Source organism: Sarcophilus harrisii, chromosome 2, assembly GCF_902635505.1.
Source record: "Sarcophilus harrisii chromosome 2, mSarHar1.11, whole genome shotgun sequence".
Classification (NCBI taxonomy): Eukaryota; Metazoa; Chordata; class Mammalia; order Dasyuromorphia; family Dasyuridae; genus Sarcophilus; species Sarcophilus harrisii.
Genome location: NC_045427.1, coordinates 104,670,631 through 105,247,346, shown reverse-complemented (window position 1 = coordinate 105,247,346; position 576,716 = coordinate 104,670,631). Strand labels below are relative to the sequence as shown.

The following is a 576,716-nucleotide window of genomic DNA, read 5'->3' as shown; positions in this document are numbered from 1 at the left end:
CTCAGAGGTGCAAATTTTTGAAGAAGTACCTTTGAATCCCAGGAAACAGGAGAAAGAAGAAAAAAGTTAAATGGCTGCTGAGTTCAGGAACTCCCACATACTTCCATCTGCCTTATGCTGTGATTTGTGGACATTGAAGTTTTCTCTAACTCTGCTGTGATCCAAGACCTTGGGATTCCACACAGTCATATCCTGCTGACCCTCAAAAAAGCGTGGTTACCTTTATTGGGAGTAGTGGAGACAGATTCCAAAGGACTCAGTGAATTTGTGGTAAGCAGCAACCTTTTGTGGTCATTACAACAGCACATTTTGTGGCCATCTGAGGGACAATTTATTCTTCTCTTAGAATGGATACCAAGCTGATAACAGCTGAACTCACAAACTTCCAGCCCAGGGTTCAGAATTTAAGGGAGACTGAGAGGTGGTTTGCTTTGGGATTTTAGCATTTCAGAGCACTTGCTATTAATGTGGTTTCTTGATTTTAGCCTGTATTTCTATCTTAAGTAAATTGTTTTTCATTTCTACAATGTAATATTATTATAGCTGTTGGTCATGCAAAAGAAATTCACAGGGAATTGGGGGCTCAGGGCATTAACTAGAATAGATAAGGATCTAAAACAGATCCTTGGAAACCTTTATGTAGCACTGGACTGATACACGTAATAGGCATTTCATTATATTTCAATGCTAACACATGCGTTTTCTGTTTGTTGCCTGGAAATGGTTCCCAATAGTAACAAGGTATTACAGATCAGGTCCTTCCCCTGTCATCAAGGTCAGCAGGTGGTTGATGCTGCAGGGAGTGAGAGCTAGTACAAAGCTAAATTATTTTACCAAAGATAAATTCAGGCAAGCACAAGAATTTTGAGGTGGCTAGAAAAGAGCCTAGAAGCTCTTCATAGGCTAATGAAAACAGAGACATGAAAAGTATATATGCATCAGTAATGGATTTACTCTCTTTTTTCAGTCAATCAATAAACATTTATTAATGGTTCATGATATGCCAGATGGTGTTAAGTATGGGGAATACAAAAAGATGCAAAAGATAGTCCATGCTCTCATGGAGTTTACAATCTAAACCCTCCATAGTATGGCTTCCAAATTCAACATTCAATTGACTTCATTCAGCTGAAACTTCTTTTTTCCAATGATTTCTTAATTAGCACATCTAATTTTAACTGCTAATCTAATTGAGCCTTTTCTCAGTACATCCTTCTCGGCTTCTGTTGCTTCTGCTAATGTTATGGAGCACCTCTTCCCTGGACAATCTCTTCTTTCTGGGTTTATTTATTTATTTTTTGAAACTTTACTCTCCTGTCTGATCATTCCTTCCTAATCTCCTTTGCTGGATCTTCTACCAGGTGGTACCTAATAATTGTGGGTATCCCCCATGGTTCTGTCCTCAGTCTTCTCTCTCTCAGCTCTACTGTTTGATTACTTATCTCATTAGCTCCCATGGATTCAATTATCATTCAAATATAGATGATTCTCATATCTATTTAACCAGACCTAACTTTACTCCTGACCTTGTCTCAAATCACTAACTTACTATTGGACGTCTTCAATTGGATATGTTGCAGACATATAACTCAGCATATTCAAAACTGAATTCATTATCTTTTCTTAAAATGCTTCCTTCTTCTCAACTTCCCTATTATTGTCAGGAACACACTGCTTCCTCCCAATCATCCAGGCTAACAACCTCCATTTTATCCTCAACTACTCACTCATACAATATCCAATCTGTTGCTAATTCTTGTTTTTACCTTCACATCACTAGTATATATTCTTTCCTTTTCACCCATCTACCACACTGTTACAAAATTGTCTATTCATGTCTGGCTATTACAATAGCTTTCTATCTGGTCTCCTTGTACCAAGTTTCCATTCCATTCTCCACTCAGTTGCCGAAGTGATCTCATTGAAGTACAGGTCTGACTATATCATCCTTTCCTTCCTAATTAATAAACTTCCTTTTACTTTGAGAATCAAATATAAAATCCATTATTTGGCTTTTAAAGATTTTCCTAGCAAGGTTCCTTTCAAACTTTCCAGGCTTCTTATACTTTTCTTTCCTTTGAATAATCTGTGATTCAGTGACACTGGAGTAGTTGCTGTTCTTTTCTCAAGACACTATATCATCCAATTCTATGCCTTTTCACAGGTAGTCCTCTGCCTCTAAAATGTTTTTTCCCTTCACCTCTGCCTCCTGGCTTCCTTCAAAACTCAATCTTGTCCTGGACAAAGAAAGGGTTACCGCAAGAGTCTATAGAAAAGGAGGAGAGAGTAGTTAATTATGTCAAGAGGTTTTGAAGTAGAGAAAAAGAAAAAATATATATTTGCCTCAAAAATTCCCAAAATTTATTGTGTAGAGATAAGCATCATTAGGACCTGAAAACTCACTTAAAATATAGTCAAAGAAGGACTTACAGAAGTTATCAACTTCTATAAAACATTTATTCTTCAAGATAGAATCTAGAGTCATCCTATATCATTTGGCAAGGAAACTGAAGAGGTTCTCACTAAACATGGTCCTGGGGTAGTTTGCAATAAGGAGTAAAGACTTTAAGGGATTTTGAAATTACTGTTGGTCAAGTTAAAAAGTTAACTTTCCCAGTCTCTGAATCAGTCTCTCTGAGTAGACACTGAGTTCCAGATTGTAAAAATCCCAGATTATTATAATACATTTTACCCTGAATTGACTGTGTATATATGATCTATATACATAACATCTTAATGTGAGAGACTTATTCCTTTGCATCTTTTGCACATGATTTTCCCTTTAGAATGCACTTAAGGGTACTGGACAAATGATTGGTGACCCTATGTTTATTTTTTCAGCTGGCTGTTCAAGGTCTGATTTAGTTGCAATAGATGAAAATACTAATGCCTTGCCAGGTCTTATTGAACAATTTAGCCTTTCATCATTTAAAATAAGACATTTCCAAAGGAAATATCTCAAATATTAATCTATTTTTTAAAGAAAGAAACAAAAATAGAAAAGTAATCTTTTGTTTCAAAGACAATAGAATTGATATAATATGCTTTTCATTATTTTTGTATTGTAGATGTTTTAAAAATGTTCTTTTTTTATAAACTGTAACCTATATCTACCCATATGTCTTGCATGTATCATATCTATCAAATGACTTCAGTTAGACAAAGGTTAATGACCACAAACCAGTATCATTCCCAGAAATCAGAAGAAGTTGTATCATGTATGTGGGAAGGACTGGATATAGGAAGCAGGTATAAATGTGAAAGAAATGGTAGTCAAAAAATAAGCCTGTCTATCTTCCAAATCTCAGTCATCACACCAGAGGAGGGTAAGCAGTTAAAGAGTATAGACCATATCATATACATTTGAGGTGTGTGTGTGTGTGTGTGTGTGTGTGTGTGTGTGCGTGTGTAAAAGTTGGGGTAAAATCTGGGTAAAATTTGCTCTCCTGTAGAATGTAAGCTCCTTTGAGGGTAAGGACTGTTTTATTGTTGTCTCTGTATCCCTAATGTCTGGGACATAAAGTAGCTTCTTAATAAATGTTTGTTGAATTGAATTTACTTAATAATCCAAGAGACAGAATTAGGTAAGAACAGAGGAAGCATGAGTATGAATAATCAGAACCAGAGTAAAAAGCCAAGACAGAAAAAAGGTACAGAAACTCAGGCAAAAAATGATAGCTTGAGCACCTACACAATTGAAAAATGGCTGAACAAATTATGATTTAGGAATGTATAAGAATATCACTATACTATAAGAATTGACCTATATGAATTAAGAAATATGTCATGTGAAAGTGATTTACTATGGTAAAGTAGAATCTGAATGACATCACGAATTATAAAAAAAACAAATAACAATATAAACAAAACTGGGAAAATAAACAAAATAAAGAGGGGCCACAAAGCAAAAATAATGTTCTAATTATTTGTTGAAATCAATATATATTTTTTGACAAATTATAAATAATGGAGTTTATATGAACCTAGAGTCCTTCTAAGATTCTGGACACACATGGAACCAGGTGTGATCCTGGAGGCCTGACTCTAAAGGGGCTGTAATCTTTCACTGGTTTATTGACTCTTCCCTTAAGTAAAACTCAAAATTGGAAGCTTAGATATGACTTATGTCTCAGTTTCTAAGTGGCCAATGGGATACCTCTTTCCACATAGGCATGTAATATAATCTGGAATAGGAAGCCTTTATTTCTTCCATTAAGAAAGAACTGAATCTCATGAACATAACAGTAACATAAAATACTTAAGAAGTCCATTAGATTTCCTCAGACCACATCCAAGCTAAATATACTTTGGGATTAATCTAAAATACTCCCCATTCTCCTTATCCTTTCACTAATTTAGCAACTCAGGGAATTATCATGAAGGATTTCCATGATCTCTAACCTGGCTGATCCTCTATGAAAAATTATTTTCTTCTTCTTGGAGGCTGATTCTCAACTCAATCTCTTATAAACTCTAAAACTTGGGAACTCTTAAATTCAGGCTTAGTTATGAAAATAACTTCCAAGAATGGGAATATTTATTGTAAGAATTGCCCTTTTCCAGTCTGGGAATTGGAGGTCCAGGAACTCCCTACTCAACCTAGACAAGCAAAAACTGCTCATTATGTGTTTCTACTGTACATAATCATTTTTGTCCTAAACAATCCTCTTCTACTCTTAATACATTTTGTTTGGATGTCCAAGGGAAAGTACAGAAAAATAAACAGAAGGGAGCAAGACAAACAGTTATATATACAGTAATATAAAAGGGGCAGTTCAGCTGACAAGAGTCTGTCTTTCTGAATTTCAGCTAAGTAGTCAAGAAGAAAATGCCCCAAACTGATCTCAATCAATAAGATATTGTTCAAGTCTGCTCCATGGGAGATAACTTGGTTCATAACCTCATAATCTCATCAAATTAATTGAAAGGAATTCATAAAATTGTTTAGGGATTCCTTTAATCCATCCCCTTAATGAGGTTTTACATGTGATTATTTTTCATTTGTGCACTTGAAAAGTTTGCATTTGTTGATTGTTCCTAAGTATAGAAAATAAATAAATCCCAAATTATTACACACTTTGTATTAAGTAGTCTTTTAACAGTAGCTTGATATATGCTAGCATGTGTTCTAAATCCAGTGATTCATGCTTGGAATGGAAATGAAATGAGATGCTCACTGATCAGCTAACATTTAACAAAAATTGATTTGCTTAATAATACCACAGAAAGGATAGTAATCAAGGATACAGTATTGATTCAGTTGAGTTCAATTCCCCTTTCTCCACATTTGCCATGGTGATACATCTGGTCAACAGGGTATATCAAACTTGAAATGTTCCCTACCCCTTGTGTTTTTATGCTTAGGAATCCAGAAAGCTATATCAACAGTTTGAACTTTTGTCTGAGCCAATTTATTTGAACTTTAATTTGGATTGATTAATTCTTACGGATAGTTTCATTGCCATTTAGAGGAAACCAGGCCTAAATATTGCTCCTATCACATCATGCTTAATTTTGTTTCTTATATATATGTATAAATGTCAGAAACATGAATCTATACAATTTGGCCCTAAATTAATAATAGTAATGCTAGTGTTCATCATATTCAGAAAGTTGACACTTCTAGCATTCTATTTATCAGTAGATTATATAGTTTACATTGTTTCTGGTAGTGGTGAAAATCTGTAGTGATCCTTCCATATCTGTTTGTGACTATGTGAATCAGGGTGAAAGTCCATGTAGTACTCAAACTTACAATATAGAATTCAAACTCATAAATGTGTAGGCCATGGATCTAATTATCCATAAACAACTTTAAATTAAAGAAAAATATACATTAAATACATCAAAAGGGATAGAGCCATCAGTATGTAAATGATCATAGTATTTTGTTTTCATTTTACTAATAAATTCATTAGCACAGTAGCTCTGGGAACATTTTTTTTTTTAAACAACCTCATGTGTTGTTGAAGGACTAAGGATTTAAGGGACTTGGTTAAAAAAAATTCAGTAAATCAGTTCAAAATTCTTGGCCCCAATTACTATTAAGAAGCCTTAATCCTTCTAGGACATGGCATTTGCTTATTTACATAACTTTATACCATCATAGAGCAAGAACAATGATAACAAAAAAATGGACAGTTCTATCAATGTAAGTGTTGTTGAGGAAAAAAACCCTTCTTTTTCCTCCTCCGTCCCAGTAGATTAATGGCAAGACATGGACTAGAATCCCATAGGATGAAACTGTATTGTGTACTAGTGAAGAAAGTACCATAGAGACCCATAAAATTAGATTGATTGAAGTCTCAATGAAATTAAAAATCACAGTAGTTTTATAGTTGAGATATTTTTTCTTCCTTTTACCTTTCAATTCACTCAGTAATCACCAAAAAGCTAGCACACCTACATTTTCTAAAATTCTGTTCTTGTCCTTAGTTTCTTTTTTATTTATGTTTTTGTTAGAATTTTTCATGTCTGAAAGGCGAGTGTACTGAGATTCCCAATCCATTTTGCTAGTTATTTTTCCAAGTAGATTGATTAAACTTTTCCTTTAAATATTTAGATGTTATGGCATTGGTGTATTTATATTAAATTGATATTATTTCATTATTTATGATGTCTTTAAGCTGTTTGTCTGAGGCATGTTTATTTTAAATCTTGCCTTACCTGAGATCTGCTACTTCTACTTTTTGAGTTTGCCTAAAGCATAATGAATTCTGCTTCAGCTCCTCATTTTCATATAATCATAGATTTAGAACTGGAAGGAAACAGAGAAGACAATCCTTCATTTTATAGATGAGGTAACTGAGGCAGAATTCTGAAATGATTTGCTCATAGTCACACAGCTAGTAAATATTGTGGGATTTTTAACACTGGTCTTTCTGACTTCAAATTCAGTGTTCTATCCACTACATATTGCCTACAACTCTGTATGAACCCTTATGTTTTATATTCCTTATAAACTACATCTTGTTGCATTTTGTTTTCTAATCAATTTTGCTACTTTCCCAAGTTTTATGGGTAAATTCATCCCAATCATGTTCATTGCTATGATTCTTAATTATGTATATTCCTTCATCTTATCCTATTATTTTTCCCTCTTTGTCTTCTTTCCTTTTTTTGCAAAGAAAGAGATAAAGGAAAAGGAATTTGATCAATATTTTTATTATAAATTTGAATTAGTTTGCTCTATGCCTCTACTCCTCCCTCTCTTTCCTTTCTTTTTATCCAAAGCATTTCTTATATTGTGGTTGGCATTTTCTTCTCTGTACTCATATCTCCAGTCTCAGTTCCTGGATTGGGTCTTTGTACCAAGGTCAGTCTTCACCTGGAACAACCCTCTTGGAACAAATGGATTGACTATAGTTCATCGTGTCCTAACTATATAGTTTGAATACCATTGCTGCTACAATTTTCGATGGTATCATTGATTTTAGTTCCTACCCTCTGACTCAATTCCTGGTTTTTGTTTCAGTCAGTGACCCTGTGGGGGTGTTTGTCTCATCCTGTCTCTGCCTTCTTTCACAGTCTTCAGTCAGTACTTGGTTTTGGTTTTGTCCTCTGAGGTTATCCTGACAGATTTCAGTCCAGTCAGATAATGAAGATATACTAGTTAAGTTCTCTTTACAAGCCCTCCCTTTCCTCTGCAAATGTATGTACACGGTTGCTGAGTCTCTCTTTTACTCTACTTCCTAGTGCTTTAAAGAAAACTTTTATGAAAGGTACCCATTCTAATTTCCACATTCCCCGGAGTTCAGACTATCTATAGGCTTCAGGACCAATTACTGACAGTTGAAATACTTTCTGAACCTCCTGGTATATTCCTGCTCAGAGTGTTTATAAGCTTCAAGCCTGTTGACCTAAGCTCATATTAGCTTCTGCAGTCCTTAGCCTGCCCCTTCTCCTACTGCCTACATGCATCTATCCATTTTCTTAGACAGTCTTAAACTGTTTGGAGGAGCATAATGATGTTTCTTTTTTGTTTTCTTGATTTGTTTGAAGCCATTTTTAAGGTAGATATCTAGACAGATAGGTAGAGATGATAAACAGAGAATTAGAGAGAGATGAGTAATTAGATAGGAAGATGGATACATAGGACATTTAAATGCTTTACTATATGCTAGGCGCCTATGCTAAGCACCGAAACTACAAAAACAAGCAAGCAAGATACTTACACTCAAATGAGGGAATGACAATATCTAAAAGGGGATAGGAAAGAAATTAAGAGATACCTTAAGGTGGGATTCAATAGTATGATGACAGCTTGCTCACAGACAGGCAAAATAAAGTGAGAAATATCACCTAGTATAGCTGGAAGACCTAGGGTTAGGTCTGGGTTTGGGTTAGGAGGGAGATGAAGATCATGATCCATAATGTAGGCAAAATAGTCAAAATGTGACTGGAAAATGATTTTATTAGATCTTTGCTAGGGTATATGACCTTTCACACATCCCTCTTAATTGGAAATTTTCTCATTTTATTCTACGTATCAACTGCTCTGAAGCTGTTATTCTCTTCTCTTATTCCCAGCTACATTGCTCACCCATCAATCTGCCTAATTGAACTAGATTCTTGCTTCCCTGAGAAAATTGAGACCATCCAAAATGAATACCCTCAACATCTTTCCTGCATTCCTTAAGCCTTCTGACTAATGATACCCTTTTATTGTTTCTTTTCTCTAACTATCCAAGAACTGATATTTGTGCGACTCAGTAAAGCTATTCCTGTTCTGTTCTTGATTCTGATCTTCTTGCCCCTTCTCTAGGACCTTTTTTCAAGACATCATCTCTCTTAGGCATCTTTAATCTTCCCCTTAACCAAAATCTTCTCCTTATCTGCAAACACACTGAAGACTTCTCAGTCCTACCACCTAAGCTTCCTTTCATTCATACAAGTCTGGACTCTCTCCAGATGACTCCTCCTCATTATCTGTTTCATTGGCACCCTGAAAACACTTCTCCCCCCACTGAGATGAGAGAAATGTTGGTTTCTGCTTTCCTCTAAAAAGAGGAAAGAAAGAAAAGAGGGAAAAAATAAAAGAGGATAAGATGAAAGAATGTATATAATTAAGAATCATCGCTGTAAACATGATTTATCCATTATACTTGGGAAGATAGCAAATGATTAGAAAGCAAAATCTAAAAAGACTTTAGCAAAGATCCTTTAGCAAAGATCATAGCCATGTTTCTCCTATCACTTGGATCCTTCAGAATTCTCAACTTTTTCCTTTCCCCCTGCATCATCCCCAGTGGATACCTCTTCTCAAACTTCCAGCTTCCTTTCATGTGTTGTTGTCCTCCTGATTTGTCTGCTCATATATGTATCTCCAGTGCTTAGCACAGTGCCTGGAATGTAACCCTTAAGTGTTCCACCTATTATCCTTATCTTTCTAAGCTTGATCTTTCTAATTGATCTATCCAACCTAATATCTTTCTCTTCTTCAGTGCTAAAATTCCTGGGTGGGGGAAAGCATTTTTACCCACTGTCTTACTTACTAATCTCTTCAACCTCTTGCAATTGGGCCTCAACTGCTATCACTCTACTGAAACTACTCTCTCTGACACTGATGATAACCTCAATACCAAGTACAATGGTCTTTCTAAGCTCCTCTTGACCTCTTTGTTCTTTTGGACACTATTAACCACCTCCTACCAACTAGATGCTCTCTCTTCCCTGGGAGAACACATTCTCTGGTTGTCCTCTTATCTTCCAGTACCCTTTTCTGGCTCTTCATTTTCTTCCAAACTCCTTAAAATCATTGTCCCCCATAGGTCTATGCTAGGCTTTCTTCTGTTCTTCCTTGCTTGGCATTCTGGCATTAATTAACAGAGAAGCTTCTGAGAATAGCAATTAATGCAGGATTTTTACAAAGCAAAGCACTATTTGAATATATTCTTGAGAAAAGTCTTTTGAAAGGCTTTGGTTGAACTAAACAGCCACAGGACTCCCTTCCAACTCTGAACTTCTTTGTTTCATTAAATACAATAAACTGTATCTACACATACATGTAGATATTCAAAGGGTTAATTGTAGCATTATCGAGGTGATTTTTCCAAAAACAAGTTCTTTTGCCAAAAATGAACTGAATCAAAGGGTATTTTGAAGTCTAAATCTACTAGCTAATTTCATTGCCTCATGAAGGATTATAAGTATGGAATGTATCAATCAACAATCATTTATTAAACACTCATTACATGCCAGGTACTGTGCTATGCTTTGGAGATACAGAAACAAAACTAAACAGCTCCTGACCTTAAGAAGCTTGCAATCAAATTAAGACAACTCTGAGTACCACTATATACCTCTCAGATTGGCTAAGGTATTAGGAGAAGATATTTATCCTATTGGATATCCCCTGTTGGAGGGGATATGGGAAAATTGGGACACTACTACATTGTTGGTGGAATTGTGAAATGATCCAACCATTCTGAAGAACAATATGGAATTATACCGAAAGGACTATCAAATTGTGCATATCCAGCAGTGTCTCTACTGGGCCTGTATCCCAAAAAGATCATAAAAAAGGGAAAATGACCCACACATGCAAAAATGTTTGTGGCAGCCCTTTTTGTAGTGGCAAGGAACTGGAAACTGAGTGCACACCCTTCAGATGGAGAGAATGGCTGAATAAGTTATGGTATATTAATGTAATGGAATATTATTGTTCTGTAAGAAAGCAGAATGATTTCAGAAAGGCCTGAAGAGACTAACATGAACAGATGCTAAGTGAAGTGAGTAGAACCAAGAGAACATTGTACACAGCAAAAACAAATTTATGCAACAATATTTTCTGATGGATAGGGTTATTTTCAACAACAAGGTGATTCAGGCCAATTTTTGGCCTATCTCCATCCAGAAAAAGGACTGTCAGGATTGAATGTGAATCACAATATAGTATTTTCACCTTTTTTGTTGTTGTTTGCTTCCTTTTTGTTTTCTTTCTCATTTTTTTCCTTTTTAATCTGATTTTTCTTGTGCAGCATGACATTTTTGGAAATATGTATGGAAGAATTACATATGCTTAACATACATTGGATTGTTTGATGTCTAGGGGAAGAGAAGGGAGGGAGAAAAATTTGGAACACAATATTTGGCAAGGGTGCATGTGGAAAACTATCTTTACAGGTATTTTCAAAATAAAAAGCTATTATTTAAAAACAAACAAACAAAAAAAGAAGTTTGCATTCTAAACAAGGACTGTTGCATATACTGTCACCAGGGCTATTGATTTGCAGTTTGTTTAAACTTTTTTTTTTTTTTTTAGAAAAATCTTTGTTACAAAGGAAGACTCACTTCTTGGTAAGGTCTTCCAGATTCTTGGGAAAACCGTATTACAACTTCAATACTTTAGAAATCTATGATTTCCAAAGTTATAACCTTCAAAATCTTAGCAAAATATTTGAGAATTAATGCATGAAGAGCAGGTGAAAAAATAAATTATTATGTGCCAGGCACTATTTTAGGCAGTGGGGATAAAAAGGGAGGGGGGAAATGGAAGATTGGGGAGGAGGTAGTCAAAAGCAAAACACTTCTTAGGAGGGACAGGTGAAAAGAGAGACAGAATAGAATAATGGGGGGATAGGATGAAGGGGAATACATTTAGCAGTCATAACTGTGGGGAAAAAATCTGAAACAGGTTTCTGTGATAAAGACCTCATTTTTCAAATATATAAAGAACTGAATCAAAGTTATAAAAATAGGAGATATTTCTCAATTGATTAATGATCAAGAAATTTGAAGAGTTTTCGGATGAAGTAATCAAAATTATCTACAGCCATATGAGAAGGTACACTAAATAGTTATTGATTTGAGGAATGAAAATTAAAACAATTCTGAGGTACTACTTTGTATCTATTAGAATGGCTAATGGAACAGAAAAGGAGAATGACAAATGTTGGAGGGGATATGAGGGAAATGAGACATTTATGCATTGCTAGTGGAGTTGTGAACTGATTCAACCATTCTCTCTAACAATTTAGAGTTATGACCCAGCAGTGCCACTAATAGGTCTGTATCCAAAAAGAGATTAAAAAGCAAAGGAGAAGAGGACTTGTGTGTAAAGAAATACTTATAGCAGTTCTTTTCTGGTAACAGTGTTGGAAATTGGGGGGATGCCCATTAATTGGAGAATGGCTAAATAAACTGTGCTATATGATTGGTATAGAATATTGTTGTACCATAAAAAATGGACAGTATATTCTCAGAAAAACCTGGAAAGACTTTCATGTGCTGATGCAAAGTGAAATATACTGTGTACAAAGTAACAGCAATATTGTAAGATCATTAGCTGTGAATGACTTAGGTATTCTCAGCAATACAATGATCCAAGCTAACTCTGAAGAATTTATGATGAAAAATACTATCTTTGCCCAGAGAAAGAACTGGCGGTGTCTGAATACAAATTGAAACTTTTTTTTATTTTATTTTTCTTAGTTTTTGTTATTTTTTTCTTGATCTATGTTTTCATTCACACCACTTCTTGGTCATTTACAAAATATGCTACTACTGTAAATATCCTCTCTCTTTTTTTTCAACCCTTGTTTCAATTTATAAGTTGACTTTCAATATTAGAATCTATGTTCTTTGGGGGGTGGGAGGAGAGAGAGAGAAACATGCACAAATGCAGAGGGCACAAGTGTGAGTTGAATGTAAAAGGATAATATCTTAAAAAATAAAATTAGAAGGTGAGAGAGGAACATACTGGGTTAAAAGAAAAAGAAAGGTAGAATGGGGTAAAGTATCTCACATAAAAGAGGCAAGAAAAGCTCATATAGTATAGGATAAGATGGGGAATGTGAGGTAGGAGTGAGTGAACCTTACTCTAATCAGAATTAGCTCAAAGAAGTAATGACATATATGCTCAATTGAGGTTAGAGATCTACCTTAACCATTCAAAAAAGTAGTAGGAATTCTCTCTCAAAAGCTATTAAATAATGACAACTATCCTACTTCTAACACTTTAAAAAAATCAAAGAAATAGGTTCTATGTATACAAAAAATATTTGTAGCAGTTCATTTTGTGGAGACAAAAAAAAAAGGAAATTATAGGGATGTCTATCAATTGAGGAATGCTGAATAAATTATTGCATATAAATGTGAATATAATTTTGCTGTAAGAAATGAGTAAATAAGTGATTTCAAAGAGCCATGGAAAGATTTATGTGAACAGATATAGAATGAAGTAAGCAGAAACATGAGAATTATTTATACTATAATTAATATTATAAAAATGAAAAATTTTGAAGACTGTTGTAAAGACTATACATAATATGTATGTATATGTATATATAGTGAAGAATTTCTTTTGCAAAACTATACGTATTTGTTACAAGGAATTTTCTTTTCTCTTTTGTTCAATGGAGTTGGGAGTGGGAAGAAGAGAATAAATTTCTGTTAATTACAAAAAAATTGGTTAAATAGAGAAGTGCAGGGATTGTACAGAAGTATATATTACATGCACTTTCATATGAGGTCGCAGTATTATTAGTTTTGCTTAATTGTTTTACTTTGGCACAAAATATCTCCCATGGAATAGAGGTAATTCTAAATTTTTGTAACATAAGAACAAAAAAAAAAACTTTCAACAAAAAAAAATTTAAACGAATCTTTTTAGCAATCTTTAAAGGATCTTTTCATTTCCAAAATTCCACAGGTCTATTATTTGGGTTGATGAAGATGAAGGGAGAATATGTAAACTAAAATAATCTTTAGATTTGAAATTAGAATTGAAAAAGCCTTTTCTCAATCATCTCAAATCTCATTTTCCTTAGTTCAATTATGGCCTGAGACACATCAGCCATAAGACCTTGGGCAAGTCATTTAACAGTTTGCCTCATCTGTAAAATGAGCTGGAGAAAGAAATGACAAACTTCAGTATCTTTGCCAAGACAATACCAAATAGGGCCATGAAGAGTTGGACATGATTGAAATGACTCAACAAGGTGATTTTCATTCCAAACTGGAAGACAAAACAAAGTTTTTCACCATCTTGCATATAGCAAGTATCACGTTTTCTACAAGCCTGAAAAAAACAGGGACACTCTTATTGATGGAATAAGACCTACTTTAACTCCCAGTTTAAGAACATCTGGAAGGTCAAGGTTTGAAAAGAACAGCTGGTCACAATCCACAGGAAGATTGAGCTCTCTAAACTCCCTTCCCTGGAGGTACATCTTAAAAGCAAAGGAGTTAGATAGGAGGAAAGGATTTAAGGAGTGTAAGCACACATTAAGTTTAAGAAAAAGGAGTAAATATGGTTTGCAAGAGAAAGCCAAAGGGAAAAAAGTACTTCAAAGGATCTAGAAAAACATTTAGAGATTTGAGATGACACTTAAAATCTATCACTATTTTTTAAATATACCTAATGATACCATCCATAAGCACATTTTAAATTTAAGGTATGAAAAGAGAATAAGGATTTAATACAAATGTTTTAACATATGTGAATTGCACTTAAGAAGCAGAGTACTTGGTATGCTACAATTTACTCATAAGGCTTTTGTTATTCAGTTTCCTCAAAAGTAATGATGTCATTCCCGAGAGCAAAGCTTCAAAAATCGTATCAAAAGCCAATTTTCAGGCATATTTGTCACTAGCCAGATACAAGAAAACACAAGAATTATCCTGTTAAGTGGGATGTCTCCTTACTCATAAGCTTGCACCTTGAATAAATGGAGTTAAGGGTTTGCTGGAGACAGTTCTTATTCCTCATGAGAGTCAATTGTCAAATGTTCAGTGTGAGCATTTATACTTCAAAAATGCTAAAAAATAATTTTTTGATTTATTGTTTTGTGGATTTCTATACTTGAGATAGAAAAAAAATATTACTGATACATATTAAACTTAAAAGTAGTTAGGTCTATCCCCAGGCTGCTGTTAACTATTTACCAGCACCAGCACCCCTGATCATCTCCCTTCTAATCTTGCTAATCACCAACTGAACTTGACCACTCCCTCCTCAGCCCTTTATTCCTATGGTCCCACATACCATCCAGAATGAAGGTACTTGTGTTGTCCATATGTAATAGGGGTAAAGGAGGGCAAAAAAGATGGCAATCTGGAAGAGGCCATTTTAGGAATAGAGGCAACATTCATAATAGGTAGTATAATAGAACTCTGGACTCTTATTTAAGTTAACCTCAAATGCAGCCTACATGACTACATGATTTGACCTTTTTGAGCCTATTTCATTTCTAAAATGGTGTAAGAATGGCAGCATGTAAAAATAGATAGAGATGTGGTTAAGATCCAGCTCTAATATCTAGTGGCCAGACAAACCACTTAAAGATCTCAGTATCCCTAGTCTAAACTTTAAAGTTTCTAAAGCAAGTAGTTAGATGGTGCAGTGAGTAGAACATTAGATTTGGAATCAGGAAGACTTGAGTTCAAATGTGTCTTCAGACTCTTACTGTGTGAGCCTGAGCAAGTCAGTCAATCCTTTTCTTCCTTAGTTAACTCATGTGATTAATAGGGATTATAATAGTATTCTCTTTTATTGTAGAAATCAAGTGAGATTGTATTTGTGAAATGCTTTGTAAGCCTTGAAGTGCTATATGGATGCTAGTTATTATTATTAAACTATAGATTGAAGAACTATTGCACCCCTGCATTCATAGAGGGAGTTTTCTCAGTAGCAGTTCCTAAATTAATGAACTCATAGGTCCTGACCATCTCTCCAAAAAAAAATGAGAATTAGTGATACTTATAGTATCTTCCCTATAGGTACTTAAGATTTCCCATAAGATTCCAAGAGTATCCTGAGAAATCAACTCAAGCCCCAGCAAGTTGTGTTTAGCCTAAAGTTAGGTACTCCTCAGTTCCATTTAGCTAATGAACATGGATTCATTTTTACTAAATGACATTTATTTTAAAGATATAACAAGAACAAAAATACAAAAATTTCCTCTCAACCTTTTGGGAACACAATCTTTCCTCCATCTTCTCATTTTATTGGAATGGGGGTGTGCAACTCAGTTGACACCATGTTCACGTCCAAATGTGACATGATTGCAGGATGAATCTTTGGATCTCAGCTACAACTGGATTGGATACCAAAAAGATTACTCTAAAAAGTCACTTTTTGTTCTTTGAGGAATCAATACTGGCTGCAGAACTCAGATGGAACTCTTAGCTCCCATGATTCCTTCTTCTGATCTCTAAGTTAATATCCTTAACCTACAACAGAAAAAATGGTGCAGAGGACTTTCAAGGAAGAAGGCTCATTTCTCAGGACCATATGTACTGAGAGGATACAAAGGATCCTAAGGTCCCCCAACCCTTTCTAAGAAGCCAAACTCCTAAAATATGCGAAAAGAGACTCGACTAATTAAGACCTTTTGAAGATACCCCTACTTCCAGCTTCACAGTCAATGGAAAAAGCTTTTTCTAATCATTTGGCACAGACAGGAACCAGTTAGGATGTCTGTGCTTGCTCTTCAAGGCATTTCTGTTACTTATCACAATTCTCAACTCACCATCAGGATCCTTCATGTGGAGGATAAAGTCCTTTCTGCCTTTAACTTGCAAATCACTTAACCCCTTAATTAATACAATTAATTAAATTAATAACAAAGAAAGACAGTCAAGAATCTTACACTCTAATGAGGAGAGACAACATACAAATAGATCCAGGGAAGCTTGGGGGCAGATTCTCACATATTATTCTGTTGAATTGAAACCAGATAGAACAGTAGATACAAGGTGGAACACACAGGGAAATCCAATTTCTGCCCTCTATAAAGGAAGGCATTGATAGGAATTTAGCACTCTATCCTCCAGCTATTCAATCGGACAGGAGAGGAGATTGAAGGAGGGTGGGTATCAGTCCAAGTTTGAGCTTGGTGATAAAATTAGAATTGATGACTTTAACCTGGGAAGGCCATTTTATTCCATGGATTAAAACCGAGCAATTGATGCAGAACAGAGTAGTACTATATGACAAGTACCGTGCTAATCACTGGGGATATAAAGAAATACGAAAAAATCGTCCATATTCTCAAAAAAAAATTCACATGGAGACAACATATATGCACTTATGTGCAAACAAAATGGAGGATCAGCTAGAGCTAATCTTAGAGATTATTTCAGAGGTTATGTTAAGATTAAAGGGCATCAGGAAAGCCTTCAAACTTCAAGGAATTCTGAATAATAAAGAGGCAGAGGTGAAGCTCAGAGCACTCCCGGCATGTCTCAGCTAATTTTTAAAAAGTTTTGTGTCAAGAAATGGAGTGTCTTGTGTGAGGAATTATAGTAAAGAGGAATTACAGTAAAATTACAGTAAACAATGCCCCTGGATTTCAGATTTTTGTGGAGGAGAAGCAAGTTTAAGAGGACTGGAAAGGTGAGAGGATGTTAGATTGTAATGGACTTTAAGAGTCAAAGGATTTTATATTTGCTCCTGGCGGTAATAGGGAGCTACTAGATTTTGAGTAGGGATCAGAGTTGACCTTTAGGAAGATGAATCTGATAGCTCAGTGGAGCACAGAATGGAATGGGGAGAAACTTGTCAGGCAAACCAATCAGTAGGTTACTCCAGGAGTCCCAGCATGAGGACTCTATATCAGGGTGGTAGTAGCCTTAAAGGAGAGAAGGGGGCATTTACCAGAGATGCTGCCAAGGTGAAAGCCATAGACTTCAGCAACTGATTCCATATGGGAGTTGAGAGTAAAGAGTCAAGGATGATACTGGATGTGTGATACTGGATGAATGGGAGAGGGTGGTAATACCCCATGACAGTAACAATAGGGAAATTAGAAGAAGAGAAGTTGGGCAGGGAAGATAATAAGATCAGTTTTGGATATGTTGAGTTTAAGATGTCTACAGGACATGATGACTTGCAATAATATAGGAAATTTCTCTTCTGAAGTTCCCTACAACAGTGCTATCCAACTCAGATAGAAAAGAGAGGCTCTAATATAGTGTATATGTATGTGTGTGTGTACATATGTGTGTATAGTTCCCTGCTGTAACATATTGACATAAATATATTATTGCCTATGTTTTATCATATTTTTAAAATTTTGTTTACTATTTCCGGAATATATTTTAATCTGGTTCCAGCCAGCAGGCTACATATTTGACATGTCTGCCCTACACCACTAAAATCATAGGTATAGGTTTTGTTTTTTTCTTTTTAAATGCTCTCTCTCTCTCTCTCTCTCTCTCTCTATATATATATATATATATATATAAATATATATATATATATATGGAGCCGAAATGAAGTAGCTACAGAATTGATTTTACAACTGGGAAGACTCATATTTAAGTCTCATCTTTGACCCATATTGACTGTGTCCAGGTCTCTCACCCCAAGAACTCTATGCAACTTTCTATAAGATGATAAATTCAATGAAGGTCCCTACCTGCAGTGCTAAAGAGAATTTCTTCATCTGGGAGAAATCACATGTCCAGTCCATATCCTTATATAAATATTATCTGTTATTAACTCAGAAGTATTGTTAATATGAGGTAAAAGAGCTTCTTGGAGCCTGGTTATGTGATGGTTGGAGTGAAACCTACTGAGAAAATCTGGAACTATTAGGCATAATTAGCAACCAGCCCCCTGGAGCTCTCTAAGTACTTACTTTCAACTCTTTTAGTTGAAATAATGAGTCCCTATACTCATTAGCAGGGAAGATACCTAAAGTACTATAAAGAATGCCTTGTTAATAGTTGAAATTAGGGCTAAAAGCTAGTTTAGGTTAAATAGTGGTAATCCCTGGCCTTTTGCTGGATATCTCAATGGTATCCTCAGTTGTTGCCCTTGATCAGCAGTTTTAGACCTGGAAAGGAAATGGGTTCTCTAGTCAGAAAGTTCTTCACCTTTTTGTATGTCATGAATCTCTTTAACAATCTGGTGAATTTCTTTCTTAGAATAATATTTTTGGGATAATATGGACCTCTTTTCAGAATAATATTTTAAAATAATTAGAAGAAATGATAAATTTCAATTAGAGGTTAGTGAAAATAAGACGTAACTTTTCCCTGTAAATTCACAAGCCCTTCCTAAAATCTAAAAACTTTGGATTCTAGTCTAACGCCTTAATTTTGCAAAAGAAGCATCTGAATCTCAGAAACAATCATAGGTTCAAAGATCTAGAGTTGGAAGGATCAATACTGCTGATTGAAGGACCTCAATAGTCATCTAATCCCTAGCTTCTTAAACTATGGATCACAACTCTACATGGGATCTCATAACTGAATTTGGGGATCACAGAATTATGATTTACTATCAGTAAATGTTTGATGTATATGCCTATTTTATTATATACCTATATGCTCAGGGTAGTATAAAAATTTCTCAGATAAAAAGGGGTCATGAGGGGAAAAAGTTTAAGAAACTCTGATTCTAGTCCAAGTATCTCATTTTACAGTTGAAGAAACTGAGTATCTGGGAAGTTAAATGACTTATTTATCAACTGGAATGATTGTAAAGCTGTATATTTATATAATTATAAAATATAAACATAATATATGTCTACAACTAACATGTATATGTACAAAATATGTATAACATAAATAAGCATAATGTGCAAGTATATATAAACATATAATTATATATACATATGCATATTAATATATAATCTAAATATATGTATAAAATAAGTATACTATATAAAATATATATATATATATAAATATGTGTGTGTGTGTGTATGTGTGTGTATAATTGTGAAACTGTAACATGTACAGTAGCTATCCCCCAGCAAAACTATCTCAGGAGATGAGCTAAACCAGATTGAAGGCAGTCTATAAGTCTGAAACCTGGTGAACTAGAAGGATATTTACCCCAAGTATATGAAGGCTTCCCTCCAATGGGATGAGGAGATGAGAACAATTTGTTCCAGTGGCCATGAAGCAACTGAAACAAGGACTATAAAGTACTTACTTAGGGCCTGGACAGACAGAAAATGCCAAGGTCATCCGCTGCATCCTGGAACATCACCAGTTATCCTGACTTTTTTCCTGCCATTCAGGTAGAAAGAGTGAGGATGATGACTTTGTGCAACTCTGTCTCACTAAAATCACTCTATGATGGTACTGGTCCTCTTAAAAAACAAAGGAAAACAACTGTAAAGAATTTAGCATAGTGCCTGGACCATATTAAGTGCTATATAAATTTTAGCTATTATTACCCAAAACTAGAGAAAACTGAAATTTAAACCCAGGTTCTCTGATTCCAGAGTGTTCTTTCCACTATAGCATGATGATTTGTTCATGGTTGCACAGGTAAGAAGGAGTAGACCTAGAATTTGAAATCAGTTTCTCTAACTTTAAATCCAATGCTTTCTTTAAAATAATTTTTTAAAAATTTAAAATTTTTATTGATGCCTTTGTTTTTTCTTTTTTCTTTTCTTTTCGGCTGGGGCAATTAGCTGACTTGCCCAGGTAACACAACTAGGAAATGTTAAGTGTCTGAGATCAGATTTGAACTTAGGTCCTCCTGACTTCAAGGCTGATGCTCTATCCACTGCATCACCTAGCTGCCCCAATGCCTTTGTTTTTCTATCACAATCATTTCCTTCTATATCCCTCCCCTTATCCAGGTTTCCCTTGTAACAAAGAGGAAAAAAAGCAAAAGTAACTCACAGAGCAGCCCCATCTGACAGCATATACAGCATTCCACACCATAGTTTCCCACTTCTCTAGCATAAGGACAGATACATTTCTTCATCTCTTCTCCAGAGCCAAGATTAATTATTAAAATTATACAACATTATACTTATGGTGTATCTAATTTATACATATAATATATTTAACATCTACTAGTAAAAAAAATAAAATTATACAACATTCAGTTTCATTTTATTCTTTTCATTTGTTTGTAGACTCTATATATATATTGTTTTCCTAATACTGCTTATTTTACTCTGTATCAACGTTTGGAAAAGTCTTCCATTTTTCTCTCAATTCTTAATATCCATTGTTTCTTACTGTGAAATAATATTCCATTATACCATATACCACCATTTGTTTAACCATTCCACAGATGATTAGCATTTACTTTGTTTCCAGTCCTTTACCACCACAAAAAAAGTATGGCTTTGAACATTTATATATACATGGAATCTTTCTCTCTGTCTTTGACAGAATACATGCCTGGCAGTGGTGTCTCAAGGTCAAAGGAGATGAACAGTTTAGTGATTTTTTTCCCAAATAATTCAATATTATTTTCCAGATTGGTTGGACCAAACACAGTTCTACTAATAGAACATTTAGTATGCTGGTCTTCCTATAGCCTATTGAGATCAATTTCCATCTTTTGTCATCATTGAGAGCCCCCAAAGTCTTGTTCAATTGTATATTTCATCACCCCATTTGGATTTTCTTGACAAAGATACTGGAGTGATTTACCATTTCCTTCTCCAATTTATTTTACAGAGGAAGAAACTGAGGCAAGCCAGGTTAGTGACTTGTCCAGCTAGTAAGTGTCCAAAGCCAGATTTGAACTCAGGAAGATGAGTCTTTCTGACTTCAGGCCCAGCACTGTTCCCCACAATTGCCCCCCCCCCCAAATCTTAGTGTAGGTTAAAATTTAATAGCTTTGATAGCTTAAAACTGTACAAAAACTTTTAGGATACTATAAATATGCTATGTAAACACATGTTGATAGCCCTCATAATACCCAAACCTCACAGTTCATCAACCTCAGGTCTAATGATCTCATTCCTGATATTTCTTTTAACCACTATCATGACCACACAATCCACCATCACCCAGAATTTCACTTCCTTCTGAGGTCTTGAACTCAAAGTCCTTTCTCTGACCACAATCCCCTGATCTTCCCCTCTCCCTATCTCTCCCTTTTTCTTTTTCCCTTCTCTCTCTCCTTCTCTCTCCCTCTCCCTTTCTTTCTTCCTCTCTCTCCCTTTCTTTTCTCTCTCTCTTCCTTCTCCTCCCTCCTTCCCCACCCCTTTCTTCTTCTTTCCCACTTTTCCCTTCTCTCTGTCTCTGTCTGTCTGTCTCTGTCTGTCTGTTTCTCTCTCTCCCTCTCTCTTTTTCTCCTTCTCTCTCTGTCTCAGTCACTCTCTTTATCTCGGTCCCTCTCTCTGTCACTCTGTTTCTCTCTCTCTCTATCTCTGTACCTCTTTCTGTCACTCTGTATCTCTGTTCTGTCTCTGTCCCTCTTTTTGTCTTTCTTTCTGTCTCTGTCTCCCTCCCCCCCTTCTCTCTCTCTCTCTCTCTTTCTCTCTCTCTCTCTCTCTTTCTTTCTCTCTCTCTCTCACTGTTATCTGATCTCCCAGTTCTCCCAGTCCTTCACCTTCTTTGAATTTTCACTGGCCTCCCACTGAGCCTGAATCTCACAATCAGTCAAACCCGCAATTGCTAAAGTAAGATTTTCCCCTTACAGACATTCGAGTCCCCATCACTCAATGAAAGCCACAGCTGTTCTGGAACAGAAAATGACCTGGGCAGTTGCTATGGCAGCAAAGAAATGTCAGCAGTACAAGCGAGCAAGAAAAGCTACACCCACCTCAGAAGGGCAAACAGCAAAGGCTGTCCTGTCTGTGGGCGTTTAATAAATGTAAAACCCTGATGGGGCTGTCCATTATTCTGAATTTTACCTTAGGCAGCAGGTATGGAACCATGATCATTATGAAATCAACCTTAGTTGGTCAGGTTCCTTAAGGGTATGGTCACAGCTATGTTATGGTGTCAGAAAAAGCAGTAATATGGAGAGAGTTTTGGACATAGAGTAGGGAGAATCTGAGTTCAAATACCTCCTCAGACCTTAATAACTAGGTATCATTCTTGACTCTTCATTCTTGTTATCTTCCATGTCCAACCTGTCACTTCCCCTCCAGTTGTCAAGTCCCGTGGATTCTGCTCCTCACAACATCTCTGATAACTATCTCTTTCCCTTCTCTAACATTATTACCTACCTTGACATAGACCCTCAACACCTGGACCAGTAGAACTGCCCTTTTGGTTGGTCTCTCTCTGCCTTAATTCTTTACCCCTTGATAACTCTTCCATTCAGCTGTCAAACTGATTGTCTTAAACACAACTCTAACTCCCTTTGTCCAGTCACATTCTAGGGACTCCTTATCACTTCCAGGATCAAATATAAAATCCTCTGTTTGTCTTTTAAAGTCTTTTATAACCTGGTCTGAGATAGCCAGATGGTTCAGTGGATAAAGTACCAGACCAGGCATCAGACAGACTCATATTCCTGAGTTCAACTCTGGCCTTGGACACTTACTAGCTGTGTGACTCTGAGGATTTCACTTATCCCTATTTGCCTTAGTTTCCTCATCTGTAAGATGAGCTGGAGAAGGAAATGACAAACCACTCCAGTATCTCTGTCAAGAAAACCCCAAATGGGGTCATGAAGAGTCAGCCACAACTGAACAACAATTTAAGCTAGCTTCTTCTTACCTTTCTAGTCTTCATGTATTATTATCCATGTTTGCCAAAACTACACAACAAAAGGATTCATAGTTCCTGTGTCGTGCTCAATACTTAACCACATCTGCAGTTTATATCTGAAGTGTCTTCTATTTGAAATGCCGTTCTCCATCTTTGCCTGTTACAATCTCACTTGTACTTTAAGATGTCACTCAAATGTCACATCTTCAGTGAAGCTTTCTCTGGAACAATATCCTCCTCCTATCATTTCTCCTAGTTCTTTGCTTCCTTTACATCTGTAAAACATACATTTGCATTATAATCATTTTTCTGGGCATCTAACCTGTATGCTGTTTAATGGAATAAACCTGTGGGAAAAGCAGCTGTGGTCATTTGCATTGGAGAAGGACCAGGACTCCCACCCACAGAAGGAAGCCCTCTGAAGACAACTGAGAAACAAGAGAGCCATGCAGTTTTTCCCCAGGGTAAGTGAGGAGACTGGCCTCAGAGCCCCCCTTGCTGTTCCAGAACATTCACCTGCTAGGGGAAAATGAAAAAAATGACTAAATGAAGTAAGAAACCATTTTGGGCTTAGAATACTGCGCTCGCAGGCAGCCGTTGTCTTGGTGACCTGAGGACGTTCCTCCTGTTTTGTTGTTTGTACTGTGCTGTTGTGCAGCTCCCCTGGGAAAGCAGCCAGGGGAGTAAGTTGGGTTTTGTGTGTGTGTGTGTGTGTGTGTGTGTCCCATTCCCCTGGCTATCTCCTGCAATTTGACCATGCTGCTATGCAGCAACAGAATTGAGTCACAGCCATATGACAGGAACAAATCTGGGATGAATCTGTAATTCATATTTAGCAGGTAGGCAGCAGCGTATCTGATTAATTGCTCTGGGATACCTTTCCTTTCCTGAGGGGTATACCTGATTCTATCAGGTCTCAAACCTGACATTTGAAAATAAGAGTCTTATCTATTTATCTATTTCCTTCAGTTACCTAATAAAATCTTTTTTATAGGGTAGACACGCTAAGATTTTGTGTGTGTGTGTGTGTGTGTGTGTGTGTGTGTGTGTGTGTGTGTTTCTCATTTAGGTTTCTAGTGTTCAGGGAGGGATCTGGGAAAAGGAATTAATTTAGGAGAAAACTATCAGTTTCCTCTGCCTCTAAAAAGGTTGGAAGGATGCCTTTTTTCCCCTACAAGTATTGGAATAATAATTATCTGCATTAGAAATTACAACTACTGTGACCCAGCAGTCCTGATCGATCTGCAGTCACCTACCTTCTCTCAATAGTTATCCACAGATCACTCCATAGGGAGAAGCCAAGAGACGTTGGAGAATATGGCATTTAGGCTAAAGGCCAATCCATCATCTGGGATTGAGCCAATATTTTTTACCAGATGGTATTAGAGGAGTGGTCTCAGCACTATCCTCTGCCCAAAGAGTGGAAGTTATAGAAAGAAAATTTCTGTGTTGCATTTTAAAGCCTCAGTTAACTGAGACTGATAGGAAACTAAAGTCATGTATGCATTTTGAAAGAGAAATTTTAGATTCCCAAAGAAATAAAGACCTTAGTTTCTCATAACAACTGAATTAAAAGTGTTTAAATTACACTGAGAAATTTAATTTCATGCCTCCAAATGGCTAGTATTGGAATCACTTTGTTTTGTGGGACCCCCATCATTTTAATTACAAAACAACTGTTCTCCATTGAAGCACATGGTTACTATTATGCAATCAGAGGATAATTGTTTGCTTATTTCTGTTATCAAAATCATAGCCTTATAATGGGATATTAAAACTGTAAATAATAGAGTAATTAATGTTTAAAATGTTAGTTGGTTTAAAATACCAAGTTATATCTGGAATCTTATAGCTAAGAACTAATCTATATGGCACATGAGAGGCAATGTGGGGAATGGATAGATAGCTCACTCTCTGAGCTAGGCAGATCTGGGTTCAAACCCTGTTTCTGACACATGCTAGCTGGATGACTATGGACAATGACGTCATTTACCCTCTTAGTGCTAGGTAATCCTTTAAGCCCATGAGTCACACCCAAAGATGTTGGTTGATAGAAGCAGTTTTCCTCACCCAGGAATTCTGTATACCAGGGAAATCTCAAATGTGGTCTCTATCCAAACATACCCAAATATCTAATCTGGAGTCTTAGAAAGAGAAAAGGGAGAAGGAAAATACAGCAACTGTAGTGCAGAAAGAGCTGATTAGCCCCACAACCTTAGTTGATTTCTTTTCATCAGAGAAACAAAAGGAACCAGCAACAGTAAGTGTGGAGGATGAATGCTTACTGTTCTAGTTGTTCAGTCATGTCTGATTCTTCAAGACCCTGTAAACTATATTGTCCATGGAATTTTTTTTATTTTAATAGTATTTTATTTTATCAAATACAGGTGAAGATACCTTTCAACATTTACCCTTGTAAAAAAAATCTTGTGTTCCGAGTTTTTCTCACAACCTCCCCTACTTCTTTCTCCCCACCTCCCCTACTTCTTTCTCCCCAAGACAGCAAGCAATCCAAAATAGGTTAGACATGTGCAATTCTTCTGTACAGATTTCCATATTCATCATGCTGCTCAAGAAAAATCAGATCAAAAGGGGGAAAATGTGAGGAAGGGGAAAAAAAAAACAAGGGTATAAACAACAAAAGTGAAAATACTATGCTTCGATCCACATTCAGTCTCCATAGCTCTCTCTTTCAAGATGCAGATAGCTCTTTCCATCTCAAGTCTATTGGAATTCTTTGAATCACTTCATTGTTGAAAAAAGCCCCATCCATCACAGTGGATCATCACATAATCTTGCTGCTGCATACAATATACTCCTGGTTCTGCTCACTTCACTCAGCATTAGTTCATGTAAGTCTTTTCAAGTTTTTCCAAAATCAGCCTGTTGATCATTTCTTATAGAATAATAATATTCCCTCACATTCATATACCACGACTTATTCTGCCATTCCCCAGCTGAGGGGCACCCACTCAGTTTCCAGTTTTTTGCTGATACAAACATTTTTGCACATGTGGGTCCTTTCCCCACTTTTATGATCTCTTTGGGATCTGCTGGATCAAAGGGGCATAGTTTCAAATTGTCCATAGGATTTTCTTGGCAAAGATACTCAAGTGGGTTTGTCTTTTCCTTGTCTAGTAAGTGACTTGCCCAGTGTCCACAGCCAGGACGTGTCTGAGACTGTTTTTGAACTCAGGTCTGACTCCAAGCCCAGCCCTCTATCCACTGAACCACTTACTTAGCTGTCTCTTACCTGCTACCTACAGAACACCTAATAACCACCAGTCAAATTAAATTTAAAGAGAGATGGCCTTGTGGAAATGTTGTTTGTGGGGGAAGGGGGAAGGAGAAGAGGGAGAGAGGGAAAATCCTGATTGGTTGAAGTACTTCTGTATCTATATTGCTGCATACCTGCATTTTGTGGAGACTTCTTCACATTCAGAGAAACTTTTAGGGGAGAAACATGGAAAACGTTTAAGGAATATGTGAAAATGAAGGTGAGCTGTTTGTTGGGGGACCATAGACATATGAGGAAGCTGATCTCAAGTCTGTTTCTTTATTTCCAGCGCCTGCAACCCTGCAGTCAACTGAGGGTGGATTTGTCTGGTCATTATGCTCTCTCCTTTTTCTGGCTGTTGCTATCTCACTCTGAAATCAGAGTATATTTACTCAGATATATTCTATTGTCTGTCCTAATGTGTATAACCTCGCCCATTTCTGTTTGAGGCTTACTTTGATAAAGGGTTTTGCTAGATTAACAGATTAGCTTCCTGTAGCCAGTGTTTGGTGTTATTCTCCCCCTTTGAGAAACCAGGGAAAGTGCCTCTTTTATTTTGAATCCCTAAAAGAAAGTGTCGTAAGCCTAGACGATGTTTAACACGTAGTAGTAGATAGCTGTAATTGTAGCTCAATAACCTTCTTGGAGATAAGAGAGAGAATGTGTGATTGCTCAGCCATTGCAGTCCTGGATTCTGCCAGCCTCTCCCTCTTTGAGGCTACTGGCAGCAGGCTTGATTTTCCTCCCCCTCCTCTCCACAAAGGAGGGAAATCACTGGGTCCCCTCGAGACAGGGTGGACCAGATCAGATTTCAATCCAGCCAGTTTATACTCATTTTAGGCAGCCACCAACTACTTGTATACTACTAGGAACTGGGAGTCTCCCTACATGAAATGAATTGAATTGGATAAGGTCTTTGGGCAACAATTACCACTTCCAGACCTTATTCTGAGGAATTCTTTGTCTTGGGGAAACTGTAAATTTAGCACACATTTGCAGGCGATGGAACATGAGGAAAGACATTGAAAAATCTAGTCAAAATTGCCTATTTGTGTTGAGCAAATAGGGTCATAGCTTCAGAGCTGGGAGGGATCTTAGATCCATAAAGTTTAGCCCCCTCTGTTTTACAAGTGAAGAAATTGAGATGCAGAGAGAATAAGTTACTTGGTCAAAGTCATAGGAAATAAATCATAAAGCCAGGATTTGGACCCACTCCTTGGACACCAAATTCAGCCTTTTTCCCCTGCCACACATTCTGACATCCTGCCTCTCAGTCCATTATTAGATATTTCTTAAGCCCCTGTTATGTGTCAGGCCCTGGGCTGAGTGCTCAAGATACAGAATAGTCCCTGTCCTCAAGGATCTTAAGTTCTGGAGGACAAAGAATAGGCATATGGAGAATATGAGGTAGTATGGGGAGGGGAGATCACTAGCACCTGAGGAAATAAGTCATTTACCCAAAGTTGCGCAGAAGTAATCCAAGTGACAGAAGCAGATTTGAACCCAGGTCCTCTGACTCCAGATTCAGTGCTCTTTCCACTATACCACACTGCCTCTGTAGCATGGTACAAAGAGACCCACCTGTACCACCAACTAAGTTGAAATCTTCCAACTAATTTTCTTAACCATTCATCAAACACCACTATGATTGATCCCTTCAACTAAAATGCTGTCTCTGACTATCTGAGGACAATATGGTTTAGTGACAAGACCAGAGGATTTTTATTTTGAAAATTTTAAGGATTTCTCCCCCTAAAATGTAATCATTTTTTAATGTCTTTGGGGCTTCCATTTCTTCATCTGTCAAGGAAATTGCAGTTTAATAGGAGAGACAAGGCCCTAACTACAAATAAGATGAGACAAGATGAATTGGAAATAATAACAGAAGGAAGGGATACACACCTTAAGAGGGATCAGTAAAAGCTTTTTGTAGATGTTGGGATTTTACTGGGCATTGGAAAGTGAGAAGAGAAAGAATTCCAGACATCAGAGAAAAATGCCCTAAATTGCAGTGTCTTGTCTGGGGAACAGCAAAAGAGGAAAGCATCTCTGCATTACAGTAAAAGAGGATGAATGAGGAAAAAGACTGAAAAGGTAGGAGGGACCAGGTTCTGAAAGGCTTTAAATGACAGATGATCTTATGTTTGATCTTGGAGATGACAGGGAAACACTGGAGTTTATTGAATAGGGAGAGATGTGGTCAAACGTGCACTTTAAAGAAGATTAATTCAACAGTTGAATGGAGGATGGTTTAGCGTAGGAAAAGATTTAAGCCAGAGAGACTGACCATCAGGCTTTTTGCAATGGTCCAGACATGAGAGATAAGGGCTTGTACCAGGGTGGCTCAGTGTCAGGAGAAAAGATAGAACACTCAAGAGATGTTTGAAGGCAGAATCAATAGACCTTGGATATAAATTGGATGCAGGAGATGAGAGAGAGTGAAGAGTTGAACAAGAAACCTGCCAATCAGTCAATAAATATTAAGTGCTGACTATATTCCAAGCACTGTGTTAAGCAACAGGCATAAATAGAAAGGTAAGTGAGAGTCCCTAATCTTAAGGAATTCACAGTATAATAGAGATAATGACATGTAACTGTGTACAAACAAGCTAAAGAAAAGAAAAAAACTGGTAATAATTATTTAACCTCTGTTGTCTTAATCCACTGAAGAAGTAAATGATAAATTTTACTTCAGTATCTTTGCCAAAACAAAAACAAAAAAAAAAAAAAACCTCCATGGACAGTGTGATCCATAGGATCATGAATAAATGACAATAAACCTATTAACACAGGGATGGCATTAGAATTAGAAGGTTTGGGACTAGGGTTAGAAACAGTTGTGAGCCTGGGTGATTAAAAAGATAGAGTTGCCATTGACAGTAACAGGAAAGTAGAAGGAGCAAAGGAGACAGATAGAGAGTGATACAGAGAGAGACAGAGAAACAAAGACAGAGACAGAGACAAACAGACAGACAGACACAAAGTACAGAGACACAGAAACAGACAGACACACAGACAGACACAGAGACAGAGACACAGACACAGAGAGAGACAGAGACAGAGAGAAAGACAGAGAGAGAGACAGACAGATAGAGAACACAAACTATGGAGATGTGGATCAAAACATGTATTTTCATCTTTTGTTGTTGTTCTTTGCGGCTTGTTTTTTCTTTCTTATGTGTTTTCCCTTTTGATCTGATTTTTCTTGCATGCAGCATGACAAATATGGAAATATTCACATTGTACAGATTTAATCTATATTGGTTTGCTTGCTATCTTGGAGGAGGGAGGGAGGAAGAGGGGGTAAAATCTGGGACACAAGCCTTTGCAAAGGAGAATGTTGAAAATTATCTTTGCATGTATTTGGAAAAATAAAATATTTTTTAAAGCCATTAGATTTGGTAATTATGAAATTATTAATGTTGGAGAGAGTTTTGATTAAATGATGAGATTAGAAGCTTAGTTGTCGTTAGCCACAAGAGAAGAGATATGGGATAGCTGGCAGGATGATATTGAATGAGAGATGGATCAAGTAAAGATTTTTTGAGGATGAGGGAAGACATGGGCATGTTTATAGACAGTAGGGAAATATCTACTAGAGAGGGAGAGATTGAAGATCAGTGAGATAGTAGATATAATAGAGAAGGTGCAGTCTGCTGGATGGGTGGGATAGAATGAGATAACAATATGGGTAAAGGAGTTTGCAAGGAGGGAAACTTCTTCATGTGAGGCAGGGGCAATGAGGACATAGTGGAAGAAGGCATCTGAGTGATATGAGATATGAGGAGAAGAGGAAAGCAGGGAATTTTGGGTGAATGGCTTCAATTTTTTTTCAGTAAAATATGAGACAAGGCTCTCAGCTAAAAGGAAGAGAAAACATGGGTAGTTTGAAGAGGAATGAAAAGGTTTGGAAAAGGCACTGTGGTGAGTGAGGTGGCGAATCAATCAGGGAAGTATAAAAGGATTGCCCTAGCACAGTGGGAGCTCAGTTTATATTGGACCTCTTCAGCATGATTCCATGATTTTCTCCAGTTTTATCCAGCTGTGCATGAGTGGGAGTAAAGACAGTGAATGTGGGAGTAATCCAGACTGAGGTTTGACAGCTTCAGTGACAGAATCAGAGGATAAGGGATTTGAGAGGACAGTGTGGAATAAAACTGCTTCACCAACAGGTTAAGATGGGGAAGGGAGAACAGTGTAACTGATGGATCATGTCCTGGAAAAAAACCAAAGAGTCTAGGGATTGGTTGTCATGGTGAAGTTGAAGAACAGGATTTGAGGATGTAGGGCAGAGGGAAAGATGGAATAATAACAGATTGTCACCAGGTAAAGAAATATCAGTTTATAAACATGAAGTATATTATAGATATATATATATTCATATATCTATATTATACTTCATGTTTATATGTCCATATCCATATGTATATATATATATATATATATACATATGGATAATGGCAAGATTAAGACTATGACCATTTCTATGTATGGGTAAGGTAGAGTGTAAGAATATGTCATATGATCTGAATAAAGGGAAGAAGTGGAAGATGAGGATGTTTGAAAGATTATCAATATGTTGAAGTCCCCTATTATAAGGACAGGAATTGAAGAAGAGAAAGAGTAAGGTATTCAAGTTATTGAATACAGAAAGGGAGGGTTTTGGAGCTAGATAAGACAATAGTCTGCAGAATTTTGATTGGATGATAGATATGGACTGAACAAATTTCAAAAAAGAGGTTATTGAATGATGGGGGATTAGATTGCATGGGAAGTACAGGAATGGGTGAAAGTATAATCAGTGCTGGAAAGGGTAGTTAGGGATACAATGTCACCAGCGAAGTTTATTATTCTTTGAAGAATGAGTACAGATAGGTACCTACATTCCTAAGGATCTATCCTGGAGTAGATTCCTCTAAGGTTTTTGTCTGTTCATTCAGGATATCAAAAAAGAGAGCTGATAGAATAGGTTTCCTCCCTCTCCCCAGAAGACAGGAAGAAGCCAGATGAAGAGAATGGAGTTTCTTCTCTTAGCTAGAAGATAAGAAACGGGTTCTTAATGGTTTTTTTCCTTTGCCCTGAAGATAGAAAGAATCCAGGTAACGAGATACCAAACACTACCAGCAAGAAGAGAAGAGTCCTCTGAAAAAGATGCAGATGCTATTGAAGAAGGATGTGCCATTAGATATATCAATTCTTGCTCTTATATTTTGGTTTCTCTCCCAAAGAGACTTTAGTGAAGAATAAAATGCTGGATGATATTGAGTAATAGATAAGGACTGAGTGAACTTCAAAGAAAAAGAGGTTATTGAATGATAATGGTAGAGGAGAGATTGAACGTATCAATGGGGAGTAAGAAATAAAACAGTTCCCTCACTACTGCCTTTAGTTTGGATAGTTCTTGAGGTTTAGATCTGAGCCCTGCCTGGTCCAGTCTGGTTCCAGCTCAGAAGCTATGAGTGACCCCTCACCTCTCCCACTCCCAAATCTATTCCATGTTTTCAACCCACCTTCCAGTCTGCGTCAGCTCCACACTGGACTTCATGGTTTCTTTCTTCTAATGTATTCTGTATTGAGCCTTTTTGAAACTCAGGTTTATGGTGGAGGAAATTCTTTGTTTGCCTACACTTCTCCCTTACCAGGACCTGGTCCGTACCTGTAACCCCAGGTCCTGGCCCTGTCCAGGAACTGGGAGTCTTTCCAGGATAAAGAGCAACCCTATAGGGCTGGGACAATATCATTGTCATGAGGACAACCTAGCCCAGCAAATGGAAGATGCTTCTCTTTGCTTTTCTAGTTCTCTATTTCTGTTTAAATGTAAAACAAAATTTCAGGGACCTTTTTAGAGAACTCTATGAATACTAAATGGATGAGTCATCCTTATCTGTGTGCAATCATGCTCACCAGATGAGCCAGTATCTTATCTGTCTATATGTATCATCATTGCTCTGGTCATGGAAGCTGAGGGGGCTAACCTTAATCTAAGTTTATGTCTTATATCTTGGGATGGGCAACATCTCCAGCCATTCTGAGCCCTTTCTTCTTATTCCTTTTTCTGTTCTTTTGCCTTCTTTCTCTTCTCTTCTAATAAAAATGCAGAAAGAAAGGGGGGAGGGGGAAGGAAGAATCGGTTAAGGAACAATGGAAAGATTGCCTTGCTACTTGAAGAGTCAATGTATAATAAATAATATAAATCTGTAGTAGAGCCATAAATGTATGACTTCTACAATACCTCTTAAAAGCAGAGAAATATCATGTTTAAGAGCAGAGAAGATAGATGATAATAGTAATCCAGGTTTGGGGTTTGACAGGGCAAAAGTAGTGACAGGATAATGAGTACTACATTGTTCTAAGATCTGGAAAGAGTACTAAGCCTGAAGTCACTGACCTAAGCAAGGTGCTTAATTCATTTGCCTCAGTTTCCTTATCTATAAAATGAGCCATTCCAATATCTCTGCCAAGAAAACACCAAATGAGGTCACAAAGAGTCAGGCACAACTTAACCAAACAACAACAGAAGGATTTTAGGGACAGCTCATGCTGAAGACCTGCAAGTTTTAATGTTTCTTGGATGGTCTGACTCCCTGCCAGTGCAAAGTCTGATTGCATCCCTGCACCGAGTTTTTCAGGTTCCTGAGCAGCAGTTGATGATGCTGGACAGAGCCATTGGTAGTCAATGCTGGTTCAGAGTCACAGAACAGTACAACTTTCCTCTGGACTTGCTCCGATATAGATAGACCATTGGGGTAGGGCTGATGCAGCCCTCTCTTCAGTCCACATTGGATCTGTGACCTAGAACTGGGCAGTGAGCAACAAAATTGCTGGTACACATCTCTTCAAATGATACCCTCTATAGATCTAGGGCTTTCTTGCTCCAATTTACAGTCTTTCCCTAAATGCTGGTGTGCTCTGAATGTAGGATATTTCATACCAGGTTCTGTCCCCACTGTGCAAAGACCTCACTATCTGTCTCCCTATATTGACCTGGGATGGAAAAATGACTCATTGTATATTTTCTTGGATTTCCCCAAAGAGATTTGAACTGGTGAATTTTCTCGATCTGTTTGGAGAAATTTGGCAGGGAGCCCTTCATTGTAATGTTTCCTACAACTTTACTGTCTTGACTCTGACATGACAGGACAATGGAAAAAAGGATTCAAGAAGAGAGGACAATATATGTGACTCTTGTTGGTGAAAATCTTTTCAGTTGCTCAGAATTAATTTATATCCGAACAAGTCAGCAAAATATTTACCAATTGTAGTTTTTGTTCAGTATCCTACACTTTATAACCCCATGGACCATAGCATGTCAGTCTCTTCTGTCCTTCACTATTTCCCCAAATCTGTCCAAGTCCTTGTTCTTTGCTTCCACAATACTATCTATTCATCTGCCATATCCCTTGCCTTTCGCCCTTAGTCCTTCCCAATATCAGGGTCTTTTCCAACGAGTCCTGCCTTCTCATTATGTGACCAAAGTATTTCAGCTTTAATAGTCAGAGTAAATAAATTGAGTAATTTCTTTAAGTATTAACTGATGTGATCTTGCTTTCCAAGGAACTGACTTTCAATCTTCTCCAGCACTATTCAAAAGCATTATTTCTGTGATGCTCAGCTTTCCTTAAAAATCCAACCTCACAGCCATACATTATCACCAGAAAAACCATATTATGCACACCATAAGTAATGGTGTATTGGAGCCATCCCTTTTCATTTTATAAAAGCCAGTTATTCAGTTTTCCTCAGGCATAAGATCATGCTGCAAATCAAGGCTTGTTGATTATCTAGATTTAAAATAATGGAATAAATTTAAATATTACAGATTAAACTAAAAAGACTGATGCATACATCCCCCCTTCCCACATCAGTTGTTAAACATATACCAGCACTTTCCTACTTCTAAGTTATAAATGGAGGAATGACATGGGGGAGTGCACAGAGGGGGAGGGCTGGACTTGAGTCCGTAGAACTTGGGTTCACATTCTGCTTTTGACATTTGCTGTCTGGGTAACCATGATGAACCTCAAGCAACTCTTTGAGACCATCAATTAGAGATGATTTTGAATTACATGAGTGGAGAAAGTTCCCACAGTGATAAAATCACTGACCTTTGATGAGATCTCAAATTGTAAATACAGAGAATACAGGATTACTGGATTAATGCCAAAGACCTAGAAGACAAACATCAGTGCAAACCTTCACAGATCAATTCAGGAGAATATTCTGCCAAGTCAGATGTTTGACCCACAGCAATCTTAAGATGGGACTTGATGACTGAATAATAGATCTAACTCAGACCAATGTATCCTGTTTTGGTTATTTCTTGCCATAAATCATTTCCCCACTGAGTTATTTGGTAAAGAGATTATTAGAGGTAAAGACTTGGGGGAATCTGATCCACTGACAATGAGTCACCAGCCTTTTGTCTAGAAACACGTGAAAAACAATGATAATGTCTGTTCCCATTTAAAACACTATTCCACGATGGAATGGATCAATTATTTCCTTTAAACTAGCCTTAGAATTCTATCAACAGATAATGAAATTAGATAAATGAAAGAAAACTCAGCCACCATCAATCACACTTTTGTGAAGTGAAACATTTGCCCAGCAGCTAAAGATGACTTTTCATTTTGTTTGTTCTTTTCTAGGAGCTGATTAATGGTTTTCTTTGGTTTCCTTTGCTGACAGCTAGACTCCTTAAATCATAGCACCAACCTGTTAGTATAGCTCAGCACTACACTAAGGTAGTGAAAGACAGCTTTGAGAAAAAGAGGACCAGGGTTCATGACCCAAATCTTCTACTTATTACCCATGTAATCTAAAGTGACACATTTAACATTTCTGGGTCTGTTTCTTCTAGAAATGCTTAACTGCCTTGTAGACCCATGTTAGTCATCACTTCCTGAATGAGCCTTTTTCTCATTCCCTCTATGCCCATCAATTGCCTAGTGCTCTCCCCTCCTTCAACAATTCTTTGTGTATATTTGAGAGCCACCTTGGGTAGTGGACTGAGAGCAGTCCTCTGAATTGCCTCTGACTAAGACTGCCTGTGCAACTCTGGTTGGGCTGGTCAATTAATCTCACTGATCTCCAAACAACCCTCTAAAAACAGTAAACAACAGTGTCCTGCATTGAATGAAATCAAAGAGCCAAACATATTATGAATTTATTTATCTAGGTACATGTTTGCTCCTTCCTCCTTCACCATCCCCACCAGTGAATTCCTTCAGGACAGGAACTGTGTAATTTTTATCTTTGTTTCTAGAACATAATAGGGATAGTGATGAGGGATTGTATCTATGGATTCATGGGTGTAGTGATCTTTTAGGTAAGGACTTTCCTCTACTGATGCAAGAAAGCACCTTCTCTGCAAATAATAGTTTTAGAGACTAGTCTTAGAACACTGAAAAGTCAAGGATTTGTTCAGGATCACAGACTTAATGTGTCCAAGACAAAGTTTGAACTAATTTTTTCCTGGCTTCAAGATCAGCTCTCTATCTACTATGCCACATTACCTCTCTAGACACTTAGCTAGTTCAATGAATCTGTAAAAGAAGGGGGTTGGAATCTCTAAGATTCTAATTGATGATCTTAGTTAAAAATAGTCTTATAGCCAATGTGAATCCAAAGGGAACAGTAGCTTCTGGAGCACAGGGATATCCAGACTAAGGAAACTGGTAGAATGTAAGTTCTTAGAAAGCCAGCAAAGATTGGTTTTCATTTTGCCTTTATATAGCTAGCGCTTTCCATATACTTGTTGTCCTTTCTTTGCATCAGGGAGGGGATGCTATGACATGCAAGTGAATTGGATTCAAGTGAGGGAAGGCTGAGCAAGGTCACCTGCCACACTTTCTCTTCCAGAGCCATCTGGGTCTAGTGACCAGATATAGATCAAGGAGGCTGGAGATGGCCCTGGATCCCATGAGATCCCATGCCTTTTTTAAGTTAAGGTCTTCAACAAGTCTCAATTTGACTGAACCCGCACCCATTCAGTGATTAAGGCCAGGTAACAAAGCTAAGAATTGCCTCTTTTGGCTGTACAGTTGGCAATTCATAAACTAGGCACTTATTAAATACTTGTTGAATTAAATTTTATTGAAACTTAAACTTCCTATCAAGGACAACTCAGAATTTTAGTAGTGCAATCAAAAGTCAACTTTTATAAATTATGAAAATCCACTATAACTGAGGCTATGTCTACACAACACTAAATAAAGGGGAGAGCTGACAGTTAATTTCATGTGATCAGCAGAAACTAAAGGTTTCATAAAACAATTAAGCCAGGAAATTACCAGAATTCCTTTTCATTTGTACCTTTATTCAAACCATATTTAAGTTCTCATTTATCATATAGAAATAATCTAAGTATAATTGTAACCATATAACTCTACTTCCAACCATCTGGTTCAATTCTTAGCTCCTTTTTTGTTTTATTTTTTTTTTCTTCAAATGTCTAAACACACAAAACCAAAAGAGGCGATCCTGATTTGTCATAAAGATTGAGCTCTAGGTCTTAAGTAGAATTTTTTTTCCAGGTAGGACAATATCTGGGTTTTTTTGTCTATAGGATATAACCTGGGGAGACTAAGATTCAGGTAGCAAAAGCGAGCCTATAGTCAGAGGCATCAGTGGAGCAGGCATTAATTATCATTAGTACCAATAAGAGCATTCCTGATTTGCTTAATTCACGCTGTCATCCCTTGTTTCCTGCACCTGTCCCCCCAGAGTTCAAGACACTTGAACTAGTCAATTTAGAGGGGTTTTTTTTTTGTGTGTGTGTGTGTGTGTGTGTGTGTGTGAGAGAGAGAAAGAGACAGATAGACAGACACAGAGACACACAGAGAAAGAGAGAATGAGAGAGAGAGAGAATTATTTATATATCTTGGATTCCACACCTTTATCAGAGAAATTTGTTACAAAGATTTTCCCCCCACTTTACTGCTTTCCTCCTCATCCCTAGGTACATTAATTTCTTTGTGCAGAAACTTTTCATTTTCAAGTAATCAAGTTATATATTTTATCTTTTGCAATTGCTTCTATCCATTTTTCAGTTAAAAATATATCTCCCATCTGTAGCTTTAAGAGGTATATAATTTGTTTCTCTTCTAATTTTTTTAATATAATTTTTGATATCAAGGTCACATACCCATTTTGAATGTATTGTGGAATATAGTATAAAATATTAGCCTAAATCTAGCATTTACCATGATGCTTTCTAGTTTTCCTAGTTTTTATCAAATAGAGAATTCTTTCCTAAGCTATTTATGTTTTCTTGTTCATCAAACACTGGATTATGGGATTCTATTGTTTCTTTTTTTTTTTTCTGAGGCAATTGGGGTTAAGTGACTTGCCCCAGGATCACACAGCTAGGAAGCATTGAGTGTCTGAGATCACATTTGAACTCAGGTCCTCCTGATTTCAGGGCTGGTGCTCAATCTATTGCACCACCTAGCTGCCCCAATTCTATTGTTCCTGATTCTATCTTGTTTAAGTTGTTCTATTGACCTACCTATTTTTAAAAAATGAATTCCAGATTGTTTTTAATGACTGCTGCTTTGTAATATGATGTGAAATCTAGTAGTATTAATCTCCTTTTGGACCTACCTTTTTCATTTCCCTTGACATCCCTTTATTTTTCCAAATGAATTTTCTTCTTTTCAATGAAGTATCCCAATGATAATTTACTTGCTATAGTATAAAAAGTGTAAATTAATTTTGATAGTATTGTCATTTTTGGTATTTTGACATGACCTGGCCCTAAGTACTGAATATTCCTGTATTTAAGTTGTTTTTTGTTTCTTTATAGAGAACTTCATAATTGAATATATAGAGAAGTCTTTTGTGTGCTTTCATAAATTGATCCCCAGATACTTTATAAACTTAGTAGTTATTTTGAATCTACTATCACCTCTTGGATTTTATGTGAAATGCTGTTAATTTTTTGAGAATTTATTTTGTAGATTCCAAATTTGTTGAAGCTATTGTCTCAGTGTCTTTGCCAGTTCCCTAGAATTTTCAAAATGTTATTATATCATTAGAAAATAGAAATGACTTTTATGTCCTCTTTAATATATCTTTCTTTATGCCTTTTATATCTTGCTCTTTTCTTGATGGTATCACTAGCATTTCTAGCACTATAACAAATTATAGTAGGGGAAGTGTAAGCATCTTTTATTCCTGAATTTTTTTGGAATTATTCTAATGTATCTCCCCATATGATGGTCACTTTTGGTTTCAGATAGATACTCTCAATGGTATTTTTTAAAAAGGTCCCCCTGTCCCTATATTTTGTAAGGCTTTTAGCACAAATGAGTATTATACTTTGTCAAAGGTTTTTTTTCCCCTTATCTGTTGAAATAACCATATGATTTGCAATGTTTTTGTTTTTAATATGGTTAATTATATTGAATATTTTCTTAATATTGAGCCACCTTGTATAAATTCAACTTAGTCATCCTTAAATGAATTATTGTAGTCTGTTTGACAGGATTTTATTTTAAAATTTTGAATCAATATTCACTAATGACATTGATCTATAGTTTGCCTTCCATGCTTTAGTTTTCTTTGATTTAGGAATCAAGACTATGTTTGTCCCATAAGAGGAATGTGGTAGGATATTTTCTCAATTTTGGACAGTAATTCGTGGTGTGTTAGTATTTTTTGATAAAATTCTTTGAATCCATTGAGACCAAATTTGCTATTTTTTTTTTTTCTCTCTCTTTGGTAGTTGCTTTACAATTCGCTCCATTCCTTTTCTGAGGTTGAATTATCTAAAATTTTCTATTTTCCTTCTGTTAGCTTAGGTATTTTATGTTTTTGAAGATATTTCTTTTTTTCTTAAGTGTTGTCAGTATTGTCAGCAAATGACTCTATAAAACATGTTTGGTTTATTCTTATTTCTCCTGGTTTTCTTGCGATTTCACCTTGTTCATTGGCTATTTGTTAATTTGATTTTCTGCCTTATTCTTTTTAATCAGATTGACTTTTTATCAATTTTACTAGTCTTCAAAGAATTAGCTGTTAGATTTATTTGTCCCTTATGTAGTTTTTGTGGTTTCTATTTTATCTATTTCTCCTCTAATTTTTGATATTTTCTTTTTTATGCTAATTTTAGGTTGCTTATTTGTTAACTTTTTAAATGCATACTTTAAAATGCTTATCTGCCTTTCCTATTTCTATTTTGTCAATGTATGTTTATAGGGATATAATTTTCTCCCTGAAGACTGTTTTTAGCTGTATCCCCGAAATTTTGGTATATTGTTCTATTATTATTTTCTTTTAAAATAATCGTTATTTTTATAATTTATTCTATGTCAATCATTATTTAATCATTATTCTATGTCAATCATTGTTAAGGATGTGTGTATTCTGTGGTCCCTGAACTGATTATTGTTTTTATTATATTATTATTATCTATAAAGAATGCATTTACTATTTCTCCCTTTTAAAAATATTTTGTTTGTAACATACCTGCTCAATTTTTTTTAAATTGCATGTGATGCTAAGAAATACATATATTATTTAGCAGATGCCAGAAGTCTTTTAGCTCTTGTTTCTCTAGCAATTTGTTCTGTTCTATAGATGCTCTTTTTTTTAAAACATTTTTTTTTTTTTGTTTAGATTTCTACTGGATGCAAACAAAATTGAGAGAGGAGCATTGAGATCACCTACCACTATTGTTTTACTATGTCTCCTTAATTTTCCTTTGTGAGTGTATTGTATTGTCTATCATTCCTTTTTAGCATAATATAGTTTCCTTCTTTGTCTCTATGCTTTTAATGTTTATTTTCCCTTTATCTGAAAATATGATGGTTGCAACTTCTGATTTGGGGAATTCACTTTATACATAATATTTTTTTACCTTCTCATCTATATTTTATTTATGCCTTTGTTTTTTAAATGCCTTTCTTATAAACAAGAGATTATAAGGTTTTGTTTTCTTTCCCAATCCGACATGCTTTTCATTTTATTGGATTGTTAAATCCATTCATGTTTACAATTATGAGAATTAGGTTTATTTTTCCCTCCATTTGTGTTTGATTTTTTTTCAAAATTAAAATTTTCACCCCTCTTCCTCTGAAAATAATGTTGTAGGGTTTTTTTTTTAATCTTATTTTAGCTTAATCTATAGTAATGCAATTCTATTCCCACTGAGGCCCTTCCCCTCGCTCTCATCCTCTACCCTTTCCCATTTGTTAACCTTTCCCCTTGTTCTGGAGTTTTACTTATTAGCTCCTTTTTCTTTCTTAATTTTATCTATTTCTTTAATTCTTTCCCACTTTTTTCTCTCTCAGTTAAGTGGTTAAGTAAAAGATCTTTTCCTATACCATCTTTTGACTTGTTTCATTAGTTTGAAATTTTCATTTTCTGTACCTTTTTTTCTAAAGAGGATTTTATTCTCTCATTCTCTTTATTTTTCTTTTCTTTTTTATTCTAGACTTTTATCTTTTGATTTATGATATATTCATTAAATATACTTATTTAGTCAATAGGCAAGCTATTTTGAGTTCTTTCTTCTAAACAGTTTCTGTGTTATAATCTTTTAGATCTTTTTCTCTGCTCCTACTCCCCTTTTTCCTGTTGTGCCTCCCTCTTATTTCTTCAGATAATAGGATATTGTCCCAAGGTAGGAATTTCCCCATGTCCATGATTATGCTGTTAATTCCTGACCATTGTCCTTCCTTTGGTCATTTTTTTCTCTATTTGCTTTGAAATCTCTTCCTTGGGTTCATCCCATCTGACTTTTTGGTTGTCAGTTGCTCCCCCTCCCCCATATACATACATATATATATATATATATATATATATAGATAGTAATATATATATCGTAATATAGATATATAGCTAGCGATCTCTCTAAACACAAAATCCTTACTAGTTATTATAAGGCCCCCGTCTCCCTTTATAGAATATCTCTTCTTTCCTATACAAGTATTCATTGATGGTACCTCTTTTCATCACTGAAATAGTGTTTACACTTTTCCTTTTTTAATCCCTCTTTTTGTCTTCTCAACTATTTTCTATAGGTTCTCTACTTCCTAAAAGCACAGAAGAATTAGTTTTCCCTTCATTATTAGCCTTTGACTTGATTAGGATACATCACATATTCCTATCTATCTCTTTACTTTCTTTTCCCTTTTTGCACACACTTCCATTCTTTAATTTAGTCCTATGAAAAACATTGATCTATCTGTAGGCTATATTGTGAGGTTTAGCCCATGATATTTCAGGCTTCTTTTTCCACCATCATTTTTATTTAACTTTTTTTTTTTTATTCTTATCTCCTCATATACATTTATAAAGAAATATTCCCTCTGTTGTTATGTTGTGGTGGTGTTAGTGCTTGGTTGTTGTATTTCTTTATCTTGTATTTTTATTGTCTGGAGAATTTTAAAAAACAAATTACTATTACAGGTCTGGTTTCCCTTCTAGGAATGTCTAAAAGACCTCTCTTTTACTGAACATTAACATTAATAATTAGACTCAGATTTGTAGGATAGGTCACCTTGGATTGCATCTTGAGCTCTTTTGTTCTTCCAAATACATTATACCATTTACTCTTGCAGTTTCTGATGGGTGCTATTTGAATTTATTTGAACCTCTTTCTCCTGGTCACTTATAGAATCTGTTATTTCTCAATTGAATTATTAAATTTAACCATTATGTTTCTTAGAATTTGCAATCTCAATTTTTTTTCCCATAATAATCTATGCATTTTTTCAATTGGTACTTGGTTTTCTGTATTTAAAAGTTCTGGATAGTTTTTTTTCCTATTATTTCTCATATTATGGAGTTCAAGTTTTTTGGCTTTTTATGTTTTTTCTGGGAAAATAATAATCTTTAAGTTGTTTCTACCTATGCTTTCTTCAAAAATCAATGTGCTTAATTACATGAAGAACATACTTTATTTTAATATTATTGCATTTGTTTTTCTTCTTTCAGATTGTCCTGTGTATTTGTATTCCCAGTTGGATTCAAATTTTTATATTCTTCCAATTGTTTTTGCCATGTTGGGCATAAATTATGTTTTCAAAAATTCATGTATCTCTTTTAGCCTTTTCAGGAACATCCTATCATGGTTCCATGCTCTCCTGGGAATCCACAGGGACTTCTGATTCATCATTGATTCATTTTCCTTTGTCTTACAATATTTACTCATAGATACCATTTTTTACCTTATTTAGAAGGTATTTCCTTCTGTTATTAATATCTTTTCTATTGGTTTATCTGCTTACGCTCAAAGCCTTTGAGTTTTCTTCCTGCTGACATCCTTTGTAATTTCAGTTTTTTCCTTATTTTCCACTGTTGCTCACTTTCAGACTCCTTCCCTTTTGATGGCAGTTTCCTTGGAGCCTCTTTCTCAATACCACCCTCAGGTTCCTCCCATGCTGGACAATTAACAGTTCACCAGCCTCAATCTTGGCCACCAATGAGTTCTGGAAGGACAGAATTGACCCCAAGTGGATACTAGGCTCTTATCCTCAGACTTAGTGTAGTACTTTATAGCCACTAATGCATGTCTTGTTCTGGTATCTTTTGCTCTCCACTGTCTACTACTGTCACAGACTAGGCAAACTTCTGTTATCATTGGGTTTCCTTCAATGGTGAGGGTGGGGTCTATAGGGTTGAGCTGTGTTGTAAGCCTGTGAGTTGATTTGTGTAGCTCTGCAACTGTTGTCATGATAAGCAAAATACTAAGTGAGAGCATTTGGGGTTAGGGATTATTGTGTTATGTATCATCAGCTTTTTATTTCATTTGGCTTCTTGGTGTCCTAGAACTGGAGACCACTGAAATTGTTTTATCTATTGTGCATGTTTCCTATTTTAGAGAAGATTGAGAGGTATGGGGCTAGGAGAAAATTTCTACTTCTCCATCTTTTTGGTCACATGAAATCATGACATTCTGTCCTGATGCAATCATACTTATCTTAAACTATATATTTTTCTTTAGAAAAAAGGGGGCAGGGGGCAGCTAGGTAGGCACAGTAGACAGAGCACCAGCTCTGAAGTCAGGAGGACCTGAGTTCAAATCTGGCATCAGACACTTAATAGTTACTAATAAGTCACTTATTAGTAACTATTAAGTCACTTAATCCCAATTGCCTCAGGGAAAAAAAAAGAAAGAAAGAAAAAAAGAAAAAAGGGGGCAATTATTTCCAAAATATAGAGAAAATTGACTCATTTATAAGAATACAAGTCATTTTCCAGTTGATAAATGACCAAAGATTGTGAATAGACAATTTTCAGAGGAAACAATTAAAACCATTTCTAGACATATGAAAAAATGCTCTAAATCACTAGTGAACAGAGAAATGCAAATGAAGAAAACTCTGAGGTACTACTACACACCTCTCAGATTGGCTAAGGTTTCAAGAAAAAATAATGTTAAAGGTTGGAGGGAATGTGAAAAAACTGAGACACTAATATATTGTTGGTGGAATTGTGAACTGATCCAACCACTCTGGAGAACAATTTGGAATTATGCTTAAAGGACTATCAAACTGTGCATACCTTTTGATGTAGTGGTGTCTCTATTGAGTCTGTGTCCCAAAGAGATCATAAAAAAGGGAAAAGGACCCACATCTGCAAAAATGTTTGTAGCAGCCCTTTTTTGTAGTGGCAAGGAACTGAGTGGATATCCATCAGTTGGAGAATGGCCGAATAAGTTATGGTATATGAATGTTATGGAATATTACTGTTCTATAAAAAAATGATCAGGATGGTTTCAGAAAGGCCTGGAGAGACTTACATGAACTGATGCTGAGTGAAATGAGCAGGACCAGGAGAACATTGTACATATTGGCTACAAAATTATGTGATGATCAACTCTGATAGACTAGGTTCTTTCCTTATTATTATTATTTTTTTGTTGTTGTTGAGGCAATTGAGAGTAAATGACTTGCCCAGGATCACACAGGTAATAAGCATTAAGTATCTGAGGCTGGATTTGAACTCAGGTCCTCCTGACTTCAGGGCTAGTGCTCTATCTACTTCTACATCCAGCTACCCTTAGATTTGGTTCTTTTCAACAGTGAGATGATTCAAAACAATTCCAATGGACTTGTGATGGAGAGAGCCATTCCATCCAGAAAGAAGACTGAATGTGGGCCACAACATAGTATTTCACCTTTTTTTGTTTGCTTTTTTTTCATTTTTTTCCCCTTTTTGATCTGATTTTTCTTGTATAACATGATAAATATGGAGATATGTATAGAAGAACTGTACATGTTTAACATATATTGGATTGCTTGCTGTCTAGAGAAGGGAATAGAGGGAAGAAAGGGAGAAAAACTTGGAACACAGGGTTTTGCAAAGGTGAATAATGAAAACTATCTTTGCATTTTTTTTTTTTGAAAATTAAAAGCTGTTATTTGAAAAAAAAAGAAATAAAAAAGGGAGCAAGAGGCAAAGAAAGGAAAACATGTAAGGGACAGTAAGGAGGTAAATATAGAATTGTATGAACTAAAAAGTACTTGAACTTCAAACAGAAAGATTGACATGAATTTGAATGAGAGGATGGAAGAGACCAAGAGAGAATGAGAAGTCATTATGCTTAAATCAATTGGAGAATGGCTTGATTTCTTATAGAGTCAATTCTCTATATATTTTGGAAATGAGACCTTTATAAGAACCTTTAACTGTAAAAATGTTTTCCCAGTTTATTGCTTCCCTTTCTTCCACAATTGAGGTTAAGTGACTTGAGAGAAAGAAGGAAGGGAGATGAGCATTATATGAACCTTAATCTCATCAGATTTAAGCTCAAGAAGAGAATATCAGACATATTTAGTTTAATAGAGAAACTTGTCAAACCCTATAGGGAAGTAGAAAAGGGGAATGTAATAGAAGGTAGAACAGAAGTAAAAGGGGACTTAAAGGAGTGGGGCTATAAAAAGGGAGGGCAGATTGAGAAAAGTAGTAGTCAGAAGCAAAACACTGGGGAGGAGGGACAGAGGAAAGGAAAGAAAAAATATAACTTAAAGAAAATAAGATGATGGGAAATACAGAGTTAGTAATTTTAACTATGAATGTGAATGAGATGAACTCTCCCATAAAATGTAAGCAGATATCAGTCTGGATTAAAAGCAAGAATCCTACAATATGTTGTTTACAAGAAACACACTTAAAGCAGAGTGATACATACAAAGTAAAGGTAAAAGACTGGAACAGAATATATTATACTTCCATGGGAAGTAAAAAAAAAAAGCAGGGTAGTAATCCTCAGATCAAGCAAAAACAAAAATACTTAATTAAAAGAGGTAAAGAAAGAAATTACCTTTTGCTAAAGAGTACCATAGATAAGAAAGTAATATCAATACTAAATACATATGCACCAAGTGGTATAGCATCCAAATTACTAGAGAAGTTAAAATAAGAAATAGATAGCAAAATTATACTTGTGGGGGATCTCAACCTTGCTTTATCAGAACTAGATAAGTCAAACCACCAAATAAACAAGAAAGAAGTTAAGGAGGTAAATAGAATTTTAGAAAAGTTAGGTGTAGCAGCAACAACAGATTATATGATGATCAATTCTAATGGACTTGGCTCTTTTCTTTTTTTTTTTATTATAACTTTTTATTGGCAGTACATATAAATGGGTAATTTTTTATAACATTATCCCTTTTACTCACTTCTGTTCCGATTTTTCCCTTCTCTCCCTCCATCCCCTCCCCTAGATGGCAAGCAGTCTTATACATGTTAAATATGTTATAGTATATCCTAGATACAATATATGTGTGCAGAACCGAACAGTTCTCTTGTTGCACAGGGAGAATTGGATTCAGAAGGTAAAATTAACCTGGGAAGAAAAACAAAAATGCAAACAGTTCACACTCATTTCCCAGTGTTCTTTCTTTGGGTGTAGCTGATTCTGTCCATCATTGATCAATTGGAACTGAATTAGATCTTCTCTTTGTTGAAGATATCCACTTCCATCAGAATACATCCTCATACAGTATTGTTGTTGAAGTATATAATGATCTCCTGGTTCTGCTCATTTCACTCAGCATCAGTTCAAGAGAATCTTTCCAAGCCTCTCTGTATTCATCCTGCTAGTCATTTCTTATAGAACAATAATATTCCATAACATTCATATACCACAATTTACCCAACCATTCTCCAATCGATGGGCATCCATTCATTTTTCAATTTCTAGCCACTGGACTTGGCTCTTTTCAACAGTGAGGTGATTCAGATCAATTCTAATAGATTTGTGATGGAGAGAGCCATCTGCATCCAGAAAGAGGAATGCTGAGAATGAATGTGTATCACAATATAGTTTTTTCACCTTCTTTGTTGTCGTTTCCTTGCTTTTTGTTTTTTTCTCATTTTTCCTTTTTTTGATCTGATTTTTCTTATGCAACATGATAAATGTGGAAATATGGATAGAAGAGTTGTACATGTTTAACATATATTATTGTATTATTTGCTGTCTAAGGGAAAGAGAGAAAAATTTAGAATATAAAGTTTTGCAAGAGTAAAAAAAAACTATCTTTGCATGTATTTGAAAGTAAAAGTCTTATTATTTTGAAAATAAAGAAAAGTTAAACATGATAGCTCTTTGGAGAAAATTGAATGGGAACAGAAAGAAATAAACTTTTTCCTTGGCAGTACATGTAACCCACATAAAAATTGATCATTAGGGTACAAAGTGCCTGCTAGGACAATTTTGTCAAGTATAGACATTGGGTAAGCTATGTGTTCTTGGAGCCATAGATGACAAATTACATGAAGATGGACACCAAAGATGGTAGTTTCAGCAGCTCTGAAAAGCTTCTCCTTCCCATTAGAAGTGTACTAAGCATCCTTGTACAACTCACACAAACAAATATATATATATATAGTATAGTGAAACAAATGAACACATTGACTATGTCTGAGAATACGTTCTCTGACCCATTATCCCTTGTTCAAGATGTGGAATTTTTATTTCATCAATAGTCTTGTGAAGGCACTTTTTGCTGCTTTTTTTCAGTTTTGAGTCCTTTCAAAGATTTTTTTTTCCATATTATTGCTGGTATGATGTGAATTTTGTTCTTGTTTCTACCTGCTTCATCTGCACCAATTCATGTAGAACTTCTTTGATATTTGTCTGAATCCTTCATATTCATCATTTCTTATTTCTCAATAACATTTATTTACTTCTACACACTACAATTTGTTCAGACATTCTTATTTGATGGGCATTTATGTTGTTTCTATAGCTTTACTGCAACAAAAAAATTCATTAAATTGTTCTTTTTCTTCATCCCCTTTCTCCATTTTTGAACCACTAGGAGTATTTCTCAATGAAAGGATATGTAGATTATTAACTTCTAGGATATTGTTTCTCCAGAATTTCCAGAATTGTTGAGTGTGCCTATTTTCTTTTTTTTTTTTAATAGCTTTTTATTGACAAAACATACGCATGGGTAATTTTTCAACATTGACCCATGCAAAAACCTTTGTTCCAACTTTTCCCCTCCTTCCCTCCACCCCATCCCCTAAATGTCAGGTAGTCCCATACATGTTAAACATGTTAAAGTATTTGTTAAATATAATATATGTATATAAATTTATACAATTATCTTGTTGCATAAGGAAAAATTGGATTTAGAAAGAAGGTAAAAATAACCTGGGAAGAAAAACAAAAATGCAAGCAAACAATAACAGAAAGAGTGTAAATGCTATGTTGTCGTCCACACTCATTTCCCAGTATTTTTTCACTGGGTAGCTGGTTCTGTTCATCACTGATCGATTGGAACTGATTTGGATCCTCTCATTTTTGAAGATACCCACTTCCATCAGAATTGATCCTCATATAGTATTGTTGTTTTTTTTTAAATTTTTAATAGCTTTTTATTTACAAGTTATATTCATGAGTAATTTTACAGCATTGACAATTGCCAAACCTTTTGTTCCAAATTTTCCCTCCTTCCCCCTACCCCTCCTCCCCTAGATGGCAGGATGACCAATACATGTTAAATATGTTAAAGTATAAATTAAATACAAACAAAATAAGTATACATGTTCAAACCGTTACTTTTATAGTATTGTTGAAGTGTATAATGATCTCCTGGTTCTGCTCATTTCACTCAGCATCAGCTCATGTAAGTCTCTCCAAGCCTCTCTGTATTCATCCTGGGGGTCATTTCTTACAGAACAATAATATTCCATAACATTCATGTACCACTATTTACTCAGCCATTCTCCAATTGATGGGCATCCATTCAATTTCCAGTTTCTAGCCACTGCGAAAAGGGTCGCCACAAACATTTTTGAGTGTGCCTATTTTCCTACAACCTCTCTAATAGTTGCTGTTTCCCTCATATGCCATTTTTGACATTTTGATGGCAGAATATTATTCTATATTCCATTATTTTTGGAATCTCAGAATTCTTTTAGTATATATTTCTCTAATTTTTAGTACTTAAGAGTACTTAAAATATGCTTATTAAAAGTTTGAAATTTTTTCACTTAAAATACTTATTTTCTTTGACTACTTAGCCATTTTGGAATGTCTTATATAGTTTTATAAATTCTTTAAATTTACATATTAGGTCTTTATCAGAAATTTGCTCTAAAGACTTTCTCAAATTGTTTTACTCCTAATACTAATTGCATTTATATTGCTTGTGCAAAATTTTTTTTTATTTTTATGTGATCCAAATTGTTTATCTTTTATGATCATTTCTCAAAATGATCAAAAACTCTCTTTATATACAAAATGGTGGTAGTTCTTGACTTATCTTCTTTAGTTTCTGTAATGTTCTTCTCTAGAATTTAATGTACTCTGAGAGCAGGTTTCTTGAGGGGCTTCTGGAGGCAGCCTTCATTTCAGTTCAGATTAATCACAAGGCAGCCAGGAGTTAAAGTCCCAATCCTTTGTTTTCTTCAAAGTCTTGTCTCTTTTCCTGGGACCCAGTTAGCTTTCTTAGAGGCCTTCTATGTCTTGGTTCTGAGAACTTGAGCTCTGGCTTCTGAATCTTCTGGACTCCAAAGGTTTCTGCTTCAGTCTCCAACCAACACAAAGGTGGAAAATGGAATGAATCTGTCTCCTCCTCGGAGACCTTCTGTTCTAGTGGGCTTGTCCTCTAGTGGACTTGTCCTTTAGTGGGCTTGTCCTTTTTGGCCCTGACAGCTTCTCCTTATATATGCTCTCTTAAAGTGTGAATCTTGTGGAATTATAGTAAATACTAAGTACATGTAAATTAGAGAATCATTATCTCATCAATTCCACTGACTTGACACCTTATAAGAATCCTAACAAGTTTCTTTATGATATGGCTTTTTATACATATGCCATGTACATATTTGAGGTTTCTTGTACCATATTATGCATGAAATTTATTTAAACTGGTTTGTGCCAAACTGCTTTTTTGTTTTCTTAGCAGGTTTTGTCAAATATGTAATCCTTGCTCTAGTAGTTGATATCCTTGGATTTATCAAATACTATATTACTGTATTCCATTATTTCTGTGTTTTGCTTAACTTAATCCATAAGATAAATCTATAACTGTTTTGTTGTATGATTTAACATTTGTTACTATTAACATCTATTCATTCTTACATTTTTCAACATTTCCCTTGATATTCTTGACCTTTGTTTCTTGAGAAATTTTGAGAATTTCAAATTTGAAAATCTTAAGAATTTTATTTTATCTTATTCTATAAAATAATATTTTAGTAGTCTGTTTTATATGACAAATCCCAAAAGTCTATACATTAATTTAGGTAGCATTATCATTTTAATTATATTGGCATAGTTCAAATGTGAAGAATTAATATTTCTTGAATTATTCAAATCTTTATTTCTTTAAAAAGAATTTGGTAATTGCATTAATGTATGTTCTGATATTATCTTAGTAGTTGGACCCCAGAAGATTTATATATTCTGTAGTTACTTAGAATGGATTTCCTTTTTCTATTTCCTCCTGCTTGAATTATAAGTGTTATATAGAAATGAGTTCATTTTGTAGGTTTCTTTTATATTCTGCTACTTTACTAAAGTTATTATTGTTTCAGTTGATTTTTTACTAAATATCTAAGATTCTCAAAATAATCCATCATATCTTCTGCAAATAACAATAAATTTGTTTTTTCTTCGTTTATATGTATTTCCTCATTTCCTTTTTCTCATTTTGTTGTTATTGTTTTTGTTTATTCTTCATAATCAAAGAGGTTCAATGACATCATGATGTTGGGGTCCACGTATAGTGTGTCTGACTGTGGCTGATCAGTCCAATATGAGTTCAGAAGGCTCTATCATAAGTCAGGCATAAATGGTCTGTTTGAACATTTGGGATGGAAAGTCTCTAGATTTATACATCTCATGTTTCTTTTGTGCTGTTTTGTTTTGTGCTGTTGCTGTTCTTTGCACAAAGGGCATTGCACTTTAATGCTGGCATGCCGTGCTAGGTATTCCTATGTCAGTAGCTCCCATATTTCATAATCAATACTAACTTTTTTTCCAGAGGGATCTTGAGAATGTCTTTGTATCACTTCCAAAGAAGATCTGACAATTCAAAAGGAAGTGAATCAATTTTTTAGTAATCTAGTAGATTGTCCTGGTTTCACAAGCATACAGCAACGAAGTCAGCACAATGGCTCTGCAGATCTTCAGTTTGGTAGGCAAGCAAATTCCTCTTCTCTCCCACTCTTTCTTTTGAAGAATCTAAACACTGAGCTAGCTCTTGCAATGAGTGTATCAACCTCATGATCTACGTGGATATCTCTAGAAAGTATGCTGCCAAGGTAAGTGGATTTATCCAAGAATTCAGAATTTCTCCATTTACTATACCAGTGGTGTGGTGCTGGCTGGTGGAGGGCGCTTTTTCTTAGTGTTGGTTGTCAGACCAAAATTATCATAAGCTGCAGAGAATCAATCCATCCTCTGTTGCATCTCATCTTCAGAGACTGCATTAAGCATGCAACAATCTGTGAACACCAACTCTTTCTCCGCTTAGTGTTGGCTTAAACCCTTCCACATTAAATAGTTTACCATCAGAGCAGTAGCTGACCCTAATGCAGTTTTCATCCTTGTTGAAAGTGTCCAAAACATTGCTGAAGACCTCATGCTAAAAACTTGGGAGCAAACACTGTTTTACTCCTCTGATGACTGGGAAAATTTGAGAGCATCTTCCTTTATCCAGAACTTGTGTGAGCATTCTATCATGAAAATGTCCTTATAAACTTCTCTGGCCATCAGTTTTTGCCATGATCTTCCACAGTCCTTCATGACTGACAGCATTAAAGTCCTTGGACAGGTCAATGAACATTGAGTAGGAGACTCCTAGCATTTCTCTTGGAGATGTTGAGCAAACATGTCAACCATTCCTTGGCCCTTTCTGAAGCCACACTGGTTCTCAGGTAGATGGCCAACTTCCAGGTAAAAGATCAGCTGATTAAAGAGGACTCTGACTAAAATCTTGCCAGCAATGACTGAGATATCCTCTCTTTCCCCAGGATTGTCACAAGACAAGCTGTTTTCTTTTCCTTTATAGAGATGGACAAATGGAGGCATCCTTGATCTCAGGAATAATCTCCTCTTGCCATATAATCTGGAAGGTTTCAGTCAGCTTCTGGATGAGCACTGGATCCCCTGTCTTGTAGCTTTCTGCTGGAATGGAATCAGCACCAGCTGTTTTCCACACAAGAGAAGCCTAGTGTCATTCAATACCTCTTCTTCAGTTGGAGGTTCAACTAGAGAGAAAATAACTTCTGCCTAAGGTAAATAGCTAATAGCTTAGCATATGTTGCTCTAGCCTCTTTGCCAATTTGTTTTATTTCTGTCTTCATTAGAGGTATCAGTCCATACTATTTTTTTCTGTTTATCTTTTCCTATTTGAACATTAAGAATTGGCCTAAATTTATTTCAAAGAAGGAATTCAATGAGAGGCATTCTTTCTCTATATTTGAAGTTTTTCTTTGAATTTTTTAAAATAGATTTAATAGAATCCATCTAGATCTAGGTTTTATATCTTTGGAAGTTTATGGCTTAATTTCTTTTTCTGATACTGTTGTTAAATTTCTGCTTCTTATCTGTTCATCTAGACATTTTATATTTTTTGTAAATGTCACATTTGTGTAAAGACTTTTGCTATGGAAACACTTAATCAGATGCTATTCCAGAGTTCACCAGTTGATATGTTGAATTTTGATTTCTGGGATTGTGAAGAAGCAAAATTGAAACAAGAAGCCATTCTTTCTGTTACTTACTCTAAAGAGAAAGCAAGAAGGTCAAGCAGAATACCAGGTTTCCCCCCCTTGCCTCAGTATGCAATAGGCCTCTGACACTTATGAGCAAATGTTACTTTTCCTTCTCAAGAATTAATGGGTTTACATTGGTAAGATTATAGAATGGTTATAGGAAATTTCATTTCTCCTTACTTGCTATTAAAGAGGTACCAGTTTAGTGTTATTGCTCCTTTAATATGATGCACACTTTCCTTTGAGGGAAAAGTTGAGCTCAAGGAAATATGCTGATTGTGTTTTTCTGCAGTTATCATTGCATACCACTAGTTTATCCATTTTATCCAAATGGACTATTATTCTCCCATTGGACTATTATTCTCCCATTGCTCACTTATTTCCTTGCTATTGTTTTATTCCCCACTATATAAATAGAGAGATGACAATGTACTTACATAACATGTAGCTATATGTACATATATTTATATACATATAGCTATATATAGATATAGATGTATAAAGAAAACTTAGTGGCTTCTAAGTCTTATGTGATAAATTTTGACATATGTAGAGATTTTTGGAGAAAGTTTGAATCTAGGCAGAAGAAGTAACGTTCCTGCTTTAACCTTAAGTGCAGGGAAGAAGAAGATAATAACTCCATTCATATTGAGAGAATATCCTTAAGATAGCACAAGTTTCCATAAACAGAAGAATCTATATATAATCAGAGAGATTAATAACATAAATAAAAATAATTTAGTAGAGATAAATCCTTTAGGCAAAAATGGGATACAGCATGTGGGAAAGAGAAATCTGTATTACCAGTGCTTATATGTAGGCTTCTTTCCATTAAATCTAGTATGAGAACTTTTACCATCCTAAAAAATTAATATACTAGGGCATACCTTCCTTAACTACCCTTATAATCTTTACATAAGTATTCAACTATTTAATAATATTATTATTAAAATTCTATTAATTGACTTCATTTACTTTTGAAGAAATAATTGAACAAAATAATTTTAACTAATTTTTTCTTTCTATTTTTATGATTTTGCCATTTAAATTTTTATTTTCTTTTTTTTCTTTTCTTTGGATCAAATTAGCTACTGTTTTTCCAGTTTCAAGAGTTTTAAAAAAAAACTTCCCAATTTTATTTATTTACTAATATGATACTTTTTAAATTTTTGCTTTTATCTCTTTTTTGATCATCAAACTGTCAATTTTTGTGTTTGAGACTTTTTTTTTTGTTTGTTTTTTTAGACTTTTTAATTGAATGGTTAATTCACTCACATCTTATTTCTTCCTTTATTGATAAATAAATTTAGAGGAATAAATTTTTCTGTAAGGACTGCTTTGTCTATAACTCACAAAATTTTGGCATATTGTCTCACAGTTATTGTTTTCTTCTAAATGATCATATATTATCTCTGAGATCTATTCTTTGAACTACTAATTCTTTCCAATTATATTACTTAATCTTTTTTTAATATGAAACTAGCTTTAAATTATTCTTTAATTATAATTTGTATCATATTGAGACTTAGCTTAAAAAGACCAAGATCTCCCACTGCATCCAGAGCTATCTCTAGTTACTTTGATCTATATCTTGCCACTGGAACCAAATAGCTGTGTGATTTTGCTCAATCCACCCTCACTTAGATCCAAATTCTTTGCATGTCATGGCATTACCTCCCTGATGACACAGTCCTTTTTGAGAATGAAGGACAAACAACAACAAAGAATATTATTTACATCTGTGCTTTTCTATATTGGTTTACAAGGTATTTATACCTCAGCACATGGTCAGTTTTTGTAAAGATATTTTACAAAATTGAGATGTATTATAATTCCTATTCAGTAATCAACAGATATCTATCATATCTTCCTTTTCTAAATTCAATTCAAATTCTTAACTTTCTCTTTTTGTTATATTTGTCTAATTCTGAAAAGAATACTTTAAAGTCCCCAATATTTATTGTTTTACTGTCCATTTCTTTCTATAACTCAAGCTTTTTCTTTAAATACTTAATTACTATCATTACAGTATTAAAATTATTTGATTATCAAGGGTGCTATCATTCAAGTGAAGCTAATTTTTCTTCAAAGATATTGAAATTAATCAAGACTTCATTGGTTCAGGGCACTAAGGATTCAGACTGTTGCCAAAACTGATTATCTAAGTACAAAATAAGCATGAGGAATTTTAGACACTTTCTGGTGCTTGACAGAGCATGATGACCAACTCAGGCAAGGAAGCTTTGCTTAGCTATTTAGCTAACTTGGGGTATTTACAATGTATATTTTTGTTGAATATCTTTCTGCTATGACTAAGTAAATATCCTTTTGTTATAGCCAGCAGTATCTCATTTTGGACCAATATGGAACCTAAGCTATGAGGGGACTGGTCCATCCCAGAATGATTGGAAGAGTAGTTTAGAATTAAAACAAAATTATTTCACCAAAATGGAGAAAGGGCAACATAAAGGAAAGTGAGCCCATATGGGCTAGAGATTTAATGAAATTTCTAGAGAAGATGTTGCTTCTTCTGATGATCTCTGCCCTCACTTCATGAGATTAGAGAGTAAACTAGTAAACTAAGGCCATTTAACAAATAGTGACTGACATAAATATGTTCTATATTCTTAAGAACTGTGCTTTGAAGATTGTGATCTTTTAAACCCACCAGTTTCATTTTCTCTGGACTTTTTAACCCAATAATTTAAGTCTTCTCCCAGTTTCTCCTTCAATTCTATTTCTTTAGGACTTAGTTTATTTTCAAAGCCACCATAAATAGAAGTTTTAAAGATTTAAAGTTGTTTTCTTCTCATTAGGTAATGACAGTGAAGAGTAAGATATATTTTCCCCTTACTGAAAGTAGATACTCTTGCGTAGCTAATGGTCATGTTCTGATGCCAACTGCATCAGAAGAGGTCTACTTTGAAGAAGGCTTTCCCCAGTTAGAAGGGAATCATATTTGTTGTTTGCAAATAGAGAAAGAACTATTTTGTTTTAATGGCTTTTTGGAAATGACAATTCCACCAAACAATAATTTTCAGTTTTCTAACATGACTTTGGACATAGCCAGTTGAAGGGTTGCATTAGCTACTTCAACAGTGAAAAATATGAATGAAATAAAATCTTTGAGGATTTTTTTATAATTGTGCTAAAGGTTTGAACCTTGAAAAACTTAATTTTTTGAAAAATTTGGACATTCACCACACAGACCAGATAATTTACACTTAGGGCTTTATCTTTGCATGGACTTTCCTTTTTTCAGTCACTCCTTCAGGGAGTTTTTTTGTTTGTTTTGTTTTGACTTATGTTTCTGTTTTAGTTTTTCTTTTTTCTTTTAGTGCTATCTATCTACATCATGCTTCTTGAATATCAGAGATAGGGTTGACCAGTATAACTTTAAATTTATTTAAGTGGTCAAAAGGTCTTCTAGATTTTAAGGACTTTCCCACTAAGGATCTTCCCATTCCCACTAGGGTATAGTAAGAACAAAGGCCTAATCCCTATGAAAGTTATTCTAGTTTTTCCTTCAAAGATATTAAACTTATCCATGAAACTTGATTAGTTTAGGAAAATAAGCATAGACTTCAACAATTGACATCCATGAAGAACTGCAGGATACTATTATGCTTGTTGGACCATAATGAGCACTTTTCTCATCATTATTGATTTAATAAATAAATAAATAAATTTGAGAATAAGTGTGGCCTAACGGAAAGAAAATGAACTGTTAGACATGGATTGACATGCTGTAACTTTAACTCTGAGTGTTCTAGACAATAATACTGCAATGGATTTGTATTAGTAGATTTCCAATCAATCAGTCTATCAATCAATAAACATCTATTAAGTGCCTACTATGTGCCAGACACTGCTAAATACTGGGGATACAAAAGTGGCAAAAGGCAGTCCCTGCCTTCAAGAAGCTTACAACCTAATGGGGGAGACAGTATGCAAATAAAAATATACAAACTATATATATAAGACAAATGGGAATATTTTTTTAAAGGGAAGACACTGAAATTAAGAGAGGATAGAAAAGGCTTCCTGTAAATGGTGTGACTTTAGTTGGAACTTAAAGAAAGCCAGGAAGGTCAGTCAGTAGTTGGAGCCCAATCGAAGTTTCCCAAACTGATTTAAAAAAAAAAAAAGTTTAGACCACAGTGTGTATGTATGTGTTTATATGTGTTATGTATGTATATACTAAATATACATAATGACAACATGAAATAGGATTATATTGTCATAAACTCAATTTTTAAAAAACATATTTACTTCAATGTTTCATTAGTTCAAAAAAATCATGATTTTATCTATATGTGCCCTTCCTCCTCTGACATAGATCTCAGACTCCTGTGTGCATAGAAAAGAGTCTCTATAAGCTGATGTAGCTGAAAAATAAGTCATCCTGGGACCAACCTGATGAAGAAGTTCTATGAGCCAAGTTTGTCTGGTCTTTCAGCATTAATGCCATAGAGCTTATCCTCAAATTCTTTCTAGCAGAGTAGGGCCCATAGCAGCTAGTGCTTCTGAGAATCCAAGAACTCAGGGTGGAGGCTGCCTACTTTTATAGTTATCTCCGTATTTTTTCTACATATTATTGAAGAATAAAAATAAAATGAAGACAGCAGATCAGTATAGAAGTAGACTTGCCTTTGACAAGGTTCTAAGATGCTTGTTGAAAGTCAACATTTCAGCAACATATCTTTCTCCCTTGCCCTCTTGGAAGTGAGAAATGTAGTTGTTTCTGGTTTAGATTTCACTTTTGAACAAAGAACCTACCACGATAAGGGGTATTTCATGCGTCCTGAATAAAAGTCTCCACTGCTATATAAATAAAACAGGTAATTCAGACCAAAATACATTTTATGCCTTTTTGTCTCTTAAATTTTTTATATTTCTAACAGTTAGAGCCAGAAGGGACCTTAGAAACCATCTAGTCCAATATTCTTTCTCTCTCTCTCTCTCTTTTTTTCCTTCCCAGATGAGGAAACTGGGCCTAGGGATGTTTCATGAGATTTAGAGCTGGAAAGTACTTTTGAGATTAGCTAGTCCAATCTGTGGGTTTCAGATTACTGCAGAGCCAAAGAGTTATTTTAAAAGCTTTACCAATCTTTATGTACAAAGCATTACCATTTTTTTTCTTTGTTTAGTTCCACAAAATATGCAGCATGATAATAAATAACGCCTTGCTCATGCATAGAATCCTGGCCTTTTCCCTTCCCTGGGAAGGTCCAAAGGTAATGTTCCTCTAGGGTATACCAGATTCATTTAAAATAATTGTTTATCACTACATATATTTTAGACTCACCCAGATGAATTAGGCCCAGAATTTAAAAGAGGAAAAGAGTAGGCTGGATAGCCTTTGGGAAATTGTCCAGTGGCTTCAAGCTTTTCTCCTATCTTTAAATTAAGTAATATTTTTATAAAATGTATAATTAAAGTCTGGAGAATAGAAATTCTTAGGAAAGGAATTGTGGCATAGTAGATAGACACTGATAGTAGCTATGGGGAGTACTAAGCATGTTTACTTAGAATGAGCAATTCTATTTTATTTTGAACCTCCATTTTGTGAGTAAAGAGTTGTTATGTAAGTTATTTTTCTATAATAAGATAAGCATTTGTATGTAAGCATTTGGCAATGATATGTAGACAGCCTCCAAATTAGTCATCCCTCAAACTGGTAGACAACTACTAGTGATTTGTCACCCCCCAGAAAACCCCCAGATAAATAACTTATATTTGCAAATGATTTTAACACTTAAATAATTTCTTTTCATCACAAACTTAAAGAATCAATCACCAATCAGAACTTAGATATAATTTGTAAACACCCTTAGCAAGAAGCATAAGAATCCACTGGAAATCCAACAATCAGCCTGCTCTGGGGTCATGACTAGCACAGCCTCTTCTGCATCCTATGTTCACTTAAGCCCCGTGCTGATTGACAAACTTCTCAGAATGCCATTTCAGAGGGAGTCACATGGTCTGCAGCTGGCCAGAAAGGGAAACTTGTCATAAACACAGGGTATAAGCCATACTTACCAAGGACTTTAGGTGGTTCATTCATAAAGGATATGATGTTTGTTTTAATAAATTTGATTACATGCATTGATAAGTATATGTCTTTTTAACATACCTTAAGTTCCAATAATGGTAAATCAGGTTTTTTGCATGTGCTGTTATACTATATGACCTTGAGTACATTACCCTCTGTGTCTCAAATAACTCACTAGGTCTTATCTAGTAAGTTATAGGTGAGTATAGATGGAAACTCATCTATATTAGTGGAAGGCATTCCTAAACCAGAGATTCCCCACACTGAAAGAATCACAGATTATTGTCATATTCAGATATTCTTCTGATGATACTATATGACTATAAATAATGATATTCCATTGTCCCTGAAGAATTAAAGTGGCAAATCAGCCTGTGAGCGAGGTATGGGTAGACATAAACATGACTGCCCCATGAAATGGTAACTTTGACATTCAACTAGTGCCCTAGAATCTTGTCAAGGCAGGTCTGCTGCTCTGTTGACTTGACTTCATTTTATTTTTATTCTTCAGTATTACACAGGGAAAATATATTATATGGGTAAAAGATACTGTGCTAGAAAGACTTTAAGGGTGGGTTCTGTGAACCTAATGTCTAAAATTTGAAACATATTACCAACAAGGGATTGTGCAAGATAAGTGGTATAAATATGTTATCAAAGAAATACTCAGATATTCAGTTGAACCTGTGTTTATGACAATGACCCAAATTGCCATACATCTAGTATTGTCTACCCTATGCAGCTTTTGTTCACACGCTCCCAAAAGCTCATATCAGGTGGCTTTTTTATGTAGGATTTTACTTACTATGTTCTGACACTGGGGATATACTACTGGAATACTCAGGCTGTCCATCACTTATTCCTCCTTCTTGCTGCATGACTTACTTATTTTTTCCATGACCATTTTATTTTCTTTTTACCATCCATTTCCCTGATGACAGTCAGTTTGCCAGTTCTTCTTCTTCATTCACCTACCATGAATAGCTTTCCAGCCATCTTCACGATTTTGTCTCCTTGTTCTAGCCTCTTACTCCAACCTGGCAATTAGCTGCTGTCCCAGATCCCTGGGCTTGTGATGAGTTCAGAGATAGAGCTACCATAGTGTTTTCTAACCATCATCGTCCCATGCTTCTACATAAGTATCCTTTCCACTCCTTACCCACTTAGCCTTCCATTTCTATCTCTGACAGAAATTAAATCTGCCCTGCCATTCCAGAAAAAGGACAACACACTTTTTTTACCATACCCGTGACTTCCCAGACTATATGTATGATCTACCTCCTCTTCAAATTTAAGTTCCCTAAGAGTGGGACTAGTGTGTGGGTGGGTGGATGTGCCTGCATATACCCAGTACTTATCTCAGTACCAACCACATAGTACATAACCACATTGACAAGATTCATTAAAGTAACAACATATCTTTTATTTTTTTTATTATAACTTTTTATTGACAGAACATATGCCAGGGTAATTTTTTACAACATTATCCCTTGCACTCACTTCTGTTCTGACTTTTCCCCTCCCTCTCTTTAGCCCCTCCCCTAGATGGCAAGCAGTCCTATACATGTTAAATATGTCACAGTATATCCTAGATACAATATATGTGTGCAGAACCAAACAGTTTTCTTGTTGCACAGAGAGAATTGGATTCAGAAGGTAAAAATATAACCTGGGAAGAAAAACAAAAATGCAAACAGTTTACATTCATTTCCCAATGTTCCTTCTCTGGGTGTAGCTGCTTCTGTCCATCATTGATCAATTGGAACTAAGTTAGATCTTCTCTTTGTCAAAGAAATCCACTTCTATTAGAATACATCCTCATACTGTATCAACAACATATCTTTTAAAGACTCAGGGAATTCATAGTAGTTTTTTATCATCAAGAATTCTCTTACTGAAGGAACAAGAAGGCTAGTGGTCATCATGCTGCAACGTATTCAATTGAGGCAGTTCAGAGGAGAAAAGTGGGTAAGGGAGATAGGAAGGGGGATGAGGATGTTGGAAACCTATTTCTGGAGAATCCTGACACCATGCATTGTAAATACCTTGAGAGATTTGCAGCCTACCCAGACATTCTAGAAGTGATTCTACACTAACTACATGGCGAATAAGTCTCCTTGATTAGCCACTCAAAGACCAGAACCAGAGTGTTTTAAAAAGCCATTGGTCTACCAGACCTTGTTCCTTTTGTTCTGATTCTTGCTTGTTTTATTATTCTGGTGAGAGAAGAAATAATGCTATCATGTGAGCATCTTGGAGCTCTCCATAGCTGAGGCTTAGGAATATGAGCCAGCTTTCTTTGACTTTGTATTCATTAATTTTAGATGAAGAAGAATTGCAATAATAATCTTATGAACTTTGAGAAGTCAGAAAAGTAATCTGCCCACATTCCTAGTTCTTCTTCTTCATTCACCCACCATGAAAGACTGAATAGCTTTCCAGCTATCTTCATGATATTGTCTCCTTGTTCTAGCCTCTTATTTCAACCTTACTCCACATTCCTAAAGTTGAGTCCATACTTGATTTTGCAACCCAGACATAAAATTGATCCATTAAAAAAAGTTTTACAAATGTTAAACATTTTGGGGGGGAATTGTTTTATTTATTTAAAGTTTTTTATTAGTGTCTTTTGTTTTTATACCACAGACATTTCCTAATATATATGTTCCTTCATCAATAATCCCTTCCCATAATTAAATCAAACCAAACCAAACAAAACTATGCAACACCATGTGTGTCAGTGTATGAAATATACCATACCTTCAGGACGTGATCTCTCCTCAGAGAAGAGAAAAATATATTTCATCATTTGTTCTCCTGGACCAAGATTAGTCATTACAATTAATCAGAACTAGGTTAAAAGGGGATTGTTAAAATGATAGCTTGAAAAATGTTGCCTATGAGCACAGATGAAATTTAGCTATTGCACATCAAAGTACCGTATATTTATTATCAGCTTATTGAAAGGAATAATTTCAGTATACTTTTTTAAATAACAAGATGTCTATATTCAATATTCTACTTCAAATAGCATCCAATGTGGCAATAAACAACTGAAATACAAAATGATAGAAGTAGACTTGCACTCAGTGGGGTGCTAGAGCCTCATATGAGCCCATGGCTAAATTTTCTGTTGTTTCTATTCTTTCCCAGTAAAGGAGATTAGATATGGGTTCAACCTCATAAGCTTCAAAAATTCAGGAGAGTAAGACATAAAAAATTTAGAAGCTGAAGTTTACACCCAGATTTGCCAGGAGCCAGATAGTCCAGTCCAGCTATAGCAAAAATACAGATTTATACATCCATCTGCCATGCTACATTTGGAAGTGAACTCAATGGAGTGAATGTTGTGAAACTTTTTAAAGTTTGAAGCCATTCTCCACACAGATAGAGACAGAATAGAGGAGACTGTATAGCACCTCTCTCCCCATCTCTGCCAAAAGGAGAAGTATATTTCATTATGGAGGGTCAAATGAGATAGTATTTATAAAGGGCTTAGCATAGTGCCTAGCATATAGTATCCTTATATAAAGACTTACTTTTGTTATTATTATTAATGTAGAATGGCAAAAGGGATTGAAACACAGAGGTTTCTCCATGGTCTGGTAAGAACTGCTATAGCAATATTGTTGTAGATAGCCAGAGAAGCCATGGAGGTAAATACTGACATCTGAGAAAAAACACCTTGGTGTCTCCTGATGGAGATCTACCCAGGGCAATACTAGGGAAATGATAGCACAGGCTTCTAGAGGTGGGTGCTCATTATAGGTATTTAATTTTATTTTAAAATAATTTTATGTCATATTACATAGCAATATTTAGTTGATTGCTTCCATTGTTTTTGAAAAAAACCAAAATAACATCACTATTTGAGAGTTGAGTTACAATGTGTCTGACTGTGACTGATTGGACTGGTAAAGCTCAGAATGCTCTTCCATAGGTTAGACACAAATAGTTCCTATGAACATTTGGGGTGGAATCTCTAACTTCATGTATCTCGTGTTTTTTTTGAGTTAATTCAATTCTGCTTTGCTCACAGAACACAGCACCTTCTCAGATGAGGACATGTCATGCTGGGTGGTCTGGTGCCAGTGTGTTCCATGTCATACAATCAATTCTAAAGTTCTTAAGAGAGACTTTGAGGGTGTCCTTGTATTGCTTTTTCTGACTACCATGTGAGTGCTTGCCCTATGTGAGTTCTCCATAAAATAATCTTTCTGGCAAGTGTGCATTTGGCATTCCAACAATGTGGCCAGCCCAATGAAATTGTGTTCTCTGCAGAAGAGTTGGAATGCTTGGCAGTTTAGTTCAAAAAAGGACCTCAGTATCTGATATCTTAACCTGCCTGATGATCTTCAAAATTTTCCTAAGATAATTTAGATGGAAGAGAGTCAGCTTCTGGGTATGATGCTGGTATATGCTCTAGGTTTCACAGACAAACAACATCAGCACAATGGCTCTGTAAACCTTCAGTTTGGTAGGTGGTCTAATACCTTTCCTCTTCTGTACTTTCCTTCGGAGCCCCCCAAACTCTGAGCTAGCTCTGGCAATGTACGTGTCAACCTCATTATCGATGTGGAGTCCTGGAAAGTAGACTGCCAAGGTAAGAGAATTTTTCCACAGCAGTCAAAATTTCACCATTTGCTGTAACTGATGGTTCCACATATGGATGTGTGTGGTGTTGGTTGATGGAGTTTCTGTGTTTTCTTGTTATTAATTGTTAGGCAAAATTAGCACAAACAGCAGAGAAAAAATTCAACAATAATCTATATTTCACTTTCCCCAAAACAAGAATAGCTATATCTCCCCTCATGCTTCTTCACTATTCTAAGGGTTCCTTCTGAATAGTGAAGACTTACGCTAATGCTATTGGTTCAAGCTCCATTCCACTATGTTGTCCCCATAATCAGCTGCCAATTAGTGTCTAGTTTCATTTAACCAGTTAATATCAATGAGATTTTCCTTTTTCTTTTTGTTCAGTCACGTAGTCATATCCAACTCTTTGTGACATGAACCATAGCCTACCAGGTACTGGAATGGTTTGTCATTTCCTTCTCTAGTGGATTGAACAGAGACTTGCTCAGGGTCTCATAGCTAATAAATTTCTGATGCTATATTTGAACATAGGTTTTCTTGATTTCAGGCCCAGCCCAGTAACTTTTACAAAGGCATTTTTATCAAGTAGTTATAGTAAGCTACTGGTGGGTTCTGAGGCTCAGAAGAAGACTCAGTTAACTTCCCCATAATTTCTCCACTGACTAAATTCTCCCTAGGTGTGGTTATTCAAATCACCCTAAGTTGTTTCCTGAAATAGTAACTATAGAAAAGAATCATTCACACTTTACTTTTACTATGTTTAAGAAATAAAAGATTTTGGTCCTCTTTACTGTAAACAAGATCATATAAACTAACAAGATTTATAAGACAAAACCTGATTGGTGCATTAACATGTTTCTTTTTCAAAAAGTTGCTTAGCTTAAAAACTTTACCAAAAACAAAAAATTCAACAAAACAGAAAATCAAACAAATGCATTGTTAAAAATCAGAAAATGACAAAAGTAAACTTATCTTTTCCAAAAACTTGTACCTCATTCTAATTTCACGATTTCACCATTCATTGATTTAGTCTGGTTCCTCTTTTCTCCAACTTATTAGTAATGTCCTAACTAAATTTGGGTCCAGAATTGAATGCAATATTCTAGCTATTGTCTGAATGGGACAAAGTACAGATATAGCGTCACCTTCTTTTTCTGGGTGCTATGCCTTTTTTAAGAAGGTAGCTACATGGCACCATGAATAGAGAGTTGGGTCTGGAGTCAAGAAAACCTGAGTTCAAATTTGGCATTAGATATTTATTGGTTATGTGACCCTGGGCAAGCCATTTAATCTCCATTTGCCTTAATCCAATGTCGAAGGAAATGACAAACTACTCTAATATCTTTGCCAAGAAAACCCCGTGGACAGTATAGTCCCTGGGGTCACAAAGATTGGACAACAGCAATGCACATTTTAAATAAACCCAAGTTCATACTAGCTTTTTTGCCTACTATATCACACTGTTGAGTTTTTTTGATCATGCAGGCCACTAAACCTCCAGATTTTTTTTGGGGGGGGGAGCAAATAACTGTTTAATCAGACATCACTCCCATTTTGTACTTGTGAATTCAATTCTTGACACAAAAGCTCATGTTTTTAAACAGTATCTTTCCCTTAGTGGTACTATATAGCTACAAATCGTGGAACCCTATGATCAAAAAAAAGACCAAAATTGCAAATGAAGCAAAGATATATAGAATATATTAGTAGACTATGGCATATTACCAACAGTAACATACATAAAAAGTTGTGATTTTTGTATAGGATAGTGATACTAAAAATTTTAAGTAGATTAAAAAAAAACTTTATAGATACAGGAAAAAGGATAATGTGTAAAACAATTGAACACATAATTAATCAGGGGATATAGTGTTTCAACTGCAGTGGATTATACCAGCATGCATAATAATGTTGCTAAATCACGCATCAGGATCATCCCTCAAAAGTGAGAATTAACATATTTCTAAACATAGAATCTTATGAACTCGTTAGAAAATAAATACTGTCAGACTGAGAATGGGACATAATACTTATACAGTACCTCAAAGACCTCTCACTCTTATCAATGAGATATTTCTTTCTACCAGTGCACACTGTGCACAATATTTCTGATGAAGTTGACACTAAATGATGAGGTTTGAGTAGCTGTTCTTAGTTCTAAATACAAGATACAAGGCAATATAAAGAATTGCCCTTCCTGGCTATGTGATCCTGAGCAAATCACTTAACCCCAATTGCCACAGGGGAAAAAAAAAAAAAAAGGAATTCCCCATGGCATTCTCTTAGCCAAAGGGTACCTTCATTTACAAGAAGAGGTAACAGACAAAATGAAAAGGTAAAATAAATACCAGGAGTGGTAAATATAAAATAGATTCAGGAGAGCATACTGTTAGCAAAGAATGAGATTCAAACAATTTACAAGGGAAAAGACAAGTTCCCTTGTGAAACTCACAATTAACCTGGAGAAAGAGAATATGCCATGAGGTGGGAGTATGCCATTAACTGGCAAACTAAATCCATAGAAGACTTTATCAGACTAACGTCAAAAGGGGTTAACAAGGAAGGGGATTATGCCATTAATTGGTAGGTAGGTTAACTCTAAAAGGGATTTAGCATCCTAAAAGAATTAGCTACAACAAGGAGAAAGACACCATGAAGCAAGGAAGGAAAGGGGAGGAATAGAAAGACACAAGGCAGAATGCCTTGACCAATTAACGCCAAAAGAGATTCAGTAAAGATGATGTAGGCCATTGGCAGATTTATAGTGGAAATTTAACCTTGAAGGTTTGACATCATAACTTGGCTTTCTGATCGAAAACAGCAAGATAGAGTTTCCCAAGATCTTCACAATGATGGGATTGTGATATTGAGCTGATCCTCATCAGTGCTCTTCCCTGCTTGCCTCAGAGAATAGTATAATCTTATTTTCAGTCTTTCTCTGCTAACATGTCATCCATTTAGCTACCCAAGACGACATTACTTCTATAACTTTTTTAGTCATTTTTCAATTGTGTCCAACTCTTTGTGATCCCTTTTAAGATTTTCTTGGCAAAGATATTTCCTTCCTTCTTCAGGTCATTTTACAAAGGAGGAAACTGAGACAAACAGGGTGAAGTAGCTTGTCCAGAGTTACACAATTAATAAATGTCTAAGACCGGAATTATACTCAGAAAAATGAATCTTCCTGACTCTAAGCTTCGCTCTATCCACTGTGCCACCTAGCTATATCTATCTATAACTTAAGAGATGAAAATTAATATGGCTGAAAAGTTCATCACAGATAATGAGCTATTATAACAACACCAAAAATACTAGCAAATATTTCAGATAATGAATGATTTGGCAAAACAAACAATACAATTTAATGCAATTGAATTTATTGATAAATTTGTCCTGTTTAATAGAAATCATCAAAAGCTATGAAAGAGTTCTGGCAGAGAATTTAAAGCAAATATGAAAACTAAGTAATATAGAAGCAAAATAATGTGTTTCATCTAGGTGCCAATTTAAGAAGGACATTGACAAACTTAATCTTTTTAAAAGATAGGCAATCAGCATTGTGAGAGAACTGGAGACCATTATCTCAGGACTAAAGGAAATGGGAATATTTAGACTGGAGAAGAAGAGATTTAATGAGAGGGGGAAATGATAGCTGTCATGTAGAAGAGGATTAATTTTTGGTTTGCTTACTATCCCAAAGGATAGAACTAGCAATGAATTGAAATATTTAGGGAAACAGATTTAGGCTTTATATAAAGAAAAACTGTCCCATTATTAGAGTTGTATTTAAATGGAAAACATGGCAGCTTGAAAGAAAAAATCCCTTACCTGAGGTTTTAAGGTAGAGGTTGCTTGTCAGCTATTATAAAGGAGATTCTTGTTCAGGTATGCATTTGATTAGATGGCCCAAAAGGCATTCCAATTCAGAGTCTGTGATTCTGTTAAAAACAGTTTGTGGTTTGTTGATATTGGGAATTTTTGTTTGTTTGTTTTTTAGAAAGGCTACTGGGAAGATGGTGAAGTAGGTTAGAAAATTTTGTGCTCTCCAAATTTCCTCCACAAAAACAACAACAACAATAAAAACAGAACATAGCTTCAGAGCAGCAGAAATAAACACAGAGCAAAGCAGTTATCCTCCTAAAATAGTTTGAGAAGACCCCAGTTAAGTAAGATCCAATCTCCAAGAGCTTAAAAGCTTTCGTTTTGCAGATAGCTTTGGGGTTTGATGGCTGAGTAGAAGACTGAAGGACCCACCAATTATGGTTTTGTTGACTGGACATGTCCACAGTTATAGTTTGAGAGGAGGACTTATGACACACCTGATGAGTGTAGTAGCAAAGGATGGGGACCTTGTTGGCTGTGGGCATGTGCAGGAGAGCAGAGTACCTGGTTTAAGTTCCATGGTAAAGAAGAACCATGTCAACATCATAGAGAAGACCCTGGAGAGACCACAGAGTGATGGTAACTGCTTCCAGATGCCTCAGCTTGCAAGAGGTCTGTTTATTAGCACTGAGGAAGAACTCTGCTGCTTTAGCACACTAGATGTTACAGCTACAATGGGGCAGAGCAGAAAGAATCAGATCCCTAGAAGGATCTCTGAAAACAGGTGCACAAAATCTCTGAAGCGTGGCACAGTGCACCTTCCACTCTGGAAACAGAGCCCTACTTTAACAAAGAGTTAAAAGCCAAGAAATAGGCTAGGAAAATGAAAACAGGCTAGGAAAACAGAAAGATTCTGACCATAGAAAGTTGCAGTGGTCACAAAGATCAAAACACACATTCAGAAAAAGATAACAAAGTCAAAGCTTCTACATCTAAAACCTCCAAGAATAATAAGAATTGGGCTCAGGCTATGGAAGAGTTCAAAAGGGATTTTGGAAACAGAGGCGGGGGGTGGGGGAGAGGGGAAAGAGGGAAAGAAGGAGGGAGAGAGAGAAGAGAGAAAAAGGAAGAGGGAACAGAAGAGGGAGGGAGAAGGAAAGAAAAGGAGGGAGAGAGGAAAAATTAGGAAGAGAATTGAGAGTGGTAGAAAAGAAAACACAAAAATCTAACGAGGAGAAAAATGCCTTAAAAAACAAAACTGACCAGTGGCACAGAAGCTCACTGAGGGAAAAAATTCCTTAAAAATTAAAATTGAGCAAATGGAATCTAATGACTTTATAAGAAATCAAGAAATTATAAAACAAAACCAAAAGAATGAAAAAATACAAAACAATTTTAAATACCTCAATGAAAAAACAACTCACCTGCAAAATATATCAAGAAGAGATAATTTTAAAATTATTGGTCTACCTGAACATCATGATTTTAAAAAGAACCTGGACATCATCTTTCAAGAAATTATCAAGGAAAACTAGCCTGATATTCTAGAACCAGAGGATAAAATGAAAATTGAAAGAATCTACTGATTGCCTCCTGAAAGAGATCCCAGAATGAAAACTTCCAGGAATATTATAGCCAAATTCCAGAACTCCCAGGTCAAGGAGAAAATATTGCAAGCATCCAGAAAGAAACAATTCAAGTATAGTGGAGTTACAGTCAGAATAAAATAAGATTTAGCAGCTCCTATATTAAAGGACCAAAGGGGTTGGAATATGATATTCTGGAGAGCAATGGAGCTAGGATTATAGCCAAGAATCACCTACCCAGCAAAACTGAGTATAATCCTTCAAGGGAAAAGATGGAAATTCATTGAAGTAGAAGGTTTTCAAGCATTCATGATAAAAAGACCAGAGCTGAATAGAAAATTTGATTTTCAGATATAGGACTCAGGAGAAGCATAAGGAGATGATCAGAAAAGTAATATCATAAGGGACTTAATAAAGTTTATTTGTTTACGTTCCTATATGGAATGTACATGAGAGGATGATAATTGTAACTCATTGGAACTTTCTCATTATTATGATATTAGATATTAGATAATAGAATATATTATATTCTCTTCTATTATTAGAAGTGTATATATAGACAGAGGCACAGGTGTGAGTTGAATATGAAGGGATAATATCTTTTAAAAAATAAAGTTAAGGGATGGAAAGAAAATGTACTAGGAGAAAGGGAAAGGGAGAAGTGGAATGTAAATTATCTTCTATTAAAAAAAGAAAGAAAAAGATCTTATAAGTGGAAGGGAAGAGGGAGAGGAGAGGAAGAATGAGGGAGAGGAGAGGAAGAATGAGTGAATCCTACTCTCATCAGAACTGATTTAAAGAGGAAACAACATACACACTCACTATGGGTATAGAAATATATATTATTTTGTAGGAAAGTAGGAGGAAAATGGGGCACAAGAAGGGTGGAGGGCGATAGAAGAGAGGACAAAAATGGGGGAAGGAGTGGTCAATAACAAAACACTTTTGGAGAGAGGGGGGAAAGTAGAGAGAATAAATAGGATGAAATACACTTAGTAGTAATAATTGTAAAAAGAATTTTGAAGCAAGTTTCTCTAATAAGATCTCATTTCTGAAACATAAAAAGAATTGAGTCAAATTTATAAAAAATAAGAGCCGGGCCTCAATTGATAAATGATCAAAAGATATGAACTATGTCCAGTAAACTATAAAACCATGCATATCCTTTGACTTAACAATACCATTATTAGGCCTGAATCCCAAAAGATATTTTTTAAATGAAAAAAAGCTATATGTACAAAAATATTTATAGTAGATATCCTCTCAGGGCAGAAAATTGGAAATTAAAGAGATCCCTATCAATTTGGGGCTAGCTGAATAAATTATATTATGTGATTATGATGGAATATTATTATTCAATGGGAAATGATAAGCAGGATGCTCTCAGAAAAAATAGGGAAAGTCCTCTGACCTTATGCAAAGTAAAATGTACTTTGAACAGTGACAGCAATATTCTGGAATGATCAATTGTGAATGACTGCTATTCTCAGCAATTCAACGATCCACAACTACTCTGAAGGATTTATGGTGAAAAATCCTATTCATACCCAGAGAAAGAACTGATTGTGTCTGAATACAGATTAAAGCATTCTCTCTCTCTCCCTCTTCCCTTTCTCCTTTCTCCTCTCTCTCTGTGTCTCTTTTTCCTCTTTATTTTTCTTGAGGGTCTTTTTTAAGGGGGAGAACATGACACAACTCGACTTTTATGGAAATGCTTTGCATAACTTCACATGTGCTTTCTTAGTGGGGCCTAGAGAAGATAAGGGAGAGAATCTAGAACTCAAAGTTTTAAAAACAAATGTAAAAAAAATTGTTTTAAATGTAACTGAAGATGAATAAAATCTTAAATTAAAAATGTTTTTAAATCAAATAAGGAGATTGAGAAAAAAATAGAAGAAAAAAAGAGCAACCCAAGAAAATTATTAAAAGAAAGTCAACCAACTTGAAATAGAAATTTAAGGAAGAAAATAATTCCTTGAAAATTAGAGTTGGGCAAAGGAAAGTGAATGGTGTTCTAAGACACCAAAAAATCACAAAGCAATATTGAAAGAATAAAAAAGTAGACGAGAAAGTGAAATATTTTACTAGGAAGACAATGAATCTGAAGAACACATGGAAGAGGAATAATATGATGGAGGAGGAATAAAATATGACTTTAAAAATCTTTACAGAATAGTTCTAGAACAAGAGAGCAAAGGATAAATAGAAAAAAAAAATCCAGCTGATCACCACCTCAAAGAGAGCCCAGGAAGAAAACTTACATGAACATCATAGTCAAGTTTCAAAGCTCCCAAATTGAGGAGAAAATATTGAAAACAACAAAGAAAAAACTATTTAAATATCATGTAGTTGTGATAAGGTTTACACAAGACCTAGTAGCTACTACATTGCAGGACTATAGGTCTTAGAATATTGCATTCCATAGAATAAAAAAACTAGGGTTATGACCAAGAGTAACTTATCCAGCAAAGTTAAGTATAATCCTAAATGAAAAAAAAAAAAAGGACATTTATTAAATTAAGAGATTTTCAGGTTTTCCTAATAAAACCCCCAGAAATTAAGGGAAATTTATACATATAACATCCAGGAGAAATATAAAGTAAACTAATAACATTATATATCTATGTGTGTGTATGTATATATACATATATAATAATATTGTAACATCATCATAATTATTATAACATAATTATAAGGAATTCAACAAGGTTAAATTATTTACTTCATAAAAGTGAAAATATTAACAGTATTCTTATGATTGTCATTATTTGAGTAGTTTGAAAGAAAGGTTTGAGCTGAGCTGAGTATGATCAGGTGATTCTAAAAGAATAAAACTGTATAGAGAGATAAAAAGAAGATATTATCTCATGCATAAAAGGAAAAATTGATAGAGAAGAAGCTAGTGGAGGGAGGATGAGTAGTTCTGAAACCTTACTCTCATAGGGATGGACAAAAGAAAGAAATATGTAAATGTATGTGTAAAAGTCTTTTAAATTCAGAAAGAAATAAAAAGGAAAGGAGATAGGATGGGGGTAAGAAAAAAGGAGGGAATTTTAGAAGAACATATGGATTAAGGAACAGGAGGGCAAAGTACTGGGTAGAAGTGAAGCAAAGGAGTGAGGATAGAGAGGATAAATAGGATAAGAAGGATAATGAGAAAAAATAAGAAAGAGGAAAATACTTAATAAATAATTGTAGCTTAGAATATGAATGGGATGAAGTTACCAATAAAATAGAAATTGATAGCAGATCCAAAATTTGAATTCAACTATAAATTGCTTCCAGAAAACATTATAAAAATGAGAGATATTCACAAAGATAAAATAAAGGGCAGGAATAGAATTTATTATGTTTTTAAAAAGCAGGAATAATAATAATGATCTCAGATGTTATATTTAAAATAGATTTAAACAAAAATAAAATTAGAGAAACTATACTATATGTCAGCAATATTATTTAATATTGTTTTAAGCCATTTAAAATATCTAGACAGTATAAAATCACTGAATGTATACCTGACAAAACAGACTCAGAAATTATATGAACATAAACACAAAATACTTCTTATACATATAAATTCAGTATTAAATAATTTGAATAATATTTATTGTTCATGGGTAGTTAAACCAATATAATTTTTAAAATGACAATATCACCTAACTAGTCAATGTTATCCCTATTAAATTACTCAAAAATGTTTTACTCAAAAATGTGTTTAAGTTAGAAAAATAGTAACAAACTTATTGAACCAAAGTTCATTTGATCAGGAACTTCAAATATACTGGGAAAAAAGAAGTAAAGGAAATAGATTTAGCAGGCTCAGACCTTAAACGATATTATAAATGGGATCATTGTTAAAATACAAAAAAAGTTTTTGATTATTTTAAATTAAAATCTTCTTGTACAACCTATGTAGCCAAGATTAGAAAAAAGGTAGAACATTGGAATAAAACATAGAGGTTACCAATGTCTTTTTTCTTCTCAGAGTGACTTCATGCTGTCCCTGCCTGAGAATAGCATCTTTGTGGAATATGTCATCTCTCTGCAGCTCAAATGGACTATGCTGTTGAACTCTGGATCTACTGTGCTGAAAGTGGTCTTTTTTAGTGGGCAAACTACTCTGCTGTGGGGGAGTAGTTTTTCACTATACTCAGGAAGAGAGATGAAGGAAAGATGAAGCAACATTGCCTCTGAAAAAGCTAGGTTATTCATAGCTAAATCTCTGCTCAGGTACTAGAAATGTCCCTCTAGAGAAAGAGTGCTGGTGCAGAACAGAATAACCTATTTATTAAAAGGCACCACTAAGTGTGGATAGTTCAGCTAGTCATCTTCTAGTTTCATCAGATTGATAGAGAAATGTCTTTATACCTCCTAAAGGAGCAATTAAGCATAAATATTTCTGTACACTTCCTTTACAAGCCTTGAATGGGCCACTCAGTATGTCATACCCTGTACAAAGAACAAAATGATCCACTAAAAATACAAAAGGATAATTCTTTTTAATGTATATTCAACTACTCCACGCCTGAAAGGAGCAAATCTTAGCATTCCCTTGTGTTGGGACATTACATTTTTCAATCTCTTCAAGTTGAGGTAGAAAGTGGACCAGACCTTGATTGGGAAATTTTTTGATGATGTCCCTTCTGGACTCTTTGCTAAAACTCATACCACTAAAGTAAGATTCGATTGAAATTATTTTCCTTAGAAAATAATATGAATAGCTAGATGGTGCAGTAGATAAAATACCAGCCCTGAAGTCAGGAGGACCTGAGTTCTAATATGATCTCAGACATTTAACACTTCCTAGCTGGGTGACTCTGAGCAAATCACTTAACCCCAATTGCCTCAGGAAAATAATAATAATATGAATATGAATATACATGCATAGTTCAAAAATCTAAAGTTAAATTTCATTTTTGTTGGAGAACAGTTTGAATTTATCTCTTACAAATATTGAAATATGTTGGGTTTGTGAATATTCATGTTTTTCTTGTTGGTCTTTTGGGTAGGAAAAAATACATTTCAGAAAAGGGAAAAATTTATTATTTTAAAATGAAATCAGTGCTGTAGATATCAAATGTAACACTGTCAAGCTGAGTAACTTTGAATGAATGAGATTTCTAAAGACCAAGATCAAGATTTTAAATGCCTTATTAAAACACATTTCTTTACAAGAAGAAAAGACCATAAACAACATCTGAAAATGAATCTCAAGTGTTGGAATCTCTTTCCAAGACACGTGGTTTGATGAGAGTGATCAGACATTTCTAGCATAACAAAATTTGAATTCAATTTTTCATTTTTTAAACTAAAGAACACCACACTTTACTGAAGCAGTATTCAGCTGATTTGGGGAAAATATCTGAAACCATTAAATATAAATACAAAAAGGGCCTGACCTCTACCTTATTTATCTTCAAGTTACCACAGTGGATCTCTCCTCCCTTTCACAGTCAAACTCCTAGTAAACATCTATTTAACACTTACATTTCTTTTCCTCTCATTCACTTCTCATCCTTTACAATCTGACTTCTGACCTACACTGAAACTAAAACCTTACTGAAAGGTTACTTCTAATTGTCAAATTCAAAGGCCTATTTTTAATTTTTATCCTTCTTGATCTTACAAGCTTTTGACACTATTCACTACCCATTCCTCTTAGATAAAAGAAAGGATGGCTCAGTGCATAAAAAACAAGAAAGACATGGAATTAGGTCCTACCTGTTATACATGTGGGCTTTGTGACCCTGAACTGATTCCCTCAATTCTCTAAACCAGAATGGCATGACCCTGGGGCTTCCTAATGCAGCCATAACCGATTTAAAATTTAAGTGGTGGTGGGGGGGGAGGGAATCAACAAAATAAATAAAAGTACAATCAAACATAGATAATATTAACATGTGGTTTTCTAAGTCAATATGCCAGTATTTGAAATCCTATTGAGGAGAAGAAAAAGAATTTTAGTGGTATGCTATCCTGACTTGGCAAGGGAAGATTGCTCATCTAGGAATTTCCTTTATCAGTGAAGCCCTTAGTTCAAACACTCTCCATGATAACCTCTCTTCTCAGGCTCTTCATGCTGCCTTCTTTTGATTTTCTGCCAAACTCTTTGGCCACATCTGGCTGCTCCATCCCAACATCCTGTACTGGGTATCAATGCCATACCTCCCAAATTTGAATATTTCAAAGCTCTGCCCTGGTTCCTTTTCTCTTCTTTTTCTCCATAATAATCTTAATCTTACCAGCTCCCTTGCATTCAATTATCATTTCCCTATAGATGATTCTCAGATCTACATATGTAATCTATAATTCATCTTCTCCTTGGATTCCAATTCCACCATTACAGAAGCAGTTTATTGGACATTCCCAAATGTATGTCCTGTAGGTATCTCAAACCCAATACATTTAAAACAAAACTCATTATCTTTCCTCCAAAAACCTATCCTTTCCCAAATTATCCTATAGGATATTCTGTTGAGGATATCACTATCATTCCAGTCATTCAGATTCATAATCATTCTCAATCTTTTTTCCCTCATCCCCTACATCCAATTCATTGCCAAGTTCTGCTTATTCTACCTCCACAATAATTCTCTAACCTATCCACATATTCCCACACATATAACAACCAATCTTAAAAACTTTGACTACTGAACCATTGCAATAGCTTTCTAATTGGTTTTCTAATATCTGGCCTCCCCCTCAACTCCCTATCTATTCTTCATAGTTATGAAAGAGATTTTTCTAAAACATAGATTTAAACATACATGTCTTTCTCCTGTTCAATTAATTCCAGAGGCTTTCTGTTGCTTCTAGGATAAAATACAAACCCCTTTATTTGGCATTTAAAGCTTTTCACAATCTGGCTCCAGCCTATCTTTCCAGACTGATTGCCCTGCTTTAGTTACAGTACAGTACAGCCAAATTGGTCTACTTTGTATTCCTCACACACTACATCCCATCACTGTCATTGTGCTTTTGCATAGGTTATCTCTTATGCCTGGAATGCACCCCCTCTACCCTTGAGACTTTTAGAAAATGTCCATCTTTCTTCAAAGTACAGGTCAAGAACCACCTCCTTTATGAAACCTTTCCTGAGCTAACCAGCTGCTAGGATTCCCTGCATCCTTTTTCCCCTTATGCTCTTTTCCCTTTCATCTACTAAAAAGACCTCATGTTTATTCTGTGTATATGTATAATATATAAGTATTTGTGTATGTTATTACCTTTCCATAAAATCATAAGTTCACTGAAGACTATGTGTGGTGTTGTTGACTTTTATCCCTACTGCTTACCATAGCACCTAGTAAAAGAAATGGGTTTTGTTTTTGATTGATTCTTCTCCAGGTTGAACTCGGTATTCTCTGGATTTTCTTTACAATGCCATAGAATCCTCTTCACCCTGGAAGCTCATTCCATTATGGAGCCTGTCAGTGGTATGTTGATAAATGTTTAACAACCAGTTCTTGAGGTGAGAGTAAGGGGAATATATCATTGATACATTTATAAATTCAGTCTACATTATTAATATTTTCTTCATCACTCTCTGAAGTGTAAATAATTAATAAAACAATAAATCAAGCCTTGATCTATAATGTTTGTCAATTTCTTAGGTGTAAATGCTCATATTGAAAATTTTAACAATTAGCTCTTGCAAGACAGTAGAAGTTGACTCCATCTTATTCCTGTTATTAATCCTCAGTGGTTCGACCCCCCCTCTGAAACACTGTTGAACAGCTCCTGCTCTGACATAATTTCTCTTCTCTGGGTTTTCATGACATTACTCTTTCTTGGTTCTTCTCTTACCTATCAGACAGCTCCTTCTTCATCTTCTTCACTGAATCACTACCCATGTCGCTCACTCCCCTTGTATGTATAACTCAGGCTTTGTCTTGGTCCTTCTTCTCTTGTTTTCCCTGCAATGTCTCTCTTGTTTACCTCATCCATTCTCATAGATTTAATCATTTTCTCTATTCAGATAACTCCCAGATCTTCAAGGATAGCCCAAGCTATCATTCCAAGTACTAGTCCTCCATTACCAACTTCCTATAAGATCTTTTCAATTGGATGTCCCATATCTATCTCAAATTCAAACGTTCAAAATAGAAGTTATTCTCTTTCATCCAAATCTCCAAATCTAAATATCTCCCTAATTTCTTCTTCTTCTTCTTCTTCTTTCCGAGACAATTGGGGTTAAGTGACTTGCCCAGGGTCACACAATTAGGAAGTATTAAGTGTCTGAGGCCAAATGTGAACTCAGGTCCTCCTGGCTTCAGGGCTGGTGCTCTATCCACTGAGCCACCTAGCTGCCCCACTAATTTCTTTTTTTAAATTTTTTCCTCTAATTTCTTTACCACTGTGGAAGGTACCACCAATCTTGTGGCAATCCAGGTTCACCATTTCAGCATCATTCTCAATTCTTCAATCTCACTCAACTCACATATCCAGTTGACAAATCTTGCTATTTTTACCTCCACAATACATTTTACATATGTTCCCTTCTTTCCTTTCACCAAGCCACTACCTTAGTCCAGGTTCTTATGACCTATCCCCTACAGTTTTGCAATAACACTAATTGATCTCCCTATCTCAAGTCTCTCCCCTTGCTAATCCCTCTACCTTACCCATAGTCACCAAAAGGATTTTCCTGAAGTGCAGGTCTAACAATATGATCCTCCTTGTCAATAAATTCTAATGGTTTCCTATAACCTCAAGGATTAAATATAAACTCTTTTGTTGATATTTAAAGCTCTTTACAACCTTGACCTTTCTAAGGAGTTTTATTATACATTACTACCCTTCTTACACGAATCATTCAGCCAAACTAACCTTGTTGTTCTTCATATCAAATATTCCATTTTGGGTCTTGTCTTTGCACTGGCTATTACTTTCATGCAGGGATGTTCTGGAGCAAGCTCAAATTGGTTTTCAAGTGGATTGTTAAATTTTCAGAGTGAGTACTTAATCCTTGGAAACTGGCAAAAATTACAAATCAGGCTTTGATTCATTGTCTTGTTGATTTCTAGATTTGAGAAAATGATGAAGAAAATGTTAATAATAAAGATAAAATTTAAAAGTATGTCATGGGTATATTTTTTTCTCCCATAGAACTGGTTGTTAAACATTTAGCAATACACCACAGATAGGGGCCAGTACATTAAAATGCAAATTAAACTTAAAAATTTGTTGCATATATGTCTCCCTTCCCAGCCAGTTATTTAAACATTTATCAATCCTGACTTTGTGTGTTGCCCTCCAATCTCACATCTCCAAACTGCTTATTAAGATACCTCAAACTCAGATCCCATAGGATATAGGATCAAGTCTAATCCTGAACTCATTATCTTTTCTTTCAAATCTTCCCACTTTTAGAGCATCCATATTGATTTTTATCTTTGCAACATTTCTTGATTATTCTCCCTTCTCTCTTCTAATACTGCTACCACTTTAATGTAAGTCCTCATGATCTTACAAGTGAACTGATACAATAGCTTGCTGAGTGATATCACTACCATGAGTTGCTCCACTTTCCAGTCCATCTTCTACTCAGCTGTCATATTGATCTTTCTAAAGCACTAGTCTGACTATATCACTTCCCTACTCAATAAACTTCATTGGCTTCCTATGTCCTCCATGATCAAATATACATCTCTGACATTCAAAGCCCTTTATAACCTAATCCCCTCCTATCTTTCCAATCTTTTTACACTTACTCTCCTACATATTTTTAATTTTTAAAAAATTTTATTTTTAATAGTATTTTTTTCCAAATACTTGCAAAGATAAGTTTCAACATTCATTTTTGCAAAATCTCTCCTTCCCCCTCTCCCTCCTGAGAGAGCAAGCAATCCAATATAGGTTAAACATGTGCAGTTCTTCTAAATATATTTCCATATTCATTGTGTTGGACAAGAAAAGTTAAATCAAAAGGGAAAAAACCACAAGAAAGGAAAAAAAAAACAAACAACAAAAAGGTAAAAATGCTATGCTTTGATCCACATTCAGTCTCCATAGTTCTCTCTTTGGATGCAGATGGCACTTTCCATCACAAATCTATTGGAATTGCCTTGAATCATCTTTCTCATTGTTGAGAAGAGCCAAGGTCCATCACAGTTGATCATCACATGATATTGTTGTTATTGTGTACAATGATCTCCTGGTTCTGCTCACTTCATTTAACATCGGTTCATGTAAGTCTCTCCAGGCCTTTCCGAAATCATCCTGCTGGTCATTTCTTATAGAACAATAATATTCTATAACATTCATAGATCACAATTTATTCAGCCATCCTCCAACTGATGGATTTGCACAGTTTTATAGCCCTTTGGACATAAACTGTTCTTCAAAATGGCTGGATCACTTCACAACTCAGCCTATAATGTATTAGTCCTACATATATTTTCAATCCATTACTATTGGCCTCCTTGATGCTCTTCAAACAAGATACTCCATCTCACAACTTCAGTCATTTTCACTGATTGCCTCGAATCATGCCTCGAATGCTCTCTCTTCTTGTCTCTGCTTCCTGACTTCCCTGGCTATCTAAAAATCCTAGCTAAAAGTGTTAGTACTTTCTACCAAAAGGCTTTCTTGATCCCCCTTAATTCTAATGCCTTCTCTTTATTGGTTATTTCCTATTTATCTTGTCTCCAACTCTGTACTTATTTGTTTGTATCTCCCTCATTAGACATTAGTCAAGGAGCTCCTTGACTGTCTTTTGCTTTTCATTGTATCCTCAGTACTTAGCACAGAGCCTAGCACCCAACTGGCACTTAATAAATGCTTATTGACTGACTGACATCCATTCCCCTCTTCCCTCCCCTGTCTAGAGTGCCTACGCTCCTAACAGCTACTTCTCGGGATCCCTAGTTCTTTTTAAGACAAAGATCAAAGAAGCAGAGCCAAGATGGTGGAGAAAAGCAGTAATTCACCCAACCTCTCCCCCAAACTGTTCCAAATATCTTCAAATAATGACTCTAACCAAATTTTAGCACATAAAAACATCCCAAAAAATGAAGTAGAATATTTTCCAGCTGGAGACAACTTAGAAGGTCAGCAGAAAGGGTCTGTGGAACTAGGATAGGAGCCTGATACACAATCCCAGTCTAGGCTCCTCCAACACAGGCTGCCCCAGTGCAGTCCAGCCCCAACCCTGGCTCCCAGCCCTGACCTCAACCCCAACTTCAACAAAGTAGGATCTCTGAATCAATGGCAATACTGGTGGCTTCCAGATCTCTCAAAGAGAACTTGGACAGTCGGCAGAAAAGGTTTATGGTAACAGGGTGAGAGTCCATCAGGCAATCCCAGCACAGCCCATGGCAGCACAGCCCCAGCCCAGGCCCAGGCCTAGGCCCAGCTCCAGTGTCTGCTAAGCAGGATTCTCTTACTTCTTGCACATGGTATGATTTTAGCTGACACTTGAAGGTAGGCAGTGAATCTAGGAGGAAAAGAAATGAGGAGGGAAAGGATTCCAGGAATGGAGTATAACCAATGAAAATGTAAAATGTCAGAAAATGGCAGTATTTTATGCAAGGAACAGCAAGAAAGCCTATGTCCCTGCATCATAAAGGAGTAAAATGTAAAAAGATCAAAAAGGGAAGAGGAGATTGGGCTACAAAGGGTTTTAAATGTCAAGCAGAGGACTTTGTATATAGTGTTAGGGAGTCACTATGGTTCATTGAATAGGTTCCTTGAATGACATGATCGGATCTGTAATTCAGAAAGATCAATATGTCAGCTGAATAGATGAATAGATGGACTGGAGTGGAGATAGACTTGAGATAAGAGGTCTAAACCATAGGCTATAGCAGTAGTCCATGTATGAAGTGACGAGAGCCTGTACCAGATTGGCAGAAATATCAAAGGAAAGAAGAGATTATATGTGAGAAATGTAACAAAGATAGAATTGATAAAACTAGGTAACAGATTGGTTGTGATTTAGATTGGTTATGATAGGCAGGGAATAAAAAGAGTGAGGAGTTGATGATTACACCTAAAATAAGAGACTGGGGTACTGACAGAATGGTGGTACCCTCCGTAGCTTTTTGTGGAGGTTGAGGTTGAGGGACAGAACAACATCAATTCTGCACATAATGAGTTTAAGATATATACAGGATATCCAGTTCAAAGTGCCTAATAGGCAGTTGGAGATGAGAAAATGAAAGTCAACAAGAAGGTAAGGGTTGGATAGATCTCAGAATCATCAAAATTGAGTTCATGTAAACTAATGAGATTTCCTTAAGTGAAATACTACAAAGAGAGAACAGAAAAGGGCCAGGCCAGAGCCCTGGAGGATTCCCACAATTAATGGGATCAATCTAAAGATCCAACAAAAGAAAAATGAGAAGGAACGTTCATAAAAATAGAAGGAGAACCAAGAAAGAGTAGTGTCATCAAATATTAGATATGAAAATGTAGTGATAGTATCAAAAGCTAGAGAGAGGTCAATAAGTTGAAGAATTGAGAAAAGGATGTTAGATTTGCAATTAAGAGAACATTTGTAACTCTGGAGAGAGGAATTTTGGCTAAAAAATTAAGTAGGTAGTCAGATTATAGAAAGTTAAGACGAATGGGGGAAAACAGGAAGTGGAAACTTCAAGTATGGGTTTCTCAAAAAGTTTTTGTGGGGGAAAAGGGGAAGAAAGATACAATATTTGGAGGTAGGGAAGAGCTAAGATGAGTGACTGAATCAGCTGAGGCAGGAGCAGCTTCTGGAGCTCTCGGCCGACAGGCAATAAGATGACAAGGGGGTTGAATAAATTATGAGAGGGAGATTATAGACTTCCCTTTGCTGACACTGGATGCAGGATTCTGTTGTATTGCCCATACTCAGATTCAGTTTACAATACTGGTTCACAGTCCCAGGATGGGAAGGAGCACTAGCACAGCAGAGACTGAGACCACAGAGGAGCAGGGACTCTGGTCCCAATTCTAGGACAGAAAAGAGTGTTTGGGGTCACACACAGACCAAAGCACAGTCCAAGAGAGTAGGAAACCCACCTCTCCTTAAATCATAGCACTTTGGAAGAAATAAAAATTATAGACCTCCAGGACTAGTTCTAAAAACAGTTTCCTTCACCTGAGGAACAGAGTCCAACTTTAACAAAAAATTAAAAGTCATGAAATAGGTTGGAAGAATGAGAAAACACTAACAAAAAGAGCCTTTAAAAGTTAATATAGTAACAGGAAGATTAAAACACACTCAGAAGAAGACAACAAAGTGAAAAATTATATTCAAATCTTCAAAGAAAAATATGAATTCATCTGAGGTCCAAAAAAAATTTCTAGAAAGGCTCAAAAAGTATTTAAAAAGTTAAATAGAAAGGTAGAAGAAATTTTGAGAAAAGAAATGAGAGTGATGCAAGAAAAAAAAGAGTCAACAGCTTGGTAACAAACAAAAAATACTGAAGAAAATAACACCTTAAAATCAGAACAGGCCAAATGGTAAAAGGGGCACAAAAATCCACTGAAAAAGAATTCCTTGAAAAGCTGAATTGGCCCACATGGGGAAAAAAATTCATCAAAAGAAGAAATCTCAGTAGCAGAACTGGCCAAATGGAAAAATGTGACGCAAAAGCTCACTCAAGAAAATAATTCCTTAAAAATAAAATTGGGCAAGTAGAAACCAATAACTTCATGAGACATCAGGAAACAATAAACAAAGATAAAATAATTTTTAAAATAGAAAAAATTAGAAATATCAAAAAAAAAAAAAAACAGCTGACTTAGGAAATAGATTGGAGATAACTTAAGTATTATTTGATTACCTGAAAGCCATGCTTAAAGAAAGAACCTAGCCACTATTTTCCAAGAACACACCAAGGAAAACTTCCTTGATATCTTAGATCCAGAGGGCAAAATAAAAATTGAAAGAATCCATCAATCATCTCCTGAAAGAGATCCCAAAATAAAGGCTCTCTGGAACTTTATAGCTAAATTTCAGAGATCTCGGGTCAGACAGAAAAAACTTTAAGGAGTCAGAAATAAACAATTCAAATATCATGGACCCACAGTCAGGATCACACAAAATTTATCAGTTTCCACATAAAAAAGAAAGGATCTGGAATATGATATTCCAGAAGTCAGCGGAGATAGGATTACAACCAACAATCATCTACCCAGCAAAATTAAATGCTATTCTTTGGTAGGGGGATAGAGAGGGAAAGGATTGGAGGGATAGATATTTAATGAAATTAGGTTCTTTTAAGCATTCCTGATAAAAACCTGAGGTGAATAGAAAATTTGATATTCAAATGTAAGATTCAAGAGAAGCATAAAAAAGTAAACATGAAAGAGCATCATAAGGGACTCAATAAAGTTAAAGTGTTTTCATTACTGTATGGGAAAATGGTACACATAATTCCTAAAAATGTTTTCATTATTAGGGCATTTAAAAGAGTTTATACAGAAAGAGAACATGTGTGTGAGTTTATTATGTTGTAGTAATCTTTATTTAAAATGAAGAAGGAAGAAAGAAGAATACATTAAAAGATAAAGGAGAGGTAGAATGGGAAAAGAGGAACACAAAGAAGAGTTTTTACAATGAAGGGGGAAATGGGAAAGAAGGGTAACAGGCAATGCTTGAAACTCAGTCTCATCAGAATTGGTTCAAAGGAAGAAGAATATATATCCACACAGCTGTATTTAGTAGCTTACCTAATAAGGAAACAGGAGAGGAAAAGAAAGAAGAGGTGAGGGTGAGGTGGAGAATAACAAAGAGGAGGACAGATTAAGGGAGGCAGTGATTAGAAGCAAAATAAACTTTTGAGGAGAGGAAATTTAAAAATATATAGAAAAAAAAATAAGGATAATGGGATGGGAAGAACTACATAATAATCATAATTATGAATGTGAATGGAATGAGTTCACTCATAAAAAGGAAGCAGATAATAGAATAGGTTGGAAATCAGAATCCAAAAATATGTTAAAGAGACACATTTAAAATAGATCAGCTGAACTAAAAATTTTTTTTTAAAAGGCAGGGGTACCATCATGATCTCAGATAAAGAAAAAGCAAAAATAGACCCAATGAAAAGAGATAACTGGGGAAAGTACATTTTTTTTCTAAAAAGGTACCATAGGCTCAATGAAGTAATATTTTAAACATTTACAGCTAATTTATCTGATAAAGACTTCATTCCTCAAATATATACTCATTTTTCAAATAGAACTGAGTCAGATTTATAAAAAATAATAGCCATTTCCCTCAAATAATAAATAGTCAAAGGATATGAAGAGGCAGTTTTTAGATGAAATCAAAGCTATGAAAAAAAATTTTAAATCATTATTCATTAGAGAAAGGCAAATTAAAACAACTCTGAGTTACCCCCTCACATCTATCAGAAATGATAAGAAAGAAAATAGATGTACTAACAAGCTGTTGGTAGATTTGTGAATTGCTCCAAACATCAAAAATAATTTGGAACTAGAACCAAAAAGATATAAAATTGTGCATACTCTTTGACCTACTAATGCTACTACTAGGACTGTATTCCAAAGAGATCAAAGAAAAAAGAAAAAAACTATTACAAAAATATTTATGGCAGCTCTTTTTTTGTGGGTGGCCAAGAAATGTATCAAGGGATGCTGATCAGTGGGAAAATGGCTGAACAAGTTGTGGCGTATGATTGTGACTAAGTACTATTACGCTATGAGAAACAACAATGTGGAGTGGTTTCAGAAAAATATGGCAAGGTGTATGTGAACTGATGCAAAGTGAAATAAGAAGAACCAGGGGATCATTTTGCATAGGAATGGCAAAGTTGTAATGATGATCAGCTGTTAAACTGTTGAATCAGAGACCTGATGAATTCTAAGTGTAAATTATGTACAACATACAGTAAAGTGAACAGAAGTAAAAGACCATACACATTAACATTCATATTTTCCGATGAAGAATTATAAATGATTTAGCTATTCAAAGCAATACAATGATCCAAGACAATACTAAAGGATTAATGATGAAGCATACTATCCACTTCCAGAGAAAGAACTGATATTGTTTGAATACAGATTGAAGCATGCTATTTTTCACTGTCTTTCTTTTTTCCTTTTGAGTCTTTTTGTACAAAATGATTAATATAGAAACATTTTACATGATTATACATGTATAAGCTATATCTGCTTATCATCTCAGGAAGGAGAGAGGGAAGAGAGAAAAGGATAGAATTTGGAACTCAAAACTTTAAATCAAAATGAAAGAAGAAGGGGAGGGAGGGAAGGAAGGAAGGGAGAAAAGGAGGAAGGAAAGGAGGGAAGGAGGAAGAAAGAGCAAGAAAGGAAGGAAGGAAGGAAGGAAGGAAGGAAGGAAGGAAGGAAGGAAGGAAGGAAGGAAGGAAGGAAGGGAAGGAGGAAGGGAGAAAAAGGGGAGGGAAGGGGGGAGGAGGGAGGGAAAGAGAGAAGGAGGGAGGGAAAGAGAGGAGGGAGGGAGGGAAGGAAGACAGCTGTTCTGATCAATTCAATGATCCAAGACAACTCCAAAGGACCCATGATGAAGAACTGATGAACTCTAAGTGCACATTATAATTTTCTCACTTTCTTAATTTTTCTTGCCTTAAAAATTTTTGCAAGCATAGATATATGTTTTTCATGTTTTCACATATATAATTGACATATCATTTGCTTTCTCAGTGGGTGGAAATGGAAATAAGAGGGGAGAGAATTTTTAACTCAAAATTTATATCTATCTATCTATCTATCTATAGATAGATAAATTATAAGTTCCTTGGAAACAGGTACTATCATTTGTCTTTCTTTCTGCAACTCTTGCAACAGTCTGGCACTTAGTAGGTGTTTAACAAATATTTATTAACTGACTAACTGGGGAGCTTAAACCAAGCTAAAGAATTTGACTTTGATTTGGTAGGCAATAAGAAAATACTGACAGTAATGTTTTTTTTTAAATAAATTTTTTTTGATATTTTATTTCTTATATCACCATATCTCATCTATTCTTCCTCTTCCTTCTCCCAGAGAGCCATCTCATATGAGAGTATATTTGAGAGGAAAACAAAAATTATAACGAAAAAAGTCCAAAACCACATGAAATATGTAACACTTTTACATTTTCTTCTTCCACAAAAGGGTAGATTGTGGGGTGTCTTCTCATATCTTTTCATTTGAATCCTAGTTGATTTATAATTTTATTTATAATTGGAAATTTATAATTTTGTCATATTTGCTTTTTATTTTTTGTGTCATTCTTTCCATTTTCATTATTGTAGTTACTGTGCATATCATTTTCTTGGCTCTGATTACTTGACTCTGCCTCAGTTAATAAAGATCTTTCCATTCTTTTGTGTATTCAAAAGAGGTTAATTTCTAAGACATTACCAAAAATAATGTGACTATGATTAGCTGTCTGAAGATACACTTTTATAAGATACTGAAATATAAAAGTCACTGAAATCTAACATTTTATTATTATTTCTTTGGTATTTTTTCAAATAAAAGTTGATGAATTAGTTTACTACATGCAAAGATGATTACTGCCTCCTACTAATGACTTTTTAGTCAGTTGTGATGATCTTACCTACCATAAATGTTATGATTTTCTGTTGGTTAGTTTGCCCTGTACGTCTAGAATTAAGATTTCACTATTTCATCAACTAAAGAGAGATTTTCAAAGGGGAAAACTGGCACATTATAAAGCCCTAAGTTGTTCTGTGTGGAAAACTCAGAATTTTGTTTCTAACATTTATGTCTAAATGACAAGCTTTCCCAAAGCAGAAGTAGCTTGTACAATACTTTGATAACATTGACCACGACTTCTGTATTTACTGTTAGCTTTGAATTAGAAAGTGAACTGAATTCTACACACTTTCCCTTTCACCCCAAAAATGAGAAATAACATCCCAAGAGGCATTTAATTTAAAATTAAAATCCTCTTTCCAACACTTAATATTAAAGTAAACAAGATTTTATTATTTTAATGATTTGATTTTTTTTATTACCCATCTGGATCCAGTGGCAAGATTCCAGAGCTCTTTAATGATTCAAGAATAAATCATTCATTTTTCATCACTGATAATTTTCTCAGGTAGTCTCAATGCCTGGATTGCTCTTTCTCTTCTGCTCGGACTATTAACCTTCCTGGTTTCAAGTCCTAACTAATTCCCACCTTTTACAAAAAATGTTTCTCAACCCCTTATTCCCAGTGCTTTTCTATAAAGGGCTGAAACTCTGAATAGGTGTACTTGAATCAGATAACAGAGCACTTACAGCTAATTACCTATTTGAAATAAAACAATGACTCTATTAGCATATGTTTGGATAAATGGTTCTTCAGTCACTGTTGATGCTGGCTCAATGTTTGGTGTAAAGATAATTGTAGGCAAGGATTAGAGGGTGGGATGACAGAGGCCAGAACTGACTTGAGGGCTGGAAGAGGAGGACAAAGGTGGAGATTCTGGACTCCTGAACCGAGGAGAGATCCTTGGCAAAACTCCTGGCAGTTTGTCTGTCTCTTTCACTACTCCCCTAAAGACCAAAGACTTTTACTTATCCTGACTCTGGCTAATTCTGTGGCCCCCTAGGAGCTAGTTTGGACACTTTCCCTTTTTGAATTATCTCCTATTTATCCTGTATTGGGAGAAGTGAGGCATCTCCAGTAATCCTGATGTATGTCTTGCCACTGGACCTAGATGGTTTTGGAAGAGAAGGTAAGACTGATGACTTTGCACAGCTCTCTCTCACTTAAATACAATTCACTTGTATGTCCTGGCATAATCAAACAGCTTCTTCTTTTCTTCCCTCCTTCTTCTTCCTTCCTTTTTCTTTTTTCCTTCTTTTTTCTTTCCCTTCTAACCTTTGTGAGTAATAATAGGAGCTGACCCCACTAGACCCAACTGGAATTGGTCTGTTGAGAAACACTATTTTTTTCCCTTTCTCCCTTCCTTTTCTTTCCTTCCTTCCTCCCTTCTTTCCTTACTTCCTTCCTTCTTTTTCTTTACTTTTCTTTCTTTCTCTGATTGATTGACCAACAATGTCAGGTCAAGCCCAACTTGATGATTGTTTGGGTCCTAATTGGCTCAGAGTGAATGTAAATAGCAATTGTTTCTGTTTTGGCCAGAAATCATAAGGGTCCTTCTCTCCCAGATTGATTTTTTTTTTTTTTTTTTTTTGTCTAGGTAAAACATTTTTGCCTCATTTCTTACCTAGCCTTAATCCCTGAATGGGCATTGCCTCAGTCAAATTGAGTCCTGGGAAAGACCTTACCTTAAAAAGACCAAGGTCTCCCACTGCATCCAGAGCCATCTCCAGTCATCCTGATCTATATGTTGCCACTAAACACAGACAGCTTTGGAGGGGAAAGTGAAGCAGGTGACTTGGCACAGCCCTACCTCACTTAAATCCAATTCACTTGCATGTCATAGTATCACTTCTCTGTTGTCATGATCCTCTATGAGAACAAAGGACAAACAACAGCATCTTATATTATCCACTCATACTGCGAACTAGATAATCTGTATCATGTTTCACGCAAATCCAAATTTCATTTTCTTTTTGATGACTTTTGTTTTTATATCACATTAATTTCTGAATGTACTGCCTCCTTTCCTCCTCTGAGAAACCACTCTTTATAACAAAGATTTAAAAAGAAAAGGAGTGGAGGAAGAAGAGCTCAACAAAACCAACCAATACATTATTTTTGACAATCATTTTATTAGGTCTTCATTGAGACCAAACTGAATCAATATGATTGATGTGTTCAGTTTCATTTTATTTTTATTTCTATTTACATTATTGTAGTCATTATGTCATTATGTATCTCCTTTCCCTGCTTTTGCTACTTCAGTCTGTATCAGTTCATATAAGTCATCTTATATTTTTCTTAATTCTTCATTTCTAATGACATAGTAATATTCCTTTACATTTATGTACCACAACTTATTTAGCTATTCTCCACTCAGTGGATATCTACTTTGTTTCCAATTCTTTGCTACCACAAAAAGTACTGCTATGAATATTTTGGCATAGATGAGACCTTTCTTTCTGTCTTTGACTTCCTTGGATACATTCCTAGCAGAAGGATTTTTGAGTCAGAATACTTCATTTTAAACTTTATTTCAAATTATACATTTCCAGAAAGGTCATATCAATTCACAACTCCATCAATAGTATATTATCACTAATATGTCTTCATAGGACCTCCAACATTTATTTCCATTTGTTTTTGTCATTTTTGTTATTGTTGAGCCTGAGCTGATTTTTTTTTTTCTGAAAAGAGAACCTATTATGGACATGACATCATTAAAATAAAGACTTGAGTAAGATAACTATAGACTTCTGATTCATTCAATACATATCACTTCTTTGATATAAGACACTATAAATATAAAAAAGCATAATATATGTAATCCTGGGTCAGGATCTGGCTCTTCTTAAGGATAACTATGGAATACAAACACCTTCCTAGAATTTACAGGCAACTGAGATCATGAACTATGTGAAGCTCTCTGGGATTATTCAAGGAGAGTTTAAGAAGCAAAACACTAGAAAAAGGAGGAAAAGAGTCTGGTATGTACCTATATCCTCCATTTTAGGAATACATACAAATATGTCTGGCAAATAGATACCCTGGTTCTTTCATTCAGAAAGACTAAGACAAACAGCTGGTGGTGTGGCTAGTACAGTGTTTGAGAATGATGAGGTGCTGTAGTGCTGAAAAGAACTGATTCAGTGAGACTAGCATTCAGAGACATTCTCCCTCCCCTATGAACCATGAAGGAAGTCTCTGTATTAACTGCTCCCTCTCTGGTGTCTAAGCAGGAAAAAAGCCATTTCCTGCTCTTGCAGTCAGAGGTATTTAGCCATAGCTGCTATATTTCCATTAACTTGTGCTAGCTGCTTTCCCTTTATTCCTTGCACATTCTCTCCATATCTTTTTTTTTTTTTTAACCACTGAATATGACATTTTTAGATTTAAAAAATTATCACATTAATCTTTGCGCTTCATGGGTAGGTCAATAAAAAAACAAGTCTGGATAATGAGGTAGAATCATCTAAGGCCCACTATGAATGCAAGCTTTGGGATGAGAAACATCTGAATATTGGACTGTTCCTGGGAATTTACAAACCTAATAGTATTACAACACAAAGTGGAGGAAGAGTTAGTTCATGATTTTTTGTTCACAAATGATTGTGCACTTAATGCAGCCTCTGAGGTTGAGTTGTAACAGAGTGTGGACTGATTCTCTGTAACTTATGTTATCATGACAACACCAAGAAGACAGAGGTCTTCCACCAGCCAGCACCATACCATCCATATATGGAACCATTGGTCACAGCAAATGGAGAAATTTTTGTTCTCCATTAGTGATTTTTAATGCTGTGGATAAGTTCATTTAGCAGCATATTTTCAGGAATATATCCACAGAGATGATGAGGTTGGCCCATGCATTGCCAGAGCTAGTTCAGTATTTTGGAAAGCTCTAAAGGAAAGTGTGAGAAAAGTGGTTAGGTCTACAGAGCCATTATGCTAACTTCATTGTTTTTTGCCTATGAAGTCTGGATAGTATAACAGTGCCATGCCAGGAAACTGAACTGCTTCCATGTGAATTGTCTTAAGAAGATTCTGAAGATCACCTAGCAAGTTCCTTTCTCAAGCTGAATTTAAATTCTACTGCAGAATGTTACTACTGGGCTTAAATATCAAAGAGATCATAAAGAACGGAAAGGGATCTGTATGTGCACAAATGTTTGTGGCAGTCCTCTTTGTAGTGGCCAGAAACTGGAAACTGAGTAGATGCCCATCAATTGGAGAATGGCTGAATAAATTGTGGTATATGAATGTTATGGAATATTATTGTTCTGTAAGAAATGACCAGCAGGATGATTTCAGAAAGGCCTGGAGAGACTTACAAGAACTGATGCTGAATGAAATGACCAGGACCAGGAGATCATTATATACTTCAACAACAATGCTATATGATGATCAATTCTGATGGGTCTGGCCATCTTCAGCAATGAGATGAACCAAATCAGTTCCAATGGAGCAGTAATGAACTGAACCAGCTACACCCAGGGAAAGAACTCTGGGAGATGACTAAGAACCATTACATAGAATTCCCAATCCCTATATTTTTGTCTACCTACATTTTTTATTTCCTTCTCAGGCTAAATGTACACTATTTCAGAGTCCAATTCTTTTTGTACAGCAAAATAATGGTTTGGACATGTATACTTATTTTGTATTTAATTTATACTTTAACATATTTAACATGTATTGGTCATCCTACCATCTAGGGGAGGAGGTGGGGGGAAGGAGGGGAAAAATTGGAACAAAAGGTTTGGCAATTGTCAATGCTGTAAAATTACCCATGCATATAACTTGTAAATAAAAAGCTATTAATAAAAAAAATAAATTCTACTGCAGAAAATGCAACTCTGAAGGTTGGCCATATTGTTCAAATGCCAGATGTATATTTGCTTAAAAGACTATTTTATGGAGAACTCACACAAGACAAGTGCAGGAGTGGAGCACAGAAGTGATGAAAAGACACTTTCAAGGTCTCTCTGAAAAACTCTGGAATCAATTGTGAGTCATGGGAAACACTGGTACAATACTGCCCAACATGGTGTTCCTGCATCAAAGAAGGTCCTGTGCTCTATGAGGAAAACAAAATTGTACTAGCTCAAAAGAAATGTGAGTTGTGCAAATTTAGAAACATCTCGGCTCCAAATGTTCATAGGGATCATTTGTGCCAACCTGTGGTAGAGCCTGAGCTCTGATTGGTCTGATGAGTCCCAGTTGGCCACACTGTGCCCTCACCTCCTCATAATGTTGTCTTTTTGGACCTCTTCAAAGATGGAGGACAATAACCAGCTAGTGCTTCGATATATTTCTAAGATAGCCCAAGGTGATAACCTGGAGAAACAAAAGAACACAGCCAGACAAATATAAAAAAAAACTCAGAAACTGACAGAGAGACAAAAACAGAGAGGAATATGTAACCTGAAGCTCTTGTTCCCCTAAACTAGTGTTAGTGAACCAGAAGTTCAGAATGTAGGGAGAAAGAATAAAGGCTCACCTTTGGGCTCTGCTTCATGTCTTTTAGCAGTTTTTATTGTAAAATGGGGAAAACAAAATACAAGTTCAGAATATGACAAATTCCATGTGAGTGGTGTAAATGCTAAGTGATATGAAGTTCAGAGTTTCGATCATTTGTATTACTAGGCAGTATCCTTGTTTTGTGTTCCTGAAGAGAGGAAAACTTACATTTATTTTTCTCCTGATATCACAGCCACATTAAGAGAACAATGTCTGCTTCCCATTCACATATTTCCTTGTTCTTGTTGAACATTCTAGTGAGGAGTGCATAATGAAAAGCTTGAATATTCTGTCTTTGTCCTTAGAATAATGCTTAGTATAGCCTGACTTTTAGGTCTTAGCCACAAAGACATGGCTGTAGAAGCAGGGAGGATCAAAGGTGCTTCCTGAAAGCCTGGAGAGCAGGTTTTCCCCACAATTCCCCCCAAACTCCAGTGGTCTTAGACTTTACTTGGGACAGATTACTCAGAGTGCCCTAGATTTTGGACTTGAAGGAACCTGTGAGAAGAAATAGGAAAAGCCACAACAAGAAAGAAGATACCAAAAGTCATAACTAGTGACAGCTAAGAGGAGCCAGTGTGATCAGATCCAGATAACTAGGACAATTAGAGCTGGATGAATTTTGCATTGCTAATTAAATATGAATCAAGAGACAATAACACCTCATTATCTTACTTCTACTCCCTCCATCTCCACACCAAGGAAAACCAAGTTTTTTTGGTGCTAATTAATCCCTCTATTTTCTGTTCCATTATCCAATTTGGCTGTTTAAAAAGGAAAACCTGGGATTTGAGAATATTGTTCTTTTCTGAATGTTGACCTTCATATTATTGAGCCTTTAAAATAAAAAAATTTTAAAACCTATTGGCCAACAAAACTGTAAGCTGTTTGATGTATTTTGCTTGTTGTGCTGATGTAGAGCTAAAATGAGAGAGAAAAGTCAAGTTTGTCTTTTGGATAGGAGAGATTGTTTTTGTTCATCTGGGGATGGATTGAGGGCTTGAACCAAGATTGCTTTTGTTCACCTGGAGATGGATTGAGGGCTTGAACCAAGAGAAGCAAAATAGAAGGACTAGTATTAGGCTTTCATAAGTATAATAGAAAAAAAAAAAAAACAGGAATATAGGCACATATCACTAGACCTGACTTTTCCATCTTCTGGAAAAGGAATCACAAGCTCAAAAAGTTTTCAGAGTAAGAGTAAACAGCTGCTTTCAGTCTGATAGGTTTAGGCAGTTTGTAATTTTGTGAAAATTTCTCTTGGCACTTTAAAAGGGATGAACATTAATGAGGAAAGGTATATATGAGAACTCTACATGTACATTGAAGCCTAGCAGAGAGGACTCCTAATGAGATAAGTGATGGGCAAAAAGAAATACCTAATCAACCCAGCAATAGTACCAGAACTAATCCCATTCAGGAGCTCCCCCAGGTGTTTAGATTATTAAATACAAACTTGAGAATAATGCCCCTTTAAGAATCTCATAATTTCAGATGATAATTTTTTTAGAGCTAACTTTAAGTAATGATAAGCATTCCACGATAAGCATTTCTCTAATTATATAGGATAGACAACCTAAAAATGTACATAATGATTTAAATTCCTATAGGATCTATATATGTATTTTGTGCTTTCTAAGGTCGAAGTGCTTACTTTTAAAATTTAAAATGCAGAAGGCTAAGGTAATCTGATGGTGAAAATTACTTTAAATTTTCTTTCTTGTTATAAACTTAACAAACAATATAACTACCTAAAGATGCCAATATATGAGGAAAAACAAAAAAAAAGGATCGCATGAGACTATAAACTCTGCTTCGTAGTTTGTTTTTTAAGAATAATTCAATGAATAAAGTATAACGAAACTATCCTATTTGTGGTCTCTTTGGAAATTTTTTTGGTTTTATCCTGTGTATTTTGCTAAGGCTTTTTTATGTTCTTTTTTTGTCTCTATCAGTGTCTTTGGTTTCTAATTTTGAATGAAATTTTGAAAACATAGCATATAGTAAAAGCCCAATAGATATTTGTGGAATTAATGAATAATAACAACTCACATATGTAATTTTATACTTTAGAAAGACAACAACTTTGTAAGGTAAAGAGTGCAAGGATTATTCCTGTCTCTACTCCCATTTTACAAATTAGGAAAAAAAACTCTAAAAGACAAAAAAGCCTGATTTAGATCATATATCTAATAATAGCAGAGCCAGGATTTGAACTTAGGTATTCTGATTTTTGACTCAACTGATTTTTCCCTATGCCTTATTGCCTCCATGTAAATTAATTTATTGAATGAATGAAAACGTCCCTGATAGAACTATTTTTTGTTTTCACATAGACAAATTCAGATGAAAATATTAAACTTTTATGATAGTTCCTTTTAAGAATCAAGAGTAAGAAAGAAAAGACTTCCTTTTCAAACATTTTGACAAACATATTTGAATATAAATCCTTGCAGACTACATATTGTCAGACCTATATTACATATATTTGTATATATAGTATATATATATAAATGTCAGACTTATACTACATATATTTGTATATATGTACATATACTAGAAGTATATGATGATACATAAGGTTCACAAATACACATATTATGAAAACTTTCTTTGAGAAGAAAATCAGGAAGCATCCCAATGGCATGTTTAGTACTAAATAACATCAAAATTAATGAATTTTATTCTATGTTTTACAGACAGGAAATGACTGATTACTAGTGTGGCAATCATTTCCAATTTAGTTTTCTATATAGAGCTATATAACCAACTTTTTAAAGCAAAAATTAAAATATGATGTTTAAAATAATAATAAAATAGGAAGAAAAAAGTATATGTGCACTATTGGAACAACTCCAACCTATTTATGGATGGTGAAAAATGGGAAATAGATTTTTTTAAAAGACTTCAATAAAAATTGTTATACTCTACAAAAGCTTAAGTGTATATATCAGTCACTATAACAAAGAGATCAGAAGAACCTTGAAACAGTCTCAACCAGCAAATTCTTAATTTCTAGGAGGAGAGAAATGCAAAGGCAACATCAGATTGAGCACAAATTCATTTTAAAACTCTTATGGTTAGAGTGTACTTGCAAGTCCTGCTATTGAGGAGACTACAGTTGACAGATCTCTTGAATTCAGTAGTTCAGGGTTACAGAGGAATAAATTGATCAGATGTGTGCATTAAATACAGCGTCAATATGTTAAGCCCTGAAAGGAAGGGAGAATCCAGAATACTTACAAATAGACTCAGTTCAAAACCAGGGCAGGTCAAAATTCCTGTGCTCATCACTACCAGGATAGGACTTGTGCTTCCATGCTAGATGATACAGGAATATCCAATTTTAAAAAAGAAAATCTTATGGAGGAGTAGTATGGGAAATGATAAGCAAATAAAATAGTAAATAGCAAGATACACTGGTTTAAAAAAACAAACACAAAACTTTAAAGAAAAATTGTCAATAGAAACAGATGATCTAAATTAGTGGTATCACACTCAAATAGAAAGGAAGCCACTAAACAACAGATAATGATCCCTGCTGGCTACACACAGAATCAGAAAATCTAACATTATCTATGTTCTATTATATTTTTTATTTTGTTAAATATTTTCCAATTTTATTTTAACCTGCTTCCTCAAGAGGGTTGTCAACTGCATTGTTTGACACCTCTATCTAAATCATGCCAAAGGTATTGAAGGGTGAATAAAACCTGAAGGAGAATAACTAAATTTAAAATGAATAAGTTCTATATAGGTTTTTTAATAGCAAACTTTTGTCTATCAGTGACAGTAGAGCTACTACAGTCATTTGTGCTTTAATGTCTCAGTCCCTGATACATGACACAAAAGGAAGTAAAAATGACACTAAACTCAGAGGAGAATCATTGTTACAGACAACACTATTTTGAGGATTTTTTTTAATAAAGCTTTTTATTTTCAAAATACATGAATAATTTTCAACATTCACCTTATAAAACCTTATGTTATAAGTTTTCCTTCCCTTTCCCCCACTCCCACCCTGACAGCAACTGATCCAATATGTTAAACATGTACAATTCTTCTCTACATATTTCTCCAAATATCATGCTGCACAAGAAAAATCAGATTGAAAAGGAAAAAAAATGAGAAAAAAAATGCAAGCAAACAACAACAGAAAGAATGAAAATCCTGTGTTGTGGTCAATGTTCAGTTCGCACTGTCCTCTCTCAGGGTGCAGATGGCTTTCTTCAACACAAGACCATTGGAACTGGCCTGAATCATCTAATTGGGGATGAGAGCCATGTTCATTAGAATTGATCATCATATAATCTTGCTGTCGCGATGTGTAATGTTCTCCTGCTCATTTCACTTATCATCAGTTCATGTAAGTCTCTCCAGGCCTCTCTGTATTTTGAGGATGTTAAGAGATAAAATTTCAAGGTATCTGAAAAATATCAAATGCTTTGAAAAAAAATCTCAACTCTTATGTTTAAAAATAAGGTGAATCAGAGAATACTGATGTCCATATGTTTATTATCCTCTCAATTAATTTGAAATAGAATGATCTACCCCATGTATCAAGATCATTTTGGATGAAGTTATGAGAAAGGGCAAGCTTTCATAAATGACATTTGTCATACAGAGCAACAGTATTTACATCCATTCAATCTAGACTAATTTTTCCTTAATAGGTATTGAAACTGTCCTGAAGACTCAATTGATCTAGGGGACAATGGCTCATATAATTGATGTAGCTTTCAGGTAGAATAATCACAAAAAACACCCTATGAGAACTTAGGAGCTCCCCCCTCAGTATCAATACTTTATTCTGATTAGCACAGCAGTCTGTATAGCACGTTCCCCATTGAATCAATATTGAATCCTTAAATATTCTTTCCATGGTATGGTTAAAAAAGCTTCCTTTTGTAACTTCTAGATGTTCTACAAGTTTATTCTGATCTTGAATCACGGGACCATCAGGATTCCTATCTGAGCTATAGCAATTTTCAGCAACAGACAACATCTTTACAGTTACACAACTGAGTGGAAGATTTACAGAATTCTTCCAGCAGAAGAATCCTGTTATTTTTGTTGTGGTAGTAGTTTTATCCTAAAATGCATTTGATTTGAAAGAGTCTTAAAGGTTCTCTTCCAACAAGATGACTCACATTCATAAATTAAGTTCACTTAATATTCCTTGTAAGTTGTAACAATAAAGGTCACTTTTCTTGACAATCTTATTATTAATATCAAGCAAAGCAGAAAACGGAGACATATACTTATCAAAATTGTTTGCCACTGTCATGATGTACAGTACAAAATCCAAGCGGAGGAGGGACTGCTTATAGGTGTATAACTCTGCAGGTAATCCTATTTATAGATGGCATTGTTATCAAGATCTGAAACCACTGTAGAATCTCTTAAGTGAGATCAATAATCATTCAAAAGAGTTTTACTTAACTATCCATAGTGGATATCCTTATCCTAGTGGATAAGGAAAAAAAAAAAAAAAAACCTCATTAAATTATGATATGCAGTTGAAGGGACAAAACATAACACTGGTCTATCGGAACATATAAGCAAGGACAAAGAAGATGCTTTGTATGAATAATGAGCTAGGTCCAAAATTTAATAGGCAGTGGAGGACAGATTGAATTACATTTTGTAATTTTTTAAAACTCCAAACTACTCCCTGAAACAAAATTCCATAGTTTTAATTACATTTTTATGCTATTGTATATCTATCATAAAATACTATAGTCTTTGAAGAATTAAAGCTGAGGGATACCCAAAAGGCAAGAAGAGCACCATGGGCACAATCCCCAACATATTACCAACCAAGAATTATGCCCCCTAAAATAGCATAAAGAATCAAAATTATTCATAACAGGAAAGAAGGTAAAGTGGTCATGTGGCAAGAGCAATAGTCAATGGAAAATCCATTTTCTCCATTAGTATCTCTATATACAAAATTAAAAGAACTTGCCCTGAATTTTGGGTGAAGTCATTGTCCTAGATTTATATAGGAAGACTTGGGCAAGAATCATAAATTATGAGAAGTAATGGATGAATTACTATCAGTAAAACCCACATTTATAAAATCATTAGTCCTTCAAAATTTTAGAATATTTAGAAGAAATGACATCTATCACTGGTCACAAATTATCTAGAAAAATTGAAAAATAAAAGGAAATTACCTAAAAGTTCTAAGACCATTAATCAAACTGGAAATAAAGGGTATACTATATATTTATAAACTGGGCATTTTGTGAAAGAAAAATCACTCAGCTGTTCATGTTTTTTGGCCCACTGATTCCACTCTTAGGTATAGAGGCCACAGAGGTCAAAAACAGAAAAATTCCATGTTAGACAAAATATTAAAAGCAGCACTTTCCTTTGTCACAAAAACCTGGAAACAAAGCTTATACCCATTTTTTTAGAGGAATAGCTAAATATAATGTGGTATACAAATGAATGTAATGTTATATATAAGAAATTTTATTTATGATATGAGAAATTTTAAATATAAGTAGTTCAACAAAATTTGGAAAGATTTCTAAGAATTGATGGGAAGTGAAATATCTAGAACTAAGTGAATAATGTATATGTATATGTATTATATATAATTATAATAATATAATTAAAAAATCACATTGAAAAGTAGCCAATTAACTATATTGGATAATTTTAGTCCAAGGGTACTGATGATGAAACACTATTTTCTCTATAGATAGTTAGGAACTACAAGTGTACAAAGTTGTAGATACTGTTAAACATGGTGGCTGTGCCAATTAGTTTTGATTAACTTTTCTTTTTTACAAATAAAGGATTAAAAAGGGTTATATAAAAAATTATTGTGATATAATATCAATGAATTTAAAAAATAAATTGGACATATTTGTTCAATTTTTCTCTCAAGTTAATGAGATCTGAGCCTGGACTGTTTTCAAAAATACTTTTGTGATTTCATATCTGCATAATGATTATTAAAAACTGCTTAAATGAACAAAATAGCATGTGATAATACTACTTCTTCCTTGAAAGAATAACCTGGTCGATTATATTCACAACATCTTAGAGAAGATTTTTTAAATATCCAAAAGGTTTTTGTGCCTAGAAATATATTATTATATTATATTATATGCCATTCGTTAGCATTCTCATAGTGTCTTATGGTTTGCAAGGTATTTTATATGTTATCTCAATTTATCCTCACAGAAACCCTGTAAAGTTTGGTTTTTGTTGTTGTTGTTGTTGTTTTTACAGATGAATAAAATGAGGTTAAAAGATTAATTGACTTTGCAAAGGTCTATAGCTAGTTAATATCTGAAGCTGAATTTCTCAGACCTGAAGGAAAAATTATATAAAAATTGGAACCACCATCCTTCTAGTCACCTAGATGTACAAATTTAAAGCAATTGATACTTTTTCCCTTTCTCTAACCTTCACAACTAATCATCTGTCAAGTCTTATTCATTCCACCTCTATAACATCCTTCTTATCTGTTACTAGTGGTCACTTTCTCTTCACCTCCTAACCTTTTATTATCTCTGATCTGGATGATTACAAATTTTTACTTGATCTCCCTAACTCCAATTTCTCATTTCCAATCCATCTTTCACATAGCTGCCAAATTAATCATGAAGTAACAATGGCCAAATCCTTAGTACAGTGCTGGGCACATGGCACTATAAAAATGTTAACTAGTACCATCATCATTATCAACAATGCTGTCTTCCTTGTCATCATTCCCATGCTTACTAAGTTCCCTCTTATCTTTAGGATAACAAACTTTTCTATTTGATATTTAAGGCCCTTCAAAACAAGATTCCAGTCAAGCTTGCCAGCTTTGTTGCATATTGCTTTCCTACTCTGAAGTTTGAGCCAAATCCACCAGCTTGCTATTGTGCCCCAGAAGTACCAAACATGTAGTCAGAACCAGATTAAAATGTAATTGAGAAATATTTAACAAAATAAATAAAAATACAATAGAACATACATAATGTTAATACATGACTTCCTAAGTTAATATCCAGCCAACAGGGATCCCTCCCTAAAGTTTAGTGGTCCTCATTTTTATGAGTTTGACACTACTGCTGTCCCAAGTACCATCTCCCATCTCCACAGCTTTGCACACAAAGCTGAAAATTAAAATCCCACCAACTTTTCAAATTACCTTATTTCATCCTACAGCCACTGGTGGACAAGAGGAAAAATAAATGCCTGGGGTAAATCTGAATAGACCAGTATTTCTCCTTCCACCCCCATCTAAATTGCTGTGCACTTTCTATTATCCTCCTGACTTTATTCAGCAATCCCCATTACAAAGTCCACAGAGCTGTAACATCTTTCTTTGTGTCTGGAATGCATTTCTCTTCACCTCCTTTTAGTTTTTCATATTCCCCTGTTCTTCAACCTTCTTCTTCTTTTCCCTGGGTTTGGACAATATTGGCCTTCACTGAATTGAAGAATCTTAGATTTAGAAGAGAGCTTAGAGATGATTCCTTCATTTAATAGGTGAGGAAGCAGTGACCCAAAGGGGTGAAATAATGTCACCCTGCAGAAAGGATCAGAACTATAATCCAAGTACAGATGTTTGATTCTAAGTACAGCTTTCCACTATTAACAATGAAACTCTTCACAAAGATGCAGTTTCCACCTAGAGCTTGTGTCATACAAATAAATGAAATTATTTGTGATCTTTAGCTTCTATTTAGTATCCACACAAAGACAAACCTGGCATTATTATCATTTTTTTCAGTTTTTGAAGTCTGTGCACCTGTTTTGATTCTGTTTCATGCATGATACAGCATGTGACTTTTGCTATGGCTGTGCCAACCAGTTTCTAATTGCATACCACCAGTCATTTCAACAGCTGCAGGTGTTTTCCAGTTGTTATAGTGACATTATGTTGCTTCACTCTGTGGTTCAATGTAGCCAAATCCTGTGCTCATATGCCCTCTGTCAGTTCATTGTAAAGTATTATTTAGGTATTCTCTAGAGAAAAAGGAAAAGTGTTATTTTCTGGCATAAACACAATATGGTCAGAAAATCCTCTGTAGTAGCATTACTGATGAGGCTGAAAATGATATACCAGACAAACTGTTTTCAGTATTGCCAAAGATTCCTCAGAAGCAAGTTTTAGACTATGCATAAAATACTAAAATATTTTTTAAATGGCCCACGCTTTTTATCTGGACCTAAAAATGAGATTTAAAAATTTCACAGTAAAAAAAAAAGCATTCAAAATAATTTTTCATAGAGAATATTTCTAATAGACCAGCTCCCTATAGGCAAAATAGGAAGTACAATTATTTAAATGGTTAAGGAAAATTTTACTTTGTTCAGAATTTATATCATCATACAATTTGTATATACATTATGTTCTAGCCACTTCTGGTGCAGTTGAATTTTCACTATTTGAAAGGATTTGTTAAACATTTTTAAAACAACATAATAGCTATCTTTAATCTATAACAAATTTTAATAATTTAATAATTATAATTTTGTTATTATTGAAGATTTATAATGTTTGCTATTCAATTAAGTTCTTTATCCTGGCATGGAGATAGCTCTAATGGCTCATTTTTATCTCTAGAACCAAATATAAAGTCCTGTATTGGACATTTAAAACCTTTCACAACCTTTGCCTTTCCTAATTTTCTAGTCTTCTTACATTTTACTCTTTTCTACACATTCTACAATTCTAAACTGGCCTACTACAATACTCTACTTCCTACTGACTTGAACATATCACTTCCCCATTTTGTATGTTGTTTACTTCATCTGTTAAGTGAAGGGATTGGATTAGTGATACTAGAGCCTGAGATTTGATGACTAGTCTTAACTGGTATATCCTTGTTACTGCTCAACTATAGAAACCCCACAATAATGAAAGAATTAGAGGTATGAGATTGGAAATGGATTCCCATGTAGTCAACTCTTATTATTCTCCCTATTGTTGGCATATCGTGGTATAGATGAGTTGAGGACAGAAATGTATATAAAAAGCTTTATAGACCTATGGACTTGTAAAAATTTTACATAAAGCAATATAAGGAAATGAGCTATAGGTATCTGAATTTGTCATAACTTCACTTTGAAAAAATAATTTTACTAAAAACTTAATAAACAGCAACAAAAAATAAAAACATATTCAAAATCATAAAATACAAACTGTTTATAGTTTGCTTAAAAAGAATGTATATGTACATATGCATACATATAAACATGCATATACATATATATGCATCTTAATTAAAAAACACAGAAATATATCAATATTTGATGTGCAACTGAGTAGAAACATGTTATGATGTTTGCCATTGTTAATAAAAATGTTTTATTGATGGCTTTTGTTTCTACATAATACTCACTTTTGGAAATACTCTATTTTCTTCCCTCTTCTCATCAAACACCAAAACAGAATCTTTTTTGATAATAAAGAAAACTGCTTAATCTCAAATACCTTATACAGGATAAAAATACATATATGTCTTAGCATAATATTTTATTTGTATGTGTTCCTCTCAACCTTTTTTGTTTGTATAGTTATAAGATTGGATTACTATTGAGGTTTTGGGTTTTCTGGTTTTTAAGTATAAAGGTAGTATATTAGTGGAATTCTTAGATCAATTTGATAAGCTTATATCTTTGTTCAAAATCTTTGATTTTTTCATACCTTTCCATGAAGAATAGTTTTAAAGACAAAGAACAGGAATTCTCTGTGCATATCTATATTCTATGAGAGAAGTATGGATAATCAAATAGTCTAGACAAAGGCTTTTCTTTCAGGTGATAAGGGAATGGATCAAGAGTTCATTTGGGGGGTCTTTTTGACAGATATCCCTTCTAGAAAAGCTACTCAATATATAAAATAGTAGATATCAGATAAAAGACAGCTATTTATTTCCTCCAGCATCAAAGAAAAGCTTAAAATACAAGAAACTAAAGTGTGCTTTGACAAATATTTATAATTTGAATCAGTAACCTATCACAAATTGTTCACAAGAGCTCATTAAAAGATAAAGAATGCAAATTAGGCACCCAAAAGAACTACTAGACGTCGATAAGCAGATACAGAAATTTATCTTACTTACCACTTTTATAATATTCTCCCAAGAAGTAAAGACTATACAGAGATTTATAGGACTGATGAAAGGTTTTACTTTTATATCACTTGGCACTATCTGAACAGCAACTCAAAAGTTCACATGTTGGCTTGGGTTTTGGAGTTCTAGGGTGATATCACCCTTCCTTCAAGAAGTAGTATAGTTGTAGAATACAACTCCCACTGCAAGTCAATACCCATATCCCAAATGTTTGGAAAGGAAAATGAAAATCCTTTTCTTTCTGGGGAGTCCAAGAGAGAGAGAAAGCTGTTGGGAGTCCTAAAAAAGTGCTTTACATACATTCTCATTTCATAACCAAAATAGGTAGCATTTTTAGAGAATATGTTGATAGAACATTTTTAAAAAATGAACTCTTTTTACAAACTCTAACATCAGTAGCTATCCATTACTATTATTTAAGTCATGGCTTCCCTCTTCTATAATAAAGAAAATTCCCAACTTCTTTCAACTTGGGTGTTTCTATTATCAAAAAACCCTAAACTCTCCCATATTTCCTCTGAGGTTTGATACATCTGCCTATATTTTGACAGCTTAAGCTTTCCTATGATTACTTCAGAGTCCAAGGTAGCATGAAAATCCTTTTATTCTGTTCACAGTACATCTGAGAAAAGACACTAATTCACTTGCTGCTTCTACCTCTATCCAGCTTCCAAGGAGAAACTGCTATCAAATGCCACTTCTATTCTGTGGTTTAGTGTCCAGCTAGCCCTATCACTCTCTCTTGTACTTCCATTCATAGCAAACCAGAAAAAGAGAGAAAATCAGGCCACAGGCTCCCTGAGTTTTCATCAAACCCAATGATGTGCTCTTTCCAATGAAGAGACGGTTTCCTTGGCAACAACACTTCTGTTACTGACTCCTTCCCTCGCCCTATCAGATATAGCCATTGAATGGAATTTCTTTGCCAGTCTATGTGATTTAAGCATTTCTAACCTGCTACATACCTCTTAAACTGTGCTTAGTTCCTAAAAGAATCTTTACTTTCCCTGCCCCCAATCCAATCAGAGTATTTAAAATCATACTCAAAATGCAACACTTTTTTTAAACAAAGTTAAAATGTGATTCTTCATATCATATAAAAAATACTGTCTTTTTGAATAAATACAATTAGGCCTTCTCCAATATTCTAAGACCTGAAAAGCTGAAAATGACTTGTAGCTAACTGTTGGTCCCAGTGTCAATGGACAGTGTGTGCTGCAGCAATTCTTCTCATGTGATTGAGAGATAGTTCCCAGGATAGCATGTTTGTTTTGGGGGAAACTAGTATCAAATTACTGAAAACAGATTGTAGGGAACTGAAGGAAGAGTTTCCAGGTTACCTTTAAAGATATGAGAATTGATCTCTGAGAAACCAAACACTTCACCCTCAAAAATGGCAGAATGATACTCCAAAGTGTATAGGCACAGCCCACTTTGGGATATGTTTCATCTTTGGTTCCCCAAAAGCTATGCAGAAGAGAAGATTTTCCAACTGTGAAGTTATCATTATTTACCTGATCTCAGATTGAAATGTGTGCTGTTGATTTAGTAAAATGTAATTAGCAATTTAGTAATTGTTTAAGTTACTCAATCTGAACTCTAAAGAAGCAAAAATCTTGTAAAATGTCAAGGACTAACAATTAAGCATAACAAGTCTTAGTCTATTATGTGTGGATTTATGTGGACTTCCCTTTAAATATATCTCTAATGAGCCAGTTCTGTGGTATAGCATGCTGAAGTACAAGTTAAAAGGTCTAAATTTTATTTAGTTCTGGATCTGCCACTAACTTTATGACCTTATAAATTCACCTTCCCTTTTTGGGCCTCAAATTTTTTATCTATAAAATAAAGGAATTAAATTATATGTAAGGGCCCTTCTTCCTCTGAGATTTTTTAATAAGACTTGTAACCTGGCAAATAATATTTATGATATTACTCATTATTTAAACAATTTTGGAATGAGATATTCACTAGAAGAATTTTTATCCTGTTGTTAACAAACATAAAAAGAGTTAAACAGGTAGTAAGGTTTTTAGTAAAGATGACAGAAGTTAAAAGAGCCAGATTCTCCTTACAAACTCCTCCAAAGAAAGAAAGTAGTTGAAATGCACAAACAAGAAAAAAATTTCAAATAAACAAAGGAAAAAAATGTCAATTCAATAAAAAAAAAAATACAAGAGAACATATGAGGCACCTAAAATACCAGAATTATGATGATAGGAAAAGAAACCCAAGGTATTCTAAAAGATATCCTTGAACAAATAAATGTGCCTTTAAAAGACCAAGTTTTTATTGTTTTCTTTATTAGTCATGATGCAACAGAAAACACAAATATAATAAAAAAATAAAAATAAAGTTTAAAAAAGTAATCTCCAGTCTGCATTTAGAGTTCATCAGTTGTCTCTCTAGAGGTAAATAGCATTTTTCTTCATAAAAAAACAAGTTTTTCCAAAAAGTTTGAATTAAGTAAAACTGTATTGTTATAGAGAAAATGTGGCTAGAATAAAAAAAATGCTAAAAGAAAAAAATATGAACACTAACGATTTTGGGAAAATAATATCTCTACAAACATGGGGATTACAATATAAAACCAAAAAAAAATTTTATGGAAGAAACCAGTAGCAGACATAGAGCAGAAAATCAAATTGCATACAGCATAGAAAATCATTCCACACAACTGAAGACATGCAATTCAACTAACAGACCTAAAAAGATATTTATACAGCAATCCACAATTGCCTAAAGTTGGTTATTTGTAACTTGCAAACATATTTTTCCATTGTAACAATGTTATACATGTTGGTCAGGTCCTCAGGCTAACCAACAAAAGCCTATTTAATCTGGAGGATATCACTGTATGATGATGCAACACAATCTAAGGATTCTGTGTCACAATGTTTCTATGGAAAAATGCATTTGGAGTTCCAACTTGGGGCACCAGGAGAGTGAGTTTGTTTTTTGAAAACCTAGAAGAAAACTTAAAAACAGATTGGGTAGACCGGAAGAATTATTGATCTTTTTAAAAATCTACTTAGATTAGTATGTAAAGAAAGATGCCTACAAGTACTAGTAAAGTTTTTAAATACACAAAATATTCAATCTAAATTTCAGAGGAAATAAAGTTTCAAGTTATGCTCGGAATTTTATCATGTAATATTGTGCATCAAAGTATGCATATTTGTATATCTCAGACTATGAGCTCTATGAAGTCTAGGAGTGGAGGGCTCAGGAATAAAAGATGGGGATGATAAAGTAGGATGAGGGTTGGAAATACCCTCCTTTCTTCCATTACTAACATTAATTCTGCTATCTTAGAGCTCACCTATTCTCCTCCAGGAAACTAATTCCAGGGCTTAGGACATTTTTGTGAGAGAGAAGGAAAAAGAAATCTTCAGATGGAAATGAAGGACATACTGGAAAGGGAAGGAAAAGTGCCTGTATCTAGGAGGTTGCTTGACTAGGCATGGCTTTTCAGAAAACTGATACAAGCCATTATAGTTAGGAACTTTCAGATTGTGATAGAAGAGATATTCAACAATTTATATAAAATACTTAAACAATCTTGAATAAACTGTAATCAATTATTAGAAAAAATTTATAGCATGTATAATGATTTGCAATAGTGCACTGGGTAAAAAGGGGCATTGGCAATTCTCTGGAAAACTTCATGGAGGATAAGATAAGGTAGCTTTTTCTCCCCCTAAGACAAGTAGTTTCTGAGATAAAATTTGAAGGAACTTTGAAAGAAACAGGTATTACACTTTAGAAAATGAAAATTTAAGATCCTTCTATTTTTTTTTTTTTTTGCCTTAGCAGACCTAGGCTTCTTTTCTTTCTTCCCGCTAAAGTCCTTGGAAGCAAAAGAAAATTTTGTTCCTTCCAAATCTCTCCCCCACTCCTCTAGTATCTTTTTTATGTATTTGAGTGTGTTTTCCTCTGTCATTTTTCACTTCTTTAACTACCTCCTCCTTGTGTTTGTGTGCCTCTTTACTGAAATTCCATTTTAATTCTGGTGTACTCAATAAATATTTATGTACAAATCAGTCTTGAAATGGTTTAAATGCCATACTGCCTGATGGACAAAAGAACCCTTTGAGGTCTTTCTACTAATGCATTTGTGATGCTAATTTGTTCATTTCAGAGTGGAATTCTTCCAGTCTTGAAATAAATTTTTAAGCTGCTCCTGAGAAACAAGAGCTACAAAATAAGTCAGTGAAAAATGTTATTTCATGTACCTGGCACAAACTGGTAAAGTACCACCTCCTTCATATAAATGACCCTATGTCCCATACATTAACTCATGAATCATGAAAAAAAAAATAATTCTAATATTATATTCCACCTTGCTTTTTTATAACTTTGGTATCTTAGTCTTCCAAAATATTATTCAGTCAATATTTTGATTATTTTTTTAAATGTTAATCGACCAATATTTTATAAACCAATTTACTATGTCAGCTTCCACATTTCTTCAAAAATCAAGAAAGAGAACTTCTTTTTAAACGGGTAGAATCTATTTTTAAGTGTGTACCTTAAACCTGGGTCTCTGAGATAGCAAAACAAACAAACAAAAAACCCCAAAATCAAAAAACAAGTAGGAATTGCCAGCTTCAATAAGAATTAGAATTCACATTTTATAGAACTTTGCAGTTTAGTGTTCTCCATACAACTTTATGAGATTGAGAATGTAGATATTTTTATCCCCATTTTACACTACGGGAATTAACCCTTACAAGGGGTGGTATGACTTGTTCAAGTGGGACTCTCAAAATACTTTGTTTTACAGTATTATGACATATTTAATGTAACTTTATACAAAATACCATATTCATGTTTATGCTTTTTCCTCCTCTTAGACTGTAAGCTTCATGAGAACAAGAACCATGTTTTATGTACATTTCTCTCTGTATTTACAAGAGTCCTTTGAAAAGATAGGAATGTAATAATGTGCATTGACTAAATGAAGTAGAGAATTTGGGACTCAAATATAAATAAATGAAATGGCCAAGACAAAATATGAATAGAGGTCTTCCAACTTCAAATCCAGTGTGCATAAAAAAATGGATATCCACTATTCTTGGAATTATTATTCCATTATTTATGATTGTATAATCTGGATTACCTTCCTTCTTTCTACCAAAACCCCAGTCTCTAGCCTTGAAAACATTTTGTCCTTTTTCTCCCCCCTGTATTTGTAATAATTATATATTATCCAAAGAGTTATAAAGACAAGCAACATGCGTGCAAGCAGATATATTTCCCAGCCAAAGTAAGCCCCAAAAAGAACTACTGACACTTCCTTTGTATGGATTGAGATTCCAGTAGCTGACTTCTAGAATGTAATATTATATTCAATATTAGCACATGGTTAGAAAAAAAAAAACCCGGTGGTTAGGATTATAGCACATGTAACATAACACATACTATATCTTCCTGCTTAATGGCATTAAGATTATGACCTTCAATGCTCTGAGTAGGGTTAACCTTTGGGATATTAAAACAGTGTCCCCTTTCAGCTTTAGAACTTCCAGAATATGACAGATGCACAAACCAGACCAATGCATAGTGAAGTTTTCAGGAACTTAGTGCCCTGGAAATCTGGACTCAGTAATCCTGCTGCCCTGTTTACCCATATAGTGTCTACCAAGAGAATCACTGAAAACTATTAAAACACAGCACCACCTCTCCCTCTTCCTATGTGACAACCCACTTGTCTTCAACTAGCTTATTCTCAGGAATTGTGAAACATTTAGGGTAAAATACTGCATTTATGGGTTGGCTGTCCCACTGCTCAAGAGACTGATAGAGCTGAAAAAGACTCATCAGGAGAGTAGTTTTGCCTTGGTGGAGAGAAGATTGGTTTATAGCTGGGAAATGATTAGAATTCTGAACTCTGATACATAATGGCTAATGCTGCTGGATATTGCCATATTTTTACTAATCTAATGTTTTTACAGATTTTCTCTAGCAAGAGGATTGAGCAGGAGTTATGACTGTGACAAGCCATTGCCTGTCTGTAACCCTAGAAGAATCTGATATGTGACAGTCTGATCTACCAATGTCATGAAAAGTTTGCAACCCTGCTCTATCTGTGGAATTGTTCTATTACATGTGACAAACAAGTGGCTACCTATTACATGTTATTTTGTATTAATAGTTATCTGCCCCACTGATACATCTTTGTGGCATTCATTCAACCTAGATATTAGCCCCAATCCCTAAGGTTTTTCCAGACTAATTTGTCTAGACCCTTAACTTAATGCATGACCATAATTTATCAACAAACATATATTAAATGCTTACTTTGTGTCAGCAAGGACTAGGCTAAGTCCTTGGATTTAAAGACAAAAGTGATCTTGAAGCCCTTTCCCATCCTGGTTAAAGCTTTTGTTAAACATCTTGCCAAAAACTCAGAAATTTATGTACATGGAATTCCCTTTATCTAATCAATGGAGAGATACCAACTTTTACAGAAGTTGTTACTTTTAAGGTGGCTAAGTAATGTAATGAATATAGAATTGTACTTAGAGGAAACTTGCTTCAGACATTTACAAGCTCTGCAACCCTGGGAAAATCATTTAACCTCTATCAGTTTCAGATCTTTCATATGTAAATTTATGAGGTTGAGAATATATGTATTATATGTAATATAGCACCTACCTCACAAGATTGTAGTGAGATTCAAACAAGATAATCAAAGTACTTTGCAAATCTTAAAATGCTATATAAATATTAGCTATTATTTTATGTTCAAATGAATGAAATCTTCATGGCCTTAAAAAATGTAGACAAAATTATCCTACAAATGAAAAATATGAAAGGAAGCACTTGCAGAAGTGAGACTTCATTATTTCATTACAATTATGAAATTTTATATATATATTTCTCTATTCTTATTATTAAAATCAAATTAGGAACCTTTACTTTATGCTCATCTGAACTCTATGTGGACATCACAGAACATTGCATTCACTATGGTCACTACAGAACATTGCTTTTCTTAATGAACTTTCCAGCATGAATGATGAGATTTTTTACTACAACTAGAAATATAAAATTAAATTCCTATTATATAGCAAAGATGGATACACACACACACACACACACACACACACACACACACACAGAGTCCCATCAATTCTTCATTGTCTATCAGTATTGTCACTTTTCAATTATAATTTTTGGACATATGGGAACAATTCTCTATATATACAACAAAGAATTAGTAGAAAACTACCAGTACTATTCTTCAAAAAATAATTTTTAAAATTTACTGGTAGAAAATTACCAGAACTACTCTTCAAAAAATAATTTTAAAAATTTATTTCGTTTTTAGCAAAAATGTCACATCAGTACTTCAGAGAGAAAAAATTAGAAATAATTATTTCCATGACAAATATTGTTATAACTAAGTAAGCCTAACACTTGTTACATATTACTTTTATGATATGGAGAACTTCCTGGTAAGGTTAGTTTATTCTTATATGGGATCAGGAAAAATTAATTTTCATAGACTCATAAGTCGGTGATTTGGAAGGAAGTTTAGAGGTTAGCTAGTCCAATCCATATTTAAAGAGAAATGCCTTCTATATCTCTGACAAATGATTATCAGCCTCTAGTTGGATTTATTCTTGAAGGTAATTTCAAAATCTTATACAAATACATTGTTCAATTCTGTGAGGTGCTAGGAATTTAGCTATAATGGAACAACTGCCTTAAAGTTGACTATGCAAAATCCCCTAGGCAGTGTTGTCCCCTAAGTCATTACTATTCTCCTCCTTCCCTCTAAAAGGTGATATCCCACAGGACACCAAAAAAAATGCCTGATTTCTTACCACAGCAGTACAATACTGACTACCATTTTGTAGGAAATATATTCCTATTTCTCAGATTGTATAAATTTAATTCTGGTCTAAGCAAAAATTATGCAAAGTATACTCCTTTCTTCTTCCATATTTCTTCAGGGAGTTAAAGTATCTTGTCCCAAAATACTCTAGCTAAATCTGTTTTAAAGGAAACATGGAAAGAGTCTTCATTCAAGAAGCAGTTACAAAGGAATTTTATCTTAGGCTAAATTTAAAGGGTCTTACTAACAGACATTTTGAAAAGACACACAAAAACATTTCTATAAAATTCCAAAATTTCCAATAATTTTGAAACCTCCTTAGAAACAGAAAAGTCATTTGATATTGTGTGTATACATATATATATATATATACATATATACATATGTGTGTATATATATGTATACACACACATATAGACATATAATCTATTCTCTGTATTACATCTGACTTAACTTTATGGCAGACAAAACATTGAGGGAAATGCTATGTTGTTGTAGAATCGAACATTATGTTGTAAAAATAGCAAGTTATCAATCAATATATAAAGAGAAAGTTGGCATTGGGCCTGATCTACCCCATAAGGAGTCAATAAATTGTTCACACTTAGGAAATGCATTAACTCTTTGGCCACTAGGGTACTTTTAATAAACTACAGTATACAGTACTCTATAATCAAATGAATTATTCAATGATGATTACCCAGTTTGTGTGTATCTAGCTCTCTTTCATCTCTTATCTTAATATCACTTCTAGTTTTTTTGTTTGTTTATTTGTGTGGGGGATATGTGTGGGTGTGTTTACCATATGTTGCTTGTCAGTAAGTTAAGGTAGAAGGAATAGAGTTACAGGAAGTAAAAACAAATCAGATGTTCTTCCTTTTTGTCAATAACTTATAAAAATTTGATAAGGGAAAACATTAAAAGTTAATACCTGACAAAATGTTTTGACTTACTTTGGGATTTATTTATTTCTACCATCCTAACTTTCTTTTTGCTTGTGTAACTAAAGAGTGGATTATAACTCTGGATTTACAAAACAAATAAAGTAGGACTATTAACATTTGAATAGATTCTTTGATTTATGAAGTTTTACCATTGACCTCATTTGAAAAGCAAACAAATCCTAAATGCATTTAAAATGTGACCCAAATTACTAAAATTTTATTTACATATAGGTTTTCTAAAACATAAATATTGTATAAAGTAAAGCATATTTGTATTGCTTACCACAGTCATATGGGTAGATTTTTTTTTTTCTTTTACTTACCTATACTTAGCAGTTGCTCTGGGCTAGTATTCATAAAAGGTGCAAAGCAAAAAAATATATAAATGTATATGTATATGTGTATTGCTGTATCTATGCAAATACAACCCAGATCTTAAGCTTAGAGAATTTGAATAAGACTCTCCTCATTGGTGGAGAGATTGATGACTAATACTACATGCCTACATGAAGTACAAAGTTAGTGTAAAAGCTTGTGAGAAAAGATCTCTTTCCTTTTTGCTTCAAGAGGATCCACTCACAATTTCTTTCAGTCTATAGAAATAGATCCAGAGAGATCCAGAGGCATGCAGAAGAAAGCTGGCTCCTTCAACATGACCCTAATTTCCAGCATGCTACCCTAGAAACTTTGAGGAATTTTCTTTTAACTGAGATCAAAGTTTCTCTTGGTTGAGCTGAGATAGTTCTGGAAGAACTAATTCACTCTGTGTATTGTCTGGTATATTCCAATCTGATTTCTGTTTGCTCAGAATAAATAGGTTTACTTAAATAAATAGGTTTACTTGCTATTCACTAATGTGACAGCCTTTCCTGTAACTAGCTTTTGGTGGAGTGGAGTCAAGCCTTCAAATATAAGGGGTACTCCCCCCTTTAAGGAATAATGACCTAGAAAGCAACTTATGGGTAGCATAAGTTGATAGATCTGGAATTTTTCCTATTCTTTTCCAAAGAAAATTTTAGTTTATGCCTAAATTTAGGCCCATTTTCTCCCTTAAGTACTACTAACCTAGTTAACTTCCCCAACCTTTACTTACACTAACAAGTTAGTTCCCTAAAGAACAGCTAACTATTTCTCCCTTCAGGGTTTTAGAAATAATCTTAAGGGGTTGGGAGATCGTTTTCTAGTAGTATCATTCATAAACCCTCATCTGATATTGCCCTTTTTATTAGTCGGACTTAATTAGCTTTTTAGAAAGAAGTATTTACTAAGCAGATAGAGCAAAGAAGATTTAGACAGAAATAACTCCCCTTTTCTCCCCTGGCGTACACACACACACACACACACACACACACATACATACACATAGTCCCTGGGGAAAGTGGGCTCAAGCTTAGAGAACATAAGGCAAAAGGTTAACTCACAACTGTTGATTTTTGGAAGTCCTTTTCTCCTTTCATAGAGTCCTCAAAACGTTTCCCTTTAGGGCATGTGGGTGGGTGCCCTTGTAGATTCCTATAAGTTGCATTTCTTCAGTGTTCTCTAGCTGGTTCTTGGTTCCTGATCCAGACATTGCCACTGGCCACTGCTGTTTTAGAAATGCTGCTACCAACACAATTGTCCAACTCTTCTGACTTTTCCAAAGTTTTCCTCTGATCAAGGGGAGGGGAAAGAAGGCATAGATTTCTCCCTGCCCAGCCCCCAAGTGATTCCCTATTACCCTAGAATGCCAGATTCTAATCTTACTTGCTGTTTTAGCCAAACCCATCAAAGGTGACAGATTCTCTTTAACTAACCACAAGACATTTCCTATGAACCACCATCTGCTTTCATTTAATGACTCAAGTATTTCACTTCTAAATTACTTTTAAGAACTTATTCCTAACTAGTTTCCACCTTTGATTGATTTTGTCATTCACCTGATAAAGCTCAGGACTTAAGAGTATCGTGTTCCTCACATTATTTGGGATGACAAGCTTTGGGATATTATCTCTATATATAATTACACACATATGCAATACTCATGTAGATGTATATTATGTACATGTGTCTCTTTACACACACATAATATACATATATAATTTTTTTCTTGTTCAGTTTATGTCCAACCCTTTGTAATCCTATGTACCATACTGTCCATGGGGTTTTCTTGGACAAGATATTGGAGTGGTTGTCATTTCCTTCTTCAGTAGATCAGGGCAAACAGAGATTATATGACTTGTCCTGGGTCACACAAGTAGTATTTGAGGCTGGATTTGAACTCAGGTCTTCCTGAATGTAGGTCCAGTGCTCTATCCACTAAGTCACATGGTTTCCTCCTCATATGAGCAATAAAGTATTAGAAAAAATGTTTTTCTTTTTAGGAGGTAAATGAAGTAAAATGAACTAAAGGACCATAGAAATCACTGCTTTTTTTGTAAGAAGGATGCTAAAAGTAATTATTTATGTAGTAAAAGATTTGCAAAGTGCTTTTCCTAATATCTAATTTTTTTTTCTCTAATCAGCTTTGAGAAGTGGATGTTATTTATATTTTTTAAATGACTTGTCCAGGGTCACACTAGTAAACTTATGAGACTGAATTTGAACTCCAAGTCTAGTGATCTCTCCTATTCATTGTACCATCGAGTTTTCTAAATGAAATATTCAACGTTTGAAGAAATCTTCAAGATACTGAAATTATAAATGTAGATCTGGAAGGAACCTCAGAGGTCCACTAGTAAAATCCATTTTACAAATGAAGAAACTGAGGCCCAGAGAATTTCAGTTACTCATCAGATGACCCAGGCAATAAGTTACAGAGTCAAGATTCAAGCCTGTCCTCTGATTCCAAATCCTTTCATTGCCTCCTGACGCTATTTTGCTTATTAGCAGAACAATAAAGAAAATTGGTTGCAACTGGGAGGCCTTTTGGCTACAAATATATGCTCACTCTCAAGTTAGACTGAACAGCTCACCTTGGCGAAGTTCATCAAACTATAATGTTAGAACCAGACATTCTTGTCTAATTGCTCTTTGGGGTTGTGAAATGGACAGTTCTTCGTTGTAGGAAGCTTCCATTCAGAGGTTTGCTTTAAGGTAGTGCTGGGGACTACAGATGGATCCAATGTCTTGTTTGTAATGATTCATCATTATGGTCCCATAGATCTGTTAATTCCTTTTAAGTGACATAACAGAGATAAAGCAAATAAGGGAACAACACAAAAGCAAGAATATTTATGCATAATAATTTGAAACCCTTTCTGCAATTTTTCAAATGTTCAGCCAGCATAGATTAGTGGCTAAAAAGCCATCCTGAAGATGGAACAACACGGATTCAAATCCTTCCTCTGGAACATGACTGGGAGTGTGTCCTCTCAGCTCCCCAGACAATCCTGAATGACTACAAGTTTCAGAGAAGGTACCACTAGGATGTATCCTGTAGGAGGAGTTGTCCGTGTGCCAGGGCAATCACAGACCCATTCTTTTTATAGAGGCACCGTGGTAGCACAACGGCTTTGGGCAGGGAATCAGGAATGTCTGAGTTCTAATACTCCTTAGATGTGGTGGTGTGGTCCTGGGCAAGGGACATAAGTCTCTTTTTGCCTCAGTTTCCCCCACAGTAAAATGATGTCAATAGTACCTACGTCACTCAATTAAGATCAGGAGACCCTCATAAAGCATCTGATACATATTAATCAATTAATAAATGCGTGTTCCTTTCCCCCATTGCTCAGATGTTTTGGATATTGCGTTTGTTATTGTAATATGTCAGACAATGAGATAAAACCCCACATCTAGTATTCGTCCAGTACGGTGAAAATGCGGGCGGAGATGGAAGTCTTTTCCCTTCACCTAATTAAGTAGCCATTTGTCCGGCTAATAGACTTTCTTCAGAAAACCTACACATACACACGTGTGTGATATGCGTATAGACACAATAACTTGATTTATTTTGCTTTTCTCGCTACCTCTTGGTGGCAGAACGGGCTTAATTTAAAGTTCAGTGGGTGGGGGTGCTTTTTCTTTATTTACCAAACTATTTTAAAAGGAACTTGAAGACCAGCCCGGGAGAGACCAACTCTGTGGGATTCCACGTGTGGCTTTCCAGGGAAGGGCGTCACGCGGTAAAGGGAACTTAAGCCGCGGGGGGTGGGTGGGGGTGGGGATGGAGAGAAGCAGGAAGCCTTCAGCATCTGTAACCTCCCGCGACACCCCCGCGGACTAGTCCGCAGGTAGAGAGGACCCCAGGGCCTGGCGCGTGCAACGAGGAGCCCAGCCTCAGCTCGCTCCGATGTACGGTGTCCCCTCCTCCCAAGCACCCCACCCAGCCCTTCGCCAGCGATCGGCCAGGCCACGAGGTGCAGGGAAGGTTCTGTCCCGGGAGCCTCCCGCTAAGTTAAGTCCGCTGCCCAAGTTTCCCCAGAGTTCGGCTCCCGAGGCACGCATTACGTTCGGACGTCCGGACACAAAGGCTCCAGCTCAGGCCAGGAAGGACAGCTCCTACAGCTCCCCCACGGCTGCCGCCCCCTCCCCCCCCTATTTAAAAACTATTAGTTCTCCAGGCTACCAGTCCACAGCCCCCACCCACAGAACAGGCAAAGGGCGGGACCCACAGCCGGGCGGGCTAAGGCGGGCTCAAGACGTTGGGCGGGAGATGGCGGGGCGGGGGCAGGGCGGGGCTGACCTGGGGCCGAGGAAAGAGGGAGCCAACACAACCCGCGCGCTACCAGATCAAACTCGCGGTTCCACCAGCACACTAGCTGTGCCCCACCCTCTCCGTCACCAAAGGCGCCCAACCAATGAATAGAGAGGAAAATCGGGGCCTGAAGGCCTCGAAAGGGGAGGTGGGGGGGAGGAAGGCTACTTTTGACTGACAAGTAGCATTGCCCAATCCCCGTGCGGCTTCTCCTTGTCCTCCCCACTCCACTCCTCTCTCTCCAGTCTACCCCCCCCCACCTCTGACTCCATCTCAACCCATCCTACCTCCCCTCCCCCACTCTGCGGGCAAATCGCTGCTGGAAAGAGGCGGGGGCCTGAGCGGCGGGCTCGTGTGGAGGCTTTAGGTGGGACTGATGGATTCGCCAGCCAATGGCTATGTATCTGAATGCGCGGCGGTGGTCGGCTCTGACCAATGAGCTGGCAAGCTGGGGGAGGAGGCCCAGGTTCCAAACGCTCCGCGGCGCCATGGGCTGAAAACTCAACCGAGATGGAATCTCCCAGTCTGAACCGGTTTCAACCGGTTCCGAGTTTGTGGCACTAGAAGGAGGGGGAGAAGCGGCGCGGCGGCAGCAGCATCAGCAGCAGCAGCAGCAACAGCAACAGCAACAGCCACAGCAATAGCAACAGCCCCGGCAGCGGCGCCTGTTCCAGTCTTTGCTGCTGCCGTCCGTGCAAACACCCGGAGGGGGAGGGGGAAGCCTCCAGTCGCTGAGGAGAAGGAGGAGGAAGAGGAGGGGAGAAAGTTTAGGGGAGCCGGGTTGGGGGGGCCCAGCCGCCGGAGCCGAGAGAGAGAGGGGACCGCGTTGTGGTGGGGGGAAGTCGGACTGCACCTGGCAGCACTGAGCGTCCCCCTGACTGTGTGGACTTCAGCTGCCGCCCCCCCCCCGCTCCCCCCCCGCTCCCCCCCCCCCGTTGCTGCTCCTGCTGCTGCCTGGTCGGAGGTCCCCTTGGGGCTGAATCTCTGGGACCTGACTCCCCCTTCTCCCCTCCCCCGCCCCTCCTTCCTCACCCCAGCAGGATCGTTGATTCATCCGCTTCGTTATCGTTATTTTTTTGGGGGGAGGCGCGTGTGAAGGGGGGGAGGCGTCATTGGAAGAGTAAAACGTTAGAGCTTTTTTTTTTTTTTTTTTTTTTGCCTTTTTCTCCCCTCTCATTTTTTTAATTTCTTTTTTTTTTTTTAAGGTGGGCAAACTGTGAAACCCACCTTCGTCTCCCCTCCTTCCCCTTCCCCACCTTCCCTGATCCCCTCCCAGACCCCCCCCACAAGGAAGGACGAGGCAGTTGGTTCAATCTCTGGGTAAGTCGGAACATGTAATGAGCGATCTTGGGGGGTCGTGGGGGAGGGTGGGAGGAGTGCAATCTTAAGGGCTCGGGAGCTAGAGCTGGAACGAGCGGTGGAAGGAGAGATCCCTGGGTGGGGTAAAGTGGGAGGATCGAAGGGGGGGAGACAGTCCGCGGCGCGACGGAGGGAAAGGCCCCCGAGTGGGGATACGGGCCTCGGCGTGCGGGTTAGTGTGTGGTGTGGTGCCTGCAATTGAATGGATCGGCTTCTGCCACTGGGGTGGTGGGAGGGGAGGGAGGTGGGGTAGACGGCCGCGGGAGGCGAACTGCTGCTGCTGTCGGGCTGTAAGCGTGTGCGGGGAGGGGGGAAACTATGGAAGGAGGAGGGCGGTGGTAGTAAGGGGGGGCTCGAGTGGTAGTTGGAGGGCTTCCCCCGTTGGCTGGGGTGATTTGGGGAACATCTCTGTAAATTATTATGAGTGGAAGTTTCCAGAAATACTGAGTGCAGCAGCAGCAGCAGCATTGAAACGTCCGCCTGCATCACGTGGCCCCCTGGTAGAGAGCTGGGATCGGGAGGAGGGAGGGGCTGCAGTGTCGCTGCTCCCTCTGCAAGCCAACTCCGAGGCTCGCGTGTGCGTGCGTGTGGCTCTGTGTGCTTAAGGGTTTTGAAAGGAAGTAGAGTGTTTTGGTTAAAATCGTAAGGTAGTACCTTTATACTGAGCTCTAAAGTGGAGGCCACTTTAGGCCAGATGGCCCCAGGCACATTGAGACCAAAAAATATGAACTATTTACTAGGGCTGGCATTGTAGTATGGGCGCTGGATCCCCCCCTCCCGGTTTGGGGGGGGTGTGTCCGAGGTGGGGGAGGGAAAGGGTGCAGAAAGAGGCGGTTTTGTGTTTTTGGTGCGGTTTTTTGTTGTTTTTCGTTCTGCCACGGTCCACTTCTGATCGCGTACATGCCTTATTATACGGAATCTAGGGCCGTGAACGTGAGGGCCCGTTTGGTCTAAATACCTTTCCCGAGTAAGGGCGGGGGGGGTGAGTGCCCCTGACTGGATTCTATAGTTAGAAGTGCAGCACAGTCAATTTTGGGTGGGAGGCCAGAGGAAAGGAGGGGAGGGTGTGTTTCTCCTGAATGAAGCTGGCTACTTCCCACACACCTAAGTAGCTGTCTCCTTGTAGCGACTTGTCTTTGACCTATTGTGAACTTATCTTTAAGCAACGGTTATGATTTTCTGGGTTGGATAGGGGATTGTTGTACATAGTTATTGGCTTGTCCTTTTGAAGTGTAAAAAACTATAGTGGATAGCACTAGATCAGATAAAATATTAATCCACTGTGGAGAACTAGAACCTAATTAGCTAGTGTTTGGAGTGGAGAAAGCAGCCAGAAAAGGCATTTTACCTGGCAATTGGATGTGTCTTCAAGATTTTGCTAACGCATATTTTATGGGCAGGAGGACCTTAGAAATACTGGTGGTTAGGAACTTGTTGGGGTTTTTTGTTTGTTTTTGGAGGTATTGAAGTGTGTTTGACATTGACCACAAAGCCCCCTTTCTGTACTTTATGAAGAATAGGTGGGCCATTTTGAACAAAGTACTAAGTGGTAGAATGATTGGGGTGGGGGGCGTTAATTGAATCTTGAAATATTTACTTGAAAGCCAGAAAACTGGGGGTGGGGGGGATAACCTAGCCAATAAAATGTAGCACTTAAAAGTGAAACCTAAGTTTCATAAATAGCAATTTTATAAACTATTTTCATCCATTCAAAAATAATGTAAATAAATGTAAACTTAGGAGAAAAGTTTTTGTTTTTTTTTACTAATGTTCAGTTTTAATTAAAAAGCAATTTTGATTGTGTAGATTTTCTGTACCATATTAAATGACTTTGTTTTCAATTTAAGTGATTTAAGATGGTACTCTTGATCTTTTTTTTAAATTGTGTTTGGGGAAGAAAAGAGTAACTGGCACCATTGGGAGCATGTGTGAGAGATTTCCATTTTTCTTTTTGTCAGTAGTTATTTTTGACCCAAGATTTTGTAGCTATGCTTATGACAGGTGCTGTGTTCTAAAAATACATGTTGTGTAACACCTAGGTTTAAAGAATTGATGTCCTGGTTGTAAACTAGTTAATAGACTAGTATGTTTTGAGAGTAGATAATTGTTTAATCTCTAAAGTCTTTTTAAATATAATGTCTGTTTTTCTGTGTCTTAGGGTAAATTGCATTTTTAAATTTAATGTTGACTTTAGGATTTTCATTTTACTTAACCAAAAGCTTTACTATGCCATACTTTTTTTTTTTTTTAACTTTTAATACAAAAAAAGCAGTGTACCTTCAGTGACTAGTCTAAACAAACCACACCAAATACAAATTAACACTACTCATTCAATCAGGCTTCAATTTTAGAAAGTTACCATGAAATTGACTTCAAATTTTTCAGAGATAAAAATATTATTGTGGTTTGGCTTTACACTTTGATATTGCTGGTATTCTGATGAAAATCCCCAAATTTCTATGGCATTCCTACTTAGTAAAATAGTTTAGATCAGAATAGTTTTTTTTTTTTGTTTTTTTTTTTTATGGTGGAGAATATTAGTTAAATGTTTAGAAGTAACTCCTCCCTCCTCCCCCCAAGAAAGAAAGAAAAAACACAAAAAACCAAACACTAGTACACTATTGACAGTGGGAAAGGTATAGAAGGACTTAAGAGACATAACTTATTTAAAAACAGAATTGTGGGCTGTCAGCCAGTGAGGTGAACTTTTTTAATAAAGTTGTTGAAAAAGTAAGTAGGACTATGCAGTGAATTTCATTGATAGGCAAGAGAACTTTTTTTTTGAGAATTTAAAAATTGACTCCTAAAATGTGTTTTTGTTTTCTTAGATACAAGCAAATGTGGATTTTTTAAAGTTTGTTGTAGGATATTGAAAACTAAGAGCATTTTAGTGGTTATATTTTGTATATGTGTGTAAATATGGTCCCCCTAATAGGACCATGTAGATAAAAGAGTTTGAAAATAACTTTAAGGGATAGGTAAAATGGCTAGGCCAAGGTTACTACACATGTGGCTGAAGCTGTGTTAGAAACCAGATCCTCTGAATTCCCAATCTTTAGCTCTTCTCCACTTTTGCCTCGCTTATCCATAGATCAGTGGTAGAGTTAGAAGGGGATCTTAGAAAGCTAGCTTCCTTTGATTTGTTGTTAACATCCACAGAAGTGATTTTTTTTTTTATTTTAAGAGCAGAATCCAAATCTGAACCTTGTTCATTTTTCTCCCTAGTCTAATACATAACTCCTTTGCAACAAGCTCTTTTTAGGCTTTTATTATATGTCCACCTTTCATTCTCTTCCTCTTCTTTCCTCCCCTTTCTCCGCCCCCCCCCCCCCCCCCCCCCCCCCCCCCCCCCCCCAAAAAAAAAGCACCTTTTCTTAAACATCAATCAAATTAGGTAGGGCTAATAGTTGTTGTAGGGGCTCTACTTTTGGAAAAATGGGAGGGGAGTTATATTTAAGACTTTCTACCATTACTCTAAAATCTGGTGTTTATACTGCTAATCTTGTTGAGAGAGAACTAGACTTAAGTAAATGGACTGTTTATAACTACCTCAGAAATGTATTGTTGGAACCCTAGAAAAGTTACTTAAATCATTTTCCTTCTGCCTCAACTCTCGATAACATCTCATTACCTTTCTGCTATTACTTTTTTCATTTAGATGTCTAAAGTATAATTTAGTGATGGTTTTGGTAAATGCATCATCTAAAATGTGAAATAAAATGGCTGAAATAAAATTAATCTTTAGAAATTGTTTTTGATTAACAATAACTTCATGGTATTATCTTCTGGGTTTTTTTTTCTCTGTTTGCAGTAATCTATGCCAGCAATTATGACAATGTTAGCAGACCATGCAGCTCGTCAGCTGCTGGATTTCAGCCAAAAACTGGATATCAATCTTTTAGACAGTGTGGTGAATTGCTTGTACCATGGAGAAGGAGCCCAGGTATAGTATTGTATAAAAACCAGGAGCTAATGTTGATTGAATTGCATTAAATAACATTTTGTTATTAGGCTCAAATTGGATTAATGTGACAATTTTATATGACCAATCTGTGAAAAGAAGCATTTTTATAAGTTATTTTAGAACCTTGGTGTTGGGTGAACCTACCTCTTAACTAATAACTTAGGCAAATCATAATGATATAATTTGAATTAAGTTAATCTTATAAAGATATATCTTATGAGAACATGTATCTAGAGTTGGAAAAGATTATTGAAGTGTAGAGGTAAAGTGGAATCTGGAATCAGTAACCTAATCAGTACTATCCTTCTGGAAAAGTTGTTGATTGCTTTATGCTTCTGCTTATCATCTTTGCAGCTTAATGGGACCAAAACAGCCATTCCTAGTCACAACTTCCTTATATATCTCTCCACTGACTTGTAGACTTTCTCCAGGATTGTTAATTTTTTGTATTTGCATCTACAGCACCAAGCAGAACAGAGTGCTTAGTCATTCATACATTGAGATGACTTGCCCAAGGTCACTTAAATTGTATTATCTCATTCTCCTAAAATTTAGACATAAAAGGTTGTATTGGGAAATATGTTTTAATATTTTAAGAGGAGACTTTGCTGCACGGGTGGAATTAATGGTGAGAAATAAGAGAACTTATGTGTTTTTATATTTACACACACATATATACATATGTATTTCCTTTTGTAGATTATAGAATTTAGAGTTTTAGTAACAGTGGTCTTGCTTTTGCTTTTTTATAAAGTATCATATCCTAAAATGTGTATCCCTGTCAGTTAATGAAGTTTACTTCTTAGACTACAATAGCTGACATTGAAGATTTATAAAATATTTCAAATATATTCTCATTTGAGATTCCTAACAATCCTGTGGGATGTTAGTCTGGCCTTGGATACTTACTGGTTGTATGGTCTTGGGCAAGTCACTTAAGCTCTGGTTTACTCAGTTTCCTCATCTATAAAATAGGAATGAAAAGTCCCTACCTATCATGGTTTGTGAGGATCAAATGAGATATTAATTGTAGTGTATAGTACTTGTAAAACTCAACGTTTGCTACTTTCTAAATAGTCATTCTTACTTGTATTAAATATACTTTAAAGTGACCTATTGTTTGGTTAGAAATCTGCTCATTAAGCATCTAGGAGAACTAAACAAGATTCTTGATTGATAGACTTTGTTACTTAAAGCTCTTCTGGTTTCTAACATAATAAAAAGGCTTAATTTTTTTCCCCCATATATTCTCGAACTGTAAGGAAGGTTAAGTGATATATCCATTTTTATAGAAAAGGACTTGTAAAGCTCTTTATTTACTATGATATTGGCTCTGACTAACTTAAGAATTTAAGACAGATGGTTTCTCAAAATGATTACAGTCTTAATCAAATGAGGGTCTAACCAAAATGATGTTGCAACATGTTAAGAATTTTTGTCTTAAGAATGGAAGAGAGAAAAAGGTTTTCATAGCTTAATGATCCTTTTTAAAGGGTTTGTTTTGAGTACAAGTCAGAACCCCTTGGAGCTGCGTTTAGCATTTGCTGCTCTTTATATTACTATTTATTACTATTATATTATATATTACTATATATTACTATTACTATTATTATTAGTATGTTTTCAAAAAATTGTATTGATTTAGAATTAGGATAAGGCAAGACGGGATAGAGCACCATCAAACTGGTCCTGGAGTCGGGAGGATCTGTGTTCAAATGAGGCCTGGGACAAGTGACACTTAGTAGCTGTGTGACCCTGAGCAAGTCACTTAATCCCATTGCCTCACACACAAAGTAAGGCCAAAGTCACTGAATAGAAGATTTCTTTATACTTAAACAGAAATTTCATGTTTCCTTTAGGCTATCTAAAATGTGTGAAAACAATTGCTTTGCAATGAAGGAGAGGAGGGAGTGTTTACTGAGTTTATTATTCAGAAGATCCCTTCTGACAACATTGTTTGGTCTTTGTTTTGTTTGAAACTTTTTTCAAACAGAAGTTTGACCTTTTTTCCTTTTGGTCTAGGCTACGATAGCACTTGAAACAATCAAGGCATCAATAAAGCTACATTTATATTTGGGATGATTACCATTGCATCTAATCTTTTAAATTCTAATGAAATTAACACAGATTAAAGTGTAATACTTTTAAGATGCTAAGAATTCAGAATGTTAGTAAATGTAAATTCTAAGTAAGAAGTTTCTCATTAAAATAATATAAAGATTAACCTTACTGTTTTAGTAGAAAATAAATTCCAAGTTTGATTTAAAGGTTTTTAAATTTCAAAATGTATTTCCAAAAAGTTGATATGTGTAGGACTTAATAAAAGTATGGTCTTTTATATTGTTAGGATTACATCCTCATAACATGTCTTTAATGTTTTTTAAAGTTTTCTCATATTACAAATCGGACAAAAATGGTCACCTATAAACTGAGTCTTTTTTTTTTTTTTTAACAAAAATCTAAAACAGATTGGGTTTGTGAGATTTACTAAAGATTTTTTGTTTTATTTTAATTAGTCCATTGCTGATAATGATTCAAAGAATACTATCAATGACTCCACTATCTAATCTCATAAAATTCCTACTTTAGTATGACCTTTAAGGTCATTAAAAAACATATGTTGTATGATATTCTTAGTATCTTAAAAGTCTTATTACATTATAGTATATAGAAAACTAAACATTAATATGAAAACTACAATGTCATAAAATTCAATAAAATCTTAAATGTCTGCATTTTAGTATGAAGAATTGTTAGATGACTAGGAGGAAATATATTTTTCTTAAATATGGCATTGATGCTGTTTTTGGTTTTTAAGAAAGACATTAATTAGAGGCAAAATGTAGATATCTGACAGAAATAAAAACTTTAGATTTTGTTGTAACATTAAAAATATGAGATCACATATAGGTAAGGAATTAATAATGAGAGTAGTAGTAACTTTTTATACAGTCATTTTTGGTAGTATTTGATGTGATAGGTAAACTTTCCTATGGGTGTTAGCCCCAGTGTCTTTCTGCTATGGTGTAACCATATCACAATTCCATTATGTATGTTGAGACATGGTACACCACAGTCTTCAGTGACTCTGCTTAGGAAATGTTGAAAGATATTTTGCCTCCTTTTTTTAGATTCAATCTACATGACTTTCCTGTTCCTGGGAATATTAGTACATTCTAAGCTATGGAGAAAATTTATAGGGTCACTGATATCTTTCCAATATTTTCAAGAAATAATTGATATAATTTATTTTGTATTTAATTTATACTTTAATATATTTATGGTCATCCTGCCATCTAGGGGAGGGAGTGGGGGGGAAGAAGGGGAAATATTGGAACAAAAGGTTTGGCAAATGTCAATGCCGTAAAATTACCCATGCATATAATTTGTAAATAAAAAAGCTATTTAAAAAAAAAAAAGAAAAGAAATATATATAGAATACTATGCTGAAAATAGTATGAGATTCAAAGAAATAATATGGTTTGTAAAAACAGAGTACTGTCTAGTTCCTAACTTCATTGTTACTTGGTAACTTCTGAAGACTTGTTTCTAAGTTTTTGGGGTTTTGATAGCATTATAAATAAAATTTAAATAAAAGAGATAATGTGATGTAGTAGATAATGGGCCAACTTCAAAACCAGGAGAACCTGAAAGTTCTCTAAGAATATAAATTTTAGAGGAAGTGGCAATCTGCACTAATAGAAGGAATTTCCTATCCTGCTAACCTCTGCCACTGAAACCATAAATTCAATTATTGTACCTTTAAATTAAATTAAAATAAAGGTTTATCTTTTTTTTTTAAACATCATGAAAAGGTTAGTTGAAAAAGTGACTTGAAATAACGATTTAGATTAGACATGAATGCATAATCATTGAAACAAATTAGAATAGATACTTGCCTGCCTTCTACCATATTGGAAAACCTTTTTTCCCATCTGAGGAGAAAATAATGAATTCCAAATGAAATAAAAATATAAATGTGAGTTACATATAATATAAAGTTCTTTGTAATTAAAATTGTGGGAATTATGAAAGCCATGAAGAAATGGAACTTTTCCCTTTTTTTGCTGTTTGTACTGCTTAGATCCTATTGGATTGGATTACATTTAATGGTCCACATACATTGAAACCTTGGAGGATAGAATAATTCAGAACCTTTATTTTTCTAACAACTTAAATAGCTACCTGGCTTTAGTAGAAAGAGTTGGTGTTCAAATAGTAGGCTAAACTTGTAGTTCTTTTTAGGTGTATGAACAAGTTTCAGCACCTTATATCTTTTAAATGGAAATAATACTAAAATACACGATTATTTAAAATTTTGAAATACCAAATAATTTAAAAGTCTGGGAAATAATCTTTCAGTGATTACTAAATTTGAAGCTGTAGAATCATAGATTTAGAGATAGAGGGCATTCTCATTTTACAGATGAGAAGACTTAAGACCAGGTTTTTGCTATCCAGAGTCAAATAATAAATTTAATAAATATAGAGCCAGAAATTGAATAGAAGCCCTACTGATTCCAAATCTAATAGTCTTTTTAAAAATATACTAACTTGAGGACCTAAATTTGAAGCCCAGTTCTGGTATTTATAAATGTCACTTTGGGTTATTTAATCCCTAAAGACCTTGGTTTCTCTAAATGTAAAATGAAGGTGTTATATACCAAAATAACAGTAGTTCCTTCCAGCTCTTAACTGAAGCTTATAATAGATTCTAAGGAAATTAAAACATTCAGTTAGGGGATTGGAAGAGCAAGTAGGTATCATTTGAAACAAATATTGAAAAGTGAGTAGATTTTGGTTAATGTATAAAGTATAAGTGAAAAGAAGATAACTAACCATAGTGTGACCTATATATTGGAGTATAAGGTTAAGGTTTCTAAAATTGTTATGTTTCCACAATTTGTGTGTGTGTAACTTCTCTGTTATTTTTTGAAAGTTATGTGGGTTATTTGGTAGGTTAACAGCACTAGAATGTAAACAGTGTTTGATGGTTCTTAAGTATGTGAGTAATTTAAACTTAAAAATCAGTACTTAAAAAATGCATAGAAGTCGGCTGGATGTTCAGACTGCAATTTAATTATTATTAAATAATAGCATTATATATGACTTTTTAAGACTTATAAAATGCTTTACAAATATACCAGAATTTATTCTATTAACCTTGGGGATAGGTACTATTATCACTATTTTACTATTGAGGAAACTTAAGCAAACTGGAGCTAAATGACTTAGCCACAGTCACATAACTAATTTCTGAGCCTGAATTTGAACTTGTCTTCCTGACTTCAGGCCCAGCTTTTTAATCACAACATCATTTATTTCTACAATGCAATACTTTACATACATTCAGAGTTCCTCAAAATATTTGTTGATAAGGTTGGTATACTTTTAAAAATGTTTTTTAAAAGTAAAAACAATTATAAATTTTTTTCCTGTTTTCTATAACTTTAGCAAAGAATGGCTCAGGAAGTCTTGACACACTTAAAGGAACATCCTGATGCATGGACAAGAGTTGATACGATTTTGGAATTTTCACAGAATATGAACACGAAAGTAAGCAAGTTGTGGTTTTAAAATTCATACTTCTCCCTTTCTTCCATATGTAAACTTTGAGGAAGGTATCTTATTTAGTGCACTAGCATTTGTTACTTCAAATCATTTTATCCTATTTAATTACTAAAGTTACTTCAAATTTTAATCTACCCTACAAGATAAAACATTTTCTATACCCTTGGCAAATAGTCCTAACAATTAAATTATGGATGAAGTTTTGTTCTCAGGACTAGTACACAAGGTGTGCTCTTCTCCCTTCCATCCCTCTTTTTAAGAGTTTATGTGTATATAGGTCTGAATTGTATAAATTCTTATTCAGAGACAAACATAATCTAATCAAAGGGATTGTTTTGGGCAAGTAATCAGTTACAGGCTCTCCTACATCAAGTTATATGGTTAGCTTTAAACACTGGCACCATTTACCAATACTTTTAATGAGATAGCACTCAGTTTTTAATCTGCAATTTAAATGTATGATTCAGGTTTTATGTTTTGTTTTGTTTTTCTTTTTAAAAGTTTGAACAGAAGGACTGATCAAAATGTGTTTTTCGCTGTTTTTAAGCTTGATGATTCACACTTTGCTTTAAAATAATTAAAAGTAAAAATTACATGCATGGCATTCTGTTTAATATACACAAAGTTTTCTTTACTCATGTATATCCTTTGTGTTGAAACAGAAATTGGCCATCGTCAGAATTTGTTTCTGAAATCAAATTATGTTAATTAACAGTTTCTAAAATATTAGTTTTTTTATCTTAGAAATTTTAGGGAAAAAATTTCAGTTCATAACTTCCTCAAAGTGCTCACCTTGAGTAACAGTGTTTGCCTGTTTGCTTGCCTGGTAAATTTTGCTTTTTATACTGACAGACATTACTAATGTTTAAGTTGATTTATCAACAGTATTTTTAAAAACTCAAATTTGTCTTGTGAAAAATGAGATGATTAGAGGAACAGAAAGAAAGCAACAGGTAAAGAATTCTTCAATTTACATAAATTACAAATGATTTGGTGCTAAATTTATGCACTCTGACATTTGGCTTTTTATGCAATCATTTTTTTCTTTAAAGCTGTTTAACACTACCTGATATTAATCATAATGTTCCATTATGTTGATTGCTTGTAATAGGAAGAAAAGGGGTGTCTTCCTGTGCAACTGACACAGCTAGGCTTTGACGGCAGGCCTCCACAAGGTCTACCCTTTTGATTCCCTTTAACTGAATTCTGTTCATCAATTGTTTTTGTTTCTTGGGAGGTGGGAGGGGAGAGGGGATTCAATGCATAGAATGAGTAATTAAGGGTACAGTAGAAATTTCTACCATAGGGATCATTTCATGCATTTCTTTTTTCATGTAGTCTTTGCTGTTATCTGTCCCTCATCTTCATAACTCAGCAGTGGATTTCTACTATTAAGATACTAAAGTATGGGATAGTGTAAAGCAGAAATATAGCCACTTAGGAATCATTTTTTTTAATGATTTCATTTTTATAGTAATTTCCTTTAAAAAAAATTTTTTTTTAATTCTGAACCAAATTTCACACTTTTCCCCTCTCTCTAAAGTTAAAGGCTTCTCTGTTTTAATCTTCTGTAATTTAAAATTTTTATTTCTGGAACCTGTTAGAATGGTGGCTTTGCTTTGGACTTCTTGGAAAGAATTTGGATTTTACCCTCAAACTCTGCCTAGTGCAGTCACAAAAAAATTCAGTTCAGATTAGGGCTTCTGTTTTGTGGTAATGATGGGGGATGGGCAATGAAGAGCTAGTAAAAAAGCTGTTGTATGATGAGAACTACAGAGTAGGAACAGTTTGGGAATATAAGACTGTAACAAGAAAAAAAGAAGAGGGGAAATGTACATAAACTTTCCCATTAATAACATTTTTTAATGATAAATGTTTGCTCTAATTCATATTCTTCACAGTGATATAATGATAAACTTGGTCCAGGTTAGCCTTTCATTTTTGTTTAAATACCTTCTCTTTGAAGACATTTGTGTAGAAAAAAGGAAAAAATAAAAAAGTTTTAGATTTAATAGCCCCCAGTTTATATGTAGCTAGTAGTGTGGAGGATAGCTTTAAGATTATTTATAAAACAGCATTAAGTTTTTCTTCTCACTCCACCTCCAGCAAATTTTCATTTTTATATATATATATATATATATATATATATATATATATATATATATATATATATATATATATATATATTTTTTTTTTTTTTTTGCATCATAGTGGTTTATTTGAATTTATCATATTATAATTTCATATTGCACACAAGTTTTTCATGAATTTGTTTAGGAGAATGCATGTCAGCTTACTCTTTCAGAATTTCAGTGATAGAATATTTATATACAGTTTTTTTTCTTGTTTCACCTTTTCCCAAAGGGAGATAAAAGTGATTACAAATAGATACTAGTAAGCTTCCATATTTACTGCTGATTATGAAAACATAAATTGCATTAAATCTTTGATTGCAGAATTACTTTGGCGTCATTTTTAAGTCTTTGCAGAAGTATTCTGCATCTGCAGAATTGTAATGGCCAGTTTTTCCTAGAAATGTATGCAATGTTAAAATGAAAGAAAACAGCAAAAACATCTAATACAGTGTAGCTCGGGACAGTCTACATTGTGCTTTGGATAAAATGAACATTAATATGATCCCTTTGGTTGAAATACTAATTATCCTATTTTACTGTGTAATAACTAACCATTTTAAAGATGAATTCTTATTCGCAGCCAAAATTTGCAGTCTAAACTTCTGTGAATGAATTTATTACCTTTCAGATATTGTTACTTATTTTCCTCCAGAACCAAATGCCACAACATTTTTGTTCCTTTTCTTCTTCTTGCCTGATCATTCTAAATTGGTCCTCCTTATGTTTATGAACAAGACTATTTAGAGTGAGTAGCAGGAAGGGAAAATGGCTTGTCAAGTGGTCTTTCTGCTTTTTAACTCATTTATGTAGTCATGATTTTTATACTTAGGAAGGAATACCTGGAAGGTAAAGAACAATTGATTGCAACATATTTTATATGTTATTTTGACTGTGTATAAAAGTTTATCTTTAAATAAGTAGAAATAGCTACCTTAGGGGTGGGCATTAAAATTAAATAAACCTGTGGGTTGTCTTGCTGCTCCTTAAGTAACACACCAGTGAAAGTTTGTGACCACTTTCTATAGAAAGTGTGTATGAGAATACATCCTATACTTTGCCAAGAGCTTTATAACTCATAGAGAAATGGTAGGAAGCTTGAAATATTATCCAAACTACTAAATTTCATAGAAGTGTGGTTGTGTTAAAGTACTTGGGCATATGAACAGTCATTTATGCTGTGAATTCATATCTGGCTACTACTTTCTTTTCTACAGATAGCCCATTTGACTGCCAAAGAGCCTTTTATTTGGTTCTTCCTCCTGGTGTGAGCATGATCAAACAGCAGGACTTTATATAGTGTAGTAAACAGTAAAACAAGGAAAATGCATGAACAACTCAGTAATTGGGTGAATAGATTATTGTTTAATGTATGTATAATTAAATTTGGTAGTTTAATACCTTTTTGAAACTTTAGATATATACGTGTGAATGTCTTGTCTGAATGTGAATCCTGAAAGTTATTATCAGCCTTAGACCAATGTATTCACATTCTTCTGTTCTCCAATTTTCAGTATTATGGACTACAAATTTTGGAAAATGTGATAAAGACAAGATGGAAAATTCTTCCAAGGAACCAATGTGAAGGTAGGGGGGTGTGCTTTAAATAAGGAAGGTGTCAGCCTTAAGTTTAATGATCAGCTAAGTGTTACAGTGTAGAGTATAGGGCTTGAAATCAGAAAAGGCTGAGTTTGAATGCTACCTCCAATACAAGGTATTTACCCTATCTCAAACTTGGATGTCTAATTTATAAAGTGGGGAAAATAAGGATTACCCTGAGAACCCACCTAGATACATGTACCATTTTAAAGCTCTACGTTAATGCTAGTGGTTCAACATAGCATTTTCACTCTTTGTTGTTTGTTTGCATTTTACTTTCTATCTCTTTTCATTTTTGATTTGATTTTTCTTGTGCGGCAAGATAATTGTATAAATATCTATGCATAGTTTTACCATATTTAATATGTTGGATTACTTGCCATTTAGGGGATGGAGTTGGGGGAAGGGAGGGAGAAATTAAAATACAAGATTTTGCTAGGGTTAAATGTTGAAAAATTTTTGTCCATGCATATGTTTTGAAAATAAAAGGTTTTAATAAAAGAAAAAGAAAACAAATGTAATGGTTTTATATGTTCATTTAGGCACTGCATTGTCAGATGACTAAATTATTAAATCTCACTCTAAATTCGCTTGACTGAAATTTTGTTTACTGATAAATGGAGGTTTTGTGCCCTTGTTTTTTTGTTTTTTTGTTTTTTTGTTTTTTTTTGTAGCAAACTAGTTTTATTTCTTCTCTGGGACTGAGGTAGTCTTTAAGGAGGAAAAATACTAGTCATGAAGCATATTTTTAAAAATCTTTCTTACTATGAATGTTTTTAATAACAGTGGTTCCTTAATAGCTTGCTAATTTCTAGCTATTTTTTGATGTAATTTTAGCAAAGGCCAAAGCAGCAAATACTTTAAGCATTTGCTGTTTAGTAGACACATTTTGTTAAACACAGGCATGAGAAAGACAAGTTCTCCCCTCAAAGATCACATTCTAATGGGGCAATATTACACAAAAAAACCTCTGTTTTATCCCTTTACTACTTGTGGAAAATAATCTAGTATAATTGGTAACCTAAAAAGCTAAAATGTAGGTACTGAATAAGTCAAAGCATTATTTACCACAGTCTTTTATTTGGTATAAGGTCTAGAGAACAGCCAATCAGAATAGAATGGGATAATTTTTTTTCCCTAGTAGACAAAAGTATTTAGCACCTTTTCATTTGTCTTGGATACACAGTTGTATAATTTTTGGCTTGATCTTGTTGGCATTCTTTTTGTGACTTGCTCCCAGCACCAATATTCCTCAGCTGATCCCATTTATTTGGGTATTGCAAATATCTGACATTTATATAGTATTATACAGGGTTTATAAGAAGATAGACAGCATTTAGGGTTATGTAGGCATATCTCATTTTATAGATAAGGAAATAAGTTCAGAGGGGTTAGCCAGTGTCACATGAAACTTTAATGCTCCCTTTGTAAGCCTCTTAAATTTTATATATTAAGATTTATACTCCTTGGGAATGTGATTTGTCTTATTTTTACATGGCCTTTAACTACCTGTAGTCATTTTGGGGGTCTTAATTTTCTCAGCTGTAAAATGAGAGGATTAGACTAATCTCTTAAAGTTCCTTAAACTAAGCTTAATACAGAAAATATATGCCTTCTATCATTTGTATGTATAAGGCAAAATCATTCTCTAGGCTTGCTACTCTCCCATTCCAAATCAACTACCTTCTAGGTACCTAACTCCACTTTGTTGTTTATATATTTTGTAAATTGTCTGAATATTTAAGAGAGTGGATCTATTGCCTTGATTAAGATAATAGGGATGGGAATGTAAAACAAGGTGTTTGTTGCTGTCTTAGGAGATATGAATCTTGTTCCTAACTTAATTAAGATCATAATCTTCTTTCACACTCCCTTCTCCCATCCCCCCAAAAAAGGATATTAGGTGACAATCTTTACTTTGTGACCTTGAAGTCACAAACACAGAAAAGGTTAAGAGAGAGAGAGAAACTTTTGTATAGAGTTTGTCAGCATCTTCTAATTTTCTTGACTGTCAAAACTAGCAGGCTTAATGGATCCCGGAGGATCTGACTAAGCTATACTCACCTAAATGAATCTATAAATTTTTATTTTATTTTAAAACTTTACATATTAAACCTTTTATTCACAAGGTACTTTATAAAAATTGCTTGAAAATAATAAAATGTAAATACTGGGAAATCCCAAGTAAATTAAGTGATGTTTTTATTTTATCTTATTTAGGGGAAAAAAAATTGCTAAGTAAAAGTAATTGTGGATGAAAAAATAAGCTATAAGGCCTGTCTTTTGTCTTAAAAAAGGATTACAGCTAACTGTGCATGTCGGCATTGCAAAATCATAAACTACATATATATATATATATATAAAATATATGGATATTTCTGCCAACCTGTTTGTTCTGTGCAAAATAATACTTTTTGAAGCTGGAGGTTTAAATAAGTAAAAATCGTTTTCCCACTCAAAAAAATTTATAATATCCTGGGGGGGGTAGTCAGTATATTACATATAAAAGTATATAATGATAAGAGGAAATATATAAGTAGCAAATGAATGATTTGGACTTTAAATGGAATCGACATTAATAAAAGGAAGAAAGCAGCTGGAACTGGGTTTGGGAAGGATAGGCTTGAAGTAGGAATGAGGCAGCAAGGTGATAGTGTGCACAGTGCTCTAGACCTTGAATCAGGAAGGCTTGAGTTTAAATTCAGTCTCAGACACTTAATAGTTTTATGACCCTCACCCATGACAGTTTACTTAACTCTGTTTGCCTCAATGGGTCATGAAGAATCTGATAGGACTGAAACAACTGAACAGAAACTGAAAAGGCAGAAATTACAGGCAGAAGATATGCAATTTATATGTTAAAGGAAGAATGTAGTCTAGCTTGGTTGGTAGTGATTGATTTAATGGTGATTAGGTTGCAGAGATAATGGAAAGTGTAGTCTTTGAATGACAAATTGAAGGATTCTGTAGGGATTTAACAGTCATTCTCTTGCCCTCTCTCTCCCAAAATACCAATGTAGATAATGTTATTTCAAAGAAGTTGAGAGGATTAAAAAAAACCATAACTTGATTTTTTTTTTACTGTAGTCTGGTTCCTTCCACAATCTTGCTTCAACCTGCTTTCCAAATGAATAGTCATATGGAATATTCTGCTAGATAAAAGGAGAATAAAAGTTTAAGTAATATAGTCTTTGCCCTGATAGAAATATAGTAGTATTAGGAAAGGAACATGACATAAATTACTTAAGTGCTATGAGTTCAAAAGTTATTTGATTTGCAGGAGAAAATAACTGAAGGAGGGATGTATTTTTTATGGGATGGCAGATTGTTATAATGTTGGTATTGGAATTAGGAAGCTGCGTTCAAATTCTATTTGGGTGATAAAATTCTTATATTCTTATGAGGATATGCAACATAAGAGAGGGGAGAAGTAAATATGTAGAAGTCTAGAATCAGGAGAAAAGTGGAGAGAAGAATGGAAGTTCTGGGTAGAATTCCCCAATCATGGAAGTTAAAGGACCTTGAGTAGAAAAGGCTTCCAAGTTGAGAAGGTCCTTTGAGTTGGGAGCATCAACATGAGAAGTCTGCTAAGTAGTTTTTTTGGTCTTGTCATTGGAGGAATTAAACTTGGCACATTGTTAAAAGGAAAACCTGTTAGATAATAGTCCAGACAGTGGGTCATAAGGATCTATGCTAACTGCCACAAGGCAGGTATAGTAAGTTGATTCATATTGGTTTTATGTTAAAATTGCTGTTAAATTTTTGAGTTTTATTTTTACAATAAAGCCTTTAGGTTCAGGATGTAATTTATTACAATTATTTGGTATTATCAAAAAATGAAAACAATTCAAGTTGGATCCTGTTTGCAGTTTTGAAGGAATTAGTAGATATAAAATGGAGAACATTCTAGACTTGGAGGACAGAGTAGCTTGTTGGAGTAATAGCAAGATAAGTATTACTGAATTGTAGGAATATTCATGATATTCCTATGATTTTTTTTTAATAAAAGCAGTTGGGCAGCTAAGATGAAGATGGATTGGAGTGGGGAAAGACCTGAGGCAAGGAGGCCAACTCAAAAGCTATTTATTGCACACTAGTCTAGGAATGAGGAAATGAGGATCTGCGCCAGATTGGAGGCGATTTGAATGTAAAAAGGGGGAGATAGATGTTGTAAAGGTTGGTGCTATCTGCTTTCTTTAATAAATGAGAATATCATTTTAAGGAAGGGAAGAAATGGGAGTGGATTGCTTTTTCTGATTTCATTTAGCAGGTATTTGTTGAATGGCCCACTTTGTCACGTGGTAAATTTAAAAGATAGAAATAAGAAAAATTGAAAGCAATTTTATGTCCCATTGTGAGAGAGAAAGAGATAGTCAGCAAATCTGTTGACAAGAAGGGAACTAAAACACAGTAGCTGAAGGAATGCAAGGATCTAGTAGGGTTTTGTTTGTTTTTTAAGTAGAGAGGTTTGTACCAATAGATGAGGAAACATTGAAAATAAATGAAAAGGAATGGAATTATTGATGATGCATCTGCTGAAGAAAATGGGGAGGGAATGAAATCTAGGACACAACAGTTGTTGACGACAGTTTAATTATCTCCTCAAATCTGGAAGAAAGGAGAAAAGGGAAAATGACCTCAGTGGTAGCTCACAGTGAATGGCCTCCATTTTCTTTGTAAGAGAAGAGATGAAGTCTTCTGGCAAAAGAAGGTGGTGAAAGAAGGGAATGGTGTTGAGAAAAGAAAATTTGGAATAGGGAATCATTTTGAGAGGAGTAAAGGGATTGTCTTAAAATCTTACCACATGTCTTTGGATATGTTTATTGACTGGGTAGAATTCTCCATTGTACAATTAGATTGTGTGTTAAATGTTGGCTTTAAGTTTTACATATTCTATGTTTGCATTACAAATAATAGTGTCTTAAAATGTAGGCATTTGAGCATGTAAGATTTATTTGTATACTTTAAAGAATATTATGTATGTTGTGTATATGTATGTAATATACAAAATGTACATATATTAAAGATGTAAATACAAGTTTTTAGGAACAGGAATCTGTTTTTATGTATACTGTTTGGCAAAAAGTCTTGTTTATACTATGACCCCTTAATACTGAATCACTTTTAAAAATCAGAGTGCAGTATGATCATAACAGCAATTCATCCAGTTTTCCTTGGAGACCACATTATTGGGGTGGATGAGGCTTAAGGATGGAAATTTATACCATGTAAAGACCAAAGAAAGAAACAATTGCAATATAAAATAGGATTAAGTAGATGATTAAATTTCATTTCTGGAGGAGAGCAACTTCAGAGTGTATAAGGTAATCAATTATTTTCTTCGAAGAGTTTGAAGCTATCCTATATACAATAAACAACTTTGGGATATAAATTATTCAACTAGATTTCTAAAACGTAGACTTGGTATTTGAGTATAGAATACCTCAAATAATAGTTGTGTTAAATCTGAACTGATAAGGATTCCGGGGGGGGGGGGGGGTTAACCTTGGGGTTCATTTAACTCTAAGAATGTACATTATTTGTGTCCATTATCAAGGAAATGTTTATGTAAAGGTCAAGGATATCCTAAGGGTTAAACTTCAGGTCTCTTTAGAAGAGAGAGCTCTGAATATTACCCAAATTGGGTGTGTGTGTGTGTGCACATGTATGCTTTGCATTTGTATAAATTACATAGGAAGAGTAGTATTTGACTTCCCAATGTCCAGTTACTGTTTTAGGGAGAAAAACAAATATTATGGGTTTTTGTTTTGTTTTGTTTTTTTTTACTAGATAATGTGCTCCTGTTCCCCTTTATAAGAAAGAACACAGAACAAATCATATCATTTTTACTGTAGATTGTATATATCCTTTCAATGGAGAGTTTAAGTTCAAATCTGTAAGGTTTTACTAACATCAACTCAGAATGCATCCAATCTCTTGAGCATGGATCATTGTATATTTTTCAAAATCTGGCATTTTTCCCATTTGGTGATAATTCACATATGACAATACATCACCTAAGTACTATAGAAACAACTGGAAAATTATAATTTTAAACTGGAGAACTTGACTTTGAAGACAAAAAAAATGCAAATCAGCAAGAAAGAATTATTGGTGGATTGTAGAGTGTCAAGAAATATATTTTAATAAAAAGTTCAGGGGTTTTTTCTGGTAAGAGAGTGCTAGCAAATTTAAGAATTATCTCATGGCGAGTATAGTGATCTGTATTATTCTTGGCTCAGTTAGACTTCTCTTATGTTGATAGCTTATTTTCCCCATTATAAGAATTGTGGCTGCATTCTTTGGTAGTCAAATCAAGATGACTAATGAAAGCCTAGTGATTTATACTTCTGCAAAGGCCAGGTCTTAAACATGGTTTTGTTGAGCTTAGATGCCTTAAGGAAGACAAGTAAAATACTCTTTATGCTAAGAACATATATATCGGCCCATTCTAAATCTTAATTTGATATTTTCCCCAATTACATGTAAAAAGTTGTTTTATTTTCTGCCTTCCTCCCCACTCGCCCCCCAATTTTGAGTTCTTAATTCTTTTTCCTTTTTTCCTGTCATTGAGGAGGTAAACAATTTTACATAGGTTATTATGTATAGTCTTGCAAAACACATTTTGCAAGTCATTTGGTAAAAGAAAGAAGGGGGGGAAATCAAGAAAAATAAAAAGCATCTTTGATCTGCATTTAGGATCTACTGGTTATTTCTTTGGAAATAGATGGCACCTTTTCATCCTAAATCTTAGAGAATTGTCCTAGCCATGTTTTAATCCATCAATGATGCAGTGGATAGAGTACCAATCCTGAAGTCAGAATTTCAAATTGAAATTTGAATTCAAATCTGATCTCAGCCACTCCTAGACAAGTCACTTAACCCTAATTATTGCTTTGCCAAAACAACAACAAAAACCCAGCAACTATCTTGAATCATTATATTGCTGAAAATAACTAAGCCATTCATAGTGAATCATCATACAATATTGGTGTTACTATATACGATGTTCTCCTGGTTCTGCTGATTTCATTTTATCAGTTCATATAAATCTTTCCATATTTTCCTAAGGGCATCCTGCTCATTTTTTTTTCCCCTGAGGCAATTGGGGGTTAAATGACTTGCCCAGGGTCACACAGCAAGGAAAAGTGTCTGAGGTCACATTTGAACTCAAGTCATCCTGACTTCAGAGCTGGTGCTCTACCCACTACGCCACCTAGCTGCCCCTATACTCATCATTTCGTAAAAGCATAATAGTATTCCATCACAATCATAATTGATCATTCATTTCCCAGTTGATAGATATTTCAATTTCCAATTCTTTGCCACCACTAGAGGAATTGCTATAAATACTTTTGTACATATAGGTCCTTTTCCTTTTTATTTTTTGTCTCTTTGAGAAACAGATCTAGTTATGGTATTGCTTGCTCAAAAGGTGTGCATGGTTTTATAACCCTTTAAGCATAGTTCCAAATTATTCCATGTTGAATCAGTCTCAACTTCACCAATTGTTCATTGAAGTTTTAATTTTCCCACATTCCCTCCATCTATCATTCCTTTTCTGTCATACTAGCCTCCAATAGATATACCTCAGAATTGGTCTTTTTTTTAAATAGTTTTTTATTTTTCTAAATACATGCAAAGACAGTTTTCACCATTCCCCTTTGCACAACCTTGTATTTCAAATTTTTCTCCCTCCCTTTCCCCTACCCTTACTAGTTAGTAATATAATATGCTAAATATGTGCAATTCTTCCATATATTTTCCACATTTATTAGCTTCACAAAAAAAAATCAGATCAAAAGAGGGGGAGGGAGCAACCACACACCCACCAAAAAAAAAAAAAAGATGAATTATGTTGTGATCTACATTCAGTCCCCATAGTCCTTATTATGGCTGCAGATAGCTCTCTCCATCACAAGTTTATTGGAATTGGCTTGAATCACCTCATTGTCAAAAAAGCTGAGCTTGATCCACTTGCCACTGTACAGTGTCTCAGATTTGTTTTAATTTGCATTTCACAACAATATCGATTTAGAGCATTCTATAGATAGCTTTGATTACTTTGTCTGAAAATTGCTTGTTTATATGCTTTGACCTAATTTGTCTATTGAGGAAAAGATCATCTGTAAATTTGACTCCATTTTCTATTTGATAAGTGAAGTGTTTTCCTTTAAGAAATTTTCTTTAGAGAATCAAAAAAAAGTTTTTTTTAATGAAAAAAATACAAAATATGAAATATATCACTGGAAAAACAAATGAAAAAGGGATCCTTTTCCATTTGGCCAGTTCTGCTTTTCAGGGCATTCTTCTTTTTATTGGATTTTTGTGCTTCTTTTACAATTTGGCCTAGTCAGTTTTTTTCAGATGACATTTTCTTCAGTATTTTTTTATATTTCTTTTATCAAGCTGCTGACTTTTCTTGATTTTCATGCATCACTCTCCTAGTTTGTCGTCTTAGCGCTCTTGAATTTGAAAATGCTTTTTGAGCTCTTGTGACTTGAGATCAATTCCCATTTTTCTTTGCAGCTTTGTAATCGTGAATGTTGAATTTTATTTTCTGAGGGTGTTTCGATCTTCCTTTCATCATAGTGGCTTATTTCTTCATCATCATAAAATCAGGCTCTGCTTCCTAAGTGGAATGGATACTGTTCCAAGCTTCAGGGGTTTTGTGCATCTGCAAGTTTTTGGCTCTTCAAGGTGGTTATGATCTAGAGAGAAATCACAGGCACTTTTTTCAACCTTGGAACTGTGACCATGGTCCCAGCTCCCTTGTGGCCACAAGTTCTCCTGTTTGGTGCTCCTTCTCAGAAGCAAACCTAGAACTGCAATCCTGATCCAAGTATAGGCAATGTAACATACTCCATCACCTGGTGCCAATAGAGGGACACTTTTTTGACTCGCTATTTGATCCCCTTACTATCTTGTGGGGTTGAAAGGTCTTGAAACCAGCAGTGCTGTCACTAATTTTAATAGCTCAGAAATGTGCACTGGACTGTCCTCTGATGTAACAGATCTTTTCTTCTGATCTTCTAAAATTGTCTTGGGCTAGAAAATTGTTTCCACATTTTTTTGTGAGTTCAGATGCTCTAGAATTTTTTTTCTATTTTTTTTTATGGGTAAAGTGACTTGCCCAGGATCACACAACTTAGACAGTGTTTAAGTTTCAGAGGCCAGATTTGACCTCAGGTCCTCCTGAGACTGGTGCTCTATCCACTGTGCCATCTAGCTGCCCCTGCTAGATGAGGGCATAGAATTGAAGTTTGGGGAGCAGCTCCATCTAGGCTCTATCTCCAGCAGTCTTAATTTACAGATCAAATAATTTGATAAGCTAAAGCATTAAATAACTCATGAGAATAAACAATAATTTAAATTTAATATTACAATAGTGACATTTGTATGAACTACTCAAACCATATTTCATATAATGGATAATATCTAGTTAATTGACACTATTAATATAGAGAACCTAGTTTTTTAAAGATGATTGTAATAGATTCTTTGCACTTTTTTTCCCCCTTGAAGACTTGAAATACTTGTTTCCTCCCACTAGAATAACGCAAAAATTTACTGGCACTTGTTCACTCTGTTGTACTATTTTGTTTAGTTGAAATCCATTTCTGAATTATGGGTTCTGTTGCTGCCCCACCATGGAAATGTTTCAGTAAAACATTGCTGAATTTATTGTGAAGAAAAGTCTATATGATTGTGGTAGAAAATAGTTATACAACGTACTATGAAAATCAGGTTTATTTACAGATTTCCTAATAGTAGAAAATGCCAGATAAATTTAGAATATGCTAATTTCTAATTGGTATATTCAAGACCAGATGGTTTCACAAAGCAAGTTTTCAATAAGTTAAATTCTATTGTGTATTACTATATGCAGAATGAGTGGGTTTTCTCTCTGGGGGTGAAGATTTGGAATCCATTCACAATCTCTCCCCACTGTATTGTCCATTATTATTGTTTTTTTAAATTGCTCTAGCTTAATTCATGGTTGATACTTATCTTGTTATCATTGTCCTCCTTTGGCTGGTCTTCATCACATTTGGAAATTATGTAAAGATTATAAAAGTGGTACCCTTTGTAAAGAAACTTAATATTATTAAAATTACTGTGTAATTTTGAAAGGCAAGACAACTTAACTCAAATCCTGTTCATTTCTGTGCTCATAGTCCAACTTTGAGTGTCTTCTTTCTAGGTTATGTACTAATTGAGTAACTCTTTCACATTTTTGTAAGAAAAAAAATGAGCATGTTTATGTGAATATGTGACTCAGATGCTTCAAAGTTGACTATCTCACCTAGGAGGGGACAGTTTAACACTAGCCTCTGCCTGGAGTACATATTGGACGTAAAAGCAATATACACTTTTGTTAACATCTTGTTTATGCTTTTATTAGGAATGAGAGCCAAGTTAATTATTTTGAGATATCATTTTGATATTTTGAGTTTGTAGTTTGCCTATCAACAAATAGTTAAGATCTCATGTACTTTATGCCTTTCAATCAGTTGTGGCTAAAGATGTGGTCTTATGTTAGAATGTTTTGAAAGGCTTTCCTTTCATTCCTAGGAATTTTTGTATTTGGATTATTCTCAAAAGACTTGTACCCCTGGGACAAGGAGACATATAAATGGGTAGCAATTGTTATTTTCTTGTTTGCTTTTTTGTGATGATAATGCCATATTCTTATGTATTGTTTTATCTTTGTACTAGCATGTTAGTTTCCTGAATCAGTGTATATATTTGTGTGTTGTAATAATAATTGATGATTTTTTTTTGTTCAGGTCTTCATTCTGAGTCTAGTATTTGGAGAGGCTTCTAATCTATATGATAAGCCTTTGAAATAGTTTGTATTGATGAATAATTTTTCGATTTTTTTACCTAATGTCTTCTCCAATGTAAAAATCGCTGTGTTAAAAGTAAATGTTGTAATTAATTTGGAGGCTCTTAACTTAAATCTTTATAGAATTTTGCTTCCTCATCTTCTGTAAGACTTGTTACCATATGGACTACACTTATTTTTGTGGCAGTTGATCTGGCAAATAAATATGAGCACTACCAGTAGAAAATAACTGAATATATATCCCACAAAATGTTCCAAATTGCTCTTGGGTCCTTTATAAAGAGCAGTATTATTTCACTTGCCTCACCTGGGAGAGGCTATTATAATTCTTGAGTTAGGTGCAATTTCATTTGATTTTTTTTTTTTTTTTTATTACAAAATTATTAAATTCACTTCTGTTTTACTGGTCACTGAACCAGGGATCTTATTTGAAATACTAATAGCTGTTGTTACTTATACTAACAATTATTTTCTTGCATCATCATGACAAAAGTTTCAAAGAACAAAGCACTATCTCTTTTATTAAGTTTGCTGTAGCCAATGAATTCATTGCGTGATGATGAATGTCTACTTATTTAGCTAGGGTTCTTGGAAACATAAACACCATCTGTTGCCAGCATCATCCTCAAAGCTTTTCCATTAAGGTAGAAATTTCTCAAAGCTCATATTTTATTAGAATACTCTTCAAGGATCCCGTCACTTTCATGACTTTATCAAAAATCAGAGGTGAATTTTGTAGGGGATATTGTTAATTATAGGTGGAAAACAATTACGTTTTCATGAAAAAGTTGTGAAATTAGATTGATCTGCATCTTTTAGAAGTGACAATTTAATATAATTTTTTGTTTGCTGCTTGGAAAGAGCACTGAATAATTATCGAGTCAGAAGAAAACCAAGCTTTAATCCTACTTTTTAATTCAGCAGCCTAGTGAGCAGCAAGTCATTTAACCCTTTGGAAAGAGATTATTACATACTATTTCAAAAGATTGGTGAGATTTGTTCTCATTTGACTTCTCTAAATCTCAGACCTGTTAGTTGGTTGTTAACATGTGTAAATATATCCAGAATAATGGTAATATTCAGAAATAATGTATTCATAACTAAATAAATTAAAAGAATTGAACTATCCCTTTTAAATTATAGCTAATATTTTGGGCCATTTCAGTGTATTTATTATTAATTAAATGTAAATATGTGCTATTTTGATCATGCTTTTTTCATATGTATTTAGTAACTTATCAAGATGAAGATTATTAAAATACATCTTTGTTTTTGCAGGAATCAAAAAATATGTTGTTGGACTTATCATAAAGACTTCATCTGACCCAACATGTGTAGAGGTGAGATCAAATCTTCCCTCTGATGTTTTTAACTCTTTTCCCACATTAAACTGTGGGGAATTATGGGGGAATTGTATTAGATCTAGGTTTTTGTTCCTGTTTAATATTAGACCTGTGTATAGTAGTGATATTTTCTTACCCTCTTTTGGCTTTCCCTTTCTCTTTCTTTGGCTCCTTAAAACATGTAATATGCCCTAATAAAGCAATGGTATAAAAAAACTCTGTGAGATTCACTTTGATCAGAATCTATTTAGACCCTTTTTATAAAGTAATCTCACCCTTTTTTCTCCCTCCTATTTCTTTCTGTAGAAAGAAAAGGTGTATATTGGAAAATTGAATATGATTCTTGTTCAGGTAAGTGTTCTACTTGGATGTTAGTATTTAAAATATCAAAATAGTTAACATCTCAAATACGTGTGAAATTAACCAAATCAGTAATTGTATATTAAGGAGGACTGATTCAGAAAAAAGATTTAACTATTTGTAATAGCATTAGTTTATTGTCTGGCTTTTTTTAAGTTCCTTTACTGTAGGTAGGAAAATAAAGTATTCTTTTAGAAAGTCTAGTATTCTTTAGAAAATAATTTGGCGTTTTGGTATCAGTCATTTCTGGAGAAGCTTTAGAATTCAGGACTTTGAACACATAATTTGGGGGTGGCAGGGGAACAGACTTGGGCTTCTTATCCCTAACATCTTCTACTTGTTCAATAAAAGATAATCTCATGTAGAGGCTGTTGTGAAGCCCCTTTTTTAATCAGGGAATATGAAAAGGAAAACATTTTTTTACTTTTTAAGTTTTATATACTCAGGTGGCTGAAGATCAATACCAGCCTAAGGGTTGCTCTTTTTTTTTTTTTAAGGTTTTTTCTTTCCTTTTTTTTTAAGGAAGAAAAGTTGCAAAATAATTTTGCATCTTGTACATTTAGATTTTGAAACAGGAATGGCCCAAACATTGGCCAACTTTCATCAGTGACATTGTTGGAGCAAGTAGGACCAGTGAAAGTCTCTGCCAGAATAATATGGTGATCCTTAAACTATTGAGTGAGGAAGTATTTGATTTCTCCAGTGGGCAGATCACTCAAGTGAAAGCAAAGCATTTGAAAGACAGGTAAGTAGTCTTTTATAATATCATAATTGAATTTTGTCTTTTAAAAAAAAAAATCATACTTTGAAAAACGGCAAATTTTGAACCTTTATCTTTTAAATGACAGGAATTTGAAAATTGTTTGGGTGATGATGCAGTAAAGGAGAATGCATACAAAGTAGTAAATTAAAAAATGTAGTTTGTTATTGTTTTCACATGGCTGGTATTTTTGCAGTGTATTATTTCCTCAATTCTTGTTCCAAATTGGGGGGGAAAGGTGTAGGGAGTGCCAGATAGCTTTTTAGGCATGCTTTCTAACCATACCTATATTCTTAGATATTTAATTAAATATCTAAATCATTGGTAATTCTATCTCTTCCATGAATGGGAAAGGAGAAACTTTTCAAGCCTAAGGGAAATAGAAAAAAGGGTGGGGGAGGGGGGAGGGAATGCCTTCACTAATGGAAACTTATTTCTCCCCAAAATGGATATACTGTTTTCCAAAGAAACATAAAATCATATGGGAGAAAAAGGTGTTGAGATTTTTTCTTCCAAATATTTGGAAACTAGGAAAAACTTCTGGATTAAAGATATTGCCTTGACTGAAGTTTATAGGGTAGAATCATGTAACAATATTCATAATCATCTGAATGATATACATAATAATTTTATAACAGTCATGTACAGTAGAATGCCTTGATCATAGAATGATTCATAAACCTAAGAATTTTAAACTTAGCTTCTTATATTCATATTTTCATATTTAGAAAAGAAATTGCTACTTGTGTTTTCTATATTAATAAGATAAAATCAAAGATTTTATTCTAAATATTTTGATCTTTTTTTTGTAGCATGTGCAATGAATTCTCACAGATATTTCAGCTGTGTCAGTTTGTGATGGTAAGTAGTTTTATTTTCAATTATTTAAAAACGAAAAAAAAAATTTAGTTGACAATTACTATAGATATATTTTTGTTGCAGGAAAATTCCCAAAATGCTCCACTTGTACATGCCACTTTGGAAACATTGCTAAGATTTCTAAACTGGATTCCACTGGGATATATATTCGAAACCAAATTAATCAGCACATTAATATATAAGGTATACTTAATAATATATTTTCCTTTTGCTCATTCATTAACACAGCCACAGGTAAATATCGTTAATGTGATTTACCAGTTAATATGTTTTAATGCTAAGTTAAGAGTAATGTTGCATATGTATAGAGACTGCCATCCTTTATGTGCCTTTCAGTTGCTTCATGGTACTTTGGTTGTTTCATTTTCCATTGTTTTTTTAGCAATGGAGAATGTACAACTACAAATTAATACCCTTAATCCAGAAAAGTTATTGTTAAGGCTGCTTGTTGCTCTGTTTTTGGATGGTAGTAGGGTTCATATTTAATTGTATTGATATCTAATTATAATGATGATAATATAATTAATATTTAAATAGCACCTATTATATGCCAGGCATTGTACTATAGAGCTTCATAGTTATCCCATTTGATCCTCACAACAACTTGGGTGAGTAAGTGTTAAATAAATGTTAGTAAAAGATAGTTTGGATAATGTTACATTTCATTACCTAACACAAGTTTTCAAGTACATATATAGAGAAGTTAAAGAATTCAAGTACTAAAAATATCATTTACTGGGGGAAATAAAATGGGTCAATTCATTTCTCTTATCCACTCCCCTATCATTTCATGTCCCCTTAGTAAAATTCTACTTAAATACTTTTTAATAGATCCATATTAATTTTTCTCTTTTTTTTCCTCCATTAAATATAGTTTCTAAATGTTCCAATGTTTCGAAATGTCTCTTTGAAGTGCCTCACTGAAATTGCTGGTGTGAGTGTAAGCCAATATGAGGAACAATTTGTAACACTATTTACACTGACAATGATGCAACTAAAACAGGTAATTTGTGATTCTTCTTTTAAATGATTTATTTTGGTCAGATTATATTGTTGAAGGTGAATCCGTGAAAATATTAATTAGAATTCTTTAATTGTCATGGGGAAAGCAGGTTGCCGGAAGGTATAAATCCTTCATGAAAAGAGTAGTTAGGAAGGTATGGTTTAAAATTAGTTTTCTCAAAATGCTCATGATTCTCTTTTAAGAGTTCATTAAAGGATGGGTATGCTGTTGGATGATTCTCAATTACATCCAGGCCCTGTTAACCAAGCAAGGGTCTGGAAAATTTTTTTTTTTTAACTTAGTTTCCAAACAGATCTTGTTTGATGTTGAAATTTTACTTGAGGTACTTAATAGTGATTTGCTGTGTGCCTGGGTGATAGGAAAAATTATGAGCAACAGAATGAAGGTTCAGTAAGGGAAGAGAGTTGGAGAAGCCTATAAAGGTAACCAATAATGGAAGGAAACTTCTTTATTATTCTTTATTATTTATTATCTGGTTGTCTCTGAATATGAGCTAAATATTTCTTGGAATAACAAGTTTCTAGAATATTTTATCAGTTAAGAATAGGCAAAAGAAGTGTTTTTGTTTTTATTGCTAAATATGTAACTTTAATTTCAGATGTTACCTTTAAATACTAATATTCGACTTGCTTATTCCAATGGAAAAGATGATGAACAAAATTTCATCCAGAATCTCAGTTTGTTTCTCTGTACATTTCTTAAAGAACATGGTCAACTTATTGAAAAGCGATTAAATCTCAGGGAAACATTGATGGAGGTAGGAATTTTTTTTATTGTTTGAAAACAAACATTTATCTAAAGGTAGCTATAACTATAACATAAACACCAATGGATAAAAGTATAAATTGTCTCATTTATCTTTTATCTTGACAAAAACTTCAAATATATTTTAGAATTTATTTCTGCTCCAAATGAGTTCCATGAAGGAAATAAATGTAAATCCCCATTCTATACATTTCTGATGTTACCTACTAAATATTGTCATTTGGTTTCTTGTGTAATATAATAATGTCAGTATATATTCCAAGGTTTTACTTAAGCACATAAGTGGTGAATGTAACTGAAGTAGATTATTCAGCAGACATATCTCTTTCCTTCTTGGAATTCTATGTGGCCTGAATTTCTTTAATGCTACAGCTGAACGCTGCTTCAGTACTTGGAGTACTCCCCAAACCATTGGGAGTTGAATTTGCAGAAAACTGTTAATATAATTGAGAACTTTGAATTTCCTTAAACAATGAAGAAGGCATTGAATGACTTTCTTTTTAGGGGGAAAAAAAACTGTCCCCTCATAGAAATGTCTATTGGAATAAACAGTTAAGCAATAAAAATTAATACACTGGTTAAGGCTAAAAACTGTGCCTTCTATATAATATGACTGAGGCAAGAGACAAGCTCTACCATCTGTCCAATGAAGTTGTGTTTCTTCATTGCATCCTGAAATCTTTAATGTTTTCCATACATTATTGTTGTGAGCATGTACAGGTTTCTTTTGACTCATCATAATTATATCACTTCATGTGTTTTAACAATAATATGAAGAATTCAATACAAAGCAGATACCGTAGAGGAGGAAAAAGCAGAAAAGATCATTTTAGCCTTTTAATTACAAGGATTGTACTGATATTAATAGAAATAAATAAGTCAAGGAAAAAAACAGGCTTTGTTAGAATGGGAAGATAGAAAACAATTACAGGTATGTATTTGTTGATCAGACACTTAAGATATCACTAGCATAAGTTAGTAAAATACCTTTCTGGGATTTGAAGGAGAGAATTTGAAGTTGAATGACATAATTCATGGTTCTCAAAAAGATGATCATTATAATTGCAGATATAAATTGTGATCTCTAAAGAAAAGAAAATGTAAGGCAGTAAACATTTGAATAGCCTTAAAGGAAATCACCTGCATTTTTGTATTTAAGGGAGAAAAACTAGTAAAATCGGGAGAAAGAATTAAAACAGGAATGGAGAGATGTTTCAGGATGAGATATGAAAGTCAAGTAGAGCTGGGAAGGGAATAAAAAGTGGCCACCTTGGTATATCCTCAAAATGGAGGATTCTGGAGAAACTCAACAAATACAGAAGCGGTTACCACAACATTAGAAAGTAGATGAAGAATGTTAGAAAGCTCTAAGAGAACCAGAAGAGGAAAGGCCTGAGGAAGCAATTACCTAGCATGGTCTACATGAAAGAGATAGAAATGTTGAGCTTTAGAAAGTTGAATATGGTAAATTTGCTGCGATTATTCCTTTTTACAAATTTTCTGAATATTTCTTGTTCAGTGGTTTGGGAAAGTATGGTCTCAGGGAATGTGTTTCTTTTTTCTTCTTTCCTCCCCCCAAAAATTAACTATTAGGCAAAGGAATCAAGAAAAAAGGATTTGAAGCATTAGCCCCAAGTCAGGAGGACCCAAGTTCAAATTTGACCTCAGATACTTAAACACTTGTAGCTGTGTGACCCGGGGCAAATCACGAACTATAGGAGGAAATTTTAGGTGTAGGAAGAACAAGATTTAACTAGTAGTAGTAATAACTTATTAATTATTAGTAAGAAGGACGCCTTGTTACATAAAGAATATGTCTCTTGTAAAGAAGAGAGAAAATATTTATAGAATGTAAAAGGCCACAGAATTTTTTTTAAATTATCTGGTCATTTTAGGACACAGTGAAGCTAAGTAATTAGTCCAAAGTCATTTGGAGCCAATCATCCTGTGATTTAAAAAAACTACAACTTACTCTGTAAGGTGAAATGGTTTTTTGTAAAATAAAAAGATCAGAATTTAGCTTTAAAGAGTACATGGGGGATTTTAGAAAGTATGTACAAGATAGGATATACAAAGATAACTATAACAAAAACCTTTAGATAGATAACAATAACAAAAACCTTTAGATAGTCATCTAACACCTAGCTTCTTTTGTCTAGGCTCTTCACTATATGTTGTTGGTATCTGAAGTAGAAGAAACTGAAATCTTTAAGATTTGTCTTGAGTATTGGAATCATTTGGCTGCTGAACTATACAGAGAAAGTCCGTTTTCCACATCTGCCTCTCCAATGCTTTCTGGAAGTCAACATTTTGATGTTCCTCCCAGGAGACAACTTTATCTCCCTGTATTATCCAAGGTAACTGCAGAGACGTGACTGCATAACTTGTTTTAAAAAACCCATCTTTTTTACTACTGGAAAATTATTGGAGGAACCAAGTTTGTGGTATTTGTAAACTTAACCTGGATTTTATCTTTTTTTTTTTTTTTTTTTTTTTTTTTTTGCTTCCAGCATAGGAAACCTATTGTCACTAACTCACTCCGTATCTAGTTATTGGTTTTCTTGGTAACATGACTTAATTCTCTAGCAAGAAACTCTTGTGTATGTGTCTGTTGTACTTTGGGTAATTTTTAGGGTTTTCCACTGTTTTGGTATTCAGTCATAGAGCATCACTGCAACCTGTTGGTTGATGGATACAGTGGCTAGAGCCCCTTGAGAATGGAAGACCTGAATTTTGAACATTGCCTGAGACATTTAGATAAGTTTGTGATACAGCCATGGGGGCTTGGACAAGTCATTTAACCTTCTGAAGCATGCATTTTATCCTCTGTAAAATGGGATGATGATGATAAGCATAAGGTTGTTGTGGGCTTCAAATGAGATATGCTACGTGCTATTTTAAAACTAGCCATCTTAGCAGTGTCAATTGTCATTAAAAATATTGTACAGTTTCCCAGATCACATTAGCTTGACTCTTCTTCCTACTCAGTTCTGGGCCTAATTAAATGATTATCTCTTGCACCTGTCCCAAATATTACATTTATTCATATTTATAACCATCAAAATGGTTATGCTTTATATTTTTATCTATTTCTTTTTATTACATGGATTTTTAAGCTACTTAATTTGCTCTCAAGTAAATATAGATCTCTTTGAGGAGCTTCTTTCACGTTTTGGTATGGAATACAGAAATCTCTAGAAGGCAGCACCCAACTTAAATGGGTAGATTCCCTTTAGAAAAATGTACGAGATTTTCATGAGGTAAAATGATGTGGATAGAGTACAGTCAACAATGGGTGGGATTGTAAATGTCACAAATCTATTGACATATGAAAGACCTAATGTTTAAATATTTCCCCCCATTGTTATGTTCCAAATAGGTCCGTTTATTGATGGTGAGTCGAATGGCTAAACCTGAAGAAGTACTGGTTGTAGAAAATGATCAGGGAGAAGTTGTGCGAGAATTTATGAAGGATACAGATTCCATTAATTTGTATAAGAATATGAGGGAAACATTGGGTAAGTTGATAGTAATTACTTTCAATTTGAACTAGATGTAAATACTGGGAGATAATAACAAATTAATGTATTTAATAATTAATAGTTCTCAAAACCCAAGCCTGGAAAGTGAGTCTAGATAGGCAATATGCTATTGTAATAAACTCTATAAAAGGTAGTGTTGAAATGTAATTATGATATATGTAACAAGCTTTATAAAGTCAAGCTTCTGAAAAGTCCAGCAGTTTGTTGGTGCCAAGATTCCCGTGTTTTGTGTGTGTAAAAAGTGAAGTGTTAAATTGCCTGCTCTATTGTTGCTACACATAAGTTTCTTTATTCAAGGCAATAAACACTGGTGTTCATTATGTATTTTTGCTGAACACAAAGTTGACAGTGTAAGCTATTAAATTATCATTGAAGTGTCTCCTAAAACACAAGCACAATGCTTGACACTTAATAAATACCATATAAATGCTTGTTCTTTTCTGCTTCTTTTGTTCAGTATACCTTACACATCTGGATTATGCAGATACTGAAAGAATAATGACTGAAAAACTTCACAATCAGGTGAATGGAACAGAATGGTCTTGGAAAAATTTGAACACTTTATGTTGGGCAATAGGCTCAATTAGTGGAGCGATGCATGAAGAAGATGAAAAAAGGTTTCTTGTTACAGTCATAAAGGTATGTAAGTGTAAGTGAATTTCAAGCTCTGTGTCTATGTTATGTATGTGAAGTCTGGTGGGTAGTAAATAGTCACAGAATCTGGAAACCTGGGTTTGAGTCCAGACTAAGGGCCACTTAATTGTGTGTGATTCTGGCCAGATGACTTAGTCTCTGCTACAGTTAATTTTTTAAAAGATATACTAATTAAGAATATTGTGATTTTAAGAAAGCATGCCGTGAAATGATCCAACCATTTTGGAGAGCAAAATAGAACTATGTCCAAAGGGCTATAAAACTGTGCATACCCTTTGAGCCAGTCTGTATCCCAAAGAAATCATTAAAAAGGGTAAGGATCCACATGTGCACAAAGTTTGTAGCAGCTCTTTTTGTGATAGCAAAGATTTGGAAAAGGAGTGGATGTCTGTTAGTTGGGGAATGACTGAAAAAGTTGTGGTACATGAAGGTAATGAAATACTGTTTTATCAAAAATGACGAACAAGCTGATTTAAAAGCCTGGAAAGATTTACATGAACTGATGTTGAGTGAAACAAGCAGAACCACGATTATATTGTACATAATAACAGCAAGAATGATCAACTATGAAAGGCTTGATAATCTTCCCAGTGGTTCAGTGATCCAAAGCATTCCCAATAGATTGTGGAGAGAAAATACCATCTGCATCCCAAAAAAGAAATAGGGAGACTAAATGTAAATCAACACACGTTATTCTACTTCTTTTCTGTTTTTTTATCTCTCCCGTGGTTTTTCCTTTTTTTCTCTCTCAACATAATTCATAAAACAATGTTATTTATGCATGTATAACCAGAAAAAAATAAAACAATTTTTTTAAAAAGTTTTTTAAAAAGCATGCTATAAATATTAAACATCACAAAAGTTATATTTACTATGAATACAAGTAAAGGTCAAAAGTGATGATAGAATTACCATTAGATATAGTTCCTCACATCTTTGGAAATCTAAAGTTCTAGCTTTACTTCAGAGATTGTTAATGGGGGGGAAGGGGGGGAGTCTGTTTACAGATTCTGTATTTCCTAAGTGTAGTTTTCTGCTGACCTAATTTCATTGCTTAAGTGCCACATGGAATTTTGATTTCTATTGTCCAATTACCTAGGGCATTGAAGTTAATGATCTTCAATCGGCAACAAATTCCTAAATGGTCTCATATATCTTAGACAATGTTGGGCTTTTTCTAACATATTCCATTTAAAAAAAAAAAAAAACAATAAATGACAAAAGCACTTTCACCCTCTTCACTTTTGTGCTTCCCTTTCAGTTTGTTGGCTGAACACTGAGAGAGACAGATACATGTGTGCTTTTTTCCCTTTCAGGAGATAGAGATTTTTGCTTACTAATTTTTGTGAGGAATCTCTTTCAAAAACTATGGCAATTCATTCCCAAATGAACAGATACTTGCCATTCTGCTCTATTTGCAAGAAAATAGTTTTCTATCTGATTTACTCAACACATTTTTCTTTTAAATTACAGGACCTTTTAGGATTATGTGAACAAAAAAGAGGCAAAGATAATAAAGCTATTATTGCATCAAATATCATGTACATTGTAGGTCAATATCCAAGGTTTTTGAGAGCTCATTGGAAATTTTTGAAGACTGTGGTCAACAAGTTATTTGAATTCATGCATGGTAAGGTGTTTGGTTTGTTTCTCATTGCAGCTCTGTGTACATATATGCATACGTATACTTGTGAAAATAAAATGTGCCTTTTCTTTGTTTAGAAACCCATGATGGTGTCCAGGATATGGCTTGTGATACTTTCATTAAAATAGCACAAAAATGCCGCAGGCATTTTGTTCAAGTTCAGGTTGGAGAAGTAATGCCATTTATTGATGAGATTTTGAACAACATTAACACTATCATTTGTGATCTTCAGCCTCAACAGGTATGTTTGATACTTGTTAGCAATTTTGTAGAGTATCTTACCGATGGTAAAGGGAGAGAAATGAACTACATTAGTGGTTCAAGTTCAGTTGTGGTTCTTTAGTTGAAATTAATCTCCATAATAAGCATTATTTAGCTTTTCCAATATTGGGATCTTTATAAAGATGAAACTTAAAAGCTAGAACTTGAGCTATGAACTTTCTATAAGTAACATTTTATTGTAGGTTTTTCATCTTTAGAGGTGAGGAAATGTTCTATGACAGGTATGCTGAAAATGTAGCTTCTACTTAAAATTGGTGTGGTTATTCTTTGTGGGGCAAGTTTTTAATAATGGAAGAGGAAGCTCATTAATATGAAGAGCACCAAAATTTTTCAAATTGGTGAGTGTAATTTATTTCCATACTAGGTTCATACATTTTATGAAGCTGTTGGATATATGATTGGTGCACAAACTGACCAAACAGTACAAGAACATTTGATAGAAAAATACATGCTACTTCCTAATCAGGTGTGGGACAGCATAATTCAGCAAGCCACCAAAGTAAGTATTATTTCTTGTTTTCTTGGGAAATCTTAGGAGTCAGTGATGTTTTGGGGAAAGAAGTATCTATATACAAAGCAATCAAATAAGCATAAACTTAAGTTTTTCAAATAGCTGTAGACCATCATATTGTAAGGTTATTGAATTAATCATACTATAACAGCAGTGATGTCAGAAAATGCAATATACTCATAAATTGTCGTTAACAATTTGATTGTTTATGTTCGGTGTTTGTGCACCAATGTGATTGGTATACAAACTGACCAAATAAATACTCATAAATTGTCATTAACACATTTAACTTCATTTGACTTTTGAGAACAGAATTTAGCCTAAATGATTTTTGGACTATACATGAGAATTTTTACTTTAAAAAATTTCATTGTAGGTACAATTAGCACAATAATTCACTTTTAAGTTAGTAAACAGCAAGGTGTTCATCCCTGCTACATATATTGTGAAACTACATATATTGTGAAAAATAGATATTGTCTGGAGAGTTAATAGGCATTTAGCTAAGATTCTATGTATAAGAAAGTCATGTTATAAACAACCAACAAGACAGCTAATTTGAATTTCCCTTTGGTACATTTTTTAAAGCTGTGTGGTTGGTATGTTTAGCAATGTGCAAGAAGTGATTTTTGAATACAAATGAGAAATTAGGCCCCTGTGAAAAGGATGAAAGTGAATGGGTATCCTGAATGGAATCCCTAAATAATATGTAGGCAGCAAGAAAGTACAGTGGACACCCTGGAATCAAGACAACTAATTGCGGTCTCAATGAGTCAGACTTGACTGAACAGCCGAGATTATATGAACAAGCATAAAAAGACATGAACTCAAAGTTTACATAAATGGCAGAAGTATGAACAGTCAATAAACTTCAAAATATTTTTTGATAGAACATAGGAACCAAAGAATAAGTAATATGAAAACTTTTTAAATTGTATTCAAAAGAACGTAATATATAATTGTGTATCATCAGGGCAGGTTTGCCTTGGGCATGTGCCAAATTTTTCTGTCTAGAATAGTTTTCATTTGCTTGATAGTACTTTTCTAAGAATGACTTCTAAGAATGTCAGTTGTTAACTGCTTCTATAATTGGAAAAACTCCATTGTTTGTGCTTGTTTTCCTTTCCTTATTTACACACAATATACTTTCATTTTCATCAGTACATTGAATTGCAAATATTTACTTTTTAAAATAATTAGCCAACTTTCTATAAAAAGTTAGTACTATGAATTTGCTTTTATGTAACATCGCATTGTTGGATTGTTAGTATTTGAATTGTTAATATATTATTGTATTATCTGTGCATAATAGAGTTCTTCACTTATTTTTTTTAAAAAAAGTTTAAATATCTGGTATATATAAAGGTATATTACTGGTAGAAATTTGTTCAAAGAAATAACATCCTATATATTTGTCTTAAGACAAACCAGGTTTTACTCTTAGCACTTTTGGTTTACAGTATGTCATGGTAATTTGTTTCTTACAGAATGTGGATATACTTAAGGATCCTGAAACAGTTAAGCAGCTTGGAAGTATTTTGAAAACAAATGTAAGAGCATGTAAAGCTGTTGGTCACCCCTTTGTAATTCAACTTGGACGAATTTATTTAGATATGCTTAATGTGTACAAGTGCCTCAGTGAAAATATTTCTGCAGCTATCCAGGCCAATGGTAAGTACTTTTTTATTGCAATTAATAGTAAAAAAAATTTATGTGTATATTTCCTTTTTCACTTTGAAGAACTTGGCCCAGATTAGTCCAATTACTTATTGTCTCAAAGAAGACTAGTTTCAGGAAATTAGGACAGTGTAGTAATGTCCATTGTGCATTGACATGGGATAATAAGGGAATTGAGGTTATATTTGGTCAGCCTGGTTTTGTACATAAGGAGTGATCTATCTTAATTTCCCCCCCTACTTTAAGCATGTGCATATATATAATTTTCAAAACTTTTTTTTATCATTTCTAATGTCTAAATCTAAAGCCTAGATTTCTAATATCTAAATCATTTGGAGACATAGGCACTGCAAGTGTGGAGTGGCTGAGGGAAGAGGGAGAGAAGGTCAGAATTGCTAAGAATTTCCCCAGGAAAATTCCCAGGGATCTGGCACTGAGTCAGTAAGAACTTGACATCTGTTCATCTTCATAAGAGAGACTTAAGTAATGATTTCTCTAGATAAACAACAATTTAACATTCATTTATTCTATAGCTTCTAAAATAAATATATGGTGTATTTTGTCTAACACAGTTGTGTACAAAAGGCATTCAAAATTAAAATCCTAAGTAGATTGAACATAAATTTGTAAACTTGTGTTAGGGTTATAGAACACCTTTATCAAACATATGACCTCATAGTTGATTGTCTTCTTTCCTCTTCACCCATATGTGAAAATCTTTCTCTGAAGGTGGGATAGCATCTACTTCATACTTAAGTTACTCAAAATAGCTAAGTTCTGTTACTGTCTACAACATTCTCTTAGTATTATTCATTTCATTCTTCATTTTTTGCACATCTTTCCATGTTTTTCTAAAGTCAATCTAACTCATCGTTTCTTACATAACAGTATTATGTCTCAATTGTATTCCACAATTTGTTGAGGCATTCCTCAATTTTCAGGCCATCACAAAGGTAGCTTCTATGAATATTCTATTAGAACATATAGGTTCTTTTCCTTTTTACCTGATAACCTTGGAATAACCTTGGGAAACAGGTAGTATTATTGGGTCAAAGGTATACACAGTTTTACAAATTGTAGGCATAATTTCAGTACATTAGTGGGCCAAATTTTTTTTTAATTTTACCCCTTCTGTTTTAGATAATGAGTATGAATAATATTTTTCTCATCAGTACTTTAGAGGATTTTGTCATGACTGTGTGGGAGAAGAGAGTTGTAGGTTTTTTAAAATTCATATTCTTTGATCATTTATCAATTGTAGAATTACATGTAGTTTTATGAATTTAATAATGTGTTCTCTATGTGTTTGAGATGCATCTTTTATCTGAGAAACTGGAGTTTTCCTCAGTTTTCTGCTTTATAATTATGTTCATATTGTTCTTGGGTTTGTCTTGGCAGATAAACTTCCAAGTATCTAATATTATCCATGGTTATTTTATAAGAGGCATCTCTTAACATTCTTCTTGTACAGTGTTGTTTATGAGAATTTATTTTATGTATCCTACTACTTAGCTCAAATTGATGTTTAAGTTACTTTTTTTATTTGAAATTCCCTCTTGGATTTTCCAAGTATATCATCATCACTTGCAAAGTTTTCATTACCTTATTTCCCATTCTGATTCCTTCAGTTTTTTTTCTCCTAGCTTAAGTAAAACACTGGTTTCATTGCAGGTTATAAAAACATTTATTAAAAATGTCACAAATTTTTTATTGGTCAGATTTTAGTTGCAGATATATTTGGAAATTTGGCCATGGGTGAATAACTTTTAAAATAAAAACTCAGCATTATTATTGGACTAAGTTTTTTCTAACCCTAAAAATTGTATGTCTACATTCTACTAAGGTGTTGGTTTTGGAGATAAATACTACCTATGATTTTTATCAGAATGTAGTGGTCTAATTTTATAACTTTTTTTTTTTAAGGTGAAATGGTTACAAAACAACCCTTGATTAGAAGTATGCGAACAGTAAAAAGGGAAACTTTAAAATTAATATCTGGTTGGGTGAGCCGGTCTAATGACCCACAGATGGTAAGAGATTTGTTTTTGTTCATTCTTTATTATAATACTAAAAGAATCACAGGACTTCATTTACATTAAAGAACTGAATTTTATATTATTTGGGGTGAATAAAAAAATCCTCCCTTTTGAGCATAGTCAGAAAAATTATCCATATCTCCATTATCCATTGTAGACACCTTTGTCAAAAGGTGAAAACCAAGTATTAAGAATATCCCTCTGGAGTTATGATTGGTCATTGCATTGATGAGAATCTAGTGTAGTCCCACATCCCCAGCAACGGTCATGCATGTTTGGGAGGGACTTCTTTATTAAACATGTGAAGAATTACAGAAGGTAAGATGAACCATAAGATTGGGAATTTCTTGGGCTCAGAGAAAATCAATATAGCTAAAACTTGAAGGGAAAGCATTTTGTAAGAAATATGTTAAAAGAGGAGCGTTTTTCATATAAGATATATGAAATAATGAATTTATTGTTTTACGTTGTAAGAAGCACAGTGTGACAAGAAGATGTAATAAGAGTTTTTCTGGAGCACTAATTATTTCTTAACCATTTTTCTTCAGAGAAAGTCAGGGTTGAAGTAGATGTGAGGCTATTTAGCTTAGCTTAAAAAAAAAAAAAAAAAACTACAAGAAATATCTTAAAACATTTCCAAAGTTATTCTGAGGAAGAGAAATAGTAGAAATTCCAGATGACAAAAGTTTGTTACAGAAAAGCAGATTTCTCAGCAAAAAAATAAAATCTAAAGTTAACAGATGAGGAACCTAAGGCAGACAGGGTTAGTTTTATCCAGAGGTCACCCAGGTAATAAGCATCTGAGAATGAATTTGAACTTGGTTTTTCTGACAGTGCTCTCTGCAGCACCATCTTGTACATGTAATAGGAAACCTTTATCTGGATATTGATTCAGAAAACATTTAATAAATTGATTGGTTTGATTTTTTTTTTTTTTTTTTTTTTTTTTTTTTTTGATTCCAAAGGTAAATTATGTGAGGTCTTAATTAAATTAATGGAGTACTTGAATGAATCATGTATCGTGCTTTTTTGTTTGTTTTTAAATTTTATATGAATCACATGGAACCTCTAAAACATTAAATTACATTTCATTCCTTGACCCTGTAATTCATGATAGAGGTAATTCCTAGTTTCATTTGTACAGAGTGAAAATTTGATTTTCTTATCCCTTAATAGGTAGCAGAAAATTTTGTTCCTCCTTTGTTGGATGCAGTTCTAATTGATTACCAGAGAAATGTTCCAGCTGCTAGAGAACCAGAAGTACTTAGTACAATGGCCATCATTGTCAACAAATTAGGGGGACACATAACAGCTGAAATACCTCAGATATTTGATGCTGTTTTTGAATGCACATTAAATATGATAAACAAGGTATGCTACTTGATCTTGGTAATAACTTGTATAAGCATAATGATCCTGTGAAATATTACTTAATTTTAATTCTTTTTCAAAAGTAACAAGCATAATTTTTTTTAAAAAATCTAATAGTGTCTAGTTCTAGCAGTGGCATAAATTGCTTACATAATTCTGCAGAGAAAATGCAATCTGTAGCATGATTACATTAATCTTTACTCTTTATCTTTCCATTGTTTTACTTTCCAAATCTTCCGCAGTAAAAAGATTTTTATTGCGAAAGCAATTTACCTAACTACTGTTAGGTAAAATAAACATCTGAAAGCATGTAGACCATCTATAGATTAAAATAGGAGGTATACCAATGCATTGTTCTTTGGGAAAGTCGTTTCATGAACTCAATTTCTGTGGATTTTAATATTTATCCTTTATATAATTATCACTCTGAATGCCTCAGATAATTCTTAGTAGCATAATATTTCATTCACTGATAACCACAAATATTGCTTTATATTTTTGTATTATAATTTGCTTAGTCTTATATCTAGACAACTCAGATACCCACTTTTGTTTCCAGTTTTTTTTTGTTGTTGTTGTTGTTCCTTACTAACATGCTTGAAACATAGACCTGGAACTTCCGTGGTCCTCTCTAGTTCTGAATCATAGGGTTGTTTGTTTGCCAAAAATAATTCATCCTGTATATTTTTGCTTCTTTGATTGTCTTGTGATCCTAAAGTCAGATTTAGAGCATAGTTTTAAATTGGTTTCTAATTTGGTCAGGCCATGTATATTTTTATACAACCATGTATATTTTCATGAAAAAATACATAATTACATGATTACTTAATTTAGTCATAAAAGTAAGTCATTGTGATCTATTTGTGTGTTTTGAATATTATTTGTATACAAAAAAAAAAGCCTTGCACAAAGCTTATCTGGCACATACCTATTACAACATCTTTTCAGTCATCCACTGGTACCTTAAGCCTTTTAAAAGTTGTCCCTAAAATTTATGTGAAAATGATAAGTGACAAAAGAAAAGCTTAATTTTTATAGTGCTTTTCCAATTATTCTCACTTGATATTCATGACAACCTTATGAAGTAAGGCAGACAAAAGTAAGTGATTTCCTTGGTCATACAGCTAGTATCTTTGGGCCTCTGACTTTTTTTTTCAGCTTCTGTATAATAGACCAATGAAATATATTTATTTAAGGCTTTTTTTTCCCCTGTCCTCTCTTTGTAGGACTTTGAAGAATATCCTGAACACAGAACAAACTTTTTCTTACTACTTCAGGCTGTAAATTCTCATTGTTTCCCAGCATTCCTGGCCATTCCACCTGCACAATTTAAGTTAGTTTTGGATTCCATTATCTGGGCTTTCAAGCATACTATGAGGAATGTTGCAGATACAGGTAACAAATATGGGAAATCTAGTCTATATCATTCATCTTTCCAAGATTTTTTTAATATTTACTTGAACTGTTTTCTTGAGGAATTTATTACCTTAATATTAATGTATTAAATATACAATTTATATATTTATAAATATATTATGTAAACATAAATTATATATTTAAACATAGATTTTTATATATTAAGTATATAATTCATTGCTTAGATTATAATGCAAGATTAATAGAAATCTGAATCTTTGCAAAATTTTAACTTCCTAGTAATGAATTCTTTGTTGTATTGTTTACAGTTTGAAGAAGCATTATGATTCCTCTCTCAGCCATCTACCATTCTGTAGGCATGGGCACAGAGGAAGAATTGAGTTTGAACTGAACAAAAACATTATTTAAATTTAATTTTTTATTAAATCCCCCTCCCCCCCAAAAAAAAAATCCACGTATGTAGCATAGCACAAAGGGATTTGTGTGTATACCATCTCTTCCCTATTTACAACCCTTTTGATCTCGCATCTTTTAATAGTCCTGGTTTTCTTTGCTTCCTTTTTAATTTTTTTTCACATTTTTTGTTACCTGATAAGATACATACTATACATATTAAACTACTGGTTGTTTCTCCCATTATAGGATTTATAATATAGTAGTTTAGTGAAATATGTTTTATTCACAGGTAAACATTATTTAAAAGATTGTATTTCATTCAGATATTTCTATGTCTTAGCTCTCATTCAAGTTGGAATGATTCAAAAAGTATATTTGAAGAATATCATATTAAATTTGTCACTATTTTGATTTTGGTTGTTTTGCTATGCTTGAAATTTATCCCTTCCGATATGAGCAATTCTATAAATTTAAAGATGATTTTGTTCTTTTATCAGTATTGTATATCTTAAAGATATAAAGACTGATTAAGTTTGTTCTATTTTAGGACTACAAATACTCTTTACACTCTTGCAAAACGTTGCACAAGAAGAAGCTGCTGCTCAGAGTTTCTATCAGACCTATTTCTGTGATATCCTTCAGCACATCTTTTCAGTTGTAACAGACACCTCACATACTGCTGGTAAGAACATCAATAGATCAGCTCCTGAGTTTTGCAATAGATGTCATCTATGGTTTTAACCTATAAAAATATTAATAAGTTTCATATATCCACAGGTTTAACGATGCATGCTTCAATTCTTGCATACATGTTTAATTTAGTAGAAGAAGGGAAAATAAGTACACCGCTAAATCCTGGAAATCCAGTTAACAACCAAATGTTTATTCAGGAGTATGTGGCTAATCTTCTCAAATCTGCTTTCCCTCACCTGCAGGAGTAAGTGTATAGAGTCTTTAAATTTTGTCATTTGAACATAATTTATAGAAATGTTGTTGACTTCATCAGTATTTTTACTTTACAGTGCACAAGTTAAACTGTTTGTAACGGGACTCTTCAGTCTAAATCAGGATATTCCTGCTTTCAAGGAACATCTTAGGGATTTCCTGGTACAGATAAAGGTATGTTACTCAGATTTTCTTCAACTTCATTGCTGTGCAGTGTAGCACGATACAGATAATAAATTGAAAGGATCATTTTAGTTTTAATAGGTGATTTTCAAATTGATATCTACAGAAAGCAAAATTAAGTATGTCAGATTATTTTTAATTGCATCCTGTTTAATTATTAAAGGGTCAGCCCTATTTTGGGAAATTATATGAAGGCAATTGGGGTTCAAATTGTACTAAAATTTGAAAGGTAATTTCAAGGATAGAAATAAGGGATATACCTTTGGACATATTGGGAAGGTTTTTATTTAGTTGCAATTCGGGACAGGGTTTTAAAAAAATTAAAAAGATAACAGTGGAGGCAGCTAGGTAGTACAATGGATAGAACACCAGCCCTGAAGTCAGGAGAACCTGAGTTCAAATGTGGCCCCGGGCCACATTTGCTTCCTAGCTGTGTGACCCTGGGCAAGTCACTTAATCCCAATTGCCTCAGCAAAAAAAAGGGGGAGGGGGGACAACAGTGGCAATATTTTGAGGGAGCTCTGCAAAGAGATGTAAGTATCTTTTTTCTCATTTTTCTTGGTCTCTTTCATTTATCTCCACTTTTGTTTAACCTGCACCAATTTACCTCAACCAAACAAATTTCATTTTAAAAATTAATTAAACATATATGTAATTTCCTGATTTTTATAATAATTTATATCATTATGCATTCCCTGTGTTGTGTAGCAATTGGCCACAAACTGGGCTGTATTCTATATTGGAAGGTTAATGTTTGGTGATGATCAATTAAATTTTGATTAAACAATCTTAAGTACTTTCTCTGGGTTTCATAAATAGTGGCAAATATACTGTATAATAGTTAATTGTTTTTTTGTGTGTACGTAGCTCTTAAATTGAATTCTTGGGAAAATCAGCGGGGGATTGTGAGAGAGGGCATTACTGATGTCAATCTGGTTCATTCTTTACCTTCTATTAGGACTTTTAGTCAAAATTAATGGCCTTTTTAAAAGAAGGCAAGGGAATTTTGATCTGAAATTATCCAAGAATCTGAATCTTAAACATTGCCTATACCATATCAAGTATAAAGAAAACCACACAACAAATAGTGGAGTTGCACAATATGTGGTCATTATATTATTCATTAGCTCCAACAAGCTATCAGGAATCGAGATCACACAAGAAAACCAAATTTGAATTCACTTGAAAATTCACTACTATATTCTATTTCAATTCTATGTCAAACACATGGCCTCCAGTACTCATAAATTTTGCTGATCCAGATTAAAATGTAATGGGGAAATATTTAACAAAACATAAATAATGTTACTTTATGGCTAATAAGCTGCCTTGTACATATGGTTTCATGGCTCCCAATTCTATTTGAAATTGTCACCTCTGCTGTCCTGTACCATTTCACTTTTTTAATACAAGGTACATTTTTGCCCCGTGTTATGTGAGGTTAATTATTGAAGTAACAACAATCTTTAACTAAGCTAACTAAGAACACTTACAAAAGAATGTCTAAGAGTTAAAAGACTCATGTAGTAGGTGGCATTGTAGTAGTTATTAAATGTGGAGCCAGAGAGAAGTTAAGTTTGAATCATGCTACAGACAAAACTTTGTGATCAAATGATTTGTCCAGGAAGACTTTTTTCTTTACCTCAGTTTCTTCATCTGTAAAATGAAGGTAATAATAATACCTCCCTCAGAACTATTATGAGGATCAAATGAGATGATTTATGGAAATAACCATAACATTAGTGTTTGTGCATATTATCTTGGAGTGTCAGAATACAAATTTGAATATTATTTTCACTACTCACTAAGCACTATATAAATGGGACCCTGGAAAGTAAGAGGTTGGATTATTGAGAATTGAACAATCATTGCCTTCCACATCCAAATTTTTACATCTTCTTGTTTTTAATAAAGATCAAGTTCTATGCCAATGTACTTGCTAATATTTTATATATTTTTGCATTGTGATAAAGCTCAAGCTTTTATTTCCTCAGTGTTTCATAACTTAAAACTGTGCCAAGACTTTTGGTACCCTGTATAACTGTTACTGAGTGAAATGAGAGTTAAATATCAATACCTCTATTTCTAGGAGAAAATGTTTTTTACTTAGTTATCTTAATATAGTATGCTTTCAATTCCTCCTCTCTTAAAGTAATTATCTCTGGTGGCTTTTATAAATGTACATTTTGACAACTTGGCCGGCTTTTAAGTTGATTTGCCATGCCAATTTAGCTGAGTTTTAAATAGTTATTATTGTTAAACTACCCTGAGACATTTATTTGAGAAATGGTGTTCAATAATGGTTTTGCTATAGAATAATTTAATGGTGAAGCTTTAAAATTTGGCATTTCTTTATTTTTTAAAAGTTGTAAAGAGAAATTACTGAGTATGTTATGTAAAATAAGCATTTAAATGACCCTTTTTACAGGAATTTGCAGGTGAAGATACATCTGACCTGTTTTTAGAAGAAAGAGAAACAGCCCTTCGACAGGCTCAGGAAGAGAAACATAAACTTCAGATGTCTGTCCCTGGCATCCTTAATCCACATGAAATTCCTGAAGAAATGTGCGATTAAAAATCAAAACAAGTCATGCTGTTTTTTTTTTCTGTACAGCTGCTTTGTTGTGGTAGAAGAAAACAGCATTTGGATATTGTTGACCAAAATGATGCCAATTTGTAAATTAAAATGTCACCTAGTGGCCCTTTTTCTTATGTGTTTTTTGTATAAGAAATTTTCTGTGAAATATCCTTCCAATGTTTAAGCTTTTGTTTTGGTCATCTTTATTTAGATTTGCATGAAGTTGAGAATTAAGGCATTTTAAAAAACAATAATACTTCATGCCCATTTTGTGGCTGGGATGGGGGGAAGAAGCAAATTGAATTTGAAAAAAAAAAATACTTGTAAATTCTATTGCAAAATTATACAATTTTTCCTGTAACAGTACCAATTTTTAATTAGGGAACATTTTCTTTCTAGCCTATATTTCAGTCTAGAAGAAAAGGTAATGAGTAAAACAATTGCGTTGTTAAAGGATTATTATAGTGCTGCATTATCTTGAATGTAGCACCACTTGGACTGAATTGGATGGCTAGACTACATGTATTACAAGTCTGTATGGCAAGTTTGCAGCAAGATCATGTGCATATCATCCCATTGTAAAGCAACTTCAAAGAGTATGGGAACACAGTTAGTTATTTTTACACAGTTCTTTTTGTTTTTGTGTGTGTGTGCTGTCGCTTTGTCGACAACAGCTTTTTGTTTTCCTCAATGAGGAGTGTTGCTCATTTGTGAGCCTTCATTAACTCGAAGTGAAATGGTTAAAAATATTTATCCTGTTAGAATAGGCTGCATCTTTTTAACAACTCATTAAAAAAAAAAAAACTCTGGCTTTTGAGATGACTTATACTAATTTACATTGTTTACCATGCTGTAGTGCTTTAAGAACACTACTTAAAAGCAAAATAAACTTGGTTTACATTTATTTTTCCTTTATTGACTCAAAATTATTGATGTATTATTGAAAGTGGTCATCTTTGTGTTGAGTCAAAACTTAAAAGGTAAAGAGAGTTTGGAAACTGGGACAAAAACATCGCTGTATTGATGGACAGGGAAATGTAGCTTTTAAATTGGTCTGTGTAATTACAAAACACCATTTTATATATATATATATACACACATATATATATATATATAAATCAGATTATCAATTTATTCAAAACACAAAGTTTTGTGGGTGTGTGTCCTTGATAAACCTTTCTCCTTTTTATCTTTCAAATGGAGATGAAGGAATACATTTGTCAACCAAAATGAACTTTGTAGAATTTCAGGAAAACTAGTTGCCTTTTAAAATAAATTCATTCTACTTGGTTTCTTTTAATATTTGGGGATTAATTCCAACTGAATTCTATAATTTCATTAAAGAGAAGTTATGTAGCAGTAGATTTGGATATTTGAGTTTGGGACACAAATGGATAAACAATTAGAAGGGACCAGGATTTAGGGAAAGTTAAGGATAAAGGGAGATCAGAAAAGGGCATGGTTTGGTCCCAAGTTTCTTCTCTGATAAACATTAAAGAGTAAAAAAATAAGATCCTATGTACACAATCTTTGCCTTGTGAACTTGGTGTTGAGTGGTTTTGATCATTCAGAACCACCGTACTATATAAGCTGCCCATCTTTGGATGGCAGCACAAATGGCATTTGTCAGAATTTGTTTTCTAGTGAACCCGTGTTTTAACTTCAACCAAAAAGAAGTTGTTGTAGTGTAATGTTTATATGCTACATCTTAAATATTCTTTAAAGCTTTTTTGTAAGACAAATCACTTCATGATAATGAATGTAATTTTAAAGTTGTATTATAACTATTTAAATAGAAAATTATTTAATGCCTTGTTAAAGCTGTCACAATTTCTAGGTTGTAGCTGTAGTAAATCTCTCTGGAAAGCCTCAAAAATGGAAATAATACATCTAGTCATAGTTCTGTGGCTGTTTATGGTGGTTGGAATACTTCAAGTTATCATGACGCCATAGTCTGGACAATAAGTAAATCAATCATTCTCTTAATATTTCCTATATTGATAGCTAGGCTACTGTAGCCATTTGGTTTTAAAATACAGTAGGCATTTCCCATGCTAGATTAAATATTACCTTGGGACAAAAGCAAAAACTTTTTGGATGACCTTTACATTTGTCCTAATAGTCTCCTACTTCATCTATGAGAGACTTGGATGTTTTATCTTTTCAAGTACCTTTTTTTTACCAAGAAGTTTGATATCCTTTTGGAGACATTGTCACAATGTACTCATATACATTGGATATCCACTTGTTTGCTTTCTATTAAACATATCTTTCTACATTTTAAGGGGAAAGGCGCTAAATCTGTTGGTAAAGGGTACTGAGTGATGATGAAACTCCCTCTACCAATGCAGGGCAGCACTTTGCTGTAAATGAAATCTAATTAGAAGAGAGATTCTTAAAATCACCTTTTTTGTGACACGGATCCTTTTGGCAGTTGGTAAAGCCTTTAAATCCTTTCTCAGAATGTTTTTAAATGCATAAAATTCATAAGATTACAAAGCAAATTATATTGAATTATAGTTGTCAAAATGAAGTTCACCAACCCCTGGATTGGTTAAAGGACTTAACCTAGGTCACAAAGTATTTATTGTCAGAGAGAAGACTTGAATCCAAGTCTTCCTGGCTCTGAAGCCAGCTATTTTTACTATTAATATTGTTTCTCTTCATTTCTAACTGCAACAAGAATCCATTAGTTCATACATTGTTTTTAGCTTTAACTTTTTTCCACTTCTTGCGCTTTCACAGAGTGCTGCTATGAATATTTTGGTACGTGCTTGTGTCCCCTTCCTTGAAATCCCCATCGTGAGACTATATATTAGGTTAAAAAAAGTATGTTTAGTTTGGTCAGTTGGTATGATTCTAAACAAATGCTTAACAGTTGTACCACTTAGTTTCTCCAGTAGTACATCAGTGTGCCTGTCTTTCCATTTAAGATGAGCTTTTGAGCTGTTATGTATCTCATCTAATAGGCTCTGCAATGTTGGGGGGAGGGGGGTTTAAAATCTACATGATGTAATTCGCAAAAAGGAGCATCTGGAGGACCTGACTATCCTTTGCTTTGGGTTTTGTGTTAGATCTTCATGATGGTAAAATATGCCATTGGTGAGGTTTATGTCTCGATTTATCCCTCTTGATGTTATAATGATTAGCCTTTGTCCGTGTTTTCATCTATTGAATCAAATTCAGTAGGCTGTATTGTGCTCCATTGTATGCTAATTTTAATGCCTACAAAACTTGTTTTGCTGGTTTTAAAAAGTGACACCTATACAAAAAGTTCTTTAAAAGTTTTTAAAACATTATTCATGATTTAGGGGTGTTATTCTAGAAATGCCCAAGGGAGAGGAGTAATGAACTTAAGTATATCAACACTTTATTGTGCAAATGTGAATAAAAATATATAAGCAAGCATGGTGGGTACTCAGGCTAATAATTTGGTTCTGATTATCACAGGATGAGACAGGTCAGACTTTGAATTACCGGTCTGAATCTGTTAGTGATAGTTTAAAAAATCCACAAGTATTTGGGAGCAGTGTTTATAGTGATAGCTGACATAAAAATCATTTTCCAGCTCAGGTTCTAAACATTTTTTGCATATCTTCGCAAAATAATTTGAAGTCCAAAAAAAAAAAAGCACACGTCTTATTAAAAGCCACTAATATACTTTGAAAATGGCATTTAAAATATTTAACATTGAGGAACAAAAAAGGTACACAAATACTACCTAATAGATCTCTGCTCATCTAATAATTTACTAAGGGTAGAACTAAACATTAATACTTATTTTATATTATCTACAAAACAGAATAGCTACAACTTGGAGATGGTAAAACATAAAATGCAAATAATGCATTTATTATGTGCTATAACTGTTAAAATAAGACTTAAAACTTTTTAATGAGTTAGTAGACAATTGGCTAGCAGTCTTTAAAAGTAACATTCCAGAGTTCCAGTAGGTGGGGATGTTGCTGTTAAAAAAGATACTTAGTTCAAGTAAGTTATATGAAGAGAAGAATTCTGCCCACACTTCCAAGCAGGAATTCATTTTTCATAAGTTTCCGGGCATCGATTAGTGTTTTTTAAACTTCAGAGTTTGTTATTAGAAAACCACTTTGTGGGATTTTTTTTTAATAAGTTATTTTCCCAGAAAATAGATCTTAGGCACATGTACATTAAATAGAAGGTATTTCATTTTAATATTCGAATTTGCATCTAATACCCTGTAGCCTCTCAATTCCTGCCAGGAAGCCTGATAACATGAAGTGTATCTTTTTACCCCCTTTCCTATCCCTTAGTGTGCCATACCCTAGTAATGATTTCCCAAGGAAGATAAACACTTGGGGAACTCTGGGCCCAGATCAGAGGGGAAGCAGATCAAGCCAAGCAGAAGAATCGATAAATTTATACCTACTAGCCTATAGACCTAATAGTATTTTACTATCAACTGTGATGTAAGAATCAGACTACCTGGAAAAAATCCAAAAGTACCTGGATGAAATAAATCGGTGAAAACAAAACCATTTCACATAGATAACCTAAAATGTAAAGTCCCAGGAGTATTGAGACAAAAACCAGAATCTTTAGGATAAACATACTGTCAAGTAATCTAAAGGAATTAAAAGTACTAAATTACCACAGAACACATAATGGAGATCCTTTTTTCTGCCAATGGCCAATTGGGATATTTGTAACATCTTCAGGGCCACACAAAATTATCAGCTTAGAACTTAAATAAGCAGTGGGAAGGCGCCCTAGCTTTCATTTTATCCTCAGTTACCTTAGCAAATGATTTCAGCGACCTTAAGGTCTGAAAACCAGGCATCCCCTACCCCTTTACCAAAAATTTGGCAACTACCACCTTAAAGAGTTTAAATATATTCCAACAAGTGGATGATTCAAGAATTATACAAAATCTGAAAAACCTAGGAAGATCTTTAATTAAAATTAGAGAGCAATTGGAAGGGACTACATATGTTGAAAATATTTTTCCATTCTAACAAAGAAAAATATATATCCCCACTTAAGAACACTTGATATTTTCAAGAATCGGAGTGAAATCTAACAGTCTGGGTTATTTTGATTTGCTGAAGAAAAAAATGGGAATTGGAGGAGGGAAGAGAGTTGGAATATACCAACACATAATTAGGGTTTCCGAGAAGGAAAAAAAAATACAAATCTGGATGAAAGCATGAAAGAAAAGTCACATGAAAATCATCTTTATCTGAACTTGATAGAGTTTAACACTTTACAATGTGTAGAAGAACATCGAACTATGGGTATAATAGAGAAAAGGTGTTACCAAGGTTTAAGGAGAGTAAAATGGATTAGTGTAAAGGAAACGGCTTTAGAGGATAAATCTTGAAGTAAAAATCGGGGTCTGGATGAGGGGTACAGAACAGAGGAAGTGGAATGGAAACTATTGTCAAGGGGATGTTGGGGAAAGCATAAGATGAGAAGATGGAGAAAATACACAAGTGATGATCATAACCAACACGAATAATATAATCTCACATAAAAGTGAAGGGTAGCACAGATCAGAAAGTAGGATTCAGTGTTTACAAGGAAAATAAACAAAATATGCAGTTAGAATAAGAGATGAAAGCAGGATTTTTCTGACACATGAAGTAAAAACAAGGGTAGTCGAATTCAGACAAGGTCATAGTAAAATTCACGAATAATCAATGGGACTGGATAGGATTGAACTTGTGATTTCACTGGAACAGGTAATTACCAGATAAGGACACTCCATTATCTACTGATACAGACTGGTCTGTTTTAACCACTCTGGCGCATTGCATAGTTACTTTTATGGGGTTACCTAAGTCTCGAAAAGATTAGAAAGTTAGGAAGATTTTCAGTTCAAATCAGACCTCAGACAAGTTATATGATCCTAGGAAAGTCATTTTACCCTGTTTACCTCGGTTTTGTCATCTGTGACCTTTGTCAAGAAAACCTCAAATGGAGTTATAAAGTGTTGACAACTAAAATGACTGAACAGCAACAAAGCAAATTACCCAAGATCCATAGTATAATTTTTTAAAAATTAGTAAAGGGTCTTTGAAGAAAGGACTAAAAATTAATTGGGACACAATGCAATAATGAAGAATTAATGGGTCAAAGAACATACAGCAACAACAGAAAATTTACTCAGAGAAGTGAGAAAACATACCTAAACTTTGAAATTCAGTTAAAACAATTTGTAACAGAAAATTTTCATCTATCAACAAGAGAGGAAGGAAAGATCAACTAACTGGACATGTAACCAAAAATTCTCAAAAATTAATACATCAAGAAACACCCTGGAAAATACTAAAACAAATTTTGAAAATTAGTCTCTATTCAGACATAATCAGGTCTTTCTCTTGATATGGATAGTATTTTTTCATCATAAGTCTTTCAGAGCAGTCTTGGATCACTATTGCTGGGAATACCTAAGTAACAGTAGATCATCCCACAATTTTGCTATTATATTCATGTGTTTCATTTTGCTTGAGCTCTTGAAGGACTTTGCAGGTTTTTCTTATACTATCCTGCTCATTTCTTATAGAACAATAATATTCCTTCATGATCCTATCTTATAATTACCCTCAGAAAAGAACTGCTATAAATATTTCTACACATATAGGTTTAAAAAAAAATTCTTTTGGGATTCATGCCTAGTAGTGGTTAGATCAAAGGTTATTGATGATTTTATAACCCTCTAATCATCATATCTTTTGGAGAATTGCTCTTAAATTGGGGAATGGCTCTTAAATTTTTTTGTAAATCTGATTCAGTTCCCTAAACATTTCAGAAATGAAGTCTTCATCAGAGAAACTTGCTTTAAAATTCGCAAAGGATAGTTCTTTAAAGAGACTCAAGGAAGGAGAAAGGATCGTGTGAGAAATTATAGTGATTTTTTAATTTTAATAGCATTTTATTTTTCCAAATACCTGAAAAGATAGTTTTCAACATTCACCTTTGCAAAATCTTGTGTTCCAAATTTTTCTTTCTCTCCTCCGCTCTCCCTCCTCTCCAAGATGGGAGGCAACCGAAAATCAGTTAAACGTGTATTTTTTCTAAACATATTTCCATATTTGTCATGCTACACAAAAGAAAATCGGATCAAAAGGGGAAAAAAAGGAAAAAAGCAAATAAACAAAAATGAGAATACTATGCTTTGATGCACAGTCTCCTTAATTCTCTCTCTGAATATGGATAGCACTTTATCACAGTTCTATTGGAATTAGATCTTAAATCACCTCATTGTTGAAAAGAGCCAAGTGTTACAGTATTTTTTAAAAGACTAATTATTAAAATAATGACAACAAATTATTGAACTTTGGGTTACACAATTGTAGTCATGAAAAAATGCTCTAAATCACTATTGATGAATAGGGAAATGCAAATTAAGATAATTGCAGTACCACTATATACCTCTCAGATTGGCTAAGATGACAGGAAAAGATAATGCTGAAAACTGGAGGGCTATGGGAAAACTGGGACACTGATACATTGTTGGTGGAGTTGTGAAGTGATCCAACCATTCTGGAGAACAATTTGGAACTATGCCCAAAGGGCTATTAAACTGCATATCCTTTGATCCAGCAATCTCATTACTGGATCTGTATCCCAAAGTGATCATAATAAAAAAAAAAAGGGGAGAGGTGTTTATAGAAGCTCTTTTTGTAGTGGCAAAGAATTGGAAATTGGGTGGGTACCCACCAGTTGGGGAATGAATAAGTTATAATATATGAAGGTAATGGAATAGTATTGTTCTATAAGAAATGATGAACAAACATGAAGTGAGTAGATCCAAGAGATCATTGTACATGGCTACAGAAAGAGAATACAATGATCAATTCTGATGGACATGGCTCTTTTCGACAGGAGATTCAGGCTATTTCCAATATCTTGTGATGAAGAGAGCCTTCTTTTACACCCAGAGAGAGCTGTGGGAACTGAGTGTGGACCATAACATTGTATTTTCACTTTTTGTTAATGTTGCTTGAATTTTGTTTTCTTTCTCATTGATCTGATTTTTCTTGTGTAGCATGATAATTATGGAAATATGAATAAAAGAATTGCACATGTTTAACATATATAAGATTACATCTAGAGGAGGGGAGAGAGAAAAGGAGGGAGAAAAACATTTGGAACACAAGGTTTTGCAAGGGAAAATGTTGAAAACTGTCTATGCATGTGTTTTAATTATTTATTTGCTGAGGCCATTGGGGTTAAATGATTTGCCCTGGGTCACATAGCCAAGAAGTGTTAAGGTCTGAGGTCACATTTGAACTCAGGTCCTCCTGACTTCAGGGCTGGTGCTCAATCCACTGGACCATCTAGCTGCCCTTATGCATGTGTTTTGAAAATAAAAAGCTTAAAAAAAAAAAAAAAAAAAAAAAAAGATGAGCAGACTGATTTCAGAGAAGATAAGCAGACCATCCTTCGTAGTCTAGCATTTCTCAAGGGAAAAGAATGTGACTTTTGCCACCATGTTGTTCCTCCCCTTCAGAAGGATTTTGTCCTTTTCCCACTTTTACAGCTTCTTTCCCCCTCTCATGCCATGCCTCTTTTTTTTTAATTTAAAAAATTTTTTTTTATTTACACGATATATGCATGGGTAATTTTTCAGCATTGACAATTGCAAAACCTTTTGTTCCAATTTTTCCCCTCCTTCCCCCTACCCCCTCCCCCAGATGGCAGGTTGACCAATACATATTAAATATGTTAAAGTATAAATTAAATACAATATATTATACATGTCCATATAGTTATTTTGCTGTACAAAAAGAATCGGACTTTGAAATAGTGTACAATTAACCTGTGAAGGAAATAAAAAATGCAGGCAGACAAAAATAAAGGCATTAGGAATTCTATGTAGTGGTTCATAGTCATCTCCCAGAATTCTTTCCCTGGGTGTAGCTGGTTCAGTTCATTACAGGTCTATTGGAATTGATTTGGTTCATCTCATTATTGAAGAGAGAGAGCCATGTCCATCAGAATTGATCATCATATGGTATTGTTGAAGTGTCTCCTGGTCCTGCTCATTTCACTCAACATCAGTTCATATAAGTCTCTCCAGGCCTTTCTGAAATCATCCTGCTGGTCGTTTCTTACCGAACAATAATATTCCATAATATTCATATACCACAATTTATTCAGCCATTCTCCAATTTGTTGGAATCCTTATAAAGTGCTAATTTAGCATGGTACTTAGCAAATCCTCTAGCTCATTAATGTATTTATGTACTCATTGGAGTTCACACGTTTGGGAGATTTCAGGGTTTAGTATGAGATATCCAAATTAACACCTCTCTTAATCCCTCCCTCAGGAGGAGTCAACCTTTGGGAGATCATATATATAGAAGCTCTTAGAGCTTCAAGTTCGGAGAAGAACACTCTGGGAGGAAGCCCACAAGCCCACTCTCGGAAGTGGAGTCAAATTCATTCCAACTTTCATCTTGGTGCTGGCTGGAGACTTTTGGAGTTGAGCTAGAGGGTTTGCTAAGTACCATGCTAATTTAGGCAACTGATTTATCACTTTATAAGGATTTGCTCTAAGGTGTGAACCAATAAGCATTGTATCAATTCCATTGAGTTAACACTAGGATACTAACATCTCCCTTCAGTTATCACCTTGTTTCAAGTTGAGTTAACACTAGGATTCTAACACCAATTGATGATGCCATGCTTCTTTAAGTGAAGATTTGTGTTTTCCTCTTCTCCTATGAATATGCAAACTTCTGTATGGGTTGTGAATTCTGAGTTGTACATCTATGTTCGTTTCTCTTTTAATAAATCTACTTTTCAAGTAGTTTTGTGAAGTGAATGACACAAATAACTGCTGACCCAACTCTCATGCATGGATAACTACACAATTCTAGGATCTTGGGTCTTAATCCATCCATATGGTAACACCTTTCTAAGCTTTAGCTCCCCTTACCTTCAACCTGTCCATCCTGATCATTGTTCTGAATTATTGTTTCTCAGTTGTGTCTGACTTTTCATGACCTCATCTGAAGTTTTCTTGGAAGAGAAAACCTTCTCTTGCTTATTTTGCAAATGAAGAACCCTGAAGCTAACAGGGTTAAATGACTTGCCCAAGGTCTGTGACTGAGGCCAGATTTGAAATACTTCAGGTGCAGCTCTCTGTTCACTATATCACCTCATTGTCTCATTGTCCTCAATAGTTCTCAAATACTACAAGATCATGCCATTCCCTCATTCAAATATTTTCAATGCTAACTTATTACCCAGATAGCTGCCTGAACAGGAATCAGATTGCTGAGTTCCCACATATCAACTCCAGCAAATATTGAAGTTAACATCAGAATAATGATCAAGATCAAGAAATCTAATGATAACCTATCCTAATGAAGTCTTAGACCCTAGAACTTCACAAGAGGTCAGCAAAAACTCAAGGGCAATAAGAAAGAGCATGCATGATACTACCACAGCCTCCCCATGCAACCAAAACTATCCAGCTACACATGTAAGGTTCTGAGTTCAAAGATAACAAGTAGAAAGCTCCCTTGAGAAAGCTTTATGGTGGTCAGAAAGTACCAGGGGAAGGACCTCAGAAGCCTTAGGGAACAGCAGCTAGTAGCATACAATATAGTGCCACAATGCTCAGACCAGAATAGCTCAAGCCCAGGAAATCTGAAGTCAGCATTTTGTCCAGAGATGCCAGAAAGGACCCTGAGGATGCCAGAGCTCTGAACCTCAAAGATTTTGGAGGACTAACCCTGGAAAGTGGAAGAGAGGACAAGAACCTGAGTAATCCATGGAGGCTGAATAGGAATCACTGCCCCATTCAAAAGTAAATCCTAGCTCTTATACAAAGCTCCACTTCAAGAATTACAATTGAAAAATGAATGAATAAAAGACAACAGTAGCCAGTGTCAAAAATTACTGAAAATTTAAAGATTCACTAAGAAAGAGTAAGTTATAATTATAAACTGTGACTCAAAGAGGAGGGGAGGGGAAAATAACCATCAGAACTATAAAAATATCTAAAGAACTATATGAATATCTAAAAGAAATGGAACAAGAGAGTTAAAAATGAGGAAAGAACTGGAGGGAGGACAAATCACTTACAAGAGAAAGTAAAAATGATATACCTTAAGTAAGAAATGGACTCCCTGAAATCCCAATCAAAGAAAGATGTGCAAAAGTGAAAGAACAAAGAGATGAATTCTGGAAGTGAGCTTACAGAATGAGTATTCTGAGGAATGGTGGAAAAAGTCCTAGATAGAGAACATCCTAGAGAGGAATCTCACTTAAAAGAGTATTCATTGAAAGTATACATCATACATAAAAGTACACAGTACATCATAAAAAGCACATATGTGAACTATATTATATATATATAAATATATATGTGATATGTATATATATATATATATATATAGGCTCCTGAGAACAAAATTCAGCCTAAAAAATGTCTTTCATGCCTTTCTCTTAAACAAAATTCCATTATAGACACAACTAAAGCAAAAACTTTTTTCAAGCACAAATGGACATGATAGAGTATTCATTAAACCCAAGACCCAAACTATTTGTATTTAACAAAAACAGCTTAGAAAACTGAAATTTAGGTTTAGACAAACATCTTACCCCATATGCCATAATAAATTCTAAATGGTCATAGGACCTAGATATAAAAAGACTTGTCATAATAAAGACACAGAGTAAATACCTTTTATATTTATAAATAGGGGGGGAAATTCTTGACAGTATAAGAAATAAAGAGAAATGGAAGATATGAAATGGATAATTTAGTTATATAAAATTAAAAAGGTTTTTCACAAAATGAACCTACTATTAATATGAGAAGGAAAATAGTTCATTGGTGAAAATCTTTGCAGCAAATTTCTCTGATAAATTTTGATATCTGATATATATGATGAATTGTATGTATGAATACATATAATATATAAGAATATTGTGTGAATATGTAAGAATAAAAATATTTTACCAAAAGACAAACAGTTAATGGATATATAAAGCAATTCTTTTTTTTTTAGCAGTTTCAAAATAAGTTTTAATGTGTTAAGTTATAACCAAACAAATAAGAGAATATCTCTTGCTCATAGATTCATCAGGCAAATATAATAAGAACAGAATATTTCTCAAATTAAGCAATTTTACACCAATCAAACCTTAAAATATAAAAAATTCTAGAAAAGTTTATTTCAGAAAATAAAATAAATTCATTATAAAATTCTTATAAAAATAAACAAACTATCAAGAATAAGTATGAAAAAGGAAACTTGTAAAGCAATTCTCAAAAGAAGAAATGCAGGATATCAATAGTCATCTAAAAAAAGTTCCAAATCACTAGTAAGTTATATTAATTAAAATAACTTCTGGGGAATACTTCATAACCAATAGCTGTTGCCACATGGATTTCTTTCTGTGTAAAGGCTTCTTCTTCACTCTAAGAAGCAGTATAAAATGATTTAGAATTGTCTTTACTATTTTGTAGTTCCTGGCTACAGACAGTTCTTCTAGGGGAAAAAAAATCCTTTCTGAATAATCTTATTTCTCTTTTGGGGATGTTTCCCTTTGAGAAGCTTCTTTCGTAATGTATTTCCTTTAAGTACATCTTTGCAGTAATTGCTAGGTGGTTGAGACTAGCTAGTCCCAGTTTATAAAGACAAAGCAGTATTCAAAATAGTGAAAATTAAACAACCCACCCTTTCTTATCTTTATAACCAAAGAAACAGGCTTCAGGCTCCCACAATGGAACTCAATGGGAGGAAACAGATTCAAATATGAGATTATTATGTTGGGAGGGAGTGCTATGATTTGCCAGCAAAACATTCTATCCAGAGACACTTCAGCTTCCCTTCTCCATCTTCAAGGTGTTTCTGCTTCTTATCAGGGACTAGGTTTGATGAGGTTCAGCTTTAGGGGACATATGGCAATAATGTAAGGCTTTGGGAGTGCTGTAGTTCCACAAACAATGCTGGCTGCCAGACAACAATCTGTTGGTCAGTAATAACATTTCTGAGATAATAATGAGGTGCATAAAAGATTAAGCCATCAAATTCAATAGATGCATACCAGACCACTACTCAATTCTACATCTAACCTCTAAGTCATAAAATTAGCTTGTCAGTGACTTACTACTAGTACCATTACTACTACTGCTATTGCTGCTACTCCTATTATTACTACTACTGCTATTACTGTTACTACTGCTGCTGCTGCTGCTATTACTACTATTGCTACTACTACGACTACTAATATTACTACTACTGCTATTGCTATTGCTGCTACTATTACTACTACTACTGCTACTACTATTACTATTACTATTACTACTACTGCTATTATTACAACTACTAATATTACTACTACTGCTATCACCACTACTACTACTGCTACTATTGCTACTGCTGCTGCTGCTATTACTACTACTGCTATTACTACTACTACTATTACTATTACTACTACTACTTCTACTAGTACTAGTACTATTACTACTACTACTACTACTGTTACTATTACTACTACTACTACTACTATTGTTGAGGAGGAAGGGGACCCCAAAAGGTTAGGGTCACAGACTGATGTCACAAGATGTCTCAAAAGAGTTTGCACTCTTCAATCCATTTCCTAACCAAAGGGCAAAGTTTATTGCCATTGTAACACCACTGAAGCAGTCTAAATCCCAAGAGAATTTAGCAAAGAAACTGAAGCAAAGAGACACATTTATTTAGTTCTTCATGTCGTTGATATGCTAATTTTATGGTCCAGGGGTAAAACCAAGGAGTGGTCTCAAGAATCTGGTTCTCACTGACCAACAGACAGTAATGTTTGTAGGATTATTCTAAGGCCAGAAGACTTGAAATCATTGCCAGACAGATTGTTAGAACAATAGTCTCAGGATCACTAATATATCTTCCCTAAAGTCTAAGGGAAGAAATATTTCTATATTCCTGGGTCAAAAGACCACACTGGTGTGGTCTCAGCCAGCAGAAAATTTGTGGGGAGAGCTTTACCCAATGTGAGCTTCTTTGCTCTGGCAGCAAGCCAGCAGATCAGCAGAGAAGTTATAAACACAGGGGGTAAAGACTATAACGTGGAAATGCTAGAGTCTCTACGAATCTGGCCACACCCACCCAGTACCAGGAGTGACTTAGCACGCTCTCAGAATCTCAGAACGCAGATGCTGTGCAGGTAGTGCAGCCATTGCTGTCCCACTACTGCTTCACTGCTACCTCCTGCAGTCTGTAGAAGAAGCTTGGTAACACCACACTGCCCAAAAAGCAGACGGCACTTGCTTTTTTGTTTGTTTGTTTGTTTTCTTTGTTTCTTTTTTGTCAAAGTGAATAAAAAGTTAAAGTGTGCTCTAACTATAGATAGCTTCTTTATGGATAGAGAGCAGACTTCCAACTCTGAGGAGACTAAATACAGACTATTTCCACATGAATCACCAAAGGGGAATATGATCTGGTCCTCAACAAACAAGACTCTCATAGAAGATATTAAAAAGGCTCTCACACAAGAGTGCTAGAAGAAAAATGGGGAAAGGAAAGGGAAGCTTAGCAAGAGGGGCTAGATAAGTCATCCCACTCATTTAAAGATATGGTGGATAAAGAAATCACCTCCCTGAAAAATAGAATTAGTGAACTGGAAAAGATAAACAATTCCAAGGAAAATAGAATTAGTGAATTGAAAAAGAAATAATTCCAAGGAAAACAGAATTAGTGAATTGGAAAAAGAAAATAGTTCTTTAAAAAATAAAATTGGTGAAATGGGAAAAAATTCCATAGAACAAAAAAACTCATTTAAAACTCAATTGGACAATTAGAAAAAGAAATAAAAAAGTAAGTGAAGAAAATAATTCATGAAAAATCAGAATTGAACAAATGGAAATGAAGGATTGGAGAAGACACCAAGAATCAGTCAAGCAAAACCAAAAAATTGAAAAAAATGTTAAATACCAACTTGGGGAAATAACAGACCTGGAAAATAGATTTAGGAGAGATATTCTGAGAATTACTGGACTTCTTGAAAATTATGGTGAAAAAAAAGAGCCTAGACACTATTTTTCAGGAAATCATCAAAGAGAACTGCCCAGATATTATCAAAATAGAGGACAAAATAGACATTGAAAGATTTCATTGATCATCTACTGAAAGAGATCCCAAAATCAAAACTCCAAGAAATATTGTGGCTAAATTCCAGAACTATCAGATCAAGGAAAAAATAATACAAGCAGATAGAAAAAAAATTCAAATACAGAGGAGCCACAATAAGGATTACTCAGGATCTAGCAGCATCCACATTAAAGGATCGAAAGGCCTGGAATCTGATATTCCGAAAAGCTAAGGAACTTGGTATGCAGCCAAGGATAACTTACCTAGCAAAAATGAGCATTTTTTTCCAGGGAAGAAGATGGACATTCAATTAAATAGGTGAATTTCATCTATTTCTGACGAAAAAAACAGAACTAAATAAAAAGTTTGATCTCCAAATATAGGACTCAAGAGAAACATAAAAAGGTAAAAAGAAATCTTGGGAACCATATTTCTGGTATGAGTATACATAAAGAATACATGTATAATTTGGTTTTACTGTTATAATATAAAAAAGAAACTAGAGGTAGAAAGGAAATTGTACCAGAAAAAGGGATAAAGTAGGGGTACTACATCTCACAAAGAGGCAAAGGAAACCTATTATACTTGAGGAAAAGAAAGGAGGGGGTTGAACATAGTGTGTATCTTACTCTCATCAGAATTGGTTTAAAGAGAAAAATATTAGACATATTCAATTTACAGAGAAACTTCTCCCACCTCATTGAAAAGTGGGAGGGGAAAAGTGAAAAGGGAAGGAGTAAGCTAAGTAGAAAAGAATATAGAAATTGTGACGAAAAGGGATAAGAAAAGGGGAGGAACTCTAAGGTGAGGTGAGGGATCCTAAAAAGGGAGGACTGTGTGAGACAAGTGATGCTCACAAGTTTATTACTGGGTAGGGGAGTAAAGGGGAAGCAAAGGAGAAGAGTATAAGCTGGGGTTAACAAGATGGCAGGAAATGCAGAATTTGTAACTTTAACCATAAATGTGAATAGGGTAAACTCCCCCATAAAGCGGAGGCAGATAACAGACTGGATTAAAATCTAGAATCCTACAATATGTTGTTTACAGGAAACACACTTGAAGCAGGGCAATAATACAAAGTAAAGGTAAAAGGCTGGAGCAGAATCTACTATGCTTCAGGTGAAGTAAAAAAAAGCCAGGGTAGCCATCCTGATCTCAGATCAAGCAAAAGCAAAAATTGATCTAATTAAAAGAGATAAGAAAAGAGATAAGGAAGGAAACCATATCTTGCTAAAGGGTAGCATAGATAATGAAGCAATATCAGTATTAAACATATATGCACCAAGTAGTGCAGCATCTAAATTCTTAAAAGAAAAGAGAGCTGCAAAAAGAAATAGACAGCAAAATTATAATAGTGGGAGATCTCAACCTTGCACTCTCAGAATTAGATAAATCAAACTACAAAATAAAGAAAGTCAAAGAAAGAAGTCAAAGAGGTAATAGAATACTAGAAAATTTAGGTATGATAGATCTTTGGAGAAAACTGAATGGAGACAGAAAGGAGTACACTTTCCATGAACTCAGCAGTTCATGGAACCTATACAAAAACTGACCATATATTAGGACATAAAAACCTCAAATTCAAATGCAGAAAGGCAGAAATAATAAATACATCCTTTTCAGATCAGGATGCAATGAAAATTACATTCAATAAAAAGCCAGGGGAAAACAGACCAAAAAATAATTGAAAACTAAATAATCTCATCCTAAAGAATGATTGGGTGAAACAGCAAATCATAGACACAATAATTTCACCCAAGAAAATGACAATAATGAGATGTCATGCCAAAATATGTGGGATGCAGCCAAAGCAGTAATAAGGGGAAAATGTATATCTTTAGAGGCCTACTTGCATAAAACAGAGAAAGAGAAGGTCAATGAATTGGGCTTGTAACTAAAAAAGTTAGAAAAGGAACAAATTAAAAACCCTCAGTCAAACACTAAACTTGAAATTCTAAAAATAAAAGGAGGGATTAATAAAATTGAAAGTAAAAAAAAAACTATTGAATTAATAAATAAAACTAAGAGTTGGTTCTATGAAAAAACCAACAAAATAGATAAATCGGTAAATTTGATTAGAAAAAGGAAAGAGGAAAATCAAATTGTTAGTCTTAAAAATGAAAAGAGAGAAGTTGCCACTAATGAAAAGGAAATTAGAGCAATAATTTGGAGTTACTTTGTCCAACTTTATGCCAATAAATTCGATAATTTAAAAGAAATGAGTGGTGGATCAGTAGAATAGATTAAGCACATCAGACCATAGTAGTAAATGACTATAGTAATCTAGTGTTTGATAAACTCAAAGACCTTAGCTTATGGGACAAGAACTCAATATTTGACAAAAAGTGCTGGGAAAAATAGAAAACAATATGACAGAAACTAGGTGTAGACCAATATCTTATATCACATACCAAGATATGGTCAAAATGAGTACATTGTTTAAATATAAAGGATGATACCATAAATTAGGAAAGCAAGGAATAGTTTATCTTTCAGATGGAAAAGGAAAGAACACTAAATAGAGAGCATTAATAGACATAAAATGGCTAATTTTGATTACATTAAAAAGTTTTTGTACAAACAAACCAATGCAACCAAGATTAGGAGAAAATCAGAAAGCTTGGAAATGATTTTTTCAGCATGTGTTTGTGATAAAGACTTCATTTCTCAAATATATGGAAAACGGAGTCAAATTTATAAGAATACAATATAATAATCTAAGAATCATTCCCCAACTAATTGTTGTTGTTTTTGTTTATGTGATGCCATGACATGCAAGTGAAGTAGACTTAAGTGAGGGAGGACTGGGCAAGGCCACCTACCTCAGTTTCCCTTACAGAATCATCTGGGTCCAGTGGCAGGATATAGATCAAGATGACAGCTAGATGGCACAGAGATAGAGTAGTGAAATCAGGAAGACCTGAATTCAAATCCAGCCTCAGACACTTAACACTTCCTAGCTGTGGATCCTGGGCAAGCCAGGTTAAAGGATATGAACAGGGAGTTTGCAGATGGAAATTCAAAACTAAAGTCATATGAATAAATGTTCAAAATCCCTATTGAACAGAGAAATGCAAATTAAAACAACTCTGAACTACCACCTCATACCTATCAGATTGGCTAACATGACAGAAAAGGAAAATAATCAATTTGCTGGGAGGATTCCGGAAAACTGGAACATTAATGTGAACCGATCCACCTATTCTGAATAGTAATTTGGGATTATGTCCAAAGAAATTGCAGACTTTGATTCAGCAATATCATTGTTAGGTATGTATCTCAAAGAGATTTTTTTTTAAAAGAGAGAAAAGAATGTGTTAGTACAAAAACATTTATAGCAGGTCTTTTTGCTAGAATTAGAAATTGAAGGGATGTCCATCAACTGGGGAATGGCTGAAGAAGTTGTGCTATATGATTATAATAGAATACATTGTACTATAAGAAATGATAAGCAGGATGATTTTTTTAAAAAAGAAAAAAAACCTGGAAAAACTTCATCAACTGATCCAAAGTAAAGTGAGTACAATCAGGAGAACATTGTACATAGTAACAGCAATACTGTATTATGAACAATTGTAAATGACTTAGCTAGTCTTAGCAATACAATGAATGATCCAAGAAAATATTATCTAAGGACTCATGAGGAAAAATGAGGTCCACATTCAAAGAAAGAATTGATGGAATCAATGCAAATTAAAATATACTGGTTTTCACTTTATTTTTTGGTACATTTTTTTCTTTTAATCAGTTTTATTTTGTAATATTAGTAATTTTGCATAATTACACATGTATGATTCTATAGCAAGTTTCTTACCATCTCAGGTAGGAGAGAGATGAAGGAAGAGAGAGAAAATTTGAAACTCAAAATTTTTAAAAAGAATATTAAAAATTATCTTTCCATATAATTAGGCTAAAACATTTTTAAGTGATAACAAAAGTAAAAATGCTTTCCCAAAATGCAGAACATAATAGCAAACAGCTAATTCTTACCTGTTCTTTAGTCATTGAATAGACCTTGCCTCAGACAAACAGACCAGGGGAAGATATTAATTTAGAAAGCCCACTGCTTAATAGGCAATTGCTAGTCATCTTGACTTGCTTGCCATTGGATTTTGATGACTTTGGAGGAGACAGTGAAGCTGATAACTTTTTGCAGCTCTGCCTCACAAAACCAATTTATATACAAGTTAAAAACATTATCCTTATGATGTCACCCATCCTCTTGAAAATGAAAGATGAACAACAAAAAAGAGAGCCTTGAAAATTATATGGAGGATTTAAAAACTGCTAGAGTATAAGAGCACAACAAATAAAACCAAAGATTTAACAGTACAGTAGACTAAAATCCTAAACCTCAAATTTAATTAAACAGATGCCGGATCAGAGGAGTCAGATGCTGTAGCTTAGCTGAAATTCCAAAGTTGTACCACTATATTTCCAAGGTGCTCTAAATAATAGAAAATTCCCTAAGAATATACGTGTCCCCATCCCTGCCTAGGTTTTTTGGTTTTTGGTGTGTATAATAGATCCTTTTTTGGTCCCTTATTTTAAGTGTGTGAATTCTGATATTTCAAGTGTGTTCCTTATAAATAATATAATATATAATATATTCTTTCTAGTCCATTCTGCTGTCCTCTTCTGTTTCATAGATGTTTTCTCCATTCACTTTCACAATTCAGATTATTATTCTTTTCTCTTATACTTTTTCATTTCTTTGCTTTTTAATCTTGCTCTATACTTGCTGCTTCTGCTTCCCTGTACCTCCTCTCTTTTCTTTGCCTAAGGCCAAATAAAAAATTCTTATTCTTTCTTTCTTTCCTTTTAAACCTTTTAGCAATCAACTCAGAGGAGAGTTTGCTTTGCTTAGGACTAATCTCTCCTTGATTCTACCCTTCTTTTTATTCTCTCTCTTTTTTTGTCTCTCCATTCCCTCCTGTTTCCCTGTTGAGTAAAATATGTTTCTGCATACCCTATGTGTGTTTGTATATTCTACATTTCTTTGCCAAGTTCAGATGAAAATTAATTTCAAATATGTTTCCTCCTCCCTCCCTCATTCCTCTTTTTGGATAGTCTTCTATTTATACACTTTTGTATTATTATTGTGAGCTAATTTTGCCCTTTTTTGATTCTCCTCTTTTTCTGCTTATTGTATTAATCTTCCCCCTCCCCTTTCTTAAGATTATCAAAATGATTCCTAAATCTTTGTCTTATTTAATTCCTTTTGTGATTCCTGATGATATTTAGATTCTAAGGGGAATATTTGTATCATTTTCCTTATTAGAATGTAAACACTCCATCTTTTAGTTTCTTCTGATTGTTCACAATTTAATTGTCTTTCCAGATACACTTGACTCTCTGACCCCATTTGGAGTTTTCTTGCCAAAGACATTTAGAGTGGTTTGTCATTTCTTTTTCCTGCTCATTTTACAGATGGGGAAACTGAGGCAAACAGGGGGAAGTGACTTGCTCAGGATCACACAGCTAGTGAATATCTGAGGTCAGATTTGAACTCCAGGAGATGAGACTTCTTGACTCTAGGCCTGGTTCTTCTTAAACTGTGGGTCACAACCCCATGTAGGGTCATGTTACTGAATGTGAGGGTCACAAAATGTTTGGAAATAATAAAAGGTATTAATGAGATACTGAGTAATTAGGTGAGGTTGGTAGAGAAAGACTGAAGGACTGGTAAGATTACTCCTTAAGGCAAGCAGAGAAAGGCATGGATGGGGGTCAGTTTAACCTTACAGTTCCATCCTCTGTGGAGGTCATGGGTAGCCCCACCTTGGCTGTATCTAGTCAGAAATCCATTATGTCAGACCCCTGAGGTTAAATTTCCCCTATAAATCTGTCCATGGCCCACACCATCTTTGCTGAAGCCCTTTGAGTTAAGCTTGTCATGGTGTTCTGCTTCATGGTGTCTTTTTACTTGCTCCACCCCTTCCCCATGCCTCATGGTGTCTTTCTCTTTCTTATACCTAACTAACTCTTTTTAGGATGCTAAACCTCTCTGGATTTAGCCTGCCAGTCAATGGAGTACTCCCATTTCATGGCATATTCTTTTTTTTTTAAATAGCTTTTTATTTACAAGATATATGCATGGTAATTTTTTTTAGCATTGACAGTTGCAAAACCTTTTGTTTCAATTTTTCCCCTCCTTCCCCCCACCCCCTCCCCCAGATGGCAGGTAGATCAATACTTGTTAAATATGTTAAAATATATGTTAAATACAATATATGTATACATATCCATACAGTTATTTTGTTATGGCATATTCTTTCTTTCTTTTTTTTTTTTAATTTAATAGCCTTTTATTTACAGGATATATACATGGGTAACTTTACAGCATTAACAATTGCCAAACCTCTTGTTCCAATTTTTCACCTCTTACCCCCCCCCCTACCCTAAATGGCAGGATGACCAGTAGATGTTAAATATATTAAAATATAACTTAGATACACAATAAGTATACATGACCAAAACATTATTTTGCTGTACAAAAAGAATCAGACTCTGAATTATTGTACAATTAGCTTGTGAAGGAAATCAAAAATGCAGGTGTGATGGCATATTCTTTCAATGGATTCTTCCAAACCCCTTCCATCTGTAACTGAATTGCTCTCCCAAATCTATTTCATATTTACTACACCTACTATCTTCATTTTGTCTGTAACCTTTTCTCCTAAATAAACTTGTTTACCAAAGAGAATGGCTGAATTTATCACATGACTGAACCACAACGTTTGATGCCAAATGCTCTCCTAAATTTCATCATTTGGTGCTGCGCCTCCATCACACCAGGATCAAATATTCTGCCACTTCTTTATATAAAAATAAACAAGCACATCCATCTCATTAGTATGCAACTTTGCTTTCATTGTCAATAAACAGCAAAATTATATGTATACCAAAGAATTTTCTTAAAATAATTTTTTTATGATTTATTATTACTAAATATTTAATTTGTATGCCTATTTTATATTCTCATATGCCTACAGTCAGGCAAAAAGGGATCATGAGTGGAAAAAGTTTAAGAAGTCCTGGTCTATCCACTCTACCATCTAGTATTTAAGTTGCTCTGTTAACTCTTTCTCTTTTTATTGACTGTTATGTCAGCTTATTATTTCAGGGTTGTTGTTTTCTTCAGTTTTTACTTAGCTTTTTTTTCCCCCCATCAGGAATGCTTAGAAATCTTATATTCTTTTTCCCCCTGTAAAATTATATTTAGTTTCTCCGGGTAAGTTATTCTTAATTGTAAACCTTTATCTTTCTAAAAATTGTATTTGTTTCAATCTGCAAAAACCTGCCTTTTCATTCTTTCCCTCCACCCCTCAATGGAGAAAACAATAACAACAACAAAAAAAAAACTATTATAAACATGAACAGTCAATAAAAACAAGTGTCCATATTGGCTCCATCTAAAAACAAAACAAAACCAATCCCTTTTCTCATTCTGTATTCTGAGTCACCTTTCTATACCAAAAGTGTATGGGACAAGACCACTGGGTCAAATAAATTAAGGAGATTTCTCAAGGCAAAAGCTGAAAGGAATTTTAATATGATCTCCAGAGAAAGGGCAAATCCCTCCCCATAAACAGTTAATTAAGGAGAGGCAAGGTCCAGTTAACAGACAAGAATTATTTAGGGGCCTGGGCTAACACTCCCCATAGGCTGGAACTTTGCTTTGATTAGCCAGGACAAATGACCTCACCTTCTAAGTCATAAATGAGGAAAAACTTTCAACCAAACCACAATTCTAAGATTACTAAATTACCTTATTTGGGAGTTTCAGTGCCAAGGCGGTCCCCTCAACTAGTCTCACAAAGAAAAGGTCTCACTCCTTGTAAACCAGGTGATCTCTGGAGAAAGAAACCTGACTCTGGGACACAGTTGACCCTCACTCAGTCTTTAAAACACTCTCCATCTTGTGAGACAGCTTTCACGGTTCACTCCATTCAAAGGTTTCATCATTCTCTGGAATCATGGTTCATCATTATGCTGATAAAGAATCTTAATTTTGTCAATGTTGTTTACCTCTACCATAGTCTGTTATAGTATAAATTGTTCTCTTGGTTCTATTCATTCACTCTGCATCAGTTCATACAAGTTTTCTACGTTTCTTTCAAACTCTGAGAAAAACTAATTTTAGTGCTGTATTATTTGATTATTAATATTGATTTGTAATATTCCATTCTCTGTAAAAAGGCTAGCTGAGAGAGGAATCCTTCCCTGGCTAAAGAATATCAGAAGCATTTCAGATCTTTCTTAGGCATTCTGTTCAAAGCATCTGGGATGCCAGTTAATTGGGAATCCAAATTTCTGTTTAAATAGAATTCATTTTGGATTAGGTACTTCCTGGGGCAGAAAGAGTTCCTGTTCTTCCCCCTCATTAGAGTTCAGGATTTCCCCACTCATGAAGGAGAAATCAAACCAGAGAGAATCTGGTCAGAGTTATCCAGATTATTAAAAGGAACTCAAAATTTATGACCAAGCCACATTCTCAACTGACTTTCCCCCTTCAATTAAATGTCCACCTCATTAAATGTCCACCAGTCAGTGTTAAGTTTTCTGTCAGAAGGTACACACTTGATTGAAGATGTTTCAGATTATCCTTTGGGGCCTTTGATTACTGAGAAAAATTACTGACCATTAATTTATTGATTATTGACTGGCCTATTTAATAATTACTTTTATTATTTCAAATTCTGTCTTACCTGTATGACCTGAGTGAGCTCTGTAAAATTATGTAAAATCACAAAAACCTTGTCCCTTTTGATCTACAACCCAAATGGTTTTGCAGCCTCTCAGAGAGAGATAAACTGTATCATTCAAGAGCAAATCAAAGTCTGTTGATCTTGTTAGGAAGTCACAATCCCAGGCAAGATTTCACATTCAATTGAGAATTATCAAACTTCCCTTAGACTTGCACATAAAATGGGTCTTCAAAAAATGTTTCTTTGCAGATCTATCTCTCCCTTGAGAAAGATATGCCCACTGAAAGAATCCCTCTTGGTGTTTCTTTAACAATAAAGCCTCTTCCTCATTTCCAAAATATATAGAGAATTGAATCTAATTTATAAGAAATCAAGCCGTTCTCCAGTTGATAAATGGTCAAAGGATATGAACAGAAAATTCTCAGATGAAGAAATTGAAACTATTTCTAGCCATATGAAAAGATGCTCCAAGTCATTATTAATCAGAGAAATGCAAATTAAGACAACTCTGAGATACCACTACACACCTGTCAGATTGGCAAGAATGACAGAGAAAGATAATGGGGAATGTTGGAGGGAATGTGGGAAAACTGGGACACTGATACATTGTTGGGGGAATTGTGAATACATACAGCCATTTTGGAGAGGAATTTGGAATTATGCCCAAAAAGTTATATAACCTTTGACCTACCAATGTTACTACTGGGTTTATATCCCAAAGAGATACTAAAGAAGGGAAAGGGACCTGTATGTGCACGAATGTTTGTGGCAGCCCTGTTTGTAGTGGCCAGAAACTGGAAACTGAGTGGATGCCCATCAGTTGGAGAATGGCTGAATAAATTGTGGTATATGAATGTCATGGAATATTATTGTTCTGTAAGAAACGACCAGCAGGATGATTTCAGAGAGGCTTGGCGAGACTTACATGAACTGATGCTGAGTGAAATGAGGAGGACCAGAAGATCATTATATACGTCAACAACGATACTGTATGAGGATCAATTCTGATGGACCTGGCCATCCTCAACAATAAGATGAACCAAATCAGTTCCAATAGAGCAATAATGAACTGAAACAGCTACACCCAGGGAAAGAACTCTGGGAGATGAGTGTGAACCACTACAGAGAATTCCCAATCCCTCTATTTTTGTCCACCTGCATTTCTTATTTCATTCACAGGTTAATTGTACATTATTTCAAAGTCTGTTTCTTCTTGTGCAGCAAAACAACTATATGGACATGTATACATATATTGTATTTAACTTATACTTTAACATATTTAACATGTATTGTTCTACCTGCCATCTGGGGGAGGGGGTGGAGGGAAGGAGGGGGAAAATTGGAACAAAAGGTTTTGCAATTGTCAATGCTGAAAAATTACCCATGCATATATCTTGTAAATTAAAAGATATATATATATATAAAGCCTCTTTGCCATAGCCTCTGGGTTTAGTGAATTCTTTTGCTCCAAACTCCAAACTCTGTCTCTCTGAGAGAAGGAACCTCACTCATTCGTTGCCTCACTTCATCAATATCACAAAGGGAATTTTGAGGAAAAGAGAGGAAAAGCCCAATCTGGCTTAAGTTTTCTTAGGTAACATTCTTTTCTGAGCACTCACTTAATGAAAGTTTCTCATTTGGGAAGAGAGTCTTTCCTGGGAAATTGTAAACTCAATTTTGACTCTTTTCTTGACCTAAAACTGATATGACTGATGTAGACACCAGATGATGGTAGGCACCAAAAGTTGGGGTATGGTCATGTTGTTGAGTTTGGGAAGGAGGAGTCCAAAAGTTTGAATGCTATTACAAATGTGGGCTGGGATTCTAAGGGAATTTCAGCAGAGAACAGAAGCAAGGAGAGACATTTTTCCAGCTTCCACCATAGATATAGTGATTCTATGACTCATAGGTAGGAAAGAGTGGTCTCTAGAATTTGATTTGTGCTGACAAGATTGCCAACCAGCAATGAATTGAGGAGTGGTCTTATTCACTATTGTCTCAAGAATTTTATCTGTGGCAGTCTCCTGATCAGACAGATTGGGTAGGGAGTTTCCTAAAGCAGAAAATCTAGAATCACTGACTTATTGCCAGAACAGAAGCCCCATTAAAATCAGGTAACATAAAATCATATTATATAAATGTGAAGAATTCACAATGGCCATTCTCTTTGGCAAAAGATAGATTTATTTAGAGAAGTAGGTTACAGACAAAATAAAGGGATCAAATAGATACCAGGAATGGTAAATATGAAGTAGAGTAGGAGAGCATAGAAAAGGGTTTTAATAATTAATGATGGAAAGGAGAAAGGAAACACCCCATGCATGAGCTTAGGGCATGCCCTTAGCTGACAGGCTAAATCCCAAAAGAGATTTAGCACCCCTAAAAGAGTTAACTATAAGTAGGAGAAGTAGAGTTGAAAAGCACATGTGGCATGGGGAAGGGGGAAGAGAGATACCATAAGGCAGAATGTCATGGTGAACTGACCCAGAGGAGGGCAGAGAGTATGACATGGTCATAAATAGAATTTATAGGAAAAATTTAACCTCAGAGACATGACTGGGATTTCTGACAGGATATGGTAAGGCGAAGCTATCCAAGACTATACAGGGTGGGCTTCAGGGGTTTGAGTAACTAGGATTGCTGACTGGAGGACCTCCCTAGAGGGTGAGACCCTGAAGCTAAACTGATCTCTATCAGTGTGTTCTCCCTGCTTGCCTCAGGATTAGTTCTTCAGTTTCTCTGCCCAACACACCCATCATTTAGGGCCTCATCAAAAACTCTACACTTCTCATCCCAAATTTGGATCTTCTCTGTGTCTTTTCCTAATGTTTTCTATTTGCTGCAATTTTCTGTTAACTTGCTACTCTTATGTGGGGGCCAGCAATTAAATTAATTCTAATTAATAAAGATTTCTGAAAGTCTAATCAGAGATAGTAGCTACAATTCCTGAGTGCCTAGAAATCTGATTACATTGTAGAATTGTCTACAATTCCAAGCCACTTTACATTGTACAATAGATTTATGGGACATGGAACCCCAAAAGTGAGGTCTGGATTGTTGATCAGTGAGAGAAAAAACTTTCCAATTACTTCAAGTCAATCAAAAGATTTCCAGAGAAAATAATTAAGAAAAGCAATTTGTATTTCTAGTCACTAAGATTCTATCCTATGATAGAATCTTTTTGTTTCTGTGTGTCTATAAGTATATATTTGCAGATCAGCCCTATTTACTGTGAAGGGCAAGAGTGAGTAACAGAGAAAAACTTAAGATATCTATACATGCACACACACACACATGTATTATATACATGCCATGTGTTATGTATGTATATACATACATGTTATGTATGTATACACACGTGTAGATTGGATGGGAGGTGGGGAATACTAGCTAAAAGAAGCCATTCTTTGCCTCAAATCTTACCTAGCCTTAATCACTGAATAGGTGTTACCTCAGTCAGACTGAGACTTGTGAAAGACATTAACTTAAAATGGCATGGGTCTCCCATTTCATCCAGGGCCATCTCCAGTCATCCTAATCTCTGGACACTGAATCCTGAAGGCTCTGGAGGGGAAAGTGAGGCAGGTGATCTTTCCTAGCCCTCCTTCACTTAATTATTTCTTGTAATATTGCTTCCAAATTATTTTTTTGGTCACAGCTTTCAGATAGTCCAATTACTCTTATGTTTTGTCTTCTTAATTTTGTTTTTCTTATGAAAGAAAAACTCACATGGTCTCTTTATTTTTTCATTCTTTATATTTTGTTTCATTATTTCTTGGTCTTTTATAACTTTACCAGCTTCCCCTTGACCAATTCTAATTTTAAAAGTCATTCTTCTTTAAGACTCCAAATCACCTTTTCTAGTTGGTTAACTTACTTTTCACAATGTTCTTGTTTTCTTGGATTGTTCTTATTTCCTTTTTTTTTTTCTTAGTTTTTCTTCAACCTCTCTCATTTGATTTTCAAAGACTTTTTGGGAATTTTTCTATGAATTCTTTTTGGATGAGTAAACATTTGGTGTTATTCTTTGGAGGAGATACTTAAAAATTTTTTTAAAAAACTCAGTATTTTCCTCGAAGATGAATTCAGGTCTTCCCTATTCCCATAATAACTTTCTTCTTTATTGTTGGTTTTTGTTTGTTTTTGTTTTTAAATAAGAACTTATTAGCATAATCACTTCTTGTCCTGGTGGGGAGGTTAGAGACAGGGTTGATTGATGTTGGTGCCCCTGGCCTCAAGCCCTCCTTCAGTTCTCTTCTCTGGTCTGGAATCTAAAATGGAGAATTCTACCATCTTGCCTAAAAAAGGCAGCATCTAGCAGCACCTCTGCCCCACTGCTTCTGCCCTCATCAAGTGTATGCTGGTTCCTTCTTATCCAGGGCTGAGTTTTGGCAGCACAGTTGGGCCTTCCATTCCTTATCAGCAGAAGTTTCCTCAGTCTTCTTGGATTTAGACATCCAACTCCCCACACTGAAAAGTGAAAGCTCCTGTGACTGGGGGTGAGGCTACCTCTCAATCCAGCTAACCCTAAGGCTTGCTACTTCCTCTTTCAATAAAATAACCTTACAGGAGTTTGCACTTCACAGAGGTTAAACATTTGAACTAATATCTTTTTTCAGATCTTCTGTGATTGTCCCAGGAGGACCTTTCCAACTCCTATTTTTTCATCTCTCAAATACATAGAGAATTTTGTCAGATTTATAAGAATTTGAGTCATTTCTGAATTGTTAAATAGTCAAAGGACAAGCAATTTCATGATGGAATCAAAACTATATATTGGCACATGAAAAAAATGTTCTAAATCATTATTGATTACAGAAATGCAAATTAAAACAACTATGAGTAACTTTACACGTATTAGATTGGCTAAATTGACAGAAGGGAAAAGTGACAAATGTTGGAGTAGATGTGATAAAATTGGAACACTAATACACTGTTGGTGGAACTGTGAATTGACTCAACAACTATTTTGGAAAGCAATCTGGAATTCTGCCCAAAGAGTTATAAAATTGTGTATACCTTCTGACTCAGCAATGCTACTATTAAGTCTGTTTCTTTCTTTCTTTTTTTTTATTATAGCTTTTTATTTACAAGATACATGCATGGATAATTTTTTAGCATTAATCCTTGCAAAACCTCCTGTTTCAATTTTTCCCCTCCTTCCCCCTCCCCACCCCAGATAGCAGGTAGGTTGTCTGTTTCTTAAGATCTGAGTGAGAAAAAGGAAAATAAAATGTATGTTCTAAAATATTTATAGCAGTTTTCTTTGTAGTGTCAAAAACAACCACAACAACAACAAACCCTGAAAATTAAGGAGATGCCCTTCAGTTAAGGAATGGTTAAACAAGTTGTGGCATATGATTGACATGGAATACTATTATGCTGTAATAAATGATGAACACTTCTCAGCAATGTAGTGACCCAAGACTATATCAAATAGATTTGGAATGGAAAATTCCAATTGTATCCAGAGAGAGAACTATGGAGACCAAATGTGGATCAAAGCATGCTATTTTCATTTTTTGTTGTTGTTATTATTTGTTTGCTTTTTCTGTCTTGTGGCTTTTTTCCCTTTTGTTCTGATTTTTCTTTCACAACATGAATAAGATGAAATATGTTCAAAATGATTGTACACGTATCATCCTATATATCAAATTGCATGTTATCTTGGGGAGAGCAGGGATAAGGGAGGGAGGGAAAAAAATTGGAACTCACAATCTTACAAAAATGAATGTTAAAAACTGTCTTTATATGTAATTGGATAAATAAAATAAAATTGGGTTAAAAAAAGAAATTGTAGAGGGCTGAAACTATTGGGTTGATGCACTGAGGTTGTGACTGCTGAGCGCTTGAGGCTAACTTCTGATTGGACAATACTCTATGGGCACATGCTTGGAAAATGGTCCTTTCCACTATCGGTACTGGCTCAATGATTGGTGTATAGAGGCTTGTAGGAGGGACTGGGGGGGGAGTAAAGCTAGCCAGGGACACATTCTTAGCGTAGATGAAGGAGAAGGCACTTGCGAAGATTCTCTTCCATCCCCTTCACTTCTACCCCTAAAGATCAAGAATAAAGACAGACTTTTGCTTATCCTGACTCTGGCTGATTCTGAGGTATCCTGGGTGCTAGTGCGGTTGTTACAAGAAATGATGAACAGTTTCACTTTAGAAAAACATGGAAAGATGTATGAAATAATAAAAAGTGAAATGGGCAGAACCAAGAGAACATTCTATACATTACCAACCCTATTGTTCAAAGAATAACTGAATGAATATAATATGCATATAGCATGAGTATTATGAATCATCTACAAAGGACCTACGGAGGAAGATGCTATCCCACTCCAGAAAAAACTAACAAATTGAAGTGTTCATAGTATGATTACATAGATAGATATTTAATACACACACATGCAGCTATATCTATATCAAATGACGACTTTCTCTAGTGTAGGATGGGGAGAGAGACAGTTCAGAACTTAAAATGTAGCATAAATAATTAAATTAAAATTTTTAAAAGATTATCTAGATATGACAGATTTAGCCCTAGACCTTGTAAACTTAAATTCCCTCTGTGATTCTTGATGATGATAGGGTTCAGTAAGGACATTTGTATTATATCTCCATTTTAGAATGTAGGCATTCCATCCTTTTTTTAGTCCTTTAATGATTTTTCATTAATGTTTGCCTTTTTATGTTTCTTTTTCTGTGTTTGTTCCTGTTCAGCTCTGTTCTTTTTATCAGGAATACTTGAAAGTCCTCTATTTCATTACATATCCATTTTTTACCTTGTAGCATTATACTTGGTTTTCCTGGTTAAATTATCTTTGGAATATAAGCCCAAGGGGCAGGTAAGCCCAAGATGCAGTGAATAGAATGCTGAGCCTGGAGTCAGGAATACTCATTTTCCTGAATTCAAATCTGACCTTAGACTGTATTACTTGTTTGACCCTGGGCAGGTTACTTAACCTTGTTTGCCTCAGTTTTCTCATCTGTAAAATGAGTTGAAGAAGGAAATGGCAAACTACTTTATTATCTTTACTAAGAAAACCCCAAGTGGAAATGGGATTACAAAGAGTCTAACCAATAGAAGAATGCCGCTGGACTATCATTTAGATGGAATGCTCTATTTTGATTCAAAACAAGTTCTTTGATCTAGTGAGGATATCCTGTCCCAATGATTCCTCTGTAGATTAGGCTAGTTGCTGGAAAGAAACCCCATTCTGTGTTTTGAGACACTTTTCCTAACTGCTTCTGAATGTCCTTCTCAGTTCATGGACCAGAACTACCCTACCCAGAAATGTCACCTCAGGCTGGTCTCCCAAGTCTGCCTGCCCTGAAATGTTATCCAGAACTGGATGCATCTGTACCAGATGTAGTGTCCTAGCATGGATCTGGGATCTCTTCTTGCCTTGTTACACAGGCCCCTTCTGGATACTGAAGTATTATATGTGTAGTGTGCTTCTGTCCTAATCTGCTCCCATTATCTCCAGACCTTTCTTTTTTTTCCCCCCCTGAGGCAGTTGGGGGTTCAGTGACTTGCCCAGGGTCACACAGTTAGGAAGTGTTATGTGTCTGAGGTCAGATTTGAATTCAGGTCCTCCTGACTTGACGGTTGGTGCTATATCCACTGTGCCACCTATCTCTGGACCTTTCTATCTCCCAATGCTGACCTATACTGGGAAAAATGACTCCTTGAGACTTTTTCTAGATTTCCCCATTAGGATTTAATCTGATGCATTTTCTAAATTTGTTTAGAGGAGTTTTTGTAGAAAAGTGTTGAGGTAGGCTGCTTCCAACTATTCTTTATTTTGACTTTGCCCCCTTTATCTTTTGATTTTTGGACTATCATATTTCAAACTCTCTGGTACTTAATGGATAGTGGTTACTAAATTTTGTGTGATTCTGACTGAGGTTCATTAGTAATTAAACTCTTTCTAGCTATGAGCAGTGTTTTTTTTCTTTTGACCTAGAAACACTGGGTTTTGGCTATGACATACCTACACATTTTAATTTTGTGGCTTCTTTCAAGAAGTGATTCTTTTTATTTTTGCTTTACATTCTAGTTCTAATATATTTGGGTAGATCTTTAATGATTTCTTGAAATAGGATATCCAGGCTTTTGTTGTGGTGATGGTAGTGGTATAATGGGACTTTATATTCTGTGTACACTCAAATCACCTAACATGGAGGGACCCACAAGAGATGTGCCAGGAGCCTACTTCTGAAATAAAACATTATGTGTTCCCTGATCATGTAGATGGAAACAGCTTCTTTCCACTGGCTACATAACAAGAGCAGGCTGCATTTTTATCAGACTGGGATAGCCTCACTCTTTCCAGTAGTATCCAGGAAAAGGTGCATATAAAAGTCCTGTTCACTTGAAGGGAAGAACTATGAACAGATCTGAGCAACAGGAAAGACTACCTGTTCCCTCCCCCACATCAAGTCCTATGGCCCCAAGAGACATATTTGAGAGGTTGGAATAGTCTGTTTCATTTGTCCTTTCTAGTTCTAAGTGCAGGTGGTAGGGTCCCTGGACCCAGACTTTAATTCTGATGATTTTGGAGGAAGAACTCTAGATAAGATATTGCTGTGAACCTTACAGGGAAGCCCTGAAAAGCCAGGCTAGTAAGATTAATTTATGAAATTTATAAAAATTCAACACTTTTATGCTCCAAGTCATAATCAATCAGAGAAATGCAAATTAACACAACTCTGAGATACCACTACAAACCTGTCAGATTGGCTAGGATGACAGGAAAAGATAATGCTGAATGTTGGAGGGGATGTGGGGAAACTGGGACACTGATACATTGTTGGTGGAATTGTGAATACATCCAACCATTCTGGAGAGCAATTTGGGACTATGCTCAAAAAAGTACCAGACTGTGTATACCCTTTGATCCAGCAGTGTTACTACTGGGCTTATATCCCAAAGAGAACTAAAAGGAGGGAAAGGACCCACATGTGCACAAATGTTTGTGGCAGCTCTCTTTGTAGTGGCCAAAACTGGAAACTGAGTGGATGCCCATCAACTGGAGAATGGCTGAATAAATTGTGGTATATGAATGTTATGGAATATTATTGTTCTGTAAGAAATGACCAGCAGGATGAATACAGAGAGGCTTGGAAAGACTTACACGAACTGATGCTAAGTGAAATGAGCAGAACCAGGAGATCATTATATACTTCAACAATGATACTGTATGAGGATGTATTCTGATGGAAGTGGATTTCTTTGATAAAGAGAAGATCTAACTCAGTTTCAATTGATCAAGGATGGACAGAAGCAGCTTCACCCAAAGAAAGAACACTGGGAAATGAATGTAAACTGTTTGCATTTTTGTTTTCTTCCCTGATTATTTTTACCTTCTGAATCCAATTCTTCCTGTGCAACAAGAGAACTGTTCGGTTCTGCACACATATATTGTATCTAGGATATACTAATACATATTTAACATGTATAGGACTGCTTGCCCTCTAGGGGAGGGGGTGGAGGGAGGGAGGGGAAAAGTTGGAACAGAAGTGAGGGCAAGGGACAATGTTGTAAAAAATTACCCAGGCATGGGTTCTGTCAATAAAAAGTTATAATTATGAAAAAAAAGGAAAATATCAAAAAAAATTCAACACTTTTAAAAACACACACACAACTTCTTGCTTCACTTCTTCCAATTATTCTAGATGCATTTGTGCCCAATCTGTTTTTATATAAATATTTTATATTTATATTTAAAATATTAAATATTTTATATTTATATAGCACCTCCTATGTGATATGTACAAATATACAAACATCCCTCCTCCCTCCCCCCCTTTCCCACCCAACACACTAGGGCATGCTATTCCCCTATAACATCTCAGTTTCTAAAGATGAGAAAGGAATCAAGTTCATAGCTCACTGTGGTAAGCACTTTTTACAAATATTATTTCATTTGATCTTCATAGCAACCCTGAGAGGTAAGTGCTATTATTATCTTCATTTTATAGTTAAATTATTTGCTCAGGATCACACAATTAGTAAGTTTCTGAAGATATTTTTGAATTCAGGTCTTCTTAACTTTTAGGGATGAGTGCTCTATCCACTGTGTCATCTCTAAGGCAGCTTTATTTGTAGATCTTTGGAGTCATTCTCTTCTACATTTGTGTCTTAGGTGTACTGTCCCGATAATAGTCTTTGTGGCAGAGGTCTTTTATCTTATTCACTTTCCCAGTCTTATGTTCTAAATTAAGACTCAAGTTTGTGGCTTTCTCTAAGGAATACTTGGGTTTTATTTTATCTGTTTTTCATTCTCTTGGATCTTTTTGGTGCTTTCTTGGGCTATGAAATGCTGTCTTCTTCAAAGTTACCAGGAAAACTTAGGCTGGAGATTTCAAAATTTTAGTTTGCTTAGCATGTGAGAGAAATGATTATTAAGACATCAATTGTTAATATTGAGGTGATCTAGGATTTTTTTCCCTTTGCATTTTCTCTTTTGGAGATTAGGTCAAAATTTAGTTCTCTGAAGGGCAGGGCTGATGATGAAATGAAATCTTAAGTGAGACTTATCTAACTGGGAAAGTTTAGATCTGGTCAAAAGATGAAGAAATTCTATTCTAGATGAATTCTGGCCCATTGTGTTCTAGTCACTCAGGTAGGAATGGAGGTGGACCCGCTAGGTGGGAATGGTCTGACTAGAGATAAATCTGTTCAAGACTGAGTGACCAGAGTATTATCCCCGAGTCCCTTAGTAGAACAGATCCACCTCTTATTATAATATTCATTCTTTCATTAATTATAAACTAGTCAGAGTTGGTTGCCACTTATCAAGAACACCCACTTCCAAAGGTATATAAGCATCAGGATACCTCCAGGACCTTTGCTTAAAGAGAAGGCCAAATGGCAATCTTTTTATTAATTTTTTGCTGGTCATAACTAATGATTACCCAAAAATCATCTTTTGAACTTTTTATTTGTCATGAACTGTCTGATCCGGAGCTAAATTTGATTGCTACTTCCTGGTATTAACTTTTCCAGCTCTGTACTCTGGTTTGGGTTTGCACAAAATAACCTTGATCTCGGCTGGGGGTGTTGTCTCCGTCCCCTGCCAGTCAGCTGGATGGCTCTGTAGATACAGTGACTGCAGACACCTTCTCTTGGTTATTCAGGGGCAGGATTCAATTTGGGCTGCAAGCTAGAGCAGAGACCCTGCTCTAGAGCTGGAGGCCAAACATCTGCTTTCTTTTCCCCTTCCTTGCCCACTTCGAAAGCTCAGCCCCTGCCCTGCTCCCTCCTCTGGACCACCACCCATGAGCACAGGCCCCTGCCTGGATCTGCAGTAGCCAGCTCTGTGGTGCTCTTGCACATTGTTATGTCTGTCTGTACAAGACTGGGTACCACTTCTTGCTCAAAAGCACAATTTAGAATCCTACTTGGGCTGGAAAAATGATTCTAGTTTTTCCTTGGAGTCTAGTATCATGTCATATAGAGGAAATGCTGGGGCAGACCCGATTCTTCTACTCTACCAGGCTGGTTTATCTTTCTCACCTAAGAAAGGTTCCCTGCTCCAAGACTTCAATCTGTCCTCCACATAGCTGCCAAAGGGATTTTTCCTAAAATGTAGATCTGACCATGCATGTTCCTATTGCTTCTAAGATCACTGTAAATTCCTTTATGGGCATTTTGCCTACCTTTGCAGATCCATTAAATATTGAGTCCTCTACTTCCCCTCCTTCCAACGACAGGGGTCTTTTTAATTGTATATAACTCTTTGAAGTAGCTCATGAGCCTCCTGGGAGGGGCTATCCTTTGCCTTTCTTTGTAAACTCTTTATGACTCTTGATAAGTCTTTATGACTTTGCCCAAAGCCTGGTGCTCATAGGTACTTGATAAATGTGGACAGATTGCCTGCTGTTGCTCATAGAGCACTTAATTCATTTCAGTGCCTTGTGCAGGCCGCCACCCCCCCTTCCCCCCCCTTCCCCGTGCTTGCAAGCCCTCCTTCCTCATGTTCAGCCCTTAGATCACCTCACTTCCTTCAAGGTTTAGATCATAGGACTCCTGTGCCTGTGGCCTTTCCTTGCTCTCCTACATCCTGGGGGCTTCTTCCCTAGGTTTTCCTAATATTAGTGTGTTCAGCCCACAAGGGGACAGAAAGAAGGAGAGGGGACCGGTTTCCAGAATGATCAGTTAACCAGATTGCCGAGATCTGCTCTTGACCTTGACCTTAGCGAGAAGGGGCTTCTGGGAAGAAGAAACAAGAAGCCATTGTGATCAAGACAGGGCAGGATGATGCCTGGAAGGAGGTGCTGAGACCCAGAGGAAAAAGAGTAGGGGTTACACATGGCCCTATCTTACTTTCCAAAACCAGCCATTCTTGTGGAGAGCTAGAAATCCCTTTATCCTTGTGGGAAAAGCTGGGTGCCCATGGTTTTTTGACCTTCTGCTCTCCCTTTGCTTCAGATTGAATCCACCAGCAGAGACTAAACCAGGACAGAAATGCAAATCAGAGCTTCCCAGGGTCCTCTCTTTCAGCTCCAGTGGTAATAGTGGGGTGGGGTTGGGTGTGGGGCAGGAGATGGTTCTCTAGACACTAACCAGATGCTCCAGGGTTACTTTATGTCTCTACATTTGTAAAATAAGGGGGTTAAGTTAGATAGCTTCTAAGGTCTTTTCTAGCTCTAAATCTGCAACCCAAGGTGGAAGATAACAGGGACTCTGTCCATGTGTCTCTTTAGTGTTCATTCTTTTACTGCTATAAGTGAATAAGTATGGGAAGAGGGAATTGACTAAGTTATGTTCTTGTGAGTTTTGAAAGATCAGAAGAACCATCAAGGGCCTTCTTAGCAATTACTGAGTATCAGGGATCATCCGAGTCAGCAGTGGTAGCAGTCTGGTGAGGAGGAACCAGCTATGAGGAGCAACCTACTTGGCCCAGGCCAGTAGTAGATTCACCTGCAAGCCAAGGTACTTTGTCCTGCAAGAAGTTAGTCCATTTGAGCAAGAGAGCATCACCATAATCCATAAGTGAACTCAGTGGGAACTCTGTAAGAGTAGAAGAGCACTTCCAAGGTCAAGCATCATGAAGTACCTCTAAGTCCCTGTGTTCTCTCTTGGACCCCAGAGACAAAATGTGTGCAAAGTAGCAAATCCATGCCCAGGTTTAAGAAATTGTTTTTTGTAACTCTTATTCTAGTCATAGTTTCTCAGTATCTCTTTATAAAAGTTAATATATAAAAACTGGACAATCAAGATTAGGGAGAATACCCTAGAAGAGGAGCTCAGAGTGACAGAAGCAAAATCCCTCAGGTTTAGTACTGGAATCCAAAAGGCAACTGCCCTCTGGACATCCAATTTACTATCCTAATGTGATTTGGGAAAGTAAGCCCAGAGAGGTTATAGCCTAGAGAAATGCTTTCCCTACTGAGCCTGGGAGACTTATTGCTCATTTATTTAACAGAAAGAAATACTAATTCTTTTTGCTAAATTGTATAGTCAATTGGGACATACAGACCTGGCAAACTCAAGTAGACTAGATTTGGACACAGGTGGAAGTAACATGAAGTTATCACATGAGGTATGAAAGAAAAGCTATTCCTCAGAAAGAAGGTGAGTTGCTAAGGAAGCTTCACTCCATGAGAAGAACTTGGGGAGAGTTCTTCTTACACCTGTGGATAATTTCCTTGCCTCTACTATATCTAATGGCACTCCCTAGTCCAGTGGTTCTCAAAGTATAGTCTAGAGAATCCTGGGGATCTCTGAAACCCTTTTAGAGGGTCTACAAATTCAAAACTAGTTTTTATTTCCAATATGGTAAATGTCTATAAATATAATCCAGATAAACAAAAACTCTTTGGAGAGATCCTCAATAATTTTTAATAGGATAAAGATACTGAAATCAAACAAAAGTTTGAGAAACACTGGCCTAGTCAGTTCTTCGAGGGCAAGGGCTATTTCATTTTCATCTTTGTTCCCCTGTGCCTAGTTTAGCTGGTGCTTAATGTCTAGCTGGTGCTTAATAAAGGCTTTTTGATTTATTCAGCATACATGTATGTGCCAGGCACTGTGCTAGGTGCTAGAGTTACAAAAACAAAAATAATTCCAGCATCCGAGGAGTTTATATCCTATTCAGGCAAATTCACACAGAAAAATAAATGCAAAATATATGCAAAGTAGATACAAAGTAATTTCCTGTGCAGAGGACACTAATAATTGGAGAGAATCAGCATTTGAGATGAGTTTTGAAGGAAGTTCAGCATTTTATGTGACAAAGATGAGCAAGGCATGAAGGGACAACCTGTTCAAAGGTGCAGGAGAAGGAATGTCGTGTATGTCAATGTTATATGATGTCACATATATATATGGAACATTAATTAGTCTACCTTGTCCAGAAAATAGGAATAGAGATATAAAATAGTGTACAATAATATACAATAAACTTGGAAAAATGGCCTGAAGTCAGTTTATGAAGGGCTTTAAAAGGCAAAAGAATCTTTTATTTTATCCTAAAGGCAAGGAGGAGCCAGTGGAGCTTTTGGAGCAGGGGAATGACATGGTATAAGTTCTATATTTCAGGAACATTAATTTGAAAGTTGTTGGAGGGTAAATTCAAGAAAAAAAAAACTAAAGGCAAGAAGACCAATTAGAAAGCAACCATTACAACAGTCCAGGTAAGAGGTGATGAGATCATGGATTCATTAAAATTCTGAAATATGATCTTAAGCTTCACTGATTGAAATAGACTTTAGAAGGAGACAGAGGAAGAGTTTTACTCTTCCCTGGTGAAGGCGCATTCAAAGAATTGTGGTTCAAGTCTGGGTACCACATTTTAGAAGTAAACGAATAAATTCAGAGGAGAATGACTATGGTAATGAAGAAACTTTAAACTATGGCTTATGAAGACAAGCTAAAGAAATTGGAGGTGTTTAGCTTGGCAAATATTATGTTTAAGGGGCAAATGATAGCTATATGTAAAGGTAGTATAGCATAGTAGAGTGCTTAACTTAGGCCTGAGTTCAAATCCTATGTGGGTCACTGTGTGAGCATGAGCTTGTTTTCTCATCTGTAAAATGAGGATGATAACTATAAAAACTAACTTACAAGTTTATTGGCAGGTTAAACAAGCTAATCTGTGCAAAACAATCTGCAGACTTAAAAGTACTATATAAATGTCACATTGTTATATTTTGAAATAGCTGTCGGTGAAAAAGAAATTGTGGTTGTTCTATATCATCTTGGAGGGCATGATTAGGATAACTAGGTAGAATCTATGTGGAGGCAAGTTTGGGCTCATAAAAGAATAGCTAGAGCTATTCAAAAGTGACACGGGCAACCTGAGGGAGAGGTTAAATAAGCACTTGTCAGATGTCATAGATAAAATTCCTTCTCCAGGTATGATTAAATTACCATTGAGGTCCCTTCTAATGTAAGCTTCTATGATTCTAAGTCTCTACCATTCTTAAAAACCTTTACTCAATCTTATTATTCCTACAGGATTTCATTGTATATTTTTCTTTTTTCAGTCAAATTCCTAAGGGAATATTTGTACTTCATACCTTCACTTTTCAGTTAGGCTTCTGATTTCATCTTTTAACTCAAGTTGTTCTCCCCAAAGATGGTTTTTTCTTAGGCCTTAATTTTTTTTTAATAATAACTTTTTATTTTCAAAATACATGTAAAGATAGTTTTCAAAATTCATCCTTGCAAAACCTTGTGTTCCAAATTTTTCTCCCTTCCTTCCCTAGACAGCAAGCAATCCCATATAGGCTAAATACATGCAATTCTTCTATACATATTTCCACATTTATCATGCTGCACAAGAAAAATCAGAGCAAAAAGGGAAAAAAAGAGAAAAAAAGAGAAAAAATGCAAACAGTAAAAATGGTAAAAATACTATGTTGTGATACACATTCAGTCCCCAAAGCCCTCTTTTTGGATGCGGATGGCTCTTTCCATCTCAAGTCTATTGGAATTGACCTGAATGACCTCATTGTTGAAAAGAGCCAAGTCCTTCAGAGTTGATCATCATATAATCTTATAAATTTGAATAAATTTTCTACATATTTTAGAAATGAAGATCTTTTCTTTTTTACTTTTCTGATTGCATTTGATCATTCTCCTTTTCTCATTTTTCTGCCTACCTTTATGACTGTCATTTCTTAATATCCTTTGATGTTTAATTATGCAGCATATCATATCCCTTGACTCTGGAACTCTTAAAACTCTTAAAAACTAAGGCTCTGCAGTAATGAATTGAACCAGCTACACCCAGCGAAAGAACTCTGGGAGATGACTATGAACCACTACATAGAATTCCCAATCTCTATATTTTTGTCCACCTGAATTTTTTGATTTCCTTCACAGGCTAATAGTACACTATTTCAAAGTCCGATTCTTTTTGTACAGCAAAATAACTATTTGGACATGTATACTTACTTTTTATTTAATTTATACTTTAACATATTTAACATGTATTGGTCATCCTGCCATCTAGGGGAGAGGGTGGGAGGAAGGAGGGGAAAAATTGTAACAAAAGGTTTTGCAATTGTCAATGCTGTAAAATTACCCATGCATATAACTTGTAAATAAAAAGCTATAATAAAAAAATAAATAATATCAAAAAAATTTTTTAAAAAGATGAAGAGCTTAAACTAAAGGGTTCCTAAAATCCCTTCCAGTTTTAAATCTACTATGATCTCTCCCTCCTAACTCATCTCTCTTCCAAACTTCCCTATTTCTGTTTTTCCACTTACTCAGGTATAAACCCAGGTCCTAGGTAGCCTTAATTTTATCCTTAAACTTTCCCTCTCCTTACCCTGCCATTTCTTTTTTTTTTTTTTAATTTTAATAGCTTTTTATTTACAAGTTATATGCATGGGTAATTTTACAGCATTGACAATTGCCAAAACTTTTGTTCCAATTTTTCCCCTCCTTCTCCCCCTCCCCTAGATGGCAGGATGACCAATACATGTTAAATATATTAGAAGATAAATTAAATACAAAATAAGTATACATGTCCAAACCATTATTTTGCTGTACAAAAAGAATCGGACTCCGAAATATTGTACAGTTAGCCTGTGAAGGAAATAAAAAACGCAGGCAGGCAAAAATATAGGGATTGGGAATTCGATGTAATGGTTCTTAGTCTTCTCCCAGAGTTCTTTCTCTGGGTGTAACTGGTTCAGTTCATTACTGCTCCATTAGAACTGATTTGGTTCCTCTCATTGCTGAAGATGGCCACGTCCATCAGAACTGATCATCATATAATATTGTTGTTGAAGTATATAATGATCTCCTGGTCCTGCTCATTTCACTCAGCATCAGTTTGTGTAAGTCTCTCCAGGCCTTTCTGAAATCATTCTGTTGGTCGTTTCTTACCGAACAATAATATTTCATATTATTCATATACCACAATTTATTCAGCCATTCTCCAATTGATGTCACCCTGCCATTTCTACCTCTGCAACATCTGTTAAATGCTCACCTAACCAACAACCTAAAGCCATCATCTCTTCTCCCATGCACTATTCTAATAGTTCCCAAATTAGTAGCTCTGCTTCAAGTCTTTCTCTTCTACAAACCATTTTCCACATGGCTACAAAACTATACTTTTCTAAAAGCAAACTCTTGTTATTCTGCTCCTTAGCACATTCTAGTGGTTTCTCATTGATTCTAGACTCACCTATCAACTACACTGATTAGCACTTCAAGGCCATCACCACCTGGTGGTGCTTTTCAGTCTTATTATCTGTTATTCTATTTCTTGTATACAGTCATCTAGTTAGACTTCTTGCACCTGATACTTCATATTTCTTGTACAGTCGCACTGACTGTCCCTTAATTCTGGAAGGGACTTCCTCATTAACTTGTCTATTAGAATATCTTGTTTTCTTCAAGATTCAGTCCAAGGACTACTTTTGACATAAAGCCTTCTCTGATTCCCCCGGCTCATTTTTGTATTTGTTTTATATATTTTTAGGATATACTAATTTATATACAATTAAATGATGCATTTATGTACACGTTTCCTTCCCAATGTAAACTATTTGAGGATAACACACTGTTTTATTTTTGTCTAGATAGCCCATATCTAGCATACTGTCTAGCACATGGCAAGTAATGAATAAATGCTGATTAATTTATCATGGAAGGAAATTTCAAATCAATGAGATCACAAATCCATTTGAGTGATTCAATATTTAAGAGATTTATCTGCTTTGTTTCAATGTTACAAACTAAGCTTGATCCTCTAATTTATGAAATAAGTCAACATGAAGTATAAGATACATATCTGGGGGGAAAAGATATGACACATACAATATACTGCAAAACAAAAATTTCAGTCAATACAGTGTTCATAGTCATCTATTGCTTCAAAGAAAGGAAAGAGATTCATTCTTACATATTAATAGCACCTTATATTTTTCAAAGTAATTCATGTTATTTCATTTTATCCTCACAGTAACCCTGTGCATTAGTAGAGGCTATTAACTTGATTTTTCAGATGAGGATCAGTCTGACAGCAATTAAGTGACTTGACTAGGATTTGAAGTTAGATAGTATTGACTTAAAATTTCAAACTCTCTATTGTATTACCTAACTCATATTTTTTCATCAGACAAGCTTGATTATTGTAATTTGACAGGATTCATTTGTGATATTGTTCTTTCCTGTTATGTTGTGACCATTGTAAATATTATTTTTATAGTGCACCAATAGGTACTATCATACAAATTCAGAGTGGGATCTATGAAGTCAAATTTGCCTGTTTAAGTTGGGCTTTGTACTTTCACATACAGACATCTGAAACTATTCATTATATTTCTGACTCCTTTCTTGGATCTGATGTTTTGTGAATTTCTGTTAAGTTGGTGCAGATGGCTCTTTTCATTACAAAACCATTGGAACTGGCCTAAATCATCTCATTGTTGAGAAGAACCGCGTCCATCAGAATTGATCATCATATAATCTTGTTGTTGCTGTATTCAATGATCTCCTGGTTCTGCTCACTTCACTTAGCATCAGTTCATGTAGGTCTCTCCAGGCCTCACTGAAATCATCCTGCTGATCGAGAGAAACCATCTTCTTAACCAGTTATTTCTTTATAAAGCCTTTTTCATAGTTTTTATCTTTGCTTGGCAACAGTAATGAAAACATAAAAAAAGTTTTTTTGCTGGAAACTATATAATCTTTAGTTATTCTTTCTAGAGTCTTTCATTTGCCAGCATGGTTTGTATTTGGTTGAAACATCAGAAATAGTTATTAAGTTGGATGAATTTTGGGCTATTTTCAATCTTATAAATCACTTACAAATCTATGTGTATAATAGTTAAGTTTAAAATAGGGGATAGTCTGGGAAGGACAATGAGTTCTGTTTTGAACATGTTGAGCTAGAAATGCCATCTTGGGAAAATAGTATACATCTCTCTATGGAGAACTGGATAACTTCAGGGGTCATTCCCCTCAGGTCTATTCCTATTTCAAATATGAATGACCTACATAATCTCTAGCAAATAGTCATTTAGTCTTTGTTCGGACACCTCTAGTGACAGGAAGGTACTCATGACCTCCCAAAGTAGTCCTTTCTATTTTTGGATAGTTCTAGTAGGTTAGGAAGTTATTCTTTAAACTGATCTGGAATCATCCTCCCTATACTTTTCACAGATTCATTCTGGTTTAGCTCTCTGAATCAAGCAACATATTTATAATCATTCTTTTCTGTGATAATAATTCATATATTTAAAGTAATCTTGTCTTCATAAATTCTTTTTTGAAATTTTATTTTTTCTGAATTTAAACATTAAAAATATTTCCATGTGCAAAGAACAGAAAAAAAGAGAATTACATGGTAAATCATGAATATTTATAATCGATAGCTTGCTTTAAAAAAAAAATCATTAACAGAATTTAAAGTTCAGCTTTCAAAGCTGAACCGCTTGTATGTGTATCCTTCTTTCCTTCTAGTCTTTTAGGAGCATTTTACAGTATATTTTTTTTTCTTTGATAATATTGGCAGCATTAGCAGTTCTACCTTTTCCCCTCCAAATTCCCTTCCCAAAATAAAAAAAAAAAAAAAAGAAAAAAGAAAAATCACAATTTTTATAATAAATAATCAAATTCAAGCGAAACAAATCCACACATTGGTCATGTCCACACCTGCATTTCTCATTCTGTAACTCAAATCCTGTGCCTTTCTGTCATGAAGGGAGAAACATGCTTCAGTTCCCTGAAGTTGTGTCTATTCATTGCATTAATCAGAGTTCTTAATTTTTCTTCACAATGTTATTATAAAAGTTGTTCTCCTAATTCATTTAAATTTATATTATTCCATACAAGCTTTCCCAGGTTTCCCTGAAATCATCCCTTTCATTTCTTATGCTGTAATAGTATTCTATTTTATTCATATGCCATATGTTCATCCATTTTTCAATTAGTGGACATCCTCTTAGTTTTCAGTTCTTTGCCATTATAAACAGAGCTGATATAATTATTTTTGTAAATGTGAACCCTTTTGCCCTTTCTTTTCTATGGAATTAGCATCAATTCTTTTCTTTAAGTTAAACATATCTAATACCTTCAACTAAACCACAATGGAATGTGGTTTCAAATTTCCCTGCCATTCTGATTCTTTTCTTTAGGATTGAATAGATTTAAAATACCTTAGAGATCTAATTGGATTAGATTTTAGATTGGATTTATTTTATTTGTAGTCCTTATAAATCTTGGAGATCTTGATTCCAACTCTAATTTACATTGATGAATCAAGTCTCCAGAGACCTGGCTAGCTGCATTCCTACTCTAGGGGTAACTCTGATGACTTGGGAGTAGCTAAAGTCATCAGCTCTAGCCCCAATTCCAGTATATTATCCCCAGTATTAATCATTAGTTAGTATCTCTTTATATTACTGATTGATCCAGTGATTTATATCCTCTCTGTTAGTTAACTAGTTAACACCAATTAACTTTTATAAAAATGATTTTTACTGAGAAGATCTAGAACAGAAGTTACAAAGTATACTCTCCAACCTCAGGGGACCACTCCTTCACTACCATGTTGATTCTTGGGGAGAGGAGGCACAATCTTATAGTGATTGCTGCAAAGAATTCATCGTACCAAGCTCCTTTCTGAATCAATCTAACACCTGCAACCATGCTCTCTTGCTTCAACAGGACATGTCTTGGTTTCTGCCAGCCCACTGTTACATTACTTCAAGCAGTTGTTCCCCAGCTTGGCTGCTGGCAAACTCCGGTACAGCTTCTAATTCCTAGACTACCCAGCAGCTAATGCTTCTGAACTTTTGAAGCTCATATGGTTGAAACTCTCCCTGGCACTCCTTCATCTAACAGCTAGAAAAATAGAGAAAAAAGAGGCAGACATGATAGCCACATGTACTCACCACTTCTTAATGACTCAGTGAAGGATCCGAGACCCCTCCCCGATTAAGAGACCCACAGTAGTTAGTTCTTTTCATTCACAGCCAGAGAAGAGACTTCTCCTGTGGCAGTTTGTACACACAAGCCTTTCAATCAGGTGTGGAGCTAACTGATTGGAAACTGTCATGGAACATGGACTCGTACTCTAAAGGGGAGAGTAGGGATCAGAAACAGGGCCCAGGAACCTCTGTTCAAGGCCCTTGCACATACTCTCAGGATTTTGCTGTCATCTACCCTTCCTTTAGCACTCATCTAAAAAGAGCTGAGGCCCAGAGAAGCTAAGTAAAGTGCCCACAGCCTCACAGGTGATAAGGGGAAGAGCCAGTATTCAAATGTGTTCTTACAGCTCCAAGTTTAGAGCTCTTTCCACTATTTAATTCATCATTTGTTCTAGTTTGTCAGTGTCCCTTCCAACACAGATTAAGTTGGGAGTGTGCACACATCACCTCATGTTGCTAACTATTTTTTTATGTGTATGAAGGATTTGAGAACTGAATGTTGTTCTGGAATTTGTCGTTCAGAGGGGCTAATTACTTCCTTACAGCACTTAAAGCAATTTGAAATATCATGATCTTTGAGCCAGAGGGAACAAGAGTCAGGCCCAGGAACTTTATGAGAGATCCAGGCAGCCTGTTAAGAGATTACACAGGAGGGCATAAAATGGAATGAACTAAAAAAGAATTAGTGGCACAGGTGAAGGAGAAATTAAAAGAATTTCACCATGATAGAGAAATAAGAGATGAAGGGGTGAAGGTGAGAGGGCCTCAGGTCCTATAGATATCCCACAATGGAGGACTAAAACTCTGGTTTTAAGTACTTCAAGAATTGAAAGAAAATTCCAAAAGGCTTATGTCCCCCTAATGTACCCTTATAGCTTGTCCTATAAAGGCACTATACTATATTTGACTGACATTTTATTTTTTATTCTCTATTTCCTAATTTTGGTCAAATATAAATAAGCAAAGGATTTGCTGGAAAGACATAACATTTAAATTAGGACAAAGAGCCAAAACTTTCTAAATCTGGGGATAGCAGTTTGGCCTACCTTCATTTCTCTCTTCTCTGCCTCAATTTACTTTCAAGTGTGACTCAAATCCTTCTTTCAGCTCAAAGATCACAAGAGTACAAATTATTCTTAGGGCTATGAAGAAATGATTTATCCCTCTGAACTATAAATCCCAGAATACTAGTCAGTTTTCAAACTTCTGTTCCAATTCTATTGTCTTTCCAATTGAATTTTTTAAATTTAGCATTTTTTTTTTTTTATTTTTCCCCAATTACTTTTTTTGTTTTGTTTTGTGCTGAGGCAATTGAGATTAAGTGACTTGTCTCCAGGGTCACACAGCTGGGAAGTGTTAAATGTCTGAGACCAGATTTGAGCTCAGGTCCTCCTGACTTCAGGGTGGTGCTTTATCCACTGCACCATCTAGCTGCCCCCCACCAATTACATTAAAATTTTTTTTTTTACGTTTGTTTTTAAAACTTCTGAGTTCCAGATCCTCTCCTTTATTCCCACCCCTATCCCTCCTTAAGAAAAACACATGTAAAGTTATGCAAAACATTTCTATAAAAAGTCATGTTGTAAAAGAAAACATAGATCTCCCCCTCGTAAAAAAATCCCTAAAGGAAAAAAAAAGTGAGAGAATATGCTTCAGTCTGTATTCAGACATAATCACTTCTTTCTCTGGGTATGGACAGGGATTTTTCATCTTAAGTCCGTCAGAGTAGTTGAGATCATTGCATTACTAAGAATAGCAAAGTCATTCACTGCTAATCATTCCAGATCATTGCTATTACTTTTCACTTTGCTTGAGTTCATGTAGGAATTTCTAGATTTTTCTGAGAGCATTCTGCTAATCATTTCCCACATAATAATACTATTCCATCATACCATATACCACAGTTTATTCAGATTCCTCAATTGATAGTAATCCATTCAGTTTCCTTTTTTTTTTTTTTTTTTTTTTGCTCTGGGAAAAGAGCTGCTATAAATATTTTTCTACATATATGTAGAAAACATATGTATCTTTTCCTTTTTTTTAAAATCTGTTTTGGGAAGCAGGAATAATTCCTTAAATTTTTTTTTGGTGTGATCCATCATAGTGTTTATCACAATATTTTATATATAGTAAATACTTAATCTTTTTTTGTTGATAGTGAAAGAATACTGGATTAGAAATCAGGACATTTATTGTGAGACCTTGGGTAGATTGTGTAGATTGCAATTTCTCAGGATCTTAGTCTCCTTATCTGTAAAATGAGTTTGGAAAAATGATCTGTCATGTTCTCTCTACCTCTAAGTCCTATGAAACTATAATTTGTAACTCTCTAACTTACTAAATTTCAACTCTTTGTCTAATTTGGTATTTACTATATTTTGATCTTTGGCACAATAGTGGGAAGAACATTGGACAGAATTTGAGCTCTGGGTTTAAGTCTTAATTTTGTAGGCATAGTTAAATCCCTTCATTTCTTTAAGATACTACAATGATTAGGTAGGCACAATAATAATTATATATATTTCTAAATTGCTTTCCAAAATAGTTGTACTATTGGTGAATATATTTGTTAATTTTTTTTTTGTAGATCTTGGATTTAAAGCTTTATCAGAGAAATTTGATACAAAGATACCCCTTCCCCCCAATCAACAATCATGTCTCTTCTTATCCTACATGCATTTTTGTCTGTGCAGAAGTTTTTCAAAGTTTTGTAGTTAGCTCTATCTCTTGTTTATTTTAAAACACTTCTCTTGGCTCTGAGAAGTATTTGACCTGCTATTTCTAGTTATTTTGGTAGTACACTCATTAATTTTAGGATCATATATCTGATCAGATTGTATTGTGGAATATGGTATAAAGTTTTGGTCTAAGCCTAATTTCTGCCAAACCACTTTCCAGTTTCCCCAGTTTTTCTTTTTAATTAAATAAAGAATGTTTTAATTAGGTAATTTGTGTTTTCTATTTTATCAAACTCTGGGGCTACTGAGTTATATTACTTTTGATTCTCCTTTGTCTAGTCTGCTCCATTGATTTATCTCTACATTTTTTAACACAGATGGTTTTGATGATTGCTGCTTTATAATAGTTTGAGGTCTGGAAGTGCTATTTCCATTTCACCCTTAATTGTCTTCATCCTTTCTCTTAATAGCCTCAATCTTTTTCAGTGGAAAATTTTTTTGAGACAATTGGGCTTAGGTGACTTGCCCAGGGTCATACAGTTAGAAAGTGTTAAGTATTTGAGGCCACATTTGAACTCAGGTTCTCCTGACTACAAGGCCAGTGTGCTTTCTAGCTGCTCTGTAACTTTATCAAGTTCTATCAATATTCCCTTGGTAAATTTAAGTTAATTTTGGAAGTATTGTCACTTTTATTAAGTATAGTTTAACTATGAGCACTGAATATTTCTCCAGCTATTTTTTTTTCCTTTATTTGTTTAAGGAACATCTCATAATTGAATCTATACATGTCTTTTGTGTACTTTGGTAGGTTGATCCTTACATTTTATATAGTTTATAGTTATTTAGAATGTAGTTTCCTTTGGTAATATATAGAGTTCCTAATTATTTCTGAGGTTTATTTTGTAATTTGCACATTTCCTGAACCAAGGTTTTCCAAGTATGCCATCCCATTAAAAAAAAGTATTAAAGTTTTTTATTTTCAAAACATATGCATGGATAATACAACATTCATCCTTGCAAAACTTTGTGATCCAAGTTTTTTCCTTCCCTTCCATCCCTTTCTCTCCCCTAGATGTGCAGTTCTTCTATACATATTTCCACAAATATGTTGCACAAGAAAAATCAGGTCAAAAAAAGGAAAAAATGAGAAAGAAAACAAAATGCAAGCAAACAACAATAAAAAGAGTGAAAATATTATGTTATGATACACACTCAGTTCCCACAGTCCTCTCTCTGGTTGCAGATGGCTCTCTTCATCACAAGACCATTGGAACTGACTTAAATCATCTTATTGTTGAAAAGAACCACATCCATCAGAATAGATCATCGTATAATCTTGCTATTGCTGTGTACAATGATCTCCTGGTTCTGCTCATTTCATTTAGTATCGGTTCATGTAAATCCCTCCAGGCCTCTCTGAAATGATATTGCTGAATGTTTTTTTATAGAACAATAATATTCCATAATATTCCATATCTTATTCAGTTATTCTCCAACTGATGGGCATCCACTCAGTTTCCAGTTTCTTCCCACTACAAAAACACTTTTGGACATGTGGGTCCCTTTCTCTTTTTTATGATTTCTTTAGGATAGAAGCCCTTCTAGAACACTGCTAGATCAAAGGGTATGCGCAATTTGAAAGCCCTTTGGACATAGATCCAAATTGCTCTCCAGAATGGTTGAAATCAGTTCACAACTTTACTAACAACGCATTAACGTCCCAGTTTTCCCAAATCCCCTCCTACATTCAATTATTATCTTTTTCTGTCATCTTAGCCAATCTGAGAGGTACATAGTGGTACCTCTGAGTTGTCCTAATTTGCATTTCTCTGATAATAGTGATTTTTTGAATTTGCTATAATGAATCACTTCATTTTAATATTTTTTTGTAGATCTATCTATACAAATGTGTATATGTCCTTATTTTTAAAATGTGTTGCTTAGGCAGTTCCAATAGACTTGTGATGGAAAGAGTCATCTGCATTCAGAGAGAGAGTCATGAAGGTTGAATGTGAATAAAAGTATAGTACTTTCACCTTTTTTTTGTTTATTATTTTTTTTCCTTGTGTTTTTTCCCCTTTTGATCTTATTTTTCTCAAGTAGCATGACAAATGTGGAAATAGGTTTAGAAGAATTGTATTCATTTAACCAAAATTATATTACTTGTCTAGGGGAGGAAGGGAGAAAAATTTGGAACACAAGGTTTTGGAAAAGTGAATGTTAAAAAATATCTTTGCATTTTTTTTAGGGGAAAAGCTATCATTTTAAAAAATTAAAAATTGAGGTAAAAAATAAAAATGCATTGCTTGTAAGCAAAAGATTATAGCCTTTTGTTTTCTCATCCAATCTGTCACTTTTAAAAATTAGATTGCTTAATTTATTCACATTTTATAGTTATGAATTATCTTTATATTTTCCTCTACTTTTCTCTTAATATTAAGGATTTTTAAGATTATGATTTTTCTTCTTTTCTGCTGTAAACGCAGTATAATGTTTCTTCAGTTACTTTAGTTAAAAGATGTTCTATTCTCTGTTGTGATATGGGAGCCACCTGCCAGTGGCTGCTGGAAGTCTAACTCAGACCTGCAGAATGGATCTTTTCATGTGAGCAGATGATGATGATACAAGGAGACTGAGAGGCAGTTGCATTGTCTGACTTCTCTCCTCTCTCCTCTTCCCTCTGCCTCCAATTTATTTTGTTCCCAGTCCACATGCAACACTTATGTTAGTAAAGGCTGCTTTGCAATTCCTTCAGATGTTATGATTCACAGCTGTGGAGGCTCTCAGAGAACTGACCTGCCCCTTCACCTAGGCATGGTCCTTAACAATTCCCCATCATTCTTTTCCCCTCACCTCTCAATATTCTATTCTTATTTCTTTTTCTTGGGGTTTTGCTTATTACTTTTTCTCTCCTGCTTTTTATCTGATTATTTAATTCTTCCTTTCCTTCCCCACTCTGGTAAAATAGATTTCCTCCTTTCCTTTAATTAGTCCTGTTAGCTAATTTTTAAATTTCAAATTTTCACAACTTACCAGAAAGGTCTTGTTTTCTCTCACTCTCTTCATTATCCATTTTCCCTTTCGAGCTATTTTTAGATTCTTATTTTCTGATTCTGTATCCCTATAATTATCTCTCCCTATCTTCTATATTCCTTATGGAATCCTAACTTCCAAGGTATCCATTCTGGGCTCTCCTCTTAAGATACTTTTTTGAAAGCACTAAATCTCCCAGACCATATCCAGCATAAGATCCTGATCTCTCTCCATCTCTTTCATCTTCATCCATAGAATATCTCTCTCCACCCATAGGTTCATCAGTGGAACTCCTTCCTATTGCTAAAGTGAAGTCTTCTTCCTTCTATTTAATCCTTCTTTTCACCTCCTCATCCACTCTTCTGCTGATTCTTCTCTTCCTGAGACCACTACTACCTTCTCATTACAGCTAACCCTCTATTTGATTCATGTACATCACTGTTCTTTATCCGAGTTTTCCTTTCATTCACCATCTCATTTTATATTGTATTTGTATTGTAACCTCTCAAACTGTCCTCCCCCAACAAAATCCAAAACAAAACTCTGATCTATCTCAACGCAGGATATCTCCAGATTCTGTTCATAATTCCTAACATCTGCCTTTTCATTGTTACCTTTACCTGATTCCCACTTCTCCCTCACTCCATCTCTTTGCCAAGAAAGATCTACTTAAATATATACACTATATATATATATATATATATATATATATATTCTGTATATATACATATACATATACATGTATTCTCTCTGCTAACAATGTTGCTATTCTTGTTTGCTGCATTCAATTCATTCTTACATATCTGTTGTTTGAGAGCTTTGAGAAGCAAATTAGCTCTTTAATTTTTTTTTTTCTAAAAATGTTTCAAATGGCTCTTTATTATTGAATGTCCATCTTTTTTTTCATGCATAGTTAAGTTCAAATTTTCAGGGAATATGCTCCTTGGCAGCATCCTCAAACTTCAGAATGTATTAATTATTCCATTCTCTCTTCCATTTTCAGGTGCATATAGGGTTGTGTAATTCAAAATTCCTTTCATTTGTATTTAAAGGTTTCTCCTGATTGCTTGCAGACTTGTTTCTGAATTGTTAAATTTAACTCCTATGTGTCTTAGAGCATGTAGCCTTCAGTTTTTCCCCCCCCTGGAGAAAGCAACAAATTTTTTCAATTAATATTTCAGAATTTCTGGCTAGTTCTCTTGTATTATCCTCTGCATTAATGCACTAAATGTTTTTCATCCTAAGAGATCTACGATCCTTAGGTTGTCTTAATGCATTTTGTCTAAGAATATCATGTTTTGCTTTAAGTCAGAATTTTTTTTTATTTTTTATTTCTCTTATTCTAGATTGTCCTTTATTTCTATGCATTTGCAATTCCCAATCTATTCTATTTTTTGGTTGGTTTGTTTGTTTCTCTGGTGAGACTTCCTATATAGCAGGTTCCAGTTTTTCTATTCTATGCCTTACTTTTGTTGTCTATGCTGACCACAGATTCTGCTCTCCTACTTCTCTCTTTTAAGTCCCCCATGAATACCATGTTGTGGTTCCATGTTGTTCTTAAATTCTCTCTTGTATTGTATCACTTTTCTTTGTTTTACAATATTTATTCACAGATGTTTGAGCTTACTTACTAAATATGGAGGTTACATTTTTATTCTTAAATGTTTTCCCTGTTAATTTTTCTTAACTTTAAAGTCAGTTTTCTTTTTCTAGAGATCTTTGGTATTCTTTTCCTATACCCTTTTATTGTTGACCTTCTTACTCTGATTCTTTCCTACAAAGATGACTTCTCTGGGAGCTGAATCTCAAAACTTCTCAGTCTTCTCTTAGCTAGTCAGTTCATGGTTTACCAGCCAGATCACTATCCAACTAACTTTTCAGTAGATAGAACTGGTCTTATCTGAATATTGAATACTTTTGCTCAGGCTTAGTGTAAGGCTATACAAACCCTTCCCCATTCTAAACCATCACCACCCCTCTTTGTTTCTCATGTTTCTGGCCCAGCACTAGCAGTGGGACTATGGTTTTCATTTTTTGTAGTTTGGATATCTGAGATTCTCAGGATGGATGGAGTAGGATATGGTGTTAAACTCTATTTCCAGCCTAGACATTGTTTTCCTTCTTTCCGTCTATTACTGACTCCTGCAGAGTTCATCTGTAGCACCATTAGGCTGCCCTCTGGGGAGCTGTATGGCCCCAGGTATCTTCTGTAGTCTGGAATGCTAAAAAGGTGCCCAAGATCCTTATAAGGAAACTGGATTTAGCAGATTTATCAGCCTGTAATTGGGATTTCCATAGCACTGGAAGGTGGGAGGGAAAATGAGGGTATGACAGTTGGGGTTTGTGGGTGGGCTTGTGTAGGTGCAGCCTCACTCCAAGTAGTGTGGACTGTGGGGAAGGATGCTGAGTTCAATGTAGAAGTCAGTTTTCTGGGTTTAAAAAAAAGAAAACAAAAACATCATTTTGGATTCTGGGTGTCCTAACTTGTGGAGATAGCTAAAGTTTCTTTACCCTTGAAATATTATTTCTGTTTTGGAGAACTCTTGAGAGGTCAAAGGGATCAAGGAAAATGTCTGGGCCTCTATTCTAGGACTGGAATAAATTTCCAGGATGAAAATGATTTCTTGATCATTACAAGAGAAAGTCCAGAGTGCAAAGCCAACTTGCATATTTTTTTCCAAATGGAGGTACTGGGACAACAAAATGCTGGATGAATAATAATGTAAGGAAAGAAGAACAGATTGGGACTAGGTTATGAAGGACTTTAAATGCCATGTAGAAGATTTGTACTTGATTATGCTAAGTAGAAGATTTGTACTTGATTTTATACTAAAGGCAATAAGGAAATTTGAATAAAGGACTGACATGGTCAGACCTTTGCTTAAGGAAATTACAGAGGTAGAAACAAGATTTATTGATTAGTTAAATGGCAAAGGTAAAAACTATTTAATAATTAGTTATGTGTGGTGAGGAAAAACAAGGAGTTGGGTATATAATACTAAGTTGGCAATTCTGAGAAACTGGAAAGATGGTGGTGTCCTTGAAAGAGATTCAGAAGAATTGTTTGTTTTGGATAAAACAATTAAGTGCTGTTTCAGACATGTTGTATTTGTAATGTCTATGAAATGACCAATTTGAAATGTCTAAAAGGTAAATAGAGGAAAGGAAAAAAACTAGGGGTAAATATATATAACCTGAGAGTAATTTCCATAGAGTTGCTAAGATCACCAAGTTTGTGAGTAATGAAGGAGAGGCTTACCAGAACAGAATCCTGGAGTGCATCCACAATTAGGGGGTATGATATGGTTGATGATACCACCAAGGAACAGTCAAATAGGTAGGAGAACCAGAAGAGTTGTGTCACATTAACTCAGAGAAGAAAGAATGTCTAGGAAGGAATGTTAAATGCTTCAGAGAAACTAAGATGGATGAGAATTAAGAAAAGATCATCTCTCTCAATTAAGAATATCATTGAGATCTTTAGTGAGAACAGTTTCAATTGAATGCTGAAGTCAGAAGCCAGATTGCAAAGAATTAAGGAGAGGAAAAGAAAATGTAGATTTTTGTAGTTTCTTGAAGGTAAGGATTTTAATTTTTGTTTCTCTAGAGGTTAATGCAATAGACACTTAATAATGCATGCTGATTTATTGAACCTGATGAATAATATTTAAGAAGATTCTGAAATACTCAAATCACCAAGGATGAGAACAGGGGTTAGAATGATAAGGAAATGTGTCAAGCAGAGTAATTTCACAGTACCATAGCCAGTCTCACATTTGTAGCAAATATTCCACAAATAGAGATTAGGGTGATTTTAAAGTTTCTCCTCAAATTTTGGACTGAAAGATAAAGCAGAATTCTATAATTCAAATATTCTTTTTTTCTTTACATGACCAAACTGTTATTTTGCTGTACAAAAAGAATCAGATTCTGAAATATTGTACAATTAGCTTGTGAAGGAAATAAAAAATGCAGGTGGACATAAATATAGGGATTGGGAATTCAATGTAATAGTTTTTAGTCATCTCCCAGAGTTCTTTCTCTGGGCATAGCTGGTTCAGTTCATTACTGCTCCATTGAAAATGATTTGGTTGATCTCATTGCTGAGGATGGCCAGGTCCATCAGAACTGGTCATCATATAGTATTGTTGTTGAAGTATATAATGATCTCCTGGTCCTGCTCATTTCACTCAGCATCAGTTCGTGTAAGTCTCTCCAGGCCTTTCTGAAATCATCCTGTTGGTCATTTCTTACAAAACAATAATATTCCATAATATTCATATACCACAATTTATTCAGCCATTCTCCAACTGATGGGCATCCACTCAGTTTCCAGTTTCTAGCCACTACAAAGAGGGCTGCCAACAAACATTCGTGCACATACAGGTCCCTTTCCCTTCTTTATGATCTCTTTGGAATTCAAATATTCTGAGAAAATTCTCAGCAGCATAAAATGGTACATAAGAATTATGTCTTGCAAAAGGCTATATAGGATACATTTTGGGGTCTGATTTCTGGTTCTTAACTTCTAATGCCTATATTAACTGGATTGTTTTCTTGATTCTGTCTGTATCAGTTCATTATAAGTGTTTTCATGCTTTTCTGAATTTGTATTTTTATACATGCCACCCCTTTTTCTTTTCCTCTCTTGGCTCTTTTCCAAAATGGTATATCTTAGGGATAGTATATATATAGAGGCAACTATTTGGCACAATGGATAGATTGCTGGACCTGGAATTAAGGACACTAGAGTTCAAAGTATTGAACTGGGTATCTTAATTTTTGTCTTCCTCGGTTTTCTCATCTGTGAAAAGTAAATCTCTCTGGATTGTGAGCATAAAATGTAAATCTGTAAATTGCATGCAAACATCAAAGCACCGTAAATCATATTAGTTGAAAGACTATACAAATGAAGACAACTTCCTGGATTAATAATACCAAGAAACGCAAAACCGGGAAACATTTTGATTTCTTCTTCTATGTTCCTTTCATTTCTAATAAGGTAAGCTGAGGAACCTCTTAAATAGTCAGAGAGGGAATCCAGAAGGAAAGAGTTTGGATTCCTATGTTTTATGATTTCTTCTTACTGTAGAAAACAGGATTGGTTTCTCTCTCTCTCTTCAATTCTACATTTAAGGTTAATTAGCAAATCTAGTTTTTCCTTATTCTTTTCCTTCACAGGTCTGGTTAGGGAAACAACAAATATGATTCTTAAAAGAGCCCCTTTTCCATGTGCTTAGCCAATAAATTTTGAAATGAGAAAGGAGATTTTGGAAATGATGAAAGGAGATCCACTCTTTGAAACATTTGCTTTCCAAAATTTTTATTGATATTTTGTTTTTTCATCACTTCATTTCCCAGTATGTTCCTCTCCCTCCCAACCAAAGAATCATCTTGTATAGCAACAAAAAGTTCAGCAAAACCAACATATGAGTTAAGTTTGACAGTATATGTAATGTTCTAAATCTGTAGTTCTCCACTTCTGAAAAAGGGAAGTACATTCTCATATCTTCTTTGGGACCAAATTTGTTCATTATAATTACATAGTATTCAATTATATTTTAAATTTTCTTTTCTTTTACAGTGATGTCATTGTATTTATTGTTTTCTTGATTCTACTTTACTACTTCATAGATTTCTTCCCATGTATTCTTCACATTCATAATTTCTTATGGTACACTTAAATTCCATTATATTCATGTACTACAATTTGTTCAGTCCTTCCCCAAATTATGGGGATCCTAGCCCCTTTTCTTCCCTTTCCCAATTCTCTGCTACTATTTTGATGCACAGTGAATCCTTTTTCATATATTCAAATTCTTTGCAGGATCTCCGAGTCAAAGCTAATTTGGAGAGAGTATGATATACTAAATAGGAGTGAACATAGAGTAAAAAATATCTGGCTTTAAATACTACTTTGGACCTTTATTAGATGCATGATCCTGTAAATTAAGCTACTGAATCACTCAGTGTCTCAAGTTTTCACTCCTGCAAAGTAAGGGTACTTAACTTTTTTTTTTATTATTTTTTTTTTTTACTATTGTATTTCTATATGGTCGAGTTATTCTTTTTTTTTTTTTATTTAATAGCCTTTTATTTACAGGATATATACATGGGTAACTTTACATCATTAACAATTGCCAAACCTCTTGTTCCAATTTTTCACCTCTTACCCCCCCCCCACCCCCTCCCCTAGATGGCAGGATGACCAGTAGATGTTAAATATATTAAAATATAAATTAGATACACAATAAGTATACCTGACCAAAACATTATTTTGCTGTAGAAAAAGAATCACTCTGAAATATTGTACAATTAGCTTGTGAAGGAAATAAAAAATGCAGGTGTGCATAAATATAGGGATTGGGAATTCAATGTAATGGTTTTTAGTCATCTCCCAGAGTTCTTTTTCTGGGCATAGCTAGTTCAGTTCATTACTGCTCCATTAGAAATGATTTGGTTGATCTCGTTGCTGAGAAGGGCCTGATCCATCAGAACTGGTCATCATATAGTATTGTTGTTGAAGTATATAATGATCTCCTGGTCCTGCTCATTTCACTCAGCATCAGTTCATGTAAGTCTCTCCAGGCCTTTCTGAAATTATCCTGTTGGTCATTTCTTACAGAACAGTAATATTCCATAATTTTCATATACCACAATTTATTCAACCATTCTCCAACTGATGGACATCCATTCAGTTTCAGTTTTAGCCACTACAAAAGGGCTGCCACAAACATTCGTGCACATACAGGTCCCTTTCCTTCTTTATAATCTCTTTGGGATATAATCCCAGTAGTAACACTGCTGGATCAAAGGGTATGCACAGTTTGATAACTTTTGAGCATAGTTCCAAACTACTCTCCAAAATGGTTGGATTCGTTCACAACTCCACCAACAATGCATCAATGTCCCAGTTTTCCCGCATCCCCTCCAACAATCATCATTATTTTTTCCTGTCATCTTAGCCAATCTGACAGGTGTGTAGTGGTATCTTAGAGTTGTCTTAATTTGCATTTCTCTGATTAATAATGACTTGGAGCATCTTTTCATATGACTAGAAATAGTTTCAATTTCTTCATCTGAGAATTGTCTGTTCATATCCTTTGACCATTTTTCAATTGGAGAATGGCTTGATTTTTTATAAATTAGAGCTAATTCTCTATATATTTTGGAAATGAGGCCTTTATCAGAACCTTTGACTGTAAAAATATTTTAAGGGTACTTAACTTAATGGTCTTGAAGGTATCTAAGGTATCTTCATCTTCACCTTTCCCAAATTATCTCATTTTCTCTGCCAACACGCTGGGAACATGTTCTTTTGAAAGTTAGCTAAAGCAGTTATACAATTTTAAAAAGGGTCTTTCAAACCTGTATTATGCTATTTGATAGCAATAAAAAAAATGTAAGATTTTATAACAAAATTTTCAAACTCTTAAAGTAAAAGGCTCCTGCAAAAAGTTCGAAAGCTACTGCATAATGGTTTAAAATACAATTCTGCCACTAGGTGGTGATAAACTTTAAAATGTCAAATGACTATCAACTATTCCACTACTAGATGTAGACAGCCTCCAGGAGGTATTGGGGAGAGGGAAGGGGAAAGCATGTAGAGGATATCTTTCTGATGCTGAACCTCTCCAAACTTCAGTAGGTTGGTCTTCTGATGATAGTTTGATACTGGACCCGTAATAGAAGTCTTTGACACTTCCTGCCTTTTGACTATTTAGCTTTTAAAAAAATCAGGGTTATTTTAGCCACCTTAGGCTTTAAGGAAGTTTTTAGTGATAAAAGTGATAATCCATAAAAAATAAAAAACAAAGGTACTTAATGGGAATCATAAAGGAGACATCTACTTTAAACATCCTGATATGAAAATCTTCATTGATTAAAAAAGCAGTTATGGATATTTATTGTAATCAAAATTTGTAGCCTATCATCAGAGATTACAATCCTTCCAGCTGCTATTGCTGAAAAGAGAAAAAGGCATGATGGTGACAAAGTACTCTGAATTTAAATGGCCTCATACTCTGATGAGAGACTAAACTTGGAGAAACTTTTTAGTTTGATCAGATCTACTAGAACCTATGTTCAGCTGGTAGATATCCTAAGACCCAAGAGTCAGTTCTATACTTGAAGAAACAACAGAGGAAAACTTTGAGAGGAATGCTTTGTTACTTACTTAATGCACACATTTCAGGAATAAATGTATTGCATAAAATTCTGAAAGTACATCAAATAGATTTTGGGTCAAAAAGACTAACAATGATTAAGAAAAAAATCTGTAATATGGGATTAATGCAACCTAATGTTATGCTTCTATAAAATGGTGGCCCTATTCAGCTCTTAGTGGTGAGATATAGGCTCACCACACAGCCAATTTCATATTGATAGGTGCTGAATTAAGTGCTTTTTTCACTTATAGACAAATATCAATATAATTGCTAAAGCACTACTATTTTAAATATTCAAAACTATATTTCTGAAAGCCGTTGAGTGACACAAGAAATATCACCACATGCCACACTTAGATATAACAACTGTTGACAGCTTCACCGATTTTTTTTTTATCTGAATCTTCTTTATAGAGGAAATTCTCTACCAATGCAAATATGCAGATCAGCAAATCTTCAGCAATTTTTAGTTTTAAGAGTTGCCTCAGAAGCTAAAAGGTTAAGTGCCTAGGCCAAGGTCACAAAACCAGCATGTGTGGGTCTGAGGCAATACCTTAACCTTTCTTCCCGATTCTGAGTCTGATTCTATAACCATTATGTCACATTCCTCTCTGAGGTAAGCAATAGAGGCTTTAGGACATAAACTTTAAGCAAGAATACATATGGGCAAATGCTTTGGATGGGATAGCTAAAAAGAATGCAAAAAGCTTCTAATCTACACAATGGTTACAGTTCAAGTTTTGTAGTCATACCTCAATGGAATTACGTTGAATGTAGTGGTCATTATTATTTACAAAAAAAATACAAGAAGGTCTAGATATATTTAAGAACATTGTAACTTCATGCTAGTATGTTGCCTCTTTTAGAGGCTACAGAAAGTTGGTACTAAAATTTTAAATTCCAATGTTTGTTTTCTATATCAATTTCCAGGAGTAACTACTATTATACCTTTCCTCAACATCATCAATCTGAGAATTTCATTGGTAGCTAGAAGGTTGTTAATGTTCATAAAACAACACAAAATATAATTGAGGTTCAAATTCTATTTTTTTTTTTTTTGTTAGAATTGTCTTGCTTTGTGCTCATTAGACAGAAGCTCCTAGGAGTTACAATGCTTCAATTTTAACAACAGGAAGAGATAGGTAAGACTAAGCTACTTAAGGTGTCGAAGTAGGAGGAAAAGTGGTTTCATTGGTTTGACATTTGGGAAGAATCAGAAAGTCATGTTGATGTAACTATTACATTCAGTACTTAATATCTTATAGTCTTACAGCAGTTTCAAGTTTAAGGCCCTTTTCCATATATTATCCCATTTGATTCTCAGAGCAACTTGTGAAATCGATAGGTACTGACAAATGCCTATTTTACCCCTCCAGATATTACCTTGTATACACTTACACATTTACAAATAATCCTTCCCAAAAAAATGCTCTTCTAGGGCAAGAAGAGCTTTATTTTTGTTTTGTATTCCCAATGCCTAGCACGTGGTGGTCAGCAAATGATTATGTGAGTTATTTGTAAAATGAGTAAAGCAACTTCTCTTACGGTCCAAGATCACAAAATTAGTGAGAGGTCTGGTCTGAGGTCTATTTTTATTCTATGAACAGTATTCTACCCTTTACACTAGGTTACATCTCAAATAATAGGGATAATTATCCAAGTTTGGTACTGGTAGCATTTTCCCTCTTAACAAAGGTACCAATTTAGGGGTAAGCCACCGTCCTTCAATCAAAACCTACCAAAACTCCAACAAGAGAATAAATTTAATTGTGTCCTTCTGTCTTCTACATGTCACCCCATCATAGATTTTGAACTGGAAATAATCTTTGAAGTCATCTTTATTTTTATCTCTTTCTCAACTTAAAATGGTAATAAAAGCACCACTTTCCCAGGGTTGTATCACATATTTGTAAAGCACTCAGCACAGTGCCTGGCACATAGTAGGGACTTGATAAATAGCAAGACTCTCTCTCTGAATGGTATCATGGGTCAATCATAAGGGCCCATCTTGAATAAAGGGATATTGTGTCACTTGAGCAACCACTCCCTGTATTCTCATCTCATCCCCGCCCCCCCCCCCCCCCATTAGTATCGTTCTATTGGGTGACAAGTTCACAGGATCACAGATTTAGAGCTGAAAGGGTCCTCTAGTCCCACCCCCTCATTTTACAAGTTCAAGTTTTGGCGATCTAGGAGGAAGGCTTCTTAGCTTAGGGTCTGGAGGGGCGTCTACAACTCGAGTCCTGAATCGGCAGTTAGGCAGGTGGAAGCCGCACCCACAGCCTGGCAAACACCACACCCCTGGGCTCCCCTCAGCCCCGGGGCAGGGGTCGGCGGCCTGGCTGCCGGGACTTAAAGACTTCGGTCATTTAACAGCCCGCCTGAGGCAGAGAATAAACGTGAGTGACCCAGGGAAAAGCCGGGATAGACTTCCCCGGTACACGATAAGCCGCCTTTTTTTTTTTTTTTTTTTTTTTTTTTTTTGGTAAGCTCTCGTCCTTTCGACCCCCCTCCCTCACCCTTGAGGGTGGGGGGCCCCGGGACCTAGGGAACTGTGGGGGCGGGGAACCCCAGCGCTACCTCCCCTCGGGCAGCCGATGGGTCAATGTCAATGTGAAGAGGGCCGGGAGGAAGCTGATCGGGCTTTGGGAGGGGTAGGGGGCGACGACGGGCAACCTGCAGGCACGGCGGCCCAGCCTGAAGCCGCCATCTTGCCCTACTCACCCTAACTCCCCCCTCAGCCGAGCTGGCTTCGTGTTTTCCTTCCGGCCGCTGACAGAGATCCGGGGCTGGGAGGGGTGTGTTGGGGGTGGGGGGTGGGAGTGGGGGGGGGGGGGGGAGGACGGAAGAGGAAAGGGAGGGAGGTGAGCCAGCTAGAGGTGGTGTGGGGTGGGTGGGTGTGTGTATGTGTGTGTGTATGTAGAGGTGTGTGTATGTGTGTGTATGTGTATCGTGTGTGTGGAGAGAGGAGGGAGGGGGAGGGAGAGGGGGGAGGAGGAGGAGGAAGAGGAGGAGGAATGAGAGTGAGAGTCTCTTCTCTTCGGCTCCTTCGCCTGGTCGGAAAGAGCCGAGCGCAACCCGAGCGCTCTAGTAAAATGGCGGCGGCGGCGTCGGCGGTGGCCGCGGCGTCTGGTCGGTGAAGTGACTCGACTGCTTCTCTCCCCCATCCCCCTCCCTCCCTCCCTGTCCCCTCCCCCCTCTATCCCCCCCTTCCCCGCCGCCGCAGGCGCCTCCGCGCCCCTCCGGCCTGCGCACCTCCCCTCGTCCCCCCCCTCCTTCCCCCCTCACCGCCCCCGCTCCCGGGACAGGCAGTTCCTCGTCCCCTTCACCTCCCCACCCTCTCCAGCTCTCTCCTCCCCCCTCCCCCGCCGGCCGGCCGGCCCCCCTCCTCCTCTTTCCCCTCCCCCCCCCCTCCGGTCGGGATCTGTCCGTGCGATCCGAAGCGGGGGAGGGGGGGGGGCGGCGGCTGAACGATGTGCGAGAACTGCGCAGACCTGGTGGAGGTGTTAAATGAAAGTAAGTAGCCGCCGCCGTCGCCGCCTCTCGGGGTGCGTGTGTGTGTCTGTGGGGGTGTCGGGGGGGGGGTCCCCACCTCTGCTCGGTCCCAGCCTCTGCTCCTCCACCCCCATCTTCGGAGGCCTGAGGGAAAGCGCGGTTCCGCCGGGGCCGGGGAGCGTGCGGGCCTGGCGCCCCGGGAAGGTGTCTGGGCCGGGGAGCCGGGCCGCTGAGGAGGCTGCGGCCTCTGGGGCCGATGCGGGCCGGGCCTAGTGGGGCCTGGTGGGGCCTGGGCACTCTCAGTTACCTGGCGGGTGGGGAAGCAGCAGCTCCACTCGCCGACTTAGGCCCGCCTTTAAACGAGACATCTCGGGGAGCGGGGCCTATGTGCTCCGGGAAACTTTCCTCATTACAGGTGTCAATTAACGAGGTCTTAATTAGCCCCTCACTGCTGTGCCTGGGGGAGGGAAGGTGAGGGAAGGTGAGGTGGGGCGGCGGGTGGGGAGGAGGAGGTTTTTCCTCAGAGCCCGATCTTCCCTTCCCCCAATCCCCCTTTTTCCGATTTTCTGGCTGTTCCTGAGGCCTCTCATACCTGTTAATTTGTATTTAACTCACTGGGAGGTGCCTTTTTTTTTTTCCGGGGGGGGGGGTTGGGTGAGTAGGAAGCTGTATATGAAACATTTCTGCCACTTTGTAAATGCTGAGAATGAACCGTGTATGAGAAGATAACCTTTTAAACCTCTTTTTATTTAGCGATGCATTCTCTGAATATATTTGTGAATTTAATGGGTAAAACCTGTTTTGCGGAAATAAGGAAAACCGTGTACTACAGATTCTATCCTGCTCAATACGTCTAATCTCTTGTTCCCTCTTAAACCCCTTCAGTTTCTTGCACTTAAAAAAGTGAATAAGATTATCAACTGACAACCAGATTCTTTTATTTCTTTTGAATCTATGCTCTGTATCAAGCAAATTTAAAATAATACAGGGCAAGTCAACTACCAGTTAGGCCTAGAGGCCTGGTTAGATCTGAGTCAGATTTAAAGATTAATGTTCACTGACTTGATAAGAAAGCCACTTTACTAAAAGAATGGTTATTTAAAAAAAAAAAAACCCCAACACATTCCTTGTTTGTACAGTAATTCTTAAGACTCCCAGAGTTCGTTTTCTTTATTCAATACACTTCTCTGAAATAATGATAAAATATAATGTCTGACTTTTAACATGTTCTTCTCTGACTATCTAGCATTTGATTAAATGAAGTTTAAAGCAGGAGGATTTTAGTTCTAGGCATTGGTAAGGTGAAATGGAAAAAGGACTGTTGTGGTTAACACTAGTCGTGCAGTTCTGGGAAAATTATTTTAACTCTGGAACCTCAGTGTCCTGGTCTCAGCAGTAGGAATAATAATACTTATACCATATCCCTTACATAATTGTCAGAATAGTGTTTTGTAAATCTTAAAATGTTATATAAATGTGGAATTTATTAGAGGTAGCTTTGCAGGCTGTTTTACTTACTGAAAATACCTAATCAGATGTATCTCTCAAGTACTTGTTTCATTCCTTATTTTACAGAAATTTTGATGAAATTTCTATAGTAGTACATATTTTGAGTGAAAATTGTATTGGAGGAATTGGTATATTTTGAATTTTAAAAAGCAGTGCTTTATATGTTTAAGCAAACCTTAAAAGCTTCTCAAATGCACGTATATGTTGTATTTACCATGGCTTTGTTATTGCATTAGAAAGGTGATTTGGCTTTAGTTAATGGGGGAAAAATGTGTTAATTTTGCCACGATTTTTACAACAACTTTATAATTGTGAATTTAAACTTGATAAGAAAATTTGTGGATAACTGTTTCCAGCTATCACTAACTTTACTGTACCATTATACATACAATGCCACAATTTAGTTAATAGAGGAAGGCCCTATTGATGTACTGTATGTAGATTACCTTTTTTTCTTTTTTTTTTTGGCTGTGTTTGAACGTTGTTTGAAACTCCTGAAGAATAAGTTAGTAGGTTCTAAGACCACAACTTAGAAAATTTAAAAAGAAAAGCAGTTTTATTTCAAGCATGTACTATAACTTCTCTACCAGGCTAAGATAATTTAACCAAATAATGGTCTGAGGATAAAAGAATGATTTGTAGTTAGTTTTCATATTATAGTAAATGGTGTTTATAAAATGGTTGAATAATTATTTGTCAAGTGTATTTATTTCTGACTTAAAGAACATTTTTCCTGATAATTTCACCATGATGTATTTGAAATTGTATTTGAAGGACCAGGGCTGAAATTCGGATTCTGATTTACTAATATATATGACCAACCTCTCTGGGACTCAACTAAGTCAAACAGATTCCACCGACCTCTTGGGACAGATCTGTTAGGACACTTTATTAGGCAGTAGGTAAAAGAATTGAAGTAAATAAAACATTTTTCTTCTAATTGTGGTTATTATTAAATTACTGAACAGGTATTTTTTTCATATCTCTAGAAACATCACAAATTTGAGATTATTGTTTTACTAATTAGCAATATATACTCTTTCTCCCATTCTCACTCCCTCTTTTCCCTCTTCCTGCAGCCAGAATTTGCCCAGAATTAATTTAATATAGCATGCTTTAAAGTGATGTGCTTCAGTTTAGAAGTTAGATGAAGGAAAAGAGTAATTTGTTAAAATTCTAAATGATTTGTTACCTTTTAGGCCCAGATACTTGATAACTTTTTGTAATAACTTATGAATTGTTGTGAGGTAGCTTTTAATTATATATTATAGTAATACTCTACTAAAATCCTGATTTGAGATCTTAGTGTGAAGATTACCCTGGGTTCTTGAAGACTATGCTATCTGAGGGAAACCTAGCAGATACTGTTCAAGTTGGATAAAAGCTTCAGATAAAACTAGTCCTGATTTCAAAGCTTAATTCAAACATTTTCCCTCTAAGGGACCTTTCCTGATCTTCTCAATGACTAGTGCTTCTCTCTCCCCTTCCTCTATTTGTCTTGTATATATATTTTTTGTGTATGTGTATATATATGTATGTGTGTATGTATTTTTTTTTTCTTTTAATAGAATGTAATCTTGTGGAAGGAGACTGTTATTTTTATCTTTGTGTCTCTAGCATTTAGTGTAGTTGTACACAGTAGATGTTTTTGTATTTCAGCAGCTCTGTAACCAGGAGACTGTAAGCTACTAGAGAGCAGGGACTATCTTTTGCCTTTCTTTGTAAGTAGTGCTTAATACAATATCTGGGCAGATGCTTAATAAATACCTGTTGGCTTGGAAAACTGTGCATAAAAATATAGAAATTTTGAGACTCAAATCACAGATTCTTGAAGTATCAATATTATAACATGACATCATAGCAAATTTACATAGATGAATGTGAAGATAAAATGTAGAATGGTTTAGAAAAATTTGTTTTAAAGAAACCAGTTAATTGTAAAAGTTTAAATATTTGGCTAAAAATAAATGAACAAAGTTTGTGGATCAGTTATCTTTTCTAGCTACTGATTACTTTGGGGATGAATCTTCTCTCTGTATTGAGTTAGGATCATAGATCCAAAGCTTCAGTGATCTTAGACAAGTGTCCAGCCTTTCCTTTGATTTTTCACATGAATAATAACCAATTTAACGTTAGATGTTAGATTAGATGAAGAAATTAAGGCTCAGGGTTTGTAATATACCTCTGGTCAAACAGGTAGTTAACATCAGAAACAAAATTTGAACTGACTAAAATTTGTATTAATGATTATAGTCAGTCAATAACTTTTTACTACATGCATTTTTTTTTCTTAGATATCCTTTTTTTCTTTTGCAAGACAATTTTGAGGCAACAGGGATAGATGATTTGCCCAGGGGGTTACAAAGTTAGGAAGGGTTAAGTGTCTGAGGTCGGATTTGAACTCCGGTCCTCCTGACTCCAAGGCCATTGGAGTCTATTCTGTGCTATATAGCTACCCCTTATATACTTTCTTTATGCTGAGTACTGTGCTAATTTCTAGGGAAACAAAAACAAAATTGAAAATAGTTCCTTCCCTTAAATAGCTTAAGTTCTAAGTTTAGTGAGGGAAGAGAGCTTGCAGTTATTTAAGTATGTACAAGATATTTGCAAAATAGATAAAAAGTAACTTTAAGAGGCTATCAATAGGGACTCAGCTTAATGCATATAGTAACAGTTGAGGGGACCAAGAAAAACCTTATGTAGGTGAAAGCATTTGAGCTCAGTTTTGAACAAAGGTAAGAAATCTGAGAGGTATCTACCTCTTAGGTGGAGAAAGGAGAGACAACATTGGAAACATAGGAGATGACAATCCAGTGCAAAAGCACAGAGATGGGCTTGTATGTAGAACCACAGGCCAGTAAGGCTGAATTGTAGACCACGTAGAAGGGATTAAAGAGTAATATTTAAGAATACTGGAAAAGTAAGTTTGACTGGGTTGTGAAAAACTTTAAATAAAGTTTATATTTGATATAGGAGATAATAGGGAGCCACTAGAATTTATTGAGTTATGGGTTAGACCTGTGCTTTAAGAAATTAACTTTTGCAATGGGATTGGAGGAGTTAGAGAGTTGAGGAAGAAAGGTTTGTTTGCAGATCACTGGAGAGGTCATGGCTTAAATTAGGCTGGTGCCATTTGAGTGGATAGAAGAGATATTATAGAGGTAAAATTGACATGGCTTGGCAGTTGCTTGGATATACATTACAACTGGAGTCCAGATAACTTCTGTGGCAGACCTCGGGTAACTGAAAGGATGATGGTGCCTTTGGGGAATAGGAAAAAAAAAGAGTAAAAGGATCCAGATGTCAATTTTTACAATAGCATTTAATCTTAATTTAGAATTGTAAAATGTTGGTTTAGGAATTTAGGTAACAAATACAATTGCTTTTCAGTAATGTAAACAATCAAAGATGTATTGAATAGATTTAGTTCTTGTTTTAGGATAGTTTTAATCACTTAAATTGGTTTAGGAGTTGAGCATGTTTCTTTTATAGCTATTTTCCAAAACAGTTCATCTAATTATTTCACAGAATATTCCTGGCTTTTAGTTAGGAGCTGATAGCTTAATACTAGAAATTTGAAGATTTGAAATACTTTTGAATTGTTAAAATGATGAAGTAAATCTGTATAAAGAGATGAAGAGAAAGAGATGGTCACTCTAAGGAGTCAGAAAACCTTGGTTTCAAGTTCTGCCTTAGTTAATAAAGTACCTATGTGACTTGGGCATGCCACTTAACACTACTGAAGTATGTTCTAGGTAAGTTGTGTTTCTCCCTGCATTGGGCAGGAACTTACCTTACCTGGGAGTTTTCTCTAGACAAATGAAGTCATAGGTTTAAGGCCTCACCTTATCTGGATAGTCTCTAAAATAAGGTTGTGCTATTGATATTGTTGAGCCCTTTCACTCTTCCTGACTCCATTTGGGGTTTCCTTGGCAAAGACACTGGAGGGTTTGCTGGTTCCTTCTCCAGCTCATTTTACAGATGAGGAAACTGAGGCAAACCGGATTCAGTGACTTGCCCAGGGTCACACAGCTAATGTCTGAGATCAGATTTGAATTCAGAAAGATAAGTCATCATGACTTTAGTCATCATGACCAGCACTCATCTCCCAAGCCACTTTAATTGTGTTCCAGTAATTAAAAAAAAAATTTTTTTTTGGATATCTCCATATTGATATTATGATGATTATTTTTGTAACTTGATTTATCAATAGGGACTCAGCTTAATGCAGCATAAAAACCTGGAAATAAAAGGCCTGAATTCTTGTTTTAATCTTGTTTGTATGACTGACTACGAAAAAGATTTTCTCTTCTCTGAGCTTCAGTTTTATTATTTTTCAAAAAGTTTTAGCCAATATTGCATTATCTGCTTCATAGGGATCTTGTCAATATGTAATTTGTGAGGATGTTGATTATATGCAAGGCAACTGTTAGCCTCTGGAGATACAAAGACAATAATAATTTTTTAAAAAGGATTTTTGAGGAATCTAGATTTTATTAGCAGAAAATAACGTATACAGAGAGATCGTGATAAAACATGTACAATGTAAGTATAGATGATTTTGGGGTGCACTTTTAACCAGGAGGATCAGAAAAGACCTAACATTGATGCTAGAAGCTTGTTGAATTGAGTTCTAGGTATGGAAGCAGGATAAGTATGTAAATGATGGTATAAGATATTTTGGAAAATGGGTATATACATAAAAACATGTACATATCAATTATTGGTAGTTACATGTTAATAGGCAGGATACTTAGTAAACTAATAAGAAAATTCATAAATTTTCTGATAAAATTGACTCCATCAGGGACTTCTGTGAGCCTGTCTTTGATATATGGTATTTGCTACCTTTGTAGTCTTTGGCAGCTCAATCATCTGATTTCAGATTCTTCATCTGTAAAGCAAACAGATTGGATGAGATGACCCTCTGAATTCCTTCTAGTTCTAGATTTATGATTCCAAGTAAGTCATCTTAGTAGTTTTATGCTTTGTAGGATCTGGGATTTCATCAGTGTGGGTGGTGGTATTTGTCTTCTGTCTTTGAAGAGGGCCAGTGACATCATGGATACTTAGTAATATATGTGGTAGCCATGGACAACTTAGTTTTTTTTTTTTTTTTGGTGAGCTTAAAAAAAATCACTTGATAACTTTTATGGTATATATGTTAGTGAGTGAGTGAATGCATGTGTGTGTGAGTAGTAGTGGTAGTAGTAGTAGTAGCTGAGCAAGAATGGCACTATGCATCTTTTATTTATTTATTTTATTTTGAGACAATTGGGGTTGTGACCTGCTCAGGATTACACAGCTAGGTTAAGTGTCTGAGGCCAAATTTTAACTCAGGTCCTCCTGACTTCAGGGCTTGTGCTTGTGTTATTTTGTTTAAAAAAAAAAAATTCTTATTAATTTTATTTGGACAGACTTCCTAAATTACCTTGTCACTTTTTGTAAGTGATAAAAGTTAAATTGCAAGTTACAACCACTCTATTAGGCAATTTAACTTTTAACTTTGAGTATTTGTCACTTTTTGTAATTTACTGTTTATTAATACAAAGGAAGGTATATGTATGTGATATAGCTTTAATATTTGGAACTTCCATCATTCATTGTTTTTAACATGAGTTTTATTGCCTTTTGGTGTTGCTGGTTATGTTAGTAATTGAATATATTTTGTTCTTTTGGTTCTTTTTCTGTTACACTTCATCACTTGAAGTGTGTCTCTCTGGATATTCTTTATGGAATGGTAATATGTGATCAAATTTACATATCACAGTATGTTCATCTATTTTCTATTCACTGGGCATAGTTTTTCATCTGTTATAATACTGTCACTAGTAACATGTTTCCTTACAGATACAAAAACATTTTTAATTAAGAAGCAGGGAAAAACATTTTTAAAGTGCCTGCTATGTGTCAGACAGTGCCAAGTACTTTTTAATTATTTTCTTATTTCTCAGAACGGTACTGACAGGTAGGTACTATTATGATCTATTATGATTTGACAAAAACTGAGACGGTAGAGGTTAAGTGACTTGCTCAGGGTCACATTTAGTGAATGTCTGAGATTAGATTTGAACCCAGGTCTTCTTGATTCCAGTTTGAATATTCTATCCATTATGCCACTTAGCTGCAGTGAATCTTGAAATTGAACAGATTCCAACTTTACAATAAAAACTTTTCTATTTGTATGTGAAAATGTTTTCCAGAATTAACAGTAGAACTAAAAAAACAAAACAAAACAAAACAACAAAACCCTGTAGTCTCTTGTGTACATTTTACTTCTGCAAACTCTAGACAGAACACTCTACTAAGACTTTAGGGGAAGGTACAGAATGTGAATCATCATGATATATAGTGGAAAGAGTATTGGATTTGGTGTCAGAATATCTGGGTTTTACTCTTGGCTCATTTTCCATTTTCCAACTGTGACCTGGGGCCTATCATTTCACTTTTCTGAGTTTGTTTCTTCCTAAGTAAAGTAGGAATAATACTACTAAACTCTTGATATAGGCATAGGCAGTGTATGCTTGGGGAAATTCCTTTAAGGTTTACCAAGTGCTTTATAAAGGTGAATTATGATTAATCAATCAGCAGGCATTTATGAAGCATCTATTGTATGTTAAGTACTGTACTAGGTGTTGGGGCTACAAAGACAAAATTGAAATAGTTTTTGCTCTTAAGCTTACATTTTATCAGGAGAAACAAAATGTACATATAAATGTGTACAGAATATATAGAAAGTAAACAAAAGGTAATTTGTTTTGGTTGGGAAGGAAAGGCCTTGTGTAGGAGGTATTGAACTGATTTTTGAAAGAAGCTATTGATGCTAAAAGGAGGTTAGAAGGGAATATATATCATCCATGGGAGGTAGTCTGTGGAAAGATACAGATGGTAGATAGAATGTGTGAGAAATAGCAAGGACAGTTTACTTGAATTATAAAAGGGAATAATGAGTAATAAACCTGGAAAAGGCCGAAGAACTTGTAAAGGATTTTAAATGCTAAAAAAGGGATCTTGTACTTTATTTTAGAGGCAGTAGAGAACTACTAGAGTCCATTGAATTGGGGAATGATGTCAGATAATATGCTCTAGGAATGTTAATTTGGTGTCTGTATAGAATGGATTGGTAAGGAGAAAGACTTGAGGCAGAGACACTGATTAAGCTATTGAAGTAGTATTGAGAGATGATGTACCCTAGAAAAGGAGAAATTCTGGGAATACAAATTAAAAAAGTAAAGACAGCTCCTGGTTTCAGGGAGATCACACATTAATGGATATTTAACATATAAAAGATTTCACCAGAGTGTCAGGTGAAAAAATCCGTTAGGCCTTAGAATACAGCTGCTAAGCAAGATGGTAATACATTATCTTTAATGTGATTTCCACTTAAAATCATGTCAGTTTATGATGAACCATTTTGTAATACAAAGAACTTTGGTGTCAAGAACTTTGTTTTCTCTGTTCTACTATCTCTATCTGCTGAGGAGGCAGCAGTTGCAGATCATAGAGGCATTTACTAGATTACATCTCCTTGGAGTAAAGAGAGAGTTGATTCCCGAGATGATAGTTGCAAGGGTTGGTCTACAAGCAGGATCTGTGGTCTGAGGCATAGGGACACTTCCGGGGTCCTGCTTATTTGTGGTAGTCAATGAGTACTTATTAAAAGACAGGGATTTCAAATCAGTCAATAAGCATTTATAAAATAATTAGTGTTTCAGATACTATGTTAAGCCTTGGGGATGTACATAGAAATAAAAAAGAAAAATTGTCCCTGCTCTCAAGGTACTTATAGTCTAATGAGGGAAGACTACACATAAAAGGAAGAGTAATCCCCAGTGTTGGAGGCTGCAGAGAAATCAAGAAGGATGAGTACTGAGAAAAAAGCAAATCTGTCAATTAAGAGATCATTTCAGTTGTCCTTTGCCTTGTCCATCAGAGAGAGACAGAAAGAGAGAAAAGCCTCAAAACAAAGAAGATTTAAGAAACATCTGACACTGAAAGAGTCAGAAGAGTTTATTTCCTCTATGAAAGGAAGAAGAGAGAAAAGATGGTAGCTATTTGGATAGCTATGTCAACCAAGATTTTTTTTTTTTTGTTTTTTATTTGTTTTGTTTTTTGGATGGTGGGGATAAGGGTCTGTTCATAGATAGTAGAGAAACAATTGAATAGATATGGAGAGATTGGAAATTAATGATAAGAGTGTACAGACTAGAATAACTTGTGTATTTAAAGTATGTTTTCTTGGCAAGGAAAAAAAAAAACACTTGTGAAATGAGCAGAGGACAAGAGACAGGTGGGAGGAATGGAGGGGCGGGGGGAAGCTGGGCATCTCCGGTGATATGAAATGAGGAATAGGGTTTTGGAAAAAGAGAGATGTCAGGGAAATATGGCCAGGGAGTCCTGGAAAATTTGAGGGGGGAATGAAGAAACTTGGAAAAGTAGTTATGGTGAGTGGGATAGTGAATCAATTAGGAATTGTAAAATGTGTTGTTATTTAGTAAGGGCCCAGTTGAAATTATGTAACATGAATTTATAATGGACCCAGATAGTACAGTTTTGTGATTTCTCCAGCTTGGTTTAATAGCAACTGAGGTATGAAGAAAGGTGAATGAGTGAGTAATCCAAGGCAAGACTTGGCAGGGTAAAATCAGTCAGTTAATGGGACAAGAAACTCTAAAAAAGCACACTGTATAGAGTGGAATTAGCTCAAGGAGTCAAGTTGGGGAAGAGAGTAGACAATATGATTAGTGGTAGTGGTGGTGGTGGGGGCAATAGCCTGGGAAAGAATTGAGGGAAAGAGGTACTAGAGGTCATAATGAGAATGAATAAAGTTTAGGGGTTGTAAGAAGGGGAAAAAATAGAGGAATTTCAGAATCTCAAACCTGGAATAACACTGATGGTAGTGGCAGTATCAAAGTATGATCATCTCTGGATGGGGGAAACCAGATCTCACTGAATTGTGAGAAGATGGTAAGAGTGGGAAAGGAAAAGATTTAAGATAAAAGGAAGTTTTTTTTTACATATGGAGCAGACATTCCAGAGAACACAGAAGGAATGGATAGTTTTAGAGTTGTAGGAGAGGGTTGGATTAAGGGAGATGGGAATAAGGGGATTAAGCAGTTTGTCAATGATTGGTTGGTTCCATTTCCACAGTGCTACTTCTCCTCAATAATGATATTGCAAAGGCTGGTCTGGAGAGTACAGTTATTCCCAAGATTCTTCTTACGTTCACCGTCCTGGGATATTTCTGTCCTTTTGTGAAGAGCAAAAGCATTGCATAGGTGCTGGCAGTAGTCTGATTTGCTAGGCATAAGCCACCTCATTTCTTTCTCAAGGTTTCTTGCTGTTTCAGATAGTATATATACAGTAAGGAAGAGTAAAGAATTGAGAGGATTATCTTTTGTTTTTGAAAATAGGTGATTAGAAGGCTGTAGTCCTGATTGAAAAAGGAAGAGAGGATTTTTTTTTTTTTTTTTTTTTTGAGGAGGAAAGAATAATGAATAACGAGTTCTTATATGAACATGTTGAGTTTGTGATTCTTGTGGGATATCCAGTAGGTAATTTTAGTTCAAATAAAATACTAATTGGTTATATATCTACTAAGTCATCTGCATAGAAACAGTAATTGAGAACATGAGAAGTGAGGGCACTAAGACAGTGTAGAGAGAAAGAAGAAGGCAGCCTAGGATATGCCTTGAAGTTTTTCTATACTTTGGGGGTGGCATATGGATGGATCAAGTAAAGAAGACAGAAAGCAGTGTGTGCTAGCTAGTAAAAGAACAAGATAGCATGAATATCCATAGCCAGAGAGGAATAAGTATCCAGAAAGAGAGAGAGGTTGGTCAATGATTACAAATACTGTGGAAAGATCAAGAAGAATGAGGATTGAGAAAAGGTTTTGTTCGGAATTTCTTGACAATTTTGGAAACAGCAGTTTAATTTCTGCCTTTTCATAATATTTGAAGGTTGTTTTCCTAGTCTTTATTTGATTTTGATGTTTTTGGAATTGTGAAATTTAACTACTTATGTATTTTTAAGTTTGATATGTATATATATATATTTTTTTTCCATGGAGGGAGTTTATGGATTTTTCAGTTGGTGGGCTATGTTTTCTGTATTCAAGTTCTGGGCTTTTTTCTTGTAATATTTCTTACTTTATGATTTTCAGTGTTTTTTTTTTTTTTTAACTTGTTAGGTTCTTTTGGGAGACCTATAATCCTTAAATTGTCTCTATAATGCTGTCTTCAAGGTCAGAGCACTTTGCTTGAATTCTTTTAAGATTATTTTTATTTCCCCCAAGATTGTTTTTTTACTTCAGTATATTTATATCCCCAGTAATTTTCTCTTTCTCACTTCTTTGGAGAGTCTTGCCACCATGAATTGAAGTTTTTCTAGTCTGTGTTATATCTGGTGTGAAATATAAATTCTCTTCGTTCTTAACTAAATTCTTAAGACTGTGTCTCTTAAATCATTCAGGAATATCATGTTACAGTTCTATGCTGTCTTGGGAATGAATCCACAGGTTCTGTTTTTTCATCAGGTGTTCAATTTCCTTTGTCTTAGAGTATTTATTTAGAAACATAGTTTTTAGGTTTCTTGTTAAATTTCTATCCTCCTTGTTAATTAGCTTATACTCTAGGTTTTTAACTGAATGCTCTTCCATTTGAGATCTGTGGTGAATTGAGGCTTTTTTCTTATTATTTCTCTGTCCATTTTCTAGCCCCTTCCTCTTTTACTTTCCTGGAAACTCAAAAACTGTGTCAGCATCATCCCACATTAGAAAATTGTCTTTTTATTGACCTTGGTCCTTGTGTAACTAACTTCTTGGGTTCAATACTGGTTCCAGCTGGATGCTAGTCTCCTTTGTCTAAAGGCTTGTTGTAGTCCTTTCTGCAGTTGACCCCCTGCTTTGATTTACTCTATTCTTTAGTTGTTTAGCCAAATTGATTCTGTGCCTACCACTTTTTGTAGTATCGGTTGAGGGTAAAATGGGCAGTTTGTTACTTTGGGGTCCCCTAATCTAGACGCCACATGAAGCAAGTACTATCTTCCTGTACCCTCTTCTTCTCTTCACACATGTGGGCAGAATTGAAATCTGGAGGTTTGTGGTAGCAGAATGTCAGGGTAAAGGTAGGGGCATTGCAGCAGCAGAAAAATTCCAGAATAGGTCCTTAGAGCATAACCTGTGGGTTGGTTTGTATGGCCTGTTGGAGTGTGGAGGCTGGAAAATATGCATGCTCAGTGATTCAATTAGGAATTATCACTGTCCACTGTTAATTCAAAGGTTGTTACTTTGTTGATTATCTTGGTTTCTTTTCCTATGGGAGCAATTGTAATTTCTCTACTTCTCGGACATAATTCCTCTTTTATAAAACATTGAGAGAATGGGGACTGTAGAAAATTTCAGTGTTCTTCCTTATTTCTCAAGTGACCTAGAAGTTGAAAATAGCATTTTCTTTTTATAAATTAAAACTTTTTTTATGTCAGCAAAAATCAACCCTATCTTCCATCTCATTTCTCTCCTTTCACTCAATAAAAACAAAACCCCTTTTACAAATGTATATGATCAAAACCATGTCTGCATTGATCATGTCTAAAAATATATATATGTATATGAAACATACATATATAATGTATATCCAGGCATTAAGTGTTTATCATAATAGAAGTTCTGTACTCTGAGCTTCACACCTCTCTATCAAGAAATGGATAGAGCATGTTTTATTTTTAGTCCTCTGGAATTGTGATTGGTTACTATGCTTATCAGAGTTTTTAAGTTTTTTAGAGCTTTTTGTCTCTATGATTTTATTGTCTGTATACAGATTGTTCTGTGTCGCTCAGTTGATACAAGATTCCCCAGGCTTCTCTGAAATCTGTCATTTCTTAAAATGTTCCCATTCCATACCTATACTTGGGGCTTCAGCCATTCCTGAACTGATGGGCATTTCCTCAGACTCCAATTCTTTTATACATCCTTAAAGTTTAAGATTCATCCTTCCCTAACCCAACTTTTTTTTTTTTTTTTTTAAATTTTAAACTATCTTCTCTCTATCTTAATCTACTTAATTTGAGTCATTTTCTTCCGGATTTGTGTGTTCCTTTCACCATAGGCTTTCATGGTAGAATTCTTTTGCTTTTGCTTATTTTTCAAGTCTACTTTCTGAGTTTTGGACTTGAGGTTAGGCATAGACTTTCTACGTTTCTGGAGAGAAGGCCTGGCCTGGTTATGTTGCTATTTTCTTGGGAATACTGAGTTTGGATTTGTTTCCAGTTCATAGGAACAGTTCAAATTGGAGAACTACAAATTTTCTAACCTCCCAAAGTAGTTTGATCCAGGCTAAAGTTTAAACACTTTCCTACTCTTTTGAACTTTGCAAGTTCTTGATGTGGGTTTGGATCTGAGTTGACTGTGACTAGAGTATGTCTGAACAACAGTAATCTGCTGCTGGACTCAACCATTATCAGCTAGTTGGAAAGCTCCATTGGTTCATAGTAATAATATCCATCTTCTTTTTGCTCTGTGATTCCTGCCACTCCAAGGATGATCTTCCTTCCTCAGTTTGCCCTTGGCCTGTGACTCCAAGCTATGTAGCAGGTGTAAGATCTTCTAGCTAGGTACCTATGGGAAGTTTGGTTCCTTTTACTTTGATTCTTCCTGTATTGGTGTGTTCCAAAAGATGCTCATGGCCACACCTTGTCCATAGTGCCCTTGGATTTCCCTGTCTTTTCTCAGTGCTGACCAGAGCCTAGAAAAGTAACTTTGGCTTTTTCTTTTCCTCATCAGAATTTGGAAGATATTTATTATGCTTCCTCCTATTGCTCCATCTTCACTTCAGTCAATTGAATTTTTAAGAGGTTGAGAAGTTAGTGGATGAAATGATCATCAATAGCTTTTTTTCCCTGGAAGTATAGATTTTTTTCCTAGGAATTTGGCAGTGAAAACGAGGAGAAAATTTGAGGAGATTGTCAAGTTATAGGGTCTTGTCCCTTCGTATTTTCTTTTCAGAATTTCTCCATGACTTTGATCTTTCTATCAGGAATGTTTGCATTTCCTCTTTGCAGATGACCAGTAGATTTGTACTTATAGGTGTAAAAATATGCAACCCCAGTATCCTTCCTGAGCTTCAGTTCTGTGTCATCAGTTGCTTGTTCTAAACTTTCAAAATGGATGTTCTGAAGGCATTTTAAATTCAATGTTCAGTTAAATTCAATATTCAGAATTTAAACTCATTATTTTTCCCCTCAATTCCTTTCTTCTTCTACTCTTTGCTTTTTTTTTTTTTTAAATTGAAGACACCACCATCCTTCCAGTCTTCTAGATTTCTAGATAAACCCAACATTTTCCTTGACTCCTCCCTACTTCAACCCCCATATATTCAATGAGTTGCCAAATCTTGCATCTTCTCTCAACTCGGCTCCAAAGTAACTCACAACATCTTAGTACCTTTTCTCTGATTTGGAAGCTATATTTCTTTTTTTTTTTTTTTTTTAAATTTAATAGCCTTTTATTTACAGGATATATACATGGGTAACTTTACAGCATTAACAATTGCCAAACCTCTTGTTCCAATTTTTCACCTCTTACCCCCCACCCCTCCCTAAATGGCAGGATGACCAGTAGATGTTAAATATATTAAAATATAACTTAGATACACAATAAGTATACATGACCAAAACATTATTTTGCTGTACAAAAAGAATCAGACTCTGAATTATTGTACAATTAGCTTGTGAAGGAAATCAAAAATGCAGGTGTGCATAAATATAGGGATTAGAATTCAATGTAATGGTTTTAGTCATCTCCCAGAGTTCTTTTTCTGGGTATAGCTAGTTCAGTTCATTACTGCTCCATTAGAAATGATTTGGTTGATCTAGTTGCTGAGGATGGCCTGATCCATCAGAACTGGTCATCATCTAGTATTGTTGTTGAAGTATATAATGATCTCCTGGTCCTGCTCATTTCACTCAGCATCAGTTAGTATAAGTCTCTCCAGGCCTTTCTGAAATCATCCTGTTGGTCATTTCTTACAGAACAGTAATATTCCATAATTTTCATATACCACAATTTATTCAGCCATTCTCAACTGATGGACATCCATTCAGTTTCCAGTTTCTAGCCACTACAAAAGGGCTGCCACAAACATTCGTGCACATACAGGTCCCTTTCCCTTCTTTATAATCTCTTTGGGATATAATCCCAGTAGTAACACTGCTGGATCAAAGGGTATCACAGTTTGATAACTTTTTGAGCATAGTTCAAACTACTCTCCAAAATGGTTGGATTCAGTTCACAACTCCACCAACAATGAATCAATGTCCCAGTTTTCCCACATCCCCTCAACAATCATCATTATTTTTCCTATCATCTTAGCCAATCTGACAGGTGTGTAGTGGTATCTTAGAGTTGTCTTAATTTGCATTTCTCTGATTAATAATGACTTGGAGCATCTTTTCATATGACTAGAAATAGTTTCAATTTCTTCATCTGAGAATTGTCTGTTCATATCCTTTGACCATTTTTCAATTGGAGAATGGCTTGATTTTTATAAATTAGAGTTAATTCTCTATATATTTTGGAAATGAGGCCTTTATCAGAACCTTTGACTGTAAAAATATTTTCCCAGTTTATTGCTTCCCTTCTAATCTTGTCTGCATTAGTTTTGTTTGTACAAAAGCTTTTCAGTTTGGTATAATCGAAATTTTCTATTTTGTGATCAGTAATGATCTCTAGTTCTGCTTTGGTCATAAAGACCTTCCCCTTCCACAGGTCTGAGAGGTAAACTATCCTATGTTCCTCTAATTTATTAATAATTTCATTCTTTATGCCTAGGTCATGAACCCATTTTGACCTTATCTTGGTGTACGGCGTTAAGTATGGATCAATGCCTAGTTTCTGCCATATTAGTTTCCAATTTTCCGGCAATTTTTATCAAACAGTAAGTTCTTATCCCAAAAGCTGGGATCTTTGGGTTTGTCAAAGACTAGGTTGCTATATTTGTTGACTGTTTTATCCCTTGAACCCAATCTATTCCACTGATCAACTAATCTATTCCTTAGCCAATACCAAATAGTTTTGGTAACTGCTGCTCTATAATATAATTTTAGATCTGGTACAGCTAAGCCACCATCATTTGATTTTTTTTTCATTAATTCCCTTGAAATTCTTGACCTTTTGTTTTCCATATGAACTTTGTTGTTATTTTTCTAGGTCATTAAAATAGTTTTTGGAGTCTGATTGGTATAGCGCTAAATAAATAGATTAGTTTAGGTAATATTGTCATCTTTATTATATTTGCTCGCCCTATCCAAGAGCATTTAATATTTTTCCAATTGGTTAGATCAGACTTAATTTGTGTGAAAAGTGGTCTGTAATTTTGCTCATAAAGTTTCTGATTTTCCCTTGGCAGATAGATTTGGAAGCTATATTTCAAACCTGCATTACCTCTTCTTAGATTATTAAACCAGCCTCTTAGTCTTCTTGCTTCAAGTCTCTTACCATGTTCAACCTCCACACTGATGTCAAAGTGATTTTCAAATACAAATTTGACCATGTCTCTCCCCTACTCATTTTGGTCAATGTCTTTCTATTCCGGGAAGAAATATAAATGCTTCTGTTTAGCTTCTAAAGCACTTTATAACCTGACGTCGGCCTGTCTTTCAACTTTAGTGGACATTACTTCTCCTTCCACAGACAGAGATCAATCCAGATTGTTCTTTTCTATTTCTGACATTTTCAATCGCCTTTCCTTGTTATTCTTTTCTGCTTGGTGTCATCTTACATGCCAGGAATGTACTTCCTCCTTACCTTTACCTCATAGTTTCTCTTTTCCTTTAAGATATAGCTTAAGAGCCATTTTCTTTTCTTTTCTTTTTAATGATAGCTTTTTATCTCAAAAATATATGTAGAGAGTTTTCAACATTCACCCCTGCAAAACAGTGTGATCCAAATTTTTCTTTTTCCCTTCCCTCCCACTCCCTTCTCTGGACAGCAAGTAATCCAGTATATTAAACATGTGCAATTCTTCTATACATATTTCAACATTTGTTATATTGTACAAGAAAAATTAGATTAAAAACGAAAAATGAGGAAAAAAAGGCAAGCAAACAAAAAAAGTGAAAATACTTAGTTGTAATCCACATTCGGTCCCCACAGTCATCTTTCTGAATGCGGATGATTCTCTCCATCACAAGTCTATTAGAATTGGGCCATTTTCTTCATGAAATTTTTTTCTTGATTTCTTTTCTATTTAACTGCCAGCCCCATTTCCCTAAATGATATTGTATTTAACATTTATTGACTACAATGCTATGTATGGTTTTTACATACTCTTATCTTCCCTGTTAAAATGTAAATGTGCAAGTAGAGACTATTTCATTCTTTGTACTAATATCTTGAGTGCCTAGCAGTGTTTGACACTTAGCAGGCACTTCATAAATTAAGTGATTTGATTATTGATTGATTATTTGATTAATATCAACACTAAAAGTTTGTTTTTTCTTTTAAGATTATAGTGGGATTTATAGGATAAATTATTTTTGTTCATAAGCCACTATATTTTGCTTTTTGAAATATCATAGTCTATAATTATTCTCTCCTTTATTGCCAAGTCTTATACAACCATTTATCTGCAATTTTTCTTCTTTGTTCTGGAATTTCTAGATTTTGGCTGTGACAATTCTAGGTGACTTTAGTTTGAGGTTTCTTTCATTTGGTGTCCAATAGGTTCTTTTATTTTCACCGTGGCATTTAGTTCTGATAGCTTTGGACTGGTTTGTGATTTTTTTAATCTAGGATTTTTCTTTCCATTATCGTTTTCATGGAGTCCAATGATTCCACAATTATATCTCCTCACTATTTCTTTTTTTTTTTTCCTCAGTAGTATTTTTTCAAATGCACATATAGTTTTCATTTTTGTAAGGCTTGTGTTACAAATTTTTCTTCCTCCCTTCCCTTCCCACTCCGTTAGACAGCAAACAATATGATGTAGGTTAAATATGTGCAACCCTTTTAAACATATTTCCATATTTATCGTTATTGTGTAAGAAAAATAAGATCAGAAAGGGAAAAAAAACATGAGAAAGGAAAAGCAAACACAAAAGATTAAAACACTATGCTTTAGTCCACAGTCAGTCTCCATAGTTCTCTCTGGATGCAGATGCTGTTTTTTTTTTTTTAAATTCTTTTTTTTTTTTTTTTTTATTTAATAGCCTTTTATTTACAGGTTATATGCATGGTAACTGCTTAAAATTCCAAACCTCTTGTTCCCAATTTTCACCTCTTACCCCCCTCCCTAGATGGCAGGATGACCAGTAGATTTAAATACATTAAAATACAAATTAGATACACAATAAGTATACATGACCAAAACGTTATTTTGCTGTATAAAAGAATCAGACTCTGAAATATTGCTTGCTTGGAAGGAAATCAAAAATGCAGGTGGGCATAAATATAGGGATTGCAATGTAATGGTTTTTAGTCATCTCTCAGAGTTCTTTCTCTGGGCGTAGCTGGTTCAGTTCATTACTCTCCATTGGAAATATTTGGTTGATCTGGTTGCTGGGAAGCCAGGTCCTAGAACTGTCATCATATAGTATTTTGTTAAGTATATAATGATCTCCTGGTCCTCCATTTCACTCACATCAGTTGTTAATCTCTCGGTCTTTCTGAAATCATCCTGTTGGTCATTTCTTACAGAACAGTAATATTCCGTAATATTCATATACCAAATTTATTCAGCCATTCTCCAACTGATGGACATCCATTCAGTTTCCAGTTTCTACCACTACAAAAGGGTGCCCAAACATTCATGCACATGGTCCCTTTCCCTTCTTTATAATCTCTTTGGGATATAAGCCCAGTAGTAACACTGCTGGATCCAAAGAATATGTTTATAACTTTTTTGACATAGTTAAACTCTCTACAGAATGGTTGGTTCATTCACAACTCCACCAACCATCAATTCCCAGTTTTCCCAATCCCCAACAATCATCATTATTTTTCCTGTCATCTTAGCCAATCACGTTGTATGGTACAGGTTGTCTTAATTTGCATTTCTCTGATTAATAATGACTTGGGCATCTTTTCATATGACTAAAATAGTTTCAATTTCTTCATCAAATTGTCTGTTCTTCCGCCATTTTCAATTGGAGAATGCGATTTTTTATAAATTAGAGTTAATTTCTATATATTTTTTAAAGGGCCCTTTATCAGAACCTTTGCTGTATTTTCCCCAGTTTTTCTTCCCTTCTAATCTTGTCTGCATTAGTTTTGTTTTAAAAAACTTTTCAGTTTGGTATTCGAAATTTTCTATTTTGTGATCAGTAATGATCTCTAGTTCTCTTTGGTCTAAAGTCCTTCCCCTTCCACAGGTGTGAATAAACTATCCTTGTTCCTCTAATTTATTAATAATTTCATTCTTTATGCCTAGGTCGTTTTTAAAAATTCTTAATGCTTTTTTTTACAAGTTATATTGGGAAATTTTAAGCATTACAATTCAAATTTTTGTTCAATTTTTTCCCCTCCTTCCTCCCCCCCTCCTAGATGGGGATGAAATACATGTTAAATATATTTAAAGTATAAATTAAATAAAAATAATTATACATTCTAAACCGTAGTTCTGAAATATTGTACAATTAGCCTGTGAAGGAAATCAAAATGAGGCAGGCAAAAATATAGGATTGGGAATTCTATTAGTGGTTCAGTTATCTCCCCAGAGTTTTTTGCTGGGTGTAGCTGATTCAGTTCATTTCTCCATTGGAACTGTTTGATTCATCTCATTGCTGAAGATGGCCAGGTCCATCAGTTGATCATCATATGTTTGGGAAATATTAATATAAGTCTCCTGGACCTTGCTCATTTCACTCAGCATCAGTTCATGTAAGTTTTTCTAAGCCTCTCTGTATTCATCCTGATGATCATTTCTTACTGAACAATAATATTCCATAATATTCATATACCACAATTTATTCAGCCATTGTCCAATTGATGGGCATCTACTCAGTTTCCAGTTTCTGGCCATTACAAAGAGGGCTGCCACAAACGTTCTTGCACATACAGGTCCCTTTCCCTCCTTTTAGTTCTCTTTGGGATTAGCCCAGTAAAATTTTTGGATCCAAAGGGGTACAGTTTTTAACTTTTTTGGAATGTTCCAAATTGCTCTCCAGAATGGCTGGATGTATTCACAATTCCACCAACAATATATTAGTGTCCCTGTTTTCCCACATTCCCTTCAACATTCTGCATTATCTTTCCCTGTCATTCTAGCCAGTCTGACAACTGTGTAGTGGTCAGATGCCATTTTTCATCCCAAGTCTTTTGGAATTGTCTTGAATGACTGCTTTTCTGAGAAGAGCCTAGTCCATCACAGTTGATCATCACATAATCTTGCTATTACTGTATATACTGTAATTCTGATTCTGTTCACTTCACTCAATATCAGTTCATATAAGTCCAGGCATTTCTAAAATAAGCCTCCTCAACATTTCTTAAAGAACCATAATATTCCATTCTTTTTGTATACCATAACTTAGCCATTCCTCAACTGCTGGAGATCCATTCAATTTCCAGTTCCCCTGATACTTCAAAAGGGGCTGCTGCAAACATTTTTACACATGTGGGTCTTTTTTCCTTCTTGTATGATCTTTTTGAGATACAGACTCAGTAGTGCTACTGTCTGATCCAAGTATGCTTAGTTTTATACCCCTTTGGTAGAATTGACTTCTAGAATGGCTGGATCACTTCACAACTCCACCAATAATATATTTGTGTCCCAGTTTTCCCACATCCTCTTCAACATTTATGTTTATCTTCTGCTGCCATGTTAGCCAATTGGAGTGGTGTTTCCTCACTATTTTCTAGAATGTTGTTTTTGCTGGGGCTGTTTTTAAACCTAAGGAAAGCAGCCAGTGGATAGAGCACTGAACTTGGAGTTTGGAACACTTGAAGTCAAGTCAATAACAAATTTACTAGCTGTGTCACCATAGGCCTCTATTTGCCTCAGCTTCCTCAACTGTAAAATGACGATCATAAAAGTGTATATCTGTCAGGGTTGTTGTGAGGATCAAATGAGATATTTGTAAAACACTTAGCACAGTACCTGACATTCAGATGCATAATAAATACTTGTTTGCTTTCTTCTTAGTTGTTAAAGAAATTTTTTTTAGAGTAGTTTCTGCAGAAATGAATGTTACTTCAGCATATCTTTACTCTTGCACATGTAGAATTGATCTTTCAACAGTGCAGATCATAAATAATTAACCTGTTCTCTCTCTCTCTTTTTTTTTTTTCTTTGCTTCTAAATTCTTTTATATCTGTATCCCCATGAAATGATGTTTCTTATTTTCTTTGGATATACAGTAAAAACCAATTCTACTGCCTTTGTAAAGAGAATCTTGATTCTGTTTAGCTATAATGTTCTTTTTTGTCTTGATTTTGTTGATAGTGAGAAATTTATGAGTCATTTCCTCTTAAAAAAACTTAATGGTATTTTATTTCTTTTCTAATTACATGTAAAGATAGTTTTCAGCATTCATTTGTAAGATTTTAGGCTCCCAATTTTTCTTTCTTTCCTCGCCTTTTCCCAAAACAAAAAAGCAATCTAAGATAGATTATACATGTATAATCATGTTAAAACATATTTCTCCATTAGTCATGTTGTGATAGAAGATTCAGAACAAAAGGGAAAAACCAGAAGAAAAAAAACCAAAAAGGTAAAAAATATAGTATGCTTTGATCTACATTCAAACTCCATAGTTATTTCTCTGGAAGTAGTCAGCATTTTCCATCTTGAGTCTTTTGGAATTGTCTTGGATCATTGCATTGCTGAGAAGAGCTAAGTCTGTCTTAGTTGATCATACCACAATGTTGCTGTTAGTATTCACAATGTTCTCCTGGTTTAGTCCACTTCACTCAGCTCATACACATCAGTTCATTCATAAATTTTTCAGAAATCTGCCTGCCCATCATATCTTATAGGATAGTAGTATTTTATTACATTCATATACCACAATTTATTTCAGTCATTCCCCAATTGATGGGTGTACCCTCAGTTTCCAGTTTCTTGCCACCATAAATAGAGCTGCTATAAATATTTTTGTACATATAGGTCCTTTCCTCTTTTTTATGATCTCTTTGAGATATAGACATATTCCATGTCCAAATGGCATGATTGTATCAGTTCACAAGTCCACCAACAATGCATTGGTGTTCCAGTTTTCACACATTCTCTCCAATGTTTATGTGATTCATGTTCTTTAAGGTTCAAATAATGCTCCTTCTTCATTACTCACTCCACATATAAAGTCTGTGCTGGTTACTTCACATCTAGTTCCCTCCAAGTTACCTTGTACTACTTTTGTGTAAAGTTAGAGGAACATTTTGCTAGAGAACAGGCATTAAAGTGAGGTCTTCTTGGATTCAAATCCTGCCTTTGATGCATACTGGCTGTGTGACTTTGCTCTAGCTATGAGATATCAAACTTGTAGCCCACAACACTTCTGAGTGCAGCCAAAACCAGATTAAAATATAATTGGAAAATTTTTCTTGTTTATTTTTATTTTTGGGTCTTTTTTTTTTTTAATAATTTTTTTTATTAAAACAGCCCCCGGTTTTTTTTAACACTTATCCCCAATCCCTGTTCGACTTTTCCCTCCTCCTTCCCCCAGATGGCAGGCATCCTATACGTTAAATGTCATGGTATATCCTAAGGGCTTTTATGCAGAACCGAACAGTTCTCTTATTGTACAGGAAGAGTTGGTTCGAAGGTAAAAATCCCTGGGGAAGAAAAACAAAAATGTAAACGGTTTACATTCATTTCGTTTTTTCTTTGGGTGTCTCTTTAATCATCATTGATCAATTGAAACTGAATTAGATCTTCTCTTTGTTGAAGAAATCCACTTCCATCAGAATACATCCCTATACGTATCATTGTTGAAGTGTATAATGATCTCCTGGTTTTTTCATTTCATAGCATCGTTAGAAGTCTCTCCAAGCCTCTCTGTATTCATCCCGCGGTGGGTTTCTTACAGAACAATAAATTCCAAACATTCATATACCACAACCCCATTCTCCAATTGAGGGGGTATCCCTCAGTTCGTTTCTAAGGGCTGCCCCAAAACATTTTTGCAATGTGGGTCCCTTTCCCTGTTTAAAGATCTTTTGGGATATAAGTCCGTAGCACTGCGATCAAATTCGGTTTGTCTTTTTTGAGCATATTCCAAATTCTCTCAGAATGGTTATTGTTCCCTGCACCAACAATGCATTTCCCATTTTCCCATTTCCCTCAACAATCATCATTATTTTTTCCCTGTTTTTGTAATTGACAGGTTGTGAAATTATCTCAGAGTTGTCTTAATTTGCATATAATTGGAAAATATTTAACAGAATAAATCGAAATCCATTAAAATATAGATAATACTATATTCTAAAACAGTATGAGGCCTGCGAGGGCCTTACCTATGGTTTAGTGGCCCTTTTTCCATTTAGTTCGATGCCATTACTTTTGGTAATTCTAAGATTGTAAGTTGGAAAGAGGGTGCTTACCTCCATTGACAAAGGAAGTTTACTTTCTTGGAGGCTTCCTATATACCAAGAATGGTTCCTATCCCACATACTTAAATGTGTATACATTGTCTCCTTCAATAGAATGCAAGTTTCTTCAGCATAGGAACTGTTTCATTTTTTATTTTATCTTTTTAATAACCTAGTACCTTTTTCTGATAAGTGCTTAATGAATGTTGATTGTTTTGATTCCTTCTTGTAACATAGGAACTTTTTCTGTTCGGAGGCTAATCCTTCAATTTATGCCCTTTGTCCTATTCCTTTATTGCTTACTCTAGGACCTTATTTCTTTTAATATTTCCTCTCTTCAAATCCTTTGAAATTTTCTCTCCTTGGTGGTATTTCTTTGAAGGGAATAGGGGGAAGGAAGGATTACAGGATAGGGGAAAAGCAAAAACAATAATTTTTCACATGACTCTGCTAATGATGGGGTTCTAGGAACCCTTTTGTGGGAATCCCCTTTTGGTCGGCACAGGTCTTTTGTGAAAGAATTCATGAATCCGAAGAATTTTAGGTGGCAAAAAGGGAAATTTAATTTTGGATGAGAAGCCAGCTTTGCTAGAAGACTGACTTCTTCACTGACAAAGTCCTGGCAGAGAAATAACAAAAGGTTTTTCCGCTGAGAAAAGAGGGTCTCTTCACAGCGGACAGAAGTCCTGGCAGGCTTTGGATATTCTGCAAAGAAGTGAGTTTAAAATTGCCCTTTAAAAGGGAATCTTGAGACTCAGGTTTCTGGTTGAAAAGAAAGCCAGTCTCCAGTCCTCGATCTCCAATTGAATGGAAATCACTTTGAAGGCTTCTGGAATTTGTAATTTCCTGAAAAATATCATTTTGTATCCTTTTTTTTTTATCATCAGCTGTTCTCTTTCCTTAGAATCCTGTGTTACTTCTTTTTTCTAAAACTATTTTCTTATACATTAGCAATGATCTAATCACAGAATCCAAAAAATAATCTTTTCTTTGTCTTTTTCTGCAGCTTTTTGTTTTTTTGACTCTCTCAGCCTTCTTAGAGACTTTACATCTTTGGTTTATATTTTTTCTTTATTTCCTTTATTTTCAATCTTGGTGTCTTTAGGTTTTTGATTAATGACATCTCTAGCACCGGAGGCTCCAAGTTTGCCACCATTGATAAGCTCTGGACTAATGTTCTTTTGTCTTTTTCTATTCAAGCCACTCACAGATTGTCACACTTTAAATCTGGCCCATTGGAAAAAGGATTTAGTGTGATATTCAAGGCACTCTTTATAAGTGATTTTTCTAGCTTTATCTCCTATTAATCTATGCCAGGGGTCCTCAAACTTTTTAAATAGGGGGCCAGTTCACTGTCCCTCAGACTGTTGGAGGGCCGGACTATAGTAAAAACAAAACTTTTGTTTTGTGGGCCTTTAAATAAAGAAACTTCATAGCCCTGGGTGAAGGGGATAAAGGTCCTTAGCTGCCATCTGGCCCGCGGGCCATAGTTTGAGGACCCCAATGTGAACCCACTTTAGTCAGATTGGTTTAATTGTTTCTTGGAAAAATTCTGCATTTGCCAACTTTCCTATTCTTATTTTACTAGTTATTACCTTTTGAAAAAATCCTAACTCCATATCTCTGCTAATCTAAAACCTATTCTTCCTTCAAGATCTAGCCAAAGGAAAAATAAAAAGGTCTAGCCAAAGACAGTCTTTTGTTGAGGCTTACCAGCTCTCTCAGGTAATGACACTTTTTTCATGTTTTAAAATATACTTATAGTTACTTGCCTCTTGCACATTTGTTTGTTTTCATATATTTATTTCTTGCTAGAAGAATCATCACATTGTTTAATGGGTAGAGAACTATCTTTGAAGCCTGCAAAAAACTGGTTTCGTGTTCTGACTTTGACATATATTGGCTTCCTGAATCTGGACAAATTACTTAACTTGTTATAGGTTCTTAAACTGGTTTGCAGTCCCATATGGGGTCTTGTAATTGAAGGTGAGGGTCATGAAATTATAATTTAAATATCAGTAAATGTTTGATTTGTATACCTATTTTTGTATACTTATATCCTGGGTCACATAAAAATTTCTCATCTGAAAGAGGTCGAAGTGAAAAAAGTTTAAGAAGCCCTGGTCTAGACAAATCTCTTAAGATCAAAATTGTAGGGAAGATGCCTTCCTGAATTGGGAGAGAGAAGTTCTCTTTGCCATTAAAATCATAGGTCCAACCTCTGTTCCTATTTTATGACTCAATAAAATTGGAAAATCTTGAAGGGACGTGTGTTGACAATATTTTTTTCTAGCAAAATATCTTGTGAATGAATAGTAGCTTCAGTAGCAGTCAGGAGATTTAAGGCATGCTGGTCACGAGTGAGGACAGGTACTATTACCAAGAGCTTGGACTGTCCTCTTTGAGTTTGGGAAGAGCTGAAGCAAACTGAAGCTGATGACTTGTGTATTTACTCTGGCCTAGAAGTCTTATTAGTAACAATGCTAATGAGGAGGTGGTTGCAAGAACTGAATGTTATTTAATAGTGTAGAGAGAGAGTGGAGTTCTTATTATGTGCCAGGCACTAAGTGAAGTGTTAGGGATTTAAAAAACAAAAAAATTTCCACCCCATGTTCTGATTGGAGAAAGAACAAATATATAAATAGGTATGTACAGAATAGATAGATGACCCTATCTTCACTAGTGAAAGGAAGACACTAGCAGCTGGAGGCTTACAGAAAGTAGTATTTGAGTTGAGTCTTAAAGTCAGGGATTCTGGGAGGTTGAGTTAAGTAGGCAGACCATTCCAGATAAAGGGACATTCAATCTTAAGTATGAGTGGAACTGGGAGATGGAGCCTTGTGATTAAAGAATTGCAAGTTTGGATAGTATTAAGGAATTGCAAGTTGGGTAGTATAGCTAGATTAGAGTGTTTAGAGGCATGATTAGTCATGCTTTAGGAAATCAATTATATGTAAAAACAATTTTTAACATTCTTAAAAAAAAGTTTAGAGTTCCAAATTCTTTCCCTCTTTTCCTTCCCTCACTTCACCTTTCCTTGAAACAGTTAGCAGTCTGATATAGGTTATACATTCGTAATCATGTAAAACATTTCTCTGTTAGTCATTTTGTGTGGGGAAAACTCAAAGAAGTGAAAAAGTATGTTTCAGTTTATATTCGGTCAATATCAGTTCTTTCTCTGGAGTCTTGATAGCATTTTTCATCATGAGTCCATTGGGATTGATTGTCTTGGGTCATTGTATTGTCTAGAAGAGCTGAGCTAAATCTTTCACAGTTCTTCATTGCATAATGTTGTAGTTGCCATGTTCAAAGTTCTCCTGGTTTTTACTTGATTCTCTTTGCATTAGTTCTTTCCAGGTTTTTTTTTTTTTTTTTTTTTTTTTAATCATCCTCCTGTTATTTCTCATAGCACAATAATATTCCATTAACAATCATATATCAGAACTTGTTCAGCCATCCCCCAATTATTTTGATGTCTCTTTAATTTCCAATGTTTGGTCTCCACAAAATGAGCTGCTGTAAATATTTTTGGTGCAAATAGGTTATTTTCTCTTAAAAAAAAAATCTCTTTGGGATGCAGATCTAGCAGTGATATTACTAAATTTTTTTTTTTTAAATGCAGTTTTGTAGCCTTTTTGGCATAGTTCCAAATTTTTCTCCAGAATGGTTGAATCAGTTGTGACTGTCTTCTGACATATATCATTTTCTTTTTTTGTCATATTAGCCTATCTGGTAGGTAAGGTGGTACCTCATAATTGTTTTAATTTGTATATTTTCATATGCTCCAGATAGCTTTGATATTATTTTTTTGTTTGAAAATTGCCTGTTTATATCCTTTAACTATCAATTGGAAAATAACCTGTATTCTTATAAATTTGATTCAATTCAAGTGAGGAGACTCTTGAGACAGAGAAACTCCTTAGAAAGCTTTGTCAATACTATAGGTGAGAGGATTCGATGACATCAGCTAAGATGGTAGTTGTATGAATAGATGGAAATTGGATTCGAGTAGTATTGTGAAAATAAAAAACTATGATAAAAACTAATTAGATAGATGCATAATAAGGATGACACTGAGGTTTTGAACTGGGATGACTAAAAGTATGCTTGTATCTTTGTGACAGTGTTGAAACAAGGGCTGATCTTTTTGGATAAGATAAATAATACCTTTAATTTTGGGAATGCTGAGTTTGAGATGCTTGTGTGGTCTCCAGTTCAAAATGTCTGATAGGCAGTTGGTTATGTGAGACTGAAGCTCAGGAGAGAAACAAGAGCAGGATATATATAGATCTAGAAATAATCAGCATAGAGATAATAACTGAACCTACAACAACTGATAAGTATCTAAGAACTCAATGGAGTTCACATGTTTGGGAGATTACAGAGAGCATGCTGGGAGATATCCCACAATCCCACTCTCAGAGAAGTAGCATAAATTCAGTTCCTATGAGCCACTCAAGAGAGTTCTGGGAAACTTCAAGTCTGAAGTTTTTTCTTTTCAAACTGAAAAGTCAAATGAAATAGTGTGGAAAAGAGAAAGTGGCTGAAGATGGCCTTCGGGACAATCACAGTATGATGGAAAGTATATTCGCTATCTGGATTATAAGTGTTATAAGGAGAGAGCTAGGGGTCAGTGAGAGCCAGAAGATCAAAGGATTGAATAATGATAAAGTTTAAAGACCAGGTCTAGTTCTTTTAATGAATAGTATTAGCTGAATTTACTACTGATCTATATTCCTGTGGTAGTAGACTTATTTATGTGCACTAATTTTATTTATTTATTTTTTTGATTGGGAAAAACTTTAAAAACTTTCAATGACTCCTCATTGTCTAATGGGTTAATTAATGTTTCAACTCTCATTTGTTATTCTTCTGTCATTTTATTTCACAAATTCTCTGATATTTCCTTTTATCTATTATGTGCTGTACTTTTCATTTGTGGCTTAAAACTTTTGAGTTCTAGATTTATTTCCCTTCATCATTCTCTTCTCCCTACCCTTCCCCTCCTTCCCCAATATTTCCAAATTTTTCTATGGAATGGTTGAATCATTTAATAACTACCAAGTTATTAAAGTATTAATATCACATTTTCCCTACATCTTCTCTAGCATTTGTCGTTCTCCTTTTATGTTCTATTAGCCAATCTAATAGATAGAGTTAGTATCTCAGAATTGTTTCAACTGTTTCAATCCGAGTATACAAGCAATTCAGTATAACTTATACATGTGTAGTCATTACAAAAATTTTGTGAAAGAAAACATAGACCAACTCCTTCCCTCAAAAAAAAAATGAAGAAAACCAATTTTAAAAAGAATTATGCTTCAATCTGCATTCAGACACCATCATTTCTTTCTCTGGGTATGAATAACATTTTTTTATAATAAATCCTTCAGAGTTGTCTTGGATCATTGTATTGCAGAAAATAGCTAGGTCATTCACAGCTGTGGTACTACTGTTGATTTGTACACTTATTCATGGTATATTTCCCTTTGCATTAACTCATGGAAGTCTTTCCAGATTTTTCTGAGAGCATCTGCTCATCATTTCTTATAGCACAATTATATTCCATCATAATTGCAATATCACAATTTATTCAGCCATTCTCTTGTTCTTGGATATCCCCTCAGTTTCCAGTTCTTTATCTCCAGAAAAAAGCTGTTATAAATATAGGTCCTTTTTTTTTTTTTTTAATCTTTTTTTGGGATACAGACCATTCTGTTCCATTCCTCCCTCTCTTACGAAACTTTTTAGAAAATTAAGTATTTTATTTTTCCTAGTTGCATGTAAAAGCAGTTTTTAGCATTTGTTTTTAAAACTGAGTTTTCCCTTTATCCCTCTTCTCCCCATTGAGAATGCAAGCAGGCAAGGTATGCAAGGCTATGTATTTATAGCCCTTTTGGCAGACATAGTTCCAAATTGTTCTATAGAATGGTTGAATCATTTAATAACTACCAAGTTATTGATGTATTAATATCACATTTTCCCCATATCTTCTCCAGCATTTGTCATTCTCCTTTTATGTTCTATTAGCTAATCTAATAGGTAGAGTTAGTATCTCAGAATTGTTTCAATTTGCAGTTCTCAAATCAATAGTGATTTAGATTACCTTTACACATGGCAGTAGATAGATTACTTTATCTGAAAACTATTCATATCTCTTGATCAATTGGGGGAAGTGGATCCTATTTTTATAAATTGAGAATTCCCCCCCATAATTACTCTTGCTAATTACTTTTTATTCTCTCTTCTTTCACCCTGTCTCTCTATAAAAATGTCTAGCTTCTGGCTACCTCATTCCCCAATTTGCCCTCCCTTCTATCACCCCATCTTCACCCCCTTTCTCTTAGCCTTCCTACTATCCAAGTAGGGTAAGCTAGATTTCTATATCATATTGTGTGTATATGCTATTCCCTCTTTGAACCAGTTCTGATGAAAGTTCATTCACTCCTCCCTTAATATTGGTCTCTTCCCCTCACTGTAAAAACTTTCCCTTTACTTTTTATGCATGATAATTTACCCTATTTTACCTTTTTTTCCCTTTCTTCCACTACATTCCATTCTCACCCTATAATTTTATTTTTAAAAATATCACCCCGTTCACATTCAACTTATACCTTCTGCATTTTAACTGCCCTAATAAAGAGAAAGTTCTTAAGAGTTACAAATATCATCTTCATGTAAGAATATAAACAGTTTAACCTTTAAGTCCCTTAGGATTTCCTGTTCCTGTTTACTTTTTATGCTTCTATGGAATCTTGTATTTGAAAATCAAATTCTCTAATTAGCTCTGATCTTTTCATCAAGAATACTTGAAAGTTCTTTATTTCGTTAACAATTTTTTTTTCCCCTGAAGGATTGTATTTAATTTTTTTAGGTGTGATTATTGGTTGTGATCCTAATAACTTTATCCTTTGGAATATTATATTCCAAGTCCTCTGATCCTTTAATATATAACTGCTAAACAACTGCTAAATCTTGTGTTATTCAAACTGTAGTTCCAAGATACTTACATTATTTCATTCTGGCTGCTTGCAATATTTTCTCCTAGACTTGGGAGCTCTGGAATTTGGCTATAATATTCCTGAGTTTTCATTTTGGGAGTTTCTCTTTTAGTAGGTGACTGGTGGATTTTTCCTATTTCTATTTTACTTTCTGGTTCTAAAATATCAAGACAGTTTTCCTTGACAATTTCTTGAAAGATATCTATGCTTTTTTTTTTTTTTTTTTTTGATTATCGCTTTCAGGTAGTCCAATAATTTTAAAATTATCTTTCCTGGATCTATCTTCTAGGTAATTTGTTTTTTCATTGAAATATTTCATATTGTTTTCTATTTTTTCATTCTTTTGGTTTTACTTTATTATTTCTTGATTTTTCATAGTCATTAGTTTCCATTTTCATTAGTTTCCATTTTCTTAATTCTAATTTTTAAGGAATTATTGCTTTATTTTTTGTTTTACCATTTGAGCTAGTCTGTTTTTTAAGGGTTATTTTCTTTAGTATATTTTTGTATTTCCTTTACCAAGCTGTTGATTTATTTTTCATGATTATCTTGTATCACTCCCATTTCTTTCCAGTTTTTCCTCTGTCTACTTGATTTTCAAAATCCCTTTTGAGTGCTTTATATGATCTGAGAGCAATTTGTATTTATTTTGGAGGCTTTGGATGTAGGAGCTTTGACTTTATCTTTTGAGTGTTTTGATCTTCTTTGTCACCATACTAACTTTCTACTGTTAGAATCTTTTTTTGTTGTTTGCTGTTTACCCCAGCCTATTACTTCACTTTTAACTCTTTGTTAAAGTAGTTTTCTGCTTCCAGGGTGAAGGGTTCACTGTCCAAGCTTACGGGGTTTTTGCAGCTGTTTTCAGAGAGCCTTCTAGGCACCTGTAAGTTTTCAGTCCAAGTTCTAAGGAGAGATGGGTTTACTACTCTCCTGACCAATGCTCTGGTGAGAGTGACTACAAGCACTCTTTTCTGCCCTGGAGTTATGATGATGGTCCCTTCCCCTGCCCCTCTCCCTTTTACTGTGGTCACAAACTTTGGCGAGCTAGTACTCCTTCTAGTCCTGGGATGTGCTGGTACGGCCTGCATTCAAGTGCACTACACTTAACTGATGCATCAGATCTTTTTTTTACTGACTTTTTAAGTTGTCTTTTTTTTTTTTTTTTAATAGCTTTTTATTTACAAGTTATATGCATGGGTAATTTTTCTTCATTGACAGTTGCAAAACTTTTTGTTCTAATTTTTCCCCTCCTTCCTCTCGCTCCCTCCCCCAGATGGTAGGTAGACCAATACATGTTAAATATGTTAAATACAATATATATATATACCCGTCCATATAGGTATTTTGCTGCACAAAAAGAATCAACTTTGACATAATGTACAATTAGCCTGTGAAGGAAATCAAAAATAGAGGAATTGAGGATTCTATATAGTGCTTCACACTCATTTCCCTGAGTTCTTTTGCTGGGCGTAGCTGGTTCAATTTATACTGTTCTATTGGAGCTGATTTGTTTCATCTCATTGTTGAAGAGGGCCACATCCATCAGAACTGATCATCATATAGTATTATTGTTGAAGTATATAAGGATCTCCTGGTCCTGCTCATTTCATTCAACATCAGTTCATGTAAGTCTCTCCAGGCCTTTCTGATATCTTACTGGTCATTTCTTACAGAACAGTAATACTCCATATAAGTTGTCTTTTGTTGGAACATTGTTTCACTCTGTCTTTTTATGGATTCTGTCACTCTAAAATTTATTTAGGGTCATTATTTAATTGGAAGGGTTTGGAGTGGAGCTCAAGTGATACATATCACCAATATTCCACTATGTAACTAATAAAACCCAACACAAAGCAAGAAAGAAGAGTCTCATTCAAGATAACTATATTGAAGCTATTAAATACTTGGGACTGTATCCACTAAGATCTACCCAGGAACTTAATGAATCTAATTATAAAATAGTCTGCAGAAATACATACTAAGATCTACCCAGGAACTTAATGAATCTAATTATAAAATAGTCTGCAGAAATACATATATAAATATTTGGAGATAACTTCAACTTAAATTAATACAGCTTTGCCCTATTATGCTATATAAAATAATTATACTGTGCTAGGGAATCATATAATAGCACTAAAATAAAAATATTTGTTTAAAAAATACAAATAACTAAATACCTATCATGTAGCTGGAGCTATAATTCATAGTGATTGGATGAACAAGTGTTTTGGTGTCTGCTCCAAAGAAAATACATCTATTATTGTAGCTTTTTATTTACAAGTTAGTTATATGGATGGATAATTTTACAGCATTGACAATTGCCAAATCTTTTGTTCCAGTTTTTCCCCTCCTTCCCCCCCTCCCTTCCCCCAGATGGCAGGTTGACCAATACATGTTAAATATGTTAAAGTATAAATTAAATACAATATAAGTATACATGTCCAAACAGTTATTTTGCTGTACAAAAAGAATTGGACTTTGAAATAGTGTACTATTAGCCTGTGAAAGAAATTAAAAATGCAGGTGGACAAAAATATAGGGATTAGGAATTCTATGTAATGCTTCATCTCCCAGAGTTCAAAGAAACTACATCTAGAAGAGAAAACATGAATATAAGGCTATCTGATAAGTATGAGATAAGTATGATAAGTAGAGATAAAATTTGTGGGACTTTAGAGGAAGTAGAATTGTTTCTTGCTGATGTAAACTATGGGGCTTGTGGCAGAACAAAATGTAAGTAACTTCTTTTTTGTGTAGGATCTGGGTTTTTTGGGAAGTGGGGTAGGAGAAGATGGGTGACAGAGAAGTCTTTACCTTTGGAACCTAGCACAAAGTGTTCACACTGTAGACATTTAATGAATGTTTATCGAATTATATTAAGACATTGGTATTTGAGTTGGGCTATTAAGGATGGATTGTTACTTTGGGTGGGAAGAATAAATGATATAAATAAATGATAAAATGCTTAAAAACATAGCAGTCTGGGACTATTTAATTTAGAGATTGTTGGTCCTGTGTATCTCAGTAGCCCTTAAGGGACATCACATAATACTGAATTTAATGATACTCATGAATTATCAAGAAAAAATCATAGTATTTCTTATATAATGTCTAGTGACAGGAACATGAGATTTGTAGTTGCACATCTGAATTCAAATGACAATTCTGTTTAGTTCCCCTGTGAATGTATAAGCCATTTATTTTCTTTAGATCTTGATTTCCTTTTCTATAAACTAAGGAGAATGTATTAGGTCATCTCTTAAAACTTCTACCACACTAAATACTTATCATGTGTTTAAGAAGGGAACAAAATTTGTATGGAAATACTTTATTGAGACACACTGTGGTATCATAGATACAATCCTGCCTCTGATGAATAAATCACTTAATAATTTTCTCAAACTTTAAAAAAAGAATGATACTGAAATAAAGTTCAAATGAAATAATGTTTACAAGATATTTTGCAGACTATAAATAAATGTCAACTGTTATGACTGGCATAATATAAAGATAACACAGGACTTTTAAAATAATTTTTAATTTTTTAAATTAAAACATTTCTTTTTATTGTTTTTTACTGTGAGAAATAATACTTTGAACCCCCATTAGGTTTGTAGTGAATGAACAGACTCAGCATAAGTGAATCACTTAAACATTTTAATACACTCCTGCAGGAACAGGTGTGAAAACTCCATAGTTTATCTACTTAACTCATTTATTAGAGCCCACAATTATATCCTAACCTTGATTTTCCTCTGTTGCAGAGTTTTTACCAGAGACTTTTCAGCAGTCTCTAGCATCATTCCACTTTCACTACATACATACCTTAACTTTACCAAAGTAAAGTGACTTACTCTGGCTCATGTGTCTGACTTGAGGCAGATTTCCCAAATCTTTTGTTTAAGGTGTTTTCATTGTAGTATAGCATTTAATATATTGTTTCTAAATAATGATATGATGAAATTCATTGGGGAGGATTTCACCTTATAAAATGAATATTGGACTATCTTTTTATGCTCTTCATGTGGACGAGTTGTCCAGGTGTGATTTTCACAGTAGTAGTGAGGGAGGAGGGACCCCAAACTCTCTTTGAAACTCCTTCAAGGAGAAAGTCTTCTTGAATCCTGGTCTCTGTAAAAGATCCCGCCCCAAGGGGAAAGGATAAACAGCTTCATTCTGCTAACCTGAGAGCTGAGTACCACATGCATTGATAACACTACTGATTAAGTTTCCCATTGAATTAAAGATCAGCCTGGAGACACTCATTCAATTCTAAGATTCTCTAATTCCAGCTCAAGTCCAACCCAGTCCCCATCAAGAGCAACCCCCAGCTTGTAGCCAATGTCTCAATTATAAAATGAGCCAATTTGGGGCTCAGTCCTTGTAGAGGACTAAACATGCCAAGAAACTTCGATTTCCCTGGCATAGCAGCAACCTCTGCCTGCTGAAATAATATTCTCTTTCAGTGTTACCCCCTCTTTTATCTCTTTCTCACCTATTTCCCTAATAAGACTTTATACCTCTCTGTCAGGATTTCTCCACTAGAAACTTTATCTATCAGGACCTTGCCACCAAGGAATTCAGTCTTTCTATTCATGCATAGCAAAGGCTGTCTTCCCAATGCCAATAGTAAACTTCTTTTATCAGTCTAGCTTTTTGGGTTCCTAAATTATTTTACAAAGGATCTCTGTGCCGCCAGAAGGGATTCCCACAACTCTCTACTCTGTACCGAATCCTAGGGGGATTTTGGGGAGCCAAACCTCTTCATTTGGTTCCTTGAATCCCCAACCTGCCACTAATCTCATTTAAATCTCTGACCACTAGGAACCCTAACTTCATCAGTAGAATTTTGGTGGATTCAGAATCGATTGAGTGACTGGATTTTATAAGTAGTCTTTAATGGTACTTCTTGACAGAAGTCCTCATTGGGAAGTTCAGGGAGCTATCCTTGACCCTGTGCTGTTTACCATTTAAAAAAAAAAAAACCAATAACAAACTAGTGACTTTAATAAAGGCTTAATAAGCATACTTTCAAATGTACAGAAGACATAAACCCTGGGAGGCATAACTAAAATGTTTAGTTGCATCTAGTATTTCTATAGCACAAAAGATTTGCTATAGAAGATAGCAAATCTTCTATATAAGATTTGCAAAGTACTTTTCATATGTTACTTCCTTTGATATGCCTCAAAACTCTGCCAAGTAGAAGGTATTATTACTATTTCCATTTTATAGATGAGGAGGAAATAGGTTCTTTCTTTCTCAGGGTTATTTAGCTAGTAAATCTCTTAAGTAGTATTTGAACTCAGGACTTCTTGTCTCTAGACAAGAAGTTCTACTGTACTACTTAGCTGGCCTAATAAGATGCAGATCAGTAGGGATAAACATAAGGCTTTACAGTTGGTATATCTCTGCCCCTCATTTTCCTAGTCAGTTTCAGCAGAGTTAATTGTATGGCTAGATGACATTTCATCTGAAAAAGATCTGGAGTTGTTTTTTCATTTCTTTGTTAGATTGTAAACTCAATTTGAATTAGTGTGATATAGATTTAAAAAAAAGTGATCATGGTGTAACGGCCTAGAAAAGTTTAGTGTACTCTTTTTTAGGCCATATCACATTGGCGTATCGGGTGTTCACTTATTGGCACCACATTTTTGGAAGGACATTGATCATCAAAAGAAGGATGATGAAGGTTTTGAGATTGTTACTCAATAATGCATGATATCTACAAAATGTATACATAAATACATGCAAAATGTTATACAAATATAAATTGTATTATATAAATGTGTTATATAAATATAAATAGTATTGTGTAAGGTTGGGGGAAGGGAAGAAAATTTTGTTGATTGGGAAGAAAAAGAGTCAAAAAAGAGCATTCATGAATAAGGTTTTCAGATTAAGCTTCAAAAATGGGATAGAAATTCTATAGCTAAACTTTCAGGTCATGTGACTAATAATATGGAAGACCACATTTTTCCAAAATAAATTGTGTGTGAAAAGTAAAGCAACTACAGCTGCCTTCCTGGTCTAGGGCAGTGGGAACCCAGAAAAAAGTTAAAACAATTACCTATCTTGAACTCATGTGACATGCATTATGCCACAGCTCCATAGCAAGGCCATAGTAACCCATTCCAAGACTTAACCTATGGCCTTCCATCTACATTCATCCTTTTAGCCCCATTTCCCCACTCTTTTTCCAGTGTCATTAAGTTCCAAGCTCTAGGTTGTGGAAGTTTGTTGGGGAAGCAACTAGTAGCATTCTGTGTTATAACAAGATTTCTCCAGGACAGCAGCATAACATAGGAAACAGAACAGAAAGGGCACATGTTTGGCCCTGAAAGAGAGTTTAATCCAACATCCCAACACTCTTCCTTCTCTTACAACCTCAGAAACCTATTCTGCTGATTCATCTGCTACAGTGTCACTATTGTGATGGCACACTAAATTGCTTGGAACAAGGCCAAGGAACTGAGCAGCAGAGGGAGTGGGACAGGACACTGAGATAGAACATTGTGGCAGTTGGATGTATGTGTGTATGTAGGGAGGGAAGGACAACAATTGTGGCAATGTGGTATGCCATTAAGGTTGAGGGAATGGGCCCCGCATCTATCATAGTCCAGTTCCTTTTTCTCCCACTTCCCAAAAAAGTTACTGGGGGTCAAGTTTAGCTCAGTGTGGGAGGAGGCAGAGATGCTTTCAGCTCCAGATTCTAGGGAAACTGCTTTCAAAGGGATAGAAGTCAGAAAATTGAGCAATAGAGGAAAATAAGGGGTTGGGAGGAGGGGAGGAAAAGATTAAAATTATCAAAGATCTCAGGAAGAAGAAAACTCAAAAAGACCTTGAATATAAGCAAATGAATCAATAGGGAAAAAAATTTAGAATCAGAAGGCAGCGTGGTTTTGAGATCTGGTAAACCAATTTAGGCCTCTATGAGTAAAACAAAGGAAAAGAATCTTAACACTTGATAAGACAGAGGACTTTGTAGAATCTAGAACACCACATGCTGTTTTTGAGGGGTTTAAAATAGAAATGAGGATTATGAGAATAGAATTTATGACCTGCACAGCAAAAATAGTGGGCAGAATAAAAAAAAAAACTAGAATCTCTGATGACAAGTCTTATCAGAAAGCAAAACAAAAGGAAAAAAAAATACATGGGAAATGGATAAAAGTGAAGGAAAATGTGGAAGAGAAGCAAAAAACAATATTTTCTCTCTCCAAGCAAAACATTTGCTGTTGTTCGCATGTGTCTTACTTTTCACAACCTCATTTGAAATTTTCTTGGCAAAGATACAGGTGGTTTGCTGAAAAGTACAGTAATACTTAACCCTGGGCAGTCACTTCATTTGCAAATACCCTAGCATTACTTCTGTACTTTTCATTGCTAGTCTCTCCTAATTCCCAGGGCATCAAGAGAATCCTCTGGCCACTGACCTTTGCAGTGTCGACTAACTTTAACCTCTCGCCTCCTCTGAGGCCTTCAGATGTTTCTGGCTACGATTTCTTGAATTGTAGTTTAATAACTGATAGCGCACTCAAGAACAGCCATGTGCAAACTTAAAGTCTTTATTATACTTGCTCATGTATCGCTCTGACCTGTTAACTATATGATGATCAATTCTGATGGACCTGGCCATTCTCAGCAATGAGATGAACCAAATCAGTTCCAATGGAACAGTAATGAACTGAACCAACTACACCCAGCGAAAGAACTCTGGGAGATGACTAAAAACCATTACATTGAATTCCCAATCCCTATATTTTTGCCCACCTGCATTTTTTATTTCCTTCACAGGCTAACTGTACAGTTTCAGAGTCCGATTCTTTTTGTACAGCAAAATAACGGTTTGGTTATATATACTTATTGTGTATCTAATTTATATTTTAATATATTTAACATCTACTGGTCATCCTGACATCTTGGGGAGAGGGGGTGGGGGGAAGAAGGGGAAAAATTGGAACAAGAGGTTTGGCAATTGTCAATGCTGTAAAGTTACCCATACATATAACCTGTAAATAAAAGGCTATTAAAATTTAAAAAAAAAGAAGAAGAAGAAGCAGCAGCAGCTATCTCAGTATGGCCCGAGTCCTGCCCATGGGGTAATCTTCTGTCCACAGAAATTACTTCCAGGCCGCTCAAGCACTTTTGGCTTCTTATTTCCTGTTTGCACTGTGCTGAGTCATTGTAAAAAGACCTTTACAGTTTGCCATTAACTTTTCCAGCTCATTTTACAGATGAGAAAACTTAAGACAAACAGGGTTAAGTGATTTGACTGACTAAGACTCATACCTGGCAAGTATCAGAGATCAAATTTGAACTCAGTGCTCTAGGTCTAGCTCTCAGATCTACTGTACCCCCTAGCTGGCCAAACAAAATATATTCATATAGAAGACAGGATGAGAAGAGAAAACATAGGTCTTCTAGGGAAAAAAAAAAAACAAATAAAAAAACAAACAAAAACCTGGACATCATAATCCAAGAAATATGAAAGTACTACCTAGAATGTCGTCTTAGGGTAGAAAATAAAATACCATAAATGTTATGGAATAGTATTGTTCTGTAAGAAATGACCAGCAGGATGAATACAGAGAGGATTGGCGAGACTTACATAACCTGATGCTGAGTGAAATGAGCAGAACCAGGAGATCATTATATACCTCAATAACAATACTGTATGAGGATGTATTCTGATGGAAGTGGATTTCTTTGACAAAGAGAAGATCTAGCTCAGTTTCAATTGATCAAGGATGGACAGAAGCAGCTACACCTAAAGAAAGAACACTAGGAAATGAATGTAAACTGTTTGCATTTTTGTTCTTCTTCCCGGGTTATTTATACCTTCTAAATCCAATTCTCCCCGAGCAACAAGAGAACTGTTCGGTTCTGCACACATATATTGCACCCAAGATCACTGTAACCTATTTAACATGTATAGGACTGCTTGCCATCTAAGGCAGGGGGTGGAGGGAGGGAGGAAAAAAATCGGAACAGAAGTGAGTTCAAGGGATAATGTTGTAAAAAATTACCCTGGCATGGCTTCTGTCAATAAAACGTTATTTTAAAAAATAATAAAATAAAATACCAATTGAAAAAATTCAGAAATCACCTCTAGAAAAACCCCCAAGGCTCCAGACTCTTGTGATGTATAATGTTTAAATTGAACAATTCATTACAGAAACAATCAAATTTTTTTTTTTGGAGGGGGGACTGGCAAGGCAATGCTGGTTAAGTGATTTGCCTGGGGTCACACACCTATGAAGTTGTTATGTCTTGAGGCTATATTTGAACTCGGGTCCTCTTGACTCCAGGGCCAGGGCTCTATCCACTCTACCATATAGCTGCTCCTCCCTAAAATAAGATTTTTCTATACTCACCAGAAAATGCTAAAGGGAATGAAAAGTTCTGAAGAACAATGGGACTCAGGATGCAATCCAGGGTCCCTACCCTGCAAAGATGAGCTTAATTATACATGAATAAAAGAGTTGATATTCAATTATGGAGAGATTTGAAAACATTCTTAGTAAAAAACAGAATTGAAGCTCCTTACCTCTCTTGGCTATCTATCCCCTTGGTTCAGCTACTCCAGTATAAAGAGAGTGATCTCTACCTGCGGTGGGCTTAAGAAGGGTCTGTGAGGTCACACGCACAGCCAATCAGAGAAGAGATGTCTCCCATTAAGAAGCTATCTCAATATAAGCAGAGTCCTGCCCTTAATTTGCTCCTTAATGTCTCAGGCAATAGAAATATAGGAGGGGTGAATGAATGCAACAGCCAAGAAGAGCAATGGACTGACTGAAAGGACACCAAGAACTTCTTTCTAAACATACATACAGAGACATGGGTGAAGGTAGAAGTCATGTGGAAGTAACAGTGGAAAGGTGAGCATGGTGCATTATTGACAGAATCTGGAACCATCCATCCTATAGAAGAATAAAAAAAAAAATTATTTTTTGTGGGATTACATTATAAAATGGGAGAATGTGAAATAAGGTAACAAAAAGGGACAGAGGACATTATGTGATGTTTCTAGGTCATATTGAGGAGTAGTAATGAAGAGAAAGTGATCCCTTTGTTCTCCCAGGAAGAGAACTTGCAAGAGAATTGGGGTGAGGAAAAAGGAAGAATTGGAAAGAGTAGTTAAAGATGGAGACCTTACTTTGGGGGTGTTTTTGCTTCTGAATGTTTCTGTGGAAGATAAGTTCTGTAAAAGGTTATGAAATCTTGATGCTGGGTTTTGTCTGAGGATTTTGTGCTTGAAAAGATTGTCTTACCTCTAAGGGGAATTGGAACTCTTGGGGGAAACTGGCATCTGGGGAAGTGGGTGGGAGAGCATGGACCCATGGAAGAAATTTTGAGGAAAATGAAAAAAGGAGATAACCAAGAGAAGGGAATTAACAGTCATGGGCTTATAATCAGTGACAAATAAAGGGCAGCAAGCTTTTTGTGGGGCAGTGTCTTTTCTGACCCCTATAGGAATTGGTATTGTTTTAGGTCTGAGGTATAGTAGAAAAGGAGAATCCTCAAGGCAGAGGCAGAGGCAGAGGCAGAAACAGTTTTAGAGAAGTGACCTTAGAATCACAAAATATTTAAAGCTTTATTTATTAAGTGGTGGTTACAGGAAAGAAAGATCTATCAAAAAAAATTGTAATCCTGTTTGAGATTTTTTTTCCCTCCTGGCTACTTATATCATTTGTCCAACCGGTGATAAAGTTTGTTGATAAAGTCTTCCAATCTTTCAGTATTTTAGGGAGATTTGCTTATGATATTCTGAATAATGATTAGCTGTTTTCTTTATGAGTTTGTAGTGATTTTTTTCTCCAACTCTAGATCTGTGACCTATATATTCAAAAATTTTTATACTACTTTCAGAAGCCTAACCTATAAGAGCTACATCACCAGTCAATGAGCAGTTTGGTAATGAATTCTTTGGTTTTGACCATGGGAAAAAATATAAAATGAATCTAGATGCTTTTGCTTCTGTAGTGATTATGGGGTGGGGGGGGGGGGAGAGGGAACTTAAAATAGTTTGTCTATGATGTCTATAGACATTAACTTAGCTACTGGTATTTTAAATGGTAAATTCTTGTCAAATAACTGAGTGTGAACCTAATGGAGGAACTGAATCATCTCAGCCTTGATATTCTTGGTACAGAAAAAACAACTAGAAGACAGAAGGAAATTTCAGGTAAATAGAAAACCATCTTTCAGGTTCAACTCAGTAAAGCAAATCAAAGAATTGGGAAAATTAATTTTATCATGGGTTTAAAAGTTACTTCAGGCCTCTTTTTTTGGTCAGACTAATTAAGCTACTTTTAATTGAGTCATTTTTCTTTTCTTTTTTAAAATATTTTTTAATTTTCAAAATACAAACAGATAGTTTTCAACTAAAACCTTTGCAAAACCCTGTGTCCTAAGTTTTTCTCTACCCCTTCTTCCTACCCCTCCCTTAGACAGCAAGCAATCCAATATATGTTTAACATGTGCAATTCTTCTATACATATTTATACATTTACATTGCTGCACTACAAAAATCAGATCAAAAAGGGAAAAAAGGATAGAAAAAAGGTGAAAAAACAAAAGTAAATAACAAAAAAAGATCAAAAATGAGAAAAGGCGAGTGGAAAAAAACAAGTAAACAAAAAAAATCAAAAAGGAAAAGAAATGAGAGAAAAAAGTGAACAAAAAGGTGAAAAAACATATGTAAACAACAAAAAAGGATCAAAAAGGAAAAAAAGTGAGAGATTTTAATAAACAATAACAAAAAGGTGAAAAAACACAGGTAAACAAAAAAAAAAGATCCAAAAGAAAAAATGAGAAAGAAAAAAGCAAGTAAATAACAAAAAGGTGAAAAAACACAGGTAAGCCACAGAAAAAAATGAGAAAGAAAAAAGCAAGTAAATAACAAAAAGGTAAAAAAACACAGGTAAGCAACAGAAAATAAATGAGAAAGAAAAAAGCAAGTAAATAACAAAAAGGTAAAAAAACACAGGTAAGCAACAGAAAATAAATGAGAAAGAAAAGCAAGTAAATAACAAAAAGGTAAAAAAACACAGGTAAGCAACAGAAAATAAATGAGAAAGAAAAAAGCAAGTAAATAACAAAAAGGTAAAAAAACACAGGTAAGCAACAGAAAATAAATGAGAAAGAAAAAAGCAAGTAAATAACAAAAAGGTAAAAAAACACAGGTAAGCAACAGAAAATAAATGAGAAAGAAAAAAGCAAGTAAATAACAAAAAGGTGAAAAAACACAGGTAAGCAACAGAAAAAAATGAGAAAGAAAAAAGCAAGTAAATAACAAAAAGGTAAGAAAACACAGGTAAGCAACAGGAAAATGAGAAAGAAAAAAGCAAGTAAATAACAAAAAGGTGAGAAAACACAGGTAAGCAACAGAAAAAATGAGAAAGAAAAAAGCAAGTAAATAACAAAAAGGTGAGAAAACACAGGTAAGCAACAGAAAAAAATGAGAGAAAAAAGCAAGTAAATAACAAAAAAGGTGAAAAAACACAAGTAAACAACAGAAAAAATGAGAAAGAAAAAAGCAAGTAAATAACAAAAAGGTGAAAAAACACAAGTAAACAACAGAAAAAAATGAGAAAGAAAAAATAGCAAGTAAACAACAAAAAAGGATTGCTATATTATGATCCATATTTCACTCACAGTCTTCTCTCTGGATGGAAATGACTTCACAGTCTTCTCTCTGGATGGAAATGACTCTCTCCATCACAAGTCCATTGGAATTGACCTAAATCACCTCATTTATGAAAAGTCCATCAGAGTTCATCATCACATAATCTTGCTGCTGTGTACACTGTTCGTTTGGTTTTACTTGCTTCACTTAGCATCGATTCATGTAAATCTCCCCAGGCCTCTGAAATCATCCTGCTGATCATTTCTTATAGTACAATAATATTCCATAATAGTTCATATACCATAACTTATCCAGTCATTCTCCTGATGGGCATCCACTCAGTTTCCAGTTCCTTGCCATACAAAAAGGGCTGCTACAAACATTTTTGCACATGTGAATCCTTTCCCTTTTTTTATGATTTCTTTGGGATACAGACCCAGTAGAGAAACTACGCATAATTTGATAGCCCTGTGGACTTGGTTCCAAATTGCTTTCCAGAAACTGGTATTAGTTTACAACTTCACCAACAATGTATTAGTGTCCCAGTTTTCTCATAGCCCTTCCAACATTTATCATTATTTTTTCCTGTCATCTTAGCCAATCTGAGAAGAGTATAGTGGTACCTCAGAGTTGTCTTAATTTGCATTTCTCTAATTAGTAGTTGTAAAGACCAGGTATTTTAAAATCAGCGGGAGTCAGGAATTCAAGTTAGGGGAAAATCGTCAATCTTTATTCTCAGTGAAGAAAGATCGGAGGTGGAAGGGAATCGGCGATAGCAATGTGTACAGCTGAGTCAAGAAGTTAGCTAGGCCAACAGCCACACGACCAGCTTGTAGCTACAAGCATGGAACCCAGGCTCTATCTCTCCCAGCTTCTCTTCCTGTCTCTCTCTGCCTCCACCCACCAAAATTGTCATTTCCTATACAACACATCAGGACTTGCACAGAGAGTGGGTGGGGGTCATTCTTTATCCAATCATGTATATTAATAGAGTATAGTCCAATTACTATTTAGCCTCATGTGCTTGGGACCTCAGTGCATCAACTCAAGTCTCAGCCCATTACAAGTGGTGATTAGAGCATTTTTCTGAGACTAGAAATGTTTTTAATTCCTTCATCTGAAAATTGTTCATATTTTTTAACCAATTATCCATTGGAGAATGACTTGTATTATAAATTTGAGTCAATTCTCTATTTTAGAAATGAGACCTTTATCAGAATTTTTGGAAGTAAAAATCTTCCCCCAGTTTTCTGCTTCCTTTCTACGTTGACTACATTGGTTTTGTTTGTACAAAAGCTTTTTATTTAATATAATCAAGATTATTTATTATGCTTTTCATAATGTTCCCTAGTTCTTCTTTGACCATAACTTCCTTCCTTCTCCACAGATCTGAGAGGTAAACTCCCTTGTTTTCCTAATTTGCTTGTAGTATAACCCTTTATATCTAAATTACACACCTATTTTGACCTCATCTGGTACATGGTATTAGGGGTTGGTCAGGGCCTAGTTCCTGCCATGCTATTTTCCAATTTCCCCAGCAGTTGTTGTCAAATAGTGAGTTCTTATACCAGAAGCTGTAGTCTTTATCAAATGCTCAGTTACAGTTGTCAATCATTATTATATCTTGTAAGCCTAATCTATTCCACTGATAAACTACTGTATTTCTTAGTCATTACCAAATAAACTACTGTATTTCTTAGTCATTACCAAATGGTTTTGATGACCACTACTTTATAATATAGTTTTATGTCTGATATAGCTAGGCCATCTTCATTTGCATTTTTTCATTAATTCCCTTGAAATTCTTGACCTTTTGTTTTTCCAGATGAATTTTGTTATTAGTTTTTCTGAATAAGTAGAGTAATTTAGGAAAGATTGTCATTTTTATTATATTAGCTAAGCCTAACCATGAGCACTTAATAATCTTCTGATTGTTTAGATCTGACATGCAATTCTTGGCTTTGTCTTGGCAGGTAGGCTCCCAAATATTTTGTATGATAATACAGTTATATTAAATGGGATTTCTTTTTGCATCTCTTGCTACTGGACTTTGTTGGTAACATACAAAAATGCTGATAATTTATGTGAATTTATTTTGTATCCTGTGACTTTGCTAAAGTTCTTAATTGTTGTAGTATCATCTTGGTCTTCTTCCAGTATGAAAGACAACAACCAACCATTATAGAAAATGAAGAGGTAGAGAAATTTTGTAACGAATTAAATAAAATCCTGGAAATTGAAACAACACATTTGGTGACTTCACTGCAAAAATTAAACAATACAACAAGCTTGAAAAAATATGTTTTGGGAATAAGGAATTTGAGAGCATAAAGGCATAGAAACTTTATACCTCTGCATCCCAAATATATTCTTTGAAAGAAGAAGTAGGGGACACTATATCACAGAAAATGAACTAATTTATGTTTTAAAAAGTAAAAAAAAAAAAAAAAAAGACCTCTTACTGTATTGAAAGCCATTCTTGAATGTATTTCATTTTCTGTGTATGGTCACATTATGCAGTTTTGATTGAAATGAATAAAAAAAAGAAGAGAATATGAAAATGAAAAAAAAGGGGACTCATATTGATACTAAAACTTGGGAATGGGATAGAAAAGACATTAAAGTAGATTGCAATAATTTAAATGGAAATTTAGCTGATAAATAAAACCATGTAATTTTTGGCCAGTCATTTAATCTCGTTTGGCCTCATTTTTCTGTAAACTACAAATTTGGATTAGATGGATTTTAGCCCCTTCTAGTTCTAAATCTGTGGTTTCAACAATTCCATGAAAATAGACAATTGCTGGAGGCAATATTTTAAAAAAAATTATTCTCAATCCCTACTCCCCCCAATTATATGTTAAAACAATTTTTAAACATTTTTTTAAATTTTGAGTTTTCTTTTACCCTCAGGTTTTAGGATCTGAAGCAGTTTTTGAGTTTTTTGAAATATGTTCTCCAGATTTTTTTTTAATCATAACTTTCAGGTAGTACAATCATACTTGAATTATCTCTCCAGAATCTATTTTCCAGATTGTTTTCCCAATAAGATATTTTACATTTCTTTCTACTTTTTCATAAACATTTTTTGTTGTTTGATTCTTGATGTCTGAGAGTCATTTGCTTCCATTTGTCTAATTCTAATTTTTAATGGATTATTTTCTTCATTTGACTTTTTAACCTCCTTTTCCATTCTGCCAATTTTGCTTTGAAAGGAAGTTGTTTTATGTGGTATTTTTTGTTTTCCATTTTGCCAAAAATAATTTTTTAAGGAGTTGTTTTTCTCAGGTAATCTTTGTGCTGCTCTTTTAAGTAGCTGACTTTCCATCCCTATAATTAGGCATAGCTACTATTTATTTTCCCATTTTTCCTTCTACCTCTCTTACTTGATTTCTAAAATCTTTTTCAAGCTATTCCAAGAGAATCCTTTGAGCTTGAGATAAAATCATATTCCCTTTTGAAGCTTCACATGTGGACTTTTTGCCATTGCTGACCTCCTCAGGATTTGTGTTTTAATCTTTGTTGCCATATTAATTTTTTATGATCAGGCTTTTTTCCTCAATTTTATTTTATTTTTATTTTTATTCCCTCTCACCCAATTTTAAAATTTGAGGTCTGCTCTCAGAGCCAGGGGAGACTGTCTGTCCCAAGGTGCTTTTGCAGGACAGAGGCCTCTTAATGGTTTTCCATGCTGGGGCTGGATTTGTTCTCAAGTTTAGATAAAGACTATTAATGCATTGTTATGTTCTTTGGGACAAGAACATTTAAAAAAAACAACAACATTAAAATGGGATGAATATTGAAAAATCAGTCGTGATAATTAATTTACAGTTGAAAATGGACCCAGTTTTTCTCTTAGGGGCATGTATCTAGTTTCTTTGGATGGGGGGAAGGATTAGGGGAAAAGACAGATTATAGAGGGAAATATTGATATCGATTATTAAAATTTCTTACTGATTCCTGTGATCACATTTCTCTCTTTGTCAGAGTTCCCTAAATACAGGTTTTTCTTCTTGATGATGTATCTCTGTTCTCTTACTTCTGTTGTTGTCTACTGCAAATTTTTATTTTTGTTTGTTCAAAAAATTAACAATATAGTATAGTATAGTAGAAACAGTGTGTTAGGGTTGGAATTAGTGGTTGTAGATTTAAATACTGGCTATGATAACCTAATGGCTTTATGACCTTAATTATTCTGAGTCTCAGTCCTCATATGTGAAATTAGGGATTTGGGCTAGATGATTCTAATAGTGTCTCCCTGCTCTAGATCTTTAATCCTGTGATGCTGCTTTATACCTGTCTGTTGGTTAACATAATTGATTAGTACTGAATGCTGCTGAAGTCATATCATAAATTAAATTAACATGGGGACCCATCACTTTTAACCTATCACGTGTTAAACAGCCACGATTCCATTGCCAAACTTATCTATGAATTAGACAAGAAAATATTAACACTGGAAAAAGAGTGACCTTACTGACTGCTGATCTCTATTTTTGTCTGTTAAATCTGGAAGAATCCAGAATCCATAGTTGAATGACTAACTTTTTTAGTATTAACTATAAACGTGTGTGTGTGTGTGTGTGTGTGTGTGTGAGAGAGAGAGAGAAAGAGAGCGAGAGTGCGCACACATGCTTTGACAGCTGTTTACCAATATTGTTGTCAAAAGTCCAGATTGGCTGATTTGAGTTTTTGTCTTCATACTTTGGGACAGACAGACTGCCTACCAGTATCAATTCCCCTGTGATTCCATGAGTTTAGGGCAGCAATTCTCAAGTTTTGGCAAGCCCTTTTTATACTCATAAAAATTAATAAAAACCGAAAGAGCTTTTGTTGACGATGGGTTATAGGTATCATTTCTCAAGATAGAAATTAAAAGTTACAAATTTTAGGCATTTATTCGCTAAAAATAACTAAGTCCATTACATATCAACATACATTTTTAATGAAAAAAATTGGAAAATAAAAAATTTAGTGATAAAGGTAGCATTTTTTTTTTAATTTAGATTTTGTTTTATTTTCTGCTTATACATGTACATTCATTTTTTAAAAACATACATTGCTTTATGAATCATGTTGGGAGAGAAAAATCAGAACAGAAGGGAAAAAAAAAACATAGCATGTGTTGATTTAAATTCAGTTTGCATAGTTCTCTCTCTGGCTGCAGATGGTGTATTTTCTATCCAAAGTTTATTGGGATTGCTTTGGATCACTGAACCACTGAGAAGAAACAACTCTCATAGTTGATGATTGTACAGTCTTGCTGTTCTTGTATGTGCAATGTATTCTTGGTTCTGTTTGTTTTGCTCAGCATCCGTTCATGTAAATCTTTCTAAGACTTTCTAAAATCGGCTCATTCATCATTTTTTATAGAACAATAATATTCCATTACTCTCATGTACTGTACTTAGTTATATTTCCCATTTGGATGGGCATCTAACATCACATTCCTTTTATATATTTTGACAACATTAACAAAACAATTTGGTTCTATTATTTGCTTTTCCTTTCAATCTGGCTTCATTCTGATACACTGGAAAAGTGAGATTTATTTTATTTTTTTAAGCAACCAGCATCTTAGTATATTATTATGAAAATAGTTTATTAAAGGCCCTGTTAAAGTGTCTAGCCAAAAAATAAATTTTTTTTAGAACCATTTGTTCAGGGAACTACCTTCCATGAAACTTCCCCAACTAATGTTTATTTGGTTGCATCTGCTCAGCAGTTTATGCTTGTGTTATTGGGAAATGGGTCCACACAGCCCAGTTGGGTTAGAGATGGGACTTGAATCCAATTTTCTATTAGTTATATGATAATAGACTTCTCATCTATTTATTAATTAATACATCGTCTAATATTAAGTTTGGTTATCTAATTCTCTTTATTTTCCCTTCCCTTCTGCTTTTCTTCCTATGGTGAATTGACTAAAAAGTATTTTATTCAATATGTACTTTCCAATAATAGTCTTCTCTCTTTTGTCCTAGAAAGGGTATATCATATTTCCTTCTCCCCACTCTCAGGCTTTTGGAGATTCCTTAATAATGGAAGTTTTAATTACCACATGCTTTCATTTCAAGTACCTATAGATCTTTCTTCCATCTATCCTATTATTCCTCTCCTTGATTTTATCATGAGAATTTTTCTTATACACATCAATTTGGGCATATCACCACAGAAAATATTTGGTGACTCCTTAATTCTTGCCAAGTAAAATCCAAACTTATTTATTTGCCTGTCATTTAGAGCCCACATCTTAAATATTTTCCCTTCCATTATCTGATACTGCTGCCATTGTGGTGCAGGCCCTTATCACCTCACTATTGGACTATTGCAGTTACTGGTAAGTTTGTCTACATGAAGTCTCTCCTCATTCTAATATATTTTCATTAAGTCACCAAAGTACTTTTTAGAAAACACAGATCTGACCATGCCCCTCCCCCTACTCATTAAAGTCTTTATTGCCCCAGCAACATATTTAAAATCCTCTGTTGTTCAGAGCCTTTCACATCCTAGCACTCCCTTACCTCTCCACCATGTACTTTTTGATTTTCTGCCATTGGCATATCTTGGGACCTGTGTATTTTCTCTGGCTGTTACTGCCTCTTCCTCTCCCCTACCTACACTGCCACCCTTCCCTATTTTCTTACCTCCCCTCCCCCCCACCATACCTGGAATGCCCTTCTTCCTCATCTCTCTTTGAGGACAGAGACTTTCTTTTGCTTTTTGCTGTATCCTGGTGCATATCTGGAGCTTAATAATTATTGAGTGACTGATTCCTGATTCCTCAGTTACTAGCATCTTTCACTTTCTTGAAATTATTGAGTATTATTACTTATGTATTTCTTGTATTGAAGATTGAAATTTCATCTTCAACTTATTCTACATAAAATAAGATACTCTGATATAGAGATCAGACATAAACACATAATTGGATCTAGAAAGCTATTTTTCTTTCTATTCCTATCTTAGAAGCTGACTTGATATTCTCTCTGATCACCCTTGCTTGAAATAATACATCTGCAAGGTGAGCCTGTTTAGTCCTTTGCGTCTTACTTTTGACCCATATCTTCTTAGGTGCTTTTCCTGGATCATTATTTCTACCCGTCAACCTCAACTGTGGATGTACTCTGGGTTCTCTTCTCTTTTTACACTCTTTGTTAGGCAATTTTATTTATAACCATGTCTAGAATTATTATATCTGTGTATATATTTGTATATTGCCTATTCATGTAAATTTCAAACTCAGCATGCCACAAGCAGTACTCAATTTTTCTTTCTAAACCTACTCCTCTTAATACTTGTGTGATCCTGGACAAGTTACTTAATCTCTGCCTCAGTTTTCACATCTGTAAAAAAGGGGAAATCATTGCACTGACCTCAAGGTTCTTATGAGGATCAATTAAGATTAGAAGCACCTTGCACAGTGCCTGGCACATAGTAGGTGATATATAAATGTTGCTGTTATTATTAACTTTATTTCTGTTGAGGGCAGTACTAGTCACCCAAGTTGGTAATCTCAAAGTTATTTTTGACTCCTCAATTTTCTTTACTTTCCTATCATCTGTTACTGATAATGGCCTTTATATAGGCACATGCCTTAAAACTTTTCTATTGTTTTTGTTAACTTAGTATCTGATACATAGTTGGTATACAGTTGGTGCTTGTAGATGATTTGAAATTTACATCCCCTACAATTCTGAATTAGTTATTGTAGATCCATTTTGCAGAAAAGGAAAAAACTAAGGATCCAGAGGTTTGGTGATTTGTCTGTGGTCCTAGCACTTCTTTTCTTGAATATATTCCTTTTCACTTAGCTAAAGGCAGTTTATTGAAAGAATAATGACTTACATCCTCAGATTTAAACTATATTAGGTAACATTTTGTTTATAAGAACATGTGAAGGAGCTGTAATTTTGCCTCACTACCTGTTTTTCTTTCCTTAATGCATAAATATTGTAAGTTTTAGCTAGTCAGGCAATGTGGCATCACATTGAGAGCTAACTTCAAATTTCTACTGTGATGTGACCCTGAGCAAGTCATTTAAATTCTGTGTCCTTTGCAGATCTCTAAGACTAAACTCGGGTTGCTTAATAGTTGTTGATTTGTATTTGTAGAGGAAATTTCCTCAGAGTTCCCTGCATCAATAAAATCACCAAATCTAGACCAAAAGGAAAAAAAAAAGTAGCAGTAGTACAGTTGTCATTGAGTGGTGTCCTATTCTTTGTGACCCTATTTGGAATTTTCTTGGCAGAGACACTGGGTTGGTTTGCCATTTCCTTCTCCAGTTCATTTTTCAGATGTGGAAATTGAGACAAACAGGATTAAGTGACTTGCTTAGGTCACATAGCTAGTCAGTGTCTGAGGATAAAATAGATTGCTCTTATGTTTTGAGGTTTCATTCATATTTTTGACATTAAATTTTAGTAAAATATGTTTGGAGTTAATAGTTTAAATTATTCAATTTTTTAATTTTTAAGTAAATATTGCTGTGTGCTCGACCAATAAAAATTTAAGTGCTATGTGCAAGGCATACACAAATTGTTTAAAAATAAAGAATTGTATATGCTCCTGAAAATAAATTCCCTTAAAGCTTCTCCATACATTTTTGGTTTTAAATTTATTTGCCTTTTTAGCTTGTTCATAGTAGCACTGATAGTTTATCTTGATGCTAGATTATTTTTCTTGCAATTTGACAAAAGTGAGCTGTTTGTTTTTGTTTAATGGTTTTTTTTTTTTTTTAGGTGATAATAGGAGTATGTGGTTTGTTTGTGTGTAGTATTCATGAACTTAATATCAACTCCAAGCCAAGATTAACTTTCAGAAAAAGAAAACTAGTCTAGTACTTCTCAGACTTCATCATCTCAGGATCTCTATACACTCTTAAAAACTGAGGACCTCAGAGTATTAGTAATGTGGTAGCTGTACTTACCACATTAGAAATTCAGACATCTGTTAACTTTAGTGGTTTTACTTACTTTTTTTATATCTGTATGTGAGTGATTGTGATACTATTTTCAAAGTAATAGCTGTAGAAAGACATTTAGCCAAAAGGTTCCATTTGTTTTTGGTCAAATCCCTTCGCTTCTCTGACTTATTATCTTAAAATTTACAAAATGGGATAACAAGGAGGGGGTCTGTCTTACAGATTTTTAAGAAAAGTGTTCTGTAAATTGTAAAGGAAATTCCAGGAATATTCAGTGTGCTTTAAGTTAAAGGTTTAGGTGAAATTCTAGAAAATAATTTTGTTTTGAGGCTAAAAGTAAAAACATTCTCTGAGGTACTTTTATTTTTGACCTGAGATTTTTGAAACATCAATTATTACTTCTAAATATGTATTTTCTTCTCTCTCCCCCCACCCCCTTTTTTTTCTTTAGTATCAGACATTGAAGGTGGTGATGGACTGCAACTCAGAAAGGAACATACTCTCAAAATATTTGCTTATATCAACTCCTGGACACAAAGGTATCTTGAAACATCTTTTGTGGCAGCTTTTTTTTTGTGGAAAATATTGAAGTCTTCCTGGTTTTTTCTTCTTTTTTTATATATATCAATATAAATAAATGCTTGTAGGTTGATTAAAGAATTTCATTAGAATGGTTGTACAAATTGTGATCCCTCTAGGCTTTTCAGTCCTATCCAGTTCTTATTTAATGTCTTTATATAAATCCTTAACTAGAAAATTCATTTAGTACATTTTGTACTTTTTCATTTAGTACCTTTTACTTTTTTAATTTTCTGTGAGGTACCAATGTAACACTTGGGTTGTCTGTTGTTTTTTATTTTCATATATGATGAACCCATTTTTGGGGGACAGGATATCAGCCTCTTAATGATGGCTTTTATATATCGTCAGTTAAACAGTATTTAATAATTAGTTACCAGACACTGTGCTATGGCCTAAGAATACAAAGACAGAAACAATAAAGTTCCTGTCCTCAAGGAGCTTATTATATACTATGAAGGGGGAGGGGGCAGTGTGTACCAATAAGTAATTATGAACTTTGTACCATATAATTTTTGAGGCTTGGAAGGAGTATAACACACTAGTAATTGGAGAATTGGGAAATGTGTTTTGTGGGTGGTAGAACTTTATATAGCACCTGAAAGGAGCTAGAAATTCCAGCAGACAGGTGAGGAAGAAATAAATTCTGGGTCTGGGGGACAGCTAGAATTTAGCTAGAATTCACAAGGAGGAACAATATGGAATCAATGTGGAAACCTAATATTGGAGCCAGATTATGAAGGTCTTTAAATACCAAACAGGAGTTAACATTTGTGTCTAAGAGCAACTGAAACTTCTTCTACAGAGATGTTTATTAGACCTGTACATTAGGAATTTTTATTTGGCTTTGTCAAAGATGTGTTAGAGAGAAGGTAGACTTGAAGAAGGGAGCTCAATCATGGGGCTTTTGTATAATAGTTAAGGAGAATGTTGAGAGTTTGAACTAGGGGTGGAGATAGTAAGACTAATGGGAGAGAGATTTTTGAGGTATAATTGATAAGAATTCTTGACAGTTCATTTTTGGTAGTATTTTATAAGATACTTAAGCATATTACATGGCCATCTAGGTAGCATAGTGGATAGAATGATGGGTTTGGAGTCAAGAAGTAACACATCTTCCTTAGTTCTGTTCTGGTCTCAGCTACTTACTGTAATCAATGTGATCCTGGGCAAGTCACCTTCCCATGTTTGTCTCACTGTTCTCATTGTTAAAGTGGAGATGATGTTAAACCAACCCAATATTTTTGGCAAGAAAACCCCAGAGGGGATCCAAAGAATTGGACATGATTGAACAACAATGATATATGGCATATACTTTTCTATAGTCCTCGGGTTTATTTATAGTTGTGATGCTTGAATTGGTGACATTTACTAAAAAAAAAAAAAAATGGTGTTAAAAGAGTTCAGTTTTTGTGGCGATGAGCAGTTTGGATAATTGCAAATAATAGGCAGTTTTTCAAATATATTACAACCTTATATCGTCTTCTTCTTCTTCTTCTTTTTCTTGATGAGGCAGTTGGGGTTCAGTGACTTGCCCAGGGTCATACAGTTAGGAAGTGTTAAGTGTCTGAGATCAAATTTGAACTCAGGTCCTCCTGACTTCAAGGCTGGTGCTCTAATCATTGCGCCCCCTAGCTGCCCCTCAACCTCACATCTAGCAGCAGTTCATTGTCTATTTGGGGTATCTTTCATTTGTGGTTGTGTGCATGTGTGCTGAACAGGATTTGGACTGAGGAGAGACCGTGGTTCAAAGTGTTCATTTGAAAGTTGGAAAAGGTATTATTGTAGATGTGTTCCTTAACATCTCTGAACCTTATTTTCTTTACACATAAAATACTGAATTGACAGTCTGTTCTACTTTTGAATAGTTCTGTTAGGAAGTTTTTTATGAACTGAAGCCTAAATTTGACAACTTATATCTTTTGTACTTTGTTCCTCCATACCAGGCTAAGCAGAACAAGTTTAATTCCCTTCATTTGTTAGCTCTTCAAATCCTTGAAGTCAGATGTTTCCCATAAGTTTTTTCTTTAAGTTAGTCAGTGTTTGTTGAGCATTGAGTATATAAAAAAAGGCCCTCACAATCTAACATAGAGACAACTCTCAAACTCCAATATACAAGTTTAAATGGGATAAATTGGAAATAATCATCAGAGGAAGGGCACAGTCATTAAGAAGATTGGGAAAGATTCTGTAGAAGGTAGAATTTTTAACTAGAACTTCAAGGAATCCAGAGAACCTAGAAAGTAGAGATGGGGAGAGGGAATATTCTAGGCATGGGGTAAAAATGAGTGAGAATGAGCAGAGCTAAGAGATGGGATTATCTTGTTCTAAATTCACTTTAAGAAGTTTAGTTAAGTGAATTGAAGATTGTGTGGTGGAGCGTGTAAGATGTAAAAAGTGGAAAGGGGTGAGGGTACTGGTTTATGAAGGGCTTTGAATAGGTACCAGGGTCTTTATAATTGATTGTGGAGGTGATAGATAGCCCTGAAATTTAGTGAGTAGGGGTGACATGATCAGTCCTGTGATTTAGTTAGATTGATCACCTTGCTAGCTAAGTGGAAGATGGACTGGAGTGGAAAGAGACTTCAGACTACAGTATCTTTCAAGTGGGATGTGCTTGGAGTAGAGTGACTCTATCAGAGGGTTGTATATTAGAAGTATTGCAAATGTGAAATTTGGCAATAGATTTCTGATTGGTTATTAGACTTATCAAAGTTCCTAATTTTTTCAAAGTTTTTTGTCTTTACAATATTTACAATATTATATTGTATTGTATAATATAGTTTACAATAGCTTTATATAAATTGTTCTTCTAGTTCTGTTCATGCCTTCCTAGCCTCTCTGAAATTATCTCCTTTAAGGTTTATCTCATTATATACCATTTACATGTCATAAAATTTATCCATTCCCTAATTTATTTCTTTATTCCCCACAGATTCTCATATTTTCCTTCTTCCTTTTTTTTTTTCTGAGGCAATTGGGGGTAAGTGACTTGCTCAGAGCCACACAGCTAGGGGGCGGTAAGTGTCTGAGAAAAGATCCGAACTCGGGTCTTCCTGACTTCAGGGCTGGTACTCTATCCACTGAGTCACCTAGCTGCTCCTATATCATCCTTCTTTAAGGAGAGTCAAATATTTTTATACATTATTAGGATTGGTTTTTTTTGCTTAAGACCAATTCCTCCCTCTAGATGGGCAGTTGAGTGGCTGGATAGTGGATAGAGTGCTGGCCCTGGAGTTAACACTCCCCCCAAAACAAAACAAAGCACATCTTCCTGAGTTAAAATCTAACCTTAGCCACTTATTGACTATGTAACCCCTGGCAAGTCACTTCATCCTGTTTGCTTCAATTTTCTCATCTGTAAAATGAGCTGGAGAAGGAAATTGCAATTCACTCCATTGACCCAAACTGAGGTCATGAACAGTTGGAAAACCTTGAAAAATGACTGAACAGCAAAAGTCCCTTCCTTGGTTTTATATTTTTCCCTTTTTCTTCTATTTTCTCTGTTGAGTTGTGATGTATAAAAAGTTTGAGAGACATAATTGTCAGTGTAATTATTTTATTAATCATGCTAGTCATGATTATTTAAAGGGGCAGTAGTACTTTCTAATGCCAAAGACTCCTCAGGGAACCTACTCAGTATTTATATGCCTTTATATGCCTTTGAAAGAGTGGGTGTTCCTGAGGGTGACAATCAACTCTGGTTAACAATAAGAAAAATGAATATTATACTGAAAAGTGGACCTATTCTAATGAGATCCTGGACTATTTGACTCTGATTATTTAGTCTTAGACTAAGATTACTCCTGTCTGGGACCAAACAGACTTGTTGGGCAGGTTCTCCTACCCAGAATGGAAAGGCTTATAACCCCAGGAATTTGGGTAATCTCATCCATCAAAAATGCCTTTTAGAAACTGAACAAAATATAGGCTGTGTCTTAATTCAATAACTGGTCATTAATATAAAAAAAGAAATAAAATTTCTCTGAACGAAATGTTTTTCTGTATCCAATTTGCACATGCATACGTATGTGTGGTTGTATGTGTATTCCTTCTTTTGACTTCAGAGTAATTTTAAATGCATAAAATAAAATACATGGCATTGCAAAGAAGCCAGTTATATTGAAATGCATTTTCTGAGTGTTTATAATCCTAGCTATTGAAGAGATGAGATTTTTGAATCTCTTAAACTTGGGAGTTTGGAGTTCATTGTACTGTGCTGATTATATATCTGCATTGTTTGATATTAATATGGTGAGCCCCTGAAGGTGAGGATGGGGTGGGGACCATATTGCCTAAGTTGGGACAGACTGACTCAAAATAAAAACAGAACTTACTAGATCAAACCTGAAATGTAATGGAACTGAGCCTGTGTGTCACCTCTGAGTTTCCAGCTGGGTTATATGAGACTCAGGTTTTAGTTAAAACACAAACATACACACAAATAATGCACACATGTGCATGTGCACACACACATGCTTATCAGTTTTAAAATTTACAAGACTCCAGATTAAGAACCCCCAAACTAAGTGGATTCTAAGATCTCTTCCAGTTTTTACTTATGATACTTTTAAGTAGTGGTTATCTTTTCTGATCATACATTTCTTATGACATACTTTATTCTTGTTCTTTGTAGTTTCTTATTGTTGGGATTGGGAGAAGGGAACAAATATTTATTGAATGCTTACTCTGCCAAGTACTATGCTTTACAAACGTTATCTCATTTGCTCTTTTTTACAGCCTGTGAAGTAAGTTGCCATTATTTTGATTCCCATTTTATAGTTGAGGAAACTGTGGAAGAGAAAAGTGATTTGCTCAGGCACAGCTACTAACTTTTTATTTCATATTTGAATTTGGGTCTCTTGACTCTTTCCATTGAGCCACTTAATTATTATGCATTGTAACCTGTTCCCACATTTTCTTGCCTTTTGACTACCCTCTTTATGCTATTTAATCTGATTTTTTTTTTATCATATGTAGTGTTTCTTTATTTAAAGCCATATAACAGCACTAGTAGGATATTCATATATTTTATACATATGTTTGTGTGTGTGTGTGTGTGTGTATATATGTTTGTATATATAATGACCTTGTTTTTCTGAGAGAACTAAATTAATAACAGTTAATCAGTTGTTAAACATTTACTGTATGCCAGACATTGTGCTCATTACTGGAGATACATAAAGAGGCAAAAGACAGTCTTTTGCCCTCAAGGAGCTTAGAATCTAATGGGAGAGACAACATGAAAACATACAAAGAAAGCTACATACAGGACAAATTATAGTTTGTTCTTCTTGAGGAGGGAGGGGATGCCATGACATGCAAGTGAATTGGATTTAAGTGAGGGAAGACTGGGCAAGGTCACCTTGACTCACTCCTCTAGAGCCATCTGGATCCAGTGGCCAGATATAGATCAGGACAATTGGAAATGCACTCCCTTCTTTTCCTCTGCTCCCTCCCCCAATAAATAGGAAATTATTAAAAGAGAAAAAGCACTGGAAATGAGAGGTTGAGAAAGGCTTCCTATAAGAGATGGGACTTAGTGGGGACTTAAAAGAAGCCAAGAAAGTCAGTAGTTATAATACAAGAAAAAGAGCATTCTAGGCACTGAGGCTACCTGAGAAAATTGCCAGTGATTGAGAGATGAAGTCATCACTAAAGAGCTCTGTAATTGGTGGTAGTGAGTCCATCCCTCTTTCCTCATTCTGTATAATTTTGGATCCAGCTTCTTAGATTGTCCATCTTACTGATTTTTGATATGCCAAAAGATCTCAGTTTACATCATAACCTTGATAAAAAATATCCTTCACATAGTGCAGGTCTGTCTTGAATTTTTACTCTGTGAAGATAATAGGATTGATTGCTCATGGAATATTATTTAGAAGCCTCCCTCTTCCCTATTTAGTAATTTTATCAATGGTGGCTTTTGTTGCATCTCTAGATTTAACATCGCTAGGGACTTGGGTACTAGCATTATTTCTGACATTCTTTTAGTTACTTTTTTACTTCCACTACTTTAATAGTAATAAGGTCCAAATTTTTTTCTCTCCTTTAGGTATCTTCACCTTCTTTATGAATTGATCCAATTAGTTCCTTTCCAGTTATTGCTGTTGGTTTTAACCTGATAGTTATGTGGGACAGCTGATTTTTAAGTGCTGGATTTTGAATCTGGAAGACCAAGGTTCAAATTCTGTTTTGGACACTTATCTGCATGACTCTTGTTCCTAGTTCTATAATCCGTAAAATGAGGATAATGAAAGTACCTACCTTGGGGCTTGGAGGTGGGGGAAAGAGAAGAAATTGTGTCCCCTTTAAATCTATAAAATAATCACTCTGCCCCTTTGATTCCTGGCCTCACAGACTTCAGAGAGTCTAAAAGAAGGCATATTTCCCAGGCAGGCATTTTTTAAGGCAAATCACCATTCCCCACTTCCCTTCTTCCCCCCCCCCCCCCCCCCCCCCCCCCCCCCCCCCTACCACCACCACACACACATTGGCAGCTGAATCCTCATTTAGGAAACTTTCAAAGTGATTTTCATTCATTTGGAGATTTTAACTGGAAGTTTTAGCCTCAGATTTCTATAAAGGACAATTATAAATTGCATATTTTTTGCTGAATGTTTGAAGCAGGATTATGCCTTGTCAAGGAACCTCTCTCCTTGGCATAGTTGTCTGCCAGGACTCCTGTCTGCTGTGAAGAGAGACCCTTTTTTGCCATTAATATTTTGGGTTTGTGAATTCTTTCACAGTGAACCTGCGCTTACCAGAAGGGGATTCCCATCACTCTCAGCACTGCCACTAGAACAGCATCAACTCACAGGGTTGTTATGTTTAAGATAATGAAGTTTGTTTAAATTCTATATAAATACTACCTATCATTTTTATTTCCTCTATACATCTGAGATTGTCAAAAGAGTTCATGTTTCATGGATTCACTATGAATCATTATGTAAATTCACTATGGCTGTTATTCTTGTAATTCTTTTGTCTTGCAATATTGTATTTTGTGTCCTTCGGTTCTTTATATATTACCAGCTGCTAAATCTTAAGCGATCATGATCTTGGCTCCTCAGTACTTGAATTTTTCTTTCTGGCTGCTTTTAGTATTTTCTCTTTGAACTAGGAGTTCTAGATTTTGGCTACAGTATTCTGGGAGTTTTCAGTGTGGAGTTTGTTTCAGGAAGTGACTGATTCATTCAATTTCTACCTTGTCCTCTGGTTCTAAGATATCTGGGGTTTTCCTTTTATAACTTCTTGAAATAGCATGTGTAAGCTTTTTTTTTATGTTTGTTCATGGATTTCAGATGTTCCATTAATTCTTAAATTAGCTCAGCTTTATTTCATTCCATTTTTTCAGTCTTTTTGATCTAGACTTCCTCATTTTGACTTTGTTTTATTTGATTTTATTATTTTTTAGCTGATAATTCATGCATTACATAATTATCTTTTGTTTGGCTAGTTCTGATTTTCAAGGTATTTTGCTTTCCAGTAAGGTTTTATAAACTCCTTTTCTAAGCTATTCTTTTTAAAGCTTTTCTTTTTTTAATGTTTCTGGGAATTCTTGTTTTGTTGTCCTTATTTCCATTTTGCATTTTTTCTTTGTGGCTTTGCTTCGTAGATGTTTTCTAGTCATTTGTTTTCTGTGTTTGTATTTTATGCTTCCTTTTTTTTTTTTTTTAATAAAATAATTCATTTGTTTGCTAAATCTTGCAGCTTACTTGGACTTGACTTTGGACCTTATGTTAATGCTGGGCTCTGCTCCCTTTTTTGGGAGAAATGTCTGACTCTACTCTCTTATGCTTTTCTGCTATTTTCTTGTTTCATGTCTGTAGTCCTTAATGTTTAGTAACTTCTAAAAGAGGGTCATATAGGGAAAAGTCTTTTCACAGCCCTACAAGAGTAATATATTTTACTTTTATTATTACATTATATATTGTCATATTATTATACACATAACTTTTTGGAACTTATTTCTTGCTCTTTATACAACTTGAGCCCCTTTCGCTCAGGCTTCTCTTTATTACTACAGTTTCTCTTCACCTTTGCGAAATTGGATAATGGGTAGCAAAATTGTTGGTTCAGGAGTACCCTAAGATTTCTTTTTTATCTAGCACCAACTATCCTGGTATTTGGTCTTTGTTTCCTTCTAATTCTTGGATGTTAAATATTTCCACTGCTGTGTTCCTGGCCAGTGCTCCCATCCCAGTGTCCACAGATCTCTCTTCTGAAACTGCTCTTTTTTAATTCAAAAACAATTTTTTAGGTTACATTTTAAGTTGACAGTGACACTAGACACTAGACTAGCTGACAGTGCACTAGACAAGTCCACCCTTTGATATAGGGGTGTGTGTCTGTGTGTGTATGTATGTGTGTATGTGTGTATTATAACTCAATCTTTGGTCTTCCCCTCAGCTTTTTTTTTTTCCCAGCTCAGTCTCTTTAGAATATTCCCTTGAGGTTATCACCTTGGGAAACAGACCTAATAGTGGTATTCCTGGGTCAAAGGTTATACATAGTTTTGTAATTCTTTGAGTAGATTTCTCTCTAAAATGGTTAGATCACTACACAGTTATATCAGCAATATATTAGTGCCTCAATTTTTCCATATCCCCTCCAACATTTATCATTTTAACCAATATAATAATTAAGTAATCTCAAAGTGTTTTTTTTTCAACTTGAATTTCTATAATCAGTAATGATTTAGAGCACCTTTTAAAATAAGAATGTAAAATAGCTTTGATTTCTTCATCAAAAAACTGCCTGTTTGTATTTTTACTATTTATCATTTGTGAAATAATTTATCTTATAAATTGGACAAAGTTCTCTATGTATTCTCTATCCCTTTATTTGAGGACTTTTCTATAAAACTTTATTCCAATTTTCTGTTTTTCTTCTAATCTTGGCTGTATTTGTTTTATTTCTAAAAAAAAAAAAAAATAATGTAATCAAAATCATCTACCCTACCTAATGTTCTTAAGTCTGATTTGTTCTATGTTCTAACTTATATCTGTTGTATGTATATCTTTTCATGTCATTTTGTTCATTTTGACTTTATTTTTGGTGGATTAAGATAAGATAAGATGTTGGTCTATATGCAGTTTCTGCTAGACTACTTTACAGTTTTCCTGATGGTTTTTTACTAGTTAATTATTATTCCATCAACTTAAATCTTTACATTTGTCAAACACAAGATTGGTATCATCAATTACTACTGTGTATTTTGTGTCTGCTTTGTTCCACTGATCCGTTTTTCTCTTTCTTTCTTTTGGCTTTTCTTCATTTACTAATGTGTATTTTGTGTCTGCTTTGTTCCACTGATCCATTTTTCTTTTTCTTCCCCCCTTCCCGCTTCCCCCTTTAACCCTTTTTTCTCTTCCTGCTTTCCCCCTTTCCCTCCTTTCCACAATTGAGATTAAGTGACTTGCCCAGGGTCACACAGCTAGGAAGTGTTAAGTATCTGAGGTCAGATTTGAACTCAGGTCCTCCTAACTTCAGGGCTGGGGCTCTATCCATTGCATCACCTAGCTGCCCCCATTTTTCTATTTCTTAACCACTACCAGATAGTTTAGATAATTACCACCTTATATATACACCACAGTTTAAGATCTTGTGCTACTAAATTTCTTTCCATTCTTCCTTTTTATTTTTTAATTAACTCCTTTGATATTCTTGACTTTTTGTTCTTCCAAATGAATATTATTATTATTATTATTATTGTGATTCAGCAAAGCATTATGTTGGTAATTGGGTTGACATTGAAATTTAAGTATATTTGTCATTATACTTAATTATGATTGTCATTTTTATGTTGTCTCTGTCCACCTGGAAACACTATTTCTCCAATTATTTAAATTTGACTTTATTTGCATAAGGATAGTTTTATAATTATAATAGTTCCTGGGTTTATTTTGGTTGGTATACTTCGTTATTTTGTGCTTTCTACAGTTATTTTAAAGGGAGTCTCTCTCTTCTTGCAAGGTTTTGTTGGTAATACATTAGAAATGCTGATGATTTATGTCACTTTATTTATATCCTGCTACTTTGTTAAAATTATTAATTATTTTACCTAGTCCTTTAATTGAATCTCTAGGACTTTCCAAGAATATCATCTGCAAAAAAGAGCTAGTTTTATTATCTCATTGCTCATTCTGATTCCTTCAATTTCTTGTTCTCTTATTTCAATTGCTTGCATTTCTAATACAATATTGAGTGAGTGACATTGGTGATGTTGGACATCCTTTCACTTTTCATCATCATTCATCACCTTCTAGCTTTAGCTTATCCTTATTACAAAATGATTCATTGATAAAATCGATTATGTTAATAGTTTTCAGTTAAACTATCCCTGCATTTCTGGCATAAATCCCAATTACCTAATTCCAGTGTTAAGTATTATTAAAGAACTTGGAAAAACTTTGTGAAATGGTGGTTTAGTGACATTTAAGTTTTAGTTTGCTTTTAAAAATATTTTTGACAGAAATTGCTTCATAGATTTTTTTTCCTGTCAAAGATAGGAATTAAATAGTGGAAACTACCAAAGACTTGAGATCTTGCAAAAAGCAGGTTGTATTTTTCAACTTAAGACTAGTTAGTTTATAATGTAGGGAGCTCTCCAATACTTTGATATGACATTTAGCATCTTCTGAAGTTATCTGTTCTAGGTGTTGTGATAAAATGGAAAGAATATTGCCTTGGAGTTAAAGAGTCTAGGTTCATATCCTGCCTCTGGCAATTTGTACCTATGATCTTGGGTAAGTCATTTCACTTTTAAACCCTTTAGGTCTTAGTTTTCTTGTGTATAAAAAGAACCTTGGTTTTCTCATATATAAAAAGAGTGGATTGTACTAGCATAGTCATTTTTCAATCATATCAAACTCATTGTAATCCCATTTGGGATTTCTTGGCAAAGACCTGTTTTGCCATTTCTTTCTCCAGCTCATTTTTCAGATGAAGAAACTCAGGTAAACAATGTTAAGTGATTTCCCCAAGGTTATATAGCCAGTAAGTGTCTGAAACTGGATTTGAACTCAGATCTCTTGATTCCAGGCCCAGCAATCTATGCACTATGCCACTTAACTATCCTCAATGACTTTCTGTAAGCCCTTCTAATTAAATTACCAAATTGTCTTCAAAGAGGTTTAATTTTGCTTCCCCTGTGCCATTTTAAATTTTCTTGGTGTTTTTTTGTTTTTTGGCTATAATTAGCATTTCTAGTTCTCAGTTTTCTTCAAAACTCAGCTAGAGTCATCTCCAACTAGTTATTTTTGTGGCGAATAAGTGACATAACTTTTTTGTATCTTAGTTTCCCCCCCCCCTTTTTTTTTCTTTTTTAAATGGAAGAGTCTGCCTTAACTGACTTCTGAGATTGTTTATATCCATAAATCTGGGCTGTGTGATCTTATGACATGCTTTTAAATCTGCTAGTCTGACCTTGACAAGCCACTTAACTTTTTCTAGGTCTTTGGATTTTCGTAAAAGCATTTGGGCTAGGTGATTTCCATGGTTTCTTCTAATTTTACAATCTGTAAGCTTAAACTATAACACTTATGATTTAGAATTTTTATACTTTTTTATATTCCCCCTTTCCTTTAGTTTGACATACTTCCCCCCCACCCTCCCAATACCAAAGGGAAAACTAAATCCTACTTCGAAGTATTGGCTTTATTTTTATTTTTTGAATATCATTGGCTTTTACAAAAAATAGGCAGATACTAATTTATCCCAATGTAGTTGAAACAAAAGATAAAAGAGTGTTGTTTTTGAATGATAAAATATCAGAATTGATTTAAAATTAAAAAAAAATTAAATACCTGGGCTTTGATTTGTCATATAAATATGTTTTATGCTTACTTGAATTATACAAATAAAAACATGCTTTATTCTATTTTAACATCCATTATAGACTTGTTATAATATAAAAAAAATCTGGTGGTGGTTACAGCTTATTAATATTAGCCTTTGTTTTTACATATATTATTTATTTTTATACTTGTGTTATCACTGCTCTTTTTGGTGAAGGTCACCTTAAGTGGTTTACATTACATTCAGGAAAATGGTAATTTTCAGTAGCTATGACCTGGAAAAAAATTACCTACCCAATTGTTGGCTAGTGTTGGACTTTATCTTTTAAAGTCCAGGGGTCCTCAAACTTTTTAAATAGGGGGCCAGTTCACTGTCCCTCAGACTGTTGGAAGGCCGGACTATAGTAAAAACAAAAACTTTGTTTTGTGTGCCTTTAAATAAAGAAACTTCATGGCTCTGGGTGAGGGGGATAAATGTCCTCAGCTGTTGCATGTGGCCGTAGTTTGAGGACCCCTGTTTAACCTTGTTAAGCTTTGTAGGATCTTTCCATTTCTTACCCTCTTTTTTGATTTGGGGTTTCTTCTTTAATAGGAGTACAGATTGTTGGCATGCAATGTGAGGTACTCCCTTACCCATCAGATGCCAACTTTTGAGACCTCGATTTAAAAGGGATACAGAGCTTACCTGTGGGAGTGAATCTAAAGGAAAATTCTTGAATTAAACTTGTTTTAGGTAGTATTCTCTATAATGTAGGTGTTTGAATGGGGAAGTCCTGAGTTCACATCCCAACTCAGATACATACTTCTTATCTGATCATGTCAGAAATGCTATTTAACTTCTGTATGCTTCAATTTCTTCTTCAGTTATGGGGATGATAACAACCCCTAACTCCCCAGGATTTTGTGACCATAAAATTGAGTTAACATGTAAAAATGCTTTGCAAACCTTAATTGCTCTGTAAAACTAGCTATTGTTATTATTGTCATTCTTGTCTAAACTAGTTTGACATAACTGAAATTATATTGACTAGATTAAAGTAGTTTTGAGAATTTTCCTAAGTGGAAAAGAAAGGAGGAGATAGTATCTTTGGTATTTTTTTTAAGAAAGCTGACCTCAGAAATCAGAAATTATTTTAAGATCCTCTTCTCTAACACAGTTTTTGGCTTTCATGCAACTTCTTAGTGTTCTAAGCAGACTGTCTTTTAAGTAGCGAAGCTGCAGAGCTTGAACTAATCTACATTGGTTGAGGTAGTTCCTCCTCTGGAATTGCCTAGACTAATGAAAGTGCTTTGAGAGTGGGAGGATGGCATGAATTTTATCCTTTTCTATAATAGACAAATGTGTGTAACACACTCACACCTGCTTTTCATCCATTTTGCCTCTGGTCTGTGCCCCTAAGGTCAGTTATAATGGAAGTGCTATTTGGGCATTCACCACCTCTGTAAAGGTACTGTTGGGAAAATTATTCTCTCTACCACTGCTTTATCCACTCCCTGTTCCTCAGATCACTTCTTGATTGAAAACTGTTTTCCTCTTGATTGGTGACCCCTGTATTTCAGGACAGTGACTGGTGAATGAGACTCCATTTTCACTCTTTCGCTCTTCTACTGTCCAATCACACTTCTGCCTCTCCCTTCCTTCCACCCCTCTCACCCTACTCCTCACCCCCATTTCTTGTTTGCGTTATTCAGTGAATTTCACAGTCATGCAGATGCATATATGTAAACATACACACATACTTAGGAGGGGGTTGTGCTCAGTGTTTATTTATTACTGATAAGTGTGAATGATCAAAAAATTGGAAGAATTCTGTTCTGTATTCTGTAGTAAACTTTGGGACTTTCATCTTCATGGCAATAAACATTATTTGAGGACAGTTGTAAAAATGGAATGAGCTAAAGTATCATAGGTACTTGGAATATCTGCATTGCCTACATTAAAAACAAATTTAATTAAAACAGTTTTTTTAAAAAAAAAATCTTTTTATGTTTGAAGTATCATTGAACATTCTATTCTTGAGATTTGTATTTATTTCTCAGTGTCATAATTGGTTGCCAGGCTTATTGAGGCTGTATTTTACAGTAAAGAACCTGTGTGTTTCATAGGAAATAATAGGTCAAAAAATGTGATCTTCATTTTTATGGTAATTATTAGTAATAGTACCCTATTCTTGCTGTTTTTAATAAATGTATGGTTTGTCTTTAGCTGGTGGTACTCATGGAATTATTCTATTTATTTATGTCAGTTAAGTTGGATAAGTATTACCAATAAAAGTAAAAAAGTTGCTGGGTTAGGCCTATGGCCATTGCTACTAGTGTGTCTGCTGTACAATAGAAAGTCTTTATTTTATAAGATAGAAGACTCTTAAATCTTTGTATGTATAACCAACAGTGTGGTTAGTTCTTTTGACTGCCCCATCACCTAAGTACTGAGGTTATTTTCACACACACACACACAAAAAAAAAAAATGTTTTCTAATCAGATTCTCTTTTTGGGCCTGTACAAGTTAGATTTTTGAACTTAAGTATAACATTTAACACTCATCCCTCATAAATTTCATCTTGATGGTTGTATCTTTGTTGTATTTTCTCTTGGAAACTAATTCTTTAACCCATTGTATTTATTCTTTCTTCTAAGTTTATTTCATAAAAAATTTTTTTTGAGGAGAAGGCAGGCCTTAAGAGGATGTGGAAATGTATTATTTGTCTTATACTTTGTTGGAATTTTATTGTTTAACCCAGTCCATTTTATATTATTTTGGTGGCATTTCTGGTTGCATCTTAAATAAATAAAGCCTTAAATAAAAAGTCTACTTAAAAATCTTCAGTTAATCCTTTAAGCAATTGGTACCTTTTAAATATTTTTATTTTCTTTGTCTCTGGTTAGGATATTTTTCTTTGTTGTCTCCTTGCTGCTTAATAGACATTAAGTGCTTACCGAAGTTGGTTAAATTTTGTATGTTTTTCTTAGTTATTTAACTAAGGAAACTGATTAAGAAAAGAACCTTTTACTTTTTTTCTAAGTACTTTTTTCTATATATTTATGATTTAATTAAAACCAATAATTATTCATGGAAACAAACATATTTTTTGATTTCTCTTTTTCAGGCAATGTCTATGCTGCTTTAAGGAGTATAAGCACTTGGAGATTTTTAACCAAGTAGTATGTGCTCTCATTAACTTAGTGATTGCCCAAGTTCAAGCGCTTCGGGACCAGCTCTGTAAACATTGCACTATTAACATAGATTCAACATGGCAAGATCAGAATAATCAAGCTGAGGAGCCATTGAATGTAGAAAGAGAGTCTCATGAAGAAGAAAATATAGAAAGACAAAAATCAGAGAAAAAATTAGACTCTACAAGGATTTGTAGCCTGACGGAGGAGGAGTCTACGAAGAGTTCTGATCCTTTTAATTTATGGAGTACAGATGAGAAGGAAAAACTCTTGCTATGTGTGGCAAAAATCTTTCAGATTCAGTTTCCCTTATATACTGCTTACAAGCATAACACTCATCCTACAATAGAGGTATTTTTTTTTTTTAATATTTTGCTAATTTCTTGGAGAAGTCATAATAGTAAAACATTTAAGCTCCACATTATAATTTTTAATATATGCTAAACAAATCTAAGAATTGTGAAAGGAAAATGTATAGAATATGCATGTGAAAATTACCGAGATTATTTTCACACAAGATATCCATTTAATAATGCTCTACTGGTGGTTTTGTTCCTCTTCTGCAGGAAATGCAGAATACTGCCTTTAAGATGAAATTTTTTGAATTGAAATTTTAAAAAATTATGATATCCATTGTCTATTATGGGACTATACATAGAAACTTGTTCACTTATAGTGATTTCATTACATATGCTGTTAGTGTTATACCTGCTTGTTTTTAAATATTTCTATTGTTTTGAGAATCATTGAACTTTGAGAATAATTTTTTGAACCCTATTATTAGACATAACATGTTGAATTTGGAAATACCAATTTCAAGATAAAAACAATATATTACAAAATTTTATTTTTTTTCTTTTGTAAAGGTAATAACTAGCCTTTTCAAAACATGAGTTTCAGGAGACAATGATGTCTACTGAATACTTCTTATCATTTGGAGCATTTTTAAAAGTTCTTCAGGAAATTTAGGTTCTTAGCCTAGAAGATTTCTTTTGGCAGCAGAGGTTCTCACCACACATGAGTGAGTTGGTAAAATATATTTTTATATTTATATGATGGTTATGTAACCAAGAATCATAGTTTTCTGTTAATTTTTGGATTATTTAAATTTTATTTAAAATAGTTTGAGTTACCGATATATTCTCTGGTAAGAATTAATGCTGATTATAGTCTTTTATAAGACTTGAGGTCTTTGAATGAATGCGTTTTACCAAATATATATGAGTTAGAAAGAGGTTGGTTATAGTGGGGCATTCCTGATGTTTATAAGCAGAGGAATTTATTTTATTAAGACTTATATATGTTTTGATTCACAAACTTTACTAATAGTAAATGACAGTGTAATTGTATATATATATATATATATATATAATTTTTTTTTTTTTTTGGTACTTCTTTCATTACTAAAAACTTGCAGATTCTTCTGTTGTCCTGTTTGGTGGTGATGACCATGGAATTTATTAGTAATTAGTTAAGATTAACTTTTTCCACAATCTCCTCCCTCCAAACTCTCTAAAGTCTTAATATTTTTATTCCTACAAGATCTTTTGCTCCCAATTCTTTAATTGCATCGACATAGCTGTCCCCTTATTTTATAAGCCATTAATTTCACCTCAATTACTAGAACATTTCTTTAGTTGATCCTTTTTCATTAAGACTTACTATTCCAGTCCATCCTTCATAATGCTACCAAGTTATTTTACTTAAATGAGATCAGAGTTGCTCCTCTATTCAAACAACTCTGTAGTCTATTGCCTCTAAGATAAGAAATAGAAATAAATGCCTCTATTTGGCTTTTAAAACCCTACTTGGCCCCAAGCATCTTTCTGATCTTAGTGGATCTCCCCTTTATCATTCGGAAATTCAGCTAAATTGACTATCCCTGTTCATTTAGTACTTTTGTTTTCTTATTTTTATATTTATTTATTTTAATTTTCATATTGATTACCCCACGTATCTTGAATTTACTCCCTTATCTTCAGACAATTCCCTCTTCTTTTTAGAATCACTTCCAGTACTATCTTCTTCATGAATATTCTTCTTATGCTCCTTAACTGATTTTGCCTTCCTTCCAAACTACCTTGTATTTAACTACTTTTGTATAATTGTAGCTATTCATTTTGTATTTGTGATCTATAATACATTTATATACATCCTTGTCTCCTTAAGAATGTAAACTCCTTGGGAGTAGGAATTGTTTTATTTTTTTATGTCCCTGGTACTTAGCACAATATATGACATTTATTAGGTGCTTAATAAAAAATTATTGATTCATATAATCATTTTAAGTGAATGGGGAGGAATTTGAGAGCTTGATATTAATTGCAAGTAACTTAGTTAAAAGATAGTTGAAATTAGGAAGTTGGGGGACAGATAAGATTTCAGCTGTCAAACATCTTGACTGGATATTCTGTAAACATCATAAACTCAACATGTCCCAAATGAAATTCATTATTTTTCTGTCTCCAACGACTGAAGATTATTAGAGAAGTTAGGGCTAAATATGTAGATTGGAGAATTATTTACAGGTGCTCATTGAGTCTCTGATAGCTGATGAGATAACTAAGTGAAGTAATAGAATAGAGGGATAAAAGAAGAGGGCCCACAACTCCCTAGATTAGCAGATGTGACCTCTATGAAGATCCAAACTGAGAAGTAGCTGTCAAAGGGAGGAAGAACTGGAAAGAGGGGTATTCTGATAACCTAGAGAGAAAAGAGTTGAAAGGAGAAGCAGTAACACTTTTTTTTTTAAATGAGGAGGGTCTTTCTCTGCCATTAATTAGTTGTGTAATTTTCTTTTAAAAATTTTTTTCTTTTAAGAAGTTTTATATTGGTGCATTTTGGTTTCATACCCTATTTCTCTTAACTTTTTCTGATTGGGAAAAAAACCCTCAAAATTCATATTTTAAAAAAGGTAAGCAAAACTTCACATAGTAATGACTGATTATTCTATATTATTATTATTATTATTTTATATATATAATAATTCCTACTTTTCTACTGAGAAGAAAGAGATGTTTCATTATTCTCTGGAATCCCAAGTTTTTTATGACCATAATCTGATTTTTTATTGTTGGGTTAGTTATTTAATGCTAATTATCTCTAAGATAATTTCCAATTCTAATCTGTTGTGACTATGATTTATATTAAGAGAATTGGAAAAATGTATTTGCCCATGATAACTCTAGTATTTTAATAGTGTACTGCAGTTTACTCTTTGTAGGCTAGGCAGAAGTGTAAAAATTACTGATTCCTGGGCTGAAATTCTGAAACTGGAACCCAAGTGTACTTAGTGCTTCCTGAAATAAACTAAAATGTAATTGAGAAACAGTTAACAAAATAAATTAAAATACAGTTCAACATAGATGATACTAATATGTGGTTTTCTAAGTTAGTGTATAGTAGATGATTCCTTTCCATTTGAGTATGATACTATTGGTCTAGAAAATCAATATATGAAAAATTATATGAACATGTTTTTACTGGTTGAACTAGTGGTTCCTTAGGTACAAGGATTTTGATGAGCAAATACAAGCCCTTGATATGGAATTTTTAATGTTATATTATTGCTTTGGGCATTGAGAGATTAAATAACTTATTTAGAGTCATATAGCCTGAGTTATGTCAAAAGTGTAACTAGATCTTGGGTCTTTTTGACTTTGAGTCCAGATCATTTTGTCAGGTTGCCTTTCCAAGCTTTGTTTAATTTCCTCTAAGACTCTTGATTCTATTTCCTTTTGAAAGGTTCCTGACAGGTCAGTAGTGATTTATTTTTTTTTAGAGATTTCAAAAAATGTTTTTGATACAGAATCTCCCCTCCATTTTCATTCAGTTGTCAAACATTATTGTGTGTACAGAGCATTCTCGATTTTCAGGGAGGAGAGAAAATTTAAGACATGGTTCCTACCTTTATGGAATTAAAATACAATATTTTATAAGTATATTAGAGAGTTAGTTGGGGGGGGGGGGGAGATCAGATCCCAAAATGAAAAAGGTCATCACTGATGCTGAGGTTCATAGTAGCCCTGTGACTTTTAAATTCTTTAAAAGATAAGTACAGATTGACTGGGAGGAGGAGAGGGAATGAATATTATTCTAGGGAAACAAAAGATTAATCTCATTAATATCAATTAAAAAAACACTATTTTGATCAGAAGCTTCTATATAGTAAAATTTGAGATTCAACCAATATTAAATCTCCCCAAAGACCTCTTTCTAATGTTTTGTTAACAATGGAAGCATGAGTATTTGTAAAAGTCCCTTAATATGGATGTTATTGTATGCTCTGGTAAGGACTTCTCTGTCATCCTTCATTTGAGGCTATCTTACCACCTTTTTGGTATCATCCTCTGCTATGTGGAAAATGGGACTTTTTCTATCTTACCTCATAAAGTTGTTGTGAGAATCTAAATATATTCAGATTTTGTACTCTGGTGTCTCACTGAAGTAATATATGTTGAGTTCATGTCATGGGATGTTTTATGATAAGTAAAATGTTTTGTTTTTAGTGCAATTGATAATGGGACAAAAACCAAATGGGAAATCCTTATATTGGAATTTTATATTATGTTTGATAGTATTTAGACCCTTGTCTTAAGAATATTCTTAATTATTTATCAGTTTGTTGTTGAGTAATCTAAGGTAAAGTTTAATTTTATATTTTACTATCATTGTCATTTAGTAAAATGGAATCATAATACTGCTTTGTCAGGGAAATTGGGAGAAATTCATGTAGCCTGCCATCCCCAATTATTCTTGTTTCATGACTATATTTTCCTTGTTTGTTCCCTTTTAATTATTCCTTTCTTTAAATAAAGAAAAGAAATATTTTATAGTACAGCAGGATAGGAAAAAAATAGTTGGCTAGGACTATGCTCTGGATTTGCAATCAGCATAAAGTCAAGCAAATAATAACTTCTGGGTTCTCAGATATCTTATCTGTAAGATGAAGGATAAAATAGATGGTTTTAATTTATCATGCTATAATCTCATTTGTCCTTAATATTAATTGCCTTTATATTTTATTGTATTACTGTAGTATATGAAAATGTATGCTATTTTTTAATTACAAGAAGTCTATAAATGCATGTTAATGCAAATACTATTAATTGGAATTTTATAATTATTCTGATGTTTTCATGATTCTTGTTGAGTAAAGATGTGTTGTTCATGCTTGTTCCAGTAATTTTTGGTATGCTAACTTTCATGTTGCAGCTAGGTGATATAGTGCTGTATTTGGAGTCAGAAAGACAGCTTTGAAACTCCTGCTTCAGACGTTTAGCTGTGTGACTCTGCACGAGTCACTTAACCTTTCTCAGTTTCAGTTTCCTCATCTGTAAAATGAGTATAATAGATACTTACCTCACAGGGTTGTTGTGAGGGTTAAATGAGGTAACATATTATAAAGTGCTTTGCATGTTTTAAAATAGTAGATAAATACTATTTAAATGAATGATTTTATTTTGTGATACATTTTTATATAATGTAGGCTTATTGTGAATTTTTATGCTTCATATTCAGTTACTAATAATCTTATTCATAGTGCATATTTCGTTTGAATAAAAAAATCTTTGTTTGCAGTTGTTCTACAAGTTAAAATTGTTATTAGTTTTGACAGAGCATAACCTTGTATTTCTAATTCCCCACCTGCCGAAAATAAGTATTTTGTAAGATTTGATAAAGAAATCTTTTGGTCTTTAGGACTTTTAGGTATTTAATTATAAAATTATAATTATAAAAAGTATCTAGAATTAAAAATCTTAGAAGACTTATTTCTTAGTTTCAAACAGTAGTTTGCTTAAGCCTGAACACAAAGTTTTGGAATAAAATTTTATATATTATTTTTAATGCCTGGTCATAGTTCTTAAATTATCTGAAGGTATTCAGGCTTAAAGAAATTTTTTAGAGTAAAAGCAAAAAGTTGAAGTGGGGTGTGGGGGAAAGAGTTTCCAAGGAGAGACTTTCACTTCTAGACTTTTTTCTTTTTTTCTTTTTTGAATGTGCTGTTATTTGAAATTTATTTTATTTTATTTTTTAAATTATTATAGCTTTTTATTTACAAGATATAAATATGCATGGGTAATTTATCAGCACTGACAGTTGCAAAACTTTTTGTTCCAATTTTTCCCCTCTTTCCACCGACCCCTTCCTTCAGATGGCAGGTTGACTAATACATGTTAAATATGTTAAAGTATATGTTAAATAGAACATGTGTATACATGTCCATATAGTTATTTTGCTGTATAAAAAGAATCAGACTTTGAAATGGTGTACAAATAAGCTGTGAAGGAAATAAAAAATGCAGGTGTACTAAAATAGAGGGATTGGGAAGTCTATGTAGTGATTCATACTCATTTCCCTGAGTTCTTTTACTGGGTGTAGCTGGTTCAATTCATTACGCTCTATTGGAACTGATTTGGTTCATCACATTGTTGAAGAGGGCCACGTCCATCAGAATTGATCATCATATAGTATGGTTGTGGAAGTATATAATGATCTCCGGGTCCTGTTCATGAAATCATAATTTAGTAACATCTCTCTTATTAGGTATTTTCAACTATCAGTAATAGTTTCTATAAACATTAATTAAGCACAGAAATCTTGTGAATAGCCATAGGAGATGTAACAGCATCTGTGTACTAATACATACTGTTTATCTAATATCTCAGATAACAGCAGTTTGGAAAGTGATTTAGAAGAGCTCAGCCATACTAGAAATAGGTATGCGGCCAGCAGTAAGGAATTTATTGCCTGATATAGATGCAAGCATTAAAAATTTTAATAGGAAAATATATATATATATATTTGTTGAACAGAAATTGAACTATTGAAAATACAATGGAAAAGTAGATTGTAGGAACAAATTTTTCTTCTGCAGAACAAAAAAGGCAATAGCACCACTGAATAACAGCATATAGTACAATAATAATCTTAGCTAACTAGAATTTTTGTGGAATGGGGCATTTTGAATCATTATTTTCCCCTAAGCCAAGAGCTTTTCCTACTTAAGCATGGAAATTCCTTTTTAATTACACATCTATCTTGTATTTTGCTTTATGGTTACTTTTGATGTGTCATGTCCCTCTGTTAGACTGTTAGTCTTCTGTGAAGACATTGGGAATTTATTTAAACTTTGTATTTCAGTCATCTTAGTGCTTTGCCCACATTGGGTACCTGTTTTCTTGAAGGAGGTCATCATTAGGATCATACTCCCCCTCCCCAATTGTCTTTTATTGTTCTGTAATGCCATCAAGACTTTTAGGGGTTATTATTCACTGTAAAGTAAGTGATTCCAGATTGCTAAACTGCTTTTATTTAATTAGTTCTCTTTTTATGTACTAGTGTGGGTATTTCTGTATATAAGAGGGTAGAGGGTTCCCTTTATGTCAATTAAGTGTCATGTATAGATTCTGCCATTAAATTTGCCTCTAGCAGTCCAAAACTTTTCTGTTCAGTCTTGAATTATCTTATCTGCTACTTGCTTATTATTATATTACAACAGATAGGAGCAAACAGATTCTGGGTGATTCAGAGTCTGTCTTCTGAGTAGCATGCCTAAACTTTAGGTCCAGCACATTACAGAAATACAATTTTTTAATTCCTAGATTTTGGTTATGTTGCTTTTAGATAAAATCATAGAATCTTATTTGGAAAGGACCTTAAAATCAGTCAGTCTAGTTGGTACTTCAATGGGATTCCTCTCTACAATAGTTAAACCTATTTATCAGTTCCACTTGAACGTTTGGACTGAAGGCAAACTTTAGTGCTTAAGCAAAGTAGTCTGTAACATCTTGCAAATGTAATTTAGAAGTTTTTCCTTTATATTAACCTGAAATCTGTTTTTTAGCTAAGCTATCTTTATATAGAAGAATTTTTGTGTAGTTGAAGTCTTATTGGATAATAATTGATGTTCAAATGATAGCTCAGGTACTGTCAGTACAAAAGAGTTAATTAAATATGTTCATTTAATTTTTTAGGCAGGTTTTCATGTATGGTTAATAAAAATATGAGACAGTTTGGGTTTTTTTTTTTAAAGGGAAATAGGTAAGACTTTCATTTATAACATTCATACATGTGTATTTTGACTATGTAATATACATTTATACAAATAGAAGAAAGTAAAACATGGTAGATAATTTATTTTTAAAACTGTTGATCTTAAATAGTGTTTTAAAAATTGGGTATTGTATCTACTAATTTGTCTTAACTCCTCCCCCTGTCTATTAGTATATGTGAGCTAATTATATTTCTTTTTTATCAGGATATTTCAGCTCAAGAAAGCAATATATTAGGGGCGTTCTGTGATATGAATGTAAGTAGTGTGCATTTTTTTATTTAAAAATTTTTGACATTTAAGTCCTTTGTTAGATATGTATTTGAATTTTTTTATATTAAGATAGGATGTGCTTAGAAGTATTGACTGCAAGAATTTAACTTTATGACTTTCAAATTATTATGTATGTTCTTGTATCTTTTAGGATGTAGAAGTACCATTGCACTTGCTTCGTTATGTTTGTTTGTTTTGTGGAAAAAATGGCCTTTCCCTCATGAAGGATTGCTTTGAATATGGAACTCCCGAAACTTTGCCGTTTCTCATAGCACATGCATTTATTACAGTTGTATCTAATGTGAGTATCATATAGACCTATTTAAATTCTTCAAGCATCAAAACATATTTCAAAATGAGAAATTTATATAAGAAGAAATGAATTATTTTAACCAATTTCCATGTATGTCTGTTTACACCCACACCCCCAACACAGTTTTTAAAAAAATTATTCTTTTTATACAATTTAAAAGAAAGTTGATAAAGATAATAGTACCTTTTAAAATTGCTGTAGTACTGATGTAATTGACTATGATGTTTAATTTTTCTGAGATTAAAGTTGAGATGAAATGTTAAAAAATTTAAATTTTCTCCTGGATTAATCTTTATAGTTAACTCAGGCTTAAAAAGATTATATTCCTTGAATGTTTTGTAATTTATGAGGTGTACTCTCAGTTCTGAGCAGTTGAATATCAAACATTGAAATCTCTTGAACTTTGAAACCTGTTGACAGGCTTGTTTTCTTAAACTATATTTTGAAGTTTAATGATGGTAAGATTTTTTTTTTTTTTAACAGCAGTTTTCAGAAATACTCTTAAATATCCATATCTCCCCAAACTCTATTCAGAATGTATATAATCTCCCTCCATTTCAGTTTTATAAAGTAAGGGTTGGTTTTTTTTTTTTTTTTTTTTTAAATAATAGTATATGAAACCTAGACTACCAAAGAGACAGATTCTATTACTTCTGAAGCAAAATTCAGGATTTCTCTCGGATGTATTCTTATGTTTATAGTTGTGAATATAGAGCAGAGTAGAAATACTCCAAATGTTCAAGAGATTGGGTAAATCTGTGAAAATAGACCTTTCAGGAAAGTAACAAATTGTTATCTGATGTTCTCTTGCAAAAGAAAACTTATGTTGGGTATTATGATGCAAAGATGAAATACCTTCCAATTCCAATAGACTTGTGTTAGAAAGTGCCATCTGCATCCAGAGAGAGATAAAGACCTATGGAGACGATTGTGGAACAAAGCACAGTATTTTCACATTTTTTTTGTTTGTTTGCTTGGTTTTTTTCCCCTTTTTGATTTAATTTTTCTTGCTCAGCCTGATGAATATGGAAATATATTTAGAAGAATTGCACATGTTTAACCTATATCTGGATTACTTACTGTCTTCGGGGAGGGGGGGAAGCAGAAAAATTTGGGACACAAGGTTTTGCAAAGGTGAATGTTGAAAACTGTCTTTGCATATGTTTGGAAAAATTAAATACTATTTAAATAAAATGAAAATCCTTAAAGAAACTTATAAATTAATGAATAAAATAATTTAGTTTATCTTTTATTGGTTAATTGATAGGAGGGATAAACATAACAATTTTTGTAGGTTTAAAAAATCAAATTTTTGATTTGACTCCAAAAGATCTGGGTGTTTGAGAGAACTTCAAGTGTAACATGAATTAACTACATAATGTGGAAGCGAAAAAAAAAAAAACCAAAAACCTGGTGTAAACTTGAACTATTTTAGAAGGAACAAGAGGGCACTATTCCCTCTGTTCCTAGTAACATTGCCTAGAGTCACACAACTAGTATTAAGTGTCTGAGGCCAGAATTAGACTGAAATCCTCCTTACTTCCGGGCTGGTGCTTTATTCACTGTATTTAGCTGTCTTTCTAGTAAGATCTTTTAAAGAGAATATTTTGTTCAAGTCTGGGTCCCACATTTTGAGAAGGACATGAGTAAGTTAGGGCAATCAGGATAGTGAAAGTTATCATGTGTCATATGAGAATCTAAAAGAATTGGGAATATTTATTCTGGAGAAGATGAGACTCAGAAAGATTCCCCACTGAAGTATTTGCAGGGATATCATGTAAATAAGTGATTAGAATTGTTCTCTTTGGGCCAAGAGAACAAAATGAGGAGCAATGAGTAGACCTACAAAGAAGCAAGTTTAGAATTGATCTTTAAAAAAAAAAAAATCATAGCAAGTAGAACACATGGGCATTGATTGATATCTTGATTTCTTCTTCTAAAAAAATTAATAGTAATAATAGTAAATAACATTTATATATCACATAAATAGTTATGAAGCACTTTATAAATACTATTTTGTTCCCACAACAAATTTAGAGGTTAAATGTTAATTGTTTTCATTTTCTAAGTAAGAAAACCAAGATAAATAAAGCTAAGAGTGTCTGAGACAAGATGTCTAATTTCAGTTTCCTAATTTTAGTTTTAGTTCTCTTATCCACTCTACAAGCTAATTGCTTCTATGTGTTCATGTTCTTTGATCTTTCATCAACTATGATGTGCCTTTCAAAAGCAATTTCTATTTGAAGCTTTTGAGACATACACCTGTACAGAATGTATATCCTAACCCAGCCTGTCTTCTCATTGACACTCAAAGATAAGTGATCTTTGGGAATATCAAATTTGATGTCCTGGAATATCTCAAATTTTATATCCAATCCACAGTGCATTTATTTTTATTCTCAAAGCCACCCCTCTTCTAGATTTCTTTATTTCCATTGAATACATCGTTCTTCCAGGGTTGCAAATTTGTAACCTTAGTTTTAACTTGTTTCTTCATTCTCCCTCAGTCCGCATTTATAATGAGTCCAAGTTGGCAAATTGTACTGTTTTTCCTTGTGTAACGTCTCTTTAACATTTAACACTTTTTCCTTTTCAGATCAGCTACTAACTTAGTTCAGGCATTTATTTATCATTCACAAAGACTGGTGCTGTCAGACTCAAACAGAAATAAAGCCACTAAATCAGGCAATACAGCCCATGGCCTCTTTGACTATTGCCATGGCCTCTTAATTGATTTCCCATTCTAGTCCCATTCATATCTTTGCCTGTTTAGTCCATTTTCCATATAGTTGAAGAAGGTAATCTTCCTTAAGTGGAGATGTGATTATTTTATATTTCTGCATAATAAATTCCAATTGCTTTATGAATTTCCTCTAGGATAATATATAAACTCCTCTTTAGTGCTTCTTGACTCGATTGAACAACAACCTTCATTATATGCTACTTTATAGCATCATTACATATTATTTCTTGTCCTTCATTCTAAACATTTTTCCTAATCCTTTTACGTGATAATTTATTTCCAGTTTCTGGGTCTTTGTATTGGTCATCCCCCATTCATAGACTGCTTTCTTCTTTATCTTTGTCTCATAGAATCTGTACCTTCCTTAAAAATGTAGCTCACATCTCAAGTTCTACATAAAGCTTGTCTACCACCACCCCTCCCATTGTTAATGTTCTCCTTCTCCAAAAACCACATCTGCATCTCTACGTTGATATTTCTATATACACATAGTGTGTATCTGTAAAACTAATTTATTCTGTATATAGTATGTGTCTTTCTTCCATATACCTTCCCATTAAAGTTTTTGAGAGTAAGCTTGTTTCATTCTTTCTCTAGAATCCAGCTCAAAATCTTGGCACATAGTATGTGCTTAAAGAATACTTTTTGGTTGCCTTTTTTTCTTATTCAGTCGTTATCCTTTGATTTTCTTATACTTTCATCCTAAACAAAGTTTTGTAAGATGTATGTACACAATTTTATTGTTAAATTTGTCCCCTTTATTGCTAGAAACGGATATTTTTAGAAAAATAGGTACTTGTTTTTTGCCTCTAACTAATTGGAGGCTGTTAATCAGGACTGAGTCTGAAGCCAGTAATTCCATCAAGACCAACAAGCAAGGCATAATAGCCAGGAATCACTCCCCATCCTCTACCCCCATCCCTCCCCCCCCCCCTCCCCCCCCCCCCAAAAAAAAAGATGAAAGGAAAAATAAAACGACAAAATGTCATTAACCATTGCAATTTAAAACATTTAGAATTTGTTAAGAATTTATATGTAACTGGTATATATTTCAAAATACTATCAACTATTTTCTCCCCATGTCTCCTCTGTATTATGCTTTGTTGATTCAGTATGTTTTATTTTTAAACAAAGCAAAGTGTTTCATGAATGAAATCATTTGCTTTTTATGCTTTGCAAAGTCTTTCTGTAGAAAATTAGCAACTTTATTTGTAAACTATGTATGAAATGGTTCTTCCACAAACTTATGTATGATTTTGTTTTAGCTATAGATTTTTAAAAGAATGAACAATAGGAAATATCTCCCAAATCTTTCTCCATACTCATAATACTACCACCTCAGTTTAGGGCTCATTACTTTTTGCTAGATTTTTGCAACAGTCTCTTGGTCCCCTCAATTCCAAGTTTTCATCATACTAGTCCAACCTACACATTGCTGCCAAAGTGACTTTTCCTGATGCATGGATTTGATCCTGTTACTTTCCTGTTGATCACAATCTTATTTCCTTTAGGATGAAATAGAAACTTCTCTGTTTAGCTTTTAAGTTCATTTATAACCTGAGCTCTCTTTCCAGCCTTATAAGATAGTTAAAACTCCCTCCCCTATTTTGTAATACATTCAAACTAGCCTCCTCTCTGTTCATCCTTTGCACTGAATAAATATGAACTCATATTTGTTCAGTCTTTAAAGCACTGCATTGCTTGGATGAAACTTAGCCTTTTAACGTCATTATATATCATGTCCCTTTCCATTCTCTGTAGTCTCACTGTTCCTCGTACACATCTTCTTATTTCTACTACAACCAATCCTCTTCTTTAAGAAACAGATCAAGCATCATATTCTATGTAAAGACTTTTTCTAATACTTTCATCTGCCAATGTCCTCCCTCCCAAACTGTCTTGCATTAACTATGGGCATATATTTGTTTTCATTCATTTTATATTCATACTATACATATTCTATAGTTGTTTCTTGTCTTCTTCATTAAAGTATTGTGAATAGGAGTTGTTTGATTCTTTGTGTTTCTATTTCTAGCATCTAGCATAGTTATAGTGGCTGGTACATCGAAGGTTCTTTAAATACATTTTGATTGATTGATGGTGTATTAATCCTTGAGTCAAAAGATCTAAATTCAAATATGAACTTTATTGTTCATAAACTATATACTTTGGAAGTTTTTTTTTCTCTTTTCTTTTGGGGTGACTTGAAATCAGTATCTTCCTTAATAAAAAGGGGGATAATAGTAAACCACTTCTGACACAGGTTAATTATGAGGATCAAAGGAAAGAATATATATGAAATGAATTTTAAATTTGTAAATATATAAAACTATTTAATTGTTTTTCTACCAAACATATGAGATTGTCACAAATAATATAATTGTTCACTTTCTATTTTATGTTCATTAGGGTTTTTTATCTTTCATATTAATGAAATGTTAATATTATTTTATAGATAGGATTCTCAAGTAGTTGTTATTGTATAAAAGGTTGACACAAAAGACATTTTTTATGACATTGACCTAGAAGTTGAAAATTCACTTAGTACCCTTCAGAAACCTTCCTTTTGGCTACTTCTACTATCTTTGTACATATTGCTTTATGACCTTAGTGACAAAAGTCATGAATTGGTTTTCATTTTTTTCTTTTTTCTTTCAGCATTTATGGTCATAGTGGAACTGTAATAGAAAAAGAGAAAGCTAGCCAGCAATTATACCATTTTTATTTAATCTATAAGCTTTAATTTGGTTGTTGGTACTTTCTGCATGAGATTCCTATGTAATGACCAAGGGAAACATACTGCTGAGTAGTAGATTCATATTAGTGTTGACTTTGTAATAGTAACTAGAATTAGAAGGAAGTGGCAACAAAATTTCTGACAGTCTTTTCAACGTGCTGTCTACACTTTGGCTATCATGTTAGCTATCTTTTTTCCTACCTTTCTTTCTGTCTAAACCTTAGATTCCATCCATGAGTCGGTTGGATCTGATGGGTGCACTTTTTCCTTATCTTGCCTTGTACCAGCCTTTCATACCACTTCTTGATCCTCTGTATACATGCTATTATGTTTGTGAGTTCATTACTCCTTATCCCTAAAACTATATTTTGGCCTCTTGAAATATAAGCATTTTAAAGGCAGGAATTGACTTGCTTGTTTTTGTCCTGAGTATACAGCATATATAATAAATAAATCTAAGCTATAATAAAGAACATATATTGCTGAGAGAGGAAATATGCCTGATGAAATTTGCTTTACCCTATGCCTGACAACAATGACACACAGTTAATAGGATCTTTAGTCTTTTTACTTTGTAATATTAATGCCAAAGACTCGTCAGCAGACATTATTACAATGTGTGCATCAAAATTACTTGCAGATGGTAAAAAGGTAGAGAAATTCTCAGATCTCATTAATAGTCTTCAAATTAAGTCAGCATAATACTTTGATATCTGGTGTATTCCCAGCAAAAGTGGGAAGAGATGAATAGAGAGTGAGAAACATTGGGAAAAGCTTCAGGATTAAGGAATGAAATAAACATTTTCACAGAGAATATATCTTTGTCACGAATGCTTTCTCTGGGACAAATTTAATAGGTATTGGATATGACAAGTACCAGATACCACAAGCAAAGAAATGATTATTTCGTACCGGACTTGTCTTCTGGGCTTGATTCATTGTTTCTAAAAACTCTTCTTTGAGCAAGATTACATCAACTTTGAAACTAGCCTCTTTAGGACCTTGGGCTTCTGCAGCTTCTATTTATTTACATTAGAACTCTTTCTAGATCTTCTATTTAAGGAGTGAATATAGGACATACTTTTAATTTATCATGTTTCAGTTGAGAAGCAGGTGACATGCATTTTATTGTTATTCCCCTAAAATAAAAATAATTACTCCTTTGATAAGAGTTGTGTAAAGTCCCAATCTATTGGAAAAGATGTAATGAAATGTGTTACTTGTGCTTGTTAGGGGAATTAGCCTTGTCAAGGAGAGAACCTACCTCTTACTGTATGAAAGAGAGGTAAAAGAGATCAGGAAAAAACATTTTAATTTGAGGTGAAGAATAGGAAAGAAGAAGTTTACTCCAAAGGGCATTTTTTTTTTTTTTTTTTTTAAGGCTTCAGTTTTCTGATTGAAATATAGCTATATATCAGTGCTCAGTTTATGTTACCTAGTCAGTAAAGCAATTAGTTGGACCAATGTGGCATTATTTTCTCATATAAGGAAAGTTGATTATTAGGTCTGCATATGGCTCTTATAATGAGAGGCTTAAAATTTTGATAGATCATATTAGCTTGCTTAACTAGGTTATTAAGTTCTTTCTGGTTTGTGATTCTTGCAGAACATAAGCAGGAAAGCCCCCCTCAAAGAAAAAGACCAAGGTTTCTGTTTTAAGCACATGATATGTTTCTAAAATGACCTGTCTTTTCTTCCATGTTTATTTATATCTAGTTATTTACACATTTGTTTTCTATTAGAATATACTGTTTGAAGGCAGAAACCATTTTTATCTTTCTTTGCATGTCAGTGTTGAGCAATAATGCCTAGCACCTAGTAAGCACTCAAAAAAGCAAAAACATGTTAGTTCACACAACTACCAAAGTAATTTTCCTGAAGTGTGGATTTGACTATGTTTTGTGAGCTGTGCCTGACTTAGGCAAGTCTTTTGGTATTTTAGTTCTCATATTGGAACTTTTGTTACTATATCACGTATATATGTATATGTGTGTGTATATATATATATATATATATATATATATATATATATATACACACATACCTTTTCTGTCTCCTTTCCCCTTCCCCTTACTATATCATTTAACAGTTGAAAACTTTTTATTTAGCTATACCGGAAGAAAAACATCAAACAAGGGTGTTTAGAGAGGACACGAGAATGTCATTTGCTGTCAGTGAATGAACGATTATATGATGTAAGAACATTGGAAAAGTAGAAGAAGGCTTTGATAAGAAGTTGTGAAAAGCTTTGAATGCCAAAGAGAGGATTTTGTATTTGATCCTAGAGTTGATAGGGAGTTACTGAGTTTATTAATTAGAAGGGCTGACATTGTTGGACCACTGCTTTAGGAAAACCATTTGGCAAGTGAATGGAGGATAGATTGGGATAGGGAGAGATTTCTGGCAGATAGACCAAGCACTAGGCTTTTGCAGTAGTCCAAGCACGAGATGTTGAGAGCCTGTATACTGGAGTTGTGTTAGTATCATTGGAAAGAAGGGGTATATATTTTTTCTTTCTTTTTTTAAAATTTTTTTCTTTTTTAATTATAGCTTTTTATTGACAGAATATATGCATGGGTAATTTTTACAACATTGCCCCTTGCACTCACTTCTGTTCCAATTTTTCCCTTCCCTCCCTCCACTTCCTCCCCTAGATGGCAAGCAGTCTCATACGTGTTAAACATGTTAAAGTATATCCTAGATACAATATATGTGTGCAGATCCATGGTATATTTTAGAGATGTTGCGAATGTGAAATTGACATGCCTTGGCAACTGATTGGATATTGGGAATAAGCAATAATGAAGTCAAGGATGCGAACTTGGGGGAGTGAGAGAATATAATACTTAAACTCTAGTAGTAAATATCCTGTTTTCCAGGATGAATTTGTAAACAATTTTTTTTTTTTTTTTTTTTTTTGACAAACTCTTTACAATTATGTTCCTTGTCTTTTCATTCATTTACTATAGTAACCTTTCTGGTCTAGCAATAATCTGCTTTTTGTTCTTCAGACAGTATTTCATTTCTCATCTTCATGCCTATGCATTGGTTTTCCCTCAAGCCTGAAATGCTTTTCTTCCTAACCTATACCTCTTTAGAATTACTGCCTTCCTTTAAGATTTAGGTCAATCACCACCTCTTGCATGTGGCACTTGTCCCTAATTGTTAACCACTTTTTTCTTTAAGACTTAAGTCTTAAAGTCTTTTTTTTTTTTCAGTCTTCCCCCCCCCCAATATTCATTAAATATACACATATGCACATTTTAAATTTTCTTCCCCTTCCAGGCCCTAAATTTTAATAGTAGGGACTTGATTTTATTTTTCTTTGAATCATTAACACTTAGCAGTATGTATGATTTAATCATTAGTGCTTACCATAGCCTTTTATAAATGCTTATTCAACCAATGCAGTTTTGTGGGGGAAAAAGAAGAGATTACAAATTTTAAGGCTGGGATTTTGATCCCTTGTAGAGGTGATAGGTACCTAAACTGAACCTTGAAAGAAGCCAGAGATTATACGACATGAAGATGAGGGGTGTTTTCTTTCTGAGGTTGGGGTCAGGCTGTGCCTATGTATATAAACAGTCTATGGATTGCCATGTAGAAAAAGAAAAAGCCAGAATAATCATTTTGATGAAACATTTGTAAAAGGAAAGTAAGTAATGTTTGATAGGACTAGAAAGGTGGATTGTAGCTAGGATTATGAGCCAAAGGAATTTGTATTTGGATGGACTTTCTTTACATGTAATATCTCAATGCGTTGATTAAAAAAAACAACACAACTAGTTGTTTGCAAAATAATGGGATTTTTAAAAACATAAACTGCATATAATAATATTATCTTTTATCCTTTATAATGAGGGATTGAAATGGGACCTTTGATTTCATTGATATAAGGAGTTCTAGGATGAAGAATTTCCTGTTTTTCAGTGAGGCACATCACTCTCTTTTCTATATATTGTCTTACTGTATTGCCTAGAACAGGGGTTTTTCCACTTGCAACTTCTTTTCGCCTGAGAAATTCTTATCTGTACAATTTATATGTTTTTGCCAAGGTTGAGACTTGAACCTAGGTCTTCAGATTTTAAGACTAGCTCTCTATTGTGCCTTGTTGTCTCTCATATCCTGTACAATATACAATTTAAATATGTTTTATGTAGGAGTGGCAGACCACTTTTTTATATGTTTTATATGATTATTTGTTGGTAGTCACTTATTACTTGTTTCTGTAGAAAGTAATACCCTTTATTTTTCTTATAGATTAGAATATGGCTGCATATACCTGCTGTCATGCAGCATATTATTCCATTTAGGACCTATGTTATCAGGTAAGTTTTTTTCTTAATAAAATATATTGGTTTAATTTAATATTTGTATTATGAATATTTATTATCTAAGAACCAGAAAGTTCCTTATTTTTTTGGAGTTAGGGGCTCAGATGGCATCATCATTTCCATGTTGTTTTTGTTCCTGAGTTTTCTTAGAATCATTTTCTAGAACCTCTTTTAGGAGCTTTTTCCTAATGTAAAGTTAGTATCTTATTTTGTTTGTTTTGTCATTATCTCCCACTCAACCCTAACATCATTTCTCTTGGTGAAGGAGGGTGGGGAGGGCATTGAAGGAAGAGACACAACTTGTATTGGGTGCTATCTCCTGCCAAAGGTGAGTATAAGATTTTAGGATTATAGATCTAGAGATAGAACAAGGTCATAGTTATTTAGTTTAATGTCCTAATTTTAGAAATAAGGAAAATGAGATCCTAAAATTTGGCCTGAGTCTTGGTCAAAGTCATATCTGACGTTAAATACCACTATTGAATTGAATTTAAGTTCTTTGACTTCCAAATTTTTTGGACCATTTTAGCCTGTAATGTTGTGGGGGAAGTCTTTCTTGCTTATGCCACATTTCTCTTTTTGCTTAATTAATTTTTTAGTGCATAATAGTTAAATTCTGGCCCATTATTATAATAGCTTTTCAAGGCTCATGCTGGAACAGAACTATAAGACAGTATGTAGCTCACTTGAATTCCAACTATTCTGGGTACTAAATTTTCTCCAGCTGCTGTTCACAGCAAATGAGCTCTGAGATTTCTATAAATCCAACTAAAGGAGCCATATTTTTGTTGTTTTCATACAGTTGCCAATATAAAATCTCTGTTAGCAATTGCATGTTTGACTTCTTTCTCTTTGTACCTTAGGTTTCAGAATCCAGAATCACAGGGTCAAAGTAAATGTCTTTGCCAACTTTGAAATTCCATGACCTATATTCTTTAATTGTTACTTTTACGTTAGTAAACATAGATTTAGAAATAAGTCCCAAAAGTCGCATGAGTCATATACAGTCATATAGAAATTACTAGCTTAGGGCCACTCATCTTTTTCTTCCTTGGCTCCTGTTGACTGAAAATGGGATTAATAAGAATTGTCAGAGATGGAATTTAAACTTTTTCCATATTTTATACTTTATCCACTAATATTTTTGATTCTTCCAGGCTCAATTCATTCTCCCTAGACAGTAGTTTCTGCCTAGGCCGAATTACTTTTTACTACAATTACTTAACCTCCCTGGGGCTCCATTTTCTTATTGGTGATAAGAGGTTTTATTCTTTTTTTTTTTTTTTTGCTGAGGCAATCGGGGTTAAGTGACTTGCCCAGGGTCACACAGCTAGGAAATGTTAAGTGTCTGAGGCCACATTTGAACTCAGGTCCTTCTGACTTCAGGGCTGATGCTATTTGCACTGTGCCACCTAGCTACTCCTGAGAGGTTGTATTTTTTTTTTAATAGCTTTTTATTTATAAAACATATGCATGGGTAATTTTTCAGCATTGACAGTTGCAAAACCTTTTGTTCCAACTTTGTTCCTTTCCTTCTCCCCCACCCCCCTACCCCAGATAGCAGGTTGACCAATACATGTTAAACATAAGTTAAATACAATATATGTGTACATGTCCATAGTTATTTTGCTGTACAAAAAGAATTGGACTTTGAAATAATGTACAATTAACCTGTGAAGGAAATCAAAAATGCAGGCGGACAAAAATAGAGGGATTGGGAATTCTATGTAGTAGTTCATAGTCTTCTCCCAAAGTTCTTTTGCTGGGTGTAACTGGTTCAATTCATTACTGCTCTATTGGAACTGATTTGGTTCATCTCATCGCCGAAGAGGCCCGCACTCATTAGAATTGATCATCATATAGTATTGTTGTTGAGGTATATAATGATCTCCTGGTCCTGCTCATTTCACTCAGCATCAGTTCATGTAAGTCTCTCCAGATCTTTCTGAAATCATCCTGCTGGTCATTTCTTACTGAATTCCATAATTCCATATTCCATAATATTCATATACCACAATTTATTCAGCCATTCTCCAGTTGATCGGCATCCATTCTGTTTCCAGTTTCTGGCCACTACAAAGGGGGCTGCCACAAATATTCTTGCACATACAGGTCCCTTTCCCTTCTTTAAGATAAGAGGGTGTATTCTTAATAGGATTGTCCACAAACATTTCTTAAGCTATCTCTAAATGTTATGATCCTTTTAACAGTTTAGTATTCCATTATTCTCTGAACATTTTTTTTAGTTTTGGTTCCCAATAAGCTTTTGCTTTTTTTTTTTTTTTTTTGAATGATCAAATAATTTGATTGGGGGTGTGGGGGGAAAAAGAGTTAATATTTTTCCTTTTTATGAGGTAGAAATTTACTTCCTTAAATATTATACCCAATTGACAAAATTCATATACATTTCTAAACCATTTATTTAAACACAGAAATCTGTTAGTTTTGGAAAAGCAAAAGAGTGGGGATAAGGTGAATGTTTTGTCTTCCTTCCCACACAGATAGCTGTTATTATAACTTTTTTTTTACTTAGAGATAATGAGCCTTTGATTATTTCACCTCTGGCTCTTATAGACTAGAAATGGAAATGTTTAAGAATATTCATTTTATCAAAATTACATTATAGTAAAAATAATGAAGTTATATTTTAGAGCCTATTGTTACCATATTTTTATTAGGAGTTGCTCCAAGAATCAGCATTGAATGAAACATAATGCATGAAATTCTTAGTTGGTATATTTTTTAAAAATTGGGGAGGGGAGTTTAATTCAAATGTGTTACCAAAGTGCCATGTTTTACTTTGAAAAAATTATAGATTAAATTGGTTTATTCCATTGTTATTTTCCTGAGTTGTTATTTCTGCTGCAGTAGGAAAAAATTATCTTAATTTAATAAAGAAGTTACTGCATCTTATTTTAATATTCTTATCTAAGATTGTTGTTTCATTTCTTTGTGTTTATCAATATCATAATGAAAAAATATTTTTGGAATATCTCATTTATAGATTTTCATTATTTATTTACACTTTGCTTACAAATCTGAATATTTATGAGATTTTTTTTCCCCCTTCCCATTCCCCCTCTTTTTCCCACTTTTCTCTGACATTACTTGCATGTCATGTAGAAGTTGTTTTTATATATATATATATATATATATATATATATAGTAAAGTAATTTGAAGGACTCTGGTTTTATAGCAAGTATATAGTATTTTTCTCTTTAAATATTTTAAAGATTGAAGTAGAAAGGAGTTGATCTACATAGCTGCTTTTAAGGGAGATTTCCTTTTATCTTTGTAATTATTTTAGGTATTTATGCAAACTTTCTGACCAGGACTTAAGACAGAGTGCTGCTAGAAACATGGCTGATTTAATGTGGAGCACAGTGAAAGAACCATTGGATACAGCCTTATGCTTTGATAAAGAAAGCCTTGATCTTGCATTTAAATACTTTATGTCACCCACATTGACTATGAGGTTGGCTGGACTAAGTCAGATAACAGTAAGTCGCATGTGTTTTTTTAGAAATTTATTTTGGATACATTTTGGGTTGCTTGTGTTAGAAATAATTGAAATAAATTCAATTCTTTATTATCCTTATCTTTTAAAATTATTATAATTTATTTACTGCTATTTGCTATAATTATTATTGAGTAGAACAATAAATAATAATAACAAATAATTAAGGAACATTGAAGATACATGGTTAACATAGAAATAATATATCAGAACCAATATGGATTTGGTTGACTTAATTCCGTTATACATTTTTTTGCCCAGAGAATTTCTAGTATAAGATTTGTCATGGGCTTAAATACTCATCAACATAGACCTTTTTATCCTTAAAAAATTTTTCATCTATTATCTTGGCAGTCTTACCGATAACTTCCTTTTAAAAACATTGGAGAGGTGGTAAAGTATTTTCAGATGATTTTTTAGATTAAGTTCATTAAAAATGTTTTTTTTTTTTTTAATTTTCTTAGTAGGTATTAGTTTTTTTTTTTTAGAAAATTAATATAAGCAACATGTTTTTGACATTAATTATTGATAAACCAAGGATAAAATATTATAGAAATTTTTATTTAACTTAAAAATGTTTCTATTGGCATCTCACATTTTTCCATTGAAATAATCAATGAAATTGTAGTGCTAAATTGGGACAATTGAATATGTATGCATACATTTTTCTTTTTTAATGTTTTATCTTTTTTGCCCCAAATGTTAATTTCTTATCACTGTTAACAGAAGAAAACTCTAGAAAGATATTCCTGAGTGTAAAGTGATATTTCTTTTTTTCTAATCACAGAATCAGCTTCACACCTTCAATGATGTGTGCAATAATGAATCTTTAGTTTCAGACACAGAAACGTAAGTAAGAATATTATTTTGAACCTTTCTGCACTGGTGCATTGTAGTCAGAGTCAAGTATCATGATATGGTCTTTAATAGATCTTTTAGTAATGATAGATATGAGCTACATACTATAAATCTTTTGAGCCTTCACAGCATATTTTAAAATTAGAAATCTTTCAAAACAATTAAAGTTTTTAAAACTAAGATTTCACTCCCCCCAATTAAATATAAAAACTATTTTTAGCATTTTAAAAAAAAGTTTTGAGTTTAAAATTTTATTTTCCTTTCCCCTCCTTTACCATCACCTAATATGATAAGCAGTCTAATATGTTATACATGTTCAGTTATATGAAGCATTTCCATATTAGTTATTTTGTGCAAGAAGACTTGAACAGAACCAGAAAGGAAGGAAGGAAACAGATTGTTTTAGTCTTTATTCAGATAACATTAGTTCTTTCTCTAGAATTAGATAGCATTTTTCATCATTGAGTCCTTTGGAATTGTCTTGGATCTTTGTTTTACTGAGAGTGTCCAAGTCAATTCACCGTTCATCATAAAATATTGCTGTTAACTATCTACAGTTCTCTCCTGGTTTTGCTTACTTCACTTTGTATCAGTTCATGTGAGTCTTTCCAGAATTTTCTGGAATCATTTGGCTTGTCATTTCTTATATAGAATATTTTTCCCATCACAATCATATATAAAAGCTTGTTCAGTTATTCCCTAGTTGATGGATATCCTCCTGATGTCTAATTCTTAGCCATCAGAAAAAGAGCTGCTAAAAATATTTTTCTCTATTTCCTCACTTTAAAAAACATTATTTTTTGGGATACAGACAGAGCAATAATTGGTAGGTCAAAGGTCACACTTGTATAGCCCTTTGGGACATAATTCCAAATTTTTCTCCAGAATGTTTGGATTAGTTCACAATTCCATCAATATTGCATTAGTATCCCAATTTCCACATCTCCTCCAACACTTACAATTTTCCTTTTTTTTTTTTTTTTTTTTTTTTTTTGGTGATATCAGCAAACTTGATACGTGTCTACCTCAGAATTGTTAATTTGTGTTTCTCTAATCAATAGTGACTTAAAGCTTTTTAAAAATAGAACTATAGATAGTTTTGATTTCTTTGTCTGAAAACCATCTGTTCTTATACTTTGACCATTTATCAATTGGGGAATGGTATGTATTCTTACAAATTTGATTCAATTCTTTACATATATGAAAAATGAGGCCTTTATCAGAGATATGTGCTGTAAAATTTTTTTTTCTCTGTTTTCTGTAAAGCAATATTTAAAATAGCATTAGTTCTGTAGTCGTAATAAATTCATATATATACTATTAATTATAAAAAGCAGAAAAAATTTTACATGAAATTTATATTCTGTATATAGTCTTGGAAAATTGTATTAAAAGTTCTTTTCTAAGAAATGATTATGCTCTGCTAGTTTTTTACTTTCATCTTACTGTCCAGACTGCTGTTTAATCTATATTCAAGTACATGGACCACTCTCTCGTTTCCCTTATTAATTAAGTGCTAGTGTAGTATTATATAAACATTTAATTCCATGTCAGTTTTTCCTGAAAGAAATATCAAAGGAATGATTCTTTTAGAGATCCAGGAATTCTATTTCTTTATTTCTAAAAAACATAATTGTTTATTGTGTAAACAATGACCAACTGAATAAGGATTAAAATAAAAAAATTTAACTGTTAAAAGAGAGGGTTTAAATATAATAATATCTTATTTATGTGTTAGCCCAATTCAGAAACTGTACAAGAAGGGAGAATTATGTACTAGATACTTTATAATAAATAAATAAGGTATTTAAAGAACAGAACAGGTTTTGGTTTGTTAAAGTTGATATTTTGAGACACAAGTTTTGGGATGAGATTTGCAAAGATATTTTCTGAAATTGTTAGTTTCTGAATAGCAGGGAATTATAATGGTTTGTGCTTTGAGAATGTAAGTTACAATTGTTATCTGTCTCCCATTCAGCTGCCAAAGTGTAGTTCTTAAAAGTACAAGCTTGATCATACAACTCCCTTGCTCAATAAACTTGGTTACTTCTATGAACAAATATAAATTCTTGTTTTTGAAATCTTTGAAATCTTTCACTACCGAACTATATCCTTATATTTCTGTTTTTTTTTTCTTCTTAATATTATTTATTTTCACACACTTAATAGTCTATTGGAAATGGCCTACGTATTTCTTACATATACATGCCATGTCTCATCTCTGTACCCTTTTGCTTTGGCTATCCCCTTCCTGATATAATGCACTTCTTACTAACTTATTAGAATATGTAGCTTCCTTTACATTTCATCGTGAATGTTTCTGGTTACCTTTAGGCATTACCTTATACTGTTATATGAGCTTACTTTATATTTATTTTGTATATATTTCACAGAATTATGTGAATGTGTTGTTTCCCTTGATGAATCATAAGCTCCTTGAGGGCAGGGACTATTCAATTTTTTCTTTGTATTAAGGACCCAGTATAATCTGCAACTTCATAAATTTCTTTCCCCTGTCTCCACACTCTTTATTCATTAATGATTTGTATCTATTTAAACTGATTAAGGAATCTTTAGGTTGTTTTGTTAAATTTAAGCCACTGTCAGTGATTATAATAATAGTTAGGTAGAGCAATAACTTGGAATAAATTTCTTTCCCCTCTCTGCACACTCTTTATTCATTAATGATTTGTATCTATTTAAACTGATTAAGGAATTTTTAGGTTGTTTTGTTAAATTTAAACCAGTGTCAGTGATTATAGGAATAGTTAGGTAGAGCAATAGCTTGTAATAAGGAAGTCTCATCTTTATGAGTTAAAAAAAAAAATAAAACAGCCTCAGACACCTACTAGTTGTGACTCTGGGAAAGTCACTTAACCTATTTTGCCTCAGTTTCCTCATATGTAAAATGAGTTGAAGAAGGAAATGACAAACCATTCCATTATCTTTGCTTAGAAAACCCAAAATGGGGTCATGGAGAATGGAACAGGATTGAAAGGATTATTCAATAACATAATAATAATTAATGTAGTGCTTGTCTAGGAATCAGAAAATTCCGGGTTTAAATACTCAGATATTTGGTATGTGACTCCAGTGACTCTAGGCAAGTTAGTTACGCTCAGCCTTCTTTTCTTCAATTGTTAAATGGGGATAATGGTAGTACCTTTTTATAGTGTTGTAGTGAAGATTGAATAATAATAATTAACATTTATAATTGTGCTTAAGTTCATAAAGCACTTTACATAGATTATTTCATTGGATTCATATCTAGGAGAGATAGATGATATTTTAATCCCCATTTTACAGGTGGGAAAAGAGACTGAGTCCATTATTCCACTTTGCTAACTTGCTGTATATAACATATGGTAATGTATATAAAGTACATATAATTATTATAGCTATAGTCTATGGCTGAGATGGAGAGGAAAAGTACATTGTGCTAAGTGAGTATGTTGAGCAACTGATTTGGTTAAGATGGCTAAGGGAGAGTTAATATGTATATTGAAATTCCATAATAGGTGGGCAGGAAGAAGAGAAAAATTATGAGCCAAGTATCAAATTCATTGGAGAAGGAAGGCAAGTGACCTTGGGATTTCAGTTGAGTAGTGGAGATGAATTTGGAAGAGGGGTTAATTAAGTGATAGAGGTAGGGAGAAATGTGAGTGATATTTTTTGGGGGGGGTTGAGTTAAGGAAGATTTTTTATTTCCCTCTTTGCATCTTAACTGTTTCCTAGGTTCTAATTAATTTCAGATACAGCTGTTATTGATGCTTTATTTAGTGTGTATACTTGTTCCAGAAGTATTTCTCTAAAATTTTTTTGCATTGTTTGTTTTTTTCTTCCTGGGTTATTTTTACCTTCTGAATCCAATTCTTTCTGTGCAACAAGAGAACTGTTCGGTTCTGCACACATATATTGTATCTAGGATATAATGTGACATATTTAACATGTATAGGACTGCTTGCCATCTGGAGGAGGGGGTGTAGGGAGGGAGAGGAAAAATAGGAACAGAAGTGAATGCAAGGGATAATGTAAAAAAATTACCCAGGCATGGGTTCTGTCAATAAAAAGTTATAATTATTAAAAAAAAAAAAAAAAAGAATAAAAACTCATTGAAAGCAGGAAAAAAAATTTAAAAAAAAATTTTTTTGCGTGTTCTGATTGTGTGGTTTTTTTGGATGAGGTAGTATTTGCCTTTTTATACTTGGCTTCAGTTAATGAGCCTTATATTTTCTTACTATTGAACAAATTTTCACTTATTTCTGGATTCATTGCCAATTTTATATATTAAAATTAATATTTTTAAGTTCTTCTCTTGACTTTAGGATGCCAGTTAGTCTCTCAATTCTAAGCCCCAGCTTTTTCCTTGATAGCTTTATACTTGATGTGTCTTGCCCGGAGATCCAAGACCATATTTGTAAGTATCACATTCATCCTCTGGATTCAGTGTCAAAGCTTCCAAAAGAATAGAAATTCTTTCTTGGTCATGTTAAGAATTTTACATTTAAAGAAGTCTAAATTAAAATTTCATATTATTGGAGAAAGTTTCCATGGGATGAAGTAGCTACTTAATGTGCTTTTCAGTAAAGCACTATAACTTGATGTGAGCTATTTACAGCAAGTGGTTAATATGTTGTTTTGCTGGGATTCCTTATTTAATTTGAAAGCCATATTAAGTTTTATTCAGGAGTAAGAATAAGTCTTCTATGTTGCACATACCATAGCAAATTTGAAGTGTTCCTTGCTTGTGTCCCAATTTTTATTTGTTTTTGAAATTGTCATTGGATATGAAATATACTAGCATTTTCATTACCCTTGGTTTTAATTTTATTTCATGTATGTGGCTTGTTATGAATACAGAACTGAGTCCTAATGCTTTTGTTATAATGAGTAAAGACAGTATAGATGTTAGAATACTTTTGAAGGGTTTGTTTAAGAAACACCAGATTGATAGACCCTTAGACTTTTTGATATGTACTTTTTCTTCCTCATCCAATATAATTTTTTGTAAGGGTTTAAAAAAATAATGCAAACTATTGAATCCTTTCTATAAAATATATAACGATTTAATTGGCCTGCATTTAGAAAAGTCACTAGTATTGCCTTTGGGCATTAAAATTGTGATGTCTTCTGTCAAAAAATATTGCTTTAGGATTATATCGTAAAGGAAGTCATTAAAATGCTTTGCAAATAATTCCTGTGACATTGTGAAGTGTTAGAGCCAATGATTATGAATTTTATATGTATTTGTTTCTTTTGAATTTTGAAGAAAAACACAGTTTCCAATAATCCCTCTTTTTGTTCCTAATTTAATTGATTTTGAATTTTTTTCTTTTCTCATCACTTTGACCCATGTATCTCCTTATTCTTTAGGCCTTGGCTTTCAGTTTTTGATAAAGAGTATGAAGAATTTTTTAAACATTCTTACCCTTATGTCATTCCTACCTTCATTCCAGTCTGCATGTTTCTTTTAAAAGGGAAAGACTTTATTTGGGCAATACAGTGTTGACATTTTCTACTGCACTAAATAGTGATGTAATTTTTCATTGTGTTTGTAGAAGTATTCAGTAGTATTAAGCTGCTTCTGTCATTATGCTATTTGATAACTGTCTTGGAGATAATCTACCATAACTCATCTTAGTACACTCCTTACTATCACAGTTTTTACAACATATGCAATAGCGTGCAATTCCTGAAATATTTTTATATTCTATCAAATGTGATAAAATTGCAGAATTTGAGAGTTGGAGGGACTTTTGCTGTGAGCAAGGTATCACCAGCTACTGTTACTCTTTTTTTTTCTTCTCTGACCCATAATTCTTAATTTGATAGGTTCTTTTTTCCTAATGTATCCTTTTTTGGAGTACAAGTAGCTCCTTAGAGAATGGACTTTTCAGGAATAGCCAAAGTCACAAATCTCTTTTTTAAGCTCTTAATTGTATATCTGTTCTTTCCCTTCCTTTTCTCCCTTATTATAATCTTGCATTTTCTATCATCCAGAGAAGGGTCAAATCTTCCCTCCTCTTCACTTCTTTTGTGGTTTTCCTTTTTGAAGCTTTTCTTCTTTTTCCTTTTAAGAACTCTTCCTTCTTCCTTATAACTTGGAGAATAAAGAGGTGTACTACTACTCCCTTCTCTTTTAAGGAAGGATATGTGTTTGCAGATAGGCCTTTGTGGCTGTGACAAAAGTACTAACATTAAATGCTTAGGGCAAGTCTGCACAATTTCCCCATCTTTTCATAATAGTTGAGATTTTCTGTCTTTTTTTTTTTTTTTGGTACTACTTGTATTCATACAACAGCTTTAACCATCTTATTAAATTTTTTACAGTCAACTGTTGTGATCTAACCCCACTCAAATTCCTCTTGTACAGTAATTCCCTAGACAGAATTCCAAACGTGAAGCTTTTCTTCAGCCTTGAGTCACTCTTTTCAGTTTCACTGATTTTCCTCACCTTCAAATTCATTCTGCTGTTTCATTTATTTAACTTACTTCACTTACCTACTTAGCTTGCCTGCTACTTTCTTCTTATTATTCTTAAATCTGTCTCTTAGTTAACTTCTTAAACTTGCTTGATCTTCTTTAATTCCTTCTCTGGGAGATTGCATTTTTCCCTTTTTGTATGTAAGTGTTTTTTGGGGGGAGGCACAGGATTCTTTTTAATCTAATAACAGGTGATGGATTAGTGAGTTGGATTCCAGCTTTTTGCGGATCTATTTCAGTATGCTCTTCTCTTTTCCTTCTCCTTTTCCAACAATAAATATTTGGTGATGGATTACATCAGTTAAACTGAGAAGATAGAATTGAGTTGACTCTATTTCTAATACTTCAGTGGTCTATCTTCCTCTTAGTGAGTTAGATTATTGGGCTTTGGAATCAGACTTATCTTCTTGAATTTAAATCTGGCCTCATACACTTAGTAACTCTTTGACTCTGGGTAAGTCTACATAATCCTGTTTGCCTCAGTTCCTTATCTTTAAAATATGCTGGAGAATGAAATGGCTATCTTTGGGATCACAAATAGTTAGGTAGGATTGAAACCTGAACAACATCCCATCCATACTGCACTCTCTAACTACTAAAATTCACAGATTGTCAGTTACCCTTGACTTTTGATGAATGAATAACATACCCTTTCCCCCCTGCCATCTGGTAGCCCCCATCCCTTTTCTGGTAATACAGTTCTCTTTTGACATTCTTTATGCAAGTTTTCCTTGAAATTTTCATTTGTAATCTTGGATTTACTTCAGTTTCGAATTCTTTAGAGACTTATATTCCATGTCTATCCTTTTTTGTCACTGGGAGAATACTGGTATTGTCTCCTTAGTTAGCATAAATAGTGAGTAGATGCCATAGGCTCTCTTCCAGGAGTGAAAATGGTCTGGGCTTTCTAGATACCTGGCAGTTATACTCATTTGCTGACCAATCAAGCTCAGTTCAGTATTATGCTTAGTTCATAAAACCCTGAAGGAACTTACCCAAAATAATCTAGCTTGTTTACTTTCTCTTCCTTAGTTCCGTTTATTGTTCATTTGCAGTATTTGATGAATGGATGATGTACATTGTCCATTCCTTTCATATTTCTGCAATCCTGTCTATGTTCATTTCAGTGGGATTAAAGTACTATTTGTGGGAAAGTTTTAAAAATTGTGATTCTTGTTAGGAAATAATTTTTTTTATGGCTTTCAGAAATGTGTCTTATTTGCTAAGAAGATCAGGAAATTACTTAGGTTGATGAAATGAATGAATTAGATCCTATAAAAATGCAGGACATTGTTAAATCAGGAGATATTAAGATATAGTGAGACAATTCTTGCTTTTCATGACCTTATATTTGAATAGATGGATTCATTCTTATCAGGGAGTGGTAGCCAAGGGAAGAGAGTTTTTGTCTGGTTAGTCACTAAAATTATGACTGAGGCTGTTTTAAGGGGGAGAGGGGGGGAGGTGAATGAATGGGAAGGTCCCCCAGGCTGTCATAGATATCTGGTAGTTAGTTATATTTTTTTTACTACCTAATCTCCCTCTTCCCCAGGATAAAGTTCCACTTGAGGGGATTAAGTGACCCTGGGAAAGAAGCTTTTTCTCTAGTCTAGGGTGACACTATTCTGTACCTATTCTTTGTTGGGAATAGAGAGGTCAAATATTCAGTAGCAAGTAACAAGTTGTAGACAAATGGATTTTAAGTTTATGGTAAATATTTTAATTATCATTGTGGCATGTAAAAAAAAAACACCAAACACCTTTAATAACAATCTACCACTCATTAAACATTATTAATTAAGTTGAGTACAAAGAAAAAATAGATCTCAAGGAATTACCATTTCAGTATGGAAGACAATATATAAATAAATTGGTAGGTATGAGATACATAGAGGACAGATAGAAAGTAGATTTAGAGAGTAATACAGAAGATAACTTTTATAAAATTTCAAAGCAGAAAGAACCCTCTCTCCAAAATAAATCTAATAATATTGATACATCATAGACACCAAAAAAAGAACTTTTTTTAATAACTTTTAAATCAAGTCTTTCAATCTTGTTTATTCTTCATATTGCTTAATTATCATCTTTCCCTTGCTGTGATCAGCAAAATGTCTTTTTTTTTTTCTATTACTTTTTTCTTCCTAAATAGTTATCACTTGTTTTCTATTACTGAATTAATATTGGAGTGTTGCTGTTGTACACATTCTCTTCTTTTACATATATCTGATACATCATCATGGAGTGAGTTTACCTGTGTGTGTGTGTGTGTGTGTGTGTGTGTTACATTGGAAAGATAATTGATTACATGGGAGCTGATGCAGAGGGAATTTTGGACAAATGATCTTATTTTCTTCAGTAAGATATGAGGCAAGCTTCTGAGGTGTGAGAATTAGGGGATGGAATCGTGAGAGGTTTGAGATTATGGGTTTATTTGGGAAGTGTAAAAGGATTACATTAGTGAGAGCCCAGTTGACATTATGGAACATAAAGGTCTAGTGCGCCCAGTTCAGGAATTTCTCTACTTTCATTTGGCATAACATGTGCAGGAGCAAAGACAGCAGATAGGGGAGTGATGCAGGAATTAAACTTGATAAAACATAATCAACTATATGATAAAAGAACTAGGATCTCAAGAAGAAGACAGTGTAGAAATGAACTGGTTCACTAAGCAATCAGTATGGAGAAAAGAAGAGAGTAAGACTATAGTGCAGGGATAAAGCCTGGAGATGTTCAATGATGATCCCTCCTGATGCCTAGGAGAGAACTGAGGAGTTGAAGTCACAGCGTGGACAAATAGGAGAATTTGGTAAACTCTTAACTATAAATGAGAAGTAAAATTAAACTTATTTCCTAAATCTGAGAAACTATAACTTTCTTCTTAGATATAGTTTTTAGATTACAGCTAAAGTAACCATGCCAACTATTGTTCTACTTTCCTCTGTTTTAGAATTGCAAACTCAACAAAATATCAGTTCTTATATTCTTTGACTCTGATATGATTCACACTTCTCAAGTCTAGATAACTTATTTTTTTTCTTTATTGATTCTTGAAGATTTTTAGTTTGAGTAGAACAGATTTTTATGTTTTCTAAGCAGTATATTAAGTATGTCATTTTTTGTAATTCATCTTTTTTGATTATTGCACAAAAAATATTGTATACAATATGCCATATTGTATACTATGTAGAAGTTTTTTCACTCAGAAATTAGGAATATGTATGTAAATTTTTATTAATGTCTGTATATTTAAAAATAAAATCGAAACCTGTCTTGCTCTTATTGTTTTATCTATAATCTTTAGGCAGTTTTGTATTTTAATCATGCAAATTAACTTAAAACATTTTTCATTACAAAGGATTTTATGATATACTTTAATATAAAATGTATATATTAGTAGCAAATGGACTAATAGATACTAAGATGAGAGAGACAGAATAAGGTAGGGCTTTATTATTTAAAGTGTACTACTAAAGAAGAAAGTCTGTCATTTGTTTATGAAGATCAGAGTAAAGAAAAGATACCTGATAAATGTTGTGAAGGGGGAAAAAATGCAAAAAATTATTCATGGGATTAATAACATCTGGAAAAGTAGTGATAACATGGATTAACTACTTGAACCATATGATCACTTTCATATATGCATAATTAACAAAAAGCCTTTCTGTGCTTTAATATAATGATATTCTTAGTTTATTATAAATATATATTACATTGAAGGTACTCACAAGTTGCAAGTTGCTCAGAATAGTATTAAGCTTAATATTCATTGCTCTTCAGAGATCACATTAGCAGTTTCCTCACTGAGGATTTTCATAAGAAATTACTCTTTCAGTAATTAATAAACTTTAGGAATTATTCTTGTTCTTTGAAATTCTTGGAAATTCTTGGACTTGCTATCTGTCTAGTACTCATACTGAACATACTGAGGAACTAGTAGTGCCTTCGTATTTCAGTCCTTTGTCATATATTTGGTTGAAATAAGGCACAGTATAAATGATGTCACAGACAGAATTGTCCCAGAGAACAAGAATAGTAGAGCCAGTGAGACGCTTCATTTCACATTTTCCTCAATGACATCTGTCAGATTAAAGCTCTTTAATAAGTCTTTCCTTGAGACTTGTGAAGCTTCACTTTTTATATTTTTGTTTTAATCACTGGAAATTTATCTGTCTATATGACTTTTAAATGAAAAGATCTCTTTGTTTTGCTAGATGATGATAGTAACAAATTTTAATGAAAAACCCCCACAATTTCTGCAGTGCTAACTAATTTTATTATTTTACTTTAGGTCAATTGCAAAAGAGCTTGCAGACTGGCTTATTAGCAACAATGTTGTTGAGCATATATTTGGACCAAATTTACATATTGAGGTTTGTTTTTAAAAAAAAAAAAAATTTGATTTTTAACAATCATGATAGATCAAAGTTATTTTGTATATTGAACATGTATCCCTGTTTTACAGATTATCAAACAGTGCCAAGTGATTTTGAATTTTCTGGCAGCAGAAGGACGGCTAAGTACTCAGCACATAGATTGCATTTGGGCTGCAGCACAGGTAATTATTGGTCCAATTAAAAGAAAATCTCAAAAGGCTTTTTTTATAATCACCTTTAAAATGTTTTCAAATATTTTATTAGCATCCACTACTTTTTTTGTTTAATGTTGTAATTTTAAAGAATTTTTATTGCTATCTTTCATTCTTACTTCATGAAAATTTCTCCATTATCATTTTCTCTCTAAGAAATAACCCAAATAAATATTTTTTAAATGGAATAAAAGAGGAAGGGGAGAAAATCACTCAAATCCATCAGAACAGTGGAACAAGATTGGAACATATATGAAGTGTTCCATATCTGTGTACCAAAAGGTAGTTTGGAAACAAATTGAATTTGACTTTAAATGCCATTAAGAATAGCTTATATTTTTCATAAGTAAGAGGGAGTCAGAAATACAGGTATAGAAATAGTCAAGCATATAGTTTTAGGAAAGTCACCTTTCCAACAGCATTGAGGATCATTTGAAGAAGAGAAAGTCTTGCATCAGGAAGACTAATTGGGAAGCTGTTGGGAGGCAATATTTTAGGGAGGAAGAAGTATAATTTTGCAACATTCACTTTTGATTGTTTTGGGGTAGTTTTTTCTATTCACTTTTTTGTCATTGTGTCACAGTGAGACAGCTGGGCTTGGAGTCAAAGAAGACCTGAGTTCAGATATGGCTCAAACATTGACTAGTATCTCATACTTAACCCTGTTTACCCCAGTTTTCTCATCTATAGAAATGACCTGAAAAATGAAATAGTAAACCACTTTAATGTCTGTCAAAAAAACCCAAATGGGGTCACAAAAAGTCAGATACAATTGAAACAATTGAATGAAGTAGTAAATCTGGATTACTGAAAGTATCCTTTGTAGAAATAGAGAAATTCAGAAGAATCATTCATATAGTGATTCAGTCTGACAATCTGTCAAGTCATTAAGAATTTATTAAACACCTGTTATGTACCAGATGCTGAGGACACAAGTACAAAGAATGAAACAGTCCTGACTTACAATGATCTTACATTGTAATGGAGGAGACAAGAAGAAATAAATTAGGTGCTTATGTATGTGCATTAGACATTATGAATTAAGAAAGCTTCATGCAAAAGATGCTTTTAAATTGCATCTTAAAGGAAAGAAAGGATCTCTTTGTGAGGTAGTGCTAAGGAAGGCATGCAGGCCAAGCTTAGTCATGGCTACTGCTGATTTCCTCCTGGGGACCTCCATTTTGGAGTTAATCCCAGATCGATTGTATTTCATTTCCTCTGACTGTATTTCTGACTCTCCATACGTTACCACCTGTTCTGTTACTTTCCCTTCTCTTCCCCTCAAACTTTTCGTCTCCCTTTTATGTGTTGTATTGACAATATAAGCTCCTTAAGAGCAAAGACTACATTTATGCCTGTATTTATATCTCTCGCGCCTAGCACACAGTCATCTTGTTGCCTCCCTGCCACTGCAAAGACAGAGTCACATGAGAGATGGAGTGGCTTGTGTAAGGAACAGAAAGAAGTCCAGTTTGGCCAAATTTCAAGAGTGTAGCAGAGAGTTTTGTCCAGTGAATTGTAAGAGAATGAGGAGTTCTAAGATATAATGATCAGGTTATAAACTTGAGAATACTAGAAAGATGATGGCATTTTTGAGAGAAACAGGAAAGTTTGTTAGAGGAGAGAGTTTAGGGAGGATATGATCAATTTAGATTTAGATATATTGAGGTTTAGATGATTCAACTAGCATTTATTAAGTATCTACTATGTGCTAATAAGCACATCCATTTTAAATATCCTTTAATTGGTTACCCAGGGCTGAAGTTCAGAAGCAATACTAGATCTGAATATTAAGAAACATAGAAATGATAATGAAATTCAAAGGAGTTGATGAGGTTATCAATAGAGCAAGTGTAAGGTAAGTGAGAGTAGCATCATGAAAATGTAGAAAGGTAGCACTTTGAGAAAGATTAGGTTGGAGAAAATATCCTTAGATTTGGCATTTAAATAGTCATTGGTAACTTAAAAGTTTAGAAAAACATTTTAACATAACTTGATCATCAATAATTTTTAGCTATCATAATTTTGGTCCTAAAATTTGAACCATGTGGATTTCAAATGAAGAAAGACTAATGAGTAAAGGAGACAGAGGAAGAATATACACATGACAATGGGGAGTGAGGAGTATTTTGACTTCCCCATCAAGACCAATGTGAGATAACATTCTTCCATTGCTAGAGGAGTTACTCTGAGATTCAGACCTTGTTGAGATTTAACAGAGGGGAAAAGTTTGAGAACAAGTAATCCAAAATTAAAAGAAATTATTTTACTATAAAGGGGAAGAGGATAAGGCAATATATTTCCCTATGTCTTTTCTCCATCAGGCTAAATATTTCTGCTTCTTTTATACTATAGAAAGCAACCTACATAGCATTATCTCAAGCCCCTGCATCATCTTGATCTCTGATCTCCAGTTCATTTACAGCTAAGCAAGATCCCTACACTGCACAGATTTCAACCCAGTTTTTCAGATGTGTTTTGAAGCAGAACACACTGGATCAGCGTTCTTTTCTCAGTCACAGAGCAACCTCAGAGGCCTTTCTTTGGATTCATTACGTACCTGAACAAGAAGAAAACCCTTTTCAGCTACAGAATAAGTAGTTACCTAGCCATTATTTGATGGCTTCTAACATTGTAAAAATCACTACAATTAAAAGAAAGTCTTCTTTGAAAATAACAACTCTTATGGTATAGAATTGTTGGCTTTTTTGCCTACTCCACATCTCCACTCAAATTCAGAAGTTTTCTTTTAAATAAGCAGACCGTCTAAAACATTACTTGTTTTGTCTTGTCTTGCTTGAGGCTGTTTGTAGATTAAATAGCTATAGTCTGTGTCTTTGTCCAGGTCATTGCTAATCATGTTTAAAAAAAAAAAAAAAGCATAATGTCACAGAATACCTCTCTCTAGATTGATATTGAATAATAAATCACTATTCTTTGCATTTGACATGGTAACTGCCTTCTAATCAAAGGTCTGTTTCAGACAGAGGTCCAGTTCTATTCTGGTTTCCTTTTTATTGGGCCTAAATGCTGAAAATGACTTTTACATGTGTATTTCATTAACAAAAGTAAAAAATCATTTTGTTTTAGGGGGCCTTGCAAAATAAGAGGCCATATATTTGGCCCATGAGCAGTAGTTTTTAGATTCTTTTTCTAATCTAAGGTCAGCAGTATTTTATATACAACAGAGAGACTTAATATGCTTTGTTAAAATTTAGGTAACTTACACATATATATATCTTTACCATTCACATGATTTACTGGCCAGGTAATTTTATTGCAAACTTAATTCAGTATTCACTTCCAGGACTTCTTTTTTATGAATCTACCATTACACTTGGTGATTGCTCCTTTCTTAAGTGTTCTCTGAATTTATTTTGAGAGATGTATTCTGTAATTTTGCCTGAAACTGAAGTCCAATTCTCCAAAACAGGGTTTGTGAACTCCATTCTCTTCATTTTGTAGGAGAGGAAAAATAGGATATTTGCCTTCATATAATCCTATTACACTATGCCTAACCCATTGTGCAAAATCTCATTGTGAACATTTTTTTATTATTTTTTTGAGGCAATTGGGGTTAAGTGACTTGCCCAGGGTCACATGGCTAGGAAATGTTAAATGTTTGAGGCCAGATTTGAATTCAAGTCATCCTGACTTCAGGGCTGGTGCTCTATCCACTCTGCCACCTAGCTGCCCCTACTAACTTTTCTTAATGATAACTTCATCCTTCTTAAAAGGTGGAATAAAAAAGAAGGGAAATTTTATATTCCCTGATCCTCATTAAAGAAAAAATTGGGTTGCAAAGATGAAAATTCTAGGAACTAAAGAAAACTAACTGCTCAATTTCAAAAAGAGAAGAAAGCAAAGGCACAATCTTTCATTTGATTTCAAAGGAATTGTATTCTTATACATTACTAAGAACATAATAAAAATTTTTAAATATAGGAGAAAAAAGGCAAAGAAAGAATAGGTAAGAATGAAATTATGAAAACAGGAATACTTATTATGAGGAGGAAAAAGTGAAAAGTCTTAACCTGGGATCAATGAACTTTAAAAGAAAATTGCTAACAGATGTTTCATTATAATTGGTTTCCCTTTTATTCCTATGTATTTTGCTTTATGCATTTAAAAATATTATTCTGAAAAGGGTTTCAATAGATAAAGCTTCATGAAACAAAAAAGTTAAGAACATCTGGCCTCAAATGACTGATGTGGCTATATAAGGAAATCATCAACCAACTTGAATTTTTAAAAAGGTATGTTCACGGGGCAGCTAGATGATGCAGTGGATAGAGCACCAGTCCTGAGGGGGAAAAAAACAAAAGAAAGAAAAAAAGAAAACTTAGTAAATTATTAGATGCTTTCATCTCTAGCAGATGTCTTTATAAATGAAATGCCTCATCACTATTTGGTATCATGCTATGTTTATATATCGATTTCCTAAACTCATCTCTTTCCTCTGTATTCCAGGTCGCCTTTTTCACACTCTTATGATGGTATTACTTGTATATTTCAGCACTGATCTTTAGATTGGCATATCTTAATGTGCATTTCTATTTATCTGTTTAAAAAATAATAATATTTGTACTTTTCAAAGCTATATTCAGTTAATGCAGTCTTATTCTGCCAAGTTTCCCTGGTACTTTTGTGTTCGATACATTCTTTTTGGTTTAGATTCTATAGTTTTTCTTGTTTGTTAGAAATACTTTGTGCACTCATGTAATATACCTGAGTGAAAACCTAGGATTTACTTCCCTGTAAAAATTTTTGTGTCGTGTGAATTTTAAACATGTTTATTGCAATTGTACATTATGAATGTAGAATTACTTCATTACTAGAACTAGAATTCTGAATTCTCTAAGTCACTTTTGTTAGATATTCATAGGTGATTTAGTTCCCCTTCCATTTTAGGTGGAAGCCCTTTTGATAAATTTCTAAAAACCCAAGCTAATACCTTCTTATCATTTCTTATGCATGACTTCCTTGACTAGGAATTTTTTTATTCCTCTATCCTACAATTACAATTTAAACAATTTTTAAATATTTTTTAAAAAAAGTTTTGAGCTATCTGAAGTCAAGAGGACTTGAGTTCAAATTTGGCCTCAGACACTTAATACTTCATACCTTTGTTTCTCTGGGCAATTCACTTAACAAGTCCCAATAGTCCCGGCCAAAAAAAAAAAAAAAAAAAATTAGTTTTGAGCTCCAAATTCTATTCCTCTCTTTATGCCCTCTACTCTCCTTGGGAATGTAGGCAGTCAGATACAAGTTATACACGTGAAGTCATGTAAAACATTTCCATATTTGTCATTTTGTACAGGAAGGCTCAAATAAAAGAAAGTGAAAAATAGCATATTTCAGTCTAAATTGAGACAACATTTATTCTTTCTCTGGAGACAGATAGGATGCTTTATCATTAATCTTTTGGGATTGTTTTGCTGAGAATAGCTAAGTAAAGAAGAATATTGAACAATATTGCTGTTATGTTGTTCTCCTAGTCCTGTTCACCTCACTTGATACATGTATCAGTTTTTCAGAAATCATCTTGCTTGTCATTTCTTAAGGCATAATATCCATTGTAATCATATATCCACAGTCTGTTTAACCATCCCCCAATTGATGGTCATCCCTTTAATTTTTAGTTCTTATCTATCACATAAAAGAGGTGCTATAAATGCTTTCATACAAGTAGGTACTTCTCCCTCCTCCTTCCAAAAAAAAGTGGTGGACATCTTTGGGATATAGTCCTAGCTATATTTCCTTTGGACATAGTTCCAAATTGCACTTCAGAGTGGAGGGTTTACTACTCCACTAACAGTGCATTAGTGTTTTAGTTTTGCCACATTCCCCTCTAACATCCATCATTTTCCTTATTTTGTCTTATTAACCAATCTGATAGGTGTGAGGAGCATCCTACAGTTGTTTTAATTTGCATTTCTCTAATCAGGAGTGATTTAGAGTCCAGCTTCAATTTTGCAACTGAACATTTTTAAAGTTATGTTTTATTATCGGTAAATGTTTGATTTATGTACCCATTTTATATATAGCCATGTAAAAATTTTTTGAGTGAAGAGTTCATGAATGGAAAAAGTTAAAGAAATCCTGATTTAGAATGTTTTTTAATGTGATTATAGATAGCTTTGGTTTCTTTATCTGAAATTTGCCTGATCATATTCTTTGGACCACTTATCCATTAGGGAATGAATTATATTTTATAAATTTGACTCTCTTCTCTATTTAGTGGAGAAATGAGGTATGGCTCAGATATTTAAAGCTTATTTTTACTTATTTCACTATCTCTTTACTTATTTTTCTCTTCTGAACCCTTTCTCTTTGATTGGAAGTGAAGAAAATTAATGTTGAATTATACTATTTATTGCTATTATTTTTATGTGAATCTGTTTTCTCAGACTCCATAACATCTGAAAGTTAGGTAATTTTTAAAAGGTGTAATTGAATAAGGTAATCTATTTCTAGACTTCTAAAAGATTCTGTGCAAGGACCTTTTTGTTTTGGGGGGTGTGTGTGTGTGTGTGTGTGTGTGTGTGTGTGTGTGTGTGTGTAGGAGAGTAGTCTAGGTCTCTCCTCCAGAGATGTGTCTTTTTTTCTTTGCTACATCCTTCATCAAGGTTTGGTGTGGCCTAGGGTAGAAAAGAGCAACCAAGAAGGTAAAAGCCCAATTGACATGGCTTATGATATTTTTGTTCATGTTTGCTAGAGGCAAGCTGGGTTTCATAAACCAGCTAAATTGCATTCCTTAAGTGCATTAGAGAAAGGCAAAATAAGATCAGTCATATTTTTTAAAGCCAGTTCTCCTAGTTGTAGATTGACCCTAAGGATCAGTCCTTCCTTCCAATGATAAAGTAACAAAAAAAAGCTGTGAACTCTTAGACCACTTTCTTAATTAAATATTCCCCCATCATAGCTTCCTTCCATTGTCCAGAAGAGGTAAAAATGATGTAAGGTTGGACCAGTTAAAAGGCAGACACCCCTAAGTGTAAAAGATGGAGTCAGGCCCTGATTAGAGTTTTTGGCATGCCATTAACCTAGCTTTCATTAATAAATTGCATGCACTATTAATAAATTATCATCTATTTGGAGAAAGGCCTCATTTTATTTATTGGTTCGATTTCATGTGTTGTAGAGGTAATATTAAATTAAAGCACTGTTTTTATACCCTTATGATTTTTTATTTTTTGACCAAGACTTTGTAATCTATGTCAGCTCTTTGTAAATTCCTTTTCTTGCTGTCATTTGTGCTTTCACTTACCAGACTTACCCGAAGTAAATAGTATTTAACAAGAAATCAAACTTGTCTCTTTTTTCCTTATTGCATGTCTCTGATTGGAATCTACTTTATACTCATTCAAAAAGACATATGTATATATTTTATGATAGGTTTCTGTTTTTGTTTTTGTTTTTGTTTTTTTTTTTGTCTTTAGATGGTGGAACTTTTATATCCTGTGCTTCCTAGGAGTTCAGTATTAGATCTAGGGCAGAGATGTAAGTGTTGGATATAGAAGAAGAAAAGTTATGAGTTGCCAATAGCATCAACAAAAGGACTTAAATTTTCTCTCCTTTTTACCTCTGATTATTGCAATTCATTCTATGAAGCCTCATTGATGAGGAATATTGTAGAGAGGAAATGAGCTTCTTTGCAGTAGCAGCAAGTATAAAAGCATGTTTCTTTAATTTTTTACATTAAAATTGCCTTTATTTGTTGTCTATTGTTACATAAAATAACATAGAGAGTATTTCTATTTTCTCTTTAGAATGAAATATTTATTTTCAGGTATTAATTAGAAAAGTAAAAATTTACTACAGTATTTTGTAAGTAAACCACATTAACACAAATCATTTAAAAAACCTAGAGTATATAGAAGTGTTTGATAATAAGAAAGTCAATTAACTTATTCTCTTTGGTGAATCCATGCCATGTACTCTATCTTGAATATGATTTTAATTATATCCTCACCAGTTATTTTTGTTCAGTGAACAAATCTTTCAATTTGTATTGTCTAACATTGAATATATATTTATCAGTTAGGGACAGATAGAGGAGATTATAGTAGTTTCCAGGTTCTGGTTAGGAAAGTTTGAGACCTATGGTCAAAGTAAAAAGTATTTCAGTTTCAATTAGAAGGAAAGCAGTTATTAGCTAAATCTTGGCCGTAAATGTCTTCGATAAAGGACTGATATGAAAGATATCTAGGGATTGATATTTTCTAATATGTAAATGATTAAGAATATGAATAAGAAGTTTTTTTTCTCCCCTGAGGCAATAGGAGTTGTGACTTGCCCAGGGTCACATAGGTAGGAAGTGTTAAGTGTCTGATACCAGATTTGAACTGAGGTTCTCCTGACTTCAGAGCTGGTGCTCTATCTACTGCCCCACCTAGATGCTCCAAATAAGCAATTTTTAAGAGAAGAAATAGCAGGTTTTTTTTAAATAATAGTTTTTTATTTTCAAAATAACATGCAAATATGTTTTCAACATTTATCCTTGCAAAAGCTTATGTTCCAGAATTTTCCTAGAAAGCCAGTTATTAACCATCGGAAAAAGTGTCCCAAAACACTAATAATGTCAAATCCACATTTAAAAAACAAAGGTTTCATTTTAAATAGCTTCAGATTCCCAAAATTGATAAAAGAGAACAAATTGAAAATCATTGGAGGGATGGCATTAAGCAACTATTGGTTGATCTGTGAATTGGTCCATTATTTCAAAAACAATTTAGAACTATGTTTCAAAGTCATTAAATTCTGTGAACCTTTTGCTCTACTGATTTTGTGTGTGTGTGTGTGTGTGTGTGTGTGTGTGTGTGTGTGTGTATGTGTATGTATGTATGTGTGCGCACGTACACATGCACATTATATACTTCCAAGGAAATAGTATCAATTTCTATAAAAATGTTGTAGCTCTTTTTATTGCTGGAAAAAACTGGGAACAAAACAAGGTACCCGTTATAGTATATGAACATAAAGGAAATTTACTTATATGATACGATGAAAGAGTGACAGATTCTCAGAAAACCAAGGAAAATATGTATGAATTCATTCAGACTAAAGTAAGGAGAACCAGGGAAACAATTTATACATTGACTAGACTAAGGTGTAGACATAAGACTAGACAAAGAAGAAAACAGCTTTGAATGAATTAAGAACTCCTGACTTCAGAAATCTGATGATGAAGCATGCTTCCCACCTTTTAGGAATAAAGCAATGGTACAAAATAAGAAATCATTCCACTCAAACCTTTGCCAAAAGAAAGTCCTAGATAATCCATTGATGTAAAATACTTTACTTGCATATTTTATACATCAGCATGTAATGTAGGGTACACTTAAAGTCTTTTAAAATATAGTGATTTCTTCTTGATCTGGTAAAGCTATTATTATAATAAAGAGAAAATTAATAAAACGTTGACATTATTGGATTCTTGGTATTCTGAATCCTAAGTGATTAAAAAAATTTATAAAGCTAGTTTTCTTCCGCGTTTCTTTAAATTGTAAAAACTCTAAAGAAATCTTCAATTTGTCTTCATTCTAGATTTTATCAAAATATCACCTTCCAAATATTTATCTAATAATGCAAAAGGAGAAAAAACTGACCATGTGTTACTTTCATAGGTACATATACATAAACCCACACACTTTTAAGTAATTTAACGTTGGTTTTGACTAGGGCAAATAAATGCTACCTTTTTATTTTACACAGTTTATCTCTTTTTATAATCCACATTATGGATTGATTTTGGCACTTAAGTTAAACTGCTTTATATTTGTACTAATAAAATATAAATATCAAGAATTAAACGGTAGCATTCATAAAATTGTAAAAAGGCCACTTATAACAAGTATATAATCTATAATTAGGATAACTTATTTATTTTTGGTGTGTATGATTTTACTTTTACTTATATAGTACCTAAAATTAATAGCTGCTTGAAATTATTTTGTGCTGATATTTGTGACTTCATACTTACAATTCATTTATTCCTTGCTTTAAAAATACAGGAATACTCTTTTATCAACATATAATGGATGCAAACATCAGCATATGTTGTGTAGCTAATTTATTACTTATCTCATCATACTCTGTAATAATATAGCTTTTCTATTTATTTTTCTTATACATACTATGTATTTTTTTGTTTTCCAGTTGAAACATTGTAGCCGGTACATACATGACTTGTTTCCTTCGCTCATCAAGAACTTAGATCCTGTTCCACTTAGACATCTCCTCAATCTGGTTTCAGCTCTTCATCCAAGTGGTCATACTGAACAAGTAAGAATTTTTTAAAAATTTCATTTTGTGAAAGGGGAAAAATATGTATATTTGCTAAATGAAAAAATGATTCTTAACCTGGTATCCATGAACTTTAAAAAAAATGATAACCATTTCAATGCAGCTTTTTAATATTGTAACTCATGTCTTCAATTGAAAGGAATGCTGGACTTGGAGTCAGGAAAACCTGAATTCAAATCCTGCCTCAAACATTTCTTAGACGTCTGAATCAATTACTTTACCTCTAATTATGTCAGTTTTCTTCATCTATGAAATGAGGATTATAATAAGATTCCAGGATTGTAATGCAAATAAAATTAGGTATTTGTACAGTGTACATTTTTGTACATCTTCAACTGTGAAATAAATGCTGGCTACTATTAATAAAAACAGTTATTGTGAGGAGTCCATAAGATTCATCAGATTGCCAGCAGGGCATGATCCCTAACAGAAAGAAATGTAAGAATCTCTGACTAAAGTTATATTCTGGTGTTGACCTTGTAGTAGGTGCCTATTTAGAACACATAATTTTAAATTTTCATGTTGTTTAAAAAACTAACTTCATATTCTCCTTTCATTTTTATAGACCTTATATTTGGCATCTATGCTTATTAAAGCATTATGGAATAATGCATTAGCAGCTAAGGCCCAACTTTCAAAACAGAGTTCTTTTGCATCTTTACTCAATACTAACCTCCCTATGGGAAATAAGAAAGGTAAGGAAAAACAGTTGTTCCAAAACAAATGGATTTTTAGATTAGAATTTTCCTTGCTTCTTGAACTAAATTATAAATTAAATAATGTCTTTGCACGGGATACAAAACATTGAATGTAGTAAAATAATAAATTGGGGCTTGCTTCATGTTTTTGGTATATTCTGGTAAAATAAAAAAAATTAAATCATCAATAGAGCTTAAATTATTTCCTCCCAATTTTCCCATTTGCAGAGATGTTGATACTTTGTTTAAAAAAAATCTTTGAAGATGAAGTTGTATTTGGAAACATTTTGAGGGTAGAACATATATAATGTTCTCTTTCTATATTTCAAATGTTTCTATGAGGTATCAACCATTCTGTCTATCTTTTACAGATATAATTTTCAAGGACTTTCTAAACTTTTTCTACATTTTACCCCAATTTTTCTCTCCTGACTTCATATACTACTCTTTTCTTAGGCTTCTCTGTGCAGGCACCCACAACAACTACTGCAGGTGGTGGGGACTTACATTATTGCAGGCTTCCCTACCTGTATCTCTGTTGATTATGTAATATGAACAACTGATATGCTGTACCAAAGAAGCTCAGTCACTTAGAATGTTTCCCTCCTGTTTTTTCCTTTTTCTTCAGAGGAAGAAGAGCTCAGAAGAGCAGCCCCGTCGCCTTGTAAGTTGAGTCTTAGACATGCACAGCAACATAGTTTGTAATTTTTAAAAAATGAATTGCTTTTTAGATTAACATGCTAAATACTAGATAAAAATTTGGACCAGAGTTTTGAAGTTTAATTTCAAAGGGAGACACAAGTTATATTAAGTAGAAGAACAAGTTATTCTACCAATCTCTCTATAAAATCAGTATAACCATCACATTTTTTGATTGGACTTAGTTTTAAATCATTTTTAGAGACTTTGGATATTTAATTGTTTAGAGATTTTATATTTGAGTTTATATTATCATTAATTCAAATTAAAAAATAAAAGATAAAATATCTTTAAAATAGGGTCACCTGCAGCTAGTCCTCAAAGCAGTGATAACAGTGATACACATCAAAGTGGAGGCAGTGATATTGAAATGGATGAGCAACTTATTAACAGAACTAAACATGTGCAGCAGCGACTTTCTGACACAGAGGTATGGCAGTAATCTTGTTTATCTTTCATTTTGATACCTTAAAAGTTCATAATGAAGTCATGATATATGGACATGATTGTGTAGTTCTCCTTTTTAGTAATAAGCAGTTTTTCACAATAGATTTTTTTTCCCACAGTGGACTTTTTGAGGTATTTTTTCTTTTTTCTTTGAATGTGAATTTTTATGTTTTTTGTTTTTCTGATTTTCTTTTTTTGTTTTTGTTTTTGTTATGGAAACTTAGTCAATGGTAATTTAGATCTCACATGGCCATAACAAGCTTTTAATGAAAAAACAGTTGTGATTATTGTTCCTTGTTGACTTTGTATTTTGGTTCTCTTGTATTTGTTTATGTCTTGCAACCTGTATGTATAATTTAATAGACTTGTAAAGAACATTTTTTTAAAGAATATATATCTATAAAAGGAGGAAACAGTTTGCTTAATTTTAAGTTAAATAATCTACCTCCAAGGCTTACATATTTAAATCATAAATTTGTGATCACCTTTTGTAATACTACTTTTAAATATTTCATTTTTTATGTTTCTGTAACAAATCTTTTGAAATACAGGAATCCTTGCAGGGAAGTTCTGATGAAACTGCTAATAGTGGTGAGGATGGAAGTAGTGGCCCTGGCAGCAGCAGTGGGCACAGTGATGGGTCTAGCAATGAGGTCAATTCTAGTCATGCTAGCCAGTCGGCTGGAAGCCCTGGAAGTGAAGTACACTCGGAGGATATTGCAGACATGGAAGCTCTCAAAGAAGAAGAAGAAGAAGATGACCATGGCCATGATCCCTCTAAAAGCAGTCATGGTACAGACCTTCGAAACAGAAAGCTTGAATCACAGGCTGGGATTTGTCTGGCAGATTCACAGGGCCCTCCAGAGAGAGGCAGCACAAACAATGGAACAGGAAAGGACCTTGTTTTTAACAGTGACTCGGTACCATCAGTTGATAATCGAATCAGAATGTTAGATACCTGTGCACGTCCTGAAGATACAGAACATGATATGGCAGGAGAAATGAGCACTGCACATATATCACAAGCATCTCAGGATTCTTGTATCACACGTACTGGGGACTTTCTTGGAGAAGCCATTGGGAATGAATTATTTAATTGTCGACAGTTTATTGGGCCACAGCATCACCATCACCACCACCATCACCACCACCACCATCATCACCACCACCACCACCACCACCATGATGGGTAAGTTTATTCTGATGAAATCTACCTTGTAATTTTATTAATATAATTATAATTATATTCTATTTTTAGTTAGTTAGGTTCTCCAATTTTTTAATTAGCAGATCCCTTGGTTTTTGAATTTCAAATATATAATCACTTCTTGTTTCATTGAAGAATGTATAAAAATAGATTTTTTTTTCTGCTTTTCTTCTTCCTCCCTCCTTCCCCACCCCATTTTCTCCTTGACCAGCTATTTTTCTGAGCTTATAAGACATTAAAAGTCAGATTGAAATTATTGTGAAAATGAAGTTCTTTAGTTACTTCCAGAATTTAAGAAATGGTTTCACTTTTTGCAGCATTGCAAGATAATTGGAAGTTTAGAGGAATTAATCATGAATGTTCTTAAATTTGATATTTGAATTATTTTCTCCCTCTTGCAAATAGCTATCCAATATCAGATATTATTCAAATTCTTGTTGTTCTGCACAAAATTAAAAAAAAAAATTATGACCCCATTCACACTTATACATCCTACTTGTTTACCTTTCTCATCTCATTTCTAACATTGAGCTAGAAGAATGTATCAGCCTGTGGTAGAGTACATTCAGTGACTATTCAAAACAGAGATAACTTTGAAATTAAGATAAAAGAGGGAAAATAAAAGGGATATAAAATATATATATATATATATATATATGACATTTCTCATTTTGGTATAAATTGCCTTATTTTTATTAAGTTTGTCTTGATTTCAGTTGGCTTGATCCAAGCCACTAGAACTAATTTTTCTCATTATACTTGTGAAATAGAATATACTCCTAATTACTAAATTTTTTTTCCTGTTGAATTTATTAACTGTAGTCATTACTAAAAATTGGCTAAAATGCATCTTTAGCTTGGTTTATAAGGAAAGCTAGATAATTTATGTAGGTTTGTTAAAATAATGTTTCAGACAATAATAATTTGTTACCAGTACATTTTTTTTCCTATTCTAATTTCTTTCTTTTTTTTCATTTTATTATAGTTTTTTATTGACAAAACATAGCATGGGTTATTTTTAACACTGACCCTTGCAAAAACTTATATTCTAACTTTTCCCCTCCTTCCCTCCACCCTATCCCCTAGAAGGCAGGTAATCCCATACATGTTAAATATGTTGAAGTATATGTTAAATATAATATATGTATACATATAATCTTGCTGCACAAGAAAAATCGGATTTAGAAAGAAGATAAAAATAACCTGAGAAGAAAAACAAAAATGCACTAACAGAAAGAGTGGAAATGCTATGTTGTGCTGTTGTGGTCCACATTCATTTCCCAGTGTTCTTTTGCTGGGTGTAGCTGGTTCTATTCATCACTAATCAATTGGAACTGATTAGAATTCTCTTATTGTTGAAAATAGCCAATTCCATCAGAATTGATCCTCATGTCGTATTGTTGTTGCTCATTTCACTTAGCATCATATCATGTAAGTCTCTCCAATCCTCTCTGTATTCATCCTGCTGGTCATTTCTGACAGAACAATAACATTCCATAACATTCATATACTACAATTTACTTAGTCATTCTCCAATTAATGGGCATCCATTCAATTTCCAGTTTCTAACTGCTATGAAAAGGGCTGCCACAAACATTTTTCCACATGTGAGTGAATCTCTTTCCCTTCTTTAAGATTTCTTTGGGATATAAGCCCAGTAGTAATACTTCTGGATCAAAGGGTATGCACAGTTTGATGACTTTTTGAGCATAGTTCCAAATTGCTCTCCAGAGTGGTTTGATCCGTTCACAACTCCACCAACAATGTATCAGTGTCCCAGTTTTCCCACATCCCCTCCAACATTTGTCATTCTTTTCCTGTCATCTTAGCCAATCTGAGAGTTGTGTAGTGGTATCTCAGAGTTGTCTTAATTTGCATTTCTCTGATCAATAGTAATTTGGAGCACCTTTTCATGTGACTACATATAGTTTTATTTTCTTCATCTGAAAATTGTCTGTTCACATCCTTTGACCATTTATCAATTGGAGAATGGCTTGGTTTCTTATAAATTAGAGTCAGTTCTCTATATATTTTGGAAATGAGGCTTTTATCAGAACCTTTAACTCTTTACCAGTATATTTTAAGCTTTTTAAAACTTCTGCACTTGTTTGTTAAATCAAAACTTTCCAACTTTTTAGATGTTACAATTTGCACAAAGATCCTTACAGTAAAGATGTGAGTTTTGGAATAAGAAGTGAAAACAATTGAAATGATTAAACTCTTTCCTTGTCCATATTCTATAGGCATGTGGTTGATGACATGCTAAGTGCAGATGACGTCAGTTGCAGTAGTTCCCAGGTCAGTGCAAAATCAGAAAAAAATATGGCTGATTTTGATGGTGAAGAATCTGGATGTGAAGAGGAATTAGTACAGATTAATTCACATGCAGAATTAACATCTCATCTCCAACAGCATCTTCCTAATTTAGCATCTATCTACCATGAACATCTTAGTCAAGGTAAGATTTTATCTTAACTAGTAAAACACCTTTTACTAGTATACATATAATATTAATAAAACTTACTCTGTGAAATATAGGCATGACTTTTTAAGAACAAAAATAAAATAGTTCCTCATCTAACATTCTAAGGGCAGGTTAGAGAGTTATGTGGTCATAAAAGAGAGCCAGACAGAATTTTCCCATTTTAATCTAGAATTGAGGGTAGTGAGTAATCAGGAAAGGCAGTTTTAGGTACTTATTGATTGGGGCTTTTTTTCTGTTTATATTGAGCTCCAACTTTTGCAGTATGCTTTCTGTGTACTATATGATTTTGATTCATGGAATAATCCTGTGCTCTGACTATTATTTCTCTTATTGTTCTCAAATCCCCCACTCTTTTCTGCTAACACATTTTTGTTCAGTTGACCTTTGATTTTATCCATAAAAGAGGGAGACAAACTTATAAGGGAATAATGTCCAGAGATGGAAATTTTGGTCTTTGGAGTAATAGATACTGTGACTTAGGACACAAGTGATTGATTGTCATACCCTTTCCAATAACAGTAATTATAATTTAACTGATTTCATCATTGTTTCTAAAACAAAAAGGAGAGATTTGTGGTTTGGGGATAATAGGGAGTTGCTGGGCAATATATAAGGCAACAGTAAAATTAGCAAGTTGCCTAAAGTGTCTTGAGTTTCCTGGGAGATTTTTACTTGATATAATATTAATCATGGATTGGAGTAGGTTAGATATATTGAGTTATGCCAGTTCCTATTAACTCACCAGCCAGGACATGAAATTATAGTAGGTATAGCAAGGAATTAGCAGTTAAATGCTTACTGTTTGCCTGTGTCCTAAGCACTGGAGATAGAATTGCAAACAAAAATTATGATGGTTCCTGCCCTTAAACATTTTTCATTCTGATAGGGGAAAATGACATACAAAAGCAAAAGGAAAGGTGCACATGCTGAGTCTTTGGGAGGGAATGGGGTTGGGAGTATTTCAGAAGCAGAACCTAGAAGGGAATGGAAGTTGGTTAGCCTGTGCTCCTCTCCAGAATCTAGGCCCTGGGAAGAATTGTCTGGTAGAAGGAAGTGGCCAGCCTGCTGAAGGAATATTTGAGGGTGAAAAGATAGCAGGGAATGGAGGACTGTTATATTAACATTGAAGCACTGCCTTGGTCACTAAGGGGTTAACCAGTAGAATTTAAAATCATTGGTAGGATTTCAAATTAGGTTGTCTTGCGTCCAAAGCTAATTTCCTGTCTAATATATGACGTTGCCTTTCCCCTCCGTTTTTATAGATGAAGCTGAGGATAAGTGAGGTTAAATACTCAGGATTACAAACTAGTAATGTCTGAGATAGTCTATGAATGTAGAATGACTTTTTTTTTTCCTGAGGCAGTTGGAGTTAAGTGACTTGCCCAGGGTCACACAGCTAAGAAGTGTTAAGTGTTTGAGGCCAGATTTGAACAAAAATTGTTCAGTATTTGAGTGATATGGATAGGCCCTCTAAAAGTCATTAAAACAATCGTGATGAGACATGAAATTGAGAAATGATAAAGATGAGTGGTTGGATACAGGTAATAGTTCTGGACATGGGAATCAGTGGATTTATCATTTGATTAGAGAAATTGAAGAATGAAGATTGTGGTATTCTTCATCCACTAAAATTATCAAAGGTTAGTGTATAGAAGAAAAAAAAAAAAAGTTAAAAATTAGAATTTTGATCAGTAACCAAAATGAAGGAGCAAGAGATGATTGATAAAACTAGCAAAAGAGATTTAGATTGGATGATTAGTCATATAAATTAGCAAGTATTTATTAAATATTATGCACTAGGACTGTATTATACATTGATTGGTTGGTTGGTTGTCCTTTATTCTCAAAGAGGATCAAAATGACATCACTTTTGGGATCATCCTGCCATTAAGGAGCATTCGTTCTAATGAGGAATGTAACATATAAATAATTAGGTAAATACAAGTTATTTACAAAGTACTAGGTGAAGATTATCTGAGAGGTAAAAGCATTGGCTGCCTATAGTACTGGCAAAGGCCTCCCACAGAAAGAAGGTCGGAGTTGACTTGAGGTGTGAAAGAAGCCAAAGAAGCCAAGAGGTAGAGATAAGAAAGAAGAATGTTCTAGGTATGAGAGATAGCCAAAAAAGGGAAATGAGAGATAGAGTGATATGTTTGAGAATCTGTAAATAGGTTAGCACAGTTGTATTATAGAATGCCTAGAGGATTTGGGAATAAAGTGTAAGAAAGCTAAAATGATAGGAATTGGTTAGATTACGAAGTTTTCATTATTAGAGAACTTTAATATTTGATCTTCAATGTAATAGGGAGTTCCATTGTAACTTATTAAACTGGAGAGGTTATTGATCGAGACTAGCATTTTTGGGGAAATCATCTTGGTAACTGAGTGAAGAGTAGATTGGAGTAGAGAGGGTTTGAGGCAAGGGAACCAGTTAGAAGACTGGTTCTAGTTAGCGAGAGATTGTAAAGAGCTGAACTAGGAATGTGCTGTAGGGGACATATACAAGAGATATAAATGTAGAAAAGAGAAGATTTAACAACAGAATAGTCATATGGGGCGAGGAATTAAGATTAATACCAATATTGCAGGCTTAGCTAACTGGGAACATATATTTTTGGTTTCTTCATTATGTTTTTGGATATATTGATTTTAATGACTGAAGAAGATAAAACTTAAGATGTCCAAGAGATAATTAGTAATGTGGTGGTGTAAATCTGCAGATCAATGAGGGATAGCTCACCAGACAGATAGATGGATGGAAAGACAGATCTGGGAATCAACCTATTGAACTCATAGGAGGTGATAAGATGACTGTAGAATAGAATAAAAAGAGAAGGGAGCCCAGGACAAGGCCTTTTGGGATACCCATAGTTAGTGTCTATTTTACATGGATGTAAAATCTGCAAAAGAGAATATAGTTTAACAGATAGGAGGAGAATGAGAATGGAACAGTTTTAGAAAAACCTAGAAGAGAATCAGGACAAAGAAGTTTGATTTCTGTCTAGGTAAAGATAGTATAGAAAGAGATAAAGATAGAGAAAGAGAGAGATTTTTGATGAGTACTATTAAGTGAATTTGCTGACAAGTCATAGAGTATAAAAACAGAAAACAGTATCAATTTATCAATTAGATCTTTTGCAACTCTTGAGAGAAGAATTAAGTAATTGAATGAGTTTGAATGAATTTGTTAACCATGTAGGTGGTAAGGACTTGGAATTGAAGACAGAAAATATACACTATGAAGTATAACAAAATAATAGACTTTGAGTACACAGCAGGGTCAGATAAAAACTATTAGAAAGATGAGCATATTTCTAGGAAATGAGAAATATAAAATTGGACAATAAGAGACTATTGTATCATGGTATAAACTAATTTTGTGTTTAGTTAACAAATTTATAGTGGATCCAGGGAATTTTGCTTCCATGGTTTTCCCCAGTGGTTTTTTTTTTTTTTTTTTTTTTAAAGCAACTTAGGAGTAAGAAGAGTGTCCAAAAAAAAAAATACTTAAAATAAGACTGGATCTTATTAAGGGACAGGGATTGGCAAGATGTGAATGCCTGAAGGTTGTAAGAAACCTAGAAATTATGCTAGAAGGACAATGCTTTGAGTTCCTTAACTATGAGGTCAGCATTGTAAAGGAAATAAAATGAGATCAGAACAGGTATAATATACTTGTTGGAGAGATTAAGTAATGGCCTGTCATTTCTTGACAGTAGAGAATCAGGAGTGCGAATTTCTCATTCTAGCCCATTGCTTTGGAGTTACCAGAGGGAAGAATGGTCAGTAAAGGGGAGAGATAACTTCAGTAAATAGTAGTTTCTAGTTAGTGCCCATAATGGATATATTATTTGAGGAAGAGCTGTAGAATGAAGAAATTTTTTAAAAAATTAGCACATTTCAGCAAATAGGAAAAAAAAAAGGGACAAAAGTTGGTTAGGGATAAAAGGTGGTGGTAAAGTAAGAGATTTTTTCAGGTATCTTCACAAACAGACCCTTGATTGTTGTGGTTGGGCAAAAAGAAGTAGTAATTTGCTAATTAAAATCTTTGGGAAATTCCATTTATGGAAATGCTTATAGTCTAAAATGACCCCCAGGTTGCTAATTACAATCATACAATAAAAAGTTTTTCCAGTAATGATATCTCCAAGATGGAGCTGGGCCCATGATGGTCATTGGTAATGATGACCAGGAAGGTTGTATGGTGAAGGAGGCCTTGAGCAGTTGCCATTTCTGCATTTTTTATTTCCACATGGAGCCCCTTCAACGGATTGGAGTGGGAGATGGGAACATCATTCGTAATGGTGGCCAGGAATGGCATATGGTGAAGGAGCCCTCTAATTCCAGGCATCAAAAGCCCAGGACAGCAGCTTCACTCTTCTATTTTGCCACCAAGGAGAAGTCATACTGATTACCTTCCGTCTTAAAATTCTGAATCATGTCTTTAAGAGCAAGAGGTACAATAGTTGATATAAAAATTAAAACTTACTTATTTTCAAACATAGCATTCTCCCATTTTAATTACTCACAAAATGATAAATGGCATTATATCCAAATGACAAAACTGAGAGGTAATAATCTGACATTGGACAGCAGATCTCCAAGGAGATCTTGACAAGTTACGATCGTTATGGGTCTGTTGAGTAGCTAGTTCTACTCTGTAATTGTTTATCACCAACTGCTTGTTGAATTTCCCACAATCCCTATGCAGCTTTAATAAGTGACTAATTTTTGTTGATTCAGCAATGTCAACCTTTTACTTTCATACCTCTCTCCATTTAACACCACATCCACTCTAGTCCAGGATCTCATCACATCTTGTTGGAGTATTAAAATCTTCTAGTTTGTTCCCTACATCTAGTCATACTGTCCTCTAGGATACAGCTACCAAATTGATATTCCTAAAGCATGGGTTTGACCATGTAATTTCCTTGGCTAAAGAAGCTTCTATAATATCCTATTGCTTTTAGGATAAACACAAACTTGACATTTATTTGACATTTAATACTTAATACAATCTGTCTCAGGCCTTTCTTTCCAGGCTGATTCAATTAATCAACAAATATTAAACACATACTATTACAGAGCATTGCATTGGGAGCCAACAGATAGAAAAAAGGAAGTGACTGCCACTCTTTAAGAAGGTTATATTCTCTTGACAGAACACTGCATAAATAAATAATATATTGAATTTCTATAAAATAAATACAGGACAATTTTGGGAGAGAGGGCACTAGCTTTTGGGTGGATCAATAAATGCTTTTTTAAAGTAAGAGTTCTTTGAACTAAATCTTGAAGGAGTCGAAAGATTCTGAGAGGCAGAGGCGAGGAGTTGAGTTCACTTCAGCTGGAGTGATCCTTTCTTAGAAAGGCAGAGACGGGAGATTAAACTTCAGTTATGAGAAATATCACAAAGACTAGCTGATCATGGAGTTTGTGTTGTGAAAGTTTTTAAGAGCCAAACAGATATTTACATTTTATACTAGGTACTAGATTTGGAGATGGGAAGTGACATGGTGAGATCTGTGCTTTAGAAATGTCATTTGGATACCTGTTGAAGATTAATTGATGAAGGAAGAATCTTAGGGCAGATTTAGGTGAATTTGGAAGCAAATGTGGTAGCTGAAGTAGTATAATTATTGGACTTCTCAAACTTTTTTTACTTGTGACCCCCTTTTGCCTGAGAAATTTTTATGTGATCCCATGCATATAGGTATATAAAACAACAAATCAAACATTTACTGATAATAAATCATTATTTCATGACTCCCACATTCAGTTATGAAACCCCCATATGAGTTTACAATCCACAGTTTAAGAAACTGTTCTATATAAAATACTCTACTTCCTTCTCTTTTCATAAGCTAATATTTTTGCATAGAATGCTCATCTTCGTTTTTTGGAACCATCTTCTACCTACAACACTGAGTTCACATACTGTATCCTAAAGGAAGAAGCCATTTGTGATTCCCTCAGTTCTTAGTCCTACCTTTTTTAAAGGTGTCTTTGAACATGTAATTCTTTAGCTGAATATGAGATCTTTGAAAGCATGACTTATATCCCTTTTAAATTTATATCCCCAATACATAGCTTACAGAAAGTACTTAATAAGTACTTATTTATTCTTTGATTTAAGCTTCAGAAGATTGAATATAAAATGGAATTCTTTCCCTTTCCCCTTGTTAATTTCCTTGTTTCTGTCATCTTGTGACTTCCAAATTCAAAATCATTCTTGTCTTTTCCTCTCCCTCAGTCTGTTTTTAGTCAGTTGGTACATCTCACTGATGCTGCCTTCACTACATCTCTAGTATTTGTTCCTTTATTTCTATTCAATTGAGCACTTCCCTGTTTTAGGTTATCATCTTTCACATATATTATTAGAGTAGCCCCCAGTATCAGCTCTATCCTTTCAGTCTCTTCCTTCTCTAAACCATAATCTGAACAATTGCTAAAATTCACTTTGCATAACATTCATTTGCTCAAAAATTTTTCTCTAGGAATTTCTTCTTGCTACTAACACAAAATCTTTCCCATGGCATTTAAAACCCTTAAGGAATTTAACTCTAGCCATTTATTTTCTTTTTAATGTTTGAGTACTTTGCTTTGATCATTGTTGTCATTTCCTAGTCACCATCCTTTGAAATTCTACCTTCCCATTTTCCCATCATTTACCATATCTGAGAAGTATCATACAACTCCTTTTTAGATAGAAAAGGAGTTATGTTTCATCATTCTTTTAGAATTAAGAAGGATCACTTAATTGATCTTACTTCTGATGCCTTTTGGTTTTATTTTGCTTTGCAGATTTGTGATCATGTTGTCTGTTGTTCTCTTGGTTGTTTTTTATTATGAATAGTTAAGTCTTGTTAAGCTCCTCTAAATGGCTCATATTCATTCTTCCAATGCAGTAATACTCCATTAAACCCAGTTTGTTTAGCCATTTTCCAATTAGTGGGGGGGGAGGGGTTCCTTTTTTTTTTTTTTTTTTTGGGGTAGGAAAGTGCTACCGCAGAGTGTTGCTATGAATATTTTAGTATGTATCGGGTATATTCCCAATATCAATAATATTTCTAGGTTAAAGAGTATGAACATTTGCTTTTCTAGTCTAATCTTATATTTTTATTAACACTTGCATTCTGCATCAGCCCTGTTTTCTTTCCTTTTTCATTTCAGCCAGTTAGTTAAATATTCAATTTTGTAAACTTCTGTTTCTTTTTAGCAATTTGGAACTTTGTTTTCAAAAGTTATTGAGGGTTTTAATTTTTTCTTTTGGAATTTTTGTTCTTTGACTACTTGTCATTTGGGGGATATATTCATATCTGTCTAGCTTTGATAATAGATTCTTATAAAAGATTTTTGATTTTTCATCAAAAGACTTTTTTATCACTCTTCTGACTTTAATTATTAGAATGTTAAGCATTTAAACTAGATCGCTATTCGGTGCTAGAAAAAGCTAAATTTATATATATGATTACGAAAAAATTTTTGTACCCCAGAAACTTGTAACTTTGGTACAGTGTCATGGATATGAGTGCATACAAAAGGATGAATTGATTTTAGGATATTAAATATAGTTTATACTTTTGAAAGATGGCTTTGTAAAACCTATTTCAGTATCTTATTTCCCTTCTCTTCTTTCAATAATCTGAACCTCATTTCTGGTTATTTGAAGTAGGTCTTGAGTCTAGAATAAGAAGAAAATAGCTCAGATTAGGTAATAAATTCATTCCTGAAGCTTACCACTAAGTCCAACAATTACAAACATAATCTCTTTTGCTATTGTTCTTCCATTTCTGTTACTCACTTGTTGCTTTTGAAAAATTCCAATCTTGACAACTTACTGTTATTAATTCATCAAGCAAAAAGCCCCAGATAGATTTTTATTGAATTCTACCATACATCAAAAAAATCTACTGTTATTTAAATTAAAAAAAAAAAAACGAAATCCTACCAAACTTTTTGTGAAATATGAATATGGCCTTCATATCTAAGCTTATGACTTGGAAATGGGTAGAGACAAAAGGAGGGGAGAAGAAAAGAAAGAAGAGGAATGGATCATTACACAATGTTGCTGTTGCCGTGTACAATGTTTTTCTGGTTGTGCTCACTTACTCAGCATCAGTTGATGTATATCTTAACAGGGTTTTGAAGAAGAGGTTTTGAATGTCATCAAGTTCCTCCTGGGTGGCAAAGTGCTTGGTGCTGTTTCTAGTATAATTGAGATTTACAAAACAGGATGTCCGTTGCTCACACTGATGCTGATGGAAATTTTTTGGGTTACATGGCAAGAGGACATTATCTTTCAGGAGTTCAAAGATGCCTTTGTTTAAAGAAAAGGGGAAAAGGTTGTCTTGTGATAATCATGTAGCATGGGGTATCTTTCTTAGTCATTGTCAGCAAGATGCCAGAGTCCTCCTTCATAGGGTGATCTAAGATGGTCATTTACCTGACAGCCATTGTGGCTTCAGAAAGGATCAGGAAACAGTTCATGTGGTGTTTGCTATTTGACAGCTCCAGAACAGAGGTTAGTATACAACGTTCATTGATCTAACCAAGACCAGTTGTCAGTTGGGAGGGCTTGTGGAAAAAACAATGGTAAAATTAATTTGAAAAGGGTGCAAGCCAAGACTCAAGTGCAGGGAATGTTGGTGCATGACTTTTTGTTCACAGATGAGTACACTCAGTGACATCTCTGAGAATCAAGAGAGTGTGGATCAGTTCCTTGCCCCTTATGCTAATTTTAACCTAACAATTAATGCCAGGAAAGCAGAAGTCTCTACCAACCAGCACTCCCCCATCTATATATGGAATCATTTATTAAAGCTAATAGAAAATTTTGAGTGCTGTGGATAAGTTCATTTACTTTGGCAGTATATTTTCTAGGGATGTCAGTAAGTTGATGCATACATTGATAGAGGTAACTTAATGTTTGGGAGGCTCTGAAATAAAGTGTGGGTGAGAAGACTGTACCAAACTGAAGGTCTTTGGAGACATTGTGCTGACCTCATTGTTGCCTGTTAAATCTGGATAGTATGCCAGTACCATGCGAGGAAACTGAATCACTTGCATCTGCATTACCTTAGTTAAAATTCTGAAGATTACCCACATGATAAGATAGCAGACCCCAAGGACCTTTCTGGACCTGAACTACCAAGCATTCAGATTCTTGTAGAAAGAGCAACTCTGATGGGCTGTCCACATTTTTCAAATATCAAGCAGAGAACCCACACAAATCAGAAGCTCACATAGAGGTCAGAAGATACAAGAACATTCTCAAAGTGTCTGATAAAGAGTGGAATTAAATTATGAAACACTGACATAGGACTGCCCAACATGGCATACTGTATCAAACAAGACACAGTGCTCTGTAGATGGCTCCAAAGCCATCTACGCTCCAAATATTTATATGGATTATTTGTGCCCAACCTGTTGCAGAACCTTTTGAGCTTTTATTGGTTTGATTAGTCACTGTACTTTGACTCCAGCATAGTGATGTCATTTTGGTCTTTGAGAACTAAGGGTGACAACAACAACAATATCCAAAATATTAGAAATTCCTTCAAATATGTAAGAACATATTCTGCAATAGATAGTCAAGATACATAAAAAGAAATGCAAGCTATAAAAAACATGTTTACATTTCCATGTAAAAAAGTTTCATTTTTAAAAAATGTTCACAACAATTAGTAAAATGTAAGTTATAACAACTCAGAGGTTCTACCTTATATGTACTACATCAGCAAGATAATAAAAATTATCAAGTGTTGTCTATGATTAGAGAATAGTTCACACTAGTGAACTATTGATGGAGTTAACAATTTGTAAAGTCTTTTAAGAATGAATTAGTATTCGACCCAGTAATTCACTAAAATATATTGCTTTTTGATGCATCATTACCATTAGTATTGCTGTAATCATTCCAAAGAAGACTAAGAAACAGGCAAAGGCCCATATATTAAAAGTATTTATAAAAACTGTTTTTTGTTATAAAGAAAGAACTGGAAACTAACATGTTGGGGAATGGCTAAATAATTTATAATATGATGAATTGTAATGTTGAGTAAGAAATGATAAAAGTGAAAATTTCACGTAATGTGGGAAATATTTGTACAATCTGATGCAAAATGAAGTGGGCAGAACTAGGAAAAATTTAAGTAACAATATTGTAAAAAAAAAAAAAAAACAAATTCAGAAGACTGATAAATGAGCATAATTTCAAAGGATCAGTAATGAAGCATGCAGTAATGAAGCATCCTCTTGACAAATTCTTGAGGGGCAGAATGAGACATAGCCAATGTAGGGATTTGTTTTGTTTTGTTTTGGTATGTTCTTGAATATACAATATAGGAATCATTTTCTTTGTTTTGTTTTACTTTATGTGATTATTGCAAAGATATTTTTTCCTCCAATTTTGGGTGAGAATTCAAAGGAAAAGCAGCTTTGCAAATAGAGTTGTCCAAAAAAAATGAAAGTAAAAGGAAGAAGGCTATTGATTTTCTTTTTTTTTTTTAATTTTAAAATGCCGAGAAATTAACAGAAGGCATTTTAATAGGAACACAGATAATGTTTGAAATTGTATATATTTTTCCCTTTAAAAATTTTTTTTTCTATTTTAATCATTTTTGTATTTTATTTTTCATTTGTTTATTTCAAGAAAGCATACAATAAAAAGATTATATTCATGACTGTCCATCTTTTCCTTATTTCCTTGTAGGTTATTCTTTTATTCTCTGCTGGGCACTTTTAAATTTTATACTCTTTAACTCCCCCAACCCCCCTTATCTCTCCCCCACCCTCCAGCCGCCATTTCCTTCAAGAAGCTTATAGTTAAGAATAAGTTTATTTATACACCCACCAATACATATTCATATACATACATACATATATACACACACACACATACACACATTCACACATTCATACACATATATGTATGCATACACATATATAAATGCCCATTTACACATACGTAGACATTCATCTAAAATAATATTAATATGACTGACATATAATGTAGATTTCTTTCTTGGTTGAATCAGCTGTGTCCTAATCTTTTTTTTTTTTTTTTTTTGAACACTCTAATTATCAGTGTCAGTCTTAAACAGATGATTTACATTTCCATGTTTACATTTTCACGTTAAAAACATGTTTTTATTAAAAACATAAACAATTTTTCTTTGTTGAGTTTCTTGAAAGTAATCTTTGATTTTGACTCTTATATGTTAAATTTTCTATTGTGTTCTGGTTTGATTGAGACAAAGTCTTTAAGTTATGGAATGCCCAGTTTTGGTTTTTGTGTTTTGTTGATCAATATTATAATTAGTTTTGCTGGACATATTTTTTGGCTGCAGGCCTTTTTGGTTGTTAACATCTATATCTATCTATCTGTCTATCTGTCCATCCATCTATCTATAATTCTAGGGCCTGAGATCTTTCACTGTAGCTGCTGATAAATCCTGGACAATTCTAATTCTGGCTTCACTATGTTTGAATTTTTTTTTCCTTGTAAAATTTTGTTTTTGATCAAGAGTTTTGAAATTTAGCAATAACATTCCAATGTACTTTCCCTGTAGGAACTGGTGATTGGTAGATTTTTTTTCTCCTACTTTCCTCCTTCCTTGTCCTCCAGGACAGTTTTCTTTGTTTCTTGTATTTCTGTGTCAAAGTTCTTTTTTTGGTCATAGCTTTCAGGTAATACAATTATTCATATTTTTTCTCTTCTTGTTCTGTCAATTTTTTGGTAAGATTTTTCATATTATTTCTGTCATTTTAAAAATATTTTGTTTAGTTATTTCTTGGTCTCTGATAGCTTCACTGGTTTCCCTTTGTCCAATTCTAATTTTCAAAGAGTTAGATTCTTCTTTAAGCATTATATCACTTTTTTTAATTGGTTAATTTCTTTTTTATAATAATCTTGTTTTTCTTGCATGGTTCTTTTTTTTTTTTTTTTTTTTTAAGTTTTTCTTAGTCTCATTTGATTTTTTCAAAGTGTTTTGAGTTCTATAAATTGTTTCTAGGAAGGTAGCCAATTAATGTTATTCTTTGGGGTAGAAGAGCCTTTTTTCACTTTACTATCTTCCTCTGAAGATGAATCTCAGTCTTTGCTGTTCACTTAACAAGGTGGGGGTTCTTTCTTCTTTGCCAGTTTATTTTTATTTTTTAATAATAGGTATTAGTGTAAGCACTTCTAATCGTGGGGTGGGAGTGGGGAGGAATGAGGCCTCAAGAGTCCCTTCAGCTTTCCCCTCTGTCCAGGAATCCCAAACCAAAAGTTCCACCCTCTTGCAAGTGCTAGTAAGCCACCAACATCCCTGCCTGTGCTGCTTCTGCACTCAACTGATGCTGGGTCTTTCTTGTCCAGGGCTACGCCTCTCCAGCACAGTTGGGCCTGATATCAACTGAGGTTTATTCAGTCTTCCTGGGCTCTGAAAATTCTTGTAGTTGTCAGCTAGCTCAAGGGTGAGGACTCCCCTACTTTGTACTAGAGTCTTTCTTCAGATATTTTCTGGTTGTCTGAAGAGGACCTTTGTTTTCCCCAAAATTCCCAAAGTTGTTTTTCACAGGTCTATGTTTATCCTGAGGCACAATTTTGTTTGTGGGGGAAATCTTGAGAGTTTGGGAGTTTCTGATTTCCTTGTCATTCTATTGAAATTATATATTATGAATTTATTATATTCTGAAAAAATAATGCAAAATGTATATAATAGAGATCTATGGTATCCTTTTTCTCCTTCCTTCATTGCTTTATTTTCTATTTGGAATTGGTCATTTTATTGTGGTGCAGAGGATAGAATGCTGGACCTTGAAATCTGCAAGGCTTGTTTTCAAATCTAGCCCAGAGCTTTTCTAGATGTATGACTGAGCAAGTCACTTAACTTCCTACTACCTAAGTTTTCTGTTCTGTGGAATGAAGATAGTAATAGCACCTAAATTCCAGATTTTTCTTAGAATATTAATCCTAAAGCATTTTATAAATTCTAATTTTCATTGTTCTTCATTATAATATTCTATGGGGCCAAGGAATTGAAGGTACCTGTGGCATCCTAGTAATGATGGGAAAAAGAGGTTGAAATAAATGATTTTGATTAGTTACTATAAAACCTGGTGGTCTATGTTTTTGGGGTGTACGTTTGGGTTTTCCATTAATGCTCCTTAGTAACTGATCTCAAAAATAAGATGAGTGAAACTACTCACTGGCAAGTAGTAGTTCTTTTGAAGAATCATTCTGAAATAATTTTAACTTTTAGAAGATAAGAAATTTTAGAAGTAGAAACAACCTAAAAAAAAACTTATACAGCGAAGGATGAAGATCTTAGCTTCAAGGCACTCTACCAGCATGCCTATGAAGTGGGATTGTAGGTGGTCTCTTCCTTCCAAGGACAGTGCTTTCTCTGCTACCCTTTGCTGTTTCTTAATAATCATAGCTAATATAACCCTTTAAGGTTTGTAGTATATTCTACAGATTTTCTCTTATTCCTTATAGGAAACCTATGGGGAAGATGCAAATATAATATATCCCTTTTAAAGATGAGTTAGTGGATTGGGAGAAGTGCAGTGATATATGTACCTAAGCTGAGCTAGGCAGGAATGGAACCCAGAATTTCCTATTTCCTTAGTCTCTCTCTACTTTATCATCTAGCTTGCCTCAACCTAGCTCTTTAAAAAAGTTCTCTACACTTTTCCCCTTCATTTCATTTCTTTTCAATTTCTGCTAGACACTCTGCAATATGACTTTCTTCTTAGTACTTATTTGAAACTTCCCTCAAAGTTTGTAGTGAGCATATGATTGCTGAACCTAATGGCTTTTTCCCACTGCTTATCCTTTGTGATTTCCCTGCAGCATTCAATCCTGTTGAACACAGTTCTGTCTCACTATGGCTTCATTCGATCATGTTCCACATTAGATTCCTCTGTTCAGAATTCTTTTCTTTCTATATACGTACTCTTTAACATTAACTCCCATGAGTTTAGTTATCATCACTTTATGATTCTTAGCACCATATGTCTTCCTTTAATTTCTTTTATTTCGTCCAATCAGGCATAACAAGATGTCTAACGTGCATTTCAAGTGAGTAGTCCAAGAAACTTCTGAAATGTAACATGTCCAAAATAGAAGTCATTTCCTTTAATGTGAAAACCGTACAATAAAACCCATATATATGAACTCTAAGCTTTGCAAAGTGCTTTACATATAAGTATCTCGTTTGATCAACAACTCTACTTACTATCTCTACACTTTTTTTCTATTCCTCTCACATACCACTTCATCTTTGTCTCCATGGTTTTGCTGTAGTTCTTCCATCTTTTAGAATTATATTTTCTTAAGGTTCTTTAGCTCAAGCAATTTCTTATTCATAAAAACCTTTACTAATGTCTCTTCCCCCAGGAATATTGTTGTCTCCACTTTCCCACCCCAGCCAAAATCATTTTGTTTAAAATTTCCATGGTATTTTCTCTATATATCTTTAAATATGTTATCTCTTCTAGCTTTCTTTTAAGCTCATAGATATTAGGGGTCGTTTTTTAATCTCCAGTAGCTAGCACTATATCTGCTCTGCTTAATGAATATTTATTGATTTATTGAGTGGTTACATTATTTAGGACACTAAGAGGGATCCATAATGGTCTAGTTTAAAAAAAAAAGTAACTGGTAAAGGAAACAATTAATAAATTAAATTAGAAATTAGGTTAGAAGTAGAGAGGTTTAAGGTGGTTGAAGAAGGAAAAAGAACATGGGAATAAGGGGACTGTCAACAGAAAATGAAAGTTATAAAGTTGAAACTTTTTTAGTGTTATATATTAGTGCCATTATTGTTATCCTTATCAACCCATAATTCCTAGTTCAGTGAGATATTGTGAAGGAAGGCCTAGGAAAAATTAGGCTTTTAATAAAGTTTAACCAAGATATCTCTTGTACTTAATCATGACTAGGGTTGGAGAAAGTCTTTAATGATACCATAATAGACTTTGAAGAATTAAGCAAGCTAAGATTGAATTGCTGCTTGTTGATATTGACAACAAAGTAATATCCGGTTATCCCTTTTTTCTCCTTATGCCTTCTCTTCACAATGATTATAATTTTTTTTTAATCTCATGTGGTATGGAAAACAAAATAAGTTAATATTGTTAGAGAAAGGTTTTTGATGGGGGGCTTTCTGACTCCTTTTCCCCAAAATATATGTTGGTTTTGTTTTTTTATAATTAACATGTAAAGCAGTTTTAACATTAATATTTTAAAATGTTGAGTTTTAAATCTCTATCCCCCTAATTCCCTTCCCTCTCATTGAGAAGGCAAATAATTTGATGTAGGTAATACATATTTACAAACATTTTTACAAAGTTCTTTAAAAATCAATGTTACTTATGTGCTTTAGTATTTCATAAGATTGGTATATTTGAAAAGAGGCTTTAATGTATAATGTGCTTGATTTGACAAAGGCTTGTTTCATGTATTAGTATTAACACAAATTGGAGTAATGGATAAATATAATTCTGTTAGGACGATAGAAATGTGACTAAGTTCTATGGATTTGAAAAATGATTGCAATGGCCTGTAATTTTGGTTTTGTGTAACAAGAGTTGGATTTTATCTCAAATCTACTTCTGGCTGAAGAGCAGTAATTATGTCCAAGGTAGAGGCAGAATGGCCTATTGAGTAGAGAGGGACCTTACTTAGAGTCACCTGGTTCACAGACTTGTCTTGGCTCTTGTGTGTTCTGAGACAAGTCACTTGAACCTTTTAGGGCTCATAGCAAGGCTCTTAGACTGTGTGCTACAGAGCAATTGCTGCTCTGTATTAGGAAAGCCACTTTTCTTAGGAGTTTTCCTCCATCAGTAAATGATAGGTTCAATTTCCAATTGGAAAAAGATATAAAACACTTTACATGGAAACTTTCTTAAATTTCTTTGCTCTCCTTTAGTTTCTAATTTGTTAGGTGGCACTCTCCTATAGAAAAATTTCAGTATACTTGTGAGAAGAAAAATTAAGTCTTTTCAATATAAAAAACATTTTCATTTTAAAAACTGGCCTTTGAGGAGGAATCTTTATTCTTTTTTTTTTTTTAATAGCTTTTTATTTACAAGTTATATGTATGGGTAATTTTACAGCATTGACAATTGCCAAACCTCTTGTTCCAATTTTTCCCCTCCCCCCCACCCCCTCCCCTAGATGGCAGGATGATTAGCCTGTGAAGGAAATCCAAAATGCTGTCAGGCAAAAATATAGGGACTGGGAATTCAGTGTAATGGTTCTTAGTCATCTCCAAGAGTTCTTTCGCTGGATGTAGCTGGTTCAGTTCATTACTGCTCCATTGGAATTGATTTGGTTCATCTCATTGCTGAGGATGGCCAGGTCCATCAGAATTGATCATCATATAGTATTGTTGTTGAAGTATATAATGATCTCCTGGTCCTGCTTGTTTCACTCAGCATCAGTTCGTGTAGGAATCTTTATTCTTAAAGTTTGGTTTCTTCGGATTTGTTAATTTAATTAGCTAAATGGAAATGTATCTCAATTTAATCAACTTGTATTCAGCAATTTCATGTCTTATTTTATCCTTACAGGCCCAGCTGTTCATAAACATCAGTACAATAGCAATGCTGTTACAGACATTAATTTGGATAATGTTTGCAAGAAAGGAAATACTTTGTTATGGGATTTAGTCCAAGATGAAGATGCAGTAAGTTACTTTATGGAACTAAATAACAGCATAAATAAATTGGGCCACTTTAGAAATTGGAAATAATAGCTCTCTCATTGTGAGAAGTTTCAAAAGTGAAGTAAACTCCATCACATTGTTCTGCCATATCACTTTCTTCATTTTTAGCCAATATCTTAGCAAATTAGAGATATCTCATACCCACAGAGTCTGTACTAAGAGAGCGAAATGAAGGAAAACTTTCATATTTAAGAAGACTGACCTTTACTCCAAATAAAAACCCTAAATTGCAAACATAAGACTAGACCATTGAAGACATTGTGGCAACAAAGGGGTTTTGGACCTATCACAGTGAATGGAATATTAATGTAAAGATTGATAATTTTTTTTTTATTATAGATTCATCTCTCAGAAGGGTTAATAAATGAGGCAGAGAAACTTCTTTGCTCCTTAGTGTGCTGGTTTACAGATCGACAGATTCGAATGAGATTCATTGAAGGCTGTCTAGAAAATTTAGCAAACAACAGGTAAATATTAACTGACAATATGTAGAGGAGGTAATGTGTTACAGCACTTAGAATGCTGGCCTTGAAATGAGGAAGTGGTTCAAGTGCCATCTGTGACACATCCTTGCTGTATGACCCTGGACCCTTAATTTCTTGCACAGCAAGACTTTAAATTTCAGAAAAGGCAATGATATTCATTGGTAGGGGTATTCTATATTATTGTAATCACACATGCAGGTCTTATTCCTAAGCCAACTATACTAGTAGAATGGTAGAATATAATCTATGAAAAAAAGTATCATATGGAATTTGAATTTTTTTATTTTTTAATACCTACAATATTGTGAATTCAGGTTACTTGTTTGTGAGCAGATAGCTAGTTTTTGCAAGAGGAAGGATATCAACCTAGATTTTGTCACTCCAAGATCATCATGCTTTGAGGCCTCACTATAATTTTTATATTAGTTGTATTTGTCCTACTTCAACTTTGTTATCAATACAAAAATTTCTTTAATTTTTAAATTTTTTTTTTCAGAGACTCTTGTTATTTTTCTTTTTGTAAAGAAGCAGGAAGAAATGTTACTCTTTTGTTTTTGATTCTAACATTTTTTGGGAACACAAAACTATAATGCTTCTGTTTTTTCTTTCTTTTTTCTTTTCTTTTTTTTTTAATATCATTTGAACTTATCAAATATAAGGTAGGCTAAATCACACATAAAAATTAAGTTGTAATGTGGCTTAAATGTTTATGATAACCCCTATGTTCTATTCTACGGTAAGATTTTTTTTGGGGGGGGGGGGTCCATTCTAATAGTATATAACCCACCCAGCTTTTTAAACTTTGCATAACTGAATGTGGAGATCACAAAATTATGTTTTATTATCACTAAATGTTTGATTCGTATATTATGTACTTGCATATCCAGGGTCCTAAAAGTTTCCAGGGTGAAAATGGGTCACTATTGGAAAAAGTTAAAGAAGCCCTGGTAAAAGCCCTGGTTAAAAAAACAAAAAAACCAAAACCTGATTCTTGAAACAGTTCCCACTGATCATTTGTATCTAGATACCAACCAAAAAATTCTTGCTTTTGCAATTCAATGGCAGTATTGGGTTTTTTGTTTTGTTTTGTTTTGGTTTTTTTAATCCAATTTCTGGTTTCCCTCCAATTCTTCTGATTTGTCTTCTGGTTTGCTTCTTGACATAATAAAATTATGATATTTCACTAAATGTTGACAGTTTAGTTTAGTTACTCCAATAATCAATTGATGAATTTAATTGACATCTGGCATGAACTGGTAACTTTCTAATTAAGTAATTTATCAGGCTATTTTGATATTTATTTTAATCCATATGGAGACTTTGATGCTTTGATGTTAAATATTTCCCTTATTAGTCTTTTTAAGGTTTAGTTAGTTTATTTTTATTCATTTATTTATTATGGAGGCAATTGGGGTTAAGTGACTTGCCCAAAGTCACACAGCCGGGAAGTATTAAGTGTCTAAGTCCAGATTTGAACTCAGATCCTCCTGATTTCAGGGCTTGTACTCTATCTACTATACCAACTAGCTGCCCCCGGTTTACTTAGTTTAAAAGATAATTCCTGGAAGTTTCTTTTTATTCATTGCTAAATGAATCATAAATTTTTATAAAATTTTGAATCTTGCCATTACTTTTGAAAATTTGTATGTGCAATGAAAAGTACTCAACCAAGATTTTCAGTTCAACTGAGAATTTTCAGTTTAAACTCTCTATCACTTTGTATTAGATACATTATTTTCCACTTAATATTTGCTCAGTTAAAAAAAATCATTAAAAACTAAATTTTTTACTCTTTTTCTTTGTGCTCATGCTTTCCATTTTCAAAGATGTCCATGATGCATTAAATGACACTGATGGATCCATATACTTGATCATTTCAATAGTATCTTTCCTACTGTTAATTCTGTAGTATTTATAAATCCTTTAGAAAGACCTAATTAGTTAATAGGAGAAAGTCTGCATCTTTTTCTTTATGCAGGTTATGTATAACTTGCCTCCAGGTTGCTTTTGTAATCCAAAAACCTATTGAATATTGGTTGGTAGTGTTTGTAAACCAACTACTGTGTTGGAAACACTGTGTAAGAAACATTTGTTATTCTGATCTCTAATAAATTTTTGATATTCTTTTCCCATGTTTTAAAAACAGAAAAGTTTATCTTCTAAACAGAAAAGTTTAATGTAATGTAATTATCTTAATTCTTTAAAATCAGTTTAGTTCCTGTTCTTCAAAAGACTTAAAGACCATTATATTGAAATTATAATTTTATGTATTTTTATCATATATTATGCTGCTATTATATTATGCTAATCAAGAGTGTTTGAGACATAGTACAAAATATTCAGTTTCATAAAATGAACTCACAAATTGAGAGTATTATACTTCACCTAATTTTGTTTTCATGTTATAAGTATTTAACAAGCTATACTTTTTACTTAAAGATATAATACTTAAAGACTATAATTTCATGAACTATAAATCTGGGTCTAACATGTATCATACATAACTTTGACTTTGTAAAATAATTATAGTTAGAAAAATTTATTAAAATAGTTTCCTCTTTATTTTTTTCAGATCTGTAGTAGTCTCACTTCGTCTTCTTCCAAAATTGTTTGGTACTTTCCAACAGTTTGGGAGCAGTTATGATACACATTGGATTACAATGTAAGTAAATACAGAATATTTACTGATTAATGAAATGAAGGGGTAGAGTGGATTTTTGAGATCCAGTCAATTCATAGATGAAGATATTGAAAATAGACTTTTCTCAACATTATTTTCTGTTAGTTAGTTAGAAACAGGATTAAAATTAAGTTTCTTGACTCTTTAAGTCCAGTGCCTTTTTGGTTATATTAGTTTTTTTAATGCATAATCTCTAGTTTCATTTTATTGGCTTTTTTGCCATTCTTCATTCTATAGCTTCCATTTCTGTAGTTTTGCACTAACTACCTCCCTTAGCTGGATTACCGTCCTCCCTCAGTTCCATTTCTCAGAATCTCTGCTTTCTATCAAAACTCAACCACTTCCTTCTTTTGTTTTCCTCTAAGGTTACACTTCTATCTACTCTGTGTTGTATGTATCTATTTGTATATATTCTTTTTCCTCCATTAGGTTTTAAAATTCTTGCAATAATTGTTTTTGCTTTTTTCCTAATCATCAATGCTTAGTATAACAGGTGACACAAATTAAGGGCTAAATAACTACTTGTTTGATTTATGTTACTTTTACATAATGTGAAGTTTAAAAGTAATTTTAAACACAAATGTTTCCTTTGACATAGTTATGATACTTATTAACATCATTTTAAGAACTAAGGTTCATGGAGGTTAAGTGACTTAATAATTTTCATAATGTCCGAAATGATCATTGAATCTAGGCCTTTTTTGATCAGTTTATCAGCCTTTTCTATTTCATCATTCTGTACTTATAAAATAGTTGTGAATCCACCAGTTTTTGATGACCATAAGGAAGAATCTTTATTCCCTATCTTTTAAAAGGTTTTTGCTAGTCTGAAAGTCATTTCTAACCTTGTTACATCTTCTTTTTTGATATTTCACCACTTTGGTCTGCAGGTCTGGCTATTGTCCATTCCACTGTCAAAAGTGATCTGCTAAAAGTTAAAATCTGACCATATCATTTTCTATTCAGTAAACTTCAGTAGTTCCTTATCATCTCCAGGATCAAGTATAAAATTCTATTTGGCCTTGAAAAAACCCTTCATCATAGATTCTATCTCTTCTTTTTCAGGGGAGAATAGAGTGAAGTGGGGAGAAATTTGTAGCAGGCAGACCATTCAGCAGGCTGTTGGCAATAGTAAAGGAGGTGATGAGTCTGCACCAATGTTGCAAATGTCAGAAGAGAAAACAAGGGTGTAAGAGAGAGAGAAAGAGATCTTAAGATTTGTCTGTCTTAGCACACCTGAAGTTCATAAAATACTGCTCTTTAAATATAAGAACATCTGTTATGTCATGACTTTTTTTTTTTATATATATATTTTAATCTTGAAACCAACAGAATGAGCTTATTGGATTATTATTGTGATATAAAAATATATATACGTCTAATTATTAACCCAAATTTGTTGAACAATTGTGATTCATCTGTACATAACTTGTGTGAGTATAGAAATTATTTAAATTGATAATCTTGGCTAGATTTTGTCAGTTTATACAGTTAATCACTTTTTATTATCCTTGTGCTAGGCTCATCAGTGCCCAAGAATAATGACTGTCACATAAATTAATTGATCAGTTCTTTGAGTATTAGAGGGCTCTTTTGAGTTTTGGGGATTTTTGAAAAGTCAGTGGAGAATAAATAATTTCTCCAAGAAAAATAAACCTTAATGAAATGAAGCAGAACTCTTGTTAGTGTAGACTATATATTTTTGGTCAGGCAATTGAGGTTAAATGATTTGCCCATGGTCACACAGCTAGGGAATGTTTAAATTTCTGAGGTTGGATTTGAACTGAATGTTCTCCTGACTCCAGGCCTGGTGCTCTGTCCACTGTGCCACCTTGCTGCCTCTGTGGAACTGTATTGTGAGATGTATTAGGAATAACAAAGACAAAAACCAAAATAGTCCCACTCTCTTTAGCTTAAATTCTCCTAAACAAAGATAAACATGAATTTAAAAAAATTTGGTCAGGTTGGTGGTCATGGGGGAAGAGAGAGGGAGAAGTAGAAAAGGAAAGGAATAGGAGTAGAAGTAACAACTAGGTTCATCATGAAACATTTCATGTAGTTATAAGACTTAAAGAGAAATGTAAGATTCTGGCATAGGGATGAATAACAAAAGATGTCAAATTCATAGAACATGTGACTAATACATAAGGTTTTGAAATGTAGTATTACAAAACAAAGGCTAGAAATTAAATGGGATCTGATTTGATAGATGGCCTTAAATGCCAATCTCCAAAATTTGAATTTTGCCTTGGAAATCATGGAAAGCACCATTGAAAATTTTTGAGTACAGAATTTGCACAATCAAACTTGTACCTTAGGAAGTTAATTTTCAAATCTGCATGAGAATAGATTAGAGAAAGAGGAAACTCTAAAGTCAGAGAGACCAAACTAGGAGGCTTTTAAAGTGATAATGTGGTGGCTGTGTGAATGGAGAGACGAGTATAGATATGCTAAGAGAAGATGTAAGAATATATGAAACATAGCATATGATTATATGTAAATATAGAAGAGTATAGGATGACTATTAGGTTATAAATCTGGGTGAATAATAGGATGGTAGTACTCCCAATACAAGGAGTATATTTAGGGTAGAAAGTTGTGACTTCCATTTTGGACATGATGAGTTAAAGATGTATTAAAGAACATTTCATAAAAGCTAACTTGCGGTCAATAGATATGTATAACTGGAATTCAGGATACGTTAAGATTGCTTTGTAGTCTTAGCAATCATATAGAAATGATATTTGGATGCACATAGAACTAATGAGATCCAGAGTCCTGGGAAATAGTCATTCTACTGGGTATAAGATACTGATAATGACCCAAGAAAAGTTACCAAGGTAGATTAATTGTACAGTTGGGGGGAGAATCAGGAAAGAATAGTGTCATAAAAGCCAACGCGTGATAAGAAATCAAAGAGGAAGATGTGATTAATACTATGAAAAGTTAAAGTGAAATCCAACAGTGTGACAGCCATATTTAAAGTATTTGAGAAGTGACTTAATAGCAAATGAAGATAATGAATGTAGAAAATTGCATATAATCTTTTGGCAGAAAAACAGTATTATAGCAAGGTCAATTGATGATTTATAATGGATAAGCTTAGATCTTTTTTTTTTTTTTCTCCTCTACTTGTTATTTATTTTCAAGATTATTGTTAACTGAATATATATGACATGGTTTTTTAATTGACTGAATCTGAGTTGGAGTAATTCAGTAAGTATAGTGAGAATGAATAAAAGAACTCAGATTAGATTCCAAGATATCATGAGATAGTTTATACAACTACTGGTATTAATTATTAAATTATTAATCAATATATTAATGTTTCAGCTTAAAATGCCTTTGGAGCTCATTTATTTTTAAATGCTTATGGAAATGACATAAAGAAAACTTAGATCTTCTTAAATGATATAATTAGTATGGTTTGGTCTTAAGGACAAGGACCATCAGAAGAGGAAAAAGAACTCTTCAAAGATTAATAGAATATTTAAATTTCTAATGTTTAATGTGTTTGTAATCACAAAAAAGTAAAATTATCCCTTTTTTTTTTATTTTTAATAATTGGGCCAGGTGGGCAGAAAAAGAACTAAACATGATGAAGCTTTTCTTTGATAATTTGGTATACTACATTCAAGCTGTAAGAGAAGGGAGACATAAACATGCCCTGTAAGTATATATAGCATTGTATTTCATTATATGAACTTGTAAACCTATAAATTAACTTTCCTCACTTTCAATAAACATATTGACAATCTTTTTTCAGTCTTTTTTACTCCCCCCTATCCCCACCTTCCCACTTTGTGATATTCCTATGACTTGTTACTTTGAGGAAAAAACATTAATCTTGCCAAACAGAAATGAAAGTCTTGATGAAACTTTTTTTGAAGAAGTTGTTCATTTTAAAGGCTTTAAGGTATTCAGTTTACACCACAGTAAACCATTTTGGCAGGTAGCCTAAACCAAGTTAAGGTTAACCAATGTGGTCTCCAACCATTGGTGAGTTAGGGAGACTATATACCCCAAGCATGTGAAGACATTCCCCCGCAGAATGAGTAGATGAAAACAGTTTGTCTCAGTGTCCATGAAGATGGCTAAAGCAGGTAATATGAGATACTTAGAACTTGGCTAGACATCAACCGTGCCAAAGTCATCCACTGTATCCTGATCCATTGCCAGTCATCTTGGCTTGACTAGAAGAGAGAATGACTCCAGTGACTTTAACTCTGCTTCACTTAAATCCAAGTTACATGTAAGTCAAATATATCATTCATACCGTTTTTTACAATTTTTACACAACTCAAAGTTCTGTGTCAAAAGTCAAGTGACAAAGTAGCAGAGGTAGATACACTAGGAGGTGTAGTCACAACTCTGCACACAGGCGACTCAAGCTATAGGCTGTCTTCTCATTGGACTGAAGTAATGGCAGGATTCAATAGTCTCCTGGGTGTCTGAACCCTCTTTTTAAAAGAATTGCTCCGCTCACTTCCTGGCATGAGGAAGGGATTAGGAACAGTGCTTTAAAAATTGTTTCATCCAATTCTGGCCTGCTTGCCATGGCAGGTGGGAAGCAGAAATAAATTAGAAAAACTATTAAAAAGATGTTTCTATGCACCATCAGTACATGGAATGTATGCATACTTGTGGACAACATGAAATCTAGTAGACCTGAAAGATGAAAAGTTATTGAGAAAGATGGAAGCTCGTCGTAGCCCTAAATAATACAAAGGTAGCAAATTAAAATCCAGTTTTCTGAAATATAAGTTAGATACATTTCTCTGGAGTGGTCACAGTGAATCTTTGCAATTAAAACTAATCATTAACTTTGTATATCTACTTGGCAAAAAGAGTAAACAGACTCATGATAACTGTGATTCTTACTATTGCAGTAAGGTACACCAAGTAACCTTCATCATTGTGTATACTCCCACCTTGCAAAAAGTCAAAAATTTTATAAAGATCTGGAGACTCATCATCAATGAGTCTTGGTGATTTAATTGTCAGCATATTAGAATACTTTTTCAAGTGTGAATAGTTTGTTGCTAACTTGGAGGGAAAGCTGAGCCAACATAGAGTTTTGCAAAAGTAGAACCGAAGAGGAAGGGATAGCTTTAAGACATTTGGTTTATGCTAAATGAATTTACTCATCTGGCAACTTGGAAAATCAGGATTGGTGTTATAAAAAGGATGGGGAAATTCAGAAGCTACTTAATGAAAAATATGAACACACTTTAAACATACCAGAGTTAAAACTAGCAGGATAGTTCATCTGTCTCATAAGAAATTAGTGTTTAAAAAAACCATCAAAAGTAAAGTCCAAACAAAGGTTAGAGCAATGCAGGATTCTTGGCTCAGTAAGAGGAAGATGAAATTCAGTTTTATGATGATAGTAACAATCCAAAGCAATTTTATGATGCTTTGAAGGCCATTTATGGACCAAAGACCTATGGTGCCTCTCAGCTACTCATGCTGATGGAGCTAATTGATCAGTGATAAGGAGATGATCCTAGAGAGATGGGCTGAATCTTCCATAATATTCTCAGTAGACTATCATGAATCGATACTGAAGCCCTTGACTTTGTACTTCAGGTTGAAGTCAGTTCCTTTCTAGACAAACTTGCAGCAAAAAGAGGTTTTAAGTGCACCAGGGTATGGGGGAGCATGAATGCTCACACTAAAGCAAATGAAAATTTTCTCAGGTTATATGGCAAGTAGAGATTGGCCCCCTAGGAGTTCAAGGATGTCTCTATTGTACATCTCTGTAAAGAAAAGTGAAATAGATTGTCCTGTAACAGTCCCATAATAGGTTTCTCTCTCAGTCATTGTTAGCAAAATTTTTGCTAGAGGCTTATTAACAGGCTGTTCCTTTACCTGAAAGAGGGTATTCTATCTGAGTGCCAATGTGGCTTCAGAAAGGACTGAAGAACACTTGTTATGGTGTTTGGTGCTCAGCAACTCCAGGAGAAATGCCAAGAGGCAGATATACAACTTTCATTGGTGTAACCAAGGACAAAGCCTTTGATGTCAGTTGTGAGGGCTTATGGAAAATCATGACAGAATTTGGTTGCTTGGAGAAGTTCATCAGTATTGTAAGTCAGTGGAGGACAATAACTTGTCCAATAACCAACTTGTGTGTCCCCTATTCTATTGATGAGGAATCTGAGGCCCATGGATATTAAGTGATAATTCTGCCACTGCTAGACTTATTTAAATTTTTTTTATAGCTAGATTCAGGAAAACAAAGGTACCCTTGTGAAGGTTATCCAACTTCCTAGGAAGGAAGGTATTAATTTAAAAATGAATGCATTTCTAAGCTTAATTTTAATTGCATATGGTATTAAATAAAATACCTTGGTTTAGAAAATAGCAGGATCAGTTAGTAGTTTATATGCTTAAAGATTTCTCACAGAAAAAAAATCAGCAATAGCTGATATAATAATAATAATAATAGCTCCTCTCAGTGAACAGATAAGGGAACTGAGGACCTTTAAAGTTTAACAACTTACGAAAAGTCAGAATTATAAGCATCAGAAGCTATAGCTAAAACCATGTTTTCGACTTTTAGAAACTGTCCACTGTACTATACTGCTTCATTGAACATACTGATCAACTGATTAACTTCTCCTCTTCCCCCCCCCCCCCCCCCCCCCCCCCCCCCCCCCCCCCCAGTATAGTGCTATGCTCTGAGAAATATTATAAGGGCAAAGATTTTAAGGCATACAATGCAATTTTCCTTTTCTGACACTTAAAGACTTTCTTGTCTATATAAGATCTTGTGTAATTTGAAAGATTTGATTTTTTTTGTGTGTGTGTAAGTTGAGATAATCTTAACAAAATTGAAAAAAAAATTTATTAAGTTAAATTTTTATTTTATATTAACATTTAATACTTGGATCTAATACTTTAAACTGAATTTGTTTTCTAACATTTTTTATGAATATTTTCTATATGGGAAGTTTAATTGGATGACAAAGCATTTATTAAATTATTTCTAGAAAGTTTAAAGGATTTTAAAATTATTGTAATGATTTTTTTTTTAAATATAGGTATAGTCACAGTGCAGAGGTTCAAGTTCGACTTCAATTCTTGACATGTGTTTTTTCCACTCTTGGATCACCAGATCATTTTAGTAAGTCTTAATTTAAAGATATTTTAATGATATCTGTTCTCATAACCTTACAGTAGAAGTTTTGTGTCTTTTATTTGCTTTTCAATGTTTAAAATAATCTTAGCATGTTATTGGGACTTGGGAATTTAATTGTTGTTGTTGTTTTATTTTAATAATTTTTATTTCCAGTCTAAATCTCCTTCCCCAGTATCTCCCTTCTCTGCCTAAGGAGAAGACCAAAACACAACCTATTACAAATATGTGTAGTCATGGAAAACAAATTGATCCATTAGCTATGGGGTTTTTTTAACAGAAAAAAAAAACATATGTGCTTCAGTTTTTACTCTGAACCAGTTGTCTTATTTGGAGTATATTTCCTTAGGAGTCCTTTGAAAATAAAGTTGGGTGATTGTGTTGATCAGACTTATCCTTACTAAATCCTTTCACATTTGATTTTCTTTGTCATATAGCTAGTAGTGAGTAGATTGTTCTCTTTTTGCTTGTTTCAAATTTTATCTCTTCAAACAAGTCTTACTAAGTTTTTCTGAAATAATTTCTTACAATACAATGGTATTCTATTACAATCACATGCCATATATCTTGTTCCATACCCAAAAGTGATAGGAAATTCAATTTCCCATTCTTTGACATGTGTAAAAGAGCTGTTATAGTTTTATACATAAGTGTATTTTTCCTCTATTTTTGATCTTTTTGGAGTATAGCCTTAGTAGCAGAATTACTGAATTAATAGGCATGTACAACTTAATAGCTTTTTGTCTTTAGTTCCAAAATGCTTTCCAGAATGCTCGGACTTGTTCATAATTTCACTATACCCATCTTTTCTGCATTTGTCATTTTCCTTTTCTGACATCTTAGTTAATCTTCATGTGTGAAATAACTCAGGTTTTAATTATAATTTAATTTATGTACTTTTTGAGCATTCAAATTTTTTTTTTAGTGATAGCGTTTATATTTTGAAAGTACATGCAAAGATAGTTTTCATCATTTACCCTTGCAAAACCTTGTGTTCCAATTTTTTCCCCTCATTCCTGTTCCCCTAGACAGCAAGCAATCCAATATAGATTAAACATTTGCATTTCTTCTAAACATATTTCCACATTTATTATGCTGCACAAGAAAAATGAGATCAAAAAGGGGGGAAAAAATGAGAAAGAAAAAAAAGGACGCAAACAACAACAATAAAAAATGTGAAAATACTATGTTGTGATCCACATTCAGTCCCCGCAGTCCTCTTTTTGGATGCAGATGGCTCTCTTCATTACAAGTCTATTGGAACTGGCCTGAATCACCTTGTTATTAAAAAGAGATAAGTTATTAAAAAGAGATACAGTTGATCATCACATAATCTTGTTGCTGTGTACAATGTTCTCTTGGTTCTACTCACTTCACTTAGCATCAGTTCATGTAAGTCTTTCTAGGAAATCTCTGAAATCAACATGCTGATCATTTCTTATAGAATAGTAATATTCCATTACATTCACACACCATAACTTATTCAACCATTCACCAATTGAGGACCATTTATTTAGTTTCCAGTGTGTTGCCACTAGAAAAAGAGTTGCTTCAAACATTTTTGCATATGTAGATCTTTTCCCCTTTTTTCTGATCTTTTCATGATATAGACTCAGTAGAGACACTGCTAGATCGAAAGGTAGACACAGTTTGATAGCCCTTTGGGCATAGGTCCAAATTGTTGTGCATTTTTTCTTATAGTTAATTGTTAGCTTTGATTTCTTTCTCTGAGAACTGCCTATTGATATGCTTTGGATATTTATCAATTTGGGAATTTATTGTAAAGTATATTTATGGTTTGAAGATGGGTCTGTTCTTGAATTTGTTTTGAGACTTGAAAACTTGACAGTACCACTTATGGCGTTAAATGTTCTTGGAATTGTCTTCCATTATTAGAGCACTATAGTAGATTATTACTGTATTATAAGTGAAATGAATCATTGTTGGAGACCTTTCATTTTATGCTGTGATCACTTTTATAAACTAAGTTTTATGTAAACCATTTGCTTTTAAATCACAGTCTTTATCAGATAGAGCACCTCCTATATTAATTCCCTCTTATAAATCTGGTCAAGTAAAACCATAGTCAAATTTTAATTATAAATTTAATTTATATGTCCATTTATAATTTATATGGTACTTTGTGCACAACAGTTCTTTTAAATTAATAATAGTATGCTATTTACCCATATATGTGTGATTTAGAGAAATTTTGCAAATTTAGAGAAATAAAATGACTTGCCTAAGGTCACAGAACTAATAAAGTTATCAACCAAAAGATAGGGATCTTTAGGTGTATGTATCAAGACCACTTATCTATTTATATTGCATTATAAACATTATTTGGTAATTTCTTGGGCTTGATACAATCTAGGCAAACAGAGGCATCTAGAGGACTCTTTCCCATCTGACAGTTTTTAAATATAGATCTATTAGCTTGTTTAAAAAACATTTGTATAATATTATTTCCAATATAATTATTTTCCTTTGTGATCTTTTGTATTTTATTCCATCCATTTAAAAATATTTTTTCTGAGAAAGGTTTTCTAGGCTTCACTAGGGTATGCATAAATATAGTGGAAAGGAGGGTAGAGCATGACTCAAGAATAGGTTAGAAAACTCTGGTCTTTAGTGAAATCTTAAGTTTTTGAATATTTTCCATGCTGATGGCATCAATATATTTTTTTATAGTTTGCTGAACATCAATAATCTTGGGACAATCGTGCCAAATCATCATATATATATTTTAAAATCATTCATGGACTTTAGTATGATTTTGGCCTAAGCCTATGAAATGCTTTGTTGGGTTAGAACATTTAAGATGGTGTTTTGCTCATGCAAATTAAGTGCATTTTTATAGTCAACAAAAGAGCAAGCAGAATGGCTTCTTGTATTTTTTTAGGTCTTTTAGTCAATTTTACAACTTGTAGATGTGATGTGTTGTAGAAAATCCTTGGCAGAAGAAGCTTGCTTGGTTCCTGCTTCAGATTTTCTAAAGGATGCCTTTTAGATTATTCTGTAGCATTTGTTCAGAAATGGCAGGGTTGATATTGGCATTTATTGATATTTCATCTTTTGTCGTCTTTGAGTAATAACTTCAGAACTGGTTTCTGAGCATTTCAGGATCCCTCCTTTCAGATCCAATTCTGATTTTCAAGAATCATGACTTTTTTTTTTTTTTTTTTTTTTTTTTTTTTTTTGGTAACGTACATTTATTGATTACATATTTCTATCTAAGTCATGTAGAGACAGAAAAATCAGAACCAAAAGGAAAAACTATAAGGGAAAAAACAAAAATGGGAAAATAATATGCTTTGATCTGCATTCAGTTTGCATAGTTCTCTTTATGATGCAGATGGCATTTTCTATCCAAAGTTTATTGGGATTGCCTGGGCTTACTGAATTGCTGAGAAGATCCAAGTCTGTTAGTTGATTATCATACAGTCTTGCTGTTGTTGAGCACAGTTTTCCTGGTTATGTTTGCATCATTCAGCATCAATTCATGTAAATCTTTCCAGGCTTTTCTAAAATCAGTCTGTTCATTTATTCTTAAAGAACAATGATATTCCATTATTTTTATATGCCATAACTTACTCAGCTCTTCCCCAATTAATGGACATTCAATCAGTTTCTAGTTCTTTGCCACCATAAAAAGGGCTGCTCTAGTGCACATGTGGATCCTTTTTCCTCTTTATGACGTCTTTGGAATACAAACCCAGTAGTGACATTGCTGAATCAAAGGGTATACAAGGAGCCATTTTCTTCCTTAACATTTTGTATCTCTTTTTCTAGTTGGTTGACTTTCTTTTTATAATCTTGTTTTTCTTAGATTGTTCTCTTTTTTCTTTAAATTTTTCCTTAGTCTTTTTCATTTGACTTTTAAAGTTTTTTGTTTTTGTTGTTTTGTTTTTTTCAATTTCTTTTATGAATTCTTTTTGGGTAGGAGATCATATAACATTACTCTTTGATGTAGAAGAGACTCCTTTTGCTTCAGTGTCCTGCTTTGAAGATGAACCCCAGTCTTCTCTATTTTCATAGTAATTTTCTATGGTTGATTTCTTCCTCCTTTGCCTGCTGTTTGTTTTGTTTTGTTTTGTTTTCATTTATAACACCATGTTAGTGGAATTACCTCTAGTCCTATGGGGGATGGTTCCTCTGTCCCCAGGTCCTCCTTTAGTTCTCCCCTCTGGTTTGGAACCAAAAACCAAGAACTCCTTACTCTGTTAAATTCTGGAAGCCAGCAGCTTAGTGGGGACCCCACTGCTTTTTCACTCACTTACTGTGTGTTGGTTTCTTCTCCTAGGTGCTGATTCCTTCATGCCCAGAACTGTTTCTCTGCAGCACAGCTGGGCCTGATGTCCTTTATTAGCATAGTTTCCCTCAGTCTTCCCTAACTCAGATGCTGGGCTTCTCACAATGACCAGGAGGTGAAAAATCTTGTGGCTGAGTCCTACCCAGCTAGCCCTAGGACTCACCAGTTGCTGTTTCAACAGAACTAGCCTGGAGGTTTTTACACTTCACTGGTCCTAGTATCTTTCTTAGGATCTTCTTTGCTTGTTCCAAGATGACCTTTGTTCTGCCCTGAGTCTTTTTCATTTTTATCCACTCTATTTTTTTCTTGTTTGTGGGGGAGAGCTGGAGAGCTCGAAATTTTGTGATCTCCTACACCATCTTGCCACACAACCCTCTGTAAGATAATATATTTAAAAAAAAAAAAAAAAAAGCTATTCATGATATATAGTGAGAGGCATTTTTATCACTTTTCTTATTCCTCACTCAAATTTCTTGTGCCTTCCTCTTTGTCCCTTGCTTAATACTTAATGTAGTTTGATTTCAAGGTTCTTAGAAGATCAACATTGAATGTGACCTTGGACATTACTTAAGGTTGGCATATTACTAGTATATAGAAAATATTTAATAAATCATTGTTGGCCGATAGCTTATTATCTTAGGGTTCGTGAACTTATTTTTTTCAAATATATTTTAGAACAATTAGTTTTCTTTAAAATCCAGTATATTTTATTTTATACATGTAAAAGCATTCTAATGAGGGATTACACTAAACTGCAAAGAGGTCTGTGATTAAAAAATGTTCAAGAATTGCTCCCCTGAAATGACAAGTTGAAAATAAGGTTTCGTAAAGGCATTTTTCCTCATTCAGGAATTTCCTATGTCAACAAAATTATAGGTCTGTTCCCTATTCCTTTACCTAATGAGTTTGTAATAGACTTTATCTATTGTTATCTCCTCTTCTTAGACTTCAAAAAATATTTGGGGTTTTTTTTTAATAGTTTTTTGCAGATATTCTTCATGATCACTGATATTGGAATTTACTAAATATTCCATATTATAATATCTTTTTGTTGCCTTTGAAAGCACCATAGAAACAGAATCAATCAATGACTTTATTCCTAGTACTAGAAGAACCTGTGAGCTAGTTTTCTAATTAGCTACAACTTCCATTTCTCTTTTGGTTTAATTTAGTTAGAATATTGATAGTGATTCAGGTCTCAGTAGATAAGGTTCTCAGTTAAAAAAAAAAAGTCTGATTATTATAAAAAAAATTACTTTCTTAGCAAGTAGCATTTTCTGTCATGCTCTGTAAATTAAAAAAAATAGTAAGTAATGCTAAGTACATGGGTTTTTTTGTGCTTAAAAGTAATTTATAATAAAAGAAATTGGTAGTTTTATTGAAATATTCTTGAAATTTTTCCACTACTTTATTGTTCCTTGAGCTCATTAGTGATTCATGCTCAATGAATCACTTATTCTTATTTTAAGAACCCAAGCAAACATAAGATAATTTTTGTATACTTCTGTTTGAGATATTTCCATATAGGGAATGTAAATGTTTTTGAGAGATGTGTGTGTGTTCCTTCCATTTTCATTTCTTTTATGAACCTTTTTTTAATACATGAAAATAAAAGCTTCTTTTTATATCTAGGGCTAAGTTTAGAACAAGTCGACATTTTGTGGCACTGCTTAGTTGAAGATTCTGAGTGTTATGATGATGCACTTCACTGGTTTTTAAATCAAGTTCGGAGTAAAGATCAACATGCAATGGGGATGGAAACTTACAAACATCTTTTTCTAGAAAAGGTATAGCAATCACTTTAAATATACTTGCTTTAAATTTCTCTGTCATTTTCTAGGATTCTTTTTTTTAATGTCATTATTCTCTAAATTTCACTTTTATTCACATACTCCTTTCTCAGGGTTTTTTTTTTTTTTTTTTTTTTTTTTTTTTTTTTTTCACATTTTTCATTGGGGAAAAAAAAATCAGTTTACCTTTTTTTTCCTAGCAATTTAATTACCAAAGTGATGCCATTTTATGTGTATGTGTATATGTGTATGATTTTTTTTCCCCCTCAGCATTATTTCCATGAGATTGAAAATCTGTATGTTAACAATGTATGACAAAAGTTGGAACTTTTATCTAGCAATATTATTTTGTTTGAAGTGAATAAATATATGCTTTTATCTGTAGCGAAGATACTTTTTAAAATAACCATTACAATGACTTATTATTGATTTTCCATCAAAGGAGACCAGTGCCATCTATTAACTAATTACCATTGTTGCAATGCTATTGTAATCTAGTTTTCCAGTTATGATACCGTTTTGGACTTCAAGCTTTTATTCTATGAAGTTGTTGCTGTAGAGAGTAGAACTATATTCCATATTCATGTGATTGCACTTGGATATAAAGCCCACTTCTTTTCAGATGTCCTTTTTACAGGCATCAAGAATACCTCCACTGTAGGAATGGGAATGTTATTTTGGATGATTTTCTTCTGTCTATTATATAAATAGTAGTATCATTCTATTTTCCATGTCCTTCCTCCTGAAGAACTGAGACAGTGGTATTCTCTTTTCAATAATGTCTATTTATTAATTACATTTATTATTGTGTTGATGACTGTAAACATTGAATAATAGTATTTCTTTCCTCATTTCTTATTTTTGGAGAATCAGAAAATGCTTTCCCAGATTAATTTAATAATCTCACATTTCTGTGTTAAGATAATTCAATGTTAAAGTGCCTACTAGGAAAAGCTTTGACACATATCAGTTAGGTGGTAAGTTAGTGAACATGGTGACAATAGAATCTTCTCCATCTTCATATTCATCACTGGTATTTTTCATTCATATATATATAGTTTGAATTGTGTTAAATGTAACTAAGACATAGCATTGTTAAACTTTCTCCACTGTTTTCCACATGGCAAATTCAACTTTTGTTTTATGTTATTGATAAACTGCAGGTTTATATAACTTATGCCTTGAATACCTAGTAAAATGTAAATAGCTTCATGGCAAATTTTTAATTTTTTTTTTGGGGGGGGTCTCTTCTGTTTTCCCCTAAATGCACTATCCTTCTAAATTTCCCTATTTCTTTTGAAGGAAGTACTGTCTTTAAAGTCACCCAAAAGTTTTAAAATTTAGTATTATTCTGAACTTCTCATTCTCCCTCACTCTACATAACCAATCAGTTGACAATTCGTATGGTTTTGCTTCCATAACATCTTGTATGTGTACTGTTGCTTATTCTTCTTTCACCTAACATGCTTTTTAATTCAGACCCTTATCACTTGTCATCTGGATTTTTGAAATAGCCTTCTACTTGATAATCCTATCTTTTCTCTTTTCTAATTACCTACTCAACAGCTACAAAAAGATGTTTTAAAATTGCCACCTCCCCCTGCTTAGTAAATGTTAAGAATTTTTTTAATGCCTTTTGGAAATTATATGAATTCCCTTGTTTTTCATTTATGGCTCTTTACAGCCTTCCTTCAGTCCACCTTTCCCACTTTATTATATACTATTCTGTCTCACATACTTTTTTGTTCACTCCAACTGTAAATCTTGATAAATCTCAAATATGGTAGACCCATATCTTTGCATATGACACTCTATTTTTGGAAAATGCTCCCTCCTCTTCTCTCCCTCTCAGGATTTCTCCTTTGTTTGAAAACCCAGCTTAAAATTCACTTTGTACTTATGTACATTCCTGACCCTTCCTCTTAATACCCACTTCCCTTCCCTTTATTTTGTCAATATCTATGTATATATATTGTTTGTTTGTTATAAAACATAGGTATCTTGAGAGCAGTGGATGTTATCTTTGTGTCTTTGTAGTAGCACAGTACTTGGCACATAGAAAAAACTTGATTTATGCTTCCTGATTGCTTTTCTTTCTATTTCTGTAGCTTTGCATTTCATATATAAAATGCTTAATAAAATAAATCATTATGATCTTAACAAAATGATTGTCTTTTTAAAAAATGGTTTACATGTCACCAACATATTCTGTTCTAGATGATTTAAAATAAAAATTTATCAATGTGATATTTACATTAACATATATTTATTTTATTTAGATGCCACAGCTAAAACCTGAAACTATTAGTATGACTGGTTTAAACCTGTTTCAGCATCTTTGCAACTTGGCACGACTGGCTACTAGTGCATATGATGGTGGCTCCAACTCTGAGGTATGACTTTGGTAATTTCCTTTTAATTGTGTACTTGATTGTTTTTCTCTACCTATTTTTATTAGTCTTTTTACATAAATGAAAATTCATTTTCCTGTCAATATCTATCTTAAAATTTTGAAATAGAATTAGTAGAAATCTTTGTTACCAAAACCTTGCTAAAACTTTATTGTTCCTTGTTAATTTCTTAAAGATAAGTCCTTTTATAGTTAAAATGGCACTAAAAACTTTTCTGTCAAGCTATAGAAAATCCTGACATATTGTTCAGATATATACAAAGCATGATTTTAATGCTTGGATTATCTTTCAACTTCATTTTATTTTGCTGTTGCCATATTTCATTGGGATTTTGTTATATCATAGTCATTTCATGGTTATTGATAAATACTTTTTAAACCTAGACAAGGAATTTTAGTTTGAAGTGACTTTTTGGATTTCAAGATTATGATCATTAGCCAGCGTCAGATAATTAGGCAGATCACCTTCTCAGATTCTACTGGTAATGTCATCTTTCCTCAAGTCAGGATCTTTGTCATATTTGTATCTACTATTTCATTTTGCCTAGAGTCTTTGTCATATTTTAATAACCTGCTTTTAAGGAAATCCCTTTATATAATAAAATTGACTGGCAGCATGAATAGTTAGTTGAAGGAGGGAGGTATAAGAATTATTTATTTTGTCAAGAAAAAATATCATCCTTTTTGCCAATATTTTCCTTAATATGTGTTCCCATCTCTGCCTTAGTGATCAAGAACTTGATCATCACTGTCTTTTTGAACTTTAAAAGCAAATTATGATTGGTACTCATTTATTCAGAGTAACTAGAAAAGTTTTAATAGTAATAGTTCTGCTGTATAGATTGTTTTTCAATTCATCTGAGAATAGTTTGCAACTACCTTATTGCTGCTGCTAGAAGAATAAATTTACTTTTTATATTTATCACAAAAATATCTAATTTTTCGGTTGATTCTAGCTAGTTTCATTTTGTTGTTTCTAATCTAAGGATAATTGACAGTAGTGAGAACTCCATGTAGTTAATGAAGTACCTATAATGAGTTGATTGAAGGCTTAACATGGTAGTTTGTTTTTGGATTATGTTACAGTAAATATTACAGTTCTTAAAAACTTAAGTATATGATAAAATGCAAGACTTCTTCCTACAGTGCTTTCTAGCTAAATCATTGTCAGATTATAGCTGTATGCATTGGTTTGTTCCAGCCAGACCAAATGTATAGGTCAACTTCCCTAGCTTTATGGTCACATTCTTGAATTAAACTTCAGCTGTAAAATAGAGTTTTATCAGATACAGAAAACTTTGCATAACTTAAGTATACACATTCTAAATCATTAGAATACCTAAGACAAGCTTTATTCACAATTACTAGACCATAATTGATCACTTGATAAAACTATTCATATTTTTAATATTTAATAATTAATATTTAATAATAAAACTATTTATATATTTAATATTTTAATATGTTGTTGCTGGAGTAGTTTGACAAATATGTTACATTTTTCTCTGTAGTTATGTGGTATGGACCAATTCTGGGGCATTGCTTTAAGAGCACAGAGTGGTGATGTTAGTCGGGCAGCTATTCAGTATATCAACTCCTATTATATTAATGGTAAGACATTTAAGCTATATTTAAAACTCTGAAATGAAATGGAAAAAATTGTTCTATTGTATGTACTTAGTAATTTTATTTTAACATTTTGAAGGTAGATACAACTTTTTTTTTTTTTTTTTTTTTTTTTTTTTTTTTTTTTTTTTTTTTTTTTTTTTTTTTTTTGATTCATGTTTTTGTTTTTTAAAAATCTGGTTCAGGTAAAACGGGCTTGGAAAAAGAACAAGAATTTATTAGTAAGTGTATGGAAAGCCTTATGATAGCCTCCAGTAATCTTGAACAAGAATCACACTCAAGTCTTACCATTATTGAAAGAGGACTTCTTATGCTGAAGACACATCTGGAAGCATTCAGAAGAAGGTAATTTTTTTTTTTTTTAAAGCTTATTTTTCAATAATCCATTTCATCTAATTTCATTTTCTTTATAATTTATGTATTAAAATAATTCATTTCTTAAATCAAGTGAAAAGTCACATAAAATAGAACCCAGAATTATATACTGTGTTAGTAATGCAGACACTTTTGTTGGCAATTCTTTTTTCATTCTCAAGGGTATAAAAGAGCACTAGTTTTCATTCATGGCATCTAGGTTCAAATTCTACTTTTAATGTTTACTGCCTATGTGATCACTCCACACAGTTCACAAGTCCCTTTTAAATAAACTTTTGATCTTATTTATGTGCTGAAACGTTAAAAAAAAATTGTAAAACTTCACATAATTTTAAAAAATAAACATGAGGAGTTCTTCATTACAATTATATGGACTTTACAGGCAATTGTCATTTTTCAAAAAGTTTCATCATAAGTTGTCTCTTAATTGAAAAGGAGAAGATGGATGAGGGGGAAGAAATCCTCTAGTTAGAAGAAAATATTTAAATGTCTTTAGCAACAAAATTAAATATTTCCACATAATTCCAAGAAAGAATATTGACTCGTTTCCTTTTGCTTTTTTCCTCTAGCATTGTTAATTGTAATTTGCATTTTAGGTCGTTATAGAAATATGGCGAAAATATTCATGCTAACTAATATCCTTATAAATAATTTAGATCTTCAATATATTCAATGCAGAAGTAAAATATATTAACATTTATGAAAATGTTGAATAAAAGGAAAAGAGTGCTTTTATTAAATGTAATTATTTCCACTGAATATGAATTAAAGTAAAAATCCAAATGAGCCATTAAGAATAATAATATTAACATTCAAAACCATTAATAATGCTTTCTTCTAATCAGTAAGTTTTAAATTTTAATTTTTTTAAAGTATGAAACATTTTCATGATTCTAGATTTTCTTTTTTTAAAAGATATTTCAATTGATAAACAGTACTATTTGATTAATTGAGATGATATTAGAAATTAATGCTAGGAGAAGGAGTTGTTATCTTGGGAAATCACAGTAAACCACAAGTTCCATACAATAGTAAGTTAAATTTTTCTTTGAAGATGCTCAATGGTTACCTTCTAATTTATTAATGAAATAGTTCTCAGTAGCGACCTAGATATTTAGGATACATTTTGCCACACTTTATTCCTGCAGGTAATAGAATATATATATATACATACACAGAGAGAGAGAGAGTGTGTGTGTGTGAGTGTGTGAGTTTGGGAAGGGTTAAAAAATGAAGAGCTTACATTACATAACTCCTAAGGTTCTTTTAATTTTGACTATTTGTTAATGGAGGGGCATATATATTTTATATACTGCTGTTAATAATTTAGAGAACAGTAATTATAGTCATGTGGATTTTTCTGCATGCCAATGTAGATCAAGATTCCTTTACATCTTTAGGGGAACATTTTGACTTTGTGTTCTAAAAACCTTGTCAACTACTAATGAACTTCTCAAAATTTTCTGAGGCTCTAATAGAACAGAAATTCCTAAAAGCTTTTTAGCTCAAAAGAACCTAGTTGAGTTTGTGTACTGTTGGTATAGGTATTGGGAAAATCCATTTAGAATATTTGAATGGATGATTTTTATGTATTTTAAATCCAAACATTTCTATTGTCTTTGCCTCATAGAAAACATATTTTCTATGTTATGTTTATTTTCTCTTGAGGAAATAAAGTAGCTGGTCATCATTTTGCTTTTGAGTTTGAAAATCAGAATTTAAATTTAATTTTGATTAAATAGTGACATACACTAAAGTATAATATATTTTAAAATAATAGCTACTATGTATATATTCCTTTAAAGTTCACAAAATAATATACATTTTCTTTCATTTAATTCTCACAACAACTCTGGAAAATTCTTTAAAATATGTCACTCAGAAGTTTTTTTCATTGTTAAGAATTTGTGTGTGTGTGTGTGTGTGTGTGTGTACGTACATTATTTATATGGCTATTATATATATTTATGTATTTTACAAACACATTTTATATATATGCATGTACACATATAAATGTTTTTTATATATAAAAATAGCAATAATATTGTGTGGTTTATCTGTTTTAGATTTGCTTATCATCTGCGACAGTGGCAAATTGAAGGCACTGGTATTAGTAGTCATTTAAAAGCCCTTAGTGACAAACAGTCATTACCACTAAGAATTGTATGTCAGCCAGCTGGCCTTCCTGACAAGGTAATCACATTTAATTCCTAAATTAATATTATTTCAATAAGCAAATATTTGTTTTTTTCATATTTTTTAATTGGTCATATTTTATATTTCAGATGACTATTGAAATGTATCCTAGTGACCAGGTAGCAGATCTTAGAGCAGAAGTAACTCATTGGTATGAAAATTTACAGAAAGAGCAGATAAGTCAACAAGCACAGCTTCAAGAATTTGGTCAAAGCAGCAGAAAGGGAGAATTTCCTGGTAAGTGGAAGTTCTGATGATCATAGTTTCATTTTTCTTCTCACAAATTGATGGAGGCTTTTTAAAGGACCAATCATCTCTGGAGGTATGGCTTGGTTGGGCTTCCCAGTTGATCCAGGTAGAATTTCCAGCTATCTTGTTTGAAAGCCTATAGGGCAAATAAAGTGAATAGCTAAACTGAAAGAAAGCAACACCAGTTTATTAGTAGCACTAAACCAAAAAATACTTTCTGGTATACAGATTTTATTTTTATATTTATAATGGACTATACATATGACTGTTATGGAGTATACAAATATGTTAGATGAATAAAATCTTTCATGGGAAGAGAATAATGCTCCAATTTAAAAGTGATATTAAGAGAAAGAATAATTTCTGAGAGATCATGGTGGAGACATTGTAGGGAAATATTTGGAATGCAACTGGTAGGATTAGTTAATAGTTTGTGAATAGATTCCTTCTTCAAGGGGAGGAAAGAAGAAGAAGTGATCCAATACTTTTATAACAACTACCAAAGAACTCCAATTTCTTTAGGACCAAAATTGATATAATTATAAACCAAAGCTACAGATGTCATTTCATTAAGGATATCAGGTTTTTCAGCAGTAAATGAGACTCACAGCTTTGTGGTTTCCCTGTATTATTTTTATATTTTATTTTTCCCTTACTTCCTTGAAAAGTTTATAATGCATCTTTTACAGAATTGAAATTATTAATTCCATGTGAAAATAAAAAGTAATTTTTTCCCTTAATTTTCTTTTTTTATGAGAGCTTTTGTGAAATTTCACCATTATATTTCTAAACATAATTGAATAAAATCACAAGAATTTAAAGTTGTTAAGTATCAGATATCTCAGCCTCTATTTAGTCTAACCAACATGTAAAAGGAATCCTTTTCATATTATAATAAATAGTACTTTACATATTATACTTGACATTTGGTCATTCAGATTCTGCTTGGAAATCTCTAGTGAGGGAAAAATCATTGACTTTTTTTTTCCTTTATTTAAAATAATAGCTTTTAATTTTCAAAATATATGCAGTTGGTTTTCAACATTCACCTTGTAAAATTTTGTGTTTCTTTTCCCCCATACCCTCCCTTAGCAAATAATCCAATGTATGTTAATATGTACAATTCTTTTATACATATTCCCACATTTATCATGCAACATAAGAAAAATGAGATCAAAAAGGGAAAAAAAATGAGGAAGAAAATAAAAAGCAATCAAACAGCCTCATAAAGGGTGAAAATACTATGTTGTGATCCACATTCAATCCCCCCAAGTCCTCTTTCTGGATGCAGATAGCTCTTTCCATCACAAGACCCGTTTGAATTTTCCTGAATCACCTCCCTGTTGAGAAGAATCAATTATTGCATAATCTTGCTGTTACCTTGTATAATGCTTTCTTGGTTTTATTCACTTCACTCAGCATCAATTCATGCAAGTCTCTCCAGGCCTCTTTAAAAATCATCCTGCTGATTTGAATGTGATATGATATTTGAATATGACATTCAAATGTCATAATTTATTCAACCATTCCCCAACTGATGGGTATCCACTCAGTTTTCAGTTCCTTGCCACTACAAAAGGGATTGCTACAAACATTTTTATACATGTAGATCCTTTTCCCGTTTTAGATTATAATCTTTTTGGAATACAGGCCCAGTAGAAACACTGCTGGATCAAAGTGTATTCACAGTTTGATGGCCTTTTGGGCATAGTTTTTCAAATTGCTCTCCAGAATGGTTGGATAAATTCACAATTCCACCAGCAATGTATTAGTGTCCCAGATTTCCTACATTCCATTCATTAGTTATCGTTATCTTTTCTTGTCGTCTTAGCCAATCTGAGAGGTATATAGTGGTACCTCAGCATTGTCTTAATTTGCCTTTGTCTGATCAGTAGTGAAAATCATTGATTTTTAAAGCAACTCATTGCGCTTTTGATTTTCTGTAAAAGTTAGGAAGTTTTTTCTATCATAAAGTCCAAACTTATATAGCTTTTGTGCACAGTTTTTGGTTGTATTTAATAGGCCAAACAGAACAAAACTAATCTCTCTCTTTCATATGAAAACTGGTCAGATACTTTAAGAAAGACATCCTTCCTAAGTCTTTTTTTCCACAGATTAAATACCCATCACCAGTTCAGTTAATCTGTATATTGTTATAGAATGCGGCCTCAGAAATTATCCTTCACCATTCTAGTTGCCCTTCTCTGAATGTTCCAGCTCATCCATATTTTCCTAAACTGTAACTTGTTTAGTTGATTATAGTCCTTCACATATAGTCTGAACAGAACAGAGCACACAGAGATTTTCATCTTTTTATTCCTGGAAACTATGGCTATCTTGAATCCTGAGGTAGAAAAGTGGTACAATGGGCCTAGAACTCAGAAGACTGGAGATGAATACTTTGTAATGAAATTAATCTTTATTAGTGATTTTTGAGAAAGAAATCATTTGCTTTTATATCAGATAGGAATGTGTTAATTAGGTGGTAAAGTAGATCCGCTGTGGAACTTTGGAAGTTAGGAAGTTAATCTAATTTTGAGTTCTGCCTCACACTTTTGGTTGCAAGTCCCTTCATCCTACTTAGCCTCATTTTCTTATCTGTAAAATATAAATAACAATTGCATTTACTCATAAAGTTAATTAAGGATTGAGTGCTAGATGAATGCTAACTAGTTATTAATGTGAAGATTGAGATAAAATAATTTCTGAAAATAGCTTATAAGTTCCCTTTTTTCCTCCTCTCCACTGCCTTCAAAGTTATAGCTTTTGTTAACGTTTTTTTCTGTTTATCTTAAAATCACTAATTAGCTATTTAGTTTCTTATTTTCTTATGTTGCTTCCCAAAAAGTTATATTAAAAACTAATATAAATTTAAGTGTAAGTACAGAATTCAAAATGAGAACTTCTTTTCCCACCATTTCATTTTCTTCTGAGAAAATTTGTTACCAAGTTGTTATTCTGTCTACCAAAGCACATTTATACCCGAGTATAATAGAATCATTAATATTTCTTAGACATACTCTAGTGCTGTCAGTGTATTTTACAATAGATATTTGAGTTTGATGCCTGTCCTGTGAGGTAAGTACTATAAGTATTATTATCTCCATTTGAAAGATAACAAAACCATGAGGTTGTAACTTGCATTGGATGTCTCTAACCAAAGTGAAAGGAGTATTTGATTCTATATCTTTATTGAATTCCCGTCTAGCACTCTTTATGATATGCTGCCTTTTACTCAAACAATTCCATGTATAAGAAAATGTAATAATTATTCATAGCATACTTGTGTTCATTCTTCAAAAGATTTGTGATTTTTTTTTTTTAATGTGGACATGCTTGTTTGTTATGATTTCATTAGTTTCTTTGAACAAGAAAAAAATTTTCTAGCCTGTATTCCAGCGCAAAGCCTTTTTTGATTTGTCTTGGTTGGTGCATGTTCAAGTGATGAAATTTTGAGAAAAAAGAATAGGTCAAAATTGTTTAATTTAAATAGCATTTAAATTCTCAAAGCAAAGAAAGGAAAAAGTGTATGGAAATAAGCAATGTGCGCTAGTTCATAGTATGCTAGTTTTTCTTAGCATTGTTTCTTCAGGTTCCTCATCCTACTTTGTGATCCTGATGATTTTTTTTGTGTTTTCTCAACTTAAACTCTTCCCCCCCCCCTTTTTTTTTTTTAAATAACCACTAAACTCACCCAAGCAGTCAATACAGAATAAGATTCTTAACCTGTCAAATGAAGAAACCTAAACTACATAACTTCTAATGTCCCTTTGTTTTTATGTTATGATTTTAAGCCCTCTAAAATTGAATAGTCTCAGGGTTTTCATCACCAAGAACACAAATTTTGTTAATGATATTGATAGAATTTCTTGTTTTATTAATTGGATATAAAAATTTTGTCCCAAGAATAGTGATATTCTGGTTTTCATTATACTGGTTATTTGATTTTTTTTTTTTTTTTTTTAAAGAAAAACATTCCTTTTTCCCTCTTTTTTCCCCACTGTGTTCCGCTTCACTTTTTTGTTTTTGACTACTTCCTCTCAATCTGCCCTCTTCTATCACTCTTGCTCCATTCTCTTATCCCTTTTTTCTTACTGTTTCTGCCTTCCCTTTTATTTAGCCCCCTCCCTTTTTCTTTCTTTTTCTCTTTCTATTTCCTTACAGGGTAAGATAAATTTCTATACCCAACTGAGTTTTCCTACTTTGAGGCAAATCTGATGAGATTAAGCTTCAGACAATGCTCATCCTTCTCCTTTCTTTCCCTTTATTGTAATAGACCTTTTGTGCCTTTTCATGTGATTTAATTTATCCCATTTAACCTCCCCTTTCTTATTCTCCCAGTATAATTTTTCCTAAAAACATCATCACATAGGAGTCAACTTCTTTTTAACTGCCCTATTAAAGGTATGGTTCTTAAGAATTATAAGTGTCATTTTACCATATAAGGCGTAAACAATTTAACCTTTAAATAACTTCTCTTCCCTCCCCCCCCCCCCTTTTTTTTTTCCTGCTTACCTTTTTCTGTTTTTTCTTGAGTCTTGTATTTGAAGATCAAATTTTCTGTTTAGTTCTGATCAGTTCAAACATCAGAAATGACTGAAGGTCCATCTCTTCCCCTGAACGATTATGCTTAGCTTTTCTGGGTACTTGATTCTTAGTTGTAATCCAAGCTCTTTTGCCCTCTGGAATATGGTATTCCAGGCCCTCTGATTTTTTTTTAGGATAGACGCTGCTTAATCCTGACTTCGGCTCCTTGATACTTTGTTTCTTTCTGTTATCTTGTAGTATTTATGCCCTGACCTTAAACTTTTGGAGTTTAGCTACATTATTTGAAGTTTTCCTTGTAGAATCTAAGTGATTGATGCATTCTTTCAATGACTATTTTGCCTTCTGGTTCTATATTAGGACAGTTTTCTTTGATGATTTCTTGAAAGATGCTATCCAGGCTCTTTCTCTTTCTCTTCCCCTTTCACTCCCCCTCCACTCCCAAGTCATGGCTTTCAGGTAGTCCAATAATTCTTAAAGTGTCTTTCCTGGACTTATTTTCCAGATTAATTGTTTTTCTTCCAGTGAGATATGCTATATTTTCTTCTATTTTTTTTTTTTTCCTATTCTTCTTTGACTGATTCTTGGTGTCTCATTAGTTATTAGCTTCCATTTGCTCAATACTACTTTTTAATGTATTGTTTTCTAGCTTTTTACCGCCTTTTCCATTTGGCTAATTCTAGTTTTAAAGGTGTTTTCATCAGTCAATTTTTGTCCTTCCTTATCCAAGCTATTAACTCGAACATACTTTTCATTTCTTTTCTCAGTTTTTCTTCTATTTCTCTTGTCTTTTAAAGTCCTTTATGAGCTCTTCTAAGAAAGTTGTTTTGGCTTAAGAGCAATTCGTATCCACATCTCATATAAGCATTTTGTCCTCTTCTGAATTGGTGTTTTGCTCCTCCCTATCACTCATTTTCTTTCATTCCTCTCTTGCTCTCACTCTGGCTCTGGCTCCCTATACTCAGCTTTCTTCTTGTGCTATGACTAAGACTCTCCCAGAGGCATGCCCAAACAACACTTACACTATACAGCACTACTCTTTCACGTAATTGAGAGTAACCTTTCTGGAAGTTCTTCCAAGGTACCTTGAGTTGTAAAATTGTTTATTCCATCTCTATATGATATGTCATTCCAGGATCTGTTATTGGTTTCATATTGTTTCCAAACTAAACTGTAGAGAACTCAAGCAACTTCTGGACTTCTTTCCATCTCCGCCTATCCCATCCTTCTCATTCTACTGATCTGGGAACAGAACCCAGAGGCCTTCAATGCCTTGCTCAGGGTTACATGCATTATCAGTGACAGATGCAAGTTTTGAACCTCAGTCATTTTGTCTCCAAATCTAAGCTCCTTCCATTGTTGACCCTTCTGCCCTTAATATTCCTTTGACTTGAGTATGAAAAAGTTTTTACAAGTTTCAGATCCATCCTTGAGAGATAAAAATACCAGTTCTTTTCTTTTTTCATAATTGTCTGGTCACATACCTCCCCTCACCCCTCCATCTCTCTTTCTTTCTCTCTCTCTCTTTCTCTCTCTCTCTCTCTCTCTCTCTCTCTCTCTCTCTGTCTCTGTCTCTGTCTCTGTCTCTCTCTGTCTCTGTCTCTCTCTGTCTCTCTCTCTTTTTGGTGATTTACTTCTAGTTCTGTGGTTTTAGAGGCTATTCCTTTAATCCCCTCCTAATTATTACTGTCTATGCTGTCAAACCTGTTTTGATTAGAAGATCCTTCTTTTAACACCATTCTAAAGAAATAAGAAATGGCAGTGGGAAACAAAGTAGTTATAAACTGGAAGCCTTCCTTAACTTACCCATAAAACCTTTGTGAATGCCCACCCTTAACTGAAAATAGTAGGATTATTTAGTTATACTGGTACTTAAAGAAATCTTGTTTTTGCCTAGCCTTCACTTATCAGAACATTTACAAAAGAGCATCATTAGCACATTTTCTTTTAATTTTACATTTTGGGCATAGAATTGATAGATTTAACTTTAATAGTTTTTGAGGTTTCTTGTTCTCACTACTCTTTGAAATAAATGTTTTAAGAATATATCTACAAGTATCTCCTTTAAAAAACAGTTTCCTGCATTTTTTTCCCCCAAGGTGGTCTCATGGGACCTGTTAGGATGATTTCATCTGGGCATGAACTAACAACAGACTATGATGAAAAAACACTTCATGAACTGGGATTTAAAGATATGCAGGTACTCACTTTAAAAAAGATTTAAAAAACTTTTTTCATAGTGTGCTCTTTTTCTTTTCATGGTTTTGTTGGATATGGCTTCTGATAAATTCTATTGAATTTATTATTATACCTATTTAATTTTTGCTTCTTGAAAAGATGTGATGTTGCCACACTGACGTCTTATATGTCATAAACAACTCTTTGACTTTGTATTTCTGAAGAGTAGCCACCTTCTATTTTAAATATAACATGGCACCAGATGCACTTTTATTAAAATTTTTTAATAAATGATACAACCAGTATATAAATAATTAATTAATATGCTGTTTATATGTTAAAGCAATGTATATATTTTATTGTATTATACTATGTGGTGTAAAATACACATAAATGAGAAAAAAGAGTAGTCTTGTTCTCTTCCCCTTTTCAAATAAATGCAGTTTATTTCACATACCTATTTTCAACCTTTAAAGCCATACAAAAAATTTCTCAATTCTGTATTTGTAACCTTTTAGAAAATCAACTTTTAACACACAGAGAGATCACAAAATGGAAATAATGATCTTTTTTCCCCCCTTCTCTATTTCTAGATGGTCTTTGTATCTCTGGGAGCACCCAGACGAGAAAGGAAAGGGGAAGGTGTTCAGTTACCAGCTTCTTGCCTCCCACCTCCTCAGAAGGACAACATTCCAATGCTTTTGCTTTTACAAGAGCCTCATCTTACCACTCTGTTTGATTTATTAGAAATGCTTGCATCATTTAAACCTCCTTCTGGAGAAGTGACAATGGAAGATATTGAGGTGATTAATTCAGTTTTTTGTTTCATGGGACTTAAAAATTATTTGGATTTGGAGAAACACCTTTTCTACATTTAAGTACTTTAAAAAGGAGAATATGCTAATTGTAAATATGTAACTAGCTGTTCGTGTTTCTCTTTTATCAATCTGCTTGAATTCTTTCCTTTTCTAGAAAAAGAGTTATCATAGTTCATTAATATACTTTATTAAACAACAACTACAGAATGCTTTGTAAGCCATGGAATATTACTAATAAAGCTAATATGAGTCAGTGATTTCCTGCTTTAAAAAGAATATTAGATTCCTTCCTCCTTACTCCCCTCATTGATAAATAGGTCTGTGTAGGTCTTCCCTATCCCATTAAAGAGATTCCTTGCATATGTTAATAAGAGCCAGTTGAAGATTCTGTCTCAGCATAATTGTGGTCATGTAGTATAAAATCCTTCTACTTTATATCTTTTGTTTGCCAGAATCAGTTCTAAGTCAGTTAATTTATTCTAGAGTTTCCTGTCCCATTCCAACTTTCTATTCCTTCTCTAGTTCACACAGGTGTTCCACATCCCTCGAAGCCTCCCCCACCCCACTTTCTTTCTGTTTTTCTCACCACTCAATATATCCCTCTTCTTGTGCTTGCTACTCCCTTCTCCCACCTTTCTCCCTTTCTACCCTTCTTTTTATTCAGTAAACTTTCATTAATTATTGACGATATACCAAGTACTCTGCTAAACATTGGAATACAAAAACAGTTTCTGTTTCAGTGTGCTTACAATCTAGTGGAGGAGGCAACATACAAGTAAAGAGAGCAAAGTATAAGAATAGTAAATGGCATATAATTAAAAGAAGGAAGGCACTCGGATTAAGAGAGATTAGAAATAGCTTCTTGTAGAAGGTGGAATTTTCATTAGGATTTACATGAAACCTGGGAAGTCATTGTTGAGAAGACGGAGTGTTCCATCATGGGGGACAGCCAGAGAAAATGGCCATAGCTGAGAGATGGAACATTTTATTCATAAAACTGTCAGGGGACCAGTGTTAACCATAATGAAGAAAATGTGTGGAGCTGTAAGGTTCCAGACTATGGAAAAATAAAGAGTGGGGTAAGTTATCAAGGGCTTTGAATGCCAAATAGAGCATTATTTAACTTGTTCCTGCCAGCAGTAGGAAACTAGTGGAGATGGTTGAATTAAGAGAGTACCATTTAAGGAAGATCAGTTTAGTAATGCCAATGGAAAATGGAGTAGAGCGAGAGGTACTTGAGGCAGACACATCCCACCCACCAGTAGGATATTAGAGTGATCAGAGCTCACATCTAAGTGGTGTCAATGTCAGGTTCTTAGGAGAGAAGGGGACATATTCAAGAGATTTTGCAAAGATGAAATTGGTGATCCTTGGCCACAGCTTGGATTTGGGTGTGATAGTGAGGAGCACAGGATCACTCTAGTTTCTAGCTTAAGTATCTGGGAGGATGGTATTGCCCTCTACAGTAATAGGGAAGGCTGACCTTGGGGAGGGTTTGGGGCATATATAATAAGTTCTGTTTTAGACAAAAACAGTTTTAGTCTGTCTGAAGCGTGGACATTGTCTGAAAGGTAGTTGGAGATGGAAAATTGGATGTCAATGGAGAGATTGGGAAAGGAAAAGTAGGCCTGAAAATCATCAGCATAAAGGTTATAATTAAATCCATGATAGCTGATAAATTCACTAAGTGAATTAATATAGAGATAGAAGAGAAGAGGTGCCAAGATTGAACCATGAAGAACATCCAGCATTTAAAGAGCATACTATGGAATAAGATTCAGCAAAAGAGACAGAGAGGGAGGGATCAGAAGGATGTGAAGAAAACCAGAAGAGTATAGTGTCCTGAAAACCTAAAAAAGAAGATAGCATCAAAGACAGTTGTCAAAAGTGTCAAAGAATGTAGAGAGGTCAAGGAGAATAAAGACTTTTGGGTTTGGCAACTAGGAATTTAAGAAATTAAAAATTAGCAACCTTGGAGAGATCAGTGTTGGTGGAAGTATAAGGCCACATTATAAGTAGTTAAGAGGAGAGTGAGATGAGAGAAAATTGAGGCATCTATTGAGGATGGCCTTTTAATTCGTTCAACTACAAAATTCAAAATAAATAGAGAACAATAGTTAGCAGTAATAGAAGGATTAAGTGAGGATTTTTTCAGGAAAGGAAAGCCATGCACATGTTTGTAGTCAATAGGAAAAAAGCTAGTAAGACAGGGAGAGATTGAAAATAAATGAAGAAATATGAATGACAGAGTAACCAATAAGTTGGAGAAGATGGGATGGAATGAGATCACTTGAATAAGTGATTAACTGTGGTAAAGAATAAGGCCATTTTAACAAAGGTTTGAGGATGTACTTTCTGATTTTTTTTTTTTTTTTTTTTGTAAATAATTTGGTCTACTCATGTCTTATGTTTCCCTTTGTATTCATTCCTCTACTCCCACTGTAAATTGAAAGACTTTTATAATAAAATGAATTTTTTACCATAAAGGACACTAGAACTACCGCATTTGGATTCTAATACTGCAGCCTCAGGTATGATTATAGAGGATTTGGGATTGGCACTGAAGAAAACAGTGCTAAAGAAAACAGTTACATTAGGCCAATTTAATTTAGACCAAATTGAGAAAATTTGTCTTAGAGACAACACATTTGTCATTAATGTCATGTAAAGGGCATTAAAGACATAGGGGAAAAAACAGATGTCAGACCTTACTAATACTCCCTAAAGAACTCATGGGCACATCAACAAATTCCTGTCAGTATGCTACTTTCCATTCTATACCAAAACTTAAAATCTCTTGTACAAGTTTACATTTAAAACATATTAGTTGAAAATAAGCAGACTCTTGTGAGCAATATTTTCCAGTTGACCATATCTATGCTAACATGCAATTGACTAAAAGTTATATAAAATTTAGCATCCCACTGTACTTATTTGTTTACTGTGAAAAAAGATTTAATTTATTAGAGCAAAATATTGTTTTAACATCAAGACTCCTTTTCCATCGAGATGTTTCCCATCCATACTTTAAAAACATACAAAATTAGTTAAACATTATAAAAGACCTTTATGTGGTGACATTATGAAACATGCCCACCAAAGATATTTTTAGTGTGGTGAATTTCAGATTGAATAGGTATTATGTGTAGGTATTGAATTCCTCCCACTGCCCATATTTGCAGATGATATTATGGTCCTAAAAAAGCATGCTAGCATTGCAGAACCTCCTGAAAGAGTTGGTATGGCCATAAACAATCATCACTATTAGCCAGACTTTTGTTAGTCTCTTCAGTATTGTCTAGTTTCCTTTTCAAAAGCTTATGATGTTATTTGAAATGTGATACTCTGCTAGTTACCTCAAGAGTTTTTCTTGCAATATGAGGAAAGTCCTTTTCAAACTTTAGACTGCTTGCTATTTAAGTTTTGTAGAGAAACATCTACCAATTATACATTCTAGTAAGTTTTAAGTTCCTTCTCTCTTCCCCATCCCTGTACTTAATGTAGTTTCCCTACACAAAGCTAGTGCTCATTATAGATGGTTGAATTTTAACCAAAAAGTTAAAAGTCTGATTTGAAAAAATCCAGACTAAAATTCAAAGTCTGAGGGGAAATTTCCAGAAAAATGATTCTGTAGCACATCTGCTATATTAATTATGAGTACATTTGTTTGAACCATTATAGTCAAGTCATTTTCTTTGTTTTTCTTCTAGACGCCTAACATTAATGCAAATCTAATTTGAGAATTAATAAATTCTAGAAAAAGAATCACATTGAAACTGAAAATATATATATATTTTTTAGCTTATCTTGTTAAGACATAATATTGGGAATGATTACTTATACAGCTTATCACAATGGAAGGTTGGCTATAGCTAGTGAGTCCCTTGGGTTTCAGAATTTTGAGTTGTAGTGAGGCATTAAGTGAATCTGGTGAGCTTCTGCTAGCAGAGGGCATAAGCTCTAAACCAACTAGCCCAGGTTAGAAAAACCAAAACAGTTTAAAGCTTTCATGCCAATCCATATTAGTGAAATTGAATGACTGCTACACTTTTAACCTGAATGAGATAGGAGACCAAGTCTTACATTTTTTTTTAAATTTCATTCATTGCATTATATTCCATATTACTTTTGTTGATCTAGAGTGCAAGATGTGAAGAACTTCACCTTCATGCAGAAAATCTCTCCAGACGTGTCTGGGAGTTGCTAATGCTTCTTCCTACATGTCCTAACATGCTACAGGCATTCCAAACAATTTCAGATGATCAGGTAAGTCTGTGGAATCAGGTCCCTATTTTAAGGGTTATGAGATCATTTATTAAAATAGATATTTGGAAGGTTTTAATTTTTTCTCTAAATACATGAAAAAATATTGACTGTCTTAATCATAAAAACCTCTTTGTGGCAAAGGCCAATGAAACTCCATAGTAACTTTAATGCATAAGCAAAAATCCCAGCTCTCCCAGTTATTATGGATTTTACTGTATGCATGTCCTTTTATCTTCTGGACCTCAAAATATTTACTTATAAAATGAAGGAATTAGAGTAGTTAAGATTTTTCTGGTTCAATTTTTTTGTGACCAGATTTTTAGAAATTTTACTTTGACTACTGGTAGTAACAGTCATTAAAGATTTCATAATCTGTTTTAGGGCATGTTTTGTTTGAACTTTGATGATTGATAACTTTTTTTAAGCAACTGTTTTTCCTTGTTATGTTTGAAACAACCTGAAAAACCACATTTTTTAAATTTTGTTTGAAGGGTAATGATGGGCTTAATTGGAAAGAACTTCTAAGAATAAAGAGTGCTCACAAATTGTTATATGCACTTGAAATCATTGAAGCATTGGGTAAACCTAACAGAAGAATAAGGAGAGAGTCTACGGTAATTAATTCTACTTGTCATCCCTGTCTGTACCTCTGAAGTGAAATTTTTCACACATAATACATTAACCTTCTAGTTTCAAATGATTTTGCTCATAATGAGTTCCCTTTCTTTGTTCAGGGAAGTTACAGTGATCTTTATCCAGACTCTGATGATTCAAGTGAAGATCAAATAGAAAACAGCAAAAATACCTGGAGCTGCAAGGTTTGATTGATTTTTTTGCATTAATAATGATTGGTGAACATGATTATAGTGCAACAACTTAATTTCACAAAGTATATTTCATTTAAAATTTTATTTTAGAGGTTATTAAGTAAAGTTTAAGATTTTAAAAGTACTCTTTTTATTACTTTAGAATAAATTATGAGAATATAACTTCTTAGAATTGTTAGGTCTTGAATTCCTTTTGTTAGCAGTCATGCCATTTTTCACATTGAAATGCCATGTCAGGAATCCCCAATTCCTGGAACTATGTTTGCAAAAGCATTCCTTAAAGGACCTTCATCTTTTAATCCAAAAATTATATTGATGGTATGTTAGTTACAAAGTGCATGCATTAAAATGTTAAATTTTCACTTACTTGTGTCGAGTATTTTAACAATTAACAACTTTTTATCGTAATATGTAACTGTTGTTTTTATCACTCTGCTAATTTTAATTCAGTTTGTTGCTGCTGGAGGACTTCAACAATTATTAGAAATCTTTAATTCTGGAATTCTAGAGCCTAAAGAGCAGGAATCTTGGACTGTGGTAAGAGAAAACTCAGTATTTATCTCTATTATTCATAAGCTTACTCACTTGTTTTAGACATTTCTATTATCCAGCACATACAATTTTTTCTAAGAATTTTGTTGTAATGTCTGTGTATCAAACAGGTAGAAATGACAAAATTTTAAAGATACAATGTAATTGATGAGTTATTGTGTTGATGAAAATGATTTCTCTAATCCATTATACCTAATTTACCAATGATAGAAATGTTAGTTTTGAAATGTACCTTTTCCTTTTAGCTAAGGAAATGTTATAAATTGTAATATTAATCTTAAATTAATTAGTCTTATTTGTTTCTAACTCATATTTTGCCCACATTTTTTTCATTTTGTTATAACTTTATAAGAAGAATTCTGTATACAATTAAAAATGTTGAACAAATATAAGATCAAAAAATCTCAAGGGGAACCTTAATTCTACCTAGAAGCTATATTTTAGACTTCTGTGTTTCTGAAAATTGTATAAGATAAAAAATAAAGTGCTTCATTGTTTTTTTCTTTCCTATCTGAATTTTATAGAAACTAATGTTTTATTATGTCTTCTGATACCAAGATTTCTTGACAAGTAACATAATGTCAACTTTGAGATAAGCTTATTAAGGCCAAGAGGTGAAAAATAAATTTCAATAAGCACATAAATTTATGTTTTGGCAAAGTTTCTAGATTTATCACACAGGCTGGTATTTTTTTTAGATTAAAATTAATTTTTATAATTTTAGCTTTTTCCTTTTTGCTTTTAAAATATTATTTTTATGCTGTTATAAGTGGTGGCATGCCTGCATACTTTGAAAGTATAAAGCCCTTACTACCAAGAATTTTTTAGGCTATCAGGAGAGAAATAAATGTATATAAGTAACTGATATAGGATACAAGTCATAAGCCATACAAGAATAATATAGAGTATTTTGAGAATACATGGAAGAGAGAGATTGATCTTTGGTTATTATTAGGCATAGTAATTTTAGGGTAAGTGGTATGTCAGTCAGTGACCTCAACAAGAATTATTAAAGTGTCTTCATTGTGCTAGATTTTGAGAAATTATGAGAAAATTATGACACTAGTAGCTAGGTAATCAGCAAAGACATAGTGTTCCAAGCACAGGGGAACATTCTGTGTCAAAAGCATTTTTGCTGGAGAGTTAAAAATTGTTAGTATTTTGATTGTTATATAAGAGAAAGGGTCATTTCAGTAGAGAAAAAATGCAGTGACTTCATAAGATTGTGAAATTGGAGCTCACAGGGTGTTTATCAGTCAGCTGGTCCTTCAGACAAAACTTAAGATCAGTTAAATAAAATGACAGAATTTGTGCAGTTGGATTGATAGGAAGGTAAAAGATTAATCTGATTTAGTTGAAACATAGATTTTTCTAAGTGTCAGTAGTAAACTGGAAATGAGTTGGGAATTAGTGTAGGTCTTGAATACTGGTAATTCTTAGGATTTGGGGTTGGCTGTTAATGACGTTCAGACTTCATATCAAAGTTAAAGACTTTGTCTTTTGAATCTGAAAATTGTCATGTATTTTATTCTGCAAGTATGATTGTCATTTTATAGATGAAAGAGCTTAAATATAGACACATTAAATAAACTGCTGTTGGTCACACATTTAGACACATAATCTGAGTCAATTTTTTGTAATTTTAGGGTCCACCATACAAATTACTGTTAGAGACCTATAAAAGGTTGATGGAGGAGAGAATTAAAAATAAGAATAGTTTGTGCATTCAGAAAATTACTTTGACAGCATTGTATACAGTTGTTTAATGTGTGTGTGTGTGTATGTTTTAAAATTAGTTACATATCAGAGAGAGAGGGAAGAGTTCAATATTATAATCAAACATTTTTCTTTAATATCTTACAGTTGTTATTGTTTAAAATGACTTGCATTTATTTCTCTCCTACTTTCTCCTTCAACTGGATGGTAGAAATAAACATGCATAGTCAAGCAGTTTCTAAACTGGCTTTGCATAAAAAAAGTTTGCCTCAGTCTGCCTTTTCACTTTCTTACCCTGCAAGAGCTGAGTGATACCATGTTAAATGATTGATCATCTAGAATTCTAATTGGTCATTTGCATCAATCGCAGTTTTTAAGTCTTTTAAGGTTTCTTTTTTTTATTTTTAATGTGGTAGCATAAAAAAATTGCTTCTCTAGAATTTCTTGATGAGTCTACCTCCTTGGAGTGGGTTTTTTTTTTTTTTTTTTTTTTTTTTTAAATACCAGATTCACTTATTTCCATATGTTACTCTCCTGAACAACTTCTCTACTTTTTCCAACAGTATCAAGGTGCTGTTTGATTATTTGATGATTAATGTTTGATAGCTTAGTTTGAGATCTGGTACTACTATCCCTCTTCCTTTTCTACCTTCTTCATTATCTCCCTTAGATTCTTTACCTTTAGTTACTCTAGATAAATTTGGTTAGATTTTTCTCAACTTCTCTAAATCTTTTGGAGTTTTGATTGGTTTGACATTTCAGTAAGAAAATTAATTTAGGTAATACTATCATATAAAAATAAAATATATAAATCTAATTATTTGGTTTTATCTTTATTAACATAGAAAGTGTTTCATATACTTAGTTATTCATATAGTTTCTATGTATATATTGCTAGGTAAACTGCCAAGTGTTTTAAATTCTTTAGTTAATTTAGTTATTTTCTCTTTGTGCTAAATTTTCTTGATACCATATAGAATTGTTACTGATTTAATCTAAGTTTGTCTTATATCCTGAAGCTTTGCTAAAGCTATACAAACTTGTATTAATTTTTAGATTATTTCCTAGGGGTCTTTAAATAATCCATTATATCATCTGCAAAAGACAGTAGTTTTATCTCTATTTTTTTTCTTTTTCAACTGTTAGAGGTAACATTTGTAGCACTTACATCAAATAGCACTATATCGAATTAGTGATGATGAACTTTTTTGCCTTATCTTTGAAGTTATTCAAAAGACATAAGACAAACTGTGAAAGCAATGGATAATTTCATTAAAGATAATGACAGAAATGAGACATTAAAATGTAGGGGATGCAAAGTCCTTAGGGGAAATTTTATATTTTTTAAGAGTACTTAAAACTTATAACACTTCACTAGCAAAAAGGACAGAATAAATCAATAGTAAGGTTAGAAAACTAATAAATTGAATACCCCCATTAAATATCAGAAAAGAAATTCTGAAGTCAAAGAAGAGAGTAACAAAACTGAAAGAAAAAACAAATAAAACAGAAAAAAAGACATGGAATTTGTATCATTTGAAGACATGGAATTGGATCATATTGTCAAAGGGGAAGAAAATCGAAAGAAAATCTTAAGCCATAACCTAGAATAATATCCATAGTTAAAGAGAGCAAGATAGAGAAGCTAGCAGTTTTAGAAACTGGAAGGAGCAATAAGGATGGTAGAAATCAATTTGGGAATGTAATATCTTGGAAGATAAAATGGAAAGAATTTCTGATGGTCATTAGTATTAAATTCTTTACAGAGGTTTTGGAATATGGTAACTAAGAAAGGCCACTGGAGTTATTGAAAAAGAGATTACTGGTGGTTATTAAGAGAATGATTTTATAGAGTAATTAGATGAAGCAGAATTTTATTTTCAATTTGTTATGAAATAAATGGAAGTTGAAGGAATAGAGATAGCAAACATAAAACATAAAACATAAAAACATAAAAAACATAAGAAATTTGGTGGTAAAAATAAAAGGAAATGATTATTTTAGGGATCCATGTCATTGAAGACTCATCCTATGGTGAATTATGGAAGTATTTAGACATTCCATTTGAAGTATGAATTTTTAGTGGGATTAATAAGCAATAATTCTGCTTTGTCTGGGAGTATATCCTGTAGCAGTAGCATAAATGGGAAAAAGGAAAAGGAGTGATGTTGGTTTTTCAGTAGTTGTGGATTAATAAAGTCATACAGTAAATATTCATACAAGGAAGGAATCTAAGTTTTTAGATTATTTTTCATTAAGAGTGAACTAAAATTAAGGAGTGAAAATAAGGAACTGAGGAGATAGAAGTTTTCATGTAAGATAATGTGCACATTCCATAGAAATGAAGGGAGTGAGATATGATTATCTAACTTTTTTTAACAAAAATTTTTAAATAAAATTAATAAAATATATTCTAAGGGATAATTATTTTTTCAGGGTTTGAACAGTTATCCAGTTTTAAGAATTTTTTAAGCCATTTCATGGTAGTTAGGTATTTGAGGGTAATTTCCTCCTTTGGATTGCCACAATATCATTCATATATTACTTTGGAATATTGTTTAGTATTTAGGTTTTTCTCAGATACTCAAGTGAATAAGTAATCTTGTTTTCCCACCCATTCCCCCAAAATGACATTAAATAAATGCTATAACAAAATAATATTATTCTGATGTCCCCACTTTATTTTCTTTCATTGTATGCAACAAAAATTTTTTGTCAGTACAATTAAACATGTAAGACATGTGCTATGAACTAATGATACAAACATGAAAAAAGAAAATCAGTTCTTGCCCTAGGAGTTTATTATTTAATGGAGGAAGACAATTAATAAAAGAAATTTGAAAAGTTGGGCTCCAGAGAGTACATAGACCTGTAGTCAGAATAAAAGCAGAGTAGATAGAAAGTGAAGTATATAGCCAGAAAGTTCTGAGCCTTCTAGAAAGAAAGGCTTTGAGAGGATTTATTTCTCTGCCTTCCATTCTTTCAGTCAAAATGTACTCAACAGGTGTGGGTTATCAAAGTTGGATAAACCTTCATAATAATGAAATTTTAGGTGATGGGCTTTTTGGTGAAGGAGGGAGAAGAAGCATGATATTCTTGAGTTGAAAACCAAGCAGAAGAGCTAATGGGAAATAAAGAGATGGAATTTTCTGACACCAGGAAGTCTTGGCATTCTACTGATGTCACTTGTGATACTATGCAACCTCAATTTTAGCACCAATTTAATTATATTTTTGAACAAATTATAATTATAATCTTTATGTAAAGTCATAGAATTTGTCTCTCACAGTTTCATGAAAAGCATGTAATGCTATTGCTTTTCTTGCTCTTATTTCATCAGCATTATGGAATTTTATTTTTTGTTCTTTATATTTTATGTAGGAGCCAGATACAAATGTCTGAATGCCATTATAAGATTTTGCTTCTTTTCTTTATATTCTTTATTTGTTGTTAACTTATCCAAAATGACTGAATTCTCACCTTTCTACCATATTTTCAACTGTGATGTGTTAGTTCATTCCATCTAGTAATAGAAGTTTGGGTGTAATTCTTGCAAGTGGTAGGTTAAAGCCTGGAAAAAATAATGAGAGAAATGGGGGAAAATATGAAATAAAATACAATTTCTGAAATTTCTTATTAATTTTGTACAAAATAAGTATCACATTAATTTACTTTTCATGGCTGGTTGCAGTGCTTGACAAAAAAAGAATTATGGAATGTGTATTATGCATATGTGAGATGAAAGATTTTATGGTGAAATTATCTTCTAGACATATTCTGCATTGATTTGAAGCAGTTTTAATCACAAGTATCTTATTGTTCTTGATCTTTCACAATTGTTTTTGATGTAAGGAAAACCTTTCTAATAAGCAACTTGACATTTGCAGTTAAATCTGAGAGTTAGTAGATTATATGCTTTAGTTATTGTCATTATTTCTACTGCTCTTTGTTTTGCATTTTTATGAAAACTTCATATTGTAAATTGATCTTCTTAGCAGTCAACAACTATTAAATGCATCCTTTGTGCCAGATACTATGTTCAGTGCTAAGGATGAAAAGAAAAAAGGCAAAAATATACCAGAGAGGGAGAGGGAAAGAAGGGGAGAGAAGGGAGACAGACATAAATGTCACGTGTCAGGGATGTTGTAAAAATAGAAAAAAAGCAGCAGATTTGAATATATGGGAGTTTTAAGTCTGGGTAACTAATACAAATGATGGAGCCCTAGATAGTAATAGGAAATTTAGGATGATTGGATGGTTTAGGGGGCAAAGACAGTGAGTCTGTTTTGTACATGTTGAGTTTGAAATGCTTTTGGACATCTAACCGGGAAGTTAATTGGTAGTTAGCGAATGTAGCTCAGCAGGGAGATTAGAGCTAGATACATAAATGTGTAAGTATCATATTCATAGGAAAAATAATTGAGCCTATGGGAACTAATGAGATTACCAAGAGAGATATTATGAAGGCAGATAAGAAGAGGGCCCATTGCACCATGGGTATGAGATGAGTGAAGAGCCAGCAAAGGAGATTAAGAAAGAGGAATGAGCTGAAAAAACAGGTGAGAACATAATAAAAAAACCAAGAAAAATTATTGAGAAAGTAATATCTAGATGAAGGTGATCAAGAATATCTAATACTGCAGAGAGGTCAAAAAGGATGAGGATTGAGCAGAGGCCATCACATTTGACAACTGACGTATCATTGACTTCTCAGAGGGCAATTTTAATAGAATTATGGAGTCAAATGTGAAGTTGAAGATTTAGAAGATATATTGGTTTTTTTTTTCTATTGTTGACAAAAACCAGTTTATGGAATAAATATCATTAGCATTTAATTTTTGTTTACATATTTATATTCTATTTAGATCATGGCATTATTAATTGAAAATAGAAAATAATATTTAATTTTTATCCACAGTGGCAGCTAGATTGTCTTGCTTGCTTGCTGAAGTTAATATGCCAGTTTGCAGTAGATCCATCAGATTTGGATTTAGCTTTTCATGATGTCTTTGCCTGGTCTGGTGTAGCAGAAAGTCACAGGAAAAGAACTTGGCCTAGTAAATCAAGGAAAGTAACTGGAGATCACAGCAAGGGTCTTCATATTCCCCGATTAACAGAGGTAAGATTACCCATAAATTCCAACAATATAATTTCAGTAAAAATTTAGGTATGAACTTGATTAGTTTGATTTAAAAAAAAAATACTATTTTAAAATTACTTTTATAAAGACTCCCAGAAATTTCTTTATTATTTGGATGTTTAGTTATTATATCTTTTATGAGTGGCAGTTATTAAACCTGAAAAAAATTTCTAATATCTATCCACAATAAGTGCATTTTATACATTTTAAAGTATAAAAATTTGTATAAGAGCTTTATTGTTCTGCAGACAAATAAATTTTAGAATTTCATTGATTCATGATTGGAAATCTTGTTTTAAGTAGTAATATAGAGACTTCTTTTTCTTCATTTTATTAAAGTACAGGTGAGTAGTTTTTTGTTTTGTTTCTTTTGTTTTGTTATTGCTTCACTATTTTGAAATTGTGAAATTGTTTTCTATTCCTTTATAATCTTGCATTTATTTAAATAAAGTCAGTTCTCATTCATAATTCCATACTGTTAACAATGGAAACCAATGATTTAAATTTTTATAATTGGTTATTTTAGTAAAGACCTATCTGATGTGAGTATTTCATCATGTGGGCAAAATCATAATCTACCTTTACCTTCTCAGAATAAGTGACTTAGTGTCTAGACCTTCTCACAACACTCTTCCCTCACTTCCCCTTCACAGCTTCAACTCAGCTGAGATATTATATGGCTACAGTGAATCATGCAGGGTAGCCATCCATTGTCCCTTACACCCATCTTCCTGTTATATAGTCACATTGTAGGATATATGCTGATGCATTGGTTTGCCTCTGCTTTAAAGAAATGACTTAATGTTTCCAAATGTTATTTTAACAAATATTAGACTCATCTTTTAAGATATTTTTGGTGATATTTAAAGATATTTGGTGATGTCAATGGAATAAGTATTCTAGAAATATTATGATGAAGTCCACTTGTTCCAAGAATTAATTTAAATTTTTTTTTAAAATTAAAATTCTAAATGTTCTAATTCTTTAATTTTAAAAAAAGTTTGTTATTTACTGTTTTAAAAAATACTCTGAATTTTCTGATGAAATTTGATCTGATGAAAGATTTGACTAAAAATATAGTAAGGCAGTTACTTTTTTGTGTTTCGCTTGTGAGAAATACAAACAGACAAAAAAGTTTAGCCAGATTTAGAAAGTTTTACAGAAAAATTGATGCTATTGTCAAAAGATTTTCAGTGTTAATTTTTAAAAATTCTATTTTCTCATCATTTTTTTTTTTATCATTTGAAGCATTTATTTGAATTTTTTGTTTTGTTCATCTCATGATGATTAATTTGTCTTCTACTTAAAAATGAACAAGAAACTTATTTATTGAAATTGAAAGGCTACTTGTTTTTTTTTTTTTTTTTTTTTTTTTGCAAAACATTTGAGAGGCACATAAAAGGAAAGGTTGATGTAATGAAAAGTGCCCATAACCACAAGTTAAAAGAATAGTAGATTTTCATTCTTACCCTATTCCCTCCACTAGTTTTTTCGTATTGGAATAAAAAGCCATTTCTATCTGTGGATATATTTTCTTATCTATAAATTTTGAGATTTGTATGCTCCAAAATCCTTTCCTTTCCTAACATTTCTATGAAATTAGTATTTTTTTATTTAAATAACCTTGAGTTCTCTCTAGTAAGTATACTTTTATTTAAAGACGCAAAAATTAGACATCCATCCTAACTAGGCTAGATCCTATCCTAACATAATAAAAGAAAACCCAGAGTTCACTGTTATTTTTTATTTAGGTGTAGCACGAAGAATTTTATTATAAAACAGTATCTTAGGGTCATAAATCTTGACCAAAAAGTGACTTGAACTGTTGTGTGTCCTTATCTCTTCATTAAATAGGGGAGATAACCTGTCTCATTATTTGAATTAATGAGTTCAAATGACATAAAGATAACATTTGAAACACAGTTCCAGTTCCAAAGCCATTTTTTCTCTCTACCAACCTAGCCCATTTTATTTCTCTTTTTTAAAGTATTTGATTGACTTAATGATATTTTAATATAACTATACATGGGAATCCATCTAAACCTGTTATTAAGTGGTTTTTAATTATGTAGTAAAAATATAGTTTTAAGATTTACCTCTGTTAATAACTAATAATGTTCCTTTTTTCCCTCATTTTCTTTAAACAGGTATTTCTTGTTCTTGTGCAAGGAACCTGTTTGATTCAGCGGCTTATGTCGGTTGCTTATACTTATGATAACTTGGCACCTAGGTATAAAATCTTTTTTGTTTATGTGGGTAGGGAAAGAAATTGTTGAAAATTCAGATTCTAATAATTTAGAGTTTCTGATTGCAAGGTTAGGATTTAATCTATTAGAAGTATTTATAAATACAATGATTTTTATGTAAGCTGACATAGATTGATGTCTTCTCTATTATGACATTATGAATAGGGAAACACAATTATGCAAATAAGTTTGTGTCTATTATTATTTGGCTGACATAAGTTAATATTATGTTCAAGGACTTTTATAACCTCTTTTAGTGAAAATGTTTTACATACTTGTAGATTATTTTTATTTACTGATTGTACATTGATTAGTTGGGCCTTCTTTCATAGTTATTCAGCATATTTCATTTGCTTCAACAGCACCGGTGTGCCATGGTCTGTAGGTAAAGCATTATCCCAACAGGCGTTACCTATTTTTGTTTCATAAGTCAAACTATTTTTATCTGTTCTGTAGTCTTCTTTTGTAATAAAAACTTTATGCATGTGCGTGCGTGCACACACAAACACACACACATATGGTTGATACATTTCTATATTTAAATTCTTATTCACTGAGTAAAGATTAAAACAATCATTGGGGAAAATTAATAGTCATTTAAATATTTTTAAAAGAAAATAAACTATTTAAAATTTGACAGGAAATAGGAAAGGATCTAGGATCAGTGATGTATTTTTTTGCTATTGTTAGGAAGACTCTATCTCCAGATATAGATTAAGTAGCATCACATATAAAATGAGGTAAAAAACATGACTTTTTTTTTCAAAGAATTCAAAACATTATATGTATGTTATGTTTTATTTTGCAAAATAAAAATTATTTAAAATCAGGAAAATTTTCTAAATATCATTGGATGGTTTAGTTAAAGTAGATCTTCAAATAAAATTCCAGTATAAGAAAAAAATTTGAACTGCCCTTTCGACTTTTTTATAATGAGATTTTATTTTTTTTTTTAATTCTTTGTGTTATTATGGATAGAAATTGAATAAAAGTTCTTGTTATTTGCAGCATTTCAAATTATATGTATTTATCAATCTATATGCATGTTATGCAAAAAAACTGATACGTTTAAATATTTGTAATATTTATACATATTTCTCCCACTTTACAGAGTCTTGAAAGCTCAATCTGACCACAGGTCAAGACATGAAGGTAAATACGCTACAGGTTATTTTGAAATAAGCACATTATATTTAAAAGAATATTCTTGCTATCTTTTTTTTTTTTTTTTTTTTTTTTTTAATGCTGTGATCATCACTTTTCTCTCTTTTGTTTAGTTACACATTATTCAATGTGGCTCTTAGTCAGTTGGGCTCATTGCTGTTCTTTAGTAAAATCCAGCCTTGCCGACAGTGATCATTTACAGGATTGGCTGAGGAAACTGACTCTTCTTATTCCTGAGGTAAGATAAATGAAAGAAAATAGTTGTTGTGCTGCAAATTATTTTTTGCTTTATTTTGTTCTTCAAAGTGTATCCTTAAGTAATATAAGCTTGTAAACAAATTATTACTTTTACTTGATATTAACCTATTTTTATTTTCAGTGCATCATAAGTGTTTAAAATGAATTTATTTATAATTTCTTAATTTCATTTCATTTGATTTTTAAGTGCCTTGGCTTTGTGGTTTCTACAACTGCTAGTTCAATGTTCAAAGATGTATGCTAATATTTTTCTGTATCACTACAGAAACCATTGTAAAATAAGTCACACTTGTCCTCCCCTATCCCCAGCACATAGAATCATACTTGCCTAATTGTTGAAGGAATGAATTATTTAAAGCATGACAGTCAGTAGTTCTGTTGGTTTTAGGCAAATTACTTAAGTTTCTAGCTATTTATTATCTTTTGTGTGAACCAAGAACTTTTATCTACTCCACCCATTTTCTTCCAGCTAATGGAGGAATTTCAGTAATGGAGTTTTTCAGGAATGTAGTTTTTGCATATTCAGTTTAAATTTCTATAAACATATGTAATTTCTTGTTAACTACCATATCATTCATAGTTACTTATATTAATATAGTATTTTGACATTGTTTTACTAAGAAATTCATATACATTTGATTAAAATTTAGTGAAGAAAAATAAATTATGGTATTAATAACTCATTTGAATTTCCTTTGAAACTTTTATTTTAGACTGCTGTTCGTCATGAATCTTGCAATGGTTTATACAAGTTATCTTTATCTGGACTGGATGGTGGGGATTCAATTAATAGATCTTTTCTTTTACTTGCTGCCTCAACATTATTGAAATTTCTTCCTGATGCTCAGGCTTTAAAGCCCATTAAGGTGAGAGAGGGGTGTGTGTGTGTGTGTGTGTGCGTAAAATTGTTAATTCAGTTTCAAAATGCCTTTTCTGTGTGTGTGTGTGTAAAATTGTTACTTCAATTTCAAAATGCCTTTTCTCCTCCTACATTTCTCAAGGTATTTTATATCTCTATTTTTACAATGAATTTAAGTGACTTGTGACATCTAATTTTCATAGAAAGAAAATGGGATATTACACAATGAATTCTGGCCAAAGTGATACCATCACATTCTCTTTAAAAACTAGAGGAACAGCCCATGTCACTTGAATTTAATTTAGATTTTGTTTCTTCTGGATTAATCTTTTTCATGGTGATTAAATTTATTTTGAGTGACTAAAGAATAAATCCCCAACCAGAACATTTCATGTTTATGTATCTTTCTATTTTAGGGTTAAACATGCTAAATCACCATTATGCACATTTAAAGCATATTAACTTAAAACATTTTTACATTTTAGCTTTCTTTTCCATATTCAAATTTTTATTTGTCCTGTATAATAGGCATAAATATCTCTCTTGGACAAGGCAATTTGAAGTTTTAGAGGAATTAAGTGAAAACAGTATTGAAAATCCAAAGTACTAAATTATTTACTATTGTAATTCAGCAGTTAGGCTAAAATAATTTATTTATTATCTAAGGCTGACCACCTTTGACCAATGTAATTTTAAGTTATTTCCTTTTTCTTTTTATTAGATGAATTGCCTATTTAGTAAGAAAACCATGGATTTTTAAATTCATTTTATAAAATGAAAAACAATGACCAAAAATTTTGTAGTCAGTAAGCATTTCCCATCTGCTTTTAATTTTTTCTGTTATTTGTTGCTTGTTTATCCTACTTAAAGCTCATTTGTACAAATTTGTTTGCTTGTTTTCTTAACTAAAATCATGAACTCCTTGAGGGCAAGGACTGTCTTGTTCCATTTTTTTGTATGTCTAGGCTTTTGCTTGGTGCCTGACACATAGTAGGCATTTAAATGCTTAATGACTGAACAATTATTAAATCTTTTCTATGTGCCGGAAAGTGTGCTAAGTTATATGGGTTAAAAAGTAAGGCACAGTTTCCATTCCTTCAAGAAGCTGACATTTTAATAAGGATGGGGGGAGAGAAAGGATGGATATGCATTGAATATACACAAGATACATATATTGTAATTTGAAGGTAATGTCAAAAGAAAGACACTGCCATTGTGGAGAAAGATCTGGAAAAGCCCTTTGCAATTGGTAGATTTGACCTAAGCTTTGAAGGTCAACCCTGTGCTTTAGAAAAGTCAATTAGGAAGCTGATTAGAGAATGGTTTGTCCTTGACAATAATAGAAAAATTGAAAAAAAGAGAAGGGTTTTATGGAAAATATCAAGATATCTCTTTTGAGTATATTGAATTTCAGATGCCAAAAGGCAGCAGATGCATAGTTATGCAGAACTAGAAGTCAGGAGGAAAAAAGGTAGTCTGGATATTTAGATTTGTAAGCCATCTTGAACCAATAGAAACTGAAGAGATTACGAAATAAGATACTATATAAGGAGAGTAGAAGAAGGCCTAGAAATCAAAAGGGCCAGTCAGATAGGTAGAAGGTAGCTGTTATGTAATTATATTTCAGGTACCTCACCTCTTTTCTCTGTCACGTGTTGTGTTTGATTGTTTTTCTGATATTTTAAAGCTTTTTTATTTTTTCACGAGTATATTTTCTTCCTAAATTGGTTTTATAAACTTCATACTGGTAAGAAATTTTCTTTGCTCTTGAACTGCCAATGTGATAATACTTTATTTGATTTCATATCTTGGGTTAAAGCAAAGATTTGTGTTCAGAAGTTTACAGAAAATTAGTACACAAGAAATATACAATTAAGAGCCTTATTGTTATGTGGTGCAGCAAGCAGACAGAAGCAGAGAACACACCACATTTGAATGCACACATGCACATACAAACACATACTTTAGAGCAAGATAGAGAAAAGTTCATCCTCCTGGATGCAAGAAACTTGCTCAACACAAGGAAGAAGAGAACACTCTCAAAGTTGAGTATAGAGATCAAAAATTAAAAGCCCAGAAATGATCTTTTTAAAGAATTGGTAGTTGGTACCAGATGTGGGAGAGATCATTCCTAATCAGACCCATATGTGATAGCTCACTTTTTGAAACCAGGGTTGTGGGGAGAGTTCTGTAGTGGGAATTTCTCTGTTGGCAACAGAAGTTGGGAGAGGTTTCGACTTGGCTATCTAAATTAAAGCAGCAGAAGAGGAAAAACACATATTGCTGCAGTCAGCACTTTTATCCAGGTAGAGAGAAACTTTGAGGATTAAATGCTTGATATATGGTTAACATAGGTCAGAACATGGAATATATAAATTTATCTGGCATTGTCTGTATATTTTAAGGCAATTGTACCATTTAGTCTTAGTAACTCCATATTGCAGTTCTATCATTATAACTAATATCAAGTACTATAAAAATTGTAATTATCACAGGTGGGCATATGTTAGACTCTCAGTAAATAAATAGTTCATTTATTTCAGTGGCTAATAGAAGTCATGGTTTGAAATTTTTGTTAATTTTAATTTTTCTCCAAATCTTAAGGAAATTACCGTCCCCCCTTAAATTCTTAAAACAATTGTTTCTTGAGCCATATTGATTTGTTTCTGGGTTTTGTGGCACTTTTTGGAGGGCATAGATTTAAATATTATTTCTTTTCACAGATAGAGGATTATGAAGAAGAACCAGTGCTAATACCTGGATGTAAAGAATACTTTTGGTTATTATGCAAATTAATTGACAACATACATGTAAAAGATGCTAGTCAGGTAGGTAAAATAACTTCATATTCATTTATTTATGTAAATGATCTTTTCCCCCTCTCTTTGTTTATTTTTTTTTTTTTTTCTCATTTTAATTTTGTGAATACAGTGCAAAATAGTTGAGTATTCTCCAGGATTTTTTGTACACTTCAGAATGGTTGGTAATGTTAATATGTTCTTAATGATTACAGCAATTTTTGATTTCATCTGAAATCTTCTCAACCTTTTTAGCTGTATTTAAAAAGACTTAGTACACCCAAATAATATTTGGAACATATTTATTTGGATTCTTGAATTTTAAAAATACTTCTATCACCAGCAACTTGTGCTTCCTTTTCCTTAAAATTAGTTTTATTGTTTTATCAGAAAAGATATATAATGTCAGCATTTGGTAACTAATCATTTCATTAAACAATGTTTAAATAAATAATGTTTCATACTATATATGAGATAGTCTAATAAAGATTGTATAATGAAAAATTTTCAGTAGAAAATTTTATTCATGCTTTTTGTGAATTGCAAGTAAATTCAGATAATACAATGAACTCTGAGAGAAGTAATAGGTCTCTTTAATTCATGAGTTCTTAATCTCGAGTCCAAAGAGACCCATGGAGTCAGTTTGTAGATTTTAGAGAGTTCATGCTAGAAATAGTTTCAATTTCTTTGTCTGAGAATTGTCTGTTCATATCCTTTGACCAATTATCAAGAGAATGGCTTGATTTCTTATAAATTAGATTCAATTCTCTATATATTTTGGAAATGAGGCCTTTATCAGAACCTTTGACTGTAAAAATGTTTTCCCAGTTTAGGCAAATTTCTTTAACTTAGTTCTAGATGTGTTGCCTTTCTGCCACAGTTTAGAAATTTCCGTACTTCTGAAATCAGCAGTCCAAACAACAAAAAAGTGTGTGTGTACGTCTGTGTGTATATATCAAATCTCTTTACGCCATCTGCCATCTGAAAGCATATTTCTTTCTTTGAATTTCTACAAATAAAATTTACATTTTCTAATGAAGTAGCATTGTTAATCAAACATTGTCAGAATTAGTATGCCATAAATTTCAACTTTTTTTTAAAGATCATTTTCTTAAATATAAATAGTTGACTGAAGCTATTTTAAATCTTTACTATACCACCTGTTTTGGAATAGAATGTTAGTTTTCCTTTACCTAACAATACTACATATTTATGCCATAAAGTCACCATTTTAGAATATTTATTCTTGTCAGTTTTATATGCCAAGTGATTTCTAAGTGAATTTTCTTAACATTATAGCCCTTTTGTAAAATTAAGATTCCTGTTTTATCAACTTTCCATTTTTTTATTGTAACCTGTGAAACTGTTGTGCATAAAATAGGTGATTTTATCTTTTATTCATACTTTGTTTTTTCTTTAAACTAAGACAACTTTACTGGACTTAGATGCGTTGGCAAGACATCTGGCTGACTGTATTCGAAGGTATGATTTGATGTGATGGCATAGCGCTTTTAATTACATTGTTGAAAGGTGTGATAAAAAGCATAATTGCCCAAGCTTTTTGTTTATATATTTGTAGCAGAGAAATCCTTGATCATCAGGATGGTAATATAGAAGATGATGGGCTTACAGGACTCTTAAGACTTGCAACAAGTGTTATTAAACACAAGCCACCTTTTAAGTTTTCACGGGAAGGACAGGTAGGAATCAATAAAAATTTTATATATTTCTCTCTTATAATTTAATTGATTCTACTATTATGTTTTATACTTTATTCCACTTTGTATATGTGTGCATTTCAAATTCACTTTGGAATACAAATAGCAATAAACTAGTTTTCCTATATAAAATTTTACTTTGAAAAAGTTAGAACTTGAAAATACAAATCTAATACAGATTTCAAGATACTGTAGTCATTTCATTCTTAGGAGATGTATAGAAAAAGGTGAACTCAGGTACTTGTGGCACCATTTTCACATGACTGTTTCTTAAAGCAGCATTTTATATTCTATTTAAAATTCCATGCCTCAAAAAATAACTAGTATATGTGGCTATAAAAGAGTATGTCTGTTTGATTCATTATGGCCTTCTAGCAGAAATACTGAATTTTTGTAATGTTTTATGGATAGAAAAAGCATTATTGAGATACTTGAAACATTAGTGGGTTTTACATTCTTCCAAACTTTTACGGGTCCAAATATATTTAAGCCTTATATAGTATCAGTAAATGATTTCTAGAATTTATTAAAAGGTTGGTATTTACTTTACCACTAAATATATAGTATTCACACAACTCTTGTAATAAAATTTCTGTCTGCTTATGTCAGTGTGTGATTTCAGTGGAATGAAATAACTCAAATATTAATTCAAAACTTATGGAGAATTTGTAAGTTCTAATGAACTTAGGAAGTGTTAAATCCTGTGTTTTCTATTATGAAAATGAATTGGAACTCAAAAAGTTTCAGTGACTTGCCACCTAAATTTTATCATTAATATTAGAGCTCTGACTTAAATCCACATATCCTGACTCCCAAACCTGTTACCTTTAGTTTGTCTTATAAAATGTGATTGCTTTCAAACTCAAGGAGAAGATTTATATTTAATGATTATTTAAATATTATTTATATTCCATAAGAAAATCATTTAATGCATTTTTAAAAAATAAAGACAATTTATTCAGTGATTAAACTCCTACTGTATGCAGAGCCCTATTCCAAATTTTTTAGGAGATTAAATAACACTTGTACTCTGCCCTCATAAAGCTTAGTTTGAATGACACAAGAAAGATGTGATGAGAAGTGATTTTCAAGGGCTTTACAGAATGGGCAGAATTTTATCTAGTCAAGAATGAGGAAAACTATAAAGAACAAGAAGGGGGTCAAAAAATTCAAGAATCTCTTTTTGCTATATCTCTTAAATGTGATTGTCTTGTTTGAATTAGTCATCAAACAAGTCTCTATATGCTATGCTCTCTTAGGTTTAAGAGATACAAGCAAAAACATGAAAAAATTCCTGCCTTCATGGAACTTACAGTCTGTTGGGGGAAGCAAAATATACAAAAATAATTACACACAAATTATAAATACAAAGTACATTTTTGAAGACCTTTTGAGGGGAAACTGACTATATCTGAGCCTATCAGTTCCATTTTTGGTTAGCTTTAAAGGTTGGGGAACATATATCCTAAATTTGACCTTCTTCTACTTCTATTCTGACCATTATTCCTATGCAGTTTATATGTAATTTTGATGAGATATTCATTCTTTTGGCAGCCTTTGAATACTTGATAATAAATATCATGTGACATGGGGAATTGTTGGAATTTCTGAATGCTATTATGGTGGGAAAATTCATGATGTATTTATTCTGGGGATGGAGAACAGCCTTGTTTGACTAGAGCTTATACCATCTGATCATCAAATATATTTTTGGCCTACTTGAATTTTGTTTTATTGGCTAATAGCTTTCCAGATGGTACTATCTCACTATTAATTAGTAGAATAATTAGCAAGTTGTAAAATCTTTTCAAAAAGATATTAAAATTTATTTTTATGCATTAATGAGCTTTTATTAAAGTGTTTTTAGACTTAAGAAAATAGTACTCCGAGTTGGCATAGACTACAGAGAGATTCCATATTGTATTCCATTCAATTTTTAAGTGAATAACTAAGGTGCAGAGTAATCATCTTGCGAAGTAGTCAAATTGCAAAGTGATACAAATAATCATTGACAGATCTAAGATTCAGATCCAGTTTTTCCTCATACAAAATTCAGCCCTCTTTCTCTTATATCGTCCATAGAGAATCAGCAAACTTTTATTGAGTACCTATATGTTCCAGATATTGTATTGATCTTTAGTATAAATTTTCTGAAAGGCATTTTGAATATTTAGATCAGTTTTTCAAGGTATCAGTGACATTCTTCAATCAGGGTTGGAATATGGATTTTTCGATAAGTTCTATAGAGCTTAACATGCTGACAGAACAGAAGTTGCTAGTAAGATAATATTAACTCCAAGGGCATAAGCAATCTTAAGGGATCTGTAAAATAAGTTATCGTAGTTGAATCAGCCATTGATTTCTATTTGCTCCATTATTAGACCTCATACCATGTTCCTTTATCCTTCTTTCCTTTACCGTTAATAATTATAAATTGATTTTTAAAAATAATTCTTTAAATGTATTCTGAAATAAATCCTATGGATATGAAGCATAGACTCAATTCTAACCTACTTCACCAGTTTTGGTTATTTGTAATATATATATATGTGTGTGCAAATACATACACACATTCTGTATCATGTATAAAAACATAAAAACGTACATATTTTCTCTCTAGTTAGAATCACAGATTTAGAGTAGACAAAGATCTTGAGATTATCTAGATTATTTAGTTTTCTGTTTCTTAAATGAATAAATATATTATTTATGCAAAGGAAACAGACAAAATGAAGCAAACTTTATTCCCCAGTGAGCAGTGGCAATCATGGGTTCAGTAAGAGAGTAGATTGAAGAAGAAAATATTAAAAAACTGAGCATTAGAGGAAATTTCTTTCAGCAAGCTAGGACAATTATAACAACATTACTAATATTTAACATTTATATAATACTTAATATATGCCATACAATGTGCTTAGGTCTTCAAAACTATTATTTGATCTTCATAACTATGAGAAGTAGATGCTATTATTATCCCTTCTTCAGAAATAAGGATGCTGAGACAGATAGGTGAAGTGATTGCCCAGAGTGACACAGTTATTAAGTGCTTGAAACTGGATTTGATTTTGGGTCATCCTGACTTTAGGCCCAGGGCTCTTATCTATAAACTGAAGCACTTATCTACCAATAAGGATTCTAAGAAGTACAGCTAATGGAAGGAGTACATTCTAAACTTCATGGATAACTTGCACCAATATGTGGAAACAGAAGAAGGAATACGGAGTTGGGGGAATAGAGAACAGTCTAATTTGACTAGAACATAGGTTTCATAAAGAAGAACAATGCTAATTATGTGACTGAGAAATAGCAAAATTGTGGCGAGTTCTTGATTCCTGGTTGAAAATTTTGTATAAAGTAATGAGGATATACATTAAGCTTTAATTGTTTTATTTTAACTTCTAGAAAAAGTAGGCCCTTTTAACTTAGTTGTAAGTTTAAAAATTGATTCTTTAAAATGAACGGTCATTATATTTATTTATTAAGTTAACGGTTTTTTGTTGTTGTTGTTTTTGCTAACTTACTTAATGAATTGCTTTTTCCTCCCCAGGAATTTCTAAGAGACATCTTCAATCTGCTCTTCTTGCTTCCAAGCTTAAAAGATCGACAACAGCCAAAGTGCAAATCTCATTCTTCAAGAGCTGCTGCTTATGATTTATTAGTAGAAATGGTAAAAGGGTCAGTTGAGAACTACAGGCTTCTACACAACTGGGTAATGGCCCAGCATATGCAATGTAAGTATGTTTGTCCATGTTTAATTTTTATGATTGTTGTTCAAAAGAGTAGAATTGCTCAGATAGTGATAGTATTAGGAAAAAAATTCCTATTAATTAGAACTAACGTGTACAGTAGTAGATAAAAACCAACTATTAATTTTTTTCAATATATTGAAAATGTTGCCTTTAGTATCATGTACTAATTTCTCATTTTAACACTTGTCAAAAGCAAAAGTATTTTATATATGATAGATAAATAATTGAAAACAGTTCCATGCTGCTATTAGGAAAAGTGTTATGGTATACTCTTTTATTCTGTCAAATTCTAAGCTAATTTAGATTATTTTGTTATTCTTCCTCCAACCTCCCACCAGCATCCCATTCCCCTTACAAGTGGGACTATTGGCCTCATGATGATGTTCGAGCAGAGTGTAGATTTGTTGGCCTAACTAATCTTGGAGCTACTTGTTATTTGGCTTCTACTATTCAGCAACTCTATATGATACCTGAGGCTAGACAAGCCATTTTTACTGCCAAGGTAGGTATGGTTTCTCTCTCTTCCCTTCCCTTGATATGGGATTTGTCAAAACTAAATTGGGAGGTGATCATGAACAAGTTTTGAATAGAGATTGTCAATTAAAGGAAAGAAAGGAATGGGGGAATTACAGGTTAAAGGAATTTTTTTTCCTTAAGAAGAGGAAAATCTGGACAGGATTTTTTTTAAGTATTATAGAAGGCATCAGAGATTAAGAGATTGAATGTTAGAGAAGATGGAGAAGCAAATGTATGACCAATTAAAGAATATCTTTATAATTAACTAATTTAGAAGCAGAGGAAAGGAAATGAAAATTGATTATAAAAGTAATCACTATGACTGAAATCTCATTGTAGTATCTCTTGAAAATAAAGCAAGCTAGCACATTTTTTGCAACTACTCAGAAAGGGTGCAGTTTATTTTTTAACACTTTATCAATCAAGAATTTTCCTAATTTGATTATTTATGGTAGCTACATCTTTATCATTTTATTATTTTTAATGTGCATATTCCAAACAGGAATGGGTCTAAGCTAGAAATGGAACTTTTTTCCTGCTTTTATGGCTTTAGAAATTTTAAAAGACTATAATATTTGGCATATAAATGCATCTCTTTTGATACCTTTTTCTTGTAAAATATATTCTCCCTAATAATCATTAATACATTTTAGGTGTGAAAGGTAATGTGTTGGGAGAAAGTTCCCATACTAAACTAATCAAAAGATCCCCTGTGTATTGACTTTTTAGGCAAGAATTTTATGGTATTGATCAACAAAAAGTTAATTTTTATTTTGTTTTCCAGTATTCAGAAGATATAAAGCATAAGACCACACTTCTCGAACTTCAGAAAATGTTTACATATTTAATGGTAAGTCTCAAAATTCATAGAACTAATGAAGTGTTCTTCTCTCACCTCAAAATTAGTCTTAAAACTGTCTTAAACTGAATTCATCATTCCTCTTCACTTTCTTCTCTTAGTTCTGTCATCTGTACCACTAATCTCTTGCTCACTTATTTTTAGTTGAGGTGACTTCTGATTTCCCCCTCATACTTACTCAATCTGATTCTTTTTTAGAGAATATCTCTGATTTCCTGCATTGTCTTTCTGTTACCATTGCCATTATTTTTTATATCTTTGTTACTAGAGGTCTCTCTGCCTCCAGTCTATAGTTTTTTGCTAGACAGTACCATTACTTTCATTATCGCACTTCTGCTGTTTAAAAAGGTGCCTACATTCAACTGCCTATGAAATTTTATATGGAACAGTTAGATTAAAGATGAAAAAAATTACTAACATATTGAAGGATGGCATCTGATTATAAATGTTGCAAGAGACTACAGTGATACACTGATACACTAAAATCATTTGGGAAAGGGGAACAGACATTTATTAAATACCTGCTGTTTCCTACAACCAATAAGTATCTGAGGCCAAATTTTGAACTCGGGTCTTCCTGATGTCAGGCCAATCTCTCTACCTAATATGCCATCTAGCTATTTTTATTAAATATAGCAGGATATTTGTAAAATCCCATACTTGGATTTTTTTCTTTCTTTCTTTCTTTTTTTTTAATAATAGTTTTTTTTTTTTTTCAAAATACATTCATTCAAAGATAGTTGTTAACATTCACCATTGCAAAACCTTGTGTTCCCGATTTTTCTCCTTCCCTTCCTTCAACTTTCCTTCCCTAGACAACAAGTAATCCAATATGGGTTAAACATGCCACATTTGGGTCTTTTTTTTTTTTTTTTAAATCATCTGTACTAATTAATAGGTAGGAGTAAGATGACCAGACGGATATTAATGTACAAATGATCTCAATGATTTCAATAATAATCATAGCTTACATTTATGTATTAGTTTAAGACAGGTAATTTACTTATTATCTTATTGGATCATCATGGCACAGAAAGATATTGCTCTCATTTCACATATGGGTAACAGAGTTCAGCAGTTTGGTTTTTCACATAGCTTCTGAAATAGCTTCTGAAATTCAGAAGCCCATCTTTGACTCAGGCACAGTGCTTTTACTGTCATAGTCTATAGTGTTTTGACTAATGGAGATTTTAAATATTCCTTTTTATTCTGCACTGCTCACATTTGGAAGATATTGTACTTGTATTTGAGTGCCACCTTTTAGGAAGGACACTGGGGGATGTCCTTGGCATTAGAAGACTGGGTTCAGGTCCTTTATCTGACATTTATTACCTGTGGAGGCAACAATAGCAACTATTTCATAGGTTTGATATGAAGATTAAGTGAGGTAATATTTCACTAAAAATAGACTAAGTACCAGAGAGTAGAGCTAGCATCAGTGATAGATGTTTCAGATAGTCAAATATTGGCCTAATATGTAGAAAAACAACCTGAGAATGAAATGGGCTTTGTGTGAAATTGGCCATTGGGAGAGAGAATGTCTTCTCCCTTGGTAGATCTTTTAAAGCAAAGTCTGGATGAATACCTCAATGGTATTCTATTAGGGTTTTCTGCTTTAAATAATTGCTGTGTTAGAAGATTATGAGCTTCTTTCCATTCTGTGAAGAAAAGTGTAAGATTTCCTTTACATCTATTGCTTGATTTATTTTCAGAGTGGCATGATTTGTTGATTGTGACTAATATGTATAATATAAAAAAGTAAATAAAGATGTTTTCTAGATTGATTTTATTTTCTGTTCCTTTTTAGGAAAGTGAATGCAAAGCTTATAATCCTAGACCTTTCTGTAAAACTTATACTATGGATAAACAACCACTGAATACTGGTGAACAAAAAGACATGACCGAATTCTTCACTGATTTGATAACAAAAATTGAAGAAATGTCTCCAGAACTGGTAAATATCTAAATATTAGTAAGGGTCTTTGAAATGAATGGATTTGTTCTAAGTTATTTTACTAATATTTTTGCATTTATTTTCTAGAAAAATACAGTGAAAAGTTTGTTTGGTGGTGTCATTACAAACAACGTTGTTTCTTTGGTAAGTATTTTGACATTTTTCCAGAGTTAATAATATCTGATTTAGGTTCTATGAATAAATTATTGACTTTTTTTTTTAACTATTAATATTTGGTCAGGATTGTGAACATGTCAGTCAGACTGCTGAAGAATTCTATACTGTGAGATGCCAGGTGGCTGATATGAAGAACATTTATGTGAGTGATGCCAATCACAGTTTTAAGAAATTATTAAGTTTTGTCACTGTATGAAGACAGTCTTTAACTTTCAGACAGGCTATGTTGTAAAGTCTATATATGTAAGTTAGTTGTTTATTATTTAAAATTCCTTTTTCCATATAAATAAACTTAGTGTTTAGATCTCTATGCCAGTGTACAATATTGATTCAGAACTGTACTAAAAGTACCACAAAACAAAATTACTCCCTGTAAGGGTGTCTCTCTTGAGAGACTATACTCACAATTTCCATTTGAATTTCAGAAACACTTTTGTCCCCATTTTTGTCTAGGGAATGATGACTTCTAAGCTACCTACTTGCCAGGCAATAAGAGTGAGGTTTCCCTTTAGATCTGAGCTAATGTTGAGAACTAAGTCAGAAGAGATGAGACTTGGGTTGGATTTTTGGAGGAGATGTAATGAATAAAAAAGCCTCTTTCCTGTAGGGTAAAACTCTTGGGATCTTTGCCTATCTTAGTCTAGCTTACTTAGCATTCCCTTTGATTTTCTTCCATGGAGGAATTACTTTCTCCTCCCACCACCCCAAACAGTTTTAACAAACAGTGGTTATCTATGGATTCTGGCAAGTCATTTGCCACATTTTTCCCCTTCCTTAATTGAAACTTTATTAACTGATGATAATTTAAAGTACATAAAGAAAAGTTTCTTTACTGAATAATAAAATAAAAATTTTGAAAAAGAGAAAACTAGGTCCGTTTTGTATATTTTTTCATAGCTTCTGAGGAGAGCAGTAGAAGCTTGAGGGTGAAGAACAATTTATGTTCTCTGGAGCTGGAGGAAAAGGTTGTTAATATCTTGGTCTGGGAGATTTGGACAAGACTAGTTTTGGAGCTAGAAGTATTGGACAAGGAAAGATATCTTCAGAAATAAAATTCCTCACCTCCTTTATTAGCTTGCTACCTTGAAACATCACTCTTTCCTTAGTGATTCTTGATCCTTGATCAAGATCAAGAATGGTGTAGAACATTTCAAGCATTTAGTACAGGCAAAGGTTCAGATCCTAGTTCTGTGGTGCACTGGGCTAAAAACATTATACATATTCAGTTGTATTAAAATAATTGTTTCAATATTGAGAAAAATTAGACTTACCCCTTTGTATTTTATTGATGCAATTCTTTTCTTGGTATTTGTGGTAGGAATTTGGTTTGATGACAGTTTTTTTACCTAAACAAAACGTATTTGTCCCTTGTGAATATTCAATAATTTGTAAAATAACAGTTTCAAAAGAATGAAAAAGTAAAAAGAAAATTCTACTTTAAAATGCCAGTTGTCTATTAGTTTTTCACTTTGGAAGCTGCCTTTTCCAAAACATTAAAAAAATTAATGTGTTTTTTGTGAATAACAATACAAAGTCATTTGTATCATTTATTTGTACAGGAATCTCTTGATGAAGTAACTATTAAAGATACATTAGAAGGTGACAACATGTATACTTGTTCTCATTGTGGAAAGAAAGTAAGAGCTGAAAAAAGGTACAATTATGAAAAAAATTCAATTTAAATATTTTTCTTTTTAATGTTTACACTATTATAGAATCTCAGAATTGGAAGGGATCTCAGAGGTTAACTTGTTTGTATCATACCTACCAATCTTCTGAATTCCCAACAACTAGTTACCTAGCTTATATTTGAAGACCGCCAAGTGAGGCACAATTCACTACCTGGTCTTGAGGCATTCCATTTCATTTTGGATAATGACGATCTAAAAAATTTTTTTCCTTTCAATTAAGCATAAATTTGCCTTACTAAGCATTTTTACGCACTTCCTTGAGTATTTATTATTATCCTTGAGATTGCATGTAGAGACTGGAATAAAATGGTCTCTACTTTCAAGCTCATATTCTAATATATAGATATAAATATATGCAGAATAATTATAAAGAAAATAAATACAAAAAAGTTTGAGAGTCAGGGAAATAGCAGTTGAGAGGTTCAGTCAAGATTTCATGTAAAAGATAGCATTTGACTTGTATATTGGAAGAAGAAAGATTCTTTTCGGTGGAGGTTAGGATAGAAAGGTTTGGAGCACATTTGTGTTGTTTTTTTTTTGTTTGTTTGTTTTTAAATTTTTTTTAAGATGAGAAATGGAGTTCCACGTGTGAAGAGTAGAGATAAGACCAATTTGACTGTATCACATTGGATGTGTTATTAATAAGGCTATAAAGATAGGGACAAGGTTGTAAAGTGATGGCAAAGGCAATAAAGAGCCATTGCAATTTTCTAATCAAGAGAATGGCACAATTAGATCTGTCTAGTCATATAGTCACTTTAGCAGATATGTGTAGAACAGATTAGAATGAGGAGAAAAGATCTGGGGCAAAAAGATTGAATTGTTATTTATTCAGACTTTTAACTATAGTGGTTGCCATTTGAAAAGAGAAAAACGGATCTTATGTGAGACATTTTGCAGATAGAAACAGCAAAATTTGGCAGCTGATTAGATATGCCTTTTAATTTCTAAACATTGTTTACTCATTCTGTGCTCTTGGAACAAAGACAAATATATTTCTTCCTCCTTCTAATAGTTCTTTTAGACATTTAAAGAGACTTCTTATACTCCCTCTAAATATTCTTAACTCTATTGGCTAAATATTCCTACAACTGACTCTCATATGACATGAACTTAAGACTTTTTACCATCCTATTTATTCAGTAGACACATTTTATTTCATTAATTTTATTTCTAAAATATATTAATTTAGAATATGAGAATCCAATTGTCTGACCAGGAAAGAATAAAGGGCGATATTACTTTATACCCTAGTAGGATCCTATACTTCTGTTACTGCTATCTAAGGTCTTGTTAGCTTTCATAGATGCCATTATCTCATTGTTGAGTTTGCTGTCCACTAAAAGCCCTAGGATTTTTTTTTTCCCAGATGAATTGATGGCTATTAGTTTCTCATCCTTTAAAGCTATCTGTGAAATTAAAGTGAGGGAGATAGTTTACTTTGACTCTTTATTCAACTCATTTTTAAGGAGCATCTTATATAAAATGGTATATCTTTTCCTATTAATCCCACTTTTACTTTTTATTTTCAATATTAATCCTTTATTTCTTTCCAAAAGAAATTATTTATTATCTTTCTATATTTTTTTCTTAGTGACAAGTTCATATTTAATTGTTTAATACAACGGTAGTTTCTGAACTCTTTAAAAGTTTTTTTAAAAGCTGATTATATTTTTGAAATCCTTTCCGTTTTTATTAAGTATGTTTTGATTATCATCATTCTTAATCTCTGAACTTTTGCTAAAATACTTAATTCTTGGTGATTTAAATAAAATTACCTTACTTCCTCTTTGTTTTCTTATATTCAATGTCTTTGATGTCCCTTTAAAACAAAATTGTTTTGCTATAAAATAATATCTGCTTAAACATATATAACTCCTTATTATGGATGTTCTTTAATCTGTGTTTATTATTATTATTGTTATTATTATTTTTGAGATTGATTTAATTGGTCTTAAGTTATATTTTGTCTAAAAAATTGCTTTCATAATGAAGGTAATTACTAAAGTTTGATATAAATGTTTTCCAGTTTAATTTTATCTTTGCGTTTTTTTTTTGTTTTGTTTTGTTTTGTTTTTTGATACTTTCTTCTAATTCAATTCAGCAATTATTTGTTCAGTAACTATTACTTTATTGTCGTCGTCTTTGGTACTATATGGATTTAAAGAAGTATAAAATATGCTTCAAGTTTTTAATGAATTTAGAATCTAACTGGACAAATAAGACACACACACACACACACACACACTAATTAGCATTTAAGTAACAATATACAAAAGAATGCCCAAATGAATAGGATTGACAATTATCCTATTTTCTCAGAGATGGGAGGAAATAATATGGGCTAAATCATTCTAGAAAAACTAAAACTAAACTGTAAATAAAGGGTGAAGTGTAGATGGGAAGAGAAAAAACATTTTGGGCAAACGCTGCTACATGAGCAATCATGAGCCCTCATCTTAGAGGGTTAGATAATAAGCTAGTAGGATAGTTATTGATTGTAGTGAGGCAATATGGGGAATAAGATGTAGGGTAGACCAAATTTATGAAGGACTATAGACAGCCCCATAAGAGATGTAATTTGGAGACTATATAGTATAGCAAAAGAAGAACTGTGGATCAGGAATCCAGAAACCTAAATTGTAGTTCTTATTCTGTCATTAAGAATTTCTGTGATATAAATTTAAATAGATTTAGATCTAGATAATAGATTTAGAGGTTGAAGGAATTCTAGAGGTTATCTTGTCTCAGCTGCTAGTTTTATAGATTAACAGTCATCTCTTAAACATCCATGCATCCAGGAACCATGCAAATAGGTAATCGCTTCTTCATCTATATGAAAAGCTCCGATTATATGATCTCAACCTTTTTTCCAGCACCAGAATTGTGTAAGAGGAATTTTAGCCCCTGCATATGATAATTGAAATGAAAGGATAAAGTAAGTTTCTGAGAAAGAAAATGGAGAATGATAGGAATGGAGGACTGAGAGCTATTCCCTGGGGAAATGTCCTGTTGGAAGCAGGAGGGAGGACATGGAATGAATGACAGGATTTAGACAGAGTATATATAGCACTGCACAATCTAAGAAAAGGCCCCAAAGAAATCAAATAGGAAAGACAAAGAAGGGGAAGGAGCAGGGTGGCATGTTCTAAGAGGAAAAGTGGGAGCACTTGGGTTCAACTCCTTATGCTGCTTCCTGATATCTCTTGTGACATGGAGAAACTCATTCCACCCCAAATTCCCTGTCTATAAAATAACGTGATTGGATTGGATTGTTCTCAATCTATGATAATCAGTAGTAGTCTCATGCATTTGGTATCCAATCAACAAGCATTCAGTTAGCATTATTACTAACCAATAGAAAGAAAACAGTTATCGGATCTGAATATGTAGTTTTGTGGAATGGAGAGGAATGAAGCTACTTTACTGTGAGTTAAGAATCCAGAGGAATATGAAACTTTGAATATGCTGAGAAAAGGAGAGAGTAAATGTGAAGTCAGGATCCCTCCATAGACATAATCATAACTAATCTGATTTAAATTTGGTAAAATTAAAATTTGGTAAAAAAAAAAAATTTGGTAACTTCACTTACCATGACACATGCAGTCTTTTTCATTAATTAGTAAATTAGTAAAGTAAAAGAAAAAAAGTAAAGTAATTAGTAAAGAAAGATAAATGTCTTTTCTAATATGGTGTGGAAGAAACAAAGGAAAGTTGTAGAGATACTTACGTTGAAGTCATAAGGGTCGGTTACTGGAGGAGCTCAAATCAGGTGGCCTTCAATTTTTCAACAGAATGAAATAAAATTTTATACTTTGGAGATAAAAATAAAATTTTATAGATAAAGGAAAAAGTTGATTTTCTAATAGTTGCTTTTTAAATGATGGCCTCATTTGCTTTAAGGACTCTATTCAAGTTGAATAATGCAAGTGCAAGCATTCTGCAATTTTAGAATAAGAGGAAAAATTATATTCTGTACAGTTGATGTTGTTGTGGATTCAACAAAGGCCACAAGGAAAAGGCAGTTTGTGTAAAAGGAGTAATTGACTGAGGAAGGGTGAGCAGTTATGAAAATTAGAGAGGACAAGTCAGTAGAGAATGTGGGAAAATTAAATTTAAAAGTGCAGTGATTGGACATTTAGGTTATACCCAGTCCTCCTATTTGGACTTGAAATGAGTTTCAGTGCAGTTAAGCAAGTCAGAGACATAAATGTTCTTGTCATCAAGAATTATTTTGATTAGGGAAAACAGAAGCCTGTTGATGAAATATCTAGAAAGAATTGTTTTATTACTATGTAAATTTTACTTGTATTCATTTAAAAGTAGAATATAAATAAGAAGGAATTAAAATCCAAAATGAAAGTACTGGAAAATATTTTTTAAGAATAAATTTAACACAACTCTCATTTATTTTGGAATCTTTTTTTTAGGGCATGTTTTAAGAAATTACCTCGCATCTTGAGTTTCAATACAATGAGATATACTTTTAATATGGTTACCATGATGAAGGAGAAAGTAAATACACATTTTTCATTCCCTTTACGTTTGGATATGACTCCTTATACGGAAGATTTTCTTATGGGGAAGTGTGACAGAAAAGAAGGTAATTGATTTTTAAATTATTTTCCCTTAATAATTGCATGGTAATTCTAGACTAAACAATTTCAAAATGATAATTCCTATTCAAAAAGGAAAAAAGTTATTTGTCATTAAAGAGACTTAGTTGAATATAAATTGAAAGTTCTTGTGCATACGTTTGCTTTTATTAAATGCCTATAATTAATCAGCCACAGTATTAGGAAGAGAGTGAAGTATCAAGGAAAATGTTTATGGGACATCTGGGAGGTGTCTGGATGAAGGTCTGGAGATAGAGGGAAGAAAAAAAAAACTGTTCAGATTTGGTCATACTGTTTTTAAGATGTCTCCTGGACATTGGTTTGAAATGTCTAGTGTTCAATTTTTTATGTAGAACTGAAGATCAGTGGAAAGACTAGAAGTGGATCTGTACTTCTAGAAGTCATCCACACAGAGATGTTAACGGATACCGGGAAAGACAGTGTAGAAGGAGAAGAGAAGGCCTAGAATGCAAACTTCAGGAATACACAGAGTTTTATTGGGTGTGATATGGGTCAACAAAGGATGAAGAGAATCAGAAAAAATTGGGGTCCCAGAAAGTGCAGCTAACAGTTTAAAATACAGCAGATGGATCAAGAAATACAGAGAAAACAACATTACATTTGTTAATTAAGAGATCATTGGTTATTTTGGAGAGAGGATTTGTATTTGAATGTAATAAGGTTGGAGATGACAAAAGCAATTAAAAGGACAGAGAGTGGAAGAAGAGACTGTAGCCAAAGTTTTCAATGAGTTTGACAAAGAAGAGAACTATAAAATGAAAGTTTTAGGAATTGGCAGGAGGATTCTGGGAAGATGGTAGAATAGGTTGGTAAATTTCAAGATCTCTAGATTTCACCCCCAAATAAACAACTTTGTGCCTCAGGGCAAACATGAATTGGTGAAAATTCAACAAGACTTGGGCTAAACAGGTCTCCTGGTACATCAAAAGAAAATCTGAAGAACGTCCCCAAACTGGTGATTAATCCATGTATAGTGCAAATGCTTCTGGAGTAGGTCTGCAGAAATAGCAAATAAGGAGTCCTGGGACTAGCTAGGTTTGGCTAGGGCCTCAGCTGGATCCACAGAAACTTTTACCTCCTAGACTGCTTGAGGAATCAGGAGTCTGAGTCTGGGAAGACTGAGTGAACCTTGACTGATCATGAATACCAGACCCAGCTTTGTTGTGATGGTGTGGCCTTGGCCAAGAAGGAACCAGCACCTGGTGAGTGCAGAAGCAGTGGGAATGGGAGCAGCTGGTTTCAGATACTTGCTTAGAGGATGGAGCTCTTGGCTTGGGGTTTCTGGGTGGAGGGAAGACCTGAGGTGAAGCCAGAGGCTCCATCCCCTCCCCCAATAATTAGAGGTACTTACACTAATCCCTCTTATTTTAAAAAATATGAACTGGTAAAGAAGACAAACTTTCTATGGAAACAGGAAAAATCAGGCTTCATCTTCAGAGGAGAACACTGAAGTAAAAAAATCTTCTATTCCAAAGAGTAAAAGGAAATGATTCCCTGCCCAGAGAATTTATACAAGAACTAAAAAAGAATTTAAAAATCAACTGAGAGCCATTGAGAAAAAAATTTTAAAAAGAATAAGAACCATCCCAAAAAAAACCAAGATTGTGGGGAAAAAAAGTTAATCAATTAGAAAAGAAGATACAGTCTCAAAGATGAGAATAATTCTTTGAAAATTATAATTGGGCAAGAAGAAGCCAGTGAAGTTATGAGAGACCAAGAAATAACAAACCAGTTATAAAGAATGGAAAAAATAGAGTGGAATGTGAAACATAAATAAAATGACAGATCTGGAGAACAGATCAAGAAGAAAAAATTTAAAAATAATTGGACTTGCCTGAAAGTTGTGATCAAAAAAAGAACTTTGACATAGTAATGCAAGAAATAATCTAAGAAAATTGTCCTGGAGTGATAAAACTTGAGGGGAAAGTAGAAAAAAGAAAAAATCCACCAATGACCACCTCTATGAGATCCTTTGTGGAGAACATAGGAATATTATTGCTAAATTTAGAAAACCCCAGATCAAAGAGAAAATTTTACAAGAAATTAAAAAAAAAACAATTCAAATGTGGTAGAGCTACAATTAGAATTTTACAGGACTTAGCAGCCACAACAAAAGATCACAAGTCCTGGAATTATATCTAAAATATCAAATCAAAAGATTGAACATTCAGAAGAACTAAGCCTGCAGCCAAAAATATCATATTCAACAAAATTATAATATTGAATTAAAAAAAGATGTTAAGTTTGCAGATTTTCAGGACTTTCTATCACCCAAACCTGAACTTACTAGAAAATTTAACAAAAAGAGTCAACATTAAAAATCAATTTCAAGGTATATAAATATATATGTATTTCCTGAAAGGTATAGCACCCTCCAAAATCTATAAAGGAATAAGGAAAGAGGGATGGACAGACAGGAAATCAAAGAGTGAGGGAAGAAAACAAGAGAGGGATCCTTGTGTGGGGGAGATTAAGTAATAGCAAGGTAAGATAGGAGCAGAAATAAAGCAAAAATTCAGCAGGGATAGGAAAGGGGTGTGTTGGGGGGATGGGGGCAGAGTGTGTATATGTATATTTATATAAGTATACATAAATAGATCTTAACTATAGTTTCATGGTGGGAATGAAAATAGGGAAAAGAATAAAGTAAAAGTATTGGACAGTAGAGAACAAAACAATTTCCAAGAAAGTAAATAGATGAACATTCATGAATATAATTTTTTTCTAATAATATATATATATATATATTTTTCTTGAACTGGTAATTCATTATTTTTTAAATCTTTCCTGATTATGACTGGGCATATGGCAATGTTTCCTTTTATTTTTTTTTATTTTGCTTTGATATTTTCTGTATCTTTTCTTAGACTTTTTTTTTTTTTAATAAATTTTTTATTAAAAAGGACTTGGTAGGCTCATGAAAGTTGTTGTTGTTTTTTTAAGAACTGGCAAAATGCTAGCTGTGTGACCCTGGGCAAGTCACTTAACCCCAATTGCTTCAGCAAAAAAAAAAAAAAAAAAGAAAGAAAGAAAGAAAGAAAAACTGGCAAAATTTGACCATATTTCAAGGCTGTAGACAAGAAGCCATTGTATAGATAAGGAAGTGAGGGGGAATAAAAGAAGGTACAGTCTGCTAGAAAAGGTGAATGGGATATGGTCTTCAAGAGGGGAAAAAAATCCATCCAGTACTTTTTTGTTAGAGCCTGGGGGAAATTAGATGGGGAGATAATAACAGGGATTTTTTGAAATGTAAGGAAAGATGGAAAATTGACTCAGTTAAAAAGGCCCTCAAGCCAAGGCTTAGTTGAATGGTGCACTAAGAGAGATGCAAATTGGAATCACTTTTATGGGGGAAGGGTGCAGGAATCATTTAGGGAAGGAATAAAAGGACAGTTTTTTTGCTGTGGTGAAAATTGAAAGTCAAAAAAGAGAAATAGTCCCTAACCTTCAATGAGCTATTGTGGAAAAAACAACCTGTAAAAAGAAATGTTTCTTCAGAAACATGGCATCCTGAAAAGAGGGTTGATCTTAAAGTCACATGACCTGATTTCATACAGGTCTCTTTAGGCCTCAGTTTTCTCATCTGTAAAATGATAGTATGGAAGTAAGTGAACTATAAGGTTTCTGTTAGCCCCTGTTTGAACTGTGGCTACTATAAACCTTTTCTGTATAACTGGTGCCGTCAGTCATATTCTTTTAAATTATGACAATCTTCACAAATAACAATAATAATTTATGATTACTCATTGTCCATTTATAGTCTTTATTTCTATTTGTTGTCACGATCTCTGTACATGCTTTTCATAAAGTTCTGATTTCTTGTCACTTTTATATATGTTGTTTTCTTTTATTTCTAATATTTTAAAGCTTTAAACATTTTCGTTTCTTCTCATTTTTCAATATTGCAAATAAGCAAATTATAAATATTTTTGTACAGATAGTTGGGTATATTCTCAACAAGTGAATTTACTGTGATAGATTTTATGTTTGGATTGCTCTCAAAAGAAAATTTACCAATTAACAAAGAAGTCTTTTTCCCTGTGTCTCCTCCATGGTACCATAAATATTGGGGGGGGGGGGAGTATTCATTTTTAATCAAATAGGCATGAGGAGATTTTTTAAAGTGAGATTGACCATTTTCCCATATTACTTCTGTCATTTCCTTATAATAGTGTATGTCAGGGTTTTTAGTATGAATTTTTTTTCCAATTTGTATCTTTTTTTCTTTTTTTTTTTTCTTTTATAAACATGCATATGTGTTGTGTGTAGATCTATATGTGTATGTGTGTGTGTGTGTGTATACATACAATTAATGGTCATTTGTTTTTTCATCCCATTTGGGGTTTTCTTAACAATGAAACTGAAGTGGTTTGCTATTTTCTTCATTTTACATATGAGGAAACTGAAGCAAACAGGATTGACTCAGGCAATGTTATTGTTTGCCTTCCATTTAAAATCTTTGGCAGTAGATTAGCTGGAATATAATGATTCCCATAATATGAAATGCTTGTGAATAAATAGCCCTTGTTTTTAATATAATATTAATTGAAATTAGAAATTAAGGTTCTATATAATACCAGTTGTAAAAATAGATCCAGGTATGATAAAATTCTTCTGGTTTCGAGTGATATTAATGCTAATAGTGAAGCACTCTGTTTTCCTTTTAAGTCTGAAGGGGCAGCATCTGCTTGTTACTGCTTTTCCAAAGTGTATTAATGCACTTGTGACTAGGTTCACATTAATGTCCTCCAAAACCAGAGGAAGTGTGCCCATTTTTATATACCTTAAAAATGAGTATTAACCTGATAAATATATATATATATATATATATATATATATATATGTATATATATATATATGTATATATATATATGTGCATATATATACACATATATATATATATATACACACACACACACATTTATGTGTTCTTTTATAATTTAATGTGTAATAACCAGATGATACATTCTTTCAATAACGACATATAAACGTGTACTTTGTTGTAATTTAAAAATAGTACTGATAAGATTATAGGTATTTAGTAAATTTTAAGTAAGTTAAATGTGTTTATTTGAATAAAGTACTTATAACTGGTGTATCAGATTTTATGGAATACCAACAGTATAATTTTACAAATTGTTATCAATGATGTATATAATTAAAGTACACTAAAACTTAAAGGAATGAATTATCTTTTTATTATGTAAATGATTTCAGGTTTTAAGGAAGAAGTTGATCTTGGGAAAGAAACTGAGAGTTATGAGTATGATTTGATTGGAGTGACGGTTCATACAGGAACAGCTGATGGTGGTCACTATTACAGCTTCATTAGGGATATAGTGAATCCACATGCTTATAAAAACAACAAATGGTGAGTTAGGAGAGTTATAAAATATATATTTGGATATTTCAGTTATATTTATGTTGCTAAAATGTATTCCCATAGCCCTTTAAATTATTTCCTATTGTAGCTTTTCCTTTCTTTTTATCCCTAATATTTAACTTGCTAACTGGCACATAATAAGAACTTAAGTACTTATGTTTTCAAATTTTCCATGTAGAAATTCCACTATAAAATGAGGAGAGAAAATGGATACTAATTAGTAGTTTAGAATTTTGGAAGATTTGACACTTGAATCTGTGATTTGATCAGTGTGAGTATTCCTTCCACTGATGCTTCCATACCTTATTTAAAGATTCATGAACTGCCATGGTTAGTCTGTTGTCAGGTCTGTACTTTTAAACTGTTCCTGTTTGGTGTAACTTTTAACCACTTTTAAGACCAGCTGGCTTTGGGGTTACTAAAAGAAGAGGGATTTCCTTTAGAATATTATAATGGGTTTCTTTGGATCTCTGCCAAATGCCCAACGTAATCATTGGGTTTAATTTATTTTACTAAAGAGCTTTGGTTAATGGCTAGGAAGAGAGAAGCAAAGAACTTTATCTTCATGTTCAGAGAGCCATTAGACTTCAGGGGACTTGGACAAATAATTACTGGATATGTAATTGGCAGTGCTGTTTATTCTAACTATTTTTCTATCCCTTTAGTAATCTGTTGTATTTACATGTCTAATTCAACATGATTTGACAAATATTTATTAAATGTCTCCTATGTATGTAAGAAGTACTAGATTCTAAAGTACAAAGGTAAAGTGAGTTGACAAATCCTTGCTCTTAAGATATTTAGGATTTAATCATTTGTATCTCCAAAGATTTATCTTGGTGATTGACACGTCTTCTCTTGAGATTCCATATGTGAATAATAATGATAGTATATATTAAATTCTATTAGTTCTCCCCCATCCCCTTTTTATAATGATTGAAATTGTTACTCATTTCCATCTAGCTGATGGACTTATCAGGTTTTCACTTCTCAAATATGGAATAAGAAGGAGAAATACCTATAAAAATAGGGAAATTTGGTTAGATGTTATCTTGTAAAGAATCATTTTCTGTATATTTTTTCGATGTGTTCCTCCATGACATATCAAAAAGATGTAATAAAATATTTTAAATATAAAAAAAACTCCACTCTTTTTTGAAGTGATAACTGATGATTGGAAAATAACTGTTTGCTTGTCTTTAGGTATCTCTTTAATGATGCTGAAGTAAAGCCTTTTGATTCTGCTCAACTTGCTTCTGAATGTTTTGGTGGGGAAATGACAGTAAGTTTCTTTTGGAAGTGATTAATGATTTATATATTATTGCATAACTTAAAACCATTTTGCATTAATATATACTACAATGAAGGACCATTTTCTTTTTTGTTTGTCCTTCATTCTTGAGGACCAATGACATCACAAGGATGATATCTTGACTTGTTTTGAATTGGATTTGAGTGATGCAGAGCTGCACTATCAACTTTGCTCTCTTCTCCAGAGTCCTCTGAGTCCAGTGACAAGAAAAAAGGTCTAAGCTGATTGGGATTGGCCTAGAATGCAATGGGTGACCTTGGCTTTTCTAAATTAAGTTCTTTTCCAGGTTTCAGTTTGTCTAAGACAAACTAAATGCCTGTTCAGGAACTGTGGTCTAGATAAGAATTGAGACAAAAGATAGTCCAATTTTCTATTACCAATATCAGTATGGGAGAAGAGAATCTGAGTTTCTAATCTGAATAAAAAACATGCTATTTATACTCATTCATGCCTTCAAAATCTAAATAACGAAACGTTGTGGTTTGGGCTGGGCCTTTTATTGGCCATTCAGTGAAAGCCAGAATGATTTAGGTTTAAAGGCACATTTACTTAGCTCCATGTAAAACAGTGTGTGTGTGTGTGTGTGTGTGTGTGTGTGTGTGTGTGTGTGTGTGTGTGTGTGTGTTTGTTTGTTTGTTTAAGCCTGTTTTATAGGAGTAATACTTTGAAAAATGAAAACTGCCAAGGCAAAAAACACATTATCCCATTTTGGGATGTGTGTGTGTGTGTGTGTGTGTGTGGTGTGTAATAATAAAAGGAGGAGTAGAAGTACAAGATGATGACTGTTTTGCTTTTCATTTTAACTGCTGCAATCAACTCTGCAATGCATTTGATTCACATTTATTGAGTGCCTATTATGTACATACCAATGTGGGAATATATAAAAGTATAGCACATTATTCCCCTTAGTGTGTTTATAGTCCAGTTTAGAAGACATTTGCCCATGGAAATATTCAAGTGACAATACAGGAATTATAACAAAATAGCACATCTTCAGGACCCAAGAAATAATATAAATAGAAGAAGAATGACCCAAGGATTATAAACAGAAATGATTACCTTTTCCAGTTGAATAACAAAAGTATTTTAAATTAGGATTAATATAAGTTTTTAAATTGGAAGACTTTGCAATTGTGTTTTGATGCTTATTTTGGATTGAGATGTAGATTATATTGTCAGAGTAACAATACTCAGGTAACCTTTTCAAACTAGTTTGTGAATGTTTTCATTTAAATTATCATACTCTCCATGTATCCAAAACAAAATATCTGAAAGTGGAAAAGACCATATTTAGTACAGCTTGAACCATTATTTTTTACAAGTTCAGCTATTTGGTACCATTTATCTGTGCTTGCTGATTTGAGGTCATTAGAGGAATCTTGGTACACTCTTACTATCATCTTAATTTATTTCAGGTTTCAGTTCTCTCTTTTCATTTTGTGCTCTGGCTTTTCTAGTCTGAAATATGAGATTGATCAGAAAATATAAAGGAGGGGGGAGGTGGAGAAAGAATAAAATAAAAATTGAATACTTTTTCCTTTCTCTTGTCCCTTACCAACCTCAACTGTGGTTCTGTCTCTTTTTGGGTTCTTTTTTCCCTGACACATATTCTTAAAATTTAATGACCTTGTTGTTTTGGGTTTTTTGTTTTTTTTTTAAATAGCTTTTTATTTACAAGATATATGCATGGGTAATTTTTCAGCATTGACAATTGCAAGACCTTTTGTTCCAACTTTTCCCCTCCTTACCCCCTCTCCTTCCCCCAGATGTCAGGTTGACCGATACATGTTAAATATGTTGAAGTATAAGTTAAATACAAATAGTTATTTTGCTGTACAAAAAGAATCGGACTTTGAAATAGTATACAATTAGCCTGTGAAGGAAATCAAAAGTGCAGACGGACAAAAATAGAGGGATTGGAAATTCTGTGTAGTGGTTCATAGTCATCTCCCAGAGTTCTTTCGCTGGGTGTAGCTGGTTCAGTTCATTACTGCTCTATTGGAACTGATTTGGTTCATCTCATTGTTGAAGATGGCCACGCCCATCAGAATTGGTCATCATATAGTATTGTTGCTGAAGTATATAATGATCTTCTGGTCCTGCTCATTTCACTGAGCATCAGTTCATATAAGTCTCTCCAGGCCTTTCTGAAATCATCCTGTTGGTCATTTCTTAAAGAACAATAATATTCCATAATATTCATATGCCACAATTTATTCAGCCATTTTCCAACTGATGGGCATCCACTCAGTTTCCAGTTTCTGGCCACTACAAAGAAGGCTGCCACAAACATTCTTACACATACAGGTCCCTTTCCCTTCTTTATGATCTCTTTGGGATATAAGCCCAGTAGTAACACTGCTATATCAAAGGGTATGCACAGTTTGATAACTTTTTGAGCATAGTTCCAAATTGCTCTCCAGAATGGCTGGATATATTCACAATTCCACCAATAATGTTTCCGTGAATGACCTTGTTTTTAAAAAGTTCCTCATTATTGGTGATTAGGAGGTTAAGAATAACGTATGTCTTCATTGCCTCTTCTACCTTTAAAAGGATAAAATTATCATCTATCAGTGAAACAGGCAATTAATAAGTACTATCTAGCTAACTATGTCATTTTTAACTTCTTGACAAATTTGGGGTGTTTTCCAAACTAATTTCTTTTTCTGCCCAAATGAACTGTAGTACTGCTCCTAAAAAAAGCAGAGCACGTAAAATATTTGTGGCTGGACTATGTACCCCAAATCTTCTCCTGTACAAAAGTAGAGACATTTGAAGAGAATACTATTCCCCAGCTTTTATATGCATGACTATCAACCTGCCTAATCAAAAAAGATATGATAAAGTAGAGAAATGGAGGAAATTATCTTAAGTATGGTTTTAATACTGGTCCCATTTTGGCCTGAGTTCTTTCTTCACTCACTGCATTTTTCCTTATGTAATCATTATTATCACTTGGCTTCTTTCTGACACTATTCACTCAACCTCCCCAGCACTATACTTTCATGTCACTTAACTTTCTTGTAGGTATTTGACCTTCTCAAACATGGGATATAATTTTATTGTTCCCAGCTCGCTATTAGATAGAAATCCCCCGAATAAACTGTCTTTCAGTTCTTTTCTAAGTCTTAAGTTTTCTGTTTCCTGACCTTTGCAAAACTATCTTAAATCTTTCTTTATCCCATGTTGAAATTCTACACAACTAACTTTCTCATCATGATTATTGGTATTGTCTTTCATTCTTCTATTTCTTTAGTATTTGGGTTGTTTTTCTTCCTCATTGTCTTATTGTTTCACTTGTAATTCCCACTGCCAGCTTACTACTGCTTCTATTTTGACCATTATCGTTCCTTTCTATTATTTCTGATGTTATATGCATTTCATATGTTCTTACTTTGCTCTACAAAAATTTGGAGAAATTATTTTTTGCATGTTTCAGATAACTTTAAAATGGTCCTGGTTCTTTCTTCTTGTAACCAAAAAATTGATCATAGCTTCTTTCGTGGTAAATCCAAATGAAAAATTCTACCCCCCCCCCCTTTTTTAAATTTTCATTTGTCTGTCATAATCATTAAAAATAAAGACAAATCTGCCATGCACAAAATCTAAGGAACTTATTTTGTCAGCCTCTTGAGAATTAGAGACAGAATTTAAATAAAATATGTCATCTTTACCTCTTTCTCCTCCATTTACTTTTTGCTTTATTTTTATAGTTGTCTTGTTGTTTATTTCTTTCTGATAGATAGCAACTCACTATTTTCAAATGAATAAAGAAGGGAGAAGGGAGTTGACATTTGTATATATTGGAAGATTTTAGTGGTCATTTAAGTTTGATAAGTATAACAATTAAAATAGTTTTTGGTATACAGTATAACTTGCTTTATGGTGTTATTTTAACTTTTAAGGTAGCTATGTTATTAAATAAAAGTATTTTTTCATCCACCTATCTCTAGAAGGAAAAAATAATTTAATTTTTCTTAAACAGACCAAGACCTATGATTCTGTTACAGATAAGTTTATGGATTTCTCCTTTGAAAAGGTAATTATTTTATTGTACATTCAATAATTTGACATTTAAAATTTTTTAATATGTTTTTATCTACTTTATTAATTATTTTTAAAATTTCTTTTCTTTTCTTTCTTTTTTTTTTTTTAAAGACACACAGTGCATACATGCTATTTTATAAGCGAATGGAACTGGAGGAAGAAAATGGCAAAGACCTCAAATTTGATGTTTCATCAGAATTGTTGGAGGTATAAATTGTTTTTATTATTTATCATAACACTATGATATGATAGTTGCATAGTTATTGTTTATAACAGTATCAAGAGCTTCTTACCTAACCTAGAACATATTTATGGATATCAGCAGTTTTAACTGGTATACCATTTTTTGACAAGGGAAAAGAGATAGGAGGCTAAGCAAAAGCAAAGGGTGTGGAAATTGACCAGTGGAATCAGTTGTCATATGTTTATTAGCCATCTTCTGTGTGTCAGACATTATGCTGTATTTTGATGATACAAAGACTAAAATTAAGAAGACTTTAATTGAAACTTAGATTGTCCTGGGGAAACAACATGGAAAAATATAAATATATGGATACACAAAGGATTAACAAATTTATAGCTCTTTTAAAATTCTTTGTATGGTGGTACATGGTCATTTGTAGATGGTGGAGAAATTTGTTTAGTTAATACCAATAATCACCAAGATTATGGCATACAAACTAGTTCTACAACCCCTATATCCACCTTCAGCTGAGATGGTTTGCAAAGTGCTTACTACAGTGCCTGGCACATAGTAGGTATTTTATAAATGCTTATTCTCTTTCTTTTTTCCTTCACCCCTTCAATAAAAAACCTTTCCCAAACATTAAGGTTAGTGCCTTCCCTCTGCTGATCCTCTCCAATTTCTTCTTTATATCTTGTTGGTATTTAGTTGTTGTCTTTCCCCATTATATTGTGAATTCCTTGAAGGCAGGGATCTTTTTCTTTTCTTTTTTGTGTCCTTAGCACTTACCGCTACATAGCACTCATCCAGGGACATAGTAGTAGCTTATTAAATTCCTATTGATTTGAGTTGATGTGGTAGGTTTTTGTTTTTAAAGGCAACTGGGTTTGAGTGACCTGCCCAAGGTAATACAGCTAGGAAGTATTAAGTGTCTAAGCCCAGATTTGAGCTCAGGACTGATGTTCTATCCACTATACCAAGTAAATGCTCTTTTGATATAGTAGTTTTAAAGGCAAATCAGTCAGACTTGGGGATTAGGAAAGGCCTTATGTCTAAAGGTAGTACTTGAGCTGAGCTTTGGAGGAAACCTGCAGAAAAATATGGAAATGGGAGGGTTAGAATGTTATATAAGAAGCAGCAAGTTAGATATGTAGGGTATGAATAGTACAATCTAAAGTAAAAAAAAAAAAAAAAGCTTGGAAGAAGATTGCAAAGGGCTTTAAATATTAAAATGAAGAATTTGTATTAGATTCCAGAAATGCAGGAAAACATTTTACTTTTGAGCATATGAGTGACATGGTCATTCTTGTGCTTTTTGACAGCTGAGTAGTGGGTAGATTAGAGAGGGAAGAAATTGAACTCAAAAGGACCAATTTGGAGGCTATTGCAACAGTCACAGCAAGTGGTGATGAGAGCTTGAAATAGAATGGTGTCCATAAGATAGGAAAAATGTAAAAGATGTTGTAGACAGTACCTCCTGATTGATTGAAGTGAAGGAGGGGAAATAAGTAAGAATGAGGAATTGAGCATGATGCTGAGGTTCTGAACTTTTATGATTAGAAGCATGGTTTTGCCTTTGAAATTACAAAGTTTGGACAAGAGGTGGCATTGGTAATATAAGATCCATTCTCTTTTTGACTTGTTGAATCTGAAGTACATGTTGGATATTCATTTAGCAAAATCCTATTTGGAGTTAATGATATGGAACTGCGGCTCAGGAGAGAAGTTAATTCTGGATTTATAAACCTTATCATCACTCGGTAGAGGTGACAATTGAACTTCTTGGTGCTAATGAAGTCTTGGACAGAGTGTAGAGAGAAAAGAACCTGAACCCAAGGATTGTTGTAAATGCTTACTTAGAAGCATGAAGTGGATGATTTATTAATGGAGACCTGTAAAGAACAATCAGATAAGAAAAGAATGAAGAGAGTGCAATGTTAGAAAACCCAGAAAAGTGTATCTAGGAGGATGATCTTGCAAGAAAGGTGATGATAGAGAAGAAGCTATGGGATGTGACTGTCCGACTATTGATTACTTGGGAAAAAGCAGTTTCAGGGGAATTGTGGTGATGTCAGAAAGCAGCTATAAGGTACAGGGAATAGAGTAAGAAGTGGAGATAAGACTTACACAACTTTTTCTTAAACTTTGGCTGTACAAGGAAGTAGATAGAGCATGGTAGCTTGAGGGCATGGTAGACTAGCATACAACTTCAGGGAAGTAGAAAAAAGTTGCAGATTAGAAAAAGAAGAGATAATTATAGGACAAACTCTTAATGGAGACAGTGAAGGAGACTGGTTAGATAGATGGGAGGTCTGCTGGAGAATATTGTAAATGGAGAGTATATATAAGAGTAGATGGTGACTGGTGCTGTCAAGAGTCAATATAGAGGTCAAGAAAAGATGAGAACTAGGAAAAGATCATTAGATTTGATCATTGCTAATTGGAGAAGGCAATTGTCTTTAAGTGATAAAGTCAGAAGCCAAATTGCAAAGGATGTAACATTTGCAACATGTAAGAGGAGAGAATGTGGAGACAGAAAGTGCCAACAACTTTCTCAAGGTTAACCATAATGGGAGGAGAGATATTGTAGCTATCATGAATTTCCAGATCTAGTGGGGTTTTTGTTGTTGTTGTTCGTTTTTTTAAGGATGGGTAAAGATAATGAACATATCATTACAGGCCAATAGGTAAAGAAAGATTGAAGATGAAAGATATAGTGGTGATGATACGTGGGGCAGTCTATTTTATCTTGCAAAATTAGATCGAGATCTTGCCTTGTTGGTACTTACATTTTAAATAAAAACTCTGTGGTAAGAATACGATCAATTTAAATTCAATTCTGGGGCCGTCCTAACTAATTTTTAAAGCAGGATGAAAAATCTTCTCTGATGTAGCATTTTTACTCGTATGCACTAATGAATTGTTATTAAAAGTAATATTTTGTTTTCCTCCCGTATTCTGAGATTGTAAGATAAGATTCAGTAGAAGTGTGAAAAAGCAACTAAAGTTTATTAAATGACAAAATTGCTTGATGAAAAAGCTATTTCTTAAACTTTTACTGGGGAAGAGCTATATATATTATATGCAAAACCCTCTAAAAATCAAAAACCTTATCAACATTTGAGAGTTGTGATGAAAATAATCTTTTCCATTGAGTAAATAGTTCAGTTTACCAGTTTTTATAACATTTATATCAAATTAATATATTTGTCACAAAAAGCTTTTTGAGCTTTTTTTTGAGACCTATTAAGTCCTTTACTGCTCTAAGGATTTTAAGGCATATTTAAATAATTTGCAGTGTGGAAGAGCATTATTATACTTTGGAGAGATTTTGTCATTTATTAGATATTACATAAAGTAAAAAAAAGTCAGATAGGATTTTAAATAACTAGGTGGGTATTTTTAGGACTACTGTTTAACCTTATAAAGTGCTAAAGTATAATGAAGTAAATTACTTTCTTGTATCTGATGTTAGCATTTTTTCTTCAGTGGATTTGGCATGATAACATGCAATTTCTTCAAGACAAGAACATTTTTGAGCACACATATTTTGGGTAAGTTTTTCCTCAAAAGGTCAGTATCGGATTATTCAGTAAACATTTCTTTAAATCTTATTTGATAAAGAAATTGAATTGTTGCTTTATGATTCTAGGTTTATGTGGCAGTTATGTAGTAGTATTCCAAGTACATTGCCTGATCCAAAAGCTGTGTCCCTAATGACAGCAAAGGTAACATTTTAGCCTTGAACAATTTTGAGACCATTTATATTAAAATAATTATTTGTTCAACTCCTGGCTTATTTATATCTTTTCTTTCAGCTAAGTACTTCTTTTGTCCTGGAGACATTTATTCATTCCAAAGAAAAGGTATATATCTTCTTTTATGAACTTATGTTATTCATTAGCATTATTTCTTTTTGTTCCAAAAATGTTTGTTTTGGAGAATGTTAAGTGATGTAATAATGTGATGAGTTAGCTAACACCCCTTTATCTATTATTTAGCCGACAATGCTTCAGTGGATTGAATTACTGACCAAGCAGTTCAATAATAGCCAGGCGGCTTGTGAGGTAGGTGGAAAATCTCCCTTTCCCCCCCAAAAAAATTAATAAAATAAAAAACAAATTAAAACTGTTCTAACTGTTCATCAAAAAAGTCTGGAAAAGTATTACAAAATAATGATGTTCCATAAATCAGCAGCCTGCATCTTTTAAACTATTTATTAAGATTACTTAATTACAGTAAAAGCTAGAATAGTAGGTTTTTTTCCACATCAAAAGAGCTTAATAAAATGGTCTTTAAAGTGCTATTCAAAATCAACTTTTGATTTTCCATCAAAAGAGAAAGTCTTCAAAAATGAATCCTCTAAACATTTCTCTAAGCTTTAGAATAATGCAGTTATTAAAAAACCCAAAAACACACTTTTAAAATTAAAATTGTATGTATTTTTGATACATACATTTTATTTGTAAAGTACTTAGCAGAAATGTTTTTGACCCATTTTATGTTCAATTTAACATTTTCTCAGGAACAGAATCTCAGAGTTTTAAGTGACCTCAGAGATTAAGGATCCCCAAAACTGCATCTGCAAGCAGGATCCATGCAGTTTTCACTTAAGTTAGATCTCAATTTAAGGAAAAACCCCTACTTCTGTAGCTTGTCCACTAATTTTTGCATATTTGTAATTGTTAAGAAGTTTTTCTTTGGATTAAGTTGAAATGTGCCTGTATTCAGCTTTCAAACTAGTTCTGCCCTTTGGTATCAGCAGAACAAAGCCTTATATCTCTTCCATGTTACAGCCTTTCAGAGTCTTGAAGATTGCTCTTATTTTTCCATAATCTTCTTTTCCCAACTAAAAATCCCTAGCTTCTTCAACCACATCTCACATGTTATAATCTCAAGGACTTCACTATTTTGTTATTACCCCCATCATCCTAAGCATTAGCTGTGCTTCCCAGATTTGTGTTGTATGAAAAATCTGATAAAGCATCCCTTCTTCTAAATCATTGAAAAAAACAGATCTAAGGAAGAATCTCTGGTAAAATCCATTAGAGATTGTCTTCCAAGTGTGATTTCAAATATTTCCCAAACCACCTAATCTGAAATCAGTAAATATTTAATAAATCCTTGTTCTCAGGTGTCCATTTTATTGAAGAATATGATATATACACACAAATGAGTTAAGTTGTTGTCATTCTTGTTCCTGGAATGCACTGCCTCCCTTACTACTTTTGTTTGCTTTAAGTTGCAACTAAGCATTGCCTTCCACACAAAGCCTTTCCTGATCACCCTAAATGCTAGGGAATTCATTCCCTACATACCTTATATTTATGCTTTCTGGCAAATGATGGGCACTAAATAAATGTTTATGGATTGATTGAGAGAGAAAACATTAATAATTAGGCATTTCTAGAAACATTTCTTAGATGAGGAAACACTTAAGTTCTTCTGCTTAAGAAATATTGCAATATGTAAGTTTGTGTTATATAGCAACAGTCATTTATTAAGTGTTCACTGTGTGCCAGAGACTGTACCAAGCCCTGGATTATAAATATAAATCAAAGAAAAAATCCTTCCCTGCCTTTGAGGGCTGTGTACTCTGATAGAGAAAGACAGCACAAAAAACAAAGTTGACCGTAGAAAAGAAAGAAACAAAGGCACCTAGTACAAGGTAAATAATAAGTGAAGTAGGGAGCACAAACTGGAAAAGAAATGAGAGGCAACTGACCTAGTTGCCTTCTTTAAAAGAAGATCCTTGAAGGAGTTATCCAATCATAAGGAAAGGCTGCAAGGGTGGAGGTTACTTGCCATGTGTGGATTTCAAGGCTAAAGTGAGAGTTCAGAACTGAGGCATGATAGAAGAAATCTGGAATGAAGAGGAAATGTCTTTTTTTAATAAGAGGTAGTCCTTTAAGGATCTAGAAGAGGAAGATAATAGATTTTTTTTTCTTTATGCACAGTATTACTTTTTATCAAATTCACTTCAGTTTCTTCAAAACTATTTCTTATACAAACTGAGATAGTATTATAGACTATAAAATTAGCTTTGTATGTTTCTGTAATACTAAAGATCGAATCCTCTTCTTTGTTTTTTGATCATTCATACAAACAATTTTTTCATTTTGGTTAAAATCTGATTTAGGAAAGGGGAAGGTAAGGAGGGATTAAATTTCAATAAGGAATGGTGAATAAGTGAGGTAGGAAGAATAGCTAACTTAACTGGAATACAGTTAGTGAAATCAGTATATCTCTCATCCTCTCAATGTATCGTGAGAAACTTTCTCAAATGCTTTGCTGACATTCACATATCCTCTATCTTATTTGTATCCATTCTCCATTTCTAGTCTCCTTGTTCTACCAATGTAATAACTATCAGAATAGATATGAAAATGTCTGTGTTGTGGGTACCAAAAAAACCAACTTCATAAATGTAAGATTGGAAGACATGGTTAGAAAACACTTGTTGTGAAAAAAATTCTTAAGACATTAATGGGACTTGCAAGCTCAGCATGAGTGAGCTGAGCAACATAGAAAAGTCAGTGCTATCTTGAGAGAGACATAATTTCCAGAAACTGGAATGGTAATGGTGCCACTGAACTTTGCTCTCCCTGGGACCTCTAATGGCATATTGTCCTGAGTACCATGATTTGAGGAAGACATAGACCAACCCCAAAGTGTCTAGAGGAAGAGAGTTTGAATGGTGAAAGAATTAAAATCCATAATATATGAATGTACTTTGAGAGAGAATTGGACTTGATTTACTATAGTGGGAAAAGGTTTATAGATTAATGAAAAAGGGATAAAGGAAGAGGGAAAGGATGGTATAGAAGAAGGTAGGCTATAGAAAGGTGTTTAATGGGAGTGTGAAAATATGTAAATTAAAGAGGGAGAGAGAGGGGAGGAGAAGATAAAGGAGGGATATATAAATGGGGGAGGTTAAATAATAGAAAATTTAAAAATTCTTTAACTCTTAAAAAAGAGTTAAGCAGCAGAACTGAAGTAGAAGATTTAGCAGGGATAAGTGATATACATAAATACAATAACAAGGATTAGTAGAATTTATTAGGGGAAAAAAGTCAGGCTAATGATCATTGTTTTCTGACAAAAGTCAAACTTTAAGATTCAATCGAGAGAAGTCTGTTATAGAGGTACCATATCAAAATTGTTTTGGATATATATATAAATGAATTTGTGTGTATATGTATAGCTATGCATGTGTATGTATGTGTTTGTGTGTATATGACTACACATACACACCCACATGTACATAAATATATCTGTGCTTAAGTGTGGCCTGCTTGGAGGAGGTATGGTTGATGTTGGGTCATAAATATAACATCTTTTATTATTATATATCCTTTCTTGAAATGGAAATTTGTTGCATATTTTGAATTCTCCTTGATATCTGCTGGGATACATGATAGTGTTTTATTCCTTTTTTTCTTTCTTTTACTATTTTTTTTTCTTATTTTTTTATTTAGTTTTAAATAAATTTAAAATAAATAAATATGAAGTAACTTCTCAGGGAAGGTACTAGTAACTAAAGGAATTAGAAATGGGCTTTCTTTAGGAAATGGTCTATGAGCTGAGTCCTAAAGGGAGTCATGGATTCCTTGATCTAGTGTCAGGACAGGAGTGCCTTAGGAGTATGGGGATACCATCTGTACACAGCATGTATATCTTATTTATAGAGGTAAATGGGAAGAAGATTTTTCCCAATTTAATACAATGTATTTAATTTGATTATTTAATACAAATTTATTGTAGGTTTTAATTTTGAAAGTTTTTATTGGCACTTTTAAGGCTACAGATTGAAGGAAAACCTTATAATGTTAAGCTAATGTGATCTTTTTCCCATTGAATATACATGACTTAAGTATTGATTCAGGATTCTTATTTCAAAATGCTTTTTTTTCTTTTAGTGGTTTTTAGACCGAATGGCTGATGATGATTGGTGGCCAATGCAAATCTTAATAAAGTGTCCTAATCAGATTGTGAGACAGGTAAGGAAAATGTTCATTTTTCAGTTAAAAATAGACATCCTGAATTTTTTTTCTGTGTAAAGCTAATGTGATGTTAGAAAGATCATTTGCTTTTCTGAGTCTTAATTTCCTCCATTATAAAATGAGACTGTAGAACTACAGAACTAGCTCAAGATTTACAAACTTAGGGACTCAAGTAGTAATCATAATAATTTTTCCCATTTTTTAAGAGCATTAAAAGAAAGAAAAACAATCATAGAATTTGAACTAATTAATCTTCGTTGTAACACATGCTTCTTGAGAACAAGGGAACTGTTTTTTTCTTTATATTCCCCTAATTTAGAACAATCCTAGGCATTTACTTTTTGATTTGACTAGTCCAAATTTTTCATTTTGTAGAGGAGAAAACTAGTTAATGCAGATTTTACTGCAATTTTCACCAGTCCTTTGCAGTCCCTGATACCCTATATTTTAGCATATATGCACATAAAGGATAAATGCAAGTGTCTTTCTTATTTATATCTCTAGATGGAGAAAAATCACACAAGATCATTAACAGTGTTAGGTAAAAAGATATTTCACCAATTTCCCAAGTACATTGGTGGTATTTCTGGTAAATTCAGAATTTGTTTTGTTGTGTATTTTCATTTGTACTCCAAATAGTCACTCCAGGTTGAGAAAATCACTAGTTTATCTTTCAGTATTTAACAGTTTACAGCTCAAGCAAAGAAAAGTAGTAATTGTCTAATGTTACACTAGAAAAGATTTGATAAAAAGTTAGAAGTTTGGCAAAGAAGTTGCTATAAGACTAGCAGGATTCAAGGATGTGTGTATAACATTTGCCATTGCTAAAGTATCTTATAAATGTATCCTGTAACTGAATATAGAGCTATTCAAGTTTTCTGGTATCAAGATGAGTCATTGTTTTCATGTGCCTCTGCCTTTTACACTCCTCTATCTACTGTCTCGTTACTTAGAAGTTTAAAGGAAACCAAAGGTATTACTTCAAAAGTGTATTTTGCCTCCTGTAATTACTGGAAGGAGCTTTGATTGCTTATTTACCTGTTTCGCACCTGAAGCAAAATAGGATTATTTAAACCTTATTTTGATCCTCCAGTTTATCAAAAACAAACAAAAAAATAGGACTGGCTCTGTTGCTAAACAATATTATGACTTTAGCCAAAGTAGCTGTCTTTTTCCCCCGGGTTTGGTTTTCCTCTACTTCAAAATGAAAAGTTTGGACTATAGTTGATTCCTAACATCTCTTCCTATGCAAATTCTATATACCTGTGACAAGAAATAGTATTAATTCTATCTATTGCTATAAACATGATGTTTGAATCATTCCAAGGTGTTCCATTTTTCTATTGCTCATTTCCTGTCCACAGGTAGAAGAACTCTTGGCAAAAAAGTCCAAAAGAAAAAGTAAAAGATGTATTAAACATTATAAATAGATGGAAAAAGAATCAATTTGTCATTAAGAAAATATAAATGTATCCATACTAACTTAAGGTATATCTTTATATTTTATCATTTGCAGATGTTTCAGCGTTTGTGTATTCATGTGATTCAGAGACTTAGACCTGTACATGCTCATCTCTATTTACAGCCAGGAATGGAAGATGGGTAAAATCTTTGCTTCTGAATACTTTTTCAGATGGTAGTTATTTAGATAGATAAATTTTTATTTTAAAATATCCAGCATGATATATTTGTTTCCTTGCCAAATGAAATAGAGTAGAAAGAATTGGTGTCATTTGGGAATATTTTATGTTACTTAAAATAATCATATATTCATTATTCTCACCAAAACAATAAATTAAGAAACTCTTTTCATTTGCTGTTGGATAGTATATAAAATTGGAGTTGTAATAACAGTTATATTTAGTTGAATATGAAAGTATTTCTATGATGAAGTTGCAAGTTAGGAGATTTTAAAGTCTTCTGGTCAGAGATATCCATGTCTGAAAAGATCTAATTGAAAGATAGCATAGTGAAGTGGAAAAAACAGTGATATTTAAGTTAGAGAACCTGGGATCAGATCCCAGTTTTGCCACTTTCTTCCTTTATCACTTGAAGTAGGTCTCAAACATTTTTGCAATTTCCTCATCTGTAAAATTAGGGAGTTAGAAAAGAGATGAAATAGGTGACATTATGATCCTATTAAGGTTCAGGTAGAAGACTTAGCAAATGAATGTTGATCATACCTGAGCACATTATCAGGGCATAGTTTAGTTGGTAAGTCATGAGGTAATAAATTTATGTACATTTGCAGAAGTGTTTTCAGTAAGAGCCTTAAAGGATAAGTGTAACTTCTTTTGATTTCAAGGAATTATGAGAACCAAAGAAACTGTTGCAGAAAGTCCCTTGTCAAATGTATTTTTTTTTTCATTTAATAAACATTTGTTTTCTCTCCACTTCTCTCCATCTCAAAAACAAAACCCTTGTAACAGGTATAAAGCCAAGCAAAACAAATTCTCATGTTGTTCATGTCCAAAGATAAAAGTTCTGCATCTTCAATCTATCACCTTTGGAATTATATTTGGTTTTTTAAAGTTTTTAAAGTCTTGAAGCTATTTGTATTTACATTGATCTTGTTAGTATATAAATTATTATCCTCTTTCTGCTCAATTCATGCTATATTATCTCATACAAGTCTTCATAGCATTTTCTGAATTCATTCCATTCATCATCTCTAATGGCACAGTAGTAGTCCATTAAATTCACATATGGTAATGTATTCAACCCAGATGATTTACAAAAAAAGTTTACAACTCTTTCCTACTACCAAAAAAACTTGTATATGTGTGCGTGTTAGATGTGTAGGTATGTATATGAATATATGTGTGTGTGTATTTAATACAGATACTTTTCATTTTTCTTCCAATTTCTTTGAAGTATTTTGTGAGAGAACATCAATAGTTCAGTGATTTTTGTGGGCATAGTCCCAAATTTTTTTCTGAAAAGGCTTGAAGTAATTTAAAGCTATGTGCAGCAATGTGTTAATGTGCTTGTATACCTTTTACCTTTCCAGCATTTGATTGTTTTCATTTTTTGCCATCTTTGCCAGTTTCATAGATATAAAGTAGAACTTGAATGTTGCTTAAATTTGCATTTTAATAGTTGTTGGTGACTTGGAACATTTTTTTCATATGACTGCCAAATTATGAATTATAAATTAGAGCTGATCTTTCTGGTTAAGGAGATGTAATGCCAAAGTTGCTTTTCTTTTATGCTCTGATTTAATAAGATAGAGAAATAATTACCAGACACTAGGAATTATTTTAAAGAAACTTAGACAAAGACTTTGAGTAAACTCTGTCAGATAATTAGATTATAAAGTAAGGAAAGGTGATGCAGAAAAGGAAAGGGTAATTATATTCTCATTGAGCCATATATCAAGTGTGAGGTTTTTTCCAAAGGGTATAAATCAGACATGAAGATGCATTATATCATGTAACAAAAAAACATGAAGGAAAATACATAGCTAGTTCTAGGTGCTGATAAAGTACATATGGCCTCCATGGACATCTATCTATATACCAATAGCCAAAATATGGCTAAGATCTTAAGACGAGATACATATGATGCCATAGATGTTGAAGTATACTGTAAATAAGCAGCCCAGAAAGAAAATATTCCTGGTGCTTTCCTAATCTAAAACAAAGGACTACAATAGAGGCAAGATGTAGTAATGAAAGGAAATTTTAAATACTTAGAAATCTGCCAAAAGCTTGCCTCCTGAAATCTATCATGATATATGTCTTTGAAATCACTGCCCAGTAATATATACAATAAGCTGGGCCCATAGGAAGAGCATAAACTAGATTAACTTTGGGAAATTATACAGTGTTTTTAATGATAGCAAGCTTCCCCTTGAAACAGAGTTATCTTATTAATAGTCTTCTCGTAAGAAGTCTGTATGGATAAAGTACTTTCTCTAAAGAATTAAAGTTGAAGGTCACCTAAGTGCAGTGAAAAGACACCTTAGGCTGTAATTCAGAACCCAGTAGAAAACCGTTGGGTTGTACTCACAATAAGGAAAAATCTCATAACTAGGTCAAGAGATTGGAGTCAAATGATTTTAATATCCAGTTTAGCACATAGATTCTATAATACATGTCATTACTTTAGTTTTCACTATAACAAAGGTGAAATTCATAAGTGTAATTTATTTTAAATATTTTCTCACTAGCATGATGTTCTCCCACCTGTACCAATTTTAGTCATGTTAAATTGTTTCAGGTCAGATGATATGGATGGTCCTGTGGAAGATATAGGAAGCCGTTCCTGTGTCACTAGATTTGTAAAGACCTTGTTATCGATTATGGAACATGGTGTGAAGCCTCATAGTAAACATCTCACTGAGTACTTCGCCTTCCTTTATGAATTTGCAAAAATGGGTGAAGAAGAGGTGAGGATATTTCTTGTTCACTTCAGAAATCCTGTGCTTAAAAATAATCCTATACATATATAAATGTGTATATTGAGAAATTCATCATTAATATTCCCTGTGTTCAAGTAATTTATTATCTTTATTTCTAGAGCCAATTTTTGCTTTCATTGCAAGCTATTTCAACAATGGTACATTTCTACATGGGAACCAAAGGGCCTGAAAATGTAAGTATAGTGTCTTTTATTGTCAGATTAGAAACCATTTACCAAGTAGTTTTTATTTCTGAGATTCATAATAATAAAGAGCCATATCTTTTTTTTATGCACTAGAAAGTCATCCACATTTCTATGTGAAAAGGATGTCATTAAAAGAGAATTGTATATGAAAAATTGAACATAATTTCTTTTTTACCTTTTTTTCCCATAATTTTTATTGCCTCCAAATGGTTTCTTCTGAAATAAAAGACTTCCTGTTTAACAGATGTTGTAGGGAAAGGAAATTTATGTTGTATTAATTACATCTATAAATATATACCTTATTCTCTACCTTCTGTCAAAGAATGGGAAGTGGACTTCATCATCAGTCTTTTATAATCTTATTTAATCAGAAGTCTTTGTCTTTCTAAGTTACTTTACTGTGTTGTGATTATTGTACAAATAGTTCTGGTTCTGCTCAGTACAGTGTGCATCAGTTCATATAAGATTCTCAAGTTTTTTTATAACCATTGTTATTTTTTTCTTCTGTCTCAGTAATATTCCATTATATTTGTATTCCAAAAATTCTTTGGCCATTTTCCAGTTGAGGGAAAGGGACTTCTGTTACAATTCTTTATTAAAATAACATGTACTGCTATATTTATACTTATGAATCTTTTGCCCCTTTCTTTGATCTGTTTAGTAAATAAATTAGTTAAGATAGTGTGGGATCAAAAAGCATGCACAGTTCAGTGATTTTTTTTTAAACTCTGTTCCAAAATTGCCTTCCAGAATGGCTGGACAAATTTACAGTTTTACCATCAGTTAGTTCTATTATTGAACTTGTCTTTCTCTACCTTCTCCAAAAATTGTCACTTTCCTTTTTTGTCACCTTTGCCAATTTAATTGATGTGTGGAATATAATGATATTTTAAACTTCATTTTTCTTAATTATTAGTGATTTAAGGCATTTCTCATGGTTCTTGATAATTTTTTCCCTTTCAAATTATCAGTTCATATCTTTGAATATTTTTCTCTGAGGGTATCGAAAAGCCAAATTATATTATTTGCTTAATACTTGTTTAGTCTTTAAAAATTCCAAATAGCAAATCTAAAGTGAGAAGAGTGGACCATTGAAAAAGGTTCCTTCAGTTATATGATTTTGTACATTTATACACTAATTTAACAACATTTTTTTAGTCTTTAAAAATTCCAAATAGCAAGTCTAAAGTGAGAAGAGTGGACCATTGAAAAAGGTTCCTTCAATTATATGATTTTGTACATTTATACACTAATTTATAAGAATGCCATTTTTTGAGGACTATTTTTATATCAATATGCACTTTTTAGTTAATCAGATGCATTAAGACATTCCTACAGTGGTGTTAGTTTGAAGAAATTCCTGTCTTATGAATACAACTTGAAAACTTCAAGTAATTACTTTTTTCTATCAAACCATAAAAAAAATTGCTATTTTCTCTAAAGCCCAACACAGTCATTCTTAATCAGTTTTATCCCCAAAAGCCTTAGTTCTAAGAAGATAGGATCATTAAGTATTTTGATCCAAAGAAAATACTCAGTACTGTGGCATTTGGATTTGGCATTACAAGCCTTGTCCATTAAATTACAAATTTATATTTGTATGTGTATATATATATATATATATATATATATATATATATATATATACACACACACACACACACACACACACACTATAAATGAAGCTGTTACAAGTTAATCTTGGCTTTGACCTTTGGCCTTGAATTTGTATAATTCAACTATAAATGAAGCTGTTACAAGTTAATCTTGGCTTTGACCTTTGGCCTTGAATTTGTAATAAATTTTTATTGATCTCTTTTGTTTTTTATATTATCTACTTTATACACACATATACATTCTTATTGCATTGGGAATACTTAAATAACATATATAAAAAAATCATATATACACTAGTGTGTATATGCACACATGCATGTGTATATATGCATGCATCATCATTCACCCTCCCAGAAGGCAGTTCATAAAAGAAAATAGAGTGGAAATAATAAAGAATAAAAGAGATAGGAAATAAACAACTCAGCAAAAATAAATAATTCATTAAAATGTTCTAAAGTTGTATTCACTGTTCCATCCCTGTTGTCTTCTGTTTCGCTAAAGAAGATAAGGAGATGACTTTTCATGTCACTTCTCTTAAGACAAATCTCATGAATTTGTTTTGTTTTGCTTTTCTTATTCTTTTTGTTGTTTTGTTGTTCTTATTCTTTTCATTTATGTTATTGTAGTCCTTATTCACATTGTTTTTCTAGTTCTATTTTGTACTAGTTTATGTGATTTTTTTTCTTGAAGATTCTTTATATTTATTATATTTTATTGTCTCTGTTACTACAGTTAGATTCTACTCCATGTTCCACAAGTTGTATGTTCTTTCCTCATTTAATGACTAATTTTTTTTGTCTAGTTGTTGACTACTACAAAAAGTGCTATTATAAATATTGGGTCCTTTCGGTTTGTCATTCACTTCCTTAAGTTATATGCCTAGCAACAGAATTTTTAGATCAAAGTATATGGATATATTAGTGAATTTTTTTTTTTTTTTACATAATTTCAAATTACTTTCCAGAATGATTTTATTCCATTTCACTGTTTAGTCAGCACTGTATTAGTATGATTTTCTTTAGTGGATTTTTATAGTGTGTGCCATCTATAAGGGAGTTTGTATCACTATCGAAGTCCTGTATGAAATTGTTAATTTCATATTATTAATATTCATATTATTATAATTTCCATATTATTTTAGTTGAAATAATTAAGTTTGTGTTTTATCAGAAAATAAAATAAACCCTATTCAGAAACTGAGTTTTGTTTTTATTCTTTAGCCTCAAGTTGAAGTGCTATCAGAAGAAGAAGGAGAAGAGGAAGAAGAGGAAGAAGACATACTGTCTTTAGCAGAAGAAAAATATAGGCCTGCTGCACTTGAAAAGATGATAGCTTTAGTTGCTCTTTTGGTTGAACAGTCTCGCTCAGAAAGGTAAAACAGTTTGACACACTTAAATTATTTTTGATCCAATTCCTTTAATATGTTTTGGTCAGTCATGACTATATAATTTTAATAACAGTTTTGGCCTGCTGTTCAAAAATCAAGTTGATTCTGGAGGTTTCAGTTTTATCTGTACCAAATCATATTTCTTTAAGCATTCTAGGGAGCTCAATATTTTAAAAACAACTTGGTGTAGGTATAAAATAAACAAAAAATAATTGAATCTTCAGAGATTTTTTTACAAGATGTCTTTCAGGCAACTCTGTGCTAGTTAAAAGACAGTCATTGTTCTGTAGTAGTGGATTAGTGTAAGGGAATTCATTTCAATCTGCTTTTTGTTTTAGGCATTTAACATTGTCTCAGAATGACATGGCAGCATTAACAGGTGGAAAGGTAAAGTAATTTCTGAAACATTTGAAGGAAATTGTAAATAGAATATTTGACCCAAATAATAATTCTTTTACAATTATAATTTTACTTTTTACAGGGATTTCCCTTCTTGTTTCAACATATTCGCGATGGAATCAATATAAGACAAACCTGTAATCTGATTTTCAGCCTTTGTCGATATAATAATCGACTTGCAGAACACGTAAGTGCTTAGAAATACAGGCTTACAAAGGAATAGAGAAGATTTTTTAAGCTTTAAGGAAAATTTTGAAAATCTTTCTTTCTCTTTTTTTAAGATTATTTCCATGCTTTTCACATCCATAGCAAAGCTGACACCTGAGGTATGTACTAAGTAATTTTACAAGCATGAATAAAAATTCCAATAATCACTAGATTTGCCATCAAAACAAACCTTTTAAACTATTTTCAAAGAAAAATATGTATATAAATCTTCTTATCTTTTTAGCATTGCAGTAAACTGTCACTAAATGAATTTTAATCAACCAAATTAACTGTCTTTATACTAGTTATTAAATAATCTTATTTTATTATTCCTACTGTTTTTTCAATGTATTTTTATCCACATAATAACTAGATTGTTTAGAGCTGTCCTTGAGACAAAGTAATTAAGCTAACTAAAATCACATAATAACAGAGAATTCATAAATATTGCCTGTGAAAATGTTAAAGTTGCCATGACATGCTGGACTGAGTTTATTGACTGTTGCAAAGCTCTTAACAGATATCTTTATTTATGCTGAGTATCTTGTCTTCTACATAAAACACTATGTCAGGACAGTATATCAAATTGAAGAGTACTTCATATGGTTGTTTGGAGTTGTGAGGTTTTTTAAAACATAAAAGGAAAGTTCAAATTGATCAAAGTATGTGTACTTGCCTTGATTGATTTGCAGATACAGTTTTCCAGACTTTCAACTAATTGCACAGAAAGTTACATTGTGTGTTACTGAATCCTGAAGAATTGAAGAAATATTAAAAGAATAAATAATATTTATACTACATACACTGTTTCTAAATAAAAAGGATTAAAAGCTAAACCACTGGGATTTTTCTTTTTAATAAAGTAGCTATCTTGACTCTAAAACCTGACAGATAATAGCAGTGACAATTTAAGACCATTTGCATTAATGGGTTGATTTCCAAAATAATAAAGAACATATTAGTAAAGAGAATACAGCAGCAATTCACTACCAAGTTTGAGATTTATACCAGGAAAACAGAAGTTTAGTATCGAGGAAACAATCAGCATATGGCTGTACTTGGAGTAAGGAAGACCTGACCTCTAATTCTGCCTCTGCCATTAATAACTCTGTGACTCTAGAAAAAATACTTAATCTGCATGGCCTGAGGCTCCTCATCTGTAAAATGAGGATAATGATATCTATTTCAGATTTATTTATGAGGATGAAATGAAATAATATAGCTAAGTAGTAAAGTAGATAAGAGCAATAGACTTGGAGTCAAGATGACTCCAATTCAAATACAAACTTAGACGTTTACTAGCTATGTCACCAAGGATACTCCCTTAATTTCTAACTCATCTGTAAGATGGGAATAATAACAATATATCTATCTCCCGAGATTGTAGTAAGGATAAAAGGACATAATATTTGTAAAGTATTCTTCAAATCTTTAAAGTACTGCATGACTTCCATTATTTATAGAAATTATTATTTATAGAAAATACTTTGCAACTTTAAAACACTTTATAAATGTTAATTCTTAATATTTTAGGCATATGTGGAAAAATAAATTCAGTTTGGCTGTATGATGTAGAATGAGGAGAATTAATGTGAAAACATTCTAAAAATTTTCTAATGAGTTGAAGGTGGATTCTGAAATGCTATGGAATTTATATTTTATCCCAGAGGCAGTAGGGAGCTATTAAAGCTTCCTGAACAAGAAAGTCCTGTGGTCTGACCTGTGTTTTACAAGTATCAGTTTTACAACTATGTGGAGAATAGAGAGCAGAGAGACCAAGTGGGAAGCTATAATATCCACGTGAGAGGGCATCAGGTTTTAAACTATCATTGTGACCATGGGAGTGAAGAAAAGGCAATGGTGAGAAGAGATGTAGAAGTAAAATCAACAAGGCTTGACAGTAGATTGTTTATAGATGGGGAGGATAAGTAAATGATTGTTCTTTGACTTTACAGTTGAGATCCTGGGTAACTAAAAAAGTGGTGGTGCCTTATATAGAAATAAGGCGAAATAAATTTAAAGGGAAAAATACTATTGTCTATATTGGACAATTTGACTTTGGATCACCTATGGGAAATCCAGGTGAATATGTTCAGCAGGAAGTTGGTGTTATGGGACTAGAGTCCTGGAGATGTATATATGTAGATAGAGGAATGGTCTTCATAGAAAAAGGAGACCTGATGAAACTTATCAAGACCAACTATAGAGAGGAGAGGGCCCTGAACAGATCCCCAGGGTTCATGTTAGCAACGTAATGTGAATAATGGAGACTTTGAAGGAGTAATCATAATAAGAACAAACAAATATCCCAAAAACCCAGAGAAGAAAGATTAGGTGGGAGTGGGGGAACAGTGCCTATCAATAGTGCCTAATGCTGCAGAAAGGTCAGGAAGAATGAGAACTGGGAAAAAGCTATTGTATCAATTAAGTGATCATTGACAGCCTTGAAAAATAGTTTCAGTTCAGTGATGGGTTTGAATCAGGAAAAAGAAATTTGAAGAATTAATACAGAAACCAGTGGAATAAATTTTTATGATTACCTACTTTCAAGTTCAAATATTGGCTATATAACAAATTCGGGCAAATCACAGTTTCTCAGCACCCCATATACAACTGTTTTCTATATTATTAGAACTAGTATTGTGAAATAACAGATCTGGTGGTCCCATTTTAAATTGGAACTCATGTTTTATCTGTTTATTATGTTAAATGAAAGGTTGTGGTAGAATCATGATAGCTTAGAGCTCTCACTTAGGAAAATTCTTAACACTTAGGCAAAAGTTTGTCTTTCTGCCCTAATTAAAAAAATTTTTTTTGTATTTTTTGTAATTTTTTGTACCTCAGCTTCTTATAGTTGAAGGAAAAATTTATATTAATGGAAACACTGGAATAAACAAGTGGGTAAAATATATTACAATGTACTCAAGTAAAAAATATTACAGTGTCTCTTTAATGGACAGGTATAAGAAGGGGAAGATAACAGTATATACCTTTTTATTATTTCAATTCTTGAAAAATGGATGCACTTAAATACTTTTAGCCTGAATCTTCTCTGTTGAAATATATGTAGGTTATGAAATATGAAATATATTAGTAGCCTTCTTTTATGTCTCCCTTCTCTGCCAAAGCTCCGCCCATTTTTGTCTTTATCTTTTTGCCTGTTGCCTCTGTGCTACCAATTTTTCCTGGCTCAATTACTGCAGACATTTTTCTTTCAACTGTGACTCCACCCTATCTACCATGCTGTTATAGCTATTTTTTAATCTTAATTATTTGCAGTTCTCTGAAGTTTTCCAAACATTATTAAATCATCAATAAATGTTTCATTTTTTCTAGTGTTATACTTTTAAATTTTTCTCTTAATACTATAACCAAAATTCCTAGCTCTATGTCAAAAAAAAAAAAAGTGTTGTTCCTCTTTTAATTCCTGTATATAATATGCTCTTTATACTATTAAAGAATGATTCTTCCATGCTGATGCTTTTTAGGATGTTTAGCATAAATGAGGCTTTTAGGGTTTTTTGAAAAATACTCCTCTTTTGGTCAATTTTCTTTTGCCAGGCATTTTGACTACATTATTTCATTTGATCCTCATATCAATGCTTTGAAATCAGTGGGTAAATCAGATATAATTATCTCAGTTTACACTGTAGAGAACTTAGAGTTCAGAAAGTAGTGAGTGACTTGCCCATGCTTACACAGTTCATAAATATCAAAACCAGAATTTAAACTAATATTATTCCAACTTTTAAGTCCAGTACTATTTATCAATGTTAACAAAAATTAAAAATTTAACTCAAATAATTGTGGTCACCAAAGTTACAGAATATAGGATATAAACTCGCAAAATCATTTACAAACATCATGCTACAAATATAGGCCAAGAAAAATTTTTTTTTCAATTCCATGTATAACTACACAAAATGTCATCCTTAATTTTATATAAACACATTGTGTTTTAAGTGATGATAAAACCAAAATCTAAATTATAATAATTACTTACTTAACCATGTTTGTGAATAAGTGGAAATGACAGTATATTCTAAACCAATTTGTAGGTTTCAAAGAATTTTAATAAAATACCTTTTGGCTTTCTTTTTAGAACTGGATAAAATTGTAGTATAATGTATTACATGATTAACCTTTAATATCTTTGATCTCTTATTTAATTTGAATATATAGACAAAACTCTTGGCTTTAAATATACTAATTTATTGTTGAGCCCTGTATGCCATCTGGCAAGAGGTCAAAAAAAAAAAAATACAGCCATAATAAGAACTATAATCTATATAGTGCTTTTAGGGTTCACAAAGCATTTTGTGTTTTGTATAATATTTGATAAATATTAAATTATTAGATCTTCACAACAAATTTGGGAAAGTGGGTGTATTCATTTTTTACAGATGAGGAAACTGAGGCAGACAGCAGTTAGGTGGTTTGCCTAGGGTCACACAGCTAGTAAATATATGGGGATAAATTTGAACTCAACTCTTACTGACTTCAGATTCAGTGGCCTATTCATTGTGCCACCTATCTTCCTGTAGACAAAAGAAAGAGAATAAAAATCTGAATACTAGAAATTATAGCATGTATTAATCTTTGAAATTTTAGATTAAAAAGTGAAAATGATTAATTAATTTGGGAAATTGACAAACATTGTGGAAGAAAAAAGTTAGATTCTTATCTCTTCCTATATAAAACAAAGCTTTCTTCTTTCACAAAATTAAATATAAGAAAACTTTGAAATCAGGAGGAAAAGGAATATATTTCTATCAGTTGTGAATAATACAAATTTCAAACTGCTAAATAGAAGAAATTAGCAATAAAATTTGCAGAAAAGTGGTTCATGTTGTAAATAAAAAATTCAAGAAATATTCATCCTTTCCGATAATCAGAAAAATGCTAATTAAAGAAATTTTCATGTGCCAATTCGTATCTGTCAATTTTTTTAAAATAACAAGTAACAAAATTCAGTGCTGACAGATTTGTGGAGAAAAAGTACCATCATACATTGCTAATGAAATTGTATCTCCAACATTTAGCACAGTGCCTGGCATATAGTAAGTGCTTAATAAATGCTTGTTGATGGACTGATGGACTACGCGCTCTGAGTAGGGAGATAGAATGTGGTGTAAGAGGAATATCAAGAAGACCAGTATCACTGGATCATAAAGTATGTGGAAAGGTAGGAAAGGGTCAGGTTATGAAGAGCTTTAAAAGCCGAACGGATTTATATTTGATCCTGAAGGTGATAGAGAACTACTGACGTTTGGGTGGGAGTTGGTTTTGGGGGGGGATGCAGAGATCATATAGTCAAACCTACACGTTAAGAAGATTGTTTTAGCACTAGAATAAGTAGATAGAGCCTTGAGGCAGGAAGACCAATTAGAGAGCTAATGCAATAGTCAAAGCATGATGAGGGTCTGTACCAGAGTGTCAGTGGAGGTAAGTTAAGAGTATAATAGGTTGTTAAGGTAAAATTGACAGGCAACATTTGGGGCAAGAGAAGAGTGACTTGAGGATGACCCTTTAGTTTTTGAGTGGGAATGATTAGGAGATGCCCTATGCAGTAATATGGAAATCAGGGAAAACAGAGAAATTGGTGAGAAAGAAAGCAAGTACAGTTTTGTATATTCAGTTTAAGGTCTCCACAGGATACCCAGTTTTAGATGTCCCATAGGTATTTGGAGATGCAAGACTGAAAATCAAGAAAGAAGTTAAATCTGGATGAATAAATCTGAGAATCATCTGAGATGTATACCATTAGATGTGTGTGTGTGTGTGTGTGTGTGTGTGTGTGTAAAATCATTATGTATGTACTTATGTTTTTCAGTTCTTTCTCTGGATGCAGATAGCATCTTCTTTCACATGTCCTTTGTAGTTAATTTGGATAATTATAATTGTCAATGAGACTTCTTCTTTCAAAGTTGTTCTTAAAACAATATCTGAATAAGGAGGAAAGAAATTTACTTGATAACTTTATATTTAAAAGGAAAAGCAAGTTCATAATAGATTGGCAGTTTCATGTGCAATCATCTTTTTTATTACACTTTGTTATGGAAATGTTTATTTTATTCCATAAAATAAAATCTTAATTAAAAAAAATAATCAATCTGCATAGAGATAATTGTATCCATGGAATTGATGGGATTACAATGAAACAGTTTAATGAGTGAGAAGAGAGTCCAGGACAGAGATTTGGAGGATACTCACAGTTATCGGGTGTGACCTGGATGAAGATCCAGTAAAAGAAACTGAAAAGGAGGGATCACATAGATAGTAGGAAACCCAAAGATAGAGTTTCTAAAACCTAGAGAAAATAGTCTGTTAAGAACAAGAGTGATAACTAGTAGTAGAGGTTTTTGAGAGGTAGAAGATGAGGCATGAAAAGAGACTATTAAATTTGGCAATTAAGATATCATTAGTAACTGAAGATAGAAGTTTCAAAGCTTGTCTAAAGAGGGTTTTAAAAGGATTAAGTTGCAGAATTGAAGCACTAATTGTAAATTGCTTTCTGAAGGAATTTAGCCCCAACAGGGAAGGGAATTATATCTATAGCCATGTACTAGCTGTTTAACCATTAGTAGGACATTTTTTTAAATGTCTTTTTCTATCAGTGCTACAGGCAGCTCTCTAAAACTATAAGTTGTGAAAAGGGTTCCCAAGTTTCATTGGATATGAACACTTGCAGCAAAAATGTAATTACAAGTCCAAATCTGTCACTTCTTCACAAAAAAATAAATTATGCATAAGGCACTCTCCTGGTGCTGCAAGTACATATAGAGATGAATTATCACAATGGAAGGGGATTTAGAGGGAACAGTTAATAATCTATTTTTATTTTTATTTGTAAATATACAATGTATATACACATATTTATGTGTATGTGCTAATGCAGATATGTTGCATATATTCTTAGTTAATTTTTAATTGTACATTTATTGTGTTATTTGGGTTTTTTGCATAATAACTTTTATAAATAAAAATGTATAGGTTTTATTGTGTGTGTGTTACAGGCTGCCAACCCTTTCTTTAAATTATTAACTATGTTAATGGAGTTTGCTGGTGGGCCTCCAGGAATGCCACCATTTGCATCTTATATTCTTCAGCGGATATGGGAGGTATGTAAAATGTTTTAGTTTTTTATATATTTTTTTAGTCAGTTGACTTTTATAATTCATTTAAAATTATTCCACATTTTAATTGATGAACCTAAAATGGATGAACAGTTTCTGGGCTAGGAATGGAGATAGAACCGTGAAACAGAAATCAGTGCCATTTTATTAATGGCTTCAAAGAATATGGTTTCTCTGATTGATGTTTCTTTCCCCTAGCCACAACCATAAAAAGTTTATCCAGCTAGTCTTCCAGTTTGTTTTATTATTTAATACATGGTAATTTATTCACCTGTCAAATGAGAAATGAGAAATTCTTCATTTCGTGCTTTCTTTAAAACAAACAAACAAACAAACAAAAAAAAAAACCCAGGTAAGAATGCCCTCAAATCTGTCCTATTTAGTAATCTTGTTTTTAAATGTGTACAAGTACAAATAGAAGCAAATAAAAAATCTAATGCTTTGTATCATATGTATTATGATGTATAATCAAATATAATATATATATTACAATGTATAATGTATTACATACATTAATTTGTAATCTTTTCTTTAAACTTGCTTAATACTGTTTTCCTTTCACTTTGTTTATAGGTGATTGAATATAACCCTTCTCAATGCCTTGATTGGTTGGCAGTGCAGACACCCCGTAATAAATTGGCACATAGTTGGGTGCTCCAGAATATGGAAAATTGGGTTGAGCGTTTTCTTTTGGCACATAATTATCCTCGAGTCAGAACTTGTAAGTTAGAACTTTGTCTAAATAGCAAAAGGTGGATTTGTGGAAATGTGCCAAGAGTATTGGACACAGACACCATTTTGCAAATAATTGAAACTATTCTCTTTAAGGTTAAGTAGGTGTAGAGGTTTTTTAATGGAGAATTATGACCATAATGAAGAGCGGAAGGATGAAAAGAGAAAGAGAAGCATTTATTAACATTTATTAAATACTTACTATGCATTGATCATGCTGTAAGAGAAAGAATACAGTCTAGAACCCATGTCATATAAAGAGTACTTGAAGAAACTAGAGATACTGAGCTTAAAGAAGGAAAGTGTTGACATCCTAGCTATTATCAAGTATTTTAAAGGTAATCATAGAAAAGAGAGAGTAAACTTAAATTATGCTACATTATAAAATACAGCAAATGTATGAGTTACAGAGGGTTTAATTTATATACAATTTTAAGAAATCATTACTGACCATCATTGAATAGCTTTCTTATATAAGATTAACATCATTTAAAATATTTCATTAGCACCTGTATGATTGTCTTTCAAGATTATTCAAGGGATCCCATGGTTGGAATGTTTGATTAGACTATTTCTACTTCCCCAAGATTTTGTGAATAAGGGGAGTCAAATTGAAATAGTGGATCAGGGGTTCTTCACTATTTTGAGTCATATACCCTTTTGGTAATAGAAAGCCTTTGGACCCCTTCTCAGAATAATGTTGTTAAATGCCTAAAATAAAAAGTATATAGGATGGCAAAGGAAATCTATTATAATTAAGTATAATTAAAATAATTATGAGGGAATGTTATCAGAATTTTTTTTTTTTTAAATTCATGATTTCCCTTTCCCTTCAGCCCCTACTAGACGTGGAAAAACTGAGTGATAAACTAAAATTTACCTTTTTCCCATTGAGCATGACTAGCCTTCTGGCCAAAGCTGCTTCCCCATTTTCCTACTTTCTTCAATATTATTATTCACAATGCATGAATAACAGTAATGCCATAAAGAAAGGTATCTAATCACATTGAACCTAAGGAGGCAAAAAATATTTTAACAGTGTTATATTCCATTGTGTCCCTCAATAACCATTTTAATATTTGTGAAGTGAAACCATAATTTGTTTTGCAACTTTTTTTTTACTCTTGTAATTTTCTGTGTCATTATGATAGGTTTGGTGAGGCTCTAACATTTTGCTTTCTGTCTTTTAGCTGCAGCTTATCTTCTGGTATCTTTAATTCCAAGCAATTCATTCCGTCAAATGTTCCGCTCAACAAGGTCTTTGCACATCCCGACACGTGACTTACCACTCAGTCCAGATACCACAGTAGTTCTGCATCAGGTCTACAATGTGCTTCTTGGCTTACTTTCCAGAGCCAAACTTTATGTTGATGCTGCTGTTCATGGCACCACCAAGTTGGTGCCCTATTTTAGTTTCATGACATATTGTCTCATTTCCAAAACAGAGAAGCTTATGTTTTCCACATATTTCATGGACTTGTGGAATCTTTTCCAACCTAAACTCTCTGAGCCAGCAATAGCCACCAACCACAATAAGCAAGCTTTGCTTTCTTTTTGGTACAATGTATGTGTTGACTGTCCAGAGAACGTCCGCCTTATTGTGCAGAACCCAGTGGTAACCAAGAACATTGCCTTCAATTACATCCTTGCTGACCATGATGATCAGGATGTGGTGCTTTTTAACCGTGGGATGCTGCCTGCCTACTATGGCATTTTGAGGCTCTGCTGTGAGCAATCGCCTGCATTTACCAGACAGCTAGCATCTCATCAGAATATTCAGTGGGCCTTTAAGAATCTTACACCACATGCTAGCCAGTACCCTGGAGTAAGTAAACTGGTTCTCTGCCTATGTTTTCAGTTTTAAAGTCTGTATGTCACACAACTATAATATCGTTTTGATGTCTCATTTCTGGATTCTTTAAAAGGAATTGTTTATGTAAGTAAACATATCTAGTAACATTCTGATCTGATGAATTATGAAATAGATATCACCTACTTTTATTGCCTTTGGTTTTAGTAAGCTAGTTTCTATTATATTTTCTTAAATTATATCTTAATAGTTCAGGGCAAGCTTTGCTAGCAATATCCAAGGAAAGAATAACAGTAGTAGTTAAATCCTTATGTTTACTTCTTTGTAATGTTATTTATCTGTAATATAAGTGAAATTTTAGTGAACATGTGTTGGGATTGATGTGGATCATCTACAGAATGGATTTTTTAAAGCTCTCAGATTTTTAAAAAGATGAGAAAAAGAAGAAATTAAGTAGTGAAAAAAGTTAAGCTGTCTTATTACAGCATTTCTTTTCAGTCAAATTAGGAAAATATTATACTGAATATTATAAAAGATACCTTATATAAACAAAAAAAAAATGCTAAATTATCTCCAGGTTAGTTTTTCATAACATTCATTAATTTAATTTTTGTTTGGTTACTTCCCTTTAAAATATGAATATTATTGTTAGAAGTACATAACAGAAATTATTATTGTTAGAATAGCACTTTAAGTAGTGTTTTTATATTATTACATTATTCTGTTTTGATCTAATATTTTCTATTACAATCATATCACAACTTGTCCAGCCATTTCCCATTTGATAGGCATCCCCTCAATTTCTAATTCTTTGCTGTTACAAAAAGAGATGCAATAAATATTTCTGTAAGGCAATAATGCTTTTTGAGGGGGCCACATGTGCATGAGTGTGTGCATGTGTATGCATACATATGCGTGTAAAAATGCAGTGAAGAACCTTGAACATGAATCCAGGCTTTGCAATTAAAAAATAAATTTATTCTTTTAGTATGTCATACCATCACATAAGGAAAAAATAGGATTACTGGCAGTGTTATGTCTTTATTTATAAAACTTGGTTAAATTCAATCATTTCTAATTCAGTGACCTAAAGATATCATACATTGATGATGCTGAACTGGGAGCTTTATTTTCTTAAATTTATTTTGAATTTATGTTTATCTTCTCTGAACCATATCTCTTTTTCTTGCTTAGAGTGCTCTGTCTCTTCCCACTACCATGTCCTTTATTTCACTTGTGTACATGTTCTATCACTGTATTGCAGTGGTTCTCAAACTTTTGTTCTCAGTATCTTCATGTTAAAAAAAATTATTGAGGATCTGTTCAAAGAGTTTTTGTTCACATGCATTATATTTATAGCTATTTACTATATTAGAAATAAAAAGTAATTTTAAATTTGTAGATCCTCTGAAAGGGTTTCAGAGACCCCAACAATTCTTTGGACTACACTTTGAGGACACTGCTGTATTGGAAAGCTAGGTCCTTGAAAATTAAATCCATTCCCTCACTAGTATTTAGTTTCATTGCTTTTTAGTTATTTTGGGCCATTTTAATGGTGTGAAATGGTAAAACAAATTAAAACAACATCTAAATTACACTTTTCATCTTGTGAAGATAAGCACTTTTTTCAAATTTTTATTATTTGTTTCCTCTCTTGAAATGTTTATATAGTTTGACCATTTATCCATTATATAATGGAATTGCTACTGTGACACTTTAACAGTCCTTTGTATGTCAAGGTTTATCTGTCATTTATGTTTTCCCCAATTTCTTATAATGTAATTATTTTTTGTTTTAAGGGAATTTTCTTTTCTTTTTTTTTTTTTTTTTTTGTTGTTGTTGTTGTTGTTGTTGTTGTTGTTGTTTTAAGGAATTTTCATTTTTATGATGTCAAGTCTGTCAATTGTAACCTTATGGAATGAATTACCTTCTGTTTGTTGAAGTGAACGAATTAATCTCACCTCCACAAATTATAATGAGTATTTTAATATGTTTTCTTCCCTATTTAAAATAGGAGTGGGGTGGTTGTGTTCATGTCTCAAGTATCTGGAATTCACTGGAGTATATAGTATAAAATGAAAACTAAAATCCCTTCCCCAGATTAACAACCACATTTGTTGTCTTTGATTGTGCTCCCAGATTTTTCAGAAACCACCCTGCTCTTCATTTCTCATGGTACAATAATCCAATATATAACAATTTGTCTAACCATTCTCCAATTGATAGGCATCCCCCCAATTTCCAGTTCTTTGCCACTACAAAAAGTTGTCATAAATATTTTTGTACATGTAGGTTCTTTTCTTTTTTCTTTGTTCTGTTTGGTATACAAATTTCCTTGGGTTAGAGTGTATTCAGAGTTTTATGACCCTTTGGGCACATTTCCAAATTGTTCTTCAGATGGATTAACTCATAGTTTTGCCAGGGTGTACTCATATACCTATTTCTCACATCTTTTTTTCAGCATTTGTTATTTTCTTTTTTTGGTCTTCCTGTGAACTCTTTCTAAGACCCCTGGTGTTAATAAAGTTTTAAGAAGCGACATGTATCATCTCCCCATTTGAAGTATAAGTAGCTTAACCAGTTTCTCACTCTTTTATCATTTTATACATCTCTTGAGTCCTATGTTTGAATATTATATAGTGTCTCTTCATTTTTGTTCTTTTCATCAGGAAATCCATAGTTCTTTTTCGGTTTTGTTTTTTAATAATAATTGATTTTTCCCCATTACATGTAGACAGACAATTTTAAATTTAAAATTTTTGAGTTCCAAATTTTTTTCCCTTTCTCTTGCCTCCTTCCTCCCTGACATAGTAAGTAATTTGATATAGGTTATATATGTGCAATCATGAAATGTTTCCATATTGTTTGAAAGTCATGTTGTGAGGAGACAGTAACCAAAACAGGGGAAAGAAACGTGAAAAATAATATGCTTAAATCTGGATTGAGAATCCATCAGTTCTTTCTCTGAAGATGGATAGCTTATTATGAGCAATTTGGGATTATCTTGGATCATTGTTTTGTTGGGAATAGCTAAGTCATAAACAGTTCTTCATCATGCAGTATTGCTGTTAACTGTGTATAACATTTTCCTGGTTCTGCTCACTTCACATTGTATTAGTTAATATGTTTCCAGTTTTTTCTGCAGGTTGCTTGTCTTGTACAATCATGTACCACAACATATCCAACCATTCCCTATTTGATAAGCATCCCCTCAGTTTCCAATTTTGCTACTACAAAAAGAGCTGCAATAAATACAATACATCCTTTTCCCTTTTATTTGAAAAATCTCTTCCACAAAAGACATAGTGATATTGCTGGATCAGAGAGCACAGTTTTATAGCAAGTAGGGCAGGATTCTAAATTGTTCTCCACAGTGGTTAAATAAGTTCACAACCTCACCAATAGTGTATTAATGTCCTCATTTACTTGCATTCCCTTCAACATTTATCATTTCGTTTTTCTGTTATGTTAGCCAAACTGGTCAGTGTTAAGTGGTGTCTCAAAGTTGTTTTAATTTAATTTGCATTTCCCTAATCAAATTTAAAGCATTATTCATGTGACTATGTGACTATAAATAGCTTTAATTTCTTCATCTGAAAACTGTTTGCTTATATCTTTTGAGCACTTAACCAGTTGGGAAATGACTTGTATTCTTAGGAAAGCGATCCAGTTCTCTATGCATTTGAAAAAAAGATATACTTGCTACAAAAATTGTTTCATTTTGTAATGCTCTTTCTCTCTTGTTCATGAATTCTTCTCTTCCTTGTAGAGCTAACACAAATTATACCTTGCTCTCTTAGTTTGCTTATGATATCACCCTAAATGAGAGGTGGGGAATGTCTAGAGCCTGCAGGTTATATAAAGCCCACGAAATCATTCGCTAAGGTAGCCACAGGCAATGATGAACTAAAAGCTAGGTGTAACAATTTCTCATTGCTTGAGTTCTATAAGTTGATAATTTCGTGTGGCCTGCAAGTGATATTATAAATATCCAGATGTCCCTTGGTAGCAAAATGGTTTACATGCCCCCCCAAATCATGTACCCATTTTGACCTTATTTTGGTACATAATTTTAAGATGTTGCATCTATACTTTCATTCTGCCTTACTGTTTTCTAGTTTTCTGAACAATTCATAGAAGCTCTTTTGGATTCTTTTTTTATTTGCTCATTCTTCCAAACTACTTTGGACTTTAGTTCTTTTCATTTCTGGAGAGAAAGGTTTTGTCTTACCTGAGCTGTTTTTTATGTACTTCTGCTACTTTCACAGCATAGTGTGGGACCCTATATTTAGTTCAGATTTATGAATGTTTGTGTGATCTGGAGAGAAGTTTGTTCGTTGTTCTTTGGGTCTGAGTTTTGAAAGTTGTGTCTGTTGGCTCTTATATAGTTGTTAAGAGACTTGTGGGACTCAGTGTTAGCAGGTTCAGAATGACTAAATTGGTCTTGGTCTCCTATACTGGTTATTACACTGAGGGTTTATTCTGACACTCGAGCTTAAAGTGAATGTTGCTCTCTGTTTCTGAGCTCCGAGCCACATTGTTAAGTTTTGTAATTGGTTCTGTGCTCAGTACTCAGCTTAGGCTTCCCACCATTTCTTTCCACCCTAGATCTGTGATTTAAGAACTAGGTAACAGGTAACAGAGCTGCACACTGGCTTCTTTTCTTGCATGAGCACTAACTAGTGCAGAGACTCTGGGTTCTCTTTCTGCTATAGTGTTTAGATTTAGCTTTTCCCCTGGGCACTAGAAGGCTCCTTGTGCCTGCCATTGTGTACTCCTGGCCAGCTCCCAATGTTGACCTTCCCCCCTTTCCCCGCCCCCTACCTTCTCTCCCCCCGCCCCTCAACTGTCTATACTGGAAAAAATTATTCCCTGTGACTTTTTCTTCACTTTCTTGTTCAGAATTTGGTTATTGTAGAGTTGTGATGGGAAGCTATGGCAAAAAATGATTCCTCTTACTCCATCATCTCAACTCCACCCTTGATGACCAGTTTTCCAGTGTACATCTCTTTAAAAATTATGTCTTTCATTCAATTTTTATTTTCTATAGGTTTATTAAATACTAATCTTTGTGTTTTTTCCCCATCATTTTTATGAGAGTAATGTCAGCAGGAAATAACAACTTCACAAAACTCATGTGGTTTATTACAAAAGAAATGAAATACATGTGGAACTCAAAGAGTTCACTATAAATTTCATTATTTTTCCTAGTTTTTAGTCCCTTAGTACTTAGGTATATTACATATGTGACTTAGTCTAGAAAATACTGTCATTTTTCCTATATTAATCCAACCTATTCACATCCTAGATATTATTTTAGTTATTTAGATATTCCTTTATGAAAGCTTGGTCATTTTTTATAGTTCTTATATGGGTAATGTATATTCCTAGGTAGATAGTTAATTATCAAATATTTCAAAGTGCTTTTTATTGTTAAGAGTTTCTATATAGTATTGTTTTCTTATTAATAGAAAATAAAAACAGAGATTACTTTTTAAAATTCATTTAATTCCTATAATTTAGTTTCCATGGTTGGCTTTTTCTAAATGTACAGTTACCAACAAAAAGTAATATTTTAGTCTTTTCTAATATTAATCCTGTCTTATTTCAGTCACTGGATTTCAGTCAGTAGTTATTTCTTTTTTAAAAAAGATAAAAATATATATTATATGTATAAAATATAAATATATTTATATATATACACACAAATGTGTGTGTGTGTGTGTGTGTATTTGCTGAGACAATTGGGGTTAAGTGACTTGCCTAGGGTCACACAGGCAGGAAATATTAAGTGTCTGAGATCACATTTGAACTCTGGTCCTCCTGACTTCAGGGCTGGTGCTCTAACTAGCCACCTATCTGCCTCTAATCAGTAGTTGTTTCAAATGAAAATGATAAGAGTAGGTATCCTTTATTTGTGCCTGTTTTAATGGGATTGCTTCTAATGCTTCTCCTTTAGATATGTGATAGCTCTTGTTCTAAAGATAAAACTCTCTTAACCTATTTTTATTAATTTTATCATTTATAACTTTTTTCTCCATTTATTGACTTTATGTAGATTTTTTTTTTAATTTGTTTTATGTTTTATTTTGTTCATATAAGTTTTTTGATGTTGAACCAGAAATTACACATGATACTATTATGCCTGATAACAAATTTCTTGTATTTTTATATTTTGTTGGCCTGTGTATCTTACTTAGTTTTTTGTATCTATTTTCATTAGGACATTTTGCTTATACATTTTTTCCATGTTATCGTTATTGATTTTTAAATTATACTATATTTGCCTTAAAAATATTAACTGTGTAATACTCCCATATTTCTATATATGTATGGATAATCTCTGTTAACTCAGGGGTTATTTGTTCTTAAGAAGCTTGAAAAAATTCTGTTGCCAATCTATATAGGTTAGGTATTGTTTTATGAGGTAATTCTTTAATGACTTGGTTTTTTCTTTCACTTCCTTGAATTTTTATTTCCTATCATTTCGGTTTTAACAGATTTATATTTCTGTCTAATCATCTATTTTCTCTAAATCTTCTAATTTGTTAAAAATTAGGAAATGCTGCATAGCTGTATTTCTCTTGATTTCTTTTGTGTTCTCTTTTACATTTGTAATTTTCTGAATTTTTACCTTTTTTCTAAATATTATTACTTTCATATTTATTTAAGTCCAGATTTTATATAAGAATTCACATCTCTGATTATCTAGTTTATTTCTTTCTCCTCTATCTTTAATATTCACTGTATTTTAACTTGGTTTTACATTGTTTTGTAAAAAAAGAGATCTTTGAGTAAAAACTTATTTTATTTTAATGTAGGGATTTATGTAAGAACGGTTTTGGTTGGATCCCACAAGTTTTGATACATACGATGATTATTGTCTTTTAGCTTCTCAATTTTCAAGATTTCCTGATCCACCTAATCATTAATAGTTTTTAGTTGTATGCAGTTTTATAACTTTTCCTCATGTTATTTTTATTCAGTTCTTATTTTGTTGCATTTTGATCTGATGATAGAGTGTGTCTAATTTTTGCTTTTTTTTCCTTTGCTTTTTTAGGCAGTGGAAGAACTGTTTAATTTGATGCAATTGTTTGTAGCTCAGAGACCAGATATGAGAGAGGAGGAGTTAGAAGATATTAAACAATTTAAGAAAACTACTATCAGTTGTTATTTACGTTGCTTGGATGGCCGCTCCTGCTGGACAACCTTAATAAGGTTAAGAAAAATAGTTTTTAATAAAACCAAAATGATCATACCCTTTATTTAATGAGAGCATACATTTAAATTATTTATAATTGAAAGTAATACCTTCCCTTTGTTGGAGATTAATAATTAAGCTTGAAAAAGAATATTTAATATCCTAGAAGGTAGACCAGCAAAAAAGGAATAATTTCATTCATTCCCTTTACCTGAAACATCAGATTCAACATTTATAGAATGTGGGTTTATAGTATTAGTAGTAATTATATTTGTCTTTCAGAAAATAGAAAATACTTTACATATTTAGATTAATAAGTAATATAGTAACTTAAGAAAAGTGTGCTTTTTCATATACAAGAATTCCAATAACATTTTCATTTGTAATAACAAAACATAAAAATGAAAAAAATGATATTGCCATTTAGTGTTTTAGACTTAAAAGTTAATGAACTTCTTAAGAAGAACCATCTTATACATTCCTTTAATATATGTGACCAATATTCACACTAGATTTCACAGAATATCGTTGTGTAATAAATAATTGTGTAAAAAACATAAATTTTTTCTAAGGTTAACAAATGAATTCTATGTTATGACCAATTTTTTTTCTCAAAGCAGTTTGTTGAAGGCTTTAATTAATAGCTAGTACTATTTAGATTTATCAGCTTAAGAAAAAGAATAGTGCTAGATTATTTGTTACTCCCATCTCCCATCATTTCCTGAAATATAAAGTATATAAATGAATGATAGTTGTCCCTTTTGATAGATTTGCATAAAAAATATTTGATTAATTTCATAGTTTGTCTTTGAAGACCTAATCTTCTGGATAGTTAAGACTCTCTGGACAGTTAAGTTACAATTTGTTGGACTACTCCTTGATTTACTATGGGTTGGTCGTTTTTTTCTTCTGTTTGTGGGAAAAAATAATGTAAAGATTTCCAACTTGCGAAGAAAGTTAATATGAAAAGATAGTCTTGAAAAATTAAGTTCTCACACTTCATAGAATTTCCAATCCTCTATTTTTGTCCACCTGCATTTTTATTTCCTTCACAGGTTAATTGTACACTATTTCAAAGTTCGATTCTTTTTGTACAGTACTTTTTGGATGTGTGTGTGTGTGTATAGTATTTAACTTATACTTTAACATATTTAACATCTATTGGTCAACCTGCCATCTGAGGGAGGGGGGGTGGGAGCAAGGAGGGGAAAAATTGGAACAAAAGGTTTTGCAATCATCAATGCTGAAAAATTACCCATGCATATATCTTGTAAATAAAAAGTTATAATAAAAAAAAAAAAAAGAATTTATATGAGGTAAGTAAAGAACTCTACACTCTCAAAAAAAAAAAAAAAAAAGATAAATTAGTTCTTAGACCATATACATCAGGAAAGTGAGAGGCATTGTGCTGGGAATGTGGAAACTGAAGATCTTTTTCTCACTCTCTTGAGCAAGTCACAGTTCTCCATTTCCTTGTATCTGAGATAAGAAAATTGGATAAAATGATCTCTGAGATCTTTTCTGGTCCCTCAGATTCTTTGTTTCAGATGTGATTTTTTTTCCCCCATTCGCTCTAATCCAGAGGTTTCATCTATCTAGGGGAACTCCCAGCATAGAAATTCTCTCCAGTTATACAGATTGGCAGTCTGTCAGTATATACAAATATATGTCTCCAACTGCCAGGCTTACAAGGTTGTTTGGGGGCATTGAGATGTTAAGCAGCTTTCTCTTGTAAGGGTAGTTTTCTTACCACTATTCCAGTTTGCCTTTCATTCAAGTTTTTACAATCTATAAATTGAGAATCTCAGCCCAATTGAATAAAGACCAACATGTAATTTTAAATGACTTAACATTTAATAATTAAAAAGTAATAGTGCTTTGATTAGACTTACATGACCCATCAAATAAAGTTACTTCCTTATTCTTTGATATATAGCTCATTCTGTAGAGCTTTTTGGGAAAAAAAATTGATAATCTGTTATTCAGCCTCAATTTTAACAATATAACTCCCTTTGATTAGCATGCTCTTAATTAAAATGAAGAAAGAATAAAGTCTTATGTATTAGACCACAAGCCTCAAATTAAAGATGTTTAGATTAGTATTGGATTAGTAATCCTCTGTTTAATGAGTGAAGACAGGAGACTGTGGTAAACAGAATAGTTCCTTAAAGTTGTTGTGGTAATAATGTGTTATGAATACATAGCCTACCAACTATCACCACTCAGGTGCTCAGATTAATACTTACTTATAAATATATAGATAAGTAGTAAGATATAAAATCATTATTTTCAGCATAATGGACTTTTAAATATTTACTACTATATGTTTAATCCAAGGGACAAAAGGGGTATACTGTGTTCCCTTCTTAAATGGATTAAGGAAAGAGCAGCCCTAGCCATCAAAAGCATGTGGTTGCAATGGGAAAAATAACAGGTAGAGACCAGTCCTATAACTTGCACATGGGAGAATGAATGGTTGAAAAGGGTTTCTATGGATTTAAATTTCAAGATTTCCCGACTCCTCAGCACTCATCTTGCCCATATAACTCTATTTACCTCCCTGGAACTTCAGGTTCCTCTTCTACCTATTTCCCTATTCCCAACCTGAGGTTATAAAGATATTAAGGTTGAAGTGATTATGCTACTATTCTCAACAAAGAATATGTTTCTTTATATCCAAGTTGGCTTCTGTATATTTTTTCTGAATAAATATTGAATATATTCTCTAATACTATATGTAGTTACAAAAAAAATTAGTTTTTAGTTACTTTAGTCATCTAAAATAAAGTAGTAAATAAGCTTTGATGATTTGTACCAAGAAGCAAGTTTAACTTTGTTTCTATGGGGAAAACAATTCTAAATTGCCAGAATATTTTGGAATACAACTTATCCATAAATTTGGTTTTGTCTGTTTGGTTTTTCCCCATGGTACTGGACAAGCTTCATTTTATCAGTGGAGAATTTGAAATGCAATGATTATTTGTTTTAAGTCATTTGTGAATCCAAGAGGAGAATCTAGCTCAGTAATCTTAAAATGAAAGTTTTTTTAATGTCTTAAAAATAAATGAAAATATTTTTCTATTCCTTCAGTGCCTTCAGAATACTATTAGAATCTGATGAAGATAGACTTCTTGTTATATTTAATCGAGGATTAATCTTGATGACAGAGGTATATACATATGTTTATATAAGCATAAGTGTGTGAGTGTAAATGACTTTTTGCTGAAAATAAAGGGCTGTCAGCATTCCTTTTTTAAAAAATATATTTGTGTTTGTATAGGAGAAATTGTATTGTTAAGTAAAATCCTACAATTTATTAACCTGTGATTCCCTATTTATTAACAATATAATTAGATAATTATGGCTGTTTTAATGCTTTTTTTTTTTTACTTCTGGAAAGTGGTTTGATTTTTACTTAATTTTTATTTAAAATTTTTTTAATACTTTAAAATCATTTAAATCAATTTTTGAATAAAGTGATTTTTATCTCATTATTCCATTCTCTGCCGCTCCCTCCCTCCCCGAACAAGCTTGTTAACTAAATAGAATGGGTATATTTATTGCTGTATTTGTAGATGAGTAACTTATACAGAGGGTTTAAGTTTAATAGTTTAACAGCAAGCTTAATTTTCATCTATATGCATGTTAAGTCATTTTATGTTTCATATATAATTTTATATGTATTATATTAGAATTTTATATAACATATAATAGAAGATTAAAATTGCAGGTTAGGATCATTCGAGATAACAGTGGAAGGACATAATTGTTGGAACAAAGAGAAAAAAAGAAATCAGATCTAAAAACAGTAAACCAAGAGTCAATAATTAATAAGCTATAGTTTAAAAGTTAACTAAATGGAGGGAAACATTCCTCTCTTTTTAGACCTTTCTCACTACCCTGTTTTGGGAACTGTGAATAGCCTAGTGTGCAAATCTTCTTCATAGCTACTAGAATGTTAACTCTTACTTCCCAGTTGTTTTACTTCCTCCTCTGCTGTTTTCTGTCCCTTTGTAATCACCTAAAGAAAAGAAAATATTGACTCTTTGAAATATATAGTATTACAGCCTCAGACACTTAATACTCCTAGCAGTGTGACTCTGGCCAAGTCACTTAATCTTAACAATTGACTTGTCCAAAAAAAAAAGAAAGAAATCTATAGGATTAGATATGAATATTGATTTTTTTTTTCCTGAACATCCCTCAAAGTAGATACATTGTTCATAGTGTCTGTGGATCACTAAAATAAACAATGAAACTATAGTAGTGTTATAAAAATAAAGTCATTGTTATAATTTAAACATATTGTTTTTCCATTTTCTGCAGTCATTCAACACATTACACATGATGTATCATGAAGCCACCGCATGCCATGTGACTGGAGACTTAGTAGAACTTCTGTCCATATTCCTTTCAGTTCTGAAGTCTACTCGCCCTTATCTTCAGAGAAAAGGTTTGGTTAATATTGTCAACTTTCACTTAGTTAGTTTCATGAATGAAAGAAAATAGATTGATTAGCCTTTATGTAACTTCACTACTTTCAGAAGAAGTGGGAACAGAAAGGATACAGTCATAAAATGTCTTAGTATCAGTCAGGAATTAAGTTAGAACTATCTCCTTGTATTGTTTGCCTCTCTCCTTGCTCACAGGAAGGATTACCATATCTTTTCATGAAGCCATAAGGAAATGACAACTCTTGTGTCTAATTTACCACTTGGAATGACTTTTTTCTAGTATAAGAGAAATAACAATGAGGACAGATTTATTTCTTCTCCTGTATATAATTTAAGCATTTCATTTTCTAGAAGATGACATTGATGAGATTCATAATAGAATCACTAAAACATGTATTCAAAGAAATTAATCATATTTAAGTTTTACAGCAGTAGACATTTCATACAATTGTTAAACAAGTTTCTTCAGAAAATGTTCCCAGAACTCATTTGAAAGTGTTCAGTCTTTAGTAGCTTATTTGCAGAAGAAAAAAGATTGTCAGAAAGTTACATTGTTTTGTATTTCATGGTGTTTTGGTGTATATTTTGTATTTTCAGATGTGAAACAAGCATTAATTCAGTGGCAGGAACGAATTGAATTTGCCCATAAGCTCTTAACTCTGCTTAATTCATATAGTCCTCCAGAACTTAGAAATGCATGCATAGGTAAGTTACCTGAAAGGGCTTCACCTGGGTCCTGAAAAGAATGAATATTTCTTTGTATATATTTGGTTTTTTAGGATAGTATCAAATTAGTTCTGCTCAGTTAATATTTAACCACTTTTTAAATTTAGTTATTTATTATTGTACATTTAAGAATAGCATTGACCTGTGAATTAGGAACTCTAAATTCTAGTGCTTCCTTAGTCACTAAGTCATTTGACCCTGAACATTGTCTATAATGGACAGATTTTTCTAAAAGAATCTTACCCTCAGTCTTCTGGAGTAATCTGTAATTTTTACATGTTTTCAATGGGAGTAAAAGATGTAGTAGTCCTGTACCTCAAAGTACTCTGCCTAGCCTCATGGGATTCATTCAGACTATTTTTTGGAAGTCAGCCAACCTAGCTAGGATCCTAAAATATAAGTGATTAGAGTTATCTCTCAGTTTAAAAAACATTATACAAAAGATTTATTTCCAAAACCTGAGGTTACTGACATAGTCTAATATTCCTAAAGTTTACATAAAGTTACTAACATGTTTTAGATGTTTTCTTTAACTGTTTCTGTTTGAGCCTCATTGTTTTACCAAAGTGGAAGTAACAGAAGTAGGTACAAAGAAACTGTTCAGTAGTGTCAGGTTTTGTCATGCCTAATGGCTATACTAATCCAGGACTTTACTGTGTCCTTCAAAGGTTTCTCCTAGTAACAGAAATAGTTTCTTTTACCCTCATCTTTTCCTTCTTTAGTTATTAGTCTAGTTTGGGAATTCGTGAATTTGATTACAGCACATATGAATTTCTAATGCCCAAAATAAATTTTTATTTTCAGATGTCCTTAAGGAACTTGTGCTTCTGAGTCCTCATGATTTCCTGCATACTCTAGTTCCATTTCTACAGCACAACCATTGCACATATCACCACAGTAATATTCCAAGTATGTACATATATAGCATGATATCTTAATGTTTGGCATTTGATCTTTTTGGACACTAAAATCTATGAAATTTCATTCTTTCCCTATATCCTTTTCTATCCATTTAATATCCTAGTGTCCCTTGGACCTTATTTCCCGTGTCGTGAAAATCTTAAACTAATGGGAGGGAAAAGCAATATCCGTCCACCACGTCCTGAACTCAATATGTGCCTCTTGCCTACGATGGTAGAAACCAACAAGGTATGTTGGCATGCAGGAAAAAATATGTTTTTCTAGATCAAGATAATTTTACATTGTCCCTTTTGAAACATCATTTCAATTGAACTAATATTTATTGAACTCCTACTATGTACAAGGCACTGTGCTGGGCTCTGCAGAATATTGAAAGACAAGCAGTATGACAGTCTTCTTGTCTTAAATGGGCATATGTTAGAAATGTTCATTTTTGTGCATTTTAAAATTCATTTATATTGTTTTCCTTTTAGTGTATGAAATAAGGAGCATAAGTTGTTGGTTTTGAAAGTAGAAGCAACATTCTTAGCATGTTTCATGTGTCATCCATAGTTCAACTGTGATTGTGGGCTGTGGCTCTTAGACGCAATGTGTCAAGTAGGTTTTTATCACCTTTCTCAGTAAACAGCCTTTTCAGCAATTGACTCATATCACTGTATACAAAATGATATCCTAGTGTCCTGAGAAGAATTTAATATAGTTTATTGATAGAATCATTATTATTACTCTTTCTCTGATCCCCGTCTTCAAGACATATATACTGAAAGTTAAAACAGATAGAGGATCTAAACATCTTCCATGCATGCTTCTCTTCCTACCCAACTATACTTGTTGTTTAATTTTTCGTCCTGTAACTCTCCATATCTATATTTCTTTCCTCCTTCCCTTCCCCCCTTTTATCTTTGGAGTTTAGCTATAATAGAGAAGTTGTTATGGGATCTAGTTTATAAATTGAATAGTGACTGATAATATAAATAACTCAACATTAATTCCAAGAAGTAATTAAATTCTTTTGTTGATTTTTTTTTATACATAAGTAATTGAAGCAATAGATTTAGCAACCATAAATAAATTTTACTTAATATTCAGTATGTGGGAAAGAATAGGTACTACTAGTAAATGACAAGGCCACATTGATTGCTCACTGAAAATAAGTTAGAACTAACAGATGTCTTAACACAATATCAGTGGAATTTGAGGATTTTTACCAAGTTCTTATTATAATTTATATCATTAATAATTTCAGTAAACTTATTACTGTAGCCACATACTGTCTTCCATTTATTATACAATTTAAGTGCAACCATTTTATCATCTTTAACCTTCAGGGCAAAGATGACGTTTATGATCGTATGCTGCTAGACTACTTCTTTTCTTATCATCAATTCATCCATCTATTATGCCGAGTTGCAATCAACTGTGAAAAATTTACTGAAACATTAGTTAAGCTGAGTAAGTATGCAAGATGAGCTGTAAATTCCACTGAATGATTTAAAACCCAAACCATCCAGGAAGGGGAGCAAGACACAAACAAACAATAAAAAATCCCAATTCTTTGTTTTGTTTTTTACAAAAACAGTATGTTATAATTATGATTTTGGGGGAAATTTTCTTTTTGCCAATCAAACACCAACTTAGAATTTTTGTTTTCTATGTTGTTTTCTAGCACAAGGTTACAGTTGGCCTTAGAAAATAAAGGAGTAAAGCTTTCTAAAACAGTTGACCTATGTTTCTTCCAACCACTTTAATCTATAAGATCTTAAAACTAGCCACAGTACTGCCCAATATTATAGGGAAAACTGTCTGGTTCATGAGTGACTTTCTAAATAGACTTCAACTGCTTTTTTCTGTTATCTCCCCAGTCTTTTTTTTTTTTTTTTTTTTTTTTGTGATTGAAAAAGCAGACAGAGAAATACAGTAAGTACCAGCTATGACTAGAGATATCACTACCAAGAATAGGTAGGATTGGTTTCTTAAAGTGAAATAAAAGTGTAGCCATTTGGAAGATTTCTTATTCAGGAAATGATGAATTGGAAGAAGTATGGAAGAACACATGAAAAAATAAAAATATAAGCAATCTTTTAATTAAAAGAACTCCAGGTAATTATTAATAAGATAATTTTTCAAAGATATTATCCTAGTCAATCATTATATTAGGAGACTGTTTTCACAGTATTTGATATCATTAAAAGCCATGTCCCTATTAGCTGTTACATTAGAAGGTAATAGAAATAGAGCAGGACTTTGGGTGATGAACTTTAACCCTGTCTAGGATTTAAGGCCAAATTTAAATTCCCATTGGTAGGCTAAGTTCAGATAAGACAATGGGAAATACCTAGAAACTATGTCTTGAGTTATGTAAACCTTAAAAAAGGAAATATGCAAAAATTAACTTGCTATATCAAAAAGAAGTGCAGTACAATAGAAGCAATTATGTATTTTGGAGAATCTAGTTACAAATTGTAACATGCACTTGGTACCTATGTGATTTTAGGCCAAACATTTGCCCTCTCTAAGCCTCAGTTTCCTCATCTGTAAAATGATGGCATTGAATTAGATCACATGATTCTAAGATGAAATGCATTCTATTAGCCAGATAAACTGGTTCTGGAAATAAGTTGGCACATAGCATTTATACCAAAACCCACAAATGCCAAGCAGCTTTGAACCTTTGGAAGACTGTGAATAGAATTTTGTTTTAATACCCTCTTTGACCAAACCAATTGATATTAGAAGATGGCTTGAAGTGATAAGGTTTGCACTAATGATCTTCTTGGGAGAGGTGGTGGAGATTTTAATTTTAAATGCAAGAACTTGGTAGCTAGCAGTCTTTCCTACCTTATAAAATGGTGAAATGGTGACGGTAGGGGGATTAGCTTGATTGGTTGGGCTTTAAGTTTAGATGATTCATTGAATAAGAGTTTTAAGGACATTAGAGCTATCATATTCAAATGAATTAATGTACAACGACATGCATTCAGTTGCAAAGCATTTCATATTTGTGGATTTCTTACTGGTGGTGGGAACAGAACAGAAATACCCAATAAGATATTTCACCCTCAGGAACAGAAAAAATCTTCAGTTCATAATGATAAATTTTATCTAAACAAGAAAGTATAAGCTGGTCCATAGGTACAAGAATACCATATAATTCAAGGCTTGACTGGTTATAAGTTTATTCTTAATGATTTCATTTAAAGGTTCTCAAGCAGGACACTTATAATTATCTAAATCAGAAAAGTCCATCATTAGTAGCCGAAGCAACTATACAACAATTCTCAGAATCTGGGACTATTTACATAGGTCACCTGCTGAATAACTCGGGAATCTAATATCCCATTGTCTAGTTACGCTAAATGTGATAACTGCTTTCAGAATCTTTTCTAAGTACCTAGTATTAGATTCAGTGGTTTCATAATTGAAGGGAAGCAGAGGAAATTAATGTCTCCTTGAGTGTTGATAAATGTGGCCACCCTATTTGATAGAGTGAAGAACTTTGTTTCTAGCAGATACTTTAGAGAGCACATGATTGCTGTTATTTCTGAGAGATTACTATATCTAGATTTCGTTATGGGGAATAATATCCAGTATGGATGCCTTGATATATTAGATGAAATGTAAACCAGTGCACACAACCTCAACTTAGCTGTGTCATTGAGGTAAGGCCTGGGATCTAATAGATATTTCATTACCTCTAAGTTACGGTAGTTCCATCTAGAAGTTGAAGTCAATAAGTAATTCTGCCTCCTCTTGCTTATATTCACCAGTTATCTATACTATTGAAGACATACAATCCACATGAGTAAAATCACTTCATCTGTTGCTAATCTATTGATCTGAGGAGTAAACCAAAATGTTCATTTGTCCCACACTGTAGAGTATAACTTTGAAAATAAATAGTTACAGAGATATATGTTTCCTCAGTTTTGAGAACAGTAATTTAAAATGTTCTTCAACATAAGAGAAGAGACTTTCTGTTTTACTAGTTTTAGTTGGGTAGATTCTAAAAAGAAGAAATTGAAGTATCATAAATTTTGTTGGCAGTTATAGCTTGACTTCACATTAAAAAGGTATATGTGTTAGTGGCCTCCAGAGGAATGAAGAGACTAAAGATACTGACTGGTGTATGTATATATAGCAAGCTGTTGGTCTGATGAATTATTCTTGTATGTATATGTATATGTATCTTGGGAAATCTAACTTGCTGATGGATTAGATAGAAAAGGGATAGCTTTTGTGTTTTGTCAAATGGGAGCCTCTTTTAAAATTCAATTTTGATTCTTCATCATGCTGTAGAAATGACCCTTGATTATATCCCTAGGATTCTAGTCTCAGACCCTATGACAGACTTCTATGTCTAAGGACAATAAATGCTTTCCTTTTTTGTTATTTTTTGGAGAGAAGAAAGGGATCAGATCAACTCAGTAAAAATATTTACCAAGTTTTGGAAGAGCTTAGAAGCTACCATCAGTTAATGGAATTCCTATACCAGGTGAACTATCAGTGTAAAAATGTCAGGGATGAGGCTAGAAGTTCTTGTTCCCTCAACTCTAGCTTTTTTTCCTCTCCCCGTCTGTCTGTCTGCCTATATGTATGTCTTTCTATTTATCTCATTGGGGAGGGGAGGGAGGGGAGAGAGAGAAAGAGAGAGAGAGTGTGTGTGTGTGTGTGTGTGTGTACACGCGCGTGTGTGCCTGTGTGCTTTTGCCTTTGGCCATCCTAGGGAAGCTATAAGGCTTTCCTTTTCTAAGATTATCTTATATTCTTTTTCAAATCTGTTTCTCCTCAAATGGTGGGAACTCTTTCTAGCTTCTGTTACCCAGTAAGACCATATATACATGAACCTAGACATAAGAATTGATATCTATGACCATTCCCACCCTTCAAACCTTAGCATTTTCTGGTGATATCTGTCATGTAGAAGCATTCACTTCTTCTCAAGTCATTTCTAAGTGATCATGTTGAAATATTTGGTTGCTTCTGGATGCCATGGAGAACTACTACAAAGCCCATTAGTAGTGAATCTTTCACATGATAGAATTAAAGGCTTAGAATGCTAGCCTGATAATTATTTCTGGTCACTTCGATTCAGGTGTTTTTGATGCTACTGGTCAGAGTTGGTTTTTAGATTTGTTAGTTGCCCTCCCTTAACCTTTGAAAGAATAACACAAGTGCAGTTACTAAAACAAGAAGTTCCTCAGAGGTAGGATTTGATTCAGAAAATACATGTAAATCTTTTTTGTAAACCTTAAATACTTAAAGATTGTTATTATGTTAGCCTTTTTTCTGTCAGAAGAGAAACAAGTTGCTAAGTACCTTTAATTCCCTGGGTTAAACAGAGAATCTCCAAGAAAGAAAAGACACTCCACTCCATCCCCTTCTTTAAGGCAGTGGTTGAAATGTTCCAAGCCAATAGAGAGCAGTTTGGTACAGTGGAAGTCTAGAAGGCTTGATTCTACTTCCCACTCTATCAGTATTTTTATAAACTTCAGGAATGTATTTATACACTCGGCTCAGGTTTCTTATCTATAAGTAGGAAGAACTTGGGTCTCCCCTAAAAAGCAAAATTTGATTGTATTCTTCACCAATTCACATGAAGAAGAAGGGGAAATCTTCCCTGATGTATTGAAATATAACATAGTCCTTTCTATTTTCCCAAGAGCGGGAAGGGAAAATTGGCAAGACTTTATAATGGAGCCTGAGGCAAGGCCAGAAATTTTATGAATAATGTGAGTGGTGCTGGACTTGTCACTTTATTATAAAACTGATTGAGACAATTCTTCCATCTTTGAAGACAAAAAACTAAAAGAAGAAAGGAGAACTCTGACTTCTAGTACTCCACACTCTTCTGTAGTCTTACATCTCCTCCCTTAGGAGCTCTAAGTGCGCTCTGAAAAATATCTAACTTAAACAGAAAGGATTAAAGACTGTGAATTATGGCAGCAGCTTTCAAGTTGCTCCCAATTAGTCCTCCCAACTCAGTAAGTATCAATGAAATAGAATTCCTTCAGAACCAAAACGCTTGAATGAATTCTGTTCCCCTTTAAAGTACATTATTTAGATATAGGGAATATACATAGTTACAAAACAAAATTAGCTATGATATTGATAATGCAAGTTCAGTGCATCATTTAGTGTAATTTATAATTGTAACCTCTTCTGATTTCTTTTCAAATATTAGGTGTCCTAGTTGCCTATGAAGGTTTGCCACTTCATCTTGCACTCTTCCCCAAACTTTGGACTGAGCTATGCCAGACTCAGGTAAAGAAAATGAGTTTCAGATCATTCAGCTCCTAATCCAGTAATCTGTAATTTTAGGTAGACAGTTAAATTGACTAGAAACTGGTAAAGTTTGGCGTATTGGTAGGTAAAATGAAACTAAGAAATATTAACTCTTTATTAAACATAGGACAGCTATTTTCTATTGAACTTTTCCAGCCCTCTACTATATTTGTATAATAGGAAGGCATTTGTAACAAGTATTTCGCATTGAATTTCTCAGTACTGTGGCCCAAAAAATCCAAAGCAAGACTATACTAAGAAAAGGACACATGTAATTTCTTTTTCCACTGTACACTATCCAATTCTCCTTGTTCTTTATGATACTAGCAAATGTGCTTTTCTATAGAATCTATTTCAGCATCTGGACTCCTACTTATCCTTTGAAAGAAGTCAAGAGCACAGAAAAAGTGAATTTACATAGATAGGAGCTTAACTACTTTGTTAAGTACCTGGGGGAAGAAATATATCTATATTTATATAATTTTTTTTTAAAGAAAAATCCCTTAATTTCCTTCCTTTAGATTACTGAATCCTAAGGATTTTCTTCTCTAAGAAAAATTTTTTTTAAATTGACGACTTTTAAAAAAAGACTCTATATGTGACAGTTTTATTTTGAACTTTGAGAAAGCAAGATACTTCACTTACAATTTTCTTATGTTTAAAAATATGTTTAGAGCATAGTGCCTTGAACTTAGTAACCACTCAATAAATATTTGTTGATTCATTTGTGGGTTAATTACTAAAATGGGATGTCTGTTCAAGCAGCGGATTAGTCCTTTGTTTTTTATTTTGTTGTTGTTGTTTTATTTTCCCTGAATTTCATTCTCTTTGAGGTTAGTTGCTTTTCTAATTGAATTCCTCTTTTCTCCCTGTTTGTTGTTTCTATATTTGATATTACCTGAACTGTTTTTAGGAAGCAAAAAATTTTTTGCCAGCATACTTTTTATGCCCTTTTTTCCTTTTCTCATCTCTCACCACACACAACAGCAGCACCAAACCATTGGTATTTATAAAAACTCTTCTAGACCTTCAAAGTTCTATAGCCATCAAGCTGGAAATTGAAGAAGGAGACTAAATAATAGTCATAACCTAACCCTGTAAATTCAGTTTCCACTAAAGGTCACATATCTTGTATTGTTGAGTTATAGTATGAGAATTTACCAAGCATGGTATAGTAAAAAGTTATCTGTACAATTTACTTTCTCTCTTTTGGTCATAGTTGTCTCATCAGTAAAATGAGAGAATTGGATAAGATCAAAGATTCCTAACCCTTTTTTGAGTCATAGGCCCCCTTTGGCTTTCTGGATTTTTTCTCAAACTATTTTTAAATTCATAAAATAAATAGGATTACAAAGGAAACTAACTGTATGGAAATGCAGTTGTCAAAATATTTCAAAAATGAAGACTGCAGACTCCAAGTGAAGAACATCTGAACTAGTTGATAAAGTCCCATTTAGCTTTTTATATTTGCCAAATCTAAAACTAGCTAGTTGTTATAATACTGTCTCTAACCCAGCAGTTGATAGTTCTGGTAAAAATAAAATTCATGCTGTTATCATCCTGAAATTGCCCTAACAAAACTTCCTGCCTATTAATGACAGTTAAGGGGCACAGTAGGAAAAATGCTGGGGCCTGAAGTCAAAAAGACACATCTTCCCGAATTCAAATCTGGCATCAGGCACTTAGTAGTTTTTGGCTCTGGGCAAGTCATTTAATTCTGTTTGCCTCAGTTCCTCTTCTGTAAAATGAGCTGAATAAGAAAATGACAAACCACTCCAGTATCTTTGCCAAGAAAACTCCAGATGGGGGTCACAGTGAGATGTGACTGAAACAACTGAACAACACAAAAATTGGATTTTTTTTTTGTTTTTCTAATTGAAAGGTATTTGGAGACAGGAGAAGGGTGAGTTTTGAATATTGCCTCTGATACTTAGCTGTGTGACTGTGGACAAGCTACTTAACTTCTCTGACTCTCAGTCTTCTCTTCTGTAAAATCACCTGTAGTGCTCACTTTACAAGGTTATGGTGAGGATCAAGTGAAAGAATGTGCTAAAAACACTTTATAACTATTAACTAGACCCTTCCAGCTCTACATCTATAATGTTCCTGTTCAGTTTTCTTCCCAACATAGCCAAATTAAAGCATAAAAATATAAACTTTGATCTCAGTGGTTCTCATCAGATTCCTTTTAACTTGAGAAAATTTCTTGGACAGATAATTGTACTATTAAAAAAAATGCATTGATGAAAAGCTCCCATGAATCTGTATTTTTGTGGATCGAAACTGCATCTATATACTTTTTTAAAATTAAAAAGTCATTAAAAGGTATTTTTGCTTATTTATAATAGGAATTCCCTGTCTTTCAAGAGACATTGACTTTCTGTTTGGAAACTACTGGCTCTATCTAATTCTGTGGCTGTAACTAATAGACAGCCATAAGCTTAAATGATTAAGTGAAAATTACATCTGTTTAAAATACACCATTTGTGTTTAAGAACTTTGTTTATGTAAAACTGTGAGTTTTAAACTAGAGTAAAACATCATCCATCTAAAAATGTAATATACTTAAGAAGGAGAGTTTGTTTGAAGATGGGCTTTATGCTGTATTAAGGGGATGGGGGTAAAGGGAAAGAATTAGATTAGTATACAGGAAAATTAATTATTTGAAGGTAAATTTCTTATCACTCAAAGAACAAGCACATAATTGATATTCTGATCCACGAATCCTCTTATCTGTAAGATGGTCACTGAAGATAATGTTTTATAGCTATAGTATAATGAGAGCGTTGGCTTTTTTTTTTAAGCAATGAAGGAAGCCACTACTCTTTAAAAACATTCTATAGGTTTAAACCTTTCACAAATTGAGATTGTGTCCCTTATCCCTATCCCAACTTCTTCCTAGTAATAAAAGTGTTTTAATTTTACTATGAGGATACTTATAAATATGTTTAAGTACTATTATTTAGTAAAAATTTGATTCTCTATAAAATAGCACTATCTAAAGAAAAGGATAACTTTAAAAATATCAGTTAGTCTTACAGAACAGTTGTAAATGATTGTTCAATTCAAACAAATTTTTAAAATAATTTCATTTCACTTAACTAAAATAGGAAATGTATTACTCTTATGTATGTCAAAGTTTTAGGTTATTTCAATGCTTCTTTTTCCCATTTTTAGTCTGCTATGTCAAAAAACTGCATTAAGCTTTTATGTGAAGATCCCGTTTTCGCAGAGTACATTAAATGTATCCTAATGGATGAAAGGACCTTCCTTAATAACAACTTTGTATATACATTCTTGACCCACTTCCTCTTAAAGGTATGTGTCGCTTTTTTTGTTTTTTAATAAAAAAAATCATTCCTTCTTATTCATTATTGAAGTTTTATTTTCATAATGTAAGCCATTAGAAGCTTAAAAATGTGTGTTATTTTTCAGGTTCAAGGTCAGGTGTTTTCTGAAGCAAACTGTGCCAACTTAATTAGCACTCTTATTACAAACTTAATAAATCAGTATCAGAGCTTACAATCTGATTTCACCAACCGAGTTGAAATTTCCAAAGCAAGTTCTTCCTTAAATGGGGTAAGATTTAGACAAAGTACATTCATATAAAAAAATTACTTGTGATTCACTTAATATGTTTGAATTTTAGCTTTAACATAACATAACTAAAATAAATACTTTTGTATTTTCTTGCTCTTGTGATCCACACTTTTAACCAGCAAAATAAATATTAGAACCAACAGGTTAAAAGCACAACCAAGGAATGTCTTTAGTTCCTGTTACCTAGAAATGAAGACATAATCTCAAATCTTTATTCTATCATTGCCTAAGACTGTCTTTGTCCAAATTAGTCTGATTGTTGCACTATCATACGTTGTGAAAACAATAAATACTGAATAGTACAGGATTTGTTCATCTATTTTCTTTTAGTGGCATAATCATAGCCAGCTGTATATTTTCTGTCAGGAAAATAAACAACAGTGTGAAAAACATATGGTAGTATTGAACAGCAGTGATATCATTAAGATTAGAAACCTGTGAGATGGCAAAGAGTATATAGAAGGAAAAAGCTTGCTATTTTTAAAATCAATAGAGATCAAGTCATGAAACACAAGAACATACTCTGATCATAGATGAATCACTATGCCTTGAAAGATTAAGTCAAATATAAATAATTTGCAATTCCCAATTATCTTCTCTTAATAGGATGTAGAATTTCCTTGGCTTATATTTTGAAATAGTAAGCCTTTCTGTGGGCTTATGTTTTCTCTTGGCTAAATTTGCTTTTCTTTCTAGAAGTTACTAGTTAGCTCTGTAACCTGGCTCTGGCCCCATATGTAATTTTTTGGGTCTCTTGGTACTAGGAGTATAGTATTAGGAGATTATGTACATTCCCTCTCTTCCCCCCCCCCCCCCTCCAAAATTTAGAATTTTTCATGTTATCATGGATTTTTATAGGACCTTCGAGCACTTGCTTTGCTCCTTTCGGTGCACACTCCCAAACAGCTGAACCCAGCTCTGATCCCAACTCTTCAAGAGCTTTTAAGCAAGTGCAGGACTTGTCAACAACAAAGAAATTCACTCCAAGAACAAGAAACCAAAGAAAGGAAAACTAAAGGTTGGTTATTATATATTAATTTGGACTTGTGTTCTATGTAGGAAGTGAAGATTATGACTTGTAGTTCATAAAAAGTTCCCTAGTAAAAAGGGTGCTAGAAGATTTGGGGGTCACACTGGAATTCTGGTTCCACTTAGCTCTGTGACTTTGAGTAAAATCACTTAATCTGTCTAAACCTTTTCTATAAAATGTAAATAATACTTATTTATCTTGAGGCAGTTGTGAGGATTACAGAATTCAGTTAAAGATATCTCATTGGCCATCAATTTCAACCAGTACCCAAAAAAAAAGACTTACAGACTTAGAGTATATCACTGGATAAGTGATCATGGAGCTTTCATTATTTCCAAAACTCTAGCTCTTTCTCATTTAATATAGTTCCATTTATTAGAAAGTTTTTCCTGAAATGAATTGGTCTCTTTGAAACTTGTAGCCATTGCTTCTGATTCCAACATATGAGACGAAGCAGAACAAGTCTAATCCTTCTTCCACATGGAGGCCCTTTAGATACTTGAAACCAGCTATCATTTCCCTACTGAATCTTCTCTTTCAAGTTTAATAGCCAAAGTCTTTCATGCCATAACTTGAAGGCCTTTTCTTCTGGATACATTCTAGCTTATCAGTATCCATCTTTAACTGTGACTACCAAAGTTGAAATTGTGTTCTGATCAGAGCAGTGCAGTGCTCCTCCATTATTCTTGGAAATTGCCTCTTCTTTTAGTCCATATTAGTTTGGGCTTCCTTCCATTTCATACTGTTGATTTTGAGTTCACAGACTCCTAAAACGTCAGCTCTTTCTCAGACAAAATGAAGATAAATGATACCTCCCCCTTTCTATACTTGTGAAATTTATTTATCCCTTGTAAGACTTTCCCTTTAAAACTTATCTTATTAGGATAAACTCTAGGTGTCACAGTGGATAGTTTCAGGCCTGGAATCAGGAAGAACTGAGTTCAAATCCAATTTGAGCAAGTCAGTTACCATATCTCAGATGACATCATCTATAAAATGGGGCTGATAATAGCAGCTACCTCCACGATAGTGGTCAAAATTGCCATCAAATGAACAGTAATTGTAATGAGCCTAGTGCAATACCTGGAACATAGTAATGGCTATGTAAATGTTAACTATAATTAAGTCCCATCAAGATCTTGCCAAATTCTGACTCTTATCCAACCCTGCCAGATTTTCCTCCAGTGTTTCATGGAGGGATGGAGCGTGTGGGAGTTGCAATGATCTTGGGTTCTTGAAAATTTATTTAGCTCTGGGAAGTCTGACTCCCAAGCCAGAAAAGTATGAGCCTTATAGTGGACATACTTATGGTGAGGAGAGACAACTTTTAAAGATCATTTACTGAGTTTTTAGAGAGCTACTTGTAGTCTGTTAAGAAGACAATGCTCACAATAATGAAATTAAAAGCTTTTGAAATATACTATAGAACAATGAAACTGACTTTCTTTAATTCTTAAAAAAAAAAGTAGAAAAATGGTGTGACTGTTAAAAACTGTGTTAGCCTCAGCTGAGTTTATTGATTTATGTTAGGAAATAAGACATTTCAGTCCAAATGTTTTCTTTCATAGATGATGAAGAGGCAACTCCTGTTAAAAGAAGACGTGTTAGCAGTGATGAGGAACATACTGTAGACAGCTGCATCAGTGACATGAAAACTGAACCAAGGGAGGTATTGACTCCAACTAGCACTTCAGATAATGAGACGAGAGACTCTTCAATTATTGATCCAGGCACTGAGCAAGATCTTCCCTCCCCTGAAAATAGTTCTGTCAAAGAGTACAGAATGGAAGTTCCATCTTCATTTTCAGAAGACATTTCAAATATCAGGTCACAGCATATGGAAGATCAGTCCAGCAGTGGCAAGTTTGAAGAAGTCTGTCGAGAGTTTAAAGACCCCCAGAGTTCCAAGGATTCTAACATAACTGAGGAGGAACCTGAGTTCCCTTCCACATCAATTTCTGCAGTTTTGTCAGACTTAACCGATTTAAGAAACTGCGATGGCCAAGCTTTGTCCTCCCAGGATCCTGAGACTAGTTTATCACTTAGTTGTGGCCATTCCAGAGGACTCTTTAGTCACGTGCAGCAACATGACATTTTAGACACCCTGTGTAGGACCATCGAATCTACGATTCTTGTGGTCACAAGGATAGCTGGCAAAGGAAACCAAGCTGCTTCTTGACATTAGATGTAGCATGTCTGCTTTTAAGTCTTTTTTTCCAAGATGCTGTTTGTATAAGTTTTGCTTATTTCTGTTTTGTGCTTCAGTTTGTCCAGTGCTCTCTGCTTGAATGGCAAGATAGATTTATAGGCTTAATTCTTGGTCAGGCAGAACTCCAGATGAGAAATTTTGCATCTCCAGTACACTTTTCTTAAGGGCAATCAGATAATGGATATGTTTTATGTAATTAAGAGTTCACTGTAGTGGCTTTCATTTAATATGGCTGTCTGGGAGAACAGGGTTTCATGGCCCTGTACAATGTAATTTAAACTTATGGCATTTTTACTGTGTATAATATGGTGTCCTCTGTGCCAGTTTTGTACCTTATAATAGAGGCAGATTGCCTCAGATCGCTGTGGTTCTTATTATCAAAATTAAGTTTACTTGTATACGAAACAACCACAAGAAATTTGATTCTGTAAAGAATCCTCTTTAGCTGTGGCCTGGCAGTATATATATGGTGCTTTATTTAACAGAATACCTGTGGAGGAAATAAAGCACACTTGATGTAAAAATAATTGTTTTATTTTTATTGACATGACCGATGCTATTCTGTGCACTTCATTAAACTGATTGTGATGACTTTTCATTTGTTTACTTAAGTTGCTTCAGTCTTCAGATTTTTCAGGTAAATAAGTTGGGTTGGGGAACTAGGGAGGGGAGGGAAGGAATCCATTGTTTTTCATGTAATTCTATTAAATGTAGAAAATTAGATTTTAAAAGCAAGTCTTTTTATTCTCAGATCCTTTCAAGGCTGCTAAATAAGTGTCATTGTTTTTCCTTACCTATAGGACTGTCCAGTTTAAATGATGAGGTGAGGTGTCCCTACCACCACCCAGAATCAATCACATGTTTTTTTGCCTTTGTTCAGGAGCCAGCTGGGCCCAGAAAATTTAAAAAAACAAATGCCTCACCCAGGTTAATCCTGCTTTGGCTGCCCTTCACTACACAGAATTACCATCCTCCCTTCCCCAAGTACCCCAGACTTCTTGGGTTTGTTTTTTTGTTTGTTTGTTGGTTTTTTGCACTAAGGCAATTGGGGTTAAGTGACTTGCCCAGGATCACACAGCTAGGACATGTTAAGTGTCTTGAGACCAGATTTGAACTCGGGTCCTCCTGACTTCAGGGCTGATGCTCTATCCACTGTGCCACCAACTGCCCCTTTTTGTTTTTTGTTTTTGCCCAGATTTCTTGAAGAAAAACAAAAACTTGGATTCACATTACCTTATAGGCTAAAGCACATGGCCAAAGCTTTAGATTAAGAAATCTAGACTTACTAATACCCAATATTCAGAACTATCAGTCCGGTCCCAGAGTTTTAATAGCTAAGGTACATTAGCTGTACAAAATTACTGTTTTATATTGCTAAGAGCTCTTAGCTCTAAATCTATAATCTTGTTTACAATAAAGAACTATAAATAATACTTAAAATCATATATATGTGGAATTTTTGCCAGCACAAATAAATTAAGGGGTTTGTATTTTTTTTTTAAAGAAGGGAGAAAAAGTGGTTTAGTGAAGAATGAACTTTTTTCCACTTATAAAAAAAATAATGCCTTATAAAATGTCTTCTAGTTAATTCAGCTGTTCAGAGTTGCCAAAAGCTACAGCAAATCTCTTTATTTCTTCAAAATGCTGTTTTTCCCAGCACTGTCTTGTACTTTCTTCTTTACAAACAGGAACTCCTTTGCAGTTTAGCTGTAATTCTGTTTGTTCTGCCACAGGCACAAAACTCAGTGCAACAGTTGCATAATGTTCTGAAAATAGAATAGAAAGCGTATGAGTTTTTTTTTCCAAAAAGAAAAAAACTCAATTGATACTGCTGAATTCAGGGTATTATAATAAATAAATAGGAGTTTGGCAAAATCAAGAGTTTTGGAGAAGATGACACATATCTTAACACTTGACTTGCAGCTCTTGGAAACATCTCAGGTAAATTCCTAAGATTTCTTTGGTTTACAAGAGAGATAGGGAGGGAGGCTAGAGGTGGACGGAGTTAAGGGATGGCAGGACAGAGCTCTATTCCAAACTAGCAGGAATAGCATTACCAAAAAAAAACCAAAAAAACTCAAAAGAATTTATCAATACTTTTTTATCAGTACATTTATCTCCATCTTTAAAGTGGGAGTAATATTTGGCACTACACACCTCAGAGTACAGCCATAGAATAATGCTTTGTAAATTTTAAAGTCTTATTGAGCTGGGGAGAATGTGGAGAAGGGGAGCAGTTGATTTTTTTTTTTTTTTTTTTTTTTTGGTTACAGATTCTTTCTGCTTGTTAAAATTAGACTAAAATAACGGTAAGAATTACTTACCTTCTGGCCAGCTCTTACATCGCCACTTCATAACAATCCTTTTATTGGATAACTGAAAACAGAGAAAAACTCCCCTGAAATTATTTCCAAAACTAGTGTTTCAGCAAAACCAACAAATTAAAACTGTGAGAATTAAGGAGGGGGAAAAAAACGTTGGGTATAGTCTTCTTCATTGACTACATTATTAGAGCATGCTGACAAAACTTTTTTTCTTTTCTGTTTTGTGAGGAAATTGGGGTTAAGTGACTTGACCAGGGTTACACAGCTATAAATCAAAATTCTTTAAAAGCATGTCAAGGAAAAAGGTAAGAGCCATTATATTTGCCAGTGTAGCCACAAGTGTCCCTCTTCCCATAGGATGTGGTTACAACTTAGCCACCCACTCAAAATAGGAGAAATGTTAATTAAAGCTTAAGATTCTTTAAAGGCAGAGTACTAGTTTGAAAACAAAAGCAAGCAAAATCTGAGCATTCACACAGAAACTGCAGAGGATATTATATAAACTGATTCCAACCTCATGTTTATTAAACACCCTATGATTTTATTTTTAAGGTATATGAACTCACTCCATTATATAAAACAAAACAAAAAAATCATGTCAGTCAATAAGCATTGATCAAGCACCTGTTGGAGGCTAAGTCCTGTGCTAAGTATTGGTTATCCAGGTACAGCAGCTTCTTAGGAGCATACCTTTGTATCAAGGCAGGGGTGGCGTCCATTGTGTGGGTATGTGTAATTAAATACAAATATATACAAAATGATAATGTCAATTTTATGCAAATAATTAAAATACAAGGTAGTCTATGTACTGGCAGTTATTAATCAGTAAAGGTCTCATGCAGAAAATGGTGCTTGATCCATGTCTTAAAGGGGAAAAAATGGACATAGAGGAAGGTAGAAAGCTATTATCATGGGAGAACTGACCCCAAAGCAAGCGGTTTCTTTCGATTTAAATTCGGTGTTAACTTACCAATTCTAGATATTCACCAGTAACAGTCCCATCAAACATTTGGAATTTGCCTCCTTTTTCAGCTTCTATCACAGCAGAAGATTTAGAAAACTTTTGCACCAACTAAAACAAAACATACACAAAAAGCTTTTAAGATGGTTCTAGTATATCCAGGTCTTACATTAAGCCAAGGTTTGTAAGACATTGGAATGAGAAGACTATAGAGCACATTTTAAGCTATCAGTGAACAATCACAAGTCTTAAAAATCAAGGATATCTTGAGTTTTTCTTTAAAAATCTTTCCTTGAGTAAACAGCTGAAGAAATGCTTCAGCTGAATATCAGCTAAAATGCCTTTTTCTTGAAGTTAATGAGAAGCTGTCCCTACATCCCCTTAGTTGGAAGAAACTTAGTTTAATTATGGCCTTTTAGGAATACGACAAAAAGGCAGTTCACTTTCCAGTCTTAAAAATTGGTTCTAGGACACTTACATCCTTAGTGGTGAAGATGCTATACAGTTCTTCTACTGCTGTGTCAAATATTTCCCTCATATGTATTGTCACTGTTGGAATCCTCACACCTACTACATCCAGAACCATTGGAGTCACAGAGTCCTAAAGCCCAAGTGGCAAAAAAGAAGGCCCAAAAGACAATTAATTGAGGATCCCACCAGATTGGCCCCTTGTCTATCCCCCCTTGTCTTCTCTGGTTTGCTCATTAAAATGTGACTAAAAGATTCCTGAATCATGGACTTAATCTCTTAATTGCTTATTATCTTTGTGGTCTACTAAACCTCACAACCTAAACCCTTATTTATTGCAACTGTACATTATCATAAATTAAAGATTATAAAATCTGTAATGTCATGTACATACAGTGATTAACACTAAAAGATTCATCCCCACCAGGGAGCCTAGAAAGCCAATTTCAAATTTACCTATCCAAAAGGTCATTAAGAAAGGAAAGGCAAGGCTGTCAGCTGATTTAGTATAAAAAGGTTATAATAAAAAAAACACACTTGGTACCCTCTTCTATAGCCTCTCGGCTAGCAGTGGGATGCTAGCTTTTCAGATGGCATTACTGATTCCAATTCAGTGTATGGGCAGACTTGCTCCTGGTGGGGAAATTCGAATACACTGCTTCTGATCCCCCAAAGTCCCACTCGTGCATCTACACAAAGACATAAAAACTAGTCCACTAGTTCCTCAACAATATGGTGACCAGTAAGTCTAACAGAAAAAAATGGGTTAGATGTCCCATTCATATTTCTGGCCTTCTTGATCACTTGTACCACCAAACTCTTTTCCCAGCAGCCAACAAACCTGAAAATTATGTTCGCTCAATTTTCTTTTTGCAGTCAGTTCCTGAGGAGGTGCAGTTTTTGTTGGCAAAATCATTCCTGTTGTGAATTCTATAAAGAAAGGCATGTAATGAAAGATTTCTCTCCTTTTAAGCACAAACAGATAAGACAGAGGGACTGAAGCAACAAAAGGTATTGAAAAGTGTTTATAGAAATGACTCATTGAGAAAAATGGGAGGTTCATCCCGTTATTTTTCAGTTATTCCATCATGTCCACCCATGGTGTTTTCTTAGCAAGGTTTGCCATTTTCTTCTCCAATGGATTAAGACAAACAGAATTAAGGGATTTGCCCAGGGTCACACTGCTAATGAGTGTCTGAGGCAGGATTTCAACTCAGATCTTCCTGGCTTTAGGCCCCGCCCTCCATTCACTGAACCACTTAGCTGCCTCCTGACCTTTGTTAAAGCAAGCCTTTTACCATATCTTTCCATCCTGAGAACTAGTTAGTTATATAAGCCAGATGTATCCAAATGCCTTTTTATGAACTGAGTTTTCTTGATTTTTTTTTTCATCTCATTAGAATATTTTTAATTACTAATATGAACTGGATCTGTATTGAAAGACCTGGGATCAAGTCCCTTCTCTCTAGTCTTGTTTTCTCAGTCTAGAAAATGGGGCAACATAAACATACTAATCATCAACAATTGTGAGACTAATCATCTCACAGGGTTGATGAGAGGCTTAAAATGAGGCCATTTATTTTGCAAATCATAAAACATGATCTAAGTAAGGAACTTATAAAATCCAATTATATAAATTTTATCTTACAATATTTGATGAAACTGATGCAGATATCAGATTATCATTATCAGATGATATCAGATATCATTCAATTATTACTCTGATCATTCATATCATGGAGGCGGTGACCCTGGATTCTCAAAGCTTATGATCTGGGTCAATTGAGTCCCCTCCACAGAGGAGAATACAAATTCCTAGAGCATTTAAGCTGCACCCTGGGTCACTGTCTTCTTGTGGTAGAAGGGTCTGGATAGCTCAGTGAAATGATGCAGAGTTACAGATCACAATGGGAAGTTCTGACAAAAGGTAATCCACCCCAGTATCTTTGCGAAGAAAACCTCACGGACAGTAATAAAAGGATAGTGATAAAAGAGATGGCATCAAAAGATGAGCTCCCTCAGATCAAAAGATTGTCCAATGGGAAGAGTGGGAGACACTAATGAAGTGTTTGGGCCAAAATCAAAAGGAAGCCCAGCTGCAGATATAGTGCTGTAAAGACCAATATTGCATAGGAACCTAGAATGTAAGATCTAGGAGCCCAAGGTAAGCTTGATGTGGTCAAACAGGAGAGATGGAAAGATTAAACATTGACATCTTGGGTGTCAATTAACTTAAGTGAATGGATAACTCGAGGGTTATAGCAAATACTTCTTCAACAACCCAAAAGTTGACTCTACACACTGACATTACCAGATGATCAATATAGAAAATAGATTGATTACATATACTTTGCAGCCAAAGGTAGAGAATCTCTATACAGTCAGTTAAAATAACCTAAGGATGACTGTGGATCAGATCATGAGCTGCCTATTAAAAGCAGACTTAAAGAAAAAAGGGAAAACCATCAGACCATATAGGTATGACCTAAATTGGGATTTCTTTTTTCCTTTCTTTTTTTTTTTTAATTAAAGCTTTTTATCTTTCAAAACTTTATATACATAGACAATTCTTCAACATTAGCTCTTGTAAAACCCTGTGTTCCAATTTGCCCCCCACCTTTCCCTATGCCCTCCCCCAAATGGCAAGTAGTCCAACATATGTTAAACGTGGTAGAAATAGAGGTTAAATCCAATATATGTAATACATATTTATACAGTTAACGTGCCACACAAGAAAAAAAGAGAAGCAAAATAAAATGCAAGCAAACAGCAAGAAGAGTGAGAATGCTATGTTGTGGTCCACCCTCAATTCCCACAGTCTGGGTGTAGAGGCTCTCTCCACAGCTGAACGAACTGAAGGAACTAGTCTGAATCATCTCTTTGTTGAAGAGGGCCATGTCCATCAGAATTGATTATTGTATACTCTTGCTGTTCCTGGGTACGATGACCTAGTTCTGCTCATTTCACTGAGTATCAATTTATGTAAGTCTCTCCAGGCCTCTCTGTATTCATCCTGTTGGTCATTTCTTACAGAACAATAATATTCCATAATATTCATATACCACAATTTACCCAACCATTCTCCAATTGAGGGGCATCTATTCAGTTTCCAGTTTCTGGCCACTACAAACAGAGCTGCCACAAACATTTTGGCACATACAGGTCCCTTTCCCTTCTTTAATATCTCCTTGGGGTATAAGCTCAGTAGTAACACTGCTGGATCAAAGGGTATGCACAGCTTGATAACTTTTTGGGCATAATTCCAGATTGCCCTCCAGAATGGTTGGATTTGTTCACAACTCCACCAACAATGCATCAGTGTCCCAGTTTTCCCACATCCCCTCTAACAATCATCATTATCTTTTCCTGTCATCTTAGCCAATCTGACAGGTGTGTAGTGGTATCTCAGAGTTGTCTTAATTTGCATTTCTCTAACCAACAATGATTTGGAACATTTTTTCATATGACTAGAAACAGTTTGAGTTTCTTCATCTGAAAACTGTTCATATCCTTTGACCATTTATCAATTGGAAAATGGCTTGAATTCTTATAAATTTGAATGCAAAATTCCAGAGAATAGCAAGAAAGATAGTTTTCCTAAGTGAGCAATTCAAAGAAATAAAAGAAAATGTCAGAATGGAAAAGATGAGAAATCTTCAAGAAAATTAATGATATTATGGGAAAGTTTAATACAAAAATGAGCATGATAAAAACCAAAAATGGTAGGGACTTAATGGAAGCAGAACAGATTACAAAGAGATGGCAAGAATACACAAAATAACTATATACCAAAGATCTTAACATCACTGATAACCAGATGGTGTGGTGACTGATCTAAAGCCAGGCGTCTTGGAAAATGAAAGTCTAATGAGCTTTAGGAAGTATTGTCAAGAAGAAGCCTAGTTATTTAACTTCTATGTAGAGTATATCATGTGAAATACCAGGCTAAAAGAAACAAAAGCTGGAATTAAGGTTGCTGGGGAAAATATTAACAATCTTAGGTATGTAGATGATACCACTCTGATGGCAGAAAATAAAGAGGAATTAAGAAGCCTCTTGATGAGTATGAAAAAAGAGAATGAAAAAGCTGGCTTGGAGTTTAATATCAAAAGGGGGGGCGGAACCCAACTCAGATCTCAGCAATCAGTCTTATCACTTCCATTAGAAGCTTTTTATCTTAGAAGATAATTAGAATTAGAAGAAAAAACAAAAGCAGTGTCAGATTTTATATTCTTGGGCTCACACATTACTACAGACAGTGACTTCGGTCATGAAATGAAGTCACTTGTTCCTTAGAAGAAAAGCTATGGCAAAAATGAAGAGCATGCCAAAAAGCAGAGATATCATCTGGCCAACATATGATCAAAGCTATGGTTTTTCTAGGAGCAGTGTATGACTATGAGAGCTGGATTACAAGGAAAGCAGAGCACTGAAGAAATGATGCTTTCAAATTATGATGCTGGAGAAGACTTCTGAGAATGCCTTGAACAGCAAAGAGATCAAATTGGTCAATTCAGACTATTCACAGGAAGGTCAAATACTGAAGTCAAAAGTTTAAATACTCCAGCCATATAATGAAAAGACTCACTGGAAAAGACTTTGATGCTGGGAAAGACTGAAGGCAAAAAGAGAAGGGGATAGCAGAGGATGAGACGGATATTGTCATGAAAATAACATGGAAATGACTTTAAGATAGTTTATTTTTCATTTTTGAAAAGACCTCTGATATCAGAGAATTGATGCCATGGCATTTAAGTGAACTGGATTTAAGTGAAAGTGGCCTGTGCAAAGTCACTAGTCTCACTTTTCTTCTTAGAATCATCTGGGTCCAGTGGCAAGATAAGACAACTGGAGATAGTCCTGGATGTAGTGGGAGACCTTTGGGAAAAAAGAACTTCTTCCCTTGCCTGGCCACGTCTGCTCCTGAGATGTACCCTGAGTGCTATTCCACTTCCATAGTATGTATCTTACAAAATTATAATGATTGTCTTATTTTTGTGTTGTGATTTTTTCCCCTTTTAATGAAAATAATCCAGTTAAAATAAGACACGTACACACAGAACTACCTCTTCTAACAATTATCTATCTATGTGTGATGGTCAACCTTTCTAAGCTTCAGTTTGTTCATCTATAAAATGAGAGGCCTTAAAGTTCCCTTCAGCTTTAAATCTGGGATCCTATGGTCCTTGTGTCATTCTCCAAATCAAAAATCTTCAGTGACTCAAGATGAAATGCAAACTCCCTAGTTTGCCATTTGAGGCCCTCCATAATGTATCCAGTCTTATTTCACACATTTCCCTCTCTTTAATCATCTAGGCAAACTGGACTATTCCATAAACAGAATAGAGCATCTCCTGCTTCTGCATTTACCCAGACCATCTTCCAATGCTTTATGTCCTTAAAAGGCTCAGTTTGGACCCTGTCTTACCTCCTTTGTGTAGCTGCTCTAATAACAACTATATAATATTTATATATCACTTAAAGGATTGCAAAGCCCATACACATTAACCCTCCTAATGGGCTTTCTCTGACTGCTGAATATATTTTTTGTCTCCTCAAGTATTCCTAGAGCATTCTGTTTTGATTTCTCCTTTGCGCCATCATATTCCACCTTCTACCCTGTATACCTCCTGTAACCTCCTGCCTCCTTTCAACTCACTCCTCTTTTTCCCAGCCACAGTCAGTATAAGAACTGGTCATTTTTGGCTTTTCTAGATTCTGGCTGACAGGAAACTTTGCTAGCCCACTGTAGGCATTGTAATATTATCTAATTGAATTTATATCATGGAAGACATTAGGGTTCTACAGAGCCCAAGGTGAGAGATAGCAGACTAAAATATGACTAGGTGATGTGGGAACTAAGTGAATCAGATCCATCTTGTGACTCAGTTCTGGAGCTAGCTTAGTTCCCTTTGTATTCAATTATGTAGGTCTCATCCAATTTCTATCTTGTGAAGAAAAAACTATTAAGAGAATGGTGAGAAAACTTTATTGCACTGTTTTAAACTATCCCCACATGGCTAGCAAGCTGGACCATCTCGATCTGTTGCTTAGAGACTTTTAACTAAGGGCCTATGTTATGGTGACCAGACACTCTGTTATATTCAAAGTTGCATCTAGTTTTCTCACAATTTATGTATCTCAAGTAACCTATATATCTTATTGGAAAACTGCCCCTCCCCACCCCCCACCCCCACCCCCCGGACTGGTCAATCAGTTCTTTTGAATGAACACAGACACTTGGGAGGAGTGAGATACCCTTTTTCTAATTTCAGGGACCGGCACTTTTTTATTCTTCCCTTCCCAACTTGGGAAATTCTCTATATTTTCCTCCAATTAGAAATAAGATTACTAGGACAGCTGGGTGGCTCACTGGACAGCCCCCCTATAGTCAGAAGGATCTGAGTTCAAATGTGATCTCAGACACTTATACTAACTATTATGAACCTTGGCAAGTTATTAAACTCCAACTGCCTTGCAGACTCCCTCTCCTTCCCAAGAACTGTCCTCCTCCAGAAATCAAATGGCCTAATTTTATATGCTGATTAATTTATTTTCATTTAACCAGTCTTTTAGAAAAATTGTTTTTAATACATAAAAATCTCTCTCACTTGTATTCAGAGTCTTTAGACTGACCGGGGAGTCTATGAACGTTTGACTAATAAATTACGTGGCTCCTCATTAATTATCAACCACAATGATTATCAGGATATTTCTATCAGGAGGCCTGTGATCCTGATCCATTCCCACCACCACAATCCCCAGAAAAGGAAGACTATATATGAATTCAAGTAGACAGAATGGGACCTTATATATGAGTAGTGGCAATGTGTTAAGTATGCACCTATGGTATGAAGAGAACTGCTTTGTGTCTCATAAGCACCTACTATGTGAAAAGCACCTTTTTTTTTTGAGCTCATACTGATGCACATTTTGCCCACCAAGTAAAAGTCTGTCGTCTCTGCAGTGATCAACTCCTTTCTTTCTCCATTCTGCCAGAATAAAATTAATCCTAGAGCAAAAATTTATGTATCTATTCCTGATGAATCTGGTATTAAAGTAAACTAACTTGAGAATTAAGATGAAGTAGTAAAACTTAGTAAACAGTAAGGGAAAAAAAAGGCCACACCAAAATTTAGTGGCTTTACCTGTTTTCAGAGCTGTCAGGTAATCCTCAAGGGCTTCTCTGACCTTGGCCACCCCTGCAGTTTTCATGAGATCCTTCAGTGAATCTCCTTCTCCTTTCTTTTTACTCACGTTTACCTATAAATCAGAAAAATATAAACCTGACAATCTGATTTCAAAACAGCAGAATCATTACAGTGTGTTGAGTAGGTTTCCTTCTACAAAAAATTCTCCAGAGGTCTAAGACTAAAATAACATGCATCACATGATCATAGTTCTCGATATCATCCTGTCCAGCCTCTTCATTTAACAGATGCCAAAACTACAGAAGGCCCTAGGAAGCTAAATGACTTGCCCAGTTTCCCAGAGATGGGATTTGAACCTGTCTTCTCACTTCAGAGTCAATGCCTCCAAACCATTAGGCACTCTCTCTCAGTGCAATCCAGAAACCTTTAAGAAGAGCACTAACTTCCCTCTCTCATCAGCTTTCCATGTATGGTGCAATTTGTGATGAAGAGGGATCTCTCCAATAGACAACTCTTACCAGTCCCTTTTATGAAAAGTTAGACATCTGAGGAAGTCGCAATTAACCCTGGGAACAGCTATTATTTTGCTCTCTTTAAAAGTTATTCAGTGATACAGAGAGGCAACTGTCACAGGAAGTACTCTGGAAGAAGGGAAAGAGACAGAAGAGGAAAATAGCACTACACTAAGAGAATTCACTCATTAAAACAATGTGATGATTATAACTCACTAATACCGCCAAATGGAATTACTCCATGGGATAAGCACTTCTCTGAGTGCTCACCTTTCACAGCAAAAACAATTGATTTTAAATATGAGCACAAACCTCTGTATCATCTACTTCATTTTCTTCAGAGAGGTGGGGTATTTCAACCGATCCTCTATGCTTTGCACCAGATTCCTTGACTGTACCTTAAAAGGACAAAATGAATCCTTTAATTAAAATCAAAACCCAATTATACACAAAAGCCAGCCTTTGCTTGCCTAACCCACACAGCACCCTAATACAATTTAAATAAAGTCATCATACAACTGAGAGCTCTCTACCAAACACAATCACCAGTTCTCTCTTTCCAGCATACAGCTCTAGTCCATCTACTGGATGAGTAAGCTAGGTTATCAAAGGTCTTTGCTTATACCAAAATGTCTTCCCCATGACACTGGGCCTTTAAGTCAAGAAACTATCACCTAAAGGTAGGAAAGGGCTATTATATTTTTAAAAGCTTCGGGCCTGAAGGGCTATTCAGGAAAATAGGGGAGAAGAGAGACCAGAACATAAGTCAAAACCTAGTAAAACTATTCACCATATTTCTATCTGGGTGAAATTATGCTCAAAGGAACACTAAGCAGCCTTGAAAGGATGTGTGTGTGTGTGTGTGTATGTGTTGGACTATATTATATACGTAATATTACATTATATATGTGCACATTATATATAAATATATTATATTATATATTATTATATATATTTTAAGTATATCTATGTGTAAGATACTTATAGAAATGTGTATTTTGAGTTTACATTTCTATGTTAACCATATGTTATATATAATGCAAAAATATGCATTTATATTTACATATTACATAACATACTACATATAACAAATATACAAAGAATGTATAATTACATCATGTAATATATTTATAATGTATACACACATATAAGTAAATCGTATATAGGTTGACATAAATATATTCATATATAACATGCATAGCATGTAATATATTATGCACGCATATTTGTACACACACACACACACACACACACGCACACACACCCTCAGGTTTCTCCTAGGACCAGGGAGAGGTGGTCACCTTTTTCAAATCCCTGATCCACAGGCAAGCCAGTAACAAACAGCACTGGACTTGGGGCTAATGAATAATGTCTATACAGGGTTCTCTGTCTACTGAAACAATGCCAGGAGAGGAGTTTTATCAGTTGCATGCCAAGAAAGTCTTCACTACTGAAACACAGAAGAGTTCCTTGGTACTTCTCTATGAAGCAGCATTTGTCCATTGTGAACAAGTCATAACAAGATATCAGTAGACTGATTAATCTAGGGACAGGATTTACCTCAAGTTCAGCAAAATGTAAACCACTCCTGGCAATTCTGTGGTGAAAATGGAAAGATGCAGGCTGGATGGCTGGGCTGTACAGTTAGATAGATTCAGAACTGGATGAGTGTCAAGACCCAAAGAACTGGTGTCAGTCTGCAGGAAGTTTGACCATGGAGTGCCTCTGTACTCTGGCTTTGCCCTCAGCTCTTCTGTTCAACATTTTTAACAGTAATTTGGGTGGGGGCGTATGTGGTATACTTAATAAACCTGAGGGTAACACAAAGCTGAGTCGGATAACTAATAGATGACAGAATCATAATCCAAAAAGATCTCAATAGACCAAATAGAAGACTGAAGATATTATTATTAAATTTAATAATGATAAATATACAATCTTGCACTTGAATTAAAGAAAGCAACTTCTACACAGGGAAAAAACTTCCAGAAAATGTTATATATGAAAAATTCCTTGAGGTTTTTTGGACTTGAGGATCATTTTGAGTCAGCTATGTGATAAATAAGCAAAAAAGCTTATAGATTGCCAGAAGCATACATATTTACAATGAGGTTTTAAAACTTTTTTTTGTTATAGTTCATTAATAGATGATTCAGCAACTTTTTGAGCTATACTCAATTGTTCCAGATGCCCCATTTACAAACTCCAACATAAAGAGAAAACAAACTGGACATCCTAATTTATCAAAGAAATTAGTTTGAAGAATTTGCTATTTTTATATGCCCTGTGCTCTCTCATCTCCTTGCCTCCCCATGATATTTCTTCCGCCTAAAATGTCCTCTTTCTCCCCCCCTCCCCCGTCATTACCTGATGAATTCCCACCTATCCTTTATACCCCAGCTTCTTAAACTGTAAGTCATGGCCCCATATGGGGTTTCATAACTGAATGTGATGGTTGTGAAATTATGATTTTTTATCAGTAAATGTTTGATTTGTTTACCTGTATACTCAGGTCATGTAAAAATTTCTTGGGCAAAAAAAGGATCATGAGTGGAAGAAGTTTAAGAATTAGTCCAACTCAAATGCTATGATTCCCATGAAACTTTCCCAGATCTCACTTTCCCCTTTTGAAAATGAGCTTCCCTCATTAAGACTTTTTGGAATCATTATCCTAAAAATGTAAAAATTTTGCAGGATTTTTTGAGGGGAGTAAAGTTCAGATAGTTCAGTAAAAGAACTATCCTCAGTAAGAATTAAGGTCTCAATTTTAAGATGATGAAATTGAAACTATTACCACTCATATGAAAGTGTTCCAAATCACTATTAATCAGAGAAATGCAAATTAAGACAACTCTGAGGTACCACTACATATCTGTCAGATTGGCTAAGATGACAAGAAAAAATAATGATGATTGTTGGAGGGGATGCGGGAAAACTGGGACACTGATACATTGTTGGTGGAACTGTGAACGAATCCAACCATTCTGGAGAGCAATCTGGAGTTATGCCCAAAAAGTTATCAAACTGTGCATACCCTTTGACCCAGCAGTGTTTCTACTGGGCTTATATCCCAAAGAGATACTAAAGAAGGAAAGGGACCTGTATGTGCCAAAATGTTTGTGGCAGCCCTCTTTGTAGTGGCTAGAAACTGGAAAATGAATGGATGCCCTTCAATTGGAGAATGACTGAATAAATTGTGGTATATGAATGTTATGGAATATTATTGTTCGGTAAGAAACAATGATAGAAGGATGAATACAGAAAGGCTTGGAGAGACTTACATGAACTGATGCTAAGTGAAATGAGCAGAACCAGGAGATCATTTTACACTTCAACAACGATACTGTATGAGGATGTATTCTGATGGAAGTGGATTTCTTTGACAAAGAGACCTAACTCAGTTTCAATCGATCAATGATGGACAGAATCAGCTACACTCAGAGAAGGAACATTGGGAAATGAATGTAAACTGTTTGCATTTTTGTTTTTCTTCCCGGGTTATTTTTACCTTCTGAATCCAATTCTCCCTATGCAACAAGAGAACTGTTTGGTTCTGCACACATATGTTGTATCTAGGATATACTGCAACATATTCAACATATATAGGACTGCTTGCCATCTAGGGGAGGGGGTGGAGGGAGAGAGGGGAAAAATTGTAACAGAAGTGAGTGCAAGGGATAATGTTGTAAAAAAAAAAATTACCCTGGCATGGGTTCTGTCAATAAAAAGTTATTATAAAAAAAAAAAAAAAAGAATTAAGGTCTCTGTAGTGAAGTGATTAGGTCCATGCTAGTAGTGGGGTGGGAGGTAATAAGTGAAATTTATTCTGTAGTTGTTTCAACTGATGGTGGAAATGGGGAGCATTTCATCAAAATGTTATTTTTGTTGCCCCAGAGTTGTCTGGGATAATCTAATACTTGGTCTTTGCCTTTGAGTAGATACTAATTATTTGTAATTAACACCCTAATTATGTACATACAGCCAGTATTTGCTAAAATATGTCTGAAAAGTCACTCTTAACTACCTAAACCCTCCCTTTTGTCTTGTTTCACTGCTTTCTAGGCAAGCCCTTTTTACATAGCTAATGATGAAGTTCCATCCTGACTGCAGTTAATGTATTAATTGCAAATGATTCTTATTTGGCTCAATAAAATAAGGAAAAAAAAAAAAAAAAAAAGACAGAAAGTGGCCTTCCCTTTCATACCTTTGTTTTCCCCAAATACCACTTTCATTTACAAGTCTTGAATGCACTAAAATAGAACAATGTGTTGTCATTATCTGTGTTTATTGCTTATCTAAATTTTCTGTTTCCCCCAGTGACTAGCACAGTGCTCTGCAGATACCAGTGTTTATTAAATATTTACTGGATGGGTGCATATTTAGCCTGGAGAAGAGAAAGCTTAGTAGCAGAGGTTTGGGGGAAGGATAAACAAAATGGTCTTGAAAGATCTGAAATGCAATCACACAAGAGCTCACAGCTCTGAGATTTGTTCTGCTTGGCCCCAGAAAAAATTGGGACTCATGGTTAGAAGTTAGAGGGAAACAAATTTGTATTCTACATAAAAAATAAAAATAAAACTTTTGAACAATTAAAAATGCCCCCAAATGGGAAGGGGCTACCTCCATGTCAGAGAGGTAACAGAGAGAAGAAATGCTTTCCTCACCACCACCCCCACTCTGGAATCTTCCAAGTCCATAATATCTGGAGGAGAAAGTCTGAGTAAAGGTTCAAGGTGATGAGGAAGGCTTACCCACTTCTTAAATTTTGGTGAGGACTAAATTCATTTCCTTTTTCAGGATGCTGCCTTCAATAAATATCTTCCTCCAATATGCCCTACCATCTTTGAGAGCCTGTCACTGCATTTACTGAAATAGCCACAGACCACAAATGCACTAATGAGGCAGAAGTCCTTCCCAGTGTAAAACTGGGCCCTCCTGCATTTGGGAAAAGGAAGTTCATCCCTAAGGCTTTTAGGAAAACCTCTGCCAGTACTTTCCACTCAACCTCTCAGAAAGCCACAGAAAACTTCTATTGGAGGGACATAGCTGGTACAAGCAGGTAAGTGGTACTGGATAAAGGGCCTCAAGATCTGAGTTTACGTACGGCCTCAGACACTTCCTGGCTATGCTGGGCAAGTCACTTAACTTCTGTCTACATCAGTTCCTGAACTATAAAAATGATAAGAAAAACACCTCCCAGGGTTGTATAAGGTTCGAATGGGCACTGGTGTTTAGTAGGGTGCTGGATAAATGCCTGATAAATACTCCCTTCTGTTCACTGGGTATATACCAACCCTTAAAGACATCACTTCCAAATGTGAGGAAATATCCAAGCATTGAAGGACAATCTAGTCTTGAAAATGATTCCCATGTCATCTATATACTGTTTTTCCCCAGCTACCTCAGCAAATATTTATCAACCAATGCTGTGGGAAAACAAACCAGTTGAAAACTACCATAGTCCCTGTCTTCAAGGAGACCATAATCAATCTTACTAGGAAGATATGACTCAGACACATAAAAAGCAGAAAGCAATGTAAGGCAGAAAACAATAACCAAGTTCATATTTTACACGCTCAGTTAAGAAAGCAAAGAGTAATAATAAAGCAAAGAGTAATGTGTCCCCACAGACACTGGGAAGGAGGTAGGGTTTGAGATGATCTCAGAAGGTAAGTAAAGGAGAAACAACATTCCAGGCACCATGAGGAAGAGAATGGGATCTTAGAGGTTCACATAGTCTGTCGTGGAACATTATATATTATACATATATATATATATATATGTATATATTTTTAGAGGTTCACATAATCTGTCATGGAACATTATATATTATTATACATATATATGTATATATTTTTATATATGTATGTATGTAAAATGTCTTTTTTCTTATTCTTCAACCATAATAAAATTAACCATAAAATAAAATCAATCCATCAATAGAAATTGTCAGTCACTGTGCTAAGCACTGAAGATAGTAATTAATAATAAATATTTACAAAGCAACTTCAAGGTTGATAAAGTGCTTTGCACTTTGGTCCTCACAACAACTCTGTGAGGTAAGTGTTGTAATTACACCCATTTTACAGATGAGGAAATTGAGTCTAAGACAAGGACACTTTTCCAAGTTCATGACTAGTAGATATCTGAAGCAGGATTCAAAGTTAGGTCTCCCTGACTTCAAATCCAAAACTCTATACCCTTCATCGCTTTATAGGTTCTAAAATAAAGGTGCAAAAACACTCAATATACCCTTATCCTCAAGAAGCTTGTATTCTAATGGAGGAAATAACATTCATAACTGGGCGTGGGTGTGGGTGTGTGACTGTACACAGGCTACATACAGAACAGGTAGGAGGTAACCTTAGCAGAGAAGGCACTGGCAGTTGGAGAGCCCAGCAAAGGCCTCTGGGAGAAGGTGGCCTCTACCACCTGAAAGAAGCCAGGATGCCACAAGACCTGGGGAACAGCTAGTGGAAAGGTGTGGAGACTAGTTGTGACATCTTGTGTGAGAAGCATTAAGTGTGCCAGTTTGGCTGAAAATCCATAGAGTGCCTACAAGGGAGGAATGTATAAGACTGGAAAGACAAGAAGAAACCAGTGTGTAAAGAGCCCTAATGACTCAAAAAGGAGCTTTTATATGATTGTAGTGACACTACAATCATCATATCACAAATTCACAGCAGTACTTGAACCTTCTCTTTTCTACCTCCAAAACACTTACCAAGTAAAAATTCTTATTTCCAACACCTCTACAAGAAAACACTAGGGCAGAAATGATAATACCTTGATTACAAATTAGAAGATTGTGTGGCTAGTAGCCACTGAAAAGGCTGGAATCATCCCTAAATCCAAGAAAGAGACATAAGTACTATCTTTTCCTTAAATATCAGCTTCTAGGCTAGGCAGCAATAATCAGTAAGTATTCATTATTTCTTTAGCTTGGGAAAGATACCGCAATCGTTATACCTACCTAAGCAGCCCATTCTAAAAGAAAATCCCAGGTGTGACCATATCAGAAGCCTGACTTCCTGTGGCCTGGGAACAAACGGTCTCATCTCTCATTCTGTTCCCTCCAAGTCCATGATGACTGCTCCTCAAAATCACTGGATTTCAGATTTGGAAGAAATATCAGAGACTATTAGCCCAGCTCTTCTGTGACATACCTAACAAGTTGTCCCCTGGTCTATGCTTGGATATCTCTACAGAGAGAACTCGCTATCTCCCAAGACTACCAATTCCACTTTTAGATAAGATGTAATTGGTGGGAAGTCCTTTACATGAAACCTAAACATAGCTCTATAATTCCTGCTCTTTGCTTCTACTCTGCTATCTGGAACCAAGCTAAACAACTTAATTCTTCATCCATCTGATAGCTGCCTTCAAATGCACAAAAGTAACTGTTACAACCCCTATACACCCCCATTTCCTTCATCTAGCAATCATATGGTATGATCTCAAATCCCTTCATCTTTTTAAGTCTTGCTTTTTTACATGCTCTCCAACCAATCAACATTCTTCCTGAAATGTGAATTGAACACATTTTCCCAAGGTTGATCTGACAAGAACTAAATAGGATGGGACAATTATCTTCCTAATCTTGGAAACTAAGCCTCTCTACATGCAGCCTAAGATCAAATGAATTCTCTTGACTATAACAACATTCTATTGACTCAATGAACTTGTAGTCTAATAAAACCCACAGATCTTTTATAGATGGAATTATGTCTCTCCCCATCCTATAATGCACTTAAAAATTTGTTTTAATGATCTCTTTTGTTTTTAGATCACCTACATTTCCCATTGTATTCCTCCCCTGATTCCTTCCTACATCCACCATTTAAAATAAAGAATTTTTATAAGGAAAAAAAAAGTTGGATATAACTCACATTTTTAAAAAGTCTAACATTATACATAACATTCCACACTCACAATTACCCACTTTGGCAAAAAAAAAAAAAAAAAAATGGAGAAGATATCTTCTTGTAACTCTACTTTGGATCAAGCTTAGTCTTTATTATTTTGCAGTATTCAGTTTCAAATGCTGTGTTGCTGTTGTTCTTTCCATTTACATTGTTCCAGCTGGTGTTTTGCATCACTTCATATAAAGTCATGCTTCTTAGTGTTTATCATATTCACTTTCTCAAATTCATTACATAACAGTATTCTACCACACAGTTTAGCCATTCCCAAAACGAAAAACATTTATTTTGTTTCAAGTTATCTACTACCACAAAAAGCATTTTGATGAACTGAGGTCTTTATTTTTGTCATTGCCCACCTTAAGGTATATGCTTAGCCCATTTTGTGTTTTTGAAGCTGATTTTTTGAACCCAAGAGGAGGATTTTACATTTACCCAGTCGGATTTCATCCTAATTTATTAGTTAAGCCCAATGTGCCAGCTTATCAAAATCTTTCTGAACAGTGATTCTGCCATCAAATATGTTAGCTATCCTTCCTAGCTTTATGTCTTCTGCAGATCTGCTAAGGATGCCTTTAATGCTATTGTCCTAGTCGTTAATAAAAATGTAAAAAATCAAAAAAGAAGGAAAAGGCCTGGAGCATTCTACTAGGGAACTTCAAAATTGATAGCAAATCATTAATGATTGCCCTTTGGGTCTCAATCATTCAAGTATTTCCCTACTTCACTATACAATTACCCTGACCACATCTCCACCTCTTCCACATAAAAAACGTGAGAGACTTTATTACTAATCAATATTGATAAATAACAAAGTCTTATTGATTTGCTAAAAATCCAAGTAAACTATATCTATATTATTCTCCTCATTTACCTGTTAGAACCTGGTATGGTCTTTTCTTGAAGAAATTAGGATGGTTCTTTGTAATCACCATTTCCCTTTCTATTTATTTATCCTTTCTGACAAAAACACTATAAAATAACAATAATGAGAAGGAAAGGAGTTACAGAATTCTGTTAGTATTTAGAAAAATAATGTTTTAAGAACTCCCTCCAACAACTTCTCAACCAGAGCACGATCCATCTTTGATTCAGTAGATAAATCCTAGAGAGGTTCAGGTCTTGAGTACACAGATGTCAAATGGCATGTCCAGAATAACAAAGCTAGTAAAATGTCAAAGGCAAGATTTGAACCCAGCTTTTCTTGACAATGAATGTAATACAACACTCACTAGACAATAATATATTCTAGAATGTTGACTGGAATTAAAGTCAAGCTCACTAGCCTAAAGTTTACAGACTCCATTCTCCCTTTTCTGAAATCCAGGCATTTACCCAATTCAAATCTTACAACATGTCTCCTGTCCTCCATAAGCTTTCAAAAATCACCGAAGATGTCTCAGCCATGTTTGCCGTGACTTTTCAGAGCCTGTATTTATAATTCATCTGAATCTAGTATCTTGAACTTATCAAGTGCATGGCACATAGATAAATAAAGCATTTATCAAGTGCTTACTATCAAGGGCATCTAGATATTTTCTGTCTTATTCCTAATTAACTTGAGTAACAATTCCCAATTAGCCATTTTTGTTCTGATCTTTTCAGTCCAAAGATGATTCTCTTCCATAGAGAAAACAAACAAAATCAAAATTGAGCATCTCTGCTTCTTTTCAGTTACTAGTTACAGTGTCATCCCACCCACTGTGAACATTTCTTCCTATTTCTTCTTTGCTCTTATTTTTCCCAATGTAGCTTAACAAGAAAAAAAAATTAAAGAGAAAGAAAGAAAACAAAAATAAACAACTTTTGGTTATGTTAGCGTTCCTCATCAGCCTCAGCTCATTCTCAGTGTTAGTGTTCCTGACACTGTTCTTACAGGTTCCATACCACACTGTCCCCGTTACCTTTCCAGCTCAGTTTGATGTTCCACTCATAGAAGAAAATCAGCTTCCCCTTGCGGCTGCTGCAGGAGGCCTCCCCTTCCACCTGCTTCAGGTCACTGATCTCACAGCTGCCAACCTCATTCTCCACCATGACCCCCACCAGGAGCTCCCGCAGCTTCCCCTTTGACCAGTTGGTTGCGTCCCGCTCTGTCCTGTTGGCAGGAAGTTCACTACAGAGATTTACCCAAGAACAGAAGTGCCATGATGGGGTCATCCTTGCCTCCCATCCAGCCCCAGGTTCCATCCCTGAAAGTTCACCAAGGGAGTGGGTTATAAGAGAACAGGGTTCCCCCTGCAGCATGGTCCCCCCAAACATCATTTCAATCAATTACCCACTGCTAATCTGAAATCTGGATTTCGCTAAAATGTTATTAAATTTGCTTATAAGAAAATAAACAAATTTTGCCTGTATCATTCCTTAAAGACACATATTCATGACTGAATATGTAAAGAAATACTTTGTCTTTCAAGGATCCCTTTCAAACCACATTTTTTTGGGGGGCAAAGCAATAAGGTTAAGTGACTTGCTCAGAGTCACACAACTAGTAACAAATCCATTTATTCAACCCACATTTAGCTAGTCTCTAGTGTACTAACTACCACAAATCCCTAATGATAATATCAGGAAAGTATGAGAGGAAATCTATGCCCTCAAGAAGATTTTCACTAGTAGAGAAGAAGACAACAGGGAAAATCCTGCAATCCTTTGCCCCATTACATCTGTGAAAAAGTGAATCAACAGAAGTTTCTGAGGAAAGAGCAGTCAGGGTGACCCAGGGTCACCGGAAAAGGCTTCATGAAGGAGTACACAGCTGGGGTGCCCTTGAAGAAGGATAGGGTAACCATAGGAAATAAGGTGACCCTAGGTAAACCATAGGAATAACTCAAGCAAAAGTGTAGTAGGGAATGAATATGGAATTCCTGGAAGGAGGAGAAGACAAATCAGGTTAGAGCAACGGAGCCATCCCATCTAACCAACCCCATTTCCCTACTGTTCTCGGTATAAATTTCTTGCTCCAGCCAGGGTAGCCTACTCTTCCTACAAAGCTGTCATGTTCAACTCTTCTCATCCTCCCACTGCTCCTTGGAGTGCCCTCTCACATCATTCTCCCACTGCTTATCCAAATCCTGCCTGCCAAGTCCAGCAAAAAAAAAAAAAAAAAAAAAAAAAAAATCCCATATCTTCCATAAATCTCAAAGTTTCTCCATTCCTAATCCCCCTTTTCTGAATTTCTACACTGAGCAAGCTATCTGGTATCTAGCCTTCTAGAACACAATCTTGTATCTACACATGGCTCAAAGTTTACAGAGACCTTTCAAATGGTTTTCCTCAATGTTGATCTTGAATTGTTTCCTGTATACTAAGGGTTGCCTCTCCAACAAAGCTGGTCCTTGGACAGAAGGATCACATTTCATATATATATATATATTTTTTTTTTTTTGGGGGGGGTGACATCAGAGCACCTAGTACACCATCAGAAGGTAATCTGGTATAATGAAAATGGTTGGACTTGAAGTCAGAAAACCTCACTTTGGATCCTCCCTCCCCCCCACTTCTGTTGTGTGACAACAGGCAAATCTCTTTATTCCCTTAGTCTATTACCTCTGCAAAATGAGGAGAATAATACTTATAATACTCACCTTGCAGGGTTGTTGTGAGGAAAATGCCTTGCAAACATTAAAATACCATAGAAATGAGAGTTATTACTAAGCACCTAGGAGGGAAACAAGAGCTCTGCTGAAGAGCCTTTTAATAGACTTATTGGGGGATGTCTTGGCAGGTATATGGTCTCCTGGAATATTCATCTCTCTCAAAAGAAGTTTTTTTCTTCTGTAAAATAATTTGGATGAGACAAGTTCTAGTCCTTTCCAGTTCTAACATTCTGTGACTCTCCCAAGAGACTTAAAAGTCTTGTAGGCTAGACTAAACTAATTTACATGAAAAAACTCACTGCCAAATGTATATGTTTATAACCTGAAAACCAATGAGGAACGGAAGTCCACAAATATGCCAAGGAAAAATGAGTTGGGCAGAACTTAGAGTTAATGTGGCTGAGGTCTTCAGTGTGATTGCCATATATACCAATGTAGGTCATACCTCCACAAGCAAATCACCTAATACTAGGTCAGTAGAGGAAAGGGTTTGTAAAGCTCGGATCAAACTCAACCTCACTGATGAAAATCAGCCCTAATAATTCCAAATAAAGCCCAGACTCAGGCATAGTTGTCCCTCTCATATAGAGATTGGCCTATCAGTTTCCTGAGGAAAATTGTTTTAAAGGATATGGCACTTGGGATTGCATAGATAGGTTGATGGGCTTGGAGAGAGAAAGCCCTGAGTTCAAATCCTGCCTCAAACACTTAACCTCTCAATCTCCTCATCTGCAAACTGGGGATAATAATAACAGCACCTACCTTCCAGGGTTGTTGAGACAATCAAATGTGGTATCTTGTAAAGTTGTTAACATGGTGTTTGACACATAGTAAGTGCTATCTAGTTATCTATCTATACACATATGTGTGTGAGAGTTACTATTATTATATAATCTACCAGCACCTAAAGTTTATAATAATAATCAATAACGAGTATGGCACCAAGGAAAGAGTCCTGAATTTGGAATAAGAGAACCTAATTTAAAATCCTGTCTCTGTCACTATCTATGTCGCTTGGGCCTCATCTATAAAATGAGAGGGTTTGGACTAAATAGACTATAAAGTCCCTTCACACACTTAATCTATGATCCTAATAGCCCTCATTTATAAGCTTTAAGATATTTTAGATAGATTATCTCACTTAATCTCTTTAATAATCAGTAATTTGTGGTAGCAAGTATGATATAAACCCAAACCAAAATAATCCAAATGATTCCACTGAGCTCCAGTCCAAGTTTCCACCTTCGTCTAACTAACCCTTAAGCATAGCTGCTTATATATATATATATGCATATGATCGTACATATTTATATATGTATATTCTACAAGCAGTCCCGATGTCAGTTTGCTCTCTGGGAGAAAGCAGAGGAACGCTAACTGGTCCATGCTCTTGCCCTAATCAGCACCTAGCTCCTTCTAACCACCCCCACTACCTGCCCCAGACTCACCCCTAAGGTTGAAGGCACCAGCCTGTTGTACCCCTAACGAGAAAAACACGGTGCTGCAGGTAACGAGTCTGAGGGAACGCCCCCGAGCCGCTCCCAGGGCAGAGTTCTGGCTCTCAGCTAGCTCACGCCCACGAGGCCTCCTGGGCCGGATTTGCGAAGGTCCTGGGCTTCCCAGCCTGCCCCGGCATCCTTTCAGCCGGGGTTGCAGGTAGTGCACAGCCAGAAGCATCCTCCGCGGGGAGGCGGGCGGCCACGCTCGGCTGGAAGCCGACGCCGCTACCCCTGCTCAGACTTTACTCTCCCTCCCCAAGGTTTCGCCGCGTCCCTAAGCCTGAGACGGCTCCATCACCTGGCCCCTCTCAGCGCCGCGGCTCCACCGAAGGAGGGCAAGTTACCGAGCAAGGGCACCGCCCCCGAGCGCTCCGACCCGGGCTTCCCCTTCTCCGGGCTTGGGGAGCCCCCATTCCCCTCCCGCCGCCAGTCGCGGGAGAAGGGACAGAACTCGCCCCCCGCCCCGCCCCCGCCCGCCCAGGTTGTCAGCAGCAGAGGAAGCCTGAGCCAGGTGCGCTCCGGACGGGGGGGGGAGGGGAGAGGAAGCAGAGGGACCAGACCAGAGAGCGGGCCGGGGCGGGGAGGAAGGAGGCGCAGGCAGGCGCGCACAGGATGCGCGAGGAAAGTGGGGGGGGGGGGTCCTGAGCCGCGACAAGGGGCGCGTGAGGTGGGGCGGGCGCCCGCCGCCCGCAGCCCGGAATCGCCCGGGCACCGGGAGGCGCTCCGGGGCCCAGACGGGGAGCCGCGGAACGTGCGCCCGGCGCTCCGCAGACCTGCGGCGGCCTCCAGCCCCCGTCCCGCGGCCGCCCCCTCCCCGAGCCCGCACCAGTGCCAGTTGTTTACGTTGGTCCCGTCGGCCCTCTCCTCCACGATCCAGCGCGGATCCCCGTGCCCCCACTTGGCCATGGCGTCTCGGGCCGCGGTGCCGGTCGCGGGCTCCGGGTCCCGCCGGGAGCTAACGGCGGCAGCGGCGGCCGATCCTCGCCGGCGTTTCCGGCCTTCGCTGTCTGAGCCCGAAAGCCTCGCAGCGCCGAGAAAGTGCCAGAAACTCCCGCCCCCGGCCCCGCCTCCCCGAGCTCCGCCCCCCGGCGCCCCACTGCCGCGGCGGGGATGCGCCGGGGGCCCAGTCGGGCCGGGGCCGTGGTGCGGCTCAGTGGGGTGTGGGGCGGCCTCGCGTCTCTTCCCAGGGCCGCATGAGGTGCGGTTCGGCCCCTTCCTTCATCGTCTTCCCCACCCACTTACATTCCCATCCGTCTCCATCCTCATCCAGAAGCGTCACGTTCCCTCCGTGGGCTCCGGCAGCGGGAGGAGAAGGGTCTCAGAATCATATCTGGGACAGACATCCTCCCCCAAGGCCCCCATCACGCGCCTGCCGAGTAATGCTCCCTGTGGGGGGGCCCCGGGCGGGAAGCCACAAGGATAACGGGCAAGAGTCTCACGGATGCCATTTTAGGGTGAGAAAGGTGACAGAAACCTGGCCGGCCTTAGACTTCCCTCAGTCACCGGAGAATGGGGTGGTTTTTTTCTTTTTTCTTTTCTTTTCTTTTTTTTCCCCCCAGTTTTAAAACCTAGGAGGTGGTGAACAAATGCATAGAATGAAACCGGAAATAACTTTTAGGTTGCTCTCCTGGAAGAATGTCAGGAAGAAATCTATTAAAAACTTTACATGTTTTTTTTTAAAAGGCAAAAATAAAAATCAAAAAACGGCTCCCTCTAAAAAAGATCCACTCCAGAACTGCAGATGCAGTGTTAAGCATCAAGAGGGAATGGGATGACAGTATACTATTATATAATAAAGTTACTTGTTTATTTGATGTTGATATATAAGCTTACTTATTGCAATGTTTTTTAAGTTCAAAATGGCAGGTCTGGCATTAATTTAATTAATTAAATTATTTAATTCAATATATATATTATTTATATATAATTACATATGATATATAATAATATAATATTAAATTAATATAATTTATATTAATAATATAAATGAAATATTAATAAATCCAATTAATTAAATGGAATTTAAAATATAACTAGAAAAAATTAATCACAAGCGTGCTAAATCACAAATTCTGTTCACAGTATGTTAGAGTGAAACAACAGTTTATCTGGACAGTGGATGAGAAAGATTATGTAAAAATAGGTTTATATGTGTCATTCTTTAAAATGAATAGAATCTGATAGCAAAAATCTTGAATTTGTCCTTCTTTGAGATTCAGGCCATATTCTAATACTATGATGACATAATGAATGATAATTCTTTAATAAATAGCAAATAATACCTACCATTATTTTCTCATATTTTAATAATACTCTAATTTATTACAAATTCCATTTAATGAACAGATTATATTCCTTCTTTTTCAAATGTTACATAAAGCTCAAGAAAAATGAAGACTCTAAAGAATGGATTCAGTTTGGCAATTTGATGCTTTCTGTCCTTAAAAAATTTACATTACATTCACTACATACATTACATATATTACATCATTGCAATAGTGAGAAGAGACGCCAGATAGCAAGGGACTGAGTAAAGTGGATGCAACTAAGAAGGAAGGGAGGCAACAAATATAAACAGAATGTGGAAGTTTGAAATGAAAGAGAAAAGAACTGGAAAGATTGATACTCCCATTGGTAAGTTTTCATTAGTTTGGCTATTTCCCTAAACTGGTACAGATTGGAACCAACCTATCCATTTTCATCTCATCCTGTTGCTGTGAGATAATAAAATCACATAGAGCTGAAAAGGACTTCAGAAATCTAGTCCATTCCTTACTTAATGAAGTAACTGAGAGACTGTGACTTAAGTGCCCAAGGTCACATGAATAGTAAATACCAGAATGAGCCTGGAAATCCAAGTTCTCTGATTCCAAACTTGGGACTCTTTCCATTGTACAATACTGCCTACAAATTCCAAAGATAATCTGCCCACTGTCTTCCTGGAGATCTGCATCTAATTTTTAAATAAATATGTAAACACGCAATATATATATATTCATATACACATACATGTATGTATATGTACACACATATAGCCATATATATATTTGTACATATATATACACACACATATGGCCATATATATTTCATTAATGCCAGTACCCCACTCTTCCTATTGGTCTTCATTACCAATAATGGCAGACGTCACTGACTTGGAAAAGTTCTCCTTCAGAAAAGAACTTTAGAGCAAGCTGCAGATCTATACCTGGATGGATGCAACCTTGAAAGAATTGACCAATTTGGTAAAACAGGTCTACCCAGAAAGCCAAACACTTCAATTTTGCTATTATTTTTCAGCTCTTAAAAAACCTGGTTATTGAATAATACATTACCTACCTCAGAGTACTTGACAATATATTAAACTTTATTTGCTAATTTTTTTAAATGCTGTCTTTCCAGGTTCCCTTATCATTATACAACATGTCTACCTCCTTTTCTGGTCATGTATGTAGTGACTGATGTTATTTACCTAACAAGATCTCCAATTTAGAGCTAGAAGGAACAAACCTTAGAAATTTTAGTCTGTAGTGCAACCCAGTGATTTTTAGAGATGATAAGACTGAATCTCAAAGCAGATAAGGTATTTTCCAATGTCACTCAGATAGTTAGAGGTAGAGAGAGGATTTTAACTCAGATTCTCTGAATCCAGCATTCTTTCCACTATATTATGCTTCCTTTGGGGTTCTGGGAGATGGTAGGGTTGCTGCAGTAATCATGAATCTTTTCAATGAACATTGGGTCACTTTCACTTTTCTTTTTCTTTTTCTTTTCTTTTCTTTTCTTTTCTTTTTTTTTTAGCTGAGGTGATTGGGGTTAAGTGACTTGGCCAGGGTCACACACCTAGGACATGTTAAGTGTCTGAGGTCATATTTGAACTCAGGTCCTCCCAACTTCAGGACTGGTGCTTTATGCATTGTGCCATCTAGCTGCCCCTTCAATTTTATTATCTAAAGAAAACAGAATAAAAATTTCCAGACCACCATCACTTATTCTCATTTATAAGACTATCATCTATGTCCAGCCCCCTAATATATTTCATTATTTTTGTCCTGGACCTTCTCTATCCACACTCTCTTGATGGTGTTACTAGTTCACATAAGTTCAACTATTACATCTATTGTTGATAAATCCAAGAGCTACTACTATCCCTCTTCCATATGTCTCCTGAGTGCCAGCTCTGCACCACCATCTTTCTACTGGGCATCTTCATTTGGATGTTCCATATGGATCTCAAATATGTCTCAAACGAAACTCATTATCTTTCCTCTTAATCCCAACCCTCTTCCTAACTTCCTTGTTCCTGGTGAAGACAATGCCATCCTTTCAGGCATCCAAGTTCACATCCTTGAAGTCATCAGTACCTCTTCACTCTACCTTACCCCTAATATCTAGTTGCCAAGTCTTATAGATTCCACCTCACAGTATTTCTTGCATTCACTCCTCTTTGTTTTACTTTTACAACCACTACACTATTTCAAACTTCATTATTTCTTGCCTGGACAAGTATAATCACCTCCTAATCGGTCCTCCTACCTCTAGTCTCTCCCCTACCCAAACCCTCCTCAACAAAAGTAGAGACAAAATTGTTAATCCTAAAGCACAGGTGTGGGGCCATACCATTCTCTTCAAGGAGCTTCAGTGATTTCCTGTTGCTTCTAATTCCAACTCCTCTGCCATTTAAATCCCTTCTCAGTTTGGCTCCTGTTTTCTTTATAGGGTGATTTCATATTATTCTTTCATCTGTTATACATTCCAGCCAAACTGACTGACTTGTTCCATATATATAACATAGCATTTGCTGCCTCCATCTTTTCACATAGACCTTCATTGGCTGCATCCTTTCCATCTCTTGGAATCCATAATTCAAGTGCCATATCCTATAAGAAATTTTTCTTGATTGCTCTAATTGTTAGTGTTTGCCTACTTTTGAATAACTTTTTAATTACTTTGCAGACAAAATGCACATACACTGACACACACACTCTCTCTCTCTCTCTCACACACACACACAATCAATTATACTAAAATGGCACTGTCCATGTGAAAGATGCTACAGACTTGTTTCTAGGAGAATTCACTAAGAACTAGAACATGCATGGACATCCTGCATTGGCCTATTCTGCAGTTGAAGGAGCCTTTGTTTAATGGCTAAGTGGCCAGAACTTTTGGCATCTTTGAAAATTGCCTGACTCTGCATCCATGATGGCTTTTTGTTGCATTCATGTGTGAAGATGAAAAATGACTCTGAGCTCATAGCCAGTGAGATCAGCAATAAGGAGGAAGGATCCTAGTATTTCTTTTTCCCATCCACTCCTATCAGTCCACCTAGCCCATATCACCCCAACTAACAGAGCTCAGTTTATTCTTTTCCATTCTGGGTACAGGGAAGGGAATTTCTAATCTGGCCTAGAAGCAGGAGCCCTGGGGACTCAGTCCCCAGGAGTCTAGGAATCTAGGCAGGATATTGCAATCATCCCAGCAGTGAGACTCTGAAAAGATCCATCTCACCAGTAGCTAGTACTTTGGTCTTTAGACTTGAATGAGATTAATTCCATATAGGAAATGAGTTAAATTGTGAACCTACTCTACCAGCCTTCTTTCCTGCTCACGTCAGAGAAGAGGAGGAAAGATTATGTTTCCAAAATGTTAAGGGAGATATTCTTGCTGAATCTCTGAATTACCATTTATACAAGTTAATCTAATGTGAAATGGAACTGGGCTCTTAGGCACCAGGCCCGTAAAAATAGGGACAAATAAAGCCAGTGAGGTTTAACTGATGACAAAGAAAAAATATTCCCCAAACTCATCAAAGTATTGGAAAATGCTGTAAGAGATAAAATGTAACAGTCCTAGCCCAGAGAGTGCAACTGGAGTCACCCATGTTTATATATATATATATATATATATATATATATATATATATATATTTTAGTCCTCCATTAGGGGACAGGACAGGAAGTCTGGTGAATGATTAAATATTTCACCTGACTAGGTGGGCCTTCTGCAATGAACAGGCCCTCTTCGACAATGCATATACAAGACAGCATCTCACTATTAAATTTACCTTGAAACTGATTATTTTTATCTTTATATGGCCAGTAACTAGCAGAGTGTCCGGAGCATAGCAGGAACTTAAATTGTTTGAACTGAATTGAATTGAGATAGCAATGTCCTATAATTCATAACCATATAATTTTACTGAGAGTATTTGGGAAAGAACAATTTCACTTGGATGTTGAGGTGGGAAGTCTGAATGCTCCAGAGGAGAAAAAAGTGGAAGCATCAACTGTTAATGATCTTCTCAAGATATTTAACTCAGAAGGAGAGGAGAAATATCTGATCATGTCTGGGAAGACATGAGAAAAGCTGGCAGTCTCCATTCATGTCCCTATTCCCAGGTAATTTACAAAAGAGACTTGCATGAGTCTGTCTCTGTGAATTAATTTGCTCCCAACAGGAGTTCTCTTGTCTCTGTGTTATATATATCCTCCTGTGTATACATTCTCTAATATTTTTGTTGCTATGATGTGGGTAAATGGGCTTATTTGCCATTTTGTTTATTGTGGAACTGGTATTAGATGGGAAAGGGGTCACACTATGGATATAAAGCTTGGGATACAAGCTCCCTCCAATAATGATAAAGCAATCATAAGTTAGCCTCAACCTGATCTGATTCCCTATACTAATAATACTAAATAATTCTAATAATACAGATATATTTCTAGTCCCCCTCTTTCAAGGGCAGCAAAGGGACCTGTAGCCCTAACTTCCTGCTTCTCCTTATGGCAGGAATTAAAGTCTCCCTTGAAATGAGGGCAGAAGAAAATGGCAGAGATACTTATTCTGCTTCCCTTCACACCACACAGTCAGTAAAAGGCCTCATTACCCCTGGGATCTCATTAAATTTGGAGCCCTTTCCCTACACAAGCAAAAACAAAATCTGGAATTGGCCATGTAGAAAAAACAAAGCAACACAAATCATCAGCTTCAATCTGCTCTGAGTTCATTATCTATTTTGAAGTAGGTTGTATATTTCCTTATGAGTCCTATAGAAGTGTGGTTTTTCATTGATTAGTCTTTCAAAGTTATTTGTCTTTATAATATTATTGTTATTGTATAAATCGTCATCCTGATTCTACTCACTTCACTTTTCAACAATTTATATAATTTTTCTCAAGTTTCTCTGAAATTGTTCCCTTCATTCATTTTTATAGTATAATAGTGAACTCATTCAGCTATCCCCCAACTTATTGACACTCCCTCAGTTTCCATTTCTTTGCCACCACAAATATAGCTGCTAAAAATATTTTTTATCTACATAGGTTCTTTGCTTCTTTTTTAAAAAAAACTCTCTAAAGTACACATTTAGTATTAATATTACTGGATCAAAAGGAATATGCAATTGTACTGCTCTTTAGCCACATTTCCAAATTGTTTTCCAGAATAACTGGACCAGTTCACAGCATCACCAAATTTTCCCTTTTGGGGTCAATTTTATTAATATGATTATTTAAAGTTCAACCTTAGATTTATTTCAATTTGCATTTCTCTAATTTTAATGATTTTTTCATATTGACATCTTCAATCAGTTCTCTATATAACTTACAAATGGAACCTCCTACAAATGGAGAAACTTGCTTCAAAAATTTTTTTTTGCCTTGAGGATTGAAATCTTCTAATGTTAGTTGCATTGGTTTTGTTTGTTCAAAACTTTTAAATTTTATATAATCAAAACTGCCCATTTTACCTTCTGTGACCACTTCTATCTCTTGTTTAGACATGAACTCTTCTGCATCCATAGATTTGTTTCTCTATTCTATTATGTCTTCACTGTAGGTTTGTCAGGAGTCAGCAAACTATGACCTGTAAGCCAATTTTATCCCATTGCCTGTTTTTGTATGGCTTATAAACTAACAATGGTTTTTACATTGTTTCATGGTTGGAAAAAGTTAAAAGAAAATATAAAAATTATATTAAATTCTAATTTCAGTGTGCATAAATAATTTTTATTGTAACACAGTCACAGTTTTCCATTCAGATATTGTTAACAACTGCTTTCACACTACATCAGAATTGAGTATTTGTAACTCTCATCATTTCTCTCTGCTGCTTGTCATACACCACATTACAATGATACAATTATAACCTGATAGCCTTTTGAGTGCCACATGTATCACCATACTGCAATTTTTAAAAATTAAATCAGGGCATGCCCACATTATAAAAACAAGAAAAGAAGGAAAGAAAAAAAATTTTTTTGTTATGGTTTTTTTTGAGTCCAGGGTTCAGAATGAAATTTTTCAGAATGAGATCTGCCCTCCATCACTATTATCAAACACTGAATGCCTTTGGAAATTAGCTTTTGCTGCAGACTTGATAATGTTTCTTAATTAATTCAAAACAGAATCACAAGGAAAATAACACATGAGAAACTTCTACTGTGATCAAATCAGGTTGATGACAACATTTAAATCATGAGAAATATCAAATAGTATTTTCTGTGCTGACAAAAGTTATCACATGAAGCAAGATTTCCATTTCCATATTAATATTCTGAGGATATGTTTTCCAGGGGCATCTAGGTGTCATAGTGGATAGAACATTATATTTGGGATTAAGAAAGCTCATCTTCATGAGTTCAAATCTGCTCTGAGACACTTATTAGCTATGGGACTTCTGGGCAAGTCACTTACCCCTATTTGCCTCAGTTCCTGTTCTGTAAAATGAGCTGGAGAAAGATAGGGCAAAATACTCTAGTATCTTTGTCCGGAAAATCCCAAGAGGGTTTACAGTGTCAGACTTAATCAAAAGACACCGTAATAGTCAACAACAACATATTTCCTAAGTTTAAACTGGAATTATGGAAGAATTTTTTAGACCTCAATGCAAGTGGAAAAGAAATTTAATTCTTGAAAGGACATATATAAAATCTCATTATAGATCATCATTAACAAATGAACATTTGCCTTTGATTTTTGGTAAGAGAGAATACTAACTTTGAAGCCAAATTAAACAAAATGTTGTCCCTCAAGAAAAAACTTCATTTTTCTCATTGGCAGATCTAAATTACTTATTAAAAATTACTCAATTATGACCATTATATTTTGAATTTCATCAGCAAAAACTTTATAGGAATTTATTTTCCTTTTTATTGTTTAAGGACCTACATTATATTCTCAATTTTGTCTCTTGGTAAACAAAGTCTAAAATATTTACTACTTGGTCCTTTTAAACAAAATGTATGCAGACACCTGCTCTAAATCATATGCCCATTTGGAGTTTATCTTAAAATATGATGTGAGATGTTGCACTATATCTGGTTTCTGCCAGGCAACTTTCCAGTTTTCCCAACAGTTTTTATCAAAATGTGAGTTCTTAGTCCCCCAAACTGAGATTTTTGGATTTATGGAATATCAAGAAACTATGCTTGTGTGTGAATCCCAATTCTAAGAAAATTATAGACCATTCACTAGTCCAGATTGGTGGAGATCCATGTTCCCCAAACCCTAGTAAATCTCCAGACGCAACTGGGAATCATATTCTCATTTAAACATTGATGTTTAGCTCCAGATATGTCTTATCAAGGCAATCCAGGTCCCTGCAGGAAACAGATAAGAGGCCCCCACAATAAGGATTTAGCATGGAATACAGTGTTGACCATAAAACCACAGAAGGGATTTTCCCAGAAATAACTGGGTCCTTCTTTGTCTTCCAATCAATTGTGGCAGGGTGATATATTTTTTTTTTCATCAGTCAATCCTAGGCATTCTTGCTCTATAAAAGAACTATTCTTTGTTCTAGTTAAGCTGTTTCTTCCCTTAAGGAGAGCCTGTTGAGTGAGTAAGCCTCAAATATAATAAATGCCTTTACTTGATTTGGAGAAAATCTGAGCCTGAATTCTTACAGTGATAATACCCATCTTATCCTAACATTTCCACTATTTTGGAGAACAATCACCAGGAAAAAATTGGATGATTCTCTTGGTGAAGGTTGAATGAGTCTCTTTTTGATATTGCTTGTGAAAAGAAAAAGAGAGAGAGAGAGGGGGGGGGGGGAAGGAGGGAGGGAAGGGAGATTTGGTTCCATATGTTCAGAGAAGTCAACCAGCAGTGAGGATTTGCCCTTGTATGCTTGAAGAGAGGCAGAATAGACATCTCTAGTCTCTTTTCATGCCTTTTCCCAAGGAAACCTTCATTCCTGCCAGGAGGAGAAGTAAGAGCCTGGGGCCAGAGGCCACTTTGGTCTCTTCAGAGAGGAAGAGGATATTAGGTTAGAATTATATCTAATTGATCTCTTAAATCTTGTTCTTCTGAGGGATATGATCAAGTTTCATCTAACTTCTGATATTTGAGGGAAAGAGGGATCCCAAATTCTATATTCAAGGCTTGATCTAAAGCAGAACCACAATGAACATAGTAAAGAAAATAGCAAGGCCCATTTATCCAAGTCATAGCATAACAGAAATCAAAAAATCATACATAGGGGAGTATACCAAACAATACAAAGTGAATGCTCTCTCTCATTGGGAGCAAAGGTAAATTAGCTTAACCAAAAGAATTCTAGATCTCATGCAAGGGAAAACTCCCCAAACTCTCTAAAGTATCAATTTAGGAATAGAGATATGATAAGAGATTACCCTCTTATGTCTTCCCATAGTCTTTTCCTTCAGCAATCTAAATTGGGTTGATTCTTCCATATTCTCTCTTGAAACTGAAAGCTGACTCCTTGCTGCTCTCAAAGAAGACTCTCACTGAGAGACTCCCAAATGAGGGACTCCCACTTGAAGTGTTCCCAAAGAGAGGACTGGCTGAGAACTAAAGGTTCATAATGCAGAATAGGTCATTCAACTCCACCAATGAGGGTAATCCATATCAATGGGTTTAGGAACAGAGATTAAACTTGAATGTGCTCCCTTAAAATTAACTTTTTGTCTATTTGATGCTTAATTTAAATAGTATACCGTGACAAACAAAACCAATGCAACCAAGATTAGAAGAGAAGTAAAAAGCTAGGAAACAATTTTTACAGCCAGTGTTTCTAAGAAAGACCTCATTTCTAAAATATAGAGAATCAAGTTAAATTTATAAGAACAGAAATCATTCCCCAATCAATAAATGGTCAAAAGATACGAACAGACAATTTTCAGATGAATTAAAGCCATTTATAGTCATACATATTTGACATATATTGGATTACTTGTCCAGAGGAGATAGTGGTGGGGGGAAAAAAGAGAAAAATTTGGAATACAAAGTTTTGCAAGGGTGAATGTTGAAAATTGTTTGCATATATTTTGAAAATAAAAACTTATTATTTAAAAAAAGAAACAAAAACAAGACCAAGTTGTACATAATGAGATTCCCAGTTTCATTACCAATATTCTGTGAAAATATTCATATTAGTGCTGTGTATCAAGTTCAAAACAGCAAAAACAATTTTTAAAACTTTAAAATAAATTTTAAAATGTATAAACTTTAATAAAAAATAAACAATAAATAAAATATATTTATTATTAATACCAAAAAGAAAATTTCTATATACAAAGAAGTACATAAAAAGACTGCATATAAAATCATAAATTCTTATTCCATACCATTTACTTAAAAAATATGCTTTTTTTGATTTCTGTTATGCTATGACTTGGATAAATGGGCCTTGCTATTTTCTTTACTATGTTCATTGTGGTTCTGCTTTAGATCAAGCCTTGTTTATTAAAAAAAAAAAAAAAATGCTAGGTCTATGTCCCAAAGACATCAAAAAAAGGGAAAAGGACCTATTTGTACAAAAATATTTATAGCAGCTCTTTTTGTTATGGCTAAGAATTGGAAATCAAAGAGATGTCCAGCAATTGGGAAATGATTGAACAAGCTGTGGTATATGATATAATACAATAGTTTTGTGCTATAAGAAATGATAAGCAGGATGATTTCAGAAAAACCTGAAATACTTACATGAACTGATGCACAGTGAAGTGTATAGAACCAGAACATTATACACAGTAACAGCACTATAATATAATGAAAAATTATGAATGACTTAGTGAGTCGGCAATATGTAATCTAAAATAATTCCAAAAGACTAATGATGGAGCATATTATTCATCTCCAGATAAAGAATTGATATTGTTTGGATACAGATTGAAGTATGTTGTTTTCTACTTTCCTTTTTATTCTTTTGAGTTTTCTTGTACAAAATGGATAATATGAAAATGCTTTACATAACTGCACAAGTATAATCTATATCTGATTTCTTACCATGGCAAAAGGGGGTTGGAATAGCGGAAGGACTAAAGTTTTGAACTCAAAATTTCAAATAAAAATGTTAATCCAAGAAGAAAAGAATCAATATGGGTCCTATCCCCTCCCCCCTCAAAGAATAGACTTAATCACATCCATTTCTTTTAAAATTGCCTTTCCTTTCAGTCTCTGCTTCTAAATTTCCTTCTGGACTACTTGAATTTTTTTTTTTAATTTTACTTTATTTTCTATTCAAAATGATTTGCTCCCCCCATTTCTCTATCTCTTGAGAAGACAAGAAAAACAAAACCCATGAAAAAAGAAAGAGAAGAAAAGATACTTCAGCTACACTCTTAGTCTAATAGCTCTGAATCTGGAGATGGATAGCATGATTGGTTTATGATTTGGGCAGTATGTTGACCAAAGTGTTTAAGTTTTTCAAAGTTGATTTCCTTTTTAATATTGTTATTACTGTATAAGTTTTCTCTGCTTTTTTCAGTTGGCATCAGTTCATAAAGTCTTCCCAGTTTTTTGGGGGAAAAATACATAAAACAAAATCATCCTTTCATCATGTCTTGTAGCACACATATATCATAATTTATTTCATTCATATATCCACAATTCGTTTCAGCCATCCTCCAATTAATGGGCTTCCCCACAGTCTCCAATTCTTTGCTAACTTAAAAAAGAGCTAGTATTCATATTTTTTGTGTCCCCTCTTACTTTGACTTAGCAATACCATTATTAGATTTATATCCTAAAGATATAAAAAGGGTAGGCAGAGTTTAAAAGCTTTCTGGGCATAGTTCCAAATTGCCTTTTAAAGTAGTTGAACTAATTCACAGCTTCACCATCTCCTGTGAAGCTCTTTCTAACCACCCAACCCAAACCACCCATCGTGATTTCTCTCTCCCATGTCCCTTATTTTCTGTACCATAATTTGCCACTTTATAGTATCTCCCCAAATAATAATAGCTTATTACATTTATATGGTGAGCATCAGTTTGTAGCACTAGGTTCTCCCCCTTTCTTGAACTCTGGGAAAGATACTCCACCTTTGAGACCTGTTTTGGTCAGTATCCACTCATAAACACAGCCCTTAGATCCCCAAACATGTCCCTTTTACTGGATCTACCAGGAAATATATTATTTCAAAGTGGAAAAAAAAAAGCATAGCAAATTAATGAAAGGAAAACTTTTCCCACATCCACCCAAAAGTATACTTGCCCCCAGATCACCACAATATGTTGGGAGAAGCATCATCTGTGTCAAAGCCATATATGAAAGAGCATGTGAAGTCAGGGAAATTCAGGCTCTTGATCTCTGCAGGCTCATTGATGTCATCTGACTATTCCAGGGATGACCCACAAACTGCAAATTGGATGTACTGGTAGGTTGCTAGTCAGTCATTCCCCTGGTCCTTGGCTCTCTGCTGCCACCTGTTGATCTTCTACCAAATTGTCACTGTTATAAAAGCCCATGATCTGAGAGGGTTCCCAACCTATCAATCCCACTCTGTCTTGCTTTTTAAACACAAAATCCATAGCCAGCTAGAAGATGGGATAAAAATCAGTCCATCTTTTGGAATTTTTTCTGATTTTGTCTGAGGAACTTATCTATAAGTTTATTCCTTTATTTGGTTTAGCGTGAGAAAATTCTTTTCAATTCCTTTGCATTCTGGTGATGCTGGTCGTGGTCCATGAAACTTGTCACCTCAGGAGTTTCACTTAGTAAGAATGAAGGGGCAACGTTGTTGGTCTCCCTCTGGACTTAGAAATCACTTGACTCACAATGGACTTTTTTTTCTCATAACAATTCTGAGAGATGGATATTTCAGGCTTTATTAATCTCACATACAAATGAAGAAATGAAATTCAGGGAGGCATTTGGTTACTAATCGGATGTCAGTGTTAGAAATCAAAACCAGATGTCTTCTGACTATGGAGTACTTTCCACTGAACCACACCATTTCTAACTAAATTACAAATTATTTGAGATCAGAAACCATGTCTTATATTTCTTCTAATTCTAGTGTCCACACATAGTCACCAAGAGTACAAAAACAGTAGACCATAAACATTTATGAAATGATTTACCATTATTTTGCTGATTAATCATAATTTAATGCTTTATAGTCATTAGCACAATGCCCCACACATAGTACAGTCAACAAATGCTTGTTACTGTTACTTTTTTCAATAGTATTTCATTTTTCCGAACACATATAAAGATAGCTTTCAACGTCCATTTTTATAAAACTTTGTGTTCTAAATGTTCCCTCCTTCCCTTACCTCCCTCTTCCCCAAGACAGCAAGCAGTCTGACAAAGGTTAAATATGGGACATATTGTGTAAGAAAGATGCCAAAAGGAAAAAGAAAACACAAGGAAGAAAAAACAAACAAAAAGGTGAACTACTAAGCTTTGATCTACTTTTAGTTCCCATAGTTCTCTCTCTGGATGTGACTAGCATTTTCCATCAGAAGTTTATTGGAATTTCCCTGAATCATCACATTGCTGAGAAGAGACAAGTCCACCAGTTGATCGTCCTATAATCTTGTTGTTGCTATATACAATGTTCTCTTGGTTCTGTTCACTTCATTCAGAAGTGAACAGTTCATGTAGGTCTTTACAGGCTTTTCTGAAATAAGCCTTATAGAACATTTTTTATAGAACAATAATATTCTATTGCTTTCATATGCCATAACTTATTCAGCCATTCCCCAACTGATGGGCAGCCACTCAGTTTCCAGTTCCTTGTCACTACTAAACGGACTACTACAAACATTTTTGCACATGTGGATCCTTTTAACTTTTTTATTCTCTCTTTGGAATATAGATCCAGTAGTGAGACTACTGGATCAAAGGGTATGCACAATTTTATAAGCCTTTGCTCTCCAGAATGGGTGGATCATATCACAACTTTCTTTTGTTACTCTTATTGAAGAAGCAATGATCTCTTCGTCCACAATCCACATACAGATTATCAATTATCTATCATTAAAACCAGTGTCACTATCATCCCCACTAGTGAGGGTAATAGTTCAATAATAAGATTTAAATAATATTAATATTGAAATCTACACAACTTCATAGCTGGCTGAATAATTTTATATAGTTAAATCTTAGAAAAATGTTTTTCTATGCCAGAAAGACCACAGAATTGTGTCTAAAATAATAATACCTATTGATAGTTACATTAAAAGATAACACAACAGTATTATTTAGCATGAGAGTTTCTAAATTAACAAGTTTATTTAGTTATACACTCCTACAATCAAAACATGACAGAATATTAAGGAGAGCAATTTAAATGTAAAAGAAAAATATGGTATATAATGAATAGAGAGCTAGCATCAGAGTCAAGAAGACCTGAGTTCAAATCTATTTTGAAAGTATAGACTGGTTGTACATCACTTGACCTCTTAGTATACAAAGAAACTCTGTAAGATAAGTTTCAGAGCAGGTATACCTGCATTGGGAGATGGAATTTCCTAAGTAGTAGTTCCCTCCAACAATGAATCGCAGGCTTAGGTCTAAAAAAGAAAAAAAATTAGAGTCACATTTTGACCTGGTTTTTTTGTTGAACATTTGAAGAAACAAAGAATATGATTGACATTATTAGTACAGAGGTCTAGCAGAGAAAGGGGTATAAGCATAAATTACACAATAAATTTCTTGAATTCAAATATGATATTTCAAAAACTATATTCAAGCTCTCAGTGTTTCACTTATAGTATTTTACATACAGTCCACCTTTTTTTCTGCCCAAAGATGAAAGAATATCCATTTTTATGAAATGATCCATCCTGGCTTGTGATTCTTCATGCTCACAGTTGTGTTTCCAGCACATGGTTTGATTTCTTCCCTTCTTTTTAGATGTTTTATTTTTTATCTTTATGTTCTCTGGTATAATAATGAGGTTTATCATTGTCTTTCCCAAGATCCACAACAATGACCTCTTGAGAAAATGTCACTCCTTTTATTGGTCTTCTGTTGTTCTCAGCTGAGAAAGAGTTAGAGGAGTTTTCTTTTTCTGACATCTTGGAATTCTTTAAGAGTGTTTGACAGAGAAAAGACAAGACAAAAGACCTGAAATGATACCATATTTTACAAACAAGATAAATTCTAAGTTTGTCTTAAATTTAAATTTTGAAAGTGGCTTATACTGGGAAAGAAGCTGTCAACTATCCTTATATGATAGGTGGTGAAATGAGAAATTATCATAATCCTATTTCATCTATGTCTCCATAGCATCTTCATGTCTATTTGAGAAACAAAATTTCTCAAAGTACCAATATCCTTCTTCCAAGAAACTATATATTATAATAACATGAGAATATTTACCTTGTTTTACATAGTTATTTCACTCTTGTTTTCATAGTTGTTCTCCCTGTTCAACTGTGAGTTCCATAAGGAGTTCACAATTGTCTGTCTTTGTATCCCCAGAACTTAGCAGAATAAGCATTTAAAGAATGTTTATAGACTGAGTGATCCATGAGCCTTCCTGTCCAGATCCAAGGGGAACCAAGAAACATATTATGAATTCTCACAAGGTGTCTAACCTGGCAAGTTAGTAATATTTCTCAAAACATGAATGACAATAAAAAGTAATAACAGCTATCATTTATATAATATGTAAGATTTGCAAAGCACTTTACATATACTGTTTCATTTGATTCCTACAACACTCCTGCAAAACAGATGCTATTATTACTCCTTTCTTACGGATGAGGAAACAGAGGCTCCCATCCCTGGAATGCTTCTCCCTGGCTCTAATATCCTTTTGTAAGAGACTTCCAAGACTACAAAGCTCTAAGATTACATCCAATTTAATCTCTGTATATACATTGCATACTCAGTGTGTATTCACATACACAGGATAAATTAGAAGTAATATTTATAATATATAATAATATTTTATATATGAGCATATATCTCTTCAGAAAATGTCAACCCTTCCTTCTTTTAAAGTTTATCTTGTGGAACTTTTCTGATCTCTCCACCTACTCTACCTACCAACTGCTAGTGCCTCCCCTTCCAAACTACTGTATATTTATTTTCTATATATTCTTCTGTGTACTTCTCCCTCCAGAGAATATAAACTCCTTGAGGGCAAGGTATGCTTCATATTTGTCTTTGTATACCCAGTACGTGGCACATAGTAAGTAGATGTTTAAGAAAAGAATTACCTAAGCAGAAAAGCATATTACCTCTTTCTTAGAAGGTCTGGCATTCCACTTGAGCTTACTGACATTCTTAATCTTGCTTTTTTTCTCCCTGGCTTCTGCATTATCTGGTGGCATAACCAATGCTTCTTCACTGTCTGATCTTTGCATCAGAATGCCAGGTTTCACAAGATTGTTCTCATCTGCACGCTGCAGTATAAAGATGGATCTACAAAACAGGATTTTTAAAAGCAGGAAGGATTTTTAAAAACTCTATCATCTAAAACCCCATTCTAAGAAAAAGTCTTACCTGTCCTCTATGGGAGATAAAGGTCTTTTCATCTGCAACTTTTTATGAGTTAGCTTCATATTCCCTAAACAAGGTGTCTTCCTCTTTTGAGCACTGAGAAAGATATAAAAGGTAGACTGGCATTGATATTTGAGTCTCATAGAAGAATATACAGAAATGAAGAACAATAAATATCCAAAATATTATTTGATCAGTTTCAAAATGTGACTGAAGAGCTAAGCCAAGCTTCTATCATGTATTGGAATCTTAAACTAGTTTATTATTATGGATTGATACCTTTGGTATGATAAGATCACTATTAAAATGAGAAGGAATATGACACACATCAGGAGAGTAATGAGGACACAGATTCCTAGGATTTCAAAGAACATAGATGAATTCTTGACTCAAACGATCACAGATTGTCCAGATTTTTTTTCCCAGCTCAGTTTGAATTTGTTTTTCTTATTCTTTAAATTTTCTAGAAACAGAACAGAAGGGTTGGGCGATTGTTGCTGCTTTTATTAGTTCAGTTCCATAAAGTACATTCTTCCTGGGTAGGTGGAATTTACTCACACTGGCTTACTTCCTCTCCATAAATGTGGTGAGTATAAAATGCCTGGAGGGACCACTAATCTGGAACACTTGTGATCATTCAATTCTCCTCCCCAACCAGGAAAGCAAGCCTCCAAAGCACTTGTTTCATCTCTATGACATCATAGAACTATGGAACCATTGGGCTGGGTCTCAAGAGATGGTCTACACTTGCTAAATATCTTGAGCCTAGGGAAAAATTATGGTTGCCCAACCATTGTTACAACTCTGCATTTTCAGAGCAAAAAAAAAAAAAAATTTTGCCAACATATTGTTTGTATTTCACTTTTATTTGAGATATCAAGATGAATCCGGTTCCCTTTAATAAATGAGATTATGAGCTACTAGTTTGTTAATGCCAGGAGAGAAAAGGCATTTGGCTGAACTGTCCCAATATATAAATGGTGGTACCTCATCACTTTTTCCAGTATATATTGGCTAAAATAATCTTTAAGTCTGCTTTACCATTGCTCTCCCTTGCCTTTTTTCAATAGAATTTGAGTACCATATGATAGAGTTTACTTGAATTTTCCTTCTAGAATCCAGGGATTCACAATTCATATTCTTGTATCTCACTGGGAATGAATGAAATAATTGATCATGCTTTACATTCCACATGCAGACATTTCCCTGTTCGTTAATAGATATACTTTGGAATTACAACTTTTAACTTTTGAGTTGTTCTAAATCATACACTGTTGCACATGCATGCTTTATGACTTTGGGAACTTTCACTTACAAGAGAAAAGTTTTGCCATTTATTTTCCCCATGAAACAAATTTATCTAATTGTTTAGATTGGAGAGTCTGAGTAGCCGGGCAGAACAAGCAAGAACAGCTGAAAAAATACTTTTATGCCATTAAAATTCAACACATATTGAAAAAAACGATTAATAACCAGGCTAACATCATTGAACTCAGTTTTTCTTAATGCTTTCCCTTTCTTTTTTTTTTTTTTTAATCTTTTCTTTGCTTTTTATCCATGGCAACAATGGAGCCAGGATTTCACGAGGGGTAGTGTAGCCAACCAGCCTATCATGGAAGCCTCAGGAAGCCAGGGTGTCTAAACAAGCCCATGGTTAAGAGTTGGAGTTAGATTGCTCTATGGAAACCAACCTAAACTATGAGCCTAATTATTTGTTATGCCAGAGATTGAGGTGCCATGATGAAAGGGAAGAGATTTTACTTCCCACATATTGGGGAAATAAGTTTGCATATTTATTTATTTATTTGCTTTTTTCTGAGGCAATTGAGGTTAAGTGACTTGCCCAGGGTCACACAACCAGGAAGTGTTAAGTGTCTGAGATCAAATTTGAACTCAGGTCCTCCTGACTTCAGGGCTGGTGCTCCATCCACTGCACCACTTAGCTGCCCCAAGTTTGCATATTTATGACTATGCATTTTGAAGTAAATATTTTTGTGTAAAAGCCAGTCTGATATTTGTGGTACGCCCTTACTTTAGCTTGATTGTTGCTCAACAATCTTTTTTTTTGCGCTCTGCTTCAACCTATATTCAGAGGAAAAACCTACTTAAATTGTAGAAACAGGAATTAGGAGGCAATAGTATATAGTATTCTGAGAATATAATATCCCCAGGACTAATATTTTCTAGATTTCATTTTCAGAGAAAGAGGAACAGAGACTTTTGAACAAGATGTGTGTGACCTTGGGGAGAAAGACCTTCATTAGTGCTCAGTTGGCTCATATCTAGAATTAAGGATTTGAATTGGATGGCATAGAGTGTGAACTTGGAGTTAAGAGTTGAAGAAATTTTGACTTCAAATTCTGCTTCAGACAGTTTTTGAATGACTGGAGACAAGCTATCTTTTCCGTGACTCAGTTTTCTTATCTGTAAATGAGAGGGTTGAACTGCTTGGCCTCTAAGTTCTTTTCTAGCTCTAAAAATATGACCTATGATAATTTCTACCTCTGTATTGATGATCTCATGATTCCATGATCAAGAAAATATTCCTTTTTTGGTACTTCTGTGCAATGTAAAGAACCTTCAATTGTTTCATTGAAAATTTGAATGGTGAGGCATCTATATAATTTAAATTGTAAGAACATGGCCAATGAGCCAATCCTTATAAGCATGTTTAGAGTATCTTTGATGCAATTCCTGTATGGAAAAGAATGAACATCCTGCTTCTAGGAGTCGTGAAGACATGTAATGAGAGTGCCTTGGATAAAATTGAAACTTGTACATTTGTTCTGTAATTGGATAATGGTTTTCTGATCTTATGGTAAGAAGAAGCTTCTTTGATTGACTGAGGTTGTGTGATAGGGACTTGTTATACATTAAAAAGGGACTAGCCCTTTGAGAGCCTCAAGCCTTTCTTTTTGGTTGACTTCTTCCTGAATGATAACACTCCAGTGAGAAAGAGAGAATCAGTTGTGGGAAAGAGTAACTGTGGGATCTCCTCATCCAAGTTGTCATGTAACCTATCAGTGTAACCAATCAATAACCAAAATTTGCCATGGTTTGAATTCTTTTGCTTTGGAAGGAGATAATTACAATGCTGTGGGATTTTAAGTCAAGAAGAAATCTGGATCCAAGATACTAGAGTAAAGATAGGAATTCATCTGAACTCTCTAAAATTCTTCTCCAAACAACTTTATAACAATATCTCAAATCAGATTCTGGAGAGGTATAACCCACCAGAGATTGGGATGAAACAATTTTCCAGTCCAAGAAAGGACTTGGAGGTCAAAATGTAAGCTCTGTATCGCTGGAATGGTTGTTGGGCCTGAAGGGTAATGCAGTAGAAGGCCTGCCTGGTGAGCTAGAGGGAGGTATTGAAGACAACTTAATTATGGCAACAGAAGTTTGGGGAGCTCTTGGACCATAGTAAGAGGATCAGACAGATGGTCAGAAGAAAATTAAGTTGTTGGCACTGAGTGCAGAACACCCTTGCCTTGCCTGTACACAATTCCAGGTTGCAGTCCTAGGTGAAGAACAGCACTGATGCTTGTGGCCAGAGGGAAGCAGGGGCCCTGGCCATAGTTCCAGGGCAGAGAAGAATGCCTGTGGTCACCTACAAGGGAGCAAAGGCCCTGGTCTCAGACCTAAGGCAGAAAGAAACCTTAGCATTTGCAGTCAGAGGTTTGTGGGAACCCGAGATACATTTCTGGGACTATAAAGAATGACATCCCTCAAAACCACAGGGAAGCCACTGCCAGGGCAGTGGCCCTAGTTACAATCTCAGGGTGGAGAGGAATGCTTATGGTCACTCAGACCAGAGAATAGGGCAGGAGAACAGTGAGCACCTCTCTTTAGATTACATCATCTTAGAATAACCAAAAACTTACAAAACCTTGAAATTAGTTCTGAGAACTGTAGCCTGAAGAACCTGGGGGACATTGCCCCCTCCACCACAGAGCAGAGCCCAACTTTAACAGAAAGCTAAAAGTCAAGAAATAGGCTGGAAAAAGTGAGCAAAAACAAAAAACAAAACAAAACAAAATGAAGAACTTGACCATAAAAAGTTACTATGGAGAAAGGGGAGATCAAGACACCACCTCTGAAGAACACGATGAAGTCAAAATAGCTATAAACAAACCTCAAAAAGAGATGTGAATTAAACACAATCCCAACAAGAATGCCTGGAAGAGTTCTAAAGGGATTCTAAAAAATAAGAGGGGAACACAGATTGAGGAAAGTGGTGGTCAGAAGCAAAACATTGGTGAGGAGGGAAAGAGGGAAAGAGAAAATTATAAAATAATATTTTATATTATTTATATATTATATAATATATAAAATATATGTTATATACACAATGTATGTTATTTATATATTTAAATATATCATAATATATTTATATATTATATAAAAATATAAGAGCAAAAATATATCTAATTAAAAGAGATAAGAAAGGAAACTACATTTTGCCAAAGGGTACCATAGATAATGAAGTAATAATAATATTAAATATATGCATCAAGTATTATAGCATCCAAGTTCCTAAAGGAGAATAATAGAGAACTGCAAGAAGAAATAGACAGCAAAACTATACTAGTAGAGGATCTCAATCTTGCTCTATCAGAACTAGATAAATAAAACCACAGAATACATAAAAAAGAAATTAAGGAGATAAATGGAATTTTAGAAAAGTTATCTATGATAGACCTTTGAAGACAATTGAATAAAGACAGAAAGGAATATTCTTTTTTTCTCAGTGGTATATGGAACTTACGCAAAAAATGTTTATATTAAGGCCTAAAAACCTTTAAATCAAATGCAGAAAGTCATAAATAGTAAAGGCATCTTTTTCAGATCATGCTGCAATAGAAATTACCTGTAATAAAGGGCCAGGGGAAAAATAGGCCAAATATTAATTGGAAACAAAATAATCTATTCCTAAAGAATGAGTGGGTGAAACAACAAATCATAGACATAATCAATAATTTCATACAAGAGAAAGACAACAATGAGACAACATACCAAAATTTATGGGATGCAGCCAAAGAAGTTCTTATGGAAGTTTTATATCTCTAGATGCTTACTTGTATAAAAGAGAGAAAGAGAAAATAAAATAAGAGAGGTAAAGGACAAATTGGGAAACTCTTTACATAAGAATCAACAACTTGGTAAAAGAGGTACAAAATAAACTGAAGAAAATAAAAAGCAGAATTGACCAAATGGAAGAAAGGTACAAAAATTCACTGAAGAAAAGAATTCCTTAAAAACTAAAGTTGGCTAATTAGAAAAGGGTGCATAACCCATTAGCATTTCTTCATATGATCAGCAAAGCCCCAAAGCAAGAAATAGAAAGAGAAATTTCATTTAAAATAAACAATATAAAAATACTTGGAATTTATCTGCCAAGACAAACCTAGGAACTATATGAACACAATTATAAAACATTTTTCATACAAATAAAGTCATAGTAAACAACTGGAGAAATATTAATTGCTCATCTGTAGATTGAGTCAATATAATAAAATGACAATTTTGCTTAAACTAATTTATTTACTTAATGCCATATCAATCAAACTACCAAAAATTATTTTATAGACTTAGAAAAAAATAACAAAATTCATCTGGAAGGTGAATTAAGAATATCAAGGGAATTAATGAAAAAAAAAAGATACAAAGGAAGGTAGGTGGTCTACCAATATTTCATCTCAAACTATATTATAAAGCAGTAATCATCAAAACTATCTTGTACTGACTAAGAAATAGAGTGGTGGATTAGTGGAATAGATGATGTACACAAGTATAGTAGTCAATGACCATGATAACTTAATGTTTGATAAACCAAAAGACCATAGGCCCTGGAATAAGAACTCACCATTTGACAAAAACTGCTAAGAAAAGCAACAGGACACAAACAAAGTATAGATCAACTGAGATCTCACACTGATAATGTCAAAGATAACACCAAGATAACATCAAAATTGGTGCATGATTTATACATAAAGGTTGTACCACAAGCAAACTGGAAGAACAAGGAATAGTCTGTCTGATCTATGAGGAAAGGAAGAATTCATGAGCACACAAGAAATAGAAAAGTATTACAAAATGTAAAATAGATCATTTAAATTATATTAAAATAAAAAGCATTTGCAAACAAAATTAATACAACCAAGATTAGAAGGAAAACAGAATTCTGGGAAATAATTTTTATAGCAAGTGTCTCTGATAAAGCCTCCTTTCTCAAATATATAGAGAACTGAGTAAATGTTATAATACATGCTATTCTCTAATTGATAAATGGTCAAAGGATATGAACAGACAGTTTTCAGATGAAAAAAATCAAAGCTAGCTATAGACATATGTATATATATATGTAGCTTCATAGGCATATGAAGAAGTGCTCTAAATCCCTTTTGATTAGAGAAATGCAAATTAAAACAACTCTAAGGTGCCACCTTATATCTGATGGGCTAATATTACAAAAAAGGAACATGATAAAGTTTGAAAAGCATGTGGGAAAACTGGGAATGTAATACATTGTTGGATGAATTGTGAACTGATCCAACCATTCTGGAGCACAATTTGAAACTATACCCAAAAGGCAACCAAATTGTGCATACCTTTTGATCCAGCAATTCCACTAATAGGTCTGTATCTCAAAGAGATCCCTAAAAATGGAAAAGGACTTAAATGTGCAAAAATATGTATATGTGTGTATATGTGCATATGTATGTTTATAGATCTCTATCTACATGTAAATATCCATAATTAGCTATAGCCTTCATTTGAGTGGAGGAGAGGGGAACAAAGTAAAAAGTACACATCAGAGAATAAAAGAAAACCTATAAGGAAGCAAAAAAAAAAAAAAAAAAGCTGGATAACTTTGAAAATAATGTATAATATTTATTATATAAGTTTCCTTTAAATGGAAAGTTATTGTTTTATAATGAATCCTCTTGTGTTCTGCTGTATACATAGCAATTTTTTTCATTTCTCATTTTGAATTGTAGTTTGAAATGAATAAATAAATAAATTTATACATACAATAAAAGAATTTTTTGACTATCCAAAAGCCATGACCAAAATAAGAACTTCAATGTCATGTTTCAAGAAATTATCAACAAATATATCAACAAATTACTATAAATAGCAATTATTTGCTATCCTGGAACCAGAAGATAAAATATAAATTGAAAGAATCTACTATTCACCTCCTGAAAGAAATCCCCAAATACCAGGAATATTATATTCAAATTCTGGAGCTCTAAGATCAAGGAAAAAATATTGCAAGCAGCCAGAAAAATACAACAATTTAAATATCATGGAATAGCCAAGATAACATAAGGTCTACTAGCTTCTACATTAAAGGATAAGAGGGCTTGGAACATGATATTCTGGAAGGTCAAAAAGATAGGATTACAATCAATAATCACTTATTATATTGCAATATTGAGGATGAATTTTGGGGAGGAAATGGATATTTAATGACAAAGAGTACTTTCAAGCATTCCTGATGAAAAGACCAGAGCTGAATGGAAAATTTTACTTTCAAACATGTTTCAAGAGAAGCAAAAAAAAAAAAAGGTAAACATGAAAGAGAAATCATAAGGGTTCAATAAAATAAAACTATTTACACTCCTATTGGAAAGACGATATTTGTAACTCCTAAGAACTTTATTACTATTAGTGCAATTAGAAGGGGTATACATAGCCAGAGGAAATAGACATGAGGTGAATATGATGGAATAATATTTTTTAAAAAATAGGGGGTGAGAAAGATGAATTTGCTGAAAGAAAGGGGGAGTAGAAGAATGAGACAATACTATCTCACATAAAAGAGGCACAAAAGGGAACTTTTATAGTGGAAGCAAAGATGGGAGGATGGCAATCAGTTCTTGAACTTTATTCTCATTGGAGTTGGCTCAAAGAGAGAATAATGTACACATTTAGTTGAGTATAGAACTCTATCTTACCCTATTGGGAAATGTGTGTGTCTAGGGGTGGAGGTAGATTGAGGCAGTGTCAGAAGCAAAACAGTCTTTTGAGGAAAGACAGGGTAAAAAAGAGAAAAAGAGAAAAATAATTTTGGGGGGGGAGGGGAAATAGAATGGAGGGAAATACACAGTTAATAATCAGAACTGTGAATGTAATGGGGATGAACTCACCCATAAAATGGAAGCAGATAGCAGAAGGTAAAAAAACAATTCAATAATATATAGTTTACAAGAGACATACTTAAAACAGAGAGGACACACAGAATAAAAATAAGGGGATGAAACATTATTATGCATTAGCTGAAGTAAAAAAAAAAAGCAGGTTAGAAATCATGATCTCAGACAGTAATCATGGAAAGGTAGGATTTGATTTAATTTAAAGAGAATCAGGGAAACTACATTTGATAAATGATAATATGGATAATGAAGTAATATCAATACTAAATGGATATACTCCAATGGCAAAGCACCCACATTTTAAAGGAAAAATTAAATGAATAACAGAAGGAAATAGAAAGTAAAATTATGCTAGTGAGAGATTACAACTTTCCCCTCTCAGAATTAGATAAATCTAAATTTAAAAGTTTTTTCAAAAGAGATGTCCAATTATATTCCAAGAAATCTAACAATCTAAGCAAAATAAATCTTTCATTTATATTTCATTTACACAAATATAAATTGCCCAGATTAAAAGAAAAGGAAGTTAAATACTTAAATAATTTTGTCTTAGAAAAAAAGAAATTGAACAAACCTTCAATAAATTCCCTAAGAAAAACTCCCCAGTAAACTGTAACCATTCCCAATAAGATCAGGGGTGAAACAAGGTTGCCTACTATCACCATTACTATTCAATATTGTATTAGAAATGCTAGCTTTGACAATAAGAAAAGAAAAAGAGATTAAAGGAATTAGAAGTAGGTAATGAGGAAACCAAATTATCACTCTTTGCAGATATGATGGTATACATAGAGAAACTTAGAGAATCAATTAAAAAACTATTAGAAATAATCCACAACTTTAACAAAGTTGCGAGATACAAAATAAATTCACACAAATCATCAGCATTTTTATATATTACTAACAAAATCCAATAGCAAGGGATACAAAGAGAAATTCCATTTAAAATAACTGTCAATAGTATAAAATATCTGAGAATCTATCTGTCAAGGGAAAGTCAGGAACTATATGAGCAAAACTATAAAACACTTTTCATACAAATAAAGTCAGATCTAAGCAATTGGAAAAATATCAAGTGCTCTTGGATAAATCAAGCAAATATAATAAAGATGGCAATACTCCCTAAACTCATCTATTTATTTAGTGCTATCCCATTCAAACTCCCAAGAAATTATTTTACTAACCTAGAAAAAATAACAACAAAATTCATCTGGAAGAACAAAAGGTCAAGAATTTCGAAGGAATTAATGAAGAGAAAAGCAAATGAAGGTGAACTAGCTGTACCAGATCTAAAATTATATTATAAAGCAGTGGTCATCAAAACTATTTGCTACTGGCTGAGAACTAGAGCAGCTGATCAGTGGAACAGGTTAGATTCACATAACAAAACAGTCAATGACTACAGCAATCTAGTGTTTGACAAACCTAAAGGCTTTAGCTTTTGGGATAAGAATTTACTATCTGACAAAAACTGCTAGGAAAATTGGAAACTAGTATGGCAGAAATTAGGCAAAGAACCACAGCTAACACCATATACCAAGATAAGATCTAAATGGGTTAATGATCTAGACATAAAGAATGATATTATAAACAAATTAGAAGAAATAGGATAGTTTACCTCTCAGATTTGTGGAGGAGGAAGGAATTTGTGACCAAAGAACAACTAGAGATCATTACTGATCACAAAATAGTTAATTTTGATTATATTAAGTTAAAAAGTTTTTGTACAAACAAAACTAATGCAGACAAGATTAGAAGGGAAGCAATAAACTGGGAAAACACTTTTACACCCAAAGAATCTGATAAAGGCCTCGTTTCTAAGATATGTAAAGAACTGACTCAAATTTATCATTTCAAGCCATTCTCCAATTGATAAATGGTCAAAAGATATGAGCAGATAATTTTCAGATGAAGAAATTGAAACTATTTGTAGCTACATGAATAGGTACTCCAAATCGCTATTGATCAGAGAAATGGAAATTAAGACAACTCTGAGATACCAATGCACACCTTCCAGATTGGCTAAGAAGACAGGAAAAGATAATGACAAATGTTGGAGGGGATGTGGGAAAACTGGGGCACTGATACATTGTTGGTGGAACTGTGAAGGGGTCCAACCATTCTGGAGAGCAGTTTGGAACTATGCTCAAAAAGTTATCAAACTGTGAATACCCTTTCATCCAGCAGTGTTACTACTGTTGGAAGCAAGAAAGAAAAAGAAAGAAAGAAAGAAGGAAAGAAAGAATCCCCAGGACCAGATAAATTCACAAGTGAATTCCACCATATTAAAAAAATCCAATACTATATATAAACTATTTTGAAAAATAGAGGAGTCCTTTCAAATTCCTTTTATGAATCAAAAAAATGGTGCTAAAAGCAAGACCAAGAAGAGTAAAAACAGAGAAAGAAACTATTGACAAATTTCCCTAATACATTAAATCACATCAGGGAAGTGACACCATGACATACAAATGAATTAGCTTTAAGTTGAGGAAGAGCTGTACAAAGTCATCAGCTTTACTTTCTCCTCTAAGCTATCTGGGTCCAATGGCCAGATACAGGTCAGGATGACCGGAGTAGGCCTAAACTTACCCATTATCAAGAGGAGGGTGGAAATATTTTTTTCTCCAGAAAAACACCTTCACATCTAATTCCATGGAAATGGTTTCTTGAGTTAGTTGACCTTATAGAGCACCATCTTTTTTCTTACCTGCATAGAAGTGGTGGATGTGACACCCAATCTTTGAATCTATTCCCTTCTCCCACATCCTCCATAGATTCCTTAATTCTAGTTGGAAGAGGAAATAATTTTTAGTCTGCAGGACTTTTAGTGTGCTTTCAACTGATATTTTGTCTCTCTATGAAACTGCAAATACAAAGCAGGCACTGAAGCATTCTTGTCTGCAGTTCCTCCATACCTAAAGTAGCAAGGGTTTGAGCACCCCACTTACTCCTGGATACTCCCTGCATACCAAATTCTTATCAGAGAAATTTAATACAAAAATATTTTATTATACAACTAGTTTCTTTTCTTATTCTGGGTGCATTGACGTTTATGCAGAAGTTTTTCAGTTCAAATAATGAAAGTTAAGTTAGTTATTTTATCTTTTTTAATTGCTTCTATTTCTTGTTTTCCATAGCTATGAGAGAAATATCATCTGTAAACAAGATATCAACAAGTTTTGTCCATAATATCCTTTGTCTGCCTCTTCCCCAAATTTCTGTCTTGTCTGTCTCCTTATATGCCTTTAGAAAGAATTTGTTACTGGTATTTCTATTGGTATTGATGTCTTCACTCTCCCTGAATTTCTGTTTTTGGAATGTTTGAGAAATGAATAATCTCTTCAGTTCAGGTTTTCTTTCTAAAAATATTTCAAGGTCTTCTTTATTATTAAGTGTTTATCTTTTTGCCTGCTCAGAATTGCAAGATATGTCCCCCTGGGATTTGGGATGAACAAATTGTAGTGAGTATGGAACAATTTTGTATTATTTAAATATTCTTTCCTTTGTTTTTGATGATATTTCTCTTGATGACTTGAAGAATTCATTTCTGGAGGGAATTGTTACATTTAACCATTATGTTCTTAAATTTTGCATCCTTGGTTTGTTTCCCCTCCCCATCTATTATTTCCATTGGAATTTCATTTTCTGTGTTTAGAAGTTATTATTTATTTCATTATAGTGTCAAAGTTTTTTATCCTGTTGGGCTCTTTTGGAAGACCTATGATCCTTACATTGTCTTTGTACATTCTGTTTTTTGAGATTCGTATTGTTTTGCTTGCATAATTGAGTATATTTTCTTTTAATGTTTTTGGGTTTTTGCTTCTCTTCTTCTAGTTGCACTTTATTTCTGTGTATTTTGCATTCCCAATCTGTTGCTCTATCTTTTGTTTCTTTGATGAGGCTTGTCAGTGTAGATTCAAGCTTTTCTATTCTTTAGTGTCCAAGACATAAACTCCACTCTCATAATTCTCATTTCTCTTTTATACTCAGCAAAAGTATGTTATGATTTCATGTTCTCCTCAAATTCTACAGGGTCCTTTGTCTCAAGTATTGGATCATTTTCCTTCAGTTATTCAAAGATTCTTGAACATTTTACTAGATCTGGAGGTCATATTTTTTGCTATCGTTTTTTTCTGTTGGTTTATGTGTCTTTGAGATTTCTTCTTCCTCAAATCTTTGGTACTTTCAGTCTTCCTTTTCCCCTCGTCTAATATTCCCTGTTATTCTCTTGCTAACTCTTTCTGCTCCGATGATGGTTTGAATGGAGGCTGAATCTCAGTACATCTCAGCTTCCTCCCACTCTGGAAAATTCTTGACTCACCAGCCTTAGGATCTCTGCCCTAGTTGATGGTGCTTCCAAATTGCAGCCCCCAGCAAGCTCTTGCTCCTAAAGGGATGCAGGACAGTTGACTATTAAGGGCTGAGCAAACTTTCGCATCCTGGAGGAGGGAGGAAATGTGATACAGAGTGGGTTTTGATGTAAGTCTATATTATGTCCTTGGGTCTGCTTGGGAGGTAGGAGAGGGGTGCTAAGTGCGCTCAGAATCAGTGAGAATCAATTTCGGAGTTATTTTTTTTTAACTTTCTTTTGTATTCTAGCTGTAATAGCCAGCTGGAGCTGCTTTATCTTTGGTGCATAATTTCTTTTTTAGAGAGATTTGAGAGGTCATGGAGATCAGAGAAAATGTCCAGTCTACCATCTTGTTGCTCATGTGACTCAGAACTACTTGAGCAGAAACTTAAAGGAAGTCCAAGAAATCAGAAAGTGGAAGTGAGGAGGAGAGCATTTCAGGTTTCAAGGATAGCCAGTGAAAAAGCAGAGAGTCAGGATAATGTGGAGCATGAATTTAAATCAGCCTTTGCACAGCATATAACAGGTCCTTAATAAATGGTTGTTGAATGTATTGTCAAATTATTGAAATTATATGTAAAAGTTTTTTAAAAAGAATCAAATACTGTTTAATATTTAAAATGCTGTTTAAAAGGTATTTCATTGCAAAATGGAGAACTTCATTGTGAAATGGAGAATCCCCATTATTATCTCTTAAATATAACATTTTGAAGCCCATACAATGAAATTTAGAAGTCCTGTTATATGTCTGCATACTTCATTCCATTTCACATTTGGAATTAAATATATCCTTCTTTTTCTTTTTCTTTTCTTTTTTTTTTCATTTATTAGAAAAGACAACTAAAATTGTCTGTGTTTCCTTGGTAACTATTGACACCTGGTGATGGCATGGAGTGTAGCTTAATACTCAGTATTACAGACAAAACATGCTATACAAAAATGCATAGATTTCAATACCTTCATTAGGAAAAGGAGAAACAGACAGTTCCAAACAGGAATGTAAGCTTTGTCTGAGAAAGAGAATATTTAAGATTTTTCTGTTTTAAAATTGTATGCATGAAAAGCACTTTAAAATGTGTGCGTGTGATTTTTATGCATATCCCAATGTTTATACAGTACTAAGAAAACCTCGTTTATTCTCTGTTTCTTTTTTTTTTTCCTGAGGCATTTGGGGTTAAGTGACTTGCCCAAGGTCATACAGCTAGGCAGTGTTAAATGTCTGAGACCAGATTTGAACTCAGGCCCTCCTGATTTCAGGGGTGGTGCTCTACCCACTGCACCACCTAGTTGCCCCAAAAACCTCATTTATTTTAACTACAGTATTCCAGAGTTTGTGACAGTTTTCCCAGGTGAGTTTACTGAACAACAAGAGATTTACTATGAAAAATAATAGTGAAAATACCATTGCAAGGGATGCATATGTGACTATTTTTAAGCACTTTAACACAAATGAGTCACCTGCAGAGTAAATATGTTGTTCAGTCATTTCAGTCATGTCCAACTCTTCATGACCATATTTGGACTTTCTTGGGAAGGAATCTAGAGTGATTGGTCATTTCTTTCTCCATTTCATTTTACAGATAAACTATGCAAACAGTGTTAGGTGAATTGTCCAAGGTCACATAGCTAGAAGTTAGATTTTAGCTTAGAAAGATGAATCTGCCTAGCTTCAGACCTGGTCTGTGTCACCCAGTTGCCCTGGGATAAACTATTAGAACTTAAAAGAACTAAGAATTTTGAGACAAACTATATTTACTAAAGGAAGCCCAGGTCTCCTACTTGATATCATTTTGTTGGGGTTAATTTGAATTATTTTATATTTTGTAAAGTTTTTTAAAAAGGAATTTTTCTTTCTCCTTTCTTTCTCCTCTCCTCTTTACTAATCGTCCTATTTTTGTAGTTAATATTGTGACATGCAGACTACTGTCCTTCTAAATAGTCCAAATTAGTTAGAATTTATTGTTTAAACTATTTTTCAGCCCTTGGAAGTTCCTCTATAGGTGACAAATACACCTTTTCCCTTTTATACAAATAAAGGATTAAGGTAGAAAACACTGCATGTATACTGTTTGATTCAGTTGATGTGTTGCTTATTCTCTGTTGCTTAGGATGGCTCACGTAATGGAGGTAGAAAAATATAGTTGGAAATGAAGATGAATTTCTTAAGATTAATGAGACTAATTCCAAGAGTCCCCAACATTTAGAAGCAAATGTTCTTTAAATAGATAATTATGTGGTAAACAATATCTCTGTGCTATTAAAAGATACAAGTCAGTTTTTTTCCAGGGGTCCTCAAACTACGGCTGTGGGCCAGATGTGGCAGCTGTGGGCAATTATTCCCCTCACCCAGGGCTATGAAATTTCTTTATTTAAAGACCCACAAAATAAAGTTTTTGTTTTTACTATAGTCTGGCCCTCCAACAGTCTGGGGGACAGTGAACTGGCCCCCTATTTAAAAAGTTTGAGGACCTCCTGATTTATTACTCATGTATGTTCCAGTGGGGTCTAGTGAAGTATTTCAATTCCAGCTAGCCAGATCTCAAAAGAAAAGCATAAACAAGGAATTTAAATGTTGACACGACTCATTTTGGGCACTTCCAGATGAGGGGAATTCTCCTGTCAACTTGCAAAACTTCTGTTCTTCTGTCGGCCCAAAGGAGGTACAAAATTTAAGACAGTTCCTACTTTTATGGCACTCGTGAAAATGCTTATAATATACAAGATTTTCTTATGTATGAAATGTATATATGTAAATGCTGCTTTGTTTAAGTTGTATATGCCTTCATAGGTTTATCTAGATACAGCTCACAGAAAGGCAAGAATGATATATATATATATATATATATATATTTTAATTAATAGCTTTTTACAAGTTACAAGTTATATATATGGGTAATTTTACAGCATTGACAGTTGCCAAACCTTTTGTTCCAATTCTTCCCCTCCTTTCCCCCACCCCCTCCCCAGATGTCAGGTTGACCAATACATGTTAAATATGTTAAAGTCTAAATTACATACAATATATGTATACATGTCCAAACTGCCATTTTGCTGTACAAAAAGAATCAGGCTCCGAAATAGTGTACAATTAGCTTGTGAAGGAAATAAAAAATGCAGGCAGACAAAAATAAAGGGATTAGGAATTCTATGTAGTGGTTCATAGTCATCTCCCAGAGTTCTTTCACTGGATATAGCTGGTTCAGTTCATTACTGCTCCATTGGAACTGATTTGGTTCATCTCATTGCTGAAGATGGTCACGTCCACCAGAATTGATCATCATATAGTCTTGTTGTTGCGTATATAATGATCTCCTGGCCCTGCTCATTTCACTCGGCATCAGTTCGTGTAAGTCTCTCCAGACCTTTCTGAAATCATCTTGTTGGTCATTTCTTACCGAACAATAATAAAGAATGATATTTCTAACATTTTTTCCTTTTACTTTTCTTCCTTGGAGAAGGAAGGAAAGAAAACAACTAAAATATCTATCTTTTGAACCAGAGACTCCATTACTCCATTTCCTACCTTTCCAAGAAGGAAAGAAAAGAAAGAAGATGAGATCAAAGATTGGCCATTGAACTTTCCTTAGGGAGAGAAGGTATTAGGCTATAGTTATGTTTGCTCCCTTAAATATTATTACTCTAGGAAAAGTAATTTTTAGGTTAGAAGTACATTGCTAATTACTATCCCTCAATGGGAAAGAAAGGTCCTAGCTTCATAGCTGGATTTGACTGCTTGCTAACAAATGCTAGAGCAAAGAGCAAATAAACCCACTTATCCAAGTTGATAGCAAAACAGAAATCGGAAAAGGAGAATGTACCAGATAATAGAGAGTGAATAAGCTCTCTCATGGAGAGGGAAATGACTTAGCTCAACCAGGAAAGAGAGTCTCAGTCTCTAGTGTAACAAGATGGGAATGGGGACGAGATAAAGATTGCTAGCTCTTCTCCACATCATCTTCTTCCTAACATCTTTCTCTCTTCAGAGATCTGAAGAGTAAGAAGTTAGAATAGTATATATTCTCTCCCAAAACTGGAAATCAGGTGAGCCTTCTTCTCTTCACTTCTCACTAATCACCCACCACTTATACAGGTACAGGGTATTCAATAATCAATTTCCATTGATGAGGAAGAGTCCTACAAAATTAACTCCTTGAGGACCCACATGTGCAAAAATGTTTGTGGCAGCTCTTTTTGTAATGTCAAGGAACTGGAAACTGAGTGGATGCCCATCAGTTGGAGAATGGCTGAATAAATTGTGGTATATGAATGTTATGGAATATTATTATTCTGTAAGAAATGACCAGCAGGATGATTTCAGAGAGATCTGGGGAGACTTACCTGACAAAGTGAAGTGATGCAGAACCAAGAAAACACTATACATAGTAGCAAGATTATGTGATGATCAACTGTGATGGACTTGGTTCTTTTCAACAATGAAGTGAAGTCATATTTCATTATTCATTTTCACATTTATTTAGCCATTTCCCCAAATGATGAGCAACTACTTTGTTTTCAATTCTGTCTATCACAAAATGTATTGCTATAAAATATTTTGATGTATTTAGGACTTTCTTTTGATCAGTGGCTTCCCTGAAATTTAAACTCAGTAATGAAGCCTCTGGTTCAAAAGATAGATATTTTAATTATTTTATTTGCCTAATTACAAATTATTTTTCAAAATAGATAATATCATACTATTTAAAATAATACTCAAAATTAAAACAGTTTTAAAATTATATTTCCAATCCTGAAAACTGACAAAAATAATCCCTAAACATGAAAATAATAAAAACTGGAGGCAACTAAGTGGCATATTATAGAGCACTGCTCTTGGAGTCAGGAAGATTTGAGTTTAAACCTTGCCTTACACCATTTACTTAACAAGTAGGTGACTTTGGGAAGTTTACCTCCTGAGGATGTTGTGAAGATCAGATGAGATAATAGGTAAAGCATTTTGCAAACCTTAAAGTGCTATGTAAATATAACTATAGTTATTTTTGGAGGGGCTATGGAAAATCAAGCATACTAATGCATTATTAGTATGACTGTTCAAGGTTCTAGAAAACAATTCAAAATTATGTAAGAAAACGTATTAAACTCTTTATATCTTTGAGTATATGCTGCAAAGATATACCACGGAGGTCATTTGAGAGAGATTCAAAAAAGGCTCACAAATGAGAAAAAAAATGATAGTAGGTCTAAAACCCTCTTAATTTCTTACAGGGCTGCAGTCTAGACTCCTCTCAGAGACTTTTTAAACTGGAAGATCCCTTCAGTTCTGGAATTCTGTCTCTCACCCATTTTCCCAGACTTCCTTTACATGTAGTGTTCCTCCATTAGAATGTAAGCTCCTAGAGGACAGGGACTCTTTCTTTTTGCTTGTATTTGTTTTCCTAGACCTTAGCACAGTGCTTAGCAGATAGTAAGCGCTTAATAAATTCTTGTTGCCTGACTAACTCATGCATTATTATGCATTACTCCTGTTCTGCCGATCTGTAGTACAAGCAACCTCTTCTTGCTGCTTCATGCTTCTCTTATTTAAACTATTAAAATTATTTAAAATATTAGCCAGTCTTTGGGCTGATTATTCTCCATATCTACAATTTGCTTCATCATCATCTCAACCTCTCAAAATTCCATTTCTTTTAAAACTCTGATCAAGCATGCCCTTTCTAACTTTTTCTTTTTCTTTTTTTTTTAATTTAATAGCCTTTTATTTACAGGTTATATGCATGGGTAACTTTACAGCATTAACAATTGCCAAACCTCTTGTTCCAATTTTTCACCTCTTACCCCCCCCCCAGATGGCAAGATGACCAATAGATGTTAAATATATTAAAATATAAATTAGATACACAATAAGTATACATGACCAAACCGTTATTTTGCTGTACAAAAAGAATCAGACTCTGAAATATTGTACAATTAGCTTGTGAAGGAAATCAAAAATGCAGGTGGGCAAAAATATGGGGATTGGGAATTCAATATAATGGTCTTTAGTCATCTCCCAGAGTTCTTTCTCTGGGCGTAGCTGGTTCAGTTCATTACTGCTCCATTGAAAATGATTTGGTTGATCTCCTTGCTGAGGATGGCCAGGTCCATCAGAACTGGTCATCATAAAGTATTGTTGTTGAAGTATATAATGATCTCCAGGTCCTGCTCATTTCACTCAGCATCAGTTCATGTAAGTCTCTCCAGGCCTTTCTGAAATCATCCTGTTGGTCATTTCTTACAGAACAATAATATTCCATAATATTCATATACCACAATTTATTCAGCTATTCTCCAACTGATGGGCATCCATTCAGTTATGGAACTTTTTCTAATCCTTCCCCCTCTACCCCAGATATTTCTGCCTTCCCCTCAAATAATTCACCTTATATTTCTATTGAATATTTTAATATTCTTATCTGTTGGGATTCTCATATCAAGACCACCCTCTTCTCTTTTTCCTATTACTAAACTTTACTATGTGCTCAGCAAGCAAGCTGTGCCCTGAGCTTAGCAGAACAACAATCCTTTGGATCCAGAGATAAACTTATCCATTAAAAAAAAAATCCCAGGTGGTGCAGCGGATGGAGCACCAGCCCTGCAGTCAGGAGGACCTGAGTTCTTGCCTCAGACACTTAACACTTCCTGGCTGTGTGACCCTCCCTGGGCAAGTCACTTAACCCTAATTGCCCCAGGGGAAAAAATATCCCAGAACTGTGAGCTTGGACAAGTACCTGCTATATCCACGTTCTGGCCTTGAATCAAACTTGTCTCCTTGTTGCTGTTAGCCCTCATTGTCAGGGCTGCAGCATCCTTCGCAGCCCCTGATACTGAGATTTGTCCACACTGAAGTGGGTCTCTTGTGGGGGACGTCTAGGGGGAACTAGCTCGTCTAGTTTCCTCTGCCAGAATTAAGAAAGCTTTTTGCTTATAACCACTGCTAGTTCTTTGGCTTTATTCTATGGTTTGGACAGCCTCTGGATTTTCTAGAGGGAAAGGCCATTGCAGAGCTGTTGTGATTCTTTGGTCATTCGGTCAGGGTTGATATTTATGCAGAGATTATCTTCCCTGATAAACAGTAAACTCCCAGAGGGCAAGGATGACTTCACTTGTATCAAGAATCACTAGGCACACAGTCAGCACTTAATAAATGCTTATTGATTATTAATTTTCCCTGAATGAGATTCTTTCTTTCGTCATTTTCAGAAGAAATGAGGTAAAACGAAACCATGAGAAAGGTGGTTTTGGACACAATTTGGCCCAGCTTTTCTACGCCCCCTCATCTTGTTTTATAACTCACTCTCAGAGTGCTTTGCACCTCCTCATTTCTCTCCCGCTTTGACATTTTCCATTACGCAGTATCTGAAATCTGTTTAAAAAAGCGGCCTGGCACAGTTTATCTGAATGAGTGTTCCTGGTGCCATGACAACAAGCCCCAATTATGCTCCAGCCGTCAGCGCGGACCTGGCAACCAAATGAAGCCAGTCGTTGGCGTCCTGTAGTCAGTCAGTCACGTTGACAGTTTGCCTCTCAAAGCACATTTGCTGATTCAAGTGGAGCCGCTCCCAACACAGACTGTTTCTCAGTTGAGCCAGGATTAAACAATAAATAAAATGGATGTTACACGTTTCCTTAAACTTTATTTTTTACAGAGAAAGACAGCAGATGAATGCAACAAAAAATATATCTGTTACCTATCCTGCTGCCAATAATTATCCACCCACGAGGCTTGATCTTTGAGTGTGTTAGTGTAAGAGAAAACATGAAATGGTTTGTCAATATAAATGCTAAGTAAGAAGGGCAATAATACAAGAGATAAAGAGCTATAGAGGGAGAGAACTGATCCAGATCCAGATACTTCTTAGCTATGTGACCTTGCGAGTCACTTTACTTTCGTCTGCCTTAATTTCCTCAACTGTAAAATGGGGATAATAATAATACTGATAATGAGAAGGAGGAGCAGGGTTATTGTGAGGATCAAATGAGGTCGTATTTGTAAAACACTTAGCAAAGTACCTGGGACATTTCTGCCTTTGAAACAGAAATACACGGACAAAATCTGTGGAGTAGGAAATCATCAAGACATATGCAGGGTATAGTGGATCGGTTACAACCTGAGGATTTATCAAGGAGGGATGAACAGAAATCCAGTTGATAAGGTGGAGTGTTTAAGGAGGAACAAGGACAGAGGAGAATGTGAGCTTCTTGAAGCCAAGAATGATTTTTCTTTTTGCTTTTTTAATATAGTTTTTTTTTCACCCATTTAAACATTCAAATGCTGATGCATGCAGGTAATAGTAGCAAAAATTTATATGTTGCTTCAAGGTTTACCAAGTATTTTATAGATATGTAATTTTTCTCTTACAACCATCCTGAGAGGTAGGAACAACTATTACCTCCGTTTTACAGAGGAGAGAACTGAAGCAGAGGGAGGTGGGATGATTAATATGTGTTTGAAGGATACAAACGCTAGCCTTCCTACTCCACACCAACTAACTACCTCCTATAGTATCAAGTCAAGTCAACCGGCATTTATCAAGTGCCTACTATGCCCTGGGGGAAGTGCTAGAGATAAAAATACAAGCAGAAAGAGATTTGGACTTCGAGGAGCCCTAGTTCTAATGGGGAAAGACCACACAGATAGTGAAGCTAAAGTGCAGAGGCTGAGGGACAAAAGGAAGGACATGGAGACAAAGTCTGGACAGCCAGACGCAGAGCTGGAAGGAACAAAGGGTGATGGCTTGGGCCCCCCGTGTCTCCCACCTGCTTCCTTCAGGAGAAAACTGTTGCCTATGGAGTGATTAAGCTGAATGGTAGTGTTGGTGACTCAGTATGTATGATGACGATTCTCTTGGGGAAAAACAGGCTGAAGAAAGATCAGTGCTGCCGGGAGCTGGGAGTTAGGGAGAATCACAGGGAGAATGGTGACAAAGTCCTGGATTTGACAGCAGGAAGATCTGAGTTCAAATCCTAGCTCAGATACTTACTACTAGCTATATGATCCCTTTCATTTTTTCCCTCAGTTTCCCTATCTATAAATAGAAATAAGAGCACCTACCTACTTCAGTTATAAATAGCAAATTAGTTTGCAGATCTTTTAAAGAAGTATAAAATGCTAGCTACTACTGTCTTGAAAGTCTAAATAGGAAACATGTTTTAGGAAGCCAAATAGGCCACATGGGAGAGATGTAGTGTGCTCTTAGTGGCTGACTTATATTGGCTTACGGGAAAGGTTTGTTTATTGTTCGGTTAATGGTGTTACCTTTTATGGACCCTTAGATGAGCTATGTTTCTTTGCTTTGACCTATAAAAAAAGCAGTAAATTCCTTGAGCTTTGGGAACTAGGTACTTATAGGAAGAGCTGATCTCAGAAAGGAAGTTCCTGGATTATTTGGGTTGGGGATAATGATCCAGAGAATTTAAAGGTTCTCCAAATTTAGACTGAAGCATGGAAAGCAGAGAAAATGTCTGCCATCAGGGTTACACAGTATTTGGCTCATTAAAATTTTACTTGTGTTCTGAGCCTATAAGATGGGGAGGGCTCTTCTCGGTGACTGTGCAGGTATTCCCTGCCTGGTTATAGTGTAGTTGACCAGTGAAAGCCTGGATGAGCCTCCTGCTAGCCATGTTGACTAGGGAATGGAGGATGGATTGATAATATGTGATTATGAGAAAAAAAATAGCCCTCTAATTGGCTACTTAAGCCACAAGAACTGATGACTCGGTGGTTGCTGAGCTAGAATTCAGGGAGTATCTCTGCCTCTTGAGGATGATGGGAAAGAGCTGCTTTGAGCCATCTCTCAAAGATCCAAATAGGGGAAAGCTAGCTGCCCTGTTTCCTATTCCATTATAGAAGCCGTGGTCACACAGAGGATACTTCCAGGTCTCCTCTTGTCTTCGGAAGTCAGAGGCCTTGTTAGTGGCCAGAGGTGAGCAGTGCAGGAAGCTCTGCTCAGCAGGTATGGGGGCTGACAGCCATGGAAGGGCTACTGCCTTGGGAGCAGAGGGGCTCCCCAAAGGCATGGATGGGAAGCAGCAGTCGCCAAAGAAAGGTGGCTTTGGGGGATGCGATCCCCCAGAGCCAGCCAGCTACTGGCTCTGGAAAGACTCTTCAGAGCTTAGCAGAGAGTACCTAAGGGGGTCTCATGATAAGAAAGAGACTTTTAATACCCTAAATGTAAATTAATTTTATGCCTCACATGCTACATAGATCCCCTTTCGATTCCTTCCCTGCCCACAGGTAAAGTCAAAAAGACCCAAGTTCAAATCTGGCCTCAAAAGTTTACTGTGTCACCCTGGGCAACTTCATCCCTATTTGCCTCAGTTTCCTCAACTGCAAAATAGGGATACTTACAGCACCCACCTAGCTGGGTGAATGTGAAGATCAAATGAGACAATATTTGTAAATGCATTAAGCACAGGGTAGACACTATATTTATGTTTATTCTTTTCTTCCTTCCTCCCTTTCACACAATACCAATAGAGATTCCTTTATTTTTCCTTAAGTTCTTTACTTGTGGTGATCTCCATTAAATTCAACATATGGGAGCCCTGTCCACTATAGATGTAATAATTAGACAACCCCACCATTTGGGAATGCATCCTAAGATGCCCAAACCAATTTACATGTGTAAGCTTTTACATGAGATTCCACCAAAATTATATAAGAAACCTGAGAGCAGCAACATTTGCCCCACTAATGTTCCAGCCGACATACTTAATAGTGAGTTAAGATTTTGAACGACTGTTCCAGAAAGGGTCTTACACTTGCATGATGAAAGCTGCTTAGTTGCAGCATCATTGGACAGAAAGAACATTTTCAGTCAGTCACGTGCTGCCTGAGTGTCCTTGGGGAAATGATTTCATCTCCTTAGAATCTGTCCATAAGTCTTAGTGCAATTTAAAGCTATTAATATTTACAACTGCTTCAAGACTTTTGGAATGCCTGCGATGATTTTTAAGGACCCTTCTGGCTCTGACATCCTGAGGTTTCCTATTGTTATGTATACTCATTCTGAGGCACTGTAGAAATGACCTTTTTGATCAGTCCAGTACACTGCCTATGGTTTTCTAGTAAGGATGTGAGCACAGAATGCTCTAATCACTGAGGCAGAGGTATTTTATGTATAATTTTGTTATTTTTCTAGTTTCAATTAAACATCAGAGGAAAAAAATGACAGCAACATGATTGTCTCTGAATGTTCTGTCTAGGTTATGTGGAAAAAATAAGAGAGGGAAAGACAAGACAAATAGATAGGGACCTAAATACAGAGACATACAGGGATGGGGAGGAAGGGAGAGACATAGACAAAGACAGACAGAGAGAGGGGGAGAGGAAAGGAGAAGAAAGGAGAGGGAGGAAGGAGAAGGGAAGGAAGGGAGGAAGAGAGAAAGGGAGGAAGAAGGAGGAGAGGGAGAGAATTTATCTATTAAACAGTTCTTCTAACCCAGAGAAAGATTTCACATGAATGGGGCAAGCTAGACCTCCCTTATGAATGTCTTAATCAGAGTTTCATGCTAAGATAATTTTGCACATAGCAGAGAACATCCGAGCCAGGGCTTAGGTGAATTATTCCTCCTGTGTCTGCATAGCTGATCCTTTGTCCTTTGCTAAGCTGTCTTGCGGCAGCACAGCATAGCTTTCCCTGCAGAAATCTGTGGCACTGCAGTGTCCAGGGTTTGGAGCCGGTAATGCATTTTTCTGAGACAGAGTATACTTCTCTTTTGAAAAGAACAGAAAACTGGCAAGATATTTGTGCTTAGCTGGCAAAATAAAGTATAAAGACAAATTTATAGCCAAAATGTACCTTAGAGGTCATCCTATTGAATTTCTTCAGTTTACAGATGAAGAAGCTGAGAAACAGCTTCTTTGAGAAACAAAGGAGAGAAATCTGGGCTTGAAGACAAGAAACCCTGAGTTCAAATTCATCCTCAGAAACTCCTTCATTGTGTGCCCATGGGACATCTGTTTGCCACTAGAAAAGGAAATGCAAAATACACTAGTATACTTGCCAAGAAAATTCCATGGATGGAGGCTCATAGGATCATGAAGAGACAAACATGATTCAAATGACTGAACAACAGCAACCAAAACATGTCATAAATGTTTTCCCCTATTCTATATATTGGAGACAGCAGTTCTATTGATTTCCGATATCCATCAACCCCTGATAGATCATCTCAGAGAAGGAAGAAAATGGCTTCCTTTCTATTTGCTTAGTCTGAGGTATTCCAATATCAGAAGCTAACAGTAAGCCTTTGTCTGTATCCTGACATTTCCAACCAGAAATCTGGACAGTTTTTTTCTTTTTGCTTGGATCCCATTTCTTCTATGTTTATCAGCTATATGATCCTGGACTAATCATTTAATCTGTTTAGCCTTCAGTTTCCTTATTTGTTAAATGAAGGCTTTGGATTTGTTACAGAATTTTACTGCATAGGGCTCTAAACTGTGAATAGCTGGAGCTGCACAAAGCAAACCTAGAGACAGGTTTAATAAATCACTTTCAGTGATGAATACAGTTTGTACAGGGGTGGATGTTGAAAACCATTTTTGCATGCATTTTGAACATAAAAAGCTATTAATAAATTTTTTTTAAAAAAGAAAATATTGTACATACATTAAAAAAAAAATACAGTTTGCGAACTGGAAATTCTCCCAGGCAGGAGACCTGCTCCTTTGAAGAAAGGTAGAGATTTATATACAAATCATAAGTGGGAAGGGTAGGGAAAGGTAAATCATAATAAAATCCTTTTCAGGGTCTGAGGGGTTTCCTATGACAAACCCATGAGTGCAGGATAATATGGGTGTTCTCCAATCCTGTAGGAACAGTTCTTACATGATTGTTTCAAATCCTCGGGGGTCATTTCTTGGTGGGATAGGAACAGGTTCTGCAATCTTTGATTCATTTCCCTTAATATATATAAGAAAATGATGTCAAGAATTGATTGATCATTTCTAGCTGCATTGTGAGAGTCGTAAGCTAGAAGCAATTCTCAGAAATCTAAATTACTAGTATATTCATTATGCATGTCATATCAATTAATATGAAAATTATAATAATTTTTTCATATTCTCTTCTTTCGATCGGGACGATCCTGAAAATCAAAGGGGAGAGTTCATTTGAGACACGATTTTGGTCTTATGCAAGAATAAGTGAGTTACAAGGCAAATGCCAAGGTAGATGACAAAGCAAATAAGGAAGAGAAACATTAGACCCAGGAAGGACTAGATGGAAAATGCTGCCAGTTTCCAGGCAACCAGGAGAGCAGATCAAAGGAAGGTGAGGGTGAGACATGCTTCAGAATGTTTTGATTCCTAGTCCATAAACCTGCGCTTGCTTGTTTGGAGCACTAAGGTTTTCCTCTAGGTGAGAGGACTGGTTGACATAGAAACAACATCCCTCTCCAATGATGGTGCAGACCTCCCTCCCTCAGCCATTAGGGCATTTAACACCCTATGGTTTTATAAAGCCATGAGGGCCAATGATGCATTTTGACAAGAGCCTTAGATGTCATCATTAGACATTTCATAGCAGATCACTTAAAATTTCTGCACTAACACTCAATGGAAGAGCTGTTTTCAGCCATAGTGATAAAATGTTATGTATGGAATTAGAATAGCATGAATATCCCACTATCACGGTTACAAATGGAGAAGATACTGTAACTCTCTGTCTACCATCCCCTGAGTTACCATTTTCCAAAGGGGCTTCCAACCTTTTTTTCTTTCTCTTTCTGGCTTATTGTGCAACCCTCTCAGAGTAGAGCCTGGAGACAAATTCTAAGACAAATATTAGTCTTACTCATGCTTCTCATGCTGTTGCATATGTAGTGGAAAATGCAATTTTTAATTAGGAGAGAATGGTGGGTTCCCATGTTGAGTTCTTGCTCAAGGGTTTTGGGGAACTGGTGCTGGAATTTCTGGGGTTTGGGGGGAAGATGCATGGAGAAAAGCTGCAGATGCGTAGGGGAAGTTCTCAAAATGTTTTTGACTTGCAGTCTACCTCCTAGAGACAGCTGGAATGGTCCTTCTTGGGTGAGATGGGGCACACTTTCTTGACTTGTACCTAAGATTTCTTTTTGTTCCCACCTAAAGAACTCATTCACTCTTGTATATTCTTTGGTATGTTCTAGTGTACATAACTTCTCCAGTTTCAGTTTGCTTGAATGAATGGTTTTATTCCCTCTTTATGATGATGTTTTCTATAACTAGCATTTGGTGGGAAGGAGCAAACCTGGCAAGTATAAACTAAGGGCTACCCTTCTCCTTAAGAGTGACCAAAAAAGCAGTTTTCTTTCCCAACTAGACTTTATTATTAGAGTAACAGTATTTGAAGGGGCAGGGATAGAATTGTAGTCTGTTTCTCTTGGAGACAGATGATGGAAGGAACAAAGGCCCGACCAGAGACTTTTTCCTGCTCACCTCAAGGTGGAAATCAGTCTCTCTTGGAGTGGGTCAGATCTGTGACATCCAAGGATGATGTATACACATCTAGAAAATCATAAAGAAAAAGTTATTCAACAGAAAAAATATTTGATGCACAACATAGTTATCAGGTAAAAGATAGCTTATTGTTTTATCCATCTCAGTAAGAAACAAAAAACTCCTAAAGACATGTTAATATTTACGTAGCTGTTAGGTGTTTCCAACTACCAGTATGGCTCTTACTCCTGCCCTTCCCAAACAGAAAAGAACAGAGGCAAATCACCTAGACTTCTGGGCAGGAGTTAGACTTTCTTCCCTGGTCCCAAGCTCTTACTTCCCGTCCCTCCTCCTCTAGAGCAGGGGAGTGTGTTCCATGCTATCGACCTCTTTGACAATGTGGTGAAGCTAATGGGCCCCTTCTCAAAATAGTGTTTAAAAAACCTATATAATAGGGCCTGTGTCCAGATCATCTAAGATGGAGGAGTACATATGGGAGACAGCAGACTGCTTTTGGGAGAGGACATCCTGCATCCCCCTCCCATTTGGGGGGAACAGCTTCCTTCCTTTGGCTTGATAGTGGGAACAGAGTATATAGGTCTTTAAAACCACCATATTGGGTCAGTCTTACTATCTTTTTCTAAATGCATCCAGGTGAAAGAGGTCCTCATCACACATAGCATAAGTACCATAAATTAAGCTGGGGGATGGGGATGAGGGAAAATTTCCTTTCTCCTCTCCCTTTTAGGTTCTATGACCCCCAAGAATCTGGATTGGGATTTTGATCTATTTTGTTTGTTCTTTTTGGTTCTAGGCACATTGTAGTTCCTGGACCTCAGAACCTCAAGCCACTGGGAAGAAGGAAGTGTAACACACTTGCAACCTCTTCAGGGAGAGGAGAAGCACTATTATGTATAAAATAAAATCTGTAGGATAATAAAGGAAATAAATTATATTGAAATATTGTTATAAGGCATATATATACATATATATATGTATATATATTAAAGTTCTTGCATCAAAAGTTAAGAATCCTTGTTCTAAAAACTGGGAGAGAACTGCCTAGGCTCAGAACCAGGTAGCCAGTCAGGGAGTGCCATCAGGTTACTTCAAACAATATAACCCACAGATGGATTCACGATCTCAGGAGACCTTAGATTCTCTTTCAATTCCATCCTTGGGAATTCAGCTAGGAAACATATAGACTAAAATGACTCATAAACTTGTTTCCCACATGATCTCTTTTCCCACTAAACCAGGAATGAGGTTTTAGCATGTATTCTGTGGAATATTGGAACTTTTTTAAAATAAATGAATCAAGATAAATAAACAATATCAATGTACAAGGAAGGACCAAAAAGGTCAAAAGCTCTCAGGGAAAATAAAATATTCATCTTCAGAATAAAGGGAGAAGAGAAAACTACTACAAATCAAGTATTTATTAAACATTTACTATGTGCCAGATATTGTGTAGATACAAATAAAAGGAAAACTAACAATCATTCCTGACCTCAAAGAGCTTATATTCTGATAGAGGAAGACAATAAGAAGAAACTGAAAAGGAATTGGGGAAGTACTTAGGCTGGAGTATGAGAGAAAAAGGAACCCAGAGAGGAGAAAGAAAATGTGAACATGGCTGTTCTGGAATCCCTTCCTTGAAGTTCCAGGAAGAAATGAGAATCAGAGAGAGAGTTGTAGGGGCAGAGGAGGAATCCTACAGAATGAAAAGGTGTTAGATATCTGGTGGACTCCTTTCCCACTAAACAAAAAAGCTCCCTGGAAGTTTAATAAACAGACAAGCAAACCCCTGAGACATAAGAGAACTCCTTTTTTCACTTGACAGGAAGTTGGATTATAAACTAGCTTCTTATCTCCAAGAGCATTTGGTTCCCCCTTCCCCCCTCCCCAACATCATTCAGCACCAGTCACTAACGTGGGCTCCTTATACCCTTCCCCTGGATGTGATTTCCATCGTTCTCTAGAACTATGTCATTTTGTTAGCATCTCCTCTCAAAAAGCCTGGCTTGCTTTATTGCCTTGTTCCCTTAGGTTTTCCTTGGCGAGAAGGTTGCTAGAACACGATGTATAAAGACGGCTTCCAGCCTAAGAACGGTGCTGGGAAATGGCCAAAGAGTCAGGAGTAGGGTCCAGAGAGGAATAAGTGACATTGCTTCTCTCTGATGGATAGTGCCCCGTTCTGATTTCCCTCCAATGATGTTTCCTAACCAAATGGCTGAACAATTGTCCCAAACCAAACTGGACGATCCTTTCCCCAGAGAGTCATCAAATTCATCCCTGAGAGATACGGACAGGGTCCCACTTAAAATATAAAACCCATTATATATTGTCTCCCAGAAAGAGAATAAAAAAAGAGGAGAATGATGTTTTTGGCAGGACTATTGAGCAGATATTTCACACTGAGCACCTCACAAGGTCCACATTTTCTAGCTGGCCAAGTAGATTTCTTCAGTTCATTTAGGTTCAGGATGATATTATCCAAAGCCATCTTATCTTCTGAAAAGTAGTAGAGTTGTAGGAAATACTTACTTGCCTCCAGTGAGGTGTCACAGTGGATATACCTGGACCAGGAGGCAAGAAGACTTATTTTAGGCACTTACTACCTGTTTGACTCCGGGCAAATCATGTGAGTTGTCTGCTTCAGTTTCTCCAATGGTAAAATGAGGATCATTATAGCATCTACCTGACAGGGTCATTGTGAGGATGAAAAGAGGTAATACTTGTATGTATTTAGTATATAATAAGTGCTTAATAAATGGTTGTTTCTTCCCACCTTCCACCTGGACAGCCAACACCAGTTCAGGGAACCAGGAGTTCTTGAACTCATGAGGTAGCTGCCAAGACTGGAAATGTCTGTTGGACAAGCAAACATTGACTTAGGGTCCAGTTTCAGGCTTACCAGGGCAAGCACATGCTTTTACTATCATGTGCATGTAATTGTAACTGTTTCTGGGAAGAGAATGAGAGAAATCCTCCCCCCCCTCCATCCCTGGAATTCCAAGGGACCACTGGCAGAGTCCTAATGTAATATTCCTTAAAAAGTGACAAATTTGAAAAAAATCTTATAATTTTTAAATAGTATTTTATTTTTCCAGTTACATATAAAGATAGTTTTCAACATTCATTTTTACAAGATTTTGAGCTCCAAAATTTTTTCCTTCCCTCTCTTATCCCCTCCTTCCCTAAGACAATAAGCAATCAGATATAGGTTATACATGTACAATCAAAAATCTTATAATGTAATGAATGGAAAGATTCCTCCTGAGTCAGCCACCATTCAACTTTGACACAAGTACACAGACATGAGAACCATCAATAAGGATTTGCTTCTTCATCTCAAAATTTATATTCTTCAGCAAGAATGTAAAAAGGGGTCCATCTCCATGAGAAGTGCCCTTGTCCGGCACATGGGATGGGGAAGGAGAGAGAAATCCACTGATTTTCTGCATTACACGTAAATGCCCAGATGTAAAAAATGCTGATTGAATTTAGGTGAATCCTGGGGGACATTCACTCAGAGGAAGCAGAAGATGAATGATTTTTCAGCAAAGAGATGAAAAAGGAAAAGACAATTAGACAAGTAAGAACAAATTAGGAATAAACAGTGTCCTCAAAGCCACTAGGATAGCAGAATGTCCAGGAGGAAAAGGCACTCAAAAGGATCAAAAGCTGTAATCTCTGTTCTAAAAGATAATTAGATTAAGCAATTAGTAGATCAGATAGAGTAAACTAGAGCATCAGATAGGGTAAACTAGAGCAGTTAGAAGATCAGATATAGTAAATTAGAGCATCTAGATTCTAGTAGATGGTACAATGGATCGTATGCCAGATCTGGAGTCAGGATTCATCATTCAAAGGCAACATCAGACACTTTAACCTTTGTTTAACTCAGTTTCCTCATCTGTACAATTGGGATCATAATTGCACCTACCTCCCCGGATTGTTATGGGGAAAATGAGATAACAATTATAAATTGCACAATGTCTGCACATGGTAAATGCTATGTGATTATTAGCTATTATTGTCAGTAATAATAATAAACTTGAAGAAAGTTCAACAGCAGAGTTGAATCCAGGGAGAGTGGAGAGGAAGGTAAGGAAATGGAGGCTTTGAGCCAAGATGTTTCTTTCTAGGAGTCAGACAATGACAAGTTACCTCCATTCTAGAATGGTATTTGAAGATGACTTTTACTTGATGAAAGTGGAAAGGAAAAAAAAGGAAAACCAAAATATGACCAGGCTTCATAATCCCTTTCTTTCTTTTGACAACCTTCCATGCATTTTAAAAAACGAGATAGATATTTAATTAATGGTTGTTTTCTTCCTTTTTCCCCTGGGCAGCCAGCATTAACTCAGGTTAAATTAAAGAACACCCTACATGTATTTTTAGGGGGGAAATTAAGAAAAATTAAATTTATCTCTTCTGTTTGGGGCCCTAAAGATCCTGGGATAAAAGAAAGGACAAAAGCAGGTCGGTAATTCTAGCTTCTAAAGAAACTAGTCTCAGAAGGCAGATCTTTTTCTCCAAAACACTACAATATCTTTTATTCACCTTTTGTTTTGATTTTGTAATGTCATTTCTGCTAGGTTGCTTTCTCCCTCTAGCGTTCAAAACAGTGAAACATTTCTGGGATCACAAAATTTATGTAGATAAAACATTTTGAGGGAAAAGGTCAGTATAATCGGATATGATTTCAACAACACAATGAAAACAAAGGAAGCAAGGAAGCTGAAATCCTGGCTTCCTCAGCTATCCCCTATTGAATTAAAACTGCTTTTTCTAAGTTTACCAAAGATGAATTTTCTAACTGCTAAATCCAATGACCTTTTCTCGGTCTTCCTCCTTCTTGACTTCTCAGCAGGAAAAGATATCTGCTGAATATTCACAGTTGCCCTGGTAACCGCCAGGGATAATCTCCACACCGAGTCTGTTGATTTCTGTGCCGGCGTTTGAGATCCATCATTTTGACCTCATAGAATACGTACATGTGTGTGTTTGTGTGTGTAAGTATACATTTATCTTGTTCTCTTTTTTTAAGCATATAGAAGATTGTCAAGTAAAAGTAGTTTTTGAAGCTTAGTGATAGATTATTTCTAAGACATATGTATGCATACACATATTATATATAGTATATATTTTTTTCCTTTCTTCAGGTAACAAACACACACACATACATATATTATGCATACACACATGTGTGAACCTATTTATTGAGTATCTACTATGTTCCAAGCACTGGAGTAAGTCCCAGGGATAAAAGAGGCAGCGTCTTTAAGGGGTTTATAGCCCAGTGACTACGTGTGTGTATGTGCACTGGGCATTTCGGGGGCACACCAGCAGCCAAGGAAGACTCGTTTTTGTGAGTTCAGGTCTGACCTCAGACACGTATGAGTCTAGGATTCTGGGCAAATACACATAACCTGCTGGCTTCTGTTTCCTCATCTGTGAAATGAGCTGGAGGAGGGAATGGCCCCCAAAACTTTGCCGAGAAAACCCCAAACGGGGGTGCGCAGAGTCAGACAGGATTGAACAGCACGTGGATGCAGGGGCACGATTACAGACCATAGATGGGTGGGTGTCTCCCCACACAGATGGTCCAATGTGCCCCCTTATCTCCTGTAAGATGCCTCTGGGGCAGTGACCACACAGGGGACGGATGGTGGGTCTGTCCCTCTCAAACTACTCTCCATCTGGTGTCCGAGTCATTCTCCTAAAGTGCAGATCCTCCTCCTTCCTCCCCATCACCTCCAGGACCAAGAGAAAGGTCCCTGTTTGGGGCCTTGCGGCCTACCCGCCAGCACCTGCTCTTAGGTCCCACGGCATCAGCCTCCTGGCTGTTCCATGGACAAAACACTTGATCCCTTGTCGCTATTTCCCTGACTATGTCTCCATGTCTCTCCTCATCTTTGCCTCCCACTTTCCATGTCTTCAAGTCCACTAGTTCAAGAATAAAATATAAAATATAACAGAAACTGGCCCTGTGATTTCATTGACATTGGTCATTACCCAACAAGGAAACTTCTTCTATATAACTATTGTTACAATAATTATAATTATAATAACAGAATAATAGAAAGGCAGCTTGGAAAAGGAATCTGTATTTCTCCACAGCCTTTCCAGGAGTTTTCCCACCTCAGGGGCCCTACACTTCTCAATGGTGAGTCCCTCTGGAAAAATCCCTAGTCACGACTCATTCACTTCATGTCTGGCTCCTCTAAAGCTTCTCTCCCTGAGGGGCCCAGCTTGGGATCACTTCCCACCTCTGCCCTCATCCCCACCGACTTCTGGAATCGTGATTCAGCTCTGAGCGTTTTTAGATAGAGCGCCTCAAACTGCTCTTGTGTATCCTCCAGCCTCCCGGGAACTTTCTGACTTAAATGCCTCTCCTTGGCCATCACTGGAGCATCATTAAAAAGCAAGCGTCTGGCGGGCAGAGGCTGCATTTGTGCTTATAAATTTATATACCTAGGGTTCAGCACATTGCCAGGCAAAAATAGTAAGCGCTTAAATATCTTTTCATTTATTCATTCATCCATTCATTCATATGTGTACGTATTTATATACACACAAATATTTATGTATGAAAATACATAAATGCATACATATACATATGTATAAATAGATGTATAGATAGATATGTATAGATTCATACATATACATATATATAACAGAGCTAATATATGTTACATATATATATATGTATACATATATTATGAGGCAGAATAGTGGAAAGAAAAATAATCTTGAAGTCATGGGACCATAAATTCAAATATTGCCTCTTATACACAGACTATCATTTAACCTGGACACGGCACTTAAACTCTCAGTATTAAGGAAACTCTCTAAGACGGGTAACCATAACCTTTCCTAGCTCATGGAGCCCTCTGGCACTCTGGTGAAACTCTGAGGTCACTTCTCAGGATGATGTTTTTAAATGCATAAAATAGAATACAAAGAACATCCATTACATTGATATGTAATTATCCAAACTTTTTTAAAAATTCACATACATGATTCATGAATAAAAGTATATTTTATGACTTTATTTATTAAAAATAAATTTACTAGAATGAAAAATAATATAAGGGTACAGAACAAGAAAAATAATTCATACTCCTGGATAATAATCTCTTTATGTATATGTTTATATAATATTTGTATTACATATATATATACCCACATCCATATACATATATTTGTATTATATACATACACGTATACACATATTTATACACATATACACATACATATATACATACATACATATATATACATATATATATATATATAGCAGAGAAAGTTCCAGACTAAACTGAGAAGCCAAATATCCTTAAATGCTAGGAGTTTCTTTTTCCAATGAAATCATAGGTCCATTCCTTAGCTCAGTCCCAAATACATATAGTTATATCCATCTAGATATGTATATGTAATATACTATGAATAACATGTAACACTATATGGTATATAATATGCACACAACATTATGTACTAAAGCATGTAACACATACACTCACATATGCATGTATATGTGTGTGTAAATACATACAAACACGTGTAGACACATACACAAACATTTACTATCATTTCCAGCCCATTAGTGAGAAAGACAATATTCAGAACCAAAATATGTTAACTTGACTTTATAATGAGATTCAGAAGAACAATCCTGGCTTCAAATAAAAAATTATTCAAACCCACTAAAACCATATTCCTACTCTAATACAAAGATAAAAAATATCTCCTACATTTTGGACAATCCTAACTAAATTGCCCCAGTGGGAAGCATTCATTTATGGCAACTACTGCCTTATCTGCACTGTTGTACCTACATGGGAGAGTCGGTAGAACTAAGCAAGTTGCTCATTTTGGGTCAGCGCTGGGTTTGGGAGAACAAGTGACTAAACTTGGCAGGAATCAGAGTGTCTTGGGAGTGGGTGTGATATAGTACACTTAAAAAAAAAAAAAACAACCCACAATCAGAGCAGAAAAGGGAAAATTCCCTGTGCAAAAAAGAGAGCAGCAAAATGATTTCATGTTTCTAGTACATGAATTACTTGTTTCTTATTAAGTTTGAGCTACATAACTACAAAGCCTGAGGAAAATTTCCAGCCTAGCTTTTATGATTTACCTCCCCCATAGATTTAAAAAAAATACCTGACATAAAAAAGTTAGAGTCTGACCCATTTCTTTTTCTTATTCTTTTGGAAGGTAATTATTCTGTATATTGCCTTTACTAATGACCAATTGTGGTACCTCATTATGGTAAAAAGGTGACTGGATTTTTAAAGGTTATATCAATAGAATGCAAGCTCTGGCTGAATTAAGCTGAATTAGCTTCAAGTATAATTCCAGTATCTGCCAGTGTCTAAGGACTGGCCTGGCTTATCACCAATATGACCACAGAAGAATACATTTTTTAAGCCTTAGTAACTCTCAAATATTTTTCAAGTCACAAAGACTCTATTGGTAGAGATAATATCCACACCAATGAAATCACATTTTTCAGATCCTGTGAGACTCTTTTCAATATTCTTTAGAAGAAATGTGGTTTATCTTTTCATATTTAATTCAAGAGATATAACGATCAGTCTTCTCAGAATTTTGCTTTGTTTTGCTTATTTTAAAGTTGCCTATTTTTAAAAATGTCAGGATAAACTTAGAGTGGATGGCTTTGATATTGCTTGTCACAAGCCATATTAAAAACAAAGCAACATTCTTGTGGGGAAAAATGTTGACATCAAAACCAGATTAGAAGAACAAAATTGAGAATATATAGTATTCAATGAAAATAGCTTCAATCTGATATATTTAAACAATCTATCAATAAAGGTTATTACCATTTCCAACACAAATTTAACTTATGTAGTCAAAGTAGTCATCATGATGATGAGGTAAATCATCTTAATCACCAATCACTTGATCCTGGCAGCTAATGATGATGCTACAATAAAATATATACTCAATCACAAAGCCTTATGAAGGAGAAAAGAGGAAATAATATGAATAGTATTCTCATAAAACATCAAAAAAATAGTGGAAGAAAACATTTGTAGAAGGTGTGGTGTGATATACAGTGAAGGAGGGTCATTCCCAAAGTATTTAAAGATCAAGTTGAAGGGAAGACAGAAAATGGACCAAATCACGGAAAAGAACTGTTAATGTTTCTATAATAAATAGTTTTCTTCACTAATACCATACAAGTGATGCGTTTGGATTCTGTGTACTTCATGAGGAAATTTAAATAGTATTAAAGAAAAGATGGCAAAAGCAGCTAGAACAGGCCAACAACAGATAAAGGGGTTCATGTAGAACAATTTTGGGGGCACCGAGTAATTCTCAAAACACTTGAAAGAGAAGAAAACAAATGGTTGGAAAAAATAATGTACCATAATATCGTCCCATAAAAGAGAGGAACTAAATAAATTGTTAATTGTGGACTGATATTCCTAGTTCTTTCTCTATAAAGAATTTTTGAGAATGATTTACACATGCATTGAGAACAATCTCAGTGAAAATAAAGAGGAAACAGGAAGGCTTTTGCAAAGAGCAGCTCTGCAGTGGGATTGCCAGTCAGTAAGAATTACCAAGAAGCTGGACTGGTTCCTCAAAGGAAAGGGGCTTAAGTGTTGTAAAAATAGAACCAAACAGCATTAGGAAACTGGAGGTTGCTTGTGAGGGATATTTATAGGAAAATTGTTCTCTCCAACCATTGGTCTGGGATTTATCAAGACTAACAAAGTTCTGCTGGGACACCAGAGTTTGAAACATTTAGCACAGTCCAAGCTTCTCATACCTGATCCAGGTACCTGTACCTGTACCTGTAGGATTGGACAATGTTTTTTTGTTCCCTGTGGTCCGCTACCCATGCAAGGACTAACAACGGCCCTGCTGGGGTCTACTCCACAGGCTGTTATTGAAAGATATGGAGAATATAGAATCTTATTGTGTTTATTGTTTATAGACCACACATACACACAAACATTTGTGCCTGTAACTCAGTACCTGTGAGACACTTAGGTAGCCCAGAGGATAGAGCTCTGAATCTGGAGTTAGGAAGATTCATTTTCATGTGTTCAATCTAGCCTCATACTTTGACTCAGTGATTTAATAAACACTGTGTATTTATCCCAAGTTGGTTAAAGACCTTAAAGAAAGTTCTCATGTGTACAAAAAAAGTTTATCACAGCACCTTTTAAAGTAGTAAAGAACTGGAAGGAAAGTAGTTGCTCATTAATTGGGAACGGATGGGAAAATTATGGGAAAAACAAAAGGAGAGGGCCTGGATTATTGATGATTTCCTCTTCTTCCTCCATTAGCTAGCCAATGTCAAGTGCCTAAGATAGGATTTGAACTAAGATACTCCTGATTCCACAGCCAGTGCTCTATCCACTCTATCCACAGCCACCTGGATGCCCTGACTTCCTTTTTTTAAAAGTATATTTTATTACTTTATTTTTCTTATTTTTTTTTAACCTTTTTATTTTCAAAATATATGCGTAGTTTTCAACATTCACCCTTGTAAAACCTTATATTCCAAATTTTTTCTCCTTCCTTCTCCCCATCCCCTCTTACACAGCAAGTAATCCAATATAAGTTAAACATGTGCAATTTTTCTATACATATTTCCACAAATATAATGCTGCACAAGAAAAATCAGATCAAAACGGAAAAAATTAAAAAGGAAAAAAAAGCAAGTAAATAAAAACAAAAAAGGTAAAAATGCTGTTATGATCCATACTCAGTCCCTAAAGTCCTCTTCTCTGGGTATAGGTGACTCTCCACAAGTCTGGTGAAATTCCCTTGAATCACTTCTTTGTTGAAAAGAGCCTTGTCCATCAAAATTGATAATTGTATAATCTTGTTTCTGTGTATAATGTTCTCCTGCTTCTAGTAACTTCACTCAGCATGAATTCATGAACTGATTTCCTTTTTAAACATTATATTTAAAAGAAATATATATTTTGCTTTTCCCCTATGTTGGTTCCTCATTCCTTCCCAAAGAGTCATCTCTTCTAACAAAGAAAAGATAAGCAAAATTCAGGAAAACCAATCAACACATCAAAAAAGTTAGATGCTGTAAGAAATGTTTTATACCCATAGAGCCATCAACTCTTCACAGGAATGGGACATTACCTTCTCATATATTTTTTCAACTAATTATAATTAATTGTAATATTATAATTATTATAATTTTATAACATTCAGTTTTTACTACTTTATTGTTGTTCTTTCTATTTACATTGTTGTAGTCATTGTGGGTATTGTTTTCCTCTCCTAACCCCATTCCCAAATTATATTTATAGGTCTATTTGGTAAGCAGCCAAATTTCTGGGTGTTGCAATAGGATTTTTTTTCTTGCACCTTTATAGTGCTAGCTAGTGTCAGAATATCATTAAGTTTTCCAGATTCCTCTTGGATTCGTAACCTTCAAAACTTCCATACTAGTGCTTCTTGATTTTTCTTCTGCAAATGCCTTTCAACAAGAAAAATGTGTTGCAAACCACTAACTTTACTTATTCAATGTTTACAGTAACTACAATGATAACTTTTGCCTTCCCAACCTCTAAACTAAGCATAATTACAAAATATAAAATATTATCCTACATATAAATGTGAAATCTAAAAACAAAATTAGAGAACTAATTATATAGTAAATACAAATATTTTACAAGGGACATTGTATAAGAATTATCAGTAATTCAGCCAGATTTTTGGAAGCTTACTATTATTTGACAGATTTCATATTAAATTTATTTTACAAATTTTGTTGAATATAAATTGCATTTCAACAAAAATAAATTACAACTTTGAAATTGTTTAAAATGATATAATATTCATGTAAATTTAATTTGATATTGGATTTTAAAAATTTGTACAAAGGTTTGCAGTACTTGGTTTGACAACTGTAAAATCTTTTCTGTTGCTTTATTAAGTTTATTTTTGTATTTTGATTTTAAACAAGAGTAAAGTGAAAATGATTGCACACAAAAATGCAGGGGAAAATGGTAGGAAAATTTTACAAGTTCAGCTTGATGAGCAATAGAAATTTATTTTTTAAATTTTAAATTAACCAATAAATGACAATAGTAGCTAGTTAGGATTAAAAGTATTTGTTTTTCAATTAAAAAATGGCAAATGTTATATTAAGTGATAAATGTGCTTAATGCTAAATTGCAAATATTTCTTAATTTTTTAAAACAACATTTATATGTAAGGTAAGTTTAACAATGAAAGAAAAATGACCTTCTCTTCTACCACTGACAAACTGGCAACACTGTCATAGAAACTACTAAATGATTGATTCATGTGGCTTATTTTTTTTTTTCAAAATCTGCTAGATAGAAGGATTATAATATAAGCAGAGGATACCTTTAAATAGGATGATGATCCATGACAATTTCAGGATGGTATAAAATGTGCATGATCTGTGATCATGGCTTTTCAAAGTCTTTTTGTGCTACAAGAATGCAAACATTCATAACATTTTGTTTTTGTCTTTTTTAAAAAATATTTTGTTTTTCCCAATTACATGTAAAGACAATTTTTTAACATTCAGTTTTACAAAATTTTGTGTTTTAAAATTTTCTTTTCCCCCTCCTCTCTTCTCCCTCTTCCTAAAACGACAAGCAATTTGATATAGTTTATATGCATTCGTAACATTTTGATATCATGATTATATAAGCTGATGAGATAAAATTACAGAGTAACACAGGGGGAAGCGGGGAGCTACTCTATTGCACTGTATAGAATGCAAATGAAAGCAGGTGCACTCCCTCTAACAATCTTTTTGGAGTTGTTCTGCATTTGAATTCCAAACTCTTGTAGCTATTTGGAAACAACTTGATGACATTTGAGAAACTGCAAGAAAATATTGGTTTAGTCAAAAGTGTCAGTCAGAATTTCAAGTAATGTTTGTGCAAAGATCAAAATCCTTGTATGCATGATGATAATGGTTTGAATTACCACAGAAACAAACCTATGATGCTTCAAATGTACATTCTTATTTGAAGAGAAAAAAATATATTTATAACATAATAGAGCAATTTACTGCTTAAGGTACCTTTAAAGTTTGCCTGTTTTTTTTGTTTTTGTTTTTTTTTTTTGTTGTTGTTTTTAGCACAAATCCCTTGTCCTGTTGGAATCTCAAAGGGGTCCACGATCTACTAAATGGGAACCACTGCTCCAGGCTAACTTTTTGTGCAAATGTTAATGTCAAAAAATCAATCACACCATATAGATATCATGGAAGGTATCAGAACATATTCTTCAGTTGATTGTACTCTATACAGTGGTTCTTAAACTCTTTTTCTCGGTATCTTTACGGTATTAACAACTATTGAGAATATGTCCAAAGAGTTTTTGTTTATATAGGTTACATAATAGATATTTATCATGAATAGAAAAAAAAACTAATTTTGAATTTGTAGATCCTCTGAAAGGATTTCAGAGACCCTCCAGGATTCACTGTACCACACTTTGAGAACCACTGCTTGAGACAGAAAAATCTCAATTTCCTTCAATGTTCAGTTCAGGAATTGCCATATAAATATATATATATATATATATATATATATATATATATATATATATATATATATACCTGATCCTACACCTGGTAGTGTTCTGTCTCCCAAATTATCTTTATCTTGCAATAATACACAATAATATAATTCTAATCATAATCTTGCAAAAATAGAAATTTGACATAAACCTATACATGTTAGAATGTAAGTACCTTGAGGAAAGATATTATTTCATGTTTGGTTTTGTATCCACAGTGCCCTACACAGGGACAACCCTTAATGAATCAAAAGTGATTCATTAAATGCCTTTTATGTGCCAGGTACTCTGCTAGATGTTGGTGATTCAAAGACAAAAATGAAATAGCCTGTGTTTTTCAAGGAACTTATATTCTTTTGGAGTTGACAGCACATTCATTCATATTACAGTCTAGATGGGCAGTATAAGTTCCCCTTGTCTAAAAAAGGAAGGTTAGCAAAAAAGACTAAAAGCAGGAGTTTGGGAGAAAGAGAAAACTTCAACACAGGAACGTGAATGGAGGGAGAACATTTTCCAGCAGACAATTCTTGATTCCAGTTCATATTAGAGAGTGGGTATTTGTGGCTGGCTGATCCCACCCGACATCTGCCTCTGGTTGGGATACTGATGGATGTGGCCTCTCTCTTCCTCTCTGGGAGACAGAAAAGTGCTTTAATTCCTCCTTTGCCTCCCTCTTCCTCTTCCTCCAGATGTCAAATTTACTCCCCAATTCTTCTGTTTACAATTATGAATTTGTCTAATGTTTTAAAAGCTAGTTTAATCTTTGATATAAGATTGTGACCAACAAAAACTCCATTGTGATTTGTGTAATGCTCCTTTCCCTCCCCCTTCCCTTGTCCTCTTCCTCCTTCTTTTCCTTCTTCTAGCAGTGATAATGACTTGTGGAATAGAGATAATAATGGTCTGTACCACTTTGGGTGGGATTTTCTCCACCCAAGCTGGAAACTGAACCAAATGACAGTCTTATGCTTTTAATTTATTAATAACTTGGGAAAGCTTTCCAACAGCAAAGATGATTAAGCAATGGGGATTTGTGTCTTCCATTTATTTTTTCCCCATAGGCTAAGACCATGAGCGCTGTTACTGAGAACTTTTTATTGAAGGGAGGAGGATGGCCAGATTGTCTTTATTACTCCCCCTCCCTCACCCCCCGTTTATTCTGTAGTGAGGGCAGTGAGTAGAGGTCTGTTCCCAGAAGATAAAGATTATGGTCTGAGAAGGGTCTGCATCCATAATCCAAGCATGATGAGTCAGATCTTCCTCCTAATGAGTAACATGATTCTTGTTATAACATTTCTGATATATTCTTAGAATTAAATCTTCTCCAGGTGAATTCTTTCCTTTTCACAAAGCAAAGCAGCAAACAGCATGCTTTGCTACCACATGGATGCTTTTCCCAGAACTTCCATTTAGGGAAAGCGCCAGTCATTTTTTCATCCACCTAGAGTAGCATCTCATCATTTCTCACCGGCTGCACTCCTGGACTTCTCTGTGCCCTCTGCAAGGTCGTAACAACCCAGAATCCCACATTCCCTCAGTGTCTGTTGTTGGAGCTCCCTCATCCCACCCCTGCTCTGAGATACCTTACATTTTATTTGCAGTCTTCCAACTTTAATACCTCCTGTAGACTTTTGGAGTCATTACCTCCTATGTCACCAATGACAAGAAAACAGAACAGTTCCTTAGGGTCCAATACTTAAAACAGGATGAGCAACAAGCCAAGCTACTAGATGAGCTATCAGCTACCTGGTTGTTAGTAACTATTGATCTGTTGGATTTCTTGGAAGTTCAGAGGAGGGTGAAAACTGGGAAGGATCTCTCAGAAAATGTGTCATTTTTTACTGAAATGAAAAGGCTGGCTATAAAATAGGTGGTCAATAAATACTTGTTCATTAGATTCTTCTTCTAAGTCAAGGAGTGCAGTTCCTATCTGGCCTCAGACACTTAACTGTGTGACCCTGGCAAGTCACTTAATTTTTTTTTGCCTCAGTTCCTCATCTATAAAAAGAACTGAATGGGCTGGAGGCCAGCCCTGCTCAGCTCCTGGGTCAGAGCCATTAGGACGTCTTTTGCTTACCTTGCCCCTTAGCCCAGGACCCTCATGACAGACCACCATCCCTCAGAGCAGATTCCGTCCATGTCCACCTCGGACCTTTGACCTGGAACTGGTGGCGTGGCAAAGCTGCCAAGTGGCATGTTCTAGCATCTGGCACTAGCCCGGGTTTCTGCTTGATAGGTCTTTGACCACCTCTTCTAGCTCTGGTGGAGAATTTTAGTCTCCTTTCCCTTGCTGAGCTGGAATATTCTGTGAGACTGTTGCTGGCTAAACTCCATTACCAGTGCCTTTAGACCTTTCTATCTTTATAGCCTAACCTGGGCTGAAAACACTTTTTTTCTTGGATTTACCAACCCCCGACCAGGTCTGATGCATTTTCTAGATCTGTGTGGAATTGTGGAGTACAGCTTCGCCGGTTATACTTCTCCCTGAAACTGTATTTATGTCTCTGCTTTTCCCTAGGCTTCTTGCAGAAATGTGCAGAATTGTCGTTACTCAGCTGCCCAACATTTTGCCCTTTGAAATGCTGCTGTCCTCCATTCAGGTCCTGCTCTGGTGTTTGGCACACAGGTCATGCTGTGGCCCCATCCCACTGACTGGAAAGGCTTTGGGGAAAGGCTGGGGGAGCCCACAGGTTTACTCATTCAACTGTTTATTGTTTACTCTTTATCAGCAGAAGACCAGCAAGCAACAAGAGGTTTTCTGAGGCAGAGGACACCTCTGCTGCTGGATCACGTAGAGTGTCCCCAGCACATGACAAGCCATTCCCTTCGGGGCTTTGGTTCCCATTCCTTGCCTGGAGGCTCAGGACTCCGGGAGGCCGCCTCACCTGGGAAGATCCCTCTGCTCCTACTTCCCCCATTTCTAATTGACGATTTTCCCCCAGAATCTCCAGGAAGCCTTTTCCTCCCTCTTCACTTTTCAGCTCCCTTTCCTATGCTGTCTTCCCCAATAAGAGGGTAAACTCTTCGAGAGCTGGGATCATCTTTGTTTTTGCTAGTATTTGTTTTCCTGGTGAGCTCTTAGCACAACGCCTAGCATATGACATGCTTTAATAAATGCTGACTACCTTGATTTAAAATATAAAAATCTTTTTATAATAAAAATCATGCATAAGGCAAATTATAGAGTATCTTATTGGTTATCTACATTATAGGAGCGAATGAAAGAATGATTCACAACAACAAACTAAACAATTTAGTTATTGAATTCATTAATCAATTTTTCATTAACATTTATTTATTTTGGTTAAAGAGGTGGGAACTCAAAAGTTAATGCAGGATATGTTTGACAAAGAAAATGCTATTAATATGGTTTTATTAAAACATTAAT

The 576,716-nt window shown here is 34.2% G+C and overlaps 4 protein-coding genes across 11 annotated transcripts; 2 read left to right on the top strand and 2 right to left on the bottom strand.

The window, feature by feature from the left end:
* The first annotated feature begins 117,139 nt into the window (after positions 1–117,139).
* Positions 117,140–167,706, top strand: XPO1 (exportin 1). 3 transcript variants are annotated; one of them, XM_003758250.4, is made up of 25 exons: positions 117,140–117,818; positions 121,669–121,800; positions 127,276–127,377; positions 131,039–131,111; positions 143,251–143,312; positions 143,622–143,666; positions 144,239–144,420; positions 145,248–145,296; positions 145,378–145,497; positions 146,189–146,317; positions 146,937–147,095; positions 149,263–149,460; positions 150,483–150,621; positions 151,103–151,284; positions 152,773–152,929; positions 153,022–153,185; positions 153,591–153,725; positions 155,225–155,408; positions 157,338–157,444; positions 158,627–158,821; positions 160,048–160,216; positions 161,142–161,276; positions 161,372–161,531; positions 161,617–161,713; positions 164,151–165,204. In XM_003758250.4, exons 2-25 carry the CDS (start codon positions 121,675–121,677, stop codon positions 164,295–164,297), a joined length of 3,216 nt encoding a protein of 1,071 aa, XP_003758298.1. In that variant the 5' UTR covers positions 117,140–117,818; positions 121,669–121,674; the 3' UTR covers positions 164,298–165,204. The 3 variants fall into 3 exon arrangements, with proteins under 3 accessions (XP_003758298.1, XP_031806392.1, XP_023350697.1); XM_031950532.1 differs by lacking the exon at positions 117,140–117,818 and adding an exon at positions 118,009–118,029 and having other exon boundaries at positions 164,151–167,706; XM_023494929.2 differs by lacking the exons at positions 117,140–117,818; positions 121,669–121,800 and adding an exon at positions 128,504–128,567 and having other exon boundaries at positions 164,151–167,706.
* Positions 167,707–225,516: 57,810 nt separating this feature from the next.
* Positions 225,517–491,278, top strand: USP34 (ubiquitin specific peptidase 34). Of its 4 annotated transcripts, XM_031950527.1 has the most exons (80): positions 226,382–226,909; positions 279,932–280,019; positions 294,969–295,386; positions 303,296–303,346; positions 303,513–303,662; positions 313,415–313,482; positions 316,797–316,989; positions 317,794–317,855; positions 328,639–328,720; positions 328,813–328,905; positions 339,097–339,222; positions 339,809–339,938; positions 340,570–340,605; positions 340,940–341,070; positions 341,639–342,276; positions 344,538–344,752; positions 361,343–361,458; positions 361,837–361,964; positions 364,555–364,644; positions 368,236–368,331; positions 371,709–371,791; positions 377,748–377,902; positions 380,185–380,298; positions 381,827–381,926; positions 382,127–382,286; positions 384,383–384,509; positions 384,602–384,749; positions 391,406–391,506; positions 392,078–392,287; positions 396,443–396,568; positions 397,060–397,182; positions 397,303–397,386; positions 397,846–397,932; positions 404,582–404,782; positions 406,951–407,033; positions 408,161–408,201; positions 408,327–408,451; positions 409,185–409,337; positions 412,054–412,158; positions 413,555–413,610; positions 413,708–413,828; positions 417,394–417,577; positions 417,934–418,097; positions 418,896–418,961; positions 420,778–420,924; positions 421,012–421,068; positions 421,166–421,243; positions 422,661–422,755; positions 427,223–427,395; positions 432,647–432,800; positions 434,016–434,094; positions 438,113–438,166; positions 438,286–438,381; positions 441,848–441,912; positions 442,011–442,086; positions 442,177–442,224; positions 442,360–442,425; positions 446,278–446,358; positions 447,878–447,963; positions 450,583–450,751; positions 450,883–450,957; positions 453,807–453,958; positions 454,312–454,360; positions 454,455–454,559; positions 454,654–454,698; positions 461,596–461,700; positions 462,289–462,436; positions 463,638–464,272; positions 471,318–471,475; positions 474,549–474,627; positions 475,785–475,911; positions 476,510–476,617; positions 477,443–477,547; positions 477,663–477,787; positions 478,888–479,011; positions 483,741–483,820; positions 487,019–487,159; positions 487,277–487,420; positions 488,300–488,459; positions 490,040–491,278. In XM_031950527.1, exons 1-80 carry the CDS (start codon positions 226,867–226,869, stop codon positions 490,648–490,650), a joined length of 10,671 nt encoding a protein of 3,556 aa, XP_031806387.1. In that variant the 5' UTR covers positions 226,382–226,866; the 3' UTR covers positions 490,651–491,278. The 4 variants fall into 4 exon arrangements, with proteins under 4 accessions (XP_031806389.1, XP_031806390.1, XP_031806387.1 ...); XM_031950529.1 differs by lacking the exons at positions 226,382–226,909; positions 294,969–295,386 and adding an exon at positions 225,517–225,792; XM_031950528.1 differs by lacking the exons at positions 478,888–479,011; positions 483,741–483,820.
* A 714-nt stretch (positions 491,279–491,992) lies between these two features.
* AHSA2P lies at positions 491,993–516,036 on the bottom strand. Its single transcript, XM_031950531.1, has 9 exons — positions 515,957–516,036; positions 511,923–512,113; positions 502,409–502,494; positions 501,582–501,696; positions 495,275–495,363; positions 494,444–494,566; positions 493,975–494,076; positions 493,005–493,056; positions 491,993–492,446 (listed from the first exon to the last, which is right to left on the bottom strand). Exons 2-9 carry the CDS (start codon positions 512,050–512,052, stop codon positions 492,265–492,267), a joined length of 879 nt encoding a protein of 292 aa, XP_031806391.1. The 5' UTR covers positions 512,053–512,113; positions 515,957–516,036; the 3' UTR covers positions 491,993–492,264.
* Positions 516,037–531,017: 14,981 nt separating this feature from the next.
* C2H2orf74 (chromosome 2 C2orf74 homolog) lies at positions 531,018–533,462 on the bottom strand. Of its 3 annotated transcripts, none has more exons than XM_031950525.1 (5): positions 533,377–533,462; positions 533,098–533,281; positions 532,822–532,914; positions 532,557–532,740; positions 531,018–531,395 (listed from the first exon to the last, which is right to left on the bottom strand). In XM_031950525.1, exons 2-5 carry the CDS (start codon positions 533,190–533,192, stop codon positions 531,228–531,230), a joined length of 540 nt encoding a protein of 179 aa, XP_031806385.1. In that variant the 5' UTR covers positions 533,193–533,281; positions 533,377–533,462; the 3' UTR covers positions 531,018–531,227. The 3 variants fall into 3 exon arrangements, with proteins under 3 accessions (XP_031806385.1, XP_031806386.1, XP_031806384.1); XM_031950526.1 differs by having other exon boundaries at positions 533,098–533,173; positions 533,377–533,459; XM_031950524.1 differs by having other exon boundaries at positions 533,098–533,460.
* Positions 533,463–576,716: the final 43,254 nt, after the last annotated feature.

Coding starts and splice junctions, on each gene's coding strand:
- XPO1 (XM_031950532.1), top strand. CDS start 121,675: ATGCCAGCAATTATGACAATGTTAGCAGACCATGCAGCTCGTCAGCTG. Junction 144,421..145,247: donor GCAAAGCATTTGAAAGACAG/GTAAGTAGTCTT, acceptor TTTTTTTTGTAG/CATGTGCAATGAATTCTCAC. Junction 161,532..161,616: donor GCTTTCCCTCACCTGCAGGA/GTAAGTGTATAG, acceptor TTTACTTTACAG/TGCACAAGTTAAACTGTTTG.
- USP34 (XM_031950527.1), top strand. CDS start 226,867: ATGTGCGAGAACTGCGCAGACCTGGTGGAGGTGTTAAATGAAA. Junction 396,569..397,059: donor AAACAATTTCAGATGATCAG/GTAAGTCTGTGG, acceptor TTTTGTTTGAAG/GGTAATGATGGGCTTAATTG. Junction 477,788..478,887: donor CGATGGTAGAAACCAACAAG/GTATGTTGGCAT, acceptor TTTAACCTTCAG/GGCAAAGATGACGTTTATGA.
- AHSA2P (XM_031950531.1), bottom strand. CDS start 512,052: ATGGTGGAGAATGAGGTTGGCAGCTGTGAGATCAGTGACCTGAAGCAG. Junction 501,697..502,408: donor ATGAAGTAGATGATACAGAG/GTTTGTGCTCAT, acceptor TCTGATTTATAG/GTAAACGTGAGTAAAAAGAA. Junction 494,567..495,274: donor TGAGCGAACATAATTTTCAG/GTTTGTTGGCTG, acceptor CTTGGGCTTTAG/GACTCTGTGACTCCAATGGT.
- C2H2orf74 (XM_031950525.1), bottom strand. CDS start 533,192: ATGTTCTTTGAAATCCTAGGAATCTGTGTCCTCATTACTCTCCTGATG. Junction 532,915..533,097: donor GTGATCTTATCATACCAAAG/GTATCAATCCAT, acceptor TATCTTTCTCAG/TGCTCAAAAGAGGAAGACAC. Junction 532,741..532,821: donor TTATCTCCCATAGAGGACAG/GTAAGACTTTTT, acceptor CCTGTTTTGTAG/ATCCATCTTTATACTGCAGC.